At 40.9% G+C, this 489,255-nt stretch overlaps 1 protein-coding gene and 373 non-coding genes across 374 annotated transcripts in view; 1 reads left to right on the top strand and 373 right to left on the bottom strand.

Annotated features, from left to right (window-relative positions):
• Positions 1-29,720: 29,720 nt before the first annotated feature.
• TRNAG-UCC (transfer RNA glycine (anticodon UCC)) lies at positions 29,721-29,792 on the bottom strand. Its single transcript has one exon. It is a non-coding gene; the product is annotated as a tRNA-Gly (tRNA).
• Positions 29,793-30,338: 546 nt separating this feature from the next.
• Positions 30,339-30,410, bottom strand: TRNAG-UCC (transfer RNA glycine (anticodon UCC)). Its single transcript has one exon. It is a non-coding gene; the product is annotated as a tRNA-Gly (tRNA).
• A 235-nt stretch (positions 30,411-30,645) lies between these two features.
• TRNAG-UCC (transfer RNA glycine (anticodon UCC)) lies at positions 30,646-30,717 on the bottom strand. The gene has a single exon. It is a non-coding gene; the product is annotated as a tRNA-Gly (tRNA).
• A 239-nt stretch (positions 30,718-30,956) lies between these two features.
• On the bottom strand, positions 30,957-31,028 carry TRNAG-UCC (transfer RNA glycine (anticodon UCC)). Its single transcript has one exon. It is a non-coding gene; the product is annotated as a tRNA-Gly (tRNA).
• Positions 31,029-31,881: 853 nt separating this feature from the next.
• On the bottom strand, positions 31,882-31,953 carry TRNAG-UCC (transfer RNA glycine (anticodon UCC)). The gene has a single exon. It is a non-coding gene; the product is annotated as a tRNA-Gly (tRNA).
• A 1,439-nt stretch (positions 31,954-33,392) lies between these two features.
• On the bottom strand, positions 33,393-33,464 carry TRNAG-UCC (transfer RNA glycine (anticodon UCC)). The gene has a single exon. It is a non-coding gene; the product is annotated as a tRNA-Gly (tRNA).
• Positions 33,465-33,703: 239 nt separating this feature from the next.
• TRNAG-UCC (transfer RNA glycine (anticodon UCC)) lies at positions 33,704-33,775 on the bottom strand. The gene has a single exon. It is a non-coding gene; the product is annotated as a tRNA-Gly (tRNA).
• A 2,093-nt stretch (positions 33,776-35,868) lies between these two features.
• On the bottom strand, positions 35,869-35,940 carry TRNAG-UCC (transfer RNA glycine (anticodon UCC)). Its single transcript has one exon. It is a non-coding gene; the product is annotated as a tRNA-Gly (tRNA).
• An 857-nt stretch (positions 35,941-36,797) lies between these two features.
• Positions 36,798-36,869, bottom strand: TRNAG-UCC (transfer RNA glycine (anticodon UCC)). Its single transcript has one exon. It is a non-coding gene; the product is annotated as a tRNA-Gly (tRNA).
• Positions 36,870-38,344: 1,475 nt separating this feature from the next.
• TRNAG-UCC (transfer RNA glycine (anticodon UCC)) lies at positions 38,345-38,416 on the bottom strand. The gene has a single exon. It is a non-coding gene; the product is annotated as a tRNA-Gly (tRNA).
• An 852-nt stretch (positions 38,417-39,268) lies between these two features.
• TRNAG-UCC (transfer RNA glycine (anticodon UCC)) lies at positions 39,269-39,340 on the bottom strand. The gene has a single exon. It is a non-coding gene; the product is annotated as a tRNA-Gly (tRNA).
• Positions 39,341-40,192: 852 nt separating this feature from the next.
• TRNAG-UCC (transfer RNA glycine (anticodon UCC)) lies at positions 40,193-40,264 on the bottom strand. Its single transcript has one exon. It is a non-coding gene; the product is annotated as a tRNA-Gly (tRNA).
• A 1,776-nt stretch (positions 40,265-42,040) lies between these two features.
• Positions 42,041-42,112, bottom strand: TRNAG-UCC (transfer RNA glycine (anticodon UCC)). The gene has a single exon. It is a non-coding gene; the product is annotated as a tRNA-Gly (tRNA).
• Positions 42,113-42,653: 541 nt separating this feature from the next.
• Positions 42,654-42,725, bottom strand: TRNAG-UCC (transfer RNA glycine (anticodon UCC)). Its single transcript has one exon. It is a non-coding gene; the product is annotated as a tRNA-Gly (tRNA).
• Positions 42,726-43,271: 546 nt separating this feature from the next.
• Positions 43,272-43,343, bottom strand: TRNAG-UCC (transfer RNA glycine (anticodon UCC)). The gene has a single exon. It is a non-coding gene; the product is annotated as a tRNA-Gly (tRNA).
• Positions 43,344-43,884: 541 nt separating this feature from the next.
• TRNAG-UCC (transfer RNA glycine (anticodon UCC)) lies at positions 43,885-43,956 on the bottom strand. The gene has a single exon. It is a non-coding gene; the product is annotated as a tRNA-Gly (tRNA).
• Positions 43,957-44,804: 848 nt separating this feature from the next.
• TRNAG-UCC (transfer RNA glycine (anticodon UCC)) lies at positions 44,805-44,876 on the bottom strand. Its single transcript has one exon. It is a non-coding gene; the product is annotated as a tRNA-Gly (tRNA).
• Positions 44,877-46,040: 1,164 nt separating this feature from the next.
• TRNAG-UCC (transfer RNA glycine (anticodon UCC)) lies at positions 46,041-46,112 on the bottom strand. The gene has a single exon. It is a non-coding gene; the product is annotated as a tRNA-Gly (tRNA).
• Positions 46,113-48,209: 2,097 nt separating this feature from the next.
• Positions 48,210-48,281, bottom strand: TRNAG-UCC (transfer RNA glycine (anticodon UCC)). The gene has a single exon. It is a non-coding gene; the product is annotated as a tRNA-Gly (tRNA).
• A 546-nt stretch (positions 48,282-48,827) lies between these two features.
• TRNAG-UCC (transfer RNA glycine (anticodon UCC)) lies at positions 48,828-48,899 on the bottom strand. Its single transcript has one exon. It is a non-coding gene; the product is annotated as a tRNA-Gly (tRNA).
• A 235-nt stretch (positions 48,900-49,134) lies between these two features.
• TRNAG-UCC (transfer RNA glycine (anticodon UCC)) lies at positions 49,135-49,206 on the bottom strand. Its single transcript has one exon. It is a non-coding gene; the product is annotated as a tRNA-Gly (tRNA).
• A 550-nt stretch (positions 49,207-49,756) lies between these two features.
• TRNAG-UCC (transfer RNA glycine (anticodon UCC)) lies at positions 49,757-49,828 on the bottom strand. Its single transcript has one exon. It is a non-coding gene; the product is annotated as a tRNA-Gly (tRNA).
• Positions 49,829-50,681: 853 nt separating this feature from the next.
• TRNAG-UCC (transfer RNA glycine (anticodon UCC)) lies at positions 50,682-50,753 on the bottom strand. The gene has a single exon. It is a non-coding gene; the product is annotated as a tRNA-Gly (tRNA).
• Positions 50,754-51,295: 542 nt separating this feature from the next.
• TRNAG-UCC (transfer RNA glycine (anticodon UCC)) lies at positions 51,296-51,367 on the bottom strand. Its single transcript has one exon. It is a non-coding gene; the product is annotated as a tRNA-Gly (tRNA).
• A 546-nt stretch (positions 51,368-51,913) lies between these two features.
• TRNAG-UCC (transfer RNA glycine (anticodon UCC)) lies at positions 51,914-51,985 on the bottom strand. The gene has a single exon. It is a non-coding gene; the product is annotated as a tRNA-Gly (tRNA).
• Positions 51,986-53,770: 1,785 nt separating this feature from the next.
• On the bottom strand, positions 53,771-53,842 carry TRNAG-UCC (transfer RNA glycine (anticodon UCC)). The gene has a single exon. It is a non-coding gene; the product is annotated as a tRNA-Gly (tRNA).
• Positions 53,843-54,081: 239 nt separating this feature from the next.
• Positions 54,082-54,153, bottom strand: TRNAG-UCC (transfer RNA glycine (anticodon UCC)). The gene has a single exon. It is a non-coding gene; the product is annotated as a tRNA-Gly (tRNA).
• Positions 54,154-54,699: 546 nt separating this feature from the next.
• On the bottom strand, positions 54,700-54,771 carry TRNAG-UCC (transfer RNA glycine (anticodon UCC)). The gene has a single exon. It is a non-coding gene; the product is annotated as a tRNA-Gly (tRNA).
• Positions 54,772-55,010: 239 nt separating this feature from the next.
• Positions 55,011-55,082, bottom strand: TRNAG-UCC (transfer RNA glycine (anticodon UCC)). The gene has a single exon. It is a non-coding gene; the product is annotated as a tRNA-Gly (tRNA).
• Positions 55,083-55,624: 542 nt separating this feature from the next.
• Positions 55,625-55,696, bottom strand: TRNAG-UCC (transfer RNA glycine (anticodon UCC)). Its single transcript has one exon. It is a non-coding gene; the product is annotated as a tRNA-Gly (tRNA).
• Positions 55,697-56,246: 550 nt separating this feature from the next.
• On the bottom strand, positions 56,247-56,318 carry TRNAG-UCC (transfer RNA glycine (anticodon UCC)). The gene has a single exon. It is a non-coding gene; the product is annotated as a tRNA-Gly (tRNA).
• A 546-nt stretch (positions 56,319-56,864) lies between these two features.
• TRNAG-UCC (transfer RNA glycine (anticodon UCC)) lies at positions 56,865-56,936 on the bottom strand. Its single transcript has one exon. It is a non-coding gene; the product is annotated as a tRNA-Gly (tRNA).
• A 235-nt stretch (positions 56,937-57,171) lies between these two features.
• TRNAG-UCC (transfer RNA glycine (anticodon UCC)) lies at positions 57,172-57,243 on the bottom strand. The gene has a single exon. It is a non-coding gene; the product is annotated as a tRNA-Gly (tRNA).
• A 235-nt stretch (positions 57,244-57,478) lies between these two features.
• Positions 57,479-57,550, bottom strand: TRNAG-UCC (transfer RNA glycine (anticodon UCC)). Its single transcript has one exon. It is a non-coding gene; the product is annotated as a tRNA-Gly (tRNA).
• A 239-nt stretch (positions 57,551-57,789) lies between these two features.
• On the bottom strand, positions 57,790-57,861 carry TRNAG-UCC (transfer RNA glycine (anticodon UCC)). Its single transcript has one exon. It is a non-coding gene; the product is annotated as a tRNA-Gly (tRNA).
• Positions 57,862-58,100: 239 nt separating this feature from the next.
• Positions 58,101-58,172, bottom strand: TRNAG-UCC (transfer RNA glycine (anticodon UCC)). Its single transcript has one exon. It is a non-coding gene; the product is annotated as a tRNA-Gly (tRNA).
• A 239-nt stretch (positions 58,173-58,411) lies between these two features.
• Positions 58,412-58,483, bottom strand: TRNAG-UCC (transfer RNA glycine (anticodon UCC)). Its single transcript has one exon. It is a non-coding gene; the product is annotated as a tRNA-Gly (tRNA).
• Positions 58,484-59,029: 546 nt separating this feature from the next.
• TRNAG-UCC (transfer RNA glycine (anticodon UCC)) lies at positions 59,030-59,101 on the bottom strand. Its single transcript has one exon. It is a non-coding gene; the product is annotated as a tRNA-Gly (tRNA).
• A 546-nt stretch (positions 59,102-59,647) lies between these two features.
• On the bottom strand, positions 59,648-59,719 carry TRNAG-UCC (transfer RNA glycine (anticodon UCC)). The gene has a single exon. It is a non-coding gene; the product is annotated as a tRNA-Gly (tRNA).
• Positions 59,720-59,954: 235 nt separating this feature from the next.
• TRNAG-UCC (transfer RNA glycine (anticodon UCC)) lies at positions 59,955-60,026 on the bottom strand. The gene has a single exon. It is a non-coding gene; the product is annotated as a tRNA-Gly (tRNA).
• Positions 60,027-60,576: 550 nt separating this feature from the next.
• On the bottom strand, positions 60,577-60,648 carry TRNAG-UCC (transfer RNA glycine (anticodon UCC)). Its single transcript has one exon. It is a non-coding gene; the product is annotated as a tRNA-Gly (tRNA).
• A 546-nt stretch (positions 60,649-61,194) lies between these two features.
• Positions 61,195-61,266, bottom strand: TRNAG-UCC (transfer RNA glycine (anticodon UCC)). Its single transcript has one exon. It is a non-coding gene; the product is annotated as a tRNA-Gly (tRNA).
• Positions 61,267-61,808: 542 nt separating this feature from the next.
• TRNAG-UCC (transfer RNA glycine (anticodon UCC)) lies at positions 61,809-61,880 on the bottom strand. Its single transcript has one exon. It is a non-coding gene; the product is annotated as a tRNA-Gly (tRNA).
• Positions 61,881-62,119: 239 nt separating this feature from the next.
• On the bottom strand, positions 62,120-62,191 carry TRNAG-UCC (transfer RNA glycine (anticodon UCC)). Its single transcript has one exon. It is a non-coding gene; the product is annotated as a tRNA-Gly (tRNA).
• A 235-nt stretch (positions 62,192-62,426) lies between these two features.
• On the bottom strand, positions 62,427-62,498 carry TRNAG-UCC (transfer RNA glycine (anticodon UCC)). The gene has a single exon. It is a non-coding gene; the product is annotated as a tRNA-Gly (tRNA).
• A 546-nt stretch (positions 62,499-63,044) lies between these two features.
• On the bottom strand, positions 63,045-63,116 carry TRNAG-UCC (transfer RNA glycine (anticodon UCC)). The gene has a single exon. It is a non-coding gene; the product is annotated as a tRNA-Gly (tRNA).
• A 235-nt stretch (positions 63,117-63,351) lies between these two features.
• TRNAG-UCC (transfer RNA glycine (anticodon UCC)) lies at positions 63,352-63,423 on the bottom strand. The gene has a single exon. It is a non-coding gene; the product is annotated as a tRNA-Gly (tRNA).
• A 239-nt stretch (positions 63,424-63,662) lies between these two features.
• Positions 63,663-63,734, bottom strand: TRNAG-UCC (transfer RNA glycine (anticodon UCC)). The gene has a single exon. It is a non-coding gene; the product is annotated as a tRNA-Gly (tRNA).
• A 239-nt stretch (positions 63,735-63,973) lies between these two features.
• Positions 63,974-64,045, bottom strand: TRNAG-UCC (transfer RNA glycine (anticodon UCC)). The gene has a single exon. It is a non-coding gene; the product is annotated as a tRNA-Gly (tRNA).
• A 235-nt stretch (positions 64,046-64,280) lies between these two features.
• Positions 64,281-64,352, bottom strand: TRNAG-UCC (transfer RNA glycine (anticodon UCC)). The gene has a single exon. It is a non-coding gene; the product is annotated as a tRNA-Gly (tRNA).
• A 235-nt stretch (positions 64,353-64,587) lies between these two features.
• TRNAG-UCC (transfer RNA glycine (anticodon UCC)) lies at positions 64,588-64,659 on the bottom strand. The gene has a single exon. It is a non-coding gene; the product is annotated as a tRNA-Gly (tRNA).
• Positions 64,660-65,205: 546 nt separating this feature from the next.
• On the bottom strand, positions 65,206-65,277 carry TRNAG-UCC (transfer RNA glycine (anticodon UCC)). Its single transcript has one exon. It is a non-coding gene; the product is annotated as a tRNA-Gly (tRNA).
• Positions 65,278-66,134: 857 nt separating this feature from the next.
• On the bottom strand, positions 66,135-66,206 carry TRNAG-UCC (transfer RNA glycine (anticodon UCC)). Its single transcript has one exon. It is a non-coding gene; the product is annotated as a tRNA-Gly (tRNA).
• A 1,475-nt stretch (positions 66,207-67,681) lies between these two features.
• TRNAG-UCC (transfer RNA glycine (anticodon UCC)) lies at positions 67,682-67,753 on the bottom strand. The gene has a single exon. It is a non-coding gene; the product is annotated as a tRNA-Gly (tRNA).
• Positions 67,754-67,992: 239 nt separating this feature from the next.
• On the bottom strand, positions 67,993-68,064 carry TRNAG-UCC (transfer RNA glycine (anticodon UCC)). Its single transcript has one exon. It is a non-coding gene; the product is annotated as a tRNA-Gly (tRNA).
• Positions 68,065-68,299: 235 nt separating this feature from the next.
• Positions 68,300-68,371, bottom strand: TRNAG-UCC (transfer RNA glycine (anticodon UCC)). The gene has a single exon. It is a non-coding gene; the product is annotated as a tRNA-Gly (tRNA).
• A 1,475-nt stretch (positions 68,372-69,846) lies between these two features.
• Positions 69,847-69,918, bottom strand: TRNAG-UCC (transfer RNA glycine (anticodon UCC)). Its single transcript has one exon. It is a non-coding gene; the product is annotated as a tRNA-Gly (tRNA).
• A 546-nt stretch (positions 69,919-70,464) lies between these two features.
• Positions 70,465-70,536, bottom strand: TRNAG-UCC (transfer RNA glycine (anticodon UCC)). The gene has a single exon. It is a non-coding gene; the product is annotated as a tRNA-Gly (tRNA).
• A 239-nt stretch (positions 70,537-70,775) lies between these two features.
• On the bottom strand, positions 70,776-70,847 carry TRNAG-UCC (transfer RNA glycine (anticodon UCC)). Its single transcript has one exon. It is a non-coding gene; the product is annotated as a tRNA-Gly (tRNA).
• Positions 70,848-71,397: 550 nt separating this feature from the next.
• On the bottom strand, positions 71,398-71,469 carry TRNAG-UCC (transfer RNA glycine (anticodon UCC)). Its single transcript has one exon. It is a non-coding gene; the product is annotated as a tRNA-Gly (tRNA).
• Positions 71,470-71,704: 235 nt separating this feature from the next.
• TRNAG-UCC (transfer RNA glycine (anticodon UCC)) lies at positions 71,705-71,776 on the bottom strand. Its single transcript has one exon. It is a non-coding gene; the product is annotated as a tRNA-Gly (tRNA).
• Positions 71,777-72,637: 861 nt separating this feature from the next.
• Positions 72,638-72,709, bottom strand: TRNAG-UCC (transfer RNA glycine (anticodon UCC)). Its single transcript has one exon. It is a non-coding gene; the product is annotated as a tRNA-Gly (tRNA).
• A 239-nt stretch (positions 72,710-72,948) lies between these two features.
• Positions 72,949-73,020, bottom strand: TRNAG-UCC (transfer RNA glycine (anticodon UCC)). Its single transcript has one exon. It is a non-coding gene; the product is annotated as a tRNA-Gly (tRNA).
• Positions 73,021-73,259: 239 nt separating this feature from the next.
• TRNAG-UCC (transfer RNA glycine (anticodon UCC)) lies at positions 73,260-73,331 on the bottom strand. The gene has a single exon. It is a non-coding gene; the product is annotated as a tRNA-Gly (tRNA).
• A 239-nt stretch (positions 73,332-73,570) lies between these two features.
• Positions 73,571-73,642, bottom strand: TRNAG-UCC (transfer RNA glycine (anticodon UCC)). Its single transcript has one exon. It is a non-coding gene; the product is annotated as a tRNA-Gly (tRNA).
• A 239-nt stretch (positions 73,643-73,881) lies between these two features.
• TRNAR-UCU (transfer RNA arginine (anticodon UCU)) lies at positions 73,882-73,953 on the bottom strand. The gene has a single exon. It is a non-coding gene; the product is annotated as a tRNA-Arg (tRNA).
• Positions 73,954-74,503: 550 nt separating this feature from the next.
• Positions 74,504-74,575, bottom strand: TRNAG-UCC (transfer RNA glycine (anticodon UCC)). The gene has a single exon. It is a non-coding gene; the product is annotated as a tRNA-Gly (tRNA).
• A 235-nt stretch (positions 74,576-74,810) lies between these two features.
• TRNAG-UCC (transfer RNA glycine (anticodon UCC)) lies at positions 74,811-74,882 on the bottom strand. The gene has a single exon. It is a non-coding gene; the product is annotated as a tRNA-Gly (tRNA).
• Positions 74,883-75,432: 550 nt separating this feature from the next.
• Positions 75,433-75,504, bottom strand: TRNAG-UCC (transfer RNA glycine (anticodon UCC)). Its single transcript has one exon. It is a non-coding gene; the product is annotated as a tRNA-Gly (tRNA).
• A 550-nt stretch (positions 75,505-76,054) lies between these two features.
• On the bottom strand, positions 76,055-76,126 carry TRNAG-UCC (transfer RNA glycine (anticodon UCC)). Its single transcript has one exon. It is a non-coding gene; the product is annotated as a tRNA-Gly (tRNA).
• Positions 76,127-76,676: 550 nt separating this feature from the next.
• TRNAG-UCC (transfer RNA glycine (anticodon UCC)) lies at positions 76,677-76,748 on the bottom strand. The gene has a single exon. It is a non-coding gene; the product is annotated as a tRNA-Gly (tRNA).
• Positions 76,749-77,916: 1,168 nt separating this feature from the next.
• TRNAR-UCU (transfer RNA arginine (anticodon UCU)) lies at positions 77,917-77,988 on the bottom strand. Its single transcript has one exon. It is a non-coding gene; the product is annotated as a tRNA-Arg (tRNA).
• A 239-nt stretch (positions 77,989-78,227) lies between these two features.
• Positions 78,228-78,299, bottom strand: TRNAG-UCC (transfer RNA glycine (anticodon UCC)). Its single transcript has one exon. It is a non-coding gene; the product is annotated as a tRNA-Gly (tRNA).
• Positions 78,300-78,538: 239 nt separating this feature from the next.
• On the bottom strand, positions 78,539-78,610 carry TRNAR-UCU (transfer RNA arginine (anticodon UCU)). The gene has a single exon. It is a non-coding gene; the product is annotated as a tRNA-Arg (tRNA).
• Positions 78,611-79,160: 550 nt separating this feature from the next.
• On the bottom strand, positions 79,161-79,232 carry TRNAG-UCC (transfer RNA glycine (anticodon UCC)). Its single transcript has one exon. It is a non-coding gene; the product is annotated as a tRNA-Gly (tRNA).
• Positions 79,233-79,467: 235 nt separating this feature from the next.
• On the bottom strand, positions 79,468-79,539 carry TRNAG-UCC (transfer RNA glycine (anticodon UCC)). Its single transcript has one exon. It is a non-coding gene; the product is annotated as a tRNA-Gly (tRNA).
• Positions 79,540-80,089: 550 nt separating this feature from the next.
• Positions 80,090-80,161, bottom strand: TRNAG-UCC (transfer RNA glycine (anticodon UCC)). The gene has a single exon. It is a non-coding gene; the product is annotated as a tRNA-Gly (tRNA).
• Positions 80,162-80,711: 550 nt separating this feature from the next.
• Positions 80,712-80,783, bottom strand: TRNAG-UCC (transfer RNA glycine (anticodon UCC)). The gene has a single exon. It is a non-coding gene; the product is annotated as a tRNA-Gly (tRNA).
• Positions 80,784-81,333: 550 nt separating this feature from the next.
• On the bottom strand, positions 81,334-81,405 carry TRNAG-UCC (transfer RNA glycine (anticodon UCC)). The gene has a single exon. It is a non-coding gene; the product is annotated as a tRNA-Gly (tRNA).
• Positions 81,406-83,506: 2,101 nt separating this feature from the next.
• Positions 83,507-83,578, bottom strand: TRNAG-UCC (transfer RNA glycine (anticodon UCC)). Its single transcript has one exon. It is a non-coding gene; the product is annotated as a tRNA-Gly (tRNA).
• A 546-nt stretch (positions 83,579-84,124) lies between these two features.
• Positions 84,125-84,196, bottom strand: TRNAG-UCC (transfer RNA glycine (anticodon UCC)). The gene has a single exon. It is a non-coding gene; the product is annotated as a tRNA-Gly (tRNA).
• An 857-nt stretch (positions 84,197-85,053) lies between these two features.
• Positions 85,054-85,125, bottom strand: TRNAG-UCC (transfer RNA glycine (anticodon UCC)). Its single transcript has one exon. It is a non-coding gene; the product is annotated as a tRNA-Gly (tRNA).
• Positions 85,126-85,364: 239 nt separating this feature from the next.
• TRNAG-UCC (transfer RNA glycine (anticodon UCC)) lies at positions 85,365-85,436 on the bottom strand. The gene has a single exon. It is a non-coding gene; the product is annotated as a tRNA-Gly (tRNA).
• A 239-nt stretch (positions 85,437-85,675) lies between these two features.
• On the bottom strand, positions 85,676-85,747 carry TRNAG-UCC (transfer RNA glycine (anticodon UCC)). The gene has a single exon. It is a non-coding gene; the product is annotated as a tRNA-Gly (tRNA).
• Positions 85,748-85,986: 239 nt separating this feature from the next.
• TRNAG-UCC (transfer RNA glycine (anticodon UCC)) lies at positions 85,987-86,058 on the bottom strand. The gene has a single exon. It is a non-coding gene; the product is annotated as a tRNA-Gly (tRNA).
• A 546-nt stretch (positions 86,059-86,604) lies between these two features.
• On the bottom strand, positions 86,605-86,676 carry TRNAG-UCC (transfer RNA glycine (anticodon UCC)). Its single transcript has one exon. It is a non-coding gene; the product is annotated as a tRNA-Gly (tRNA).
• Positions 86,677-86,915: 239 nt separating this feature from the next.
• On the bottom strand, positions 86,916-86,987 carry TRNAG-UCC (transfer RNA glycine (anticodon UCC)). Its single transcript has one exon. It is a non-coding gene; the product is annotated as a tRNA-Gly (tRNA).
• A 239-nt stretch (positions 86,988-87,226) lies between these two features.
• TRNAG-UCC (transfer RNA glycine (anticodon UCC)) lies at positions 87,227-87,298 on the bottom strand. The gene has a single exon. It is a non-coding gene; the product is annotated as a tRNA-Gly (tRNA).
• A 239-nt stretch (positions 87,299-87,537) lies between these two features.
• TRNAG-UCC (transfer RNA glycine (anticodon UCC)) lies at positions 87,538-87,609 on the bottom strand. Its single transcript has one exon. It is a non-coding gene; the product is annotated as a tRNA-Gly (tRNA).
• An 857-nt stretch (positions 87,610-88,466) lies between these two features.
• TRNAG-UCC (transfer RNA glycine (anticodon UCC)) lies at positions 88,467-88,538 on the bottom strand. The gene has a single exon. It is a non-coding gene; the product is annotated as a tRNA-Gly (tRNA).
• Positions 88,539-89,395: 857 nt separating this feature from the next.
• On the bottom strand, positions 89,396-89,467 carry TRNAG-UCC (transfer RNA glycine (anticodon UCC)). Its single transcript has one exon. It is a non-coding gene; the product is annotated as a tRNA-Gly (tRNA).
• Positions 89,468-90,013: 546 nt separating this feature from the next.
• Positions 90,014-90,085, bottom strand: TRNAG-UCC (transfer RNA glycine (anticodon UCC)). Its single transcript has one exon. It is a non-coding gene; the product is annotated as a tRNA-Gly (tRNA).
• An 857-nt stretch (positions 90,086-90,942) lies between these two features.
• TRNAG-UCC (transfer RNA glycine (anticodon UCC)) lies at positions 90,943-91,014 on the bottom strand. The gene has a single exon. It is a non-coding gene; the product is annotated as a tRNA-Gly (tRNA).
• Positions 91,015-91,253: 239 nt separating this feature from the next.
• On the bottom strand, positions 91,254-91,325 carry TRNAG-UCC (transfer RNA glycine (anticodon UCC)). Its single transcript has one exon. It is a non-coding gene; the product is annotated as a tRNA-Gly (tRNA).
• A 235-nt stretch (positions 91,326-91,560) lies between these two features.
• TRNAG-UCC (transfer RNA glycine (anticodon UCC)) lies at positions 91,561-91,632 on the bottom strand. Its single transcript has one exon. It is a non-coding gene; the product is annotated as a tRNA-Gly (tRNA).
• A 235-nt stretch (positions 91,633-91,867) lies between these two features.
• TRNAG-UCC (transfer RNA glycine (anticodon UCC)) lies at positions 91,868-91,939 on the bottom strand. Its single transcript has one exon. It is a non-coding gene; the product is annotated as a tRNA-Gly (tRNA).
• Positions 91,940-92,489: 550 nt separating this feature from the next.
• Positions 92,490-92,561, bottom strand: TRNAG-UCC (transfer RNA glycine (anticodon UCC)). The gene has a single exon. It is a non-coding gene; the product is annotated as a tRNA-Gly (tRNA).
• An 853-nt stretch (positions 92,562-93,414) lies between these two features.
• TRNAG-UCC (transfer RNA glycine (anticodon UCC)) lies at positions 93,415-93,486 on the bottom strand. Its single transcript has one exon. It is a non-coding gene; the product is annotated as a tRNA-Gly (tRNA).
• Positions 93,487-93,721: 235 nt separating this feature from the next.
• On the bottom strand, positions 93,722-93,793 carry TRNAG-UCC (transfer RNA glycine (anticodon UCC)). Its single transcript has one exon. It is a non-coding gene; the product is annotated as a tRNA-Gly (tRNA).
• Positions 93,794-95,272: 1,479 nt separating this feature from the next.
• On the bottom strand, positions 95,273-95,344 carry TRNAG-UCC (transfer RNA glycine (anticodon UCC)). Its single transcript has one exon. It is a non-coding gene; the product is annotated as a tRNA-Gly (tRNA).
• An 858-nt stretch (positions 95,345-96,202) lies between these two features.
• TRNAG-UCC (transfer RNA glycine (anticodon UCC)) lies at positions 96,203-96,274 on the bottom strand. The gene has a single exon. It is a non-coding gene; the product is annotated as a tRNA-Gly (tRNA).
• A 2,404-nt stretch (positions 96,275-98,678) lies between these two features.
• On the bottom strand, positions 98,679-98,750 carry TRNAG-UCC (transfer RNA glycine (anticodon UCC)). The gene has a single exon. It is a non-coding gene; the product is annotated as a tRNA-Gly (tRNA).
• A 1,479-nt stretch (positions 98,751-100,229) lies between these two features.
• On the bottom strand, positions 100,230-100,301 carry TRNAG-UCC (transfer RNA glycine (anticodon UCC)). The gene has a single exon. It is a non-coding gene; the product is annotated as a tRNA-Gly (tRNA).
• Positions 100,302-101,469: 1,168 nt separating this feature from the next.
• On the bottom strand, positions 101,470-101,541 carry TRNAG-UCC (transfer RNA glycine (anticodon UCC)). The gene has a single exon. It is a non-coding gene; the product is annotated as a tRNA-Gly (tRNA).
• Positions 101,542-103,331: 1,790 nt separating this feature from the next.
• On the bottom strand, positions 103,332-103,403 carry TRNAG-UCC (transfer RNA glycine (anticodon UCC)). The gene has a single exon. It is a non-coding gene; the product is annotated as a tRNA-Gly (tRNA).
• Positions 103,404-103,638: 235 nt separating this feature from the next.
• On the bottom strand, positions 103,639-103,710 carry TRNAG-UCC (transfer RNA glycine (anticodon UCC)). Its single transcript has one exon. It is a non-coding gene; the product is annotated as a tRNA-Gly (tRNA).
• Positions 103,711-103,949: 239 nt separating this feature from the next.
• Positions 103,950-104,021, bottom strand: TRNAG-UCC (transfer RNA glycine (anticodon UCC)). The gene has a single exon. It is a non-coding gene; the product is annotated as a tRNA-Gly (tRNA).
• Positions 104,022-104,260: 239 nt separating this feature from the next.
• TRNAG-UCC (transfer RNA glycine (anticodon UCC)) lies at positions 104,261-104,332 on the bottom strand. The gene has a single exon. It is a non-coding gene; the product is annotated as a tRNA-Gly (tRNA).
• A 546-nt stretch (positions 104,333-104,878) lies between these two features.
• On the bottom strand, positions 104,879-104,950 carry TRNAG-UCC (transfer RNA glycine (anticodon UCC)). The gene has a single exon. It is a non-coding gene; the product is annotated as a tRNA-Gly (tRNA).
• Positions 104,951-105,500: 550 nt separating this feature from the next.
• On the bottom strand, positions 105,501-105,572 carry TRNAG-UCC (transfer RNA glycine (anticodon UCC)). Its single transcript has one exon. It is a non-coding gene; the product is annotated as a tRNA-Gly (tRNA).
• A 235-nt stretch (positions 105,573-105,807) lies between these two features.
• On the bottom strand, positions 105,808-105,879 carry TRNAG-UCC (transfer RNA glycine (anticodon UCC)). Its single transcript has one exon. It is a non-coding gene; the product is annotated as a tRNA-Gly (tRNA).
• Positions 105,880-106,429: 550 nt separating this feature from the next.
• TRNAG-UCC (transfer RNA glycine (anticodon UCC)) lies at positions 106,430-106,501 on the bottom strand. The gene has a single exon. It is a non-coding gene; the product is annotated as a tRNA-Gly (tRNA).
• A 235-nt stretch (positions 106,502-106,736) lies between these two features.
• TRNAG-UCC (transfer RNA glycine (anticodon UCC)) lies at positions 106,737-106,808 on the bottom strand. Its single transcript has one exon. It is a non-coding gene; the product is annotated as a tRNA-Gly (tRNA).
• Positions 106,809-107,047: 239 nt separating this feature from the next.
• TRNAG-UCC (transfer RNA glycine (anticodon UCC)) lies at positions 107,048-107,119 on the bottom strand. The gene has a single exon. It is a non-coding gene; the product is annotated as a tRNA-Gly (tRNA).
• A 1,168-nt stretch (positions 107,120-108,287) lies between these two features.
• Positions 108,288-108,359, bottom strand: TRNAG-UCC (transfer RNA glycine (anticodon UCC)). The gene has a single exon. It is a non-coding gene; the product is annotated as a tRNA-Gly (tRNA).
• An 861-nt stretch (positions 108,360-109,220) lies between these two features.
• On the bottom strand, positions 109,221-109,292 carry TRNAG-UCC (transfer RNA glycine (anticodon UCC)). Its single transcript has one exon. It is a non-coding gene; the product is annotated as a tRNA-Gly (tRNA).
• A 239-nt stretch (positions 109,293-109,531) lies between these two features.
• TRNAG-UCC (transfer RNA glycine (anticodon UCC)) lies at positions 109,532-109,603 on the bottom strand. Its single transcript has one exon. It is a non-coding gene; the product is annotated as a tRNA-Gly (tRNA).
• Positions 109,604-109,838: 235 nt separating this feature from the next.
• TRNAG-UCC (transfer RNA glycine (anticodon UCC)) lies at positions 109,839-109,910 on the bottom strand. Its single transcript has one exon. It is a non-coding gene; the product is annotated as a tRNA-Gly (tRNA).
• Positions 109,911-110,461: 551 nt separating this feature from the next.
• TRNAG-UCC (transfer RNA glycine (anticodon UCC)) lies at positions 110,462-110,533 on the bottom strand. Its single transcript has one exon. It is a non-coding gene; the product is annotated as a tRNA-Gly (tRNA).
• Positions 110,534-111,083: 550 nt separating this feature from the next.
• TRNAG-UCC (transfer RNA glycine (anticodon UCC)) lies at positions 111,084-111,155 on the bottom strand. Its single transcript has one exon. It is a non-coding gene; the product is annotated as a tRNA-Gly (tRNA).
• Positions 111,156-111,394: 239 nt separating this feature from the next.
• On the bottom strand, positions 111,395-111,466 carry TRNAG-UCC (transfer RNA glycine (anticodon UCC)). The gene has a single exon. It is a non-coding gene; the product is annotated as a tRNA-Gly (tRNA).
• Positions 111,467-112,012: 546 nt separating this feature from the next.
• On the bottom strand, positions 112,013-112,084 carry TRNAG-UCC (transfer RNA glycine (anticodon UCC)). Its single transcript has one exon. It is a non-coding gene; the product is annotated as a tRNA-Gly (tRNA).
• A 239-nt stretch (positions 112,085-112,323) lies between these two features.
• Positions 112,324-112,395, bottom strand: TRNAG-UCC (transfer RNA glycine (anticodon UCC)). The gene has a single exon. It is a non-coding gene; the product is annotated as a tRNA-Gly (tRNA).
• Positions 112,396-112,634: 239 nt separating this feature from the next.
• TRNAG-UCC (transfer RNA glycine (anticodon UCC)) lies at positions 112,635-112,706 on the bottom strand. The gene has a single exon. It is a non-coding gene; the product is annotated as a tRNA-Gly (tRNA).
• A 1,172-nt stretch (positions 112,707-113,878) lies between these two features.
• On the bottom strand, positions 113,879-113,950 carry TRNAG-UCC (transfer RNA glycine (anticodon UCC)). Its single transcript has one exon. It is a non-coding gene; the product is annotated as a tRNA-Gly (tRNA).
• Positions 113,951-114,185: 235 nt separating this feature from the next.
• On the bottom strand, positions 114,186-114,257 carry TRNAG-UCC (transfer RNA glycine (anticodon UCC)). Its single transcript has one exon. It is a non-coding gene; the product is annotated as a tRNA-Gly (tRNA).
• Positions 114,258-114,496: 239 nt separating this feature from the next.
• TRNAG-UCC (transfer RNA glycine (anticodon UCC)) lies at positions 114,497-114,568 on the bottom strand. The gene has a single exon. It is a non-coding gene; the product is annotated as a tRNA-Gly (tRNA).
• An 861-nt stretch (positions 114,569-115,429) lies between these two features.
• TRNAG-UCC (transfer RNA glycine (anticodon UCC)) lies at positions 115,430-115,501 on the bottom strand. Its single transcript has one exon. It is a non-coding gene; the product is annotated as a tRNA-Gly (tRNA).
• Positions 115,502-116,668: 1,167 nt separating this feature from the next.
• TRNAG-UCC (transfer RNA glycine (anticodon UCC)) lies at positions 116,669-116,740 on the bottom strand. The gene has a single exon. It is a non-coding gene; the product is annotated as a tRNA-Gly (tRNA).
• Positions 116,741-116,979: 239 nt separating this feature from the next.
• On the bottom strand, positions 116,980-117,051 carry TRNAG-UCC (transfer RNA glycine (anticodon UCC)). The gene has a single exon. It is a non-coding gene; the product is annotated as a tRNA-Gly (tRNA).
• Positions 117,052-117,290: 239 nt separating this feature from the next.
• On the bottom strand, positions 117,291-117,362 carry TRNAG-UCC (transfer RNA glycine (anticodon UCC)). Its single transcript has one exon. It is a non-coding gene; the product is annotated as a tRNA-Gly (tRNA).
• A 550-nt stretch (positions 117,363-117,912) lies between these two features.
• On the bottom strand, positions 117,913-117,984 carry TRNAG-UCC (transfer RNA glycine (anticodon UCC)). The gene has a single exon. It is a non-coding gene; the product is annotated as a tRNA-Gly (tRNA).
• Positions 117,985-121,325: 3,341 nt separating this feature from the next.
• TRNAG-UCC (transfer RNA glycine (anticodon UCC)) lies at positions 121,326-121,397 on the bottom strand. The gene has a single exon. It is a non-coding gene; the product is annotated as a tRNA-Gly (tRNA).
• Positions 121,398-121,636: 239 nt separating this feature from the next.
• On the bottom strand, positions 121,637-121,708 carry TRNAG-UCC (transfer RNA glycine (anticodon UCC)). Its single transcript has one exon. It is a non-coding gene; the product is annotated as a tRNA-Gly (tRNA).
• A 239-nt stretch (positions 121,709-121,947) lies between these two features.
• Positions 121,948-122,019, bottom strand: TRNAG-UCC (transfer RNA glycine (anticodon UCC)). The gene has a single exon. It is a non-coding gene; the product is annotated as a tRNA-Gly (tRNA).
• An 861-nt stretch (positions 122,020-122,880) lies between these two features.
• TRNAG-UCC (transfer RNA glycine (anticodon UCC)) lies at positions 122,881-122,952 on the bottom strand. Its single transcript has one exon. It is a non-coding gene; the product is annotated as a tRNA-Gly (tRNA).
• Positions 122,953-124,746: 1,794 nt separating this feature from the next.
• Positions 124,747-124,818, bottom strand: TRNAG-UCC (transfer RNA glycine (anticodon UCC)). Its single transcript has one exon. It is a non-coding gene; the product is annotated as a tRNA-Gly (tRNA).
• A 1,479-nt stretch (positions 124,819-126,297) lies between these two features.
• On the bottom strand, positions 126,298-126,369 carry TRNAG-UCC (transfer RNA glycine (anticodon UCC)). The gene has a single exon. It is a non-coding gene; the product is annotated as a tRNA-Gly (tRNA).
• A 235-nt stretch (positions 126,370-126,604) lies between these two features.
• On the bottom strand, positions 126,605-126,676 carry TRNAG-UCC (transfer RNA glycine (anticodon UCC)). The gene has a single exon. It is a non-coding gene; the product is annotated as a tRNA-Gly (tRNA).
• A 235-nt stretch (positions 126,677-126,911) lies between these two features.
• Positions 126,912-126,983, bottom strand: TRNAG-UCC (transfer RNA glycine (anticodon UCC)). The gene has a single exon. It is a non-coding gene; the product is annotated as a tRNA-Gly (tRNA).
• Positions 126,984-127,533: 550 nt separating this feature from the next.
• Positions 127,534-127,605, bottom strand: TRNAG-UCC (transfer RNA glycine (anticodon UCC)). Its single transcript has one exon. It is a non-coding gene; the product is annotated as a tRNA-Gly (tRNA).
• Positions 127,606-128,155: 550 nt separating this feature from the next.
• TRNAG-UCC (transfer RNA glycine (anticodon UCC)) lies at positions 128,156-128,227 on the bottom strand. Its single transcript has one exon. It is a non-coding gene; the product is annotated as a tRNA-Gly (tRNA).
• An 853-nt stretch (positions 128,228-129,080) lies between these two features.
• Positions 129,081-129,152, bottom strand: TRNAG-UCC (transfer RNA glycine (anticodon UCC)). The gene has a single exon. It is a non-coding gene; the product is annotated as a tRNA-Gly (tRNA).
• Positions 129,153-129,387: 235 nt separating this feature from the next.
• On the bottom strand, positions 129,388-129,459 carry TRNAG-UCC (transfer RNA glycine (anticodon UCC)). The gene has a single exon. It is a non-coding gene; the product is annotated as a tRNA-Gly (tRNA).
• A 1,479-nt stretch (positions 129,460-130,938) lies between these two features.
• TRNAG-UCC (transfer RNA glycine (anticodon UCC)) lies at positions 130,939-131,010 on the bottom strand. Its single transcript has one exon. It is a non-coding gene; the product is annotated as a tRNA-Gly (tRNA).
• An 858-nt stretch (positions 131,011-131,868) lies between these two features.
• TRNAG-UCC (transfer RNA glycine (anticodon UCC)) lies at positions 131,869-131,940 on the bottom strand. The gene has a single exon. It is a non-coding gene; the product is annotated as a tRNA-Gly (tRNA).
• A 2,404-nt stretch (positions 131,941-134,344) lies between these two features.
• TRNAG-UCC (transfer RNA glycine (anticodon UCC)) lies at positions 134,345-134,416 on the bottom strand. The gene has a single exon. It is a non-coding gene; the product is annotated as a tRNA-Gly (tRNA).
• Positions 134,417-134,966: 550 nt separating this feature from the next.
• Positions 134,967-135,038, bottom strand: TRNAG-UCC (transfer RNA glycine (anticodon UCC)). Its single transcript has one exon. It is a non-coding gene; the product is annotated as a tRNA-Gly (tRNA).
• A 239-nt stretch (positions 135,039-135,277) lies between these two features.
• On the bottom strand, positions 135,278-135,349 carry TRNAG-UCC (transfer RNA glycine (anticodon UCC)). Its single transcript has one exon. It is a non-coding gene; the product is annotated as a tRNA-Gly (tRNA).
• Positions 135,350-135,588: 239 nt separating this feature from the next.
• On the bottom strand, positions 135,589-135,660 carry TRNAG-UCC (transfer RNA glycine (anticodon UCC)). The gene has a single exon. It is a non-coding gene; the product is annotated as a tRNA-Gly (tRNA).
• A 550-nt stretch (positions 135,661-136,210) lies between these two features.
• Positions 136,211-136,282, bottom strand: TRNAG-UCC (transfer RNA glycine (anticodon UCC)). Its single transcript has one exon. It is a non-coding gene; the product is annotated as a tRNA-Gly (tRNA).
• A 549-nt stretch (positions 136,283-136,831) lies between these two features.
• Positions 136,832-136,903, bottom strand: TRNAG-UCC (transfer RNA glycine (anticodon UCC)). The gene has a single exon. It is a non-coding gene; the product is annotated as a tRNA-Gly (tRNA).
• Positions 136,904-137,760: 857 nt separating this feature from the next.
• TRNAG-UCC (transfer RNA glycine (anticodon UCC)) lies at positions 137,761-137,832 on the bottom strand. The gene has a single exon. It is a non-coding gene; the product is annotated as a tRNA-Gly (tRNA).
• A 1,168-nt stretch (positions 137,833-139,000) lies between these two features.
• On the bottom strand, positions 139,001-139,072 carry TRNAG-UCC (transfer RNA glycine (anticodon UCC)). The gene has a single exon. It is a non-coding gene; the product is annotated as a tRNA-Gly (tRNA).
• Positions 139,073-140,240: 1,168 nt separating this feature from the next.
• TRNAG-UCC (transfer RNA glycine (anticodon UCC)) lies at positions 140,241-140,312 on the bottom strand. Its single transcript has one exon. It is a non-coding gene; the product is annotated as a tRNA-Gly (tRNA).
• Positions 140,313-141,173: 861 nt separating this feature from the next.
• TRNAG-UCC (transfer RNA glycine (anticodon UCC)) lies at positions 141,174-141,245 on the bottom strand. Its single transcript has one exon. It is a non-coding gene; the product is annotated as a tRNA-Gly (tRNA).
• Positions 141,246-141,480: 235 nt separating this feature from the next.
• TRNAG-UCC (transfer RNA glycine (anticodon UCC)) lies at positions 141,481-141,552 on the bottom strand. Its single transcript has one exon. It is a non-coding gene; the product is annotated as a tRNA-Gly (tRNA).
• A 239-nt stretch (positions 141,553-141,791) lies between these two features.
• TRNAG-UCC (transfer RNA glycine (anticodon UCC)) lies at positions 141,792-141,863 on the bottom strand. The gene has a single exon. It is a non-coding gene; the product is annotated as a tRNA-Gly (tRNA).
• A 239-nt stretch (positions 141,864-142,102) lies between these two features.
• Positions 142,103-142,174, bottom strand: TRNAG-UCC (transfer RNA glycine (anticodon UCC)). The gene has a single exon. It is a non-coding gene; the product is annotated as a tRNA-Gly (tRNA).
• Positions 142,175-142,720: 546 nt separating this feature from the next.
• TRNAG-UCC (transfer RNA glycine (anticodon UCC)) lies at positions 142,721-142,792 on the bottom strand. Its single transcript has one exon. It is a non-coding gene; the product is annotated as a tRNA-Gly (tRNA).
• An 857-nt stretch (positions 142,793-143,649) lies between these two features.
• On the bottom strand, positions 143,650-143,721 carry TRNAG-UCC (transfer RNA glycine (anticodon UCC)). The gene has a single exon. It is a non-coding gene; the product is annotated as a tRNA-Gly (tRNA).
• Positions 143,722-144,271: 550 nt separating this feature from the next.
• TRNAG-UCC (transfer RNA glycine (anticodon UCC)) lies at positions 144,272-144,343 on the bottom strand. Its single transcript has one exon. It is a non-coding gene; the product is annotated as a tRNA-Gly (tRNA).
• A 235-nt stretch (positions 144,344-144,578) lies between these two features.
• TRNAG-UCC (transfer RNA glycine (anticodon UCC)) lies at positions 144,579-144,650 on the bottom strand. The gene has a single exon. It is a non-coding gene; the product is annotated as a tRNA-Gly (tRNA).
• An 857-nt stretch (positions 144,651-145,507) lies between these two features.
• Positions 145,508-145,579, bottom strand: TRNAG-UCC (transfer RNA glycine (anticodon UCC)). Its single transcript has one exon. It is a non-coding gene; the product is annotated as a tRNA-Gly (tRNA).
• Positions 145,580-146,440: 861 nt separating this feature from the next.
• On the bottom strand, positions 146,441-146,512 carry TRNAG-UCC (transfer RNA glycine (anticodon UCC)). The gene has a single exon. It is a non-coding gene; the product is annotated as a tRNA-Gly (tRNA).
• Positions 146,513-147,676: 1,164 nt separating this feature from the next.
• Positions 147,677-147,748, bottom strand: TRNAG-UCC (transfer RNA glycine (anticodon UCC)). Its single transcript has one exon. It is a non-coding gene; the product is annotated as a tRNA-Gly (tRNA).
• Positions 147,749-148,298: 550 nt separating this feature from the next.
• On the bottom strand, positions 148,299-148,370 carry TRNAG-UCC (transfer RNA glycine (anticodon UCC)). Its single transcript has one exon. It is a non-coding gene; the product is annotated as a tRNA-Gly (tRNA).
• Positions 148,371-148,609: 239 nt separating this feature from the next.
• Positions 148,610-148,681, bottom strand: TRNAG-UCC (transfer RNA glycine (anticodon UCC)). Its single transcript has one exon. It is a non-coding gene; the product is annotated as a tRNA-Gly (tRNA).
• Positions 148,682-148,920: 239 nt separating this feature from the next.
• On the bottom strand, positions 148,921-148,992 carry TRNAG-UCC (transfer RNA glycine (anticodon UCC)). The gene has a single exon. It is a non-coding gene; the product is annotated as a tRNA-Gly (tRNA).
• A 550-nt stretch (positions 148,993-149,542) lies between these two features.
• Positions 149,543-149,614, bottom strand: TRNAG-UCC (transfer RNA glycine (anticodon UCC)). The gene has a single exon. It is a non-coding gene; the product is annotated as a tRNA-Gly (tRNA).
• Positions 149,615-150,163: 549 nt separating this feature from the next.
• On the bottom strand, positions 150,164-150,235 carry TRNAG-UCC (transfer RNA glycine (anticodon UCC)). The gene has a single exon. It is a non-coding gene; the product is annotated as a tRNA-Gly (tRNA).
• An 857-nt stretch (positions 150,236-151,092) lies between these two features.
• On the bottom strand, positions 151,093-151,164 carry TRNAG-UCC (transfer RNA glycine (anticodon UCC)). Its single transcript has one exon. It is a non-coding gene; the product is annotated as a tRNA-Gly (tRNA).
• Positions 151,165-152,332: 1,168 nt separating this feature from the next.
• On the bottom strand, positions 152,333-152,404 carry TRNAG-UCC (transfer RNA glycine (anticodon UCC)). Its single transcript has one exon. It is a non-coding gene; the product is annotated as a tRNA-Gly (tRNA).
• A 1,168-nt stretch (positions 152,405-153,572) lies between these two features.
• Positions 153,573-153,644, bottom strand: TRNAG-UCC (transfer RNA glycine (anticodon UCC)). The gene has a single exon. It is a non-coding gene; the product is annotated as a tRNA-Gly (tRNA).
• An 857-nt stretch (positions 153,645-154,501) lies between these two features.
• On the bottom strand, positions 154,502-154,573 carry TRNAG-UCC (transfer RNA glycine (anticodon UCC)). Its single transcript has one exon. It is a non-coding gene; the product is annotated as a tRNA-Gly (tRNA).
• Positions 154,574-154,808: 235 nt separating this feature from the next.
• TRNAG-UCC (transfer RNA glycine (anticodon UCC)) lies at positions 154,809-154,880 on the bottom strand. The gene has a single exon. It is a non-coding gene; the product is annotated as a tRNA-Gly (tRNA).
• A 550-nt stretch (positions 154,881-155,430) lies between these two features.
• On the bottom strand, positions 155,431-155,502 carry TRNAG-UCC (transfer RNA glycine (anticodon UCC)). The gene has a single exon. It is a non-coding gene; the product is annotated as a tRNA-Gly (tRNA).
• Positions 155,503-155,737: 235 nt separating this feature from the next.
• On the bottom strand, positions 155,738-155,809 carry TRNAG-UCC (transfer RNA glycine (anticodon UCC)). Its single transcript has one exon. It is a non-coding gene; the product is annotated as a tRNA-Gly (tRNA).
• An 857-nt stretch (positions 155,810-156,666) lies between these two features.
• Positions 156,667-156,738, bottom strand: TRNAG-UCC (transfer RNA glycine (anticodon UCC)). Its single transcript has one exon. It is a non-coding gene; the product is annotated as a tRNA-Gly (tRNA).
• An 861-nt stretch (positions 156,739-157,599) lies between these two features.
• On the bottom strand, positions 157,600-157,671 carry TRNAG-UCC (transfer RNA glycine (anticodon UCC)). The gene has a single exon. It is a non-coding gene; the product is annotated as a tRNA-Gly (tRNA).
• Positions 157,672-158,835: 1,164 nt separating this feature from the next.
• TRNAG-UCC (transfer RNA glycine (anticodon UCC)) lies at positions 158,836-158,907 on the bottom strand. Its single transcript has one exon. It is a non-coding gene; the product is annotated as a tRNA-Gly (tRNA).
• A 239-nt stretch (positions 158,908-159,146) lies between these two features.
• Positions 159,147-159,218, bottom strand: TRNAG-UCC (transfer RNA glycine (anticodon UCC)). The gene has a single exon. It is a non-coding gene; the product is annotated as a tRNA-Gly (tRNA).
• A 239-nt stretch (positions 159,219-159,457) lies between these two features.
• On the bottom strand, positions 159,458-159,529 carry TRNAG-UCC (transfer RNA glycine (anticodon UCC)). The gene has a single exon. It is a non-coding gene; the product is annotated as a tRNA-Gly (tRNA).
• Positions 159,530-160,701: 1,172 nt separating this feature from the next.
• Positions 160,702-160,773, bottom strand: TRNAG-UCC (transfer RNA glycine (anticodon UCC)). Its single transcript has one exon. It is a non-coding gene; the product is annotated as a tRNA-Gly (tRNA).
• Positions 160,774-161,630: 857 nt separating this feature from the next.
• On the bottom strand, positions 161,631-161,702 carry TRNAG-UCC (transfer RNA glycine (anticodon UCC)). Its single transcript has one exon. It is a non-coding gene; the product is annotated as a tRNA-Gly (tRNA).
• An 861-nt stretch (positions 161,703-162,563) lies between these two features.
• Positions 162,564-162,635, bottom strand: TRNAG-UCC (transfer RNA glycine (anticodon UCC)). The gene has a single exon. It is a non-coding gene; the product is annotated as a tRNA-Gly (tRNA).
• Positions 162,636-163,496: 861 nt separating this feature from the next.
• Positions 163,497-163,568, bottom strand: TRNAG-UCC (transfer RNA glycine (anticodon UCC)). Its single transcript has one exon. It is a non-coding gene; the product is annotated as a tRNA-Gly (tRNA).
• A 1,167-nt stretch (positions 163,569-164,735) lies between these two features.
• Positions 164,736-164,807, bottom strand: TRNAG-UCC (transfer RNA glycine (anticodon UCC)). Its single transcript has one exon. It is a non-coding gene; the product is annotated as a tRNA-Gly (tRNA).
• A 239-nt stretch (positions 164,808-165,046) lies between these two features.
• TRNAG-UCC (transfer RNA glycine (anticodon UCC)) lies at positions 165,047-165,118 on the bottom strand. The gene has a single exon. It is a non-coding gene; the product is annotated as a tRNA-Gly (tRNA).
• A 239-nt stretch (positions 165,119-165,357) lies between these two features.
• Positions 165,358-165,429, bottom strand: TRNAG-UCC (transfer RNA glycine (anticodon UCC)). The gene has a single exon. It is a non-coding gene; the product is annotated as a tRNA-Gly (tRNA).
• Positions 165,430-165,668: 239 nt separating this feature from the next.
• On the bottom strand, positions 165,669-165,740 carry TRNAG-UCC (transfer RNA glycine (anticodon UCC)). The gene has a single exon. It is a non-coding gene; the product is annotated as a tRNA-Gly (tRNA).
• A 239-nt stretch (positions 165,741-165,979) lies between these two features.
• On the bottom strand, positions 165,980-166,051 carry TRNAG-UCC (transfer RNA glycine (anticodon UCC)). Its single transcript has one exon. It is a non-coding gene; the product is annotated as a tRNA-Gly (tRNA).
• A 1,168-nt stretch (positions 166,052-167,219) lies between these two features.
• Positions 167,220-167,291, bottom strand: TRNAG-UCC (transfer RNA glycine (anticodon UCC)). The gene has a single exon. It is a non-coding gene; the product is annotated as a tRNA-Gly (tRNA).
• Positions 167,292-168,770: 1,479 nt separating this feature from the next.
• TRNAG-UCC (transfer RNA glycine (anticodon UCC)) lies at positions 168,771-168,842 on the bottom strand. Its single transcript has one exon. It is a non-coding gene; the product is annotated as a tRNA-Gly (tRNA).
• Positions 168,843-170,632: 1,790 nt separating this feature from the next.
• On the bottom strand, positions 170,633-170,704 carry TRNAG-UCC (transfer RNA glycine (anticodon UCC)). Its single transcript has one exon. It is a non-coding gene; the product is annotated as a tRNA-Gly (tRNA).
• Positions 170,705-170,943: 239 nt separating this feature from the next.
• On the bottom strand, positions 170,944-171,015 carry TRNAG-UCC (transfer RNA glycine (anticodon UCC)). The gene has a single exon. It is a non-coding gene; the product is annotated as a tRNA-Gly (tRNA).
• A 239-nt stretch (positions 171,016-171,254) lies between these two features.
• Positions 171,255-171,326, bottom strand: TRNAG-UCC (transfer RNA glycine (anticodon UCC)). Its single transcript has one exon. It is a non-coding gene; the product is annotated as a tRNA-Gly (tRNA).
• Positions 171,327-172,187: 861 nt separating this feature from the next.
• TRNAG-UCC (transfer RNA glycine (anticodon UCC)) lies at positions 172,188-172,259 on the bottom strand. The gene has a single exon. It is a non-coding gene; the product is annotated as a tRNA-Gly (tRNA).
• A 1,794-nt stretch (positions 172,260-174,053) lies between these two features.
• Positions 174,054-174,125, bottom strand: TRNAG-UCC (transfer RNA glycine (anticodon UCC)). The gene has a single exon. It is a non-coding gene; the product is annotated as a tRNA-Gly (tRNA).
• Positions 174,126-176,218: 2,093 nt separating this feature from the next.
• Positions 176,219-176,290, bottom strand: TRNAG-UCC (transfer RNA glycine (anticodon UCC)). The gene has a single exon. It is a non-coding gene; the product is annotated as a tRNA-Gly (tRNA).
• Positions 176,291-176,840: 550 nt separating this feature from the next.
• Positions 176,841-176,912, bottom strand: TRNAR-UCG (transfer RNA arginine (anticodon UCG)). The gene has a single exon. It is a non-coding gene; the product is annotated as a tRNA-Arg (tRNA).
• Positions 176,913-177,147: 235 nt separating this feature from the next.
• TRNAG-UCC (transfer RNA glycine (anticodon UCC)) lies at positions 177,148-177,219 on the bottom strand. Its single transcript has one exon. It is a non-coding gene; the product is annotated as a tRNA-Gly (tRNA).
• A 239-nt stretch (positions 177,220-177,458) lies between these two features.
• Positions 177,459-177,530, bottom strand: TRNAG-UCC (transfer RNA glycine (anticodon UCC)). The gene has a single exon. It is a non-coding gene; the product is annotated as a tRNA-Gly (tRNA).
• Positions 177,531-178,387: 857 nt separating this feature from the next.
• TRNAG-UCC (transfer RNA glycine (anticodon UCC)) lies at positions 178,388-178,459 on the bottom strand. Its single transcript has one exon. It is a non-coding gene; the product is annotated as a tRNA-Gly (tRNA).
• Positions 178,460-179,320: 861 nt separating this feature from the next.
• On the bottom strand, positions 179,321-179,392 carry TRNAG-UCC (transfer RNA glycine (anticodon UCC)). The gene has a single exon. It is a non-coding gene; the product is annotated as a tRNA-Gly (tRNA).
• Positions 179,393-179,938: 546 nt separating this feature from the next.
• TRNAG-UCC (transfer RNA glycine (anticodon UCC)) lies at positions 179,939-180,010 on the bottom strand. Its single transcript has one exon. It is a non-coding gene; the product is annotated as a tRNA-Gly (tRNA).
• Positions 180,011-180,871: 861 nt separating this feature from the next.
• On the bottom strand, positions 180,872-180,943 carry TRNAG-UCC (transfer RNA glycine (anticodon UCC)). The gene has a single exon. It is a non-coding gene; the product is annotated as a tRNA-Gly (tRNA).
• Positions 180,944-181,182: 239 nt separating this feature from the next.
• On the bottom strand, positions 181,183-181,254 carry TRNAG-UCC (transfer RNA glycine (anticodon UCC)). Its single transcript has one exon. It is a non-coding gene; the product is annotated as a tRNA-Gly (tRNA).
• Positions 181,255-181,493: 239 nt separating this feature from the next.
• On the bottom strand, positions 181,494-181,565 carry TRNAG-UCC (transfer RNA glycine (anticodon UCC)). The gene has a single exon. It is a non-coding gene; the product is annotated as a tRNA-Gly (tRNA).
• Positions 181,566-182,111: 546 nt separating this feature from the next.
• On the bottom strand, positions 182,112-182,183 carry TRNAG-UCC (transfer RNA glycine (anticodon UCC)). Its single transcript has one exon. It is a non-coding gene; the product is annotated as a tRNA-Gly (tRNA).
• A 550-nt stretch (positions 182,184-182,733) lies between these two features.
• Positions 182,734-182,805, bottom strand: TRNAG-UCC (transfer RNA glycine (anticodon UCC)). The gene has a single exon. It is a non-coding gene; the product is annotated as a tRNA-Gly (tRNA).
• A 239-nt stretch (positions 182,806-183,044) lies between these two features.
• TRNAG-UCC (transfer RNA glycine (anticodon UCC)) lies at positions 183,045-183,116 on the bottom strand. Its single transcript has one exon. It is a non-coding gene; the product is annotated as a tRNA-Gly (tRNA).
• Positions 183,117-184,288: 1,172 nt separating this feature from the next.
• Positions 184,289-184,360, bottom strand: TRNAG-UCC (transfer RNA glycine (anticodon UCC)). Its single transcript has one exon. It is a non-coding gene; the product is annotated as a tRNA-Gly (tRNA).
• Positions 184,361-184,595: 235 nt separating this feature from the next.
• TRNAG-UCC (transfer RNA glycine (anticodon UCC)) lies at positions 184,596-184,667 on the bottom strand. Its single transcript has one exon. It is a non-coding gene; the product is annotated as a tRNA-Gly (tRNA).
• A 1,483-nt stretch (positions 184,668-186,150) lies between these two features.
• On the bottom strand, positions 186,151-186,222 carry TRNAG-UCC (transfer RNA glycine (anticodon UCC)). Its single transcript has one exon. It is a non-coding gene; the product is annotated as a tRNA-Gly (tRNA).
• A 239-nt stretch (positions 186,223-186,461) lies between these two features.
• Positions 186,462-186,533, bottom strand: TRNAG-UCC (transfer RNA glycine (anticodon UCC)). The gene has a single exon. It is a non-coding gene; the product is annotated as a tRNA-Gly (tRNA).
• Positions 186,534-187,705: 1,172 nt separating this feature from the next.
• TRNAG-UCC (transfer RNA glycine (anticodon UCC)) lies at positions 187,706-187,777 on the bottom strand. Its single transcript has one exon. It is a non-coding gene; the product is annotated as a tRNA-Gly (tRNA).
• A 235-nt stretch (positions 187,778-188,012) lies between these two features.
• TRNAG-UCC (transfer RNA glycine (anticodon UCC)) lies at positions 188,013-188,084 on the bottom strand. Its single transcript has one exon. It is a non-coding gene; the product is annotated as a tRNA-Gly (tRNA).
• A 550-nt stretch (positions 188,085-188,634) lies between these two features.
• Positions 188,635-188,706, bottom strand: TRNAG-UCC (transfer RNA glycine (anticodon UCC)). The gene has a single exon. It is a non-coding gene; the product is annotated as a tRNA-Gly (tRNA).
• A 235-nt stretch (positions 188,707-188,941) lies between these two features.
• Positions 188,942-189,013, bottom strand: TRNAG-UCC (transfer RNA glycine (anticodon UCC)). The gene has a single exon. It is a non-coding gene; the product is annotated as a tRNA-Gly (tRNA).
• Positions 189,014-189,874: 861 nt separating this feature from the next.
• Positions 189,875-189,946, bottom strand: TRNAG-UCC (transfer RNA glycine (anticodon UCC)). Its single transcript has one exon. It is a non-coding gene; the product is annotated as a tRNA-Gly (tRNA).
• A 1,483-nt stretch (positions 189,947-191,429) lies between these two features.
• TRNAG-UCC (transfer RNA glycine (anticodon UCC)) lies at positions 191,430-191,501 on the bottom strand. The gene has a single exon. It is a non-coding gene; the product is annotated as a tRNA-Gly (tRNA).
• A 550-nt stretch (positions 191,502-192,051) lies between these two features.
• TRNAG-UCC (transfer RNA glycine (anticodon UCC)) lies at positions 192,052-192,123 on the bottom strand. The gene has a single exon. It is a non-coding gene; the product is annotated as a tRNA-Gly (tRNA).
• A 235-nt stretch (positions 192,124-192,358) lies between these two features.
• TRNAG-UCC (transfer RNA glycine (anticodon UCC)) lies at positions 192,359-192,430 on the bottom strand. Its single transcript has one exon. It is a non-coding gene; the product is annotated as a tRNA-Gly (tRNA).
• An 861-nt stretch (positions 192,431-193,291) lies between these two features.
• Positions 193,292-193,363, bottom strand: TRNAG-UCC (transfer RNA glycine (anticodon UCC)). The gene has a single exon. It is a non-coding gene; the product is annotated as a tRNA-Gly (tRNA).
• Positions 193,364-195,153: 1,790 nt separating this feature from the next.
• TRNAG-UCC (transfer RNA glycine (anticodon UCC)) lies at positions 195,154-195,225 on the bottom strand. The gene has a single exon. It is a non-coding gene; the product is annotated as a tRNA-Gly (tRNA).
• Positions 195,226-195,775: 550 nt separating this feature from the next.
• Positions 195,776-195,847, bottom strand: TRNAG-UCC (transfer RNA glycine (anticodon UCC)). The gene has a single exon. It is a non-coding gene; the product is annotated as a tRNA-Gly (tRNA).
• A 2,408-nt stretch (positions 195,848-198,255) lies between these two features.
• TRNAG-UCC (transfer RNA glycine (anticodon UCC)) lies at positions 198,256-198,327 on the bottom strand. The gene has a single exon. It is a non-coding gene; the product is annotated as a tRNA-Gly (tRNA).
• Positions 198,328-199,495: 1,168 nt separating this feature from the next.
• Positions 199,496-199,567, bottom strand: TRNAG-UCC (transfer RNA glycine (anticodon UCC)). The gene has a single exon. It is a non-coding gene; the product is annotated as a tRNA-Gly (tRNA).
• A 235-nt stretch (positions 199,568-199,802) lies between these two features.
• Positions 199,803-199,874, bottom strand: TRNAG-UCC (transfer RNA glycine (anticodon UCC)). The gene has a single exon. It is a non-coding gene; the product is annotated as a tRNA-Gly (tRNA).
• Positions 199,875-200,424: 550 nt separating this feature from the next.
• On the bottom strand, positions 200,425-200,496 carry TRNAG-UCC (transfer RNA glycine (anticodon UCC)). Its single transcript has one exon. It is a non-coding gene; the product is annotated as a tRNA-Gly (tRNA).
• Positions 200,497-200,735: 239 nt separating this feature from the next.
• On the bottom strand, positions 200,736-200,807 carry TRNAG-UCC (transfer RNA glycine (anticodon UCC)). Its single transcript has one exon. It is a non-coding gene; the product is annotated as a tRNA-Gly (tRNA).
• Positions 200,808-204,459: 3,652 nt separating this feature from the next.
• Positions 204,460-204,531, bottom strand: TRNAG-UCC (transfer RNA glycine (anticodon UCC)). Its single transcript has one exon. It is a non-coding gene; the product is annotated as a tRNA-Gly (tRNA).
• A 235-nt stretch (positions 204,532-204,766) lies between these two features.
• On the bottom strand, positions 204,767-204,838 carry TRNAG-UCC (transfer RNA glycine (anticodon UCC)). The gene has a single exon. It is a non-coding gene; the product is annotated as a tRNA-Gly (tRNA).
• Positions 204,839-205,388: 550 nt separating this feature from the next.
• TRNAG-UCC (transfer RNA glycine (anticodon UCC)) lies at positions 205,389-205,460 on the bottom strand. Its single transcript has one exon. It is a non-coding gene; the product is annotated as a tRNA-Gly (tRNA).
• A 239-nt stretch (positions 205,461-205,699) lies between these two features.
• TRNAG-UCC (transfer RNA glycine (anticodon UCC)) lies at positions 205,700-205,771 on the bottom strand. The gene has a single exon. It is a non-coding gene; the product is annotated as a tRNA-Gly (tRNA).
• A 2,412-nt stretch (positions 205,772-208,183) lies between these two features.
• On the bottom strand, positions 208,184-208,255 carry TRNAG-UCC (transfer RNA glycine (anticodon UCC)). The gene has a single exon. It is a non-coding gene; the product is annotated as a tRNA-Gly (tRNA).
• Positions 208,256-208,494: 239 nt separating this feature from the next.
• Positions 208,495-208,566, bottom strand: TRNAG-UCC (transfer RNA glycine (anticodon UCC)). The gene has a single exon. It is a non-coding gene; the product is annotated as a tRNA-Gly (tRNA).
• Positions 208,567-209,423: 857 nt separating this feature from the next.
• TRNAG-UCC (transfer RNA glycine (anticodon UCC)) lies at positions 209,424-209,495 on the bottom strand. Its single transcript has one exon. It is a non-coding gene; the product is annotated as a tRNA-Gly (tRNA).
• Positions 209,496-209,734: 239 nt separating this feature from the next.
• Positions 209,735-209,806, bottom strand: TRNAG-UCC (transfer RNA glycine (anticodon UCC)). Its single transcript has one exon. It is a non-coding gene; the product is annotated as a tRNA-Gly (tRNA).
• Positions 209,807-210,045: 239 nt separating this feature from the next.
• On the bottom strand, positions 210,046-210,117 carry TRNAG-UCC (transfer RNA glycine (anticodon UCC)). Its single transcript has one exon. It is a non-coding gene; the product is annotated as a tRNA-Gly (tRNA).
• Positions 210,118-210,978: 861 nt separating this feature from the next.
• On the bottom strand, positions 210,979-211,050 carry TRNAG-UCC (transfer RNA glycine (anticodon UCC)). The gene has a single exon. It is a non-coding gene; the product is annotated as a tRNA-Gly (tRNA).
• A 239-nt stretch (positions 211,051-211,289) lies between these two features.
• Positions 211,290-211,361, bottom strand: TRNAG-UCC (transfer RNA glycine (anticodon UCC)). The gene has a single exon. It is a non-coding gene; the product is annotated as a tRNA-Gly (tRNA).
• Positions 211,362-211,911: 550 nt separating this feature from the next.
• On the bottom strand, positions 211,912-211,983 carry TRNAG-UCC (transfer RNA glycine (anticodon UCC)). The gene has a single exon. It is a non-coding gene; the product is annotated as a tRNA-Gly (tRNA).
• An 861-nt stretch (positions 211,984-212,844) lies between these two features.
• TRNAG-UCC (transfer RNA glycine (anticodon UCC)) lies at positions 212,845-212,916 on the bottom strand. The gene has a single exon. It is a non-coding gene; the product is annotated as a tRNA-Gly (tRNA).
• An 861-nt stretch (positions 212,917-213,777) lies between these two features.
• On the bottom strand, positions 213,778-213,849 carry TRNAG-UCC (transfer RNA glycine (anticodon UCC)). Its single transcript has one exon. It is a non-coding gene; the product is annotated as a tRNA-Gly (tRNA).
• Positions 213,850-214,710: 861 nt separating this feature from the next.
• On the bottom strand, positions 214,711-214,782 carry TRNAG-UCC (transfer RNA glycine (anticodon UCC)). The gene has a single exon. It is a non-coding gene; the product is annotated as a tRNA-Gly (tRNA).
• Positions 214,783-215,017: 235 nt separating this feature from the next.
• TRNAG-UCC (transfer RNA glycine (anticodon UCC)) lies at positions 215,018-215,089 on the bottom strand. The gene has a single exon. It is a non-coding gene; the product is annotated as a tRNA-Gly (tRNA).
• A 550-nt stretch (positions 215,090-215,639) lies between these two features.
• Positions 215,640-215,711, bottom strand: TRNAG-UCC (transfer RNA glycine (anticodon UCC)). Its single transcript has one exon. It is a non-coding gene; the product is annotated as a tRNA-Gly (tRNA).
• A 1,164-nt stretch (positions 215,712-216,875) lies between these two features.
• On the bottom strand, positions 216,876-216,947 carry TRNAG-UCC (transfer RNA glycine (anticodon UCC)). The gene has a single exon. It is a non-coding gene; the product is annotated as a tRNA-Gly (tRNA).
• A 239-nt stretch (positions 216,948-217,186) lies between these two features.
• TRNAG-UCC (transfer RNA glycine (anticodon UCC)) lies at positions 217,187-217,258 on the bottom strand. Its single transcript has one exon. It is a non-coding gene; the product is annotated as a tRNA-Gly (tRNA).
• Positions 217,259-217,497: 239 nt separating this feature from the next.
• Positions 217,498-217,569, bottom strand: TRNAG-UCC (transfer RNA glycine (anticodon UCC)). The gene has a single exon. It is a non-coding gene; the product is annotated as a tRNA-Gly (tRNA).
• A 550-nt stretch (positions 217,570-218,119) lies between these two features.
• Positions 218,120-218,191, bottom strand: TRNAG-UCC (transfer RNA glycine (anticodon UCC)). Its single transcript has one exon. It is a non-coding gene; the product is annotated as a tRNA-Gly (tRNA).
• An 861-nt stretch (positions 218,192-219,052) lies between these two features.
• TRNAG-UCC (transfer RNA glycine (anticodon UCC)) lies at positions 219,053-219,124 on the bottom strand. Its single transcript has one exon. It is a non-coding gene; the product is annotated as a tRNA-Gly (tRNA).
• Positions 219,125-219,360: 236 nt separating this feature from the next.
• Positions 219,361-219,432, bottom strand: TRNAG-UCC (transfer RNA glycine (anticodon UCC)). The gene has a single exon. It is a non-coding gene; the product is annotated as a tRNA-Gly (tRNA).
• A 546-nt stretch (positions 219,433-219,978) lies between these two features.
• Positions 219,979-220,050, bottom strand: TRNAG-UCC (transfer RNA glycine (anticodon UCC)). Its single transcript has one exon. It is a non-coding gene; the product is annotated as a tRNA-Gly (tRNA).
• Positions 220,051-220,596: 546 nt separating this feature from the next.
• On the bottom strand, positions 220,597-220,668 carry TRNAG-UCC (transfer RNA glycine (anticodon UCC)). Its single transcript has one exon. It is a non-coding gene; the product is annotated as a tRNA-Gly (tRNA).
• A 239-nt stretch (positions 220,669-220,907) lies between these two features.
• TRNAG-UCC (transfer RNA glycine (anticodon UCC)) lies at positions 220,908-220,979 on the bottom strand. The gene has a single exon. It is a non-coding gene; the product is annotated as a tRNA-Gly (tRNA).
• Positions 220,980-221,218: 239 nt separating this feature from the next.
• On the bottom strand, positions 221,219-221,290 carry TRNAG-UCC (transfer RNA glycine (anticodon UCC)). Its single transcript has one exon. It is a non-coding gene; the product is annotated as a tRNA-Gly (tRNA).
• A 1,483-nt stretch (positions 221,291-222,773) lies between these two features.
• On the bottom strand, positions 222,774-222,845 carry TRNAG-UCC (transfer RNA glycine (anticodon UCC)). The gene has a single exon. It is a non-coding gene; the product is annotated as a tRNA-Gly (tRNA).
• Positions 222,846-223,395: 550 nt separating this feature from the next.
• Positions 223,396-223,467, bottom strand: TRNAG-UCC (transfer RNA glycine (anticodon UCC)). The gene has a single exon. It is a non-coding gene; the product is annotated as a tRNA-Gly (tRNA).
• An 861-nt stretch (positions 223,468-224,328) lies between these two features.
• On the bottom strand, positions 224,329-224,400 carry TRNAG-UCC (transfer RNA glycine (anticodon UCC)). The gene has a single exon. It is a non-coding gene; the product is annotated as a tRNA-Gly (tRNA).
• A 1,172-nt stretch (positions 224,401-225,572) lies between these two features.
• Positions 225,573-225,644, bottom strand: TRNAG-UCC (transfer RNA glycine (anticodon UCC)). The gene has a single exon. It is a non-coding gene; the product is annotated as a tRNA-Gly (tRNA).
• A 235-nt stretch (positions 225,645-225,879) lies between these two features.
• TRNAG-UCC (transfer RNA glycine (anticodon UCC)) lies at positions 225,880-225,951 on the bottom strand. The gene has a single exon. It is a non-coding gene; the product is annotated as a tRNA-Gly (tRNA).
• A 2,097-nt stretch (positions 225,952-228,048) lies between these two features.
• On the bottom strand, positions 228,049-228,120 carry TRNAG-UCC (transfer RNA glycine (anticodon UCC)). The gene has a single exon. It is a non-coding gene; the product is annotated as a tRNA-Gly (tRNA).
• A 546-nt stretch (positions 228,121-228,666) lies between these two features.
• Positions 228,667-228,738, bottom strand: TRNAG-UCC (transfer RNA glycine (anticodon UCC)). The gene has a single exon. It is a non-coding gene; the product is annotated as a tRNA-Gly (tRNA).
• A 550-nt stretch (positions 228,739-229,288) lies between these two features.
• Positions 229,289-229,360, bottom strand: TRNAG-UCC (transfer RNA glycine (anticodon UCC)). The gene has a single exon. It is a non-coding gene; the product is annotated as a tRNA-Gly (tRNA).
• A 542-nt stretch (positions 229,361-229,902) lies between these two features.
• Positions 229,903-229,974, bottom strand: TRNAG-UCC (transfer RNA glycine (anticodon UCC)). Its single transcript has one exon. It is a non-coding gene; the product is annotated as a tRNA-Gly (tRNA).
• Positions 229,975-230,213: 239 nt separating this feature from the next.
• Positions 230,214-230,285, bottom strand: TRNAG-UCC (transfer RNA glycine (anticodon UCC)). Its single transcript has one exon. It is a non-coding gene; the product is annotated as a tRNA-Gly (tRNA).
• Positions 230,286-231,457: 1,172 nt separating this feature from the next.
• On the bottom strand, positions 231,458-231,529 carry TRNAG-UCC (transfer RNA glycine (anticodon UCC)). The gene has a single exon. It is a non-coding gene; the product is annotated as a tRNA-Gly (tRNA).
• Positions 231,530-231,768: 239 nt separating this feature from the next.
• Positions 231,769-231,840, bottom strand: TRNAG-UCC (transfer RNA glycine (anticodon UCC)). Its single transcript has one exon. It is a non-coding gene; the product is annotated as a tRNA-Gly (tRNA).
• A 1,164-nt stretch (positions 231,841-233,004) lies between these two features.
• On the bottom strand, positions 233,005-233,076 carry TRNAG-UCC (transfer RNA glycine (anticodon UCC)). Its single transcript has one exon. It is a non-coding gene; the product is annotated as a tRNA-Gly (tRNA).
• A 546-nt stretch (positions 233,077-233,622) lies between these two features.
• Positions 233,623-233,694, bottom strand: TRNAG-UCC (transfer RNA glycine (anticodon UCC)). The gene has a single exon. It is a non-coding gene; the product is annotated as a tRNA-Gly (tRNA).
• Positions 233,695-234,240: 546 nt separating this feature from the next.
• TRNAG-UCC (transfer RNA glycine (anticodon UCC)) lies at positions 234,241-234,312 on the bottom strand. Its single transcript has one exon. It is a non-coding gene; the product is annotated as a tRNA-Gly (tRNA).
• Positions 234,313-235,165: 853 nt separating this feature from the next.
• Positions 235,166-235,237, bottom strand: TRNAG-UCC (transfer RNA glycine (anticodon UCC)). The gene has a single exon. It is a non-coding gene; the product is annotated as a tRNA-Gly (tRNA).
• Positions 235,238-235,783: 546 nt separating this feature from the next.
• On the bottom strand, positions 235,784-235,855 carry TRNAG-UCC (transfer RNA glycine (anticodon UCC)). The gene has a single exon. It is a non-coding gene; the product is annotated as a tRNA-Gly (tRNA).
• Positions 235,856-236,401: 546 nt separating this feature from the next.
• Positions 236,402-236,473, bottom strand: TRNAG-UCC (transfer RNA glycine (anticodon UCC)). The gene has a single exon. It is a non-coding gene; the product is annotated as a tRNA-Gly (tRNA).
• Positions 236,474-237,330: 857 nt separating this feature from the next.
• Positions 237,331-237,402, bottom strand: TRNAG-UCC (transfer RNA glycine (anticodon UCC)). Its single transcript has one exon. It is a non-coding gene; the product is annotated as a tRNA-Gly (tRNA).
• A 239-nt stretch (positions 237,403-237,641) lies between these two features.
• On the bottom strand, positions 237,642-237,713 carry TRNAG-UCC (transfer RNA glycine (anticodon UCC)). The gene has a single exon. It is a non-coding gene; the product is annotated as a tRNA-Gly (tRNA).
• A 546-nt stretch (positions 237,714-238,259) lies between these two features.
• On the bottom strand, positions 238,260-238,331 carry TRNAG-UCC (transfer RNA glycine (anticodon UCC)). The gene has a single exon. It is a non-coding gene; the product is annotated as a tRNA-Gly (tRNA).
• Positions 238,332-239,188: 857 nt separating this feature from the next.
• TRNAG-UCC (transfer RNA glycine (anticodon UCC)) lies at positions 239,189-239,260 on the bottom strand. The gene has a single exon. It is a non-coding gene; the product is annotated as a tRNA-Gly (tRNA).
• A 239-nt stretch (positions 239,261-239,499) lies between these two features.
• Positions 239,500-239,571, bottom strand: TRNAG-UCC (transfer RNA glycine (anticodon UCC)). The gene has a single exon. It is a non-coding gene; the product is annotated as a tRNA-Gly (tRNA).
• A 235-nt stretch (positions 239,572-239,806) lies between these two features.
• Positions 239,807-239,878, bottom strand: TRNAG-UCC (transfer RNA glycine (anticodon UCC)). Its single transcript has one exon. It is a non-coding gene; the product is annotated as a tRNA-Gly (tRNA).
• A 546-nt stretch (positions 239,879-240,424) lies between these two features.
• Positions 240,425-240,496, bottom strand: TRNAG-UCC (transfer RNA glycine (anticodon UCC)). Its single transcript has one exon. It is a non-coding gene; the product is annotated as a tRNA-Gly (tRNA).
• A 1,164-nt stretch (positions 240,497-241,660) lies between these two features.
• TRNAG-UCC (transfer RNA glycine (anticodon UCC)) lies at positions 241,661-241,732 on the bottom strand. Its single transcript has one exon. It is a non-coding gene; the product is annotated as a tRNA-Gly (tRNA).
• Positions 241,733-242,896: 1,164 nt separating this feature from the next.
• On the bottom strand, positions 242,897-242,968 carry TRNAG-UCC (transfer RNA glycine (anticodon UCC)). Its single transcript has one exon. It is a non-coding gene; the product is annotated as a tRNA-Gly (tRNA).
• Positions 242,969-243,203: 235 nt separating this feature from the next.
• On the bottom strand, positions 243,204-243,275 carry TRNAG-UCC (transfer RNA glycine (anticodon UCC)). Its single transcript has one exon. It is a non-coding gene; the product is annotated as a tRNA-Gly (tRNA).
• Positions 243,276-243,821: 546 nt separating this feature from the next.
• TRNAG-UCC (transfer RNA glycine (anticodon UCC)) lies at positions 243,822-243,893 on the bottom strand. The gene has a single exon. It is a non-coding gene; the product is annotated as a tRNA-Gly (tRNA).
• A 2,707-nt stretch (positions 243,894-246,600) lies between these two features.
• TRNAG-UCC (transfer RNA glycine (anticodon UCC)) lies at positions 246,601-246,672 on the bottom strand. The gene has a single exon. It is a non-coding gene; the product is annotated as a tRNA-Gly (tRNA).
• A 546-nt stretch (positions 246,673-247,218) lies between these two features.
• Positions 247,219-247,290, bottom strand: TRNAG-UCC (transfer RNA glycine (anticodon UCC)). Its single transcript has one exon. It is a non-coding gene; the product is annotated as a tRNA-Gly (tRNA).
• An 857-nt stretch (positions 247,291-248,147) lies between these two features.
• On the bottom strand, positions 248,148-248,219 carry TRNAG-UCC (transfer RNA glycine (anticodon UCC)). The gene has a single exon. It is a non-coding gene; the product is annotated as a tRNA-Gly (tRNA).
• Positions 248,220-249,072: 853 nt separating this feature from the next.
• On the bottom strand, positions 249,073-249,144 carry TRNAG-UCC (transfer RNA glycine (anticodon UCC)). The gene has a single exon. It is a non-coding gene; the product is annotated as a tRNA-Gly (tRNA).
• Positions 249,145-250,619: 1,475 nt separating this feature from the next.
• Positions 250,620-250,691, bottom strand: TRNAG-UCC (transfer RNA glycine (anticodon UCC)). The gene has a single exon. It is a non-coding gene; the product is annotated as a tRNA-Gly (tRNA).
• Positions 250,692-251,851: 1,160 nt separating this feature from the next.
• Positions 251,852-251,923, bottom strand: TRNAG-UCC (transfer RNA glycine (anticodon UCC)). Its single transcript has one exon. It is a non-coding gene; the product is annotated as a tRNA-Gly (tRNA).
• A 546-nt stretch (positions 251,924-252,469) lies between these two features.
• TRNAG-UCC (transfer RNA glycine (anticodon UCC)) lies at positions 252,470-252,541 on the bottom strand. Its single transcript has one exon. It is a non-coding gene; the product is annotated as a tRNA-Gly (tRNA).
• A 546-nt stretch (positions 252,542-253,087) lies between these two features.
• TRNAG-UCC (transfer RNA glycine (anticodon UCC)) lies at positions 253,088-253,159 on the bottom strand. The gene has a single exon. It is a non-coding gene; the product is annotated as a tRNA-Gly (tRNA).
• Positions 253,160-255,251: 2,092 nt separating this feature from the next.
• On the bottom strand, positions 255,252-255,323 carry TRNAG-UCC (transfer RNA glycine (anticodon UCC)). Its single transcript has one exon. It is a non-coding gene; the product is annotated as a tRNA-Gly (tRNA).
• Positions 255,324-257,109: 1,786 nt separating this feature from the next.
• TRNAG-UCC (transfer RNA glycine (anticodon UCC)) lies at positions 257,110-257,181 on the bottom strand. Its single transcript has one exon. It is a non-coding gene; the product is annotated as a tRNA-Gly (tRNA).
• Positions 257,182-257,420: 239 nt separating this feature from the next.
• On the bottom strand, positions 257,421-257,492 carry TRNAG-UCC (transfer RNA glycine (anticodon UCC)). The gene has a single exon. It is a non-coding gene; the product is annotated as a tRNA-Gly (tRNA).
• A 4,552-nt stretch (positions 257,493-262,044) lies between these two features.
• On the bottom strand, positions 262,045-262,116 carry TRNAG-UCC (transfer RNA glycine (anticodon UCC)). The gene has a single exon. It is a non-coding gene; the product is annotated as a tRNA-Gly (tRNA).
• Positions 262,117-262,351: 235 nt separating this feature from the next.
• Positions 262,352-262,423, bottom strand: TRNAG-UCC (transfer RNA glycine (anticodon UCC)). The gene has a single exon. It is a non-coding gene; the product is annotated as a tRNA-Gly (tRNA).
• A 1,164-nt stretch (positions 262,424-263,587) lies between these two features.
• On the bottom strand, positions 263,588-263,659 carry TRNAG-UCC (transfer RNA glycine (anticodon UCC)). The gene has a single exon. It is a non-coding gene; the product is annotated as a tRNA-Gly (tRNA).
• A 235-nt stretch (positions 263,660-263,894) lies between these two features.
• On the bottom strand, positions 263,895-263,966 carry TRNAG-UCC (transfer RNA glycine (anticodon UCC)). The gene has a single exon. It is a non-coding gene; the product is annotated as a tRNA-Gly (tRNA).
• Positions 263,967-264,201: 235 nt separating this feature from the next.
• Positions 264,202-264,273, bottom strand: TRNAG-UCC (transfer RNA glycine (anticodon UCC)). Its single transcript has one exon. It is a non-coding gene; the product is annotated as a tRNA-Gly (tRNA).
• Positions 264,274-264,823: 550 nt separating this feature from the next.
• TRNAG-UCC (transfer RNA glycine (anticodon UCC)) lies at positions 264,824-264,895 on the bottom strand. Its single transcript has one exon. It is a non-coding gene; the product is annotated as a tRNA-Gly (tRNA).
• Positions 264,896-265,121: 226 nt separating this feature from the next.
• TRNAG-UCC (transfer RNA glycine (anticodon UCC)) lies at positions 265,122-265,193 on the bottom strand. Its single transcript has one exon. It is a non-coding gene; the product is annotated as a tRNA-Gly (tRNA).
• Positions 265,194-265,428: 235 nt separating this feature from the next.
• On the bottom strand, positions 265,429-265,500 carry TRNAG-UCC (transfer RNA glycine (anticodon UCC)). Its single transcript has one exon. It is a non-coding gene; the product is annotated as a tRNA-Gly (tRNA).
• Positions 265,501-266,353: 853 nt separating this feature from the next.
• On the bottom strand, positions 266,354-266,425 carry TRNAG-UCC (transfer RNA glycine (anticodon UCC)). The gene has a single exon. It is a non-coding gene; the product is annotated as a tRNA-Gly (tRNA).
• A 235-nt stretch (positions 266,426-266,660) lies between these two features.
• Positions 266,661-266,732, bottom strand: TRNAG-UCC (transfer RNA glycine (anticodon UCC)). The gene has a single exon. It is a non-coding gene; the product is annotated as a tRNA-Gly (tRNA).
• Positions 266,733-267,269: 537 nt separating this feature from the next.
• Positions 267,270-267,341, bottom strand: TRNAG-UCC (transfer RNA glycine (anticodon UCC)). The gene has a single exon. It is a non-coding gene; the product is annotated as a tRNA-Gly (tRNA).
• Positions 267,342-267,576: 235 nt separating this feature from the next.
• TRNAG-UCC (transfer RNA glycine (anticodon UCC)) lies at positions 267,577-267,648 on the bottom strand. Its single transcript has one exon. It is a non-coding gene; the product is annotated as a tRNA-Gly (tRNA).
• Positions 267,649-267,883: 235 nt separating this feature from the next.
• TRNAG-UCC (transfer RNA glycine (anticodon UCC)) lies at positions 267,884-267,955 on the bottom strand. The gene has a single exon. It is a non-coding gene; the product is annotated as a tRNA-Gly (tRNA).
• A 239-nt stretch (positions 267,956-268,194) lies between these two features.
• Positions 268,195-268,266, bottom strand: TRNAG-UCC (transfer RNA glycine (anticodon UCC)). Its single transcript has one exon. It is a non-coding gene; the product is annotated as a tRNA-Gly (tRNA).
• Positions 268,267-268,812: 546 nt separating this feature from the next.
• On the bottom strand, positions 268,813-268,884 carry TRNAG-UCC (transfer RNA glycine (anticodon UCC)). Its single transcript has one exon. It is a non-coding gene; the product is annotated as a tRNA-Gly (tRNA).
• Positions 268,885-269,737: 853 nt separating this feature from the next.
• On the bottom strand, positions 269,738-269,809 carry TRNAG-UCC (transfer RNA glycine (anticodon UCC)). The gene has a single exon. It is a non-coding gene; the product is annotated as a tRNA-Gly (tRNA).
• A 239-nt stretch (positions 269,810-270,048) lies between these two features.
• On the bottom strand, positions 270,049-270,120 carry TRNAG-UCC (transfer RNA glycine (anticodon UCC)). The gene has a single exon. It is a non-coding gene; the product is annotated as a tRNA-Gly (tRNA).
• Positions 270,121-270,666: 546 nt separating this feature from the next.
• TRNAG-UCC (transfer RNA glycine (anticodon UCC)) lies at positions 270,667-270,738 on the bottom strand. Its single transcript has one exon. It is a non-coding gene; the product is annotated as a tRNA-Gly (tRNA).
• A 546-nt stretch (positions 270,739-271,284) lies between these two features.
• TRNAG-UCC (transfer RNA glycine (anticodon UCC)) lies at positions 271,285-271,356 on the bottom strand. The gene has a single exon. It is a non-coding gene; the product is annotated as a tRNA-Gly (tRNA).
• Positions 271,357-271,591: 235 nt separating this feature from the next.
• Positions 271,592-271,663, bottom strand: TRNAG-UCC (transfer RNA glycine (anticodon UCC)). Its single transcript has one exon. It is a non-coding gene; the product is annotated as a tRNA-Gly (tRNA).
• An 857-nt stretch (positions 271,664-272,520) lies between these two features.
• TRNAG-UCC (transfer RNA glycine (anticodon UCC)) lies at positions 272,521-272,592 on the bottom strand. Its single transcript has one exon. It is a non-coding gene; the product is annotated as a tRNA-Gly (tRNA).
• A 1,160-nt stretch (positions 272,593-273,752) lies between these two features.
• On the bottom strand, positions 273,753-273,824 carry TRNAG-UCC (transfer RNA glycine (anticodon UCC)). The gene has a single exon. It is a non-coding gene; the product is annotated as a tRNA-Gly (tRNA).
• A 4,249-nt stretch (positions 273,825-278,073) lies between these two features.
• TRNAG-UCC (transfer RNA glycine (anticodon UCC)) lies at positions 278,074-278,145 on the bottom strand. The gene has a single exon. It is a non-coding gene; the product is annotated as a tRNA-Gly (tRNA).
• A 550-nt stretch (positions 278,146-278,695) lies between these two features.
• On the bottom strand, positions 278,696-278,767 carry TRNAG-UCC (transfer RNA glycine (anticodon UCC)). Its single transcript has one exon. It is a non-coding gene; the product is annotated as a tRNA-Gly (tRNA).
• A 235-nt stretch (positions 278,768-279,002) lies between these two features.
• Positions 279,003-279,074, bottom strand: TRNAG-UCC (transfer RNA glycine (anticodon UCC)). The gene has a single exon. It is a non-coding gene; the product is annotated as a tRNA-Gly (tRNA).
• Positions 279,075-279,313: 239 nt separating this feature from the next.
• On the bottom strand, positions 279,314-279,385 carry TRNAG-UCC (transfer RNA glycine (anticodon UCC)). Its single transcript has one exon. It is a non-coding gene; the product is annotated as a tRNA-Gly (tRNA).
• A 235-nt stretch (positions 279,386-279,620) lies between these two features.
• On the bottom strand, positions 279,621-279,692 carry TRNAG-UCC (transfer RNA glycine (anticodon UCC)). Its single transcript has one exon. It is a non-coding gene; the product is annotated as a tRNA-Gly (tRNA).
• Positions 279,693-279,931: 239 nt separating this feature from the next.
• TRNAG-UCC (transfer RNA glycine (anticodon UCC)) lies at positions 279,932-280,003 on the bottom strand. The gene has a single exon. It is a non-coding gene; the product is annotated as a tRNA-Gly (tRNA).
• Positions 280,004-280,549: 546 nt separating this feature from the next.
• TRNAG-UCC (transfer RNA glycine (anticodon UCC)) lies at positions 280,550-280,621 on the bottom strand. The gene has a single exon. It is a non-coding gene; the product is annotated as a tRNA-Gly (tRNA).
• Positions 280,622-281,467: 846 nt separating this feature from the next.
• TRNAG-UCC (transfer RNA glycine (anticodon UCC)) lies at positions 281,468-281,539 on the bottom strand. The gene has a single exon. It is a non-coding gene; the product is annotated as a tRNA-Gly (tRNA).
• A 235-nt stretch (positions 281,540-281,774) lies between these two features.
• TRNAG-UCC (transfer RNA glycine (anticodon UCC)) lies at positions 281,775-281,846 on the bottom strand. The gene has a single exon. It is a non-coding gene; the product is annotated as a tRNA-Gly (tRNA).
• A 550-nt stretch (positions 281,847-282,396) lies between these two features.
• TRNAG-UCC (transfer RNA glycine (anticodon UCC)) lies at positions 282,397-282,468 on the bottom strand. Its single transcript has one exon. It is a non-coding gene; the product is annotated as a tRNA-Gly (tRNA).
• Positions 282,469-283,937: 1,469 nt separating this feature from the next.
• TRNAG-UCC (transfer RNA glycine (anticodon UCC)) lies at positions 283,938-284,009 on the bottom strand. The gene has a single exon. It is a non-coding gene; the product is annotated as a tRNA-Gly (tRNA).
• Positions 284,010-284,559: 550 nt separating this feature from the next.
• TRNAG-UCC (transfer RNA glycine (anticodon UCC)) lies at positions 284,560-284,631 on the bottom strand. Its single transcript has one exon. It is a non-coding gene; the product is annotated as a tRNA-Gly (tRNA).
• A 235-nt stretch (positions 284,632-284,866) lies between these two features.
• Positions 284,867-284,938, bottom strand: TRNAG-UCC (transfer RNA glycine (anticodon UCC)). The gene has a single exon. It is a non-coding gene; the product is annotated as a tRNA-Gly (tRNA).
• Positions 284,939-285,177: 239 nt separating this feature from the next.
• On the bottom strand, positions 285,178-285,249 carry TRNAG-UCC (transfer RNA glycine (anticodon UCC)). The gene has a single exon. It is a non-coding gene; the product is annotated as a tRNA-Gly (tRNA).
• Positions 285,250-285,484: 235 nt separating this feature from the next.
• TRNAG-UCC (transfer RNA glycine (anticodon UCC)) lies at positions 285,485-285,556 on the bottom strand. Its single transcript has one exon. It is a non-coding gene; the product is annotated as a tRNA-Gly (tRNA).
• Positions 285,557-286,724: 1,168 nt separating this feature from the next.
• On the bottom strand, positions 286,725-286,796 carry TRNAG-UCC (transfer RNA glycine (anticodon UCC)). Its single transcript has one exon. It is a non-coding gene; the product is annotated as a tRNA-Gly (tRNA).
• Positions 286,797-287,024: 228 nt separating this feature from the next.
• TRNAG-UCC (transfer RNA glycine (anticodon UCC)) lies at positions 287,025-287,096 on the bottom strand. Its single transcript has one exon. It is a non-coding gene; the product is annotated as a tRNA-Gly (tRNA).
• Positions 287,097-287,331: 235 nt separating this feature from the next.
• TRNAG-UCC (transfer RNA glycine (anticodon UCC)) lies at positions 287,332-287,403 on the bottom strand. The gene has a single exon. It is a non-coding gene; the product is annotated as a tRNA-Gly (tRNA).
• Positions 287,404-288,260: 857 nt separating this feature from the next.
• On the bottom strand, positions 288,261-288,332 carry TRNAG-UCC (transfer RNA glycine (anticodon UCC)). The gene has a single exon. It is a non-coding gene; the product is annotated as a tRNA-Gly (tRNA).
• Positions 288,333-288,878: 546 nt separating this feature from the next.
• On the bottom strand, positions 288,879-288,950 carry TRNAG-UCC (transfer RNA glycine (anticodon UCC)). Its single transcript has one exon. It is a non-coding gene; the product is annotated as a tRNA-Gly (tRNA).
• Positions 288,951-289,807: 857 nt separating this feature from the next.
• On the bottom strand, positions 289,808-289,879 carry TRNAG-UCC (transfer RNA glycine (anticodon UCC)). Its single transcript has one exon. It is a non-coding gene; the product is annotated as a tRNA-Gly (tRNA).
• A 239-nt stretch (positions 289,880-290,118) lies between these two features.
• On the bottom strand, positions 290,119-290,190 carry TRNAG-UCC (transfer RNA glycine (anticodon UCC)). Its single transcript has one exon. It is a non-coding gene; the product is annotated as a tRNA-Gly (tRNA).
• An 853-nt stretch (positions 290,191-291,043) lies between these two features.
• Positions 291,044-291,115, bottom strand: TRNAG-UCC (transfer RNA glycine (anticodon UCC)). Its single transcript has one exon. It is a non-coding gene; the product is annotated as a tRNA-Gly (tRNA).
• A 239-nt stretch (positions 291,116-291,354) lies between these two features.
• On the bottom strand, positions 291,355-291,426 carry TRNAG-UCC (transfer RNA glycine (anticodon UCC)). Its single transcript has one exon. It is a non-coding gene; the product is annotated as a tRNA-Gly (tRNA).
• Positions 291,427-291,661: 235 nt separating this feature from the next.
• On the bottom strand, positions 291,662-291,733 carry TRNAG-UCC (transfer RNA glycine (anticodon UCC)). The gene has a single exon. It is a non-coding gene; the product is annotated as a tRNA-Gly (tRNA).
• An 857-nt stretch (positions 291,734-292,590) lies between these two features.
• On the bottom strand, positions 292,591-292,662 carry TRNAG-UCC (transfer RNA glycine (anticodon UCC)). The gene has a single exon. It is a non-coding gene; the product is annotated as a tRNA-Gly (tRNA).
• Positions 292,663-292,901: 239 nt separating this feature from the next.
• TRNAG-UCC (transfer RNA glycine (anticodon UCC)) lies at positions 292,902-292,973 on the bottom strand. Its single transcript has one exon. It is a non-coding gene; the product is annotated as a tRNA-Gly (tRNA).
• A 535-nt stretch (positions 292,974-293,508) lies between these two features.
• TRNAG-UCC (transfer RNA glycine (anticodon UCC)) lies at positions 293,509-293,580 on the bottom strand. Its single transcript has one exon. It is a non-coding gene; the product is annotated as a tRNA-Gly (tRNA).
• A 235-nt stretch (positions 293,581-293,815) lies between these two features.
• TRNAG-UCC (transfer RNA glycine (anticodon UCC)) lies at positions 293,816-293,887 on the bottom strand. Its single transcript has one exon. It is a non-coding gene; the product is annotated as a tRNA-Gly (tRNA).
• Positions 293,888-294,126: 239 nt separating this feature from the next.
• TRNAG-UCC (transfer RNA glycine (anticodon UCC)) lies at positions 294,127-294,198 on the bottom strand. The gene has a single exon. It is a non-coding gene; the product is annotated as a tRNA-Gly (tRNA).
• Positions 294,199-294,744: 546 nt separating this feature from the next.
• Positions 294,745-294,816, bottom strand: TRNAG-UCC (transfer RNA glycine (anticodon UCC)). Its single transcript has one exon. It is a non-coding gene; the product is annotated as a tRNA-Gly (tRNA).
• A 239-nt stretch (positions 294,817-295,055) lies between these two features.
• TRNAG-UCC (transfer RNA glycine (anticodon UCC)) lies at positions 295,056-295,127 on the bottom strand. Its single transcript has one exon. It is a non-coding gene; the product is annotated as a tRNA-Gly (tRNA).
• Positions 295,128-295,362: 235 nt separating this feature from the next.
• Positions 295,363-295,434, bottom strand: TRNAG-UCC (transfer RNA glycine (anticodon UCC)). Its single transcript has one exon. It is a non-coding gene; the product is annotated as a tRNA-Gly (tRNA).
• Positions 295,435-296,280: 846 nt separating this feature from the next.
• On the bottom strand, positions 296,281-296,352 carry TRNAG-UCC (transfer RNA glycine (anticodon UCC)). Its single transcript has one exon. It is a non-coding gene; the product is annotated as a tRNA-Gly (tRNA).
• A 235-nt stretch (positions 296,353-296,587) lies between these two features.
• Positions 296,588-296,659, bottom strand: TRNAG-UCC (transfer RNA glycine (anticodon UCC)). The gene has a single exon. It is a non-coding gene; the product is annotated as a tRNA-Gly (tRNA).
• Positions 296,660-296,898: 239 nt separating this feature from the next.
• TRNAG-UCC (transfer RNA glycine (anticodon UCC)) lies at positions 296,899-296,970 on the bottom strand. Its single transcript has one exon. It is a non-coding gene; the product is annotated as a tRNA-Gly (tRNA).
• A 1,479-nt stretch (positions 296,971-298,449) lies between these two features.
• Positions 298,450-298,521, bottom strand: TRNAG-UCC (transfer RNA glycine (anticodon UCC)). Its single transcript has one exon. It is a non-coding gene; the product is annotated as a tRNA-Gly (tRNA).
• Positions 298,522-298,760: 239 nt separating this feature from the next.
• Positions 298,761-298,832, bottom strand: TRNAG-UCC (transfer RNA glycine (anticodon UCC)). Its single transcript has one exon. It is a non-coding gene; the product is annotated as a tRNA-Gly (tRNA).
• A 235-nt stretch (positions 298,833-299,067) lies between these two features.
• Positions 299,068-299,139, bottom strand: TRNAG-UCC (transfer RNA glycine (anticodon UCC)). The gene has a single exon. It is a non-coding gene; the product is annotated as a tRNA-Gly (tRNA).
• A 239-nt stretch (positions 299,140-299,378) lies between these two features.
• On the bottom strand, positions 299,379-299,450 carry TRNAG-UCC (transfer RNA glycine (anticodon UCC)). Its single transcript has one exon. It is a non-coding gene; the product is annotated as a tRNA-Gly (tRNA).
• A 1,164-nt stretch (positions 299,451-300,614) lies between these two features.
• On the bottom strand, positions 300,615-300,686 carry TRNAG-UCC (transfer RNA glycine (anticodon UCC)). The gene has a single exon. It is a non-coding gene; the product is annotated as a tRNA-Gly (tRNA).
• A 239-nt stretch (positions 300,687-300,925) lies between these two features.
• Positions 300,926-300,997, bottom strand: TRNAG-UCC (transfer RNA glycine (anticodon UCC)). Its single transcript has one exon. It is a non-coding gene; the product is annotated as a tRNA-Gly (tRNA).
• A 235-nt stretch (positions 300,998-301,232) lies between these two features.
• Positions 301,233-301,304, bottom strand: TRNAG-UCC (transfer RNA glycine (anticodon UCC)). The gene has a single exon. It is a non-coding gene; the product is annotated as a tRNA-Gly (tRNA).
• A 239-nt stretch (positions 301,305-301,543) lies between these two features.
• TRNAG-UCC (transfer RNA glycine (anticodon UCC)) lies at positions 301,544-301,615 on the bottom strand. Its single transcript has one exon. It is a non-coding gene; the product is annotated as a tRNA-Gly (tRNA).
• Positions 301,616-302,472: 857 nt separating this feature from the next.
• TRNAG-UCC (transfer RNA glycine (anticodon UCC)) lies at positions 302,473-302,544 on the bottom strand. Its single transcript has one exon. It is a non-coding gene; the product is annotated as a tRNA-Gly (tRNA).
• An 853-nt stretch (positions 302,545-303,397) lies between these two features.
• TRNAG-UCC (transfer RNA glycine (anticodon UCC)) lies at positions 303,398-303,469 on the bottom strand. The gene has a single exon. It is a non-coding gene; the product is annotated as a tRNA-Gly (tRNA).
• A 546-nt stretch (positions 303,470-304,015) lies between these two features.
• On the bottom strand, positions 304,016-304,087 carry TRNAG-UCC (transfer RNA glycine (anticodon UCC)). The gene has a single exon. It is a non-coding gene; the product is annotated as a tRNA-Gly (tRNA).
• A 239-nt stretch (positions 304,088-304,326) lies between these two features.
• On the bottom strand, positions 304,327-304,398 carry TRNAG-UCC (transfer RNA glycine (anticodon UCC)). Its single transcript has one exon. It is a non-coding gene; the product is annotated as a tRNA-Gly (tRNA).
• Positions 304,399-304,944: 546 nt separating this feature from the next.
• On the bottom strand, positions 304,945-305,016 carry TRNAG-UCC (transfer RNA glycine (anticodon UCC)). The gene has a single exon. It is a non-coding gene; the product is annotated as a tRNA-Gly (tRNA).
• Positions 305,017-305,251: 235 nt separating this feature from the next.
• Positions 305,252-305,323, bottom strand: TRNAG-UCC (transfer RNA glycine (anticodon UCC)). Its single transcript has one exon. It is a non-coding gene; the product is annotated as a tRNA-Gly (tRNA).
• Positions 305,324-305,562: 239 nt separating this feature from the next.
• Positions 305,563-305,634, bottom strand: TRNAG-UCC (transfer RNA glycine (anticodon UCC)). The gene has a single exon. It is a non-coding gene; the product is annotated as a tRNA-Gly (tRNA).
• Positions 305,635-444,668: 139,034 nt separating this feature from the next.
• TRNAE-UUC (transfer RNA glutamic acid (anticodon UUC)) lies at positions 444,669-444,740 on the bottom strand. The gene has a single exon. It is a non-coding gene; the product is annotated as a tRNA-Glu (tRNA).
• A 21,164-nt stretch (positions 444,741-465,904) lies between these two features.
• LOC140122994 (uncharacterized protein KIAA1958-like) overlaps positions 465,905-489,255 on the top strand; it is a 48,668-nt gene continuing 25,317 nt past the window's right edge. The window contains exons 1-6 of the mRNA XM_072144244.1: positions 465,905-467,094; positions 467,188-467,297; positions 473,890-474,016; positions 474,120-474,197; positions 474,285-474,374; positions 480,036-480,134. Coding sequence (XP_072000345.1) covers positions 466,146-467,094; positions 467,188-467,297; positions 473,890-474,016; positions 474,120-474,197; positions 474,285-474,374; positions 480,036-480,134 — 1,453 coding nt within the window. The 5' untranslated portion in view covers positions 465,905-466,145. The remainder of the gene's footprint in view (positions 467,095-467,187; positions 467,298-473,889; positions 474,017-474,119; positions 474,198-474,284; positions 474,375-480,035; positions 480,135-489,255) is intronic.

The raw sequence follows: 489,255 nt of genomic DNA, 5'->3' as shown, positions 1-489,255 counted from the left end.
ATCGTATACAGCCCTCCTACATAATATATATATATCGTATACAGCCCTCCTACATAATATATATATATAATCGTATACAGCCTCTCCTATATAATATATATATATCGTATACAGCTCTCCTACATAATATATATATATCATATACAGCCCTTCTAAATAATATATATATATCGTATACAGCTCTCCTACATAATATATATATATCATATACAGCCCTCCTACATAATATATATATATATCGTATACAGCCCTCCTACATAATATATATATATCGTATACAGCCCTCCTACATAATATATATATATATCGTATACAGCTCTCCTATATAATATATATATATCGTATACAGCTCTCCTACATAATATATATATATATCATATACAGCCCTTCTATATAATATATATATATATATATTCGTATACAGCCCTCCTACATAATATATATATATCATATACAGCCCTCCTACATAATATATATATATCGTATACAGCCCTCCTACATAATATATATATATATCATATACAGCCCTCCTACATAATATATATATATCGTATACAGCCCTCCTACATAATATATATATATATCGTATACAGCCCTCCTACATAATATATATATATCGTATACAGCCCTCCTATATAATATATATATATCGTATACAGCCCTCCTACATAATATATATATATCGTATACAGCCCTCCTATATAATATATATCGTATACAGCACTCCTATATAATATATATATATATCGTATACAGCCCTCCTACATAATATATATATATCGTATACAGCCCTCCTACATAATATATATATATATCGTATACAGCTCTCCTATATAATATATATATATCGTATACAGCTCTCCTACATAATATATATATATCATATACAGCCCTTCTACATAATATATATATCGTATACAGCTCTCCTACATAATATATATATATCATATACAGCCCTCCTACATAATATATATATATATCGTATACAGCCCTCCTACATAATATATATATATCGTATACAGCCCTCCTACATAATATATATATATATCGTATACAGCCCTCCTACATAATATATATATATCGTATACAGCCCTCCTATATAATATATATATATCGTATACAGCTCTCCTACATAATATATATATATATCATATACAGCCCTTCTATATAAATATATATATATATATATAATCGTATACAGCCCTCCTACATAATATATATATATCATATACAGCCCTCCTACATAATATATATATATCGTATACAGCCCTCCTACATAATATATATATATATCATATACAGCCCTCCTACATAATATATATATATCGTATACAGCCCTCCTACATAATATATATATATATCGTATACAGCTCTCCTACATAATATATATATATCGTATACAGCCCTCCTACATAATATATATATATCGTATACAGCTCTCCTACATAATATATATATATCATATACAGCCCTCCTACATAATATATATATATCGTATACAGCCCTCCTACATAATATATATATATATATATATCGTATACAGCTCTCCTACATAATATATATATATCATATACAGCCCTTCTATAATATATATATAAATATATATATATATATATATATATATCGTATACAGCCCTCCTACATAATATATATATATCATATACAGCCCTTCTATATATATATATATATATATATATATAATCGTATACAGCACTCCTATATAATATATATATATCGTATACAGCCCTCCTATATAATATATATATATCGTATACAGCTCTCCTACATAATATATATATATATCATATACAGCCCTTCTATATAATATATATATATATATATATATATCGTATACAGCCCTCCTACATAATATATATATATATCATATACAGCCCTTCTATATAATATATATATATATATCGTATACAGCCCTCCTACATAATATATATATATCGTATACAGCCCTCCTACATAATATATATATATCATATACAGCCCTTCTATATAATATATATATATCGTATACAGCCCTCCTACATAATATATATATATCGTATACAGCTCTCCTACATAATATATATATATCGTATACAGCCCTCCTATATAATATATATATATCGTATACAGCTCTCCTACATAATATATATATATCGTATACAGCCCTCCTACATAATATATATATATCGTATACAGCCCTCCTACATAATATATATATATCGTATACAGCTCTCCTACATAATATATATATATCGTATACAGCCCTCCTATATAATATATATATATCGTATACAGCCCTCCTACATAATATATATATATCGTATACAGCCCTCCTACATAATATATATATATCGTATACAGCCCTCCTACATAATATATATATATCGTATACAGCCCTCCTACATAATATATATATATCGTATACAGCCCTCCTACATAATATATATATATCGTATACAGCCCTCCTATATAATATATATATATCGTATACAGCCCTCCTATATAATATATATATATCGTATACAGCCCTCCTATATAATATATATATATCGTATACAGCCCTCCTATATAATATATATATATCGTATACAGCCCTCCTACATAATATATATATAGTATACAGCCCTCCTACATAATATATATATATCGTATACAGCCCTCCTACATAATATATATATATCGTATACAGCCCTCCTACATAATATATATATATATATCGTATACAGCCCTCCTACATAATATATATATATATATATCGTATACAGCCCTCCTACATAATATATATATATCGTATACAGCCCTCCTACATAATATATATATATCGTATACAGCCCTCCTACATAATATATATATATCGTATACAGCCCTCCTACATAATATATATATATCGTATACAGCCCTCCTACATAATATATATATATCGTATACAGCCCTCCTATATAATATATGTATATCGTATACAGCTCTCCTACATAATATATATATATATCGTATACAGCCCTCCTATATAATATATATATATCGTATACAGCTCTCCTATATAATATATATATATCGTATACAGCTCTCCTACATAATATATATATATCGTATACAGCTCTCCTACATAATATATATATATATCGTATACAGCCCTCCTATATAATATATATATATATCGTATACAGCTCTCCTACATAATATATATATATCGTATACAGCTCTCCTACATAATATATATATATATATCGTATACAGCTCTCCTACATAATATATATATATCGTATACAGCCCTCCTACATAATATATATATATCGTATACAGCTCTCCTACATAATATATATATATCGTATACAGCCCTCCTACATAATATATATATATATCGTATACAGCCCTCCTACATAATATATATATATATATATATATATATCATATACAGCCCTCCTACATAATATATATATATCGTATACAGCTCTCCTACATAATATATATATATATCATATACAGCCCTCCTACATAATATATATATATCGTATACAGCCCTCCTATATAATATATATATATATATATCGTATACAGCCCTCCTACATAATATATATATATCATATACAGCTCTCCTACATAATATATATATATCGTATACAGCTCTCCTACATAATATATATATCGTATACAGCCCTCCTACATAATATATATATATCATATACAGCTCTCCTACATAATATATATATATCGTATACTGCCCTCCTACATAATATATATATCGTATACAGCTCTCCTACATAATATATATATATCGTATACAGCTCTCCTACATAATATATATATATCGTATACAGCCCTCCTATATAATATATATATCGTATACAGCCCTCCTACATAATATATATATATCGTATACAGCTCTCCTACATAATATATATATATATCGTATACAGCCCTCCTACATTATATATATATCGTATATAGCTCTCCTACATAATATATATATATCGTATACAGCCCTCCTATATAATATATATATATCGTATACAGCCCTCCTACATAATATATATATATCGTATACAGCCCTCCTACAAAATATATATATATCGTATACAGCTCTCCTACATAATATATATATATCGTATACAGCCCTCCTACATAATATATATATATCGTATACAGCCCTCCTACATAATATATATATATATATCGTATACAGCCCTCCTACATAATATATATATATCGTATACAGCCCTCCTACATTATATATATATCGTATACAGCCCTCCTATATAATATATATATATATCATATACAGCCCTTCTATATAATATATATATATATCGTATACAGCCCTCCTACATAATATATATATATATCGTATACAGCCCTCCTACATAATATATATATCGTATACAGCTCTCCTACATAATATATATATATCGTATACAGCCCTCCTATATAATATATATATCGTATAAAGCCCTCCTATATAATATATATATATCGTATACAGCCCTCCTACATAATATATATATATCGTATACAGCCCTCCTACATAATATATATATATCGTATACAGCCCTCCTACATAATATATATATATATATCGTATACAGCCCTCCTACATAATATATATATATCGTATACAGCCCTCCTACATTATACATATATCGTATACAGCCCTCCTATATAATATATATATATATCATATACAGCCCTTCTATATAATATATATATATATCGTATACAGCCCTCCTACATAATATATATATATATCGTATACAGCCCTCCTACATAATATATATATCGTATACAGCTCTCCTACATAATATATATATATCGTATACAGCCCTCCTATATAATATATATATCGTATAAAGCCCTCCTATATAATATATATATATCGTATACAGCCCTCCTATATAATATATATATATATATATATATCGTATACAGCTCTCCTACATAATATATATATATATCGTATACAGCCCTCCTATATAATATATATATATATCGTATACAGCCCTCCTATATAATATATATATATATCGTATACAGCTCTTCTACATAATATATATATATATATATCGTATACAGCCCTCCTACATAATATATATATATCGTATACAGCTCTCCTACATAATATATATATATCATATACAGCCCTTCTATATAATATATATATATATCGTATACAGCCCTCCTATATAATATATATATATATATATCGTATACAGACCTCCTACATAATATATATATATCGTATACAGCTCTCCTACATAATATATATATATATCGTATACAGCCCTCCTATATAATATATATATATATCGTATACAGCCCTCCTACATAATATATATATATCGTATACAGCTCTCCTACATAATATATATATATCGTATACAGCCCTCCTACATAATATATATATATCATATACAGCTCTCCTACATAATATATATATATATCGTATACAGCCCTCCTATATAATATATATATCGTATACAGCCCTCCTACATAATATATATATATATATATATATCGTATACAGCCCTCCTATATAATATATATATATATATATCGTATACAGCTCTCCTACATAATATATATATATATCGTATACAGCCCTCCTATATAATATATATATATATCGTATACAGCCCTCCTATATAATATATATATATATCGTATACAGCTCTCCTACATAATATATATATATATCGTATACAGCCCTCCTACATAATATATATATATCGTATACAGCTCTCCTACATAATATATATATATATCGTATACAGCCCTCCTACATAATATATATATATCGTATACAGCTCTCCTACATAATATATATATATCATATACAGCTCTCCTACATAATATATATATATATCGTATACAGCCCTCCTACATAATATATATATATATCGTATACAGCCCTCCTACATAATATATATATATATCGTATACAGCTCTCCTACATAATATATATATATCGTATACAGCCCTCCTACATAATATATATATATCATATACAGCCCTCCTACATAATATATATATATCGTATACAGCCCTCCTACATAATATATATATATCGTATGCAGCTCTCCTACATAATATATATATATCGTATACAGCCCTCCTACATAATATATATATATCATATACAGCTCTCCTACATAATATATATATATATCGTATACAGCCCTCCTACATAATATATATATATCATATACAGCCCTTCTATATAATATATATATATATATCGTATACAGCACTCCTATATAATATATATATATCGTATACAGCCCTTCTATATAATATATATATATATATCGTATACAGCCCTCCTACATAATATATATATATCATATACAGCTCTCCTACATAATATATATATATATCGTATACAGCCCTCCTACATAATATATATATATATCGTATACAGCCCTCCTACATAATATATATATATCGTATACAGCTCTCCTACATAATATATATATATATCGTATACAGCTCTCCTACATAATATATATATATCATATACAGCTCTCCTACATAATATATATATATCATATACAGCTCTCCTACATAATATATATATATATCGTATACAGTCCTCCTACATAATATATATATATCATATACAGCCCTTCTATATAATATATATATATATATATCGTATACAGCACTCCTATATAATATATATATATCGTATACAGCCCTTCTATATAATATATATATATATATCGTATACAGCCCTCCTACATAATATATATATATCGTATACAGCCCTCCTATATAATATATATATATCGTATACAGCCCTCCTACATAATATATATATATCGTATACAGCCCTCCTACATAATATATATATATCGTATACAGCCCTCCTATATAATATATGTATATCGTATACAGCCCTCCTATATAATATATATATATCGTATACAGCTCTCCTACATAATATATATATATATATCGTATACAGCCCTCCTACATAATATATATATATCGTATACAGCCCTCCTACATAATATATATATATCGTATACAGCCCTCCTATATAATATATATATATCGTATACAGCTCTCCTACATAATATATATATATCGTATACAGCCCTCCTACATAATATATATATATATCGTATACAGCTCTCCTACATAATATATATATATATCTTATACAGCCCTCCTATATAATATATATATATATCGTATACAGCTCTCCTACATAATATATATATATCATATACAGCCCTCCTACATAATATATATATATCTTATACAGCCCTCCTACATAATATATATATATATCTTATACAGCCCTCCTATATAATATATATATATATATCGTATACAGCTCTCCTACATAATATATATATATCATATACAGCCCTCCTACATAATATATATATATCGTATACAGCTCTCCTACATAATATATATATATATATCGTATACAGCTCTCCTACATAATATATATATATCATATACAGCCCTCCTACATAATATATATATATCGTATACAGCTCTCCTACATAATATATATATATCATATACAGCCCTCCTACATAATATATATATCGTATACAGCTCTCCTACATAATATATATATATCGTATACAGCCCTCCTACATAATATATATATATCGTATACAGCTCTCCTACATAATATATATATATCATATACAGCCCTCCTACATAATATATATATCGTATACAGCCCTCCTACATAATATATATATATCGTATACAGCTCTCCTACATAATATATATATATCGTATACAGCCCTCCTATATAATATATATATATCGTATACAGCCCTCCTATATAATATATATATATCGTATACAGCCCTCCTACATAATATATATATATCGTATACAGCTCTCCTATATAATATATATATATCGTATACAGCCCTCCTACATAATATATATATATATATATCGTGTACAGCCCTCCTACATAATATATATATATCGTATACAGCCCTCCTATATAATATATATATCGTATACAGCCCTCCTACGTAATATATATATATCATATACAGCTCTCCTACATAATATATATATATCATATACAGCCCTCCTACATAATATATATATATATCATATACAGCTCTCCTACATAATATATATATATCGTATACAGCCCTCCTACATAATATATATATATCATATACAGCTCTCCTACATAATATATATATATCGTATACAGCTCTCCTATATAATATATATATATCGTATACAGCCCTCCTACATAATATATATATATATATATCGTATACAGCCCTCCTACATAATATATATATATGTATATATCGTATACAGCCCTCCTACATAATATATATATATCGTATACAGCTCTCCTACATAATATATATATATCAAATACAGCTCTCCTACATAATATATATATATATATCGTATACAGCCCTCCTACATAATATATATATATCGTATACAGCCCTCCTACATAATATATATATATCGTATACAGCTCTCCTACATAATATATATATATATATATATCGTATACAGCCCTCCTACATAATATATATATATCGTATACAGCCCTCCTACATAATATAAATATATCGTATACAGCCCTCCTACATAATATATATATATCGTATACAGCCCTCCTACATAATATATATATATCGTATACAGCCCTCCTACATAATATATATATATCGTATACAGCCCTTCTATATACTATATATATTGTACACAGCCCTCCAATATACTGTATATATCGTATACAGCCCTCCTATAAAATATATATATCTCGTATACAGCCCTCCTATATAATATATATATATATATCGTATACAGCCCTCCTATATAATATATATATATATATATATATCGTATACAGCTCTCCTACATAATATATATATATCGTATACAGTCCTCCTATATAATATATATATATATATCGTATACAGCCCTCCTACATAATATATATATATCGTATACAGCTCTCCTATATAATATATATATCGTATACAGCCCTCCTATATAATATATATATATATCGTAAACAGCTCTCCAACATAATATACATATATCGTATACAGCTCTCCTACATAATATATATATCGTATACAGCCCTCCTACATAATATATATATATCGTATACAGCCCTCCTACATAATATATATATATATCGTATACAGCCCTCCTACATAATATATATATATCGTATACAGCCCTCCTATATAATATATATATATCGTAAACAGCTCTCCTACATAATATATATATATCGTATACAGCCCTCCTACATAATATATATATATCGTATACAGCTCTCCTATATAATATATATATATATATCGTATACAGCTCTCCTACATAATATATATATATCGTATACAGCCCTCCTACATAATATATATATATCGTATACAGCCCTCCTACATAATATATATATATCGTATACAGCCCTCCTACATAATATATATATATCGTATACAGCCCTCCTACATAATATATATATATCGTATACAGCTCTCCTACATAATATATATATATCGTATACAGACCTCCTACATAATATATATATATCGTATACAGCCCTCCTATATAATATATATATATTGTATACAGCCCTCCTATATAATATATATATACCGTATACAGCTCTCCTACATAATATATATATATCGTATACAGCCCTCCTACAAAATATATATATATCGTATACAGCTCTCCTACATAATATATATATATCGTATACAGCCCTCCTACATAATATATATATATCGTATACAGCCCTCCTACATAATATATATATATATATCGTATACAGCCCTCCTACATAATATATATATATCGTATACAGCCCTCCTACATTATATATATATCGTATACAGCCCTCCTATATAATATATATATATATCATATACAGCCCTTCTATATAATATATATATATATCGTATACAGCCCTCCTACATAATATATATATATATCGTATACAGCCCTCCTACATAATATATATATCGTATACAGCTCTCCTACATAATATATATATATCGTATACAGCCCTCCTATATAATATATATATCGTATAAAGCCCTCCTATATAATATATATATATCGTATACAGCCCTCCTACATAATATATATATATCGTATACAGCCCTCCTACATAATATATATATATCGTATACAGCCCTCCTACATAATATATATATATATATCGTATACAGCCCTCCTACATAATATATATATATCGTATACAGCCCTCCTACATTATACATATATCGTATACAGCCCTCCTATATAATATATATATATATCATATACAGCCCTTCTATATAATATATATATATATCGTATACAGCCCTCCTACATAATATATATATATATCGTATACAGCCCTCCTACATAATATATATATCGTATACAGCTCTCCTACATAATATATATATATCGTATACAGCCCTCCTATATAATATATATATCGTATAAAGCCCTCCTATATAATATATATATATCGTATACAGCCCTCCTATATAATATATATATATATATATATATATCGTATACAGCTCTCCTACATAATATATATATATATCGTATACAGCCCTCCTATATAATATATATATATATCGTATACAGCCCTCCTATATAATATATATATATATCGTATACAGCTCTTCTACATAATATATATATATATATATCGTATACAGCCCTCCTACATAATATATATATATCGTATACAGCTCTCCTACATAATATATATATATCATATACAGCCCTTCTATATAATATATATATATATCGTATACAGCCCTCCTATATAATATATATATATATATATCGTATACAGACCTCCTACATAATATATATATATCGTATACAGCTCTCCTACATAATATATATATATATCGTATACAGCCCTCCTATATAATATATATATATATCGTATACAGCCCTCCTACATAATATATATATATCGTATACAGCTCTCCTACATAATATATATATATCGTATACAGCCCTCCTACATAATATATATATATCATATACAGCTCTCCTACATAATATATATATATATCGTATACAGCCCTCCTATATAATATATATATCGTATACAGCCCTCCTACATAATATATATATATATATATATATCGTATACAGCCCTCCTATATAATATATATATATATATATCGTATACAGCTCTCCTACATAATATATATATATATATCGTATACAGCCCTCCTATATAATATATATATATATCGTATACAGCCCTCCTATATAATATATATATATATCGTATACAGCTCTCCTACATAATATATATATATATCGTATACAGCCCTCCTACATAATATATATATATCGTATACAGCTCTCCTACATAATATATATATATATCGTATACAGCCCTCCTACATAATATATATATATCGTATACAGCTCTCCTACATAATATATATATATCATATACAGCTCTCCTACATAATATATATATATATCGTATACAGCCCTCCTACATAATATATATATATATCGTATACAGCCCTCCTACATAATATATATATATATCGTATACAGCTCTGCTACATAATATATATATATATCGTATACAGCCCTCCTACATAATATATATATATATCGTATACAGCTCTCCTACATAATATATATATATATCGTATACAGCTCTCCTACATAATATATATATATATCGTATACAGCCCTCCTACATAATATATATATATATCGTATACAGCCCTCCTACATAATATATATATATCATATACAGCCCTCCTACATAATATATATATATCGTATACAGCCCTCCTACATAATATATATATATCGTATGCAGCTCTCCTACATAATATATATATATCGTATACAGCCCTCCTACATAATATATATATATCATATACAGCTCTCCTACATAATATATATATATATCGTATACAGCCCTCCTACATAATATATATATATCATATACAGCCCTTCTATATAATATATATATATATATATCGTATACAGCACTCCTATATAATATATATATATCGTATACAGCCCTTCTATATAATATATATATATATATCGTATACAGCCCTCCTACATAATATATATATATCATATACAGCTCTCCTACATAATATATATATATATCGTATACAGCCCTCCTACATAATATATATATATATCGTATACAGCCCTCCTACATAATATATATATATCGTATACAGCTCTCCTACATAATATATATATATATCGTATACAGCTCTCCTACATAATATATATATATCATATACAGCTCTCCTACATAATATATATATATCATATACAGCTCTCCTACATAATATATATATATATCGTATACAGTCCTCCTACATAATATATATATATCATATACAGCCCTTCTATATAATATATATATATATATATCGTATACAGCACTCCTATATAATATATATATATCGTATACAGCCCTTCTATATAATATATATATATATATCGTATACAGCCCTCCTACATAATATATATATATCGTATACAGCCCTCCTATATAATATATATATATCGTATACAGCCCTCCTACATAATATATATATATCGTATACAGCCCTCCTACATAATATATATATATCGTATACAGCCCTCCTATATAATATATGTATATCGTATACAGCCCTCCTATATAATATATATATATCGTATACAGCTCTCCTACATAATATATATATATATATCGTATACAGCCCTCCTACATAATATATATATATCGTATACAGCCCTCCTACATAATATATATATATCGTATACAGCCCTCCTATATAATATATATATATCGTATACAGCTCTCCTACATAATATATATATATCGTATACAGCCCTCCTACATAATATATATATATATCGTATACAGCTCTCCTACATAATATATATATATATCTTATACAGCCCTCCTATATAATATATATATATATCGTATACAGCTCTCCTACATAATATATATATATCATATACAGCCCTCCTACATAATATATATATATATCTTATACAGCCCTCCTACATAATATATATATATATCTTATACAGCCCTCCTATATAATATATATATATATATCGTATACAGCTCTCCTACATAATATATATATATCATATACAGCCCTCCTACATAATATATATATATCGTATACAGCTCTCCTACATAATATATATATATATATCGTATACAGCTCTCCTACATAATATATATATATCATATACAGCCCTCCTACATAATATATATATATCGTATACAGCTCTCCTACATAATATATATATATATCATATACAGCCCTCCTACATAATATATATATATCGTATACAGCCCTCCTACATAATATATATATATCGTATACAGCTCTCCTACATAATATATATATATCATATACAGCCCTCCTACATAATATATATATCGTATACAGCTCTCCTACATAATATATATATATCGTATACAGCCCTCCTACATAATATATATATATCGTATACAGCTCTCCTACATAATATATATATATCATATACAGCCCTCCTACATAATATATATATCGTATACAGCCCTCCTACATAATATATATATATCGTATACAGCTCTCCTACATAATATATATATATCGTATACAGCCCTCCTATATAATATATATATATCGTATACAGCCCTCCTATATAATATATATATATCGTATACAGCCCTCCTACATAATATATATATATCGTATACAGCTCTCCTATATAATATATATATATCGTATACAGCCCTCCTACATAATATATATATATATATATCGTGTACAGCCCTCCTACATAATATATATATATCGTATACAGCCCTCCTATATAATATATATATCGTATACAGCCCTCCTACGTAATATATATATATCATATACAGCTCTCCTACATAATATATATATATCATATACAGCCCTCCTACATAATATATATATATATCATATACAGCTCTCCTACATAATATATATATATCGTATACAGCCCTCCTACATAATATATATATATCATATACAGCTCTCCTACATAATATATATATATCGTATACAGCTCTCCTATATAATATATATATATCGTATACAGCCCTCCTACATAATATATATATATATATATCGTATACAGCCCTCCTACATAATATATATATATGTATATATCGTATACAGCCCTCCTACATAATATATATATATCGTATACAGCTCTCCTACATAATATATATATATCAAATACAGCTCTCCTACATAATATATATATATATATCGTATACAGCCCTCCTACATAATATATATATATCGTATACAGCCCTCCTACATAATATATATATATCGTATACAGCTCTCCTACATAATATATATATATATATATATCGTATACAGCCCTCCTACATAATATATATATATCGTATACAGCCCTCCTAAATAATATAAATATATCGTATACAGCCCTCCTACATAATATATATATATCGTATACAGCCCTCCTACATAATATATATATATCGTATACAGCCCTCCTACATAATATATATATATCGTATACAGCCCTTCTATATACTATATATATTGTACACAGCCCTCCAATATACTGTATATATCGTATACAGCCCTCCTATAAAATATATATATCTCGTATACAGCCCTCCTATATAATATATATATATATATCGTATACAGCCCTCCTATATAATATATATATATATATATATATCGTATACAGCTCTCCTACATAATATATATATATCGTATACAGTCCTCCTATATAATATATATATATATATCGTATACAGCCCTCCTACATAATATATATATATCGTATACAGCTCTCCTATATAATATATATATCGTATACAGCCCTCCTATATAATATATATATATATCGTAAACAGCTCTCCAACATAATATACATATATCGTATACAGCTCTCCTACATAATATATATATCGTATACAGCCCTCCTACATAATATATATATATCGTATACAGCCCTCCTACATAATATATATATATATCGTATACAGCCCTCCTACATAATATATATATATCGTATACAGCCCTCCTATATAATATATATATATCGTAAACAGCTCTCCTACATAATATATATATATCGTATACAGCCCTCCTACATAATATATATATATCGTATACAGCTCTCCTATATAATATATATATATATATCGTATACAGCTCTCCTACATAATATATATATATCGTATACAGCCCTCCTACATAATATATATATATCGTATACAGCCCTCCTACATAATATATATATATCGTATACAGCCCTCCTACATAATATATATATATCGTATACAGCCCTCCTACATAATATATATATATCGTATACAGCTCTCCTACATAATATATATATATCGTATACAGACCTCCTACATAATATATATATATCGTATACAGCCCTCCTATATAATATATATATATTGTATACAGCCCTCCTATATAATATATATATACCGTATACAGCTCTCCTACATAATATATATATATCGTATACAGCTCTCCTACATAATATATATATATCATATACAGCCCTCCTATATAATATATATATATTGTATACAGCCCTCCTATATAATATATATATACCGTATACAGCTCTCCTACATAATATATATATATCGTATACAGCCCTCCTATATAATATATATATATCGTATACAGCCCTCCTATATAATATATATATATCGTATACAGCCCTCCTACATAATATATATATATCGTATACAGCCCTCCTACATAATATATATATCGTATACAGCCCTCCTACATAATATATATATATCGTATACAGCCCTCCTACATAATATATATATATCGTATACAGCCCTCCTACATAATATATATATCGTATACAGCTCTCCTACATAATATATATATATCGTATACAGCCCTCCTACATAATATATATATATATCGTATACAGCCCTCCTACATAATATATATATATCGTATACAGCCCTCCTACATAATATATATATCGTATACAGCCCTCCTACATTATATATATATATCGTATACAGCCCTCCTACATAATATATATATATCGTATACAGCCCTTCTATATAATATATATATATTGTATACAGCCCTCCTACATAATATATATATATCGTGTACAGTCCTCCTACATAATATATATATCGTATACAGCCCTTCTACATAATATATATATATATCGTATACAGCCCTCCTATATAATATATATATATCGTATAAGCCCTCCTACATAATATATATATATCGTATACAGCCCTCCTACATAATATATATATATCGTATACAGCTCTCCTACATAATATATATATATCGTATACAGCTCTCCTACATAATATATATATATCGTATACAGCCCTCCTACATAATATATATATATCGTATACAGCCCTCCTACATAATATATATATATCGTATACAGCTCTCCTACATAATATATATATATCGTATACAGCCCTCCTACATAATATATATATATCGTATACAGCCCTCCTACATAATATATATATATATCATATACAGCCGTCCTACATAATATATATATATATATATATATATATATATATATATATATCGTATACAGCTCTCCTACATAATATATATATATCGTATACAGCTCTCCTACATAATATATATATATATATATCGTATACAGCCCTCCTACATAATATATATATATCGTATACAGCCCTCCTACATAATATATATATATCGTATACAGCTCTCCTATATAATATATATATATCGTATACAGCCCTCCTATATAATATATATATATCGTATACAGCTCTCCTACATAATATATATATATATATATTATACAGCCCTCCTACATAATATATATATATATCGTATACAGCCCTCCTACATAATATATATATATATATATATATATATATATCGTATACAGCCCTCCTATATAATATATATATATCGTATACAGCTCTCCTATATAATATATATATATCGTATACAGCCCTCCTATATAATATATATATATATCGTATACAGCTCTCCTACATAATATATATATCGTATACAGCCCTCCTATATAATATATATATATCGTATACAGCTCTCCTACATAATATATATATCGTATACAGCCCTCCTATATAATATATATATATCGTATACAGCCCTCCTACATAATATATATATATCGTATACAGCCCTCCTACATAATATATATATATCGTATACAGCCCTCCTATATAATATATATATATCGTATACAGCCCTCCTACATAATATATATATATCGTATACAGCCCTCCTATATAATATATATATATCGTATACAGCCCTCCTACATAATATATATATATCGTATACAGCTCTCCTACATAATATATATATATCGTATACAGCCCTCCTACATAATATATATATATCGTATACAGCCCTCCTATATAATATATATATATATATCGTATACAGCTCTCCTACATAATATATATATCGTATACAGCCCTCCTACATAATATATATATATCGTATACAGCCCTCCTACAAAATATATATATATCGTATACAGCCCTCCTACATAATATATATATATCGTATACAGCCCTCCTATATAATATATATATATATATCGTATACAGCTCTCCTATATAATATATATATATCGTATACAGCTCTCCTACATAATATATATATATCGTATACAGCCCTCCTACATAATATATATATATCGTATACAGCCCTCCTACATAATATATATATATCGTATACAGCCCTCCTATATAATATATATATATATTGTATACAGCCCTCCTATATAATATATATATATATATATATATATATCGTATACAGCTCTCCTACATAATATATATATATATCGTATACAGCCCTCCTACATAATATATATATATCGTATACAGCCCTCCTATATAATATATATATATCGTATACAGCTCTCCTACATAATATATATATATATATCGTATACAGCCCTCCTACATAATATATATACATCGTATACAGCCCTCCTACATAATATATATATATCGTATACAGCTCTCCTACATAATATATATATATATATAGTATACTGCCCTCCTATATAATATATATATCGTATACAGCTCTCCTACATAATATATATATATCGTATACAGCCCTCCTACATAATATATATATATCGTATACAGCCCTCCTACATAATATATATATATCGTATACAGCCCTCCTACATAATATATATATATATCGTATACAGCCCTCCTACATAATATATATATATCGTATACAGCCCTCCTACATAATATATATATATCGTATACAGCTCTCCTACATAATATATATATATCATATACAGCCCTCCTACATAATATATATATATATATCATATACAGCCCTCCTACATAATATATATATATATATCGTATACAGCCCTCCTACATAATATATATATATCATATACAGCCCTCCTACATAATATATATATCGTATACAGCTCTCCTACATAATATATATATATCGTATACAGCTCTCCTACATAATATATATATATCGTATACAGCCCTCCAACATAATATATATATATCGTATACAGCTCTTCTACATAATATATATATATATCATATACAGCCCTCCTACATAATATATATATATCGTATACAGCCCTCCTACGTAATATATATCGTATACAGCTCTCCTACATAATATATATATATCGTATACAGCCCTCCTATATAATATATATATATCGTATACAGCCCTCCTACATAATATATATATATCGTATACAGCCCTCCTACATAATATATATATATCGTATACAGCCCTCCTACATAATATATATATATCGTATACAGCCCTCCTACATAATATATATATCGTATACAGCTCTCCTATATAATATATAGATATCGTATACAGCCCTCCTACATAATATATATATATCGTATACAGCCCTCCTATATAATATATATATATCGTATACAGCCCTCCTATATAATATATATATATATATCGTATACAGCCCTCCTATATAATATATATATATCGTATACAGCCCTCCTATATAATATATATATATCATATACAGCCCTCCTATATAGTATATATATATCGTATACAGCCCTCCTACATAATATATATATATCGTATACAGCTCTCCTACATAATATATATATATCGTATACAGCCCTCCTACATAATATATATATATCGTATACAGCCCTCCTACATAATATATATATATATCGTATATAGCCCTCCTATATAATATATATATATATATCGTATACAGCTCTCCTACATAATATATATATATCGTATACAGCTCTCCTACATAATATATATATATCATATACAGCCCTCCTACATAATATATATATATCGTATACAGCCCTCCTACATAATATATATATATCGTATACAGCCCTCCTACATAATATATATATATATCGTATACAGCCCTCCTACATAATATATATATATCGTATACAGCTCTCCTACATTATATATATATATCGTATACAGCCCTCCTACATAATATATATATATCGTATACAGCTCTCCTACATAATATATATATATCGTATACTGCCCTCCTACATAATATATATATCGTATACAGCTCTCCTACATAATATATATATATCGTATACAGCTCTCCTACATAATATATATATATCGTATACAGCCCTCCTATATAATATATATATCGTATACAGCCCTCCTACATAATATATATATATCGTATACAGCTCTCCTACATAATATATATATATATCGTATACAGCCCTCCTACATTATATATATATCGTATACAGCTCTCCTACATAATATATATATATCGTATACAGCCCTCCTATATAATATATATATATCGTATACAGCCCTCCTACATAATATATATATATCGTATACAGCCCTCCTACAAAATATATATATATCGTATACAGCTCTCCTACATAATATATATATATCGTATACAGCCCTCCTACATAATATATATATATCGTATACAGCCCTCCTACATAATATATATATATATATCGTATACAGCCCTCCTACATAATATATATATATCGTATACAGCCCTCCTACATTATATATATATCGTATACAGCCCTCCTATATAATATATATATATATCATATACAGCCCTTCTATATAATATATATATATATCGTATACAGCCCTCCTACATAATATATATATATCGTATACAGCCCTCCTACATAATATATATATCGTATACAGCTCTCCTACATAATATATATATATCGTATACAGCCCTCCTATATAATATATATATCGTATAAAGCCCTCCTATATAATATATATATATCGTATACAGCCCTCCTACATAATATATATATATCGTATACAGCCCTCCTACATAATATATATATATATCGTATACAGCCCTCCTACATAATATATATATATCGTATACAGCCCTCCTACATTATACATATATCGTATACAGCCCTCCTATATAATATATATATATCATATACAGCCCTTCTATATAATATATATATATATATCGTATACAGCCCTCCTACATAATATATATATATATCGTATACAGCCCTCCTACATAATATATATATCGTATACAGCTCTCCTACATAATATATATATATCGTATACAGCCCTCCTATATAATATATATATCGTATAAAGCCCTCCTATATAATATATATATATCGTATACAGCCCTCCTACATAATATATATATATCGTATACAGCTCTCCTACATAATATATATATATATCGTATACAGCCCTCCTATATAATATATATATCGTATACAGCCCTCCTACATAATATATATATATATCGTATACAGCCCTCCTATATAATATATATATATATATATATCGTATACAGCTCTCCTACATAATATATATATATATATCGTATACAGCCCTCCTATATAATATATATATATATCGTATACAGCCCTCCTATATAATATATATATATATCGTATACAGCTCTCCTACATAATATATATATATATCGTATACAGCCCTCCTACATAATATATATATATCGTATACAGCTCTCCTACATAATATATATATATCATATACAGCTCTCCTACATAATATATATATATATCGTATACAGCCCTCCTACATAATATATATATATATCGTATACAGCCCTCCTACATAATATATATATATCGTATACAGCTCTCCTACATAATATATATATATCGTATACAGCCCTCCTACATAATATATATATATCATATACAGCTCTCCTACATAATATATATATATATCGTATACAGCCCTCCTATATAATATATATATCGTATACAGCTCTCCTACATAATATATATATATATCGTATACAGCCCTCCTATATAATATATATATATATCGTATACAGCCCTCCTACATAATATATATATATATCGTATACAGCCCTCCTACATAATATATATATATCGTATACAGCCCTCCTACATAATATATATATATCGTATACAGCCCTCCTACATAATATATATATATATCGTATACAGCCCTCCTACATAATATATATATATATCGTATACAGCTCTCCTACATAATATATATATATATCGTATACAGCCCTCCTATATAATATATATATATATCGTATACAGCCCTCCTATATAATATATATATATATCGTATACAGCTCTCCTACATAATATATATATATATCGTATACAGCCCTCCTACATAATATATATATATCGTATACAGCTCTCCTACATAATATATATATATCATATACAGCTCTCCTACATAATATATATATATATCGTATACAGCCCTCCTACATAATATATATATATATCGTATACAGCCCTCCTACATAATATATATATATATCGTATACAGCTCTCCTACATAATATATATATATCGTATACAGCCCTCCTACATAATATATATATATCATATACAGCCCTCCTACATAATATATATATATATCGTATACAGCTCTCCTACATAATATATATATATCGTATACAGCCCTCCTACATAATATATATATATCATATACAGCCCTCCTACATAATATATATATATCGTATACAGCTCTCCTACATAATATATATATATATATAGTATACTGCCCTCCTATATAATATATATATCGTATACAGCTCTCCTACATAATATATATATATCGTATACAGCCCTCCTACATAATATATATATATCGTATACAGCCCTCCTACATAATATATATATATCGTATACAGCCCTCCTACATAATATATATATATATCGTATACAGCCCTCCTACATAATATATATATATCGTATACAGCCCTCCTACATAATATATATATATCGTATACAGCTCTCCTACATAATATATATATATCATATACAGCCCTCCTACATAATATATATATATATATCATATACAGCCCTCCTACATAATATATATATATATATCGTATACAGCCCTCCTACATAATATATATATATCATATACAGCCCTCCTACATAATATATATATCGTATACAGCTCTCCTACATAATATATATATATCGTATACAGCTCTCCTACATAATATATATATATCGTATAGAGCTCTCCTACATAATATATATATATATCATATACAGCCCTCCTACATAATATATATATATCGTATACAGCCCTCCTACGTAATATATATCGTATACAGCTCTCCTACATAATATATATATATCGTATACAGCCCTCCTATATAATATATATATATCGTATACAGCCCTCCTACATAATATATATATATCGTATACAGCCCTCCTACATAATATATATATATCGTATACAGCCCTCCTACATAATATATATATATCGTATACAGCCCTCCTACATAATATATATATCGTATACAGCTCTCCTATATAATATATAGATATCGTATACAGCCCTCCTACATAATATATATATATCGTATACAGCCCTCCTATATAATATATATATATCGTATACAGCCCTCCTATATAATATATATATATATATCGTATACAGCCCTCCTATATAATATATATATATCGTATACAGCCCTCCTACATAATATATATATATCGTATACAGCCCTCCTATATAATATATATATATCATATACAGCCCTCCTATATAGTATATATATATCGTATACAGCCCTCCTACATAATATATATATATCGTATACAGCTCTCCTACATAATATATATATATCGTATACAGCCCTCCTACATAATATATATATATCGTATACAGCCCTCCTACATAATATATATATATATCGTATATAGCCCTCCTATATAATATATATATATATATCGTATACAGCTCTCCTACATAATATATATATATCGTATACAGCTCTCCTACATAATATATATATATCATATACAGCCCTCCTACATAATATATATATATCGTATACAGCCCTCCTACATAATATATATATATCGTATACAGCCCTCCTACATAATATATATATATATCGTATACAGCCCTCCTACATAATATATATATATCGTATACAGCTCTCCTACATTATATATATATATCGTATACAGCCCTCCTACATAATATATATATATCGTATACAGCTCTCCTACATAATATATATATATCGTATACTGCCCTCCTACATAATATATATATCGTATACAGCTCTCCTACATAATATATATATATCGTATACAGCTCTCCTACATAATATATATATATCGTATACAGCCCTCCTATATAATATATATATCGTATACAGCCCTCCTACATAATATATATATATCGTATACAGCTCTCCTACATAATATATATATATATCGTATACAGCCCTCCTACATTATATATATATCGTATACAGCTCTCCTACATAATATATATATATCGTATACAGCCCTCCTATATAATATATATATATCGTATACAGCCCTCCTACATAATATATATATATCGTATACAGCCCTCCTACAAAATATATATATATCGTATACAGCTCTCCTACATAATATATATATATCGTATACAGCCCTCCTACATAATATATATATATCGTATACAGCCCTCCTACATAATATATATATATATATCGTATACAGCCCTCCTACATAATATATATATATCGTATACAGCCCTCCTACATTATATATATATCGTATACAGCCCTCCTATATAATATATATATATATCATATACAGCCCTTCTATATAATATATATATATCGTATACAGCCCTCCTACATAATATATATATATCGTATACAGCCCTCCTACATAATATATATATCGTATACAGCTCTCCTACATAATATATATATATCGTATACAGCCCTCCTATATAATATATATATCGTATAAAGCCCTCCTATATAATATATATATATCGTATACAGCCCTCCTACATAATATATATATATCGTATACAGCCCTCCTACATAATATATATATATCGTATACAGCCCTCCTACATAATATATATATATATCGTATACAGCCCTCCTACATAATATATATATATCGTATACAGCCCTCCTACATTATACATATATCGTATACAGCCCTCCTATATAATATATATATATCATATACAGCCCTTCTATATAATATATATATATATATCGTATACAGCCCTCCTACATAATATATATATATATCGTATACAGCCCTCCTACATAATATATATATCGTATACAGCTCTCCTACATAATATATATATATCGTATACAGCCCTCCTATATAATATATATATCGTATAAAGCCCTCCTATATAATATATATATATCGTATACAGCCCTCCTACATAATATATATATATCGTATACAGCTCTCCTACATAATATATATATATATATCGTATACAGCCCTCCTATATAATATATATATCGTATACAGCCCTCCTACATAATATATATATATATCGTATACAGCCCTCCTATATAATATATATATATCGTATACAGCTCTCCTACATAATATATATATATATATCGTATACAGCCCTCCTATATAATATATATATATATCGTATACAGCCCTCCTATATAATATATATATATATCGTATACAGCTCTCCTACATAATATATATATATATCGTATACAGCCCTCCTACATAATATATATATATCGTATACAGCTCTCCTACATAATATATATATATCATATACAGCTCTCCTACATAATATATATATATATATCGTATACAGCCCTCCTACATAATATATATATATATCGTATACAGCCCTCCTACATAATATATATATATCGTATACAGCTCTCCTACATAATATATATATATCGTATACAGCCCTCCTACATAATATATATATATCATATACAGCTCTCCTACATAATATATATATATATCGTATACAGCCCTCCTATATAATATATATATCGTATACAGCTCTCCTACATAATATATATATATATCGTATACAGCCCTCCTATATAATATATATATATATCGTATACAGCCCTCCTACATAATATATATATATATCGTATACAGCTCTCCTACATAATATATATATATCGTATACAGCCCTCCTATATAATATATATATATATATATATATCGTATACAGCTCTCCTACATAATATATATATATATCGTATACAGCCCTCCTATATAATATATATATATATATATATATATCGTATACAGCTCTCCTACATAATATATATATATATCGTATACAGCCCTCCTATATAATATATATATATATATATATCGTATACAGCTCTCCTACATAATATATATATATATCGTATACAGCCCTCCTATATAATATATATATATATCGTATACAGCCCTCCTATATAATATATATATATATCGTATACAGCTCTCCTACATAATATATATATATATCGTATACAGCCCTCCTACATAATATATATATATCGTATACAGCTCTCCTACATAATATATATATATCATATACAGCTCTCCTACATAATATATATATATATCGTATACAGCCCTCCTACATAATATATATATATATCGTATACAGCCCTCCTACATAATATATATATATATCGTATACAGCTCTCCTACATAATATATATATATCGTATACAGCCCTCCTACATAATATATATATATCATATACAGCCCTCCTACATAATATATATATATCGTATACAGCCCTCCTACATAATATATATATATCGTATACAGCTCTCCTACATAATATATATATATATCGTATACAGCCCTCCTATATAATATATATATATCGTATACAGCACTCCTACATAATATATATATATCGTATGCAGCTCTCCTACATAATATATATATATCGTATACAGCCCTTCTACATAATATATATATATCATATACAGCTCTCCTACATAATATATATATATATCGTATACAGCCCTCCTACATAATATATATATATCATATACAGCCCTTCTATATAATATATATATATATATCGTATACAGCACTCCTATATAATATATATATATCGTATACAGCCCTTCTATATAATATATATATATATATCGTATACAGCCCTCCTACATAATATATATATATCATATACAGCTCTCCTACATAATATATATATATATCGTATACAGCCCTCCTACATAATATATATATATATCGTATACAGCCCTCCTACATAATATATATATATCGTATACAGCTCTCCTACATAATATATATATATATCGTATACAGCTCTCCTACATAATATATATATATCATATACAGCTCTCCTACATAATATATATATATCATATACAGCTATCCTACATAATATATATATATATCGTATACAGCCCTCCTACATAATATATATATCATATACAGCCCTTCTATATAATATATATATATATATCGTATACAGCACTCCTATATAATATATATATATATCGTATACAGCCCTTCTATATAATATATATATATATCGTATACAGCCCTCCTACATAATATATATATATCGTATACAGCCCTCCTATATAATATATATATATCGTATACAGCCCTCCTACATAATATATATATATCGTATACAGCCCTCCTACATAATATATATATATCGTATACAGCCCTCCTATATAATATATGTATATCGTATACAGCCCTCCTATATAATATATATATATCGTATACAGCTCTCCTACATAATATATATATATATATCGTATACAGCCCTCCTACATAATATATATATATCGTATACAGCCCTCCTACATAATATATATATATCGTATACAGCCCTCCTATATAATATATATATATCGTATACAGCTCTCCTACATAATATATATATATCGTATACAGCCCTCCTACATAATATATATATATATCGTATACAGCTCTCCTACATAATATATATATATATCTTATACAGCCCTCCTATATAATATATATATATATCGTATACAGCTCTCCTACATAATATATATATATCATATACAGCCCTCCTACATAATATATATATATCTTATACAGCCCTCCTACATAATATATATATATATCTTATACAGCCCTCCTATATAATATATATATATATATCGTATACAGCTCTCCTACATAATATATATATATCATATACAGCCCTCCTACATAATATATATATATCGTATACAGCTTTCCTACATAATATATATATATATCATATACAGCCCTCCTACATAATATATATATATCGTATACAGCCCTCCTATATAATATATATATATCGTATACAGCTCTCCTACATAATATATATATATCGTATACAGCCCTCCTACATTATATATATATATCGTATACAGCCCTCCTACATAATATATATATATCATATACAGCTCTCCTACATAATATATATATATCGTATACAGCCCTCCTACATTATATATATATATCGTATACAGCCCTCCTACATAATATATATATATCGTATACAGCCCTCCTATATAATATATATATATCGTATACAGCTCTCCTACATAATATATATATATCGTATACAGCCCTCCTACATTATATATATATATCGTATACAGCCCTCCTACATAATATATATATATCGTATACAGCTCTCCTACATAATATATATATATCTTATACAGCCCTCCTATATAATATATATATATATATCGTATACAGCTCTCCTACATAATATATATATATCGTATACAGCCCTCCTACATAATATATATATATCTTATACAGCCCTCCTATATAATATATATATATATATCGTATACAGCTCTCCTACATAATATATATATATCATATACAGCCCTCCTACATAATATATATATCGTATACAGCTCTCCTACATAATATATATATATCAAGAATCAAGGCAATGTTTAGGGAAACAACACTAAATCTGCTTCAGACCATATTGAGAGAGTCGAAGAAAAGTTTGGAAAAAGGAAAAGCGTTGCATTTTTGCATGTTCTTTCACTAGTATGAGAAATTCAAAAACTTTCTAGGAAACATCACTTCATCTGGTTCTGACTACTTAAAAACTGTTCAAAAAAGATAGAGGTTGCGTTGGCCGGGAATCAAACCCGGGTCAACTGCTTGGAAGGCAGCTATGCTCACCACTATACCACCAACGCACATATTTGCAGCCTTTTCATACTTTCTCTGAGCGCCACAAGAATCAAGGCAATGTTTAGGGAAACAACACTAAATCTGCTTCAGACCATATTGAGAGAGTCGAAGAAAAGTTTGGAAAAAGGAAAAGCGCTGCATTTTTGCATGTTCCTTCACTAGTATGAGAAATTCAACAACTTTCTAGGAAACATCACTTCATCTGGTTCTGACTACTTAAAAACTGTTCAAAAAAGATAGAGGTTGCGTTGGCCGGGAATCGAACCCGGGTCAACTGCTTGGAAATCAGCTATGCTCACCACTATACCACCAACGCACATATTTGCAGCCTTTTCATACTTTCTCTGAGCGCCGCAAGAATCAAGGCAATGTTTAGGGAAACAACACTAAATCTGCTTCAGACCATATTGAGAGAGTCGAAGAAAAGTTTGGAAAAAGGAAAAGCGCTGCATTTTTGCATGTTCTTTCACTAGTATGAGAAATTCAAAAACTTTCTAGGAAACATCACTTCATCTGGTTCTGACTACTTAAAAACTGTTCAAAAAAGATAGAGGTTGCGTTGGCCGGGAATCGAACCCGGGTCAACTGCTTTGAAGGCAGCTTTGCTCACCACTATACCACCAACGCACATATTTGCAGCCTTTTCATACTTTCTCTGAGCGCCACAAGAATCAAGGCAATGTTTAGGGAAACAACACTAAATCTGCTTCAGACCATATTGAGAGAGTCGAAGAAAAGATTGGAAAAAGGAAAAGCGCTGCATTTTTGCATGTTCTTTCACTAGTATGAGAAATTCAAAAACTTTCTAGGAAACATCACTTCATCTGGTTCTGACTACTTAAAAACTGTTCAAAAAAGATAGAGGTTGCGTTGGCCGGGAATCGAACCCGGGTCAACTGCTTGGAAATCAGCTATGCTCACCACTATACCACCAACGCACATATTTGCAGCCTTTTCATACTTTCTCTGAGCGCCACAAGAATCAAGGCAATGTTTAGGGAAACAACACTAAATCTGCTTCAGACCATATTGAGAGAGTCGAAGAAAAGTTTGGAAAAAGGAAAAGCGCTGCATTTTTGCATGTTCTTTCACTAGTATGAGAAATTCAAAAACTTTCTAGGAAACATCACTTCATCTGGTTCTGACAACTTAAAAACTGTTCAAAAAAGTTAGAGGTTGCGTTGGCCGGGAATCGAACCCGGGTCAACTGCTTGGAAGGCAGCTATGCTCACCACTATACCACCAACGCACATATTTGCAGCCTTTTCATACTTTCTCTGAGCGCCACAAGAATCAAGGCAATGTTTAGGGAAACAACACTAAATCTGCTTCAGAACATATTGAGAGAGTCGAAGAAAAGTTTGGAAAAAGGAAAAGCGCTGCATTTTTGCATGTTCCTTCACTAGTATGAGAAATTCAAAAACTTTCTAGGAAACATCACTTCATCTGGTTCTGACTACTTAAAAACTGTTCAAAAAAGATAGAGGTTGCGTTGGCCGGGAATCGAACCCGGGTCAGCTGCTTGGAAGGCAGCTATGCTCACTACTATACCACCAACGCACATATTTGCAGCCTTTTCATACTTTCTCTGAGCGCCACAAAAATCAAGGCAATGTTTAGGGAAACAACACTAAATCTGCTTCAGAACATATTGAGAGAGTCGAAGAAAAGTTTGGAAAAAGGAAAAGCGCTGCATTTTTGCATGTTCCTTCACTAGTATGAGAAATTCAAAAACTTTCTAGGAAACATCACTTCATCTGGTTCTACATAAAAACTGTTCAAAAACACTAGAAGTTGCGTTGGCCGGGAATCGAACCCGGGTCAACTGCTTGGAAGGCAGCTATGCTCACCACTATACCACCAACGCACATATTTGCAGCCTTTTCATACTTTCTCTGAGCGCCACAAGAATCAAGGCAATGTTTAGGGAAACAACACTAAATCTGCTTCAGACCATATTGAGAGAGTCGAAGAAAAATTTGGAAAAAGGAAAAGCGCTGCATTTTTGCATGTTCCTTTACTAGTATGAGAAATTCAACAACTTTCTAGGAAACATCACTTCATCTGGTTCTACATAAAAACTGTTCAAAAACACTAGAAGTTGCGTTGGCCGGGAATCGAACCCGGGTCAACTGCTTGGAAGGCAGCTATGCTCACCACTATACCACCAACGCACATATTTGCAGCCTTTTCATACTTTCTCTGAGCGCCACAAGAATCAAGGCAATGTTTAGGGAAACAACACTAAATCTGCTTCAGACCATATTGAGAGAGTCGAAGAAAAGTTTGGAAAAAGGAAAAGCGCTGCATTTTTGCATGTTCTTTCACTAGTATGAGAAATTCAAAAACTTTCTAGGAAACATCACTTCATCTGGTTCTGACAACTTAAAAACTGTTCAAAAAAGTTAGAGGTTGCGTTGGCCGGGAATCGAACCCGGGTCAACTGCTTGGAAGGCAGCTATGCTCACCACTATACCACCAACGCACATATTTGCAGCCTTTTCATACTTTCTCTGAGCGCCACAAGAATCAAGGCAATGTTTAGGGAAACAACACTAAATCTGCTTCAGAACATATTGAGAGAGTCGAAGAAAAGTTTGGAAAAAGGAAAAGCGCTGCATTTTTGCATGTTCCTTCACTAGTATGAGAAATTCAAAAACTTTCTAGGAAACATCACTTCATCTGGTTCTGACTACTTAAAAACTGTTCAAAAAAGATAGAGGTTGCGTTGGCCGGGAATCGAACCCGGGTCAGCTGCTTGGAAGGCAGCTATGCTCACCACTATACCACCAACGCACATATTTGCAGCCTTTTCATACTTTCTCTGAGCGCCACAAGAATCAAGGCAATGTTTAGGGAAACAACACTAAATCTGCTTCAGACCATATTGAGAGAGTCGAAGAAAAATTTGGAAAAAGGAAAAGCGCTGCATTTTTGCATGTTCCTTTACTAGTATGAGAAATTCAACAACTTTCTAGCAAACATCACTTCATCTGGTTCTACATCAAAACTGTTCAAAAACACTAGAAGTTGCGTTGGCCGGGAATCGAACCTGGGTCAACTGCTTGGAAGGCAGCTATGCTCTGCACTATACCACCAACGCACATATTTGCAGCCTTTTCATACTTTCTCTGAGCGCCACAAGAATCAAGGCAATGTTTAGGGAAACAACACTAAATCTGCTTCAGAACATATTGAGAGAGTCGAAGAAAAGTTTGGAAAAAGGAAAAGTGCTGCATTTTTCCATGTTCTTTCACTAGTATGAGAAATTCAACAACTTTCTAGGAAACATCACTTCATCTGGTTCTACATAAAAACTGTTCAAAAACACTAGAAGTTGCGTTGGCCGGGAATCGAACCCGGGTCAACTGCTTGGAAGGCAGCTATGCTCACCACTATACCACCAACGCACATATTTGCAGCCTTTTCATACTTTCTCTGAGCGCCACAAGAATCAAGGCAATGTTTAGGGAAACAACACTAAATCTGCTTCAGAACATATTGAGAGAGTCGAAGAAAAGTTTGGAAAAAGGAAAAGCGCTGCATTTTTGCATGTTCTTTCACGAGTATGAGAAATTCAAAAACTTTCTAGGAAACATCACTTCATCTGGTTCTGACTACTTAAAAACTGTTCAAAAAAGATAGAGGTTGCGTTGGCCGGGAATCGAACCCAGGTCAACTGCTTGGAAGGCAGCTATGCTCACCACTATACCACCAACGCACATATTTGCAGCCTTTTCATACTTTCTCTGAGCGCCACAAGAATCAAGGCAATGTTTAGGGAAACGACACTAAATCTGCTTCAGACCATATTGAGAGAGTTAAAGAAAAGTTTGGAAAAAGGAAAAGCGCTGCATTTTTGCCTGTTCCTTTACTAGTATGAGAAATTCAACAACTTTCTAGGAAACATAACTTCATCTGGTTCTGACTACTTAAAAACTGTTCAAAAAAGACAGAGGTTGCGTTGGCCGGGAATCGACCCCGGGTCAACTGCTTGGAAGGCAGCTATGCTCACCACTATACCACCAATGCACATATTTGCAGCCTTTTCATACTTTCTCTGAGCGCCACAAGAATCAAGGCAATGTTTAGGGAAACAACACTAAATCTGCTTCAGAACATATTGAGAGAGTCGAAGAAAAGTTTGGAAAAAGGAAAAGTGCTGCATTTTTCCATGTTCTTTCACTAGTATGAGAAATTCAACAACTTTCTAGGAAACATCACTTCATCTGGTTCTACATAAAAACTGTTCAAAAACACTAGAAGTTGCGTTTGCCGGGAATCGAACCCGGGTCAACTGCTTGGAAGGCAGCTATGCTCACCACTATACCACCAACGCACATATTTGCAGCCTTTTCATACTTTCTCTGAGCGCCACAAGAATCAAGGCAATGTTTAGGGAAACGACACTAAATCTGCTTCAGACCATATTGAGAGAGTTGAAGAAAAGTTTGGAAAAAGGAAAAGCGCTGCATTTTTGCCTGTTCCTTTACTAGTATGAGAAATTCAAAAACTTTCTAGGAAACATAACTTCATCTGGTTCTGACTACTTAAAAACTGTTCAAAAAAGATAGAGGTTGCGTTGGCCGGGAATCACCACTATACCACCAATGCACATATTTGCAGCCTTTTCATACTTTCTCTGAGCGCCACAAGAATCAAGGCAATGTTTAGGGAAACGACACTAAATCTGCTTCAGACCATATTGAGAGAGTCGAAGAAAAGTTTGGAAAAAGGAAAAGCGCTGCATTTTTGCATGTTCCTTTACTAGTATGAGAAATTCAACAACTTTCTAGGAAACATCACTTCATCTGGTTCTACATGAAAACTGTTCAAAAACACTAGAAGTTGCGTTGGCCGGGAATCGAACCCGGGTCAACTGCTTGGAAGGCAGCTATGCTCACCACTATACCACCAACGCACATATTTGCAGCCTTTTCATACTTTCTCTGAGCGCCACAAGAATCAAGGCAATGTTTAGGGAAACAACACTAAATCTGCTTCAGACCATATTGAGAGAGTTGAAGAAAAGTTTGGAAAAAGGAAAAGCGCTGCATTTTTGCATGTTCTTTCACTAGTATGAGAAATTCAAAAACTTTCTAGGAAACATCACTTCATCTGGTTCTGACTACTTAAAAACTGTTCAAAAAAGATAGAGGTTGCGTTGGCCGGGAATCGAACCCGGGTCAACTGCTTGGAAGGCAGCTATGCTCACCACTATACCACCAACGCACATATTTGCAGCCTTTTCATACTTTCTCTGAGCGCCACAAGAATCAAGGCAATGTTTAGGGAAACAACACTAAATCTGCTTCAGACCATATTGAGAGAGTCGAAGAAAAATTTGGAAAAAGGAAAAGCGCTGCATTTTTGCATGTTCTTTCACTAGTATGAGAAATTCAACAACTTTCTAGGAAACATCACTTCATCTGGATCTACATAAAAACTGTTCAAAAACACTAGAAGTTGCGTTGGCCGGGAATCAAACCCGCGTCAACTGCTTGGAAGGCAGCTATGCTCTGCACTATACCACCAACGCACATATTTGCAGCCTTTTCATACTTTCTCTGAGCGCCACAAGAATCAAGGAAATGTTTAGGGAAACAACACTAAATCTGCTTCAGAACATATTGAGAGAGTCGAAGAAAAGTTTGGAAAAAGGAAAAGCGCTGCATTTTTGCATGTTCTTTCACTAGTATGAGAAATTCAACAACTTTCTAGGAAACATCACTTCATCTGGTTCTGACTACTTAAAAACTGTTCAAAAAAAAAAGAGGTTGCGTTGGCCAGGAATCGAACCCGAGTCAACTGCTTGGAAGGCAGCTATGCTCACCACTATACCACCAACGCACATATTTGCAGCCTTTTCATACTTTCTCTGAGCGCCACAAGAATCAAGGCAATGTTTAGGGAAACAACACTAAATCTGCTTCAGACCATATTGAGAGAGTTGAAGAAAAGTTTGGAAAAAGGAAAAGCGCTGCATTTTTGCATGTTCTTTCACTAGTATGAGAAATTCAACAACTTTCTAGGAAACATCACTTCATCTGGTTCTACTTAAAAACTGTTCAAAAAAGATAGAGGTTGCGTTGGCCGGGAATCGAAGCCGGGTCAACTGCTTGGAAGGCAGCTATGCTCACCACTATACCACCAACGCACATATTTGCAGCCTTTTCATACTTTCTCTGAGCGCCACAAGAATCAAGGCAATGTTTAGGGAAACAACACTAAATCTGCTTCAGACCATAATGAGAGAGTCGAAGAAAAGTTTGGAAAAAGGAAAAGCGCTGCATTTTTGCATGTTCCTTTACTAGTATGAGAAATTCAACAACTTTCTAGGAAACATCACTTCATCTGGTTCTGACTACTTAAAAACTGTTCAAAAAAGATAGAGTTTGCGTTGGCCGAGAATCGAACCCGGGTCAACTGCTTGGAAGGCAGCTATGCTCTGCACTATACCACCAACGCACATATTTGCAGCCTTTTCATACTTTCTCTGAGCGCCACAAGAATCAAGGCAATGTTTAGGGAAACAACACTAAATCTGCTTCAGAACATATTGAGAGAGTCGAAGAAAAGTTTGGAAAAAGGAAAAGCGCTGCATTTTTGCATGTTCTTTCACTAGTATGAGAAATTCAAAAACTTTCTAGGAAACATCACTTCATCTGGTTCTGACTACTTAAAAACTGTTCAAAAAAGATAGAGTTTGCGTTGGCCGGGAATCGAACCCAGGTCAACTGCTTGGAAGGCAGCTATGCTCTGCACTATACCACCAACGCACATATTTGCAGCCTTTTCATACTTTCTCTGAGCGCCACAAGAATCAAGGCAATGTTTAGGGAAACAACACTAAATCTGCTTCAGACCATATTGAGAGAGTCGAAGAAAAGTTTGGAAAAAGGAAAAGCGCTGCATTTTTGCATGTTCCTTTACTAGTATGAGAAATTCAACAACTGTCTAGGAAACATCACTTCATCTGGTTCTACATAAAAACTGTTCAAAAAAGATAGAGATTGCGTTGGCCGGGAATCGAACCCGGGTCAACTGCTTGGAAAGCAGCTATGCTCACCACTTTACCACCAACGCACATATTTGCAGCCTTTTCATACTTTCTCTGAGCGCCACAAGAATCAAGGCAATGTTTTGGGAAACAACACTAAATCTGCTTCAGACCATAATGAGAGAGTCGAAGAAAAGTTTGGAAAAAGGAAAAGCGCTGCATTTTTGCATGTTCCTTTACTAGTATGAGAAATTCAACAACTTTCTAGGAAACATCACTTCATCTGGTTCTGACTACTTAAAAACTGTTCAAAAAAGATAGAGGTTGCGTTGGCCGGGAATCGAACCCGGGTCAACTGCTTGGAAGGCAGCTATGCTCACCACTATACCACCAACGCACATATTTGCAGCCTTTTCATACTTTCTTTGAGCGCCACAAGAATCAAGGCAATGTTTAGGGAAACAACACTAAATCTGCTTCAGAACATATTGAGAGAGTCGAAGAAAAGTTTGGAAAAAGGAAAAGCGCGGCATTTTTGCATGTTCCTTTACTAGTATGAGAAATTCAACAACTTTCTAGGAAACATCACTTCATCTGGATCTACATAAAAACTGTTCAAAAACACTAGAAGTTGCGTTGGTCGGGAATCAAACCCGGGGCAACTGCTTGGAAGGCAGCTATGCTCACCACTATACCACCAACGCACATATTTGCAGCCTTTTCATACTTTCTCTGAGCGCCACAAGAATCAAGGCAATGTTTAGGGAAACAACACTAAATCTGCTTCAGACCATATTGAGAGAGTCGAAGAAAAGTTTGGAAAAAGGAAAAGCGCTGCATTTTTGCATGTTCCTTTACTAGTATGAGAAATTCAACAACTTTCTAGGAAACATCACTTCATCTGGTTCTGACTACTTAAAAACTGTTCATAAAAGATAGAGGTTGCGTTGGCCGGGAATCGAACCCGGGTCAACTGCTTGGAAGGCAGCTATGCTCTGCACTATACCACCAACGCACATATTTGCAGCCTTTTCATACTTTCTCTGAGCGCCACAAGAATCAAGGCAATGTTTAGGGAAACAACACTAAATCTGCTTCAGAACATATTGAGAGAGTCGAAGAAAAGTTTGGAAAAAGGAAAAGCGCTGCATTTTTGCATGTTCTTTCACTAGTATGAGAAATTCAACAACTTTCTAGGAAACATCACTTCATCTGGTTCTGACTACTTAAAAACTGTTCAAAAAAGATAGAGGTTGCGTTGGCCGGGAATCGAACCCGGGTCAACTGCTTGGAAGGCAGCTATGCTCACCACTATACCACCAACGCACATATTCACAGCCTTTTCATACTTTCTCTGAGCGCCACAAGAATCAAGGCAATGTTTAGGGAAACAACACTAAATCTGCTTCAGACCATATTGAGAGAGTCGAAGAAAAGTTTGGAAAAAGGAAAAGCGCTGCATTTTTGCATGTTCTTTCACTAGTATGAGAAATTCAAAAACTTTCTAGGAAACATCACTTCATCTGGTTTTGACTACTTAAAAACTGTTCAAAAAAGATAGAGGTTGCGTTGGCCGGGAATCGAACCCGAGTCAACTGCTTGGAAGGCAGCTATGCTCTGCACTATACCACCAACGCACATATTTGCAGCCTTTTCATACTTTCTCTGAGCGCCACAAGAATCAAGGCAATGTTTAGGGAAACAACACTAAATCTGCTTCAGACCATATTGAGAGAGTCGAAGAAAAATTTGGAAAAAGGAAAAGCGCTGCATTTTTGCATGTTCCTTTACTAGTATGAGAAATTCAACAACTTTCTAGGAAACATCACTTCATCTGGTTCTACATAAAAACTGTTCAAAAAAGATAGAGGTTGCGTTGGCCGGGAATCGAACCCGAGTCAACTGCTTGGAAGGCAGCTATGCTCACCACTATACCACCAACGCACATATTTGCAGCCTTTTCATACTTTCTCTGAGCGCCACAAGAATCAAGGCAATGTTTAGGGAAACAACACTAAATCTGCTTCAGAACATATTGAGAGAGTCGAAGAAAAGTTTGGAAAAAGGAAAAGCGCTGCATTTTTGCATATTCCTTTACTAGTATGAGAAATTCAACAACTTTCTAGGAAACATCACTTCATCTGGTTCTACATAAAAACTGTTCTAAAACACTAGAAGTTGCGTTGGCCGGGCATCGAACCCGGGTCAACTGCTTGGAAGGCAGCTATGCTCACCACTATACCACCAACGCACATATTTGCAGCCTTTTCATACTTTCTCTGAGCGCCACAAGAATCAAGGCAATGTTTAGGGAAACAACACTAAATCTGCTTCAGACCATAATGAGAGAGTCGAAGAAAAGTTTGGAAAAAGGAAAAGCGCTGCATTTTTGCATGTTCCTTTACTAGTATGAGAAATTCAACAACTTTCTAGGAAACATCACTTCATCTGGTTCTGACTACTTAAAAACTGTTCAAAAAAGATAGAGTTTGCGTTGGCCGGGAATCGAACCCGGGTCAACTGCTTGGAAGGCAGCTATGCTCTGCACTATACCACCAACGCACATATTTGCAGCCTTTTCATACTTTCTCTGAGCGCCACAAGAATCAAGGCAATGTTTAGGGAAACAACACTAAATCTGCTTCAGAACATATTGAGAGAGTTGAAGAAAAGTTTGGAAAAAGGAAAAGCGCTGCATTTTTGCATGTTCTTTCACTAGTATGAGAAATTCAAAAACTTTCTAGGAAACATCACTTCATCTGGTTCTGACTACTTAAAAACTGTTCAAAAAAGATAGAGGTTGCGTTGGCCGGGAATCGAACCCGGGTCAACTGCTTGGAAGGCAGCTATGCTCACCACTATACCACCAACGCACATATGTGCAGCCTTTTCATACTTTCTCTGAGCGCCACAAGAATCAAGGCAATGTTTAGGGAAACAACACTAAATCTGCTTCAGAACATATTGAGAGAGTCGAAGAAAAGTTTGGAAAAAGGAAAAGCGCTGCATTTTTGCATGTTCTTTCACTAGTATGAGAAATTCAAAAACTTTCTAGGAAACATCACTTCATCTGGTTCTGACTACTTAAAAACTGTTCAAAAAAGATAGAGGTTGCGTTGGCCGGGAATCGAACACGGGTCAACTGCTTGGAAGGCAGCTATGCTCACCACTATACCACCAACGCACATATTTGCAGCCTTTTCATACTTTCTCTGAGCGCCACAAGAATCAAGGCAATGTTTAGGGAAACAACACTAAATCTGCTTCAGACCATATTGAGAGAGTCGAAGAAAAGTTTGGAAAAAGGAAAAGCGCTGCATTTTTGCATGTTCTTTCACTAGTATGAGAAATTCAAAAACTTTCTAGGAAACATCACTTCATCTGGTTCTGACTACTTAAAAACTGTTCAAAAAAGATAGAGGTTGCGTTGGCCGGGAATCGAACCCGGGTCAACTGCTTGGAAGGCAGCTATGCTCACCACTTTACCACCAACGCACATATTTGCAGCCTTTTCATACTTTCTCTGAGCGCCGCAAGAATCAAGGCAATGTTTAGGGAAACAACACTAAATCTGCTTCAGACCATATTGAGAGAGTCGAAGAAAAGTTTGGAAAAAGGAAAAGCGCTGCATTTTTGCATGTTCTTTCACTAGTATGAGAAATTCAACAACTTTCTAGGAAACATCACTTCATCTGGTTCTACATAAAAACTGTTAAAAAAAAAGTTGCGTTGGCCGGGAATCGAACCCGGGTCAACTGCTTGGAAGGCAGCTATGCTCACCACTATACCACCAACGCACATATTTGCAGCCTTTTCATACTTTCTCTGAGCGCCACAAGAATCAAGGCAATGTTTAGGGAAACAACACTAAATCTGCTTCAGACCATATTGAGAGAGTCGAAGAAAAGTTTGGAAAAAGGAAAAGCGCTGCATTTTTGCATGTTCTTTCACTAGTATGAGAAATTCAACAACTTTCTAGGAAACATCACTTCATCTGGTTCTGACTACTTAAAAACTGTTCAAAAAAGATAGAGGTTGTGTTGGCCGGGCATCGAACCCGGGTCAACTGCTTGGAAGGCAGCTATGCTCACCACTATACCACCAACGCACATATTTGCAGCCTTTTCATACTTTCTCTGAGCGCCACAAGAATCAAGGCAATGTTTAGGGAAACAACACTAAATCTGCTTCAGACCATATTGAGAGAGTCGAAGAAAAGTTTGGAAAAAGGAAAAGCGCTGCATTTTTGCATGTTCCTTTACTAGTATGAGAAATTCAACAACTTTCTAGGAAACATCACTTCATCTGGTTCTACATAAAAACTGTTCAAAAAAGATAGAGGTTGCGTTGGCCGGGAATCAACCCGGGTCAACTGCTTGGAAGGCAGCTATGCTCACCACTATACCACCAACGCACATATTTGCAGCCTTTTCATACTTTCTCTGAGCGCCACAAGAATCAAGGCAATGTTTAGGGAAACAACACTAAATCTGCTTCAGACCATATTGAGAGAGTCGAAGAAAAGTTTGGAAAAAGGAAAAGCCCTGCATTTTTGCATGTTCTTTCACTAGTATGAGAAATTCAAAAACTTTCTAGGAAACATCACTTCATCTGGTTCTACATAAAAACTGTTCAAAAAAGATAGAGTTTGCGTTGGCCGGGAATCGAACCCGGGTCAACTGCTTGGAAGGCAGCTATGCTCACCACTATACCACCAACGCACATATTTGCAGCCTTTTCATACTTTCTCTGAGCGCCACAAGAATCAAGGCAATGTTTAGGGAAACAACACTAAATCTGCTTCAGACCATATTGAGAGAGTCGAAGAAAAATTTGGAAAAAGGAAAAGCGCTGCATTTTTGCATGTTCCTTTACTAGTATGAGAAATTCAACAACTTTCTAGGAAACATCACTTCATCTGGATCTACATAAAAACTGTTCAAAAACACTAGAAGTTGCGTTGGCCAGGAATCGAACCCGGGTCAACTGCTTGGAAGGCAGCTATGCTCACCACTATACCACCAACGCACATATTTGCAGCCTTTTCATACTTTCTCTGAGCGCCACAAGAATCAAGGCAATGTTTAGGGAAACAACACTAAATCTGCTTCAGAACATATTGAGAGAGTCGAAGAAAAGTTTGGAAAAAGGAAAAGCGCTGCATTTTTGCATGTTCTTTCACTAGTATGAGAAATTCAAAAACTTTCTAGGAAACATCACTTCATCTGGTTCTGACTACTTAAAAACTGTTCAAAATAGATAGAGGTTGCGTTGGCCGGGAATCGAACCCGGGTCAACTGCTTGGAAGGCAGCTATGCCCACCACTATACCACCAACGCACATATTTGCAGCCTTTTCATACTTTCTCTGAGCGCCACAAGAATCAAGGCAATGTTTAGGGAAACAACACTAAATCTGCTTCAGACCAAATTGAGAGAGTCGAAGAAAAGTTTGGAAAAAGGAAAAGCGCTGCATTTTTGCATGTTCTTTCACTAGTATGAGAAATTCAAAAACTTTCTAGGAAACATCACTTCATCTGGTTCTGACTACTTAAAAACTGTTCAAAAAAGATAGAGGTTGCGTTGGCCGAAATCAAACACGGGTCAACTGCTTGGAAGGCAGCTATGCTCACCACTATACCACCAACGCACATATTTGCAGCCTTTTCATACTTTCTCTGAGCGCCGCAAGAATCAAGGCAATGTTTAGGGAAACAACACTAAATCTGCTTCAGACCATATTGAGAGAGTCGAAGAAAAGTTTGGAAAAAGGAAAAGCGCTGCATTTTTCCATGTTCTTTCACTAGTATGAGAAATTCAACAACTTTCTAGGAAACATCACTTCATCTGGTTCTACATAAAAACTGTTAAAAAAAAAGTTGCGTTGGCCGGGAATCGAACCCAGGTCAACTGCTTGGAAGGCAGCTATGCTCACCACTATACCAAAAACGCAAATATTTGCAGCCTTTTCATACTTTCTCTGAGCGCCACAAGAATCAAGGCAATGTTTAGGGAAACAACACTAAATCTGCTTCAGACCATATTGAGAGAGTCGAAGAAAAGTTTGGAAAAAGGAAAAGCGCTGCATTTTTGCATGTTCTTTCACTAGTATGAGAAATTCAACAACTTTCTAGGAAACATCACTTCATCTGGTTCTGACTACTTAAAAACTGTTCAAAAAAGATAGAGGTTGTGTTGGCCGGGCATCGAACCCGGGTCAACTGCTTGGAAGGCAGCTATGCTCACCACTATATCACCAACGCACATATTTGCAGCCTTTTCATACTTTCTCTGAGCGCCACAAGAATCAAGGCAATGTTTAGGGAAACAACACTAAATCTGCTTCAGACCATATTGAGAGAGTCGAAGAAAAGTTTGGAAAAAGGAAAAGCGCTGCATTTTTGCATGTTCCTTTACTAGTATGAGAAATTCAACAACTTTCTAGGAAACATCACTTCATCTGGTTCTACATAAAAACTGTTCAAAAAAGATAGAGGTTGCGTTGGCCGGGAATCGAACCCGGGTCAACTGCTTGGAAGGCAGCTATGCTCACCACTATACCACCAACGCACATATTTGCAGCCTTTTCATACTTTCTCTGAGCGCCACAAGAATCAAGGCAATGTTTAGGGAAACAACACTAAATCTGCTTCAGACCATATTGAGAGAGTCGAAGAAAAGTTTGGAAAAAGGAAAAGCGCTGCATTTTTGCATGTTCTTTCACTAGTATGAGAAATTCAAAAACTTTCTAGGAAATATCACTTCATCTGGTTCTGACTACTTAAAAACTGTTCAAAAAAGAAAGAGCTTGCGTTGGCCGGGAATCGAACACGGGTCAACTGCTTGGAAGGCAGCTATGCTCACCACTATACCACCAACGCACATATTTGCAGCCTTTTCATACTTTCTCTGAGCGCCGCAAGAATCAAGGCAATGTTTAGGGAAACAACACTAAATCTGCTTCAGACCATATTGAGAGAGTCGAAGAAAAGTTTGGAAAAAGGAAAAGCACTGCATTTTTCCATGTTCTTTCACTAGTATGAGAAATTCAACAACTTTCTAGGAAACATCACTTCATCTGGTTCTACATAAAAACTGTTAAAAAAAAAGTTGCGTTGGCCGGGAATCGAACCCGGGTCAACTGCTTGGAAGGCAGCTATGCTCACCACTATACCACCAACGCACATATTTGCAGCCTTTTCATACTTTCTCTGAGCGCCACAAGAATCAAGGCAATGTTTAGGGAAACAACACTAAATCTGCTTCAGACCATATTGAGAGAGTCGAAGAAAAGTTTGGAAAAAGGAAAAGCGCTGCATTTTTGCATGTTCCTTTACTACTATGAGAAATTCAAAAACTTTCTAGGAAACATCACTTCATCTGGTTCTACATAAAAACTGTTCAAAAAAGATAGAGGTTGCGTTGGCCGGGAATCGAACCCGAGTCAACTGCTTGGAAGGCAGCTATGCTCACCACTATACCACCAACGCACATATTTGCAGCCTTTTCATACTTTCTCTGAGCGCCACAAGAATCAAGGCAATGTTTAGGGAAACAACACTAAATCTGCTTCAGACCATATTGAGAGAGTTGAAGAAAAGTTTGGAAAAAGGAAAAGCGCTGCATTTTTGCATGTTCTTTCACTAGTATGAGAAATTCAAAAACTTTCTAGGAAACATCACTTCATCTGGTTCTGACTACTTAAAAACTGTTCAAAAAAGATAGAGTTTGCGTTGGCCGGGAATCGAACCCGGGTCAACTGCTTGGAAGGCAGCTATGCTCACCACTATACCACCAACGCACATATTTGCAGCCTTTTCATACTTTCTCTGAGCGCCACAAGAATCAAGGCAATGTTTAGGGAAACAACACTAAATCTGCTTCAGACCATATTGAGAGAGTCGAAGAAAAATTTGGAAAAAGGAAAAGCGCTGCATTTTTGCATGTTCCTTTACTAGTATGAGAAATTCAAAAACTTTCTAGGAAACATCACTTCATCTGGTTCTGACTACTTAAAAACTGTTCAAAAAAGAAAGAGGTTGCGTTGGCCGGGAATCGAACACGGGTCAACTGCTTGGAAGGCAGCTATGCTCACCACTATACCACCAACGCACATATTTGCAGCCTTTTCATACTTTCTCTGAGCGCCGCAAGAATCAAGGCAATGTTTAGGGAAACAACACTAAATCTGCTTCAGACCATATTGAGAGAGTCGAAGAAAAGTTTGGAAAAAGGAAAAGCACTGCATTTTTCCATGTTCTTTCACTAGTATGAGAAATTCAGCAACTTTCTAGGAAACATCACTTCATCTGGTTCTACATAAAAACTGTTAAAAAAAAAGTTGCGTTGGCCGGGAATCGAACCCGGGTCAACTGCTTGGAAGGCAGCTATGCTCACCACTATACCACCAACGCACATATTTGCAGCCTTTTCATACTTTCTCTGAGCGCCACAAGAATCAAGGCAATGTTTAGGGAAACAACACTAAATCTGCTTCAGACCATATTGAGAGAGTCGAAGAAAAGTTTGGAAAAAGGAAAAGCGCTGCATTTTTGCATGTTCTTTCACTAGTATGAGAAATTCAACAACTTTCTAGGAAACATCACTTCATCTGGTTCTACATAAAAACTGTTAAAAAAAAAGTTGCGTTGGCCGGGAATCGAACCCGGGTCAACTGCTTGGAAGGCAGCTATGCTCACCACTATACCAAAAACGCAAATATTTGCAGCCTTTTCATACTTTCTCTGAGCGCCACAAGAATCAAGGCAATGTTTAGGGAAACAACACTAAATCTGCTTCAGACCATATTGAGAGAGTCGAAGAAAAGTTTGGAAAAAGGAAAAGCGCTGCATTTTTGCATGTTCTTTCACTAGTATGAGAAATTCAACAACTTTCTAGGAAACATCACTTCATCTGGTTCTGACTACTTAAAAACTGTTCAAAAAAGATAGACGTTGTGTTGGCCGGGCATCGAACCCGGGTCAACTGCTTGGAAGGCAGCTATGCTCACCACTATACCACCAACGCACATATTTGCAGCCTTTTCATACTTTCTCTGAGCGCCACAAGAATCAAGGCAATGTTTAGGGAAACAACACTAAATCTGCTTCAGACCATATTGAGAGAGCCGAAGAAAAGTTTGGAAAAAGGAAAAGCGCTGCATTTTTGCATGTTCCTTTACTAGTATGAGAAATTCAACAACTTTCTAGGAAACATCACTTCATCTGGTTCTACATAAAAACTGTTCAAAAAAGATAGAGGTTGCGTTGGCCGGGAATCGAACCCGGGTCAACTGCTTGGAAGGCAGCTATGCTCACCACTATACCACCAACGCACATATTTGCAGCCTTTTCATACTTTCTCTGAGCGCCACAAGAATCAAGGCAATGTTTAGGGAAACAACACTAAATCTGCTTCAGACCATATTGAGAGAGTCGAAGAAAAGTTTGGAAAAAGGAAAAGCGCTGCATTTTTGCATGTTCTTTCACTAGTATGAGAAATTCAAAAACTTTCTAGGAAACATCACTTCATCTGGTTCTACATAAAAACTGTTCAAAAAAGATAGAGGTTGCGTTGGCCGGGAATCGAACCCGAGTCAACTGCTTGGAAGGCAGCTATGCTCTGCACTATACCACCAACGCACATATTTGCAGCCTTTTCATACTTTCTCTGAGCGCCACAAGAATCAAGGCAATGTTTAGGGAAACAACACTAAATCTGCTTCAGACCATATTGAGAGAGTTGAAGAAAAGTTTGGAAAAAGGAAAAGCGCTGCATTTTTGCATGTTCTTTCACTAGTATGAGAAATTCAAAAACTTTCTAGGAAACATCACTTCATCTGGTTCTGACTACTTAAAAACTGTTCAAAAAAGATAGAGGTTGCGTTGGCTGGGAATCGACCCCGGGTCAACTGCTTGGAAGGCAGCTATGCTCACCACTATACCACCAACGCACATATTTGCAGCCTTTTCATACTTTCTCTGAGCGCCACAAGAATCAAGGCAATGTTTAGGGAAACAACACTAAATCTGCTTCAGAACATATTGAGAGAGTCGAAGAAAAATTTGGAAAAAGGAAAAGCGCTGCATTTTTGCATGTTCCTTTACTAGTATGAGAAATTCAACAACTTTCTAGGAAACATCACTTCATCTGGATCTACATAAAAACTGTTCAAAAACACTAGAAGTTGCGTTGGCCAGGAATCGAACCCGGATCAACTGCTTGGAAGGCAGCTATGCTCACCACTATACCACCAACGCACATATTTGCAGCCTTTTCATACTTTCTCTGAGCGCCACAAGAATCAAGGCAATGTTTAGGGAAACAACACTAAATCTGCTTCAGAACATATTGAGAGAGTCGAAGAAAAGTTTGGAAAAAGGAAAAGCGCTGCATTTTTGCATGTTCTTTCACTAGTATGAGAAATTCAAAAACTTTCTAGGAAACATCACTTCATCTGGTTCTGACTACTTAAAAACTGTTCAAAAACGATAGAGGTTGCGTTGGCCGGGAATCGAACCCGGGTCAACTGCTTGGAAGGCAGCTATGCTCACCACTATACCACCAACGCACATATTTGCAGCCTTTTCATACTTTCTCTGAGCGCCACAAGAATCAAGGCAATGTTTAGGGAAACAACACTAAATCTGCTTCAGACCAAATTGAGAGAGTCGAAGAAAAGTTTGGAAAAAGGAAAAGCGCTGCATTTTTGCATGTTCTTTCACTAGTATGAGAAATTCAAAAACTTTCTAGGAAACATAACTTCATCTAGTTCTGACTACTTAAAAACTGTTCAAAAAAGAAAGAGGTTGCGTTGGCCGGGAATCGAACCCGGGTCAACTGCTTGGAAAGCAGCTATGCTCACCACTATACCACCAACGAACATATTTGCAGCCTTTTCATACTTTCTCTGAGCGCCGCAAGAATCAAGGCAATGTTTAGGGAAACAACACTAAATCTGCTTCAGACCATATTGAGAGAGTCGAAGAAAAGTTTGGAAAAAGGAAAAGCGCTGCATTTTTGCATGTTCCTTCACTAGTATGAGAAATTCAAAAACTTTCTAGGAAACATCACTTCATCTGGTTCTGACTACTTAAAAACTGTTCAAAAAAGATAGAGGTTGCGTTGGCCGGGAATCGATCCCGAGTCAACTGCTTGGAAGGCAGCTATGCTCACCACTATACCACCAACGCACATATTTGCAGCCTTTTCATACTTTCTCTGAGTGCCACAAGAATCAAGGCAATGTTTAGGGAAACAACACTAAATCTGCTTCAGACCATATTGAGAGAGTCGAAGAAAAGTTTGGAAAAAGGAAAAGCGCTGCATTTTTGCATGTTCCTTCACTAGTATGAGAAATTCAACAACTTTCTAGGAAACATCACTTCATCTGGTTCTACATAAAAACTGTTCAAAAACACTAGAAGTTGCGTTGGCCAGGAATCGAACACGGGTCAACTGCTTGGAAGGCAGCTATGCTCACCACTATACCACCAACGCACATATTTGCAGCCTTTTCATACTTTCTCTGAGCGCCACAAGAATCAAGGCAATGTTTAGGGAAACAACACTAAATCTGCTTCAGACCATATTGAGAGAGTCGAAGAAAAGTTTGGAAAAAGGAAAAGCGCTGCATTTTTGCATGTTCTTTCACTAGTATGAGAAATTCAAAAACTTTCTAGGAAACATCACTTCATCTGGTTCTGACTACTTAAAAACTGTTCAAAAAAGATAGAGGTTGCGTTGGCCGGGAATCGAACCCGGGTCAACTGCTTGAAAGGCAGCTATGCTCACCACTTTACCACCAACGCACATATTCACAGCCTTTTCATACTTTCTCTGAGTGCCGCAAGAATCAAGGCAATGTTTAGAGATACAACACTAAATCTGCTTCAGACCATATTGAGAGAATCGAAGAAAAGTTTGGAAAAAGGAAAAGCGCTGCATTTTTGCATGTTCTTTAACTAGTATGAGAAATTCAAAAACTTTCTAGGAAACATAACTTCATCTAGTTCTGACTACTTAAAAACTGTTCAAAAAAGAAAGAGGTTGCGTTGGCCGGGAATCGAACCCGGGTCAACTGCTTGGAAAGCAGCTATGCTCACCACTATACCACCAACGAACATATTTGCAGCCTTTTCATACTTTCTCTGAGCGCCACAAGAATCAAGGCAATGTTTAGGGAAACAACACTAAATCTGCTTCAGAACATATTGAGAGAGTCAAAGAAAAGTTTGGAAAAAGGAAAAGCGCTGCATTTTTGCATGTTCTTTCACTAGTATGAGAAATTCAAAAACTTTCTAGGAAACATCACTTCATCTGGTTCTGACTACTTAAAAACTGTTCAAAAAAGATAGAGGTTGCGTTGGCCAGGAATCGAACCCGGGTCAACTGCTTGGAAGGCAGCTATGCTCACCACTATACCACCAACGCACATATTTGCAGCCTTTTCATACTTTCTCTGAGCGCCACAAGAATCAAGGCAATGTTTAGGGAAACAACACTAAATCTGCTTCAGACCATATTGAGAGAGTCGAAGAAAAGTTCGGAAAAAGGAAAAGCACTGCATTTTTCCATGTTCTTTCACTAGTATGAGAAATTCAACAACTTTCTAGGAAACATCACTTCATCTGGTTCTACATAAAAACTGTTCAAAAACACTAGAAGTTGCGTTGGCCGGGAATCGAACCCGGGTCAACTGCTTGGAAGGCAGCTATGCTCACCACTATACCACCAACGCACATATTTGCAGCGTTTTCATACTTTCTCTGAGCGCTACAAAAATCAAGGCAATGTTTAGGGAAACAACACTAAATCTGCTTCAGACCATGTTGAGAGAGTTGAAGAAAAGTTTGGAAAAAGGAAAAGCGCTGCATTTTTGCATGTTCTTTCACTAGTATGAGAAATTCAAAAACTTTCTAGGAAACATCACTTCATCTGGTTCTACATAAAAACTGTTCAAAAACACTAGAAGTTGCGATGGACGGGAATCGAACCCGGGTCAACTGCTTGGAAGGCAGCTATGCTCACCACTATACCACCAACGCACATATTTGCAGCCTTTTCATACTTTCTCTGAGCGCCACAAGAATCAAGGCAATGTTTAGGGAAACAACACTAAATCTGCTTCAGACCATATTGAGAGAGTCGAAGAAAAGTTTGGAAAAAGGAAAAGCGCTGCATTTTTGCATGTTCTTTCACTAGTATGAGAAATTCAAAAACTTTCTAGGAAACATCACTTCATCTGGTTCTGACAACTTAAAAACTGTTCAAAAAAGATAGAGGTTGCGTTGGCCGGGAATCGAACCCGGGTCAACTGCTTGGAAGGCAGCTATGCTCACCACTATACCACCAACGCACATATTTGCAGCCTTTTCATACTTTCTCTGAGCGCCACAAGAATCAAGGCAATGTTTAGGGAAACAACACTAAATCTGCTTCAGACCATATTGAGAGAGTCGAAGAAAAGTTTGGAAAAAGGAAAAGCACTGCATTTTTCCATGTTCTTTCACTAGTATGAGAAATTCAACAACTTTCTAGGAAACATCACTTCATCTGGTTCTACATAAAAACTGTTCAAAAACACTAGAAGTTGCGTTGGCCGGGAATCGAACCCGGGTCAACTGCTTGGAAGGCAGCTATGCTCACCACTATACCACCAACGCACATATTTGCAGCGTTTTCATACTTTCTCTGAGCGCCACAAGAATCAAGGCAATGTTTAGGGAAACAACACTAAATCTGCTTCAGACCATATTGAGAGAGTCGAAGAAAAGTTTGGAAAAAGAAAAAGCGCTGCATTTTTGCATGTTCTTTCACTAGTATGAGAAATTCAAAAACTTTATAGGAAACATCACTTCATCTGGTTCTGACTACTTAAAAACTGTTCAAAAAAGACAGAGGTTGCGTTGGCCGGGAATCGAACCCGGGTCAACTGCTTGGAAGGCAGCTATGCTCACCACTATACCACCAATGCACATATTTGCAGCCTTTTCATACTTTCTCTGAGCGCCACAAGAATCAAGGCAATGTTTAGGGAAACAACACTAAATCTGCTTCAGACCATATTGAGAGAGTCGAAGAAAAGTTTGGAAAAAGAAAAAGCGCTGCATTTTTGCATGTTCTTTCACTAGTATGAGAAATTCAAAAACTTTCTAGGAAACATCACTTCATCTGGTTCTGACTACTTAAAAACTGTTCAAAAAAGATAGAGGTTGCGTTGGCCGGGAATCGAACCCGGGTCAACTGCTTGGAAGGCAGCTATGCTCACCACTATACCACCAACGCACATATTTGCAGCCTTTTCATACTTTCTCTGAGCGCCACAAGAATCAAGGCAATGTTTAGGGAAACAACACTAAATCTGCTTCAGACCATATTGAGAGAGTCGAAGAAAAGTTTGGAAAAAGGAAAAGCGCTGCATTTTTGCATGTTCCTTCACTAGTATGAGAAATTCAACAACTTTCTAGGAAACATCACTTCATCTGGTTCTACATAAAAACTGTTCAAAAACACTAGAAGTTGCGATGGCCGGGAATCGAACCCGGGTCAACTGCTTGGAAGGCAGCTATGCTCACCACTATACCACCAACGCACATATTTGCAGCCTTTTCATACTTTCTCTGAGCGCCACAAGAATCAAGGCAATGTTTAGGGAAACAACACTAAATCTGCTTCAGACCATATTGAGAGAGTCGAAGAAAAGTTTGGAAAAAGAAAAAGCGCTGCATTTTTGCATGTTCTTTCACTAGTATGAGAAATTCAAAAACTTTCTAGGAAACATCACTTCATCTGGTTCTGACTACTTAAAAACTGTTCAAAAATGATGGAGGTTGCGTTGGACGGGAATCGAACCCGGGTCAACTGCTTGGAAGGCAGCTATGCTCACCACTATACCACCAACGCACATATTTGCAGCCTTTTCGTACTTTCTCTGAGCGCCACAAAAATCAAGGCAATGTTTAGGGAAACAACACTAAATCTGCTTCAGAACATATTGAGAGAGTCGAAGAAAAGTTTGGAAAAAGGAAAAGCGCTGCATTTTTGCATGTTCCTTCACTAGTATGAGAAATTCAACAACTTTCTAGGAAACATCACTTCATCTGGTTCTACATAAAAACTGTTCAAAAACACTAGAAGTTGCGTTGGCCGGGAATCGAACCCGGGTCAACTGCTTGGAAGGCAGCTATGCTCACCACTATACCACCAACGCACATGTTTGCAGCCTTTTCATACTTTCTCTGAGCGCCACAAGAATCAAGGCAATGTTTAGGGAAACAACACTAAATCTGCTTCAGACCATATTGAGAGAGTCGAAGAAAAGTTTGGAAAAAGGAAAAGCCCTGCATTTTTGCATGTTCTTTCACTAGTATGAGAAATTCAAAAACTTTCTAGGAAACATCACTTCATCTGGTTCTACATAAAAACTGTTCAAAAACACTAGAAGTTGCGATGGCCGGGAATCGAACCCGGGTCAACTGCTTGGAAGGCAGCTATGCTCACCACTATACCACCAACGCACATATTTGCAGCCTTTTCATACTTTCTCTGAGCGCCACAAGAATCAAGGCAATGTTTAGGGAAACAACACTAAATCTGCTTCAGACCATATTGAGAGAGTCGAAGAAAAGTTTGGAAAAAGGAAAAGCACTGCATTTTTCCATGTTCTTTCACTAGTATGAGAAATTCAACAACTTTCTAGGAAACATCACTTCATCTGGTTCTACATAAAAACTGTTCAAAAACACTAGAAGTTGCGTTGGCCGGGAATCGAACCCGGGTCAACTGCTTGGAAGGCAGCTATGCTCACCACTATACCACCAACGCACATATTTGCAGCGTTTTCATACTTTCTCTGAGCGCCACAAGAATCAAGGCAATGTTTAGGGAAACAACACTAAATCTGCTTCAGACCATATTGAGAGAGTCGAAGAAAAGTTTGGAAAAAGAAAAAGCGCTGCATTTTTGCATGTTCTTTCACTAGTATGAGAAATTCAAAAACTTTCTAGGAAACATCACTTCATCTGGTTCTGACTACTTAAAAACTGTTCAAAAATGATGGAGGTTGCGTTGGACGGGAATCGAACCCGGGTCAACTGCTTGGAAGGCAGCTATGCTCACCACTATACCACCAACGCACATATTTGCAGCCTTTTCATACTTTCTCTGAGCGCCACAAGAATCAAGGCAATGTTTAGGGAAACAACACTAAATCTGCTTCAGAACATATTGAGAGAGTCGAAGAAAAGTTTGGAAAAAGGAAAAGCGCTGCATTTTTGCATGTTCCTTCACTAGTATGAGAAATTCAACAACTTTCTAGGAAACATCACTTCATCTGGTTCTACATAAAAACTGTTCAAAAACACTAGAAGTTGCGTTGGCCGGGAATCGAACCCGGGTCAACTGCTTGGAAGGCAGCTATGCTCACCACTATACCACCAACGCACATGTTTGCAGCCTTTTCATACTTTCTCTGAGCGCCACAAGAATCAAGGCAATGTTTAGGGAAACAACACTAAATCTGCTTCAGACCAAATTGAGAGAGTCGAAGAAAAGTTTGGAAAAAGGAAAAGCGCTGCATTTTTGCATGTTCTTTCACTAGTATGAGAAATTCAAAAACTTTCTAGGAAACATCACTTCATCTGGTTCTGACTACTTAAAAACTGTTCAAAAAAGATAGAGGTTGCGTTGGCCGAAATCAAACCCGGGTCAACTGCTTGGAAGGCAGCTATGCTCACCACTATACCACCAACGCACATATTTGCAGCCTTTTCATACTTTCTCTGAGCGCCGCAAGAATCAAGGCAATGTTTAGGGAAACAACACTAAATCTGCTTCAGACCATATTGAGAGAGTCGAAGAAAAGTTTGGAAAAAGGAAAAGCGCTGCATTTTTGCATGTTCCTTCACTAGTATGAGAAATTCAAAAACTTTCTAGGAAACATCACTTCATCTGGTTCTGACTACTTAAAAACTGTTCAAAAAAGATAGAGGTTGCGTTGGCCGGGAATCGATCCCGAGTCAACTGCTTGGAAGGCAGCTATGCTCACCACTATACCACCAACGCACATATTTGCAGCCTTTTCATACTTTCTCTGAGTGCCACAAGAATCAAGGCAATGTTTAGGGAAACAACACTAAATCTGCTTCAGACCATATTGAGAGAGTCGAAGAAAAGTTTGGAAAAAGGAAAAGCGCTGCATTTTTGCATGTTCCTTCACTAGTATGAGAAATTCAACAACTTTCTAGGAAACATCACTTCATCTGGTTCTACATAAAAACTGTTCAAAAACACTAGAAGTTGCGTTGGCCAGGAATCGAACACGGGTCAACTGCTTGGAAGGCAGCTATGCTCACCACTATACCACCAACGCACATATTTGCAGCCTTTTCATACTTTCTCTGAGCGCCACAAGAATCAAGGCAATGTTTAGGGAAACAACACTAAATCTGCTTCAGACCATATTGAGAGAGTCGAAGAAAAGTTTGGAAAAAGGAAAAGCGCTGCATTTTTGCATGTTCTTTCACTAGTATGAGAAATTCAAAAACTTTCTAGGAAACATCACTTCATCTGGTTCTGACTACTTAAAAACTGTTCAAAAAAGATAGAGGTTGCGTTGGCCGGGCATCGAACCCGGGTCAACTGCTTGAAAGGCAGCTATGCTCACCACTTTACCACCAACGCACATATTCATAGCCTTTTCATACTTTCTCTGAGTGCCGCAAGAATCAAGGCAATGTTTAGGGAAACAACACTAAATCTGCTTCAGAACATATTGAGAGAGTCGAAGAAAAGTTTGGAAAAAGGAAAAGCGCAGCATTTTTGCATGTTCCTTCACTAGTATGAGAAATTCAAAAACTTTCTAGGAAACATCACTTCATCTGGTTCTGACTACTTAAAAACTGTTCAAAAAAGAAAGAGGTTGCGTTGGCTGGGAATCGAACCCGGGTCAACTGCTTGGAAGGCAGCTATGCTCACCACTATACCACCAACGCACATATTTGCAGCCTTTTCATACTTTCTCTGAGCGCCGCAAGAATCAAGGCAATGTTTAGGGAAACAACACTAAATCTGCTTCAGACCATATTGAGAGAGTCGAAGAAAAGTTTGGAAAAAGGAAAAGCACTACATTTTTCCATGTTCTTTCACTAGTATGAGAAATTCAACAACTTTCTAGGAAACATCACTTCATCTGGTTCTACATAAAAACTGTTCAAAAAAGATAGAGGTTGCGTTGGCCGGGAATCGAACCCGGGTCAACTGCTTGGAAGGCAGCTATGCTCACCACTATACCACCAACGCACATATTTGCAGCCTTTTTATACTTTCTCTGAGCGCCGCAAGAATCAAGGCAATGTTTAGGGAAACAACACTAAATCTGCTTCAGAACATATTGAGAGAGTCGAAGAAAAGTTTGGAAAAAGGAAAGGCGCTGCATTTTTGCATGTTCCTTCACTAGTATGAGAAATTCAAAAACTTTCTAGGAAACATCACTTCATCTGGTTCTGACTACTTAAAAACTGTTCAAAAAAGATAGAGGTTGCGTTGGCCGGGAATCGAACCCGGGTCAACTGCTTGGAAGGCAGCTATGCTCACCACTATACCACCAACGCACATATTTGCAGCCTTTTCATACTTTCTCTGAGCGCCACAAGAATCAAGGCAATGTTTAGGGAAACAACACTAAATCTGCTTCAGACCATATTGAGAGAGTCGAAGAAAAGTTTGGAAAAAGGAAAAGCGCTGCATTTTTGCATGTTCTTTCACTAGTATGAGAAATTCAAAAACTTTCTAGGAAACATCACTTCATCTGGTTCTGACTACTTAAAAACTGTTCAAAAAAGATAGAGGTTGCGTTGGCCAGGAATCGAACCCGGGTCAACTGCTTGGAAGGCAGCTATGCTCACCACTATACCACCAACGCACATATTTGCAGCCTTTTCATACTTTCTCTGAGCGCCACAAGAATCAAGGCAATGTTTAGGGAAACAACACTAAATCTGCTTCAGACCATATTGAGAGAGTCGAAGAAAAGTTTGGAAAAAGGAAAAGCACTGCATTTTTCCATGTTCTTTCACTAGTATGAGAAATTCAACAACTTTCTAGGAAACATCACTTCATCTGGTTCTACATAAAAACTGTTCAAAAACACTAGAAGTTGCGTTGGCCGGGAATCGAACCCGGGTCAACTGCTTGGAAGGCAGCTATGCTCACCACTATACCACCAACGCACATATTTGCAGCGTTTTCATACTTTCTCTGAGCGCCACAAAAATCAAGGCAATGTTTAGGGAAACAACACTAAATCTGCTTCAGACCATGTTGAGAGAGTTGAAGAAAAGTTTGGAAAAAGGAAAAGCGCTGCATTTTTGCATGTTCTTTCACTAGTATGAGAAATTCAAAAACTTTCTAGGAAACATCACTTCATCTGGTTCTGACTACTTAAAAACTGTTCAAAAACGATAGAGGTTGCGTTGGCCGGGAATCGAACCCGGGTCAACTGCTTGGAAGGCAGCTATGCTCACCACTATACCACCAACGCACATATTTGGAGCCTTTTCATACTTTCTCTGAGCGCCACAAGAATCAAGGCAATGTTTAGGGAAACAACACTAAATCTGCTTCAGACCATATTGAGAGAGTCGAAGAAAAGTTTGGAAAAAGGAAAAGCACTGCATTTTTGCATGTTCTTTCACTAGTATGAGAAATTCAAAAACTTTCTAGGAAACATCACTTCATCTGGTTCTACATAAAAACTGTTCAAAAACACTAGAAGTTGCGATGGACGGGAATCGAACCCGGGTCAACTGCTTGGAAGGCAGCTATGCTCACCACTATACCACCAACGCACATATTTGCAGCCTTTTCATACTTTCTCTGAGCGCCACAAGAATCAAGGCAATGTTTAGGGAAACAACACTAAATCTGCTTCAGACCATATTGAGAGAGTCGAAGAAAAGTTTGGAAAAAGGAAAAGCACTGCATTTTTCCATGTTCTTTCACTAGTATGAGAAATTCAACAACTTTCTAGGAAACATCACTTCATCTGGTTCTACATAAAAACTGTTCAAAAACACTAGAAGTTGCGTTGGCCGGGAATCGAACCCGGGTCAACTGCTTGGAAGGCAGCTATGCTCACCACTATACCACCAACGCACATATTTGCAGCGTTTTCATACTTTCTCTGAGCGCCACAAGAATCAAGGCAATGTTTAGGGAAACAACACTAAATCTGCTTCAGACCATATTGAGAGAGTCGAAGAAAAGTTTGGAAAAAGAAAAAGCGCTGCATTTTTGCATGTTCTTTCACTAGTATGAGAAATTCAAAAACTTTCTAGGAAACATCACTTCATCTGGTTCTGACTACTTAAAAACTGTTCAAAAAAGACAGAGGTTGCGTTGGCCGGGAATCGAACCCGGGTCAACTGCTTGGAAGGCAGCTATGCTCACCACTATACCACCAATGCACATATTTGCAGCCTTTTCATACTTTCTCTGAGCGCCACAAGAATCAAGGCAATGTTTAGGGAAACAACACTAAATCTGCTTCAGACCATATTGAGAGAGTCGAAGAAAAGTTTGGAAAAAGAAAAAGCGCTGCATTTTTGCATGTTCTTTCACTAGTATGAGAAATTCAAAAACTTTCTAGGAAACATCACTTCATCTGGTTCTGACTACTTAAAAACTGTTCAAAAAAGATAGAGGTTGCGTTGGCCGGGAATCGAACCCGGGTCAACTGCTTGGAAGGCAGCTATGCTCACCACTATACCACCAACGCACATATTTGCAGCCTTTTCATACTTTCTCTGAGCGCCACAAGAATCAAGGCAATGTTTAGGGAAACAACACTAAATCTGCTTCAGACCATATTGAGAGAGTCGAAGAAAAGTTTGGAAAAAGGAAAAGCGCTGCATTTTTGCATGTTCCTTCACTAGTATGAGAAATTCAACAACTTTCTAGGAAACATCACTTCATCTGGTTCTACATAAAAACTGTTCAAAAACACTAGAAGTTGCGATGGCCGGGAATCGAACCCGGGTCAACTGCTTGGAAGGCAGCTATGCTCACCACTATACCACCAACGCACATATTTGCAGCCTTTTCATACTTTCTCTGAGCGCCACAAGAGTCAAGGCAATGTTTAGGGAAACAACACTAAATCTGCTTCAGACCATATTGAGAGAGTCGAAGAAAAGTTTGGAAAAAGGAAAAGCGCTGCATTTTTGCATGTTCTTTCACTAGTATGAGAAATTCAAAAACTTTCTAGGAAACATCACTTCATCTGGTTCTGACAACTTAAAAACTGTTAAAAAAAGATAGAGGTTGCGTTGGCCGGGAATCGAACCCGGGTCAACTGCTTGGAAGGCAGCTATGCTCACCACTATACCACCAACGCACATATTTGCAGCCTTTTCATACTTTCTCTGAGCGCCACAAGAATCAAGGCAATGTTTAGGGAAACAACACTAAATCTGCTTCAGACCATATTGAGAGAGTCGAAGAAAAGTTTGGAAAAAGGAAAAGCACTGCATTTTTCCATGTTCTTTCACTAGTATGAGAAATTCAACAACTTTCTAGGAAACATCACTTCATCTGGTTCTACATAAAAACTGTTCAAAAACACTAGAAGTTGCGTTGGCCGGGAATCGAACCCGGGTCAACTGCTTGGAAGGCAGCTATGCTCACCACTATACCACCAACGCACATATTTGCAGCGTTTTCATACTTTCTCTGAGCGCCACAAGAATCAAGGCAATGTTTAGGGAAACAACACTAAATCTGCTTCAGACCATATTGAGAGAGTCGAAGAAAAGTTTGGAAAAAGGAAAAGCGCTGCATTTTTGCATGTTCTTTCACTAGTATGAGAAATTCAAAAACTTTCTAGGAAACATCACTTCATCTGGTTCTACATAAAAACTGTTCAAAAACACTAGAAGTTGCGTTGGCCGGGAATCGAACCCGGGTCAACTGCTTGGAAGGCAGCTATGCTCACCACTATACCACCAACGCACATATTTGCAGCCTTTTCATACTTTCTCTGAGCGCCACAAAAATCAAGGCAATGTTTAGGGAAACAACACTAAATCTGCTTCAGAACATATTGAGAGAGTCGAAGAAAAGTTTGGAAAAAGGAAAAGCGCTGCATTTTTGCATGTTCTTTCACTAGTATGAGAAATTCAAAAACTTTCTAGGAAACATCACTTCATCTGGTTCTGACTACTTAAAAACTGTTCAAAAAAGATAGAGGTTGCGTTGGCCGGGAATCGAACCCGGGTCAACTGCTTGGAAGGCAGCTATGCTCACCACTATACCACCAACGCACATATTTGCAGCCTTTTCATACTTTCTCTGAGCGCCACAAGAATCAAGGCAATGTTTAGGGAAACAACACTAAATCTGCTTCAGACCATATTGAGAGAGTCGAAGAAAAGTTTGGAAAAAGGAAAAGCACTGCATTTTTCCATGTTCTTTCACTAGTATGAGAAATTCAACAACTTTCTAGGAAACATCACTTCATCTGGTTCTGACTACTTAAAAACTGTTCAAAAAAGATAGAGGTTGCGTTGGCCGGGAATCGAACCCGGGTCAACTGCTTGGAAGGCAGCTATGCTCACCACTATACCACCAACGCACATATTTGCAGCCTTTTCATACTTTCTCTGAGCGCCACAAGAATCAAGGCAATGTTTAGGGAAACAACACTAAATCTGCTTCAGACCATATTGAGAGAGTCGAAGAAAAGTTTGGAAAAAGGAAAGGCGCTGCATTTTTGCATGTTCCTTCACTAGTATGAGAAATTCAAAAACTTTCTAGGAAACATCACTTCATCTGGTTCTGACTACTTAAAAACTGTTCAAAAAAGATAGAGGTTGCGTTGGCCGGGAATCGAACCCGGGTCAACTGCTTGGAAGGCAGCTATGCTCACCACTATACCACCAACGCACATATTTGCAGCCTTTTCATACTTTCTCTGAGCGCCACAAGAATCAAGGCAATGTTTAGGGAAACAACACTAAATCTGCTTCAGACCATATTGAGAGAGTCGAAGAAAAGTTTGGAAAAAGGAAAAGCGCTGCATTTTTGCATGTTCTTTCACTAGTATGAGAAATTCAAAAACTTTCTAGGAAACATCACTTCATCTGGTTCTGACTACTTAAAAACTGTTCAAAAAAGATAGAGGTTGCGTTGGCCAGGAATCGAACCCGGGTCAACTGCTTGGAAGGCAGCTATGCTCACCACTATACCACCAACGCACATATTTGCAGCCTTTTCATACTTTCTCTGAGCGCCACAAGAATCAAGGCAATGTTTAGGGAAACAACACTAAATCTGCTTCAGACCATATTGAGAGAGTCGAAGAAAAGTTTGGAAAAAGGAAAAGCACTGCATTTTTCCATGTTCTTTCACTAGTATGAGAAATTCAACAACTTTCTAGGAAACATCACTTCATCTGGTTCTACATAAAAACTGTTCAAAAACACTAGAAGTTGCGTTGGCCGGGAATCGAACCCGGGTCAACTGCTTGGAAGGCAGCTATGCTCACCACTATACCACCAACGCACATATTTGCAGCGTTTTCATACTTTCTCTGAGCGCCACAAAAATCAAGGCAATGTTTAGGGAAACAACACTAAATCTGCTTCAGACCATGTTGAGAGAGTTGAAGAAAAGTTTGGAAAAAGGAAAAGCGCTGCATTTTTGCATGTTCTTTCACTAGTATGAGAAATTCAAAAACTTTCTAGGAAACATCACTTCATCTGGTTCTACATAAAAACTGTTCAAAAACACTAGAAGTTGCGATGGACGGGAATCGAACCCGGGTCAACTGCTTGGAAGGCAGCTATGCTCACCACTATACCACCAACGCACATATTTGCAGCCTTTTCATACTTTCTCTGAGCGCCACAAGAATCAAGGCAATGTTTAGGGAAACAACACTAAATCTGCTTCAGACCATATTGAGAGAGTCGAAGAAAAGTTTGGAAAAAGGAAAAGCGCTGCATTTTTGCATGTTCTTTCACTAGTATGAGAAATTCAAAAACTTTCTAGGAAACATCACTTCATCTGGTTCTGACAACTTAAAAACTGTTCAAAAAAGATAGAGGTTGCGTTGGCCGGGAATCGAACCCGGGTCAACTGCTTGGAAGGCAGCTATGCTCACCACTATACCACCAACGCACATATTTGCAGCCTTTTCATACTTTCTCTGAGCGCCACAAGAATCAAGGCAATGTTTAGGGAAACAACACTAAATCTGCTTCAGACCATATTGAGAGAGTCGAAGAAAAGTTTGGAAAAAGGAAAAGCACTGCATTTTTCCATGTTCTTTCACTAGTATGAGAAATTCAACAACTTTCTAGGAAACATCACTTCATCTGGTTCTACATAAAAACTGTTCAAAAACACTAGAAGTTGCGTTGGCCGGGAATCGAACCCGGGTCAACTGCTTGGAAGGCAGCTATGCTCACCACTATACCACCAACGCACATATTTGCAGCGTTTTCATACTTTCTCTGAGCGCCACAAGAATCAAGGCAATGTTTAGGGAAACAACACTAAATCTGCTTCAGACCATATTGAGAGAGTCGAAGAAAAGTTTGGAAAAAGAAAAAGCGCTGCATTTTTGCATGTTCTTTCACTAGTATGAGAAATTCAAAAACTTTCTAGGAAACATCACTTCATCTGGTTCTGACTACTTAAAAACTGTTCAAAAAAGACAGAGGTTGCGTTGGCCGGGAATCGAACCCGGGTCAACTGCTTGGAAGGCAGCTATGCTCACCACTATACCACCAATGCACATATTTGCAGCCTTTTCATACTTTCTCTGAGCGCCACAAGAATCAAGGCAATGTTTAGGGAAACAACACTAAATCTGCTTCAGACCATATTGAGAGAGTCGAAGAAAAGTTTGGAAAAAGAAAAAGCGCTGCATTTTTGCATGTTCTTTCACTAGTATGAGAAATTCAAAAACTTTCTAGGAAACATCACTTCATCTGGTTCTGACTACTTAAAAACTGTTCAAAAAAGATAGAGGTTGCGTTGGCCGGGAATCGAACCCGGGTCAACTGCTTGGAAGGCAGCTATGCTCACCACTATACCACCAACGCACATATTTGCAGCCTTTTCATACTTTCTCTGAGCGCCACAAGAATCAAGGCAATGTTTAGGGAAACAACACTAAATCTGCTTCAGACCATATTGAGAGAGTCGAAGAAAAGTTTGGAAAAAGGAAAAGCGCTGCATTTTTGCATGTTCCTTCACTAGTATGAGAAATTCAACAACTTTCTAGGAAACATCACTTCATCTGGTTCTACATAAAAACTGTTCAAAAACACTAGAAGTTGCGATGGCCGGGAATCGAACCCGGGTCAACTGCTTGGAAGGCAGCTATGCTCACCACTATACCACCAACGCACATATTTGCAGCCTTTTCATACTTTCTCTGAGCGCCACAAGAGTCAAGGCAATGTTTAGGGAAACAACACTAAATCTGCTTCAGACCATATTGAGAGAGTCGAAGAAAAGTTTGGAAAAAGGAAAAGCGCTGCATTTTTGCATGTTCTTTCACTAGTATGAGAAATTCAAAAACTTTCTAGGAAACATCACTTCATCTGGTTCTGACAACTTAAAAACTGTTAAAAAAAGATAGAGGTTGCGTTGGCCGGGAATCGAACCCGGGTCAACTGCTTGGAAGGCAGCTATGCTCACCACTATACCACCAACGCACATATTTGCAGCCTTTTCATACTTTCTCTGAGCGCCACAAGAATCAAGGCAATGTTTAGGGAAACAACACTAAATCTGCTTCAGACCATATTGAGAGAGTCGAAGAAAAGTTTGGAAAAAGGAAAAGCACTGCATTTTTCCATGTTCTTTCACTAGTATGAGAAATTCAACAACTTTCTAGGAAACATCACTTCATCTGGTTCTACATAAAAACTGTTCAAAAACACTAGAAGTTGCGTTGGCCGGGAATCGAACCCGGGTCAACTGCTTGGAAGGCAGCTATGCTCACCACTTTACCACCAACGCACATATTTGCAGCGTTTTCATACTTTCTCTGAGCGCCACAAGAATCAAGGCAATGTTTAGGGAAACAACACTAAATCTGCTTCAGACCATATTGAGAGAGTCGAAGAAAAGTTTGGAAAAAGGAAAAGCGCTGCATTTTTGCATGTTCTTTCACTAGTATGAGAAATTCAAAAACTTTCTAGGAAACATCACTTCATCTGGTTCTACATAAAAACTGTTCAAAAACACTAGAAGTTGCGTTGGCCGGGAATCGAACCCGGGTCAACTGCTTGGAAGGCAGCTATGCTCACCACTATACCACCAACGCACATATTTGCAGCCTTTTCATACTTTCTCTGAGCGCCACAAAAATCAAGGCAATGTTTAGGGAAACAACACTAAATCTGCTTCAGAACATATTGAGAGAGTCGAAGAAAAGTTTGGAAAAAGGAAAAGCGCTGCATTTTTGCATGTTCTTTCACTAGTATGAGAAATTCAAAAACTTTCTAGGAAACATCACTTCATCTGGTTCTGACTACTTAAAAACTGTTCAAAAAAGATAGAGGTTGCGTTGGCCGGGAATCGAACCCGGGTCAACTGCTTGGAAGGCAGCTATGCTCACCACTATACCACCAACGCACATATTTGCAGCCTTTTCATACTTTCTCTGAGCGCCACAAGAATCAAGGCAATGTTTAGGGAAACAACACTAAATCTGCTTCAGACCATATTGAGAGAGTCGAAGAAAAGTTTGGAAAAAGGAAAAGCACTGCATTTTTCCATGTTCTTTCACTAGTATGAGAAATTCAACAACTTTCTAGGAAACATCACTTCATCTGGTTCTACATAAAAACTGTTCAAAAACACTAGAAGTTGCGTTGGCCGGGAATCGAACCCGGGTCAACTGCTTGGAAGGCAGCTATGCTCACCACTATACCACCAACGCACATATTTGCAGCGTTTTCATACTTTCTCTGAGCGCCACAAGAATCAAGGCAATGTTTAGGGAAACAACACTAAATCTGCTTCAGACCATATTGAGAGAGTCGAAGAAAAGTTTGGAAAAAGAAAAAGCGCTGCATTTTTGCATGTTCTTTCACTAGTATGAGAAATTCAAAAACTTTCTAGGAAACATCACTTCATCTGGTTCTGACTACTTAAAAACTGTTCAAAAATGATGGAGGTTGCGTTGGACGGGAATCGAACCCGGGTCAACTGCTTGGAAGGCAGCTATGCTCACCACTATACCACCAACGCACATATTTGCAGCCTTTTCATACTTTCTCTGAGCGCCACAAGAATCAAGGCAATGTTTAGGGAAACAACACTAAATCTGCTTCAGAACATATTGAGAGAGTCGAAGAAAAGTTTGGAAAAAGGAAAAGCGCTGCATTTTTGCATGTTCCTTCACTAGTATGAGAAATTCAACAACTTTCTAGGAAACATCACTTCATCTGGTTCTACATAAAAACTGTTCAAAAACACTAGAAGTTGCGTTGGCCGGGAATCGAACCCGGGTCAACTGCTTGGAAGGCAGCTATGCTCACCACTATACCACCAACGCACATGTTTGCAGCCTTTTCATACTTTCTCTGAGCGCCACAAGAATCAAGGCAATGTTTAGGGAAACAACACTAAATCTGCTTCAGACCATATTGAGAGAGTCGAAGAAAAGTTTGGAAAAAGGAAAAGCACTGCATTTTTCCATGTTCTTTCACTAGTATGAGAAATTCAACAACTTTCTAGGAAACATCACTTCATCTGGTTCTACATAAAAACTGTTCAAAAACACTAGAAGTTGCGTTGGCCGGGAATCGAACCCGGGTCAACTGCTTGGAAGGCAGCTATGCTCACCACTATACCACCAACGCACATATTTGCAGCCTTTTCATACTTTCTCTGAGCGCCACAAGAATCAAGGTAATGTTTAGGGAAACAACACTAAATCTGCTTCAGACCATATTGAGAGAGTCGAAGAAAAGTTTGGAAAAAGGAAAAGCGCTGCATTTTTGCATGTTCTTTCACTAGTATGAGAAATTCAAAAACTTTCTAGGAAACATCACTTCATCTGGTTCTGACTACTTAAAAACTGTTCAAAAAAGATAGAGGTTGCGTTGGCCGGGAATCGAACCCGGGTCAACTGCTTGGAAGGCAGCTATGCTCACCACTATACCACCAACGCACATATTTGCAGCCTTTTCATACTTTCTCTGAGCGCCACAAGAATCAAGGCAATGTTTAGGGAAACAACACTAAATCTGCTTCAGACCATATTGAGAGAGTCGAAGAAAAGTTTGGAAAAAGGAAAAGCGCTGCATTTTTGCATGTTCTTTCACTAGTATGAATAATTCAAAAACTTTCTAGGAAACATCACTTCATCTGGTTCTGACAACTTAAAAACTGTTCAAAAAAGATAGAGTTTGCGTTGGCCGGGAATCGAACCCGGGTCAACTGCTTGGAAGGCAGCTATGCTCACCACTATACCACCAACGCACATATTTGCAGCCTTTTCATACTTTCTCTGAGCGCCACAAGAATCAAGGCAATGTTTAGGGAAACAACACTAAATCTGCTTCAGATCATATTGAGAGAGTTGAAGAAAAGTTTGGAAAAAGGAAAAGCACTGCATTTTTCCATGTTCTTTCGCTAGTATGAGAAATTCAAAAACTTTCTAGGAAACATCACTTCATCTGGTTCTACATAAAAACTGTTCAAAAACACTAGAAGTTGCGTTGGCCGGGAATCGAACCCGGGTCAACTGCTTGGAAGGCAGCTATGCTCACCACTATACCACCAACGCACATATTTGCAGCCTTTTCATACTTTCTCTGAGCGCCACAAGAATCAAGGCAATGTTTAGGGAAACAACATTAAATCTGCTTCAGACCATATTGAGAGAGTCGAAGAAAAATTTGGAAAAAGGAAAAGCGCTGCATTTTTGCATGTTCCTTCACTAGTATGAGAAATTCAACAACTTTCTAGGAAACATCACTTCATCTGGTTCTACATAAAAACTGTTCAGAAACACTAGAAGTTGCGTTGGCCGGGAATCGAACCCGGGTCAACTGCTTGGAAGGCAGCTATGCTCACCACTATACCACCAACGCACATATTTGCAGCCTTTTCATACTTTCTCTGAGCGCCACAAGAATCAAGGCAATGTTTAGGGAAACAACACTAAAACTGCTTCAGACCATATTGAGAGAGTTGAAGAAAAGTTTGGAAAAAGGAAAAGCGCTGCATTTTTGCATGTTCTTTCACTAGTATGAGAAATTCAAAAACTTTCTAGGAAACATCACTTCATCTGGTTCTGACTACTTAAAAACTGTTCAAAAAAGATAGAGGTTGTGTTGGCCGGGAATCGAACCCTTGTCAACTGCTTGGAAAGCAGCTATGCTCACCACTATACCACCATCGCACATATTCACAGCCTTTTCATACTTTCTCTGAGCGCCACAAGAATCAAGGCAATGTTTAGGGAAACAACACTAAATCTGCTTCAGACCATATTGAGAGAGTCGAAGAAAAGTTTGGAAAAAGGAAAAGCGCTGCATTTTTCCATGTTCTTTAACTAGTATGAGAAATTCAACAACTTTCTAGGAAACATCACTTCATCTGGTTCTACATAAAAACTGTTCAAAAACACTAGAAGTTGCGTTGGCCGGGAATCGAACCCGGGTCAACTGCTTGGAAGGCAGCTATGCTCACCACTATACCACCAACGCAAATATTTGCAGCCTTTTCATACTTTCTCTGAGCGCCACAAGAATCAAGGCAATGTTTAGGGAAACAACACTAAATCTGCTTCAGACCATATTGAGAGAGTCGAAGAAAAGTTTGGAAAAAGGAAAAGCGCTGCATTTTTGCATGTTCCTTCACTAGTATGAGAAATTCAACAACTTTCTAGGAAACATCACTTCATCTGGTTCTACATCAAAACTGTTCAAAAACACTTGAAGTTGCGTTGGCCGGGAATCGAACCCGGGTCAACTGCTTGGAAGGCAGCTATGCTCTGCACTATACCACCAACGCACATATTTGCAGCCTTTTCATACTTTCTCTGAGCGCCACAAGAATCAAGGCAATGTTTAGGGAAACAACACTAAATCTGCTTCAGACCATATTGAGAGAGTCGAAGAAAAGTTTGGAAAAAGGAAAAGCGCTGCATTTTTCCATGTTCTTTCACTAGTATGAGAAATTCAACAACTTTCTAGGAAACATCACTTCATCTGGTTCTGACTACTTAAAAACTGTTCAAAAAAGATAGAGGTTGCGTTGGCCGGGAATCGAACCCGGGTCAACTGTTTGGAAGGCAGCTATGCTCACCACTATACCACCAACGCACATATTTGCAGCCTTTTCATACTTTCTCTGAGCGCCACAAGAATCAAGGCAATGTTTAGGGAAACAACACTAAATCTGCTTCAGACCATATTGAGAGAGTCGAAGAAAAGTTTGGAAAAAGGAAAAGCGCTGCATTTTTGCATGTTCCTTCACTAGTATGAGAAATTCAAAAACTTTCTAGGAAACATCACTTCATCTGGTTCTGACTACTTAAAAACTGTTCAAAAAAGATAGAGGTTGCGTTGGCCGGGAATCGAACCCGGGTCAACTGCTTGGAAGGCAGCTATGCTCACCACTATACCACCAACGCACATATTTGCAGCCTTTTCATACTTTCTCTGAGCGCCGCAAGAATCAAGGCAATGTTTAGGGAAACAACACTAAATCTGCTTCAAACCATATTGAGAGAGTCGAAGAAAAGTTTGGAAAAAGGAAAAGCACTGCATTTTTCCATGTTCTTTCACTAGTATGAGAAATTTAACAACTTTCTAGGAAACATCACTTCATCTGGTTCTACATAAAAACTGTTCAAAAACACTAGAAGTTGCATTGGCCAGGAATCGAACCCGGGGCAGCTGCTTGGAAGGCAGCTATGCTCACCACTATACCACCAACGCACATATTTGCAGCCTTTTCATACTTTCTCTGAGCACCACAAGAATCAAGGCAATGTTTAGGGAAACAACACTAAATCTGCTTCAGACCATATTGAGAGAGTCGAAGAAAAATTTGGAAAAAGGAAAAGCGCTGCATTTTTGCATGTTCCTTCACTAGTATGAGAAATTCAACAACTTTCTAAGAAACATCACTTCATCTGGTTCTGACTACTTAAAAACTGTTCAAAAAAGATAGAGGTTGCGTTGGCCGGGAATCGAACCCGGGTCAACTGCTTGGAAGGCAGCTATGCTCACCACTATATCACCAACGCACATATTTGCAGCCTTTTCATACTTTCTCTGAGCGCCACAAGAATCAAGGCAATGTTTAGGGAAACAACACTAAATCTGCTTCAGACCATATTGAGAGAGTTGAAGAAAAGTTTGGAAAAAGGAAAAGCGCTGCATTTTTGCATGTTCTTTCACTAGTATGAGAAATTCAAAAACTTTCTAGGAAACATCACTTCATCTGGTTCTGACTACTTAAAAACTGTTCAAAAAAGATAGAGGTTGCGTTGGCCGGGAATCGAACCCGAGTCAACTGCTTGGAAGGCAGCTATGCTCACCACTATACCACCAACGCAAATATTTGCAGCCTTTTCATACTTTCTCTGAGCGCCACAAGAATCAAGGCAATGTTTAGGGAAACAACACTAAATCTGCTTCAGACCATATTGAGAGAGTTGAAGAAAAGTTTGGAAAAAGGAAAAGCGCTGCATTTTTGCGTGTTCTTTCACTAGTATGAGAAATTCAAAAACTTTCTAGGAAACATCACTTCATCTGGTTCTGACTACTTAAAAACTGTTCAAAAAAGATAGAGGTTGTGTTGGCCGGGAATCGAACCCGGGTCAACTGCTTGGAAGGCAGCTATGCTCACCACTATACCACCAACGCACATATTCACAGCCTTTTCATACTTTCTCTGAGCGCCACAAGAATCAAGGCAATGTTTAGGGAAACAACACTAAATCTGCTTCAGACCATATTGAGAGAGTCGAAGAAAAGTTTGGAAAAAGGAAAAGCGCTGCATTTTTCCATGTTCTTTCACTAGTATGAGAAATTCAACAACTTTCTAGGAAACATCACTTCATCTGGTTCTACATAAAAACTGTTCAAAAACACTAGAAGTTGCGTTGGCCGGGAATCGAACCCGGGTCAACTGCTTGGAAGGCAGCTATGCTCACCACTATACCACCAACGCACATATTTGAAGCCTTTTCATGCTTTCTCTGAGCGCCACAAGAATCAAGGCAATGTTTAGGGAAACAACACTAAATCTGCTTCAGAACATATTGAGAGAGTCGAAGAAAAGTTTGGAAAAAGGAAAAGCGCTGCATTTTTGCATGTTCCTTCACTAGTATGAGAAATTCAAAAACTTTCTAGGAAACATCACTTCATCTGGTTCTGACTACTTAAAAACTGTTCAAAAAAGATAGAGGTTGCGTTGGCCGGGAATCGAACCCGGGTCAACTGCTTGGAAGGCAGCTATGCTCACCACTATACCACCAACGCACATATTTGCAGCCTTTTCATACTTTCTCTGAGCGCCACAAAAATCAAGGCAATGTTTAGGGAAACAACACTAAATCTGCTTCAGAACATATTGAGAGAGTCGAAGAAAAGTTTGGAAAAAGGAAAAGCGCTGCATTTTTGCATGTTCCTTCACTAGTATGAGAAATTCAAAAACTTTCTAGGAAACATCACTTCATCTGGTTCTACATAAAAACTGTTCAAAAACACTAGAAGTTGCGTTGGCCGGGAATCGAACCCGGGTCAACTGCTTGGAAGGCAGCTATGCTCACCACTATACCACCAACGCACATATTTGCAGCCTTTTCATACTTTCTCTGAGCGCCACAAGAATCAAGGCAATGTTTAGGGAAACAACACTAAATCTGCTTCAGACCATATTGAGAGAGTCGAAGAAAAGTTTGGAAAAAGGAAAAGCGTTGCATTTTTGCATGTTCTTTCACTAGTATGAGAAATTCAAAAACTTTCTAGGAAACATCACTTCATCTGGTTCTGACTACTTAAAAACTGTTCAAAAAAGATAGAGGTTGCGTTGGCCGGGAATCAAACCCGGGTCAACTGCTTGGAAGGCAGCTATGCTCACCACTATACCACCAACGCACATATTTGCAGCCTTTTCATACTTTCTCTGAGCGCCGCAAGAATCAAGGCAATGTTTAGGGAAACAACACTAAATCTGCTTCAGACCATATTGAGAGAGTCGAAGAAAAGTTTGGAAAAAGGAAAAGCGCTGCATTTTTGCATGTTCCTTTACTAGTATGAGAAATTCAACAACTTTCTAGCAAACATCACTTCATCTGGTTCTACATCAAAACTGTTCAAAAACACTAGAAGTTGCGTTGGCCGGGAATCGAACCCGGGTCAACTGCTTGGAAGGCAGCTATGCTCTGCACTATACCACCAACGCACATATTTGCAGCCTTTTCATACTTTCTCTGAGCGCCACAAGAATCAAGGCAATGTTTAGAGAAACAACACTAAATCTGCTTCAGAACATATTGAGAGAGTCGAAGAAAAGTTTGGAAAAAGGAAAAGCGCTGCATTTTTGCATGTTCTTTCACTAGTATGAGAAATTCAAAAACTTTCTAGGAAACATCACTTCATCTGGTTCTGACTACTTAAAAACTGTTCAAAACAGATAGAGGTTGCGTTGGCCGGGAATCGACCCCGGGTGAACTGCTTGGAAGGCAGCTATGCTCACCACTATACCACCAACGCACATGTTTGCAGCCTTTTCATACTTTCTCTGCGCGCCGCAAGAATCAAGGCAATGTTTAGGGAAACAACACTAAATCTGCTTCAGACCATATTGAGAGAGTCAAAGAAAAGTTTGGAAAGAGGAAAAGCGCTGCATTTTTCCATGTTCTTTCACTAGTATGAGAAATTCAAAAACTTTCTAGGAAACATCACTTCATCTGGTTCTGACTACTTAAAAACTGTTCAAAACAGATAGAGGTTGCGTTGGCCGGGAATCGACCCCGGGTGAACTGCTTGGAAGGCAGCTATGCTCACCACTATACCACCAACGCACATATTTGCAGCCTTTTCATACTTTCTCTGAGCGCCGCAAGAATCAAGGCAATGTTTAGGGAAAAAAGACTAAATCTGCTTCAGACCATATTGAGAGAGTCGAAGAAAAGTTTGGAAAAAGGAAAAGCGCTGCATTTTTGCATGTTCTTTCACTAGTATGAGAAATTCAACAACTTTCTAGGAAACATCACTTCATCTGGTTCTACATAAAAACTGTTCAAAAAAGATAGAGGTTGCGTTGGCCGGGAATCGAACCCGGGTCAACTGCTTGGAAGGCAGCTATGCTCACCACTATACCACCAACGCACATATTTGCAGCCTTTTCATACTTTCTCTGCGCGCCACAAGAATCAAGGCAATGTTTAGGGAAACAACACTAAATCTGCTTCAGACCATATTGAGAGAGTCAAAGAAAAGTTTGGAAAGAGGAAAAGCGCTGCATTTTTCCATGTTCTTTCACTAGTATGAGAAATTCAACAACTTTCTAGGAAACATCACTTCATCTGGTTCTACATAAAAACTGTTCAAAAACACTAGAAGTTGCGTTGGCTGGGAAACGAACCCGGGTCAACTGCTTGGAAGGCAGCTATGCTCACCACTATACCACCAACGCACATATTTGCAGCCTTTTCATACTTTCTCTGAGCGCCACAAGAATCAAGGCAATGTTTAGGGAAACAACACTAAATCTGCTTCAGACCATATTGAGAGAGTTGAAGAAAAGTTTGGAAAAAAAAAAAGCGCTGCATTTTTGCATGTTCTTTCCCTAGTATGAGAAATTCAAAAACTTTCTAGGAAACATCACTTCATCTGGTTCTGACTACTTAAAAACTGTTCAAAAAAGATAGAGGTTGCGTTGGCCGGGAATCGAACCCGGGTCAACTGCTTGGAAGGCAGCTATGCTCACCACTATACCACCAACGCACATATTTGCAGCCTTTTCATACTTTCTCTGAGCGCCACAAGAATCAAGGCAATGTTTAGGGAAACAACACTAAATCTGCTTCAGACCATATTGAGAGAGTCGAAGAAAAGTTTGGAAAAAGGAAAAGCGCTGCATTTTTGTATGTTCTTTCACTACTATGAGAAATTCAAAAACTTTCTAGGAAACATCACTTCATCTGGTTCTGACTACTTAAAAACTGTTCAAAAAAGATAGAGGTTGCGTTGGCCGGGAATCGAACCCGGGTCAACTGCTTGGAAGGCAGCTATGCTCACCACTATACCACCAACGCACATATTTGCAGCCTTTTCATACTTTCTCTGCGCGCCACAAGAATCAAGGCAATGTTTAGGGAAACAACACTAAATCTGCTTCAGACCATATTGAGAGAGTCGAAGAAAAATTTGGAAAAAGGAAAAGCGCTGCATTTTTGCATGTTCCTTTACTAGTATGAGAAATTCAACAACTTTCTAGCAAACATCACTTCATCTGGTTCTGACTACTTAAAAGCTGTTCAAAAAAGATAGAGGTTGCGTTGGCCGGGAATCGAACCCGAGTCAACTGCTTGGAAGGCAGCTATGCTCACCACTATACCACCAACGCACATATTTGCAGCCTTTTCATACTTTCTCTGAGCGCCACAAGAATCAAGGCAATGTTTAGGGAAACAACACTAAATCTGCTTCAGAACATATTGAGAGAGTCGAAGAAAAGTTTGGAAAAAGGAAAAGCGCTGCATTTTTGCATGTTCTTTCACTAGTATGAGAAATTCAAAAACTTTCTAGGAAACATCACTTCATCTGGTTCTGACTACTTAAAAACTGTTCAAAAAAGATAGAGGTTGCGTTGGCCGGGAATCGAACCCGGGTCAACTGCTTGGAAGGCAGCTATGCTCACCACTATACCACCAACGCACATATTTGCAGCCTTTTCATACTTTCTCTGAGCGCCACAAGAATCAAGGCAATGTTTAGGGAAACAACACTAAATCTGCTTCAGACCATATTGAGAGAGTCGAAGAAAAATTTGGAAAAAGGAAAAGCGCTGCATTTTTGCATGTTCCTTTACTAGTATGAGAAATTCAACAACTTTCTAGCAAACATCACTTCATCTGGTTCTACATCAAAACTGTTCAAAAACACTAGAAGTTGCGTTGGCCGGGAATCGAACCCGGGTCAACTGCTTGGAAGGCAGCTATGCTCACCACTATACCACCAACGCACATATTTGCAGCCTTTTCATACTTTCTCTGAGCGCCACAAGAATCAAGGCAATGTTTAGGGAAACAACACTAAATCTGCTTCAGAACATATTGAGAACGTCGAAGAAAAGTTTGGAAAAAGGAAAAGCGCTGCATTGTTGCATGTTCTTTCACTAGTATGAGAAATTCAAAAACTTTCTAGGAAACATCACTTCATCTGGTTCTGACTACTTAAAAACTGTTCAAAAAAGATAGAGGTTGCGTTGGCCGGGAATCGAACCCGGGTAAACTGCTCGGAAGGCAGCTATGCTCACCACTATACCACCAACGCACATATTTGCAGCCTTTTCATACTTTCTCTGAGCGCCGCAAGAATCAAGGCAATGTTTAGGGAAACAACACTAAATCTGCTTCAGACCATATTGAGAGAGTCGAAGAAAAGTTTGGAAAAAGGAAAAGCGCTGCATTTTTGCATGTTCTTTCACTAGTATGAGAAATTCAAAAACTTTCTAGGAAACATCACTTCATCTGGTTCTGACTACTTAAAAACTGTTAAAAAAAGATAAAGGTTGCGTTGGCCGGGAATCAAACCCGGGTCAACTGCTTGGAAGGCAGCTATGCTCACCACTATACCACCAACACACATATTTGCAGCCTTTTCATACTTTCTCTGAGCGCCGCAAGAATCAAGGCAATGTTTAGGGAAACAACACTAAATCTGCTTCAGACCATATTGAGAGAGTCGAAGAAAAGTTTGGAAAAAGGAAAAGCGCTGCATTTTTGCATGTTCTTTCACTAGTATGAGAAATTCAAAAACTTTCTAGGAAATATCACTTCATCTGGTTCTGACTACTTAAAAACTGTTCAAAAAAGATAGAAGTTGCGTTGGCCGGGAATCGAACCCGGGTCAACTGCTTGGAAGGCAGCTATGCTCACCACTATACCACCAACGCACATATTTGCAGCCTTTTCATACTTTCTCTGAGCGCCGCAAGAATCAAGGCAATGTTTAGGGAAACAACACTAAATCTGCTTCAGACCATATTGAGAGAGTCGAAGAAAAGTTTGGAAAAAAAAAAAGCGCTGCATTTTTGCATGTTCTTTCACTAGTATGAGAAATTCAAAAACTTTCTAGGAAACATCACTTCATCTGGTTCTGACTACTTAAAAACTGTTCAAAAAAGATAGAGGTTGCGTTGGCCGGGAATCGAACCCGGGTCAACTGCTTGGAAGGCAGCTATGCTCACCACTATACCACCAACGCACATATTTGCAGCCTTTTCATACTTTCTCTGAGCGCCACAAGAATCAAGGCAATGTTTAGGGAAACAACACTAAATCTGCTTCAGACCATATTGAGAGAGTCGAAGAAAAGTTTGGAAAAAGGAAAAGCGCTGCATTTTTGCATGTTCTTTCACTAGTATGAGAAATTCAAAAACTTTCTAGGAAACATCACTTAATCTGGTTCTGACTACTTAAAAACTGTTCAAAAAAGATAGAGGTTGCGTTGGCCGGGAATCGAACCCGGGTCAACTGCTTGGAAGGCAGCTATGCTCACCACTATACCACCAACGCACATATTTGCAGCATTTTCATACTTTCTCTGAGCGCCACAAGAATCAAGGCAATGTTTAGGGAAACAACACTAAATCTGCTTCAGACCATATTGAGAGAGTCGAAGAAAAGTTTGGAAAAAGGAAAAGCGCTGCATTTTTGCATGTTCTTTCACTAGTATGAGAAATTCAAAAACTTTCTAGGAAACATCACTTCATCTGGTTCTGACTACTTAAAAACTGTTCAAAAAAGATAGAGGTTGCGTTGGCCGGGAATCGAACCCGGGTCAACTGCTTGGAAGGCAGCTATGCTCACCACTATACCACCAACGCACATATTTGCAGCCTTTTCATACTTTCTCTGAGCGCCACAAGAATCAAGGCAATGTTTAGGGAAACAACACTAAATCTGCTTCAGACCATATTGAGAGAGTCGAAGAAAAGTTTGGAAAAAGGAAAAGCGCTGCATTTTTGCATGTTCTTTCACTAGTATGAGAAATTCAAAAACTTTCTAGGAAACATCACTTCATCTGGTTCTGACTACTTAAAAACTGTTCAAAAAAGATGGAGGTTGCATTGGCCGGGAATCGAACCCGTGTCAACTGCCTAGAAGGCAGCTATGCTCACCACTATACCACCAACGCACATATTTGCAGCCTTTTCATACTTTCTCTGAGCGCCACAAGAATCAAGGCAATGTTTAGGGAAACAACACTAAATCTGCTTCAGAACATATTGAGAGAGTCGAAGAAAAATTTGGAAAAAGGAAAAGCGCTGCATTTTTGCATGTTCCTTTACTAGTATGAGAAATTCAACAACTTTCTAGCAAACATCACTTCATCTGGTTCTGACTACTTAAAAGCTGTTCAAAAAAGATAGAGGTTGCGTTGGCTGGGAATCGAACCCGGGTCAACTGCTTGGAAGGCAGCTATGCTCACCACTATACCACCAACGCACATATTTGCAGCCTTTTCATACTTTCTCTGAGCGCCACAAGAATCAAGGCAATGTTTAGGGAAACAACACTAAATCTGCTTCAGAACATATTGAGAGAGTCGAAGAAAAGTTTGGAAAAAGGAAAAGCGCTGCATTTTTGCATGTTCTTTCACTAGTATGAGAAATTCAAAAACTTTCTAGGAAACATCACTTCATCTGGTTCTGACTACTTAAAAACTGTTCAAAAAAGATAGAGGTTGCGTTGGCCGGGAATCGAACCCGGGTCAACTGCTTGGAAGGCAGCTATGCTCACCACTATACCACCAACGCACATATTTGCAGCCTTTTCATACTTTCTCTGAGCGCCACAAGAATCAAGGCAATGTTTAGGGAAACAACACTAAATCTGCTTCAGACCATATTGAGAGAGTCGAAGAAAAATTTGGAAAAAGGAAAAGCGCTGCATTTTTGCATGTTCCTTTACTAGTATGAGAAATTCAACAACTTTCTAGCAAACATCACTTCATCTGGTTCTACATCAAAACTGTTCAAAAACACTAGAAGTTGCGTTGGCCGGGAATCGAACCCGGGTCAACTGCTTGGAAGGCAGCTATGCTCACCACTATACCACCAACGCACATATTTGCAGCCTTTTCATACTTTCTCTGAGCGCCACAAGAATCAAGGCAATGTTTAGGGAAACAACACTAAATCTGCTTCAGAACATATTGAGAACGTCGAAGAAAAGTTTGGAAAAAGGAAAAGCGCTGCATTGTTGCATGTTCTTTCACTAGTATGAGAAATTCAAAAACTTTCTAGGAAACATCACTTCATCTGGTTCTGACTACTTAAAAACTGTTCAAAAAAGATAGAGGTTGCGTTGGCCGGGAATCGAACCCGGGTAAACTGCTCGGAAGGCAGCTATGCTCACCACTATACCACCAACGCACATATTTGCAGCCTTTTCATACTTTCTCTGAGCGCCGCAAGAACCAAGGCAATGTTTAGGGAAACAACACTAAATCTGCTTCAGACCATATTGAGAGAGTCGAAGAAAAGTTTGGAAAAAGGAAAAGCGTTGCATTTTTGCATGTTCTTTCACTAGTATGAGAAATTCAAAAACTTTCTAGGAAACATCACTTCATCTGGTTCTGACTACTTAAAAACTGTTAAAAAAAGATAGAGGTTGCGTTGGCCGGGAATCGAACCCGGGTCAACTGCTTGGAAGGCAGCTATGCTCACCACTATACCACCAACGCACATATTTGCACCCTTTTCATACTTTCTCTGAGCGCCGCAAGAATCAAGGCAATGTTTAGGGAAACAACACTAAATCTGCTTCAGACCATATTGAGAGAGTCGAAGAAAAGTTTGGAAAAAGGAAAAGCGCTGCATTTTTGCATGTTCTTTCACTAGTATGAGAAATTCAAAAACTTTCTAGGAAACATCACTTCATCTGGTTCTGACTACTTAAAAACTGTTAAAAAAAGATAGAGGTTGCATTGGCCGGGAATCAAACCCGGGTCAACTGCTTGGAAGGCAGCTATGCTCACCACTATACCACCAACGCACATATTTGCAGCCTTTTCATACTTTCTCTGAGCGCCACAAGAATCAAGGCAATGTTTAGGGAAACAACACTAAATCTGCTTCAGACCATATTGAGAGAGTCGAAGAAAAGTTTGGAAAAAGGAAAAGCGCTGCATTTTTGCATGTTCTTTCACTAGTATGAGAAATTCAAAAACTTTCTAGGAAATATCACTTCATCTGGTTCTGACTACTTAAAAACTGTTCAAAAAAGATAGAAGTTGCGTTGGCCGGGAATCGAACCCGGGTCAACTGCTTGGAAGGCAGCTATGCTCACCACTATACCACCAACGCACATATTTGCAGCCTTTTCATACTTTCTCTGAGCGCCGCAAGAATCAAGGCAATGTTTAGGGAAACAACACTAAATCTGCTTCAGACCATATTGAGAGAGTCGAAGAAAAGTTTGGAAAAAGGAAAAGCGCTGCATTTTTGCTTGTTCTTTCACTAGTATGAGAAATTCAAAAACTTTCTAGGAAACATCACTTCCTCTGGTTCTGACTACTTAAAAACTGTTCAAAACAGATAGAGGTTGTGTTGGCCGGGAATCGAACCCAGGTCAACTGCTTGGAAGGCAGCTATGCTCACCACTATACCACCAACGCACATATTTGCACCCTTTTCATACTTTCTCTGAGCGCCACAAGAATCAAGGCAATGTTTAGGGAAACAACACTAAATCTGCTTCAGAACATATTGAGAGAGTCGAAGAAAAGTTTGGAAAAAGGAAAAGCACTGCATTTTTCCATGTTCTTTCACTAGTATGAGAAATTCAAAAACTTTCTAGGAAACATCACTTCATCTGGTTCTGACTACTTAAAAACTGTTCAAAACAGATAGAGGTTGCGTTGGCCGGGAATCGAACCCGGGTCAACTGCTTGGAAGGCAGCTATGCTCACCACTATACCACCAACGCACATATTTGCAGCCTTTTCATACTTTCTCTGAGCGCCACAAGAATCAAGGCAATGTTTAGAAAAACAACACTAAATCTGCTTCAGACCATATTGAGAGAGTCGAAGAAAAGTTTGGAAAAAGGAAAAGCGCTGCATTTTTGCATGTTCTTTCACTAGTATGAGAAATTCAAAAACTTTCTAGGAAACATCACTTCATCTGGTTCTGACTACTTAAAAACTGTTCAAAAAAGATAGAGGTTGCGTTGGCCGAAAATCGAACCAGGGTCAACTGCTTGGAAGGCAGCTATGCTCACCACTATACCACCAACGCACATATTTGCAGCCTTTTCATACTTTCTCTGAGCGCCACAAAAATCAAGGCAATGTTTAGGGAAACAACACTAAATCTGCTTCAGACCATATTGAGAGAGTCGAAGAAAAGTTTGGAAAAAGGAAAAGCGCTGCATTTTTGCATGTTCCTTTACTAGTATGAGAAATTCAAAAACTTTCTAGGAAACATCACTTCATCTGGTTCTACATAAAAACTGTTCAAAAACACTAGAAGTTGCGTTGGCCAGGAATCGAAGCCTGGTCAACTGCTTGGAAGGCAGCTATGCTCACCACTATACCACCAACGCACATATTTGTAGCCTTTTCATACTTTCTCTGAGCGCCACAAGAATCAAGGCAATGTTTAGGGAAACAACACTAAATCTGCTTCAGAACATATTGAGAGAGTCGAAGAAAAATTTGGAAAAAGGAAAAGCGCTGCATTTTTGCATGTTCCTTTACTAGTATGAGAAATTCAACAACTTTCTAGGAAACATCACTTCATCTGGTTCTGACTACTTAAAAACTGTTCAAAAAAGATAGAGTTTGCGTTGGCCAGGAATCGAACCCAGGTTAACTGCTTGGAAGGCAGCTATGCTCACCACTATACCACCAACGCACATATTTGCAGCCTTTTCATACTTTCTCTGAGCGCCACAAGAATCAAGGCAATGTTTAGGGAAACAACACTAAATCTGCTTCAGAACATATTGAGAGAGTCGAAGAAAAGTTTGGAAAAAGGAAAAGCGCTGCATTTTTGCATGTTCTTTCACTAGTATGAGAAATTCAAAAACTTTCTAGGAAACATCACTTCATCTGGTTCTGACTACTTAAAAACTGTTCAAAAAAGATGGAGGTTGCATTGGCCGGGAATCGAACCCGTGTCAACTGCCTAGAAGGCAGCTATGCTCACCACTATACCACCAACGCACATATTTGCAGCCTTTTCATACTTTCTCTGAGCGCCACAAGAATCAAGGCAATGTTTAGGGAAACAACACTAAATCTGCTTCAGAACATATTGAGAGAGTCGAAGAAAAGTTTGGAAAAAGGAAAAGCGCTGCATTTTTGCATGTTCTTTCACTAGTATGAGAAATTCAAAAACTTTCTAGGAAACATCACTTCATCTGGTTCTGACTACTTAAAAACTGTTCAAAAAAGATAGAGGTTGCGTTGGCCGGGAATCGAACCCGGGTCAACTGCTTGGAAGGCAGCTATGCTCACCACTATACCACCAACGCACATATTTGCAGCCTTTTCATACTTTCTCTGAGCGCCACAAGAATCAAGGCAATGTTTAGGGAAACAACACTAAATCTGCTTCAGACCATATTGAGAGAGTCGAAGAAAAGTTTGGAAAAAGGAAAAGCGCTGCATTTTTGCATGTTCTTTCACTAGTATGAGAAATTCAAAAACTTTCTAGGAAACATCACTTCATCTGGTTCTGACTACTTAAAAACTGTTCAAAAAAGATGGAGGTTGCATTGGCCGGGAATCGAACCCGTGTCAACTGCCTAGAAGGCAGCTATGCTCACCACTATACCACCAACGCACATATTTGCAGCCTTTTCATACTTTCTCTGAGCGCCACAAGAATCAAGGCAATGTTTAGGGAAACAACACTAAATCTGCTTCAGAACATATTGAGAGAGTCGAAGAAAAATTTGGAAAAAGGAAAAGCGCTGCATTTTTGCATGTTCCTTTACTAGTATGAGAAATTCAACAACTTTCTAGCAAACATCACTTCATCTGGTTCTGACTACTTAAAAGCTGTTCAAAAAAGATAGAGGTTGCGTTGGCTGGGAATCGAACCCGGGTCAACTGCTTGGAAGGCAGCTATGCTCACCACTATACCACCAACGCACATATTTGCAGCCTTTTCATACTTTCTCTGAGCGCCACAAGAATCAAGGCAATGTTTAGGGAAACAACACTAAATCTGCTTCAGAACATATTGAGAGAGTCGAAGAAAAGTTTGGAAAAAGGAAAAGCGCTGCATTTTTGCATGTTCTTTCACTAGTATGAGAAATTCAAAAACTTTCTAGGAAACATCACTTCATCTGGTTCTGACTACTTAAAAACTGTTCAAAAAAGATAGAGGTTGCGTTGGCCGGGAATCGAACCCGGGTCAACTGCTTGGAAGGCAGCTATGCTCACCACTATACCACCAACGCACATATTTGCAGCCTTTTCATACTTTCTCTGAGCGCCACAAGAATCAAGGCAATGTTTAGGGAAACAACACTAAATCTGCTTCAGACCATATTGAGAGAGTCGAAGAAAAATTTGGAAAAAGGAAAAGCGCTGCATTTTTGCATGTTCCTTTACTAGTATGAGAAATTCAACAACTTTCTAGCAAACATCACTTCATCTGGTTCTACATCAAAACTGTTCAAAAACACTAGAAGTTGCGTTGGCCGGGAATCGAACCCGGGTCAACTGCTTGGAAGGCAGCTATGCTCACCACTATACCACCAACGCACATATTTGCAGCCTTTTCATACTTTCTCTGAGCGCCACAAGAATCAAGGCAATGTTTAGGGAAACAACACTAAATCTGCTTCAGAACATATTGAGAACGTCGAAGAAAAGTTTGGAAAAAGGAAAAGCGCTGCATTGTTGCATGTTCTTTCACTAGTATGAGAAATTCAAAAACTTTCTAGGAAACATCACTTCATCTGGTTCTGACTACTTAAAAACTGTTCAAAAAAGATAGAGGTTGCGTTGGCCGGGAATCGAACCCGGGTAAACTGCTCGGAAGGCAGCTATGCTCACCACTATACCACCAACGCACATATTTGCAGCCTTTTCATACTTTCTCTGAGCGCCGCAAGAACCAAGGCAATGTTTAGGGAAACAACACTAAATCTGCTTCAGACCATATTGAGAGAGTCGAAGAAAAGTTTGGAAAAAGGAAAAGCGTTGCATTTTTGCATGTTCTTTCACTAGTATGAGAAATTCAAAAACTTTCTAGGAAACATCACTTCATCTGGTTCTGACTACTTAAAAACTGTTAAAAAAAGATAGAGGTTGCGTTGGCCGGGAATCGAACCCGGGTCAACTGCTTGGAAGGCAGCTATGCTCACCACTATACCACCAACGCACATATTTGCACCCTTTTCATACTTTCTCTGAGCGCCGCAAGAATCAAGGCAATGTTTAGGGAAACAACACTAAATCTGCTTCAGACCATATTGAGAGAGTCGAAGAAAAGTTTGGAAAAAGGAAAAGCGCTGCATTTTTGCATGTTCTTTCACTAGTATGAGAAATTCAAAAACTTTCTAGGAAACATCACTTCATCTGGTTCTGACTACTTAAAAACTGTTAAAAAAAGATAGAGGTTGCATTGGCCGGGAATCAAACCCGGGTCAACTGCTTGGAAGGCAGCTATGCTCACCACTATACCACCAACGCACATATTTGCAGCCTTTTCATACTTTCTCTGAGCGCCACAAGAATCAAGGCAATGTTTAGGGAAACAACACTAAATCTGCTTCAGACCATATTGAGAGAGTCGAAGAAAAGTTTGGAAAAAGGAAAAGCGCTGCATTTTTGCATGTTCTTTCACTAGTATGAGAAATTCAAAAACTTTCTAGGAAATATCACTTCATCTGGTTCTGACTACTTAAAAACTGTTCAAAAAAGATAGAAGTTGCGTTGGCCGGGAATCGAACCCGGGTCAACTGCTTGGAAGGCAGCTATGCTCACCACTATACCACCAACGCACATATTTGCAGCCTTTTCATACTTTCTCTGAGCGCCGCAAGAATCAAGGCAATGTTTAGGGAAACAACACTAAATCTGCTTCAGACCATATTGAGAGAGTCGAAGAAAAGTTTGGAAAAAGGAAAAGCGCTGCATTTTTGCTTGTTCTTTCACTAGTATGAGAAATTCAAAAACTTTCTAGGAAACATCACTTCCTCTGGTTCTGACTACTTAAAAACTGTTCAAAACAGATAGAGGTTGTGTTGGCCGGGAATCGAACCCAGGTCAACTGCTTGGAAGGCAGCTATGCTCACCACTATACCACCAACGCACATATTTGCACCCTTTTCATACTTTCTCTGAGCGCCACAAGAATCAAGGCAATGTTTAGGGAAACAACACTAAATCTGCTTCAGAACATATTGAGAGAGTCGAAGAAAAGTTTGGAAAAAGGAAAAGCACTGCATTTTTCCATGTTCTTTCACTAGTATGAGAAATTCAAAAACTTTCTAGGAAACATCACTTCATCTGGTTCTGACTACTTAAAAACTGTTCAAAACAGATAGAGGTTGCGTTGGCCGGGAATCGAACCCGGGTCAACTGCTTGGAAGGCAGCTATGCTCACCACTATACCACCAACGCACATATTTGCAGCCTTTTCATACTTTCTCTGAGCGCCACAAGAATCAAGGCAATGTTTAGAAAAACAACACTAAATCTGCTTCAGACCATATTGAGAGAGTCGAAGAAAAGTTTGGAAAAAGGAAAAGCGCTGCATTTTTGCATGTTCTTTCACTAGTATGAGAAATTCAAAAACTTTCTAGGAAACATCACTTCATCTGGTTCTGACTACTTAAAAACTGTTCAAAACAGATAGAGGTTGCGTTGGCCGGGAATCGAACCCGGGTCAACTGCTTGGAAGGCAGCTATGCTCATCACTATACCACCAACGCACATATTTGCAGCCTTTTCATACTTTCTCTGAGCGCCACAAAAATCAAGGCAATGTTTAGGGAAACAACACTAAATCTGCTTCAGACCATATTGAGAGAGTCGAAGAAAAGTTTGGAAAAAGGAAAAGCGCTGCATTTTTGCATGTTCCTTTACTAGTATGAGAAATTCAAAAACTTTCTAGGAAACATCACTTCATCTGGTTCTACATAAAAACTGTTCAAAAACACTAGAAGTTGCGTTGGCCAGGAATCGAAGCCTGGTCAACTGCTTGGAAGGCAGCTATGCTCACCACTATACCACCAACGCACATATTTGTAGCCTTTTCATACTTTCTCTGAGCGCCACAAGAATCAAGGCAATGTTTAGGGAAACAACACTAAATCTGCTTCAGAACATATTGAGAGAGTCGAAGAAAAATTTGGAAAAAGGAAAAGCGCTGCATTTTTGCATGTTCCTTTACTAGTATGAGAAATTCAACAACTTTCTAGGAAACATCACTTCATCTGGTTCTGACTACTTAAAAACTGTTCAAAAAAGATAGAGTTTGCGTTGGCCAGGAATCGAACCCAGGTTAACTGCTTGGAAGGCAGCTATGCTCACCACTATACCACCAACGCACATATTTGCAGCCTTTTCATACTTTCTCTGAGCGCCACAAGAATCAAGGCAATGTTTAGGGAAACAACACTAAATCTGCTTCAGAACATATTGAGAGAGTCGAAGAAAAGTTTGGAAAAAGGAAAAGCGCTGCATTTTTGCATGTTCTTTCACGAGTATGAGAAATTCAAAAACTTTCTAGGAAACATCACTTCATCTGGTTCTGACTACTTAAAAACTGTTCAAAAAAGATAGAGTTTGCGTTGGCCAGGAATCGAACCCAGGTAAACTGCTTGGAAGGCAGCTATGCTCACCACTATACCACCAACGCACATATTTGCAGCCTTTTCATACTTTCTCTGAGCGCCACAAGAATCAAGGCAATGTTTTGGGAAACAACACTAAATCTGCTTCAGACCATATTGAGAGAGTCGAAGAAAAGTTTGGAAAAAGGAAAAGCGCTGCATTTTTGCATGTTCCTTTACTAGTATGAGAAATTCAACAACTTTCTAGGAAACATCACTTCATCTGGTTCTGACTACTTAAAAACTGTTCAAAAAAGATAGAGTTTGCGTTGGCCAGGAATCGAACCCAGGTAAACTGCTTGGAAGGCAGCTATGCTCACCACTATACCACCAACGCTCATATTTGCAGCCTTTTCATACTTTCTCTGAGCGCCACAAGAATCAAGGCAATGTTTAGGGAAACAACACTAAATCTGCTTCAGAACATATTGAGAGAGTCGAAGAAAAGTTTGGAAAAAGGAAAAGCGCTGCATTTTTGCATGTTCTTTCACGAGTATGAGAAATTCAAAAACTTTCTAGGAAACATCACTTCATCTGGTTCTGACTACTTAAAAACTGTTCAAAAAAGAAAGAGGCTGTGTTGGCCGGGAATCGAACCCGGGTCAACTGCTTGGAAGGCAGCTATGCTCACCACTATACCACCAACGCACATATTTGCAGCCTTTTCATACTTTCTCTGAGCGCTGCAAGAATCAAGGCAATGTTTAGGGAAACAACACTAAATCTGCTTCAGACCATATTGAGAGAGTCGAAGAAAAGTTTGGAAAAAGGAAAAGCGCTGCATTTTTGCATGTTCCTTTACTAGTATGAGAAATTCAACAACTTTCTAGGAAACATCACTTCATCTGGTTCTGACTACTTAAAAACTGTTCAAAAAAGATAGAGGTTGCGTTGGCCGGGAATCGAACCCGGGTCAACTGCTTGGAAGGCAGCTATGCTCACCACTATACCACCAACGCACATATTTGCAGCCTTTTCATACTTTCTCTGAGCGCTGCAAGAATCAAGGCAATGTTTAGGGAAACAACACTAAATCTGCTTCAGACCATATTGAGAGAGTCGAAGAAAAGTTTGGAAAAAGGAAAAGCGCTGCATTTTTGCATGTTCCTTTACTAGTATGAGAAATTCAACAACTTTCTAGGAAACATCACTTCATCTGGTTCTGACTACTTAAAAACTGTTCAAAAAAGATAGAGGTTACGTTGGCCGGGAATCGAACCCGGGTCAACTGCTTGGAAGGCAGCTATGCTCACCACTATACCACCAACGCACATATTTGCAGCCTTTTCATACTTTCTCTGAGCGCCGCAAGAATCAAGGCAATGTTTAGGGAAACAACACTAAATCTGCTTCAGACCATATTGAGAGAGTCGAAGAAAAGTTTGGAAAGAGGAAAAGCGCTGCATTTTTGCATGTTCCTTTACTAGTATGAGAAATTCAACAACTTTCTAGGAAACATCACTTCATCTGGTTCTACATCAAAACTGTTCAAAAAAGAAAGAGGTTGCGTTGGCCGGGAATCGAACCCGGGTCAACTGCTTGGAAGGCAGCTATGCTCACCACTATACCACCAACGCACATATTTGCAGCCTTTTCATACTTTCTCTGAGCGCCGCAAGAATCAAGGCAATGTTTAGGGAAACAACACTAAATCTGCTTCAGACCATATTGAGAGAGTCGAAGAAAAGTTTGGAAAAAGGAAAAGCGCTGCATTTTTGCATGTTCTTTCACTAGTATGAGAAATTCAAAAACTTTCTAGGAAACATCACTTCATCTGGTTCTGACTACTTAAAAACTGTTCAAAAAAGATAGAGGTTGCGTTGGCCGGGAATCTAACCCGGGTCAACTGCTTGGAAGGCAGCTATGCTCACCACTATACCACCAACGCACATATTTGCAGCCTTTTCATACTTTCTCTGAGCGCCACAAGAATCAAGGCAATGTTTAGGGAAACAACACTAAATCTGCTTCAGACCATATTGAGAGAGTTGAAGAAAAGTTTGGAAAAAGGAAAAGCGCTGCATTTTTGCATGTTCTTTCACTAGTATGAGAAATTCAAAAACTTTCTAGGAAACATCACTTCATCTGGTTCTGACTACTTAAAAACTGTTCAAAAAAGATAGAGGTTGCGTTGGCCGGGAATCGAACCCGGGACAAGTGCTTGGAAGGCAGCTATGCTCACCACTATACCACCAACGCACATATTTGCAACCTTTTCATACTTTCTCTGAGCGCCACAAGAATCAAGGCAATGTTTAGGGAAACAAAACTAAATCTGCTTCAGACCATATTGAGAGAGTCGAAGAAAAATTTGGAAAAAGGAAAAGCGCTGCATTTTTGCATGTTCCTTTACTAGTATGAGAAATTCAACAACTTTCTAGGAAACATCACTTCATCTGGTTCTACATAAAAACTGTTCAAAAACACTAGAAGTTGCGTTGGCCGGGAATCGAACCCGGGTCAACTGCTTGGAAGGCAGCTATGCTCACCACTATACCACCAACGCACATATTTGCAGCCTTTTCATACTTTCTCTGAGCGCCACAAGAATCAAGGCAATGTTTAGGGAAACAACACTAAATCTGCTTCAGACCATATTGAGAGAGTTGAAGAAAAGTTTGGAAAAAGGAAAAGCGCTGCATTTTTGCATGTTCTTTCACTAGTATGAGAAATTCAAAAACTTTCTAGGAAACATCACTTCATCTGGTTCTGACTACTTAAAAACTGTTCAAAAAAGATAGAGGTTGCGTTGGCCGGGAATCGAACCCGGGTCAACTGCTTGGAAGGCAGCTATGCTCACCACTATACCACCAACGCACATATTCTCAGCCTTTTCATACTTTCTCTGAGCGCTGCAAGAATCAAGGCAATGTTTAGAGAAACAACACTAAATCTGCTTCAGACCATATTGAGAGAGTCGAAGAAAAGTTTGGAAAAAGGAAAAGCGCTGCATTTTTGCATGTTCTTTCACGAGTATGAGAAATTCAATAACTTTCTAGGAAACATCACTTCATCTGGTTCTGACTACTTAAAAACTGTTCAAAAAAGATAGAGGTTGCGTTGGCCGGGAATCGAACCCGGGTCAACTGCTTGGAAGGCAGCTATGCTCACCACTATACCACCAACGCACATATTTGCAGCCTTTTCATACTTTCTCTGAGCGCCGCAAGAATCAAGGCAATGTTTAGGGAAACAACACTAAATCTGCTTCAGACCATATTGAGAGAGTCGAAGAAAAGTTTGGAAAAAGGAAAAGCGCTGCATTTTTGCATGTTCCTTTACTAGTATGAGAAATTCAACAACTTTCTAGGAAACATCACTTCATCTGGTTCTGACTACTTAAAAACTGTTCAAAAAAGATAGAGGTTGCGTTGGCCGGGAATCGAACCCGGGTCAACTGCTTGGAAGGCAGCTATGCTCACCACTATACCACCAACGCACATATTTGCAGCCTTTTCATACTTTCTCTGAGCGCCACAAGAATCAAGGCAATGTTTAGGGAAACAACACTAAATCTGCTTCAGACCATATTGAGAGAGTCGAAGAAAAGTTTGGAAAAAGGAAAAGCGCTGCATTTTTGCATGTTCTTTCACTAGTATGAGAAATTCAAAAACTTTCTAGGAAACATCACTTCATCTGGTTCTGACTACTTAAAAACTGTTCAAAAAAGATAGAGGTTGCGTTGGCCGGGAATCGAACCCGGGACAAGTGCTTGGAAGGCAGCTATGCTCACCACTATACCACCAACGCACATATTTGCAGCCTTTTCATACTTTCTCTGAGCGCCACAAGAATCAAGGCAATGTTTAGGGAAACAAAACTAAATCTGCTTCAGACCATATTGAGAGAGTCGAAGAAAAATTTGGAAAAAGGAAAAGCGCTGCATTTTTGCATGTTCCTTTACTAGTATGAGAAATTCAACAACTTTCTAGGAAACATCACTTCATCTGGTTCTACATAAAAACTGTTCAAAAACACTAGAAGTTGCGTTGGCCGGGAATCGAACCCGGGTCAACTGCTTGGAAGGCAGCTATGCTCACCACTATACCACCAACGCACATATTTGCAGCCTTTTCATACTTTCTCTGAGCGCCACAAGAATCAAGGCAATGTTTAGGGAAACAACACTAAATCTGCTTCAGACCATATTGAGAGAGTCGAAGAAAAGTTTGGAAAAAGGAAAAGCGCTGCATTTTTGGATGTTCTTTCACTAGTATGAGAAATTCAAAAACTTTCTAGGAAACATCACTTCATCTGGTTCTGACTACTTAAAAACTGTTCAAAAAAGATAGAGGTTGCGTTGGCCGGGAATCGAACCCGGGTCAACTGCTTGGAAGGCAGCTATGCTCACCACTATACCACCAACGCACATATTCTCAGCCTTTTCATACTTTCTCTGAGCGCTGCAAGAATCAAGGCAATGTTTAGAGAAACAACACTAAATCTGCTTCAGACCATATTGAGAGAGTCGAAGAAAAGTTTGGAAAAAGGAAAAGCGCTGCATTTTTGCATGTTCTTTCACGAGTATGAGAAATTCAATAACTTTCTAGGAAACATCACTTCATCTGGTTCTGACTACTTAAAAACTGTTCAAAAAAGATAGAGGTTGCGTTGGCCGGGAATCGAACCCGGGTCAACTGCTTGGAAGGCAGCTATGCTCACCACTATACCACCAACGCACATATTTGCAGCCTTTTCATACTTTCTCTGAGCGCCGCAAGAATCAAGGCAATGTTTAGGGAAACAACACTAAATCTGCTTCAGACCATATTGAGAGAGTCGAAGAAAAGTTTGGAAAAAGGAAAAGCGCTGCATTTTTGCATGTTCCTTTACTAGTATGAGAAATTCAACAACTTTCTAGGAAACATCACTTCATCTGGTTCTGACTACTTAAAAACTGTTCAAAAAAGATAGAGGTTGCGTTGGCCGGGAATCGAACCCGGGTCAACTGCTTGGAAGGCAGCTATGCTCACCACTATACCACCAACGCACATATTTGCAGCCTTTTCATACTTTCTCTGAGCGCCACAAGAATCAAGGCAATGTTTAGGGAAACAACACTAAATCTGCTTCAGACCATATTGAGAGAGTCGAAGAAAAGTTTGGAAAAAGGAAAAGCGCTGCATTTTTGCATGTTCTTTCACTAGTATGAGAAATTCAAAAACTTTCTAGGAAACATCACTTCATCTGGTTCTGACTACTTAAAAACTGTTCAAAAAAGATAGAGGTTGCGTTGGCCGGGAATCAAACCCGGGACAAGTGCTTGGAAGGCAGCTATGCTCACCACTATACCACCAACGCACATATTTGCAGCCTTTTCATACTTTCTCTGAGCGCCACAAGAATCAAGGCAATGTTTAGGGAAACAAAACTAAATCTGCTTCAGACCATATTGAGAGAGTCGAAGAAAAGTTTGGAAAAAGGAAAAGCACTGCATTTTTGCATGTTCCTTTACTAGTATGAGAAATTCAACAACTTTCTAGGAAACATCACTTCATCTGGTTCTACATAAAAACTGTTCAAAAACACTAGAAGTTGCTTTGGCCGGGAATCGAACCCGGGTCAACTGCTTGGAAGGCAGCTATGCTCACCACTATACCACCAACGCACATATTTGCAGCGTTTTCATACTTTCTCTGAGCGCCGCAAGAATCAAGGCAATGTTTAGAGAAACAACACTAAATCTGCTTCAGACCATATTGAGAGAGTCGAAGAAAAGTTTGGAAAAAGGAAAAGCGCTGCATTTTTGCATGTTCCTTTACTAGTATGAGAAATTCAACAACTTTCTAGGAAACATCACTTCATCTGGTTCTGACTACTTAAAAACTGTTCAAAAAAGATAGAGGTTGCGTTGGCCGGGAATCGAACCCGGGTCAACTGCTTGGAAGGCAGCTATGCTCACCACTATACCACCAACGCACATATTTGCAGCCTTTTCATACTTTCTCTGAGCGCCACAAGAATCAAGGCAATGTTTAGGGAAACAACACTAAATCTGCTTCAGACCATATTGAGAGAGTCGAAGAAAAGTTTGGAAAAAGGAAAAGCGCTGCATTTTTGCATGTTCTTTCACTAGTATGAGAAATTCAAAAACTTTCTAGGAAACATCACTTCATCTGGTTCTGACTACTTAAAAACTGTTCAAAAAAGATAGAGGTTGCGTTGGCCGGGAATCGAACCCGGGTCAAGTGCTTGGAAGGCAGCTATGCTCACCACTATACCACCAACGCACATATTTGCAGCCTTTTCATACTTTCTCTGAGCGCCACAAGAATCAAGGCAATGTTTAGGGAAACAACACTAAATCTGCTTCAGACCATATTGAGAGAGTCGAAGAAAAATTTGGAAAAAGGAAAAGCGCTGCATTTTTGCATGTTCCTTTACTAGTATGAGAAATTCAACAACTTTCTAGGAAACATCACTTCATCTGGTTCTACATAAAAACTGTTCAAAAACTCTAGAAGTTGCGTTGGCTGGGAATCGAACCCGGGTCAACTGCTTGGAAGGCAGCTATGCTCACCACTATACCACCAACGCACATATTTGCAGCATTTTCATACTTTCTCTGAGCGCCACAAGAATCAAGGCAATGTTTAGGGAAACAACACTAAATCTGCTTCAGACCATATTGAGAGAGTTGAAGAAAAGTTTGGAAAAAGGAAAAGCGCTGCATTTTTGCATGTTCTTTCACTAGTATGAGAAATTCAAAAACTTTCTAGGAAACATCACTTCATCTGGTTCTGACTACTTAAAAACTGTTCAAAAAAGATAGAGGTTGCGTTGGCCGGGAATCGAACCCGGGTCAACTGCTTGGAAGGCAGCTATGCTCACCACTATACCACCAACGCACATACTTGCAGCCTTTTCATACTTTCTCTGAGCGCCACCAGAATCAAGGCAATGTTTAGGGAAACAACACTAAATCTGCTTCAGACCATATTGAGAGAGTTGAAGAAAAGTTTGGAAAAAGGAAAAGCGCTGCATTTTTGCATGTTCTTTCACTAGTATGAGAAATTCAACAACTTTCTAGGAAACATCACTTCATCTGGTTCTGACTACTTAAAAACTGTTCAAAATAGATAGAGGTTGCGTTGGCCGGGAATCGAACCCGGGTCAACTGCTTGGAAGGCAGCTATGCTCACCCCTATACCACCAACACACATATTTGCAGCCTTTTCATACTTTCTCTGAGCGCCACAAGAATCAAGGCAACGTTTAGGGAAACAACACTAAATCTGCTTCAGACCATATTGAGAGAGTCGAAGAAAAATTTGGAAAAAGGAAAAGCGCTGCATTTTTGCATGTTCCTTTACTAGTATGAGAAATTCAACAACTTTCTAGGAAACATCACTTCATCTGGTTCTACATAAAAACTGTTCAAAAAAGATAGAGGTTGCGTTGGCCGGGAATCGAACCCGGGTCAACTGCTTGGAAGGCAGCTATGCTCACCACTATACCACCAACGCACATATTTGCAGCCTTTTCATACTTTCTCTGAGCGCCACAAGAATCAAGGCAATGTTTAGGGAAACAACACTAAATCTGCTTCAGACCATATTGAGAGAGTCGAAGAAAAGTTTGGAAAAAGGAAAAGCGCTGCATTTTTGCATGTTCTTTCACTAGTATGAGAAATTCAAAAACTTTCTAGGAAACATCACTTCATCTGGTTCTGACTACTTAAAAACTGTTCAAAAAAGATAGAGGTTGCGTTGGCCGGGAATCGAACCCGAGTCAAGTGCTTGGAAGGCAGCTATGCTCACCACTATACCACCAACGCACATATTTGCAGCCTTTTCATACTTTCTCTGAGCGCCACAAGAATCAAGGCAATGTTTAGGGAAACAACACTAAATCTGCTTCAGACCATATTGAGAGAGTCGAAGAAAAATTTGGAAAAAGGAAAAGCGCTGCATTTTTGCATGTTCCTTTACTAGTATGAGAAATTCAACAACTTTCTAGGAAACATCACTTCATCTGGTTCTACATAAAAACTGTTCAAAAACACTAGAAGTTGCGTTGGCCAGGAATCGAACCCGGGTCAACTGCTTGGAAGGCAGCTATGCTCACCACTATACCACCAACGCACATATTTGCAGCCTTTTCATACTTTCTCTGAGCGCCACAAGAATCAAGGCAATGTTTATGGAAACAACACTAAATCTGCTTCAGACCATATTGAGAGAGTTGAAGAAAAGTTTGGAAAAAGGAAAAACGCTGCATTTTTGCATGTTCTTTCACTAGTATGAGAAATTCAAAAACTTTCTAGGAAACATCACTTCATCTGGTTCTGACTACTTAAAAACTGTTCAAAAAAGATAGAGGTTGCGTTGGCCGGGAATCGAACCCGGGTCAACTGCTTGGAAGGCAGCTATGCTCACCACTATACCACCAACGCACATATTTGCAGCCTTTTCATACTTTCTCTGAGCGCCACAAGAATCAAGGCAATGTTTAGGGAAACAACACTAAATCTGCTTCAGACCATATTGAGAGAGTCGAAGAAAAGTTTGGAAAAAGGAAAAGCGCTGCATTTTTGCATGTTCCTTTACTAGTATGAGAAATTCAAAAACTTTCTAGGAAACATCACTTCATCTGGTTCTGACTACTTAAAAACTGTTCAAAAAAGATAGAGGTTGCGTTGGCCGGGAATCGAACCCGGGTCAACTGCTTGGAAGGCAGCTATGCTCACCACTATACCACCAACGCACATATTTGCAGCCTTTTCATACTTTCTCTGAGCGCCACAAGAATCAAGGCAATGTTTAGGGAAACAAAACTAAATCTGCTTCAGACCATATTGAGAGAGTCGAAGAAAAATTTGGAAAAAGGAAAAGCGCTGCATTTTTGCATGTTCCTTTACTAGTATGAGAAATTCAACAACTTTCTAGGAAACATCACTTCATCTGGTTCTACATAAAAGCTGTTCAAAAACACTAGAAGTTGCGTTGGCCGGGAATCGAACCCGGGTCAACTGCTTGGAAGGCAGCTATGCTCACCACTATACCACCAACGCACATATTTGCAGCCTTTTCATACTTTCTCTGAGCGCCACAAGAATCAAGGCAATGTTTAGGGAAACAAAACTAAATCTGCTTCAGACCATATTGAGAGAGTCGAAGAAAAATTTGGAAAAAGGAAAAGCGCTGCATTTTTGCATGTTCCTTTACTAGTATGAGAAATTCAACAACTTTCTAGGAAACATCACTTCATCTGGTTCTACATAAAAGCTGTTCAAAAACACTAGAAGTTGCGTTGGCCGGGAATCGAACCCGGGTCAACTGCTTGGAAGGCAGCTATGCTCACCACTATACCACCAACGCACATATTTGCAGCCTTTTCATACTTTCTCTGAGCGCCACAAGAATCAAGGCAATGTTTAGGGAAACAACACTAAATCTGCTTCAGACCATATTGAGAGAGTCGAAGAAAAGTTTGGAAAAAGGAAAAGCGCTGCATTTTTGCATGTTCCTTTACTAGTATGAGAAATTCAAAAACTTTCTAGGAAACATCACTTCATCTGGTTCTGACTACTTAAAAACTGTTCAAAAAAGATAGAGGTTGCGTTGGCCGGGAATCGAAACCGGGTCAACTGCTTGGAAGGCAGCTATGCTCACCACTATACCACCAACGCACATATTTGCAGCCTTTTCATACTTTCTCTGAGCGCCACAAGAATCAAGGCAATGTTTAGGGAAACAACACTAAATCTGCTTCAGACCATATTGAGAGAGTTGAAGAAAAGTTTGGAAAAAGGAAAAGCGCTGCATTTTTGCATGTTCTTTCACTAGTAGGAGAAATTCAAAAACTTTCTAGGAAACATCACTTCATCTGGTTCTGACTACTTAAAAACTGTTCAAAAAAGATAGAGGTTGCGTTGGCCGGGAATCGAACCCGGGTCAACTGCTTGGAAGGCAGCTATGCTCACCACTATACCACCAACGCACATACTTGCAGCCTTTTCATACTTTCTCTGAGCGCCGCAAGAATCAAGGCAATGTTTAGGGAAACAACACTAAATCTGCTTCAGACCATATTGAGAGAGTCGAAGAAAAATTTGGAAAAAGGAAAAGCGCTGCATTTTTGCATGTTCCTTCACTAGTATGAGAAATTCAACAACTTTCTAGGAAACATCACTTCATCTGGTTCTACATAAAAACTGTTCAAAAACTCTAGAAGTTGCGTTGGCCGGGAATCGAACCCGGGTCAACCGCTTGGAAGGCAGCTATGCTCACCACTATACCACCAACCCACATATTTGCAGCCTTTTCATACTTTCTCTGAGCGCCGCAAGAATCAAGGCAATGTTTAGGGAAACAACACTAAATCTGCTTCAGACCATATTGAGAGAGTCGAAGAAAAGTTTGGAAAAAGGAAAAGCGCTGCATTTTTGCATGTTCCTTTACTAGTATGAGAAATTCAACAACTTTCTAGGAAACATCACTTCATCTGGTTCTGACTACTTAAAAACTGTTCAAAAACACTAGAAGTTGCGTTGGCCAGGAATCGAACCCGGGTCAACTGCTTGGAAGGCAGCTATGCTCACCACTATGCCACCAACGCACATATTTGCAGCCTTTTCATACTTTCTCTGAGCGCCGCAAGAATCAAGGCAATGTTTAGGGAAACAACACTAAATCTGCTTCAGAACATATTGAGAGAGTCGAAGAAAAGTTTGGAAAAAGGAAAAGCGCTGCCTTTTTGCATGTTCTTTCACTAGTATGAGAAATTCAACAACTTTCTAGGAAACATCACTACATCTGGTTCTACATAAAAACTGTTCAAAAAAGATAGAGGTTGCGTTGGCCGGGAATCGAACCCGGGTCAACTGCTTGGAAGGCAGCTATGCTCACCACTATACCACCAACGCACATATTTGCAGCCTTTTCATACTTTCTCTGAGCGCCACAAGAATCAAGGCAATGTTTAGGGAAACAACACTAAATCTGCTTCAGACCATATTGAGAGAGTCGAAGAAAAGTTTGGAAAAAGGAAAAGCGCTGCATTTTTGCATGTTCTTTCACTAGTATGAGAAATTCAACAACTTTCTAGGAAACATCACTTCATCTGGTTCTACATAAAAACTGTTCAAAAACACTAGAAGTTGCGTTGGCCGGGAATCGAACCCGGGTCAACTGCTTGGAAGGCAGCTATGCTCACCACTATACCACCAACGCACATGTTTGCAGCCTTTTCATACTTTCTCTGAGCGCCACAAGAATCAAGGCAATGTTTAGGGAAACAACACTAAATCTGCTTCAGACCATAATGAGAGAGTCGAAGAAAAGTTTGGAAAAAGGAAAAGCGCTGCATTTTTGCATATTCTTTCACTAGTATGAGAAATTCAACAACTTTCTAGGAAACATCACTTCATCTGGTTCTGACTACTTAAAAACTGTTCAAAAAACATAGAGTTTGCGTTGGCCGGGATTCGAACCCGGGTCAACTGCTTGGAAGGCAGCTATGCTCTGCACTATACCACCAACGCACATATTTGCAGCCTTTTCATACTTTCTCTGAGCGCCACAAGAATCAAGGCAATGTTTAGGGAAACAACACTAAATCTGCTTCAGACCATATTGAGAGAGTCGAAGAAAAGTTTGGAAAAAGGAAAAGCGCTGCATTTTTGCATGTTCTTTCACTAGTATGAGAAATTCAACAACTTTCTAGGAAACATCACTTCATCTGGTTCTGACTACTTAAAAACTGTTCAAAAAAGATAGAGGTTGTGTTGGCCGGGAATCGAACCCGGGTCAACTGCTTGGAAGGCAGCTATGCTCACCACTATACCACCAACGCACATATTTGCAGCCTTTTCATACTTTCTCTGAGCGCCACAAGAATCAAGGCAATGTTTAGGGAAACAACACTAAATCTGCTTCAGAACATATTGAGAGAGTCGAAGAAAAGTTTGGAAATAGGAAAAGCGCTGCATTTTTGCATGTTCCTTTACTAGTATGAGAAATTCGACAACTTTCTAGGAAACATCACTTCATCTGGTTCTACATCAAAACTGTTCAAAAACACTAGAAGTTGCATTGGCCGGGAATCGAACCCGGGTCAACTGCTTGGAAGGCAGCTATGCTTACCACTATACCACCAACGCACATATTTGCAGCCTTTTCATACTTTCTTTGAGCGCCACAAGAATCAAGGCAATGTTTAGGGAAACAACACTAAATCTGCTTCAGAACATATTGAGAGAGTCGAAGAAAAGTTTGGAAAAAGGAAAAGCGCTGCATTTTTGCATGTTCTTTCACTAGTATGAGAAATTCAAAAACTTTCTAGGAAACATCACTTCATCTGGTTCTGACTACTTAAAAACTGTTCAAAAAAGATAGAGGTTGCATTGGCCGGGAATCGAACCCGGGTCAACTGCTTGGAAGGCAGCTATGCTCACCACTATACCACCAACGCACATATTTGCAGCATTTTCATACTTTCTCTGAGCGTCACAAGAATCAAGGCAATGTTTAGGGAAACAACACTAAATCTGCTTCAGAACATATTGAGAGAGTCGAAGAAAAGTTTGGAAAAAGGAAAAGCGCTGCATTTTTGCATGTTCCTTTACTAGTATGAGAAATTCAAAAACTTTCTAGGAAACATAACTTCATCTGGTTCTGACTACTTAAAAACTGTTCAAAAAAGATAGAGGTTGCGTTGGCCGGGAATCGAACCCGGGTCAACTGCTTGGAAGGCAGCTATGCTCACCACTATACCACCAACGCACATATTTGCAGCCTTTTCATACTTTCTCTGAGTGCCACAAGAATCAAGGCAATGTTTAGGGAAACAACACTAAATCTGCTTCAGAACATATTGAGAGAGTCAAAGAAAAGTTTGGAAAAAGGAAAAGTGCTGCATTTTTGCATGTTCTTTCACTAGTATGAGAAATTCAAAAACTTTCTAGGAAACATCACTTCATCTGGTTCTGACTACTTAAAAACTGTTCAAAAAAGATAGAGGTTGCATTGGCCGGGAATCGAACCCGGGTCAACTGCTTGGAAGGCAGCTATGCTCACCACTATACCACCAACGCACATATTTGCAGCCTTTTCATACTTTCTCTGAGCGCCGCAAGAATCAAGGATAATGTTTAGGGAAACAACACTAAATCTGCTTCAGACCATATTGAGAGAGTCGAAGAAAAGTTTGGAAAAAGGAAAAGCACTGCATTTTTGCCTGTTCCTTTACTAGTATGAGAAATTCAACAACTTTCTAGGAAACATCACTTCATCTGGTTCTACATAAAAACTGTTCAAAAACACTAGAAGTTGCGTTGGCCGGGAATCGAACCCAGGTCAACTGCTTGGAAGGCAGCTATGCTCACCACTATACCACCAACGCACATATTTGCAGCCTTTTCATACTTTCTCTGAGCGCCGCAAGAATCAAGGCAATGTTTAGGGAAACAACACTAAATCTGCTTCAGACCATATTGAGAGAGTTGAAGAAAAGTTTGGAAAAAGGAAAAGCGCTGCATTTTTGCATGTTCTTTCACTAGTATGAGAAATTCAAAAACTTTCTAGGAAACATCACTTCATCTGGTTCTGACTACTTAAAAACTGTTCAAAAAAATTAGAGGTTGCGTTGGCCGGGAATCGAACCCGGGTCAACTGCTTGGAAGGCAGCTATGCTCACCACTATACCACCAACGCACATATTTGCAGCCTTTTCATACTTTCTCTGAGCGCCGCAAGAATCAAGGCAATGTTTAGGGAAACAACACTAAATCTGCTTCAGACCATATTGAGAGAGTCGAAGAAAAGTTTGGAAAAAGGAAAAGCGCTGCATTTTTGCATGTTCTTTCACTAGTATGAGAAATTCAACAACTTTCTAGGAAACATCACTTCATCTGGTTCTGACTACTTAAAAACTGTTCAAAAAAGATAGAGGTTGTGTTGGCCGGGAATCGAACCCGGGTCAACTGCTTGGAAGGCAGCTATGCTCACCACTATACCACCAACGCACATATTTGCAGCCTTTTCATACTTTCTCTGAGCGCCACAAGAATCAAGGCAATGTTTAGGGAAACAACACTAAATCTGCTTCAGACCATATTGAGAGAGTCGAAGAAAAGTTTGGAAAAAGGAAAAGCGCTGCATTTTTGCATGTTGTTTCACTAGTATGAGAAATTCAAAAACTTTCTAGGAAACATCACTTCATCTGGTTCTGACTACTTAAAAACTGTTCAAAAACAGTAGAAGTTGCGTTGGCCGGGAATCGAACACGGGTCAACTGCTTGGAAGGCAGCTATGCTCACCACTATACCACCAACGTACATATTTGCAGACTTTTCATACTTTCTCTGAGCGCCACAAAAATCAAGGCAATGTTTAGGGAAACAACACTAAATCTGCTTCAGAACATATTGAGAGAGTCAAAGAAAAGTTTGGAAAAAGGAAAAGCGCTGCATTTTTGCATGTTCTTTCACTAGTATGAGAAATTCAAAAACTTTCTAGGAAACATCACTTCATCTGGTTCTGACTACTTAAAAACTGTTCAAAAAAGATAGAGGTTGCATTGGCCGGGAATCGAACCCGGGTCAACTGCTTGGAAGGCAGCTATGCTCACCAATATACCACCAACGCACATATTTGCAGCCTTTTCATACTTTCTCTGAGCGCCGCAAGAATCAAGGCAATGTTTAGGGAAACAACACTAAATCTGCTTCAGACCATATTGAGAGAGTCGAAGAAAAGTTTGGAAAAAGGAAAAGCGCTGCATTTTTGCATGTTCTTTCACTAGTATGAGAAATTCAACAACTTTCTAGGAAACATCACTTCATCTGGTTCTGACTACTTAAAAACTGTTCAAAAAAGATAGAGGTTGTGTTGGCCGGGAATCGAACCCGGGTCAACTGCTTGGAAGGCAGCTATGCTCACCACTATACCACCAACGCACATATTTGCAGCCTTTTCATACTTTCTCTGAGCGCTGCAAGAATCAAGGCAATGTTTAGGGAAACAACACTAAATCTGCTTCAGACCATATTGAGAGAGTCGAAGAAAAGTTTGGAAAAAGGAAAAGCGCTGCATTTTTGCATGTTCCTTTACTACTATGAGAAATTCAAAAACTTTCTAGGAAACATCACTTCATCTGGTTCTACATCAAAACTGTTCAAAAAAGATAGAGGTTGCGTTGGCCGGGAATCGAACCCGGGTCAACTGGTTGGAAGGCAGCTATGCTCTGCACTATACCACCAACGCACATATTTGCAGCCTTTTCATACTTTCTCTGAGCGCCACAAGAATCAAGGCAATGTTTAGGGAAACAACACTAAATCTGCTTCAGAACATATTGAGAGAGTCGAAGAAAAGTTTGGAAAAAGGAAAAGCGCTGCATTTTTGTATGTTCTTTCACTAGTATGAGAAATTCAAAAACTTTCTAGGAAACATCACTTCATCTGGTTCTGACTACTTAAAAACTGTTCAAAAAAGATAGAGGTTGCGTTGGCCGGGAATCGAACCCGGGTCAACTGCTTGGAAGGCAGCTATGCTCACCACTATACCAACAACGCACATACTTGCAGCCTTTTCATACTTTCTCTGAGCGCCACAAGAATCAAGGCAATGTTTAGGGAAACAACACTAAATCTGCTTCAGACCATATTGAGAGAGTCGAAGAAAAGTTTGGAAAAAGGAAACGCGCTGCATTTTTGCATGTTTCTTTACTAGTATGAGAAATTCAACAACTTTCTAGGAAACATCACTTCATCTGGTTCTACATAAAAACTGTTCAAAAAAGATAGAGGTTGTGTTGGCCGGGAATCGAACCCGGGTCAACTGCTTGGAAGGCAGCTATGCTCACCACTATACCACCAACGCACATATTTGCAGCCTTTTCATACTTTCTCTGAGCGCCGCAAGAATCAAGGCAATGTTTAGGGAAACAACACTAAATCTGCTTCAGACCATATTGAGAGAGTCGAAGAAAAGTTTGGAAAAAGGAAAAGCGCTGCATTTTTGCATGGTCCTTTACTAGTATGAGAAATTCAACAACTTTCTAGGAAACATCACTTCATCTGGTTCTACATAAAAACTGTTCAAAAAAGATAGAGGTTGCGTTGGCCGGGAATCGAACCCGGGTCAACTGCTTGGAAGGCAGCTATGCTCACCACTATACCACCAACGCACATATTTGCAGCCTTTTCATACTTTCTCTGAGCGCCGCAAGAATCAAGGCAATGTTTAGGGAAACAACACTAAATCTGCTTCAGACCATATTGAGAGAGTCGAAGAAAAGTTTGGAAAAAGGAAAAGCGCTGCATTTTTGCATGTTCCTTTACTACTATGAGAAATTCAAAAACTTTCTAGGAAACATCACTTCATTTGGTTCTGACTACTTAAAAACTGTTCAAAAAAGATAGAGGTTGCGTTGGCAGGGAATCGAACCCGGGTCAACTGCTTGGAAGGCAGCTATGCTCACCACTATACCACCAACGCACATATTTGCAGCCTTTTCATACTTTCTCTGAGCGCCACAAGAATCAAGGCAATGTTTAGGGAAACAACACTAAATCTGCTTCAGACCGTAATGAGAGAGTCGAAGAAAAGTTTGGAAAAAGGAAAAGCGCTGCATTTTTGCATGTTCCTTTACTACTATGAGAAATTCAAAAACTTTCTAGGAAACATCACTTCATCTGGTTCTGACTACTTAAAAACTGTTCAAAAAAGATAGAGGTTGCGTTGGCAGGGAATCGAACCCGGGTCAACTGCTTGGAAGGCAGCTATGCTCACCACTATACCACCAACGCACATATTTGCAGCCTTTTCATACTTTCTCTGAGCGCCGCAAGAATCAAGGCAATGTTTAGGGAAACAACACTAAATCTGCTTCAGACCATATTGAGAGAGTCGAAGAAAAGTTTGGAAAAAGGAAAAGCGCTGCATTTTTGTAAGTTCTTTCACTAGTATGAGAAATTCAAAAAGTTTCTAGGAAACATCACTTCATCTGGTTCTGACTACTTAAAAACTGTTCAAAAAAGATAGAGGTTGCGTTGGCCGGGAATCGAAACCGGGGCAACTGCTTGGAAGGCAGCTATGCTCACCACTATACCACCAACGCACATATTTGCAGCCTTTTCATACTTTCTCTGAGCGCCACAAGAATCAAGGCAATGTTTAGGGAAACAACACTAAATCTGCTTCAGAACATATTGAGAGAGTCGAAGAAAAGTTTGGAAAAAGGAAAAGCGCTGCATTTTTGCATGTTCCTTTACTAGTATGAGAAATTCAACAACTTTCTAGGAAACATCACTTCATCTGGTTCTACATAAAAACTGTTCAAAAAAGATAGAGGTTGCGTTGGCCGGGAATGGAACCCGGGTCAACTGCTTGGAAGGCAGCTATGCTCACCACTATACCACCAACGCACATATTTGCAGCCTTTTCATACTTTCTCTGAGCGCCACAAGAATCAAGGCAATGTTTAGGGAAACAACACTAAATCTGCTTCAGACCATATTGAGAGAGTCGAAGAAAAGTTTGGAAAAAGGAAAAGCGCTGCATTTTTGCATGTTCTTTCACTAGTATGAGAAATTCAAAAACTTTCTAGGAAACATCACTTCATCTGGTTCTGACTACTTAAAAACTGTTCAAAAAAGATAGAGGTTGCGTTGGCCGGGAATCGAACCCGGGTCAACTGCTTGGAAGGCAGCTATGCTCACCACTATACCACCAACGCACATATTTGCAACCTTTTCATACTTTCTCTGAGCGCCGCAAGAATCAAGGCAATGTTTAGGGAAACAACACTAAATCTGCTTCAGACCATATTGAGAGAGTCGAAGAAAAGTTTGGAAAAAGGAAAAGCGCTGCATTTTTGCATGTTCTTTCACTACTATGAGAAATTCAAAAACTTTCTAGGAAACATCACTTCATCTGGTTCTGACTACTTAAAAACTGTTCAAAAAAGATAGAGGTTGCGTTGGCCGGGAATCGAACACGGGTCAACTGCTTGGAAGGCAGCTATGCTCACCACTATACCACCAACGCACATATTTGCAGCCTTTTCATACTTTCTCTGAGCGCCACAAGAATCAAGGCAATGTTTAGGGAAACAACACTAAATCTGCTTCAGAACATATTGAGAGAGTCGAAGAAAAGTTTGGAAAAAGGAAAAGCGCTGCATTTTTGTATGTTCTTTCACTAGTATGAGAAATTCAAAAAGTTTCTAGGAAACATCACTTCATCTGGTTCTGACTACTTAAAAACTGTTCAAAAAAGATAGAGGTTGCGTTGGCCGGGAATCGAAACCGGGGCAACTGCTTGGAAGGCAGCTATGCTCACCACTATACCACCAACGCACATATTTGCAGCCTTTTCATACTTTCTCTGAGCGCCACAAGAATCAAGGCAATGTTTAGGGAAACAACACTAAATCTGCTTCAGAACATATTGAGAGAGTCGAAGAAAAGTTTGGAAAAAGGAAAAGCGCTGCATTTTTGCATGTTCCTTTACTAGTATGAGAAATTCAACAACTTTCTAGGAAACATCACTTCATCTGGTTCTACATAAAAACTGTTCAAAAAAGATAGAGGTTGCGTTGGCCGGGAATGGAACCCGGGTCAACTGCTTGGAAGGCAGCTATGCTCACCACTATACCACCAACGCACATATTTGCAGCCTTTTCATACTTTCTCTGAGCGCCACAAGAATCAAGGCAATGTTTAGGGAAACAACACTAAATCTGCTTCAGACCATATTGAGAGAGTCGAAGAAAAGTTTGGAAAAAGGAAAAGCGCTGCATTTTTGCATGTTCTTTCACTGGTATGAGAAATTCAAAAACTTTCTAGGAAACATCACTTCATCTGGTTCTGACTACTTAAAAACTGTTCAAAAAAGATAGAGGTTGCGTTGGCCGGGAATCGAACCCGGGTCAACTGCTTGGAAGGCAGCTATGCTCACCACTATACCACCAACGCACATATTTGCAGCCTTTTCATACTTTCTCTGAGCGCCGCAAGAATCAAGGCAATGTTTAGGGAAACAACACTAAATCTGCTTCAGACCATATTGAGAGAGTCGAAGAAAAGTTTGGAAAAAGGAAAAGCGCTGCATTTTTGCATGTTCTTTCACTACTATGAGAAATTCAAAAACTTTCTAGGAAACATCACTTCATCTGGTTCTGACTACTTAAAAACTGTTCAAAAAAGATAGAGGTTGCGTTGGCCGGGAATCGAACACGGGTCAACTGCTTGGAAGGCAGCTATGCTCACCACTATACCACCAACGCACATATTTGCAGCCTTTTCATACTTTCTCTGAGCGCCACAAGAATCAAGGCAATGTTTAGGGAAACAACACTAAATCTGCTTCAGAACATATTGAGAGAGTCGAAGAAAAGTTTGGAAAAAGGAAAAGCGCTGCATTTTTGTATGTTCTTTCACTAGTATGAGAAATTCAAAAAGTTTCTAGGAAACATCACTTCATCTGGTTCTGACTACTTAAAAACTGTTCAAAAAAGATAGAGGTTGCGTTGGCCGGGAATCGAAACCGGGGCAACTGCTTGGAAGGCAGCTATGCTCACCACTATACCACCAACGCACATATTTGCAGCCTTTTCATACTTTCTCTGAGCGCCACAAGAATCAAGGCAATGTTTAGGGAAACAACACTAAATCTGCTTCAGAACATATTGAGAGAGTCGAAGAAAAGTTTGGAAAAAGGAAAAGCGCTGCATTTTTGCATGTTCCTTTACTAGTATGAGAAATTCAACAACTTTCTAGGAAACATCACTTCATCTGGTTCTACATAAAAACTGTTCAAAAAAGATAGAGGTTGCGTTGGCCGGGAATGGAACCCGGGTCAACTGCTTGGAAGGCAGCTATGCTCACCACTATACCACCAACGCACATATTTGCAGCCTTTTCATACTTTCTCTGAGCGCCGCAAGAATCAAGGCAATGTTTAGGGAAACAACACTAAATCTGCTTCAGACCATATTGAGAGAGTCGAAGAAAAGTTTGGAAAAAGGAAAAGCGCTGCATTTTTGCATGTTCCTTTACTACTATGAAATATTCAAAAACTTTCTAGGAAACATCACTTCATCTGGTTCTGACTACTTAAAAACTGTTCAAAAAAGATAGAGGTTGCGTTGGCCGGGAATCGAACACGAGTCAACTGCTTGGAAGGCAGCTATGCTCACCACTATACCACCAACGCACATATTTGCAGCCTTTTCATACTTTCTTTGAGCGCCACAAGAATCAAGGCAATGTTTAGGGAAACAACACTAAATCTGCTTCAGACCATATTGAGAGAGTCGAAGAAAAGTTTGGAAAAAGGAAAAGCGCTGCATTTTTGCATGTTCTTTCACTAGTATGAGAAATTCAAAAACTTTCTAGGAAACATCACTTCATCTGGTTCTGACTACTTAAAAACTGTTCAAAAAAGATAGAGGTTGCGTTGGCCGGGAATCGACCCCGGGTCAACTGCTTGGAAGGCAGCTATGCTCACCACTATACCACCAACGCACATATTTGCAGCCTTTTCATACTTTCTCTGAGCGCCGCAAGAATCAAGGCAATGTTTAGGGAAACAACACTAAATCTGCTTCAGACCATATTGAGAGAGTCGAAGAAAAGTTTGGAAAAAGGAAAAGCGCTGCATTTTTGCATGTTCCTTTACTACTATGAGAAATTCAAAAACTTTCTAGGAAACATCACTTCATCTGGTTCTGACTACTTAAAAACTGTTCAAAAAAGAAAGAGGTTGCGTTGGCCGGGAATCGAACCCGGGTCAACTGCTTGGAAGGCAGCTATGCTCACCACTATACCACCAACGCACATATTTGCAGCCTTTTCATACTTTCTCTGAGCGCCACAAGAATCAAGGCAATGTTTAGGGAAACAACACTAAATCTGCTTCAGAACATATTGAGAGAGTCGAAGAAAAGTTTGGAAAAAGGAAAAGCGCTGCATTTTTGCATGTTCCTTTACTAGTATGAGAAATTCAACAACTTTCTAGGAAACATCACTTCATCTGGTTCTACATAAAAACTGTTCAAAAAAGATAGAGGTTGCGTTGGCCGGGAATCGAACCCGGGTCAACTGCTTGGAAGGCAGCTATGCTCACCACTATACCACCAACGCACATATTTGCAGCCTTTTCATACTTTCTCTGAGCGCCGCAAGAATCAAGGCAATGTTTAGGGAAACAACACTAAATCTGCTTCAGAACATATTGAGAGAGTCGAAGAAAAGTTTGGAAAAAGGAAAAGCGCTGCATTTTTGCATGTTCCTTTACTACTATGAGAAATTCAAAAACTTTCTAGGAAACATCACTTCATCTGGTTCTGACTACTTAAAAACTGTTCAAAAAAGATAGAGGTTGCGTTGGCCGGGAATCGAACCCGGGTCAACTGCTTGGAAGGCAGCTATGCTCACCACTATACCACCAACGCACATATTTGCAGCCTTTTCATACTTTCTCTGAGCGCCGCAAGAATAAAGGCAATGTTTAGGGAAACAACACTAAATCTGCTTCAGACCATATTGAGAGAGTCGAAGAAAAGTTTGGAAAAAGGAAAAGCGCTGCATTTTTGCATGTTCTTTCACTAGTATGAGAAATTCAACAACTTTCTAGGAAACATCACTTCATCTGGTTCTGACTACTTAAAAACTGTTCAAAAAAGATAGAGGTTGCGTTGGCCGGGAATCGAACCCGGGTCAACTGCTTGGAAGGCAGCTATGCTCACCACTATACCACCAACGCACATATTTGCAGCCTTTTCATACTTTCTCTGAGCGCCACAAGAATCAAGGCAATGTTTAGGGAAACAACACTAAATCTGCTTCAGAACATATTGAGAGAGTCGAAGAAAAGTTTGGAAAAAGGAAAAGCGCTGCATTTTTGCATGTTCCTTTACTAGTATGAGAAATTCAACAACTTTCTAGGAAACATCACTTCATCTGGTTCTACATCAAAACTGTTCAAAAACACTAGAAGTTGCATTGGCCGGGAATCGAACCCGGGTCAACTGCTTGGAAGGCAGCTATGCTCACCACTATACCACCAACGCACATATTTGCAGCCTTTTCATACTTTCTCTGAGCGCCGCAAGAATAAAGGCAATGTTTAGGGAAACAACACTAAATCTGCTTCAGACCATATTGAGAGAGTCGAAGAAAAGTTTGGAAAAAGGAAAAGCGCTGCATTTTTGCATGTTCTTTCACTAGTATGAGAAATTCAACAACTTTCTAGGAAACATCACTTCATCTGGTTCTGACTACTTAAAAACTGTTCAAAAAAGATAGAGGTTGCGTTGGCCGGGAATCGAACCCGGGTCAACTGCTTGGAAGGCAGCTATGCTCACCACTATACCACCAACGCACATATTTGCAGCCTTTTCATACTTTCTCTGAGCGCCGCAAGAATCAAGGCAATGTTTAGGGAAACAACACTAAATCTGCTTCAGACCATATTGAGAGAGTCGAAGAAAAGTTTGGAAAAAGGAAAAGCGCTGCATTTTTGCATGTTCCTTTACTACTATGAGAAATTCAAAAACTTTCTAGGAAACATCACTTCATCTGGTTCTGACTACTTAAAAACTGTTCAAAAAAGATAGAGGTTGCGTTGGCCGGGAATCAGACACGGGTCAACTGCTTGGAAGGCAGCTATGCTTACCACTATACCACCAACGCACATATTTGCAGCCTTTTCATACTTTCTCTGAGCGCCACAAGAATCAAGGCAATGTTTAGGGAAACAACACTAAATCTGCTTCAGAACATATTGAGAGAGTCGAAGAAAAGTTTGGAAAAAGGAAAAGCGCTGCATTTTTGTATGTTCTTTCACTAGTATGAGAAATTCAAAAACTTTCTAGGAAACATCACTTCATCTGGTTCTGACTACTTAAAAACTGTTCAAAAAAGATAGAGGTTGCGTTGGCCGGGAATCGAACCCGGGTCAACTGCTTGGAAGGCAGCTATGCTCACCACTATACCACCAACGCACATATTTGCAGTCTTTTCATACTTTCTCTGAGCGCCACAAGAATCAAGGCAATGTTTAGGGAAACAACACTAAATCTGCTTCAGAACATATTGAGAGAGTCGAAGAAAAGTTTGGAAAAAGGAAAAGCGCTGCATTTTTGCATGTTCCTTTACTAGTATGAGAAATTCAACAACTTTCTAGGAAACATCACTTCATCTGGTTCTACATAAAAACTTTTCAAAAAAGATAGAGGTTGCGTTGGCCGGGAATCGAACCCGGGTCAACTGCTTGGAAGGCAGCTATGCTCACCACTATACCACCAACGCACATATTTGCAGCCTTTTCATACTTTCTCTGAGCGCCGCAAGAATCAAGGCAATGTTTAGGGAAACAACACTAAATCTGCTTCAGACCATATTGAGAGAGTCGAAGAAAAGTTTGGAAAAAGGAAAAGCGCTGCATTTTTGCATGTTCCTTTACTACTATGAGAAATTCAAAAACTTTCTAGGAAACATCACTTCATCTGGTTCTGACTACTTAAAAACTGTTCAAAAAAGATAGAGGTTGCGTTGGCCGGGAATCAAACCCGGGTCAACTGCTTGGAAGGCAGCTATGCTCACCACTATACCACCAACGCACATATTTGCAGCCTTTTCATACTTTCTCTGAGCGCCACAAGAATCAAGGCAATGTTTAGGGAAACAACACTAAATCTGCTTCAGAACATATTGAGAGAGTCGAAGAAAAGTTTGGAAAAAGGAAAAGCGCTGCATTTTTGTATGTTCTTTCACTAGTATGAGAAATTCAAAAACTTTCTAGGAAACATCACTTCATCTGGTTCTGACTACTTAAAAACTGTTCAAAAAAGATAGAGGTTGCGTTGGCCGGGAATCGAACCCGGGTCAACTGCTTGGAAGGCAGCTATGCTCACCACTATACCACCAACGCACATATTTGCAGCCTTTTCATACTTTCTCTGAGCGCCACAAGAATCAAGGCAATGTTTAGGGAAACAACACTAAATCTGCTTCAGAACATATTGAGAGAGTCGAAGAAAAGTTTGGAAAAAGGAAAAGCGCTGCATTTTTGCATGTTCCTTTACTAGTATGAGAAATTCAACAACTTTCTAGGAAACATCATTTCATCTGGTTCTACATAAAAACTGTTCAAAAAAGATAGAGGTTGCGTTGGCCGGGAATCGAACCCGGGTCAACTGCTTGGAAGGCAGCTATGCTCACCACTATACCACCAACGCACATATTTGCAGCCTTTTCATACTTTCTCTGAGCGCCGCAAGAATCAAGGCAATGTTTAGGGAAACAACACTAAATCTGCTTCAGACCATATTGAGAGAGTCGAAGAAAAGTTTGGAAAAAGGAAAAGCGCTGCATTTTTGCATGTTCTTTCACTAGTATGAGAAATTCAAAAACTTTCTAGGAAACATCACTTCATCTGGTTCTGACTACTTAAAAACTGTTCAAAAAAGATAGAGGTTGCGTTGGCCGGGAATCGAACCCGGGTCAACTGCTTGGAAGGCAGCTATGCTCACCACTATACCACCAACGCACATATTTGCAGCCTTTTCATACTTTCTCTGAGCGCCGCAAGAATCAAGGCAATGTTTAGGGAAACAACACTAAATCTGCTTCAGACCATATTGAGAGAGTCGAAGAAAAGTTTGGAAAAAGGAAAAGCGCTGCATTTTTGCATGTTCTTTCACTAGTATGAGAAATTCAAAAACTTTCTAGGAAACATCACTTCATCTGGTTCTGACTACTTAAAAACTGTTCAAAAAAGATAGAGGTTGCGTTGGCCGGGAATCGACCCCGGGTCAACTGCTTGGAAGGCAGCTATGCTCACCACTATACCACCAACGCACATATTTGCAGCCTTTTCATACTTTCTCTGAGCGCCGCAAGAATCAAGGCAATGTTTAGGGAAACAACACTAAATCTGCTTCAGACCATATTGAGAGAGTCGAAGAAAAGTTTGGAAAAAGGAAAAGCGCTGCATTTTTGCATGTTCCTAAACTACTATGAGAAATTCAAAAACTTTCTAGGAAACATCACTTCATCTGGTTCTGACTACTTAAAAACTGTTCAAAAAAGATAGAGGTTGCGTTGGCCGGGAATTGACCACGGGTCAACTGCTTGGAAGGCAGCTATGCTCACCACTATACCACCAACGCACATATTTGCAGCCTTTTCATACTTTCTCTGAGCGCCACAAGAATCAAGGCAATGTTTAGGGAAACAACACTAAATCTGCTTCAGACCATATTGAGAGAGTCGAAGAAAAGTTTGGAAAAAGGAAAAGCGCTGCATTTTTGTATGTTCTTTCACTAGTATGAGAAATTCAAAAACTTTCTAGGAAACATCACTTCATCTGGTTCTGACTACTTAAAAACTGTTCAAAAAAGATAGAGGTTGCGTAGGCCGGGAATCGAACCCGGGTCAACTGCTTGGAAGGCAGCTATGCTCACCACTATACCACCAACGCACATATTTGCAGCCTTTTCATACTTTCTCTGAGCGCCACAAGAATCAAGGCAATGTTTAGGTAAACAACACTAAATCTGCTTCAGACCATATTGAGAGAGTCGAAGAAAAGTTTGGAAAAAGGAAACGCGCTGCATTTTTGCATGTTCCTTTACTAGTATGAGAAATTCAACAACTTTCTAGGAAACATCACTTCATCTGGTTCTACATAAAAACTGTTCAAAAAAGATAGAGGTTGCGTTGGCCGGGAATCGAACCCGGGTCAACTGCTTGGAAGGCAGCTATGCTCACCACTATACCACCAACGCACATATTTGCAGCCTTTTCATACTTTCTCTGAGCGCCACAAGAATCAAGGCAATGTTTAGGGAAACAACACTAAATCTGCTTCAGACCATAATGAGAGAGTCGAAGAAAAGTTTGGAAAAAGGAAAAGCGCTGCATTTTTGCATGTTCCTTTACTAGTATGAGAAATTCAACAACTTTCTAGGAAACATCACTTCATCTGGTTCTGACTACTTAAAAACTGTTCAAAAAAGATAGAGTTTGCGTTGGCCGGGAATCGAACCCGGGTCAACTGCTTGGAAGGCAGCTATGCTCACCACTATACCACCAACACACATATTTGCAGCCTTTTCATACTTTCTCTGAGCGCCACAAGAATCAAGGCAATGTTTAGAGAAACAACACTAAATCTGCTTCAGACCATAATGAGAGAGTCGAAGAAAAGTTTGGAAAAAGGAAAAGCGCTGCATTTTTGCATGTTCCTTTACTACTATGAGAAATTCAAAAACTTTCTAGGAAACATCACTTCATCTGGTTCTGACTACTTAAAAACTGTTCAAAAAAGATAGAGGTTGCGTTGGCAGGGAATCGAACCCGGGTCAACTGCTTGGAAGGCAGCTATGCTCACCACTATACCACCAACGCACATATTTGCAGCATTTTCATACTTTCTCTGAGCGCCGCAAGAATCAAGGCAATGTTTAGGGAAACAACACTAAATCTGCTTCAGACCATATTGAGAGAGTCGAAGAAAAGTTTGGAAAAAGGAAAAGCGCTGCATTTTTGCATGTTCCTTTACTACTATGAGAAATTCAAAAACTTTCTAGGAAACATCACTTCATCTGGTTCTGACTACTTAAAAACTGTTCAAAAAAGATAGAGGTTGCGTTGGCCGGGAATCGAACCCGGGTCAACTGCTTGGAAGGCAGCTATGCTCACCACTATACCACCAACGCACATATTTGCAGCCTTTTCATACTTTCTCTGAGCGCCGCAAGAATCAAGGCAATGTTTAGGGAAACAACACTAAATCTGCTTCAGACCATATCGAGAGAGTCGAAGAAAAGTTTGGAAAAAGGAAAAGCGCTGCATTTTTGCATGTTCTTTCACTAGTATGAGAAATTCAAAAACTTTCTAGGAAACATCACTTCATCTGGTTCTGACTACTTAAAAACTGTTCAAAAAAGATAGAGGTTGCGTTGGCCGGGAATCGAACCCGGGTCAACTGCTTGGAAGGCAGCTATGCTCACCACTATACCACCAACGCACATATTCGCAGCCTTTTCATACTTTCTCTGAGCGCCACAAGAATCAAGGCAATGTTTAGGGAAACAACACTAAATCTGCTTCAGAACATATTGAGAGAGTCGAAGAAAAGTTTGGAAAAAGGAAACGCGCTGCATTTTTGCATGTTCCTTTACTAGTATGAGAAATTCAACAACTTTCTAGGAAACATCACTTCATCTGGTTCTACATAAAAACTGTTCAAAAAAGATAGAGGTTGCGTTGGCCGGGAATCGAACCCGGGTCAACTGCTTGGAAGGCAGCTATGCTCACCACTATACCACCAACGCACATATTTGCAGCCTTTTCATACTTTCTCTGAGCGCCACAAGAATCAAGGCAATGTTTAGGGAAACAACACTAAATCTGCTTCAGACCATAATTGAGAGAGTCGAAGAAAAGTTTGGAAAAAGGAAAAGCGCTGCATTTTTGCATGTTCCTTTACTAGTATGAGAAATTCAACAACTTTCTAGGAAACATCACTTCATCTGGTTCTGACTACTTAAAAACTGTTCAAAAAAGATAGAGTTTGCGTTGGCCGGGAATCGAACCCGGGTCAACTGCTTGGAAGGCAGCTATGCTCACCACTATACCACCAACACACATATTTGCAGCCTTTTCATACTTTCTCTGAGCGCCACAAGAATCAAGGCAATGTTTAGAGAAACAACACTAAATCTGCTTCAGACCATAATGAGAGAGTCGAAGAAAAGTTTGGAAAAAGGAAAAGCGCTGCATTTTTGCATGTTCCTTTACTACTATGAGAAATTCAAAAACTTTCTAGGAAACATCACTTCATCTGGTTCTGACTACTTAAAAACTGTTCAAAAAAGATAGAGGTTGCGTTGGCCGGGAATCGAACCCGGGTCAACTGCTTGGAAGGCAGCTATGCTCACCACTATACCACCAACGCACATATTTGCAGCATTTTCATACTTTCTCTGAGCGCCGCAAGAATCAAGGCAAAGTTTAGGGAAACAACACTAAATCTGCTTCAGACCATATTGAGAGAGTCGAAGAAAAGTTTGGAAAAAGGAAAAGCGCTGCATTTTTGCATGTTCCTTTACTAGTATGAGAAATTCAACAACTTTCTAGGAAACATCACTTCATCTGGTTCTGACTACTTAAAAACTGTTCAAAAAAGATAGAGGTTGCGTTGGCCGGGAATCGAACCCGGATCAACTGCTTGGAAGGCAGCTATGCTCACCACTATACCACCAACGCACATATTTGCAGCCTTTTCATACTTTCTCTGAGCGCCACAAGAATCAAGGCAATGTTTAGGGAAACAACACTAAATCTGCTTCAGAACATATTGAGAGAGTCGAAGAAAAGTTTGGAAAAAGGAAAAGCGCTGCATTTTTGTATGTTCTTTCACTAGTATGAGAAATTCAAAAACTTTCTAGGAAACATCACTTCATCTGGTTCTGACTACTTAAAAACTGTTCAAAAAAGATAGAGGTTGCGTTGGCCGGGAATCGAACCCGGGTCAACTGCTTGGAAGGCAGCTATGCTCACCACTATACCACCAACGCACATATTTGCAGCCTTTTCATACTTTCTCTGAGCGCCGCAAGAATCAAGGCAATGTTTAGGGAAACAACACTAAATCTGCTTCAGACCATATCGAGAGAGTCGAAGAAAAGTTTGGAAAAAGGAAAAGCGCTGCATTTTTGCATGTTCTTTCACTAGTATGAGAAATTCAAAAACTTTCTAGGAAACATCACTTCATCTGGTTCTGACTACTTAAAAACTGTTCAAAAAAGATAGAGGTTGCGTTGGCCGGGAATCGAACCCGGGTCAACTGCTTGGAAGGCAGCTATGCTCACCACTATACCACCAACGCACATATTTGCAGCCTTTTCATACTTTCTCTGAGCGCCACAAGAATCAAGGCAATGTTTAGGGAAACAACACTAAATCTGCTTCAGAACATATTGAGAGAGTCGAAGAAAAGTTTGGAAAAAGGAAAAGCGCTGCATTTTTGTATGTTCTTTCACTAGTATGAGAAATTCAACAACTTTCTAGGAAACATCACTTCATCTGGTTCTACATAAAAACTGTTCAAAAAAGATAGAGGTTGCGTTGGCCGGGAATCGAACCCAGGTCAACTGCTTGGAAGGCAGCTATGCTCACCACTATACCATCAACGCACATATTTGCAACCTTTTCATACTTTCTCTGAGCGCCACAAGAATCAAGGCAATGTTTAGGGAAACAACACTAAATCTGCTTCAGACCATATTGAGAGAGTCGAAGAAAAGTTTGGAAAAAGGAAAAGCGCTGCATTTTTGCATGTTCCTTTACTAGTATGAGAAATTCAAAAACTTTCTAGGAAACATCACTTCATCTGGTTCTGACTACTTAAAAACTGTTAAAAAAAGATAGAGGTTGCGTTGGCCGGGAATCGAACCCGGGTCAACTGCTTGGAAGGCAGCTATGCTCACCACTATACCACCAACGCACATATTTGCAGCCTTTTCATACTTTCTCTGAGCGCCGCAAGAATCAAGGCAATGTTTAGGGAAACAACACTAAATCTGCTTCAGACCATATTGAGAGAGTCGAAGAAAAGTTTGGAAAAAGGAAAAGCGCTGCATTTTTGCATGTTCCTTTACTACTATGAGAAATTCAAAAACTTTCTAGGAAACATCACTTCATCTGGTTCTGACTACTTAAAAACTGTTCAAAAAAGATAGAGGTTGCGTTGGCCGGGAATCGAACCCGGGTCAACTGCTTGGAAGGCAGCTATGCTCACCACTATACCACCAACGCACATAGTTGCAGCCTTTTCATACTTTCTCTGAGCGCCACAAGATTCAAGGCAATGTTTAGGGAAACAACACTAAATCTGCTTCAGACCATATTGAGAGAGTCGAAGAAAAGTTTGGAAAAAGGAAAAGCGCTGCATTTTTGTATGTTCTTTCACTAGTATGAGAAATTCAAAAACTTTCTAGGAAACATCACTTCATCTGGTTCTGACTACTTAAAAACTGTTCAAAAAAGATAGAGGTTGCGTTGGCCGGGAATCGAACCCGGGTCAACTGCTTGGAAGGCAGCTATGCTCACCACTATACCACCAACGCACATACTTGCAGCCTTTTCATACTTTCTCTGAGCGCCACAAGAATCAAGGCAATGTTTAGGGAAACAACACTAAATCTGCTTCAGACCATATTGAGAGAGTCGAAGAAAAGTTTGGAAAAAGGAAAAGCGCTGCATTTTTGCATGTTCCTTTACTAGTATGAGAAATTCAAAAACTTTCTAGGAAACATCACTTCATCTGGTTCTGACTACTTAAAAACTGTTCAAAAAAGATAGAGGTTGCGTTGGCCGGGAATCGAACCCGGGTCAACTGCTCGGAAGGCAGCTATGCTCACCACTATACCACCAACGCACATATTTGCAGCCTTTTCATACTTTCTCTGAGCGCCACAAGAATCAAGGCAATGTTTAGGGAAACAACACTAAATCTGCTTCAGACCATATTGAGAGAGTCGAAGAAAAGTTTGGAAAAAGGAAAAGCGCTGCATTTTTGCATGTTCTTTCACTAGTATGAGAAATTCAAAAACTTTCTAGGAAACATCACTTCATCTGGTTCTGACTACTTAAAAACTGTTCAAAAAAGATAGAGGTTGCATTGGCCGGGAATCGACCCCGGGTCAACTGCTTGGAAGGCAGCTATGCTCACCACTATACCACCAACGCACATATTTGCAGCCTTTTCATACTTTCTCTGAGCGCCGCAAGAATCAAGGCAATGTTTAGGGAAACAACACTAAATCTGCTTCAGACCATATTGAGAGAGTCGAAGAAAAGTTTGGAAAAAGGAAAAGCGCTGCATTTTTGCATGTTCCTTTACTACTATGAGAAATTCAAAAACTTTCTAGGAAACATCACTTCATCTGGTTCTGACTACTTAAAAACTGTTCAAAAAAGATAGAGGTTGCGTTGGCCGGGAATCGAACACGGGTCAACTGTTTGGAAGGCAGCTATGCTTACCACTATACCACCAACGCACATATTTGCAGCCTTTTCATACTTTCTCTGAGCGCCACAAGAATCAAGGCAATGTTTAGGGAAACAACACTAAATCTGCTTCAGAACATATTGAGAGAGTCGAAGAAAAGTTTGGAAAAAGGAAAAGCGCTGCATTTTTGTATGTTCTTTCACTAGTATGAGAAATTCAAAAACTTTCTAGGAAACATCACTTCATCTGGTTCTGACTACTTAAAAACTGTTCAAAAAAGATAGAGGTTGCGTTGGCCGGGAATCGAACCCGGGTCAACTGCTTGGAAGGCAGCTATGCTCACCACTATACCACCAACGCACATATTTGCAGTCTTTTCATACTTTCTCTGAGCGCCACAAGAATCAAGGCAATGTTTAGGGAAACAACACTAAATCTGCTTCAGAACATATTGAGAGAGTCGAAGAAAAGTTTGGAAAAAGGAAAAGCGCTGCATTTTTGCATGTTCCTTTACTAGTATGAGAAATTCAACAACTTTCTAGGAAACATCACTTCATCTGGTTCTACATAAAAACTGTTCAAAAAAGATAGAGGTTGCGTTGGCCGGGAATCGAACCCGGGTCAACTGCTTGGAAGGCAGCTATGCTCACCACTATACCACCAACGCACATATTTGCAGCCTTTTCATACTTTCTCTGAGCGCCGCAAGAATCAAGGCAATGTTTAGGGAAACAACACTAAATCTGCTTCAGACCATATTGAGAGAGTCGAAGAAAAGTTTGGAAAAAGGAAAAGCGCTGCATTTTTGCATGTTCTTTCACTAGTATGAGAAATTCAAAAACTTTCTAGGAAACATCACTTCATCTGGTTCTGACTACTTAAAAACTGTTCAAAAAAGATAGAGGTTGCGTTGGCCGGGAATCGAACCCGGGTCAACTGCTTGGAAGGCAGCTATGCTCACCACTATACCACCAACGCACATATTTGCAGCCTTTTCATACTTTCTCTGAGCGCCACAAGAATCAAGGCAATGTTTAGGGAAACAACACTAAATCTGCTTCAGAACATATTGAGAGAGTCGAAGAAAAGTTTGGAAAAAGGAAAAGCGCTGCATTTTTGCATGTTCCTTTACTAGTATGAGAAATTCAACAACTTTCTAGGAAACATCACTTCATCTGGTTCTGACTACTTAAAAACTGTTCAAAAAAGATAGAGGTTGCGTTGGCCGGGAATTGAACCCGGGTCAACTGCTTGGAAGGCAGCTATGCTCACCACTATACCACCAACGCACATATTTGCAGCTTTTTCATACTTTCTCTGAGCGCCGCAAGAATCAAGGCAATGTTTAGGGAAACAACACTAAATCTGCTTCAGACCATATTGAGAGAGTCGAAGAAAAGTTTGGAAAAAGGAAAAGCGCTGCATTTTTGCATGTTCCTTTACTACTATGAGAAATTCAAAAACTTTCTAGGAAACATCACTTCATCTGGTTCTGACTACTTAAAAACTGTTCAAAAAAGATAGAGGTTGCGTTGGCCGGGAATCGAACACGGGTCAACTGCTTGGAAGGCAGCTATGCTTACCACTATACCACCAACGCACATATTTGCAGCCTTTTCATACTTTCTCTGAGCGCCACAAGAATCAAGGCAATGTTTAGGGAAACAACACTAAATCTGCTTCAGAACATATTGAGAGAGTCGAAGAAAAGTTTGGAAAAAGGAAAAGCGCTGCATTTTTGTATGTTCTTTCACTAGTATGAGAAATTCAAAAACTTTCTAGGAGACATCACTTCATCTGGTTCTGACTACTTAAAAACTGTTCAAAAAAGATAGAGGTTGCGTTGGCCGGGAATCGAACCCGGGTCAACTGCTTGGAAGGCAGCTATGCTCACCACTATACCACCAACGCACATATTTGCAGCCTTTTCATACTTTCTCTGAGCGCCACAAGAATCAAGGCAATGTTTAGGGAAACAACACTAAATCTGCTTCAGAACATATTGAGAGAGTCGAAGAAAAGTTTGGAAAAAGGAAAAGCGCTGCATTTTTGCATGTTCCTTTACTAGTATGAGAAATTCAACAACTTTCTAGGAAACATCACTTCATCTGGTTCTACATAAAAACTGTTAAAAAAAGATAGAGGTTGCGTTGGCCGGGAATCAACCCGGGTCAACTGCTTGGAAGGCAGCTATGCTCACCACTATACCACCAACGCACATATTTGCAGCCTTTTCATACTTTCTCTGAGCGCCGCAAGAATCAAGGCAATGTTTAGGGAAACAACACTAAATCTGCTTCAGACCATATTGAGAGAGTCGAAGAAAAGTTTGGAAAAAGGAAAAGCGCTGCATTTTTGCATGTTCCTTTACTAGTATGAGAAATTCAACAACTTTCTAGGAAACATCACTTCATCTGGTTCTGACTACTTAAAAACTGTTCAAAAAAGATAGAGGTTGCGTTGGCCGGGAATCGAACACGAGTCAACTGCTTGGAAGGCAGCTATGCTCACCACTATACCACCAACGCACATATTTGCAGCCTTTTCATACTTTCTCTGAGCGCCACAAGAATCAAGGCAATGTTTAGGGAAACAACACTAAATCTGCTTCAGAACATATTGAGAGAGTCGAAGAAAAGTTTGGAAAAAGGAAAAGCGCTGCATTTTTGTATGTTCTTTCACTAGTATGAGAAATTCAAAAACTTTCTAGGAAACATCACTTCATCTGGTTCTGACTACTTAAAAACTGTTCAAAAAAGATAGAGGTTGCGTTGGCCGGGAATCAAACACGGGTCAACTGCTTGGAAGGCAGCTATGCTCACCACTATACCACCAACGCACATATTTGCAGCCTTTTCATACTTTCTCTGAGCGCCACAAGAATCAAGGCAATGTTTAGGGAAACAACACTAAATCTGCTTCAGAACATATTGAGAGAGTCCAAGAAAAGTTTGTAAAAAGGAAAAGCGCTGCATTTTTGTATGTTCTTTCACTAGTATGAGAAATTCAAAAACTTTCTAGGAAACATCACTTCATCTGGTTCTGACTACTTAAAAACTGTTCAAAAAAGATAGAGGTTGCGTTGGCCGGGAATCGAACCCGGGTCAACTGCTTGGAAGGCAGCTATGCTCACCACTATACCACCAACGCACATATTTGCAGCCTTTTCATACTTTCTCTGAGCGCCACAAGAATCAAGGCAATGTTTAGGGAAACAACACTAAATCTGCTTCAGAACATATTGAGAGAGTCGAAGAAAAGTTTGGAAAAAGGAAAAGCGCTGCATTTTTGCATGTTCCTTTACTAGTATGAGAAATTCAAAAACTTTCTAGGAAACATCACTTCATCTGGTTCTGACTACTTAAAAACTGTTCAAAAAAGATAGAGGTTGCGTTGGCCGGGAATCGAACCCGGGTCAACTGCTTGGAAGGCAGCTATGCTCACCACTATACCACCAACGCACATATTTGCAGCCTTTTCATACTTTCTCTGAGCGCCGCAAGCATCAAGGCAATGTTTAGGGAAACAACACTAAATCTGCTTCAGACCATATTGAGAGAGTCGAAGAAAAGTTTGGAAAAAGGAAAAGCGCTGCATTTTTGCATGTTCTTTCACTAGTATGAGAAATTCAACAACTTTCTAGGAAACATCACTTCATCTGGTTCTGACTACTTAAAAACTGTTCAAAAAAGATAGAGGTTGCGTTGGCCGGGAATCGAACCCGGGTCAACTGCTTGGAAGGCAGCTATGCTCACCACTATACCACCAACGCACATATTTGCAGCGTTTTCATACTTTCTCTGAGCGCCGCAAGAATCAAGGCAATGTTTAGGGAAACAACACTAAATCTGCTTCAGACCATATTGAGAGAGTCGAAGAAAAGTTTGGAAAAAGGAAAAGCGCTGCATTTTTGCATGTTCCTTTACTAGTATGAGAAATTCAAAAACTTTCTAGGAAACATCACTTCATCTGGTTCTGACTACTTAAAAACTGTTCAAAAAAGATAGAGGTTGCGTTGGCCGGGAATCGAACACGAGTCAACTGCTTGGAAGGCAGCTATGCTCACCACTATACCACCAACGCACATATTTGCAGCCTTTTCATACTTTCTCTGAGCGCCACAAGAATCAAGGCAATGTTTAGGGAAACAACACTAAATCTGCTTCAGACCATATTGAGAGAGTCGAAGAAAAGTTTGGAAAAAGGAAAAGCGCTGCATTTTTGCATGTTCTTTCACTAGTATGAGAAATTCAAAAACTTTCTAGGAAACATCACTTCATCTGGTTCTGACTACTTAAAAACTGTTCAAAAAAGATAGAGGTTGCGTTGGCCGGGAATCGAACCCGGGTCAACTGCTTGGAAGGCAGCTATGCTCACCACTATACCACCAACGCACATATTTGCAGCCTTTTCATACTTTCTCTGAGCGCCGCAAGAATCAAGGCAATGTTTAGGGAAACAACACTAAATCTGCTTCAGACCATATTGAGAGAGTCGAAGAAAAGTTTGGAAAAAGGAAAAGCGCTGCATTTTTGCATGTTCTTTCACTAGTATGAGAAATTCAAAAACTTTCTAGGAAACATCACTTCATCTGGTTCTGACTACTTAAAAACTGTTCAAAAAAGATAGAGGTTGCGTTGGCCGGGAATCGACCCCGGGTCAACTGCTTGGAAGGCAGCTATGCTCACCACTATACCACCAACGCACATATTTGCAGCCTTTTCATACTTTCTCTGAGTGCCGCAAGAATCAAGGCAATGTTTAGGGAAACAACACTAAATCTGCTTCAGACCATATTGAGAGAGTCGAAGAAAAGTTTGGAAAAAGGAAAAGCGCTGCATTTTTGCATGTTCCTAAACTACTATGAGAAATTCAAAAACTTTCTAGGAAACATCACTTCATCTGGTTCTGACTACTTAAAAACTGTTCAAAAAAGATAGAGGTTGCGTTGGCCGGGAATCGACCACGGGTCAACTGCTTGGAAGGCAGCTATGCTCACCACTATACCACCAACGCACATATTTGCAGCCTTTTCATACTTTCTCTGAGCGCCACAAGAATCAAGGCAATGTTTAGGGAAACAACACTAAATCTGCTTCAGAACATATTGAGAGAGTCGAAGAAAAGTTTGGAAAAAGGAAAAGCGCTGCATTTTTGTATGTTCTTTCACTAGTATGAGAAATTCAAAAACTTTCTAGGAAACATCACTTCATCTGGTTCTGACTACTTAAAAACTGTTCAAAAAAGATAGAGGTTGCGTAGGCCGGGAATCGAACCCGGGTCAACTGCTTGGAAGGCAGCTATGCTCACCACTATACCACCAACGCACATACTTGCAGCCTTTTCATACTTTCTCTGAGCGCCACAAGAATCAAGGCAATGTTTAGGTAAACAACACTAAATCTGCTTCAGACCATATTGAGAGAGTCGAAGAAAAGTTTGGAAAAAGGAAACGCGCTGCATTTTTGCATGTTCCTTTACTAGTATGAGAAATTCAACAACTTTCTAGGAAACATCACTTCATCTGGTTCTACATAAAAACTGTTCAAAAAAGATAGAGGTTGCGTTGGCCGGGAATCGAACCCGGGTCAACTGCTTGGAAGGCAGCTATGCTCACCACTATACCACCAATGCACATATTTGCAGCCTTTTGATACTTTCTCTGAGCGCCACAAGAATCAAGGCAATGTTTAGGGAAACAACACTAAATCTGCTTCAGACCATAATGAGAGAGTCGAAGAAAAGTTTGGAAAAAGGAAAAGCGCTGCATTTTTGCATGTTCCTTTACTAGTATGAGAAATTCAACAACTTTCTAGGAAACATCACTTCATCTGGTTCTGACTACTTAAAAACTGTTCAAAAAAGATAGAGTTTGCGTTGGCCGGGAATCAAACCCGGGGCAGCTGCTTGGAAGGCAGCTATGCTCTGCACTATACCACCAACGCACATATTTGCAGCCTTTTCATACTTTCTCTGAGCGCCACAAGAATCAAGGCAATGTTTAGGGAAACAACACTAAATCTGCTTCAGACCATAATGAGAGAGTCGAAGAAAAGTTTGGAAAAAGGAAAAGCGCTGCATTTTTGCATGTTCCTTTACTAGTATGAGAAATTCAACAACTTTCTAGGAAACATCACTTCATCTGGTTCTGACTACTTAAAAACTGTTCAAAAAAGATAGAGTTTGCGTTGGCCGGGAATCAAACCCGGGGCAGCTGCTTGGAAGGCAGCTATGCTCACCACTATACCACCAACGCACATATTTGCAGCCTTTTCATACTTTCTCTGAGCGCCACAAGAATCAAGGCAATGTTTAGGGAAACAACACTAAATCTGCTTCAGAACATATTGAGAGAGTCGAAGAAAAGTTTGGAAAAAGGAAAAGCGCTGCATTTTTGCATGTTCCTTTACTAGTATTAGAAATTCAAAAACTTTCTAGGAAACATCACTTCATCTGGTTCTGACTACTTAAAAACTGTTCAAAAAAGATAGAGGTTGCGTTGTCCGGGAATCGAACCCGGGTCAACTGCTTGGAAGGCAGCTATGCTCACCACTATACCACCAACACACATATTTGCAGCCTTTTCATACTTTCTCTGAGCGCCACAAGAATCAAGGCAATGTTTAGAGAAACAACACTAAATCTGCTTCAGACCATAATGAGAGAGTCGAAGAAAAGTTTGGAAAAAGGAAAAGCGCTGCATTTTTGCATGTTCCTTTACTACTATGAGAAATTCAAAAACTTTCTAGGAAACATCACTTCATCTGGTTCTGACTACTTAAAAACTGTTCAAAAAAGATAGAGGTTGCGTTGGCAGGGAATCGAACCCGTGTCAACTGCTTGGAAGGCAGCTATGCTCACCACTATACCACCAACGCACATATTTGCAGCATTTTCATACTTTCTCTGAGCGCCGCAAGAATCAAGGCAATGTTTAGGGAAACAACACTAAATCTGCTTCAGACCATATTGAGAGAGTCGAAGAAAAGTTTGGAAAAAGGAAAAGCGCTGCATTTTTGCATGTTCCTTTACTACTATGAGAAATTCAACAACTTTCTAGGAAACATCACTTCATCTGGTTCTACATAAAAACTGTTCAAAAAAGATAGAGGTTGCGTTGGCCGGGAATCGAACCCAGGTCAACTGCTTGGAAGGCAGCTATGCTCACCACTATACCATCAACGCACATATTTGCAACCTTTTCATACTTTCTCTGAGCGCCACAAGAATCAAGGCAATGTTTAGGGAAACAACACTAAATCTGCTTGAGACCATATTGAGAGAGTCGAAGAAAAGTTTGGAAAAAGGAAAAGCGCTGCATTTTTGCATGTTCCTTCACTAGTATGAGAAATTCAAAAACTTTCTAGGAAACATCACTTCATCTGGTTCTGACTACTTAAAAACTGTTCAAAAAAGATAGAGTTTGCGTTGGCCGGGAATCGAACCCGGGTCAACTGCTTGGAAGGCAGCTATGCTCATCACTATACAACCAACGCACATATTTGCAGCCTTTTCATACTTTCTCTGAGCGCCGCAAGAATCAAGGCAATGTTTAGGGAAACAACACTAAATCTGCTTCAGACCATATTGAGAGAGTCGAAGAAAAGTTTGGAAAAAGGAAAAGCGCTGCATTTTTGCATGTTCCTTTACTACTATGAGAAATTCAAAAACTTTCTAGGAAACATCACTTCATCTGGTTCTGACTACTTAAAAACTGTTCAAAAAAGATAGAGGTTGCGTTGGCCGGGAATCGAACCCGGGTCAACTGCTTGGAAGGCAGCTATGCTCACCACTATACCACCAACGCACATATTTGCAGCCTTTTCATACTTTCTCTGAGCGCCACAAGATTCAAGGCAATGTTTAGGGAAACAACACTAAATCTGCTTCAGACCATATTGAGAGAGTCGAAGAAAAGTTTGGAAAAAGGAAAAGCGCTGCATTTTTGTATGTTCTTTCACTAGTATGAGAAATTCAAAAACTTTCTAGGAAACATCACTTCATCTGGTTCTGACTACTTAAAAACTGTTCAAAAAAGATAGAGGTTGCGTTGGCCGGGAATCGAACCCGGGTCAACTGCTTGGAAGGCAGCTATGCTCACCACTATACCACCAACGCACATATTTGCAGCCTTTTCATACTTTCTCTGAGCGCCACAAGAATCAAGGCAATGTTTAGGGAAACAACACTAAATCTGCTTCAGACCATATTGAGAGAGTCGAAGAAAAGTTTGGAAAAAGGAAAAGCGCTGCATTTTTGCATGTTCCTTTACTAGTATGAGAAATTCAAAAACTTTCTAGGAAACATCACTTCATCTGGTTCTGACTACTTAAAAACTGTTCAAAAAAGATAGAGGTTGCGTTGGCCGGGAATCGAACCCGGGTCAACTGCTTGGAAGGCAGCTATGCTCACCACTATACCACCAACGCACATATTTGCAGCCTTTTCATACTTTCTCTGAGCGCCACAAGAATCAAGGCAATGTTTAGGGAAACAACACTAAATCTGCTTCAGACCATATTGAGAGAGTCGAAGAAAAGTTTGGAAAAAGGAAAAGCGCTGCATTTTTGCATGTTCTTTCACTAGTATGAGAAATTCAAAAACTTTCTAGGAAACATCACTTCATCTGGTTCTGACTACTTAAAAACTGTTCAAAAAAGATAGAGGTTGCGTTGGCCGGGAATTGAACCCGGGTCAACTGCTTGGAAGGCAGCTATGCTCACCACTATACCACCAACGCACATATTTGCAGCCTTTTCATACTTTCTCTGAGCGCCGCAAGAATCAAGGCAATGTTTAGGGAAACAACACTAAATCTGCTTCAGACCATATTGAGAGAGTCGAAGAAAAGTTTGGAAAAAGGAAAAGCGCTGCATTTTTGCATGTTCTTTCACTAGTATGAGAAATTCAAAAACTTTCTAGGAAACATCACTTCATCTGGTTCTGACTACTTAAAAACTGTTCAAAAAAGATAGAGGTTGCATTGGCCGGGAATCGACCCCGGGTCAACTGCTTGGAAGGCAGCTATGCTCACCACTATACCACCAACGCACATATTTGCAGCCTTTTCATACTTTCTCTGAGCGCCGCAAGAATCAAGGCAATGTTTAGGGAAACAACACTAAATCTGCTTCAGACCATATTGAGAGAGTCGAAGAAAAGTTTGGAAAAAGGAAAAGCGCTGCATTTTTGCATGTTCCTTTACTACTATGAGAAATTCAAAAACTTTCTAGGAAACATCACTTCATCTGGTTCTGACTACTTAAAAACTGTTCAAAAAAGATAGAGGTTGCGTTGGCCGGGAATCGAACCCGGGTCAACTGCTTGGAAGGCAGCTATGCTCACCACTATACCACCAACGCACATATTTGCAGCCTTTTCATACTTTCTCTGAGCGCCACAAGAATCAAGGCAATGTTTAGGGAAACAACACTAAATCTGCTTCAGAACATATTGAGAGAGTCGAAGAAAAGTTTGGAAAAAGGAAAAGCGCTGCATTTTTGTATGTTCTTTCACTAGTATGAGAAATTCAAAAACTTTCTAGGAAACATCACTTCATCTGGTTCTGACTACTTAAAAACTGTTCAAAAAAGATAGAGGTTGCGTTGTCCGGGAATCGAACCCGGGTCAACTGCTTGGAAGGCAGCTATGCTCACCACTATACCACCAACGCACATATTTGCAGCCTTTTCATACTTTCTCTGAGCGCCACAAGAATCAAGGCAATGTTTAGGGAAACAACACTAAATCTGCTTCAGAACATATTGAGAGAGTCGAAGAAAAGTTTGGAAAAAGGAAAAGCGCTGCATTTTTTCATGTTCCTTTACTAGTATGAGAAATTCAACAACTTTCTAGGAAACATCACTTCATCTGGTTCTGACTACTTAAAAACTGTTCAAAAAAGATAGAGGTTGCGTTGGCCGGGAATCGAACACGAGTCAACTGCTTGGAAGGCAGCTATGCTCACCACTATACCACCAACGCACATATTTGCAGCCTTTTCATACTTTCTCTGAGCGCCACAAGAATCAAGGCAATGTTTAGGGAAACAACACTAAATCTGCTTCAGAACATATTGAGAGAGTCGAAGAAAAGTTTGGAAAAAGGAAAAGTGCTGCATTTTTGTATGTTCTTTCACTAGTATGAGAAATTCAAAAACTTTCTAGGAAACATCACTTCATCTGGTTCTGACTACTTAAAAACTGTTCAAAAAAGATAGAGGTTGCGTTGGCCGGGAATCGAACCCGGGTCAACTGCTTGGAAGGCAGCTAGGCTCACCACTATACCACCAACGCACATATTTGCAGCCTTTTCATACTTTCTCTGAGCGCCACAAGAATCAAGGCAATGTTTAGGGAAACAACACTAAATCTGCTTCAGAACATATTGAGAGAGTCGAAGAAAAGTTTGGAAAAAGGAAAAGCGCTGCATTTTTGTATGTTCTTTCACTAGTATGAGAAATTCAAAAATTTTCTAGGAAACATCACTTCATCTGGTTCTGACTACTTAAAAACTGTTCAAAAAAGATAGAGGTTGCGTTGGCCGGGAATCGACCCCGGGTCAACTGCTTGGAAGGCAGCTATGCTCACCACTATACCACCAACGCACATATTTGCAACCTTTTCATACTTTCTCTGAGCGCCGCAAGAATCAAGGCAATGTTTAGGGAAACAACACTAAATCTGCTTCAGACCATATTGAGAGAGTCGAAGAAAAGTTTGGAAAAAGGAAAAGCGCTGCATTTTTGCATGTTCCTTTACTACTATGAGAAATTCAAAAACTTTCTAGGAAACATCACTTCATCTGGTTCTGACTACTTAAAAACTGTTCAAAAAAGATAGAGGTTGCGTTGGCCGGGAATCGAACACGAGTCAACTGCTTGGAAGGCAGCTATGCTCACCACTATACCACCAACGCACATATTTGCAGCCTTTTCATACTTTCTCTGAGCGCCACAAGAATCAAGGCAATGTTTAGGGAAACAACACTAAATCTGCTTCAGACCATATTGAGAGAGTCGAAGAAAAGTTTGGAAAAAGGAAAAGCGCTGCATTTTTGCATGTTCTTTCACTAGTATGAGAAATTCAAAAACTTTCTAGGAAACATCACTTCATCTGGTTCTGACTACTTAAAAACTGTTCAAAAAAGATAGAGGTTGCGTTGGCCGGGAATCGAACCCGGGTCAACTGCTTGGAAGGCAGCTATGCTCACCACTATACCACCAACGCACATATTTGCAGCCTTTTCATACTTTCTCTGAGCGCCGCAAGAATCAAGGCAATGTTTAGGGAAACAACACTAAATCTGCTTCAGACCATATTGAGAGAGTCGAAGAAAAGTTTGGAAAAAGGAAAAGCGCTGCATTTTTGCATGTTCTTTCACTAGTATGAGAAATTCAAAAACTTTCTAGGAAACATCACTTCATCTGGTTCTGACTACTTAAAAACTGTTCAAAAAAGATAGAGGTTGCGTTGGCCGGGAATCGACCCCGGGTCAACTGCTTGGAAGGCAGCTATGCTCACCACTATACCACCAACGCACATATTTGCAGCCTTTTCATACTTTCTCTGAGCGCCACAAGAATCAAGGCAATGTTTAGGGAAACAACACTAAATCTGCTTCAGACCATATTGAGAGAGTCGAAGAAAAGTTTGGAAAAAGGAAAAGCGCTGCATTTTTGCATGTTCTTTCACTACTATGAGAAATTCAAAAACTTTCTAGGAAACATCACTTCATCTGGTTCTGACTACTTAAAAACTGTTCAAAAAAGATAGAGGTTGCGTTGGCCGGGAATCGAACACGGGTCAACTGCTTGGAAGGCAGCTATGCTCACCACTATACCACCAACGCACATATTTGCAGCCTTTTCATACTTTCTCTGAGCGCCACAAGAATCAAGGCAATGTTTAGGGAAACAACACTAAATCTGCTTCAGACCATATTGAGAGAGTCGAAGAAAAGTTTGGAAAAAGGAAAAGCGCTGCATTTTTGTATGTTCTTTCACTAGTATGAGAAATTCAAAAACTTTCTAGGAAACATCACTTCATCTGGTTCTGACTACTTAAAAACTGTTCAAAAAAGATAGAGGTTGCGTTGGCCGGGAATCGAACCCAGGTCAACTGCTTGGAAGGCAGCTATGCTCACCACTATACCACCAACGCACATATTTGCAGCCTTTTCATACTTTCTCTGAGCGCCACAAAAATCAAGGCAATGTTTAGGGAAACAACACTAAATCTGCTTCAGACCATATTGAGAGAGTCGAAGAAAAGTTTGGAAAAAGGAAACGCGCTGCATTTTTGCATGTTCCTTTACTAGTATGAGAAATTCAACAACTTTCTAGGAAACATCACTTCATCTGGTTCTACATAAAAACTGTTCAAAAAAGATTGAGGTTGCATTGGCCGGGAATCGAACCCGGGTCAACTGCTTGGAAGGCAGCTATGCTCACCACTATACCACCAACGCACATATTTGCAGCCTTTTCATACTTTCTCTGAGCGCCGCAAGAATCAAGGCAATGTTTAGGGAAACAACACTAAATCTGCTTCAGACCATATTGAGAGAGTCGAAGAAAAGTTTGGAAAAAGGAAAAGCGCTGCATTTTTGCATGTTCCTTTACTAGTATGAGAAATTCAAAAACTTTCTAGGAAACATCACTTCATCTGGTTCTGACTACTTAAAAACTGTTCAAAAAAGATAGAGGTTGCGTTGGCCGGGAATCGAACCCGGGTCAACTGCTTGGAAGGCAGCTATGCTCACCACTATACCACCAACGCACATATTTGCAGCCTTTTCATACTTTCTCTGAGCGCCACAAGAATCAAGGCAATGTTTAGGGAAACAAAACTAAATCTGCTTCAGACCATATTGAGAGAGTCGAAGAAAAATTTGGAAAAAGGAAAAGCGCTGCATTTTTGCATGTTCCTTTACTAGTATGAGAAATTCAACAACTTTCTAGGAAACATCACTTCATCTGGTTCTACATAAAAGCTGTTCAAAAACACTAGAAGTTGCGTTGGCCGGGAATCGAACCCGGGTCAACTGCTTGGAAGGCAGCTATGCTCACCACTATACCACCAACGCACATATTTGCAGCCTTTTCATACTTTCTCTGAGCGCCACAAGAATCAAGGCAATGTTTAGGGAAACAAAACTAAATCTGCTTCAGACCATATTGAGAGAGTCGAAGAAAAATTTGGAAAAAGGAAAAGCGCTGCATTTTTGCATGTTCCTTTACTAGTATGAGAAATTCAACAACTTTCTAGGAAACATCACTTCATCTGGTTCTACATAAAAGCTGTTCAAAAACACTAGAAGTTGCGTTGGCCGGGAATCGAACCCGGGTCAACTGCTTGGAAGGCAGCTATGCTCACCACTATACCACCAACGCACATATTTGCAGCCTTTTCATACTTTCTCTGAGCGCCACAAGAATCAAGGCAATGTTTAGGGAAACAACACTAAATCTGCTTCAGACCATATTGAGAGAGTCGAAGAAAAGTTTGGAAAAAGGAAAAGCGCTGCATTTTTGCATGTTCCTTTACTAGTATGAGAAATTCAAAAACTTTCTAGGAAACATCACTTCATCTGGTTCTGACTACTTAAAAACTGTTCAAAAAAGGTAGAGGTTGCGTTGGCCGGGAATCGAAACCGGGTCAACTGCTTGGAAGGCAGCTATGCTCACCACTATACCACCAACGCACATATTTGCAGCCTTTTCATACTTTCTCTGAGCGCCACAAGAATCAAGGCAATGTTTAGGGAAACAACACTAAATCTGCTTCAGACCATATTGAGAGAGTTGAAGAAAAGTTTGGAAAAAGGAAAAGCGCTGCATTTTTGCATGTTCTTTCACTAGTAGGAGAAATTCAAAAACTTTCTAGGAAACATCACTTCATCTGGTTCTGACTACTTAAAAACTGTTCAAAAAAGATAGAGGTTGCGTTGGCCGGGAATCGAACCCGGGTCAACTGCTTGGAAGGCAGCTATGCTCACCACTATACCACCAACGCACATACTTGCAGCCTTTTCATACTTTCTCTGAGCGCCGCAAGAATCAAGGCAATGTTTAGGGAAACAACACTAAATCTGCTTCAGACCATATTGAGAGAGTCGAAGAAAAGTTTGGAAAAAGGAAAAGCGCTGCATTTTTGCATGTTCCTTTACTAGTATGAGAAATTCAACAACTTTCTAGGAAACATCACTTCATCTGGTTCTGACTACTTAAAAACTGTTCAAAAAAGATAGAGTTTGCGTTGGCCAGGAATCGAACCCAGGTCAACAGCTTGGAAGGCAGCTATGCTCACCACTATACCACCAACACACATATTCGCAGCCTTTTCATACTTTCTCTGAGCGCCACAAGAATCAAGGCAATGTTTAGGGAAACAACACTAAATCTGCTTCAGACCATATTGAGAGAGTTGAAGAAAAGTTTGGAAAAAGGAAAAGCGCTGCATTTTTGCATGTTCTTTCACTAGTAGGAGAAATTCAAAAACTTTCTAGGAAACATCACTTCATCTGGTTCTGACTACTTAAAAACTGTTCAAAAAAGATAGAGGTTGCGTTGGCCGGGAATCGAACCCGGGTCAACTGCTTGGAAGGCAGCTATGCTCACCACTATACCACCAACGCACATACTTGCAGCCTTTTCATACTTTCTCTGAGCGCCGCAAGAATCAAGGCAATGTTTAGGGAAACAACACTAAATCTGCTTCAGACCATATTGAGAGAGTCGAAGAAAAATTTGGAAAAAGGAAAAGCGCTGCATTTTTGCATGTTCCTTCACTAGTATGAGAAATTCAACAACTTTCTAGGAAACATCACTTCATCTGGTTCTACATAAAAACTGTTCAAAAACTCTAGAAGTTGCGTTGGCCGGGAATCGAACCCGGGTCAACTGCTTGGAAGGCAGCTATGCTCACCACTATACCACCAACCCACATATTTGCAGCCTTTTCATACTTTCTCTGAGCGCCGCAAGAATCAAGGCAATGTTTAGGGAAACAACACTAAATCTGCTTCAGACCATATTGAGAGAGTCGAAGAAAAGTTTGGAAAAAGGAAAAGCGCTGCATTTTTGCATGTTCCTTTACTAGTATGAGAAATTCAACAACTTTCTAGGAAACATCACTTCATCTGGTTCTGACTACTTAAAAACTGTTCAAAAACACTAGAAGTTGCGTTGGCCAGGAATCGAACCCGGGTCAACTGCTTGGAAGGCAGCTATGCTCACCACTATGCCACCAACGCACATATTTGCAGCCTTTTCATACTTTCTCTGAGCGCCGCAAGAATCAAGGCAATGTTTAGGGAAACAACACTAAATCTGCTTCAGAACATATTGAGAGAGTCGAAGAAAAGTTTGGAAAAAGGAAAAGCGCTGCCTTTTTGCATGTTCTTTCACTAGTATGAGAAATTCAACAACTTTCTAGGAAACATCACTACATCTGGTTCTACATAAAAACTGTTCAAAAAAGATAGAGGTTGCGTTGGCCGGGAATCGAACCCGGGTCAACTGCTTGGAAGGCAGCTATGCTCACCACTATACCACCAACGCACATATTTGCAGCCTTTTCATACTTTCTCTGAGCGCCACAAGAATCAAGGCAATGTTTAGGGAAACAACACTAAATCTGCTTCAGACCATATTGAGAGAGTCGAAGAAAAGTTTGGAAAAAGGAAAAGCGCTGCATTTTTGCATGTTCTTTCACTAGTATGAGAAATTCAACAACTTTCTAGGAAACATCACTTCATCTGGTTCTACATAAAAACTGTTCAAAAACACTAGAAGTTGCGTTGGCCGGGAATCGAACCCGGGTCAACTGCTTGGAAGGCAGCTATGCTCACCACTATACCACCAACGCACATGTTTGCAGCCTTTTCATACTTTCTCTGAGCGCCACAAGAATCAAGGCAATGTTTAGGGAAACAACACTAAATCTGCTTCAGACCATAATGAGAGAGTCGAAGAAAAGTTTGGAAAAAGGAAAAGCGCTGCATTTTTGCATATTCTTTCACTAGTATGAGAAATTCAACAACTTTCTAGGAAACATCACTTCATCTGGTTCTGACTACTTAAAAACTGTTCAAAAAACATAGAGTTTGCGTTGGCCGGGATTCGAACCCGGGTCAACTGCTTGGAAGGCAGCTATGCTCTGCACTATACCACCAACGCACATATTTGCAGCCTTTTCATACTTTCTCTGAGCGCCACAAGAATCAAGGCAATGTTTAGGGAAACAACACTAAATCTGCTTCAGACCATATTGAGAGAGTCGAAGAAAAGTTTGGAAAAAGGAAAAGCGCTGCATTTTTGCATGTTCTTTCACTAGTATGAGAAATTCAACAACTTTCTAGGAAACATCACTTCATCTGGTTCTGACTACTTAAAAACTGTTCAAAAAAGATAGAGGTTGTGTTGGCCGGGAATCGAACCCGGGTCAACTGCTTGGAAGGCAGCTATGCTCACCACTATACCACCAACGCACATATTTGCAGCCTTTTCATACTTTCTCTGAGCGCCACAAGAATCAAGGCAATGTTTAGGGAAACAACACTAAATCTGCTTCAGAACATATTGAGAGAGTCGAAGAAAAGTTTGGAAATAGGAAAAGCGCTGCATTTTTGCATGTTCCTTTACTAGTATGAGAAATTCGACAACTTTCTAGGAAACATCACTTCATCTGGTTCTACATCAAAACTGTTCAAAAACACTAGAAGTTGCATTGGCCGGGAATCGAACCCGGGTCAACTGCTTGGAAGGCAGCTATGCTTACCACTATACCACCAACGCACATATTTGCAGCCTTTTCATACTTTCTTTGAGCGCCACAAGAATCAAGGCAATGTTTAGGGAAACAACACTAAATCTGCTTCAGAACATATTGAGAGAGTCGAAGAAAAGTTTGGAAAAAGGAAAAGCGCTGCATTTTTGCATGTTCTTTCACTAGTATGAGAAATTCAAAAACTTTCTAGGAAACATCACTTCATCTGGTTCTGACTACTTAAAAACTGTTCAAAAAAGATAGAGGTTGCATTGGCCGGGAATCGAACCCGGGTCAACTGCTTGGAAGGCAGCTATGCTCACCACTATACCACCAACGCACATATTTGCAGCATTTTCATACTTTCTCTGAGCGTCACAAGAATCAAGGCAATGTTTAGGGAAACAACACTAAATCTGCTTCAGAACATATTGAGAGAGTCGAAGAAAAGTTTGGAAAAAGGAAAAGCGCTGCATTTTTGCATGTTCCTTTACTAGTATGAGAAATTCAAAAACTTTCTAGGAAACATAACTTCATCTGGTTCTGACTACTTAAAAACTGTTCAAAAAAGATAGAGGTTGCGTTGGCCGGGAATCGAACCCGGGTCAACTGCTTGGAAGGCAGCTATGCTCACCACTATACCACCAACGCACATATTTGCAGCCTTTTCATACTTTCTCTGAGTGCCACAAGAATCAAGGCAATGTTTAGGGAAACAACACTAAATCTGCTTCAGAACATATTGAGAGAGTCAAAGAAAAGTTTGGAAAAAGGAAAAGTGCTGCATTTTTGCATGTTCTTTCACTAGTATGAGAAATTCAAAAACTTTCTAGGAAACATCACTTCATCTGGTTCTGACTACTTAAAAACTGTTCAAAAAAGATAGAGGTTGCATTGGCCGGGAATCGAACCCGGGTCAACTGCTTGGAAGGCAGCTATGCTCACCACTATACCACCAACGCACATATTTGCAGCCTTTTCATACTTTCTCTGAGCGCCGCAAGAATCAAGGATAATGTTTAGGGAAACAACACTAAATCTGCTTCAGACCATATTGAGAGAGTCGAAGAAAAGTTTGGAAAAAGGAAAAGCACTGCATTTTTGCCTGTTCCTTTACTAGTATGAGAAATTCAACAACTTTCTAGGAAACATCACTTCATCTGGTTCTACATAAAAACTGTTCAAAAACACTAGAAGTTGCGTTGGCCGGGAATCGAACCCAGGTCAACTGCTTGGAAGGCAGCTATGCTCACCACTATACCACCAACGCACATATTTGCAGCCTTTTCATACTTTCTCTGAGCGCCGCAAGAATCAAGGCAATGTTTAGGGAAACAACACTAAATCTGCTTCAGACCATATTGAGAGAGTTGAAGAAAAGTTTGGAAAAAGGAAAAGCGCTGCATTTTTGCATGTTCTTTCACTAGTATGAGAAATTCAAAAACTTTCTAGGAAACATCACTTCATCTGGTTCTGACTACTTAAAAACTGTTCAAAAAAATTAGAGGTTGCGTTGGCCGGGAATCGAACCCGGGTCAACTGCTTGGAAGGCAGCTATGCTCACCACTATACCACCAACGCACATATTTGCAGCCTTTTCATACTTTCTCTGAGCGCCGCAAGAATCAAGGCAATGTTTAGGGAAACAACACTAAATCTGCTTCAGACCATATTGAGAGAGTCGAAGAAAAGTTTGGAAAAAGGAAAAGCGCTGCATTTTTGCATGTTCTTTCACTAGTATGAGAAATTCAAAAACTTTCTAGGAAACATCACTTCATCTGGTTCTGACTACTTAAAAACTGTTCAAAAAAGATAGAGGTTGTGTTGGCCAGGAATCGAACCCGGGTCAACTGCTTGGAAGGCAGCTATGCTCACCACTATACCACCAACGCACATATTTGCAGCCTTTTCATACTTTCTCTGAGCGCCACAAGAATCAAGGCAATGTTTAGGGAAACAACACTAAATCTGCTTCAGACCATATTGAGAGAGTCGAAGAAAAGTTTGGAAAAAGGAAAAGCGCTGCATTTTTGCATGTTGTTTCACTAGTATGAGAAATTCAAAAACTTTCTAGGAAACATCACTTCATCTGGTTCTGACTACTTAAAAACTGTTCAAAAACACTAGAAGTTGCGTTGGCCGGGAATCGAACACGGGTCAACTGCTTGGAAGGCAGCTATGCTCACCACTATACCACCAACGTACATATTTGCAGACTTTTCATACTTTCTCTGAGCGCCACAAAAATCAAGGCAATGTTTAGGGAAACAACACTAAATCTGCTTCAGAACATATTGAGAGAGTCAAAGAAAAGTTTGGAAAAAGGAAAAGCGCTGCATTTTTGCATGTTCTTTCACTAGTATGAGAAATTCAAAAACTTTCTAGGAAACATCACTTCATCTGGTTCTGACTACTTAAAAACTGTTCAAAAAAGATAGAGGTTGCATTGGCCGGGAATCGAACCCGGGTCAACTGCTTGGAAGGCAGCTATGCTCACCAATATACCACCAACGCACATATTTGCAGCCTTTTCATACTTTCTCTGAGCGCCGCAAGAATCAAGGCAATGTTTAGGGAAACAACACTAAATCTGCTTCAGACCATATTGAGAGAGTCGAAGAAAAGTTTGGAAAAAGGAAAAGCGCTGCATTTTTGCATGTTCTTTCACTAGTATGAGAAATTCAACAACTTTCTAGGAAACATCACTTCATCTGGTTCTGACTACTTAAAAACTGTTCAAAAAAGATAGAGGTTGTGTTGGCCGGGAATCGAACCCGGGTCAACTGCTTGGAAGGCAGCTATGCTCACCACTATACCACCAACGCACATATTTGCAGCCTTTTCATACTTTCTCTGAGCGCTGCAAGAATCAAGGCAATGTTTAGGGAAACAACACTAAATCTGCTTCAGACCATATTGAGAGAGTCGAAGAAAAGTTTGGAAAAAGGAAAAGCGCTGCATTTTTGCATGTTCCTTTACTACTATGAGAAATTCAAAAACTTTCTAGGAAACATCACTTCATCTGGTTCTACATCAAAACTGTTCAAAAAAGATAGAGGTTGCGTTGGCCGGGAATCGAACCCGGGTCAACTGGTTGGAAGGCAGCTATGCTCTGCACTATACCACCAACGCACATATTTGCAGCCTTTTCATACTTTCTCTGAGCGCCACAAGAATCAAGGCAATGTTTAGGGAAACAACACTAAATCTGCTTCAGAACATATTGAGAGAGTCGAAGAAAAGTTTGGAAAAAGGAAAAGCGCTGCATTTTTGTATGTTCTTTCACTAGTATGAGAAATTCAAAAACTTTCTAGGAAACATCACTTCATCTGGTTCTGACTACTTAAAAACTGTTCAAAAAAGATAGAGGTTGCGTTGGCCGGGAATCGAACCCGGGTCAACTGCTTGGAAGGCAGCTATGCTCACCACTATACCAACAACGCACATACTTGCAGCCTTTTCATACTTTCTCTGAGCGCCACAAGAATCAAGGCAATGTTTAGGGAAACAACACTAAATCTGCTTCAGACCATATTGAGAGAGTCGAAGAAAAGTTTGGAAAAAGGAAACGCGCTGCATTTTTGCATGTTTCTTTACTAGTATGAGAAATTCAACAACTTTCTAGGAAACATCACTTCATCTGGTTCTACATAAAAACTGTTCAAAAAAGATAGAGGTTGTGTTGGCCGGGAATCGAACCCGGGTCAACTGCTTGGAAGGCAGCTATGCTCACCACTATACCACCAACGCACATATTTGCAGCCTTTTCATACTTTCTCTGAGCGCCGCAAGAATCAAGGCAATGTTTAGGGAAACAACACTAAATCTGCTTCAGACCATATTGAGAGAGTCGAAGAAAAGTTTGGAAAAAGGAAAAGCGCTGCATTTTTGCATGGTCCTTTACTAGTATGAGAAATTCAACAACTTTCTAGGAAACATCACTTCATCTGGTTCTACATAAAAACTGTTCAAAAAAGATAGAGGTTGCGTTGGCCGGGAATCGAACCCGGGTCAACTGCTTGGAAGGCAGCTATGCTCACCACTATACCACCAACGCACATATTTGCAGCCTTTTCATACTTTCTCTGAGCGCCGCAAGAATCAAGGCAATGTTTAGGGAAACAACACTAAATCTGCTTCAGACCATATTGAGAGAGTCGAAGAAAAGTTTGGAAAAAGGAAAAGCGCTGCATTTTTGCATGTTCCTTTACTACTATGAGAAATTCAAAAACTTTCTAGGAAACATCACTTCATTTGGTTCTGACTACTTAAAAACTGTTCAAAAAAGATAGAGGTTGCGTTGGCAGGGAATCGAACCCGGGTCAACTGCTTGGAAGGTAGCTATGCTCACCACTATACCACCAACGCACATATTTGCAGCCTTTTCATACTTTCTCTGAGCGCCGCAAGAATCAAGGCAATGTTTAGGGAAACAACACTAAATCTGCTTCAGACCATATTGAGAGAGTCGAAGAAAAGTTTGGAAAAAGGAAAAGCGCTGCATTTTTGTATGTTCCTTCACTAGTATGAGAAATTCAAAAACTTTCTAGGAAACATCACTTCATCTGGTTCTGACTACTTAAAAACTGTTCAAAAAAGATAGAGGTTGCGTTGGCCGGGAATCGAACCCGGGTCAACTGCTTGGAAGGCAGCTATGCTCACCACTATACCACCAACGCACATATTTGCAGCCTTTTCATACTTTCTCTGAGCGCCGCAAGAATCAAGGCAATGTTTAGGGAAACAACACTAAATCTGCTTCAGACCATATTGAGAGAGTCGAAGAAAAGTTTGGAAAAAGGAAAAGCGCTGCATTTTTGCATGTTCTTTCACTAGTATGAGAAATTCAACAACTTTCTAGGAAACATCACTTCATCTGGTTCTGACTACTTAAAAACTGTTCAAAAAAGATAGAGGTTGCGTTGGCCGGGAATCGAACCCGGGTCAACTGCTTGGAAGGCAGCTATGCTCACCACTATACCACCAACGCACATATTTGCAGCCTTTTCATACTTTCTCTGAGCGCCACAAGAATCAAGGCAATGTTTAGGGAAACAACACTAAATCTGCTTCAGAACATATTGAGAGAGTCGAAGAAAAGTTTGGAAAAAGGAAAAGCGCTGCATTTTTGCATGTTCTTTCACTAGTATGAGAAATTCAAAAACTTTCTAGGAAACATCACTTCATCTGGTTCTGACTACTTAAAAACTGTTCAAAAATGATAGAGGTTGCGTTGGCCGGGAATCGAACCCGGGTCAACTGCTTGGAAGGCAGCTATGCTCACCACTATACCACCAACGCACATACTTGCAGCCTTTTCATACTTTCTCTGAGCGCCACAAGAATCAAGGCAATGTTTAGGGAAACAACACTAAATCTGCTTCAGACCATATTGAGAGAGTCGAAGAAAAGTTTGGAAAAAGGAAAAGCGCTGCATTTTTGCATGTTCCTTTACTAGTATGAGAAATTCAAAAACTTTCTAGGAAACATCACTTCATCTGGTTCTGACTACTTAAAAACTGTTCAAAAAAGATAGAGGTTGCGTTGGCCGGGAATCGAACACGGGTCAACTGCTTGGAAGGCAGCTATGCTCACCACTATACCACCAACGCACATATTTGCAGCCTTTTCATACTTTCTCTGAGCGCCACAAGAATCAAGGCAATGTTTAGGGAAACAACACTAAATCTGCTTCAGAACATATTGAGAGAGTCGAAGAAAAGTTTGGAAAAAGGAAAAGCGCTGCATTTTTGTATGTTCTTTCACTAGTATGAGAAATTCAAAAACTTTCTAGGAAACATCACTTCATCTGGTTCTGACTACTTAAAAACTGTTCAAAAAAGATAGAGGTTGCGTTGGCCGGGAATCGAACCCGGGTCAACTGCTTGGAAGGCAGCTATGCTCACCACTATACCACCAACGCACATATTTGCAGCCTTTTCATACTTTCTCTGAGCGCCACAAGAATCAAGGCAATGTTTAGGGAAACAACACTAAATCTGCTTCAGAACATATTGAGAGAGTCGAAGAAAAGTTTGGAAAAAGGAAAAGCGCTGCATTTTTTCATGTTCCTTTACTAGTATGAGAAATTCAACAACTTTCTAGGAAACATCACTTCATCTGGTTCTGACTACTTAAAAACTGTTCAAAAAAGATAGAGGTTGCGTTGGCCGGGAATCGAACCCGATCAACTGCTTGGAAGGCAGCTATGCTCACCACTATACCACCAACGCACATATTTGCAGCCTTTTCATACTTTCTCTGAGCGCCACAAGAATCAAGGCAATGTTTAGGGAAACAACACTAAATCTGCTTCAGAACATATTGAGAGAGTCGAAGAAAAGTTTGGAAAAAGGAAAAGCGCTGCATTTTTGTATGTTCTTTCACTAGTATGAGAAATTCAAAAACTTTCTAGGAAACATCACTTCATCTGGTTCTGACTACTTAAAAACTGTTCAAAAAAGATAGAGGTTGCGTTGGCCGGGAATCGAACCCGGGTCAACTGCTTGGAAGGCAGCTATGCTCACCACTATACCACCAACGCACATATTTGCAGCCTTTTCATACTTTCTCTGAGCGCCACAAGAATCAAGGCAATGTTTAGGGAAACAACACTAAATCTGCTTCAGAACATATTGAGAGAGTCGAAGAAAAGTTTGGAAAAAGGAAAAGCGCTGCATTTTTGTATGTTCTTTCACTAGTATGAGAAATTCAAAAACTTTCTAGGAAACATCACTTCATCTGGTTCTGACTACTTAAAAACTGTTCAAAAAAGATAGAGGTTGCGTTGGCCGGGAATCAAACCCGGGTGAACTGCTTGGAAGGCAGCTATGCTCACCACTATACCACCAACGCACATATTTGCAGCCTTTTCATACTTTCTCTGAGCGCCACAAGAATCAAGGCAATGTTTAGGGAAACAACACTAAATCTGCTTCAGAACATATTGAGAGAGTCGAAGAAAAGTTTGGAAAAAGGAAAAGCGCTGCATTTTTGCATGTTCCTTTACTAGTATGAGAAATTCAACAACTTTCTAGGAAACATCACTTCATCTGGTTCTACATAAAAACTGTTCAAAAAAGATAGAGGTTGCGTTGGCCGGGAATGGAACCCGGGTCAACTGCTTGGAAGGCAGCTATGCTCACCACTATACCACCAACGCACATATTTGCAGCCTTTTCATACTTTCTCTGAGCGCCACAAGAATCAAGGCAATGTTTAGGGAAACAACACTAAATCTGCTTCAGACCATATTGAGAGAGTCGAAGAAAAGTTTGGAAAAAGGAAAAGCGCTGCATTTTTGCATGTTCTTTCACTAGTATGAGAAATTCAAAAACTTTCTAGGAAACATCACTTCATCTGGTTCTGACTACTTAAAAACTGTTCAAAAAAGATAGAGGTTGCGTTGGCCGGGAATCGAACCCGGGTCAACTGCTTGGAAGGCAGCTATGCTCACCACTATACCACCAACGCACATATTTGCAGCCTTTTCATACTTTCTCTGAGCGCCGCAAGAATCAAGGCAATGTTTAGGGAAACAACACTAAATCTGCTTCAGACCATATTGAGAGAGTCGAAGAAAAGTTTGGAAAAAGGAAAAGCGCTGCATTTTTGCATGTTCTTTCACTACTATGAGAAATTCAAAAACTTTCTAGGAAACATCACTTCATCTGGTTCTGACTACTTAAAAACTGTTCAAAAAAGATAGAGGTTGCGTTGGCCGGGAATCGAACACGGGTCAACTGCTTGGAAGGCAGCTATGCTCACCACTATACCACCAACGCACATATTTGCAGCCTTTTCATACTTTCTCTGAGCGCCACAAGAATCAAGGCAATGTTTAGGGAAACAACACTAAATCTGCTTCAGAACATATTGAGAGAGTCGAAGAAAAGTTTGGAAAAAGGAAAAGCGCTGCATTTTTGTATGTTCTTTCACTAGTATGAGAAATTCAAAAAGTTTCTAGGAAACATCACTTCATCTGGTTCTGACTACTTAAAAACTGTTCAAAAAAGATAGAGGTTGCGTTGGCCGGGAATCGAAACCGGGGCAACTGCTTGGAAGGCAGCTATGCTCACCACTATACCACCAACGCACATATTTGCAGCCTTTTCATACTTTCTCTGAGCGCCACAAGAATCAAGGCAATGTTTAGGGAAACAACACTAAATCTGCTTCAGAACATATTGAGAGAGTCGAAGAAAAGTTTGGAAAAAGGAAAAGCGCTGCATTTTTGCATGTTCCTTTACTAGTATGAGAAATTCAACAACTTTCTAGGAAACATCACTTCATCTGGTTCTACATAAAAACTGTTCAAAAAAGATAGAGGTTGCGTTGGCCGGGAATGGAACCCGGGTCAACTGCTTGGAAGGCAGCTATGCTCACCACTATACCACCAACGCACATATTTGCAGCCTTTTCATACTTTCTCTGAGCGCCGCAAGAATCAAGGCAATGTTTAGGGAAACAACACTAAATCTGCTTCAGACCATATTGAGAGAGTCGAAGAAAAGTTTGGAAAAAGGAAAAGCGCTGCATTTTTGCATGTTCTTTCACTAGTATGAGAAATTCAAAAACTTTCTAGGAAACATCACTTCATCTGGTTCTGACTACTTAAAAACTGTTCAAAAAAGATAGAGGTTGCGTTGGCCGGGAATCGAACCCGGGTCAACTGCTTGGAAGGCAGCTATGCTCACCACTATACCACCAACGCACATATTTGCAGCCTTTTCATACTTTCTCTGAGCGCCACAAGAATCAAGGCAATGTTTAGGGAAACAACACTAAATCTGCTTCAGACCATATTGAGAGAGTCGAAGAAAAGTTTGGAAAAAGGAAAAGCGCTGCATTTTTGCATGTTCTTTCACTACTATGAGAAATTCAAAAACTTTCTAGGAAACATCACTTCATCTGGTTCTGACTACTTAAAAACTGTTCAAAAAAGATAGAGGTTGCGTTGGCCGGGAATCGAACACGGGTCAACTGCTTGGAAGGCAGCTATGCTCACCACTATACCACCAACGCACATATTTGCAGCCTTTTCATACTTTCTCTGAGCGCCACAAGAATCAAGGCAATGTTTAGGGAAACAACACTAAATCTGCTTCAGAACATATTGAGAGAGTCGAAGAAAAGTTTGGAAAAAGGAAAAGCGCTGCATTTTTGTATGTTCTTTCACTAGTATGAGAAATTCAAAAAGTTTCTAGGAAACATCACTTCATCTGGTTCTGACTACTTAAAAACTGTTCAAAAAAGATAGAGGTTGCGTTGGCCGGGAATCGAAACCGGGGCAACTGCTTGGAAGGCAGCTATGCTCACCACTATACCACCAACGCACATATTTGCAGCCTTTTCATACTTTCTCTGAGCGCCACAAGAATCAAGGCAATGTTTAGGGAAACAACACTAAATCTGCTTCAGAACATATTGAGAGAGTCGAAGAAAAGTTTGGAAAAAGGAAAAGCGCTGCATTTTTTCATGTTCCTTTACTAGTATGAGAAATTCAACAACTTTCTAGGAAACATCACTTCATCTGGTTCTACATAAAAACTGTTCAAAAACACTAGAAGTTGCATTGGCCGGGAATCGAACCCGGGTCAACTGCTTGGAAGGCAGCTATGCTCACCACTATACCACCAACGCACATATTTGCAGCCTTTTCATACTTTCTCTGAGCGCCGCAAGAATAAAGGCAATGTTTAGGGAAACAACACTAAATCTGCTTCAGACCATATTGAGAGAGTCGAAGAAAAGTTTGGAAAAAGGAAAAGCGCTGCATTTTTGCATGTTCTTTCACTAGTATGAGAAATTCAACAACTTTCTAGGAAACATCACTTCATCTGGTTCTGACTACTTAAAAACTGTTCAAAAAAGATAGAGGTTGCGTTGGCCGGGAATCGAACCCGGGTCAACTGCTTGGAAGGCAGCTATGCTCACCACTATACCACCAACGCACATATTTGCAGCCTTTTCATACTTTCTCTGAGCGCCGCAAGAATCAAGGCAATGTTTAGGGAAACAACACTAAATCTGCTTCAGACCATATTGAGAGAGTCGAAGAAAAGTTTGGAAAAAGGAAAAGCGCTGCATTTTTGCATGTTCCTTTACTACTATGAGAAATTCAAAAACTTTCTAGGAAACATCACTTCATCTGGTTCTGACTACTTAAAAACTGTTCAAAAAAGATAGAGGTTGCGTTGGCCGGGAATCAGACACGGGTCAACTGCTTGGAAGGCAGCTATGCTTACCACTATACCACCAACGCACATATTTGCAGCCTTTTCATACTTTCTTTGAGCGCCACAAGAATCAAGGCAATGTTTAGGGAAACAACACTAAATCTGCTTCAGACCATATTGAGAGAGTCGAAGAAAAGTTTGGAAAAAGGAAAAGCGCTGCATTTTTGCATGTTCTTTCACTAGTATGAGAAATTCAAAAACTTTCTAGGAAACATCACTTCATCTGGTTCTGACTACTTAAAAACTGTTCAAAAAAGATAGAGGTTGCGTTGGCCGGGAATCGACCCCGGGTCAACTGCTTGGAAGGCAGCTATGCTCACCACTATACCACCAACGCACATATTTGCAGCCTTTTCATACTTTCTCTGAGCGCCGCAAGAATCAAGGCAATGTTTAGGGAAACAACACTAAATCTGCTTCAGACCATATTGAGAGAGTCGAAGAAAAGTTTGGAAAAAGGAAAAGCGCTGCATTTTTGCATGTTCCTTTACTACTATGAGAAATTCAAAAACTTTCTAGGAAACATCACTTCATCTGGTTCTGACTACTTAAAAACTGTTCAAAAAAGAAAGAGGTTGCGTTGGCCGGGAATCGAACCCGGGTCAACTGCTTGGAAGGCAGCTATGCTCACCACTATACCACCAACGCACATATTTGCAGCCTTTTCATACTTTCTCTGAGCGCCACAAGAATCAAGGCAATGTTTAGGGAAACAACACTAAATCTGCTTCAGAACATATTGAGAGAGTCGAAGAAAAGTTTGGAAAAAGGAAAAGCGCTGCATTTTTGCATGTTCCTTTACTAGTATGAGAAATTCAACAACTTTCTAGGAAACATCACTTCATCTGGTTCTACATAAAAACTGTTCAAAAAAGATAGAGGTTGCGTTGGCCGGGAATCGAACCCGGGTCAACTGCTTGGAAGGCAGCTATGCTCACCACTATACCACCAACGCACATATTTGCAGCCTTTTCATACTTTCTCTGAGCGCCGCAAGAATCAAGGCAATGTTTAGGGAAACAACACTAAATCTGCTTCAGAACATATTGAGAGAGTCGAAGAAAAGTTTGGAAAAAGGAAAAGCGCTGCATTTTTGCATGTTCCTTTACTACTATGAGAAATTCAAAAACTTTCTAGGAAACATCACTTCATCTGGTTCTGACTACTTAAAAACTGTTCAAAAAAGATAGAGGTTGCGTTGGCCGGGAATCGAACCCGGGTCAACTGCTTGGAAGGCAGCTATGCTCACCACTATACCACCAACGCACATATTTGCAGCCTTTTCATACTTTCTCTGAGCGCCGCAAGAATAAAGGCAATGTTTAGGGAAACAACACTAAATCTGCTTCAGACCATATTGAGAGAGTCGAAGAAAAGTTTGGAAAAAGGAAAAGCGCTGCATTTTTGCATGTTCTTTCACTAGTATGAGAAATTCAACAACTTTCTAGGAAACATCACTTCATCTGGTTCTGACTACTTAAAAACTGTTCAAAAAAGATAGAGGTTGCGTTGGCCGGGAATCGAACCCGGGTCAACTGCTTGGAAGGCAGCTATGCTCACCACTATACCACCAACGCACATATTTGCAGCCTTTTCATACTTTCTCTGAGCGCCACAAGAATCAAGGCAATGTTTAGGGAAACAACACTAAATCTGCTTCAGAACATATTGAGAGAGTCGAAGAAAAGTTTGGAAAAAGGAAAAGCGCTGCATTTTTGCATGTTCCTTTACTAGTATGAGAAATTCAACAACTTTCTAGGAAACATCACTTCATCTGGTTCTACATCAAAACTGTTCAAAAACACTAGAAGTTGCGTTGGCCGGGAATGGAACCCGGGTCAACTGCTTGGAAGGCAGCTATGCTCACCACTATACCACCAACGCACATATTTGCAGCCTTTTCATACTTTCTCTGAGCGCCACAAGAATCAAGGCAATGTTTAGGGAAACAACACTAAATCTGCTTCAGACCATATTGAGAGAGTCGAAGAAAAGTTTGGAAAAAGGAAAAGCGCTGCATTTTTGCATGTTCTTTCACTAGTATGAGAAATTCAAAAACTTTCTAGGAAACATCACTTCATCTGGTTCTGACTACTTAAAAACTGTTCAAAAAAGATAGAGGTTGCGTTGGCCGGGAATCGAACCCGGGTCAACTGCTTGGAAGGCAGCTATGCTCACCACTATACCACCAACGCACATATTTGCAGCCTTTTCATACTTTCTCTGAGCGCCGCAAGAATCAAGGCAATGTTTAGGGAAACAACACTAAATCTGCTTCAGACCATATTGAGAGAGTCGAAGAAAAGTTTGGAAAAAGGAAAAGCGCTGCATTTTTGCATGTTCTTTCACTACTATGAGAAATTCAAAAACTTTCTAGGAAACATCACTTCATCTGGTTCTGACTACTTAAAAACTGTTCAAAAAAGATAGAGGTTGCGTTGGCCGGGAATCGAACACGGGTCAACTGCTTGGAAGGCAGCTATGCTCACCACTATACCACCAACGCACATATTTGCAGCCTTTTCATACTTTCTCTGAGCGCCACAAGAATCAAGGCAATGTTTAGGGAAACAACACTAAATCTGCTTCAGAACATATTGAGAGAGTCGAAGAAAAGTTTGGAAAAAGGAAAAGCGCTGCATTTTTGTATGTTCTTTCACTAGTATGAGAAATTCAAAAAGTTTCTAGGAAACATCACTTCATCTGGTTCTGACTACTTAAAAACTGTTCAAAAAAGATAGAGGTTGCGTTGGCCGGGAATCGAAACCGGGGCAACTGCTTGGAAGGCAGCTATGCTCACCACTATACCACCAACGCACATATTTGCAGCCTTTTCATACTTTCTCTGAGCGCCACAAGAATCAAGGCAATGTTTAGGGAAACAACACTAAATCTGCTTCAGAACATATTGAGAGAGTCGAAGAAAAGTTTGGAAAAAGGAAAAGCGCTGCATTTTTGCATGTTCCTTTACTAGTATGAGAAATTCAACAACTTTCTAGGAAACATCACTTCATCTGGTTCTACATAAAAACTGTTCAAAAAAGATAGAGGTTGCGTTGGCCGGGAATCGAACCCGGGTCAACTGCTTGGAAGGCAGCTATGCTCACCACTATACCACCAACGCACATATTTGCAGCCTTTTCATACTTTCTCTGAGCGCCGCAAGAATCAAGGCAATGTTTAGGGAAACAACACTAAATCTGCTTCAGACCATATTGAGAGAGTCGAAGAAAAGTTTGGAAAAAGGAAAAGCGCTGCATTTTTGCATGTTCCTTTACTACTATGAGAAATTCAAAAACTTTCTAGGAAACATCACTTCATCTGGTTCTGACTACTTAAAAACTGTTCAAAAAAGATAGAGGTTGCGTTGGCCGGGAATCAAACCCGGGTCAACTGCTTGGAAGGCAGCTATGCTCACCACTATACCACCAACGCACATATTTGCAGCCTTTTCATACTTTCTCTGAGCGCCACAAGAATCAAGGCAATGTTTAGGGAAACAACACTAAATCTGCTTCAGAACATATTGAGAGAGTCGAAGAAAAGTTTGGAAAAAGGAAAAGCGCTGCATTTTTGTATGTTCTTTCACTAGTATGAGAAATTCAAAAACTTTCTAGGAAACATCACTTCATCTGGTTCTGACTACTTAAAAACTGTTCAAAAAAGATAGAGGTTGCGTTGGCCGGGAATCGAACCCGGGTCAACTGCTTGGAAGGCAGCTATGCTCACCACTATACCACCAACGCACATATTTGCAGCCTTTTCATACTTTCTCTGAGCGCCACAAGAATCAAGGCAATGTTTAGGGAAACAACACTAAATCTGCTTCAGAACATATTGAGAGAGTCGAAGAAAAGTTTGGAAAAAGGAAAAGCGCTGCATTTTTGCATGTTCCTTTACTAGTATGAGAAATTCAACAACTTTCTAGGAAACATCATTTCATCTGGTTCTACATAAAAACTGTTCAAAAAAGATAGAGGTTGCGTTGGCCGGGAATCGAACCCGGGTCAACTGCTTGGAAGGCAGCTATGCTCACCACTATACCACCAACGCACATATTTGCAGCCTTTTCATACTTTCTCTGAGCGCCGCAAGAATCAAGGCAATGTTTAGGGAAACAACACTAAATCTGCTTCAGACCATATTGAGAGAGTCGAAGAAAAGTTTGGAAAAAGGAAAAGCGCTGCATTTTTGCATGTTCCTAAACTACTATGAGAAATTCAAAAACTTTCTAGGAAACATCACTTCATCTGGTTCTGACTACTTAAAAACTGTTCAAAAAAGATAGAGGTTGCGTTGGCCGGGAATTGACCACGGGTCAACTGCTTGGAAGGCAGCTATGCTCACCACTATACCACCAACGCACATATTTGCAGCCTTTTCATACTTTCTCTGAGCGCCACAAGAATCAAGGCAATGTTTAGGGAAACAACACTAAATCTGCTTCAGACCATATTGAGAGAGTCGAAGAAAAGTTTGGAAAAAGGAAAAGCGCTGCATTTTTGTATGTTCTTTCACTAGTATGAGAAATTCAAAAACTTTCTAGGAAACATCACTTCATCTGGTTCTGACTACTTAAAAACTGTTCAAAAAAGATAGAGGTTGCGTAGGCCGGGAATCGAACCCGGGTCAACTGCTTGGAAGGCAGCTATGCTCACCACTATACCACCAACGCACATATTTGCAGCCTTTTCATACTTTCTCTGAGCGCCACAAGAATCAAGGCAATGTTTAGGTAAACAACACTAAATCTGCTTCAGACCATATTGAGAGAGTCGAAGAAAAGTTTGGAAAAAGGAAACGCGCTGCATTTTTGCATGTTCCTTTACTAGTATGAGAAATTCAACAACTTTCTAGGAAACATCACTTCATCTGGTTCTACATAAAAACTGTTCAAAAAAGATAGAGGTTGCGTTGGCCGGGAATCGAACCCGGGTCAACTGCTTGGAAGGCAGCTATGCTCACCACTATACCACCAACGCACATATTTGCAGCCTTTTCATACTTTCTCTGAGCGCCACAAGAATCAAGGCAATGTTTAGGGAAACAACACTAAATCTGCTTCAGACCATAATGAGAGAGTCGAAGAAAAGTTTGGAAAAAGGAAAAGCGCTGCATTTTTGCATGTTCCTTTACTAGTATGAGAAATTCAACAACTTTCTAGGAAACATCACTTCATCTGGTTCTGACTACTTAAAAACTGTTCAAAAAAGATAGAGTTTGCGTTGGCCGGGAATCGAACCCGGGTCAACTGCTTGGAAGGCAGCTATGCTCACCACTATACCACCAACACACATATTTGCAGCCTTTTCATACTTTCTCTGAGCGCCACAAGAATCAAGGCAATGTTTAGAGAAACAACACTAAATCTGCTTCAGACCATAATGAGAGAGTCGAAGAAAAGTTTGGAAAAAGGAAAAGCGCTGCATTTTTGCATGTTCCTTTACTACTATGAGAAATTCAAAAACTTTCTAGGAAACATCACTTCATCTGGTTCTGACTACTTAAAAACTGTTCAAAAAAGATAGAGGTTGCGTTGGCAGGGAATCGAACCCGGGTCAACTGCTTGGAAGGCAGCTATGCTCACCACTATACCACCAACGCACATATTTGCAGCATTTTCATACTTTCTCTGAGCGCCGCAAGAATCAAGGCAATGTTTAGGGAAACAACACTAAATCTGCTTCAGACCATATTGAGAGAGTCGAAGAAAAGTTTGGAAAAAGGAAAAGCGCTGCATTTTTGCATGTTCCTTTACTACTATGAGAAATTCAAAAACTTTCTAGGAAACATCACTTCATCTGGTTCTGACTACTTAAAAACTGTTCAAAAAAGATAGAGGTTGCGTTGGCCGGGAATCGAACCCGGGTCAACTGCTTGGAAGGCAGCTATGCTCACCACTATACCACCAACGCACATATTTGCAGCCTTTTCATACTTTCTCTGAGCGCCGCAAGAATCAAGGCAATGTTTAGGGAAACAACACTAAATCTGCTTCAGACCATATTGAGAGAGTCGAAGAAAAGTTTGGAAAAAGGAAACGCGCTGCATTTTTGCATGTTCCTTTACTAGTATGAGAAATTCAACAACTTTCTAGGAAACATCACTTCATCTGGTTCTACATAAAAACTGTTCAAAAAAGATAGAGGTTGCGTTGGCCGGGATTCGAACCCGGGTCAACTGCTTGGAAGGCAGCTATGCTCACCACTATACCACCAACACACATATTTGCAGCCTTTTCATACTTTCTCTGAGCGCCACAAGAATCAAGGCAATGTTTAGAGAAACAACACTAAATCTGCTTCAGACCATAATGAGAGAGTCGAAGAAAAGTTTGGAAAAAGGAAAAGCGCTGCATTTTTGCATGTTCCTTTACTACTATGAGAAATTCAAAAACTTTCTAGGAAACATCACTTCATCTGGTTCTGACTACTTAAAAACTGTTCAAAAAAGATAGAGGTTGCGTTGGCAGGGAATCGAACCCGGGTCAACTGCTTGGAAGGCAGCTATGCTCACCACTATACCACCAACGCACATATTTGCAGCATTTTCATACTTTCTCTGAGCGCCGCAAGAATCAAGGCAAAGTTTAGGGAAACAACACTAAATCTGCTTCAGACCATATTGAGAGAGTCGAAGAAAAGTTTGGAAAAAGGAAAAGCGCTGCATTTTTGCATGTTCCTTTACTAGTATGAGAAATTCAACAACTTTCTAGGAAACATCACTTCATCTGGTTCTGACTACATAAAAACTGTTCAAAAAAGATAGAGGTTGTGTTGGCCGGGAATCGAACCCGGGTCAACTGCTTGGAAGGCAGCTATGCTCACCACTATACCACCAACGCACATATTTGCAGCCTTTTCATACTTTCTCTGAGCGCCGCAAGAATCAAGGCAATGTTTAGGGAAACAACACTAAATCTGCTTCAGACCATATTGAGAGAGTCGAAGAAAAGTTTGGAAAAAGGAAAAGCGCTGCATTTTTGCATGGTCCTTTACTAGTATGAGAAATTCAACAACTTTCTAGGAAACATCACTTCATCTGGTTCTACATAAAAACTGTTCAAAAAAGATAGAGGTTGCGTTGGCCGGGAATCGAACCCGGGTCAACTGCTTGGAAGGCAGCTATGCTCACCACTATACCACCAACGCACATATTTGCAGCCTTTTCATACTTTCTCTGAGCGCCGCAAGAATCAAGGCAATGTTTAGGGAAACAACACTAAATCTGCTTCAGACCATATTGAGAGAGTCGAAGAAAAGTTTGGAAAAAGGAAAAGCGCTGCATTTTTGCATGTTCCTTTACTACTATGAGAAATTCAAAAACTTTCTAGGAAACATCACTTCATTTGGTTCTGACTACTTAAAAACTGTTCAAAAAAGATAGAGGTTGCGTTGGCAGGGAATCGAACCCGGGTCAACTGCTTGGAAGGTAGCTATGCTCACCACTATACCACCAACGCACATATTTGCAGCCTTTTCATACTTTCTCTGAGCGCCGCAAGAATCAAGGCAATGTTTAGGGAAACAACACTAAATCTGCTTCAGACCATATTGAGAGAGTCGAAGAAAAGTTTGGAAAAAGGAAAAGCGCTGCATTTTTGTATGTTCCTTCACTAGTATGAGAAATTCAAAAACTTTCTAGGAAACATCACTTCATCTGGTTCTGACTACTTAAAAACTGTTCAAAAAAGATAGAGGTTGCGTTGGCCGGGAATCGAACCCGGGTCAACTGCTTGGAAGGCAGCTATGCTCACCACTATACCACCAACGCACATATTTGCAGCCTTTTCATACTTTCTCTGAGCGCCGCAAGAATCAAGGCAATGTTTAGGGAAACAACACTAAATCTGCTTCAGACCATATTGAGAGAGTCGAAGAAAAGTTTGGAAAAAGGAAAAGCGCTGCATTTTTGCATGTTCTTTCACTAGTATGAGAAATTCAACAACTTTCTAGGAAACATCACTTCATCTGGTTCTGACTACTTAAAAACTGTTCAAAAAAGATAGAGGTTGCGTTGGCCGGGAATCGAACCCGGGTCAACTGCTTGGAAGGCAGCTATGCTCACCACTATACCACCAACGCACATATTTGCAGCCTTTTCATACTTTCTCTGAGCGCCACAAGAATCAAGGCAATGTTTAGGGAAACAACACTAAATCTGCTTCAGAACATATTGAGAGAGTCGAAGAAAAGTTTGGAAAAAGGAAAAGCGCTGCATTTTTGCATGTTCTTTCACTAGTATGAGAAATTCAAAAACTTTCTAGGAAACATCACTTCATCTGGTTCTGACTACTTAAAAACTGTTCAAAAATGATAGAGGTTGCGTTGGCCGGGAATCGAACCCGGGTCAACTGCTTGGAAGGCAGCTATGCTCACCACTATACCACCAACGCACATACTTGCAGCCTTTTCATACTTTCTCTGAGCGCCACAAGAATCAAGGCAATGTTTAGGGAAACAACACTAAATCTGCTTCAGACCATATTGAGAGAGTCGAAGAAAAGTTTGGAAAAAGGAAAAGCGCTGCATTTTTGCATGTTCCTTTACTAGTATGAGAAATTCAAAAACTTTCTAGGAAACATCACTTCATCTGGTTCTGACTACTTAAAAACTGTTCAAAAAAGATAGAGGTTGCGTTGGCCGGGAATCGAACACGGGTCAACTGCTTGGAAGGCAGCTATGCTCACCACTATACCACCAACGCACATATTTGCAGCCTTTTCATACTTTCTCTGAGCGCCACAAGAATCAAGGCAATGTTTAGGGAAACAACACTAAATCTGCTTCAGAACATATTGAGAGAGTCGAAGAAAAGTTTGGAAAAAGGAAAAGCGCTGCATTTTTGTATGTTCTTTCACTAGTATGAGAAATTCAAAAACTTTCTAGGAAACATCACTTCATCTGGTTCTGACTACTTAAAAACTGTTCAAAAAAGATAGAGGTTGCGTTGGCCGGGAATCGAACCCGGGTCAACTGCTTGGAAGGCAGCTATGCTCACCACTATACCACCAACGCACATATTTGCAGCCTTTTCATACTTTCTCTGAGCGCCACAAGAATCAAGGCAATGTTTAGGGAAACAACACTAAATCTGCTTCAGAACATATTGAGAGAGTCGAAGAAAAGTTTGGAAAAAGGAAAAGCGCTGCATTTTTTCATGTTCCTTTACTAGTATGAGAAATTCAACAACTTTCTAGGAAACATCACTTCATCTGGTTCTGACTACTTAAAAACTGTTCAAAAAAGATAGAGGTTGCGTTGGCCGGGAATCGAACCCGATCAACTGCTTGGAAGGCAGCTATGCTCACCACTATACCACCAACGCACATATTTGCAGCCTTTTCATACTTTCTCTGAGCGCCACAAGAATCAAGGCAATGTTTAGGGAAACAACACTAAATCTGCTTCAGAACATATTGAGAGAGTCGAAGAAAAGTTTGGAAAAAGGAAAAGCGCTGCATTTTTGTATGTTCTTTCACTAGTATGAGAAATTCAAAAACTTTCTAGGAAACATCACTTCATCTGGTTCTGACTACTTAAAAACTGTTCAAAAAAGATAGAGGTTGCGTTGGCCGGGAATCGAACCCGGGTCAACTGCTTGGAAGGCAGCTATGCTCACCACTATACCACCAACGCACATATTTGCAGCCTTTTCATACTTTCTCTGAGCGCCACAAGAATCAAGGCAATGTTTAGGGAAACAACACTAAATCTGCTTCAGAACATATTGAGAGAGTCGAAGAAAAGTTTGGAAAAAGGAAAAGCGCTGCATTTTTGTATGTTCTTTCACTAGTATGAGAAATTCAAAAACTTTCTAGGAAACATCACTTCATCTGGTTCTGACTACTTAAAAACTGTTCAAAAAAGATAGAGGTTGCGTTGGCCGGGAATCAAACCCGGGTGAACTGCTTGGAAGGCAGCTATGCTCACCACTATACCACCAACGCACATATTTGCAGCCTTTTCATACTTTCTCTGAGCGCCACAAGAATCAAGGCAATGTTTAGGGAAACAACACTAAATCTGCTTCAGAACATATTGAGAGAGTCGAAGAAAAGTTTGGAAAAAGGAAAAGCGCTGCATTTTTGCATGTTCCTTTACTAGTATGAGAAATTCAACAACTTTCTAGGAAACATCACTTCATCTGGTTCTACATAAAAACTGTTCAAAAAAGATAGAGGTTGCGTTGGCCGGGAATGGAACCCGGGTCAACTGCTTGGAAGGCAGCTATGCTCACCACTATACCACCAACGCACATATTTGCAGCCTTTTCATACTTTCTCTGAGCGCCACAAGAATCAAGGCAATGTTTAGGGAAACAACACTAAATCTGCTTCAGACCATATTGAGAGAGTCGAAGAAAAGTTTGGAAAAAGGAAAAGCGCTGCATTTTTGCATGTTCTTTCACTAGTATGAGAAATTCAAAAACTTTCTAGGAAACATCACTTCATCTGGTTCTGACTACTTAAAAACTGTTCAAAAAAGATAGAGGTTGCGTTGGCCGGGAATCGAACCCGGGTCAACTGCTTGGAAGGCAGCTATGCTCACCACTATACCACCAACGCACATATTTGCAGCCTTTTCATACTTTCTCTGAGCGCCGCAAGAATCAAGGCAATGTTTAGGGAAACAACACTAAATCTGCTTCAGACCATATTGAGAGAGTCGAAGAAAAGTTTGGAAAAAGGAAAAGCGCTGCATTTTTGCATGTTCTTTCACTACTATGAGAAATTCAAAAACTTTCTAGGAAACATCACTTCATCTGGTTCTGACTACTTAAAAACTGTTCAAAAAAGATAGAGGTTGCGTTGGCCGGGAATCGAACACGGGTCAACTGCTTGGAAGGCAGCTATGCTCACCACTATACCACCAACGCACATATTTGCAGCCTTTTCATACTTTCTCTGAGCGCCACAAGAATCAAGGCAATGTTTAGGGAAACAACACTAAATCTGCTTCAGAACATATTGAGAGAGTCGAAGAAAAGTTTGGAAAAAGGAAAAGCGCTGCATTTTTGTATGTTCTTTCACTAGTATGAGAAATTCAAAAAGTTTCTAGGAAACATCACTTCATCTGGTTCTGACTACTTAAAAACTGTTCAAAAAAGATAGAGGTTGCGTTGGCCGGGAATCGAAACCGGGGCAACTGCTTGGAAGGCAGCTATGCTCACCACTATACCACCAACGCACATATTTGCAGCCTTTTCATACTTTCTCTGAGCGCCACAAGAATCAAGGCAATGTTTAGGGAAACAACACTAAATCTGCTTCAGAACATATTGAGAGAGTCGAAGAAAAGTTTGGAAAAAGGAAAAGCGCTGCATTTTTGCATGTTCCTTTACTAGTATGAGAAATTCAACAACTTTCTAGGAAACATCACTTCATCTGGTTCTACATAAAAACTGTTCAAAAAAGATAGAGGTTGCGTTGGCCGGGAATGGAACCCGGGTCAACTGCTTGGAAGGCAGCTATGCTCACCACTATACCACCAACGCACATATTTGCAGCCTTTTCATACTTTCTCTGAGCGCCGCAAGAATCAAGGCAATGTTTAGGGAAACAACACTAAATCTGCTTCAGACCATATTGAGAGAGTCGAAGAAAAGTTTGGAAAAAGGAAAAGCGCTGCATTTTTGCATGTTCTTTCACTAGTATGAGAAATTCAAAAACTTTCTAGGAAACATCACTTCATCTGGTTCTGACTACTTAAAAACTGTTCAAAAAAGATAGAGGTTGCGTTGGCCGGGAATCGAACCCGGGTCAACTGCTTGGAAGGCAGCTATGCTCACCACTATACCACCAACGCACATATTTGCAGCCTTTTCATACTTTCTCTGAGCGCCACAAGAATCAAGGCAATGTTTAGGGAAACAACACTAAATCTGCTTCAGACCATATTGAGAGAGTCGAAGAAAAGTTTGGAAAAAGGAAAAGCGCTGCATTTTTGCATGTTCTTTCACTACTATGAGAAATTCAAAAACTTTCTAGGAAACATCACTTCATCTGGTTCTGACTACTTAAAAACTGTTCAAAAAAGATAGAGGTTGCGTTGGCCGGGAATCGAACACGGGTCAACTGCTTGGAAGGCAGCTATGCTCACCACTATACCACCAACGCACATATTTGCAGCCTTTTCATACTTTCTCTGAGCGCCACAAGAATCAAGGCAATGTTTAGGGAAACAACACTAAATCTGCTTCAGAACATATTGAGAGAGTCGAAGAAAAGTTTGGAAAAAGGAAAAGCGCTGCATTTTTGTATGTTCTTTCACTAGTATGAGAAATTCAAAAAGTTTCTAGGAAACATCACTTCATCTGGTTCTGACTACTTAAAAACTGTTCAAAAAAGATAGAGGTTGCGTTGGCCGGGAATCGAAACCGGGGCAACTGCTTGGAAGGCAGCTATGCTCACCACTATACCACCAACGCACATATTTGCAGCCTTTTCATACTTTCTCTGAGCGCCACAAGAATCAAGGCAATGTTTAGGGAAACAACACTAAATCTGCTTCAGAACATATTGAGAGAGTCGAAGAAAAGTTTGGAAAAAGGAAAAGCGCTGCATTTTTTCATGTTCCTTTACTAGTATGAGAAATTCAACAACTTTCTAGGAAACATCACTTCATCTGGTTCTACATAAAAACTGTTCAAAAAAGATAGAGGTTGCGTTGGCCGGGAATGGAACCCGGGTCAACTGCTTGGAAGGCAGCTATGCTCACCACTATACCACCAACGCACATATTTGCAGCCTTTTCATACTTTCTCTGAGCGCCACAAGAATCAAGGCAATGTTTAGGGAAACAACACTAAATCTGCTTCAGACCATATTGAGAGAGTCGAAGAAAAGTTTGGAAAAAGGAAAAGCGCTGCATTTTTGCATGTTCTTTCACTAGTATGAGAAATTCAAAAACTTTCTAGGAAACATCACTTCATCTGGTTCTGACTACTTAAAAACTGTTCAAAAAAGATAGAGGTTGCGTTGGCCGGGAATCGAACCCGGGTCAACTGCTTGGAAGGCAGCTATGCTCACCACTATACCACCAACGCACATATTTGCAGCCTTTTCATACTTTCTCTGAGCGCCGCAAGAATCAAGGCAATGTTTAGGGAAACAACACTAAATCTGCTTCAGACCATATTGAGAGAGTCGAAGAAAAGTTTGGAAAAAGGAAAAGCGCTGCATTTTTGCATGTTCTTTCACTACTATGAGAAATTCAAAAACTTTCTAGGAAACATCACTTCATCTGGTTCTGACTACTTAAAAACTGTTCAAAAAAGATAGAGGTTGCGTTGGCCGGGAATCGAACACGGGTCAACTGCTTGGAAGGCAGCTATGCTCACCACTATACCACCAACGCACATATTTGCAGCCTTTTCATACTTTCTCTGAGCGCCACAAGAATCAAGGCAATGTTTAGGGAAACAACACTAAATCTGCTTCAGAACATATTGAGAGAGTCGAAGAAAAGTTTGGAAAAAGGAAAAGCGCTGCATTTTTGTATGTTCTTTCACTAGTATGAGAAATTCAAAAAGTTTCTAGGAAACATCACTTCATCTGGTTCTGACTACTTAAAAACTGTTCAAAAAAGATAGAGGTTGCGTTGGCCGGGAATCGAAACCGGGGCAACTGCTTGGAAGGCAGCTATGCTCACCACTATACCACCAACGCACATATTTGCAGCCTTTTCATACTTTCTCTGAGCGCCACAAGAATCAAGGCAATGTTTAGGGAAACAACACTAAATCTGCTTCAGAACATATTGAGAGAGTCGAAGAAAAGTTTGGAAAAAGGAAAAGCGCTGCATTTTTGCATGTTCCTTTACTAGTATGAGAAATTCAACAACTTTCTAGGAAACATCACTTCATCTGGTTCTACATAAAAACTGTTCAAAAAAGATAGAGGTTGCGTTGGCCGGGAATCGAACCCGGGTCAACTGCTTGGAAGGCAGCTATGCTCACCACTATACCACCAACGCACATATTTGCAGCCTTTTCATACTTTCTCTGAGCGCCACAAGAATCAAGGCAATGTTTAGGGAAACAACACTAAATCTGCTTCAGAACATATTGAGAGAGTCGAAGAAAAGTTTGGAAAAAGGAAAAGCGCTGCATTTTTGCATGTTCCTTTACTAGTATGAGAAATTCAACAACTTTCTAGGAAACATCACTTCATCTGGTTCTACATAAAAACTGTTCAAAAAAGATAGAGGTTGCGTTGGCCGGGAATCGAACCCGGGTCAACTGCTTGGAAGGCAGCTATGCTCACCACTATACCACCAACGCACATATTTGCAGCCTTTTCATACTTTCTCTGAGCGCCGCAAGAATCAAGGCAATGTTTAGGGAAACAACACTAAATCTGCTTCAGACCATATTGAGAGAGTCGAAGAAAAGTTTGGAAAAAGGAAAAGCGCTGCATTTTTGCATGTTCCTTTACTACTATGAGAAATTCAAAAACTTTCTAGGAAACATCACTTCATCTGGTTCTGACTACTTAAAAACTGTTCAAAAAAGATAGAGGTTGCGTTGGCCGGGAATCAAACCCGGGTCAACTGCTTGGAAGGCAGCTATGCTCACCACTATACCACCAACGCACATATTTGCAGCCTTTTCATACTTTCTCTGAGCGCCACAAGAATCAAGGCAATGTTTAGGGAAACAACACTAAATCTGCTTCAGAACATATTGAGAGAGTCGAAGAAAAGTTTGGAAAAAGGAAAAGCGCTGCATTTTTGTATGTTCTTTCACTAGTATGAGAAATTCAAAAACTTTCTAGGAAACATCACTTCATCTGGTTCTGACTACTTAAAAACTGTTCAAAAAAGATAGAGGTTGCGTTGGCCGGGAATCGAACCCGGGTCAACTGCTTGGAAGGCAGCTATGCTCACCACTATACCACCAACGCACATATTTGCAGCCTTTTCATACTTTCTCTGAGCGCCACAAGAATCAAGGCAATGTTTAGGGAAACAACACTAAATCTGCTTCAGAACATATTGAGAGAGTCGAAGAAAAGTTTGGAAAAAGGAAAAGCGCTGCATTTTTGCATGTTCCTTTACTAGTATGAGAAATTCAACAACTTTCTAGGAAACATCATTTCATCTGGTTCTACATAAAAACTGTTCAAAAAAGATAGAGGTTGCGTTGGCCGGGAATCGAACCCGGGTCAACTGCTTGGAAGGCAGCTATGCTCACCACTATACCACCAACGCACATATTTGCAGCCTTTTCATACTTTCTCTGAGCGCCGCAAGAATCAAGGCAATGTTTAGGGAAACAACACTAAATCTGCTTCAGACCATATTGAGAGAGTCGAAGAAAAGTTTGGAAAAAGGAAAAGCGCTGCATTTTTGCATGTTCCTAAACTACTATGAGAAATTCAAAAACTTTCTAGGAAACATCACTTCATCTGGTTCTGACTACTTAAAAACTGTTCAAAAAAGATAGAGGTTGCGTTGGCCGGGAATTGACCACGGGTCAACTGCTTGGAAGGCAGCTATGCTCACCACTATACCACCAACGCACATATTTGCAGCCTTTTCATACTTTCTCTGAGCGCCACAAGAATCAAGGCAATGTTTAGGGAAACAACACTAAATCTGCTTCAGACCATATTGAGAGAGTCGAAGAAAAGTTTGGAAAAAGGAAAAGCGCTGCATTTTTGTATGTTCTTTCACTAGTATGAGAAATTCAAAAACTTTCTAGGAAACATCACTTCATCTGGTTCTGACTACTTAAAAACTGTTCAAAAAAGATAGAGGTTGCGTAGGCCGGGAATCGAACCCGGGTCAACTGCTTGGAAGGCAGCTATGCTCACCACTATACCACCAACGCACATATTTGCAGCCTTTTCATACTTTCTCTGAGCGCCACAAGAATCAAGGCAATGTTTAGGTAAACAACACTAAATCTGCTTCAGACCATATTGAGAGAGTCGAAGAAAAGTTTGGAAAAAGGAAACGCGCTGCATTTTTGCATGTTCCTTTACTAGTATGAGAAATTCAACAACTTTCTAGGAAACATCACTTCATCTGGTTCTACATAAAAACTGTTCAAAAAAGATAGAGGTTGCGTTGGCCGGGAATCGAACCCGGGTCAACTGCTTGGAAGGCAGCTATGCTCACCACTATACCACCAACGCACATATTTGCAGCCTTTTCATACTTTCTCTGAGCGCCACAAGAATCAAGGCAATGTTTAGGGAAACAACACTAAATCTGCTTCAGACCATAATGAGAGAGTCGAAGAAAAGTTTGGAAAAAGGAAAAGCGCTGCATTTTTGCATGTTCCTTTACTAGTATGAGAAATTCAACAACTTTCTAGGAAACATCACTTCATCTGGTTCTGACTACTTAAAAACTGTTCAAAAAAGATAGAGTTTGCGTTGGCCGGGAATCGAACCCGGGTCAACTGCTTGGAAGGCAGCTATGCTCACCACTATACCACCAACACACATATTTGCAGCCTTTTCATACTTTCTCTGAGCGCCACAAGAATCAAGGCAATGTTTAGAGAAACAACACTAAATCTGCTTCAGACCATAATGAGAGAGTCGAAGAAAAGTTTGGAAAAAGGAAAAGCGCTGCATTTTTGCATGTTCCTTTACTACTATGAGAAATTCAAAAACTTTCTAGGAAACATCACTTCATCTGGTTCTGACTACTTAAAAACTGTTCAAAAAAGATAGAGGTTGCGTTGGCAGGGAATCGAACCCGGGTCAACTGCTTGGAAGGCAGCTATGCTCACCACTATACCACCAACGCACATATTTGCAGCATTTTCATACTTTCTCTGAGCGCCGCAAGAATCAAGGCAATGTTTAGGGAAACAACACTAAATCTGCTTCAGACCATATTGAGAGAGTCGAAGAAAAGTTTGGAAAAAGGAAAAGCGCTGCATTTTTGCATGTTCCTTTACTACTATGAGAAATTCAAAAACTTTCTAGGAAACATCACTTCATCTGGTTCTGACTACTTAAAAACTGTTCAAAAAAGATAGAGGTTGCGTTGGCCGGGAATCGAACCCGGGTCAACTGCTTGGAAGGCAGCTATGCTCACCACTATACCACCAACGCACATATTTGCAGCCTTTTCATACTTTCTCTGAGCGCCGCAAGAATCAAGGCAATGTTTAGGGAAACAACACTAAATCTGCTTCAGACCATATTGAGAGAGTCGAAGAAAAGTTTGGAAAAAGGAAACGCGCTGCATTTTTGCATGTTCCTTTACTAGTATGAGAAATTCAACAACTTTCTAGGAAACATCACTTCATCTGGTTCTACATAAAAACTGTTCAAAAAAGATAGAGGTTGCGTTGGCCGGGATTCGAACCCGGGTCAACTGCTTGGAAGGCAGCTATGCTCACCACTATACCACCAACACACATATTTGCAGCCTTTTCATACTTTCTCTGAGCGCCACAAGAATCAAGGCAATGTTTAGAGAAACAACACTAAATCTGCTTCAGACCATAATGAGAGAGTCGAAGAAAAGTTTGGAAAAAGGAAAAGCGCTGCATTTTTGCATGTTCCTTTACTACTATGAGAAATTCAAAAACTTTCTAGGAAACATCACTTCATCTGGTTCTGACTACTTAAAAACTGTTCAAAAAAGATAGAGGTTGCGTTGGCAGGGAATCGAACCCGGGTCAACTGCTTGGAAGGCAGCTATGCTCACCACTATACCACCAACGCACATATTTGCAGCATTTTCATACTTTCTCTGAGCGCCGCAAGAATCAAGGCAAAGTTTAGGGAAACAACACTAAATCTGCTTCAGACCATATTGAGAGAGTCGAAGAAAAGTTTGGAAAAAGGAAAAGCGCTGCATTTTTGTATGTTCTTTCACTAGTATGAGAAATTCAACAACTTTCTAGGAAACATCACTTCATCTGGTTCTACATAAAAACTGTTCAAAAAAGATAGAGGTTGCGTTGGCCGGGAATCGAACCCAGGTCAACTGCTTGGAAGGCAGCTATGCTCACCACTATACCATCAACGCACATATTTGCAACCTTTTCATACTTTCTCTGAGCGCCACAAGAATCAAGGCAATGTTTAGGGAAACAACACTAAATCTGCTTCAGACCATATTGAGAGAGTCGAAGAAAAGTTTGGAAAAAGGAAAAGCGCTGCATTTTTGCATGTTCCTTTACTAGTATGAGAAATTCAAAAACTTTCTAGGAAACATCACTTCATCTGGTTCTGACTACTTAAAAACTGTTAAAAAAAGATAGAGGTTGCGTTGGCCGGGAATCGAACCCGGGTCAACTGCTTGGAAGGCAGCTATGCTCACCACTATACCACCAACGCACATATTTGCAGCCTTTTCATACTTTCTCTGAGCGCCGCAAGAATCAAGGCAATGTTTAGGGAAACAACACTAAATCTGCTTCAGACCATATTGAGAGAGTCGAAGAAAAGTTTGGAAAAAGGAAAAGCGCTGCATTTTTGCATGTTCCTTTACTACTATGAGAAATTCAAAAACTTTCTAGGAAACATCACTTCATCTGGTTCTGACTACTTAAAAACTGTTCAAAAAAGATAGAGGTTGCGTTGGCCGGGAATCGAACCCGGGTCAACTGCTTGGAAGGCAGCTATGCTCACCACTATACCACCAACGCACATATTTGCAGCCTTTTCATACTTTCTCTGAGCGCCACAAGATTCAAGGCAATGTTTAGGGAAACAACACTAAATCTGCTTCAGACCATATTGAGAGAGTCGAAGAAAAGTTTGGAAAAAGGAAAAGCGCTGCATTTTTGTATGTTCTTTCACTAGTATGAGAAATTCAAAAACTTTCTAGGAAACATCACTTCATCTGGTTCTGACTACTTAAAAACTGTTCAAAAAAGATAGAGGTTGCGTTGGCCGGGAATCGAACCCGGGTCAACTGCTTGGAAGGCAGCTATGCTCACCACTATACCACCAACGCACATACTTGCAGCCTTTTCATACTTTCTCTGAGCGCCACAAGAATCAAGGCAATGTTTAGGGAAACAACACTAAATCTGCTTCAGACCATATTGAGAGAGTCGAAGAAAAGTTTGGAAAAAGGAAAAGCGCTGCATTTTTGCATGTTCCTTTACTAGTATGAGAAATTCAAAAACTTTCTAGGAAACATCACTTCATCTGGTTCTGACTACTTAAAAACTGTTCAAAAAAGATAGAGGTTGCGTTGGCCGGGAATCGAACCCGGGTCAACTGCTCGGAAGGCAGCTATGCTCACCACTATACCACCAACGCACATATTTGCAGCCTTTTCATACTTTCTCTGAGCGCCACAAGAATCAAGGCAATGTTTAGGGAAACAACACTAAATCTGCTTCAGACCATATTGAGAGAGTCGAAGAAAAGTTTGGAAAAAGGAAAAGCGCTGCATTTTTGCATGTTCTTTCACTAGTATGAGAAATTCAAAAACTTTCTAGGAAACATCACTTCATCTGGTTCTGACTACTTAAAAACTGTTCAAAAAAGATAGAGGTTGCATTGGCCGGGAATCGACCCCGGGTCAACTGCTTGGAAGGCAGCTATGCTCACCACTATACCACCAACGCACATATTTGCAGCCTTTTCATACTTTCTCTGAGCGCCGCAAGAATCAAGGCAATGTTTAGGGAAACAACACTAAATCTGCTTCAGACCATATTGAGAGAGTCGAAGAAAAGTTTGGAAAAAGGAAAAGCGCTGCATTTTTGCATGTTCCTTTACTACTATGAGAAATTCAAAAACTTTCTAGGAAACATCACTTCATCTGGTTCTGACTACTTAAAAACTGTTCAAAAAAGATAGAGGTTGCGTTGGCCGGGAATCGAACACGGGTCAACTGTTTGGAAGGCAGCTATGCTTACCACTATACCACCAACGCACATATTTGCAGCCTTTTCATACTTTCTCTGAGCGCCACAAGAATCAAGGCAATGTTTAGGGAAACAACACTAAATCTGCTTCAGAACATATTGAGAGAGTCGAAGAAAAGTTTGGAAAAAGGAAAAGCGCTGCATTTTTGTATGTTCTTTCACTAGTATGAGAAATTCAAAAACTTTCTAGGAAACATCACTTCATCTGGTTCTGACTACTTAAAAACTGTTCAAAAAAGATAGAGGTTGCGTTGGCCGGGAATCGAACCCGGGTCAACTGCTTGGAAGGCAGCTATGCTCACCACTATACCACCAACGCACATATTTGCAGTCTTTTCATACTTTCTCTGAGCGCCACAAGAATCAAGGCAATGTTTAGGGAAACAACACTAAATCTGCTTCAGAACATATTGAGAGAGTCGAAGAAAAGTTTGGAAAAAGGAAAAGCGCTGCATTTTTGCATGTTCCTTTACTACTATGAGAAATTCAAAAACTTTCTAGGAAACATCACTTCATCTGGTTCTGACTACTTAAAAACTGTTCAAAAAAGATAGAGGTTGCGTTGGCCGGGAATCGAACACAGGTCAACTGCTTGGAAGGCAGCTATGCTAACCACTATACCACCAACGCACATATTTGCAGCCTTTTCATACTTTCTCTGAGCGCCACAAGAATCAAGGCAATGTTTAGGGAAACAACACTAAATCTGCTTCAGAACATATTGAGAGAGTCGAAGAAAAGTTTGGAAAAAGGAAAAGCGCTGCATTTTTGTATGTTCTTTCACTAGTATGAGAAATTCAAAAACTTTCTAGGAAACATCACTTCATCTGGTTCTGACTACTTAAAAACTGTTCAAAAAAGATAGAGGTTGCGTTGGCTGGGAATCGAACCCGGGTCAACTGCTTGGAAGGCAGCTATGCTCACCACTATACCACCAACGCACATATTTGCAGCCTTTTCATACTTTCTCTGAGCGCCACAAGAATCAAGGCAATGTTTAGGGAAACAACACTAAATCTGCTTCAGAACATATTGAGAGAGTCGAAGAAAAGTTTGGAAAAAGGAAAAGCGCTGCATTTTTGCATGTTCCTTTACTAGTATGAGAAATTCAACAACTTTCTAGGAAACATCATTTCATCTGGTTCTACATAAAAACTGTTCAAAAAAGATAGAGGTTGCGTTGGCCGGGAATCGAACCCGGGTCAACTGCTTGGAAGGCAGCTATGCTCACCACTATACCACCAACGCACATATTTGCAGCCTTTTCATACTTTCTCTGAGCGCCGCAAGCATCAAGGCAATGTTTAGGGAAACAACACTAAATCTGCTTCAGACCATATTGAGAGAGTCGAAGAAAAGTTTGGAAAAAGGAAAAGCGCTGCATTTTTGCATGTTCCTTTACTACTATGAGAAATTCAAAAACTTTCTAGGAAACATCACTTCATCTGGTTCTGACTACTTAAAAACTGTTCAAAAAAGATAGAGGTTGCGTTGGCCGGGAATCGAACACGAGTCAACTGCTTGGAAGGCAGCTATGCTCACCACTATACCACCAACGCACATATTTGCAGCCTTTTCATACTTTCTCTGAGCGCCACAAGAATCAAGGCAATGTTTAGGGAAACAACACTAAATCTGCTTCAGAACATATTGAGAGAGTCGAAGAAAAGTTTGGAAAAAGGAAAAGCGCTGCATTTTTGTATGTTCTTTCACTAGTATGAGAAATTCAAAAACTTTCTAGGAAACAACACTTCATCTGGTTCTGACTACTTAAAAACTGTTCAAAAAAGATAGAGGTTGCGTTGGCCGGGAATCGAACACAGGTCAACTGCTTGGAAGGCAGCTATGCTCACCACTATACCACCAACGCACATATTTGCAGCCTTTTCATACTTTCTCTGAGCGCCACAAGAATCAAGGCAATGTTTAGGGAAACAACACTAAATCTGCTTCAGAACATATTGAGAGAGTCGAAGAAAAGTTTGGAAAAAGGAAAAGCGCTGCATTTTTGTATGTTCTTTCACTAGTATGAGAAATTCAAAAACTTTCTAGGAAACATCACTTCATCTGGTTCTGACTACTTAAAAACTGTTCAAAAAAGATAGAGGTTGCGTTGGCCGGGAATCGAACCCGGGTCAACTGCTTGGAAGGCAGCTATGCTCACCACTATACCACCAACGCACATATTTGCAGCCTTTTCATACTTTCTCTGAGCGCCACAAGAATCAAGGCAATGTTTAGGGAAACAACACTAAATCTGCTTCAGAACATATTGAGAGAGTCGAAGAAAAGTTTGGAAAAAGGAAAAGCGCTGCATTTTTGCATGTTCCTTTACTAGTATGAGAAATTCAACAACTTTCTAGGAAACATCACTTCATCTGGTTCTGACTACTTAAAAACTGTTCAAAAAAGATAGAGGTTGCGTTGGCCGGGAATTGAACCCGGGTCAACTGCTTGGAAGGCAGCTATGCTCACCACTATACCACCAACGCACATATTTGCAGCTTTTTCATACTTTCTCTGAGCGCCGCAAGAATCAAGGCAATGTTTAGGGAAACAACACTAAATCTGCTTCAGACCATATTGAGAGAGTCGAAGAAAAGTTTGGAAAAAGGAAAAGCGCTGCATTTTTGCATGTTCCTTTACTACTATGAGAAATTCAAAAACTTTCTAGGAAACATCACTTCATCTGGTTCTGACTACTTAAAAACTGTTCAAAAAAGATAGAGGTTGCGTTGGCCGGGAATCGAACACGGGTCAACTGCTTGGAAGGCAGCTATGCTTACCACTATACCACCAACGCACATATTTGCAGCCTTTTCATACTTTCTCTGAGCGCCACAAGAATCAAGGCAATGTTTAGGGAAACAACACTAAATCTGCTTCAGAACATATTGAGAGAGTCGAAGAAAAGTTTGGAAAAAGGAAAAGCGCTGCATTTTTGTATGTTCTTTCACTAGTATGAGAAATTCAAAAACTTTCTAGGAGACATCACTTCATCTGGTTCTGACTACTTAAAAACTGTTCAAAAAAGATAGAGGTTGCGTTGGCCGGGAATCGAACCCGGGTCAACTGCTTGGAAGGCAGCTATGCTCACCACTATACCACCAACGCACATATTTGCAGCCTTTTCATACTTTCTCTGAGCGCCACAAGAATCAAGGCAATGTTTAGGGAAACAACACTAAATCTGCTTCAGAACATATTGAGAGAGTCGAAGAAAAGTTTGGAAAAAGGAAAAGCGCTGCATTTTTGCATGTTCCTTTACTAGTATGAGAAATTCAACAACTTTCTAGGAAACATCACTTCATCTGGTTCTACATAAAAACTGTTCAAAAAAGATAGAGGTTGCGTTGGCCGGGAATCAACCCGGGTCAACTGCTTGGAAGGCAGCTATGCTCACCACTATACCACCAACGCACATATTTGCAGCCTTTTCATACTTTCTCTGAGCGCCGCAAGAATCAAGGCAATGTTTAGGGAAACAACACTAAATCTGCTTCAGACCATATTGAGAGAGTCGAAGAAAAGTTTGGAAAAAGGAAAAGCGCTGCATTTTTGCATGTTCCTTTACTAGTATGAGAAATTCAACAACTTTCTAGGAAACATCACTTCATCTGGTTCTGACTACTTAAAAACTGTTCAAAAAAGATAGAGGTTGCGTTGGCCGGGAATCGAACACGAGTCAACTGCTTGGAAGGCAGCTATGCTCACCACTATACCACCAACGCACATATTTGCAGCCTTTTCATACTTTCTCTGAGCGCCACAAGAATCAAGGCAATGTTTAGGGAAACAACACTAAATCTGCTTCAGAACATATTGAGAGAGTCGAAGAAAAGTTTGGAAAAAGGAAAAGCGCTGCATTTTTGTATGTTCTTTCACTAGTATGAGAAATTCAAAAACTTTCTAGGAAACATCACTTCATCTGGTTCTGACTACTTAAAAACTGTTCAAAAAAGATAGAGGTTGCGTTGGCCGGGAATCAAACACGGGTCAACTGCTTGGAAGGCAGCTATGCTCACCACTATACCACCAACGCACATATTTGCAGCCTTTTCATACTTTCTCTGAGCGCCACAAGAATCAAGGCAATGTTTAGGGAAACAACACTAAATCTGCTTCAGAACATATTGAGAGAGTCGAAGAAAAGTTTGGAAAAAGGAAAAGCGCTGCATTTTTGTATGTTCTTTCACTAGTATGAGAAATTCAAAAACTTTCTAGGAAACATCACTTCATCTGGTTCTGACTACTTAAAAACTGTTCAAAAAAGATAGAGGTTGCGTTGGCCGGGAATCGAACCCGGGTCAACTGCTTGGAAGGCAGCTATGCTCACCACTATACCACCAACGCACATATTTGCAGCCTTTTCATACTTTCTCTGAGCGCCACAAGAATCAAGGCAATGTTTAGGGAAACAACACTAAATCTGCTTCAGAACATATTGAGAGAGTCGAAGAAAAGTTTGGAAAAAGGAAAAGCGCTGCATTTTTGCATGTTCCTTTACTAGTATGAGAAATTCAAAAACTTTCTAGGAAACATCACTTCATCTGGTTCTGACTACTTAAAAACTGTTCAAAAAAGATAGAGGTTGCGTTGGCCGGGAATCGAACCCGGGTCAACTGCTTGGAAGGCAGCTATGCTCACCACTATACCACCAACGCACATATTTGCAGCCTTTTCATACTTTCTCTGAGCGCCGCAAGCATCAAGGCAATGTTTAGGGAAACAACACTAAATCTGCTTCAGACCATATTGAGAGAGTCGAAGAAAAGTTTGGAAAAAGGAAAAGCGCTGCATTTTTGCATGTTCTTTCACTAGTATGAGAAATTCAACAACTTTCTAGGAAACATCACTTCATCTGGTTCTGACTACTTAAAAACTGTTCAAAAAAGATAGAGGTTGCGTTGGCCGGGAATCGAACCCGGGTCAACTGCTTGGAAGGCAGCTATGCTCACCACTATACCACCAACGCACATATTTGCAGCGTTTTCATACTTTCTCTGAGCGCCGCAAGAATCAAGGCAATGTTTAGGGAAACAACACTAAATCTGCTTCAGACCATATTGAGAGAGTCGAAGAAAAGTTTGGAAAAAGGAAAAGCGCTGCATTTTTGCATGTTCCTTTACTACTATGAGAAATTCAAAAACTTTCTAGGAAACATCACTTCATCTGGTTCTGACTACTTAAAAACTGTTCAAAAAAGATAGAGGTTGCGTTGGCCGGGAATCGAACCCGGGTCAACTGCTTGGAAGGCAGCTATGCTCACCACTATACCACCAACGCACATATTTGCAGCCTTTTCATACTTTCTCTGAGCGCCACAAGAATCAAGGCAATGTTTAGGGAAACAACACTAAATCTGCTTCAGACCATATTGAGAGAGTCGAAGAAAAGTTTGGAAAAAGGAAAAGCGCTGCATTTTTGCATGTTCTTTCACTAGTATGAGAAATTCAAAAACTTTCTAGGAAACATCACTTCATCTGGTTCTGACTACTTAAAAACTGTTCAAAAAAGATAGAGGTTGCGTTGGCCGGGAATCGAACCCGGGTCAACTGCTTGGAAGGCAGCTATGCTCACCACTATACCACCAACGCACATATTTGCAGCCTTTTCATACTTTCTCTGAGCGCCGCAAGAATCAAGGCAATGTTTAGGGAAACAACACTAAATCTGCTTCAGACCATATTGAGAGAGTCGAAGAAAAGTTTGGAAAAAGGAAAAGCGCTGCATTTTTGCATGTTCTTTCACTAGTATGAGAAATTCAAAAACTTTCTAGGAAACATCACTTCATCTGGTTCTGACTACTTAAAAACTGTTCAAAAAAGATAGAGGTTGCGTTGGCCGGGAATCGACCCCGGGTCAACTGCTTGGAAGGCAGCTATGCTCACCACTATACCACCAACGCACATATTTGCAGCCTTTTCATACTTTCTCTGAGCGCCGCAAGAATCAAGGCAATGTTTAGGGAAACAACACTAAATCTGCTTCAGACCATATTGAGAGAGTCGAAGAAAAGTTTGGAAAAAGGAAAAGCGCTGCATTTTTGCATGTTCCTAAACTACTATGAGAAATTCAAAAACTTTCTAGGAAACATCACTTCATCTGGTTCTGACTACTTAAAAACTGTTCAAAAAAGATAGAGGTTGCGTTGGCCGGGAATCGACCACGGGTCAACTGCTTGGAAGGCAGCTATGCTCACCACTATACCACCAACGCACATATTTGCAGCCTTTTCATACTTTCTCTGAGCGCCACAAGAATCAAGGCAATGTTTAGGGAAACAACACTAAATCTGCTTCAGAACATATTGAGAGAGTCGAAGAAAAGTTTGGAAAAAGGAAAAGCGCTGCATTTTTGTATGTTCTTTCACTAGTATGAGAAATTCAAAAACTTTCTAGGAAACATCACTTCATCTGGTTCTGACTACTTAAAAACTGTTCAAAAAAGATAGAGGTTGCGTAGGCCGGGAATCGAACCCGGGTCAACTGCTTGGAAGGCAGCTATGCTCACCACTATACCACCAACGCACATACTTGCAGCCTTTTCATACTTTCTCTGAGCGCCACAAGAATCAAGGCAATGTTTAGGTAAACAACACTAAATCTGCTTCAGACCATATTGAGAGAGTCGAAGAAAAGTTTGGAAAAAGGAAACGCGCTGCATTTTTGCATGTTCCTTTACTAGTATGAGAAATTCAACAACTTTCTAGGAAACATCACTTCATCTGGCTCTACATAAAAACTGTTCAAAAAAGATAGAGGTTGCGTTGGCCGGGAATCGAACCCGGGTCAACTGCTTGGAAGGCAGCTATGCTCACCACTATACCACCAACGCACATATTTGCAGCCTTTTGATACTTTCTCTGAGCGCCACAAGAATCAAGGCAATGTTTAGGGAAACAACACTAAATCTGCTTCAGACCATAATGAGAGAGTCGAAGAAAAGTTTGGAAAAAGGAAAAGCGCTGCATTTTTGCATGTTCCTTTACTAGTATGAGAAATTCAACAACTTTCTAGGAAACATCACTTCATCTGGTTCTGACTACTTAAAAACTGTTCAAAAAAGATAGAGTTTGCGTTGGCCGGGAATCAAACCCGGGGCAGCTGCTTGGAAGGCAGCTATGCTCTGCACTATACCACCAACGCACATATTTGCAGCCTTTTCATACTTTCTCTGAGCGCCACAAGAATCAAGGCAATGTTTAGGGAAACAACACTAAATCTGCTTCAGACCATATTGAGAGAGTCGAAGAAAAGTTTGGAAAAAGGAAAAGCGCTGCATTTTTGCATGTTCTTTCACTAGTATGAGAAATTCAAAAACTTTCTAGGAAACATCACTTCATCTGGTTCTGACTACTTAAAAACTGTTCAAAAAAGATAGAGGTTGCGTTGGCCGGGAATCGACCCCGGGTCAACTGCTTGGAAGGCAGCTATGCTCACCACTATACCACCAACGCACATATTTGCAGCCTTTTCATACTTTCTCTGAGCGCCGCAAGAATCAAGGCAATGTTTAGGGAAACAACACTAAATCTGCTTCAGACCATATTGAGAGAGTCGAAGAAAAGTTTGGAAAAAGGAAAAGCGCTGCATTTTTGCATGTTCCTAAACTACTATGAGAAATTCAAAAACTTTCTAGGAAACATCACTTCATCTGGTTCTGACTACTTAAAAACTGTTCAAAAAAGATAGAGGTTGCGTTGGCCGGGAATCGACCACGGGTCAACTGCTTGGAAGGCAGCTATGCTCACCACTATACCACCAACGCACATATTTGCAGCCTTTTCATACTTTCTCTGAGCGCCACAAGAATCAAGGCAATGTTTAGGGAAACAACACTAAATCTGCTTCAGAACATATTGAGAGAGTCGAAGAAAAGTTTGGAAAAAGGAAAAGCGCTGCATTTTTGTATGTTCTTTCACTAGTATGAGAAATTCAAAAACTTTCTAGGAAACATCACTTCATCTGGTTCTGACTACTTAAAAACTGTTCAAAAAAGATAGAGGTTGCGTAGGCCGGGAATCGAACCCGGGTCAACTGCTTGGAAGGCAGCTATGCTCACCACTATACCACCAACGCACATACTTGCAGCCTTTTCATACTTTCTCTGAGCGCCACAAGAATCAAGGCAATGTTTAGGTAAACAACACTAAATCTGCTTCAGACCATATTGAGAGAGTCGAAGAAAAGTTTGGAAAAAGGAAACGCGCTGCATTTTTGCATGTTCCTTTACTAGTATGAGAAATTCAACAACTTTCTAGGAAACATCACTTCATCTGGTTCTACATAAAAACTGTTCAAAAAAGATAGAGGTTGCGTTGGCCGGGAATCGAACCCGGGTCAACTGCTTGGAAGGCAGCTATGCTCACCACTATACCACCAACGCACATATTTGCAGCCTTTTGATACTTTCTCTGAGCGCCACAAGAATCAAGGCAATGTTTAGGGAAACAACACTAAATCTGCTTCAGACCATAATGAGAGAGTCGAAGAAAAGTTTGGAAAAAGGAAAAGCGCTGCATTTTTGCATGTTCCTTTACTAGTATGAGAAATTCAACAACTTTCTAGGAAACATCACTTCATCTGGTTCTGACTACTTAAAAACTGTTCAAAAAAGATAGAGTTTGCGTTGGCCGGGAATCAAACCCGGGGCAGCTGCTTGGAAGGCAGCTATGCTCACCACTATACCACCAACGCACATATTTGCAGCCTTTTCATACTTTCTCTGAGCGCCACAAGAATCAAGGCAATGTTTAGGGAAACAACACTAAATCTGCTTCAGAACATATTGAGAGAGTCGAAGAAAAGTTTGGAAAAAGGAAAAGCGCTGCATTTTTGCATGTTCCTTTACTAGTATTAGAAATTCAAAAACTTTCTAGGAAACATCACTTCATCTGGTTCTGACTACTTAAAAACTGTTCAAAAAAGATAGAGGTTGCGTTGTCCGGGAATCGAACCCGGGTCAACTGCTTGGAAGGCAGCTATGCTCACCACTATACCACCAACACACATATTTGCAGCCTTTTCATACTTTCTCTGAGCGCCACAAGAATCAAGGCAATGTTTAGAGAAACAACACTAAATCTGCTTCAGACCATAATGAGAGAGTCGAAGAAAAGTTTGGAAAAAGGAAAAGCGCTGCATTTTTGCATGTTCCTTTACTACTATGAGAAATTCAAAAACTTTCTAGGAAACATCACTTCATCTGGTTCTGACTACTTAAAAACTGTTCAAAAAAGATAGAGGTTGCGTTGGCAGGGAATCGAACCCGTGTCAACTGCTTGGAAGGCAGCTATGCTCACCACTATACCACCAACGCACATATTTGCAGCATTTTCATACTTTCTCTGAGCGCCGCAAGAATCAAGGCAATGTTTAGGGAAACAACACTAAATCTGCTTCAGACCATATTGAGAGAGTCGAAGAAAAGTTTGGAAAAAGGAAAAGCGCTGCATTTTTGCATGTTCCTTTACTACTATGAGAAATTCAACAACTTTCTAGGAAACATCACTTCATCTGGTTCTACATAAAAACTGTTCAAAAAAGATAGAGGTTGCGTTGGCCGGGAATCGAACCCAGGTCAACTGCTTGGAAGGCAGCTATGCTCACCACTATACCATCAACGCACATATTTGCAACCTTTTCATACTTTCTCTGAGCGCCACAAGAATCAAGGCAATGTTTAGGGAAACAACACTAAATCTGCTTGAGACCATATTGAGAGAGTCGAAGAAAAGTTTGGAAAAAGGAAAAGCGCTGCATTTTTGCATGTTCCTTCACTAGTATGAGAAATTCAAAAACTTTCTAGGAAACATCACTTCATCTGGTTCTGACTACTTAAAAACTGTTCAAAAAAGATAGAGTTTGCGTTGGCCGGGAATCGAACCCGGGTCAACTGCTTGGAAGGCAGCTATGCTCATCACTATACAACCAACGCACATATTTGCAGCCTTTTCATACTTTCTCTGAGCGCCGCAAGAATCAAGGCAATGTTTAGGGAAACAACACTAAATCTGCTTCAGACCATATTGAGAGAGTCGAAGAAAAGTTTGGAAAAAGGAAAAGCGCTGCATTTTTGCATGTTCCTTTACTACTATGAGAAATTCAAAAACTTTCTAGGAAACATCACTTCATCTGGTTCTGACTACTTAAAAACTGTTCAAAAAAGATAGAGGTTGCGTTGGCCGGGAATCGAACCCGGGTCAACTGCTTGGAAGGCAGCTATGCTCACCACTATACCACCAACGCACATATTTGCAGCCTTTTCATACTTTCTCTGAGCGCCACAAGATTCAAGGCAATGTTTAGGGAAACAACACTAAATCTGCTTCAGACCATATTGAGAGAGTCGAAGAAAAGTTTGGAAAAAGGAAAAGCGCTGCATTTTTGTATGTTCTTTCACTAGTATGAGAAATTCAAAAACTTTCTAGGAAACATCACTTCATCTGGTTCTGACTACTTAAAAACTGTTCAAAAAAGATAGAGGTTGCGTTGGCCGGGAATCGAACCCGGGTCAACTGCTTGGAAGGCAGCTATGCTCACCACTATACCACCAACGCACATATTTGCAGCCTTTTCATACTTTCTCTGAGCGCCACAAGAATCAAGGCAATGTTTAGGGAAACAACACTAAATCTGCTTCAGACCATATTGAGAGAGTCGAAGAAAAGTTTGGAAAAAGGAAAAGCGCTGCATTTTTGCATGTTCCTTTACTAGTATGAGAAATTCAAAAACTTTCTAGGAAACATCACTTCATCTGGTTCTGACTACTTAAAAACTGTTCAAAAAAGATAGAGGTTGCGTTGGCCGGGAATCGAACCCGGGTCAACTGCTTGGAAGGCAGCTATGCTCACCACTATACCACCAACGCACATATTTGCAGCCTTTTCATACTTTCTCTGAGCGCCACAAGAATCAAGGCAATGTTTAGGGAAACAACACTAAATCTGCTTCAGACCATATTGAGAGAGTCGAAGAAAAGTTTGGAAAAAGGAAAAGCGCTGCATTTTTGCATGTTCTTTCACTAGTATGAGAAATTCAAAAACTTTCTAGGAAACATCACTTCATCTGGTTCTGACTACTTAAAAACTGTTCAAAAAAGATAGAGGTTGCGTTGGCCGGGAATTGAACCCGGGTCAACTGCTTGGAAGGCAGCTATGCTCACCACTATACCACCAACGCACATATTTGCAGCCTTTTCATACTTTCTCTGAGCGCCGCAAGAATCAAGGCAATGTTTAGGGAAACAACACTAAATCTGCTTCAGACCATATTGAGAGAGTCGAAGAAAAGTTTGGAAAAAGGAAAAGCGCTGCATTTTTGCATGTTCTTTCACTAGTATGAGAAATTCAAAAACTTTCTAGGAAACATCACTTCATCTGGTTCTGACTACTTAAAAACTGTTCAAAAAAGATAGAGGTTGCATTGGCCGGGAATCGACCCCGGGTCAACTGCTTGGAAGGCAGCTATGCTCACCACTATACCACCAACGCACATATTTGCAGCCTTTTCATACTTTCTCTGAGCGCCGCAAGAATCAAGGCAATGTTTAGGGAAACAACACTAAATCTGCTTCAGACCATATTGAGAGAGTCGAAGAAAAGTTTGGAAAAAGGAAAAGCGCTGCATTTTTGCATGTTCCTTTACTACTATGAGAAATTCAAAAACTTTCTAGGAAACATCACTTCATCTGGTTCTGACTACTTAAAAACTGTTCAAAAAAGATAGAGGTTGCGTTGGCCGGGAATCGAACCCGGGTCAACTGCTTGGAAGGCAGCTATGCTCACCACTATACCACCAACGCACATATTTGCAGCCTTTTCATACTTTCTCTGAGCGCCACAAGAATCAAGGCAATGTTTAGGGAAACAACACTAAATCTGCTTCAGAACATATTGAGAGAGTCGAAGAAAAGTTTGGAAAAAGGAAAAGCGCTGCATTTTTGTATGTTCTTTCACTAGTATGAGAAATTCAAAAACTTTCTAGGAAACATCACTTCATCTGGTTCTGACTACTTAAAAACTGTTCAAAAAAGATAGAGGTTGCGTTGTCCGGGAATCGAACCCGGGTCAACTGCTTGGAAGGCAGCTATGCTCACCACTATACCACCAACGCACATATTTGCAGCCTTTTCATACTTTCTCTGAGCGCCACAAGAATCAAGGCAATGTTTAGGGAAACAACACTAAATCTGCTTCAGAACATATTGAGAGAGTCGAAGAATAGTTTGGAAAAAGGAAAAGCGCTGCATTTTTTCATGTTCCTTTACTAGTATGAGAAATTCAACAACTTTCTAGGAAACATCACTTCATCTGGTTCTGACTACTTAAAAACTGTTCAAAAAAGATAGAGGTTGCGTTGGCCGGGAATCGAACACGAGTCAACTGCTTGGAAGGCAGCTATGCTCACCACTATACCACCAACGCACATATTTGCAGCCTTTTCATACTTTCTCTGAGCGCCACAAGAATCAAGGCAATGTTTAGGGAAACAACACTAAATCTGCTTCAGAACATATTGAGAGAGTCGAAGAAAAGTTTGGAAAAAGGAAAAGTGCTGCATTTTTGTATGTTCTTTCACTAGTATGAGAAATTCAAAAACTTTCTAGGAAACATCACTTCATCTGGTTCTGACTACTTAAAAACTGTTCAAAAAAGATAGAGGTTGCGTTGGCCGGGAATCGAACCCGGGTCAACTGCTTGGAAGGCAGCTAGGCTCACCACTATACCACCAACGCACATATTTGCAGCCTTTTCATACTTTCTCTGAGCGCCACAAGAATCAAGGCAATGTTTAGGGAAACAACACTAAATCTGCTTCAGAACATATTGAGAGAGTCGAAGAAAAGTTTGGAAAAAGGAAAAGCGCTGCATTTTTGTATGTTCTTTCACTAGTATGAGAAATTCAAAAATTTTCTAGGAAACATCACTTCATCTGGTTCTGACTACTTAAAAACTGTTCAAAAAAGATAGAGGTTGCGTTGGCCGGGAATCGACCCCGGGTCAACTGCTTGGAAGGCAGCTATGCTCACCACTATACCACCAACGCACATATTTGCAACCTTTTCATACTTTCTCTGAGCGCCGCAAGAATCAAGGCAATGTTTAGGGAAACAACACTAAATCTGCTTCAGACCATATTGAGAGAGTCGAAGAAAAGTTTGGAAAAAGGAAAAGCGCTGCATTTTTGCATGTTCCTTTACTACTATGAGAAATTCAAAAACTTTCTAGGAAACATCACTTCATCTGGTTCTGACTACTTAAAAACTGTTCAAAAAAGATAGAGGTTGCGTTGGCCGGGAATCGAACACGAGTCAACTGCTTGGAAGGCAGCTATGCTCACCACTATACCACCAACGCACATATTTGCAGCCTTTTCATACTTTCTCTGAGCGCCACAAGAATCAAGGCAATGTTTAGGGAAACAACACTAAATCTGCTTCAGACCATATTGAGAGAGTCGAAGAAAAGTTTGGAAAAAGGAAAAGCGCTGCATTTTTGCATGTTCTTTCACTAGTATGAGAAATTCAAAAACTTTCTAGGAAACATCACTTCATCTGGTTCTGACTACTTAAAAACTGTTCAAAAAAGATAGAGGTTGCGTTGGCCGGGAATCGAACCCGGGTCAACTGCTTGGAAGGCAGCTATGCTCACCACTATACCACCAACGCACATATTTGCAGCCTTTTCATACTTTCTCTGAGCGCCGCAAGAATCAAGGCAATGTTTAGGGAAACAACACTAAATCTGCTTCAGACCATATTGAGAGAGTCGAAGAAAAGTTTGGAAAAAGGAAAAGCGCTGCATTTTTGCATGTTCTTTCACTAGTATGAGAAATTCAAAAACTTTCTAGGAAACATCACTTCATCTGGTTCTGACTACTTAAAAACTGTTCAAAAAAGATAGAGGTTGCGTTGGCCGGGAATCGACCCCGGGTCAACTGCTTGGAAGGCAGCTATGCTCACCACTATACCACCAACGCACATATTTGCAGCCTTTTCATACTTTCTCTGAGCGCCACAAGAATCAAGGCAATGTTTAGGGAAACAACACTAAATCTGCTTCAGACCATATTGAGAGAGTCGAAGAAAAGTTTGGAAAAAGGAAAAGCGCTGCATTTTTGCATGTTCTTTCACTACTATGAGAAATTCAAAAACTTTCTAGGAAACATCACTTCATCTGGTTCTGACTACTTAAAAACTGTTCAAAAAAGATAGAGGTTGCGTTGGCCGGGAATCGAACACGGGTCAACTGCTTGGAAGGCAGCTATGCTCACCACTATACCACCAACGCACATATTTGCAGCCTTTTCATACTTTCTCTGAGCGCCACAAGAATCAAGGCAATGTTTAGGGAAACAACACTAAATCTGCTTCAGACCATATTGAGAGAGTCGAAGAAAAGTTTGGAAAAAGGAAAAGCGCTGCATTTTTGTATGTTCTTTCACTAGTATGAGAAATTCAAAAACTTTCTAGGAAACATCACTTCATCTGGTTCTGACTACTTAAAAACTGTTCAAAAAAGATAGAGGTTGCGTTGGCCGGGAATCGAACCCAGGTCAACTGCTTGGAAGGCAGCTATGCTCACCACTATACCACCAACGCACATATTTGCAGCCTTTTCATACTTTCTCTGAGCGCCACAAAAATCAAGGCAATGTTTAGGGAAATAACACTAAATCTGCTTCAGACCATATTGAGAGAGTCGAAGAAAAGTTTGGAAAAAGGAAACGCGCTGCATTTTTGCATGTTCCTTTACTAGTATGAGAAATTCAACAACTTTCTAGGAAACATCACTTCATCTGGTTCTACATAAAAACTGTTCAAAAAAGATTGAGGTTGCATTGGCCGGGAATCGAACCCGGGTCAACTGCTTGGAAGGCAGCTATGCTCACCACTATACCACCAACGCACATATTTGCAGCCTTTTCATACTTTCTCTGAGCGCCGCAAGAATCAAGGCAATGTTTAGGGAAACAACACTAAATCTGCTTCAGACCATATTGAGAGAGTCGAAGAAAAGTTTGGAAAAAGGAAAAGCGCTGCATTTTTGCATGTTCCTTTACTACTATGAGAAATTCAAAAACTTTCTAGGAAACATCACTTCATCTGGTTCTGACTACTTAAAAACTGTTCAAAAAAGATAGAGGTTGCGTTGGCCGGGAATCGAACACGGGTCAACTGCTTGGAAGGCAGCTATGCTCACCACTATACCACCAACGCACATATTTGCAGCCTTTTCATACTTTCTCTGAGCGCCACAAGAATCAAGGCAATGTTTAGGGAAACAACACTAAATCTGCTTCAGAACATATTGAGAGAGTCGAAGAAAAGTTTGGAAAAAGGAAAAGCACTGCATTTTTCCATGTTCTTTCACTAGTATGAGAAATTCAACAACTTTCTAGGAAACATCACTTCATCTGGTTCTACATAAAAACTGTTCAAAAACACTAGAAGTTGCGTTGGCCGGGAATCGAACCCGGGACAACTGCTTGGAAGGCAGCTATGCTCACCACTATACCACCAACGCACATATTTGCAGCCTTTTCATACTTTCTCTGAGCGCCACAAGAATCAAGGCAATGTTTAGGGAAACAACACTAAATCTGCTTCAGAACATATTGAGAGAGTCGAAGAAAAGTTTGGAAAAAGGAAAAGCGCTGCATTTTTGCATGTTCCTTTACTAGTATGAGAAATTCAACAACTTTCTAGGAAACATCATTTCATCTGGTTCTACATAAAAACTGTTCAAAAAAGATAGAGGTTGCGTTGGCCGGGAATCGAACCCGGGTCAACTGCTTGGAAGGCAGCTATGCTCACCACTATACCACCAACGCACATATTTGCAGCCTTTTCATACTTTCTCTGAGCGCCGCAAGCATCAAGGCAATGTTTAGGGAAACAACACTAAATCTGCTTCAGACCATATTGAGAGAGTCGAAGAAAAGTTTGGAAAAAGGAAAAGCGCTGCATTTTTGCATGTTCCTTTACTACTATGAGAAATTCAAAAACTTTCTAGGAAACATCACTTCATCTGGTTCTGACTACTTAAAAACTGTTCAAAAAAGATAGAGGTTGCGTTGGCCGGGAATCGAACACGAGTCAACTGCTTGGAAGGCAGCTATGCTCACCACTATACCACCAACGCACATTTTTGCAGCCTTTTCATACTTTCTCTGAGCGCCACAAGAATCAAGGCAATGTTTAGGGAAACAACACTAAATCTGCTTCAGAACATATTGAGAGAGTCGAAGAAAAGTTTGGAAAAAGGAAAAGCGCTGCATTTTTGTATGTTCTTTCACTAGTATGAGAAATTCAAAAACTTTCTAGGAAACATCACTTCATCTGGTTCTGACTACTTAAAAACTGTTCAAAAAAGATAGAGGTTGCGTTGGCCGGGAATCGAACCCGGGTCAACTGCTTCGAAGGCAGCTATGCTCACCACTATACCACCAACACACATATTCGCAGCCTTTTCATACTTTCTCTGAGCGCCACAAGAATCAAGGCAATGTTTAGGGAAACAACACTAAATCTGCTTCAGAACATATTGAGAGAGTCGAAGAAAAGTTTGGAAAAAGGAAAAGCGCTGCATTTTTGCATGTTCCTTCACTAGTATGAGAAATTCAACAACTTTCTAGGAAACATCACTTCATCTGGTTCTACATAAAAACTGTTCAAAAAAGATAGAGGTTGCGTTGGCCGGGAATCGAACCCGGGTCAACTGCTTGGAAGGCAGCTATGCTCACCACTATACCACCAACGCACATATTTGCAGCCTTTTCATACTTTCTCTGAGCGCCGCAAGAATCAAGGCAATGTTTAGGGAAACAACACTAAATCTGCTTCAGACCATATTGAGAGAGTCGAAGAAAAGTTTGGAAAAAGGAAAAGCGCTGCATTTTTGCATGTTCTTTCACTAGTATGAGAAATTCAAAAACTTTCTAGGAAACATCACTTCCTCTGGTTCTGACTACTTAAAAACTGTTCAAAAAAGATAGAGGTTGCGTTGGCCGGGAATCGAACCCGGGTCAACTGCTTGGAAGGCAGCTATGCTCACCACTATACCACCAACGCACATATTTACAGCCTTTTCATACTTTCTCTGAGCGCCGCAAGAATCAAGGCAATGTTTAGGGAAACAACACTAAATCTGCTTCAGACCATATTGAGAGAGTCGAAGAAAAGTTTGGAAAAAGGAAAAGCGCTGCATTTTTGCATGTTCTTTCACTAGTATGAGAAATTCAAAAACTTTCTAGGAAACATCACTTCATCTGGTTCTGACTACTTAAAAACTGTTCAAAAAAGATAGAGGTTGCGTTGGCCGGGAATCGACCCCGGGTCAACTGCTTGGAAGGCAGCTATGCTCACCACTATACCACCAACGCACATATTTGCAGCCTTTTCATACTTTCTCTGAGCGCCGCAAGAATCAAGGCAATGTTTAGGGAAACAACACTAAATCTGCTTCAGACCATATTGAGAGAGTCGAAGAAAAGTTTGGAAAAAGGAAAAGCGCTGCATTTTTGCATGTTCCTAAACTACTATGAGAAATTCAAAAACTTTCTAGGAAACATCACTTCATCTGGTTCTGACTACTTAAAAACTGTTCAAAAAAGATAGAGGTTGCGTTGGCCGGGAATCGACCACGGGTCAACTGCTTGGAAGGCAGCTATGCTCACCACTATAACACCAACGCACATATTTGCAGCCTTTTCATACTTTCTCTGAGCGCCACAAGAATCAAGGCAATGTTTAGGGAAACAACACTAAATCTGCTTCAGAACATATTGAGAGAGTCGAAGAAAAGTTTGGAAAAAGGAAAAGCGCTGCATTTTTGTATGTTCTTTCACTAGTATGAGAAATTCAAAAACTTTCTAGGAAACATCACTTCATCTGGTTCTACATAAAAACTGTTCAAAAAAGATAGAGGTTGCGTTGGCCGGGAATCGAACCCGGGTCAACTGCTTGGAAGGCAGCTATGCTCACCACTATACCACCAACGCACATATTTCCAGCCTTTTCATACTTTCTCTGAGCGCCACAAGAATCAAGGCAATGTTTAGGGAAACAACACTAAATCTGCTTCAGACCATAATGAGAGAGTCGAAGAAAAGTTTGGAAAAAGGAAAAGCGCTGCATTTTTGCATGTTCCTTTACTAGTATGAGAAATTCAACAACTTTCTAGGAAACATCACTTCATCTGGTTCTGACTACTTAAAAACTGTTCAAAAAAGATAGAGTTTGCGTTGGCCGGGAATCGAACCCGGGTCAACTGCTTGGAAGGCAGCTATGCTCACCACTATACCACCAACACACATATTTGCAGCCTTTTCATACTTTCTCTGAGCGCCACAAGAATCAAGGCAATGTTTAGAGAAACAACACTAAATCTGCTTCAGACCATAATGAGAGAGTCGAAGAAAAGTTTGGAAAAAGGAAAAGCGCTGCATTTTTGCATGTTCCTTTACTACTATGAGAAATTCAAAAACTTTCTAGGAAACATCACTTCATCTGGTTCTGACTACTTAAAAACTGTTCAAAAAAGATAGAGGTTGCGTTGGCAGGGAATCGAACCCGGGTCAACTGCTTGGAAGGCAGCTATGCTCACCACTATACCACCAACGCACATATTTGCAGCATTTTCATACTTTCTCTGAGCGCCGCAAGAATCAAGGCAATGTTTAGGGAAACAACACTAAATCTGCTTCAGACCATATTGAGAGAGTCGAAGAAAAGTTTGGAAAAAGGAAAAGCGCTGCATTTTTGCATGTTCCTTTACTACTATGAGAAATTCAAAAACTTTCTAGGAAACATCACTTCATCTGGTTCTGACTACTTAAAAACTGTTCAAAAAAGATAGAGGTTGCGTTGGCCGGGAATCGAACCCGGGTCAACTGCTTGGAAGGCAGCTATGCTCACCACTATACCACCAACGCACATATTTGCAGCCTTTTCATACTTTCTCTGAGCGCCGCAAGAATCAAGGCAATGTTTAGGGAAACAACACTAAATCTGCTTCAGACCATAATGAGAGAGTCGAAGAAAAGTTTGGAAAAAGGAAAAGCGCTGCATTTTTGCATGTTCCTTTACTAGTATGAGAAATTCAAAAACTTTCTAGGAAACATCACTTCATCTGGTTCTGACTACTTAAAAACTGTTCAAAAAAGATAGAGGTTGCGTTGGCCGGGAATCGACCCCGGGTCAACTGCTTGGAAGGCAGCTATGCTCACCACTATACCACCAACGCACATATTCGCAGCCTTTTCATACTTTCTCTGAGCGCCACAAGAATCAAGGCAATGTTTAGGGAAACAACACTAAATCTGCTTCAGAACATATTGAGAGAGTCGAAGAAAAGTTTGGAAAAAGGAAACGCGCTGCATTTTTGCATGTTCCTTTACTAGTATGAGAAATTCAACAACTTTCTAGGAAACATCACTTCATCTGGTTCTACATAAAAACTGTTCAAAAAAGATAGAGGTTGCGTTGGCCGGGAATCGAACCCGGGTCAACTGCTTGGAAGGCAGCTATGCTCACCACTATACCACCAACGCACATATTTGCAGCCTTTTCATACTTTCTCTGAGCGCCACAAGAATCAAGGCAATGTTTAGGGAAACAACACTAAATCTGCTTCAGACCATAATGAGAGAGTCGAAGAAAAGTTTGGAAAAAGGAAAAGCGCTGCATTTTTGCATGTTCCTTTACTAGTATGAGAAATTCAACAACTTTCTAGGAAACATCACTTCATCTGGTTCTGACTACTTAAAAACTGTTCAAAAAAGATAGAGTTTGCGTTGGCCGGGAATCGAACCCGGGTCAACTGCTTGGAAGGCAGCTATGCTCACCACTATACCACCAACACACATATTTGCAGCCTTTTCATACTTTCTCTGAGCGCCACAAGAATCAAGGCAATGTTTAGAGAAACAACACTAAATCTGCTTCAGACCATAATGAGAGAGTCGAAGAAAAGTTTGGAAAAAGGAAAAGCGCTGCATTTTTGCATGTTCCTTTACTACTATGAGAAATTCAAAAACTTTCTAGGAAACATCACTTCATCTGGTTCTGACTACTTAAAAACTGTTCAAAAAAGATAGAGGTTGCGTTGGCAGGGAATCGAACCCGGGTCAACTGCTTGGAAGGCAGCTATGCTCACCACTATACCACCAACGCACATATTTGCAGCATTTTCATACTTTCTCTGAGCGCCGCAAGAATCAAGGCAAAGTTTAGGGAAACAACACTAAATCTGCTTCAGACCATATTGAGAGAGTCGAAGAAAAGTTTGGAAAAAGGAAAAGCGCTGCATTTTTGCATGTTCCTTTACTAGTATGAGAAATTCAACAACTTTCTAGGAAACATCACTTCATCTGGTTCTGACTACTTAAAAACTGTTCAAAAAAGATAGAGGTTGCGTTGGCCGGGAATCGAACCCGGGTCAACTGCTTGGAAGGCAGCTATGCTCACCACTATACCACCAACGCACATATTTGCAGCCTTTTCATACTTTCTCTGAGCGCCACAAGAATCAAGGCAATGTTTAGGGAAACAACACTAAATCTGCTTCAGAACATATTGAGAGAGTCGAAGAAAAGTTTGGAAAAAGGAAAAGCGCTGCATTTTTGTATGTTCTTTCACTAGTATGAGAAATTCAAAAACTTTCTAGGAAACATCACTTCATCTGGTTCTGACTACTTAAAAACTGTTCAAAAAAGATAGAGGTTGCGTTGGCCGGGAATCGAACCCGGGTCAACTGCTTGGAAGGCAGCTATGCTCACCACTATACCACCAACGCACATATTTGCAGCCTTTTCATACTTTCTCTGAGCGCCGCAAGAATCAAGGCAATGTTTAGGGAAACAACACTAAATCTGCTTCAGACCATATCGAGAGAGTCGAAGAAAAGTTTGGAAAAAGGAAAAGCGCTGCATTTTTGCATGTTCTTTCACTAGTATGAGAAATTCAAAAACTTTCTAGGAAACATCACTTCATCTGGTTCTGACTACTTAAAAACTGTTCAAAAAAGATAGAGGTTGCGTTGGCCGGGAATCGAACCCGGGTCAACTGCTTGGAAGGCAGCTATGCTCACCACTATACCACCAACGCACATATTTGCAGCCTTTTCATACTTTCTCTGAGCGCCACAAGAATCAAGGCAATGTTTAGGGAAACAACACTAAATCTGCTTCAGAACATATTGAGAGAGTCGAAGAAAAGTTTGGAAAAAGGAAAAGCGCTGCATTTTTGTATGTTCTTTCACTAGTATGAGAAATTCAACAACTTTCTAGGAAACATCACTTCATCTGGTTCTACATAAAAACTGTTCAAAAAAGATAGAGGTTGCGTTGGCCGGGAATCGAACCCGGGTCAACTGCTTGGAAGGCAGCTATGCTCACCACTATACCATCAACGCACATATTTGCAACCTTTTCATACTTTCTCTGAGCGCCACAAGAATCAAGGCAATGTTTAGGGAAACAACACTAAATCTGCTTCAGACCATATTGAGAGAGTCGAAGAAAAGTTTGGAAAAAGGAAAAGCGCTGCATTTTTGCATGTTCCTTTACTAGTATGAGAAATTCAAAAACTTTCTAGGAAACATCACTTCATCTGGTTCTGACTACTTAAAAACTGTTAAAAAAAGATAGAGGTTGCGTTGGCCGGGAATCGAACCCGGGTCAACTGCTTGGAAGGCAGCTATGCTCACCACTATACCACCAACGCACATATTTGCAGCCTTTTCATACTTTCTCTGAGCGCCGCAAGAATCAAGGCAATGTTTAGGGAAACAACACTAAATCTGCTTCAGACCATATTGAGAGAGTCGAAGAAAAGTTTGGAAAAAGGAAAAGCGCTGCATTTTTGCATGTACCTTTACTAGTATGAGAAATTCAACAACTTTCTAGGAAACATCACTTCATCTGGTTCTGACTACTTAAAAACTGTTCAAAAAAGATAGAGTTTGCGTTGGCCGGGAATCGAACCCGGGTCAACTGCTTGGAAGGCAGCTATGCTCTGCACTATACCACCAACGCACATTTTTGCAGCCTTTTCATACTTTCTCTGAGCGCCACAAGAATCAAGGCAATGTTTAGGGAAACAACACTAAATCTGCTTCAGAACATATTGAGAGAGTCGAAGGAAAGTTTGGAAAAAGGAAAAGCGCTGCATTTTTGCATGTTCTTTCACTAGTATGAGAAATTCAAAAACTTTCTAGGAAACATCACTTCATCTGGTTCTGACTACTTAAAAACTGTTCAAAAAAGATAGAGGTTGCGTTGGCCGGGAATCGAACCCGGGTCAACTGCTTGGAAGGCAGCTATGCTCACCACTATACCACCAACGCACATATTTGCAGCCTTTTCATACTTTCTCTGAGCGCCACAAGATTCAAGGCAATGTTTAGGGAAACAACACTAAATCTGCTTCAGACCATATTGAGAGAGTCGAAGAAAAGTTTGGAAAAAGGAAAAGCGCTGCATTTTTGTATGTTCTTTCACTAGTATGAGAAATTCAAAAACTTTCTAGGAAACATCACTTCATCTGGTTCTGACTACTTAAAAACTGTTCAAAAAAGATAGAGGTTGCGTTGGCCGGGAATCGAACCCGGGTCAACTGCTTGGAAGGCAGCTATGCTCACCACTATACCACCAACGCACATACTTGCAGCCTTTTCATACTTTCTCTGAGCGCCACAAGAATCAAGGCAATGTTTAGGGAAACAACACTAAATCTGCTTCAGACCATATTGAGAGAGTCGAAGAAAAGTTTGGAAAAAGGAAAAGCGCTGCATTTTTGCATGTTCCTTTACTAGTATGAGAAATTCAAAAACTTTCTAGGAAACATCACTTCATCTGGTTCTGACTACTTAAAAACTGTTCAAAAAAGATAGAGGTTGCGTTGGCCGGGAATCGAACCCGGGTCAACTGCTCGGAAGGCAGCTATGCTCACCACTATACCACCAACGCACATATTTGCAGCCTTTTCATACTTTCTCTGAGCGCCACAAGAATCAAGGCAATGTTTAGGGAAACAACACTAAATCTGCTTCAGACCATATTGAGAGAGTCGAAGAAAAGTTTGGAAAAAGGAAAAGCGCTGCATTTTTGCATGTTCTTTCACTAGTATGAGAAATTCAAAAACTTTCTAGGAAACATCACTTCATCTGGTTCTGACTACTTAAAAACTGTTCAAAAAAGATAGAGGTTGCGTTGGCCGGGAATTGAACCCGGGTCAACTGCTTGGAAGGCAGCTATGCTCACCACTATACCACCAACGCACATATTTGCAGCCTTTTCATACTTTCTCTGAGCGCCACAAGAATCAAGGCAATGTTTAGGGAAACAACACTAAATCTGCTTCAGACCATATTGAGAGAGTCGAAGAAAAGTTTGGAAAAAGGAAAAGCGCTGCATTTTTGCATGTTCTTTCACTAGTATGAGAAATTCAAAAACTTTCTAGGAAACATCACTTCATCTGGTTCTGACTACTTAAAAACTGTTCAAAAAAGATAGAGGTTGCATTGGCCGGGAATCGACCCCGGGTCAACTGCTTGGAAGGCAGCTATGCTCACCACTATACCACCAACGCACATATTTGCAGCCTTTTCATACTTTCTCTGAGCGCCGCAAGAATCAAGGCAATGTTTAGGGAAACAACACTAAATCTGCTTCAGACCATATTGAGAGAGTCGAAGAAAAGTTTGGAAAAAGGAAAAGCGCTGCATTTTTGCATGTTCCTTTACTACTATGAGAAATTCAAAAACTTTCTAGGAAACATCACTTCATCTGGTTCTGACTACTTAAAAACTGTTCAAAAAAGATAGAGGTTGCGTTGGCCGGGAATCGAACCCGGGTCAACTGCTTGGAAGGCAGCTATGCTCACCACTATACCACCAACGCACATATTTGCAGTTTTTTCATACTTTCTCTGAGCGCCACAAGAATCAAGGCAATGTTTAGGGAAACAACACTAAATCTGCTTCAGAACATATTGAGAGAGTCGAAGAAAACTTTGGAAAAAGGAAAAGCGCTGCATTTTTGCATGTTCCTTTACTAGTATGAGAAATTCAACAACTTTCTAGGAAACATCACTTCATCTGGTTCTACATAAAAACTGTTCAAAAAAGATAGAGGTTGCGTTGGCCGGGAATCGAACCCGGGTCAACTGCTTGGAAGGCAGCTATGCTCACCACTATACCACCAACGCACATATTTGCAGCCTTTTCATACTTTCTCTGAGCGCCGCAAGAATCAAGGCAATGTTTAGGGAAACAACACTAAATCTGCTTCAGACCATATTGAGAGAGTCGAAGAAAAGTTTGGAAAAAGGAAAAGCGCTGCATTTTTGCATGTTCCTTTACTACTATGAGAAATTCAAAAACTTTCTAGGAAACATCACTTCATCTGGTTCTGACTACTTAAAAACTGTTCAAAAAAGATAGAGGTTGCGTTGGCCGGGAATGGAACACGAGTCAACTGCTTGGAAGGCAGCTATGCTCACCACTATACCACCAACGCACATATTTGCAGCCTTTTCATACTTTCTCTGAGCGCCACAAGAATCAAGGCAATGTTTAGGGAAACAACACTAAATCTGCTTCAGAACATATTGAGAGAGTCGAAGAAAAGTTTGGAAAAAGGAAAAGCGCTGCATTTTTGTATGTTCTTTCACTAGTATGAGAAATTCAAAAACTTTCTAGGAAACATCACTTCATCTGGTTCTGACTACTTAAAAACTGTTCAAAAAAGATAGAGGTTGCGTTGGCCGGGAATCGAACACAGGTCAACTGCTTGGAAGGCAGCTATGCTCACCACTATACCACCAACGCACATATTTGCAGCCTTTTCATACTTTCTCTGAGCGCCACAAGAATCAAGGCAATGTTTAGGGAAACAACACTAAATCTGCTTCAGAACATATTGAGAGAGTCGAAGAAAAGTTTGGAAAAAGGAAAAGCGCTGCATTTTTGTATGTTCTTTCACTAGTATGAGAAATTCAAAAACTTTCTAGGAAACATCACTTCATCTGGTTCTGACTACTTAAAAACTGTTCAAAAAAGATAGAGGTTGCGTTGGCCAGGAATCGAACCCGGGTCAACTGCTTGGAAGGCAGCTATGCTCACCACTATACCACCAACGCACATATTTGCAGCCTTTTCATACTTTCTCTGAGCGCCACAAGAATCAAGGCAATGTCTAGGGAAACAACACTAAATCTGCTTCAGAACATATTGAGAGAGTCGAAGAAAAGTTTGGAAAAAGGAAAAGCGCTGCATTTTTGCATGTACCTTTACTAGTATGAGAAATTCAACAACTTTCTAGGAAACATCACTTCATCTGGTTCTGACTACTTAAAAACTGTTCAAAAAAGATAGAGTTTGCGTTGGCCGGGAATCGAACCCGGGTCAACTGCTTGGAAGGCAGCTATGCTCTGCACTATACCACCAACGCACATTTTTGCAGCCTTTTCATACTTTCTCTGAGCGCCACAAGAATCAAGGCAATGTTTAGGGAAACAACACTAAATCTGCTTCAGAACATATTGAGAGAGTCGAAGGAAAGTTTGGAAAAAGGAAAAGCGCTGCATTTTTGCATGTTCTTTCACTAGTATGAGAAATTCAAAAACTTTCTAGGAAACATCACTTCATCTGGTTCTGACTACTTAAAAACTGTTCAAAAAAGATAGAGGTTGCGTTGGCCGGGAATCGAACCCGGGTCAACTGCTTGGAAGGCAGCTATGCTCACCACTATACCACCAACGCACATATTTGCAGCCTTTTCATACTTTCTCTGAGCGCCACAAGATTCAAGGCAATGTTTAGGGAAACAACACTAAATCTGCTTCAGACCATATTGAGAGAGTCGAAGAAAAGTTTGGAAAAAGGAAAAGCGCTGCATTTTTGTATGTTCTTTCACTAGTATGAGAAATTCAAAAACTTTCTAGGAAACATCACTTCATCTGGTTCTGACTACTTAAAAACTGTTCAAAAAAGATAGAGGTTGCGTTGGCCGGGAATCGAACCCGGGTCAACTGCTTGGAAGGCAGCTATGCTCACCACTATACCACCAACGCACATACTTGCAGCCTTTTCATACTTTCTCTGAGCGCCACAAGAATCAAGGCAATGTTTAGGGAAACAACACTAAATCTGCTTCAGACCATATTGAGAGAGTCGAAGAAAAGTTTGGAAAAAGGAAAAGCGCTGCATTTTTGCATGTTCCTTTACTAGTATGAGAAATTCAAAAACTTTCTAGGAAACATCACTTCATCTGGTTCTGACTACTTAAAAACTGTTCAAAAAAGATAGAGGTTGCGTTGGCCGGGAATCGAACCCGGGTCAACTGCTCGGAAGGCAGCTATGCTCACCACTATACCACCAACGCACATATTTGCAGCCTTTTCATACTTTCTCTGAGCGCCACAAGAATCAAGGCAATGTTTAGGGAAACAACACTAAATCTGCTTCAGACCATATTGAGAGAGTCGAAGAAAAGTTTGGAAAAAGGAAAAGCGCTGCATTTTTGCATGTTCTTTCACTAGTATGAGAAATTCAAAAACTTTCTAGGAAACATCACTTCATCTGGTTCTGACTACTTAAAAACTGTTCAAAAAAGATAGAGGTTGCGTTGGCCGGGAATTGAACCCGGGTCAACTGCTTGGAAGGCAGCTATGCTCACCACTATACCACCAACGCACATATTTGCAGCCTTTTCATACTTTCTCTGAGCGCCACAAGAATCAAGGCAATGTTTAGGGAAACAACACTAAATCTGCTTCAGACCATATTGAGAGAGTCGAAGAAAAGTTTGGAAAAAGGAAAAGCGCTGCATTTTTGCATGTTCTTTCACTAGTATGAGAAATTCAAAAACTTTCTAGGAAACATCACTTCATCTGGTTCTGACTACTTAAAAACTGTTCAAAAAAGATAGAGGTTGCATTGGCCGGGAATCGACCCCGGGTCAACTGCTTGGAAGGCAGCTATGCTCACCACTATACCACCAACGCACATATTTGCAGCCTTTTCATACTTTCTCTGAGCGCCGCAAGAATCAAGGCAATGTTTAGGGAAACAACACTAAATCTGCTTCAGACCATATTGAGAGAGTCGAAGAAAAGTTTGGAAAAAGGAAAAGCGCTGCATTTTTGCATGTTCCTTTACTACTATGAGAAATTCAAAAACTTTCTAGGAAACATCACTTCATCTGGTTCTGACTACTTAAAAACTGTTCAAAAAAGATAGAGGTTGCGTTGGCCGGGAATCGAACCCGGGTCAACTGCTTGGAAGGCAGCTATGCTCACCACTATACCACCAACGCACATATTTTCAGTTTTTTCATACTTTCTCTGAGCGCCACAAGAATCAAGGCAATGTTTAGGGAAACAACACTAAATCTGCTTCAGAACATATTGAGAGAGTCGAAGAAAACTTTGGAAAAAGGAAAAGCGCTGCATTTTTGCATGTTCCTTTACTAGTATGAGAAATTCAACAACTTTCTAGGAAACATCACTTCATCTGGTTCTACATAAAAACTGTTCAAAAAAGATAGAGGTTGCGTTGGCCGGGAATCGAACCCGGGTCAACTGCTTGGAAGGCAGCTATGCTCACCACTATACCACCAACGCACATATTTGCAGCCTTTTCATACTTTCTCTGAGCGCCGCAAGAATCAAGGCAATGTTTAGGGAAACAACACTAAATCTGCTTCAGACCATATTGAGAGAGTCGAAGAAAAGTTTGGAAAAAGGAAAAGCGCTGCATTTTTGTATGTTCTTTCACTAGTATGAGAAATTCAAAAACTTTCTAGGAAACATCACTTCATCTGGTTCTGACTACTTAAAAACTGTTCAAAAAAGATAGAGGTTGCGTTGGCCGGGAATCGAACACGGGTCAACTGCTTGGAAGGCAGCTATGCTCACCACTATACCACCAACGCACATATTTGCAGCCTTTTCATACTTTCTCTGAGCGCCACAAGAATCAAGGCAATGTTTAGGGAAACAACACTAAATCTGCTTCAGAACATATTGAGAGAGTCGAAGAAAAGTTTGGAAAAAGGAAAAGCGCTGCATTTTTGTATGTTCTTTCACTAGTATGAGAAATTCAAAAACTTTCTAGGAAACATCACTTCATCTGGTTCTGACTACTTAAAAACTGTTCAAAAAAGATAGAGGTTGCGTTGGCCGGGAATCGAACCCGGGTCAACTGCTTGGAAGGCAGCTATGCTCACCACTATACCACCAACGCACATATTTGCAGCCTTTTCATACTTTCTCTGAGCGCCACAAGAATCAAGGCAATGTTTAGGGAAACAACACTAAATCTGCTTCAGAACATATTGAGAGAGTCGAAGAAAAGTTTGGAAAAAGGAAAAGCGCTGCATTTTTGCATGTTCCTTTACTAGTATGAGAAATTCAACAACTTTCTAGGAAACATCATTTCATCTGGTTCTACATAAAAACTGTTCAAAAAAGATAGAGGTTGCGTTGGCCGGGAATCGAACCCGGGTCAACTGCTTGGAAGGCAGCTATGCTCACCACTATACCACCAACGCACATATTTGCAGCCTTTTCATACTTTCTCTGAGCGCCGCAAGCATCAAGGCAATGTTTAGGGAAACAACACTAAATCTGCTTCAGACCATATTGAGAGAGTCGAAGAAAAGTTTGGAAAAAGGAAAAGCGCTGCATTTTTGCATGTTCCTTTACTACTATGAGAAATTCAAAAACTTTCTAGGAAACATCACTTCATCTGGTTCTGACTACTTAAAAACTGTTCAAAAAAGATAGAGGTTGCGTTGGCCGGGAATCGAACACGAGTCAACTGCTTGGAAGGCAGCTATGCTCACCACTATACCACCAACGCACATATTTGCAGCCTTTTCATACTTTCTCTGAGCGCCACAAGAATCAAGGCAATGTTTAGGGAAACAACACTAAATCTGCTTCAGAACATATTGAGAGAGTCGAAGAAAAGTTTGGAAAAAGGAAAAGCGCTGCATTTTTGTATGTTCTTTCACTAGTATGAGAAATTCAAAAACTTTCTAGGAAACATCACTTCATCTGGTTCTGACTACTTAAAAACTGTTCAAAAAAGATAGAGGTTGCGTTGGCCGGGAATCGAACACAGGTCAACTGCTTGGAAGGCAGCTATGCTCACCACTATACCACCAACGCACATATTTGCAGCCTTTTCATACTTTCTCTGAGCGCCACAAGAATCAAGGCAATGTTTAGGGAAACAACACTAAATCTGCTTCAGAACATATTGAGAGAGTCGAAGAAAAGTTTGGAAAAAGGAAAAGCGCTGCATTTTTGTATGTTCTTTCACTAGTATGAGAAATTCAAAAACTTTCTAGGAAACATCACTTCATCTGGTTCTGACTACTTAAAAACTGTTCAAAAAAGATAGAGGTTGCGTTGGCCGGGAATCGAACCCGGGTCAACTGCTTGGAAGGCAGCTATGCTCACCACTATACCACCAACGCACATATTTGCAGCCTTTTCATACTTTCTCTGAGCGCCACAAGAATCAAGGCAATGTCTAGGGAAACAACACTAAATCTGCTTCAGAACATATTGAGAGAGTCGAAGAAAAGTTTGGAAAAAGGAAAAGCGCTGCATTTTTGCATGTTCCTTTACTAGTATGAGAAATTCAACAACTTTCTAGGAAACATCACTTCATCTGGTTCTGACTACTTAAAAACTGTTCAAAAAAGATAGAGGTTGCGTTGGCCGGGAATTGAACCCGGGTCAACTGCTTGGAAGGCAGCTATGCTCACCACTATACCACCAACGCACATATTTGCAGCTTTTTCATACTTTCTCTGAGCGCCGCAAGAATCAAGGCAATGTTTAGGGAAACAACACTAAATCTGCTTCAGACCATATTGAGAGAGTCGAAGAAAAGTTTGGAAAAAGGAAAAGCGCTGCATTTTTGCATGTTCCTTTACTACTATGAGAAATTCAAAAACTTTCTAGGAAACATCACTTCATCTGGTTCTGACTACTTAAAAACTGTTCAAAAAAGATAGAGGTTGCGTTGGCCGGGAATCGAACACGGGTCAACTGCTTGGAAGGCAGCTATGCTTACCACTATACCACCAACGCACATATTTGCAGCCTTTTCATACTTTCTCTGAGCGCCACAAGAATCAAGGCAATGTTTAGGGAAACAACACTAAATCTGCTTCAGAACATATTGAGAGAGTCGAAGAAAAGTTTGGAAAAAGGAAAAGCGCTGCATTTTTGTATGTTCTTTCACTAGTATGAGAAATTCAAAAACTTTCTAGGAGACATCACTTCATCTGGTTCTGACTACTTAAAAACTGTTCAAAAAAGATAGAGGTTGCGTTGGCTGGGAATCGAACCCGGGTCAACTGCTTGGAAGGCAGCTATGCTCACCACTATACCACCAACGCACATATTTGCAGCCTTTTCATACTTTCTCTGAGCGCCACAAGAATCAAGGCAATGTTTAGGGAAACAACACTAAATCTGCTTCAGACCATATTGAGAGAGTCGAAGAAAAGTTTGGAAAAAGGAAAAGCGCTGCATTTTTGCATGTTCTTTCACTAGTATGAGAAATTCAAAAACTTTCTAGGAAACATCACTTCATCTGGTTCTGACTACTTAAAAACTGTTCAAAAAAGATAGAGGTTGCGTTGGCCGGGAATCGAACACGAGTCAACTGCTTGGAAGGCAGCTATGCTCACCACTATACCACCAACGCACATATTTGCAGCCTTTTCATACTTTCTCTGAGCGCCACAAGAATCAAGGCAATGTTTAGGGAAACAACACTAAATCTGCTTCAGACCATATTGAGAGAGTCGAAGAAAAGTTTGGAAAAAGGAAAAGCGCTGCATTTTTGCATGTTCTTTCACTAGTATGAGAAATTCAAAAACTTTCTAGGAAACATCACTTCATCTGGTTCTGACTACTTAAAAACTGTTCAAAAAAGATAGAGGTTGCGTTGGCCGGGAATCGAACCCGGGTCAACTGCTTGGAAGGCAGCTATGCTCACCACTATACCACCAACGCACATATTTGCAGCCTTTTCATACTTTCTCTGAGCGCCGCAAGAATCAAGGCAATGTTTAGGGAAACAACACTAAATCTGCTTCAGACCATATTGAGAGAGTCGAAGAAAAGTTTGGAAAAAGGAAAAGCGCTGCATTTTTGTATGTTCTTTCACTAGTATGAGAAATTCAAAAACTTTCTAGGAAACATCACTTCATCTGGTTCTGACTACTTAAAAACTGTTCAAAAAAGATAGAGGTTGCGTTGGCCGGGAATCGAACACGGGTCAACTGCTTGGAAGGCAGCTATGCTCACCACTATACCACCAACGCACATATTTGCAGCCTTTTCATACTTTCTCTGAGCGCCACAAGAATCAAGGCAATGTTTAGGGAAACAACACTAAATCTGCTTCAGAACATATTGAGAGAGTCGAAGAAAAGTTTGGAAAAAGGAAAAGCGCTGCATTTTTGTATGTTCTTTCACTAGTATGAGAAATTCAAAAACTTTCTAGGAAACATCACTTCATCTGGTTCTGACTACTTAAAAACTGTTCAAAAAAGATAGAGGTTGCGTTGGCCGGGAATCGAACCCGGGTCAACTGCTTGGAAGGCAGCTATGCTCACCACTATACCACCAACGCACATATTTGCAGCCTTTTCATACTTTCTCTGAGCGCCACAAGAATCAAGGCAATGTTTAGGGAAACAACACTAAATCTGCTTCAGAACATATTGAGAGAGTCGAAGAAAAGTTTGGAAAAAGGAAAAGCGCTGCATTTTTGCATGTTCCTTTACTAGTATGAGAAATTCAACAACTTTCTAGGAAACATCATTTCATCTGGTTCTACATAAAAACTGTTCAAAAAAGATAGAGGTTGCGTTGGCCGGGAATCGAACCCGGGTCAACTGCTTGGAAGGCAGCTATGCTCACCACTATACCACCAACGCACATATTTGCAGCCTTTTCATACTTTCTCTGAGCGCCGGAAGCATCAAGGCAATGTTTAGGGAAACAACACTAAATCTGCTTCAGACCATATTGAGAGAGTCGAAGAAAAGTTTGGAAAAAGGAAAAGCGCTGCATTTTTGCATGTTCCTTTACTACTATGAGAAATTCAAAAACTTTCTAGGAAACATCACTTCATCTGGTTCTGACTACTTAAAAACTGTTCAAAAAAGATAGAGGTTGCGTTGGCCGGGAATCGAACACGAGTCAACTGCTTGGAAGGCAGCTATGCTCACCACTATACCACCAACGCACATATTTGCAGCCTTTTCATACTTTCTCTGAGCGCCACAAGAATCAAGGCAATGTTTAGGGAAACAACACTAAATCTGCTTCAGAACATATTGAGAGAGTCGAAGAAAAGTTTGGAAAAAGGAAAAGCGCTGCATTTTTGTATGTTCTTTCACTAGTATGAGAAATTCAAAAACTTTCTAGGAAACATCACTTCATCTGGTTCTGACTACTTAAAAACTGTTCAAAAAAGATAGAGGTTGCGTTGGCCGGGAATCGAACACAGGTCAACTGCTTGGAAGGCAGCTATGCTCACCACTATACCACCAACGCACATATTTGCAGCCTTTTCATACTTTCTCTGAGCGCCACAAGAATCAAGGCAATGTTTAGGGAAACAACACTAAATCTGCTTCAGAACATATTGAGAGAGTCGAAGAAAAGTTTGGAAAAAGGAAAAGCGCTGCATTTTTGTATGTTCTTTCACTAGTATGAGAAATTCAAAAACTTTCTAGGAAACATCACTTCATCTGGTTCTGACTACTTAAAAACTGTTCAAAAAAGATAGAGGTTGCGTTGGCCGGGAATCGAACCCGGGTCAACTGCTTGGAAGGCAGCTATGCTCACCACTATACCACCAACGCACATATTTGCAGCCTTTTCATACTTTCTCTGAGCGCCACAAGAATCAAGGCAATGTCTAGGGAAACAACACTAAATCTGCTTCAGAACATATTGAGAGAGTCGAAGAAAAGTTTGGAAAAAGGAAAAGCGCTGCATTTTTGCATGTTCCTTTACTAGTATGAGAAATTCAACAACTTTCTAGGAAACATCACTTCATCTGGTTCTGACTACTTAAAAACTGTTCAAAAAAGATAGAGGTTGCGTTGGCCGGGAATTGAACCCGGGTCAACTGCTTGGAAGGCAGCTATGCTCACCACTATACCACCAACGCACATATTTGCAGCTTTTTCATACTTTCTCTGAGCGCCGCAAGAATCAAGGCAATGTTTAGGGAAACAACACTAAATCTGCTTCAGACCATATTGAGAGAGTCGAAGAAAAGTTTGGAAAAAGGAAAAGCGCTGCATTTTTGCATGTTCCTTTACTACTATGAGAAATTCAAAAACTTTCTAGGAAACATCACTTCATCTGGTTCTGACTACTTAAAAACTGTTCAAAAAAGATAGAGGTTGCGTTGGCCGGGAATCGAACACGGGTCAACTGCTTGGAAGGCAGCTATGCTTACCACTATACCACCAACGCACATATTTGCAGCCTTTTCATACTTTCTCTGAGCGCCACAAGAATCAAGGCAATGTTTAGGGAAACAACACTAAATCTGCTTCAGAACATATTGAGAGAGTCGAAGAAAAGTTTGGAAAAAGGAAAAGCGCTGCATTTTTGTATGTTCTTTCACTAGTATGAGAAATTCAAAAACTTTCTAGGAGACATCACTTCATCTGGTTCTGACTACTTAAAAACTGTTCAAAAAAGATAGAGGTTGCGTTGGCTGGGAATCGAACCCGGGTCAACTGCTTGGAAGGCAGCTATGCTCACCACTATACCACCAACGCACATATTTGCAGCCTTTTCATACTTTCTCTGAGCGCCACAAGAATCAAGGCAATGTTTAGGGAAACAACACTAAATCTGCTTCAGACCATATTGAGAGAGTCGAAGAAAAGTTTGGAAAAAGGAAAAGCGCTGCATTTTTGCATGTTCTTTCACTAGTATGAGAAATTCAAAAACTTTCTAGGAAACATCACTTCATCTGGTTCTGACTACTTAAAAACTGTTCAAAAAAGATAGAGGTTGCATTGGCCGGGAATCGACCCCGGGTCAACTGCTTGGAAGGCAGCTATGCTCACCACTATACCACCAACGCACATATTTGCAGCCTTTTCATACTTTCTCTGAGCGCCGCAAGAATCAAGGCAATGTTTAGGGAAACAACACTAAATCTGCTTCAGACCATATTGAGAGAGTCGAAGAAAAGTTTGGAAAAAGGAAAAGCGCTGCATTTTTGCATGTTCCTTTACTACTATGAGAAATTCAAAAACTTTCTAGGAAACATCACTTCATCTGGTTCTGACTACTTAAAAACTGTTCAAAAAAGATAGAGGTTGCGTTGGCCGGGAATCGAACCCGGGTCAACTGCTTGGAAGGCAGCTATGCTCACCACTATACCACCAAGGCACATATTTGCAGTCTTTTCATACTTTCTCTGAGCGCCACAAGAATCAAGGCAATGTTTAGGGAAACAACACTAAATCTGCTTCAGAACATATTGAGAGAGTCGAAGAAAACTTTGGAAAAAGGAAAAGCGCTGCATTTTTGCATGTTCCTTTACTAGTATGAGAAATTCAACAACTTTCTAGGAAACATCACTTCATCTGGTTCTACATAAAAACTGTTCAAAAAAGATAGAGGTTGCGTTGGCCGGGAATCGAACCCGGGTCAACTGCTTGGAAGGCAGCTATGCTCACCACTATACCACCAACGCACATATTTGCAGCCTTTTCATACTTTCTCTGAGCGCCGCAAGAATCAAGGCAATGTTTAGGGAAACAACACTAAATCTGCTTCAGACCATATTGAGAGAGTCGAAGAAAAGTTTGGAAAAAGGAAAAGCGCTGCATTTTTGCATGTTCCTTTACTACTATGAGAAATTCAAAAACTTTCTAGGAAACATCACTTCATCTGGTTCTGACTACTTAAAAACTGTTCAAAAAAGATAGAGGTTGCGTTGGCCGGGAATCGAACACGAGTCAACTGCTTGGAAGGCAGCTATGCTCACCACTATACCACCAACGCACATATTTGCAGCCTTTTCATACTTTCTCTGAGCGCCACAAGAATCAAGGCAATGTTTAGGGAAACAACACTAAATCTGCTTCAGAACATATTGAGAGAGTCGAAGAAAAGTTTGGAAAAAGGAAAAGCGCTGCATTTTTGTATGTTCTTTCACTAGTATGAGAAATTCAAAAACTTTCTAGGAAACATCACTTCATCTGGTTCTGACTACTTAAAAACTGTTCAAAAAAGATAGAGGTTGCGTTGGCCGGGAATCGAACCCGGGTCAACTGCTTGGAAGGCAGCTATGCTCACCACTATACCACCAACGCACATATTTGCAGCCTTTTCATACTTTCTCTGAGCGCCACAAGAATCAAGGCAATGTTTAGGGAAACAACACTAAATCTGCTTCAGACCATATTGAGAGAGTCGAAGAAAAGTTTGGAAAAAGGAAAAGCGCTGCATTTTTGCATGTTCCTTTACTAGTATGAGAAATTCAACAACTTTCTAGGAAACATCATTTCATCTGGTTCTACATAAAAACTGTTCAAAAAAGATAGAGGTTGCGTTGGCCGGGAATCGAACCCGGGTCAACTACTTGGAAGGCAGCTATGCTCACCACTATACCACCAACGCACATATTTGCAGCCTTTTCATACTTTCTCTGAGCGCCGCAAGCATCAAGGCAATGTTTAGGGAAACAACACTAAATCTGCTTCAGACCATATTGAGAGAGTCGAAGAAAAGTTTGGAAAAAGGAAAAGCGCTGCATTTTTGCATGTTCCTTTACTACTATGAGAAATTCAAAAACTTTCTAGGAAACATCACTTCATCTGGTTCTGACTACTTAAAAACTGTTCAAAAAAGATAGAGGTTGCGTTGGCCGGGAATCGAACACGAGTCAACTGCTTGGAAGGCAGCTATGCTCACCACTATACCACCAACGCACATATTTGCAGCCTTTTCATACTTTCTCTGAGCGCCACAAGAATCAAGGCAATGTTTAGGGAAACAACACTAAATCTGCTTCAGAACATATTGAGAGAGTCGAAGAAAAGTTTGGAAAAAGGAAAAGCGCTGCATTTTTGTATGTTCTTTCACTAGTATGAGAAATTCAAAAACTTTCTAGGAAACATCACTTCATCTGGTTCTGACTACTTAAAAACTGTTCAAAAAAGATAGAGGTTGCGTTGGCCGGGAATCGAACACAGGTCAACTGCTTGGAAGGCAGCTATGCTCACCACTATACCACCAACGCACATATTTGCAGCCTTTTCATACTTTCTCTGAGCGCCACAAGAATCAAGGCAATGTTTAGGGAAACAACACTAAATCTGCTTCAGAACATATTGAGAGAGTCGAAGAAAAGTTTGGAAAAAGGAAAAGCGCTGCATTTTTGTATGTTCTTTCACTAGTATGAGAAATTCAAAAACTTTCTAGGAAACATCACTTCATCTGGTTCTGACTACTTAAAAACTGTTCAAAAAAGATAGAGGTTGCGTTGGCCGGGAATCGAACCCGGGTCAACTGCTTGGAAGGCAGCTATGTTCACCACTATACCACCAACGCACATATTTGCAGCCTTTTCATACTTTCTCTGAGCGCCACAAGAATCAAGGCAATGTTTAGGGAAACAACACTAAATCTGCTTCAGAACATATTGAGAGAGTCGAAGAAAAGTTTGGAAAAAGGAAAAGCGCTGCATTTTTGCATGTTCCTTTACTAGTATGAGAAATTCAACAACTTTCTAGGAAACATCACTTCATCTGGTTCTGACTACTTAAAAACTGTTCAAAAAAGATAGAGGTTGCGTTGGCCGGGAATTGAACCCGGGTCAACTGCTTGGAAGGCAGCTATGCTCACCACTATACCACCAACGCACATATTTGCAGCTTTTTCATACTTTCTCTGAGCGCCGCAAGAATCAAGGCAATGTTTAGGGAAACAACACTAAATCTGCTTCAGACCATATTGAGAGAGTCGAAGAAAAGTTTGGAAAAAGGAAAAGCGCTGCATTTTTGCATGTTCCTTTACTACTATGAGAAATTCAAAAACTTTCTAGGAAACATCACTTCATCTGGTTCTGACTACTTAAAAACTGTTCAAAAAAGATAGAGGTTGCGTTGGCCGGGAATCGAACACGGGTCAACTGCTTGGAAGGCAGCTATGCTTACCACTATACCACCAACGCACATATTTGCAGCCTTTTCATACTTTCTCTGAGCGCCACAAGAATCAAGGCAATGTTTAGGGAAACAACACTAAATCTGCTTCAGAACATATTGAGAGAGTCGAAGAAAAGTTTGGAAAAAGGAAAAGCGCTGCATTTTTGTATGTTCTTTCACTAGTATGAGAAATTCAAAAACTTTCTAGGAGACATCACTTCATCTGGTTCTGACTACTTAAAAACTGTTCAAAAAAGATAGAGGTTGCGTTGGCCGGGAATCGAACCCGGGTGAACTGCTTGGAAGGCAGCTATGCTCACCACTATACCACCAACGCACATATTTGCAGTCTTTTCATACTTTCTCTGAGCGCCACAAGAATCAAGGCAATGTTTAGGGAAACAACACTAAATCTGCTTCAGAACATATTGAGAGAGTCGAAGAAAAGTTTGGAAAAAGGAAAAGCGCTGCATTTTTGCATGTTCCTTTACTAGTATGAGAAATTCAACAACTTTCTAGGAAACATCACTTCATCTGGTTCTACATAAAAACTGTTCAAAAAAGATAGAGGTTGCGTTGGCCGGGAATCGAACCCGGGTCAACTGCTTGGAAGGCAGCTATGCTCACCACTATACCACCAACGCACATATTTGCAGCCTTTTCATACTTTCTCTGAGCGCCGCAAGAATCAAGGCAATGTTTAGGGAAACAACACTAAATCTGCTTCAGAACATATTGAGAGAGTCGAAGAAAAGTTTGGAAAAAGGAAAAGCGCTGCATTTTTGTATGTTCTTTCACTAGTATGAGAAATTCAAAAACTTTCTAGGAAACATCACTTCATCTGGTTCTGACTACTTAAAAACTGTTCAAAAAAGATAGAGGTTGCGTTGGCCGGGAATCAAACACGGGTCAACTGCTTGGAAGGCAGCTATGCTCACCACTATACCACCAACGCACATATTTGCAGCCTTTTCATACTTTCTCTGAGCGCCACAAGAATCAAGGCAATGTTTAGGGAAACAACACTAAATCTGCTTCAGAACATATTGAGAGAGTCGAAGAAAAGTTTGGAAAAAGGAAAAGCGCTGCATTTTTGTATGTTCTTTCACTAGTATGAGAAATTCAAAAACTTTCTAGGAAACATCACTTCATCTGGTTCTGACTACTTAAAAACTGTTCAAAAAAGATAGAGGTTACGTTGGCCGGGAATCGAACCCGGGTCAACTGCTTGGAAGGCAGCTATGCTCACCACTATACCACCAACGCACATATTTGCAGCCTTTTCATACTTTCTCTGAGCGCCACAAGAATCAAGGCAATGTTTAGGGAAACAACACTAAATCTGCTTCAGAACATATTGAGAGAGTCGAAGAAAAGTTTGGAAAAAGGAAAAGCGCTGCATTTTTGTATGTTCTTTCACTAGTATGAGAAATTCAAAAACTTTCTAGGAAACATCACTTCATCTGGTTCTGACTACTTAAAAACTGTTCAAAAAAGATAGAGGTTGCGTAGGCCGGGAATCGAACCCGGGTCAACTGCTTGGAAGGCAGCTATGCTCACCACTATACCACCAACGCACATACTTGCAGCCTTTTCATACTTTCTCTGAGCGCCACAAGAATCAAGGCAATGTTTAGGTAAACAACACTAAATCTGCTTCAGACCATATTGAGAGAGTCGAAGAAAAGTTTGGAAAAAGGAAACGCGCTGCATTTTTGCATGTTCCTTTACTAGTATGAGAAATTCAACAACTTTCTAGGAAACATCACTTCATCTGGTTCTACATAAAAACTGTTCAAAAAAGATAGAGGTTGCGTTGGCCGGGAATCGAACCCGGGTCAACTGCTTGGAAGGCAGCTATGCTCACCACTATACCACCAACGCACATATTTGCAGCCTTTTGATACTTTCTCTGAGCGCCACAAGAATCAAGGCAATGTTTAGGGAAACAACACTAAATCTGCTTCAGACCATAATGAGAGAGTCGAAGAAAAGTTTGGAAAAAGGAAAAGCGCTGCATTTTTGCATGTTCCTTTACTAGTATGAGAAATTCAACAACTTTCTAGGAAACATCATTTCATCTGGTTCTACATAAAAACTGTTCAAAAAAGATAGAGGTTGCGTTGGCCGGGAATCGAACCCGGGTCAACTGCTTGGAAGGCAGCTATGCTCACCACTATACCACCAACGCACATATTTGCAGCCTTTTCATACTTTCTCTGAGCGCCGCAAGCATCAAGGCAATGTTTAGGGAAACAACACTAAATCTGCTTCAGACCATATTGAGAGAGTCGAAGAAAAGTTTGGAAAAAGGAAAAGCGCTGCATTTTTGCATGTTCCTTTACTACTATGAGAAATTCAAAAACTTTCTAGGAAACATCACTTCATCTGGTTCTGACTACTTAAAAACTGTTCAAAAAAGATAGAGGTTGCGTTGGCCGGGAATCGAACACGAGTCAACTGCTTGGAAGGCAGCTATGCTCACCACTATACCACCAACGCACATATTTGCAGCCTTTTCATACTTTCTCTGAGCGCCACAAGAATCAAGGCAATGTTTAGGGAAACAACACTAAATCTGCTTCAGACCATATTGAGAGAGTCGAAGAAAAGTTTGGAAAAAGGAAAAGCGCTGCATTTTTGCATGTTCTTTCACTAGTATGAGAAATTCAAAAACTTTCTAGGAAACATCACTTCATCTGGTTCTGACTACTTAAAAACTGTTCAAAAAAGATAGAGGTTGCGTTGGCCGGGAATCGAACCCGGGTCAACTGCTTGGAAGGCAGCTATGCTCACCACTATACCACCAACGCACATATTTGCAGCCTTTTCATACTTTCTCTGAGCGCCGCAAGAATCAAGGCAATGTTTAGGGAAACAACACTAAATCTGCTTCAGACCATATTGAGAGAGTCGAAGAAAAGTTTGGAAAAAGGAAAAGCGCTGCATTTTTGCATGTTCTTTCACTAGTATGAGAAATTCAAAAACTTTCTAGGAAACATCACTTCATCTGGTTCTGACTACTTAAAAACTGTTCAAAAAAGATAGAGGTTGCGTTGGCCGGGAATCGAACCCGGGTCAACTGCTTGGAAGGCAGCTATGCTCACCACTATACCACCAACGCACATATTTGCAGCCTTTTCATACTTTCTCTGAGCGCCGCAAGAATCAAGGCAATGTTTAGGGAAACAACACTAAATCTGCTTCAGACCATATTGAGAGAGTCGAAGAAAAGTTTGGAAAAAGGAAAAGCGCTGCATTTTTGCATGTTCCTAAACTACTATGAGAAATTCAAAAACTTTCTAGGAAACATCACTTCATCTGGTTCTGACTACTTAAAAACTGTTCAAAAAAGATAGAGGTTGCGTTGGCCGGGAATCGACCACGGGTCAACTGCTTGGAAGGCAGCTATGCTCACCACTATACCACCAACGCACATATTTGCAGCCTTTTCATACTTTCTCTGAGCGCCACAAGAATCAAGGCAATGTTTAGGGAAACAACACTAAATCTGCTTCAGAACATATTGAGAGAGTCGAAGAAAAGTTTGGAAAAAGGAAAAGCGCTGCATTTTTGTATGTTCTTTCACTAGTATGAGAAATTCAAAAACTTTCTAGGAAACATCACTTCATCTGGTTCTGACTACTTAAAAACTGTTCAAAAAAGATAGAGGTTGCGTAGGCCGGGAATCGAACCCGGGTCAACTGCTTGGAAGGCAGCTATGCTCACCACTATACCACCAACGCACATACTTGCAGCCTTTTCATACTTTCTCTGAGCGCCACAAGAATCAAGGCAATGTTTAGGTAAACAACACTAAATCTGCTTCAGACCATATTGAGAGAGTCGAAGAAAAGTTTGGAAAAAGGAAACGCGCTGCATTTTTGCATGTTCCTTTACTAGTATGAGAAATTCAACAACTTTCTAGGAAACATCACTTCATCTGGTTCTGACTACTTAAAAACTGTTCAAAAAAGATAGAGGTTGCGTAGGCCAGGAATCGAACCCGGGTCAACTGCTTGGAAGGCAGCTATGCTCACCACTATACCACCAACGCACATACTTGCAGCCTTTTCATACTTTCTCTGAGCGCCACAAGAATCAAGGCAATGTTTAGGTAAACAACACTAAATCTGCTTCAGACCATATTGAGAGAGTCGAAGAAAAGTTTGGAAAAAGGAAACGCGCTGCATTTTTGCATGTTCCTTTACTAGTATGAGAAATTCAACAACTTTCTAGGAAACATCACTTCATCTGGTTCTACATAAAAACTGTTCAAAAAAGATAGAGGTTGCGTTGGCCGGGAATCGAACACGAGTCAACTGCTTGGAAGGCAGCTATGCTCACCACTATACCACCAACGCACATATTTGCAGCCTTTTCATACTTTCTCTGAGCGCCACAAGAATCAAGGCAATGTTTAGGGAAACAACACTAAATCTGCTTCAGACCATAATGAGAGAGTCGAAGAAAAGTTTGGAAAAAGGAAAAGCGCTGCATTTTTGCATGTTCCTTTACTAGTATGAGAAATTCAACAACTTTCTAGGAAACATCACTTCATCTGGTTCTGACTACTTAAAAACTGTTCAAAAAAGATAGAGTTTGCGTTGGCCGGGAATCAAACCCGGGGCAGCTGCTTGGAAGGCAGCTATGCTCTGCACTATACCACCAACGCACATATTTGCAGCCTTTTCATACTTTCTCTGAGCGCCACAAGAATCAAGGCAATGTTTAGGGAAACAACACTAAATCTGCTTCAGAACATATTGAGAGAGTCGAAGAAAAGTTTGGAAAAAGGAAAAGCGCTGCATTTTTGCATGTTCCTTTACTAGTATTAGAAATTCAAAAACTTTCTAGGAAACATCACTTCATCTGGTTCTGACTACTTAAAAACTGTTCAAAAAAGATAGAGGTTGCGTTGTCCGGGAATCGAACCCGGGTCAACTGCTTGGAAGGCAGCTATGCTCACCACTATACCACCAACGCACATATTTGCAGCCTTTTCATACTTTCTCTGAGCGCCACAAGAATCAAGGCAATGTTTAGAGAAACAACACTAAATCTGCTTCAGACCATAATGAGAGAGTCGAAGAAAAGTTTGGAAAAAGGAAAAGCGCTGCATTTTTGCATGTTCCTTTACTACTATGAGAAATTCAAAAACTTTCTAGGAAACATCACTTCATCTGGTTCTGACTACTTAAAAACTGTTCAAAAAAGATAGAGGTTGCGTTGGCAGGGAATCGAACCCGGGTCAACTGCTTGGAAGGCAGCTATGCTCACCACTATACCACCAACGCACATATTTGCAGCATTTTCATACTTTCTCTGAGCGCCGCAAGAATCAAGGCAATGTTTAGGGAAACAACACTAAATCTGCTTCAGACCATATTGAGAGAGTCGAAGAAAAGTTTGGAAAAAGGAAAAGCGCTGCATTTTTGCATGTTCCTTTACTACTATGAGAAATTCAAAAACTTTCTAGGAAACATCACTTCATCTGGTTCTGACTACTTAAAAACTGTTCAAAAAAGATAGAGGTTGCATTGGCCGGGAATCGAACCCGGGTCAACTGCTTGGAAGGCAGCTATGCTCACCACTATACCACCAACGCACATATTTGCAGCCTTTTCATACTTTCTCTGAGCGCCGCAAGAATCAAGGCAATGTTTAGGGAAACAACACTAAATCTGCTTCAGAACATATTGAGAGAGTCGAAGAAAAGTTTGGAAAAAGGAAAAGCGCTGCATTTTTGTATGTTCTTTCACTAGTATGAGAAATTCAAAAACTTTCTAGGAAACATCACTTCATCTGGTTCTGACTACTTAAAAACTGTTCAAAAAAGATAGAGGTTGCGTTGGCCGGGAATCAAACACGGGTCAACTGCTTGGAAGGCAGCTATGCTCACCACTATACCACCAACGCACATATTTGCAGCCTTTTCATACTTTCTCTGAGCGCCACAAGAATCAAGGCAATGTTTAGGGAAACAACACTAAATCTGCTTCAGAACATATTGAGAGAGTCGAAGAAAAGTTTGGAAAAAGGAAAAGCGCTGCATTTTTGTATGTTCTTTCACTAGTATGAGAAATTCAAAAACTTTCTAGGAAACATCACTTCATCTGGTTCTGACTACTTAAAAACTGTTCAAAAAAGATAGAGGTTACGTTGGCCGGGAATCGAACCCGGGTCAACTGCTTGGAAGGCAGCTATGCTCACCACTATACCACCAACGCACATATTTGCAGCCTTTTCATACTTTCTCTGAGCGCCACAAGAATCAAGGCAATGTTTAGGGAAACAACACTAAATCTGCTTCAGAACATATTGAGAGAGTCGAAGAAAAGTTTGGAAAAAGGAAAAGCGCTGCATTTTTGTATGTTCTTTCACTAGTATGAGAAATTCAAAAACTTTCTAGGAAACATCACTTCATCTGGTTCTGACTACTTAAAAACTGTTCAAAAAAGATAGAGGTTGCGTAGGCCGGGAATCGAACCCGGGTCAACTGCTTGGAAGGCAGCTATGCTCACCACTATACCACCAACGCACATACTTGCAGCCTTTTCATACTTTCTCTGAGCGCCACAAGAATCAAGGCAATGTTTAGGTAAACAACACTAAATCTGCTTCAGACCATATTGAGAGAGTCGAAGAAAAGTTTGGAAAAAGGAAACGCGCTGCATTTTTGCATGTTCCTTTACTAGTATGAGAAATTCAACAACTTTCTAGGAAACATCACTTCATCTGGTTCTACATAAAAACTGTTCAAAAAAGATAGAGGTTGCGTTGGCCGGGAATCGAACCCGGGTCAACTGCTTGGAAGGCAGCTATGCTCACCACTATACCACCAACGCACATATTTGCAGCCTTTTGATACTTTCTCTGAGCGCCACAAGAATCAAGGCAATGTTTAGGGAAACAACACTAAATCTGCTTCAGACCATAATGAGAGAGTCGAAGAAAAGTTTGGAAAAAGGAAAAGCGCTGCATTTTTGCATGTTCCTTTACTAGTATGAGAAATTCAACAACTTTCTAGGAAACATCATTTCATCTGGTTCTACATAAAAACTGTTCAAAAAAGATAGAGGTTGCGTTGGCCGGGAATCGAACCCGGGTCAACTGCTTGGAAGGCAGCTATGCTCACCACTATACCACCAACGCACATATTTGCAGCCTTTTCATACTTTCTCTGAGCGCCGCAAGCATCAAGGCAATGTTTAGGGAAACAACACTAAATCTGCTTCAGACCATATTGAGAGAGTCGAAGAAAAGTTTGGAAAAAGGAAAAGCGCTGCATTTTTGCATGTTCCTTTACTACTATGAGAAATTCAAAAACTTTCTAGGAAACATCACTTCATCTGGTTCTGACTACTTAAAAACTGTTCAAAAAAGATAGAGGTTGCGTTGGCCGGGAATCGAACACGAGTCAACTGCTTGGAAGGCAGCTATGCTCACCACTATACCACCAACGCACATATTTGCAGCCTTTTCATACTTTCTCTGAGCGCCACAAGAATCAAGGCAATGTTTAGGGAAACAACACTAAATCTGCTTCAGACCATATTGAGAGAGTCGAAGAAAAGTTTGGAAAAAGGAAAAGCGCTGCATTTTTGCATGTTCTTTCACTAGTATGAGAAATTCAAAAACTTTCTAGGAAACATCACTTCATCTGGTTCTGACTACTTAAAAACTGTTCAAAAAAGATAGAGGTTGCGTTGGCCGGGAATCGAACCCGGGTCAACTGCTTGGAAGGCAGCTATGCTCACCACTATACCACCAACGCACATATTTGCAGCCTTTTCATACTTTCTCTGAGCGCCGCAAGAATCAAGGCAATGTTTAGGGAAACAACACTAAATCTGCTTCAGACCATATTGAGAGAGTCGAAGAAAAGTTTGGAAAAAGGAAAAGCGCTGCATTTTTGCATGTTCTTTCACTAGTATGAGAAATTCAAAAACTTTCTAGGAAACATCACTTCATCTGGTTCTGACTACTTAAAAACTGTTCAAAAAAGATAGAGGTTGCGTTGGCCGGGAATCGAACCCGGGTCAACTGCTTGGAAGGCAGCTATGCTCACCACTATACCACCAACGCACATATTTGCAGCCTTTTCATACTTTCTCTGAGCGCCGCAAGAATCAAGGCAATGTTTAGGGAAACAACACTAAATCTGCTTCAGACCATATTGAGAGAGTCGAAGAAAAGTTTGGAAAAAGGAAAAGCGCTGCATTTTTGCATGTTCCTAAACTACTATGAGAAATTCAAAAACTTTCTAGGAAACATCACTTCATCTGGTTCTGACTACTTAAAAACTGTTCAAAAAAGATAGAGGTTGCGTTGGCCGGGAATCGACCACGGGTCAACTGCTTGGAAGGCAGCTATGCTCACCACTATACCACCAACGCACATATTTGCAGCCTTTTCATACTTTCTCTGAGCGCCACAAGAATCAAGGCAATGTTTAGGGAAACAACACTAAATCTGCTTCAGAACATATTGAGAGAGTCGAAGAAAAGTTTGGAAAAAGGAAAAGCGCTGCATTTTTGTATGTTCTTTCACTAGTATGAGAAATTCAAAAACTTTCTAGGAAACATCACTTCATCTGGTTCTGACTACTTAAAAACTGTTCAAAAAAGATAGAGGTTGCGTAGGCCGGGAATCGAACCCGGGTCAACTGCTTGGAAGGCAGCTATGCTCACCACTATACCACCAACGCACATACTTGCAGCCTTTTCATACTTTCTCTGAGCGCCACAAGAATCAAGGCAATGTTTAGGTAAACAACACTAAATCTGCTTCAGACCATATTGAGAGAGTCGAAGAAAAGTTTGGAAAAAGGAAACGCGCTGCATTTTTGCATGTTCCTTTACTAGTATGAGAAATTCAACAACTTTCTAGGAAACATCACTTCATCTGGTTCTGACTACTTAAAAACTGTTCAAAAAAGATAGAGGTTGCGTAGGCCAGGAATCGAACCCGGGTCAACTGCTTGGAAGGCAGCTATGCTCACCACTATACCACCAACGCACATACTTGCAGCCTTTTCATACTTTCTCTGAGCGCCACAAGAATCAAGGCAATGTTTAGGTAAACAACACTAAATCTGCTTCAGACCATATTGAGAGAGTCGAAGAAAAGTTTGGAAAAAGGAAACGCGCTGCATTTTTGCATGTTCCTTTACTAGTATGAGAAATTCAACAACTTTCTAGGAAACATCACTTCATCTGGTTCTACATAAAAACTGTTCAAAAAAGATAGAGGTTGCGTTGGCCGGGAATCGAACACGAGTCAACTGCTTGGAAGGCAGCTATGCTCACCACTATACCACCAACGCACATATTTGCAGCCTTTTCATACTTTCTCTGAGCGCCACAAGAATCAAGGCAATGTTTAGGGAAACAACACTAAATCTGCTTCAGACCATAATGAGAGAGTCGAAGAAAAGTTTGGAAAAAGGAAAAGCGCTGCATTTTTGCATGTTCCTTTACTAGTATGAGAAATTCAACAACTTTCTAGGAAACATCACTTCATCTGGTTCTGACTACTTAAAAACTGTTCAAAAAAGATAGAGTTTGCGTTGGCCGGGAATCAAACCCGGGGCAGCTGCTTGGAAGGCAGCTATGCTCTGCACTATACCACCAACGCACATATTTGCAGCCTTTTCATACTTTCTCTGAGCGCCACAAGAATCAAGGCAATGTTTAGGGAAACAACACTAAATCTGCTTCAGAACATATTGAGAGAGTCGAAGAAAAGTTTGGAAAAAGGAAAAGCGCTGCATTTTTGCATGTTCCTTTACTAGTATTAGAAATTCAAAAACTTTCTAGGAAACATCACTTCATCTGGTTCTGACTACTTAAAAACTGTTCAAAAAAGATAGAGGTTGCGTTGTCCGGGAATCGAACCCGGGTCAACTGCTTGGAAGGCAGCTATGCTCACCACTATACCACCAACGCACATATTTGCAGCCTTTTCATACTTTCTCTGAGCGCCACAAGAATCAAGGCAATGTTTAGAGAAACAACACTAAATCTGCTTCAGACCATAATGAGAGAGTCGAAGAAAAGTTTGGAAAAAGGAAAAGCGCTGCATTTTTGCATGTTCCTTTACTACTATGAGAAATTCAAAAACTTTCTAGGAAACATCACTTCATCTGGTTCTGACTACTTAAAAACTGTTCAAAAAAGATAGAGGTTGCGTTGGCAGGGAATCGAACCCGGGTCAACTGCTTGGAAGGCAGCTATGCTCACCACTATACCACCAACGCACATATTTGCAGCATTTTCATACTTTCTCTGAGCGCCGCAAGAATCAAGGCAATGTTTAGGGAAACAACACTAAATCTGCTTCAGACCATATTGAGAGAGTCGAAGAAAAGTTTGGAAAAAGGAAAAGCGCTGCATTTTTGCATGTTCCTTTACTACTATGAGAAATTCAAAAACTTTCTAGGAAACATCACTTCATCTGGTTCTGACTACTTAAAAACTGTTCAAAAAAGATAGAGGTTGCGTTGGCCGGGAATCGAACCCGGGTCAACTGCTTGGAAGGCAGCTATGCTCACCACTATACCACCAACGCACATATTTGCAGCCTTTTCATACTTTCTCTGAGCGCCACAAGAATCAAGGCAATGTTTAGGGAAACAACACTAAATCTGCTTCAGAACATATTGAGAGAGTCGAAGAAAAGTTTGGAAAAAGGAAAAGCGCTGCATTTTTGTATGTTCTTTCACTAGTATGAGAAATTCAAAAACTTTCTAGGAAACATCACTTCATCTGGTTCTGACTACTTAAAAACTGTTCAAAAAAGATAGAGGTTGCGTTGGCCGGGAATCGAACCCGGGTCAACTGCTTGGAAGGCAGCTATGCTCACCACTATACCACCAACGCACATATTTGCAGCCTTTTCATACTTTCTCTGAGCGCCACAAGAATCAAGGCAATGTTTAGGGAAACAACACTAAATCTGCTTCAGAACATATTGAGAGAGTCGAAGAAAAGTTTGGAAAAAGGAAAAGCGCTGCATTTTTGTATGTTCTTTCACTAGTATGAGAAATTCAACAACTTTCTAGGAAACATCACTTCATCTGGTTCTACATAAAAACTGTTCAAAAAAGATAGAGGTTGCGTTGGCCGGGAATCGAACCCAGGTCAACTGCTTGGAAGGCAGCTATGCTCACCACTATACCATCAACGCACATATTTGCAACCTTTTCATACTTTCTCTGAGCGCCACAAGAATCAAGGCAATGTTTAGGGAAACAACACTAAATCTGCTTCAGACCATATTGAGAGAGTCGAAGAAAAGTTTGGAAAAAGGAAAAGCGCTGCATTTTTGCATGTTCCTTCACTAGTATGAGAAATTCAAAAACTTTCTAGGAAACATCACTTCATCTGGTTCTGACTACTTAAAAACTGTTCAAAAAAGATAGAGTTTGCGTTGGCCGGGAATCGAACCCGGGTCAACTGCTTGGAAGGCAGCTATGCTCATCACTATACAACCAACGCACATATTTGCAGCCTTTTCATACTTTCTCTGAGCGCCGCAAGAATCAAGGCAATGTTTAGGGAAACAACACTAAATCTGCTTCAGACCATATTGAGAGAGTCGAAGAAAAGTTTTGAAAAAGGAAAAGCGCTGCATTTTTGCATGTTCCTTTACTACTATGAGAAATTCAAAAACTTTCTAGGAAACATCACTTCATCTGGTTCTGACTACTTAAAAACTGTTCAAAAAAGATAGAGGTTGCGTTGGCCGGGAATCGAACCCGGGTCAACTGCTTGGAAGGCAGCTATGCTCACCACTATACCACCAACGCACATATTTGCAGCCTTTTCATACTTTCTCTGAGCGCCACAAGATTCAAGGCAATGTTTAGGGAAACAACACTAAATCTGCTTCAGACCATATTGAGAGAGTCGAAGAAAAGTTTGGAAAAAGGAAAAGCGCTGCATTTTTGTATGTTCTTTCACTAGTATGAGAAATTCAAAAACTTTCTAGGAAACATCACTTCATCTGGTTCTGACTACTTAAAAACTGTTCAAAAAAGATAGAGGTTGCGTTGGCCGGGAATCGAACCCGGGTCAACTGCTTGGAAGGCAGCTATGCTCACCACTATACCACCAACGCACATATTTGCAGCCTTTTCATACTTTCTCTGAGCGCCACAAGAATCAAGGCAATGTTTAGGGAAACAACACTAAATCTGCTTCAGACCATATTGAGAGAGTCGAAGAAAAGTTTGGAAAAAGGAAAAGCGCTGCATTTTTGCATGTTCCTTTACTAGTATGAGAAATTCAAAAACTTTCTAGGAAACATCACTTCATCTGGTTCTGACTACTTAAAAACTGTTCAAAAAAGATAGAGGTTGCGTTGGCCGGGAATCGAACCCGGGTCAACTGCTTGGAAGGCAGCTATGCTCACCACTATACCACCAACGCACATATTTGCAGCCTTTTCATACTTTCTCTGAGCGCCACAAGAATCAAGGCAATGTTTAGGGAAACAACACTAAATCTGCTTCAGACCATATTGAGAGAGTCGAAGAAAAGTTTGGAAAAAGGAAAAGCGCTGCATTTTTGCATGTTCTTTCACTAGTATGAGAAATTCAAAAACTTTCTAGGAAACATCACTTCATCTGGTTCTGACTACTTAAAAACTGTTCAAAAAAGATAGAGGTTGCGTTGGCCGGGAATTGAACCCGGGTCAACTGCTTGGAAGGCAGCTATGCTCACCACTATACCACCAACGCACATATTTGCAGCCTTTTCATACTTTCTCTGAGCGCCGCAAGAATCAAGGCAATGTTTAGGGAAACAACACTAAATCTGCTTCAGACCATATTGAGAGAGTCGAAGAAAAGTTTGGAAAAAGGAAAAGCGCTGCATTTTTGCATGTTCTTTCACTAGTATGAGAAATTCAAAAACTTTCTAGGAAACATCACTTCATCTGGTTCTGACTACTTAAAAACTGTTCAAAAAAGATAGAGGTTGCATTGGCCGGGAATCGACCCCGGGTCAACTGCTTGGAAGGCAGCTATGCTCACCACTATACCACCAACGCACATATTTGCAGCCTTTTCATACTTTCTCTGAGCGCCGCAAGAATCAAGGCAATGTTTAGGGAAACAACACTAAATCTGCTTCAGACCATATTGAGAGAGTCGAAGAAAAGTTTGGAAAAAGGAAAAGCGCTGCATTTTTGCATGTTCCTTTACTACTATGAGAAATTCAAAAACTTTCTAGGAAACATCACTTCATCTGGTTCTGACTACTTAAAAACTGTTCAAAAAAGATAGAGGTTGCGTTGGCCGGGAATCGAACCCGGGTCAACTGCTTGGAAGGCAGCTATGCTCACCACTATACCACCAACGCACATATTTGCAGCCTTTTCATACTTTCTCTGAGCGCCACAAGAATCAAGGCAATGTTTAGGGAAACAACACTAAATCTGCTTCAGAACATATTGAGAGAGTCGAAGAAAAGTTTGGAAAAAGGAAAAGCGCTGCATTTTTGTATGTTCTTTCACTAGTATGAGAAATTCAAAAACTTTCTAGGAAACATCACTTCATCTGGTTCTGACTACTTAAAAACTGTTCAAAAAAGATAGAGGTTGCGTTGGCCGGGAATCGAACCCGGGTCAACTGCTTGGAAGGCAGCTATGCTCACCACTATACCACCAACGCACATATTTGCAGCCTTTTCATACTTTCTCTGAGCGCCACAAGAATCAAGGCAATGTTTAGGGAAACAACACTAAATCTGCTTCAGACCATATTGAGAGAGTCGAAGAATAGTTTGGAAAAAGGAAAAGCGCTGCATTTTTTCATGTTCCTTTACTAGTATGAGAAATTCAACAACTTTCTAGGAAACATCACTTCATCTGGTTCTGACTACTTAAAAACTGTTCAAAAAAGATAGAGGTTGCGTTGGCCGGGAATCGAACACGAGTCAACTGCTTGGAAGTCAGCTATGCTCACCACTATACCACCAACGCACATATTTGCAGCCTTTTCATACTTTCTCTGAGCGCCACAAGAATCAAGGCAATGTTTAGGGAAACAACACTAAATCTGCTTCAGAACATATTGAGAGAGTCGAAGAAAAGTTTGGAAAAAGGAAAAGTGCTGCATTTTTGTATGTTCTTTCACTAGTATGAGAAATTCAAAAACTTTCTAGGAAACATCACTTCATCTGGTTCTGACTACTTAAAAACTGTTCAAAAAAGATAGAGGTTGCGTTGGCCGGGAATCGAACCCGGGTCAACTGCTTGGAAGGCAGCTATGCTCACCACTATACCACCAACGCACATATTTGCAGCCTTTTCATACTTTCTCTGAGCGCCACAAGAATCAAGGCAATGTTTAGGGAAACAACACTAAATCTGCTTCAGAACATATTGAGAGAGTCGAAGAAAAGTTTGGAAAAAGGAAAAGCGCTGCATTTTTGTATGTTCTTTCACTAGTATGAGAAATTCAAAAATTTTCTAGGAAACATCACTTCATCTGGTTCTGACTACTTAAAAACTGTTCAAAAAAGATAGAGGTTGCGTTGGCCGGGAATCGACCCCGGGTCAACTGCTTGGAAGGCAGCTATGCTCACCACTATACCACCAACGCACATATTTGCAACCTTTTCATACTTTCTCTGAGCGCCGCAAGAATCAAGGCAATGTTTAGGGAAACAACACTAAATCTGCTTCAGACCATATTGAGAGAGTCGAAGAAAAGTTTGGAAAAAGGAAAAGCGCTGCATTTTTGCATGTTCCTTTACTACTATGAGAAATTCAAAAACTTTCTAGGAAACATCACTTCATCTGGTTCTGACTACTTAAAAACTGTTCAAAAAAGATAGAGGTTGCGTTGGCCGGGAATCGAACACGAGTCAACTGCTTGGAAGGCAGCTATGCTCACCACTATACCACCAACGCACATATTTGCAGCCTTTTCATACTTTCTCTGAGCGCCACAAGAATCAAGGCAATGTTTAGGGAAACAACACTAAATCTGCTTCAGACCATATTGAGAGAGTCGAAGAAAAGTTTGGAAAAAGGAAAAGCGCTGCATTTTTGCATGTTCTTTCACTAGTATGAGAAATTCAAAAACTTTCTAGGAAACATCACTTCATCTGGTTCTGACTACTTAAAAACTGTTCAAAAAAGATAGAGGTTGCGTTGGCCGGGAATCGAACCCGGGTCAACTGCTTGGAAGGCAGCTATGCTCACCACTATACCACCAACGCACATATTTGCAGCCTTTTCATACTTTCTCTGAGCGCCGCAAGAATCAAGGCAATGTTTAGGGAAACAACACTAAATCTGCTTCAGACCATATTGAGAGAGTCGAAGAAAAGTTTGGAAAAAGGAAAAGCGCTGCATTTTTGCATGTTCTTTCACTAGTATGAGAAATTCAAAAACTTTCTAGGAAACATCACTTCATCTGGTTCTGACTACTTAAAAACTGTTCAAAAAAGATAGAGGTTGCGTTGGCCGGGAATCGACCCCCGGTCAACTGCTTGGAAGGCAGCTATGCTCACCACTATACCACCAACGCACATATTTGCAACCTTTTCATACTTTCTCTGAGCGCCGCAAGAATCAAGGCAATGTTTAGGGAAACAACACTAAATCTGCTTCAGACCATATTGAGAGAGTCGAAGAAAAGTTTGGAAAAAGGAAAAGCGCTGCATTTTTGCATGTTCCTTTACTACTATGAGAAATTCAAAAACTTTCTAGGAAACATCACTTCATCTGGTTCTGACTACTTAAAAACTGTTCAAAAAAGATTGAGGTTGCGTTGGCCGGGAATCGAACACGAGTCAACTGCTTGGAAGGCAGCTATGCTCACCACTATACCACCAACGCACATATTTGCAGCCTTTTCATACTTTCTCTGAGCGCCACAAGAATCAAGGCAATGTTTAGGGAAACAACACTAAATCTGCTTCAGACCATATTGAGAGAGTCGAAGAAAAGTTTGGAAAAAGGAAAAGCGCTGCATTTTTGCATGTTCTTTCACTAGTATGAGAAATTCAAAAACTTTCTAGGAAACATCACTTCATCTGGTTCTGACTACTTAAAAACTGTTCAAAAAAGATAGAGGTTGCGTTGGCCGGGAATCGAACCCGGGTCAACTGCTTGGAAGGCAGCTATGCTCACCACTATACCACCAACGCACATATTTGCAGCCTTTTCATACTTTCTCTGAGCGCCGCAAGAATCAAGGCAATGTTTAGGGAAACAACACTAAATCTGCTTCAGACCATATTGAGAGAGTCGAAGAAAAGTTTGGAAAAAGGAAAAGCGCTGCATTTTTGCATGTTCTTTCACTAGTATGAGAAATTCAAAAACTTTCTAGGAAACATCACTTCATCTGGTTCTGACTACTTAAAAACTGTTCAAAAAAGATAGAGGTTGCGTTGGCCGGGAATCGACCCCGGGTCAACTGCTTGGAAGGCAGCTATGCTCACCACTATACCACCAACGCACATATTTGCAGCCTTTTCATACTTTCTCTGAGCGCCACAAGAATCAAGGCAATGTTTAGGGAAACAACACTAAATCTGCTTCAGACCATATTGAGAGAGTCGAAGAAAAGTTTGGAAAAAGGAAAAGCGCTGCATTTTTGCATGTTCTTTCACTACTATGAGAAATTCAAAAACTTTCTAGGAAACATCACTTCATCTGGTTCTGACTACTTAAAAACTGTTCAAAAAAGATAGAGGTTGCGTTGGCCGGGAATCGAACACGGGTCAACTGCTTGGAAGGCAGCTATGCTCACCACTATACCACCAACGCACATATTTGCAGCCTTTTCATACTTTCTCTGAGCGCCACAAGAATCAAGGCAATGTTTAGGGAAACAACACTAAATCTGCTTCAGAACATATTGAGAGAGTCGAAGAAAAGTTTGGAAAAAGGAAAAGCGCTGCATTTTTGTATGTTCTTTCACTAGTATGAGAAATTCAAAAACTTTCTAGGAAACATCACTTCATCTGGTTCTGACTACTTAAAAACTGTTCAAAAAAGATAGAGGTTGCGTTGGCCGGGAATCGAACCCGGGTCAACTGCTTGGAAGGCAGCTATGCTCACCACTATACCACCAACGCACATATTTGCAGCCTTTTCATACTTTCTCTGAGCGCCACAAAAATCAAGGCAATGTTTAGGGAAACAACACTAAATCTGCTTCAGACCATATTGAGAGAGTCGAAGAAAAGTTTGGAAAAAGGAAACGCGCTGCATTTTTGCATGTTCCTTTACTAGTATGAGAAATTCAACAACTTTCTAGGAAACATCACTTCATCTGGTTCTACATAAAAACTGTTCAAAAAAGATAGAGGTTGCGTTGGCCGGGAATCGAACCCGGGTCAACTGCTTGGAAGGCAGCTATGCTCACCACTATACCACCAACGCACATATTTGCAGCCTTTTCATACTTTCTCTGAGCGCCACAAGAATCAAGGCAATGTTTAGGGAAACAACACTAAATCTGCTTCAGACCATATTGAGAGAGTCGAAGAAAAGTTTGGAAAAAGGAAAAGCGCTGCATTTTTGCATGTTCCTTTACTACTATGAGAAATTCAAAAACTTTCTAGGAAACATCACTTCATCTGGTTCTGACTACTTAAAAACTGTTCAAAAAAGATAGAGGTTGCGTTGGCCGGGAATCGACCCCGGGTCAACTGCTTGGAAGGCAGCTATGCTCACCACTATACCACCAACGCACATATTTGCAGCCTTTTCATACTTTCTCTGAGCGCCGCAAGAATCAAGGCAATGTTTAGGGAAACAACACTAAATCTGCTTCAGACCATATTGAGAGAGTCGAAGAAAAGTTTGGAAAAAGGAAAAGCGCTGCATTTTTGCATGTTCCTTTACTACTATGAGAAATTCAAAAACTTTCTAGGAAACATCACTTCATCTGGTTCTGACTACTTAAAAACTGTTCAAAAAAGATAGAGGTTGCGTTGGCCGGGAATCGAACCCGGGTCAACTGCTTGGAAGGCAGCTATGCTCACCACTATACCACCAACGCACATATTTGCAGCCTTTTCATACTTTCTCTGAGCGCCACAAGAATCAAGGCAATGTTTAGGGAAACAACACTAAATCTGCTTCAGAACATATTGAGAGAGTTGAAGAAAAGTTTGGAAAAAGGAAAAGCGCTGCATTTTTGTATGTTCTTTCACTAGTATGAGAAATTCAAAAACTTTCTAGGAAACATCACTTCATCTGGTTCTGACTACTTAAAAACTGTTCAAAAAAGAAAGAGGTTGCGTTGGCCGGGAATCGAACCCGGGTCAACTGCTTTGAAGGCAGCTATGCTCACCACTATACCACCAACGCACATATTTGCAGCCTTTTCATACTTTCTCTGAGCGCCACAAGAATCAAGGCAATGTTTAGGGAAACAACACTAAATCTGCTTCAGAACATATTGAGAGAGTCGAAGAAAAGTTTGGAAAAAGGAAAAGCGCTGCATTTTTGCATGTTCCTTTACTAGTATGAGAAATTCAACAACTTTCTAGGAAACATCACTTCATCTGGTTCTACATAAAAAATGTTCAAAAAAGATAGAGGTTGCATTGGCCGGGAATCGAACCCGAGTCAACTGCTTGGAAGGCAGCTATGCTCACCACTATACCACCAACGCACATATTTGCAGCCTTTTCATACTTTCTCTGAGCGCCGCAAGAATCAAGGCAATGTTTAGGGAAACAACACTAAATCTGCTTCAGACCATATTGAGAGAGTCGAAGAAAAGTTTGGAAAAAGGAAAAGCGCTGCATTTTTGCATGTTCCTTTACTACTATGAGAAATTCAAAAACTTTCTAGGAAACATCACTTCATCTGGTTCTGACTACTTAAAAACTGTTCAAAAAAGATAGAGGTTGCGTTGGCCGGGAATCGAACACGGGTCAACTGCTTGGAAGGCAGCTATGCTCACCACTATACCACCAACGCACATATTTGCAGCCTTTTCATACTTTCTCTGAGCGCCACAAGAATCAAGGCAATGTTTAGGGAAACAACACTAAATCTGCTTCAGAACATATTGAGAGAGTCGAAGAAAAGTTTGGAAAAAGGAAAAGCACTGCATTTTTCCATGTTCTTTCACTAGTATGAGAAATTCAACAACTTTCTAGGAAACATCACTTCATCTGGTTCTACATAAAAACTGTTCAAAAACACTAGAAGTTGCGTTGGCCGGGAATCGAACCCGGGTCAACTGCTTGGAAGGCAGCTATGCTCACCACTATACCACCAACGCACATATTTGCAGCCTTTTCATACTTTCTCTGAGCGCCACAAGAATCAAGGCAATGTTTAGGGAAACAACACTAAATCTGCTTCAGACCATATTGAGAGAGTCGAAGAAAAGTTTGGAAAAAGGAAAAGCGCTGCATTTTTGCATGTTCTTTCACTAGTATGAGAAATTCAAAAACTTTCTAGGAAACATCACTTCATCTGGTTCTGACAACTTAAAAACTGTTCAAAAAAGATAGAGGTTGCGTTGGCCGGGAATCGAACCCGGGTCAACTGCTTGGAAGGCAGCTATGCTCACCACTATACCACCAACGCACATATTTGCAGCCTTTTCATACTTTCTCTGAGCGCCACAAGAATCAAGGCAATGTTTAGGGAAACAACACTAAATCTGCTTCAGACCATATTGAGAGAGTTGAAGAAAAGTTTGGAAAAAGGAAAAGCGCTGCATTTTTGCATGTTCTTTCACTAGTATGAGAAATTCAAAAACTTTCTAGGAAACATCACTTCATCTGGTTCTGACTACTTAAAAACTGTTCAAAAAAGATAGAGGTTGCGTTGGCCGGGAATCGAACCCGGGTCAACTGCTTGGAAGGCAGCTATGCTCACCACTATACCACCAACGCACATATTTGCAGCCTTTTCATACTTTCTCTGAGCGCCACAAGAATCAAGGCAATGTTTAGGGAAACAACACTAAATCTGCTTCAGACCATATTGAGAGAGTTGAAGAAAAGTTTGGAAAAAGGAAAAGCGCTGCATTTTTGCATGTTCCTTTACTAGTATGAGAAATTCAACAACTTTCTAGGAAACATCACTTCATCTGGTTCTGACTACTTAAAAACTGTTCAAAAAAGATAGAGGTTGCGTTGGCCGGGAATCGAACCCGGGTCAACTGCTTGGAAGGCAGCTATGCTCACCACTATAGCACCAACGCACATATTTGCAGCCTTTTCATACTTTCTCTGAGCGCCGCAAGAATCAAGGCATTGTTTAGGGAAACAACACTAAATCTGCTTCAGACCATATTGAGAGAGTCGAAGAAAAGTTTGGAAAAAGGAAAAGCACTGCATTTTTCCATGTTCTTTCACTAGTATGAGAAATTCAACAACTTTCTAGGAAACATCACTTCATCTGGTTCTGACTACTTAAAAACTGTTCAAAAAAGATAGAGGTTGCGTTGGCCGGGAATCGAACCCGGGTCAACTGCTTGGAAGGCAGCTATGCTCACCACTATACCACCAACGCACATATTTGCAGCCTTTTCATACTTTCTCTGAGCGCCACAAGAATCAAGGCAATGTTTAGGGAAACAACACTAAATCTGCTTCAGACCATATTGAGAGAGTCGAAGAAAAGTTTGGAAAAAGGAAAAGCGCTGCATTTTTGCATGTTCTTTCACTAGTATGAGAAATTCAAAAACTTTCTAGGAAACATCACTTCATCTGGTTCTGACAACTTAAAAACTGTTCAAAAAAGATAGAGGTTGCGTTGGCCGGGAATCAAACCCGGGTCAACTGCTTGGAAGGCAGCTATGCTCACCACTATACCACCAACGCACATATTTGCAGCCTTTTCATACTTTCTCTGAGCGCCACAAGAATCAAGGCAATGTTTAGGGAAACAACACTAAATCTGCTTCAGACCATATTGAGAGAGTTGAAGAAAAGTTTGGAAAAAGGAAAAGCGCTGCATTTTTGCATGTTCTTTCACTAGTATGAGAAATTCAAAAACTTTCTAGGAAACATCACTTCATCTGGTTCTGACTACTTAAAAACTGTTCAAAAAAGATAGAGGTTGCGTTGGCCGGGAATCGAACCCGAGTCAACTGCTTGGAAGGCAGCTATGCTCACCACTATACCACCAACGCAAATATTTGCAGCCTTTTCATACTTTCTCTGAGCGCCACAAGAATCAAGGCAATGTTTAGGGAAACAACACTAAATCTGCTTCAGACCATATTGAGAGAGTCGAAGAAAAATTTGGAAAAAGGAAAAGCGCTGCATTTTTGCATGTTCTTTCACTAGTATGAGAAATTCAACAACTTTCTAGGAAACATCACTTCATCTGGTTCTGACTACTTAAAAACTGTTCAAAAAAGATAGATGTTGCGTTGGCCGGGAATCGAACCCGGGTCAACTGCTTGGAAGGCAGCTATGCTCACCACTATACCACCAACGCACACATTTGCAGCCTTTTCATACTTTCTCTGAGCGCCACAAGAATCAAGGCAATGTTTAGGGAAACAACACTAAATCTGCTTCAGACCATATTGAGAGAGTCGAAGAAAAGTTTGGAAAAAGGAAAAGCACTGCATTTTTGGCATGTTCTTTCACTAGTATGAGAAATTCAACAACTTTCTAGGAAACATCACTTCATCTGGTTCTACATAAAAACTGTTCAAAAACACTAGAAGTTGCGTTGGCCGGGAATCGAACCCGGGTCAACTGCTTGGAAGGCAGCTATGCTCACCACTATACCACCAACGCACATATTGGCAGCCTTTTCATACTTTCTCTGAGCGCCACAAGAATCAAGGCAATGTTTAGGGAAACAACACTAAATCTGCTTCAGACCATATAGAGAGAGTCGAAGAAAAGTTTGGAAAAAGGAAAAGCGCTGCATTTTTGCATGTTCCTTCACTAGTATGAGAAATTCAAAAACTTTCTAGGAAACATCACTTCATCTGGTTCTGACTACTTAAAAACTGTTCAAAAAAGAAAGAGGTTGAGTTGGCCGGGAATCGAACCCGGGTCAACTGCTTGGAAGGCAGCTATGCTCACCACTATACCACCAACGCACATATTTGCAGCCTTTTCATACTTTCTCTGAGCGCCACAAGAATCAAGGCAATGTTTAGGGAAACAACACTAAATCTGCTTCAGACCATATTGAGAGAGTCGAAGAAAAGTTTGGAAAAAGGAAAAGCACTGCATTTTTCCATGTTCTTTCACTAGTATGAGAAATTCAACAACTTTCTAGGAAACATCACTTCATCTGGTTCTACATAAAAACTGTTCAAAAACACTAGAAGTTGCGTTGGCCGGGAATCGAACCCGGGTCAACTGCTTGGAAGGCAGCTATGCTCACCACTATACCACCAACGCACATATTTGCAGCCTTTTCATACTTTCTCTGAGCGCCACAAGAATCAAGGCAATGTTTAGGGAAACAACACTAAATCTGCTTCAGACCATATTGAGAGAGTCGAAGAAAAGTTTGGAAAAAGGAAAAGCGCTGCATTTTTGCATGTTCCTTTACTAGTATGAGAAATTCAACAACTTTCTAGGAAACATCACTTCATCTGGTTCTGACTACTTAAAAACTGTTCAAAAAAGATAGAGGTTGCGTTGGCCGGGAATCGAACCCGGGTCAACTGCTTGGAAGGCAGCTATGCTCACCACTATAGCACCAACGCACATATTTGCAGCCTTTTCATACTTTCTCTGAGCGCCACAAGAATCAAGGCATTGTTTAGGGAAACAACACTAAATCTGCTTCAGACCATATTGAGAGAGTCGAAGAAAAGTTTGGAAAAAGGAAAAGCACTGCATTTTTCCATGTTCTTTCACTAGTATGAGAAATTCAATAACTTTCTAGGAAACATCACTTCATCTGGTTCTACATAAAAACTGTTCAAAAACACTAGAAGTTGCGTTGGCCGGGAATCGAACCCGGGTCAACTGCTTGGAAGGCAGCTATGCTCACCACTATACCACCAACGCACATATTTGCAGCCTTTTCATACTTTCTCTGAGCGCCACAAGAATCAAGGCAATGTTTAGGGAAACAACACTAAATCTGCTTCAGAACATATTGAGAGAGTCGAAGAAAAGTTTGGAAAAAGGAAAAGCGCTGCATTTTTGTATGTTCTTTCACTAGTATGAGAAATTCAAAAACTTTCTAGGAAACATCACTTCATCTGGTTCTGACTACTTAAAAACTGTTCAAAAAAGATAGAGGTTGCGTTGGCCGGGAATCGAACCCGGGTCAACTGCTTGGAAGGCAGCTATGCTCACCACTATACCACCAACGCACATACTTGCAGCCTTTTCATACTTTCTCTGAGCGCCACAAGAATCAAGGCAATGTTTAGGGAAACAACACTAAATCTGCTTCAGACCATATTGAGAGAGTCGAAGAAAAGTTTGGAAAAAGGAAAAGCGCTGCATTTTTGCATGTTCCTTTACTAGTATGAGAAATTCAAAAACTTTCTAGGAAACATCACTTCATCTGGTTCTGACTACTTAAAAACTGTTCAAAAAAGATAGAGGTTGCGTTGGCCGGGAATCGAACCCGGGTCAACTGCTTGGAAGGCAGCTATGCTCACCACTATACCACCAACGCACATATTTGCAGCCTTTTCATACTTTCTCTGAGCGCCACAAGAATCAAGGCAATGTTTAGGGAAACAACACTAAATCTGCTTCAGACCATATTGAGAGAGTCGAAGAAAAATTTGGAAAAAGGAAAAGCGCTGCATTTTTGCATGTTCTTTCACTAGTATGAGAAATTCAAAAACTTTCTAGGAAACATCACTTCATCTGGTTCTGACTACTTAAAAACTGTTCAAAAAAGATAGAGGTTGCGTTGGCCGGGAATTGAACCCGGGTCAACTGCTTGGAAGGCAGCTATGCTCACCACTATACCACCAACGCACATATTTGCAGCCTTTTCATACTTTCTCTGAGCGCCGCAAGAATCAAGGCAATGTTTAGGGAAACAACACTAAATCTGCTTCAGACCATATTGAGAGAGTCGAAGAAAAGTTTGGAAAAAGGAAAAGCGCTGCATTTTTGCATGTTCTTTCACTAGTATGAGAAATTCAAAAACTTTCTAGGAAACATCACTTCATCTGGTTCTGACTACTTAAAAACTGTTCAAAAAAGATAGAGGTTGCATTGGCCGGGAATCGACCCCGGGTCAACTGCTTGGAAGGCAGCTATGCTCACCACTATACCACCAACGCACATATTTGCAGCCTTTTCATACTTTCTCTGAGCGCCGCAAGAATCAAGGCAATGTTTAGGGAAACAACACTAAATCTGCTTCAGACCATATTGAGAGAGTCGAAGAAAAGTTTGGAAAAAGGAAAAGCGCTGCATTTTTGCATGTTCTTTCACTAGTATGAGAAATTCAAAAACTTTCTAGGAAACATCACTTCATCTGGTTCTGACTACTTAAAAACTGTTCAAAAAAGATAGAGGTTGCGTTGGCCGGGAATTGAACCCGGGTCAACTGCTTGGAAGGCAGCTATGCTCACCACTATACCACCAACGCACATATTTGCAGCCTTTTCATACTTTCTCTGAGCGCCGCAAGAATCAAGGCAATGTTTAGGGAAACAACACTAAATCTGCTTCAGACCATATTGAGAGAGTCGAAGAAAAGTTTGGAAAAAGGAAAAGCGCTGCATTTTTGCATGTTCTTTCACTAGTATGAGAAATTCAAAAACTTTCTAGGAAACATAACTTCATCTGGTTCTGACTACTTAAAAACTGTTCAAAAAAGATAGAGGTTGCATTGGCCGGGAATCGACCCCGGGTCAACTGCTTGGAAGGCAGCTATGCTCACCACTATACCACCAACGCACATATTTGCAGCCTTTTCATACTTTCTCTGAGCGCCGCAAGAATCAAGGCAATGTTTAGGGAAACAACACTAAATCTGCTTCAGACCATATTGAGAGAGTCGAAGAAAAGTTTGGAAAAAGGAAAAGCGCTGCATTTTTGCATGTTCCTTTACTACTATGAGAAATTCAAAAACTTTCTAGGAAACATCACTTCATCTGGTTCTGACTACTTAAAAACTGTTCAAAAAAGATAGAGGTTGCGTTGGCCGGGAATCGAACCCGGGTCAACTGCTTGGAAGGCAGCTATGCTCACCACTATACCACCAACGCACATATTTGCAGCCTTTTCATACTTTCTCTGAGCGCCACAAGAATCAAGGCAATGTTTAGGGAAACAACACTAAATCTGCTTCAGAACATATTGAGAGAGTCGAAGAATAGTTTGGAAAAAGGAAAAGCGCTGCATTTTTTCATGTTCCTTTACTAGTATGAGAAATTCAAAAACTTTCTAGGAAACATCACTTCATCTGGTTCTGACTACTTAAAAACTGTTCAAAAAAGATAGAGGTTGCGTTGGCCGGGAATCGAACACGAGTCAACTGCTTGGAAGGCAGCTATGCTCACCACTATACCACCAACGCACATATTTGCAGCCTTTTCATACTTTCTCTGAGCGCCACAAGAATCAAGGCAATGTTTAGGGAAACAACACTAAATCTGCTTCAGAACATATTGAGAGAGTCGAAGAAAAGTTTGGAAAAAGGAAAAGTGCTGCATTTTTGTATGTTCTTTCACTAGTATGAGAAATTCAAAAACTTTCTAGGAAACATCACTTCATCTGGTTCTGACTACTTAAAAACTGTTCAAAAAAGATAGAGGTTGCGTTGGCCGGGAATCGAACCCGGGTCAACTGCTTGGAAGGCAGCTATGCTCACCACTATACCACCAACGCACATATTTGCAGCCTTTTCATACTTTCTCTGAGCGCCACAAGAATCAAGGCAATGTTTAGGGAAACAACACTAAATCTGCTTCAGAACATATTGAGAGAGTCGAAGAAAAGTTTGGAAAAAGGAAAAGCGCTGCATTTTTGTATGTTCTTTCACTAGTATGAGAAATTCAAAAATTTTCTAGGAAACATCACTTCATCTGGTTCTGACTACTTAAAAACTGTTCAAAAAAGATAGAGGTTGCGTTGGCCGGGAATCGACCCCGGGTCAACTGCTTGGAAGGCAGCTATGCTCACCACTATACCACCAACGCACATATTTGCAGCCTTTTCATACTTTCTCTGAGCGCCGCAAGAATCAAGGCAATGTTTAGGGAAACAACACTAAATCTGCTTCAGACCATATTGAGAGAGTCGAAGAAAAGTTTGGAAAAAGGAAAAGCGCTGCATTTTTGCATGTTCCTTTACTACTATGAGAAATTCAAAAACTTTCTAGGAAACATCACTTCATCTGGTTCTGACTACTTAAAAACTGTTCAAAAAAGATAGAGGTTGCGTTGGCCGGGAATCGAACACGAGTCAACTGCTTGGAAGGCAGCTATGCTCACCACTATACCACCAACGCACATATTTGCAGCCTTTTCATACTTTCTCTGAGCGCCACAAGAATCAAGGCAATGTTTAGGGAAACAACACTAAATCTGCTTCAGACCATATTGAGAGAGTCGAAGAAAAGTTTGGAAAAAGGAAAAGCGCTGCATTTTTGCATGTTCTTTCACTAGTATGAGAAATTCAAAAACTTTCTAGGAAACATCACTTCATCTGGTTCTGACTACTTAAAAACTGTTCAAAAAAGATAGAGGTTGCGTTGGCCGGGAATCGAACCCGGGTCAACTGCTTGGAAGGCAGCTATGCTCACCACTATACCACCAACGCACATATTTGCAGCCTTTTCATACTTTCTCTGAGCGCCGCAAGAATCAAGGCAATGTTTAGGGAAACAACACTAAATCTGCTTCAGACCATATTGAGAGAGTCGAAGAAAAGTTTGGAAAAAGGAAAAGCGCTGCATTTTTGCATGTTCTTTCACTAGTATGAGAAATTCAACAACTTTCTAGGAAACATCACTTCATCTGGTTCTGACTACTTAAAAACTGTTCAAAAAAGATAGAGGTTGCGTTGGCCGGGAATCGACCCCGGGTCAACTGCTTGGAAGGCAGCTATGCTCACCACTATACCACCAACGCACATATTTGCAGCCTTTTCATACTTTCTCTGAGCGCCGCAAGAATCAAGGCAATGTTTAGGGAAACAACACTAAATCTGCTTCAGACCATATTGAGAGAGTCGAAGAAAAGTTTGGAAAAAGGAAAAGCGCTGCATTTTTGCATGTTCTTTCACTAGTATGAGAAATTCAAAAACTTTCTAGGAAACATCACTTCATCTGGTTCTGACTACTTAAAAACTGTTCAAAAAAGATAGAGGTTGCGTTGGCCGGGAATCGACCCCGGGTCAACTGCTTGGAAGGCAGCTATGCTCACCACTATACCACCAACGCACATATTTGCAGCCTTTTCATACTTTCTCTGAGCGCCGCAAGAATCAAGGCAATGTTTAGGGAAACAACACTAAATCTGCTTCAGACCATATTGAGAGAGTCGAAGAAAAGTTTGGAAAAAGGAAAAGCGCTGCATTTTTGCATGTTCTTTCACTACTATGAGAAATTCAAAAACTTTCTAGGAAACATCACTTCATCTGGTTCTGACTACTTAAAAACTGTTCAAAAAAGATAGAGGTTGCATTGGCCGGGAATCGAACACGGGTCAACTGCTTGGAAGGCAGCTATGCTCACCACTATACCACCAACGCACATATTTGCAGCCTTTTCATACTTTCTCTGAGCGCCACAAGAATCAAGGCAATGTTTAGGGAAACAACACTAAATCTGCTTCAGAACATATTGAGAGAGTCGAAGAAAAGTTTGGAAAAAGGAAAAGCGCTGCATTTTTGTATGTTCTTTCACTAGTATGAGAAATTCAAAAACTTTCTAGGAAACATCACTTCATCTGGTTCTGACTACTTAAAAACTGTTCAAAAAAGATAGAGGTTGCGTTGGCCGGGAATCGAACCCGGGTCAACTGCTTGGAAGGCAGCTATGCTCACCACTATACCACCAACGCACATATTTGCAGCCTTTTCATACTTTCTCTGAGCGCCACAAGAATCAAGGCAATGTTTAGGGAAACAACACTAAATCTGCTTCAGACCATATTGAGAGAGTCGAAGAAAAGTTTGGAAAAAGGAAACGCGCTGCATTTTTGCATGTTCCTTTACTAGTATGAGAAATTCAACAACTTTCTAGGAAACATCACTTCATCTGGTTCTACATAAAAACTGTTCAAAAAAGATAGAGGTTGCGTTGGCCGGGAATCGAACCCGGGTCAACTGCTTGGAAGGCAGCTATGCTCACCACTATACCACCAACGCACATATTTGCAGCCTTTTCATACTTTCTCTGAGCGCCACAAGAATCAAGGCAATGTTTAGGGAAACAACACTAAATCTGCTTCAGACCATATTGAGAGAGTCGAAGAAAAGTTTGGAAAAAAGAAAAGCGCTGCATTTTTGCATGTTCCTTTACTACTATGAGAAATTCAAAAACTTTCTAGGAAACATCACTTCATCTGGTTCTGACTACTTAAAAACTGTTCAAAAAAGATAGAGGTTGCGTTGGCCGGGAATCGACCCCGGGTCAACTGCTTGGAAGGCAGCTATGCTCACCACTATACCACCAACGCACATATTTGCAGCCTTTTCATACTTTCTCTGAGCGCCGCAAGAATCAAGGCAATGTTTAGGGAAACAACACTAAATCTGCTTCAGACCATATTGAGAGAGTCGAAGAAAAGTTTGGAAAAAGGAAAAGTGCTGCATTTTTGCATGTTCCTTTACTACTATGAGAAATTCAAAAACTTTCTAGGAAACATCACTTCATCTGGTTCTGACTACTTAAAAACTGTTCAAAAAAGATAGAGGTTGCGTTGGCCGGGAATCGAACCCGGGTCAACTGCTTGGAAGGCAGCTATGCTCACCACTATACCACCAATGCACATATTTGCAGCCTTTTCATACTTTCTCTGAGCGCCACAAGAATCAAGGCAATGTTTAGGGAAACAACACTAAATCTGCTTCAGAACATATTGAGAGAGTTGAAGAAAAGTTTGGAAAAAGGAAAAGCGCTGCATTTTTGTATGTTCTTTCACTAGTATGAGAAATTCAAAAACTTTCTAGGAAACATTACTTCATCTGGTTCTGACTACTTAAAAACTGTTCAAAAAAGAAAGAGGTTGCGTTGGCCGGGAATCGAACCCGGGTCAACTGCTTTGAAGGCAGCTATGCTCACCACTATACCACCAACGCACATATTTGCAGCCTTTTCATACTTTCTCTGAGCGCCACAAGAATCAAGGCAATGTTTAGGGAAACAACACTAAATCTGCTTCAGAACATATTGAGAGAGTCGAAGAAAAGTTTGGAAAAAGGAAAAGCGCTGCATTTTTGCATGTTCCTTTACTAGTATGAGAAATTCAACAACTTTCTAGGAATCATCACTTCATCTGGTTCTACATCAAAACTGTTCAAAAACACTAGAAGTTGCATTGGCCGGGAATTGAACCCGGGTCAACTGCTTGGAAGGCAGCTATGCTCACCACTATACCACCAACGCACATATTGGCAGCCTTTTCATACTTTCTCTGAGCGCCACAAGAATCAAGGCAATGTTTAGGGAAACAACACTAAATCTGCTTCAGAACATATTGAGAGAGTCGAAGAAAAGTTTGGAAAAAGGAAAAGCGCTGCATTTTTGCATGTTCCTTCACTAGTATGAGAATTTCAAAAACTTTCTAGGAAACATCACTTCATCTGGTTCTGACTACTTAAAAACTGTTCAAAAAACAAAGAGGTTGAGTTGGCCGGGAATCGAACCCGGGTCAACTGCTTGGAAGGCAGCTATGCTCACCACTATACCACCAACGCACATATTTGCAGCCTTTTCATACTTTCTCTGAGCGCCACAAGAATCAAGGCAATGTTTAGGGAAACAACACTAAATCTGCTTCAGACCATATTGAGAGACTCGAAGAAAAGTTTGGAAAAAGGAAAAGCGCTGCATTTTTGCATGTTCTTTCACTAGTATGAGAAATTCAACAACTTTCTAGGAAACATCACTTCATCTGGTTCTACATAAAAACTGTTCAAAAACACTAGAAGTTGCGTTGGCCGGGAATCGAACACGGGTCAACTGCTTGGAAGGCAGCTATGCTCACCACTATACCACCAACGCACATATTTGCAGCCTTTTCATACTTTCTCTGAGCGCCACAAAAATCAAGGCAATGTTTAGGGAAACAACACTAAATCTGCTTCAGACCATATTGAGAGAGTCGAAGAAAAGTTTGGAAAAAGGAAAAGCGCTGCATTTTTGCATGTTCTTTCACTAGTATGAGAAATTCAAAAACTTTCTAGGAAACATCACTTCATCTGGTTCTGACAACTTAAAAACTGTTCAAAAAAGATAGAGGTTGCGTTGGCCGGGAATCGAACCCGGGTCAACTGCTTGGAAGGCAGCTATGCTCACCACTATACCACCAACGCACATATTTGCAGCCTTTTCATACTTTCTCTGAGCGCCACAAGAATCAAGGCAATGTTTAGGGAAACAACACTAAATCTGCTTCAGACCATATTGAGAGAGTTGAAGAAAAGTTTGGAAAAAGGAAAAGCGCTGCATTTTTGCATGTTCCTTTACTAGTATGAGAAATTCAACAACTTTCTAGGAAACATCACTTCATCTGGTTCTGACTACTTAAAAACTGTTCAAAAAAGATAGAGGTTGCGTTGGCCGGGAATCGAACCCGGGTCAACTGCTTGGAAGGCAGCTATGCTCACCACTATAGCACCAACGCACATATTTGCAGCCTTTTCATACTTTCTCTGAGCGCCACAAGAATCAAGGCATTGTTTAGGGAAACAACACTAAATCTGCTTCAGACCATATTGAGAGAGTCGAAGAAAAGTTTGGAAAAAGGAAAAGCACTGCATTTTTCCATGTTCTTTCACTAGTATGAGAAATTCAAAAACTTTCTAGGAAACATCATTTCATCTGGTTCTACATAAAAACTGTTCAAAAAAGATAGAGGTTGCGTTGGCCGGGAATCGAACCCGGGTCAACTGCTTGGAAGGCAGCTATGCTCACCACTATACCACCAACGCACATATTTGCAGCCTTTTCATACTTTCTCTGAGCGCCGCAAGCATCAAGGCAATGTTTAGGGAAACAACACTAAATCTGCTTCAGACCATATTGAGAGAGTCGAAGAAAAGTTTGGAAAAAGGAAAAGCGCTGCATTTTTGCATGTTCCTTTACTACTATGAGAAATTCAAAAACTTTCTAGGAAACATCACTTCATCTGGTTCTGACTACTTAAAAACTGTTCAAAAAAGATAGAGGTTGCGTTGGCCGGGAATCGAACACGAGTCAACTGCTTGGAAGGCAGCTATGCTCACCACTATACCACCAACGCACATATTTGCAGCCTTTTCATACTTTCTCTGAGCGCCACAAGAATCAAGGCAATGTTTAGGGAAACAACACTAAATCTGCTTCAGACCATATTGAGAGAGTCGAAGAAAAGTTTGGAAAAAGGAAAAGCGCTGCATTTTTGCATGTTCTTTCACTAGTATGAGAAATTCAAAAACTTTCTAGGAAACATCACTTCATCTGGTTCTGACTACTTAAAAACTGTTCAAAAAAGATAGAGGTTGCGTTGGCCGGGAATCGAACCCGGGTCAACTGCTTGGAAGGCAGCTATGCTCACCACTATACCACCAACGCACATATTTGCAGCCTTTTCATACTTTCTCTGAGCGCCACAAGAATCAAGGCAATGTTTAGGGAAACAACACTAAATCTGCTTCAGACCAAATTGAGAGAGTCGAAGAAAAATTTGGAAAAAGGAAAAGCGCTGCATTTTTGCATGTTCCTTTACTAGTATGAGAAATTCAACAACTTTCTAGGAAACATCACTTCATCTGGTTCTACATAAAAACTGTTCAAAAAAGATAGAGGTTGCGTTGGCCGGGAATCGAACCCGAGTCAACTGCTTGGAAGGCAGCTATGCTCACCACTATACCACCAACACAAATATTTGCAGCCTTTTCATACTTTCTCTGAGCGCCGCAAGAATCAAGGCAATGTTTAGGGAAACAACACTAAATCTGCTTCAGACCATATTGAGAGAGTCGAAGAAAAATTTGGAAAAAGGAAAAGCGCTGCATTTTTGCATGTTCCTTTACTAGTATGAGAAATTCAACAACTTTCTAGGAAACATCACTTCATCTGGTTCTACATAAAAACTGTTCAGAAACACTAGAAGTTGCGTTGGCCGGGAATCGAACCCGGGTCAACTGCTTGGAAGGCAGCTATGCTCACCACTATACCACCAACGCACATATTTGCAGCCTTTTCATACTTTCTCTGAGCGCCGCAAGAATCAAGGCAATGTTTAGGGAAACAACACTAAATCTGCTTCAGAACATATTGAGAGAGTCGAAGAAAAGTTTGGAAAAAGGAAAAGTGCTGCATTTTTGTATGTTCTTTCACTAGTATGAGAAATTCAAAAACTTTCTAGGAAACATCACTTCATCTGGTTCTGACTACTTAAAAACTGTTCAAAAAAGATAGAGGTTGCGTTGGCCGGGAATCGAACCCGGGTCAACTGCTTGGAAGGCAGCTATGCTCACCACTATACCACCAACGCACATATTTGCAGCCTTTTCATACTTTCTCTGAGCGCCACAAGAATCAAGGCAATGTTTAGGGAAACAACACTAAATCTGCTTCAGAACATATTGAGAGAGTCGAAGAAAAGTTTGGAAAAAGGAAAAGCGCTGCATTTTTGTATGTTCTTTCACTAGTATGAGAAATTCAAAAATTTTCTAGGAAACATCACTTCATCTGGTTCTGACTACTTAAAAACTGTTCAAAAAAGATAGAGGTTGCGTTGGCCGGGAATCGACCCCGGGTCAACTGCTTGGAAGGCAGCTATGCTCACCACTATACCACCAACGCACATATTTGCAACCTTTTCATACTTTCTCTGAGCGCCGCAAGAATCAAGGCAATGTTTAGGGAAACAACACTAAATCTGCTTCAGACCATATTGAGAGAGTCGAAGAAAAGTTTGGAAAAAGGAAAAGCGCTGCATTTTTGCATTTTCCTTTACTACTATGAGAAATTCAAAAACTTTCTAGGAAACATCACTTCATCTGGTTCTGACTACTTAAAAACTGTTCAAAAAAGATAGAGGTTGCGTTGGCCGGGAATCGAACACGAGTCAACTGCTTGGAAGGCAGCTATGCTCACCACTATACCACCAACGCACATATTTGCAGCCTTTTCATACTTTCTCTGAGCGCCACAAGAATCAAGGCAATGTTTAGGGAAACAACACTAAATCTGCTTCAGACCATATTGAGAGAGTCGAAGAAAAGTTTGGAAAAAGGAAAAGCGCTGCATTTTTGCATGTTCTTTCACTAGTATGAGAAATTCAAAAACTTTCTAGGAAACATCACTTCATCTGGTTCTGACTACTTAAAAACTGTTCAAAAAAGATAGAGGTTGCGTTGGCCGGGAATCGACCCCGGGTCAACTGCTTGGAAGGCAGCTATGCTCACCACTATACCACCAACGCACATATTTGCAGCCTTTTCATACTTTCTCTGAGCGCCACAAGAATCAAGGCAATGTTTAGGGAAACAACACTAAATCTGCTTCAGACCATATTGAGAGAGTCGAAGAAAAGTTTGGAAAAAGGAAAAGCGCTGCATTTTTGCATGTTCTTTCACTACTATGAGAAATTCAAAAACTTTCTAGGAAACATCACTTCATCTGGTTCTGACTACTTAAAAACTGTTCAAAAAAGATAGAGGTTGCGTTGGCCGGGAATCGAACCCGGGTCAACTGCTTGGAAGGCAGCTATGCTCACCACTATACCACCAACGCACATATTTGCAGCCTTTTCATACTTTCTCTGAGCGCCACAAGAATCAAGGCAATGTTTAGGGAAACAACACTAAATCTGCTTCAGAACATATTGAGAGAGTCGAAGAAAAGTTTGGAAAAAGGAAAAGCGCTGCATTTTTGTATGTTCTTTCACTAGTATGAGAAATTCAAAAACTTTCTAGGAAACATCACTTCATCTGGTTCTGACTACTTAAAAACTGTTCAAAAAAGATAGAGGTTGCGTTGGCCGGGAATCGAACCCGGGTCAACTGCTTGGAAGGCAGCTATGCTCACCACTATACCACCAACGCACATATTTGCAGCCTTTTCATACTTTCTCTGAGCGCCACAAGAATCAAGGCAATGTTTAGGGAAACAACACTAAATCTGCTTCAGACCATATTGAGAGAGTTGAAGAAAAGTTTGGAAAAAGGAAAAGCGCTGCATTTTTGCATGTTCTTTCACTAGTATGAGAAATTCAAAAACTTTCTAGGAAACATCACTTCATCTGGTTCTGACTACTTAAAAACTGTTCAAAATAGATAGAGGTTGCGTTGGCCGGGAATCGAACCCGAGTCAACTGCTTGGAAGGCAGCTATGCTCACCACTATACCACCAACGCAAATATTTGCAGCCTTTTCATACTTTCTCTGAGCGCCACAAGAATCAAGGCAATGTTTAGGGAAACAACACTAAATCTGCTTCAGACCATATTGAGAGAGTCGAAGAAAAATTTGGAAAAAGGAAAAGCGCTGCATTTTTGCATGTTCCTTTACTAGTATGAGAAATTCAACAACTTTCTAGGAAACATCACTTCATCTGGTTCTACATAAAAACTGTTCAGAAACACTAGAAGTTGCGTTGGCCGGGAATCGAACACGGGTCAACTGCTTGGAAGGCAGCTATGCTCACCACTATACCACCAACGCACATATTTGCAGCCTTTTCATACTTTCTCTGAGCGCCGCAAGAATCAAGGCAATGTTTAGGGAAACAACACTAAATCTGCTTCAGACCATATTGAGAGAGTCGAAGAAAAGTTTGGAAAAAGGAAAAGCGCTGCATTTTTGCATGTTCTTTCACTAGTATGAGAAATTCAAAAACTTTCTAGGAAACATCACTTCATCTGGTTCTGACTACTTAAAAACTGTTCAAAAAAGATAGATGTTGCGCTGGCCGGGAATCAAACCCGGGTCAACTGCTTGGAAGGCAGCTATGCTCACCACTATACCACCAACGCACACATTTGCAGCCTTTTCATACTTTCTCTGAGCGCCACAAGAATCAAGGCAATGTTTAGGGAAACAACACTAAATCTGCTTCAGACCATATTGAGAGAGTCGAAGAAAAGTTTGGAAAAAGGAAAAGCACTGCATTTTTCCATGTTCTTTCACTAGTATGAGAAATTCAACAACTTTCTAGGAAACATCACTTCATCTGGTTCTACATAAAAACTGTTCAAAAACACTAGAAGTTGCGTTGGCCGGGAATCGAACCCGGGTCAACTGCTTGGAAGGCAGCTATGCTCACCACTATACCACCAACGCACATATTGGCAGCCTTTTCATACTTTCTCTGAGCGCCACAAGAATCAAGGCAATGTTTAGGGAAACAACACTAAATCTGCTTCAGACCATATAGAGAGAGTCGAAGAAAAGTTTGGAAAAAGGAAAAGCGCTGCATTTTTGCATGTTCCTTCACTAGTATGAGAAATTCAAAAACTTTCTAGGAAACATCACTTCATCTGGTTCTGACTACTTAAAAACTGTTCAAAAAAGAAAGAGGTTGAGTTGGCCGGGAATCGAACCCGAGTCAACTGCTTGGAAGGCAGCTATGCTCACTACTATACCACCAACGCACATATTTGCAGCCTTTTCATACTTTCTCTGAGCGCCGCAAGAATCAAGGCAATGTTTAGGGAAACAACACTAAATCTGCTTCAGACCATATTGAGAGAGTCGAAGAAAAGTTTGGAAAAAGGAAAAGCACTGCATTTTTCCATGTTCTTTCACTAGTATGAGAAATTCAACAACTTTCTAGGAAACATCACTTCATCTGGTTCTACATAAAAACTGTTCAAAAACACTAGAAGTTGCGTTGGCCGGGAATCGAACCCGGGTCAACTGCTTGGAAGGCAGCTATGCTCACCACTATACCACCAACGCACATATTTGCAGCCTTTTCATACTTTCTCTGAGCGCCACAAGAATCAAGGCAATGTTTAGGGAAACAACACTAAATCTGCTTCAGACCATATTGAGAGAGTCGAAGAAAAGTTTGGAAAAAGGAAAAGCGCTGCATTTTTGCATGTTCTTTCACTAGTATGAGAAATTCAACAACTTTCTAGGAAACATCACTTCATCTGGTTCTCCATAAAAACTGTTCAAAAACACTAGAAGTTGCGTTGGCCGGGAATCGAACACGGGTCAACTGCTTGGAAGGCAGCTATGCTCACCACTATACCACCAACGCACATATTTGCAGCCTTTTCATACTTTCTCTGAGCGCCACAAAAATCAAGGCAATGTTTAGGGAAACAACACTAAATCTGCTTCAGACCATATTGAGAGAGTCGAAGAAAAGTTTGGAAAAAGGAAAAGCGCTGCATTTTTGCATGTTCTTTCACTAGTATGAGAAATTCAAAAACTTTCTAGGAAACATCACTTCATCTGGTTCTGACAACTTAAAAACTGTTCAAAAAAGATAGAGGTTGCGTTGGCCGGGAATCGAACCCGGGTCAACTGCTTGGAAGGCAGCTATGCTCACCACTATACCACCAACGCACATATTTGCAGCCTTTTCATACTTTCTCTGAGCGCCACAAGAATCAAGGCAATGTTTAGGGAAACAACACTAAATCTGCTTCAGACCATATTGAGAGAGTTGAAGAAAAGTTTGGAAAAAGGAAAAGCGCTGCATTTTTGCATGTTCCTTTACTAGTATGAGAAATTCAACAACTTTCTAGGAAACATCACTTCATCTGGTTCTGACTACTTAAAAACTGTTCAAAAAAGATAGAGGTTGCGTTGGCCGGGAATCGAACCCGGGTCAACTGCTTGGAAGGCAGCTATGCTCACCACTATAGCACCAACGCACATATTTGCAGCCTTTTCATACTTTCTCTGAGCGCCACAAGAATCAAGGCATTGTTTAGGGAAACAACACTAAATCTGCTTCAGACCATATTGAGAGAGTCGAAGAAAAGTTTGGAAAAAGGAAAAGCACTGCATTTTTCCATGTTCTTTCACTAGTATGAGAAATTCAATAACTTTCTAGGAAACATCACTTCATCTGGTTCTACATAAAAACTGTTCAAAAACACTAGAAGTTGCGTTGGCCGGGAATCGAACCCGAGTCAACTGCTTGGAAGGCAGCTATGCTCACTACTATACCACCAACGCACATATTTGCAGCCTTTTCATACTTTCTCTGAGCGCCGCAAGAATCAAGGCAATGTTTAGGGAAACAACACTAAATCTGCTTCAGACCATATTGAGAGAGTCGAAGAAAAGTTTGGAAAAAGGAAAAGCACTGCATTTTTCCATGTTCTTTCACTAGTATGAGAAATTCAACAACTTTCTAGGAAACATCACTTCATCTGGTTCTACATAAAAACTGTTCAAAAACACTAGAAGTTGCGTTGGCCGGGAATCGAACCCGGGTCAACTGCTTGGAAGGCAGCTATGCTCACCACTATACCACCAACGCACATATTTGCAGCCTTTTCATACTTTCTCTGAGCGCCACAAGAATCAAGGCAATGTTTAGGGAAACAACACTAAATCTGCTTCAGACCATATTGAGAGAGTCGAAGAAAAGTTTGGAAAAAGGAAAAGCGCTGCATTTTTGCATGTTCTTTCACTAGTATGAGAAATTCAACAACTTTCTAGGAAACATCACTTCATCTGGTTCTCCATAAAAACTGTTCAAAAACACTAGAAGTTGCGTTGGCCGGGAATCGAACACGGGTCAACTGCTTGGAAGGCAGCTATGCTCACCACTATACCACCAACGCACATATTTGCAGCCTTTTCATACTTTCTCTGAGCGCCACAAAAATCAAGGCAATGTTTAGGGAAACAACACTAAATCTGCTTCAGACCATATTGAGAGAGTCGAAGAAAAGTTTGGAAAAAGGAAAAGCGCTGCATTTTTGCATGTTCTTTCACTAGTATGAGAAATTCAAAAACTTTCTAGGAAACATCACTTCATCTGGTTCTGACAACTTAAAAACTGTTCAAAAAAGATAGAGGTTGCGTTGGCCGGGAATCGAACCCGGGTCAACTGCTTGGAAGGCAGCTATGCTCACCACTATACCACCAACGCACATATTTGCAGCCTTTTCATACTTTCTCTGAGCGCCACAAGAATCAAGGCAATGTTTAGGGAAACAACACTAAATCTGCTTCAGACCATATTGAGAGAGTTGAAGAAAAGTTTGGAAAAAGGAAAAGCGCTGCATTTTTGCATGTTCCTTTACTAGTATGAGAAATTCAACAACTTTCTAGGAAACATCACTTCATCTGGTTCTGACTACTTAAAAACTGTTCAAAAAAGATAGAGGTTGCGTTGGCCGGGAATCGAACCCGGGTCAACTGCTTGGAAGGCAGCTATGCTCACCACTATAGCACCAACGCACATATTTGCAGCCTTTTCATACTTTCTCTGAGCGCCACAAGAATCAAGGCATTGTTTAGGGAAACAACACTAAATCTGCTTCAGACCATATTGAGAGAGTCGAAGAAAAGTTTGGAAAAAGGAAAAGCACTGCATTTTTCCATGTTCTTTCACTAGTATGAGAAATTCAATAACTTTCTAGGAAACATCACTTCATCTGGTTCTACATAAAAACTGTTCAAAAACACTAGAAGTTGCGTTGGCCGGGAATCGAACCCGGGTCAACTGCTTGGAAGGCAGCTATGCTCACCACTATACCACCAACGCACATATTTGCAGCCTTTTCATACTTTCTCTGAGCGCCACAAGAATCAAGGCAATGTTTAGGGAAACAACACTAAATCTGCTTCAGACCATATTGAGAGAGTTGAAGAAAAGTTTGGAAAAAGGAAAAGCGCTGCATTTTTGCATGTTCTTTCACTAGTATGAGAAATTCAAAAACTTTCTAGGAAACATCACTTCATCTGGTTCTGACAACTTAAAAACTGTTCAAAAAAGATAGAGGTTGCGTTGGCCGGGAATCGAACCCGGGGCAGCTGCTTGGAAGGCAGCTATGCTCACCACTATACCACCAACGCACATATTTGCAGCCTTTTCATACTTTCTCTGAGCGCCACAAGAATCAAGGCAATGTTTAGGGAAACAACACTAAATCTGCTTCAGACCATATTGAGAGAGTTGAAGAAAAGTTTGGAAAAAGGAAAAGCGCTGCATTTTTGCATGTTCTTTCACTAGTATGAGAAATTCAAAAACTTTCTAGGAAACATCACTTCATCTGGTTCTGACTACTTAAAAACTGTTCAAAAAAGATAGAGGTTGCGTTGGCCGGGAATCAAACCCGAGTCAACTGCTTGGAAGGCAGCTATGCTCACCACTATACCACCAACGCAAATATTTGCAGCCTTTTCATACTTTCTCTGAGCGCCACAAGAATCAAGGCAATGTTTAGGGAAACAACACTAAATCTGCTTCAGACCATATTGAGAGAGTCGAAGAAAAATTTGGAAAAAGGAAAAGCGCTGCATTTTTGCATGTTCCTTTACTAGTATGAGAAATTCAACAACTTTCTAGGAAACATCACTTCATCTGGTTCTACATAAAAACTGTTCAGAAACACTAGAAGTTGCGTTGGCCGGGAATCGAACCCGGGTCAACTGCTTGGAAGGCAGCTATGCTCACCACTATACCACCAACGCACATATTTGCAGCCTTTTCATACTTTCTCTGAGCGCCGCAAGAATCAAGGCAATGTTTAGGGAAACAACACTAAATCTGCTTCAGACCATATTGAGAGAGTCGAAGAAAAGTTTGGAAAAAGAAAAAGCGCTGCATTTTTGCATGTTCTTTCACTAGTATGAGAAATTCAAAAACTTTCTAGGAAACATCACTTCATCTGGTTCTGACTACTTAAAAACTGTTCAAAAAAGATAGAGGTTGCGTTGGCCGGGAATCGAACCCGGGTCAACTGCTTGGAAGGCAGCTATGCTCACCACTATACCACCAACGCACATATTTGCAGCCTTTTCATACTTTCTCTGAGCGCCGCAAGAATCAAGGCAATGTTTAGGGAAACAACACTAAATCTGCTTCAGACCATATTGAGAGAGTCGAAGAAAAGTTTGGAAAAAGGAAAAGCACTGCATTTTTCCATGTTCTTTCACTAGTATGAGAAATTCAACAACTTTCTAGGAAACATCACTTCATCTGGTTCTACATAAAAACTGTTCAAAAACACTAGAAGTTGCGTTGGCCGGGAATCGAACCCGGGTCAACTGCTTGGAAGGCAGCTATGCTCTGCACTATACCACCAACGCACATATTTGCAGCCTTTTCATACTTTCTCTGAGCGCCACAAGAATCAAGGCAATGTTTAGGGAAACAACACTAAATCTGCTTCAGAACATATTGAGAGAGTCGAAGAAAAGTTTGGAAAAAGGAAAAGCGCTGCATTTTTCCATGTTCTTTCACTAGTATGAGAAATTCAACAACTTTCTAGGAAACATCACTTCATCTGGTTCTGACTACTTAAAAACTGTTCAAAAAAGATAGAGGTTGCGTTGGCCGGGAATCGAACCCGGGTCAACTGCTTGGAAGGCAGCTATGCTCACCACTATACCACCAACGCACATATTTGCAGCCTTTTCATACTTTCTCTGAGCGCCACAAGAATCAAGGCAATGTTTAGGGAAACAACACTAAATCTGCTTCAGACCATATTGAGAGAGTCGAAGAAAAGTTTGGAAAAAGGAAAAGCGCTGCATTTTTGCATGTTCTTTCACTAGTATGAGAAATTCAAAAACTTTCTAGGAAACATCACTTCATCTGGTTCTGACAACTTAAAAACTGTTCAAAAAAGATAGAGGTTGCGTAGGCCGGGAATCGAACCCGGGTCAACTGCTTGGAAGGCAGCTATGCTCACCACTATACCACCAACGCACATATTTGCAGCCTTTTCATACTTTCTCTGAGCGCCACAAGAATCAAGGCAATGTTTAGGGAAACAACACTAAATCTGCTTCAGACCATATTGAGAGAGTTGAAGAAAAGTTTGGAAAAAGGAAAAGCGCTGCATTTTTGCATGTTCTTTCACTAGTATGAGAAATTCAAAAACTTTCTAGGAAACATCACTTCATCTGGTTCTGACTACTTAAAAACTGTTCAAAAAAGATAGAGGTTGCGTTGGCCGGGAATCGAACCCGAGTCAACTGCTTGGAAGGCAGCTATGCTCACCACTATACCACCAACGCAAATATTTGCAGCCTTTTCATACTTTCTCTGAGCGCCGCAAGAATCAAGGCAATGTTTAGGGAAACAACACTAAATCTGCTTCAGACCATATTGAGAGAGTCGAAGAAAAATTTGGAAAAAGGAAAAGCGCTGCATTTTTGCATGTTCCTTTACTAGTATGAGAAATTCAACAACTTTCTAGGAAACATCACTTCATCTGGTTCTACATAAAAACTGTTCAGAAACACTAGAAGTTGCGTTGGCCGGGAATCGAACCCGGGTCAACTGCTTGGAAGGCAGCTATGCTCACCACTATACCACCAACGCACATATTTGCAGCCTTTTCATACTTTCTCTGAGCGCCGCAAGAATCAAGGCAATGTTTAGGGAAACAACACTAAATCTGCTTCAGACCATATTGAGAGAGTCGAAGAAAAGTTTGGAAAAAGGAAAAGCGCTGCATTTTTGCATGTTCCTTTACTAGTATGAGAAATTCAAAAACTTTCTAGGAAACATCACTTCATCTGGTTCTGACTACTTAAAAACTGTTCAAAAAAGATAGAGGTTGCGTTGGCCGGGAATCGAACCCGGGTCAACTGCTTGGAAGGCAGCTATGCTCACCACTATACCACCAACGCACACATTTGCAGCCTTTTCATACTTTCTCTGAGCGCCACAAGAATCAAGGCAATGTTTAGGGAAACAACACTAAATCTGCTTCAGACCATATTGAGAGAGTCGAAGAAAAGTTTGGAAAAAGGAAAAGCACTGCATTTTTCCATGTTCTTTCACTAGTATGAGAAATTCAACAACTTTCTAGGAAACATCACTTCATCTGGTTCTACATAAAAACTGTTCAAAAACACTAGAAGTTGCGTTGGCCGGGAATCGAACCCGGGTCAACTGCTTGGAAGGCAGCTATGCTCACCACTATACCACCAACGCACATATTGGCAGCCTTTTCATACTTTCTCTGAGCGCCACAAGAATCAAGGCAATGTTTAGGGAAACAACACTAAATCTGCTTCAGAACATATTGAGAGAGTCGAAGAAAAGTTTGGAAAAAGGAAAAGCGCTGCATTTTTGCATGTTCCTTCACTAGTATGAGAAATTCAAAAACTTTCTAGGAAACATCACTTCATCTGGTTCTGACTACTTAAAAACTGTTCAAAAAAGATAGAGGTTGAGTTGGCCGGGAATCGAACCCGGGTCAACTGCTTGGAAGGCAGCTATGCTCACCACTATACCACCAACGCACATATTTGCAGCCTTTTCATACTTTCTCTGAGCGCCGCAAGAATCAAGGCAATGTTTAGGGAAACAACACTAAATCTGCTTCAGACCATATTGAGAGAGTCGAAGAAAAGTTTGGAAAAAGGAAAAGCACTGCATTTTTCCATGTTCTTTCACTAGTATGAGAAATTCAACAACTTTCTAGGAAACATCACTTCATCTGGTTCTACATAAAAACTGTTCAAAAACACTAGAAGTTGCGTTGGCCGGGAATCGAACCCGGGTCAACTGCTTGGAAGGCAGCTATGCTCACCACTATACCACCAACGCACATATTTGCAGCCTTTTCATACTTTCTCTGAGCGCCACAAGAATCAAGGCAATGTTTAGGGAAACAACACTAAATCTGCTTCAGACCAAATTGAGAGAGTCGAAGAAAAATTTGGAAAAAGGAAAAGCGCTGCATTTTTGCATGTTCCTTTACTAGTATGAGAAATTCAACAACTTTCTAGGAAACATCACTTCATCTGGTTCTACATCAAAACTGTTCAAAAACACTAGAAGTTGCGTTGGCCGGGAATCGAACCCGGGTCAACTGCTTGGAAGGCAGCTATGCTCTGCACTATACCACCAACGCACATATTTGCAGCCTTTTCATACTTTCTCTGAGCGCCACAAGAATCAAGGCAATGTTTAGGGAAACAACACTAAATCTGCTTCAGAACATATTGAGAGAGTCGAAGAAAAGTTTGGAAAAAGGAAAAGCGCTGCATTTTTCCATGTTCTTTCACTAGTATGAGAAATTCAACAACTTTCTAGGAAACATCACTTCATCTGGTTCTGACTACTTAAAAACTGTTCAAAAAAGATAGAGGTTGCGTTGGCTGGGAATCGAACCCGGGTCAACTGCTTGGAAGGCAGCTATGCTCACCACTATACCACCAACGCACATATTTGCAGCCTTTTCATACTTTCTCTGAGCGCCACAAGAATCAAGGCAATGTTTAGGGAAACAACACTAAATCTGCTTCAGAACATATTGAGAGAGTCGAAGAAAAGTTTGGAAAAAGGAAAAGCGCTGCATTTTTGCATGTTCCTTCACTAGTATGAGAAATTCAAAAACTTTCTAGGAAACATCACTTCATCTGGTTCTGACTACTTAAAAACTGTTCAAAAAAGAATGAGGTTGAGTTGGCCGGGAATCGAACCCGGGTCAACTGCTTGGAAGGCAGCTATGCTCACCACTATACCACCAACGCACATATTTGCAGCCTTTTCATACTTTCTCTGAGCGCCGCAAGAATCAAGGCAATGTTTAGGGAAACAACACTAAATCTGCTTCAGACCATATTGAGAGAGTCGAAGAAAAGTTTGGAAAAAGGAAAAGCACTGCATTTTTCCATGTTCTTTCACTAGTATGAGAAATTCAACAACTTTCTAGGAAACATCACTTCATCTGGTTCTACATAAAAACTGTTCAAAAACACTAGAAGTTGCGTTGGCCGGGAATCGAACCCGGGTCAACTGCTTGGAAGGCAGCTATGCTCACCACTATACCACCAACGCACATATTTGCAGCCTTTTCATACTTTCTCTGAGCACCACAAGAATCAAGGCAATGTTTAGGGAAACAACACTAAATCTGCTTCAGACCATATTGAGAGAGTCGAAGAAAAATTTGGAAAAAGGAAAAGCGCTGCATTTTTGCATGTTCCTTTACTAGTATGAGAAATTCAACAACTTTCTAGGAAACATCACTTCATCTGGTTCTACATCAAAACTGTTCAAAAACACTAGAAGTTGCGTTGGCCGGGAATCGAACCCGGGTCAACTGCTTGGAAGGCAGCTATGCTCTGCACTATACCACCAACACACATATTTGCAGCCTTTTCATACTTTCTCTGAGCGCCACAAGAATCAAGGCAATGTTTAGGGAAACAACACTAAATCTGCTTCAGAACATATTGAGAGAGTCGAAGAAAAGTTTGGAAAAAGGAAAAGTGCTGCATTTTTCCATGTTCTTTCACTAGTATGAGAAATTCAACAACTTTCTAGGAAACATCACTTCATCTGGTTCTGACTACTTAAAAACTGTTCAAAAAAGATAGAGGCTGCGTTGGCCGGGAATCGAACCCGGGTTAACTGCTTGGAAGGCAGCTATGCTCACCACTATATCACCAACGCACATATTTGCAGCCTTTTCATACTTTCTCTGAGCGCCACAAGAATCAAGGCAATGTTTAGGGAAACAACACTAAATCTGCTTCAGACCATATTGAGAGAGTTGAAGAAAAGTTTGGAAAAAGGAAAAGCGCTGCATTTTTGCATGTTCTTTCACTAGTATGAGAAATTCAAAAACTTTCTAGGAAACATCACTTCATCTGGTTCTACATAAAAACTGTTCAAAAAAGATAGAGGTTGCGTTGACCGGGAATCGAACCCGAGTCAACTGCTTGGAAGGCAGCTATGCTCACCACTATACCACCAACGCACATATTTGCAGCCTTTTCATACTTTCTCTGAGCGCCACAAGAATCAAGGCAATGTTTAGGGAAACAACACTAAATCTGCTTCAGAACATATTGAGAGAGTCGAAGAAAAGTTTGGAAAAAGGAAAAGCGCTGCATTTTTGCATGTTCCTTCACTAGTATGAGAAATTCAAAAACTTTCTAGGAAACATCACTTCATCTGGTTCTGACTACTTAAAAACTGTTCAAAAAAGATAGAGGTTGCGTTGGCCGGGAATCGAACCCGGGTCAACTGCTTGGAAGGCAGCTATGCTCACCACTATACCACCAACGCACATATTTGCAGCCTTTTCATACTTTCTCTGAGCGCCGCAAGAATCAAGGCAATGTTTAGGGAAACAACACTAAATCTGCTTCAGACCATATTGAGAGAGTCGAAGAAAAGTTTGGAAAAAGGAAAAGCATTGCATTTTTCCATGTTCTTTCACTAGTATGAGAAATTCAACAACTTTCTAGGAAACATCACTTCATCTGGTTCTACATAAAAACTGTTCAAAAACACTAGAAGTTGCGTTGGCCGGGAATCGAACCCGGGTCAACTGCTTGGAAGGCAGCTATGCTCACCACTATACCACCAACGCACATATTTGCAGCCTTTTCATACTTTCTCTGAGCGCCACAAGAATCAAGGCAATGTTTAGGGAAACAACACTAAATCTGCTTCAGAACATATTGAGAGAGTCGAAGAAAAGTTTGGAAAAAGGAAAAGTGCTGCATTTTTCCATGTTCTTTCACTAGTATGAGAAATTCAACAACTTTCTAGGAAACATCACTTCATCTGGTTCTGACTACTTAAAAACTGTTCAAAAACACTAGAGGTTGTGTTGGCCGAGAATCGAACCCGGGTCAACTGCTTGGAAGGCAGCTATGCTCACCACTATACCACCAACGCACATATTCACAGCCTTTTCATACTTTCTCTGAGCGCCACAAGAATCAAGGCAATGTTTAGGGAAACAACACTAAATCTGCTTCAGACCATATTGAGAGAGTCGAAGAAAAGTTTGGAAAAAGGAAAAGCGCTGCATTTTTCCATGTTCTTTCACTAGTATGAGAAATTCAACAACTTTCTAGGAAACATCACTTCATCTGGTTCTACATAAAAACTGTTCAAAAACACTAGAAGTTGCGTTGGCCGGGAATCGAACCCGGGTCAACTGCTTGGAAGGCAGCTATGCTCACCACTATACCACCAACGCACATATTTGAAGCCTTTTCATACTTTCTCTGAGCGCCACAAGAATCAAGGCAATGTTTAGGGAAACAACACTAAATCTGCTTCAGAACATATTGAGAGAGTCGAAGAAAAGTTTGGAAAAAGGAAAAGCGCTGCATTTTTGCATGTTCCTTCACTAGTATGAGAAATTCAAAAACTTTCTAGGAAACATCACTTCATCTGGTTCTGACTACTTAAAAACTGTTCAAAAAAGAATGAGGTTGAGTTGGCCGGGAATCGAACCCGGGTCAACTGCTTGGAAGGCAGCTATGCTCACCACTATACCACCAACGCACATATTTGCAGCCTTTTCATACTTTCTCTGAGCGCCGCAAGAATCAAGGCAATGTTTAGGGAAACAACACTAAATCTGCTTCAGAACATATTGAGAGAGTCGAAGAAAAGTTTGGAAAAAGGAAAAGTGCTGCATTTTTCCATGTTCTTTCACTAGTATGAGAAATTCAACAACTTTCTAGGAAACATCACTTCATCTGGTTCTACATAAAAACTGTTCAAAAACACTAGAAGTTGCGTTGGCCGGGAATCGAACCCGGGTCAACTGCTTGGAAGGCAGCTATGCTCTGCACTATACCACCAACGCACATATTTGCAGCCTTTTCATACTTTCTCTGAGCGCCACAAGAATCAAGGCAATGTTTAGGGAAACAACACTAAATCTGCTTCAGACCATATTGAGAGAGTCGAAGAAAAATTTGGAAAAAGGAAAAGCGCTGCATTTTTGCATGTTCCTTTACTAGTATGAGAAATTCAACAACTTTCTAGGAAACATCACTTCATCTGGTTCTACATCAAAACTGTTCAAAAACACTAGAAGTTGCGTTGGCCGGGAATCGAACACGGGTCAACTGCTTGGAAGGCAGCTATGCTCTGCACTATACCACCAACGCACATATTTGCAGCCTTTTCATACTTTCTCTGAGCGCCACAAGAATCAAGGCAATGTTTAGGGAAACAACACTAAATCTGCTTCAGAACATATTGAGAGAGTCGAAGAAAAGTTTGGAAAAAGGAAAAGTGCTGCATTTTTCCATGTTCTTTCACTAGTATGAGAAATTCAACAACTTTCTAGGAAACATCACTTCATCTGGTTCTACATCAAAACTGTTCAAAAAAGATAGAGGTTGCGTTGGCCGGGAATTGAACCCGGGTCAACTGCTTGGAAGGCAGCTATGCTCACCACTATACCACCAACGCACATATTTGCAGCCTTTTCATACTTTCTCTGAGCACCACAAGAATCAAGGCAATGTTTAGGGAAACAACACTAAATCTGCTTCAGACCATATTGAGAGAGTCGAAGAAAAATTTGGAAAAAGGAAAAGCGCTGCATTTTTCCATGTTCTTTCACTAGTATGAGAAATTCAACAACTTTCTAGGAAACATCACTTCATCTGGTTCTGACTACTTAAAAACTGTTCAAAAAAGATAGAGGTTGCGTTGGCCGGGAATCGAACCCGGGTTAACTGCTTGGAAGGCAGCTATGCTCACCACTATATCACCAACGCACATATTTGCAGCCTTTTCATACTTTCTCTGAGCGCCACAAGAATCAAGGCAATGTTTAGGGAAACAACACTAAATCTGCTTCAGACCATATTGAGAGAGTTGAAGAAAAGTTTGGAAAAAGGAAAAGCGCTGCATTTTTGCATGTTCTTTCACTAGTATGAGAAATTCAAAAACTTTCTAGGAAACATCACTTCATCTGGTTCTGACTACTTAAAAACTGTTCAAAAAAGATAGAGGTTGCATTGACCGGGAATTGAACCCGAGTCAACTGCTTGGAAGGCAGCTATGCTCACCACTATACCACCAACGCACATATTTGCAGCCGTTTCATACTTTCTCTGAGCGCCATAAGAATCAAGGCAATGTTTAGGGAAACAACACTAAATCTGCTTCAGACCATATTGAGAGAGTCGAAGAAAAATTTGGAAAAAGGAAAAGCGCTGCATTTTTGCATGTTCTTTCACTAGTATGAGAAATTCAACAACTTTCTAGCAAACATCACTTCATCTGGTTCTACATCAAAACTGTTCAAAAACACTAGAAGTTGCGTTGGCCGGGAATCGAACCCGGGTCAACTGCTTGGAAGGCAGCTATGCTCTGCACTATACCACCAACGCACATATTTGCAGCCTTTTCATACTTTCTCTGAGCGCCACAAGAATCAAGGCAATGTTTAGGGAAACAACACTAAATCTGCTTCAGACCATATTGAGAGAGTCGAAGAAAAGTTTGGAAAAAGGAAAAGTGCTGCATTTTTTCATGTTCTTTCACTAGTATGAGAAATTCAACAACTTTCTAGGAAACATCACTTCATCTGGTTCTACATAAAAACTGTTCAAAAACACTAGAAGTTGCGTTGGCCGGGAATCGAACCCGGGTCAACTGCTTGGAAGGCAGCTATGCTCACCACTATACAACCAACGCACATATTTGCAGCCTTTTCATACTTTCTCTGAGCGCCGCAAGAATCAAGGCAATGTTTAGGGAAACAACACTAAATCTGCTTCAGACCATATTGAGAGAGTCGAAGAAAAGTTTGGAAAAAGGAAAAGCGCTGCATTTCTGCATGTTCTTTCACTAGTATGAGAAATTCAAAAACTTTCTAGGAATCATCACTTCATCTGGTTCTGACTACTTAAAAACTGTTCAAAAAAGATAGAGGTTGCGTTGGCCGGGAATCGAACCCGGGTCAACTGCTTGGAAGGCAGCTATGCTCACCACTATACCACCAACGCACATATTTGCAGCCTTTTCATACTTTCTCTGAGCGCCACAAGAATCAAGGCAATGTTTAGGGAAACAACACTAAATCTGCTTCAGAACATATTGAGAGAGTCGAAGAAAAGTTTGGAAAAAGGAAAAGCGCTGCATTTTTGCATGTTCTTTCACGAGTATGAGAAATTCAAAAACTTTCTAGGAAACATCACTTCATCTGGTTCTGACTACTTAAAAACTGTTCAAAAAAGATAGAGGTTGCGTTGGCCGGGAATCGAACCCGGGTCAACTGCTTGGAAGGCAGCTATGCTCACCACTATACCACCAATGCACATATTTGCAGCCTTTTCATACTTTCTCTGAGCGCCACAAGAATCAAGGCAATGTTTAGGGAAACGACACTAAATCTGCTTCAGACCATATTGAGAGAGTCGAAGAAAAGTTTGGAAAAAGGAAAAGCGCTGCATTTTTCCATGTTCCTTTACTAGTATGAGAAATTCAACAACTTTCTAGGAAACATCACTTCATCTGGTTCTACATGAAAACTGTTCAAAAACACTAGAAGTTGCGTTGGCCGGGAATCGAACCCGGGTCAACTGCTTGGAAGGCAGCTATGCTCACCACTATACCACCAACGCACATATTTGCAGCCTTTTCATACTTTCTCTGAGCGCCACAAGAATCAAGGCAATGTTTAGGGAAACAACACTAAATCTGCTTCAGAACATATTGAGAGAGTTGAAGAAAAGTTTGGAAAAAGGAAAAGCGCTGCATTTTTGCATGTTCTTTCACTAGTATGAGAAATTCAAAAACTTTCTAGGAAACATCACTTCATCTGGTTCTGACTACTTAAAAACTGTTCAAAAAAGATAGAGGTTGCGTTGGCCAGGAATCGAACCCGAGTCAACTGCTTGGAAGGCAGCTATGCTCACCACTATACCACCAACGCACATATTTGCAGCCTTTTCATACTTTCTCTGAGCGCCACAAGAATCAAGGCAATGTTTAGGGAAACAACACTAAATCTGCTTCAGACCATATTGAGAGAGTTGAAGAAAAGTTTGGAAAAAGGAAAAGCGCTGCATTTTTGCATGTTCTTTCACTAGTATGAGAAATTCAAAAACTTTCTAGGAAACATCACTTCATCTGGTTCTACTTAAAAACTGTTCAAAAAAGATAGAGGTTGCGTTGGCCGGGAATCGAAGCCGGGTCAACTGCTTGGAAGGCAGCTATGCTCACCACTATACCACCAACGCACATATTTGCAGCCTTTTCATACTTTCTCTGAGCGCCACAAGAATCAAGGCAATGTTTAGGGAAACAACACTAAATCTGCTTCAGACCATATTGAGAGAGTCGAAGAAAAGTTTGGAAAAAGGAAAAGCGCTGCATTTTTGCATGTTCTTTCACTAGTATGAGAAATTCAACAACTTTCTAGGAAACATCACTTCATCTGGTTCTGACTACTTAAAAACTGTTCAAAAAAGATAGAGGTTGCGTTGGCCGGGAATCGAACCCGGGTCAACTGCTTGGAAGGCAGCTATGCTCACCACTATACCACCAACGCACATATTTGCAGCCTTTTCATACTTTCTCTGAGCGCCACAAGAATCAAGGCAATGTTTAGGGAAACAACACTAAATCTCCTTCAGACCATATTGAGAGAGTCGAAGAAAAATTTGGAAAAAGGAAAAGCGCTGCATTTTTGCATGTTCCTTTACTAGTATGAGAAATTCAACAACTTTCTAGGAAACATCACTTCATCTGGATCTACATAAAAACTGTTCAAAAACACTAGAAGTTGCGTTGGCCGGGAATCAAACCCGCGTCAACTGCTTGGAAGGCAGCTATGCTCACCACTATACCACCAACGCACATATTTGCAGCCTTTTCATACTTTCTCTGAGCGCCACAAGAATCAAGGCAATGTTTAGGGAAACAACACTAAATCTGCTTCAGACCATATTGAGAGAGTTGAAGAAAAGTTTGGAAAAAGGAAAAGCGCTGCATTTTTGCATGTTCTTTCACTAGTATGAGAAATTCAAAAACTTTCTAGGAAACATCACTTCATCTGGTTCTACTTAAAAACTGTTCAAAAAAGATAGAGGTTGCGTTGGCCGGGAATCGAAGCCGGGTCAACTGCTTGGAAGGCAGCTATGCTCACCACTATACCACCAACGCACATATTTGCAGCCTTTTCATACTTTCTCTGAGCGCCACAAGAATCAAGGCAATGTTTAGGGAAACAACACTAAATCTGCTTCAGACCATATTGAGAGAGTCGAAGAAAAGTTTGGAAAAAGGAAAAGCGCTGCATTTTTGCATGTTCTTTCACTAGTATGAGAAATTCAAAAACTTTCTAGGAAACATCACTTCATCTTGTTCTGACTACTTAAAAACTGTTCAAAAAAGATAGAGGTTGCGTTGGCCGGGAATCGAACCCGGGTCAACTGCTTGGAAGGCAGCTATGCTCACCACTATACCACCAACGCACATATTTGCAGCCTTTTCATACTTTCTCTGAGCGCCACAAGAATCAAGGCAATGTTTAGGGAAACAACACTAAATCTGCTTCAGACCATATTGAGAGAGTCGAAGAAAAATTTGGAAAAAGGAAAAGCGCTGCATTTTTGCATGTTCCTTTACTAGTATGAGAAATTCAACAACTTTCTAGGAAACATCACTTCATCTGGATCTACATAAAAACTGTTCAAAAACACTAGAAGTTGCGTTGGCCGGGAATCAAACCCGCGTCAACTGCTTGGAAGGCAGCTATGCTCTGCACTATACCACCAACGCACATATTTGCAGTCTTTTCATACTTTCTCTGAGCGCCACAAGAATCAAGGAAATGTTTAGGGAAACAACACTAAATCTGCTTCAGAACATATTGAGAGAGTCGAAGAAAAGTTTGGAAAAAGGAAAAGCGCTGCATTTTTGCATGTTCTTTCACTAGTATGAGAAATTCAACAACTTTCTAGGCAACATCACTTCATCTGGTTCTGACTACTTAAAAACTGTTCAAAAAAGATAGAGGTTGCGTTGGCCAGGAATCGAACCCGAGTCAACTGCTTGGAAGGCAGCTATGCTCACCACTATACCACCAACGCACATATTTGCAGCCTTTTCATACTTTCTCTGAGCGCCACAAGAATCAAGGCAATGTTTAGGGAAACAACACTAAATCTGCTTCAGACCATATTGAGAGAGTTGAAGAAAAGTTTGGAAAAAGGAAAAGCGCTGCATTTTTGCATGTTCTTTCACTAGTATGAGAAATTCAAAAACTTTCTAGGAAACATCACTTCATCTGGTTCTACTTAAAAACTGTTCAAAAAAGATAGAGGTTGCGTTGGCCGGGAATCGAAGCCGGGTCAACTGCTTGGAAGGCAGCTATGCTCACCACTATACCACCAACGCACATATTTGCAGCCTTTTCATACTTTCTCTGAGCGCCACAAGAATCAAGGCAATGTTTAGGGAAACAACACTAAATCTGCTTCAGACCATAATGAGAGAGTCGAAGAAAAGTTTGGAAAAAGGAAAAGCGCTGCATTTTTGCATGTTCCTTTACTAGTATGAGAAATTCAACAACTTTCTAGGAAACATCACTTCATCTGGTTCTGACTACTTAAAAACTGTTCAAAAAAGATAGAGTTTGCGTTGGCCGGGAATCGAACCCGGGTCAACTGCTTGGAAGGCAGCTATGCTCTGCACTATACCACCAACGCACATATTTGCAGCCTTTTCATACTTTCTCTGAGCGCCACAAGAATCAAGGCAATGTTTAGGGAAACAACACTAAATCTGCTTCAGAACATATTGAGAGAGTCGAAGAAAAGTTTGGAAAAAGGAAAAGCGCTGCATTTTTGCATGTTCTTTCACTAGTATGAGAAATTCAACAACTTTCTAGGAAACATCACTTCATCTGGTTCTGACTACTTAAAAACTGTTCAAAAAAGATAGAGTTTGCGTTGGCCGGGAATCGAACCCGGGTCAACTGCTTGGAAGGCAGCTATGCTCACCACTATACCACCAACGCACATATTTGCAGCCTTTTCATACTTTCTCTGAGCGCCACAAGAATCATGGCAATGTTTAGGGAAACAACACTAAATCTGCTTCAGACCATAATGAGAGAGTCGAAGAAAAGTTTGGAAAAAGGAAAAGCGCTGCATTTTTGCATGTTCCTTTACTAGTATGAGAAATTCAACAACTTTCTAGGAAACATCACTGCATCTGGTTCTACATAAAAACTGTTCAAAAAAGATAGAGGTTGCGTTGGCCGGGAATCGAACCCGAGTCAACTGCTTGGAAGGCAGCTATGCTCACCACTATACCACCAACGCACATATTTGCAGCCTTTTCATACTTTCTCTGAGCGCCACAAGAATCAAGGCAATGTTTAGGGAAACAACACTAAATCTGCTTCAGAACATATTGAGAGAGTCGAAGAAAAGTTTGGAAAAAGGAAAAGCGCTGCATTTTTGCATGTTCCTTTACTAGTATGAGAAATTCAACAACTTTCTAGGAAACATCACTTCATCTGGTTCTACATAAAAACTGTTCAAAAACACTAGAAGTTGCGTTGGCCGGGCATCGAACCCAGGTCAACTGCTTGGAAGGCAGCTATGCTCACCACTATACCACCAACGCACAAATTTGCAGCCTTTTCATACTTTCTCTGAGCGCCACAAGAATCAAGGCAATGTTTTGGGAAACAACACTAAATCTGCTTCAGACCATAATGAGAGAGTCGAAGAAAAGTTTGGAAAAAGGAAAAGCGCTGCATTTTTGCATGTTCCTTTACTAGTATGAGAAATTCAACAACTTTCTAGGAAACATCACTTCATCTGGTTCTGACTACTTAAAAACTGTTAAAAAAAGATAGAGTTTGCGTTGGCCGGGAATCGAACCCGGGTCAACTGCTTGGAAGGCAGCTATGCTCTGCACTATACCACCAACGCACATATTTGCAGCCTTTTCATACTTTCTCTGAGCGCCACAAGAATCAAGGCAATGTTTAGGGAAACAACACTAAATCTGCTTCAGAACATATTGAGAGAGTCGAAGAAAAGTTTGGAAAAAGGAAAAGCGCTGCATTTTTGCATGTTCCTTTACTAGTGTGAGAAATTCAACAACTTTCTAGGAAACATCACTTCATCTGGTTCTACATAAAAACTGTTCAAAAAAGATAGAGGTTGCGTTGGCCGGGAATCGAACCCGGGTCAACTGCTTGGAAGGCAGCTATGCTCACCACTATACCACCAACGCACATATTTGCAGCCATTTCATACTTTCTCTGAGCGCCACAAGAATCAAGGCAATGTTTAGGGAAACAACACTAAATCTGCTTCAGACCATATTGAGAGAGTCGAAGAAAAGTTTGGAAAAAGGAAAAGCGCTGCATTTTTGCATGTTCCTTTACTAGTATGAGAAATTCAACAACTTTCTAGGAAACATCACTTCATCTGGTTCTACATAAAAACTGTTCAAAAACACTAGAAGTTGCGTTGGCCGGGAATCGAACCCGGGTCAACCGCTTGGAAGGCAGCTATGCTCACCACTATACCACCAACGCACATATTTGCAGCCTTTTCATACTTTCTCTGAGCGCCACAAGAATCAAGGCAATGTTTAGGGAAACAACACTAAATCTGCTTCAGAAAATATTGAGAGAGTTGAAGAAAAGTTTGGAAAAAGGAAAAGCGCTGCATTTTTGCATGTTCTTTCACTAGTATGAGAAATTCAAAAACTTTCTAGGAAACATCACTTCATCTGGTTCTGACTACTTAAAAACTGTTCAAAAAAGATAGAGGTTGCGTTGGCCGGGAATCGAACCCGGGTCAACTGCTTGGAAGGCAGCTATGCTCACCACTATACCACCAACGCACATATTTGCAGCCTTTTCATACTTTCTCTGAGCGCCACAAGAATCAAGGCAATGTTTAGGGAAACAACACTAAATCTGCTTCAGACCATATTGAGAGAGTCGAAGAAAAATTTGGAAAAAGGAAAAGCGCTGCATTTTTGCATGTTCCTTTACTAGTATGAGAAATTCAACAACTTTCTAGGAAACATCACTTCATCTGGATCTACATAAAAACTGTTCAAAAACACTAGAAGTTGTGTTGGCCGGGAATCAAACCCGGGTCAACTGCTTGGAAGGCAGCTATGCTCACCACTATACCACCAACGCACATATTTGCAGCCTTTTCATACTTTCTCTGAGCGCCACAAGAATCAAGGCAATGTTTAGGGAAACAACACTAAATCTGCTTCAGACCATAATGAGAGAGTCGAAGAAAAGTTTGGAAAAAGGAAAAGCGCTGCATTTTTGCATGTTCCTTTACTAGTATGAGAAATTCAACAACTTTCTAGGAAACATCACTTCATCTGGTTCTGACTACTTAAAAACTGTTCAAAAAAGATAGAGTTTGCGTTGGCCGGGAATCGAACCCGGGTCAACTGCTTGGAAGGCAGCTATGCTCACCACTATACCACCAACGCACATATTTGCAGCCTTTTCATACTTTCTCTGAGCGCCACAAGAATCAAGGAAATGTTTAGGGAAACAACACTAAATCTGCTTCAGAACATATTGAGAGAGTCGAAGAAAAGTTTGGAAAAAGGAAAAGCGCTGCATTTTTGCATGTTCTTTCACTAGTATGAGAAATTCAACAACTTTCTAGGAAACATCACTTCATCTGGTTCTGACTACTTAAAAACTGTTCAAAAAAGATAGAGGTTGCGTTGGCCAGGAATCGAACCCGAGTCAACTGCTTGGAAGGCAGCTATGCTCACCACTATACCACCAACGCACATATTTGCAGCCTTTTCATACTTTCTCTGAGCGCCACAAGAATCAAGGCAACGTTTAGGGAAACAACACTAAATCTGCTTCAGACCATATTGAGAGAGTTGAAGAAAAGTTTGGAAAAAGGAAAAGCGCTGCATTTTTGCATGTTCTTTCACTAGTATGAGAAATTCAACAACTTTCTAGGAAACATCACTTCATCTGGTTCTACTTAAAAACTGTTCAAAAAAGATAGAGGTTGCGTTGGCCGGGAATCGAAACCGGGTCAACTGCTTGGAAGGCAGCTATGCTCACCACTATACCACCAACGCACATATTCGCAGCCTTTTCATACTTTCTCTGAGCGCCACAAGAATCAAGGCAATGTTTTGAGAAACAACACTAAATCTGCTTCAGACCATAATGAGAGAGTCGAAGAAAAGTTTGGAAAAAGGAAAAGCGCTGCATTTTTGCATTTTCCTTTACTAGTATGAGAAATTCAACAACTTTCTAGGAAACATCACTTCATCTGGTTCTGACTACTTAAAAACTGTTCAAAAAAGATAGAGTTTGCGTTGGCCGGGAATCGAACCCGGGTCAACTGCTTGGAAGGCAGCTATGCTCTGCACTATACCACCAACGCACATATTTGCAGCCTTTTCATACTTTCTCTGAGCGCCACAAGAATCAAGGCAATGTTTAGGGAAACAACACTAAATCTGCTTCAGAACATATTGAGAGAGTCGAAGAAAAGTTTGGAAAAAGGAAAAGCGCTGCATTTTTGCATGTTCTTTCACTAGTATGAGAAATTCAAAAACTTTCTAGGAAACATCACTTCATCTGGTTCTGACTACTTAAAAACTGTTCAAAAAAGATAGAGGTTGCGTTGGCCGAAATCAAACACGGGTCAACTGCTTGGAAGGCAGCTATGCTCACCACTATACTACCAACGCACATATTTGCAGCCTTTTCATACTTTCTCTGAGCGCCACAAGAATCAAGGCAATGTTTAGGGAAACAACACTAAATCTGCTTCAGACCATATTGAGAGAGTTGAAGAAAAGTTTGGAAAAAGGAAAAGCGCTGCATTTTTGCATGTTCCTTTACTAGTATGAGAAATTCAACAACTTTCTAGGAAACATCACTTCATCTGGTTCTACATAAAAACTGTTCAAAAAAGATAGAGGTTGCGTTGGCCGGGAATCGAACCCGAGTCAACTGCTTGGAAGGCAGCTATGCTCTGCACTATACCACCAACGCACATATTTGCAGCCTTTTCATACTTTCTCTGAGCGCCACAAGAATCAAGGCAATGTTTAGGGAAACAACACTAAATCTGCTACAGAACATATTGAGAGAGTCGAAGAAAAGTTTGGAAAAAGGAAAAGCGCTGCATTTTTGCATGTTCCTTTACTAGTATGAGAAATTCAACAACTTTCTAGGAAACATCACTTCATCTGGTTCTACATAAAAACTGTTCAAAAACACTAGAAGTTGCGTTGGCCGGGCATCGAACCCGGGTCAACTGCTTGGAAGGCAGCTATGCTCACCACTATACCACCAACGCACATATTTGCAGCCTTTTCATACTTTCTCTGAGCGCCACAAGAATCAAGGCAATGTTTAGGGAAACAACACTAAATCTGCTTCAGACCATATTGAGAGAGTTAAAGAAAAGTTTGGAAAAAGGAAAAGCGCTGCATTTTTGCATGTTCTTTCACTAGTATGAGAAATTCAAAAACTTTCTAGGAAACATCACTTCATCTGGTTCTGACTACTTAAAAACTGTTCAAAAAAGATAGAGGTTGCGTTGGCCGGGAATCGAACCCGGGTCAACTGCTTGGAAGGCAGCTATGCTCACCACTATACCACCAACGCACATATTTGCAGCCTTTTCATACTTTCTCTGAGCGCCACAAGAATCAAGGCAATGTTTAGGGAAACAACACTAAATCTGCTTCAGACCATATTGAGAGAGTCGAAGAAAAATTTGGAAAAAGGAAAAGCGCTGCATTTTTGCATGTTCCTTTACTAGTATGAGAAATTCAACAACTTTCTAGGAAACATCACTTCATCTGGATCTACATAAAAACTGTTCAAAAACACTAGAAGTTGCGTTGGCCGGGAATCAAACCCGGGTCAACTGCTTGGAAGGCAGCTATGCTCACCACTATACCACCAACGCACATATTTGCAGCCTTTTCATACTTTCTCTGAGCGCCACAAGAATCAAGGCAATGTTTAGGGAAACAACACTAAATCTGCTTCAGACCATAATGAGAGAGTCGAAGAAAAGTTTGGAAAAAGGAAAAGCGCTGCATTTTTGCATGTTCCTTTACTAGTATGAGAAATTCAACAACTTTCTAGGAAACATCACTTCATCTGGTTCTGACTACTTAAAAACTGTTAAAAAAAGATAGAGGTTGCGTTGGCCGGGAATCGAACCCGGGTCAACTGCTTGGAAGGCAGCTATGCTCTGCACTATACCACCAACGCACATATTTGCAGCCTTTTCATACTTTCTCTGAGCGCCACAAGAATCAAGGCAATGTTTAGGGAAACAACACTAAATCTGCTTCAGAACATATTGAGAGAGTCGAAGAAAAGTTTGGAAAAAGGAAAAGCGCTGCATTTTTGCATGTTCTTTCACTAGTATGAGAAATTCAAAAACTTTCTAGGAAACATCACTTCATCTGGTTCTGACTACTTAAAAACTGTTCAAAAAAGATAGAGGTTGTGTTGGCCGGGAATCGAACCCGGGTCAACTGCTTGGAAGGCAGCTATGCTCACCACTATACCACCAACGCACATATGTGCAGCCTTTTCATACTTTCTCTGAGCGCCACAAGAATCAAGGCAATGTTTAGGGAAACAACACTAAATCTGCTTCAGAACATATTGAGAGAGTCGAAGAAAAGTTTGGAAAAAGGAAAAGCGCTGCATTTTTGCATGTTCCTTTACTAGTATGAGAAATTCAACAACTTTCTAGGAAACATCACTTCATCTGGTTCTACATAAAAACTGTTCAAAAACACTAGAAGTTGCGTTGGCCGGGCATCGAACCCGGGTCAACTGCTTGGAAGGCAGCTATGCTCACCACTTTACCACCAACGCACATATTTGCAGCCTTTTCATACTTTCTCTGAGCGCCACAAGAATCAAGGCAATGTTTTGGGAAACAACACTAAATCTGCTTCAGACCATAATGAGAGAGTCGAAGAAAAGTTTGGAAAAAGGAAAAGCACTGCATTTTTGCATGTTCCTTTACTAGTATGAGAAATTCAACAACTTTCTAGGAAACATCACTTCATCTGGTTCTGACTACTTAAAAACTGTTCAAAAAAGATAGAGTTTGCGTTGGCCGAGAATCGAACCCGGGTCAACTGCTTGGAAGGCAGCTATGCTCTGCACTATACCACCAACGCACATATTTGCAGCCTTTTCATACTTTCTCTGAGCGCCACAAGAATCAAGGCAATGTTTAGGGAAACAACACTAAATCTGCTTCAGAACATATTGAGAGAGTCGAAGAAAAGTTTGGAAAAAGGAAAAGCGCTGCATTTTTGCATGTTCCCTTACTAGTATGAGAAATTCAACAACTTTCTAGAAAACATCACTTCATCTGGTTCTGACTACTTAAAAACTGTTCAAAAAAGATAGAGTTTGCGTTGGCCGGGAATCGAACCCGGGTCAACTGCTTGGAAGGCAGCTATGCTCACCACTATACCACCAACGCACATATTTGCAGCCTTTTCATACTTTCTCTGAGCGCCACAAGAATCAAGGCAATGTTTAGGGAAACAACACTAAATCTGCTTCAGACCATATTGAGAGAGTTGAAGAAAAGTTTGGAAAAAGGAAAAGCGCTGCATTTTTGCATGTTCTTTCACTAGTATGAGAAATTCAAAAACTTTCTAGGAAACATCACTTCATCTGGTTCTGACTACTTAAAAACTGTTCAAAAAAGATAGAGGTTGCGTTGGCCGGGAATCGAACCCGGGTCAACTGCTTGGAAGGCAGCTATGCTCACCACTATACCACCAACGCACATATTTGCAGCCTTTTCATACTTTCTCTGAGCGCCACAAGAATCATGGCAATGTTTAGGGAAACAACACTAAATCTGCTTTAGAACATATTGAGAGAGTCGAAGAAAAGTTTGGAAAAAGGAAAAGCGCTGCATTTTTGCATGTTCCTTTACTAGTATGAGAAATTCAACAACTTTCTAGGAAACATCACTTCATCTGGTTCTACATAAAAACTGTTCAAAAACACTAGAAGTTGCGTTGGCCGGGCATCGAACCCGGGTCAACTGCTTGGAAGGCAGCTATGCTCACCACTATACCACCAACGCACATATTTGCAGCCTTTTCATACTTTCTCTGAGCGCCACAAGAATCAAGGCAATGTTTAGGGAAACAACACTAAATCTGCTTCAGACCATATTGAGAGAGTCGAAGAAAAATTTGGAAAAAGGAAAAGCGCTGCATTTTTGCATGTTCCTTTACTAGTATGAGAAATTCAACAACTTTCTAGGAAACATCACTTCATCTGGATCTACATAAAAACTGTTCAAAAACACTAGAAGTTGCGTTGGTCGGGAATCAAACCCGGGTCAACAGCTTGGAAGGCAGCTATGCTCACCACTATACCACCAACGCACATATTTGCAGCCTTTTCATGCTTTCTCTGAGCGCCACAAGAATCAAGGCAATGTTTAGGGAAACAACACTAAATCTGCTTCAGACCATATTGAGAGAGTTGAAGAAAAGTTTGGAAAAAGGAAAAGCGCTGCATTTTTGCATGTTCTTTCACTAGTATGAGAAATTCAAAAACTTTCTAGGAAACATCACTTCATCTGGTTTTGACTACTTAAAAACTGTTCAAAAAAGATAGAGGTTGCGTTGGCCGGGAATCGAACCCGGGTCAACTGCTTGGAAGGCAGCTATGCTCTGCACTATACCACCAACGCACATATTTGCAGCCTTTTCATACTTTCTCTGAGCGCCACAAGAATCATGGCAATGTTTAGGGAAACAACACTAAATCTGCTTCAGAACATATTGAGAGAGTCGAAGAAAAGTTTGGAAAAAGGAAAAGCGCTGCATTTTTGCATGTTCCTTTACTAGTATGAGAAATTCAACAACTTTCTAGGAAACATCACTTCATCTGGTTCTACATAAAAACTGTTCAAAAACACTAGAAGTTGCGTTGGCCGGGCATCGAACCCGGGTCAACTGCTTGGAAGGCAGCTATGCTCACCACTATACCACCAACGCACATATTTGCAGCCTTTTCATACTTTCTCTGAGCGCCACAAGAATTAAGGCAATGTTTTGGGAAACAACACTAAATCTGCTTCAGACCATAATGAGAGAGTCGAAGAAAAGTTTGGAAAAAGGAAAAGCGCTGCATTTTTGCATGTTCCTTTTCTAGTATGAGAAATTCAACAACTTTCTAGGAAACATCATTTCATCTGGTTCTGACTACTTAAAAACTGTTCAAAAAAGATAGAGGTTGCGTTGGCCGGGAATCGAACCCGGGTCAACTGCTTGGAAGGCAGCTATGCTCTGCACTATACCACCAACGCACATATTTGCAGCCTTTTCATACTTTCTTTGAGCGCCACAAGAATCAAGGCAATGTTTAGGGAAACAACACTAAATCTGCTTCAGAACATATTGAGAGAGTCGAAGAAAAGTTTGGAAAAAGGAAAAGCGCTGCATTTTTGCATGTTCCTTTACTAGTATGAGAAATTCAACAACTTTCTAGGAAACATCACTTCATCTGGTTCTACATAAAAACTGTTCAAAAAAGATAGAGATTGCGTTGGCCGGGAATCAAACCCGGGTCAACTGCTTGGAAGGCAGCTATGCTCACCACTATACCACCAACGCACATATTTGCAGCCTTTTCATACTTTCTCTGAGCGCCACAAGAATCAAGGCAATGTTTAGGGAAACAACACTAAATCTGCTTCAGACCATATTGAGAGAGTCGAAGAAAAATTTGGAAAAAGGAAAAGCGCTGCATTTTTGCATGTTCCTTTACTAGTATGAGAAATTCAACAACTTTCTAGGAAACATCACTTCATCTGGATCTACATGAAAACTGTTCAAAAACACTAGAAGTTGCGTTGGCCGGGAATCAAACCCGGGTCAACTGCTTGGAAGGCAGCTATGCTCACCACTATACCACCAACGCACATATTTGCAGCCTTTTCATACTTTCTCTGAGCGCCACAAGAATCAAGGCAATGTTTAGGGAAACAACACTAAATCTGCTTCAGACCATAATGAGAGAGTCGAAGAAAAGTTTGGAAAAAGGAAAAGCGCTGCATTTTTGCATGTTCTTTCACTAGTATGAGAAATTCAAAAACTTTCTAGGAAACATCACTTCATCTGGTTCTGACTACTTAAAAACTGTTCAAAAAAGATAGAGTTTGCGTTGGCCGGGAATCGAACCCGGGTCAACTGCTTGGAAGGCAGCTATGCTCTGCACTATACCACCAACGCACATATTTGCAGCCTTTTCATACTTTCTCTGAGCGCCACAAGAATCAAGGCAATGTTTAGGGAAACAACACTAAATCTGCTTCAGAACATATTGAGAGAGTCGAAGAAAAGTTTGGAAAAAGGAAAAGCGCTGCATTTTTGCATGTTCTTTCACTAGTATGAGAAATTCAAAAACTTTCTAGGAAACATCACTTCATCTGGTTCTGACTACTTAAAAACTGTTCAAAAAAGATAGAGGTTGCGTTGGCCGGGAATCGAACCCGGGTCAACTGCTTGGAAGGCAGCTATGCTCACCACTATACCACAAACGCACATATTCACAGCCTTTTCATACTTTCTCTGAGCGCCACAAGAATCATGGCAATGTTTAGGGAAACAACACTAAATCTGCTTCAGAACATATTGAGAGAGTCGAAGAAAAGTTTGGAAAAAGGAAAAGCGCTGCATTTTTGCATGTTCCTTTACTAGTATGAGAAATTCAACAACTTTCTAGGAAACATCACTTCATCTGGTTCTACATAAAAACTGTTCAAAAACACTAGAAGTTGCGTTGGCCGGGCATCGAACCCGGGTCAACTGCTTGGAAGGCAGCTATGCTCACCACTATACCACCAACGCACATATTTGCAGCCTTTTCATACTTTCTCTGAGCGCCACAAGAATCAAGGCAATGTTTAGGGAAACAACACTAAATCTGCTTCAGACCATATTGAGAGAGTCGAAGAAAAGTTTGGAAAAAGGAAAAGCGCTGCATTTTTGCATGTTCTTTCACTAGTATGAGAAATTCAAAAACTTTCTAGGAAACATCACTTCATCTGGTTCTACATAAAAACTGTTCAAAAAAGATAGAGGTTGCGTTGGCCGGGAATCGAACCCGGGTCAACTGCTTGGAAGGCAGCTATGCTCACCCCTATACCACCAACGCACATATTTGCAGCCTTTTCATACTTTCTCTGAGCGCCACAAGAATCAAGGCAATGTTTAGGGAAACAACACTAAATCTGCTTCAGACCATATTGAGAGAGTTGAAGAAAAGTTTGGAAAAAGGAAAAGCGCTGCATTTTTGCATGTTCTTTCACTAGTATGAGAAATTCAACAACTTTCTAGGAAACATCACTTCATCTGGTTCTGACTACTTAAAAACTGTTCAAAAAAGATAGAGGTTGCGTTGGCCGGGAATCGAACCCGAGTCAACTGCTTGGAAGGCAGCTATGCTCACCACTATACCACCAACGCACATATTTGCAGCCTTTTCATACTTTCTCTGAGCGCCACAAGAATCAAGGCAATGTTTAGGGAAACAACACTAAATCTGCTTCAGACCATATTGAGAGAGTCGAAGAAAAATTTGGAAAAAGGAAAAGCGCTGCATTTTTGCATGTTCTTTCACTAGTATGAGAAATTCAACAACTTTCTAGGAAACATCACTTCATCTGGTTCTGACTACTTAAAAACTGTTCAAAAAAGATAGAGGTTGCGTTGGCCGGGAATCAAACCCGGGTCAACTGCTTGGAAGGCAGCTATGCTCACCACTATACCACCAACGCACATATTTGCAGCCTTTTCATACTTTCTCTAAGCGCCACAAGAATCAAGGCAATGTTTAGGGAAACAACACTAAATCTGCTTCAGACCATATTGAGAGAGTCGAAGAAAAGTTTGGAAAAAGGAAAAGCACTGCATTTTTGCATGTTCTTTCACTAGTATGAGAAATTCAAAAACTTTCTAGGAAACATCACTTCATCTGGTTCTGACTACTTAAAAACTGTTCAAAAAAGATAGAGGTTGCGTTGGCCGGGAATCGAACCCGGGTCAACTGCTTGGAAAGCAGCTATGCTCACCACTATACCACCAACGCACATATTTGCAGCCTTTTCATACTTTCTCTGAGCGCCGCAAGAATCAAGGCAATGTTTAGGGAAACAACACTAAATCTGCTTCAGACCATATTGAGAGAGTTGAAGAAAAGTTTGGAAAAAGGAAAAGCGCTGCATTTTTGCATGTTCCTTTACTAGTATGAGAAATTCAACAACTTTCTAGGAAACATCACTTCTACATAAAAACTGCTCAGAAACACTAGAAGTTGCGTTGGCCGGGAATCGAACCCGGGTCAACTGCTTGGAAGGCAGCTATGCTCACCACTACACCACCAACGCACATATTTGCAGCCTTTTCATACTTTCTCTGAGCGCCGCAAGAATCAAGGTAATGTTTAGGGAAACAACACTAAATCTGCTTCAGACCATATTGAGAGAGTCGAAGAAAAGTTTGGAAAAAGGAAAAGCACTACATTTTTCCATGTTCTTTCACTAGTATGAGAAATTCAACAACTTTCTAGGAAACATCACTTCATCTGGTTCTACATAAAAACTGTTCAAAAAAGATAGAGGTTGCGTTGGCCGGGAATCGAACCCGGGTCAACTGCTTGGAAGGCAGCTATGCTCACCACTATACCACCAACGCACATATTTGCAGCCTTTTCATACTTTCTCTGAGCGCCACAAGAATCAAGGCAATGTTTAGGGAAACAACACTAAATCTGCTTCAGACCATATTGAGAGAGTCGAAGAAAAGTTTGGAAAAAGGAAAAGCGCTGCATTTTTGCATGTTCTTTCACTAGTATGAGAAATTCAAAAACTTTCTAGGAAACATCACTTCATCTGGTTCTACATAAAAACTGTTCAAAAACACTAGAAGTTGCGTTGGCCGGGAATCGAACCCGGGTCAACTGCTTGGAAGGCAGCTATGCTCACCACTATACCACCAGCGCACATATTTGCAGCCTTTTCATACTTTCTCTGAGCGCCACAAAAATCAAGGCAATGTTTAGGGAAACAACACTAAATCTGCTTCAGACCATATTGAGAGAGTCGAAGAAAAGTTTGGAAAAAGGAAAAGCGCTGCATTTTTGCATGTTCTTTCACTAGTATGAGAAATTCAAAAACTTTCTAGGAAACATCACTTCATCTGGTTCTGACAACTTAAAAACTGTTCAAAAAAGATAGAGGGTGCGTTGGCCGGGAATCGAACCCGGGTCAACTGCTTGGAAGGCAGCTATGCTCACCTCTATACCACCAACGCACATATTTGCAGCCTTTTCATACTTTCTCTGAGCGCCACAAGAATCAAGGCAATGTTTAGGGAAACAACACTAAATCTGCTTCAGACCATATTGAGAGAGTCGAAGAAAAGTTTGGAAAAAGGAAAAGCACTGCATTTTTCCATGTTCTTTCACTAGTATGAGAAATTCAACAACTTTCTAGGAAACATCACTTCATCTGGTTCTACATAAAAACTGTTCAAAAACACTAGAAGTTGCGTTGGCCGGGAAACGAACCCGGGTCAACTGCTTGGAAGGCAGCTATGCTCACCACTATACCACCAACGCACATATTTGCAGCGTTTTCATACTTTCTCTGAGCGCCACAAGAATCAAGGCAATGTTTAGGGAAACAACACTAAATCTGCTTCAGACCATATTGAGAGAGTCGAAGAAAAGTTTGGAAAAAGAAAAAGCGCTGCATTTTTGCATGTTCTTTCACTAGTATGAGAAATTCAAAAACTTTCTAGGAAACATCACTTCATCTGGTTCTGACTACTTAAAAACTGTTCAAAAAAGATAGTGGTTGCGTTGGCCGGGAATCGAACCCGGGTCAACTGCTTGGAAGGCAGCTATGCTCACCACTATACCACCAACGCACATATTTGCAGCCTTTTCATACTTTCTCTGAGCGCCACAAGAATCAAGGCAATGTTTAGGGAAACAACACTAAATCTGCTTCAGACCATATTGAGAGAGTCGAAGAAAAGTTTGGAAAAAGGAAAAGCACTGCATTTTTCCATGTTCTTTCACTAGTATGAGAAATTCAACAACTTTCTAGGAAACATCACTTCATCTGGTTCTACATAAAAACTGTTCAAAAACACTAGAAGTTGCGTTGGCCGGGAATCGAACCCGGGTCAACTGCTTGGAAGGCAGCTATGCTCACCACTATACCACCAACGCACATATTTGCAGCCTTTTCATACTTTCTCTGAGCGCCGCAAGAATCAAGGCAATGTTTAGGGAAACAACACTAAATCTGCTTCAGAACATATTGAGAGAGTCGAAGAAAAGTTTGGAAAAAGAAAAAGCGCTGCATTTTTGCATGTTCCTTCACTAGTATGAGAAATTCAACAACTTTCTAGGAAACATCACTTCATCTGGTTCTACATAAAAACTGTTCAAAAACACTAGAAGTTGCGTTGGCCGGGAATCGAACCCGGGTCAACTGCTTGGAAGGCAGCTATGCTCACCACTATACCACCAACGCACATATTTGCAGCCTTTTCATACTTTCTCTGAGCGCCGCAAGAATCAAGGCAATGTTTAGGGAAACAACACTAAATCTGCTTCAGAACATATTGAGAGAGTCGAAGAAAAGTTTGGAAAAAGGAAAAGCGCAGCATTTTTGCATGTTCCTTCACTAGTATGAGAAATTCAAAAACTTTCTAGGAAACATCACTTCATCTGGTTCTGACTACTTAAAAACTGTTCAAAAAAGATAGAGGTTGCGTTGGCCGGGAATCGAACCCGGGTCAACTGCTTGGAAAGCAGCTATGCTCACCACTATACCACCAACGCACATATTTGCAGCCTTTTCATACTTTCTCTGAGCGCCACAAGAATCAAGGCAATGTTTAGGGAAACAACACTAAATCTGCTTCAGAACATATTGAGAGAGTCGAAGAAAAGTTTGGAAAAAGGAAAAGCGCAGCATTTTTGCATGTTCCTTCACTAGTATGAGAAATTCAAAAACTTTCTAGGAAACATCACTTCATCTGGTTCTGACTACTTAAAAACTGTTCAAAAAAGATAGAGGTTGCGTTGGCCGGGAATCGAACCCGGGTCAACTGCTTGGAAGGCAGCTATGCTCACCACTATACCACCAACGCACATATTTGCAGCCTTTTCATACTTTCTCTGAGCGCCGCAAGAATCAAGGCAATGTTTAGGGAAACAACACTAAATCTGCTTCAGACCATATTGAGAGAGTTGAAGAAAAGTTTGGAAAAAGGAAAAGCGCTGCATTTTTGCATGTTCCTTTACTAGTATGAGAAATTCAACAACTTTCTAGGAAACATCACTTCTACATAAAAACTGCTCAGAAACACTAGAAGTTGCGTTGGCCGGGAATCGAACCCGGGTCAACTGCTTGGAAGGCAGCTATGCTCACCACTACACCACCAACGCACATATTTGCAGCCTTTTCATACTTTCTCTGAGCGCCGCAAGAATCAAGGTAATGTTTAGGGAAACAACACTAAATCTGCTTCAGACCATATTGAGAGAGTCGAAGAAAAGTTTGGAAAAAGGAAAAGCACTACATTTTTCCATGTTCTTTCACTAGTATGAGAAATTCAACAACTTTCTAGGAAACATCACTTCATCTGGTTCTACATAAAAACTGTTCAAAAAAGATAGAGGTTGCGTTGGCCGGGAATCGAACCCGGGTCAACTGCTTGGAAGGCAGCTATGCTCACCACTATACCACCAACGCACATATTTGCAGCCTTTTCATACTTTCTCTGAGCGCCACAAGAATCAAGGCAATGTTTAGGGAAACAACACTAAATCTGCTTCAGACCATATTGAGAGAGTCGAAGAAAAGTTTGGAAAAAGGAAAAGCGCTGCATTTTTGCATGTTCTTTCACTAGTATGAGAAATTCAAAAACTTTCTAGGAAACATCACTTCATCTGGTTCTACATAAAAACTGTTCAAAAACACTAGAAGTTGCGTTGGCCGGGAATCGAACCCGGGTCAACTGCTTGGAAGGCAGCTATGCTCACCACTATACCACCAGCGCACATATTTGCAGCCTTTTCATACTTTCTCTGAGCGCCACAAAAATCAAGGCAATGTTTAGGGAAACAACACTAAATCTGCTTCAGACCATATTGAGAGAGTCGAAGAAAAGTTTGGAAAAAGGAAAAGCGCTGCATTTTTGCATGTTCTTTCACTAGTATGAGAAATTCAAAAACTTTCTAGGAAACATCACTTCATCTGGTTCTGACAACTTAAAAACTGTTCAAAAAAGATAGAGGGTGCGTTGGCCGGGAATCGAACCCGGGTCAACTGCTTGGAAGGCAGCTATGCTCACCTCTATACCACCAACGCACATATTTGCAGCCTTTTCATACTTTCTCTGAGCGCCACAAGAATCAAGGCAATGTTTAGGGAAACAACACTAAATCTGCTTCAGACCATATTGAGAGAGTCGAAGAAAAGTTTGGAAAAAGGAAAAGCACTGCATTTTTCCATGTTCTTTCACTAGTATGAGAAATTCAACAACTTTCTAGGAAACATCACTTCATCTGGTTCTACATAAAAACTGTTCAAAAACACTAGAAGTTGCGTTGGCCGGGAATCGAACCCGGGTCAACTGCTTGGAAGGCAGCTATGCTCACCACTATACCACCAACGCACATATTTGCAGCCTTTTCATACTTTCTCTGAGCGCCGCAAGAATCAAGGCAATGTTTAGGGAAACAACACTAAATCTGCTTCAGAACATATTGAGAGAGTCGAAGAAAAGTTTGGAAAAAGAAAAAGCGCTGCATTTTTGCATGTTCCTTCACTAGTATGAGAAATTCAACAACTTTCTAGGAAACATCACTTCATCTGGTTCTACATAAAAACTGTTCAAAAACACTAGAAGTTGCGTTGGCCGGGAATCGAACCCGGGTCAACTGCTTGGAAGGCAGCTATGCTCACCACTATACCACCAACGCACATATTTGCAGCCTTTTCATACTTTCTCTGAGCGCCGCAAGAATCAAGGCAATGTTTAGGGAAACAACACTAAATCTGCTTCAGAACATATTGAGAGAGTCGAAGAAAAGTTTGGAAAAAGGAAAAGCGCAGCATTTTTGCATGTTCCTTCACTAGTATGAGAAATTCAAAAACTTTCTAGGAAACATCACTTCATCTGGTTCTGACTACTCAAAAACTGTTCAAAAAAGATAGAGGTTGCGTTGGCCGGGAATCGAACCCGGGTCAACTGCTTGGAAAGCAGCTATGCTCACCACTATACCACCAACGCACATATTTGCAGCCTTTTCATACTTTCTCTGAGCGCCGCAAGAATCAAGGCAATGTTTAGGGAAACAACACTAAATCTGCTTCAGACCATATTGAGAGAGTTGAAGAAAAGTTTGGAAAAAGGAAAAGCGCTGCATTTTTGCATGTTCCTTTACTAGTATGAGAAATTCAACAACTTTCTAGGAAACATCACTTCTACATAAAAACTGTTCAGAAACACTAGAAGTTGCGTTGGCCGGGAATCGAACCCGGGTCAACTGCTTGGAAGGCAGCTATGCTCACCACTATACCACCAACGCACATATTTGCAGCCTTTTCATACTTTCTCTGAGCGCCGCAAGAATCAAGGCAATGTTTAGGGAAACAACACTAAATCTGCTTCAGACCATATTGAGAGAGTCGAAGAAAAGTTTGGAAAAAGGAAAAGCACTACATTTTTCCATGTTCTTTCACTAGTATGAGAAATTCAACAACTTTCTAGGAAACATCACTTCATCTGGTTCTACATAAAAACTGTTCAAAAAAGATAGAGGTTGCGTTGGCCGGGAATCGAACCCGGGTCAACTGCTTGGAAGGCAGCTATGCTCACCACTATACCACCAACGCACATATTTGCAGCCTTTTCATACTTTCTCTGAGCGCCACAAGAATCAAGGCAATGTTTAGGGAAACAACACTAAATCTGCTTCAGACCATATTGAGAGAGTCGAAGAAAAGTTTGGAAAAAGGAAAAGCGCTGCATTTTTGCATGTTCTTTCACTAGTATGAGAAATTCAAAAACTTTCTAGGAAACATCACTTCATCTGGTTCTACATAAAAACTGTTCAAAAACACTAGAAGTTGCGTTGGCCGGGAATCGAACCCGGGTCAACTGCTTGGAAGGCAGCTATGCTCACCACTATACCACCAACGCACATATTTGCAGCCTTTTCATACTTTCTCTGAGCGCCACAAGAATCAAGGCAATGTTTAGGGAAACAACACTGAATCTGCTTCAGACCATATTGAGAGAGTTGAAGAAAAGTTTGGAAAAAGGAAAAGCGCTGCATTTTTGCATGTTCTTTCACTAGTATGAGAAATTCAAAAACTTTCTAGGAAACATCACTTCATCTGGTTCTGACTACTTAAAAACTGTTCAAAAAAGATAGAGGTTGCGTTGGCCGGGAATCGAACCCGGGTCAACTGCTTGGAAGGCAGCTATGCTCACCACTATACCACCAACGCACATATTTGCAGCCTTTTCATACTTTCTCTGAGCGCCACAAGAATCAAGGCAATGTTTAGGGAAACAACACTAAATCTGCTTCAGACCATATTGAGAGAGTCGAAGAAAAGTTTGGAAAAAGGAAAAGCACTGCATTTTTCCATGTTCTTTCACTAGTATGAGAAATTCAACAACTTTCTAGGAAACATCACTTCATCTGGTTCTACATAAAAACTGTTCAAAAACACTAGAAGTTGCGATGGCCGGGAATCGAACCCGGGTCAACTGCTTGGAAGGCAGCTATGCTCACCACTATACCACCAACGCACATATTTGCAGCCTTTTCATACTTTCTCTGAGCGCCACAAGAATCAAGGCAATGTTTAGGGAAACAACACTAAATCTGCTTCAGACCATATTGAGAGAGTCGAAGAAAAGTTTGGAAAAAGGAAAAGCGCTGCATTTTTGCATGTTCTTTCACTAGTATGAGAAATTCAAAAACTTTCTAGGAAACATCACTTCATCTGGTTCTGACTACTTAAAAACTGTTCAAAAAAGATAGAGGTTGCGTTGGCCGGGAATCGAACCCGGGTCAACTGCTTGGAAGGCAGCTATGCTCACCACTATACCACCAACGCACATATTTGCAGCCTTTTCATACTTTCTCTGAGCGCCACAAGAATCAAGGCAATGTTTAGGGAAACAACACTAAATCTGCTTCAGACCATATTGAGAGAGTCGAAGAAAAGTTTGGAAAAAGGAAAAGCACTGCATTTTTCCATGTTCTTTCACTAGTATGAGAAATTCAACAACTTTCTAGGAAACATCACTTCATCTGGTTCTACATAAAAACTGTTCAAAAACACTAGAAGTTGCGATGGCCGGGAATCGAACCCGGGTCAACTGCTTGGAAGGCAGCTATGCTCACCACTATACCACCAACGCACATATTTGCAGCCTTTTCATACTTTCTCTGAGCGCCACAAGAATCAAGGCAATGTTTAGGGAAACAACACTAAATCTGCTTCAGACCATATTGAGAGAGTCGAAGAAAAGTTTGGAAAAAGGAAAAGCGCTGCATTTTTGCATGTTCTTTCACTAGTATGAGAAATTCAAAAACTTTCTAGGAAACATCACTTCATCTGGTTCTGACAACTTAAAAACTGTTCAAAAAAGATAGAGGTTGCGTTGGCCGGGAATCGAACCCGGGTCAACTGCTTGGAAGGCAGCTATGCTCACCTCTATACCACCAACGCACATATTTGCAGCCTTTTCATACTTTCTCTGAGCGCCACAAGAATCAAGGCAATGTTTAGGGAAACAACACTAAATCTGCTTCAGACCATATTGAGAGAGTCGAAGAAAAGTTTGGAAAAAGGAAAAGCGCTGCATTTTTGCATGTTCTTTCACTAGTATGAGAAATTCAACAACTTTCTAGGAAACATCACTTCATCTGGTTCTACATAAAAACTGTTCAAAAACACTAGAAGTTGCGTTGGCCGGGAATCGAACCCGGGTCAACTGCTTGGAAGGCAGCTATGCTCACCACTATACCACCAACGCACATATTTGCAGCGTTTTCATACTTTCTCTGAGCGCCGCAAGAATCAAGGCAATGTTTAGGGAAACAACACTAAATCTGCTTCAGACCATATTGAGAGAGTCGAAGAAAAGTTTGGAAAAAGAAAAAGCGCTGCATTTTTGTATGTTCTTTCACTAGTATGAGAAATTCAAAAACTTTCTAGGAAACATCACTTCATCTGGTTCTGACTACTTAAAAACTGTTCAAAAAAGATAGAGGTTGCGTTGGCCGGGAATCGAACCCGGGTCAACTGCTTGGAAGGCAGCTATGCTCACCACTATACCACCAACGCACATATTTGCAGCCTTTTCATACTTTCTCTGAGCGCCACAAGAATCAAGGCAATGTTTAGGGAAACAACACTAAATCTGCTTCAGACCATATTGAGAGAGTCGAAGAAAAGTTTGGAAAAAGGAAAAGCACTGCATTTTTCCATGTTCTTTCACTAGTATGAGAAATTCAACAACTTTCTAGGAAACATCACTTCATCTGGTTCTACATAAAAACTGTTCAAAAACACTAGAAGTTGCGATAGCCGGGAATCGAACCCGGGTCAACTGCTTGGAAGGCAGCTATGCTCACCACTATAGCACCAACGCACATATTTGCAGCCTTTTCATACTTTCTCTGAGCGCCACAAGAATCAAGGCAATGTTTAGGGAAACAACACTAAATCTGCTTCAGACCATATTGAGAGAGTCGAAGAAAAGTTTGGAAAAAGGAAAAGCACTGCATTTTTCCATGTTCTTTCACTAGTATGAGAAATTCAACAACTTTCTAGGAAACATCACTTCATCTGGTTCTGACTACTTAAAAACTGTTCAAAAAAGATAGAGGTTGCGTTGGCCGGGAATCGAACCCGGGTCAACTGCTTGGAAGGCAGCTATGCTCACCACTATACCACCAACGCACATATTTGCAGCCTTTTCATACTTTCTCTGAGCGCCACAAGAATCAAGGCAATGTTTAGGGAAACAACACTAAATCTGCTTCAGACCATATTGAGAGAGTCGAAGAAAAGTTTGGAAAAAGGAAAAGCACTGCATTTTTCCATGTTCTTTCACTAGTATGAGAAATTCAACAACTTTCTAGGAAACATCACTTCATCTGGTTCTACATAAAAACTGTTCAAAAACACTAGAAGTTGCGATAGCCGGGAATCGAACCCGGGTCAACTGCTTGGAAGGCAGCTATGCTCACCACTATAGCACCAACGCACATATTTGCAGCCTTTTCATACTTTCTCTGAGCGCCACAAGAATCAAGGCAATGTTTAGGGAAACAACACTAAATCTGCTTCAGACCATATTGAGAGAGTCGAAGAAAAGTTTGGAAAAAGGAAAAGCGCTGCATTTTTGCATGTTCTTTCACTAGTATGAGAAATTCAAAAACTTTCTAGGAAACATCACTTCATCTGGTTCTGACTACTTAAAAACTGTTCAAAAAAGATAGAGGTTGCGTTGGCCGGGAATCGAACCCGGGTCAACTGCTTGGAAGGCAGCTATGCTCACCACTATACCACCAACGCACATATTTGCAGCGTTTTCATACTTTCTCTGAGCGCCACAAGAATCAAGGCAATGTTTAGGGAAACAACACTAAATCTGCTTCAGACCATATTGAGAGAGTCGAAGAAAAGTTTGGAAAAAGAAAAAGCGCTGCATTTTTGTATGTTCTTTCACTAGTATGAGAAATTCAACAACTTTCTAGGAAACATCACTTCATCTGGTTCTACATAAAAACTGTTCAAAAACACTAGAAGTTGCGTTGGCCGGGAATCGAACCCGGGTCAACTGCTTGGAAGGCAGCTATGCTCACCACTATACCACCAACGCACATATTTGCAGCGTTTTCATACTTTCTCTGAGCGCCACAAGAATCAAGGCAATGTTTAGGGAAACAACACTAAATCTGCTTCAGACCATATTGAGAGAGTCGAAGAAAAGTTTGGAAAAAGAAAAAGCGCTGCATTTTTGTATGTTCTTTCACTAGTATGAGAAATTCAAAAACTTTCTAGGAAACATCACTTCATCTGGTTCTGACTACTTAAAAACTGTTCAAAAAAGATAGAGGTTGCATTGGCCGGGAATCGAACCCGGGTCAACTGCTTGGAAGGCAGCTATGCTCACCACTATACCACCAACGCACATATTTGCAGCCTTTTCATACTTTCTCTGAGCGCCACAAGAATCAAGGCAATGTTTAGGGAAACAACACTAAATCTGCTTCAGACCATATTGAGAGAGTCGAAGAAAAGTTTGGAAAAAGGAAAAGCACTGCATTTTTCCATGTTCTTTCACTAGTATGAGAAATTCAACAACTTTCTAGGAAACATCACTTCATCTGGTTCTACATAAAAACTGTTCAAAAACACTAGAAGTTGCGATAGCCGGGAATCGAACCCGGGTCAACTGCTTGGAAGGCAGCTATGCTCACCACTATAGCACCAACGCACATATTTGCAGCCTTTTCATACTTTCTCTGAGCGCCACAAGAATCAAGGCAATGTTTAGGGAAACAACACTAAATCTGCTTCAGACCATATTGAGAGAGTCGAAGAAAAGTTTGGAAAAAGGAAAAGCGCTGCATTTTTGCATGTTCTTTCACTAGTATGAGAAATTCAAAAACTTTCTAGGAAACATCACTTCATCTGGTTCTGACTACTTAAAAACTGTTCAAAAAAGATAGAGGTTGCGTTGGCCGGGAATCGAACCCGGGTCAACTGCTTGGAAGGCAGCTATGCTCACCACTATACCACCAACGCACATATTTGCAGCCTTTTCATACTTTCTCTGAGCGCCACAAGAATCAAGGCAATGTTTAGGGAAACAACACTAAATCTGCTTCAGACCATATTGAGAGAGTCGAAGAAAAGTTTGGAAAAAGGAAAAGCACTGCATTTTTCCATGTTCTTTCACTAGTATGAGAAATTCAACAACTTTCTAGGAAACATCACTTCATCTGGTTCTACATAAAAACTGTTCAAAAACACTAGAAGTTGCGATGGCCGGGAATCGAACCCGGGTCAACTGCTTGGAAGGCAGCTATGCTCACCACTATACCACCAACGCACATATTTGCAGCCTTTTCATACTTTCTCTGAGCGCCACAAGAATCAAGGCAATGTTTAGGGAAACAACACTAAATCTGCTTCAGACCATATTGAGAGAGTCGAAGAAAAGTTTGGAAAAAGGAAAAGCGCTGCATTTTTGCATGTTCTTTCACTAGTATGAGAAATTCAAAAACTTTCTAGGAAACATCACTTCATCTGGTTCTACATAAAAACTGTTCAAAAAAGATAGAGGTTGCGTTGGCCGGGAATCGAACCCGAGTCAACTGCTTGGAAGGCAGCTATGCTCTGCACTATACCACCAACGCAAATATTTGCAGCCTTTTCATACTTTCTCTGAGCGCCACAAGAATCAAGGCAATGTTTAGGGAAACAACACTAAATCTGCTTCAGAACATATTGAGAGAGTCGAAGAAAAGTTTGGAAAAAGGAAAAGCGCTGCATTTTTGCATGTTCCTTTACTAGTATGAGAAATTCAACAACTTTCTAGGAAACATCACTTCATCTGGTTCTACATAAAAACTGTTCAAAAACACTAGAAGTTGCGTTGGCCGGGCATCGAACCCGGGTCAACTGCTTGGAAGGCAGCTATGCTCACCACTATACCACCAATGCACATATTTGCAGCCTTTTCATACTTTCTCTGAGCGCCACAAGAATCAAGGCAATGTTTTGGGAAACAACACTAAATCTGCTTCAGACCATAATGAGAGAGTCGAAGAAAAGTTTGGAAAAAGGAAAAGCGCTGCATTTTTGCATGTTCCTTTACTAGTATGAGAAATTCAACAACTTTCTAGGAAACATCACTTCATCTGGTTCTGACTACTTAAAAACTGTTCAAAAAAGATAGAGTTTGCGTTGGCCGGGAATCGAACCCGGGTCAACTGCTTGGAAGGCAGCTATGCTCACCACTATACCACCAACGCACACATTTGCAGCCTTTTCATACTTTCTCTGAGCGCCACAAGAATCAAGGCAATGTTTAGGGAAACAACACTAAATCTGCTTCAGAACATATTGAGAGAGTCGAAGAAAAGTTTGGAAAAAGGAAAAGCGCTGCATTTTTGCATGTTCCTTTACTAGTATGAGAAATTCAACAACTTTCTAGGAAACATCACTTCATCTGGTTCTGACTACTTAAAAACTGTTCAAAAAAGATAGAGTTTGCGTTGGCCGGGAATCGAACCCGGGTCAACTGCTTGGAAGGCAGCTATGCCCTGCACTATACCACCAACGCACATATTTGCAGCCTTTTCATACTTTCTCTGAGCGCCACAAGAATCAAGGCAATGTTTAGGGAAACAACACTAAATCTGCTTCAGACCATATTGAGAGAGTCGAAGAAAAGTTTGGAAAAAGGAAAAGCGCTGCATTTTTGCATGTTCTTTCACTAGTATGAGAAATTCAAAAACTTTCTAGGAAACATCACTTCATCTGGTTTTGACTACTTAAAAACTGTTCAAAAAAGATAGAGGTTGCGTTGGCCGGGAATCGAACCCGAGTCAACTGCTTGGAAGGCAGCTATGCTCTGCACTATACCACCAACGCACATATTTGCAGCCTTTTCATACTTTCTCTGAGCGCCACAAGAATCATGGCAATGTTTAGGGAAACAACACTAAATCTGCTTCAGAACATATTGAGAGAGTCGAAGAAAAGTTTGGAAAAAGGTAAAGCGCTGCATTTTTGCATGTTCCTTTACTAGTATGAGAAATTCAACAACTTTCTAGGAAACATCACTTCATCTGGTTCTACATAAAAACTGTTCAAAAACACTAGAAGTTGCGTTGGCCGGGCATCGAACCCGGGTCAACTGCTTGGAAGGCAGCTATGCTCACCACTATACCACCAACGCACATATTTGCAGCCTTTTCATACTTTCTCTGAGCGCCACAAGAATCAAGGCAATGTTTTGGGAAACAACACTAAATCTGCTTCAGACCATAATGAGAGAGTCGAAGAAAAGTTTGGAAAAAGGAAAAGCGCTGCATTTTTGCATGTTCCTTTACTAGTATGAGAAATTCAACAACTTTCTAGGAAACATCACTTCATCTGGTTCTGACTACTTAAAAACTGTTCAAAAAAGATAGAGTTTGCGTTGGCCGGGAATCGAACCCGGGTCAACTGCTTGGAAGGCAGCTATGCTCTGCACTATACCACCAACGCACATATTTGCAGCCTTTTCATACTTTCTCTGAGCGCCACAAGAATCAAGGCAATGTTTAGGGAAACAACACTAAATCTGCTTCAGACCATATTGAGAGAGTCGAAGAAAAGTTTGGAAAAAGGAAAAGCGCTGCATTTTTGCATGTTCCTTTACTAGTATGAGAAATTCAACAACTTTCTAGGAAACATCACTTCATCTGGTTCTACATAAAAACTGTTCAAAAAAGATAGAGGTTGCGTTGGCCGGGAATCGAACCCGGGTCAACTGCTTGGAAGGCAGCTATGCTCTGCACTATACCACCAACGCACATATTTGCAGCCTTTTCATACTTTCTCTGAGCGCCACAAGAATCAAGGCAATGTTTAGGGAAACAACACTAAATCTGCTTCAGACCATATTGAGAGAGTCGAAGAAAAGTTTGGAAAAAGGAAAAGCGCTGCATTTTTGCATGTTCTTTCACTAGTATGAGAAATTCAAAAACTTTCTAGGAAACATCACTTCATCTGGTTTTGACTACTTAAAAACTGTTCAAAAAAGATAGAGGTTGCGTTGGCCGGGAATCGAACCCGAGTCAACTGCTTGGAAGGCAGCTATGCTCTGCACTATACCACCAACGCACATATTTGCAGCCTTTTCATACTTTCTCTGAGCGCCACAAGAATCATGGCAATGTTTAGGGAAACAACACTAAATCTGCTTCAGAACATATTGAGAGAGTCGAAGAAAAGTTTGGAAAAAGGTAAAGCGCTGCATTTTTGCATGTTCCTTTACTAGTATGAGAAATTCAAAAACTTTCTAGGAAACATCACTTCATCTGGTTCTACATAAAAACTGTTCAAAAAAGATAGAGGTTGCGTTGGCCGGGAATCGAACCCGAGTCAACTGCTTGGAAGGCAGCTATGCTCTGCACTATACCACCAACGCACATATTTGCAGCCTTTTCATACTTTCTCTGAGCGCCACAAGAATCAAGGCAATGTTTAGGGAAACAACACTAAATCTGCTTCAGAACATATTGAGAGAGTCGAAGAAAAGTTTGGAAAAAGGAAAAGCGCTGCATTTTTGCATGTTCCTTTACTAGTATGAGAAATTCAACAACTTTCTAGGAAACATCACTTCATCTGGTTCTACATAAAAACTGTTCAAAAACACTAGAAGTTGCGTTGGTCGGGCATCGAACCCGGGTCAACTGCTTGGAAGGCAGCTATGCTCACCACTATACCACCAACGCACATATTTGCAGCCTTTTCATACTTTCTCTGAGCGCCACAAGAATCAAGGCAATGTTTTGGGAAACAACACTAAATCTGCTTCAGACCATAATGAGAGAGTCGAAGAAAAGTTTGGAAAAAGGAAAAGCGCTGCATTTTTGCATGTTCCTTTACTAGTATGAGAAATTCAACAACTTTCTAGGAAACATCACTTCATCTGGTTCTGACTACTTAAAAACTGTTCAAAAAAGATAGAGTTTGCGTTGGCCGGGAATCGAACCCGGGTCAACTGCTTGGAAGGCAGCTATGCTCTGCACTATACCACCAACGCACATATTTGCAGCCTTTTCATACTTTCTCTGAGCGCCACAAGAATCAAGGCAATGTTTAGGGAAACAACACTAAATCTGCTTCAGACCATATTGAGAGAGTCGAAGAAAAGTTTGGAAAAAGGAAAAGCGCTGCATTTTTGCATGTTCTTTCACTAGTATGAGAAATTCAAAAACTTTCTAGGAAACATCACTTCATCTGGTTCTACATAAAAACTGTTAAAAAAAAAGTTGCGTTGGCCGGGAATCGAACCCGGGTCAACTGCTTGGAAGGCAGCTATGCTCACCACTATACCAAAAACGCAAATATTTGCAGCCTTTTCATACTTTCTCTGAGCGCCACAAGAATCAAGGCAATGTTTAGGGAAACAACACTAAATCTGCTTCAGACCATATTGAGAGAGTCGAAGAAAAGTTTGGAAAAAGGAAAAGCGCTGCATTTTTGCATGTTCTTTCACTAGTATGAGAAATTCAACAACTTTCTAGGAAACATCACTTCATCTGGTTCTGACTACTTAAAAACTGTTCAAAAAAGATAGAGGTTGTGTTGGCCGGGCATCGAACCCGGGTCAACTGCTTGGAAGGCAGCTATGCTCACCACTATACCACCAACGCACATATTTGCAGCCTTTTCATACTTTCTCTGAGCGCCACAAGAATCAAGGCAATGTTTAGGGAAACAACACTAAATCTGCTTCAGACCATATTGAGAGAGTCGAAGAAAAGTTTGGAAAAAGGAAAAGCGCTGCATTTTTGCATGTTCTTTCACTAGTATGAGAAATTCAACAACTTTCTAGGAAACATCACTTCATCTGGTTCTACATAAAAACTGTTCAAAAACACTAGAAGTTGCGTTGGCCGGGAATCAAACCCGGGTCACCTGCTTGGAAGGCAGCTATGCTCACCACTATACCACCAACGCACATATTTGCAGCCTTTTCATACTTTCTCTGAGCGCCACAAGAATCAAGGCAATGTTTAGGGAAACAACACTAAATCTGCTTCAGACCATATTGAGAGAGTCGAAGAAAAGTTTGGAAAAAGGAAAAGCTCTGCATTTTTGCATGTTCCTTCACTAGTATGAGAAATTCAACAACTTTCTAGGAAACATCACTTCATCTGGTTCTACATAAAAACTGTTCAAAAACACTAGAAGTTGCGTTGGCCAGGAATCGAACACGGGTCAACTGCTTGGAAGGCAGCTATGCTCACCACTATACCACCAACGGACATATTTGCAGCCTTTTCATACTTTCTCTGAGCGCCACAAGAATCAAGGCAATGTTTAGGGAAACAACACTAAATCTGCTTCAGAACATATTGAGAGAGTCGAAGAAAAGTTTGGAAAAAGGAAAAGCGCTGCATTTTTGCATGTTCCTTCACTAGTATGAGAAATTCAAAAACTTTCTAGGAAACATCACTTCATCTGGTTCTGACTACTTAAAAACTGTTCAAAAAAGATAGAGGTTGCGTTGGCCGGGAATCGAACCCGGGTCAACTGCTTGGAAGGCAGCTATGCTCACCACTATACCACCAACGCACATATTTGCAGCCTTTTCATACTTTCTCTGAGCGCCACAAGAATCAAGGCAATGTTTAGGGAAACAACACTAAATCTGCTTCAGACCATATTGAGAGAGTCGAAGAAAAGTTTGGAAAAAGGAAAAGCGCTGCATTTTTGCATGTTCTTTCACTAGTATGAGAAATTCAAAAACTTTCTAGGAAACATAACTTCATCTGGTTCTGACTACTTAAAAACTGTTCAAAAAAGAAAGAGGTTGCGTTGGCCGGGAATCGAACCCGGGTCAACTGCTTGGAAAGCAGCTATGCTCACCACTATACCACCAACGCACATATTTGCAGCCTTTTCATACTTTCTCTGAGCGCCACAAGAATCAAGGCAATGTTTAGGGAAACAACACTAAATCTGCTTCAGAACATATTGAGAGAGTCGAAGAAAAGTTTGGAAAAAGGAAAAGCGCAGCATTTTTGCATGTTCCTTCACTAGTATGAGAAATTCAAAAACTTTCTAGGAAACATCACTTCATCTGGTTCTGACTACTTAAAAACTGTTCATAAAAGAAAGAGGTTGCGTTGGCCGGGAATCGAACCCGGGTCAACTGCTTGGAAGGCAGCTATGCTCACCACTATACCACCAACGCACATATTTGCAGCCTTTTCATACTTTCTCTGAGCGCCGCAAGAATCAAGGCAATGTTTAGGGAAACAACACTAAATCTGCTTCAGACCATATTGAGAGAGTCGAAGAAAAGTTTGGAAAAAGGAAAAGCACTACATTTTTCCATGTTCTTTCACTAGTATGAGAAATTCAACAACTTTCTAGGAAACATCACTTCATCTGGTTCTACATAAAAACTGTTCAAAAAAGATAGAGGTTGCGTTGGCCGGGAATCGAACCCGGGTCAACTGCTTGGAAGGCAGCTATGCTCACCACTATACCACCAACGCACATATTTGCAGCCTTTTTATACTTTCTCTGAGCGCCGCAAGAATCAAGGCAATGTTTAGGGAAACAACACTAAATCTGCTTCAGAACATATTGAGAGAGTCGAAGAAAAGTTTGGAAAAAGGAAAAGCGCTGCATTTTTGCATGTTCCTTCACTAGTATGAGAAATTCAAAAACTTTCTAGGAAACATCACTTCATCTGGTTCTGACTACTTAAAAACTGTTCAAAAAAGATAGAGGTTGCGTTGGCCGGGAATCGAACCCGGGTCAACTGCTTGGAAGGCAGCTATGCTCACCACTATACCACCAACGCACATATTTGCAGCCTTTTCATACTTTCTCTGAGCGCCACAAGAATCAAGGCAATGTTTAGGGAAACAACACTAAATCTGCTTCAGACCATATTGAGAGAGTCGAAGAAAAGTTTGGAAAAAGGAAAAGCACTGCATTTTTCCATGTTCTTTCACTAGTATGAGAAATTCAACAACTTTCTAGGAAACATCACTTCATCTGGTTCTACATAAAAACTGTTCAAAAACACTAGAAGTTGCGTTGGCCGGGAATCGAACCCGGGTCAACTGCTTGGAAGGCAGCTATGCTCACCACTATACCACCAACGCACATATTTGCAGCGTTTTCATACTTTCTCTGAGCGCCACAAAAATCAAGGCAATGTTTAGGGAAACAACACTAAATCTGCTTCAGACCATGTTGAGAGAGTTGAAGAAAAGTTTGGAAAAAGGAAAAGCGCTGCATTTTTGCATGTTCTTTCACTAGTATGAGAAATTCAAAAACTTTCTAGGAAACATCACTTCATCTGGTTCTGACTACTTAAAAACTGTTCAAAAAAGATAGAGGTTGCGTTGGCCGGGAATCGAACCCGGGTCAACTGCTTGGAAGGCAGCTATGCTCACCACTATACCACCAACGCACATATTTGCAGCCTTTTCATACTTTCTCTGAGCGCCACAAGAATCAAGGCAATGTTTAGGGAAACAACACTAAATCTGCTTCAGACCATATTGAGAGAGTCGAAGAAAAGTTTGGAAAAAGGAAAAGCGCTGCATTTTTGCATGTTCTTTCACTAGTATGAGAAATTCAAAAACTTTCTAGGAAACATCACTTCATCTGGTTCTACATAAAAACTGTTCAAAAACACTAGAAGTTGAGTTGGCCGGGAATCGAACCCGGATCAACTGCTTGGAAGGCAGCTATGCTCACCACTATACCACCAACGCACATATTTGCAGCCTTTTCATACTTTCTCTGAGCGCCACAAAAATCAAGGCAATGTTTAGGGAAACAACACTAAATCTGCTTCAGACCATATTGAGAGAGTCGAAGAAAAGTTTGGAAAAAGGAAAAGCGCTGCATTTTTGCATGTTCTTTCACTAGTATGAGAAATTCAAAAACTTTCTAGGAAACATCACTTCATCTGGTTCTGACAACTTAAAAACTGTTCAAAAAAGATAGAGGTTGCGTTGGCCGGGAATCGAACCCGGGTCAACTGCTTGGAAGGCAGCTATGCTCACCACTATACCACCAACGCACATATTTGCAGCCTTTTCATACTTTCTCTGAGCGCCACAAGAATCAAGGCAATGTTTAGGGAAACAACACTAAATCTGCTTCAGACCATATTGAGAGAGTTGAAGAAAAGTTTGGAAAAAGGAAAAGCGCTGCATTTTTGCATGTTCTTTCACTAGTATGAGAAATTCAAAAACTTTCTAGGAAACATCACTTCATCTGGTTCTGACTACTTAAAAACTGTTCAAAAACGATAGAGGTTGGGTTGGCCGGGAATCGAACCCGGGTCAACTGCTTGGAAGGCAGCTATGCTCACCACTATACCACCAACGCACATATTTGCAGCCTTTTCATACTTTCTCTGAGCGCCACAAGAATCAAGGCAATGTTTAGGGAAACAACACTAAATCTGCTTCAGACCATATTGAGAGAGTCGAAGAAAAGTTTGGAAAAAGGAAAAGCACTGCATTTTTCCATGTTCTTTCACTAGTATGAGAAATTCAACAACTTTCTAGGAAACATCACTTCATCTGGTTCTACATAAAAACTGTTCAAAAACACTAGAAGTTGCGATGGCCGGGAATCGAACCCGGGTCAACTGCTTGGAAGGCAGCTATGCTCACCACTATACCACCAACGCACATATTTGCAGCTTTTTCATACTTTCTCTGAGCGCCACAAGAATCAAGGCAATGTTTAGGGAAACAACACTAAATCTGCTTCAGAACATATTGAGAGAGTCGAAGAAAAGTTTGGAAAAAGGAAAAGCGCTGCATTTTTGCATGTTCTTTCACTAGTATGAGAAATTCAAAAACTTTCTAGGAAACATCACTTCATCTGGTTCTGACAACTTAAAAACGATAGAGGTTGCGTTGGCCGGGAATCGAACCCGGGTCAACTGCTTGGAAGGCAGCTATGCTCACCACTATACCACCAACGCACATATTTGCAGCCTTTTCATACTTTCTCTGAGCGCCACAAGAATCAAGGCAATGTTTAGGGAAACAACACTAAATCTGCTTCAGACCATATTGAGAGAGTCGAAGAAAAGTTTGGAAAAAGGAAAAGCACTGCATTTTTCCATGTTCTTTCACTAGTATGAGAAATTCAACAACTTTCTAGGAAACATCACTTCATCTGGTTCTACATAAAAACTGTTCAAAAACACTAGAAGTTGCGTTGGCCGGGAATCGAACCCGGGTCAACTGCTTGGAAGGCAGCTATGCTCACCACTATACCACCAACGCACATATTTGCAGCGTTTTCATACTTTCTCTGAGCGCCACAAGAATCAAGGCAATGTTTAGGGAAACAACACTAAATCTGCTTCAGACCATATTGAGAGAGTCGAAGAAAAGTTTGGAAAAAGAAAAAGCGCTGCATTTTTGCATGTTCTTTCACTAGTATGAGAAATTCAAAAACTTTCTAGGAAACATCACTTCATCTGGTTCTGACTACTTAAAAACTGTTCAAAAAAGAAAGAGGTTGCGTTGGCCGGGAATCGAACCCGGGTCAACTGCTTGGAAGGCAGCTATGCTCACCACTTTACCACCAACGCACATATTCACAGCCTTTTCATACTTTCTCTGAGTGCCGCAAGAATCAAGGCAATGTTTAGAGATACAACACTAAATCTGCTTCAGACCATATTGAGAGAGTCGAAGAAAAGTTTGGAAAAAGGAAAAGCGCTGCATTTTTGCATGTTCTTTCACTAGTATGAGAAATTCAAAAACTTTCTAGGAAACATCACTTCATCTGGTTCTGACTACTTAAAAACTGTTCAAAAAAGATAGAGGTTGCGTTGGCCGGGAATCGAACCCGGGTCAACTGCTTGGAAGGCAGCTGTGCTCACCACTATACCACCAACGCACATATTTGCAGCCTTTTCATACTTTCTCTGAGCGCCACAAGAATCAAGGCAATGTTTAGGGAAACAACACTAAATCTGCTTCAGACCAAATTGAGAGAGTCGAAGAAAAGTTTGGAAAAAGGAAAAGCGCTGCATTTTTGCATGTTCTTTCACTAGTATGAGAAATTCAAAAACTTTCTAGGAAACATCACTTCATCTGGTTCTGACTACTTAAAAACTGTTCAAAAAAGATAGAGGTTGCGTTGGCCGAAATCAAACACGGGTCAACTGCTTGGAAGGCAGCTATGCTCACCACTATACCACCAACGCACATATTTGCAGCCTTTTCATACTTTCTCTGAGCGCCGCAAGAATCAAGGCAATGTTTAGGGAAACAACACTAAATCTGCTTCAGACCATATTGAGAGAGTCGAAGAAAAGTTTGGAAAAAGGAAAAGCACTGCATTTTTCCATGTTCTTTCACTAGTATGAGAAATTCAACAACTTTCTAGGAAACATCACTTCATCTGGTTCTACATAAAAACTGTTAAAAAAAAAGTTGCGTTGGCCGGGAATCGAACCCGGGTCAACTGCTTGGAAGGCAGCTATGCTCACCACTATACCAAAAACGCAAATATTTGCAGCCTTTTCATACTTTCTCTGAGCGCCACAAGAATCAAGGCAATGTTTAGGGAAACAACACTAAATCTGCTTCAGACCATATTGAGAGAGTCGAAGAAAAGTTTGGAAAAAGGAAAAGCGCTGCATTTTTGCATGTTCTTTCACTAGTATGAGAAATTCAACAACTTTCTAGGAAACATCACTTCATCTGGTTCTGACTACTTAAAAACTGTTCAAAAAAGATAGAGGTTGTGTTGGCCGGGCATCGAACCCGGGTCAACTGCTTGGAAGGCAGCTATGCTCACCACTATACCACCAACGCACATATTTGCAGCCTTTTCATACTTTCTCTGAGCGCCACAAGAATCAAGGCAATGTTTAGGGAAACAACACTAAATCTGCTTCAGACCATATTGAGAGAGTCGAAGAAAAGTTTGGAAAAAGGAAAAGCTCTGCATTTTTGCATGTTCCTTCACTAGTATGAGAAATTCAACAACTTTCTAGGAAACATCACTTCATCTGGTTCTACATAAAAACTGTTCAAAAACACTAGAAGTTGCGTTGGCCAGGAATCGAACACGGGTCAACTGCTTGGAAGGCAGCTATGCTCACCACTATACCACCAACGGACATATTTGCAGCCTTTTCATACTTTCTCTGAGCGCCACAAGAATCAAGGCAATGTTTAGGGAAACAACACTAAATCTGCTTCAGAACATATTGAGAGAGTCGAAGAAAAGTTTGGAAAAAGGAAAAGCGCTGCATTTTTGCATGTTCCTTCACTAGTATGAGAAATTCAAAAACTTTCTAGGAAACATCACTTCATCTGGTTCTGACTACTTAAAAACTGTTCAAAAAAGATAGAGGTTGCGTTGGCCGGGAATCGAACCCGGGTCAACTGCTTGGAAGGCAGCTATGCTCACCACTATACCACCAACGCACATATTTGCAGCCTTTTCATACTTTCTCTGAGCGCCACAAGAATCAAGGCAATGTTTAGGGAAACAACACTAAATCTGCTTCAGACCATATTGAGAGAGTCGAAGAAAAGTTTGGAAAAAGGAAAAGCGCTGCATTTTTGCATGTTCTTTCACTAGTATGAGAAATTCAAAAACTTTCTAGGAAACATAACTTCATCTGGTTCTGACTACTTAAAAACTGTTCAAAAAAGAAAGAGGTTGCGTTGGCCGGGAATCGAACCCGGGTCAACTGCTTGGAAAGCAGCTATGCTCACCACTATACCACCAACGCACATATTTGCAGCCTTTTCATACTTTCTCTGAGCGCCACAAGAATCAAGGCAATGTTTAGGGAAACAACACTAAATCTGCTTCAGAACATATTGAGAGAGTCGAAGAAAAGTTTGGAAAAAGGAAAAGCGCAGCATTTTTGCATGTTCCTTCACTATTATGAGAAATTCAAAAACTTTCTAGGAAACATCACTTCATCTGGTTCTGACTACTTAAAAACTGTTCAAAAAAAAAAGAGGTTGCGTTGGCCGGGAATCGAACCCGGGTCAACTGCTTGGAAGGCAGCTATGCTCACCACTATACCACCAACGCACATATTTGCAGCCTTTTCATACTTTCTCTGAGCGCCGCAAGAATCAAGGCAATGTTTAGGGAAACAACACTAAATCTGCTTCAGACCATATTGAGAGAGTCGAAGAAAAGTTTGGAAAAAGGAAAAGCACTACATTTTTCCATGTTCTTTCACTAGTATGAGAAATTCAACAACTTTCTAGGAAACATCACTTCATCTGGTTCTACATAAAAACTGTTCAAAAAAGATAGAGGTTGCGTTGGCCGGGAATCGAACCCGGGTCAACTGCTTGGAAGGCAGCTATGCTCACCACTATACCACCAACGCACATATTTGCAGCCTTTTTATACTTTCTCTGAGCGCCGCAAGAATCAAGGCAATGTTTAGGGAAACAACACTAAATCTGCTTCAGAACATATTGAGAGAGTCGAAGAAAAGTTTGGAAAAAGGAAAAGCGCTGCATTTTTGCATGTTCCTTCACTAGTATGAGAAATTCAAAAACTTTCTAGGAAACATCACTTCATCTGGTTCTGACTACTTAAAAACTGTTCAAAAAAGATAGAGGTTGCGTTGGCCGGGAATCGAACCCGGGTCAACTGCTTGGAAGGCAGCTATGCTCACCACTATACCACCAACGCACATATTTGCAGCCTTTTCATACTTTCTCTGAGCGCCACAAGAATCAAGGCAATGTTTAGGGAAACAACACTAAATCTGCTTCAGACCATATTGAGAGAGTCGAAGAAAAGTTTGGAAAAAGGAAAAGCACTGCATTTTTCCATGTTCTTTCACTAGTATGAGAAATTCAACAACTTTCTAGGAAACATCACTTCATCTGGTTCTACATAAAAACTGTTCAAAAACACTAGAAGTTGCGTTGGCCGGGAATCGAACCCGGGTCAACTGCTTGGAAGGCAGCTATGCTCACCACTATACCACCAACGCACATATTTGCAGCGTTTTCATACTTTCTCTGAGCGCCACAAAAATCAAGGCAATGTTTAGGGAAACAACACTAAATCTGCTTCAGACCATGTTGAGAGAGTTGAAGAAAAGTTTGGAAAAAGGAAAAGCGCTGCATTTTTGCATGTTCTTTCACTAGTATGAGAAATTCAAAAACTTTCTAGGAAACATCACTTCATCTGGTTCTGACTACTTAAAAACTGTTCAAAAAAGATAGAGGTTGCGTTGGTCGGGAATCGAACCCGGGTCAACTGCTTGGAAGGCAGCTATGCTCACCACTATACCACCAACGCACATATTTGCAGCCTTTTCATACTTTCTCTGAGCGCCACAAGAATCAAGGCAATGTTTAGGGAAACAACACTAAATCTGCTTCAGACCATATTGAGAGAGTCGAAGAAAAGTTTGGAAAAAGGAAAAGCGCTGCATTTTTGCATGTTCTTTCACTAGTATGAGAAATTCAAAAACTTTCTAGGAAACATCACTTCATCTGGTTCTACATAAAAACTGTTCAAAAACACTAGAAGTTGAGTTGGCCGGGAATCGAACCCGGATCAACTGCTTGGAAGGCAGCTATGCTCACCACTATACCACCAACGCACATATTTGCAGCCTTTTCATACTTTCTCTGAGCGCCACAAAAATCAAGGCAATGTTTAGGGAAACAACACTAAATCTGCTTCAGACCATATTGAGAGAGTCGAAGAAAAGTTTGGAAAAAGGAAAAGCGCTGCATTTTTGCATGTTCTTTCACTAGTATGAGAAATTCAAAAACTTTCTAGGAAACATCACTTCATCTGGTTCTGACAACTTAAAAACTGTTCAAAAAAGATAGAGGTTGCGTTGGCCGGGAATCGAACCTGGGTCAACTGCTTGGAAGGCAGCTATGCTCACCACTATACCACCAACGCACATATTTGCAGCCTTTTCATACTTTCTCTGAGCGCCACAAGAATCAAGGCAATGTTTAGGGAAACAACACTAAATCTGCTTCAGACCATATTGAGAGAGTTGAAGAAAAGTTTGGAAAAAGGAAAAGCGCTGCATTTTTGCATGTTCTTTCACTAGTATGAGAAATTCAAAAACTTTCTAGGAAACATCACTTCATCTGGTTCTGACTACTTAAAAACTGTTCAAAAACGATAGAGGTTGCGTTGGCCGGGAATCGAACCCGGGTCAACTGCTTGGAAGGCAGCTATGCTCACCACTATACCACCAACGCACATATTTGCAGCCTTTTCATACTTTCTCTGAGCGCCACAAGAATCAAGGCAATGTTTAGGGAAACAACACTAAATCTGCTTCAGACCATATTGAGAGAGTCGAAGAAAAGTTTGGAAAAAGGAAAAGCGCTGCATTTTTGCATGTTCTTTCACTAGTATGAGAAATTCAAAAACTTTCTAGGAAACATCACTTCATCTGGTTCTGACAACTTAAAAACGATAGAGGTTGCGTTGGCCGGGAATCGAACCCGGGTCAACTGCTTGGAAGGCAGCTATGCTCACCACTATACCACCAACGCACATATTTGCAGCCTTTTCATACTTTCTCTGAGCGCCACAAGAATCAAGGCAATGTTTAGGGAAACAACACTAAATCTGCTTCAGACCATATTGAGAGAGTCGAAGAAAAGTTTGGAAAAAGGAAAAGCACTGCATTTTTCCATGTTCTTTCACTAGTATGAGAAATTCAACAACTTTCTAGGAAACATCACTTCATCTGGTTCTACATAAAAACTGTTCAAAAACACTAGAAGTTGCGTTGGCCGGGAATCGAACCCGGGTCAACTGCTTGGAAGGCAGCTATGCTCACCACTATACCACCAACGCACATATTTGCAGCCTTTTCATACTTTCTCTGAGCGCCACAAGAATCAAGGCAATGTTTAGGGAAACAACACTAAATCTGCTTCAGACCATATTGAGAGAGTCGAAGAAAAGTTTGGAAAAAGGAAAAGCGCTGCATTTTTGCATGTTCTTTCACTAGTATGAGAAATTCAAAAACTTTCTAGGAAACATAACTTCATCTGGTTCTGACTACTTAAAAACTGTTCAAAAAAGAAAGAGGTTGCGTTGGCCGGGAATCGAACCCGGGTCAACTGCTTGGAAAGCAGCTATGCTCACCACTATACCACCAACGCACATATTTGCAGCCTTTTCATACTTTCTCTGAGCGCCACAAGAATCAAGGCAATGTTTAGGGAAACAACACTAAATCTGCTTCAGAACATATTGAGAGAGTCGAAGAAAAGTTTGGAAAAAGGAAAAGCGCAGCATTTTTGCATGTTCCTTCACTAGTATGAGAAATTCAAAAACTTTCTAGGAAACATCACTTCATCTGGTTCTGACTACTTAAAAACTGTTCAAAAAAGAAAGAGGTTGCGTTGGCCGGGAATCGAACCCGGGTCAACTGTTTGGAAAGCAGCTATGCTCACCACTATACCACCAACGCACATATTTGCAGCCTTTTCATACTTTCTCTGAGCGCCGCAAGAATCAAGGCAATGTTTAGGGAAACAACACTAAATCTGCTTCAGACCATATTGAGAGAGTCGAAGAAAAGTTTGGAAAAAGGAAAAGCACTACATTTTTCCATGTTCTTTCACTAGTATGAGAAATTCAACAACTTTCTAGGAAACATCACTTCATCTGGTTCTACATAAAAACTGTTCAAAAAAGATAGAGGTTGCGTTGGCCGGGAATCGAACCCGGGTCAACTGCTTGGAAGGCAGCTATGCTCACCACTATACCACCAACGCACATATTTGCAGCCTTTTTATACTTTCTCTGAGCGCCGCAAGAATCAAGGCAATGTTTAGGGAAACAACACTAAATCTGCTTCAGAACATATTGAGAGAGTCGAAGAAAAGTTTGGAAAAAGGAAAAGCGCTGCATTTTTGCATGTTCCTTCACTAGTATGAGAAATTCAAAAACTTTCTAGGAAACATCACTTCATCTGGTTCTGACTACTTAAAAACTGTTCAAAAAAGATAGAGGTTGCGTTGGCCGGGAATCGAACACGGGTCAACTGCTTGGAAGGCAGCTATGCTCACCACTATACCACCAACGCACATATTTGCAGCCTTTTCATACTTTCTCTGAGCGCCACAAGAATCAAGGCAATGTTTAGGGAAACAACACTAAATCTGCTTCAGACCATATTGAGAGAGTCGAAGAAAAGTTTGGAAAAAGGAAAAGCACTGCATTTTTCCATGTTCTTTCACTAGTATGAGAAATTCAACAACTTTCTAGGAAACATCACTTCATCTGGTTCTACATAAAAACTGTTCAAAAACACTAGAAGTTGCGTTGGCCGGGAATCGAACCCGGGTCAACTGCTTGGAAGGCAGCTATGCTCACCACTATACCACCAACGCACATATTTGCAGCGTTTTCATACTTTCTCTGAGCGCCACAAAAATCAAGGCAATGTTTAGGGAAACAACACTAAATCTGCTTCAGACCATGTTGAGAGAGTTGAAGAAAAGTTTGGAAAAAGGAAAAGCGCTGCATTTTTGCATGTTCTTTCACTAGTATGAGAAATTCAAAAACTTTCTAGGAAACATCACTTCATCTGGTTCTGACTACTTAAAAACTGTTCAAAAAAGATAGAGGTTGCGTTGGTCGGGAATCGAACCCGGGTCAACTGCTTGGAAGGCAGCTATGCTCACCACTATACCACCAACGCACATATTTGCAGCCTTTTCATACTTTCTCTGAGCGCCACAAGAATCAAGGCAATGTTTAGGGAAACAACACTAAATCTGCTTCAGACCATATTGAGAGAGTCGAAGAAAAGTTTGGAAAAAGGAAAAGCGCTGCATTTTTGCATGTTCCTTTACTAGTATGAGAAATTCAAAAACTTTCTAGGAAACATCACTTCATCTGGTTCTACATAAAAACTGTTCAAAAACACTAGAAGTTGAGTTGGCCGGGAATCGAACCCGGATCAACTGCTTGGAAGGCAGCTATGCTCACCACTATACCACCAACGCACATATTTGCAGCCTTTTCATACTTTCTCTGAGCGCCACAAAAATCAAGGCAATGTTTAGGGAAACAACACTAAATCTGCTTCAGACCATATTGAGAGAGTCGAAGAAAAGTTTGGAAAAAGGAAAAGCGCTGCATTTTTGCATGTTCTTTCACTAGTATGAGAAATTCAAAAACTTTCTAGGAAACATCACTTCATCTGGTTCTGACAACTTAAAAACTGTTCAAAAAAGATAGAGGTTGCGTTGGCCGGGAATCGAACCCGGGTCAACTGCTTGGAAGGCAGCTATGCTCACCACTATACCACCAACGCACATATTTGCAGCCTTTTCATACTTTCTCTGAGCGCCACAAGAATCAAGGCAATGTTTAGGGAAACAACACTAAATCTGCTTCAGACCATATTGAGAGAGTTGAAGAAAAGTTTGGAAAAAGGAAAAGCGCTGCATTTTTGCATGTTCTTTCACTAGTATGAGAAATTCAAAAACTTTCTAGGAAACATCACTTCATCTGGTTCTGACTACTTAAAAACTGTTCAAAAACGATAGAGGTTGCGTTGGCCGGGAATCGAACCCGGGCCAACTGCTTGGAAGGCAGCTATGCTCACCACTATACCACCAACGCACATATTTGCAGCCTTTTCATACTTTCTCTGAGCGCCACAAGAATCAAGGCAATGTTTAGGGAAACAACACTAAATCTGCTTCAGACCATATTGAGAGAGTCGAAGAAAAGTTTGGAAAAAGGAAAAGCACTGCATTTTTCCATGTTCTTTCACTAGTATGAGAAATTCAACAACTTTCTAGGAAACATCACTTCATCTGGTTCTACATAAAAACTGTTCAAAAACACTAGAAGTTGCGATGGCCGGGAATCGAACCCGGGTCAACTGCTTGGAAGGCAGCTATGCTCACCACTATACCACCAACGCACATATTTGCAGCCTTTTCATACTTTCTCTGAGCGCCACAAGAATCAAGGCAATGTTTAGGGAAACAACACTAAATCTGCTTCAGAACATATTGAGAGAGTCGAAGAAAAGTTTGGAAAAAGGAAAAGCGCAGCATTTTTGCATGTTCCTTCACTAGTATGAGAAATTCAAAAACTTTCTAGGAAACATCACTTCATCTGGTTCTGACTACTTAAAAACTGTTCAAAAAAGAAAGAGGTTGCGTTGGCCGGGAATCGAACCCGGGTCAACTGCTTGGAAAGCAGCTATGCTCACCACTATACCACCAACGCACATATTTGCAGCCTTTTCATACTTTCTCTGAGCGCCGCAAGAATCAAGGCAATGTTTAGGGAAACAACACTAAATCTGCTTCAGACCATATTGAGAGAGTCGAAGAAAAGTTTGGAAAAAGGAAAAGCACTACATTTTTCCATGTTCTTTCACTAGTATGAGAAATTCAACAACTTTCTAGGAAACATCACTTCATCTGGTTCTACATAAAAACTGTTCAAAAAAGATAGAGGTTGCGTTGGCCGGGAATCGAACCCGGGTCAACTGCTTGGAAGGCAGCTATGCTCACCACTATACCACCAACGCACATATTTGCAGCCTTTTTATACTTTCTCTGAGCGCCGCAAGAATCAAGGCAATGTTTAGGGAAACAACACTAAATCTGCTTCAGAACATATTGAGAGAGTCGAAGAAAAGTTTGGAAAAAGGAAAAGCGCTGCATTTTTGCATGTTCCTTCACTAGTATGAGAAATTCAAAAACTTTCTAGGAAACATCACTTCATCTGGTTCTGACTACTTAAAAACTGTTCAAAAAAGATAGAGGTTGCGTTGGCCGGGAATCGAACCCGGGTCAACTGCTTGGAAGGCAGCTATGCTCACCACTATACCACCAACGCACATATTTGCAGCCTTTTCATACTTTCTCTGAGCGCCACAAGAATCAAGGCAATGTTTAGGGAAACAACACTAAATCTGCTTCAGACCATATTGAGAGAGTCGAAGAAAAGTTTGGAAAAAGGAAAAGCACTGCATTTTTCCATGTTCTTTCACTAGTATGAGAAATTCAACAACTTTCTAGGAAACATCACTTCATCTGGTTCTACATAAAAACTGTTCAAAAACACTAGAAGTTGCGTTGGCCGGGAATCGAACCCGGGTCAACTGCTTGGAAGGCAGCTATGCTCACCACTATACCACCAACGCACATATTTGCAGCGTTTTCATACTTTCTCTGAGCGCCACAAAAATCAAGGCAATGTTTAGGGAAACAACACTAAATCTGCTTCAGACCATGTTGAGAGAGTTGAAGAAAAGTTTGGAAAAAGGAAAAGCGCTGCATTTTTGCATGTTCTTTCACTAGTATGAGAAATTCAAAAACTTTCTAGGAAACATCACTTCATCTGGTTCTGACTACTTAAAAACTGTTCAAAAAAGATAGAGGTTGCGTTGGTCGGGAATCGAACCCGGGTCAACTGCTTGGAAGGCAGCTATGCTCACCACTATACCACCAACGCACATATTTGCAGCCTTTTCATACTTTCTCTGAGCGCCACAAGAATCAAGGCAATGTTTAGGGAAACAACACTAAATCTGCTTCAGACCATATTGAGAGAGTCGAAGAAAAGTTTGGAAAAAGGAAAAGCGCTGCATTTTTGCATGTTCCTTTACTAGTATGAGAAATTCAAAAACTTTCTAGGAAACATCACTTCATCTGGTTCTACATAAAAACTGTTCAAAAACACTAGAAGTTGAGTTGGCCGGGAATCGAACCCGGATCAACTGCTTGGAAGGCAGCTATGCTCACCACTATACCACCAACGCACATATTTGCAGCCTTTTCATACTTTCTCTGAGCGCCACAAAAATCAAGGCAATGTTTAGGGAAACAACACTAAATCTGCTTCAGACCATATTGAGAGAGTCGAAGAAAAGTTTGGAAAAAGGAAAAGCGCTGCATTTTTGCATGTTCTTTCACTAGTATGAGAAATTCAAAAACTTTCTAGGAAACATCACTTCATCTGGTTCTGACAACTTAAAAACTGTTCAAAAAAGATAGAGGTTGCGTTGGCCGGGAATCGAACCCGGGTCAACTGCTTGGAAGGCAGCTATGCTCACCACTATACCACCAACGCACATATTTGCAGCCTTTTCATACTTTCTCTGAGCGCCACAAGAATCAAGGCAATGTTTAGGGAAACAACACTAAATCTGCTTCAGACCATATTGAGAGAGTTGAAGAAAAGTTTGGAAAAAGGAAAAGCGCTGCATTTTTGCATGTTCTTTCACTAGTATGAGAAATTCAAAAACTTTCTAGGAAACATCACTTCATCTGGTTCTGACTACTTAAAAACTGTTCAAAAACGATAGAGGTTGCGTTGGCCGGGAATCGAACCCGGGCCAACTGCTTGGAAGGCAGCTATGCTCACCACTATACCACCAACGCACATATTTGCAGCCTTTTCATACTTTCTCTGAGCGCCACAAGAATCAAGGCAATGTTTAGGGAAACAACACTAAATCTGCTTCAGACCATATTGAGAGAGTCGAAGAAAAGTTTGGAAAAAGGAAAAGCACTGCATTTTTCCATGTTCTTTCACTAGTATGAGAAATTCAACAACTTTCTAGGAAACATCACTTCATCTGGTTCTACATAAAAACTGTTCAAAAACACTAGAAGTTGCGATGGCCGGGAATCGAACCCGGGTCAACTGCTTGGAAGGCAGCTATGCTCACCACTATACCACCAACGCACATATTTGCAGCCTTTTCATACTTTCTCTGAGCGCCACAAGAATCAAGGCAATGTTTAGGGAAACAACACTAAATCTGCTTCAGAACATATTGAGAGAGTCGAAGAAAAGTTTGGAAAAAGGAAAAGCGCTGCATTTTTGCATGTTCTTTCACTAGTATGAGAAATTCAAAAACTTTCTAGGAAACATCACTTCATCTGGTTCTGACAACTTAAAAACGATAGAGGTTGCGTTGGCCGGGAATCGAACCCGGGTCAACTGCTTGGAAGGCAGCTATGCTCACCACTATACCACCAACGCACATATTTGCAGCCTTTTAAAACTTTCTCTGAGCGCCACAAGAATCAAGGCAATGTTTAGGGAAACAACACTAAATCTGCTTCAGACCATATTGAGAGAGTCGAAGAAAAGTTTGGAAAAAGGAAAAGCACTGCATTTTTCCATGTTCTTTCACTAGTATGAGAAATTCAAAAACTTTCTAGGAAACATCACTTCATCTGGTTCTACATAAAAACTGTTCAAAAACACTAGAAGTTGCGTTGGCCGGGAATCGAACCCGGGTCAACTGCTTGGAAGGCAGCTATGCTCACCACTATACCACCAACGCACATATTTGCAGCCTTTTCATACTTTCTCTGAGCGCCACAAGAATCAAGGCAATGTTTAGGGAAACAACACTAAATCTGCTTCAGACCATATTGAGAGAGTCGAAGAAAAGTTTGGAAAAAGAAAAAGCGCTGCATTTTTGTATGTTCTTTCACTAGTATGAGAAATTCAAAAACTTTCTAGGAAACATCACTTCATCTGGTTCTGACTACTTAAAAACTGTTCAAAAAAGATAGAGGTTGCGTTGGCCGGGAATCGAACCCGGGTCAACTGCTTGGAAGGCAGCTATGCTCACCACTATACCACCAACGCACATATTTGCAGCCTTTTCATACTTTCTCTGAGCGCCACAAGAATCAAGGCAATGTTTAGGGAAACAACACTAAATCTGCTTCAGACCATATTGAGAGAGTCGAAGAAAAGTTTGGAAAAAGGAAAAGCGCAGCATTTTTGCATGTTCCTTCACTAGTATGAGAAATTCAAAAACTTTCTAGGAAACATCACTTCATCTGGTTCTGACTACTTAAAAACTGTTCAAAAAAGAAAGAGGTTGCGTTGGCCGGGAATCGAACCCGGGTCAACTGCTTGGAAAGCAACTATGCTCACCACTATACCACCAACGCACATATTTGCAGCCTTTTCATACTTTCTCTGAGCGCCGCAAGAATCAAGGCAATGTTTAGGGAAACAACACTAAATCTGCTTCAGACCATATTGAGAGAGTCGAAGAAAAGTTTGGAAAAAGGAAAAGCACTACATTTTTCCATGTTCTTTCACTAGTATGAGAAATGCAACAACTTTCTAGGAAACATCACTTCATCTGGTTCTACATAAAAACTGTTCAAAAAAGATAGAGGTTGCGTTGGCCGGGAATCGAACCCGGGTCAACTGCTTGGAAGGCAGCTATGCTCACCACTATACCACCAACGCACATATTTGCAGCCTTTTTATACTTTCTCTGAGCGCCGCAAGAATCAAGGCAATGTTTAGGGAAACAACACTAAATCTGCTTCAGAACATATTGAGAGAGTCGAAGAAAAGTTTGGAAAAAGGAAAAGCGCTGCATTTTTGCATGTTCCTTCACTAGTATGAGAAATTCAAAAACTTTCTAGGAAACATCACTTCATCTGGTTCTGACTACTTAAAAACTGTTCAAAAAAGATAGAGGTTGCGTTGGCCGGGAATCGAACCCGGGTCAACTGCTTGGAAGGCAGCTATGCTCACCACTATACCACCAACGCACATATTTGCAGCCTTTTCATACTTTCTCTGAGCGCCACAAGAATCAAGGCAATGTTTAGGGAAACAACACTAAATCTGCTTCAGACCATATTGAGAGAGTCGAAGAAAAGTTTGGAAAAAGGAAAAGCGCTGCATTTTTGCATGTTCTTTCACTAGTATGAGAAATTCAAAAACTTTCTAGGAAACATCACTTCATCTGGTTCTACATAAAAACTGTTCAAAAACACTAGAAGTTGCGTTGGCCGGGAATCGAACCCGGGTCAACTGCTTGGAAGGCAGCTATGCTCACCACTATACCACCAACGCACATATTTGCAGCCTTTTCATACTTTCTCTGAGCGCCACAAAAATCAAGGCAATGTTTAGGGAAACAACACTAAATCTGCTTCAGACCATATTGAGAGAGTCGAAGAAAAGTTTGGAAAAAGGAAAAGCGCTGCATTTTTGCATGTTCTTTCACTAGTATGAGAAATTCAAAAACTTTCTAGGAAACATCACTTCATCTGGTTCTGACTACTTAAAAACTGTTCAAAAACGATAGAGGTTGCGTTGGCCGGGAATCGAACCCGAGTCAACTGCTTGGAAGGCAGCTATGCTCACCACTATACCACCAACGCACATATTTGCAGCCTTTTCATACTTTCTCTGAGCGCCACAAGAATCAAGGCAATGTTTAGGGAAACAACACTAAATCTGCTTCAGACCATATTGAGAGAGTCGAAGAAAAGTTTGGAAAAAGGAAAAGCACTGCATTTTTCCATGTTCTTTCACTAGTATGAGAAATTCAACAACTTTCTAGGAAACATCACTTCATCTGTTTCTACATAAAAACTGTTCTAAAACACTAGAAGTTGCGATGGCCGGGAATCGAACCCGGGTCAACTGCTTGGAAGGCAGCTATGCTCACCACTATACCACCAACGCACATATTTGCAGCCTTTTCATACTTTCTCTGAGCGCCACAAGAATCAAGGCAATGTTTAGGGAAACAACACTAAATCTGCTTCAGACCATATTGAGAGAGTCGAAGAAAAGTTTGGAAAAAGGAAAAGCGCTGCATTTTTGCATGTTCTTTCACTAGTATGAGAAATTCAAAAACTTTCTAGGAAACATCACTTCATCTGGTTCTGACAACTTAAAAACGATAGAGGTTGCGTTGGCCGGGAATCGAACCCGGGTCAACTGCTTGGAAGGCAGCTATGCTCACCACTATACCACCAACGCACATATTTGCAGCCTTTTCATACTTTCTCTGAGCGCCACAAGAATCAAGGCAATGTTTAGGGAAACAACACTAAATCTGCTTCAGACCATATTGAGAGAGTCGAAGAAAAGTTTGGAAAAAGGAAAAGCACTGCATTTTTCCATGTTCTTTCACTAGTATGAGAAATTCAACAACTTTCTAGGAAACATCACTTCATCTGGTTCTTAATAAAAACTGTTCAAAAACACTAGAAGTTGCGTTGGCCGGGAATCGAACCCGGGTCAACTGCTTGGAAGGCAGCTATGCTCACCACTATACCACCAACGCACATATTTGCAGCGTTTTCATACTTTCTCTGAGCGCCACAAGAATCAAGGCAATGTTTAGGGAAACAACACTAAATCTGCTTCAGACCATATTGAGAGAGTCGAAGAAAAGTTTGGAAAAAGAAAAAGCGCTGCATTTTTGCATGTTCTTTCACTAGTATGAGAAATTCAAAAACTTTCTAGGAAACATCACTTCATCTGGTTCTGACTACTTAAAAACTGTTCAAAAAAGATAGAGGTTGCGTTGGCCGGGAATCGAACCCGGGTCAACTGCTTGGAAGGCAGCTATGCTCACCACTATACCACCAACGCACATATTTGCAGCCTTTTCATACTTTCTCTGAGCGCCACAAGAATCAAGGCAATGTTTAGGGAAACAACACTAAATCTGCTTCAGACCATATTGAGAGAGTCGAAGAAAAGTTTGGAAAAAGAAAAAGCGCTGCATTTTTGCATGTTCTTTCACTAGTATGAGAAATTCAAAAACTTTCTAGGAAACATCACTTCATCTGGTTCTGACTACTTAAAAACTGTTCAAAAAAGATAGAGGTTGCGTTGGCCGGGAATCGAACCCGGGTCAACTGCTTGGAAGGCAGCTATGCTCACCACTATACCACCGACGCACATATTTGCAGCCTTTTCATACTTTCTCTGAGCGCCACAAGAATCAAGGCAATGTTTAGGGAAACAACACTAAATCTGCTTCAGACCATATTGAGAGAGTCGAAGAAAAGTTTGGAAAAAGGAAAAGCGCTGCATTTTTGCATGTTCTTTCACTAGTATGAGAAATTCAAAAACTTTCTAGGAAACATCACTTCATCTGGTTCTGACTACTTAAAAACTGTTCAAAAAAGAAAGAGGTTGCGTTGGCCGGGAATCGAACCCGGGTCAACTGCTTGGAAGGCAGCTATGCTCACCACTTTACCACCAACGCACATATTCACAGCCTTTTCATACTTTCTCTGAGCGCCGCAAGAATCAAGGCAATGTTTAGAGATACAACACTAAATCTGCTTCAGACCATATTGAGAGAGTCGAAGAAAAGTTTGGAAAAAGGAAAAGCGCTGCATTTTTGCATGTTCTTTCACTAGTATGAGAAATTCAAAAACTTTCTAGGAAACATAACTTCATCTGGTTCTGACTACTTAAAAACTGTTCAAAAAAGAAAGAGGTTGCGTTGGCCGGGAATCGAACCCAGGTCAACTGCTTGGAAAGCAGCTATGCTCACCACTATACCACCAACGCACATATTTGCAGCCTTTTCATACTTTCTCTGAGCGCCACAAGAATCAAGGCAATGTTTAGGGAAACAACACTAAATCTGCTTCAGAACATATTGAGAGAGTCGAAGAAAAGTTTGGAAAAAGGAAAAGCGCAGCATTTTTGCATGTTCCTTCACTAGTATGAGAAATTCAAAAACTTTCTAGGAAACATCACTTCATCTGGTTCTGACTACTTAAAAACTGTTCAAAAAAGAAAGAGGTTGCGTTGGCCGGGAATCGAACCCGGGTCAACTGCTTGGAAAGCAGCTATGCTCACCACTATACCACCAACGCACATATTTGCAGCCTTTTCATACTTTCTCTGAGCGCCGCAAGAATCAAGGCAATGTTTAGGGAAACAACACTAAATCTGCTTCAGACCATATTGAGAGAGTCGAAGAAAAGTTTGGAAAAAGGAAAAGCACTACATTTTTCCATGTTCTTTCACTAGTATGAGAAATGCAACAACTTTCTAGGAAACATCACTTCATCTGGTTCTACATAAAAACTATTCAAAAAAGATAGAGGTTGCGTTGGCCGGGAATCGAACCCGGGTCAACTGCTTGGAAGGCAGCTATGCTCACCACTATACCACCAACGCACATATTTGCAGCCTTTTCATACTTTCTCTGAGCGCCACAAGAATCAAGGCAATGTTTAGGGAAACAACACTAAATCTGCTTCAGACCATATTGAGAGAGTCGAAGAAAAGTTTGGAAAAAGGAAAAGCGCTGCATTTTTGCATGTTCTTTCACTAGTATGAGAAATTCAAAAACTTTCTAGGAAACATCACTTCATCTGGTTCTGACTACTTAAAAACTGTTCAAAAAAGATAGAGGTTGCGTTGGCCGGGAATCGAACCCGGGTCAACTGCTTGGAAGGCAGCTATGCTCACCACTATACCACCAACGCACATATTTGCAGCCTTTTCATACTTTCTCTGAGCGCCACAAGAATCAAGGCAATGTTTAGGGAAACAACACTAAATCTGCTTCAGACCATATTGAGAGAGTCGAAGAAAAGTTTGGAAAAAGGAAAAGCACTGCATTTTTCCATGTTCTTTCACTAGTATGAGAAATTCAACAACTTTCTAGGAAACATCACTTCATCTGGTTCTACATAAAAACTGTTCAAAAACACTAGAAGTTGCGTTGGCCGGGAATCGAACCCGGGTCAACTGCTTGGAAGGCAGCTATGCTCACCACTATACCACCAACGCACATATTTGCAGCCTTTTCATACTTTCTCTGAGCGCCACAAGAATCAAGGCAATGTTTAGGGAAACAACACTAAATCTGCTTCAGACCATATTGAGAGAGTCGAAGAAAAGTTTGGAAAAAGAAAAAGCGCTGCATTTTTGCATGTTCTTTCACTAGTATGAGAAATTCAAAAACTTTCTAGGAAACATCACTTCATCTGGTTCTGACTACTTAAAAACTGTTCAAAAAAGATAGAGGTTGCGTTGGCCGGGAATCGAACCCGGGTCAACTGCTTGGAAGGCAGCTATGCTCACCACTATACCACCAACGCACATATTTGCAGCCTTTTCATACTTTCTCTGAGCGCCACAAGAATCAAGGCAATGTTTAGGGAAACAACACTAAATCTGCTTCAGACCATATTGAGAGAGTCGAAGAAAAGTTTGGAAAAAGGAAAAGCGCTACATTTTTGCATGTTCCTTCACTAGTATGAGAAATTCAACAACTTTCTAGGAAACATCACTTCATCTGGTTCTACATAAAAACTGTTCAAAAACACTAGAAGTTGCGTTGGCCAGGAATCGAACACGGGTCAACTGCTTGGAAGGCAGCTATGCTCACCACTATACCACCAACGCACATATTTGCAGCCTTTTCATACTTTCTCTGAGCGCCACAAGAATCAAGGCAATGTTTAGGGAAACAACACTAAATCTGCTTCAGACCATATTGAGAGAGTTGAAGAAAAGTTTGGAAAAAGGAAAAGCGCTGCATTTTTGCATGTTCTTTCACTAGTATGAGAAATTCAAAAACTTTCTAGGAAACATCACTTCATCTGGTTCTGACTACTTAAAAACTGTTCAAAAAAGAAAGAGGTTGCGTTGGCCGGGAATCGAACCCGGGTCAACTGCTTGGAAGGCAGCTATGCTCACCACTTTACCACCAACGCACATATTCACAGCCTTTTCATACTTTCTCTGAGTGCCGCAAGAATCAAGGCAATGTTTAGAGATACAACACTATATCTGCTTCAGAACATATTGAGAGAGTCGAAGAAAAGTTTGGAAAAAGGAAAAGCGCAGCATTTTTGCATGTTCCTTCACTAGTATGAGAAATTCAAAAACTTTCTAGGAAACATCACTTCATCTGGTTCTGACTACTTAAAAACTGTTCAAAAAAGAAAGAGGTTGCGTTGGCCGGGAATCGAACCCGGGTCAACTGCTTGGAAAGCAGCTATGCTCACCACTATACCACCAACGCACATATTTGCAGCCTTTTCATACTTTCTCTGAGCGCCGCAAGAATCAAGGCAATGTTTAGGGAAACAACACTAAATCTGCTTCAGACCATATTGAGAGAGTCGAAGAAAAGTTTGGAAAAAGGAAAAGCACTACATTTTTCCATGTTCTTTCACTAGTATGAGAAATGCAACAACTTTCTAGGAAACATCACTTCATCTGGTTCTACATAAAAACTGTTCAAAAAAGATAGAGGTTGCGTTGGCCGGGAATCGAACCCGGGTCAACTGCTTGGAAGGCAGCTATGCTCACCACTATACCACCAACGCACATATTTGCAGCCTTTTTATACTTTCTCTGAGCGCCGCAAGAATCAAGGCAATGTTTAGGGAAACAACACTAAATCTGCTTCAGAACATATTGAGAGAGTCGAAGAAAAGTTTGGAAAAAGGAAAAGCGCTGCATTTTTGCATGTTCTTTCACTAGTATGAGAAATTCAAAAACTTTCTAGGAAACATCACTTCATCTGGTTCTGACTACTTAAAAACTGTTCAAAAAAGATAGAGGTTGCGTTGGCCGGGAATCGAACCCGGGTCAACTGCTTGGAAGGCAGCTATGCTCACCACTATACCACCAACGCACATATTTGCAGCTTTTTCATACTTTCTCTGAGCGCCACAAGAATCAAGGCAATGTTTAGGGAAACAACACTAAATCTGCTTCAGACCATATTGAGAGAGTCGAAGAAAAGTTTGGAAAAAGGAAAAGCGCTGCATTTTTGCATGTTCTTTCACTAGTATGAGAAATTCAAAAACTTTCTAGGAAACATCACTTCATCTGGTTCTACATAAAAACTGTTCAAAAACACTAGAAGTTGCGTTGGCCGGGAATCGAACCCGGGTCAACTGCTTGGAAGGCAGCTATGCTCACCACTATACCACCAACGCACATATTTGCAGCCTTTTCATACTTTCTCTGAGCGCCACAAAAATCAAGGCAATGTTTAGGGAAACAACACTAAATCTGCTTCAGACCATATTGAGAGAGTCGAAGAAAAGTTTGGAAAAAGGAAAAGCACTGCATTTTTGCATGTTCTTTCACTAGTATGAGAAATTCAAAAACTTTCTAGGAAACATCACTTCATCTGGTTCTGACAACTTAAAAACTGTTCAAAAAAGATAGAGGTTGCGTTGGCCGGGAATCGAACCCGGGTCAACTGCTTGGAAGGCAGCTATGCTCACCACTATACCACCAACGCACATATTTGCAGCCTTTTCATACTTTCTCTGAGCGCCACAAGAATCAAGGCAATGTTTAGGGAAACAACACTAAATCTGCTTCAGACCATATTGAGAGAGTTGAAGAAAAGTTTGGAAAAAGGAAAAGCGCTGCATTTTTGCATGTTCTTTCACTAGTATGAGAAATTCAAAAACTTTCTAGGAAACATCACTTCATCTGGTTCTGACTACTTAAAAACTGTTCAAAAACGATAGAGGTTGCGTTGGCTGGGAATCGAACCCGGGTCAACTGCTTGGAAGGCAGCTATGCTCACCACTATACCACCAACGCACATATTTGCAGCCTTTTCATACTTTCTCTGAGCGCCACAAGAATCAAGGCAATGTTTAGGGAAACAACACTAAATCTGCTTCAGACCATATTGAGAGAGTCGAAGAAAAGTTTGGAAAAAGGAAAAGCACTGCATTTTTCCATGTTCTTTCACTAGTATGAGAAATTCAACAACTTTCTAGGAAACATCACTTCATCTGGTTCTACATAAAAACTGTTCAAAAACACTAGAAGTTGCGATGGCCGGGAATCGAACCCGGGTCAACTGCTTGGAAGGCAGCTATGCTCACCACTATACCACCAACGCACATATTTGCAGCCTTTTCATACTTTCTCTGAGCGCCACAAGAATCAAGGCAATGTTTAGGGAAACAACACTAAATCTGCTTCAGACCATATTGAGAGAGTCGAAGAAAAGTTTGGAAAAAGGAAAAGCGCTGCATTTTTGCATGTTCTTTCACTAGTATGAGAAATTCAAAAACTTTCTAGGAAACATCACTTCATCTGGTTCTGACAACTTAAAAACTGTTAAAAAAAGATAGAGGTTGCGTTGGCCGGGAATCGAACCCGGGTCAACTGCTTGGAAGGCAGCTATGCTCACCACTATACCACCAACGCACATATTTGCAGCCTTTTCATACTTTCTCTGAGCGCCACAAGAATCAAGGCAATGTTTAGGGAAACAACACTAAATCTGCTTCAGACCATATTGAGAGAGTCGAAGAAAAGTTTGGAAAAAGGAAAAGCACTGCATTTTTCCATGTTCTTTCACTAGTATGAGAAATTCAACAACTTTCTAGGAAACATCACTTCATCTGGTTCTACATAAAAACTGTTCAAAAACACTAGAAGTTGCGATGGCCGGGAATCGAACCCGGGTCAACTGCTTGGAAGGCAGCTATGCTCACCACTATACCACCAACGCACATATTTGCAGCCTTTTCATACTTTCTCTGAGCGCCACAAGAATCAAGGCAATGTTTAGGGAAACAACACTAAATCTGCTTCAGACCATATTGAGAGAGTCGAAGAAAAGTTTGGAAAAAGGAAAAGCGCTGCATTTTTGCATGTTCTTTCACTAGTATGAGAAATTCAAAAACTTTCTAGGAAACATCACTTCATCTGGTTCTGACAACTTAAAAACTGTTAAAAAAAGATAGAGGTTGCGTTGGCCGGGAATCGAACCCGGGTCAACTGCTTGGAAGGCAGCTATGCTCACCACTATAACACCAACGCACATATTTGCAGCCTTTTCATACTTTCTCTGAGCGCCACAAGAATCAAGGCAATGTTTAGGGAAACAACACTAAATCTGCTTCAGACCATATTGAGAGAGTCGAAGAAAAGTTTGGAAAAAGGAAAAGCACTGCATTTTTCCATGTTCTTTCACTAGTATGAGAAATGCAACAACTTTCTAGGAAACATCACTTCATCTGGTTCTACATAAAAACTGTTCAAAAACAATAGAAGTTGCGTTGGCCGGGAATCGAACCCGGGTCAACTGCTTGGAAGGCAGCTATGCTCACCACTATACCACCAACGCACATATTTGCAGCGTTTTCATACTTTCTCTGAGCGCCACAAGAATCAAGGCAATGTTTAGGGAAACAACACTAAATCTGCTTCAGACCATATTGAGAGAGTCGAAGAAAAGTTTGGAAAAAGGAAAAGCGCTGCATTTTTGCATGTTCTTTCACTAGTATGAGAAATTCAAAAACTTTCTAGGAAATATCACTTCATCTGGTTCTACATAAAAACTGTTCAAAAACACTAGAAGTTGCGTTGGCCGGGAATCGAACCCAGGTCAACTGCTTGGAAGGCAGCTATGCTCACCACTATACCACCAACGCACATATTTGCAGCCTTTTCATACTTTCTCTGAGCGCCACAAAAATCAAGGCAATGTTTAGGGAAACAACACTAAATCTGCTTCAGACCATATTGAGAGAGTCGAAGAAAAGTTTGGAAAAAGGAAAAGCGCTGCATTTTTGCATGTTCTTTCACTAGTATGAGAAATTCAACAACTTTCTAGGAAACATCACTTCATCTGGTTCTGACTACTTAAAAACTGTTCAAAAAAGATAGAGGTTGCGTTGGCCGGGAATCGAACCCGGGTCAACTGCTTGGAAGGCAGCTATGCTCACCACTATACCACCAACGCACATATTTGCAGCCTTTTCATACTTTCTCTGAGCGCCACAAGAATCAAGGCAATGTTTAGGGAAACAACACTAAATCTGCTTCAGACCATATTGAGAGAGTCGAAGAAAAGTTTGGAAAAAGGAAAAGCGCTGCATTTTTGCATGTTCTTTCACTAGTATGAGAAATTCAAAAACTTTCTAGGAAACATCACTTCATCTGGTTCTGACTACTTAAAAACTGTTCAAAAAAGATAGAGGTTGCGTTGGCCGGGAATCGAACCCGGGTCAACTGCTTGGAAGGCAGCTATGCTCACCACTATACCACCAACGCACATATTTGCAGCCTTTTCATACTTTCTCTGAGCGCCACAAGAATCAAGGCAATGTTTAGGGAAACAACACTAAATCTGCTTCAGACCATATTGAGAGAGTCGAAGAAAAGTTTGGAAAAAGGAAAAGCACTGCATTTTTCCATGTTCTTTCACTAGTATGAGAAATTCAACAACTTTCTAGGAAACATCACTTCATCTGGTTCTACATAAAAACTGTTCAAAAACACTAGAAGTTGCGATGGCCGGGAATCGAACCCGGGTCAACTGCTTGGAAGGCAGCTATGCTCACCACTATACCACCAACGCACATATTTGCAGCCTTTTCATACTTTCTCTGAGCGCCACAAGAATCAAGGCAATGTTTAGGGAAACAACACTAAATCTGCTTCAGACCATATTGAGAGAGTCGAAGAAAAGTTTGGAAAAAGGAAAAGCGCTGCATTTTTGCATGTTCTTTCACTAGTATGAGAAATTCAAAAACTTTCTAGGAAACATCACTTCATCTGGTTCTGACTACTTAAAAACTGTTCAAAAAAGATAGAGGTTGCGTTGGCCGGGAATCGAACCCGGGTCAACTGCTTGGAAGGCAGCTATGCTCACCACTATACCACCAACGCACATATTTGCAGCCTTTTCATACTTTCTCTGAGCGCCACAAGAATCAAGGCAATGTTTAGGGAAACAACACTAAATCTGCTTCAGATCATATTGAGAGAGTTGAAGAAAAGTTTGGAAAAAGGAAAAGCACTGCATTTTTCCATGTTCTTTCACTAGTATGAGAAATTCAACAACTTTCTAGGAAACATCACTTCATCTGGTTCTACATAAAAACTGTTCAGAAACACTAGAAGTTGCGTTGGCCGGGAATCGAACCCGGGTCAACTGCTTGGAAGGCAGCTATGCTCACCACTATACCACCAACGCACATATTTGCAGCCTTTTCATACTTTCTCTGAGCGCCACAAAAATCAAGGCAATGTTTAGGGAAACAACACTAAATCTGCTTCAGACCATATTGAGAGAGTCGAAGAAAAGTTTGGAAAAAGGAAAAGCGCTGCATTTTTGCATGTTCTTTCACTAGTATGAGAAATTCAACAACTTTCTAGGAAACATCACTTCATCTGGTTCTGACTACTTAAAAACTGTTCAAAAAAGATAGAGGTTGCGTTGGCCGGGAATCGAACCCGGGTCAACTGCTTGGAAGGCAGCTATGCTCACCACTATACCACCAACGCACATATTTGCAGCCTTTTCATACTTTCTCTGAGCGCCACAAAAATCAAGGCAATGTTTAGGGAAACAACACTAAATCTGCTTCAGACCATATTGAGAGAGTCGAAGAAAAGTTTGGAAAAAGGAAAAGCGCTGCATTTTTGCATGTTCTTTCACTAGTATGAGAAATTCAACAACTTTCTAGGAAACATCACTTCATCTGGTTCTGACTACTTAAAAACTGTTCAAAAAAGATAGAGGTTGCGTTGGCCGGGAATCGAACCCGGGTCAACTGCTTGGAAGGCAGCTATGCTCACCACTATACCACCAACGCACATATTTGCAGCCTTTTCATACTTTCTCTGAGCGCCACAAGAATCAAGGCAATGTTTAGGGAAACAACACTAAATCTGCTTCAGACCATATTGAGAGAGTCGAAGAAAAGTTTGGAAAAAGGAAAAGCGCTGCATTTTTGCATGTTCTTTCACTAGTATGAGAAATTCAAAAACTTTCTAGGAAACATCACTTCATCTGGTTCTGACTACTTAAAAACTGTTCAAAAAAGATAGAGGTTGCGTTGGCCGGGAATCGAACCCGGGTCAACTGCTTGGAAGGCAGCTATGCTCACCACTATACCACCAACGCACATATTTGCAGCCTTTTCATACTTTCTCTGAGCGCCACAAGAATCAAGGCAATGTTTAGGGAAACAACACTAAATCTGCTTCAGACCATATTGAGAGAGTCGAAGAAAAGTTTGGAAAAAGGAAAAGCACTGCATTTTTCCATGTTCTTTCACTAGTATGAGAAATTCAACAACTTTCTAGGAAACATCACTTCATCTGGTTCTACATAAAAACTGTTCAAAAACACTAGAAGTTGCGATGGCCGGGAATCGAACCCGGGTCAACTGCTTGGAAGGCAGCTATGCTCACCACTATACCACCAACGCACATATTTGCAGCCTTTTCATACTTTCTCTGAGCGCCACAAGAATCAAGGCAATGTTTAGGGAAACAACACTAAATCTGCTTCAGACCATATTGAGAGAGTCGAAGAAAAGTTTGGAAAAAGGAAAAGCGCTGCATTTTTGCATGTTCTTTCACTAGTATGAGAAATTCAAAAACTTTCTAGGAAACATCACTTCATCTGGTTCTGACTACTTAAAAACTGTTCAAAAAAGATAGAGGTTGCGTTGGCCGGGAATCGAACCCGGGTCAACTGCTTGGAAGGCAGCTATGCTCACCACTATACCACCAACGCACATATTTGCAGCCTTTTCATACTTTCTCTGAGCGCCACAAGAATCAAGGCAATGTTTAGGGAAACAACACTAAATCTGCTTCAGATCATATTGAGAGAGTTGAAGAAAAGTTTGGAAAAAGGAAAAGCACTGCATTTTTCCATGTTCTTTCACTAGTATGAGAAATTCAACAACTTTCTAGGAAACATCACTTCATCTGGTTCTACATAAAAACTGTTCAGAAACACTAGAAGTTGCGTTGGCCGGGAATCGAACCCGGGTCAACTGCTTGGAAGGCAGCTATGCTCACCACTATACCACCAACGCACATATTTGCAGCCTTTTCATACTTTCTCTGAGCGCCACAAGAATCAAGGCAATGTTTAGGGAAACAACACTAAATCTGCTTCAGACCATATTGAGAGAGTCGAAGAAAAGTTTGGAAAAAGAAAAAGCGCTGCATTTTTGCATGTTCTTTCACTAGTATGAGAAATTCAAAAACTTTCTAGGAAACATCACTTCATCTGGTTCTGACTACTTAAAAACTGTTCAAAAAAGATAGAGGTTGCGTTGGCCGGGAATCGAACCCGGGTCAACTGCTTGGAAGGCAGCTATGCTCACCACTATACCACCAACGCACATATTTGCAGCCTTTTCATACTTTCTCTGAGCGCCACAAGAATCAAGGCAATGTTTAGGGAAACAACACTAAATCTGCTTCAGACCATATTGAGAGAGTCGAAGAAAAGTTTGGAAAAAGGAAAAGCGCTGCATTTTTCCATGTTCTTTCACTAGTATGAGAAATTCAACAACTTTCTAGGAAACATCACTTCATCTGGTTCTACATAAAAACTGTTCAAAAACAATAGAAGTTGCGTTGGCCGGGAATCGAACCCAAGTCAACTGCTTGGAAGGCAGCTATGCTCACCACTATACCACCAACGCACATATTTGCAGCCTTTTCATACTTTCTCTGAGCGCCACAAGAATCAAGGCAATGTTTAGGGAAACAACACTAAATCTGCTTCAGACCATATTGAGAGAGTCGAAGAAAAGTTTGGAAAAAGGAAAAGCGCTGCATTTTTGCATGTTCTTTCACTAGTATGAGAAATTCAAAAACTTTCTAGGAAACATCACTTCATCTGGTTCTGACTACTTAAAAACTGTTCAAAAAAGATAGAGGTTGCGTTGGCCGGGAATCGAACCCGGGTCAACTGCTTGGAAGGCAGCTATGCTCACCACTATACCACCAACGCACATATTTGCAGCCTTTTCATACTTTCTCTGAGCGCCACAAGAATCAAGGCAATGTTTAGGGAAACAACACTAAATCTGCTTCAGACCATATTGAGAGAGTCGAAGAAAAGTTTGGAAAAAGGAAAAGCGCTGCATTTTTGCATGTTCTTTCACTAGTATGAGAAATTCAAAAACTTTCTAGGAAACATCACTTCATCTGGTTCTACATAAAAACTGTTCAAAAACACTAGAAGTTGCGTTGGCCGGGAATCGAACCCGGGTCAACTGCTTGGAAGGCAGCTATGCTCACCACTATACCACCAACGCACATATTTGCAGCCTTTTCATACTTTCTCTGAGCGCCACAAAAATCAAGGCAATGTTTAGGGAAACAACACTAAATCTGCTTCAGACCATATTGAGAGAGTCGAAGAAAAGTTTGGAAAAAGGAAAAGCGCTGCATTTTTGCATGTTCTTTCACTAGTATGAGAAATTCAAAAACTTTCTAGGAAACATCACTTCATCTGGTTCTGACAACTTAAAAACTGTTCAAAAAAGATAGAGGTTGCGTTGGCCGGGAATCGAACCCGGGTCAACTGCTTGGAAGGCAGCTATGCTCACCACTATACCACCAACGCACATATTTGCAGCCTTTTCATACTTTCTCTGAGCGCCACAAGAATCAAGGCAATGTTTAGGGAAACAACACTAAATCTGCTTCAGACCATATTGAGAGAGTTGAAGAAAAGTTTGGAAAAAGGAAAAGCGCTGCATTTTTGCATGTTCTTTCACTAGTATGAGAAATTCAAAAACTTTCTAGGAAACATCACTTCATCTGGTTCTGACTACTTAAAAACTGTTCAAAAACGATAGAGGTTGCGTTGGCCGGGAATCGAACCCGGGGCAACTGCTTGGAAGGCAGCTATGCTCACCACTATACCACCAACGCACATATTTGCAGCCTTTTCCTACTTTCTCTGAGCGCCACAAGAATCAAGGCAATGTTTAGGGAAACAACACTAAATCTGCTTCAGACCATATTGAGAGAGTCGAAGAAAAGTTTGGAAAAAGGAAAAGCACTGCATTTTTCCATGTTCTTTCACTAGTATGAGAAATTCAACAACTTTCTAGGAAACATCACTTCATCTGGTTCTACATAAAAACTGTTCAAAAACACTAGAAGTTGCGATGGCCGGGAATCGAACCCGGGTCAACTGCTTGGAAGGCAGCTATGCTCACCACTATACCACCAACGCACATATTTGCAGCCTTTTCATACTTTCTCTGAGCGCCACAAGAATCAAGGCAATGTTTAGGGAAACAACACTAAATCTGCTTCAGACCATATTGAGAGAGTCGAAGAAAAGTTTGGAAAAAGGAAAAGCGCTGCATTTTTGCATGTTCTTTCACTAGTATGAGAAATTCAAAAACTTTCTAGGAAACATCACTTCATCTGGTTCTGACAACTTACAAACTGTTAAAAAAACATAGAGGTTGCGTTGGCCGGGAATCGAACCCGGGTCAACTGCTTGGAAGGCAGCTATGCTCACCACTATACCACCAACGCAAATATTTGCAGCCTTTTCATACTTTCTCTGAGCGCCACAAGAATCAAGGCAATGTTTAGGGAAACAACACTAAATCTGCTTCAGACCATATTGAGAGAGTCGAAGAAAAGTTTGGAAAAAGGAAAAGCACTGCATTTTTCCATGTTCTTTCACTAGTATGAGAAATTCAACAACTTTCTAGGAAACATCACTTCATCTGGTTCTACATAAAAACTGTTCAAAAACACTAGAAGTTGCGTTGGCCGGGAATCGAACCCGGGTCAACTGCTTGGAAGGCAGCTATGCTCACCACTATACCACCAACGCACATATTTGCAGCGTTTTCATACTTTCTCTGAGCGCCACAAGAATCAAGGCAATGTTTAGGGAAACAACACTAAATCTGCTTCAGACCATATTGAGAGAGTCGAAGAAAAGTTTGGAAAAAGAAAAAGCGCTGCATTTTTGCATGTTCTTTCACTAGTATGAGAAATTCAAAAACTTTCTAGGAAACATCACTTCATCTGGTTCTGACTACTTAAAAACTGTTCAAAAATGATAGAGGTTGCGTTGGACGGGAATCGAACCCGGGTCAACTGCTTGGAAGGCAGCTATGCTCACCACTATACCACCAACGCACATATTTGCAGCCTTTTCATACTTTCTCTGAGCGCCACAAGAATCAAGGCAATGTTTAGGGAAACAACACTAAATCTGCTTCAGAACATATTGAGAGAGTCGAAGAAAAGTTTGGAAAAAGGAAAAGCGCTGCATTTTTGCATGTTCCTTCACTAGTATGAGAAATTCAACAACTTTCTAGGAAACATCACTTCATCTGGTTCTACATAAAAACTGTTCAAAAACACTAGAAGTTGCGTTGGCCAGGAATCGAACCCGGGTCAACTGCTTGGAAGGCAACTATGCTCACCACTATACCACCAACGCACATGTTTGCAGCCTTTTCATACATTCTCTGAGCGCCACAAGAATCAAGGCAATGTTTAGGGAAACAACACTAAATCTGCTTCAGACCATATTGAGAGAGTCGAAGAAAAGTTTGGAAAAAGGAAAAGCACTGCATTTTTCCATGTTCTTTCACTAGTATGAGAAATTCAACAACTTTCTAGGAAACATCACTTCATCTGGTTCTACATAAAAACTGTTCAAAAACACTAGAAGTTGCGTTGGCCGGGAATCGAACCCGGGTCAACTGCTTGGAAGGCAGCTATGCTCACCACTATACCACCAACGCACATATTTGCAGCCTTTTCATACTTTCTCTGAGCGCCACAAGAATCAAGGCAATGTTTAGGGAAACAACACTAAATCTGCTTCAGACCATATTGAGAGAGTCGAAGAAAAGTTTGGAAAAAGGAAAAGCGCTGCATTTTTGCATGTTCTTTCACTAGTATGAGAAATTCAAAAACTTTCTAGGAAACATCACTTCATCTGGTTCTGACTACTTAAAAACTGTTCAAAAAAGATAGAGGTTGCGTTGGCCGGGAATCGAACCCAGGTCAACTGCTTGGAAGGCAGCTATGCTCACCACTATACCACCAACGCACATATTTGCAGCCTTTTCATACTTTCTCTGAGCGCCACAAGAATCAAGGCAATGTTTAGGGAAACAACACTAAATCTGCTTCAGACCATATTGAGAGAGTCGAAGAAAAGTTTGGAAAAAGGAAAAGCACTGCATTTTTCCATGTTCTTTCACTAGTATGAGAAATGCAACAACTTTCTAGGAAACATCACTTCATCTGGTTCTACATAAAAACTGTTCAAAAACACTAGAAGTTGCGTTGGCCGGGAATCGAACCCGGGTCAACTGCTTGGAAGGCAGCTATGCTCACCACTATACCACCAACGCACATATTTGCAGCCTTTTCATACTTTCTCTGAGCGCCACAAAAATCAAGGCAATGTTTAGGGAAACAACACTAAATCTGCTTCAGACCATATTGAGAGAGTCGAAGAAAAGTTTGGAAAAAGGAAAAGCACTGCATTTTTGCATGTTCTTTCACTAGTATGAGAAATTCAAAAACTTTCTAGGAAACATCACTTCATCTGGTTCTGACAACTTAAAAACTGTTCAAAAAAGATAGAGGTTGCGTTGGCCGGGAATCGAACCCGGGTCAACTGCTTGGAAGGCAGCTATGCTCACCACTATACCACCAACGCACATATTTGCAGCCTTTTCATACTTTCTCTGAGCGCCACAAGAATCAAGGCAATGTTTAGGGAAACAACACTAAATCTGCTTCAGACCATATTGAGAGAGTTGAAGAAAAGTTTGGAAAAAGGAAAAGCGCTGCATTTTTGCATGTTCTTTCACTAGTATGAGAAATTCAAAAACTTTCTAGGAAACATCACTTCATCTGGTTCTGACTACTTAAAAACTGTTCAAAAACGATAGAGGTTGCGTTGGCTGGGAATCGAACCCGGGTCAACTGCTTGGAAGGCAGCTATGCTCACCACTATACCACCAACGCACATATTTGCAGCCTTTTCATACTTTCTCTGAGCGCCACAAGAATCAAGGCAATGTTTAGGGAAACAACACTAAATCTGCTTCAGACCATATTGAGAGAGTCGAAGAAAAGTTTGGAAAAAGGAAAAGCACTGCATTTTTCCATGTTCTTTCACTAGTATGAGAAATTCAACAACTTTCTAGGAAACATCACTTCATCTGGTTCTACATAAAAACTGTTCAAAAACACTAGAAGTTGCGATGGCCGGGAATCGAACCCGGGTCAACTGCTTGGAAGGCAGCTATGCTCACCACTATACCACCAACGCACATATTTGCAGCCTTTTCATACTTTCTCTGAGCGCCACAAGAATCAAGGCAATGTTTAGGGAAACAACACTAAATCTGCTTCAGACCATATTGAGAGAGTCGAAGAAAAGTTTGGAAAAAGGAAAAGCGCTGCATTTTTGCATGTTCTTTCACTAGTATGAGAAATTCAAAAACTTTCTAGGAAACATCACTTCATCTGGTTCTGACAACTTAAAAACTGTTAAAAAAAGATAGAGGTTGCGTTGGCCGGGAATCGAACCCGGGTCAACTGCTTGGAAGGCAGCTATGCTCACCACTATACCACCAACGCACATATTTGCAGCCTTTTCATACTTTCTCTGAGCGCCACAAGAATCAAGGCAATGTTTAGGGAAACAACACTAAATCTGCTTCAGACCATATTGAGAGAGTCGAAGAAAAGTTTGGAAAAAGGAAAAGCACTGCATTTTTCCATGTTCTTTCACTAGTATGAGAAATTCAACAACTTTCTAGGAAACATCACTTCATCTGGTTCTACATAAAAACTGTTCAAAAACACAAGAAGTTGCGATGGCCGGGAATCGAACCCGGGTCAACTGCTTGGAAGGCAGCTATGCTCACCACTATACCACCAACGCACATATTTGCAGCCTTTTCATACTTTCTCTGAGCGCCACAAGAATCAAGGCAATGTTTAGGGAAACAACACTAAATCTGCTTCAGACCATATTGAGAGAGTCGAAGAAAAGTTTGGAAAAAGGAAAAGCGCTGCATTTTTGCATGTTCTTTCACTAGTATGAGAAATTCAAAAACTTTCTAGGAAACATCACTTCATCTGGTTCTGACAACTTAAAAACTGTTAAAAAAAGATAGAGGTTGCGTTGGCCGGGAATCGAACCCGGGTCAACTGCTTGGAAGGCAGCTATGCTCACCACTATACCACCAACGCACATATTTGCAGCCTTTTCATACTTTCTCTGAGCGCCACAAGAATCAAGGCAATGTTTAGGGAAACAACACTAAATCTGCTTCAGACCATATTGAGAGAGTCGAAGAAAAGTTTGGAAAAAGGAAAAGCACTGCATTTTTCCATGTTCTTTCACTAGTATGAGAAATTCAACAACTTTCTAGGAAACATCACTTCATCTGGTTCTACATAAAAACTGTTCAAAAACACTAGAAGTTGCGTTGGCCGGGAATCGAACCCGGGTCAACTGCTTGGAAGGCAGCTATGCTCACCACTATACCACCAACGCACATATTTGCAGCGTTTTCATACTTTCTCTGAGCGCCACAAGAATCAAGGCAATGTTTAGGGAAACAACACTAAATCTGCTTCAGACCATATTGAGAGAGTCGAAGAAAAGTTTGGAAAAAGGAAAAGCGCTGCATTTTTGCATGTTCTTTCACTAGTATGAGAAATTCAAAAACTTTCTAGGAAATATCACTTCATCTGGTTCTACATAAAAACTGTTCAAAAACACTAGAAGTTGCGTTGGCCGGGAATCGAACCCAGGTCAACTGCTTGGAAGGCAGCTATGCTCACCACTATACCACCAACGCACATATTTGCAGCCTTTTCATACTTTCTCTGAGCGCCACAAAAATCAAGGCAATGTTTAGGGAAACAACACTAAATCTGCTTCAGACCATATTGAGAGAGTCGAAGAAAAGTTTGGAAAAAGGAAAAGCGCTGCATTTTTGCATGTTCTTTCACTAGTATGAGAAATTCAACAACTTTCTAGGAAACATCACTTCATCTGGTTCTGACAACTTAAAAACTGTTCAAAAAAGATAGAGGTTGCGTTGGCCGGGAATCGAACCCGGGTCAACTGCTTGGAAGGCAGCTATGCTCACCACTATACCACCAACGCACATATTTGCAGCCTTTTCATACTTTCTCTGAGCGCCACAAGAATCAAGGCAATGTTTAGGGAAACAACACTAAATCTGCTTCAGACCATATTGAGAGAGTCGAAGAAAAGTTTGGAAAAAGGAAAAGCACTGCATTTTTCCATGTTCTTTCACTAGTATGAGAAATGCAACAACTTTCTAGGAAACATCACTTCATCTGGTTCTACATAAAAACTGTTCAAAAACACTAGAAGTTGCGTTGGCCGGGAATCGAACCCAAGTCAACTGCTTGGAAGGCAGCTATGCTCACCACTATACCACCAACGCACATATTTGCAGCCTTTTCATACTTTCTCTGAGCGCCACAAGAATCAAGGCAATGTTTAGGGAAACAACACTAAATCTGCTTCAGACCATATTGAGAGAGTCGAAGAAAAGTTTGGAAAAAGGAAAAGCGCTGCATTTTTGCATGTTCTTTCACTAGTATGAGAAATTCAAAAACTTTCTAGGAAACATCACTTCATCTGGTTCTGACAACTTAAAAACTGTTCAAAAAAGATAGAGGTTGCGTTGGCCGGGAATCGAACCCGAGTCAACTGCTTGGAAGGCAGCTATGCTCACCACTATACCACCAACGCACATATTTGCAGCCTTTTCATACTTTCTCTGAGCGCCACAAGAATCAAGGCAATGTTTAGGGAAACAACACTAAATCTGCTTCAGATCATATTGAGAGAGTTGAAGAAAAGTTTGGAAAAAGGAAAAGCGCTGCATTTTTGCATGTTCTTTCACTAGTATGAGAAATTCAAAAACTTTCTAGGAAACATCACTTCATCTGGTTCTACATAAAAACTGTTCAAAAACACTAGAAGTTGCGTTGGCCGGGAATCGAACCCGGGTCAACTGCTTGGAAGGCAGCTATGCTCACCACTATACCACCAACGCAAATATTTGCAGCCTTTTCATACTTTCTCTGAGCGCCACAAGAATCAAGGCAATGTTTAGGGAAACAACACTAAATCTGCTTCAGACCATATTGAGAGAGTCGAAGAAAAATTTGGAAAAAGGAAAAGCGCTGCATTTTTGCATGTTCCTTCACTAGTATGAGAAATTCAACAACTTTCTAGGAAACATCACTTCATCTGGTTCTACATAAAAACTGTTCAGAAACACTAGAAGTTGCGTTGGCCGGGAATCGAACCCGGGTCAACTGCTTGGAAGGCAGCTATGCTCACCACTATACCACCAACGCACATATTTGCAGCCTTTTCATACTTTCTCTGAGCGCCACAAGAATCAAGGCAATGTTTAGGGAAACAACACTAAATCTGCTTCAGACCATATTGAGAGAGTCGAAGAAAAGTTTGGAAAAAGAAAAAGCGCTGCATTTTTGCATGTTCTTTCACTAGTATGAGAAATTCAAAAACTTTCTAGGAAACATCACTTCATCTGGTTCTGACTACTTAAAAACTGTTCAAAAAAGATAGAGGTTGCGTTGGCCGGGAATCGAACCCGGGTCAACTGCTTGGAAGGCAGCTATGCTCACCACTATACCACCAACGCACATATTTGCAGCCTTTTCATACTTTCTCTGAGCGCCACAAGAATCAAGGCAATGTTTAGGGAAACAACACTAAATCTGCTTCAGACCATATTGAGAGAGTCGAAGAAAAATTTGGAAAAAGGAAAAGCGCTGCATTTTTGCATGTTCCTTCACTAGTATGAGAAATTCAACAACTTTCTAGGAAACATCACTTCATCTGGTTCTACATAAAAACTGTTCAGAAACACTAGAAGTTGCGTTGGCCGGGAATCGAACCCGGGTCAACTGCTTGGAAGGCAGCTATGCTCACCACTATACCACCAACGCACATATTTGCAGCCTTTTCATACTTTCTCTGAGCGCCACAAGAATCAAGGCAATGTTTAGGGAAACAACACTAAATCTGCTTCAGACCATATTGAGAGAGTCTAAGAAAAGTTTGGAAAAAGGAAAAGCACTGCATTTTTCCATGTTCTTTCACTAGTATGATAAATGCAACAACTTTCTAGGAAACATCACTTCATCTGGTTCTACATAAAAACTGTTCAAAAACAATAGAAGTTGCGTTGGCCGGGAATCGAACCCAAGTCAACTGCTTGGAAGGCAGCTATGCTCACCACTATACCACCAACGCACATATTTGCAGCCTTTTCATACTTTCTCTGAGCGCCACAAGAATCAAGGCAATGTTTAGGGAAACAACACTAAATCTGCTTCAGACCATATTGAGAGAGTCGAAGAAAAGTTTGGAAAAAGGAAAAGCGCTGCATTTTTGTATGTTCTTTCACTAGTATGAGAAATTCAAAAACTTTCTAGGAAACATCACTTCATCTGGTTCTGACTACTTAAAAACTGTTCAAAAAAGATAGAGGTTGCGTTGGCCGGGAATCGAACCCGGGTCAACTGCTTGGAAGGCAGCTATGCTCACCACTATACCACCAACGCACATATTTGCAGCCTTTTCATACTTTCTCTGAGCGCCACAAGAATCAAGGCAATGTTTAGGGAAACAACACTAAATCTGCTTCAGACCATATTGAGAGAGTCGAAGAAAAGTTTGGAAAAAGGAAAAGCGCTGCATTTTTGCATGTTCTTTCACTAGTATGAGAAATTCAAAAACTTTCTAGGAAACATCACTTCATCTGGTTCTACATAAAAACTGTTCAGAAACACTAGAAGTTGCGTTGGCCGGGAATCGAACCCGGGTCAACTGCTTGGAAGGCAGCTATGCTCACCACTATACCACCAACGCACATATTTGCAGCCTTTTCATACTTTCTCTGAGCGCCACAAAAATCAAGGCAATGTTTAGGGAAACAACACTAAATCTGCTTCAGACCATATTGAGAGAGTCGAAGAAAAGTTTGGAAAAAGGAAAAGCGCTGCATTTTTGCATGTTCTTTCACTAGTATGAGAAATTCAAAAACTTTCTAGGAAACATCACTTCATCTGGTTCTGACAACTTAAAAACTGTTCAAAAAAGATAGAGGTTGCGTTGGCCGGGAATCGAACCCGGGTCAACTGCTTGGAAGACAGCTATGCTCACCACTATACCACCAACGCACATATTTGCAGCCTTTTCATACTTTCTCTGAGCGCCACAAGAATCAAGGCAATGTTTAGGGAAACAACACTAAATCTGCTTCAGACCATATTGAGAGAGTTGAAGAAAAGTTTGGAAAAAGGAAAAGCGCTGCATTTTTGCATGTTCTTTCACTAGTATGAGAAATTCAACAACTTTCTAGGAAACATCACTTCATCTGGTTCTGACTACTTAAAAACTGTTCAAAAACGATAGAGGTTGCGTTGGCCGGGAATCGAACCCGGGTCAACTGCTTGGAAGGCAGCTATGCTCACCACTATACCACCAACGCACATATTTGCAGCCTTTTCATACTTTCTCTGAGCGCCACAAGAATCAAGGCAATGTTTAGGAAAACAACACTAAATCTGCTTCAGACCATATTGAGAGAGTCGAAGAAAAGTTTGGAAAAAGGAAAAGCACTGCATTTTTGCATGTTCTTTCACTAGTATGAGAAATTCAACAACTTTCTAGGAAACATCACTTCATCTGGTTCTACATAAAAACTGTTCAAAAACACTAGAAGTTGCGTTGGCCGGGAATCGAACCCGGGTCAATTGCTTGGAAGGCAGCTATGCTCACCACTATACCACCAACGCACATATTTGCAGCCTTTTCATACTTTCTCTGAGCGCCACAAGAATCAAGGCAATGTTTAGGGAAACAACACTAAATCTGCTTCAGACCATATTGAGAGAGTTGAAGAAAAGTTTGGAAAAAGGAAAAGCGCTGCATTTTTGCATGTTCTTTCACTAGTATGAGAAATTCAAAAACTTTCTAGGAAACATCACTTCATCTGGTTCTGACTACTTAAAAACTGTTCAAAAAAGATAGAGGTTGCGTTGGCCAGGAATCGAACCCGGGTCAACTGCTTGGAAGGCAGCTATGCTCACCACTATACCACCAACGCACATATTTGCAGCCTTTTCATACTTTCTCTGAGCGCCACAAGAATCAAGGCAATGTTTAGGGAAACAACACTAAATCTGCTTCAGACCATATTGAGAGAGTCGAAGAAAAGTTTGGAAAAAGGAAAAGCGCTGCATTTTTGCATGTTCTTTCACTAGTATGAGAAATTCAAAAACTTTCTAGGAAACATCACTTCATCTGGTTCTGACAACTTAAAAACTGTTCAAAAAAGATAGAGGTTGCGTTGGCCGGGAATCGAACCCGGGTCAACTGCTTGGAAGACAGCTATGCTCACCACTATACCACCAACGCACATATTTGCAGCCTTTTCATACTTTCTCTGAGCGCCACAAGAATCAAGGCAATGTTTAGGGAAACAACACTAAATCTGCTTCAGACCATATTGAGAGAGTTGAAGAAAAGTTTGGAAAAAGGAAAAGCGCTGCATTTTTGCATGTTCTTTCACTAGTATGAGAAATTCAACAACTTTCTAGGAAACATCACTTCATCTGGTTCTGACTACTTAAAAACTGTTCAAAAACGATAGAGGTTGCGTTGGCCGGGAATCGAACCCGGGTCAACTGCTTGGAAGGCAGCTATGCTCACCACTATACCACCAACGCACATATTTGCAGCCTTTTCATACTTTCTCTGAGCGCCACAAGAATCAAGGCAATGTTTAGGAAAACAACACTAAATCTGCTTCAGACCATATTGAGAGAGTCGAAGAAAAGTTTGGAAAAAGGAAAAGCACTGCATTTTTGCATGTTCTTTCACTAGTATGAGAAATTCAACAACTTTCTAGGAAACATCACTTCATCTGGTTCTACATAAAAACTGTTCAAAAACACTAGAAGTTGCGTTGGCCGGGAATCGAACCCGGGTCAATTGCTTGGAAGGCAGCTATGCTCACCACTATACCACCAACGCACATATTTGCAGCCTTTTCATACTTTCTCTGAGCGCCACAAGAATCAAGGCAATGTTTAGGGAAACAACACTAAATCTGCTTCAGACCATATTGAGAGAGTTGAAGAAAAGTTTGGAAAAAGGAAAAGCGCTGCATTTTTGCATGTTCTTTCACTAGTATGAGAAATTCAAAAACTTTCTAGGAAACATCACTTCATCTGGTTCTGACTACTTAAAAACTGTTCAAAAAAGATAGAGGTTGCGTTGGCCGGGAATCGAACCCGGGTCAACTGCTTGGAAGGCAGCTATGCTCACCACTATACCACCAACGCACATATTTGCAGCCTTTTCATACTTTCTCTGAGCGCCACAAGAATCAAGGCAATGTTTAGGGAAACAACACTAAATCTGCTTCAGACCATATTGAGAGAGTCGAAGAAAAGTTTGGAAAAAGGAAAAGCGCTGCATTTTTGCATGTTCTTTCACTAGTATGAGAAATTCAAAAACTTTCTAGGAAACATCACTTCATCTGGTTCTACATAAAAACTGTTCAAAAACACTAGAAGTTGCGTTGGCCGGGAATCGAACCCGGGTCAACTGCTTGGAAGGCAGCTATGCTCACCACTATACCACCAACGCACATATTTGCAGCCTTTTCATACTTTCTCTGAGCGCCACAAAAATCAAGGCAATGTTTAGGGAAACAACACTAAATCTGCTTCAGACCATATTGAGAGAGTCGAAGAAAAGTTTGGAAAAAGGAAAAGCGCTGCATTTTTGCATGTTCTTTCACTAGTATGAGAAATTCAAAAACTTTCTAGGAAACATCACTTCATCTGGTTCTGACAACTTAAAAACTGTTCAAAAAAGATAGAGGTTGCGTTGGCCGGGAATCGAACCCGGGTCAACTGCTTGGAAGGCAGCTATGCTCACCACTATACCACCAACGCACATATTTGCAGCCTTTTCCTACTTTCTCTGAGCGCCACAAGAATCAAGGCAATGTTTAGGGAAACAACACTAAATCTGCTTCAGACCATATTGAGAGAGTCGAAGAAAAGTTTGGAAAAAGGAAAAGCACTGCATTTTTCCATGTTCTTTCACTAGTATGAGAAATTCAACAACTTTCTAGGAAACATCACTTCATCTGGTTCTACATAAAAACTGTTCAAAAACACTAGAAGTTGCGTTGGCCGGGAATCGAACCCGGGTCAACTGCTTGGAAGGCAGCTATGCTCACCACTATACCACCAACGCACATATTTGCAGCCTTTTCATACTTTCTCTGAGCGCCATAAGAATCAAGGCAATGTTTAGGGAAACAACACTAAATCTGCTTCAGACCATATTGAGAGAGTCGAAGAAAAGTTTGGAAAAAGAAAAAGCTCTGCATTTTTGCATGTTCTTTCACTAGTATGAGAAATTCAAAAACTTTCTAGGAAACATCACTTCATCTGGTTCTGACTACTTAAAAACTGTTCAAAAAAGATAGAGGTTGCGTTGGCCGGGAATCGAACCCGGGTCAACTGCTTGGAAGGCAGCTATGCTCACCACTATACCACCAACGCACATATTTGCAGCGTTTTCATACTTTCTCTGAGCGCCACAAGAATCAAGGCAATGTTTAGGGAAACAACACTAAATCTGCTTCAGACCATATTGAGAGAGTCGAAGAAAAGTTTGGAAAAAGGAAAAGCACTGCATTTTTCCATGTTCTTTCACTAGTATGAGAAATTCAACAACTTTCTAGGAAACATCACTTCATCTGGTTCTACATAAAAACTGTTCAAAAACACTAGAAGTTGCGTTGGCCGGGAATCGAACCCGGGTCAACTGCTTGGAAGGCAGCTATGCTCACCACTATACCACCAACGCACATATTTGCAGCGTTTTCATACTTTCTCTGAGCGCCACAAGAATCAAGGCAATGTTTAGGGAAACAACACTAAATCTGCTTCAGACCATATTGAGAGAGTCGAAGAAAAGTTTGGAAAAAGAAAAAGCGCTGCATTTTTGCATGTTCTTTCACTAGTATGAGAAATTCAAAAACTTTCTAGGAAACATCACTTCATCTGGTTCTGACTACTTAAAAACTGTTCAAAAAAGATAGAGGTTGCGTTGGCCGGGAATCGAACCCGGGTCAACTGCTTGGAAGGCAGCTATGCTCACCACTATACCACCAACGCACATATTTGCAGCGTTTTCATACTTTCTCTGAGCGCCACAAGAATCAAGGCAATGTTTAGGGAAACAACACTAAATCTGCTTCAGACCATATTGAGAGAGTCGAAGAAAAGTTTGGAAAAAGGAAAAGCGCTGCATTTTTGCATGTTCTTTCACTAGTATGAGAAATTCAAAAACTTTCTAGGAAACATCACTTCATCTGGTTCTACATAAAAACTGTTCAAAAACACTAGAAGTTGCATTGGCCGGGAATCGAACCCAGGTCAACTGCTTGGAAGGCAGCTATGCTCACCACTATACCACCAACGCACATATTTGCAGCCTTTTCATACTTTCTCTGAGCGCCACAAAAATCAAGGCAATGTTTAGGGAAACAACACTAAATCTGCTTCAGACCATATTGAGAGAGTCGAAGAAAAGTTTGGAAAAAGGAAAAGCGCTGCATTTTTGCATGTTCTTTCACTAGTATGAGAAATTCAACAACTTTCTAGGAAACATCACTTCATCTGGTTCTGACAACTTAAAAACTGTTCAAAAAAGATAGAGGTTGCGTTGGCCGGGAATCGAACCCGGGTCAACTGCTTGGAAGGCAGCTATGCTCACCACTATACCACCAACGCACATATTTGCAGCCTTTTCATACTTTCTCTGAGCGCCACAAGAATCAAGGCAATGTTTAGGGAAACAACACTAAATCTGCTTCAGACCATATTGAGAGAGTTGAAGAAAAGTTTGGAAAAAGGAAAAGCGCTGCATTTTTGCATGTTCTTTCACTAGTATGAGAAATTCAAAAACTTTCTAGGAAACATCACTTCATCTGGTTCTGACAACTTAAAAACTGTTCAAAAAAGATAGAGGTTGCGTTGGCCGGGAATCAAACCCGGGTCAACTGCTTGGAAGGCAGCTATGCTCACCACTATACCACCAACGCACATGTTTGCAGCCTTTTCATACTTTCTCTGAGCGCCACAAGAATCAAGGCAATGTTTAGGGAAACAACACTAAATCTGCTTCAGACCATATTGAGAGAGTCGAAGAAAAGTTTGGAAAAAGGAAAAGCACTGCATTTTTCCATGTTCTTTCACTAGTATGAGAAATTCAACAACTTTCTAGGAAACATCACTTCATCTGGTTCTACATAAAAACTGTTCAAAAACACTAGAAGTTGCGTTGGCCGGGAATCGAACCCGGGTCAACTGCTTGGAAGGCAGCTATGCTCACCACTATACCACCAACGCACATATTTGCAGCCTTTTCATACTTTCTCTGAGCGCCACAAGAATCAAGGCAATGTTTAGGGAAACAACACTAAATCTGCTTCAGACCATATTGAGAGAGTCGAAGAAAAGTTTGGAAAAAGGAAAAGCGCTGCATTTTTGCATGTTCTTTCACTAGTATGAGAAATTCAAAAACTTTCTAGGAAACATCACTTCATCTGGTTCTGACTACTTAAAAACTGTTCAAAAAAGATAGAGGTTGCGTTGGCCGGGAATCGAACCCGGGTCAACTGCTTGGAAGGCAGCTATGCTCACCACTATACCACCAACGCACATATTTGCAGCCTTTTCATACTTTCTCTGAGCGCCACAAGAATCAAGGCAATGTTTAGGGAAACAACACTAAATCTGCTTCAGACCATATTGAGAGAGTCTAAGAAAAGTTTGGAAAAAGGAAAAGCACTGCATTTTTCCATGTTCTTTCACTAGTATGAGAAATGCAACAACTTTCTAGGAAACATCACTTCATCTGGTTCTACATAAAAACTGTTCAAAAACACTAGAAGTTGCGTTGGCCGGGAATCGAACCCAAGTCAACTGCTTGGAAGGCAGCTATGCTCACCACTATACCACCAACGCACATATTTGCAGCCTTTTCATACTTTCTCTGAGCGCCACAAGAATCAAGGCAATGTTTAGGGAAACAACACTAAATCTGCTTCAGACCATATTGAGAGAGTCGAAGAAAAGTTTGGAAAAAGGAAAAGCGCTGCATTTTTGCATGTTCTTTCACTAGTATGAGAAATTCAAAAACTTTCTAGGAAACATCACTTCATCTGGTTCTGACAACTTAAAAACTGTTCAAAAAAGATAGAGGTTGCGTTGGCCGGGAATCGAACCCGAGTCAACTGCTTGGAAGGCAGCTATGCTCACCACTATACCACCAACGCACATATTTGCAGCCTTTTCATACTTTCTCTGAGCGCCACAAGAATCAAGGCAATGTTTAGGGAAACAACACTAAATCTGCTTCAGATCATATTGAGAGAGTTGAAGAAAAGTTTGGAAAAAGGAAAAGCGCTGCATTTTTGCATGTTCTTTCACTAGTATGAGAAATTCAAAAACTTTCTAGGAAACATCACTTCATCTGGTTCTACATAAAAACTGTTCAAAAACACTAGAAGTTGCGTTGGCCGGGAATCGAACCCGGGTCAACTGCTTGGAAGGCAGCTATGCTCACCACTATACCACCAACGCAAATATTTGCAGCCTTTTCATACTTTCTCTGAGCGCCACAAGAATCAAGGCAATGTTTAGGGAAACAACACTAAATCTGCTTCAGACCATATTGAGAGAGTCGAAGAAAAATTTGGAAAAAGGAAAAGCGCTGCATTTTTGCATGTTCCTTCACTAGTATGAGAAATTCAACAACTTTCTAGGAAACATCACTTCATCTGGTTCTGACTACTTAAAAACTGTTCAAAAAAGATAGAGGTTGCGTTGGCCGGGAATCGAACCCGGGTCAACTGCTTGGAAGGCAGCTATGCTCACCACTATACCACCAACGCACATATTTGCAGCCTTTTCATACTTTCTCTGAGCGCCACAAGAATCAAGGCAATGTTTAGGGAAACAACACTAAATCTGCTTCAGACCATATTGAGAGAGTCTAAGAAAAGTTTGGAAAAAGGAAAAGCACTGCATTTTTCCATGTTCTTTCACTAGTATGAGAAATGCAACAACTTTCTAGGAAACATCACTTCATCTGGTTCTACATAAAAACTGTTCAAAAACAATAGAAGTTGCGTTGGCCGGGAATCGAACCCAAGTCAACTGCTTGGAAGGCAGCTATGCTCACCACTATACCACCAACGCACATATTTGCAGCCTTTTCATACTTTCTCTGAGCGCCACAAGAATCAAGGCAATGTTTAGGGAAACAACACTAAATCTGCTTCAGACCATATTGAGAGAGTCGAAGAAAAGTTTGGAAAAAGGAAAAGCACTGCATTTTTGTATGTTCTTTCACTAGTATGAGAAATTCAAAAACTTTCTAGGAAACATCACTTCATCTGGTTCTGACTACTTAAAAACTGTTCAAAAAAGATAGAGGTTGCGTTGGCCGGGAATCGAACCCGGGTCAACTGCTTGGAAGGCAGCTATGCTCACCACTATACCACCAACGCACATATTTGCAGCCTTTTCATACTTTCTCTGAGCGCCACAAGAATCAAGGCAATGTTTAGGGAAACAACACTAAATCTGCTTCAGACCATATTGAGAGAGTCTAAGAAAAGTTTGGAAAAAGGAAAAGCACTGCATTTTTCCATGTTCTTTCACTAGTATGAGAAATGCAACAACTTTCAAGGAAACATCACTTCATCTGGTTCTACATAAAAACTGTTCAAAAACAATAGAAGTTGCGTTGGCCGGGAATCGAACCCAAGTCAACTGCTTGGAAGGCAGCTATGCTCACCACTATACCACCAACGCACATATTTGCAGCCTTTTCATACTTTCTCTGAGCGCCACAAGAATCAAGGCAATGTTTAGGGAAACAACACTAAATCTGCTTCAGACCATATTGAGAGAGTCGAAGAAAAGTTTGGAAAAAGGAAAAGCGCTGCATTTTTGCATGTTCTTTCACTAGTATGAGAAATTCAAAAACTTTCTAGGAAACATCACTTCATCTGGTTCTACATAAAAACTGTTCAAAAACACTAGAAGTTGCGTTGGCCGGGAATCGAACCCGGGTCAACTGCTTGGAAGGCAGCTATGCTCACCACTATACCACCAACGCACATATTTGCAGCCTTTTCATACTTTCTCTGAGCGCCACAAAAATCAAGGCAATGTTTAGGGAAACAACACTAAATCTGCTTCAGACCATATTGAGAGAGTCGAAGAAAAGTTTGGAAAAAGGAAAAGCGCTGCATTTTTGCATGTTCTTTCACTAGTATGAGAAATTCAAAAACTTTCTAGGAAACATCACTTCATCTGGTTCTGACTACTTAAAAACTGTTCAAAAACGATAGAGGTTGCGTTGGCCGGGAATCGAACCCGGGTCAACTGCTTGGAAGGCAGCTATGCTCACCACTATACCACCAACGCACATATTTGCAGCCTTTTCATACTTTCTCTGAGCGCCACAAGAATCAAGGCAATGTTTAGGGAAACAACACTAAATCTGCTTCAGACCATATTGAGAGAGTCGAAGAAAAGTTTGGAAAAAGGAAAAGCACTGCATTTTTCCATGTTCTTTCACTAGTATGAGAAATTCAACAACTTTCTAGGAAACATCACTTCATCTGGTTCTACATAAAAACTGTTCAAAAACACTAGAAGTTGCGATGGCCGGGAATCGAACCCGGGTCAACTGCTTGGAAGGCAGCTATGCTCACCACTATACCACCAACGCACATATTTGCAGCCTTTTCATACTTTCTCTGAGCGCCACAAGAATCAAGGCAATGTTTAGGGAAACAACACTAAATCTGCTTCAGACCATATTGAGAGAGTCGAAGAAAAGTTTGGAAAAAGGAAAAGCGCTGCATTTTTGCATGTTCTTTCACTAGTATGAGAAATTCAAAAACTTTCTAGGAAACATCACTTCATCTGGTTCTGACAACTTAAAAACTGTTAAAAAAAGATAGAGGTTGCGTTGGCCGGGAATCGAACCCGGGTCAACTGCTTGGAAGGCAGCTATGCTCACCACTATACCACCAACGCACATATTTGCAGCCTTTTCATACTTTCTCTGAGCGCCACAAGAATCAAGGCAATGTTTAGGGAAACAACACTAAATCTGCTTCAGACCATATTGAGAGAGTCGAAGAAAAGTTTGGAAAAAGGAAAAGCACTGCATTTTTGCATGTTCTTTCACTAGTATGAGAAATTCAACAACTTTCTAGGAAACATCACTTCATCTGGTTCTACATAAAAACTGTTCAAAAACACTAGAAGTTGCGTTGGCCGGGAATCGAACCCGGGTCAACTGCTTGGAAGGCAGCTATGCTCACCACTATACCACCAACGCACATATTTGCAGCGTTTTCATACTTTCTCTGAGCGCCACAAGAATCAAGGCAATGTTTAGGGAAACAACACTAAATCTGCTTCAGACCATATTGAGAGAGTCGAAGAAAAGTTTGGAAAAAGAAAAAGCGCTGCATTTTTGCATGTTCTTTCACTAGTATGAGAAATTCAAAAACTTTCTAGGAAACATCACTTCATCTGGTTCTGACTACTTAAAAACTGTTCAAAAAAGATAGAGGTTGCGTTGGCCGGGAATCGAACCCGGGTCAACTGCTTGGAAGGCAGCTATGCTCACCACTATACCACCAACGCACATATTTGCAGCCTTTTCATACTTTCTCTGAGCGCCACAAGAATCAAGGCAATGTTTAGGGAAACAACACTAAATCTGCTTCAGACCATATTGAGAGAGTCGAAGAAAAGTTTGGAAAAAGGAAAAGCGCTGCATTTTTGCATGTTCTTTCACTAGTATGAGAAATTCAAAAACTTTCTAGGAAACATCACTTCATCTGGTTCTACATAAAAACTGTTCAAAAACACTAGAAGTTGCGTTGGCCGGGAATCGAACCCGGGTCAATTGCTTGGAAGGCAGCTATGCTCACCACTATACCACCAACGCACATATTTGCAGCCTTTTCATACTTTCTCTGAGCGCCACAAGAATCAAGGCAATGTTTAGGGAAACAACACTAAATCTGCTTCAGACCATATTGAGAGAGTTGAAGAAAAGTTTGGAAAAAGGAAAAGCGCTGCATTTTTGCATGTTCTTTCACTAGTATGAGAAATTCAAAAACTTTCTAGGAAACATCACTTCATCTGGTTCTGACTACTTAAAAACTGTTCAAAAAAGATAGAGGTTGCGTTGGCCGGGAATCAAACCCGGGTCAACTGCTTGGAAGGCAGCTATGCTCACCACTATACCACCAACGCACATATTTGCAGCCTTTTCATACTTTCTCTGAGCGCCACAAGAATCAAGGCAATGTTTAGGGAAACAACACTAAATCTGCTTCAGACCATATTGAGAGAGTCGAAGAAAAGTTTGGAAAAAGGAAAAGCACTGCATTTTTCCATGTTCTTTCACTAGTATGAGAAATTCAACAACTTTCTAGGAAACATCACTTCATCTGGTTCTACATAAAAACTGTTCAAAAACACTAGAAGTTGCGATGGCCGGGAATCGAACCCGGGTCAACTGCTTGGAAGGCAGCTATGCTCACCACTATACCACCAACGCACATATTTGCAGCCTTTTCATACTTTCTCTGAGCGCCACAAGAATCAAGGCAATGTTTAGGGAAACAACACTAAATCTGCTTCAGACCATATTGAGAGAGTCGAAGAAAAGTTTGGAAAAAGGAAAAGCACTGCATTTTTCCATGTTCTTTCACTAGTATGAGAAATTCAACAACTTTCTAGGAAACATCACTTCATCTGGTTCTACATAAAAACTGTTCAAAAACACTAGAAGTTGCGTTGGCCGGGAATCGAACCCGGGTCAACTGCTTGGAAGGCAGCTATGCTCACCACTATACCACCAACGCACATATTTGCAGCGTTTTCATACTTTCTCTGAGCGCCACAAGAATCAAGGCAATGTTTAGGGAAACAACACTAAATCTGCTTCAGACCATATTGAGAGAGTCGAAGAAAAGTTTGGAAAAAGAAAAAGCGCTGCATTTTTGCATGTTCTTTCACTAGTATGAGAAATTCAAAAACTTTCTAGGAAACATCACTTCATCTGGTTCTGACTACTTAAAAACTGTTCAAAAATGATAGAGGTTGCGTTGGACGGGAATCGAACCCGGGTCAACTGCTTGGAAGGCAGCTATGCTCACCACTATACCACCAACGCACATATTTGCAGCCTTTTCATACTTTCTCTGAGCGCCACAAGAATCAAGGCAATGTTTAGGGAAACAACACTAAATCTGCTTCAGAACATATTGAGAGAGTCGAAGAAAAGTTTGGAAAAAGGAAAAGCGCTGCATTTTTGCATGTTCCTTCACTAGTATGAGAAATTCAACAACTTTCTAGGAAACATCACTTCATCTGGTTCTACATAAAAACTGTTCAAAAACACTAGAAGTTGCGTTGGCCGGGAATCGAACCCGGGTCAACTGCTTGGAAGGCAGCTATGCTCACCACTATACCACCAACGCACATGTTTGCAGCCTTTTCATACTTTCTCTGAGCGCCACAAGAATCAAGGCAATGTTTAGGGAAACAACACTAAATCTGCTTCAGACCATATTGAGAGAGTCGAAGAAAAGTTTGGAAAAAGGAAAAGCACTGCATTTTTCCATGTTCTTTCACTAGTATGAGAAATTCAACAACTTTCTAGGAAACATCACTTCATCTGGTTCTACATAAAAACTGTTCAAAAACACTAGAAGTTGCGTTGGCCGGGAATCGAACCCGGGTCAACTGCTTGGAAGGCAGCTATGCTCACCACTATACCACCAACGCACATGTTTGCAGCCTTTTCATACTTTCTCTGAGCGCCACAAGAATCAAGGCAATGTTTAGGGAAACAACACTAAATCTGCTTCAGACCATATTGAGAGAGTCGAAGAAAAGTTTGGAAAAAGGAAAAGCACTGCATTTTTCCATGTTCTTTCACTAGTATGAGAAATTCAAAAACTTTCTAGGAAACATCACTTCATCTGGTTCTGACTACTTAAAAACTGTTCAAAAAAGAAAGAGGTTGAGTTGGCCGGGAATCGAACCCGGGTCAACTGCTTGGAAGGCAGCTATGCTCACCACTATACCACCAACGCACATCTTTGCAGCCTTTTCATACTTTCTCTGAATGCCGCAAGAATCAAGGCAATGTTTAGGGAAACAACACTAAATCTGCTTCAGACCATATTGAGAGAGTCGAAGAAAAGTTTGGAAAAAGGAAAAGCACTGCATTTTTCCATGTTCTTTCACTAGTATGAGAAATTCAACAACTTTCTAGGAAACATCACTTCATCTGGTTCTACATAAAAACTGTTCAAAAACACTAGAAGTTGCGATGGCCGGGAATCGAACCCGGGTCAACTGCTTGGAAGGCAGCTATGCTCACCACTATACCACCAACGCACATATTTGCAGCCTTTTCATACTTTCTCTGAGCGCCACAAGAATCAAGGCAATGTTTAGGGAAACAACACTAAATCTGCTTCAGACCATATTGAGAGAGTCGAAGAAAAGTTTGGAAAAAGGAAAAGCACTGCATTTTTCCATGTTCTTTCACTAGTATGAGAAATTCAACAACTTTCTAGGAAACATCACTTCATCTGGTTCTACATAAAAACTGTTCAAAAACACTAGAAGTTGCGTTGGCCGGGAATCGAACCCGGGTCAACTGCTTGGAAGGCAGCTATGCTCACCACTATACCACCAACGCACATATTTGCAGCGTTTTCATACTTTCTCTGAGCGCCACAAGAATCAAGGCAATGTTTAGGGAAACAACACTAAATCTGCTTCAGACCATATTGAGAGAGTCGAAGAAAAGTTTGGAAAAAGAAAAAGCGCTGCATTTTTGCATGTTCTTTCACTAGTATGAGAAATTCAAAAACTTTCTAGGAAACATCACTTCATCTGGTTCTGACTACTTAAAAACTGTTCAAAAATGATAGAGGTTGCGTTGGACGGGAATCGAACCCGGGTCAACTGCTTGGAAGGCAGCTATGCTCACCACTATACCACCAACGCACATATTTGCAGCCTTTTCATACTTTCTCTGAGCGCCACAAGAATCAAGGCAATGTTTAGGGAAACAACACTAAATCTGCTTCAGAACATATTGAGAGAGTCGAAGAAAAGTTTGGAAAAAGGAAAAGCGCTGCATTTTTGCATGTTCCTTCACTAGTATGAGAAATTCAACAACTTTCTAGGAAACATCACTTCATCTGGTTCTACATAAAAACTGTTCAAAAACACTAGAAGTTGCGTTGGCCGGGAATCGAACCCGGGTCAACTGCTTGGAAGGCAGCTATGCTCACCACTATACCACCAACGCACATATTTGCAGCCTTTTCATACTTTCTCTGAGCGCCACAAGAATCAAGGCATTGTTTAGGGAAACAACACTAAATCTGCTTCAGACCATATTGAGAGAGTCGAAGAAAAGTTTGGAAAAAGGAAAAGCACTGCATTTTTGCATGTTCTTTCACTAGTATGAGAAATTCAAAAACTTTCTAGGAAACATCACTTCATCTGGTTCTGACTACTTAAAAACTGTTCAAAAAAGTTAGAGGTTGTGTTGGCCGGGAATCGAAGCCGGGTCAACTGCTTGGAAGGCAGCTATGCTCACCACTATACCACCATCGCACATATTCACAGCCTTTTCATACTTTCTCTGAGCGCCACAAGAATCAAGGCAATGTTTAGGGAAACAACACTAAATCTGCTTCAGACCATATTGAGAGAGTCGAAGAAAAGTTTGGAAAAAGGAAAAGCGCTGCATTTTTCCATGTTCTTTCACTAGTATGAGAAATTCAAAAACTTTCTAGGAAACATCACTTCATCTGGTTCTGACTACTTAAAAACTGTTCAAAAAAGAAAGAGGTTGAGTTGGCCGGGAATCGAACCCGGGTCAACTGCTTGGAAGGCAGCTATGCTCACCACTATACCACCAACGCACATATTTGCAGCCTTTTCATACTTTCTCTGAACGCCGCAAGAATCAAGGCAATGTTTAGGGAAACAACACTAAATCTGCTTCAGACCATATTGAGAGAGTCGAAGAAAAGTTTGGAAAAAGGAAAAGCGCTGCATTTTTGCATGTTCCTTCACTAGTATGAGAAATTCAAAAACTTTCTAGGAAACATCACTTCATCTGGTTCTACATAAAAACTGTTCAAAAACACTAGAAGTTGCGTTGGCCAGGAATCGAACCCGGGGCAGCTGCTTGGAAGGCAGCTATGCTCACCACTATACCACCAACGCACATATTTGCAGACTTTTCATACTTTCTCTGAGCACCACAAGAATCAAGGCAATGTTTAGGGAAACAACACTGAATCTGCTTCAGACCATATTGAGAGAGTCGAAGAAAAATTTGGAAAAAGGAAAAGCGCTGCATTTTTGCATGTTCCTTTACTAGTATGAGAAATTCAACAACTTTCTAGGAAACATCACTTCATCTGGTTCTACATCAAAACTGTTCAAAAACACTAGAAGTTGCGTTGGCCGGGAATCGAACCCGGGTCAACTGCTTGGAAGGCAGCTATGCTCTGCACTATACCACCAACGCACATATTTGCAGCCTTTTCATACTTTCTCTGAGCGCCACAAGAATCAAGGCAATGTTTAGGGAAACAACACTAAATCTGCTTCAGAACATATTGAGAGAGTCGAAGAAAAGTTTGGAAAAAGGAAAAGCGCTGCATTTTTCCATGTTCTTTCACTAGTATGAGAAATTCAACAACTTTCTAGGAAACATCACTTCATCTGGTTCTGACTACTTAAAAACTGTTCAAAAAAGATAGAGGTTGCGTTGGCCGGGAATCGAACCCGGGTCAACTGCTTGGAAGGCAGCTATGCTCACCACTATACCACCAACGCACATATTTGCAGCCTTTTCATACTTTCTCTGAGCGCCACAAGAATCAAGGCAATGTTTAGGGAAACAACACTAAATCTGCTTCAGACCATATTGAGAGAGTCGAAGAAAAGTTTGGAAAAAGGAAAAGCGCTGCATTTTTGCATGTTCTTTCACTAGTATGAGAAATTCAAAAACTTTCTAGGAAACATCACTTCATCTGGTTCTGACTACTTAAAAACTGTTCAAAAAAGATAGAGGTTGCGTTGGCCGGGAATCGAACCCGAGTCAACTGCTTGGAAGGCAGCTATGCTCACCACTATACCACCAACGCACATATTTGCAGCCTTTTCATACTTTCTCTGAGCGCCACAAGAATCAAGGCAATGTTTAGGGAAACAACACTAAATCTGCTTCAGACCATATTGAGAGAGTTGAAGAAAAGTTTGGAAAAAGGAAAAGCGCTGCATTTTTGCATGTTCTTTCACTAGTATGAGAAATTCAACAACTTTCTAGGAAACATCACTTCATCTGGTTCTGACTACTTAAAAACTGTTCAAAAAAGATAGAGGTTGTGTTGGCCGGGAATCGAACCCGGGTCAACTGCTTGGAAGGCAGCTATGCTCACCACTATACCACCAACGCACATATTTGAAGCCTTTTCATACTTTCTCTGAGCGCCACACGAATCAAGGCAATGTTTAGGGAAACAACACTAAATCTGCTTCAGAACATATTGAGAGAGTCGAAGAAAAGTTTGGAAAAAGGAAAAGCGCTGCATTTTTCCATGTTCTTTCACTAGTATGAGAAATTCAACAACTTTCTAGGAAACATCACTTCATCTGGTTCTGACTACTTAAAAACTGTTCAAAAAAGATAGAGGTTGCGTTGGCCGGGAATCGAACCCGGGTCAACTGCTTGGAAGGCAGCTATGCTCACCACTATACCACCAACGCACATATTTGCAGCCTTTTCATACTTTCTCTGAGCGCCACAAGAATCAAGGCAATGTTTAGGGAAACAACACTAAATCTGCTTCAGACCATATTGAGAGAGTCGAAGAAAAGTTTGGAAAAAGGAAAAGCGCTGCATTTTTGCATGTTCTTTCACTAGTATGAGAAATTCAAAAACTTTCTAGGAAACATCACTTCATCTGGTTCTGACTACTTAAAAACTGTTCAAAAAAGATAGAGGTTGCGTTGGCCGGGAATCGAACCCGAGTCAACTGCTTGGAAGGCAGCTATGCTCACCACTATACCACCAACGCACATATTTGCAGCCTTTTCATACTTTCTCTGAGCGCCACAAGAATCAAGGCAATGTTTAGGGAAACAACACTAAATCTGCTTCAGACCATATTGAGAGAGTTGAAGAAAAGTTTGGAAAAAGGAAAAGCGCTGCATTTTTGCATGTTCTTTCACTAGTATGAGAAATTCAACAACTTTCTAGGAAACATCACTTCATCTGGTTCTGACTACTTAAAAACTGTTCAAAAAAGATAGAGGTTGTGTTGGCCGGGAATCGAACCCGGGTCAACTGCTTGGAAGGCAGCTATGCTCACCACTATACCACCAACGCACATATTTGAAGCCTTTTCATACTTTCTCTGAGCGCCACACGAATCAAGGCAATGTTTAGGGAAACAACACTAAATCTGCTTCAGAACATATTGAGAGAGTCGAAGAAAAGTTTGGAAAAAGGAAAAGCGCTGCATTTTTGCATGTTCCTTCACTAGTATGAGAAATTCAAAAACTTTCTAGGAAACATCACTTCATCTGGTTCTGACTACTTAAAAACTGTTCAAAAAAGATAGAGGTTGCGTTGGCCAGGAATCGAACCCGGGTCAACTGCTTGGAAGGCAGCTATGCTCACCACTATACCACCAACGCACATATTTGCAGCCTTTTCATACTTTCTCTGAGCGCCACAAAAATCAAGGCAATGTTTAGGGAAACAACACTAAATCTGCTTCAGAACATATTGAGAGAGTCGAAGAAAAGTTTGGAAAAAGGAAAAGCGCTGCATTTTTGCATGTTCCTTCACTAGTATGAGAAATTCAAAAACTTTCTAGGAAACATCACTTCATCTGGTTCTACATAAAAACTGTTCAAAAACACTAGAAGTTGCGTTGGCCGGGAATCGAACCCGGGTCAACTGCTTGGAAGGCAGCTATGCTCACCACTATACCACCAACGCACATATTTGCAGCCTTTTCATACTTTCTCTGAGCGCCACAAGAATCAAGGCAATGTTTAGGGAAACAACACTAAATCTGCTTCAGACCATATTGAGAGAGTCGAAGAAAAGTTTGGAAAAAGGAAAAGCGTTGCATTTTTGCATGTTCTTTCACTAGTATGAGAAATTCAAAAACTTTCTAGGAAACATCACTTCATCTGGTTCTGACTACTTAAAAACTGTTCAAAAAAGATAGAGGTTGCGTTGGCCGGGAATCAAACCCGGGTCAACTGCTTGGAAGGCAGCTATGCTCACCACTATACCACCAACGCACATATTTGCAGCCTTTTCATACTTTCTCTGAGCGCCGCAAGAATCAAGGCAATGTTTAGGGAAACAACACTAAATCTGCTTCAGACCATATTGAGAGAGTCGAAGAAAAGTTTGGAAAAAGGAAAAGCGCTGCATTTTTGCATGTTCTTTCACTAGTATGAGAAATTCAACAACTTTCTAGGAAACATCACTTCATCTGGTTCTACATAAAAACTGTTCAAAAACACTAGAAGTTGCGTTGGCTGGGAAACGAACCCGGGTCAACTGCTTGGAAGGCAGCTATGCTCACCACTATACCACCAACGCACATATTTGCAGCCTTTTCATACTTTCTCTGCGCGCCACAAGAATCAAGGCAATGTTTAGGGAAACAACACTAAATCTGCTTCAGACCATATTGAGAGAGTCAAAGAAAAGTTTGGAAAGAGGAAAAGCGCTGCATTTTTCCATGTTCTTTCACTAGTATGAGAAATTCAACAACTTTCTAGGAAACATCACTTCATCTGGTTCTACATAAAAACTGTTCAAAAACACTAGAAGTTGCGTTGGCTGGGAAACGAACCCGGGTCAACTGCTTGGAAGGCAGCTATGCTCACCACTATACCACCAACGCACATATTTGCAGCCTTTTCATACTTTCTCTGAGCGCCACAAGAATCAAGGCAATGTTTAGGGAAACAACACTAAATCTGCTTCAGACCATATTGAGAGAGTCGAAGAAAAGTTTGGAAAAAAAAAAAGCGCTGCATTTTTGCATGTTCTTTCACTAGTATGAGAAATTCAAAAACTTTCTAGGAAACATCACTTCATCTGGTTCTGACTACTTAAAAACTGTTCAAAAAAGATAGAGGTTGCGTTGGCCGGGAATCGAACCCGGGTCAACTGCTTGGAAGGCAGCTATGCTCACCACTATACCACCAACGCACATATTTGCAGCCTTTTCATACTTTCTCTGAGCGCCGCAAGAATCAAGGCAATGTTTAGGGAAAAAAGACTAAATCTGCTTCAGACCATATTGAGAGAGTTGAAGAAAAGTTTGGAAAAAGGAAAAGCGCTGCATTTTTGCATGTTCCTTTACTAGTATGAGAAATTCAACAACTTTCTAGGAAACATCACTTCATCTGGTTCTACATAAAAACTGTTCAAAAAAGATAGAGGTTGCGTTGGCCGGGAATCGAACCCGGGTCAACTGCTTGGAAGGCAGCTATGCTCACCACTATACCACCAACGCACATATTTGCAGCCTTTTCATACTTTCTCTGAGCGCCACAAGAATCAAGGCAATGTTTAGGGAAACAACACTAAATCTGCTTCAGACCATATTGAGAGAGTCGAAGAAAAGTTTGGAAAAAGGAAAAGCACTGCATTTTTCCATGTTCTTTCACTAGTATGAGAAATTCAACAACTTTCTAGGAAACATCACTTCATCTGGTTCTACATAAAAACTGTTCAAAAACACTAGAAGTTGCGTTGGCCGGGAATCGAACCCGGGTCAACTGCTTGGAAGGCAGCTATGCTCACCACTATACCACCAACGCACATATTTGCAGCCTTTTCATACTTTCTCTGAGCGCCACAAGAATCAAGGCAATGTTTAGGGAAACAACACTAAATCTGCTTCAGACCATATTGAGAGAGTCGAAGAAAAATTTGGAAAAAGGAAAAGCGCTGCATTTTTGCATGTTCCTTTACTAGTATGAGAAATTCAACAACTTTCTAGGAAACATCACTTCATCTGGTTCTACATCAAAACTGTTCAAAAACACTAGAAGTTGCGTTGGCCGGGAATCGAACCCGGGTCAACTGCTTGGAAGGCAGCTATGCTCTGCACTATACCACCAACGCACATATTTGCAGCCTTTCCATACTTTCTCTGAGCGCCACAAGAATCAAGGCAATGTTTAGGGAAACAACACTAAATCTGCTTCAGACCATATTGAGAGAGTCGAAGAAAAGTTTGGAAAAAGGAAAAGCGCTGCATTTTTCCATGTTCTTTCACTAGTATGAGAAATTCAACAACTTTCTAGGAAACATCACTTCATCTGGTTCTGACTACTTAAAAACTGTTCAAAAAAGATAGAGGTTGCGTTGGCCGGGAATCGAACCCGGGTCAACTGCTTGGAAGGCAGCTATGCTCACCACTATACCACCAACGCACATATTTGCAGCCTTTTCATACTTTCTCTGAGCGCCACAAGAATCAAGGCAATGTTTAGGGAAACAACACTAAATCTGCTTCAGAACATATTGAGAGAGTCGAAGAAAAGTTTGGAAAAAGGAAAAGCGCTGCATTTTTGCATGTTCCTTCACTAGTATGAGAAATTCAAAAACTTTCTAGGAAACATCACTTCATCTGGTTCTACATAAAAACTGTTCAAAAACACTAGAAGTTGCGTTGGCCGGGAATCGAACCCGGGGCAGCTGCTTGGAAGGCAGCTATGCTCACCACTATACCACCAACGCACATATTTGCAGACTTTTCATACTTTCTCTGAGCACCACAAGAATCAAGGCAATGTTTAGGGAAACAACACTGAATCTGCTTCAGACCATATTGAGAGAGTCGAAGAAAAATTTGGAAAAAGGAAAAGCGCTGCATTTTTGCATGTTCCTTTACTAGTATGAGAAATTCAACAACTTTCTAGGAAACATCACTTCATCTGGTTCTACATCAAAACTGTTCAAAAACACTAGAAGTTGCGTTGGCCGGGAATCGAACCCGGGTCAACTGCTTGGAAGGCAGCTATGCTCTGCACTATACCACCAACGCACATATTTGCAGCCTTTTCATACTTTCTCTGAGCGCCACAAGAATCAAGGCAATGTTTAGGGAAACAACACTAAATCTGCTTCAGAACATATTGAGAGAGTCGAAGAAAAGTTTGGAAAAAGGAAAAGCGCTGCATTTTTCCATGCTCTTTCACTAGTATGAGAAATTCAACAACTTTCTAGGAAACATCACTTCATCTGGTTCTGACTACTTAAAAACTGTTCAAAAAAGATAGAGGTTGCGTTGGCCGGGAAGCGAACCCGGGTCAACTGCTTGGAAGGCAGCTATGCTCACCACTATATCACCAACGCACATATTTGCAGCCTTTTCATACGTTCTCTGAGCGCCACAAGAATCAAGGCAATGTTTAGGGAAACAACACTAAATCTGCTTCAGACCATATTGAGAGAGTCGAAGAAAAGTTTGGAAAAAGGAAAAGCGCTGCATTTTTGCATGTTCTTTCACTAGTATGAGAAATTCAAAAACTTTCTAGGAAACATCACTTCATCTGGTTCTGACTACTTAAAAACTGTTCAAAAAAGATAGAGGTTGCGTTGGCCGGGAATCGAACCCGAGTCAACTGCTTGGAAGGCAGCTATGCTCACCACTATACCACCAACGCACATATTTGCAGCCTTTTCATACTTTCTCTGAGCGCCACAAGAATCAAGGCAATGTTTAGGGAAACAACACTAAATCTGCTTCAGACCATATTGAGAGAGTTGAAGAAAAGTTTGGAAAAAGGAAAAGCGCTGCATTTTTGCATGTTCTTTCACTAGTATGAGAAATTCAACAACTTTCTAGGAAACATCACTTCATCTGGTTCTGACTACTTAAAAACTGTTCAAAAAAGATAGAGGTTGTGTTGGCCGGGAATCGAACCCGGGTCAACTGCTTGGAAGGCAGCTATGCTCACCACTATACCACCAACGCACATATTTGAAGCCTTTTCATACTTTCTCTGAGCGCCACACGAATCAAGGCAATGTTTAGGGAAACAACACTAAATCTGCTTCAGAACATATTGAGAGAGTCGAAGAAAAGTTTGGAAAAAGGAAAAGCGCTGCATTTTTGCATGTTCCTTCACTAGTATGAGAAATTCAAAAACTTTCTAGGAAACATCACTTCATCTGGTTCTGACTACTTAAAAACTGTTCAAAAAAGATAGAGGTTGCGTTGGCCAGGAATCGAACCCGGGTCAACTGCTTGGAAGGCAGCTATGCTCACCACTATACCACCAACGCACATATTTGCAGCCTTTTCATACTTTCTCTGAGCGCCACAAAAATCAAGGCAATGTTTAGGGAAACAACACTAAATCTGCTTCAGAACATATTGAGAGAGTCGAAGAAAAGTTTGGAAAAAGGAAAAGCGCTGCATTTTTGCATGTTCCTTCACTAGTATGAGAAATTCAAAAACTTTCTAGGAAACATCACTTCATCTGGTTCTACATAAAAACTGTTCAAAAACACTAGAAGTTGCGTTGGCCGGGAATCGAACCCGGGTCAACTGCTTGGAAGGCAGCTATGCTCACCACTATACCACCAACGCACATATTTGCAGCCTTTTCATACTTTCTCTGAGCGCCACAAGAATCAAGGCAATGTTTAGGGAAACAACACTAAATCTGCTTCAGACCATATTGAGAGAGTCGAAGAAAAGTTTGGAAAAAGGAAAAGCGTTGCATTTTTGCATGTTCTTTCACTAGTATGAGAAATTCAAAAACTTTCTAGGAAACATCACTTCATCTGGTTCTACATAAAAACTGTTCAAAAACACTAGAAGTTGCGTTGGCTGGGAAACGAACCCGGGTCAACTGCTTGGAAGGCAGCTATGCTCACCACTATACCACCAACGCACATATTTGCAGCCTTTTCATACTCTCTCTGAGCGCCACAAGAATCAAGGCAATGTTTAGGGAAACAACACTAAATCTGCTTCAGACCATATTGAGAGAGTCGAAGAAAAGTTTGGAAAAAAAAAAAGCGCTGCATTTTTGCATGTTCTTTCACTAGTATGAGAAATTCAAAAACTTTCTAGGAAACATCACTTCATCTGGTTCTGACTACTTAAAAACTGTTCAAAAAAGATAGAGGTTGCGTTGGCCGGGAATCGAACCCGGGTCAACTGCTTGGAAGGCAGCTATGCTCACCACTATACCACCAACGCACATATTTGCAGCCTTTTCATACTTTCTCTGAGCGCCGCAAGAATCAAGGCAATGTTTAGGGAAAAAAGATTAAATCTGCTTCAGACCATATTGAGAGAGTTGAAGAAAAGTTTGGAAAAAGGAAAAGCGCTGCATTTTTGCATGTTCCTTTACTAGTATGAGAAATTCAACAACTTTCTAGGAAACATCACTTCATCTGGTTCTACATAAAAACTGTTCAAAAAAGATAGAGGTTGCGTTGGCCGGGAATCGAACCCGGGTCAACTGCTTGGAAGGCAGCTATGCTCACCACTATACCACCAACGCACATATTTGCAGCCTTTTCATACTTTCTCTGAGCGCCACAAGAATCAAGGCAATGTTTAGGGAAACAACACTAAATCTGCTTCAGACCATATTGAGAGAGTCGAAGAAAAGTTTGGAAAAAGGAAAAGCGCTGCATTTTTGCATGTTCTTTCACTAGTATGAGAAATTCAAAAACTTTCTAGGAAACATCACTTCATCTGGTTCTGACTACTTAAAAACTGTTCAAAAAAGATAGAGGTTGCGTTGGCCGGGAATCGAACACGGGTCAACTGCTTGGAAGGCAGCTATGCTCACCACTATACCACCAACGCACATATTTGCAGCCTTTTCATACTTTCTCTGAGCGCCACAAGAATCAAGGCAATGTTTAGGGAAACAACACTAAATCTGCTTCAGACCATATTGAGAGAGTCGAAGAAAAGTTTGGAAAAAGGAAAAGCGCTGCATTTTTGCATGTTCCTTTACTAGTATGAGAAATTCAACAACTTTCTAGCAAACATCACTTCATCTGGTTCTACATCAAAACTGTTCAAAAACACTAGAAGTTGCGTTGGCCGGGAATCGAACCCGGGTCAACTGCTTGGAAGGCAGCTATGCTCACCACTATACCACCAACGCACATATTTGCAGCCTTTTCATACTTTCTCTGAGCGCCACAAGAATCAAGGCAATGTTTAGGGAAAAAACACTAAATCTGCTTCAGACCATATTGAGAGAGTCGAAGAAAAGTTTGGAAAAAGGAAAAGCGTTGCATTTTTGCATGTTCTTTCACTAGTATGAGAAATTCAAAAACTTTCTAGGAAACATCACTTCATCTGGTTCTGACTACTTAAAAACTGTTAAAAAAAGATAGAGGTTGCGTTGGCCGGGAATCGAACCCGGGTCAACTGCTTGGAAGGCAGCTATGCTCACCACTATACCACCAACGCACATATTTGCAGCCTTTTCATACTTTCTCTGAGCGCCACAAGAATCAAGGCAATGTTTAGGGAAACAACACTAAATCTGCTTCAGACCATATTGAGAGAGTCGAAGAAAAGTTTGGAAAAAGGAAAAGCGCTGCATTTTTGCATGTTCTTTCACTAGTATGAGAAATTCAAAAACTTTCTAGGAAACATCACTTCATCTGGTTCTGACTACTTAAAAACTGTTAAAAAAAGATAGAGGTTGCGTTGGCCGGGAATCAAACCCGGGTCAACTGCTTGGAAGGCAGCTATGCTCACCACTATACCACCAACGCACATATTTGCAGCCTTTTCATACTTTCTCTGAGCGCCGCAAGAATCAAGGCAATGTTTAGGGAAACAACACTAAATCTGCTTCAGACCATATTGAGAGAGTCGAAGAAAAGTTTGGAAAAAGGAAAAGCGCTGCATTTTTGCTTGTTCTTTCACTAGTATGAGAAATTCAAAAACTTTCTAGGAAACATCACTTCCTCTGGTTCTGACTACTTAAAAACTGTTCAAAACAGATAGAGGTTGTGTTGGCCGGGAATCGAACCCAGGTCAACTGCTTGGAAGGCAGCTATGCTCACCACTATACCACCAACGCACATATTTGCAGCCTTTTCATACTTTCTCTGAGCGCCACAAGAATCAAGGCAATGTTTAGGGAAACAACACTAAATCTGCTTCAGAACATATTGAGAGAGTCGAAGAAAAGTTTGGAAAAAGGAAAAGCACTGCATTTTTCCATGTTCTTTCACTAGTATGAGAAATTCAAAAACTTTCTAGGAAACATCACTTCATCTGGTTCTGACTACTTAAAAACTGTTCAAAACAGATAGAGGTTGCGTTGGCCGGGAATCGAACCCAGGTCAACTGCTTGGAAGGCAGCTATGCTCACCACTATACCACCAACGCACATATTTGCAGCCTTTTCATACTTTCTCTGAGCGCCACAAGAATCAAGGCAATGTTTAGGGAAACAACACTAAATCTGCTTCAGAACATATTGAGAGAGTCGAAGAAAAGTTTGGAAAAAGGAAAAGCGCTGCATTTTTGCATGTTCCTTCACTAGTATGAGAAATTCAAAAACTTTCTAGGAAACATCACTTCATCTGGTTCTGACTACTTAAAAACTGTTCAAAAAAGATAGAGGTTGCGTTGGCCGGGAATCGAACCCGGGTCAACTGCTTGGAAGGCAGCTATGCTCACCACTATACCACCAACGCACATATTTGCAGCCATTTCATACTTTCTCTGAGCGCCGCAAGAATCAAGGCAATGTTTAGGGAAACAACACTAAATCTGCTTCAGACCATATTGAGAGAGTCGAAGAAAAGTTTGGAAAAAGGAAAAGCACTGCATTTTTCCATGTTCTTTCACTAGTATGAGAAATTCAACAACTTTCTAGGAAACATCACTTCATCTGGTTCTACATAAAAACTGTTCAAAAACACTAGAAGTTGCGTTGGCCGGAAATCGAACCCGGGTCAACTGCTTGGAAGGCAGCTATGCTCACCACTATACCACCAACGCACATATTTGCAGCCTTTTCATACTTTCTCTGAGCGCCACAAGATTCATGGCAATGTTTAGGGAAACAACACTAAATCTGCTTCAGACCATATTGAGAGAGTCGAAGAAAAGTTTGGAAAAAGGAAAAGCGCTGCATTTTTGTATGTTCTTTCACTAGTATGAGAAATTCAAAAACTTTCTAGGAAACATCACTTCATCTGGTTCTGACTACTTAAAAACTGTTCAAAAAAGATAAAGGTTGCGTTGGCCGGGAATCGAACCCGGGTCAACTGCTTGGAAGGCAGCTATGCTCACCACTATACCACCAACGCACATATTTGCAGCATTTTCATACTTTCTCTGAGCGCCACAAGAATCAAGGCAATGTTTAGGGAAACAACACTAAATCTGCTTCAGAACATATTGAGAGAGTCGAAGAAAAGTTTGGAAAAAGGAAAAGCGCTGCATTTTTGCATGTTCCTTCACTAGTATGAGAAATTCAAAAACTTTCTAGGAAACAGCACTTCATCTGGTTCTGACTACTTAAAAACTGTTCAAAAAAGATAGAGGTTTCGTTGGCCGGGAATCGAACCCGGGTCAACTGCTTGGAAGGCAGCTATGCTCACCACTATACCACCAACGCACATATTTGCAGCCTTTTCATACTTTCTCTGAGCGCCACAAGAATCAAGGCAATGTTTAGGGAAACAACACTAAATCTGCTTCAGACCATATTGAGAGAGTTGAAGAAAAGTTTGGAAAAAGGAAAAGCGCTGCATTTTTGCATGTTCTTTCACTAGTATGAGAAATTCAAAAACTTTCTAGGAAACATCACTTCATCTGGTTCTGACTACTTAAAAACTGTTAAAAAAAGATAGAGGTTGCGTTGGCCGAAAATCGAACCCGGGTCAACTGCTTGGAAGGCAGCTATGCTCACCACTATACCACCAACGCACATATTTGTAGCCTTTTCATACTTTCTCTGAGCGCCACAAGAATCAAGGCAATGTTTAGGGAAACAACACTAAATCTGCTTCAGAACATATTGAGAGAGTCGAAGAAAAATTTGGAAAAAGGAAAAGCGCTGCATTTTTGCATGTTCTTTCACTAGTATGAGAAATTCAACAACTTTCTAGGAAACATCACTTCATCTGGTTCTACATAAAAACTGTTCAAAAACACTAGAAGTTGCGTTGGCCAGGAATCGAAGCCTGGTCAACTGCTTGGAAGGCAGCTTTGCTCACCACTATACCACCAACGCACATATTTGTAGCCTTTTCATACTTTCTCTGAGCGCCACAAGAATCAAGGCAATGTTTAGGGAAACAACACTAAATCTGCTTCAGACCATATTGAGAGAGTCGAAGAAAAGTTTGGAAAAAGGAAAAGCGCTGCATTTTTGCATGTTCCTTTACTAGTATGAGAAATTCAACAACTTTCTAGGAAACATCACTTCATCTGGTTCTGACTACTTAAAAACTGTTCAAAAAAGATAGAGGTTGCGTTGCCCGGGAATCGAACCCGGGTCAACTGCTTGGAAGGCAGCTATGCTCACCACTATACCACCAACGCACATATTTGCAGTCTTTTCATACTTTCTCTGAGCGCCACAAGAATCAAGGCAATGTTTAGGGAAACAACACTAAATCTGCTTCAGAACATATTGAGAGAGTCGAAGAAAAGTTTGGAAAAAGGAAAAGCGCTGCATTTTTGCATGTTCTTTCACTAGTATGAGAAATTCAAAAACTTTCTAGGAAACATCACTTCATCTAATTCTGACTACTTAAAAACTGTTCAAAAAAGATAGAGGTTGCGTTGGCCGGGAATCGAACCCGGGTCAACTGCTTGGAAGGCAGCTATGCTCACCACTATACCACCAACGCACATATTTGCAGCCTTTTCATACTTTCTCTGAGCGCCACAAGAATCAAGGCAATGTTTAGGGAAACAACACTAAATCTGCTTCAGAACATATTGAGAGAGTCGAAGAAAAGTTTGGAAAAAGGAAAAGCGCTGCATTTTTGCATGTTCCTTTACTAGTATGAGAAATTCAACAACTTTCTAGCAAACATCACTTCATCTGGTTCTACATCAAAACTGTTAAAAAACACTAGAAGTTGCGTTGGCCGGGAATCGAAACCGGGTCAACTGCTTGGAAGGCAGCTATGCTCACCACTAAACCACCAACGCACATATTCGCAGCCTTTTCATACTTTCTCTGAGCGCCGCAAGAATCAAGGCAATGTTTAGAGAAACAACACTAAATCTGCTTTAGACCATATTGAGAGAGTCGAAGAAAAGTTTGGAAAAAGTTAAAGAGCTGCATTTTTGCATGTTCTTTCACTAGTGTGAGAAATTCAAAAACTTTCTAGGAAACATCACTTCATCTGGTTCTGACTACTTAAAAACTGTTCAAAAAAGATAGAGGTTGCGTTGGCCGGGAATCGAACCCGGGTCAACTGCTTGGAAGGCAGCTATGCTCACCACTATACCACCAACGCACATATTTGCAGCCTTTTCATACTTTCTCTGAGCGCCACAAGAATCAAGGCAATGTTTAGGGAAACAACACTAAATCTGCTTCAGACCATATTGAGAGAGTCGAAGAAAAATTTGGAAAAAGGAAAAGCGCTGCATTTTTGCATGTTCCTTTATTAGTATGAGAAATTCAACAACTTTCTAGGAAACATCACTTCATCTGGTTCTACATAAAAACTGTTCAAAAACACTAGAAGTTGCGTTGGCCGGGAATCGAATCCGGGTCAACTGCTTGGAAGGCAGCTATGCTCACCACTATACCACCAACGCACATATTTGCAGCCTTTACATACTTTCTCTGAGCGCCACAAGAATCAAGGCAATGTTTAGGGAAACAACACTAAATCTGCTTCAGACCATATTGAGAGAGTCGAAGAAAAGTTTGGAAAAAGGAAAAGCGCTGCATTTTTGCATGTTCTTTCACTAGTATGAGAAATTCAACAACTTTCTAGGAAACATCACTTCATCTGGATCTGACTACTTAAAAACTGTTCAAAAAAGATAGAGGTTGCGTTGGCCGAGAATCGAACCCGGGTCAACTGCTTGGAAGGCAGCCAGCTCACCACTATACCACCAACGCACATATTTGCAGCCTTTTCATACTTTCTCTGAGCGCCGCAAGAATCAAGGCAATGTTTAGGGAAAAAACACTAAATCTGCTTCAGACCATATTGAGAGAGTCGAAGAAAAGTTTGGAAAAAGGAAAAGCGCTGCATTTTTGCATGTTCTTTCACTAGTATGAGAAATTCAAAAACTTTCTAGGAAACATCACTTCATCTGGTTCTGACTACTTAAAAACTGTTCAAAAAAGATAAAGGTTGCGTTGGCCGGAAATCGAACCCGGGTCAACTGCTTGGAAGGCAGCTATGCTCACCACTATACCACCAACGCACATATTTGCAGCCTTTACATACTTTCTCTGAGCGCCACAAGAATCAAGGCAATGTTTAGGGAAACAACACTAAATCTGCTTCAGACCATATTGAGAAAGTTGAAGAAAAGTTTGGAAAAAGGAAAAGCGCTGCATTTTTGCATGTTCTTTCACTAGTATGAGAAATTCAAAAACTTTCTAGGAAACATCACTTCATCTGGTTCTGACTACTTAAAAACTGTTCAAAAAAGATAGAGGTTGCGTTGGCCGGGAATCAAACCCGCGTCAACTGCTTGGAAGGCAGCTATGCTCACCACTATACCACCAACGCACATATTTGCAGCCTTTTCATACTTTATCTGAGCACCGCAAGAATCAAGGCAATGTTTAGGGAAACAACACTAAATCGGCTTCAGACCATATTGAGAGAGTCGAAGAAAAGTTTGGAAAAAGGAAAAGCGCTGCATTTTTGCATGTTCTTTCACTAGTATGAGAAATTCAACAACTTTCTAGGAAACATCACTTCATCTGGATCTGACTACTTAAAAACTGTTCAAAAAAGATAGAGGTTGCGTAGGCCGAGAATCGAACCCGGGTCAACTGCTTGGAAGGCAGCTATGCTCACCACTATACCACCAACGCACATATTTGCAGCCTTTTCATACTTTCTCTGAGCGCCGCAAGAATCAAGGCAATGTTTAGGGAAACAACACTAAATCTGCTTCAGACCATATTGAGAGAGTCGAAGAAAAGTTTGGAAAAAGGAAAAGCGCTGCATTTTTGCATGTTCCTTTACTAGTATGAGAGATTCAACAACTTTCTAGGAAAGATCACTTCATCTGGTTCTACATCAAAACTGTTCAAAAACACTAGAAGTTGCGTTGGCCGGGAATCGAACCCGGGTCAACTGCTTGGAAGGCAGCTATGCTCACCACTATACCACCAACGCACATATTTGCAGCCTTTTCATACTTTCTCTGAGCGCCACAAGAATCAAAGCAATGTTTAGGGAAACAACACTAAATCTGCTTCAGAACATATTGAGAGAGTCGAAGAAAAGTTTGGAAAAAGGAAAAGCGCTGCATTTTTGCATGTTCCTTTACTAGTATGAGAAATTCAACAACTTTCTAGGAAACATCACTTCATCTGGTTCTGACTACTTAAAAACTGTTCAAAAAAGATAGAGGTTGCGTTGGCCGGGAATCGAACCCGGGTCAACTGCTTGGAAGGCAGCTATGCTCACCACTATACCACCAACGCACATATTTGCAGCCTTTTCATACTTTCTCTGAGCGCCACAAGAATCAAGGCAATGTTTAGGGAAACAACACTAAATCTGCTTCAGACCATAATGAGAGAGTCGAAGAAAAGTTTGGAAAAAGGAAAAGCGCTGCATTTTTGCATGTTCCTTTACTAGTATGAGAAATTCAAAAACTTTCTAGGAAACATCACTTCATCTGGTTCTGACTACTTAAAAACTGTTCAAAAAAGATAGAGTTTGCGTTGGCCAGGAATCGAACCCAGGTAAACTGCTTGGAAGGCAGCTATGCTCACCACTATACCACCAACGCACATATTTGCAGCCTTTTCATACTTTCTCTGAGCGCCACAAGAATCAAGGCAATGTTTAGGGAAACAACACTAAATCTGCTTCAGAACATATTGAGAGAGTCGAAGAAAAGTTTGGAAAAAGGAAAAGCGCTGCATTTTTGCATGTTCCTTTACTAGTATGAGAAATTCAACAACTTTCTAGGAAACATCACTTCATCTGGTTCTGACTACTTAAAAACTGTTCAAAAAAGATAGAGGTTGCGTTGGCCGGGAATCGAACCCGGGTCAACTGCTTGGAAGGCAGCTATGCTCACCACTATACCACCAACGCACATATTTGCAGCCTTTTCATACTTTCTCTGAGCGCCACAAGAATCAAGGCAATGTTTAGGGAAACAACACTAAATCTGCTTCAGAACATATTGAGAGAGTCGAAGAAAAGTTTGGAAAAAGGAAAAGCGCTGCATTTTTGCATGTTCTTTCACGAGTATGAGAAATTCAAAAACTTTCTAGGAAACATCACTTCATCTGGTTCTGACTACTTAAAAACTGTTCAAAAAAGATAGAGGTTGCATTGGCCGGGAATCGAACCCGGGTCAACTGCTTGGAAGGCAGCTATGCTCACCACTATACCACCAACGCACATATTTGCAGCCTTTTCATACTTTCTCTGAGCGCCGCAAGAATCAAGGCAATGTTTAGGGAAACAACACTAAATCTGCTTCAGACCATATTGAGAGAGTCGAAGAAAAGTTTGGAAAGAGGAAAAGCGCTGCATTTTTGCATGTTCCTTTACTAGTATGAGAAATTCAAAAACTTTCTTGGAAACATCACTTCATCTGGTTCTGACTACTTAAAAACTGTTCAAAAAAGATAGAGGTTGCGTTGGCCGGGAATCGAACCCGGGTCAACTGCTTGGAAGGCAGCTATGCTCACCACTATACCACCAACGCACATGTTTGCAGCCTTTTCATACTTTCTCTGAGCGCCACAAGAATCAAGGCAATGTTTAGGGAAACAACACTAAATCTGCTTCAGAACATATTGAGAGAGTCGAAGAAAAGTTTGGAAAAAGGAAAAGCGCTGCATTTTTGCATGTTCTTTCACGAGTATGAGAAATTCAAAAACTTTCTAGGAAACATCACTTCATCTGGTTCTGACTACTTAAAAACTGTTCAAAAAAGATAGAGGTTGCGTTGGCCGGGAATCGAACCCGGGTCAACTGCTTGGAAGGCAGCTATGCTCACCACTATACCACCAACGCACATATTTGCAGCCTTTTCATACTTTCTCTGAGCGCCGCAAGAATCAAGGCAATGTTTAGGGAAACAACACTAAATCTGCTTCAGACCATATTGAGAGAGTCGAAGAAAAGTTTGGAAAGAGGAAAAGCGCTGCATTTTTGCATGTTCCTTTACTAGTATGAGAAATTCAACAACTTTCTAGGAAACATCACTTCATCTGGTTCTGACTACTTAAAAACTGTTCAAAAAAGATAGAGTTTGCGTTGGCCAGGAATCGAACCCGGGTCAACAGCTTGGAAGGCAGCTATGCTCACCACTATACCACCAATGCACATATTTGCAGCCTTTTCATACTTTCTCTGAGCGCCACAAGAATCAAGGCAATGTTTAGGGAAACAACACTAAATCTGCTTCAGAACATATTGAGAGAGTCGAAGAAAAATTTGGAAAAAGGAAAAGCGCTGCATTTTTGCATGTTCCTTTACTAGTATGAGAGATTCAACAACTTTCTAGGAAAGATCACTTCATCTGGTTCTACATCAAAACTGTTCAAAAACACTAGAAGTTGCGTTGGCCGGGAATCGAACCCGGGTCAACTGCTTGGAAGGCAGCTATGCTCACCACTATACCACCAACGCACATATTTGCAGCCTTTTCATACTTTCTCTGAGCGCCACAAGAATCAAAGCAATGTTTAGGGAAACAACACTAAATCTGCTTCAAAACATATTGAGAGAGTCGAAGAAAAGTTTGGAAAAAGGAAAAGCGCTGCATTTTTGCATGTTCCTTTACTAGTATGAGAAATTCAACAACTTTCTAGGAAACATCACTTCATCTGGTTCTGACTACTTAAAAACTGTTCAAAAAAGATAGAGGTTGCGTTGGCCGGGAATCGAACCCGGGTCAACTGCTTGGAAGGCAGCTATGCTCACCACTATACCACCAACGCACATATTTGCAGCCTTTTCATACTTTCTCTGAGCGCCACAAGAATCAAGGCAATGTTTAGGGAAACAACACTAAATCTGCTTCAAAACATATTGAGAGAGTCGAAGAAAAGTTTGGAAAAAGGAAAAGCGCTGCATTTTTGCATGTTCTTTCACGAGTATGAGAAATTCAAAAACTTTCTAGGAAACATCACTTCATCTGGTTCTGACTACTTAAAAACTGTTCAAAAAAGATAGAGGTTGCGTTGGCCGGGAATCGAACCCGGGTCAACTGCTTGGAAGGCAGCTATGCTCACCACTATACCACCAACGCACATATTTGCAGCCTTTTCATACTTTCTCTGAGCGCCGCAAGAATCAAGGCAATGTTTAGGGAAACAACACTAAATCTGCTTCAGACCATATTGAGAGAGTCGAAGAAAAGTTTGGAAAGAGGAAAAGCGCTGCATTTTTGCATGTTCCTTTACTAGTATGAGAAATTCAACAACTTTCTAGGAAACATCACTTCATCTGGTTCTACATAAAAACTGTTCAAAAAAGATAGAGGTTGCGTTGGCCGGGAATCGAACCCGGGTCAACTGCTTGGAAGGCAGCTATGCTCACCACTATACCACCAACGCACATATTTGCAGCCTTTTCATACTTTCTCTGAGCGCCACAAGAATCAAGGCAATGTTTAGGGAAACAACACTAAATCTGCTTCAGAACATATTGAGAGAGTCGAAGAAAAGTTTGGAAAAAGGAAAAGCGCTGCATTTTTGCATGTTCCTTTACTAGTATGAGAAATTCAAAAACTTTCTAGGAAACATCACTTCATCTGGTTCTGACTACTTAAAAACTGTTCAAAAAAGATAGAGGTCGCGTTGGCCGGGAATCGAACCCAGGTAAACTGCCTGGAAGGCAGCTATGCTCACCACTATACCACCAACGCACATATTTGCAGCCTTTTCATACTTTCTCTGAGCGCCACAAGAATCAAGGCAATGTTTAGGGAAACAACACTAAATCTGCTTCAGAACATATTGAGAGAGTCGAAGAAAAGTTTGGAAAAAGGAAAAGCGCTGCATTTTTGTATGTTCTTTCACTAGTATGAGAAATTCAACAACTTTCTAGGAAACATCACTTCATCTGGTTCTGACTACTTAAAAACTGTTCAAAAAAGATAGAGGTTGCGTTGGCCGGGAATCGAACCCGGGTCAACTGCTTGGAAGGCAGCTATGCTCACCACTATACCACCAACGCACATATTTGCAGCCTTTTCATACTTTCTCTGAGCGCCACAAGAATCAAGGCAATGTTTAGGGAAACAACACTAAATCTGCTTCAGAACATATTGAGAGAGTCGAAGAAAAGTTTGGAAAAAGGAAAAGCGCTGCATTTTTGCATGTTCTTTCACGAGTATGAGAAATTCAAAAACTTTCTAGGAAACATCACTTCATCTGGTTCTGACTACTTAAAAACTGTTCAAAAAAGATAGAGGTTGCGTTGGCCGGGAATCGAACCCGGGTCAACTGCTTGGAAGGCAGCTATGCTCACCACTATACCACCAACGCACATATTTGCAGCCTTTTCATACTTTCTCTGAGCGCCGCAAGAATCAAGGCAATGTTTAGGGAAACAACACTAAATCTGCTTCAGACCATATTGAGAGAGTCGAAGAAAAGTTTGGAAAGAGGAAAAGCGCTGCATTTTTGCATGTTCCTTTACTAGTATGAGAAATTCAAAAACTTTCTAGGAAACATCACTTCATCTGGTTCTGACTACTTAAAAACTGTTCAAAAAAGATAGAGTTTGCGTTGGCCAGGAATCGAACCCAGGTAAACTGCTTGGAAGGCAGCTATGCTCACCACTATACCACCAACGCACATATTTGCAGCCTTTTCATACTTTCTCTGAGCGCCACAAGAATCAAGGCAATGTTTAGGGAAACAACACTAAATCTGCTTCAGAACATATTGAGAGAGTCGAAGAAAAGTTTGGAAAAAGGAAAAGCGCTGCATTTTTGCATGTTCCTTTACTAGTATGAGAAATTCAACAACTTTCTAGGAAACATCACTTCATCTGGTTCTGACTACTTAAAAACTGTTCAAAAAAGATAGAGGTTGCGTTGGCCGGGAATCGAACCCGGGTCAACTGCTTGGAAGGCAGCTATGCTCACCACTATACCACCAACGCACATATTTGCAGCCTTTTCATACTTTCTCTGAGCGCCACAAGAATCAAGGCAATGTTTAGGGAAACAACACTAAATCTGCTTCAGAACATATTGAGAGAGTCGAAGAAAAGTTTGGAAAAAGGAAAAGCGCTGCATTTTTGCATGTTCTTTCACGAGTATGAGAAATTCAAAAACTTTCTAGGAAACATCACTTCATCTGGTTCTGACTACTTAAAAACTGTTCAAAAAAGATAGAGGTTGCGTTGGCCGGGAATCGAACCCGGGTCAACTGCTTGGAAGGCAGCTATGCTCACCACTATACCACCAACGCACATATTTGCAGCCTTTTCATACTTTCTCTGAGCGCCGCAAGAATCAAGGCAATGTTTAGGGAAACAACACTAAATCTGCTTCAGACCATATTGAGAGAGTCGAAGAAAAGTTTGGAAAGAGGAAAAGCGCTGCATTTTTGCATGTTCCTTTACTAGTATGAGAAATTCAACAACTTTCTAGGAAACATCACTTCATCTGGTTCTACATAAAAACTGTTCAAAAAAGATAGAGGTTGCGTTGGCCGGGAATCGAACCCGGGTCAACTGCTTGGAAGGCAGCTATGCTCACCACTATACCACCAACGCACATATTTGCAGCCTTTTCATACTTTCTCTGAGCGCCACAAGAATCAAGGCAATGTTTAGGGAAACAACACTAAATCTGCTTCAGACCATATTGAGAGAGTCGAAGAAAAGTTTGGAAAAAGGAAAAGCGCTGCATTTTTGCATGTTCTTTCACTAGTATGAGAAATTCAAAAACTTTCTAGGAAACATCACTTCATCTGGTTCTGACTACTTAAAAACTGTTCAAAAAAGATAGAGGTTGCGTTGGCCGGGAATCGAACCCGGGTCAACTGCTTGGAAGGCAGCTATGCTCACCACTATACCACCAACGCACATATTTGCAGCCTTTTCATACTTTCTCTGAGCGCCACAAGAATCAAGGCAATGTTTAGGGAAACAACACTAAATCTGCTTCAGACCATATTGAGAGAGTCGAAGAAAAGTTTGGAAAAAGGAAAAGCGCTGCATTTTTGCATGTTCCTTTACTAGTATGAGAAATTCAACAACTTTCTAGCAAACATCACTTCATCTGGTTCTACATCAAAACTGTTCAAAAACACTAGAAGTTGCGTTGGCCGGGAATCGAACCCGGGTCAACTGCTTGGAAGGCAGCTATGCTCACCACTATACCACCAACGCACATATTTGCAGCCTTTTCATACTTTCTCTGAGCGCCACAAGAATCAAGGCAATGTTTAGGGAAAAAACACTAAATCTGCTTCAGACCATATTGAGAGAGTCGAAGAAAAGTTTGGAAAAAGGAAAAGCGTTGCATTTTTGCATGTTCTTTCACTAGTATGAGAAATTCAAAAACTTTCTAGGAAACATCACTTCATCTGGTTCTGACTACTTAAAAACTGTTAAAAAAAGATAGAGGTTGCGTTGGCCGGGAATCGAACCCGGGTCAACTGCTTGGAAGGCAGCTATGCTCACCACTATACCACCAACGCACATATTTGCAGCCTTTTCATACTTTCTCTGAGCGCCACAAGAATCAAGGCAATGTTTAGGGAAACAACACTAAATCTGCTTCAGACCATATTGAGAGAGTCGAAGAAAAGTTTGGAAAAAGGAAAAGCGCTGCATTTTTGCATGTTCTTTCACTAGTATGAGAAATTCAAAAACTTTCTAGGAAACATCACTTCATCTGGTTCTGACTACTTAAAAACTGTTAAAAAAAGATAGAGGTTGCGTTGGCCGGGAATCAAACCCGGGTCAACTGCTTGGAAGGCAGCTATGCTCACCACTATACCACCAACGCACATATTTGCAGCCTTTTCATACTTTCTCTGAGCGCCGCAAGAATCAAGGCAATGTTTAGGGAAACAACACTAAATCTGCTTCAGACCATATTGAGAGAGTCGAAGAAAAGTTTGGAAAAAGGAAAAGCGCTGCATTTTTGCTTGTTCTTTCACTAGTATGAGAAATTCAAAAACTTTCTAGGAAACATCACTTCCTCTGGTTCTGACTACTTAAAAACTGTTCAAAACAGATAGAGGTTGTGTTGGCCGGGAATCGAACCCAGGTCAACTGCTTGGAAGGCAGCTATGCTCACCACTATACCACCAACGCACATATTTGCAGCCTTTTCATACTTTCTCTGAGCGCCACAAGAATCAAGGCAATGTTTAGGGAAACAACACTAAATCTGCTTCAGAACATATTGAGAGAGTCGAAGAAAAGTTTGGAAAAAGGAAAAGCACTGCATTTTTCCATGTTCTTTCACTAGTATGAGAAATTCAAAAACTTTCTAGGAAACATCACTTCATCTGGTTCTGACTACTTAAAAACTGTTCAAAACAGATAGAGGTTGCGTTGGCCGGGAATCGAACCCAGGTCAACTGCTTGGAAGGCAGCTATGCTCACCACTATACCACCAACGCACATATTTGCAGCCTTTTCATACTTTCTCTGAGCGCCACAAGAATCAAGGCAATGTTTAGGGAAACAACACTAAATCTGCTTCAGAACATATTGAGAGAGTCGAAGAAAAGTTTGGAAAAAGGAAAAGCGCTGCATTTTTGCATGTTCCTTCACTAGTATGAGAAATTCAAAAACTTTCTAGGAAACATCACTTCATCTGGTTCTGACTACTTAAAAACTGTTCAAAAAAGATAGAGGTTGCGTTGGCCGGGAATCGAACCCGGGTCAATTGCTTGGAAGGCAGCTATGCTCACCACTATACCACCAACGCACATATTTGCAGCCATTTCATACTTTCTCTGAGCGCCGCAAGAATCAAGGCAATGTTTAGGGAAACAACACTAAATCTGCTTCAGACCATATTGAGAGAGTCGAAGAAAAGTTTGGAAAAAGGAAAAGCACTGCATTTTTCCATGTTCTTTCACTAGTATGAGAAATTCAACAACTTTCTAGGAAACATCACTTCATCTGGTTCTACATAAAAACTGTTCAAAAACACTAGAAGTTGCGTTGGCCGGAAATCGAACCCGGGTCAACTGCTTGGAAGGCAGCTATGCTCACCACTATACCACCAACGCACATATTTGCAGCCTTTTCATACTTTCTCTGAGCGCCACAAGATTCATGGCAATGTTTAGGGAAACAACACTAAATCTGCTTCAGACCATATTGAGAGAGTCGAAGAAAAGTTTGGAAAAAGGAAAAGCGCTGCATTTTTGTATGTTCTTTCACTAGTATGAGAAATTCAAAAACTTTCTAGGAAACATCACTTCATCTGGTTCTGACTACTTAAAAACTGTTCAAAAAAGATAGAGGTTGCGTTGGCCGGGAATCGAACCCGGGTCAACTGCTTGGAAGGCAGCTATGCTCACCACTATACCACCAACGCACATATTTGCAGCATTTTCATACTTTCTCTGAGCGCCACAAGAATCAAGGCAATGTTTAGGGAAACAACACTAAATCTGCTTCAGAACATATTGAGAGAGTCGAAGAAAAGTTTGGAAAAAGGAAAAGCGCTGCATTTTTGCATGTTCCTTCACTAGTATGAGAAATTCAAAAACTTTCTAGGAAACAGCACTTCATCTGGTTCTGACTACTTAAAAACTGTTCAAAAAAGATAGAGGTTTCGTTGGCCGGGAATCGAACCCGGGTCAACTGCTTGGAAGGCAGCTATGCTCACCACTATACCACCAACGCACATATTTGCAGCCTTTTCATACTTTCTCTGAGCGCCACAAGAATCAAGGCAATGTTTAGGGAAACAACACTAAATCTGCTTCAGACCATATTGAGAGAGTTGAAGAAAAGTTTGGAAAAAGGAAAAGCGCTGCATTTTTGCATGTTCTTTCACTAGTATGAGAAATTCAAAAACTTTCTAGGAAACATCACTTCATCTGGTTCTGACTACTTAAAAACTGTTAAAAAAAGATAGAGGTTGCGTTGGCCGAAAATCGAACCCGGGTCAACTGCTTGGAAGGCAGCTATGCTCACCACTATACCACCAACGCACATATTTGTAGCCTTTTCATACTTTCTCTGAGCGCCACAAGAATCAAGGCAATGTTTAGGGAAACAACACTAAATCTGCTTCAGAACATATTGAGAGAGTCGAAGAAAAATTTGGAAAAAGGAAAAGCGCTGCATTTTTGCATGTTCTTTCACTAGTATGAGAAATTCAACAACTTTCTAGGAAACATCACTTCATCTGGTTCTACATAAAAACTGTTCAAAAACACTAGAAGTTGCGTTGGCCAGGAATCGAAGCCTGGTCAACTGCTTGGAAGGCAGCTTTGCTCACCACTATACCACCAACGCACATATTTGTAGCCTTTTCATACTTTCTCTGAGCGCCACAAGAATCAAGGCAATGTTTAGGGAAACAACACTAAATCTGCTTCAGACCATATTGAGAGAGTCGAAGAAAAGTTTGGAAAAAGGAAAAGCGCTGCATTTTTGCATGTTCTTTCACTAGTATGAGAAATTCAACAACTTTCTAGGAAACATCACTTCATCTGGTTCTGACTACTTAAAAACTGTTCAAAAAAGATAGAGGTTGCGTTGGCCGAGAATCGAACCCGGGTCAACTGCTTGGAAGGCAGCCAGCTCACCACTATACCACCAACGCACATATTTGCAGCCTTTTCATACTTTCTCTGAGCGCCGCAAGAATCAAGGCAATGTTTAGGGAAAAAACACTAAATCTGCTTCAGACCATATTGAGAGAGTCGAAGAAAAGTTTGGAAAAAGGAAAAGCGCTGCATTTTTGCATGTTCTTTCACTAGTATGAGAAATTCAAAAACTTTCTAGGAAACATCACTTCATCTGGTTCTGACTACTTAAAAACTGTTCAAAAAAGATAGAGGTTGCGTTGGCCGGAAATCGAACCCGGGTCAACTGCTTGGAAGGCAGCTATGCTCACCACTATACCACCAACGCACATATTTGCAGCCTTTACATACTTTCTCTGAGCGCCACAAGAATCAAGGCAATGTTTAGGGAAACAACACTAAATCTGCTTCAGACCATATTGAGAAAGTTGAAGAAAAGTTTGGAAAAAGGAAAAGCGCTGCATTTTTGCATGTTCTTTCACTAGTATGAGAAATTCAAAAACTTTCTAGGAAACATCACTTCATCTGGTTCTGACTACTTAAAAACTGTTCAAAAAAGATAGAGGTTGCGTTGGCCGGGAATCAAACCCGCGTCAACTGCTTGGAAGGCAGCTATGCTCACCACTATACCACCAACGCACATATTTGCAGCCTTTTCATACTTTATCTGAGCGCCACAAGAATCAAGGCAATGTTTAGGGAAACAACACTAAATCTGCTTCAGACCATAATGAGAGAGTCGAAGAAAAGTTTGGAAAAAGGAAAAGCGCTGCATTTTTGCATGTTCCTTTACTAGTATGAGAGATTCAACAACTTTCTAGGAAAGATCACTTCATCTGGTTCTACATCAAAACTGTTCAAAAACACTAGAAGTTGCGTTGGCCGGGAATCGAACCCGGGTCAACTGCTTGGAAGGCAGCTATGCTCACCACTATACCACCAACGCACATATTTGCAGCCTTTTCATACTTTCTCTGAGCGCCACAAGAATCAAAGCAATGTTTAGGGAAACAACACTAAATCTGCTTCAGAACATATTGAGAGAGTCGAAGAAAAGTTTGGAAAAAGGAAAAGCGCTGCATTTTTGCATGTTCCTTTACTAGTATGAGAAATTCAACAACTTTCTAGGAAACATCACTTCATCTGGTTCTGACTACTTAAAAACTGTTCAAAAAAGATAGAGGTTGCGTTGGCCGGGAATCGAACCCGGGTCAACTGCTTGGAAGGCAGCTATGCTCACCACTATACCACCAACGCACATATTTGCAGCCTTTTCATACTTTCTCTGAGCGCCACAAGAATCAAGGCAATGTTTAGGGAAACAACACTAAATCTGCTTCAGACCATAATGAGAGAGTCGAAGAAAAGTTTGGAAAAAGGAAAAGCGCTGCATTTTTGCATGTTCCTTTACTAGTATGAGAAATTCAAAAACTTTCTAGGAAACATCACTTCATCTGGTTCTGACTACTTAAAAACTGTTCAAAAAAGATAGAGTTTGCGTTGGCCAGGAATCGAACCCAGGTAAACTGCTTGGAAGGCAGCTATGCTCACCACTATACCACCAACGCACATATTTGCAGCCTTTTCATACTTTCTCTGAGCGCCACAAGAATCAAGGCAATGTTTAGGGAAACAACACTAAATCTGCTTCAGAACATATTGAGAGAGTCGAAGAAAAGTTTGGAAAAAGGAAAAGCGCTGCATTTTTGCATGTTCCTTTACTAGTATGAGAAATTCAACAACTTTCTAGGAAACATCACTTCATCTGGTTCTGACTACTTAAAAACTGTTCAAAAAAGATAGAGGTTGCGTTGGCCGGGAATCGAACCCGGGTCAACTGCTTGGAAGGCAGCTATGCTCACCACTATACCACCAACGCACATATTTGCAGCCTTTTCATACTTTCTCTGAGCGCCACAAGAATCAAGGCAATGTTTAGGGAAACAACACTAAATCTGCTTCAGAACATATTGAGAGAGTCGAAGAAAAGTTTGGAAAAAGGAAAAGCGCTGCATTTTTGCATGTTCTTTCACGAGTATGAGAAATTCAAAAACTTTCTAGGAAACATCACTTCATCTGGTTCTGACTACTTAAAAACTGTTCAAAAAAGATAGAGGTTGCGTTGGCCGGGAATCGAACCCGGGTCAACTGCTTGGAAGGCAGCTATGCTCACCACTATACCACCAACGCACATATTTGCAGCCTTTTCATACTTTCTCTGAGCGCCGCAAGAATCAAGGCAATGTTTAGGGAAACAACACTAAATCTGCTTCAGACCATATTGAGAGAGTCGAAGAAAAGTTTGGAAAGAGGAAAAGCGCTGCATTTTTGCATGTTCCTTTACTAGTATGAGAAATTCAAAAACTTTCTTGGAAACATCACTTCATCTGGTTCTGACTACTTAAAAACTGTTCAAAAAAGATAGAGGTTGCGTTGGCCGGGAATCGAACCCGGGTCAACTGCTTGGAAGGCAGCTATGCTCACCACTATACCACCAACGCACATATTTGCAGCCTTTTCATACTTTCTCTGAGCGCCACAAGAATCAAGGCAATGTTTAGGGAAACAACACTAAATCTGCTTCAGAACATATTGAGAGAGTCGAAGAAAAGTTTGGAAAAAGGAAAAGCGCTGCATTTTTGCATGTTCTTTCACGAGTATGAGAAATTCAAAAACTTTCTAGGAAACATCACTTCATCTGGTTCTGACTACTTAAAAACTGTTCAAAAAAGATAGAGGTTGCGTTGGCCGGGAATCGAACCCGGGTCAACTGCTTGGAAGGCAGCTATGCTCACCACTATACCACCAACGCACATATTTGCAGCCTTTTCATACTTTCTCTGAGCGCCGCAAGAATCAAGGCAATGTTTAGGGAAACAACACTAAATCTGCTTCAGACCATATTGAGAGAGTCGAAGAAAAGTTTGGAAAGAGGAAAAGCGCTGCATTTTTGCATGTTCCTTTACTAGTATGAGAAATTCAACAACTTTCTAGGAAACATCACTTCATCTGGTTCTGACTACTTAAAAACTGTTCAAAAAAGATAGAGTTTGCGTTGGCCAGGAATCGAACCCGGGTCAACAGCTTGGAAGGCAGCTATGCTCACCACTATACCACCAATGCACATATTTGCAGCCTTTTCATACTTTCTCTGAGCGCCACAAGAATCAAGGCAATGTTTAGGGAAACAACACTAAATCTGCTTCAGAACATATTGAGAGAGTCGAAGAAAAATTTGGAAAAAGGAAAAGCGCTGCATTTTTGCATGTTCCTTTACTAGTATGAGAGATTCAACAACTTTCTAGGAAAGATCACTTCATCTGGTTCTACATCAAAACTGTTCAAAAACACTAGAAGTTGCGTTGGCCGGGAATCGAACCCGGGTCAACTGCTTGGAAGGCAGCTATGCTCACCACTATACCACCAACGCACATATTTGCAGCCTTTTCATACTTTCTCTGAGCGCCACAAGAATCAAAGCAATGTTTAGGGAAACAACACTAAATCTGCTTCAAAACATATTGAGAGAGTCGAAGAAAAGTTTGGAAAAAGGAAAAGCGCTGCATTTTTGCATGTTCCTTTACTAGTATGAGAAATTCAACAACTTTCTAGGAAACATCACTTCATCTGGTTCTGACTACTTAAAAACTGTTCAAAAAAGATAGAGGTTGCGTTGGCCGGGAATCGAACCCGGGTCAACTGCTTGGAAGGCAGCTATGCTCACCACTATACCACCAACGCACATATTTGCAGCCTTTTCATACTTTCTCTGAGCGCCACAAGAATCAAGGCAATGTTTAGGGAAACAACACTAAATCTGCTTCAAAACATATTGAGAGAGTCGAAGAAAAGTTTGGAAAAAGGAAAAGCGCTGCATTTTTGCATGTTCTTTCACGAGTATGAGAAATTCAAAAACTTTCTAGGAAACATCACTTCATCTGGTTCTGACTACTTAAAAACTGTTCAAAAAAGATAGAGGTTGCGTTGGCCGGGAATCGAACCCGGGTCAACTGCTTGGAAGGCAGCTATGCTCACCACTATACCACCAACGCACATATTTGCAGCCTTTTCATACTTTCTCTGAGCGCCGCAAGAATCAAGGCAATGTTTAGGGAAACAACACTAAATCTGCTTCAGACCATATTGAGAGAGTCGAAGAAAAGTTTGGAAAGAGGAAAAGCGCTGCACTTTTGCATGTTCCTTTACTAGTATGAGAAATTCAACAACTTTCTAGGAAACATCACTTCATCTGGTTCTGACTACTTAAAAACTGTTCAAAAAAGATAGAGTTTGCGTTGGCCAGGAATCGAACCCGGGTCAACAGCTTGGAAGGCAGCTATGCTCACCACTATACCACCAATGCACATATTTGCAGCCTTTTCATACTTTCTCTGAGCGCCACAAGAATCAAGGCAATGTTTAGGGAAACAACACTAAATCTGCTTCAGAACATATTGAGAGAGTCGAAGAAAAATTTGGAAAAAGGAAAAGCGCTGCATTTTTGCATGTTCCTTTACTAGTATGAGAGATTCAACAACTTTCTAGGAAAGATCACTTCATCTGGTTCTACATCAAAACTGTTCAAAAACACTAGAAGTTGCGTTGGCCGGGAATCGAACCCGGGTCAACTGCTTGGAAGGCAGCTATGCTCACCACTATACCACCAACGCACATATTTGCAGCCTTTTCATACTTTCTCTGAGCGCCACAAGAATCAAAGCAATGTTTAGGGAAACAACACTAAATCTGCTTCAAAACATATTGAGAGAGTCGAAGAAAAGTTTGGAAAAAGGAAAAGCGCTGCATTTTTGCATGTTCCTTTACTAGTATGAGAAATTCAACAACTTTCTAGGAAACATCACTTCATCTGGTTCTGACTACTTAAAAACTGTTCAAAAAAGATAGAGGTTGCGTTGGCCGGGAATCGAACCCGGGTCAACTGCTTGGAAGGCAGCTATGCTCACCACTATACCACCAACGCACATATTTGCAGCCTTTTCATACTTTCTCTGAGCGCCACAAGAATCAAGGCAATGTTTAGGGAAACAACACTAAATCTGCTTCAAAACATATTGAGAGAGTCGAAGAAAAGTTTGGAAAAAGGAAAAGCGCTGCATTTTTGCATGTTCTTTCACGAGTATGAGAAATTCAAAAACTTTCTAGGAAACATCACTTCATCTGGTTCTGACTACTTAAAAACTGTTCAAAAAAGATAGAGGTTGCGTTGGCCGGGAATCGAACCCGGGTCAACTGCTTGGAAGGCAGCTATGCTCACCACTATACCACCAACGCACATATTTGCAGCCTTTTCATACTTTCTCTGAGCGCCGCAAGAATCAAGGCAATGTTTAGGGAAACAACACTAAATCTGCTTCAGACCATATTGAGAGAGTCGAAGAAAAGTTTGGAAAGAGGAAAAGCGCTGCATTTTTGCATGTTCCTTTACTAGTATGAGAAATTCAACAACTTTCTAGGAAACATCACTTCATCTGGTTCTACATAAAAACTGTTCAAAAAAGATAGAGGTTGCGTTGGCCGGGAATCGAACCCGGGTCAACTGCTTGGAAGGCAGCTATGCTCACCACTATACCACCAACGCACATATTTGCAGCCTTTTCATACTTTCTCTGAGCGCCACAAGAATCAAGGCAATGTTTAGGGAAACAACACTAAATCTGCTTCAGAACATATTGAGAGAGTCGAAGAAAAGTTTGGAAAAAGGAAAAGCGCTGCATTTTTGCATGTTCCTTTACTAGTATGAGAAATTCAAAAACTTTCTAGGAAACATCACTTCATCTGGTTCTGACTACTTAAAAACTGTTCAAAAAAGATAGAGGTTGCGTTGGCCGGGAATCGAACCCAGGTAAACTGCTTGGAAGGCAGCTATGCTCACCACTATACCACCAACGCACATATTTGCAGCCTTTTCATACTTTCTCTGAGCGCCACAAGAATCAAGGCAATGTTTAGGGAAACAACACTAAATCTGCTTCAGAACATATTGAGAGAGTCGAAGAAAAGTTTGGAAAAAGGAAAAGCGCTGCATTTTTGCATGTTCCTTTACTAGTATGAGAAATTCAACAACTTTCTAGGAAACATCACTTCATCTGGTTCTGACTACTTAAAAACTGTTCAAAAAAGATAGAGGTTGCGTTGGCCGGGAATCGAACCCGGGTCAACTGCTTGGAAGGCAGCTATGCTCACCACTATACCACCAACGCACATATTTGCAGCCTTTTCATACTTTCTCTGAGCGCCACAAGAATCAAGGCAATGTTTAGGGAAACAACACTAAATCTGCTTCAGAACATATTGAGAGAGTCGAAGAAAAGTTTGGAAAAAGGAAAAGCGCTGCATTTTTGCATGTTCTTTCACGAGTATGAGAAATTCAAAAACTTTCTAGGAAACATCACTTCATCTGGTTCTGACTACTTAAAAACTGTTCAAAAAAGATAGAGGTTGCGTTGGCCGGGAATCGAACCCGGGTCAACTGCTTGGAAGGCAGCTATGCTCACCACTATACCACCAACGCACATATTTGCAGCCTTTTCATACTTTCTCTGAGCGCCGCAAGAATCAAGGCAATGTTTAGGGAAACAACACTAAATCTGCTTCAGACCATATTGAGAGAGTCGAAGAAAAGTTTGGAAAGAGGAAAAGCGCTGCATTTTTGCATGTTCCTTTACTAGTATGAGAAATTCAAAAACTTTCTAGGAAACATCACTTCATCTGGTTCTGACTACTTAAAAACTGTTCAAAAAAGATAGAGTTTGCGTTGGCCAGGAATCGAACCCAGGTAAACTGCTTGGAAGGCAGCTATGCTCACCACTATACCACCAACGCACATATTTGCAGGCTTTTCATACTTTCTCTGAGCGCCACAAGAATCAAGGCAATGTTTAGGGAAACAACACTAAATCTGCTTCAGAACATATTGAGAGAGTCGAAGAAAAGTTTGGAAAAAGGAAAAGCGCTGCATTTTTGCATGTTCTTTCACGAGTATGAGAAATTCAAAAACTTTCTAGGAAACATCACTTCATCTGGTTCTGACTACTTAAAAACTGTTCAAAAAAGATAGAGGTTGCGTTGGCCGGGAATCGAACCCGGGTCAACTGCTTGGAAGGCAGCTATGCTCACCACTATACCACCAACGCACATATTTGCAGCCTTTTCATACTTTCTCTGAGCGCCGCAAGAATCAAGGCAATGTTTAGGGAAACAACACTAAATCTGCTTCAGACCATATTGAGAGAGTCGAAGAAAAGTTTGGAAAGAGGAAAAGCGCTGCATTTTTGCATGTTCCTTTACTAGTATGAGAAATTCAACAACTTTCTAGGAAACATCACTTCATCTGGTTCTGACTACTTAAAAACTGTTCAAAAAAGATAGAGGTTGCGTTGGCCGGGAATCTAACCCGGGTCAACTGCTTGGAAGGCAGCTATGCTCACCACTATACCACCAACGCACATATTTGCAGCCTTTTCATACTTTCTCTGAGCGCCACAAGAATCAAGGCAATGTTTAGGGAAACAACACTAAATCTGCTTCAGACCATATTGAGAGAGTCGAAGAAAAGTTTGGAAAGAGGAAAAGCGCTGCATTTTTGCATGTTCCTTTACTAGTATGAGAAATTCAACAACTTTCTAGGAAACATCACTTCATCTGGTTCTGACTACTTAAAAACTGTTCAAAAAAGATAGAGGTTGCGTTGGCCGGGAATCTAACCCGGGTCAACTGCTTGGAAGGCAGCTATGCTCACCACTATACCACCAACGCACATATTTGCAGCCTTTTCATACTTTCTCTGAGCGCCACAAGAATCAAGGCAATGTTTAGGGAAACAACACTAAATCTGCTTCAGACCATATTGAGAGAGTCGAAGAAAAGTTTGGAAAAAGGAAAAGCGCTGCATTTTTGCATGTTCCTTTACTAGTATGAGAAATTCAACAACTTTCTAGGAAACATCACTTCATCTGGTTCTGACTACTTAAAAACTGTTCAAAAAAGATAGAGTTTGCGTTGGCCAGGAATCGAACCCGGGTCAACAGCTTGGAAGGCAGCTATGCTCACCACTATACCACCAACGCACATATTTGCAGCCTTTTCATACTTTCTCTGAGCGCCACAAGAATCAAGGCAATGTTTAGGGAAACAACACTAAATCTGCTTCAGAACATATTGAGAGAGTCGGAGAAAAGTTTGGAAAAAGGAAAAGCGCTGCCTTTTTGCATGTTCTTTCACTAGTATGAGAAATTCAATAACTTTCTAGGAAACATCACTTCATCTGGTTCTACATCAAAACTGTTCAAAAAAGATAGAGGTTGCGTTGGCCGGGAATCGAACCCGGGTCAACTGCTTGGAAGGCAGCTATGCTCACCACTATACCACCAACGCACATATTTGCAGCCTTTTCATACTTTCTCTGAGCGCCACAAGAATCAAGGCAATGTTTAGGGAAACAACACTAAATCTGCTTCAGACCATATTGAGAGAGTCGAAGAAAAGTTTGGAAAAAGGAAAAGCGCTGCATTTTTGCATGTTCTTTCACTAGTATGAGAAATTCAAAAACTTTCTAGGAAACATCACTTCATCTGGTTCTGACTACTTAAAAACTGTTCAAAAAAGATAGAGGTTGCGTTGGCCGGGAGTCGAACCCAGGACAAGTGCTTGGAAGGCAGCTATGCTCACCACTATACCACCAACGCACATATTTGCAGCCTTTTCATACTTTCTCTGAGCGCCACAAGAATCAAGGCAATGTTTAGGGAAACAAAACTAAATCTGCTTCAGACCATATTGAGAGAGTCGAAGAAAAATTTGGAAAAAGGAAAAGCGCTGCATTTTTGCATGTTCCTTTACTAGTATGAGAAATTCAACAACTTTCTAGGAAACATCACTTCATCTGGTTCTACATAAAAACTGTTCAAAAACACTAGAAGTTGCGTTGGCCGGGAATCGAACCCGGGTCAACTGCTTGGAAGGCAGCTATGCTCACCACTATACCACCAACGCACATATTTGCAGCCTTTTCATACTTTCTCTGAGCGCCACAAGAATCAAGGCAATGTTTAGGGAAACAACACTAAATCTGCTTCAGACCATATTGAGAGAGTCGAAGAAAAGTTTGGAAAAAGGAAAAGCGCTGCATTTTTGCATGTTCTTTCACTAGTATGAGAAATTCAAAAACTTTCTAGGAAACATCACTTCATCTGGTTCTGACTACTTAAAAACTGTTCAAAAAAGATAGAGGTTGCGTTGGCCGGGAATCGAATCCGGGTCAAGTGCTTGGAAGGCAGCTATGCTCACCACTATACCACCAACGCACATATTTGCAACCTTTTCATACTTTCTCTGAGCGCCACAAGAATCAAGGCAATGTTTAGGGAAACAAAACTAAATCTGCTTCAGACCATATTGAGAGAGTCGAAGAAAAATTTGGAAAAAGGAAAAGCGCTGCATTTTTGCATGTTCCTTTACTAGTATGAGAAATTCAACAACTTTCTAGGAAACATCACTTCATCTGGTTCTACATAAAAACTGTTCAAAAACACTAGAAGTTGCGTTGGCCGGGAATCGAACCCGGGTCAACTGCTTGGAAGGCAGCTATGCTCACCACTATACCACCAACGCACATATTTGCAGCCTTTTCATACTTTCTCTGAGCGCCACAAGAATCAAGGCAATGTTTAGGGAAACAACACTAAATCTGCTTCAGACCATATTGAGAGAGTTGAAGAAAAGTTTGGAAAAAGGAAAAGCGCTGCATTTTTGCATGTTCTTTCACTAGTATGAGAAATTCAAAAACTTTCTAGGAAACATCACTTCATCTGGTTCTGACTACTTAAAAACTGTTCAAAAAAGATAGAGGTTGCGTTGGCCGGGAATCGAACCCGGGTCAACTGCTTGGAAGGCAGCTATGCTCACCACTATACCACCAACGCACATATTCTCAGCCTTTTCATACTTTCTCTGAGCGCTGCAAGAATCAAGGCAATGTTTAGAGAAACAACACTAAATCTGCTTCAGACCATATTGAGAGAGTCGAAGAAAAGTTTGGAAAAAGGAAAAGCGCTGCATTTTTGCATGTTCTTTCACTAGTATGAGAAATTCAAAAACTTTCTAGGAAACATCACTTCATCTGGTTCTGACTACTTAAAAACTGTTCAAAAAAGATAGAGGTTGCGTTGGCCGGGAATCGAACCCGGGTCAACTGCTTGGAAGGCAGCTATGCTCACCACTATACCACCAACGCACATATTTGCAGCCTTTTCATACTTTCTCTGAGCGCCACAAGAATCAAGGCAATGTTTATGGAAACAACACTAAATCTGCTTCAGAACATATTGAGAGAGTCGAAGAAAAGTTTGGAAAAAGGAAAAGCGCTGCATTTTTGCATGTTCTTTCACGAGTATGAGAAATTCAAAAACTTTCTAGGAAACATCACTTCATCTGGTTCTGACTACTTAAAAACTGTTCAAAAAAGATAGAGGTTGCGTTGGCCGGGAATCGAACCCGGGTCAACTGCTTGGAAGGCAGCTATGCTCACCACTATACCACCAACGCACATATTTGCAGCCTTTTCATACTTTCTCTGAGCGCCGCAAGAATCAAGGCAATGTTTAGGGAAACAACACTAAATCTGCTTCAGACCATATTGAGAGAGTCGAAGAAAAGTTTGGAAAAAGGAAAAGTGCTGCATTTTTGCATGTTCCTTTACTAGTATGAGAAATTCAACAACTTTCTAGGAAACATCACTTCATCTGGTTCTGACTACTTAAAAACTGTTCAAAAAAGATAGAGGTTGCGTTGGCCGGGAATCGAACCCGGGTCAACTGCTTGGAAGGCAGCTATGCTCTGCACTATACCACCAACGCACATATTTGCAGCCTTTTCACACTTTCTCTGAGCGCCACAAGAATCAAGGCAATGTTTAGGGAAACAACACTAAATCTGCTTCAGAACATATTGAGAGAGTCGAAGAAAAGTTTGGAAAAAGGAAAAGCGCTGCATTTTTGCATGTTCTTTCACGAGTATGAGAAATTCAAAAACTTTCTAGGAAACATCACTTCATCTGGTTCTGACTACTTAAAAACTGTTCAAAAAAGATAGAGGTTGCGTTGGCCGGGAATCGAACCCGGGTCAACTGCTTGGAAGGCAGCTATGCTCACCACTATACCACCAACGCACATATTTGCAGCCTTTTCATACTTTCTCTGAGCGCCACAAGAATCAAGGCAATGTTTAGGGAAACAACACTAAATCTGCTTCAGAACATATTGAGAGAGTCGAAGAAAAGTTTGGAAAAAGGAAAAGCGCTGCATTTTTGCATGTTCTTTCACGAGTATGAGAAATTCAAAAACTTTCTAGGAAACATCACTTCATCTGGTTCTGACTACTTAAAAACTGTTCAAAAAAGATAGAGGTTGCGTTGGCCGGGAATCGAACCCGGGTCAACTGCTTGGAAGGCAGCTATGCTCACCACTATACCACCAACGCACATATTTGCAGCCTTTTCATACTTTCTCTGAGTGCCGCAAGAATCAAGGCAATGTTTAGGGAAACAACACTAAATCTGCTTCAGACCATATTGAGAGAGTCGAAGAAAAGTTTGGAAAAAGGAAAAGCGCTGCATTTTTGCATGTTCCTTTACTAGTATGAGAAATTCAACAACTTTCTAGGAAACATCACTTCATCTGGTTCTGACTACTTAAAAACTGTTCAAAAAAGATAGAGGTTGCGTTGGCCGGGAATCTAACCCGGGTCAACTGCTTGGAAGGCAGCTATGCTCACCACTATACCACCAACGCACATATTTGCAGCCTTTTCATACTTTCTCTGAGCGCCACAAGAATCAAGGCAATGTTTAGGGAAACAACACTAAATCTGCTTCAGACCATATTGAGAGAGTCGAAGAAAAGTTTGGAAAAAGGAAAAGCGCTGCATTTTTCCATGTTCCTTTACTAGTATGAGAAATTCAACAACTTTCTAGGAAACATCACTTCATCTGGTTCTGACTACTTAAAAACTGTTCAAAAAAGATAGAGTTTGCGTTGGCCAGGAATCGAACCCGGGTCAACAGCTTGGAAGGCAGCTATGCTCACCACTATACCACCAACGCACATATTTGCAGCCTTTTCATACTTTCTCTGAGCGCCACAAGAATCAAGGCAATGTTTAGGGAAACAACACTAAATCTGCTTCAGAACATATTGAGAGAGTCGAAGAAAAGTTTGGAAAAAGGAAAAGCGCTGCCTTTTTGCATGTTCTTTCACTAGTATGAGAAATTCAATAACTTTCTAGGAAACATCACTTCATCTGGTTCTACATCAAAACTGTTCAAAAAAGATAGAGGTTGCGTTGGCCGGGAATCGAACCCGGGTCAACTGCTTGGAAGGCAGCTATGCTCACCACTATACCACCAACGCACATATTTGCAGCCTTTTCATACTTTCTCTGAGCGCCACAAGAATCAAGGCAATGTTTAGGGAAACAACACTAAATCTGCTTCAGACCATATTGAGAGAGTCGAAGAAAAGTTTGGAAAAAGGAAAAGCGCTGCATTTTTGCATGTTCTTTCACTAGTATGAGAAATTCAAAAACTTTCTAGGAAACATCACTTCATCTGGTTCTGACTACTTAAAAACTGTTCAAAAAAGATAGAGGTTGCGTTGGCCGGGAATCGAACCCGGGACAAGTGCTTGGAAGGCAGCTATGCTCACCACTATACCACCAACGCACATATTTGCAGCCTTTTCATACTTTCTCTGAGCGCCACAAGAATCAAGGCAATGTTTAGGGAAACAACACTAAATCTGCTTCAGACCATATTGAGAGAGTCGAAGAAAAATTTGGAAAAAGGAAAAGCGCTGCATTTTTGCATGTTCCTTTACTAGTATGAGAAATTCAACAACTTTCTAGGAAACATCACTTCATCTGGTTCTACATAAAAACTGTTCAAAAACACTAGAAGTTGCGTTGGCCGGGAATCGAACCCGGGTCAACTGCTTGGAAGGCAGCTATGCTCACCACTATACCACCAACGCACATATTTGCAGCCTTTTCATACTTTCTCTGAGAGCCACAAGAATCAAGGCAATGTTTAGGGAAACAACACTAAATCTGCTTCAGACCATATTGAGAGAGTCGAAGAAAAGTTTGGAAAAAGGAAAAGCGCTGCATTTTTGCATGTTCTTTCACTAGTATGAGAAATTCAAAAACTTTCTAGGAAACATCACTTCATCTGGTTCTGACTACTTAAAAACTGTTCAAAAACACTAGAAGTTGCGTTGGCCAGGAATCGAACCCGGGTCAACTGCTTGGAAGGCAGCTATGCTCACCACTATACCACCAACGCACATATTTGCAACCTTTTCATACTTTCTCTGAGCGCCACAAGAATCAAGGCAATGTTTAGGGAAACAAAACTAAATCTGCTTCAGACCATATTGAGAGAGTCGAAGAAAAATTTGGAAAAAGGAAAAGCGCTGCATTTTTGCATGTTCCTTTACTAGTATGAGAAATTCAACAACTTTCTAGGAAACATCACTTCATCTGGTTCTACATAAAAACTGTTCAAAAACACTAGAAGTTGCGTTGGCCGGGAATCGAACCCGGGTCAACTGCTTGGAAGGCAGCTATGCTCACCACTATACCACCAACGCACATATTTGCAGCCTTTTCATACTTTCTCTGAGTGCCACAAGAATCAAGGCAATGTTTAGGGAAACAACACTAAATCTGCTTCAGACCATATTGAGAGAGTCGAAGAAAAGTTTGGAAAAAGGAAAAGCGCTGCATTTTTGCATGTTCTTTCATGAGTATGAGAAATTCAAAAACTTTCTAGGAAACATCACTTCATCTGGTTCTGACTACTTAAAAACTGTTCAAAAAAGATAGAGGTTGCGTTGGCCGGGAATCGAACCCGGGTCAACTGCTTGGAAGGCAGCTATGCTCACCACTATACCACCAACGCACATATTTGCAGCCTTTTCATACTTTCTCTGAGCGCCGCAAGAATCAAGGCAATGTTTAGGGAAACAACACTAAATCTGCTTCAGACCATATTGAGAGAGTCGAAGAAAAGTTTGGAAAAAGGAAAAGCGCTGCATTTTTGCATGTTCCTTTACTAGTATGAGAAATTCAACAACTTTCTAGGAAACATCACTTCATCTGGTTCTGACTACTTAAAAACTGTTCAAAAAAGATAGAGGTTGCGTTGGCCGGGAATCGAACCCGGGTCAACTGCTTGGAAGGCAGCTATGCTCACCACTATACCACCAACGCACATATTTGCAGCCTTTTCATACTTTCTCTGAGCGCCGCAAGAATCAAGGCAATGTTTAGGGAAACAACACTAAATCTGCTTCAGACCATATTGAGAGAGTTGAAGAAAAGTTTGGAAAAAGGAAAAGCGCTGCATTTTTGGATGTTCTTTCACTAGTATGAGAAATTCAAAAACTTTCTAGGAAACATCACTTCATCTGGTTCTGACTACTTAAAAACTGTTCAAAAAAAATAGCGGTTGTGTTGGCCGGGAATCGAACCCGGGTCAACTGCTTGGAAGGCAGCTATGCTCACCACTATACCACCAACGCACATATTTGCAGCCTTTTCATACTTTCTCTGAGCGCCGCAAGAATCAAGGCAATGTTTAGGGAAACAACACTAAATCTGCTTCAGAACATATTGAGAGAGTCGAAGAAAAGTTTGGAAAAAGGAAAAGCGCTGCATTTTTGCATGTTCTTTCACTAGTATGAGAAATTCAACAACTTTCTAGGAAACATCACTTCATCTGGTTCTGACTACTTAAAAACTGTTCAAAAAAGATAGAGGTTGTGTTGGCCGGGAATCGAACCCGGGTCAACTTCTTGGAAGGCAGCTATGCTCACCACTATACCACCAACGCACATATTTGCAGCCTTTTCATACTTTCTCTGAGCGCCACAAGAATCAAGGCAATGTTTAGGGAAACAACACTAAATCTGCTTCAGACCATATTGAGAGAGTCGAAGAAAAATTTGGAAAAAGGAAAAGCGCTGCATTTTTGCATGTTCCTTTACTAGTATGAGAAATTCAACAACTTTCTAGGAAACATCACTTCATCTGGTTCTACATAAAAACTGTTCAAAAAAGATAGAGGTTGCGTTGGCCGGGAATCGAACCCGGGTCAACTGCTTGGAAGGCAGCTATGCTCACCACTATACCACCAACGCACATATTTGCAGCCTTTTCATACTTTCTCTGAGCGCCACAAGAATCAAGGCAATGTTTAGGGAAACAACACTAAATCTGCTTCAGACCATATTGAGAGAGTCGAAGAAAAGTTTGGAAAAAGGAAAAGCGCTGCATTTTTGCATGTTCTTTCACTAGTATGAGAAATTCAAAAACTTTCTAGGAAACATCACTTCATCTGGTTCTACATAAAAACTGTTCAAAAAAGATAGAGGTTGCGTTGGCCGGGAATCGAACCCGGGTCAACTGCTTGGAAGGCAGCTATGCTCACCACTATAGTACCAACGCACATATTTGCTGCCTTTTCATACTTTCTCTGAGCGCCACAAGAATCAAGGCAATGTTTAGGGAAACAACACTAAATCTGCTTCAGACCATATTGAGAGAGTCGAAGAAAAGTTTGGAAAAAGGAAAAGCGCTGCATTTTTGCATGTTCTTTCACTAGTATGAGAAATTCAAAAACTTTCTAGGAAACATCACTTCATCTGGTTCTGACTACTTAAAAACTGTTCAAAAAAGATAGAGGTTGCGTTGGCCGGGAATCGAACCCGAGTCAAGTGCTTGGAAGGCAGCTATGCTCACCACTATACCACCAACGCACATATTTGCAGCCTTTTCATACTTTCTCTGAGCGCCACAAGAATCAAGGCAATGTTTAGGGAAACAACACTAAATCTGCTTCAGACCATATTGAGAGAGTCGAAGAAAAATTTGGAAAAAGGAAAAGCGCTGCATTTTTGCATGTTCCTTTACTAGTATGAGAAATTCAACAACTTTCTAGGAAACATCACTTCATCTGGTTCTACATAAAAACTGTTCAAAAACACTAGAAGTTGCGTTGGCCAGGAATCGAACCCGGGTCAACTGCTTGGAAGGCAGCTATGCTCACCACTATAGTACCAACGCACATATTTGCTGCCTTTTCATACTTTCTCTGAGCGCCACAAGAATCAAGGCAATGTTTAGGGAAACAACACTAAATCTGCTTCAGACCATATTGAGAGAGTCGAAGAAAAGTTTGGAAAAAGGAAAAGCGCTGCATTTTTGCATGTTCTTTCACTAGTATGAGAAATTCAAAAACTTTCTAGGAAACATCACTTCATCTGGTTCTGACTACTTAAAAACTGTTCAAAAAAGATAGAGGTTGCGTTGGCCGGGAATCGAACCCGAGTCAAGTGCTTGGAAGGCAGCTATGCTCACCACTATACCACCAACGCACATATTTGCAGCCTTTTCATACTTTCTCTGAGCGCCACAAGAATCAAGGCAATGTTTAGGGAAACAACACTAAATCTGCTTCAGACCATATTGAGAGAGTCGAAGAAAAATTTGGAAAAAGGAAAAGCGCTGCATTTTTGCATGTTCCTTTACTAGTATGAGAAATTCAACAACTTTCTAGGAAACATCACTTCATCTGGTTCTACATAAAAACTGTTCAAAAAAGATAGAGGTTGCGTTGGCCGGGAATCGAACCCGGGTCAACTGCTTGGAAGGCAGCTATGCTCACCACTATAGTACCAACGCACATATTTGCTGCCTTTTCATACTTTCTCTGAGCGCCACAAGAATCAAGGCAATGTTTAGGGAAACAACACTAAATCTGCTTCAGACCATATTGAGAGAGTCGAAGAAAAGTTTGGAAAAAGGAAAAGCGCTGCATTTTTGCATGTTCTTTCACTAGTATGAGAAATTCAAAAACTTTCTAGGAAACATCACTTCATCTGGTTCTGACTACTTAAAAACTGTTCAAAAAAGATAGAGGTTGCGTTGGCCGGGAATCGAACCCGAGTCAAGTGCTTGGAAGGCAGCTATGCTCACCACTATACCACCAACGCACATATTTGCAGCCTTTTCATACTTTCTCTGAGCGCCACAAGAATCAAGGCAATGTTTAGGGAAACAACACTAAATCTGCTTCAGACCATATTGAGAGAGTCGAAGAAAAATTTGGAAAAAGGAAAAGCGCTGCATTTTTGCATGTTCCTTTACTAGTATGAGAAATTCAACAACTTTCTAGGAAACATCACTTCATCTGGTTCTACATAAAAACTGTTCAAAAACACTAGAAGTTGCGTTGGCCAGGAATCGAACCCGGGTCAACTGCTTGGAAGGCAGCTATGCTCACCACTATACCACCAACGCACATACTTGCAGCCTTTTCATACTTTCTCTGAGCGCCACAAGAATCAAGGCAATGTTTATGGAAACAACACTAAATCTGCTTCAGACCATATTGAGAGAGTTGAAGAAAAGTTTGGAAAAAGGAAAAGCGCTGCATTTTTGCATGTTCCTTTACTAGTATGAGAAATTCAAAAACTTTCTAGGAAACATCACTTCATCTGGTTCTGACTACTTAAAAACTGTTCAAAAAAGATAGAGGTTGCGTTGGCCGGGAATCGAACCCGGGTCAACTGCTTGGAAGGCAGCTATGCTCACCACTATACCACCAACGCACATATTTGCAGCCTTTTCATACTTTCTCTGAGCGCCACAAGAATCAAGGCAATGTTTATGGAAACAACACTAAATCTGCTTCAGACCATATTGAGAGAGTTGAAGAAAAGTTTGGAAAAAGGAAAAGCGCTGCATTTTTGCATGTTCCTTTACTAGTATGAGAAATTCAAAAACTTTCTAGGAAACATCACTTCATCTGGTTCTGACTACTTAAAAACTGTTCAAAAAAGATAGAGGTTGCGTTGGCCGGGAATCGAACCCGGGTCAACTGCTTGGAAGGCAGCTATGCTCACCACTATACCACCAACGCACATATTTGCAGCCTTTTCATACTTTCTCTGAGCGCCACAAGAATCAAGGCAATGTTTAGGGAAACAAAACTAAATCTGCTTCAGACCATATTGAGAGAGTCGAAGAAAAATTTGGAAAAAGGAAAAGCGCTGCATTTTTGCATGTTCCTTTACTAGTATGAGAAATTCAACAACTTTCTAGGAAACATCGCTTCATCTGGTTCTACATAAAAGCTGTTCAAAAACACTAGAAGTTGCGTTGGCCGGGAATCGAACCCGAGTCAACTGCTTGGAAGGCAGCTATGCTCACCACTATACCACCAACGCACATATTTGCAGCCTTTTCATACTTTCTCTGAGCGCCACAAGAATCAAGGCAATGTTTAGGGAAACAACACTAAATCTGCTTCAGACCATATTGAGAGAGTCGAAGAAAAGTTTGGAAAAAGGAAAAGCGCTGCATTTTTGCATGTTCTTTCACTAGTATGAGAAATTCAAAAACTTTCTAGGAAACATCACTTCATCTGGTTCTGACTACTTAAAAACTGTTCAAAAAAGATAGAGGTTGCGTTGGCCGGGAATCGAACCCGGGTCAACTGCTTGGAAGGCAGCTATGCTCACCACTATACCACCAACGCACATATTTGCAGCCTTTTCATACTTTCTCTGAGCGCCGCAAGAATCAAGGATAATGTTTAGGGAAACAACACTAAATCTGCTTCAGACCATATTGAGAGAGTCGAAGAAAAGTTTGGAAAAAGGAAAAGCACTGCATTTTTGCATGTTCTTTCACTAGTATGAGAAATTCAACAACTTTCTAGGAAACATCACTTCATCTGGTTCTACATAAAAACTGTTCAAAAACACTAGAAGTTGCGTTGGCCGGGAATCGAACCCGGGTCAACTGCTTGGAAGGCAGCTATGCTCACCACTATACCACCAACGCACATATTTGCAGCCTTTTCATACTTTCTCTGAGCGCCACAAGAATCAAGGCAATGTTTAGGGAAACAACACTAAATCTGCTTCAGACCATAATGAGAGAGTCGAAGAAAAGTTTGGAAAAAGGAAAAGCGCTGCATTTTTGCATGTTCTTTCACTAGTATGAGAAATTCAACAACTTTCTAGGAAACATCACTTCATCTGGTTCTGACTACTTAAAAACTGTTCAAAAAAGATAGAGGTTGCGTTGGCCGGGAATCGAACCCGGGTCAACTGCTTGGAAGGCAGCTATGCTCACCACTATACCACCAACGCACATATTTGCAGCCTTTTCATACTTTCTCTGAGCGCCGCAAGAATCAAGGGTAATGTTTAGGGAAACAACACTAAATCTGCTTCAGACCATATTGAGAGAGTCGAAGAAAAGTTTGGAAAAAGGAAAAGCACTGCATTTTTGCATGTTCTTTCACTAGTATGAGAAATTCAACAACTTTCTAGGAAACATCACTTCATCTGGTTCTACATAAAAACTGTTCAAAAACACTAGAAGTTGCGTTGGCCGGGAATCGAACCCGGGTCAACTGCTTGGAAGGCAGCTATGCTCACCACTATACCACCAACGCACATATTTGCAGCCTTTTCATACTTTCTCTGAGCGCCACAAGAATCAAGGCAATGTTTAGGGAAACAACACTAAATCTGCTTCAGACCATATTGAGAGAGTTGAAGAAAAGTTTGGAAAAAGGAAAAGCGCTGCATTTTTGGATGTTCTTTCACTAGTATGAGAAATTGAAAAACTTTCTAGGAAACATCACTTCATCTGGTTCTGACTACTTAAAAACTGTTCAAAAAAAATAGCGGTTGTGTTGGCCGGGAATCGAACCCGGGTCAACTGCTTGGAAGGCAGCTATGCTCACCACTATACCACCAACGCACATATTTGCAGCCTTTTCATACTTTCTCTGAGCGCCGCAAGAATCAAGGCAATGTTTAGGGAAACAACACTAAATCTACTTCAGACCATATTGAGAGAGTCGAAGAAAAGTTTGGAAAAAGGAAAAGCGCTGCATTTTTGCATGTTCTTTCACTAGTATGAGAAATTCAACAACTTTCTCGGAAACATCACTTCATCTGGTTCTGACTACTTAAAAACTGTTCAAAAAAGATAGAGGTTGTGTTGGCCGGGAATCGAACCCAGGTCAACAGCTTGGAAGGCAGCTATGCTCACCACTATACCACCAACGCACATATTTGCAGCCTTTTCATACTTTCTCTGAGCGCCACAAGAATCAAGGCAATGTTTAGGGAAACAACACTAAATCTGCTTCAGAACATATTGAGAGAGTCGAAGAAAAGTTTGGAAATAGGAAAAGCGCTGCATTTTTGCATGTTCCTTTACTAGTATGAGAAATTCGACAACTTTCTAGGAAACATCACTTCATCTGGTTCTACATCAAAACTGTTCAAAAACACTAGAAGTTGCAATGGCCGGGAATCGAACCCGGGTCAACTGCTTGGAAGGCAGCTATGCTTACCACTATACCACCAACGCACATATTTGCAGCCTTTTCATACTTTCTTTGAGCGCCACAAGAATCAAGGCAATGTTTAGGGAAACAACACTAAATCTGCTTCAGAACATATTGAGAGAGTCGAAGAAAAGTTTGGAAAAAGGAAAAGCGCTGCATTTTTGCATGTTCTTTCACTAGTATGAGAAATTCAAAAACTTTCTAGGAAACATCACTTCATCTGGTTCTGACTACTTAAAAACTGTTCAAAAAAGATACAGGTTGCGTTGGCCAAGAATCGAACCCAGGTCAACTGCTTGGAAGGCAGCTATGCTCACCACTATACCACCAACGCACATATTTGCAGTCTTTTCATACTTTCTCTGAGCGCCACAAGAATCAAGGCAATGTTTAGGGAAACAACACTAAATCTGCTTCAGAACATATTGAGAGAGTCGAAGAAAAGTTTGGAAAAAGGAAAAGCGCTGCATTTTTGCATGTTCTTTCACTAGTATGAGAAATTCAAAAACTTTCTAGGAAACATCACTTCATCTGGTTCTGACTACTTAAATACTGTTCAAAAACACTAGAAGTTGCGTTGGCCGGGAATCGAACACGGGTCAACTGCTTGGAAGGCAGCTATGCTCACCACTATACCACCAACGCACATATTTGCAGACTTTTCATACTTTCTCTGAGCGCCACAAAAATCAAGGCAATGTTTAGGGAAACAACACTAAATCTGCTTCAGAACATATTAAGAGAGTCAAAGAAAAGTTTGGAAAAAGGAAAAGCGCTGCATTTTTGCATGTTCTTTCACTAGTATGAGAAATTCAAAAACTTTCTAGGAAACATCACTTCATCTGGTTCTGACTACTTAAAAACTGTTCAAAAAAGATAGAGGTTGCATTGGCCGGGAATCGAACCCGGGTCAACTGCTTGGAAGGCAGCTATGCTCACCACTATACCACCAACGCACATATTTGCAGCCTTTTCATACTTTCTGTGAGCGCCGCAAGAATCAAGGCAATGTTTAGGGAAACAACACTAAATCTGCTTCAGACCATATTGAGAGAGTCGAAGAAAAGTTTGGAAAAAGGAAAAGCGCTGCATTTTTGCATGTTCTTTCACTAGTATGAGAAATTCAACAACTTTCTAGGAAACATCACTTCATCTGGTTCTGACAACTTAAAAACTGTTCAAAAAAGATAGAGGTTGTGTTGGCCGGGAATCGAACCCGGGTCAACTGCTTGGAAGGCAGCTATGCTCACCACTATACCACCAACGCACATATTTGCAGCCTTTTCATACTTTCTCTGAGCGCCACAAGAATCAAGGCAATGTTTAGGGAAACAACACTAAATCTGCTTCAGAACATATTGAGAGAGTCGAAGAAAAGTTTGGAAATAGGAAAAGCGCTGCATTTTTGCATGTTCCTTCACTAGTATGAGAAATTCAACAACTTTCTAGGAAACATCACTTCATCTGGTTCTACATCAAAACTGTTCAAAAACACTAGAAGTTGCATTAGCCGGGAATCGAACCCGGGTCAACTGCTTGGAAGGCAGCTATGCTCACCACTATACCACCAACGCACATATTTCCAGCCTTTTCATACTTTCTCTGAGCGCCACAAGAATCAAGGCAATGTTTAGGGAAACAACACTAAATCTGCTTCAGACCATATTGAGAGAGTCGAAGAAAAGTTTGGAAAAAGGAAAAGCACTGCATTTTTGCATGTTCCTTTGCTAGTATGAGAAATTCAACAACTTTCTAGGAAACATCACTTCATCTGGTTCTGACTACTTAAAAACTGTTCAAAGAAGATAGAGGTTGCGTTGGCCGGGAATCGAACCTGGGTCAACTGCTTGGAAGGCAGCTATGCTCACCACTATACCACCAACGCACATATTTGCAGCCTTTTCATACTTTCTCTGAGCGCCACAAGAATCAAGGCAATGTTTAGGGAAACAACACTAAATCTGCTTCAGAACATATTGAGAGAGTCGAAGAAAAGTTTGGAAAAAGGAAAAGCGCTGCATTTTTGCATGTTCTTTCACTAGTATGAGAAATTCAAAAACTTTCTAGGAAACATCACTTCATCTGGTTCTGACTACATAAAAACTGTTCAAAAAAGATAGAGGTTGCGTTGGCCGGGAATCGAACCTAGGTCAACTGGTTGGAAGGCAGCTATGCTCACCACTATACCACCAACGCACATATTTGCAGTCTTTTCATACTTTCTCTGAGCGCCACAAGAATCAAGGCAATGTTTAGGGAAACAACACTAAATCTGCTTCAGAACATATTGAGAGAGTCGAAGAAAAGTTTGGAAAAAGGAAAAGCGCTGCATTTTTGCATGTTCTTTCACTAGTATGAGAAATTCAAAAACTTTCTAGGAAACATCACTTCATCTGGTTCTGACTACTTAAAAACTGTTCAAAAACACTAGAAGTTGCGTTGGCCGGGAATCGAACACGGGTCAACTGCTTGGAAGGCAGCTATGCTCACCACTATACCACCAACGTACATATTTGCAGACTTTTCATACTTTCTCTGAGCGCCACAAAAATCAAGGCAATGTTTAGGGAAACAACACTAAATCTGCTTCAGAACATATTGAGAGAGTCAAAGAAAAGTTTGGAAAAAGGAAAAGCGCTGCATTTTTGCATGTTCTTTCACTAGTATGAGAAATTCAAAAACTTTCTAGGAAACATCACTTCATCTGGTTCTGACTACTTAAAAACTGTTCAAAAAAGATAGAGGTTGCATTGGCCGGGAATCGAACCCGGGTCAACTGCTTGGAAGGCAGCTATGCTCACCACTATACCACCAACGCACATATTTGCAGCCTTTTCATACTTTCTCTGAGCGCCGCAAGAATCAAGGCAATGTTTAGGGAAACAACACTAAATCTGCTTCAGAACATATTGAGAGAGTCGAAGAAAAGTTTGGAAAAAGGAAAAGCGCTGCATTTTTGCATGTTCCTTTACTAGTATGAGAAATTCAAAAACTTTCTAGGAAACATAACTTCATCTGGTTCTGACTACTTAAAAACTGTTCAAAAAAGAAAGAGGTTGCGTTGGCCGGGAATCGAACCCGGGTCAACTGCTTGGAAGGCAGCTTTGCTCACCACTATACCACCAACGCACATATTTGCAGCCTTTTCATACTTTCTCTGAGCGCCACAAGAATCAAGGCAATGTTTAGGGAAACAACACTAAATCTGCTTCAGACCATATTGAGAGAGTCAAAGAAAAGTTTGGAAAAAGGAAAAGCGCTGCATTTTTGCATGTTCTTTCACTAGTATGAGAAATTCAAAAACTTTCTAGGAAACATCACTTCATCTGGTTCTGACTACTTAAAAACTGTTCAAAAAAGATAGAGGTTGCGTTGGCCGGGAATCGAACCCGGGTCAACTGCTTGGAAGGCAGCTATGCTCACCACTATACCACCAACGCACATATTTGCAGCCTTTTCATACTTTCTCTGAGCGCCGCAAGAATCAAGGATAATGTTTAGGGAAACAACACTAAATCTGCTTCAGACCATATTGAGAGAGTCGAAGAAAAGTTTGGAAAAAGGAAAAGCGCTGCATTTTTGCATGTTCTTTCACTAGTATGAGAAATTCAAAAACTTTCTAGGAAACATCACTTCATCTGGTTCTGACTACTTAAAAACTGTTCAAAAAAGATAGAGGTTGCATTGGCCGGGAATCGACCCCGGGTCAACTGCTTGGAAGGCAGCTATGCTCACCACTATACCACCAACGCACATATTTGCAGCCTTTTCATACTTTCTCTGAGCGCCGCAAGAATCAAGGCAATGTTTAGGGAAACAACACTAAATCTGCTTCAGACCATATTGAGAGAGTCGAAGAAAAGTTTGGAAAAAGGAAAAGCGCTGCATTTTTGCATGTTCCTTTACTACTATGAGAAATTCAAAAACTTTCTAGGAAACATCACTTCATCTGGTTCTGACTACTTAAAAACTGTTCAAAAAAGATAGAGGTTGCGTTGGCCGGGAATCGAACACGGGTCAACTGCTTGGAAGGCAGCTATGCTCACCACTATACCACCAACGCACATATTTGCAGCCTTTTCATACTTTCTCTGAGCGCCACAAGAATCAAGGCAATGTTTAGGGAAACAACACTAAATCTGCTTCAGAACATATTGAGAGAGTCGAAGAAAAGTTTGGAAAAAGGAAAAGCGCTGCATTTTTTCATGTTCCTTTACTAGTATGAGAAATTCAACAACTTTCTAGGAAACATCACTTCATCTGGTTCTGACTACTTAAAAACTGTTCAAAAAAGATAGAGGTTGCGTTGGCCGGGAATCGAACACGGGTCAACTGCTTGGAAGGCAGCTATGCTCATTACTATACCACCAACGCACATTTTTGCAGCCTTTTCATACTTTCTCTGAGCGCCACAAGAATCAAGGCAATGTTTAGGGAAACAACACTAAATCTGCTTCAGAACATATTGAGAGAGTCGAAGAAAAGTTTGGAAAAAGGAAAAGCGCTGCATTTTTGTATGTTCTTTCACTAGTATGAGAAATTCAAAAACTTTCTAGGAAACATCACTTCATCTGGTTCTGACTACTTAAAAACTGTTCAAAAAAGATAGAGGTTGCGTTGGCCGGGAATCGAACCCGGGTGAACTGCTTGGAAGGCAGCTATGCTCACCACTATACCACCAACGCACATATTTGCAGCCTTTTCATACTTTCTCTGAGCGCCACAAGAATCAAGGCAATGTTTAGGGAAACAACACTAAATCTGCTTCAGAACATATTGAGAGAGTCGAAGAAAAGTTTGGAAAAAGGAAAAGCGCTGCATTTTTGCATGTTCCTTTACTAGTATGAGAAATTCAACAACTTTCTAGGAAACATCACTTCATCTGGTTCTACATAAAAACTGTTCAAAAAAGATAGAGGTTGCGTTGGCCGGGAATCGAACCCGGGTCAACTGCTTGGAAGGCAGCTATGCTCACCACTATACCACCAACGCACATATTTGCAGCCTTTTCATACTTTCTCTGAGCGCCGCAAGAATCAAGGCAATGTTTAGGGAAACAACACTAAATCTGCTTCAGAACATATTGAGAGAGTCGAAGAAAAGTTTGGAAAAAGGAAAAGCGCTGCATTTTTTCATGTTCCTTTACTAGTATGAGAAATTCAAAAACTTTCTAGGAAACATCACTTCATCTGGTTCTGACTACTTAAAAACTGTTCAAAAAAGATAGAGGTTGCGTTGGCCGGGAATCGACCCCGGGTCAACTGCTTGGAAGGCAGCTATGCTCACCACTATACCACCAACGCACATATTTGCAGCCTTTTCATACTTTCTCTGAGCGCCGCAAGAATCAAGGCAATGTTTAGGGAAACAACACTAAATCTGCTTCAGACCATATTGAGAGAGTCGAAGAAAAGTTTGGAAAAAGGAAAAGCGCTGCATTTTTGTATGTTCTTTCACTAGTATGAGAAATTCAAAAACTTTCTAGGAAACATCACTTCATCTGGTTCTGACTACTTAAAAACTGTTCAAAAAAGATAGAGGTTGCGTTGGCCGGGAATCGAACACGGGTCAACTGCTTGGAAGGCAGCTATGCTCACCACTATACCACCAACGCACATATTTGCAGCCTTTTCATACTTTCTCTGAGCGCCACAAGAATCAAGGCAATGTTTAGGGAAACAACACTAAATCTGCTTCAGAACATATTGAGAGAGTCGAAGAAAAGTTTGGAAAAAGGAAAAGCGCTGCATTCTTGTATGTTCTTTCACTAGTATGAGAAATTCAAAAACTTTCTAGGAAACATCACTTCATCTGGTTCTGACTACTTAAAAACTGTTCAAAAAAGATAGAGGTTGCATTGGCCGGGAATCGAACCCGGGTCAACTGCTTGGAAGGCAGCTATGCTCACCACTATACCACCAACGCACATATTTGCAGCCTTTTCATACTTTCTCTGAGCGCCACAAGAATCAAGGCAATGTTTTGGGAAACAACACTAAATCTGCTTCAGAACATATTGAGAGAGTCGAAGAAAAGTTTGGAAAAAGGAAAAGCGCTGCATTTTTGCATATTCCTTTACTAGTATGAGAAATTCTACAACTTTCTAGGAAACATCACTTCATCTGGTTCTACATAAAAACTGTTCAAAAAAGATAGAGGTTGCGTTGGCCGGGAATCGAACCCGGGTCAACTGCTTGGAAGGCAGCTATGCTCACCACTATACCACCAACGCACATATTTGCAGCCTTTTCATACTTTCTCTGAGCGCCACAAAAATCAAGGCAATGTTTAGGGAAACAACACTAAATCTGCTTCAGACCATATTGAGAGAGTCGAAGAAAAGTTTGGAAAAAGGAAAAGCGCTGCATTTTTGCATGTTCCTTTACTACTATGAGAAATTCAAAAACTTTCTAGGAAACATCACTTCATCTGGTTCTGACTACTTAAAAACTGTTCAAAAAAGATAGAGTTTGCGTTGGCCGGGAATCGAACACGAGTCAACTGCTTGGAAGGCAGCTATGCTCACCACTATACCACCAACGCACATATTTGCAGCCTTTTCATACTTTCTCTGAGCGCCACAAGAATCAAGGCAATGTTTAGGGAAACAACACTAAATCTGCTTCAGACCATATTGAGAGAGTCGAAGAAAAGTTTGGAAAAAGGAAAAGCGCTGCATTTTTGCATGTTCTTTCACTAGTATGAGAAATTCAAAAACTTTCTAGGAAACATCACTTCATCTGGTTCTGACTACTTAAAAACTGTTCAAAAAAGATAGAGATTGCGTTGGCTGGGAATCGACCCCGGGTCAGCTGCTTGGAAGGCAGCTATGCTCACCACTATACCACCAACGCACATATTTGCAGCCTTTTCATACTTTCTCTGAGCGCCGCAAGAATCAAGGCAATGTTTAGGGAAACAACACTAAATCTGCTTCAGACCATATTGAGAGAGTCGAAGAAAAGTTTGGAAAAAGGAAAAGCGCTGCATTTTTGCATGTTCCTTTACTACTATGAGAAATTCAAAAACTTTCTAGGAAACATCACTTCATCTGGTTCTGACTACTTAAAAACTGTTCAAAAAAGATAGAGGTTGCGTTGGCCGGGAATCGAACACGAGTCAACTGCTTGGAAGGCAGCTATGCTCACCACTATACCACCAACGCACATATTTGCAGCCTTTTCATACTTTCTCTGAGCGCCACAAGAATCAAGGCAATGTTTAGGGAAACAACACTAAATCTGCTTCAGAACATATTGAGAGAGTCGAAGAAAAGTTTGGAAAAAGGAAAAGCGCTGCATTTTTGTATGTTCTCTCACTAGTATGAGAAATTCAAAAACTTTCTAGGAAACATCACTTCATCTGGTTCTGACTACTTAAAAACTGTTCAAAAAAGATAGAGGTTGCGTTGGCCGGGAATCGAACACGGGTCAACTGCTTGGAAGGCAGCTATGCTCACCACTATACCACCAACGTACATATTTGCAGCCTTTTCATACTTTCTCTGAGCGCCACAAGAATCAAGGCAATGTTTAGGGAAACAACACTAAATCTGCTTCAGAACATATTGAGAGAGTCGAAGAAAAGTTTGGAAAAAGGAAAAGCGCTGCATTTTTGTATGTTCTTTCACTAGTATGAGAAATTCAAAAACTTTCTAGGAAACATCACTTCATCTGGTTCTGACTACTTAAAAACTGTTCAAAAAAGATAGAGGTTGCGTTGGCCGGGAATCGAACCCGGGTCAACTGCTTGGAAGGCAGCTATGCTCACCACTATACCACCAACGCACATATTTGCAGCCTTTTCATACTTTCTCTGAGCGCCACAAGAATCAAGGCAATGTTTAGGGAAACAACACTAAATCTGCTTCAGAACATATTGAGAGAGTCGAAGAAAAGTTTGGAAAAAGGAAAAGCGCTGCATTTTTGCATGTTCCTTTACTAGTATGAGAAATTCAACAACTTTCTAGGAAACATCACTTCATCTGGTTCTACATAAAAACTGTTCAAAAAAGATAAAGGTTGCGTTGGCCGGGAATCGAACACGAGTCAACTGCTTGGAAGGCAGCTATGCTCACCACTATACCACCAACGCACATATTTGCAGCCTTTTCATACTTTCTCTGAGCGCCACAAGAATCAAGGCAATGTTTAGGGAAACAACACTAAATCTGCTTCAGACCATATTGAGAGAGTCGAAGAAAAGTTTGGAAAAAGGAAAAGCGCTGCATTTTTGCATGTTCTTTCACTAGTATGAGAAATTCAAAAACTTTCTAGGAAACATCACTTCATCTGGTTCTGACTACTTAAAAACTGTTCAAAAAAGATAGAGATTGCGTTGGCTGGGAATCGACCCCGGGTCAACTGCTTGGAAGGCAGCTATGCTCACCACTATACCACCAACGCACATATTTGCAGCCTTTTCATACTTTCTCTGAGCGCCACAAGAATCAAAGCAATGTTTAGGGAAACAACACTAAATCTGCTTCAAAACATATTGAGAGAGTCGAAGAAAAGTTTGGAAAAAGGAAAAGCGCTGCATTTTTGCATGTTCCTTTACTAGTATGAGAAATTCAACAACTTTCTAGGAAACATCACTTCATCTGGTTCTGACTACTTAAAAACTGTTCAAAAAAGATAGAGGTTGCGTTGGCCGGGAATCGAACCCGGGTCAACTGCTTGGAAGGCAGCTATGCTCACCACTATACCACCAACGCACATATTTGCAGCCTTTTCATACTTTCTCTGAGCGCCACAAGAATCAAGGCAATGTTTAGGGAAACAACACTAAATCTGCTTCAAAACATATTGAGAGAGTCGAAGAAAAGTTTGGAAAAAGGAAAAGCGCTGCATTTTTGCATGTTCTTTCACGAGTATGAGAAATTCAAAAACTTTCTAGGAAACATCACTTCATCTGGTTCTGACTACTTAAAAACTGTTCAAAAAAGATAGAGGTTGCGTTGGCCGGGAATCGAACCCGGGTCAACTGCTTGGAAGGCAGCTATGCTCACCACTATACCACCAACGCACATATTTGCAGCCTTTTCATACTTTCTCTGAGCGCCGCAAGAATCAAGGCAATGTTTAGGGAAACAACACTAAATCTGCTTCAGACCATATTGAGAGAGTCGAAGAAAAGTTTGGAAAGAGGAAAAGCGCTGCATTTTTGCATGTTCCTTTACTAGTATGAGAAATTCAACAACTTTCTAGGAAACATCACTTCATCTGGTTCTACATAAAAACTGTTCAAAAAAGATAGAGGTTGCGTTGGCCGGGAATCGAACCCGGGTCAACTGCTTGGAAGGCAGCTATGCTCACCACTATACCACCAACGCACATATTTGCAGCCTTTTCATACTTTCTCTGAGCGCCACAAGAATCAAGGCAATGTTTAGGGAAACAACACTAAATCTGCTTCAGAACATATTGAGAGAGTCGAAGAAAAGTTTGGAAAAAGGAAAAGCGCTGCATTTTTGCATGTTCCTTTACTAGTATGAGAAATTCAAAAACTTTCTAGGAAACATCACTTCATCTGGTTCTGACTACTTAAAAACTGTTCAAAAAAGATAGAGGTTGCGTTGGCCGGGAATCGAACCCAGGTAAACTGCTTGGAAGGCAGCTATGCTCACCACTATACCACCAACGCACATATTTGCAGCCTTTTCATACTTTCTCTGAGCGCCACAAGAATCAAGGCAATGTTTAGGGAAACAACACTAAATCTGCTTCAGAACATATTGAGAGAGTCGAAGAAAAGTTTGGAAAAAGGAAAAGCGCTGCATTTTTGCATGTTCCTTTACTAGTATGAGAAATTCAACAACTTTCTAGGAAACATCACTTCATCTGGTTCTGACTACTTAAAAACTGTTCAAAAAAGATAGAGGTTGCGTTGGCCGGGAATCGAACCCGGGTCAACTGCTTGGAAGGCAGCTATGCTCACCACTATACCACCAACGCACATATTTGCAGCCTTTTCATACTTTCTCTGAGCGCCACAAGAATCAAGGCAATGTTTAGGGAAACAACACTAAATCTGCTTCAGAACATATTGAGAGAGTCGAAGAAAAGTTTGGAAAAAGGAAAAGCGCTGCATTTTTGCATGTTCTTTCACGAGTATGAGAAATTCAAAAACTTTCTAGGAAACATCACTTCATCTGGTTCTGACTACTTAAAAACTGTTCAAAAAAGATAGAGGTTGCGTTGGCCGGGAATCGAACCCGGGTCAACTGCTTGGAAGGCAGCTATGCTCACCACTATACCACCAACGCACATATTTGCAGCCTTTTCATACTTTCTCTGAGCGCCGCAAGAATCAAGGCAATGTTTAGGGAAACAACACTAAATCTGCTTCAGACCATATTGAGAGAGTCGAAGAAAAGTTTGGAAAGAGGAAAAGCGCTGCATTTTTGCATGTTCCTTTACTAGTATGAGAAATTCAAAAACTTTCTAGGAAACATCACTTCATCTGGTTCTGACTACTTAAAAACTGTTCAAAAAAGATAGAGTTTGCGTTGGCCAGGAATCGAACCCAGGTAAACTGCTTGGAAGGCAGCTATGCTCACCACTATACCACCAACGCACATATTTGCAGCCTTTTCATACTTTCTCTGAGCGCCACAAGAATCAAGGCAATGTTTAGGGAAACAACACTAAATCTGCTTCAGAACATATTGAGAGAGTCGAAGAAAAGTTTGGAAAAAGGAAAAGCGCTGCATTTTTGCATGTTCTTTCACGAGTATGAGAAATTCAAAAACTTTCTAGGAAACATCACTTCATCTGGTTCTGACTACTTAAAAACTGTTCAAAAAAGATAGAGGTTGCGTTGGCCGGGAATCGAACCCGGGTCAACTGCTTGGAAGGCAGCTATGCTCACCACTATACCACCAACGCACATATTTGCAGCCTTTTCATACTTTCTCTGAGCGCCGCAAGAATCAAGGCAATGTTTAGGGAAACAACACTAAATCTGCTTCAGACCATATTGAGAGAGTCGAAGAAAAGTTTGGAAAGAGGAAAAGCGCTGCATTTTTGCATGTTCCTTTACTAGTATGAGAAATTCAACAACTTTCTAGGAAACATCACTTCATCTGCTTCTGACTACTTAAAAACTGTTCAAAAAAGATAGAGGTTGCGTTGGCCGGGAATCTAACCCGGGTCAACTGCTTGGAAGGCAGCTATGCTCACCACTATACCACCAACGCACATATTTGCAGCCTTTTCATACTTTCTCTGAGCGCCACAAGAATCAAGGCAATGTTTAGGGAAACAACACTAAATCTGCTTCAGACCATATTGAGAGAGTCGAAGAAAAGTTTGGAAAGAGGAAAAGCGCTGCATTTTTGCATGTTCCTTTACTAGTATGAGAAATTCAACAACTTTCTAGGAAACATCACTTCATCTGGTTCTGACTACTTAAAAACTGTTCAAAAAAGATAGAGGTTGCGTTGGCCGGGAATCTAACCCGGGTCAACTGCTTGGAAGGCAGCTATGCTCACCACTATACCACCAACGCACATATTTGCAGCCTTTTCATACTTTCTCTGAGCGCCACAAGAATCAAGGCAATGTTTAGGGAAACAACACTAAATCTGCTTCAGACCATATTGAGAGAGTCGAAGAAAAGTTTGGAAAAAGGAAAAGCGCTGCATTTTTGCATGTTCCTTTACTAGTATGAGAAATTCAACAACTTTCTAGGAAACATCACTTCATCTGGTTCTGACTACTTAAAAACTGTTCAAAAAAGATAGAGTTTGCGTTGGCCAGGAATCGAACCCGGGTCAACAGCTTGGAAGGCAGCTATGCTCACCACTATACCACCAACGCACATATTTGCAGCCTTTTCATACTTTCTCTGAGCGCCACAAGAATCAAGGCAATGTTTAGGGAAACAACACTAAATCTGCTTCAGAACATATTGAGAGAGTCGGAGAAAAGTTTGGAAAAAGGAAAAGCGCTGCCTTTTTGCATGTTCTTTCACTAGTATGAGAAATTCAATAACTTTCTAGGAAACATCACTTCATCTGGTTCTACATCAAAACTGTTCAAAAAAGATAGAGGTTGCGTTGGCCGGGAATCGAACCCGGGTCAACTGCTTGGAAGGCAGCTATGCTCACCACTATACCACCAACGCACATATTTGCAGCCTTTTCATACTTTCTCTGAGCGCCACAAGAATCAAGGCAATGTTTAGGGAAACAACACTAAATCTGCTTCAGACCATATTGAGAGAGTCGAAGAAAAGTTTGGAAAAAGGAAAAGCGCTGCATTTTTGCATGTTCTTTCACTAGTATGAGAAATTCAAAAACTTTCTAGGAAACATCACTTCATCTGGTTCTGACTACTTAAAAACTGTTCAAAAAAGATAGAGGTTGCGTTGGCCGGGAGTCGAACCCGGGACAAGTGCTTGGAAGGCAGCTATGCTCACCACTATACCACCAACGCACATATTTGCAGCCTTTTCATACTTTCTCTGAGCGCCACAAGAATCAAGGCAATTTTTAGGGAAACAAAACTAAATCTGCTTCAGACCATATTGAGAGAGTCGAAGAAAAATTTGGAAAAAGGAAAAGCGCTGCATTTTTGCATGTTCCTTTACTAGTATGAGAAATTCAACAACTTTCTAGGAAACATCACTTCATCTGGTTCTACATAAAAACTGTTCAAAAACACTAGAAGTTGCGTTGGCCGGGAATCGAACCCGGGTCAACTGCTTGGAAGGCAGCTATGCTCACCACTATACCACCAACGCACATATTTGCAGCCTTTTCATACTTTCTCTGAGCGCCACAAGAATCAAGGCAATGTTTAGGGAAACAACACTAAATCTGCTTCAGACCATATTGAGAGAGTCGAAGAAAAGTTTGGAAAAAGGAAAAGCGCTGCATTTTTGCATGTTCTTTCACTAGTATGAGAAATTCAAAAACTTTCTAGGAAACATCACTTCATCTGGTTCTGACTACTTAAAAACTGTTCAAAAAAGATAGAGGTTGCGTTGGCCGGGAATCGAATCCGGGTCAAGTGCTTGGAAGGCAGCTATGCTCACCACTATACCACCAACGCACATATTTGCAACCTTTTCATACTTTCTCTGAGCGCCACAAGAATCAAGGCAATGTTTAGGGAAACAACACTAAATCTGCTTCAGACCATATTGAGAGAGTCGAAGAAAAATTTGGAAAAAGGAAAAGCGCTGCATTTTTGCATGTTCCTTTACTAGTATGAGAAATTCAACAACTTTCTAGGAAACATCACTTCATCTGGTTCTACATAAAAACTGTTCAAAAACACTAGAAGTTGCGTTGGCCGGGAATCGAACCCGGGTCAACTGCTTGGAAGGCAGCTATGCTCACCACTATACCACCAACGCACATATTTGCAGCCTTTTCATACTTTCTCTGAGCGCCACAAGAATCAAGGCAATGTTTAGGGAAACAACACTAAATCTGCTTCAGACCATATTGAGAGAGTTGAAGAAAAGTTTGGAAAAAGGAAAAGCGCTGCATTTTTGCATGTTCTTTCACTAGTATGAGAAATTCAAAAACTTTCTAGGAAACATCACTTCATCTGGTTCTGACTACTTAAAAACTGTTCAAAAAAGATAGAGGTTGCGTTGGCCGGGAATCGAACCCGGGTCAACTGCTTGGAAGGCAGCTATGCTCACCACTATACCACCAACGCACATATTCTCAGCCTTTTCATACTTTCTCTGAGCGCTGCAAGAATCAAGGCAATGTTTAGAGAAACAACACTAAATCTGCTTCAGACCATATTGAGAGAGTCGAAGAAAAGTTTGGAAAAAGGAAAAGCGCTGCATTTTTGCATGTTCTTTCACTAGTATGAGAAATTCAAAAACTTTCTAGGAAACATCACTTCATCTGGTTCTGACTACTTAAAAACTGTTCAAAAAAGATAGAGGTTGCGTTGGCCGGGAATCGAACCCGGGTCAACTGCTTGGAAGGCAGCTATGCTCACCACTATACCACCAACGCACATATTTGCAGCCTTTTCATACTTTCTCTGAGCGCCACAAGAATCAAGGCAATGTTTATGGAAACAACACTAAATCTGCTTCAGAACATATTGAGAGAGTCGAAGAAAAGTTTGGAAAAAGGAAAAGCGCTGCATTTTTGCATGTTCTTTCACGAGTATGAGAAATTCAAAAACTTTCTAGGAAACATCACTTCATCTGGTTCTGACTACTTAAAAACTGTTCAAAAAAGATAGAGGTTGCGTTGGCCGGGAATCGAACCCGGGTCAACTGCTTGGAAGGCAGCTATGCTCACCACTATACCACCAACGCACATATTTGCAGCCTTTTCATACTTTCTCTGAGCGCCGCAAGAATCAAGGCAATGTTTAGGGAAACAACACTAAATCTGCTTCAGACCATATTGAGAGAGTCGAAGAAAAGTTTGGAAAAAGGAAAAGCGCTGCATTTTTGCATGTTCCTTTACTAGTATGAGAAATTCAACAACTTTCTAGGAAACATCACTTCATCTGGTTCTGACTACTTAAAAACTGTTCAAAAAAGATAGAGGTTGCGTTGGCCGGGAATCGAACCCGGGTCAACTGCTTGGAAGGCAGCTATGCTCTGCACTATACCACCAACGCACATATTTGCAGCCTTTTCACACTTTCTCTGAGCGCCACAAGAATCAAGGCAATGTTTAGGGAAACAACACTAAATCTGCTTCAGAACATATTGAGAGAGTCGAAGAAAAGTTTGGAAAAAGGAAAAGCGCTGCATTTTTGCATGTTCTTTCACGAGTATGAGAAATTCAAAAACTTTCTAGGAAACATCACTTCATCTGGTTCTGACTACTTAAAAACTGTTCAAAAAAGATAGAGGTTGCGTTGGCCGGGAATCGAACCCGGGTCAACTGCTTGGAAGGCAGCTATGCTCACCACTATACCACCAACGCACATATTTGCAGCCTTTTCATACTTTCTCTGAGCGCCACAAGAATCAAGGCAATGTTTAGGGAAACAACACTAAATCTGCTTCAGAACATATTGAGAGAGTCGAAGAAAAGTTTGGAAAAAGGAAAAGCGCTGCATTTTTGCATGTTCTTTCACGAGTATGAGAAATTCAAAAACTTTCTAGGAAACATCACTTCATCTGGTTCTGACTACTTAAAAACTGTTCAAAAAAGATAGAGGTTGCGTTGGCCGGGAATCGAACCCGGGTCAACTGCTTGGAAGGCAGCTATGCTCACCACTATACCACCAACGCACATATTTGCAGCCTTTTCATACTTTCTCTGAGTGCCGCAAGAATCAAGGCAATGTTTAGGGAAACAACACTAAATCTGCTTCAGACCATATTGAGAGAGTCGAAGAAAAGTTTGGAAAAAGGAAAAGCGCTGCATTTTTGCATGTTCCTTTACTAGTATGAGAAATTCAACAACTTTCTAGGAAACATCACTTCATCTGGTTCTGACTACTTAAAAACTGTTCAAAAAAGATAGAGGTTGCGTTGGCCGGGAATCTAACCCGGGTCAACTGCTTGGAAGGCAGCTATGCTCACCACTATACCACCAACGCACATATTTGCAGCCTTTTCATACTTTCTCTGAGCGCCACAAGAATCAAGGCAATGTTTAGGGAAACAACACTAAATCTGCTTCAGACCATATTGAGAGAGTCGAAGAAAAGTTTGGAAAAAGGAAAAGCGCTGCATTTTTCCATGTTCCTTTACTAGTATGAGAAATTCAACAACTTTCTAGGAAACATCACTTCATCTGGTTCTGACTACTTAAAAACTGTTCAAAAAAGATAGAGTTTGCGTTGGCCAGGAATCGAACCCGGGTCAACAGCTTGGAAGGCAGCTATGCTCACCACTATACCACCAACGCACATATTTGCAGCCTTTTCATACTTTCTCTGAGCGCCACAAGAATCAAGGCAATGTTTAGGGAAACAACACTAAATCTGCTTCAGAACATATTGAGAGAGTCGAAGAAAAGTTTGGAAAAAGGAAAAGCGCTGCCTTTTTGCATGTTCTTTCACTAGTATGAGAAATTCAATAACTTTCTAGGAAACATCACTTCATCTGGTTCTACATCAAAACTGTTCAAAAAAGATAGAGGTTGCGTTGGCCGGGAATCGAACCCGGGTCAACTGCTTGGAAGGCAGCTATGCTCACCACTATACCACCAACGCACATATTTGCAGCCTTTTCATACTTTCTCTGAGCGCCACAAGAATCAAGGCAATGTTTAGGGAAACAACACTAAATCTGCTTCAGACCATATTGAGAGAGTCGAAGAAAAGTTTGGAAAAAGGAAAAGCGCTGCATTTTTGCATGTTCTTTCACTAGTATGAGAAATTCAAAAACTTTCTAGGAAACATCACTTCATCTGGTTCTGACTACTTAAAAACTGTTCAAAAAAGATAGAGGTTGCGTTGGCCGGGAATCGAACCCGGGACAAGTGCTTGGAAGGCAGCTATGCTCACCACTATACCACCAACGCACATATTTGCAGCCTTTTCATACTTTCTCTGAGCGCCACAAGAATCAAGGCAATGTTTAGGGAAACAACACTAAATCTGCTTCAGACCATATTGAGAGAGTCGAAGAAAAATTTGGAAAAAGGAAAAGCGCTGCATTTTTGCATGTTCCTTTACTAGTATGAGAAATTCAACAACTTTCTAGGAAACATCACTTCATCTGGTTCTACATAAAAACTGTTCAAAAACACTAGAAGTTGCGTTGGCCGGGAATCGAACCCGGGTCAACTGCTTGGAAGGCAGCTATGCTCACCACTATACCACCAACGCACATATTTGCAGCCTTTTCATACTTTCTCTGAGAGCCACAAGAATCAAGGCAATGTTTAGGGAAACAACACTAAATCTGCTTCAGACCATATTGAGAGAGTCGAAGAAAAGTTTGGAAAAAGGAAAAGCGCTGCATTTTTGCATGTTCTTTCACTAGTATGAGAAATTCAAAAACTTTCTAGGAAACATCACTTCATCTGGTTCTGACTACTTAAAAACTGTTCAAAAACACTAGAAGTTGCGTTGGCCAGGAATCGAACCCGGGTCAACTGCTTGGAAGGCAGCTATGCTCACCACTATACCACCAACGCACATATTTGCAACCTTTTCATACTTTCTCTGAGCGCCACAAGAATCAAGGCAATGTTTAGGGAAACAAAACTAAATCTGCTTCAGACCATATTGAGAGAGTCGAAGAAAAATTTGGAAAAAGGAAAAGCGCTGCATTTTTGCATGTTCCTTTACTAGTATGAGAAATTCAACAACTTTCTAGGAAACATCACTTCATCTGGTTCTACATAAAAACTGTTCAAAAACACTAGAAGTTGCGTTGGCCGGGAATCGAACCCGGGTCAACTGCTTGGAAGGCAGCTATGCTCACCACTATACCACCAACGCACATATTTGCAGCCTTTTCATACTTTCTCTGAGCGCCACAAGAATCAAGGCAATGTTTAGGGAAACAACACTAAATCTGCTTCAGACCATATTGAGAGAGTCGAAGAAAAGTTTGGAAAAAGGAAAAGCGCTGCATTTTTGCATGTTCTTTCATGAGTATGAGAAATTCAAAAACTTTCTAGGAAACATCACTTCATCTGGTTCTGACTACTTAAAAACTGTTCAAAAAAGATAGAGGTTGCGTTGGCCGGGAATCGAACCCGGGTCAACTGCTTGGAAGGCAGCTATGCTCACCACTATACCACCAACGCACATATTTGCAGCCTTTTCATACTTTCTCTGAGCGCCGCAAGAATCAAGGCAATGTTTAGGGAAACAACACTAAATCTGCTTCAGACCATATTGAGAGAGTCGAAGAAAAGTTTGGAAAAAGGAAAAGCGCTGCATTTTTGCATGTTCCTTTACTAGTATGAGAAATTCAACAACTTTCTAGGAAACATCACTTCATCTGGTTCTGACTACTTAAAAACTGTTCAAAAAAGATAGAGGTTGCGTTGGCCGGGAATCGAACCCGGGTCAACTGCTTGGAAGGCAGCTATGCTCACCACTATACCACCAACGCACATATTTGCAGCCTTTTCATACTTTCTCTGAGCGCCGCAAGAATCAAGGCAATGTTTAGGGAAACAACACTAAATCTGCTTCAGACCATATTGAGAGAGTTGAAGAAAAGTTTGGAAAAAGGAAAAGCGCTGCATTTTTGGATGTTCTTTCACTAGTATGAGAAATTCAAAAACTTTCTAGGAAACATCACTTCATCTGGTTCTGACTACTTAAAAACTGTTCAAAAAAAATAGCGGTTGTGTTGGCCGGGAATCGAACCCGGGTCAACTGCTTGGAAGGCAGCTATGCTCACCACTATACCACCAACGCACATATTTGCAGCCTTTTCATACTTTCTCTGAGCGCCGCAAGAATCAAGGCAATGTTTAGGGAAACAACACTAAATCTGCTTCAGAACATATTGAGAGAGTCGAAGAATAGTTTGGAAAAAGGAAAAGCGCTGCATTTTTGCATGTTCTTTCACTAGTATGAGAAATTCAACAACTTTCTAGGAAACATCACTTCATCTGGTTCTGACTACTTAAAAACTGTTCAAAAAAGATAGAGGTTGTGTTGGCCGGGAATCGAACCCGGGTCAACTTCTTGGAAGGCAGCTATGCTCACCACTATACCACCAACGCACATATTTGCAGCCTTTTCATACTTTCTCTGAGCGCCACAAGAATCAAGGCAATGTTTAGGGAAACAACACTAAATCTGCTTCAGACCATATTGAGAGAGTCGAAGAAAAATTTGGAAAAAGGAAAAGCGCTGCATTTTTGCATGTTCCTTTACTAGTATGAGAAATTCAACAACTTTCTAGGAAACATCACTTCATCTGGTTCTACATAAAAACTGTTCAAAAAAGATAGAGGTTGCGTTGGCCGGGAATCGAACCCGGGTCAACTGCTTGGAAGGCAGCTATGCTCACCACTATACCACCAACGCACATATTTGCAGCCTTTTCATACTTTCTCTGAGCGCCACAAGAATCAAGGCAATGTTTAGGGAAACAACACTAAATCTGCTTCAGACCATATTGAGAGAGTCGAAGAAAAGTTTGGAAAAAGGAAAAGCGCTGCATTTTTGCATGTTCTTTCACTAGTATGAGAAATTCAAAAACTTTCTAGGAAACATCACTTCATCTGGTTCTACATAAAAACTGTTCAAAAAAGATAGAGGTTGCGTTGGCCGGGAATCGAACCCGGGTCAACTGCTTGGAAGGCAGCTATGCTCACCACTATAGTACCAACGCACATATTTGCTGCCTTTTCATACTTTCTCTGAGCGCCACAAGAATCAAGGCAATGTTTAGGGAAACAACACTAAATCTGCTTCAGACCATATTGAGAGAGTCGAAGAAAAGTTTGGAAAAAGGAAAAGCGCTGCATTTTTGCATGTTCTTTCACTAGTATGAGAAATTCAAAAACTTTCTAGGAAACATCACTTCATCTGGTTCTGACTACTTAAAAACTGTTCAAAAAAGATAGAGGTTGCGTTGGCCGGGAATCGAACCCGAGTCAAGTGCTTGGAAGGCAGCTATGCTCACCACTATACCACCAACGCACATATTTGCAGCCTTTTCATACTTTCTCTGAGCGCCACAAGAATCAAGGCAATGTTTAGGGAAACAACACTAAATCTGCTTCAGACCATATTGAGAGAGTCGAAGAAAAATTTGGAAAAAGGAAAAGCGCTGCATTTTTGCATGTTCCTTTACTAGTATGAGAAATTCAACAACTTTCTAGGAAACATCACTTCATCTGGTTCTACATAAAAACTGTTCAAAAACACTAGAAGTTGCGTTGGCCAGGAATCGAACCCGGGTCAACTGCTTGGAAGGCAGCTATGCTCACCACTATAGTACCAACGCACATATTTGCTGCCTTTTCATACTTTCTCTGAGCGCCACAAGAATCAAGGCAATGTTTAGGGAAACAACACTAAATCTGCTTCAGACCATATTGAGAGAGTCGAAGAAAAGTTTGGAAAAAGGAAAAGCGCTGCATTTTTGCATGTTCTTTCACTAGTATGAGAAATTCAAAAACTTTCTAGGAAACATCACTTCATCTGGTTCTGACTACTTAAAAACTGTTCAAAAAAGATAGAGGTTGCGTTGGCCGGGAATCGAACCCGAGTCAAGTGCTTGGAAGGCAGCTATGCTCACCACTATACCACCAACGCACATATTTGCAGCCTTTTCATACTTTCTCTGAGCGCCACAAGAATCAAGGCAATGTTTAGGGAAACAACACTAAATCTGCTTCAGACCATATTGAGAGAGTCGAAGAAAAATTTGGAAAAAGGAAAAGCGCTGCATTTTTGCATGTTCCTTTACTAGTATGAGAAATTCAACAACTTTCTAGGAAACATCACTTCATCTGGTTCTACATAAAAACTGTTCAAAAAAGATAGAGGTTGCGTTGGCCGGGAATCGAACCCGGGTCAACTGCTTGGAAGGCAGCTATGCTCACCACTATAGTACCAACGCACATATTTGCTGCCTTTTCATACTTTCTCTGAGCGCCACAAGAATCAAGGCAATGTTTAGGGAAACAACACTAAATCTGCTTCAGACCATATTGAGAGAGTCGAAGAAAAGTTTGGAAAAAGGAAAAGCGCTGCATTTTTGCATGTTCTTTCACTAGTATGAGAAATTCAAAAACTTTCTAGGAAACATCACTTCATCTGGTTCTGACTACTTAAAAACTGTTCAAAAAAGATAGAGGTTGCGTTGGCCGGGAATCGAACCCGAGTCAAGTGCTTGGAAGGCAGCTATGCTCACCACTATACCACCAACGCACATATTTGCAGCCTTTTCATACTTTCTCTGAGCGCCACAAGAATCAAGGCAATGTTTAGGGAAACAACACTAAATCTGCTTCAGACCATATTGAGAGAGTCGAAGAAAAATTTGGAAAAAGGAAAAGCGCTGCATTTTTGCATGTTCCTTTACTAGTATGAGAAATTCAACAACTTTCTAGGAAACATCACTTCATCTGGTTCTACATAAAAACTGTTCAAAAACACTAGAAGTTGCGTTGGCCAGGAATCGAACCCGGGTCAACTGCTTGGAAGGCAGCTATGCTCACCACTATACCACCAACGCACATATTTGCAGCCTTTTCATACTTTCTCTGAGCGCCACAAGAATCAAGGCAATGTTTATGGAAACAACACTAAATCTGCTTCAGACCATATTGAGAGAGTTGAAGAAAAGTTTGGAAAAAGGAAAAGCGCTGCATTTTTGCATGTTCCTTTACTAGTATGAGAAATTCAAAAACTTTCTAGGAAACATCACTTCATCTGGTTCTGACTACTTAAAAACTGTTCAAAAAAGATAGAGGTTGCGTTGGCCGGGAATCGAACCCGGGTCAACTGCTTGGAAGGCAGCTATGCTCACCACTATACCACCAACGCACATATTTGCAGCCTTTTCATACTTTCTCTGAGCGCCACAAGAATCAAGGCAATGTTTATGGAAACAACACTAAATCTGCTTCAGACCATATTGAGAGAGTTGAAGAAAAGTTTGGAAAAAGGAAAAGCGCTGCATTTTTGCATGTTCCTTTACTAGTATGAGAAATTCAAAAACTTTCTAGGAAACATCACTTCATCTGGTTCTGACTACTTAAAAACTGTTCAAAAAAGATAGAGGTTGCGTTGGCCGGGAATCGAACCCGGGTCAACTGCTTGGAAGGCAGCTATGCTCACCACTATACCACCAACGCACATATTTGCAGCCTTTTCATACTTTCTCTGAGCGCCACAAGAATCAAGGCAATGTTTAGGGAAACAAAACTAAATCTGCTTCAGACCATATTGAGAGAGTCGAAGAAAAATTTGGAAAAAGGAAAAGCGCTGCATTTTTGCATGTTCCTTTACTAGTATGAGAAATTCAACAACTTTCTAGGAAACATCGCTTCATCTGGTTCTACATAAAAGCTGTTCAAAAACACTAGAAGTTGCGTTGGCCGGGAATCGAACCCGAGTCAACTGCTTGGAAGGCAGCTATGCTCACCACTATACCACCAACGCACATATTTGCAGCCTTTTCATACTTTCTCTGAGCGCCACAAGAATCAAGGCAATGTTTAGGGAAACAACACTAAATCTGCTTCAGACCATATTGAGAGAGTCGAAGAAAAGTTTGGAAAAAGGAAAAGCGCTGCATTTTTGCATGTTCTTTCACTAGTATGAGAAATTCAAAAACTTTCTAGGAAACATCACTTCATCTGGTTCTGACTACTTAAAAACTGTTCAAAAAAGATAGAGGTTGCGTTGGCCGGGAATCGAACCCGGGTCAACTGCTTGGAAGGCAGCTATGCTCACCACTATACCACCAACGCACATATTTGCAGCCATTTCATACTTTCTCTGAGCGCCGCAAGAATCAAGGATAATGTTTAGGGAAACAACACTAAATCTGCTTCAGACCATATTGAGAGAGTCGAAGAAAAGTTTGGAAAAAGGAAAAGCACTGCATTTTTGCATGTTCTTTCACTAGTATGAGAAATTCAACAACTTTCTAGGAAACATCACTTCATCTGGTTCTACATAAAAACTGTTCAAAAACACTAGAAGTTGCGTTGGCCGGGAATCGAACCCGGGTCAACTGCTTGGAAGGCAGCTATGCTCACCACTATACCACCAACGCACATATTTGCAGCCTTTTCATACTTTCTCTGAGCGCCACAAGAATCAAGGCAATGTTTAGGGAAACAACACTAAATCTGCTTCAGACCATAATGAGAGAGTCGAAGAAAAGTTTGGAAAAAGGAAAAGCGCTGCATTTTTGCATGTTCTTTCACTAGTATGAGAAATTCAACAACTTTCTAGGAAACATCACTTCATCTGGTTCTGACTACTTAAAAACTGTTCAAAAAAGATAGAGGTTGCGTTGGCCGGGAATCGAACCCGGGTCAACTGCTTGGAAGGCAGCTATGCTCACCACTATACCACCAACGCACATATTTGCAGCCTTTTCATACTTTCTCTGAGCGCCGCAAGAATCAAGGGTAATGTTTAGGGAAACAACACTAAATCTGCTTCAGACCATATTGAGAGAGTCGAAGAAAAGTTTGGAAAAAGGAAAAGCACTGCATTTTTGCATGTTCTTTCACTAGTATGAGAAATTCAACAACTTTCTAGGAAACATCACTTCATCTGGTTCTACATAAAAACTGTTCAAAAACACTAGAAGTTGCGTTGGCCGGGAATCGAACCCGGGTCAACTGCTTGGAAGGCAGCTATGCTCACCACTATACCACCAACGCACATATTTGCAGCCTTTTCATACTTTCTCTGAGCGCCACAAGAATCAAGGCAATGTTTAGGGAAACAACACTAAATCTGCTTCAGACCATATTGAGAGAGTTGAAGAAAAGTTTGGAAAAAGGAAAAGCGCTGCATTTTTGGATGTTCTTTCACTAGTATGAGAAATTGAAAAACTTTCTAGGAAACATCACTTCATCTGGTTCTGACTACTTAAAAACTGTTCAAAAAAAATAGCGGTTGTGTTGGCCGGGAATCGAACCCGGGTCAACTGCTTGGAAGGCAGCTATGCTCACCACTATACCACCAACGCACATATTTGCAGCCTTTTCATACTTTCTCTGAGCGCCGCAAGAATCAAGGCAATGTTTAGGGAAACAACACTAAATCTACTTCAGACCATATTGAGAGAGTCGAAGAAAAGTTTGGAAAAAGGAAAAGCGCTGCATTTTTGCATGTTCTTTCACTAGTATGAGAAATTCAACAACTTTCTCGGAAACATCACTTCATCTGGTTCTGACTACTTAAAAACTGTTCAAAAAAGATAGAGGTTGTGTTGGCCGGGAATCGAACCCAGGTCAACAGCTTGGAAGGCAGCTATGCTCACCACTATACCACCAACGCACATATTTGCAGCCTTTTCATACTTTCTCTGAGCGCCACAAGAATCAAGGCAATGTTTAGGGAAACAACACTAAATCTGCTTCAGAACATATTGAGAGAGTCGAAGAAAAGTTTGGAAATAGGAAAAGCGCTGCATTTTTGCATGTTCCTTTACTAGTATGAGAAATTCGACAACTTTCTAGGAAACATCACTTCATCTGGTTCTACATCAAAACTGTTCAAAAACACTAGAAGTTGCAATGGCCGGGAATCGAACCCGGGTCAACTGCTTGGAAGGCAGCTATGCTTACCACTATACCACCAACGCACATATTTGCAGCCTTTTCATACTTTCTTTGAGCGCCACAAGAATCAAGGCAATGTTTAGGGAAACAACACTAAATCTGCTTCAGAACATATTGAGAGAGTCGAAGAAAAGTTTGGAAAAAGGAAAAGCGCTGCATTTTTGCATGTTCTTTCACTAGTATGAGAAATTCAAAAACTTTCTAGGAAACATCACTTCATCTGGTTCTGACTACTTAAAAACTGTTCAAAAAAGATACAGGTTGCGTTGGCCAAGAATCGAACCCAGGTCAACTGCTTGGAAGGCAGCTATGCTCACCACTATACCACCAACGCACATATTTGCAGTCTTTTCATACTTTCTCTGAGCGCCACAAGAATCAAGGCAATGTTTAGGGAAACAACACTAAATCTGCTTCAGAACATATTGAGAGAGTCGAAGAAAAGTTTGGAAAAAGGAAAAGCGCTGCATTTTTGCATGTTCTTTCACTAGTATGAGAAATTCAAAAACTTTCTAGGAAACATCACTTCATCTGGTTCTGACTACTTAAATACTGTTCAAAAACACTAGAAGTTGCGTTGGCCGGGAATCGAACACGGGTCAACTGCTTGGAAGGCAGCTATGCTCACCACTATACCACCAACGCACATATTTGCAGACTTTTCATACTTTCTCTGAGCGCCACAAAAATCAAGGCAATGTTTAGGGAAACAACACTAAATCTGCTTCAGAACATATTAAGAGAGTCAAAGAAAAGTTTGGAAAAAGGAAAAGCGCTGCATTTTTGCATGTTCTTTCACTAGTATGAGAAATTCAAAAACTTTCTAGGAAACATCACTTCATCTGGTTCTGACTACTTAAAAACTGTTCAAAAAAGATAGAGGTTGCATTGGCCGGGAATCGAACCCGGGTCAACTGCTTGGAAGGCAGCTATGCTCACCACTATACCACCAACGCACATATTTGCAGCCTTTTCATACTTTCTGTGAGCGCCGCAAGAATCAAGGCAATGTTTAGGGAAACAACACTAAATCTGCTTCAGACCATATTGAGAGAGTCGAAGAAAAGTTTGGAAAAAGGAAAAGCGCTGCATTTTTGCATGTTCTTTCACTAGTATGAGAAATTCAACAACTTTCTAGGAAACATCACTTCATCTGGTTCTGACAACTTAAAAACTGTTCAAAAAAGATAGAGGTTGTGTTGGCCGGGAATCGAACCCGGGTCAACTGCTTGGAAGGCAGCTATGCTCACCACTATACCACCAACGCACATATTTGCAGCCTTTTCATACTTTCTCTGAGCGCCACAAGAATCAAGGCAATGTTTAGGGAAACAACACTAAATCTGCTTCAGAACATATTGAGAGAGTCGAAGAAAAGTTTGGAAATAGGAAAAGCGCTGCATTTTTGCATGTTCCTTCACTAGTATGAGAAATTCAACAACTTTCTAGGAAACATCACTTCATCTGGTTCTACATCAAAACTGTTCAAAAACACTAGAAGTTGCATTAGCCGGGAATCGAACCCGGGTCAACTGCTTGGAAGGCAGCTATGCTCACCACTATACCACCAACGCACATATTTCCAGCCTTTTCATACTTTCTCTGAGCGCCACAAGAATCAAGGCAATGTTTAGGGAAACAACACTAAATCTGCTTCAGACCATATTGAGAGAGTCGAAGAAAAGTTTGGAAAAAGGAAAAGCACTGCATTTTTGCATGTTCCTTTGCTAGTATGAGAAATTCAACAACTTTCTAGGAAACATCACTTCATCTGGTTCTGACTACTTAAAAACTGTTCAAAGAAGATAGAGGTTGCGTTGGCCGGGAATCGAACCTGGGTCAACTGCTTGGAAGGCAGCTATGCTCACCACTATACCACCAACGCACATATTTGCAGCCTTTTCATACTTTCTCTGAGCGCCACAAGAATCAAGGCAATGTTTAGGGAAACAACACTAAATCTGCTTCAGAACATATTGAGAGAGTCGAAGAAAAGTTTGGAAAAAGGAAAAGCGCTGCATTTTTGCATGTTCTTTCACTAGTATGAGAAATTCAAAAACTTTCTAGGAAACATCACTTCATCTGGTTCTGACTACATAAAAACTGTTCAAAAAAGATAGAGGTTGCGTTGGCCGGGAATCGAACCTAGGTCAACTGGTTGGAAGGCAGCTATGCTCACCACTATACCACCAACGCACATATTTGCAGTCTTTTCATACTTTCTCTGAGCGCCACAAGAATCAAGGCAATGTTTAGGGAAACAACACTAAATCTGCTTCAGAACATATTGAGAGAGTCGAAGAAAAGTTTGGAAAAAGGAAAAGCGCTGCATTTTTGCATGTTCTTTCACTAGTATGAGAAATTCAAAAACTTTCTAGGAAACATCACTTCATCTGGTTCTGACTACTTAAAAACTGTTCAAAAACACTAGAAGTTGCGTTGGCCGGGAATCGAACACGGGTCAACTGCTTGGAAGGCAGCTATGCTCACCACTATACCACCAACGTACATATTTGCAGACTTTTCATACTTTCTCTGAGCGCCACAAAAATCAAGGCAATGTTTAGGGAAACAACACTAAATCTGCTTCAGAACATATTGAGAGAGTCAAAGAAAAGTTTGGAAAAAGGAAAAGCGCTGCATTTTTGCATGTTCTTTCACTAGTATGAGAAATTCAAAAACTTTCTAGGAAACATCACTTCATCTGGTTCTGACTACTTAAAAACTGTTCAAAAAAGATAGAGGTTGCATTGGCCGGGAATCGAACCCGGGTCAACTGCTTGGAAGGCAGCTATGCTCACCACTATACCACCAACGCACATATTTGCAGCATTTTCATACTTTCTCTGAGCGTCACAAGAATCAAGGCAATGTTTAGGGAAACAACACTAAATCTGCTTCAGAACATATTGAGAGAGTCGAAGAAAAGTTTGGAAAAAGGAAAAGCGCTGCATTTTTGCATGTTCCTTTACTAGTATGAGAAATTCAAAAACTTTCTAGGAAACATAACTTCATCTGGTTCTGACTACTTAAAAACTGTTCAAAAAAGAAAGAGGTTGCGTTGGCCGGGAATCGAACCCGGGTCAACTGCTTGGAAGGCAGCTTTGCTCACCACTATACCACCAACGCACATATTTGCAGCCTTTTCATACTTTCTCTGAGCGCCACAAGAATCAAGGCAATGTTTAGGGAAACAACACTAAATCTGCTTCAGACCATATTGAGAGAGTCAAAGAAAAGTTTGGAAAAAGGAAAAGCGCTGCATTTTTGCATGTTCTTTCACTAGTATGAGAAATTCAAAAACTTTCTAGGAAACATCACTTCATCTGGTTCTGACTACTTAAAAACTGTTCAAAAAAGATAGAGGTTGCGTTGGCCGGGAATCGAACCCGGGTCAACTGCTTGGAAGGCAGCTATGCTCACCACTATACCACCAACGCACATATTTGCAACCTTTTCATACTTTCTCTGAGCGCCGCAAGAATCAAGGATAATGTTTAGGGAAACAACACTAAATCTGCTTCAGACCATATTGAGAGAGTCGAAGAAAAGTTTGGAAAAAGGAAAAGCGCTGCATTTTTGCATGTTCTTTCACTAGTATGAGAAATTCAAAAACTTTCTAGGAAACATCACTTCATCTGGTTCTGACTACTTAAAAACTGTTCAAAAAAGATAGAGGTTGCATTGGCCGGGAATCGACCCCGGGTCAACTGCTTGGAAGGCAGCTATGCTCACCACTATACCACCAACGCACATATTTGCAGCCTTTTCATACTTTCTCTGAGCGCCGCAAGAATCAAGGCAATGTTTAGGGAAACAACACTAAATCTGCTTCAGACCATATTGAGAGAGTCGAAGAAAAGTTTGGAAAAAGGAAAAGCGCTGCATTTTTGCATGTTCCTTTACTACTATGAGAAATTCAAAAACTTTCTAGGAAACATCACTTCATCTGGTTCTGACTACTTAAAAACTGTTCAAAAAAGATAGAGGTTGCGTTGGCCGGGAATCGAACACGGGTCAACTGCTTGGAAGGCAGCTATGCTCACCACTATACCACCAACGCACATATTTGCAGCCTTTTCATACTTTCTCTGAGCGCCACAAGAATCAAGGCAATGTTTAGGGAAACAACACTAAATCTGCTTCAGAACATATTGAGAGAGTCGAAGAAAAGTTTGGAAAAAGGAAAAGCGCTGCATTTTTGCATGTTCTTTCACTAGTATGAGAAATTCAAAAACTTTCTAGGAAACATCACTTCATCTGGTTCTGACTACTTAAAAACTGTTCAAAAAAGATAGAGGTTGCATTGGCCGGGAATCGACCCCGGGTCAACTGCTTGGAAGGCAGCTATGCTCACCACTATACCACCAACGCACATATTTGCAGCCTTTTCATACTTTCTCTGAGCGCCGCAAGAATCAAGGCAATGTTTAGGGAAACAACACTAAATCTGCTTCAGACCATATTGAGAGAGTCGAAGAAAAGTTTGGAAAAAGGAAAAGCGCTGCATTTTTGCATGTTCCTTTACTACTATGAGAAATTCAAAAACTTTCTAGGAAACATCACTTCATCTGGTTCTGACTACTTAAAAACTGTTCAAAAAAGATAGAGGTTGCGTTGGCCGGGAATCGAACACGGGTCAACTGCTTGGAAGGCAGCTATGCTCACCACTATACCACCAACGCACATATTTGCAGCCTTTTCATACTTTCTCTGAGCGCCACAAGAATCAAGGCAATGTTTAGGGAAACAACACTAAATCTGCTTCAGAACATATTGAGAGAGTCGAAGAAAAGTTTGGAAAAAGGAAAAGCGCTGCATTTTTTCATGTTCCTTTACTAGTATGAGAAATTCAACAACTTTCTAGGAAACATCACTTCATCTGGTTCTGACTACTTAAAAACTGTTCAAAAAAGATAGAGGTTGCGTTGGCCGGGAATCGAACACGGGTCAACTGCTTGGAAGGCAGCTATGCTCATTACTATACCACCAACGCACATATTTGCAGCCTTTTCATACTTTCTCTGAGCGCCACAAGAATCAAGGCAATGTTTAGGGAAACAACACTAAATCTGCTTCAGAACATATTGAGAGAGTCGAAGAAAAGTTTGGAAAAAGGAAAAGCGCTGCATTTTTGTATGTTCTTTCACTAGTATGAGAAATTCAAAAACTTTCTAGGAAACATCACTTCATCTGGTTCTGACTACTTAAAAACTGTTCAAAAAAGATAGAGGTTGCGTTGGCCGGGAATCGAACCCGGGTGAACTGCTTGGAAGGCAGCTATGCTCACCACTATACCACCAACGCACATATTTGCAGCCTTTTCATACTTTCTCTGAGCGCCACAAGAATCAAGGCAATGTTTAGGGAAACAACACTAAATCTGCTTCAGAACATATTGAGAGAGTCGAAGAAAAGTTTGGAAAAAGGAAAAGCGCTGCATTTTTGCATGTTCCTTTACTAGTATGAGAAATTCAACAACTTTCTAGGAAACATCACTTCATCTGGTTCTACATAAAAACTGTTCAAAAAAGATAGAGGTTGCGTTGGCCGGGAATCGAACCCGGGTCAACTGCTTGGAAGGCAGCTATGCTCACCACTATACCACCAACGCACATATTTGCAGCCTTTTCATACTTTCTCTGAGCGCCGCAAGAATCAAGGCAATGTTTAGGGAAACAACACTAAATCTGCTTCAGAACATATTGAGAGAGTCGAAGAAAAGTTTGGAAAAAGGAAAAGCGCTGCATTTTTTCATGTTCCTTTACTAGTATGAGAAATTCAAAAACTTTCTAGGAAACATCACTTCATCTGGTTCTGACTACTTAAAAACTGTTCAAAAAAGATAGAGGTTGCGTTGGCCGGGAATCGACCCCGGGTCAACTGCTTGGAAGGCAGCTATGCTCACCACTATACCACCAACGCACATATTTGCAGCCTTTTCATACTTTCTCTGAGCGCCGCAAGAATCAAGGCAATGTTTAGGGAAACAACACTAAATCTGCTTCAGACCATATTGAGAGAGTCGAAGAAAAGTTTGGAAAAAGGAAAAGCGCTGCATTTTTGTATGTTCTTTCACTAGTATGAGAAATTCAAAAACTTTCTAGGAAACATCACTTCATCTGGTTCTGACTACTTAAAAACTGTTCAAAAAAGATAGAGGTTGCGTTGGCCGGGAATCGAACACGGGTCAACTGCTTGGAAGGCAGCTATGCTCACCACTATACCACCAACGCACATATTTGCAGCCTTTTCATACTTTCTCTGAGCGCCACAAGAATCAAGGCAATGTTTAGGGAAACAACACTAAATCTGCTTCAGAACATATTGAGAGAGTCGAAGAAAAGTTTGGAAAAAGGAAAAGCGCTGCATTCTTGTATGTTCTTTCACTAGTATGAGAAATTCAAAAACTTTCTAGGAAACATCACTTCATCTGGTTCTGACTACTTAAAAACTGTTCAAAAAAGATAGAGGTTGCATTGGCCGGGAATCGAACCCGGGTCAACTGCTTGGAAGGCAGCTATGCTCACCACTATACCACCAACGCACATATTTGCAGCCTTTTCATACTTTCTCTGAGCGCCACAAGAATCAAGGCAATGTTTTGGGAAACAACACTAAATCTGCTTCAGAACATATTGAGAGAGTCGAAGAAAAGTTTGGAAAAAGGAAAAGCGCTGCATTTTTGCATATTCCTTTACTAGTATGAGAAATTCTACAACTTTCTAGGAAACATCACTTCATCTGGTTCTACATAAAAACTGTTCAAAAAAGATAGAGGTTGCGTTGGCCGGGAATCGAACCCGGGTCAACTGCTTGGAAGGCAGCTATGCTCACCACTATACCACCAACGCACATATTTGCAGCCTTTTCATACTTTCTCTGAGCGCCACAAAAATCAAGGCAATGTTTAGGGAAACAACACTAAATCTGCTTCAGACCATATTGAGAGAGTCGAAGAAAAGTTTGGAAAAAGGAAAAGCGCTGCATTTTTGCATGTTCCTTTACTACTATGAGAAATTCAAAAACTTTCTAGGAAACATCACTTCATCTGGTTCTGACTACTTAAAAACTGTTCAAAAAAGATAGAGTTTGCGTTGGCCGGGAATCGAACACGAGTCAACTGCTTGGAAGGCAGCTATGCTCACCACTATACCACCAACGCACATATTTGCAGCCTTTTCATACTTTCTCTGAGCGCCACAAGAATCAAGGCAATGTTTAGGGAAACAACACTAAATCTGCTTCAGACCATATTGAGAGAGTCGAAGAAAAGTTTGGAAAAAGGAAAAGCGCTGCATTTTTGCATGTTCTTTCACTAGTATGAGAAATTCAAAAACTTTCTAGGAAACATCACTTCATCTGGTTCTGACTACTTAAAAACTGTTCAAAAAAGATAGAGATTGCGTTGGCTGGGAATCGACCCCGGGTCAGCTGCTTGGAAGGCAGCTATGCTCACCACTATACCACCAACGCACATATTTGCAGCCTTTTCATACTTTCTCTGAGCGCCGCAAGAATCAAGGCAATGTTTAGGGAAACAACACTAAATCTGCTTCAGACCATATTGAGAGAGTCGAAGAAAAGTTTGGAAAAAGGAAAAGCGCTGCATTTTTGCATGTTCCTTTACTACTATGAGAAATTCAAAAACTTTCTAGGAAACATCACTTCATCTGGTTCTGACTACTTAAAAACTGTTCAAAAAAGATAGAGGTTGCGTTGGCCGGGAATCGAACACGAGTCAACTGCTTGGAAGGCAGCTATGCTCACCACTATACCACCAACGCACATATTTGCAGCCTTTTCATACTTTCTCTGAGCGCCACAAGAATCAAGGCAATGTTTAGGGAAACAACACTAAATCTGCTTCAGAACATATTGAGAGAGTCGAAGAAAAGTTTGGAAAAAGGAAAAGCGCTGCATTTTTGTATGTTCTCTCACTAGTATGAGAAATTCAAAAACTTTCTAGGAAACATCACTTCATCTGGTTCTGACTACTTAAAAACTGTTCAAAAAAGATAGAGGTTGCGTTGGCCGGGAATCGAACACGGGTCAACTGCTTGGAAGGCAGCTATGCTCACCACTATACCACCAACGCACATATTTGCAGCCTTTTCATACTTTCTCTGAGCGCCACAAGAATCAAGGCAATGTTTAGGGAAACAACACTAAATCTGCTTCAGAACATATTGAGAGAGTCGAAGAAAAGTTTGGAAAAAGGAAAAGCGCTGCATTTTTGTATGTTCTTTCACTAGTATGAGAAATTCAAAAACTTTCTAGGAAACATCACTTCATCTGGTTCTGACTACTTAAAAACTGTTCAAAAAAGATAGAGGTTGCGTTGGCCGGGAATCGAACCCGGGTCAACTGCTTGGAAGGCAGCTATGCTCACCACTATACCACCAACGCACATATTTGCAGCCTTTTCATACTTTCTCTGAGCGCCACAAGAATCAAGGCAATGTTTAGGGAAACAACACTAAATCTGCTTCAGAACATATTGAGAGAGTCGAAGAAAAGTTTGGAAAAAGGAAAAGCGCTGCATTTTTGCATGTTCCTTTACTAGTATGAGAAATTCAACAACTTTCTAGGAAACATCACTTCATCTGGTTCTACATAAAAACTGTTCAAAAAAGATAAAGGTTGCGTTGGCCGGGAATCGAACACGAGTCAACTGCTTGGAAGGCAGCTATGCTCACCACTATACCACCAACGCACATATTTGCAGCCTTTTCATACTTTCTCTGAGCGCCACAAGAATCAAGGCAATGTTTAGGGAAACAACACTAAATCTGCTTCAGACCATATTGAGAGAGTCGAAGAAAAGTTTGGAAAAAGGAAAAGCGCTGCATTTTTGCATGTTCTTTCACTAGTATGAGAAATTCAAAAACTTTCTAGGAAACATCACTTCATCTGGTTCTGACTACTTAAAAACTGTTCAAAAAAGATAGAGATTGCGTTGGCTGGGAATCGACCCCGGGTCAACTGCTTGGAAGGCAGCTATGCTCACCACTATACCACCAACGCACATATTTGCAGCCTTTTCATACTTTCTCTGAGCGCCGCAAGAATCAAGGCAATGTTTAGGGAAACAACACTAAATCTGCTTCAGACCATATTGAGAGAGTCGAAGAAAAGTTTGGAAAAAGGAAAAGCGCTGCATTTTTGCATGTTCCTTTACTACTATGAGAAATTCAAAAACTTTCTAGGAAACATCACTTCATCTGGTTCTGACTACTTAAAAACTGTTCAAAAAAGATAGAGGTTGCGTTGGCCGGGAATCGAACCCGGGTCAACTGCTTGGAAGGCAGCTATGCTCACCACTATACCACCAACGCACATATTTGCAGCCTTTTCATACTTTCTCTGAGCGCCACAAGAATCAAGGCAATGTTTAGGGAAACAACACTAAATCTGCTTCAGAACATATTGAGAGAGTCGAAGAAAAGTTTGGAAAAAGGAAAAGCGCTGCATTCTTGTATGTTCTTTCACTAGTATGAGAAATTCAAAAACTTTCTAGGAAACATCACTTCATCTGGTTCTGACTACTTAAAAACTGTTCAAAAAAGATAGAGGTTGCATTGGCCGGGAATCGAACCCGGGTCAACTGCTTGGAAGGCAGCTATGCTCACCACTATACCACCAACGCACATATTTGCAGCCTTTTCATACTTTCTCTGAGCGCCACAAGAATCAAGGCAATGTTTTGGGAAACAACACTAAATCTGCTTCAGAACATATTGAGAGAGTCGAAGAAAAGTTTGGAAAAAGGAAAAGCGCTGCATTTTTGCATGTTCCTTTACTAGTATGAGAAATTCAACAACTTTCTAGGAAACATCACTTCATCTGGTTCTACATAAAAACTGTTCAAAAAAGATAGAGGTTGCGTTGGCCGGGAATCGAACCCGGGTCAACTGCTTGGAAGGCAGCTATGCTCACCACTATACCACCAACGCACATATTTGCAGCCTTTTCATACTTTCTCTGAGCGCCACAAAAATCAAGGCAATGTTTAGGGAAACAACACTAAATCTGCTTCAGACCATATTGAGAGAGTCGAAGAAAAGTTTGGAAAAAGGAAAAGCGCTGCATTTTTGCATGTTCCTTTACTACTATGAGAAATTCAAAAACTTTCTAGGAAACATCACTTCATCTGGTTCTGACTACTTAAAAACTGTTCAAAAAAGATAGAGTTTGCGTTGGCCGGGAATCGAACACGAGTCAACTGCTTGGAAGGCAGCTATGCTCACCACTATACCACCAACGCACATATTTGCAGCCTTTTCATACTTTCTCTGAGCGCCACAAGAATCAAGGCAATGTTTAGGGAAACAACACTAAATCTGCTTCAGAACATATTGAGAGAGTCGAAGAAAAGTTTGGAAAAAGGAAAAGCGCTGCATTTTTGTATGTTCTTTCACTAGTATGAGAAATTCAAAAGCTTTCTAGGAAACATCACTTCATCTGGTTCTGACTACTTAAAAACTGTTCAAAAAAGATAGAGGTTGCGTTGGCCGGGAATCGAACCCGGGTCAACTGCTTGGAAGGCAGCTATGCTCACCACTATACCACCAACGCACATATTTGCAGCCTTTTCATACTTTCTCTGAGCGCCACAAGAATCAAGGCAATGTTTAGGGAAACAACACTAACTCTGCTTCAGACCATATTGAGAGAGTCGAAGAAAAGTTTGGAAAAAGGAAAAGCGCTGCATTTTTGTATGTTCTTTCACTAGTATGAGAAATTCAAAAACTTTCTAGGAAACATCACTTCATCTGGTTCTGACTACTTAAAAACTGTTCAAAAAAGATAGAGGTTGCGTTGGCCGGGAATCGAACCCGGGTCAACTGCTTGGAAGGCAGCTATGCTCACCACTATACCACCAACGCACATATTTGCAGCCTTTTCATACTTTCTCTGAGCGCCACAAGAATCAAGGCAATGTTTAGGGAAACAACACTAAATCTGCTTCAGAACATATTGAGAGAGTCAAAGAAAAGTTTGGAAAAAGGAAAAGCGCTGCATTTTTGCATGTTCCTTTACTAGTATGAGAAATTCAACAACTTTCTAGGAAACATCACTTCATCTGGTTCTACATAAAAACTGTTCAAAAAAGATAGAGGTTGCGTTGGCCGGGAATCGAACCCGGGTCAACTGCTTGGAAGGCAGCTATGCTCACCACTATACCACCAACGCACATATTTGCAGCCTTTTCATACTTTCTCTGAGCGCCGCAAGAATCAAGGCAATGTTTAGGGAAACAACACTAAATCTGCTTCAGACCATATTGAGAGAGTCGAAGAAAAGTTTGGAAAAAGGAAAAGCGCTGCATTTTTGCATGTTCCTTTACTACTATGAGAAATTCAACAACTTTCTAGGAAACATCACTTCATCTGGTTCTGACTACTTAAAAACTGTTCAAAAAAGATAGAGGTTGCGTTGGCCGGGAATCGAACCCGGGTCAACTGCTTGGAAGGCAGCTATGCTCACCACTATACCACCAACGCACATATTTGCAGCCTTTTCATACTTTCTCTGAGCGCCACAAGAATCAAGGCAATGTTTAGCGAAACAACACTAAATCTGCTTCAGAACATATTGAGAGAGTCGAAGAAAAGTTTGGAAAAAGGAAAAGCGCTGCATTTTTGCATGTTCCTTTACTAGTATGAGAAATTCAACAACTTTCTAGGAAACATCACTTCATCTGGTTCTACATAAAAACTGTTCAAAAAAGATAGAGGTTGCGTTGGCCGGGAATCGAACCCGGGTCAACTGCATGGAAGGCAGCTATGCTCACCACTATACCACCAACGCACATATTTGCAGCCTTTTCATACTTTCTCTGAGCGCCGCAAAAATCAAGGCAATGTTTAGGGAAACAACACTAAATCTGCTTCAGACCATATTGAGAGAGTCGAAGATAAGTTTGGAAAAAGGAAAAGCGCTGCATTTTTGCATGTTCCTTTACTACTATGAGAAATTCAAAAACTTTCTAGGAAACATCACTTCATCTGGTTCTGACTACTTAAAAACTGTTCAAAAAAGATAGAGGTTGCGTTGGCCGGGAATCGAACACGAGTCAACTGCTTGGAAGGCAGCTATGCTCACCACTATACCACCAACGCACATATTTGCAGCCTTTTCATACTTTCTCTGAGCGCCACAAGAATCAAGGCAATGTTTAGGGAAACAACACTAAATCTGCTTCAGAACATATTGAGAGAGTCGAAGAAAAGTTTGGAAAAAGGAAAAGCGCTGCATTTTTGTATGTTCTTTCACTAGTATGAGAAATTCAAAAGCTTTCTAGGAAACATCACTTCATCTGGTTCTGACTACTTAAAAACTGTTCAAAAAAGATAGAGGTTGCGTTGGCCGGGAATCGATCCCAGGTCAACTGCTTGGAAGGCAGCTATGCTCACCACTATACCACCAACGCACATATTTGCAGCCTTTTCATACTTTCTCTGAGCGCCACAAGAATCAAGGCAATGTTTAGGGAAACAACACTAAATCTGCTTCAGAACATATTGAGAGAGTCGAAGAAAAGTTTGGAAAAAGGAAAAGCGCTGCATTTTTGTATGTTCTTTCACTAGTATGAGAAATTCAAAAACTTTCTAGGAAACATCACTTCATCTGGTTCTGACTACTTAAAAACTGTTCAAAAAAGATAGAGGTTGCGTTGGCCGGGAATCAATCCCAGGTCAACTGCTTGGAAGGCAGCTATGCTCACCACTATACCACCAACGCACATATTTGCAGCCTTTTCATACTTTCTCTGAGCGCCACAAGAATCAAGGCAATGTTTAGGGAAACAACACTAAATCTGCTTCAGAACATATTGAGAGAGTCGAAGAAAAGTTTGGAAAAAGGAAAAGCGCTGCATTTTTGCATGTTCCTTTACTAGTATGAGAAATTCAACAACTTTCTAGGAAACATCACTTCATCTGGTTCTACATAAAAACTGTTCAAAAAAGATAGAGGTTGCGTTGGCCGGGAATCGAACCCGGGTCAACTGCTTGGAAGGCAGCTATGCTCACCACTATACCACCAACGCACATATTTACAGCCTTTTCATACTTTCTCTGAGCGCCGCAAGAATCAAGGCAATGTTTAGGGAAACAACACTAAATCTGCTTCAGACCATATTGAGAGAGTCGAAGAAAAGTTTGGAAAAAGGAAAAGCGCTGCATTTTTGCATGTTCCTTTACTACTATGAGAAATTCAAAAACTTTCTAGGAAACATCGCTTCATCTGGTTCTGACTACTTAAAAACTGTTCAAAAAAGATAGAGGTTGCGTTGGCCGGGAATCGAACACGAGTCAACTGCTTGGAAGGCAGCTATGCTCACCACTATACCACCAACGCACATATTTGCAGCCTTTTCATACTTTCTCTGAGCGCCACAAGAATCAAGGCAATGTTTAGGGAAACAACACTAAATCTGCTTCAGACCATATTGAGAGAGTCGAAGAAAAGTTTGGAAAAAGGAAAAGCGCTGCATTTTTGTATGTTCTTTCACTAGTATGAGAAATTCAAAAACTTTCTAGGAAACATCACTTCATCTGGTTCTGACTACTTAAAAACTGTTCAAAAAAGATAGAGGTTGCGTTGGCCGGGAATCGAACCCGGGTGAACTGCTTGGAAGGCAGCTATGCTCACCACTATACCACCAACGCACATATTTGCAGCCTTTTCATACTTTCTCTGAGCGCCACAAGAATCAAGGCAATGTTTAGGGAAACAACACTAAATCTGCTTCAGACCATATTGAGAGAGTCGAAGAAAAGTTTGGAAAAAGGAAAAGCGCTGCATTTTTGCATGTTCCTTTACTAGTATGAGAAATTCAACAACTTTCTAGGAAACATCACTTCATCTGGTTCTACATAAAAACTGTTCAAAAAAGATAGAGGTTGCGTTGGCCGGGAATCGAACCCGGGTCAACTGCTTGGAAGGCAGCTATGCTCACCACTATACCACCAACGCACATATTTGCAGCCTTTTCATACTTTCTCTGAGCGCCACAAAAATCAAGGCAATGTTTAGGGAAACAACACTAAATCTGCTTCAGACCATATTGAGAGAGTCGAAGAAAAGTTTGGAAAAAGGAAAAGCGCTGCATTTTTGCATGTTCCTTTACTACTATGAGAAATTCAAAAACTTTCTAGGAAACATCACTTCATCTGGTTCTGACTACTTAAAAACTGTTCAAAAAAGATAGAGTTTGCGTTGGCCGGGAATCGAACACGAGTCAACTGCTTGGAAGGCAGCTATGCTCACCACTATACCACCAACGCACATATTTGCAGCCTTTTCATACTTTCTCTGAGCGCCACAAGAATCAAGGCAATGTTTAGGGAAACAACACTAAATCTGCTTCAGAACATATTGAGAGAGTCGAAGAAAAGTTTGGAAAAAGGAAAAGCGCTGCATTTTTGTATGTTCTTTCACTAGTATGAGAAATTCAAAAGCTTTCTAGGAAACATCACTTCATCTGGTTCTGACTACTTAAAAACTGTTCAAAAAAGATAGAGGTTGCGTTGGCCGGGAATCGAACCCGGGTCAACTGCTTGGAAGGCAGCTATGCTCACCACTATACCACCAACGCACATATTTGCAGCCTTTTCATACTTTCTCTGAGCGCCACAAGAATCAAGGCAATGTTTAGGGAAACAACACTAACTCTGCTTCAGACCATATTGAGAGAGTCGAAGAAAAGTTTGGAAAAAGGAAAAGCGCTGCATTTTTGTATGTTCTTTCACTAGTATGAGAAATTCAAAAACTTTCTAGGAAACATCACTTCATCTGGTTCTGACTACTTAAAAACTGTTCAAAAAAGATAGAGGTTGCGTTGGCCGGGAATCGAACCCGGGTCAACTGCTTGGAAGGCAGCTATGCTCACCACTATACCACCAACGCACATATTTGCAGCCTTTTCATACTTTCTCTGAGCGCCACAAGAATCAAGGCAATGTTTAGGGAAACAACACTAAATCTGCTTCAGAACATATTGAGAGAGTCGAAGAAAAGTTTGGAAAAAGGAAAAGCGCTGCATTTTTGCATGTTCCTTTACTAGTATGAGAAATTCAACAACTTTCTAGGAAACATCACTTCATCTGGTTCTACATAAAAACTGTTCAAAAAAGATAGAGGTTGCGTTGGCCGGGAATCGAACCCGGGTCAACTGCTTGGAAGGCAGCTATGCTCACCACTATACCACCAACGCACATATTTGCAGCCTTTTCATACTTTCTCTGAGCGCCGCAAGAATCAAGGCAATGTTTAGGGAAACAACACTAAATCTGCTTCAGACCATATTGAGAGAGTCGAAGAAAAGTTTGGAAAAAGGAAAAGCGCTGCATTTTTGCATGTTCCTTTACTACTATGAGAAATTCAAAAACTTTCTAGGAAACATCACTTCATCTGGTTCTGACTACTTAAAAACTGTTCAAAAAAGATAGAGGTTGCGTTGGCCGGGAATCGAACCCGGGTCAACTGCTTGGAAGGCAGCTATGCTCACCACTATACCACCAACGCACATATTTGCAGCCTTTTCATACTTTCTCTGAGCGCCACAAGAATCAAGGCAATGTTTAGCGAAACAACACTAAATCTGCTTCAGAACATATTGAGAGAGTCGAAGAAAAGTTTGGAAAAAGGAAAAGCGCTGCATTTTTGCATGTTCCTTTACTAGTATGAGAAATTCAACAACTTTCTAGGAAACATCACTTCATCTGGTTCTACATAAAAACTGTTCAAAAAAGATAGAGGTTGCGTTGGCCGGGAATCGAACCCGGGTCAACTGCATGGAAGGCAGCTATGCTCACCACTATACCACCAACGCACATATTTGCAGCCTTTTCATACTTTCTCTGAGCGCCGCAAAAATCAAGGCAATGTTTAGGGAAACAACACTAAATCTGCTTCAGACCATATTGAGAGAGTCGAAGATAAGTTTGGAAAAAGGAAAAGCGCTGCATTTTTGCATGTTCCTTTACTACTATGAGAAATTCAAAAACTTTCTAGGAAACATCACTTCATCTGGTTCTGACTACTTAAAAACTGTTCAAAAAAGATAGAGGTTGCGTTGGCCGGGAATCGAACACGAGTCAACTGCTTGGAAGGCAGCTATGCTCACCACTATACCACCAACGCACATATTTGCAGCCTTTTCATACTTTCTCTGAGCGCCACAAGAATCAAGGCAATGTTTAGGGAAACAACACTAAATCTGCTTCAGAACATATTGAGAGAGTCGAAGAAAAGTTTGGAAAAAGGAAAAGCGCTGCATTTTTGTATGTTCTTTCACTAGTATGAGAAATTCAAAAGCTTTCTAGGAAACATCACTTCATCTGGTTCTGACTACTTAAAAACTGTTCAAAAAAGATAGAGGTTGCGTTGGCCGGGAATCGATCCCAGGTCAACTGCTTGGAAGGCAGCTATGCTCACCACTATACCACCAACGCACATATTTGCAGCCTTTTCATACTTTCTCTGAGCGCCACAAGAATCAAGGCAATGTTTAGGGAAACAACACTAAATCTGCTTCAGAACATATTGAGAGAGTCGAAGAAAAGTTTGGAAAAAGGAAAAGCGCTGCATTTTTGTATGTTCTTTCACTAGTATGAGAAATTCAAAAACTTTCTAGGAAACATCACTTCATCTGGTTCTGACTACTTAAAAACTGTTCAAAAAAGATAGAGGTTGCGTTGGCCGGGAATCGATCCCAGGTCAACTGCTTGGAAGGCAGCTATGCTCACCACTATACCACCAACGCACATATTTGCAGCCTTTTCATACTTTCTCTGAGCGCCACAAGAATCAAGGCAATGTTTAGGGAAACAACACTAAATCTGCTTCAGAACATATTGAGAGAGTCGAAGAAAAGTTTGGAAAAAGGAAAAGCGCTGCATTTTTGCATGTTCCTTTACTAGTATGAGAAATTCAACAACTTTCTAGGAAACATCACTTCATCTGGTTCTACATAAAAACTGTTCAAAAAAGATAGAGGTTGCGTTGGCCGGGAATCGAACCCGGGTCAACTGCTTGGAAGGCAGCTATGCTCACCACTATACCACCAACGCACATATTTACAGCCTTTTCATACTTTCTCTGAGCGCCGCAAGAATCAAGGCAATGTTTAGGGAAACAACACTAAATCTGCTTCAGACCATATTGAGAGAGTCGAAGAAAAGTTTGGAAAAAGGAAAAGCGCTGCATTTTTGCATGTTCCTTTACTACTATGAGAAATTCAAAAACTTTCTAGGAAACATCGCTTCATCTGGTTCTGACTACTTAAAAACTGTTCAAAAAAGATAGAGGTTGCGTTGGCCGGGAATCGAACACGAGTCAACTGCTTGGAAGGCAGCTATGCTCACCACTATACCACCAACGCACATATTTGCAGCCTTTTCATACTTTCTCTGAGCGCCACAAGAATCAAGGCAATGTTTAGGGAAACAACACTAAATCTGCTTCAGACCATATTGAGAGAGTCGAAGAAAAGTTTGGAAAAAGGAAAAGCGCTGCATTTTTGTATGTTCTTTCACTAGTATGAGAAATTCAAAAACTTTCTAGGAAACATCACTTCATCTGGTTCTGACTACTTAAAAACTGTTCAAAAAAGATAGAGGTTGCGTTGGCCGGGAATCGAACCCGGGTGAACTGCTTGGAAGGCAGCTATGCTCACCACTATACCACCAACGCACATATTTGCAGCCTTTTCATACTTTCTCTGAGCGCCACAAGAATCAAGGCAATGTTTAGGGAAACAACACTAAATCTGCTTCAGAACATATTGAGAGAGTCGAAGAAAAGTTTGGAAAAAGGAAAAGCGCTGCATTTTTGCATGTTCCTTTACTAGTATGAGAAATTCAACAACTTTCTAGGAAACATCACTTCATCTGGTTCTACATAAAAACTGTTCAAAAAAGATAGAGGTTGCGTTGGCCGGGAATCGAACCCGGGTCAACTGCTTGGAAGGCAGCTATGCTCACCACTATACCACCAACGCACATATTTGCAGCCTTTTCATACTTTCTCTGAGCGCCGCAAGAATCAAGGCAATGTTTAGGGAAACAACACTAAATCTGCTTCAGAACATATTGAGAGAGTCGAAGAAAAGTTTGGAAAAAGGAAAAGCGCTGCATTTTTGCATGTTCCTTTACTACTATGAGAAATTCAAAAACTTTCTAGGAAACATCACTTCATCTGGTTCTGACTACTTAAAAACTGTTCAAAAAAGATAGAGGTTGCGTTGGCCGGGAATCGAACACGGGTCAACTGCTTGGAAGGCAGCTATGCTCACCACTATACCACCAACGCACATATTTGCAGCCTTTTCATACTTTCTCTGAGCGCCACAAGAATCAAGGCAATGTTTAGGGAAACAACACTAAATCTGCTTCAGAACATATTGAGAGAGTCGAAGAAAAGTTTGGAAAAAGGAAAAGCGCTGCATTTTTGTATGTTCTTTCACTAGTATGAGAAATTCAAAAACTTTCTAGGAAACATCACTTCATCTGGTTCTGACTACTTAAAAACTGTTCAAAAAAGATAGAGGTTGCGTTGGCCGGGAATCGAACCCGGGTCAACTGCTTGGAAGGCAGCTATGCTCACCACTATACCACCAACGCACATATTTGCAGCCTTTTCATACTTTCTCTGAGCGCCACAAGAATCAAGGCAATGTTTAGGGAAACAACACTAAATCTGCTTCAGACCATATTGAGAGAGTCGAAGAAAAGTTTGGAAAAAGGAAAAGCGCTGCATTTTTGCATGTTCCTTTACTACTATGAGAAATTCAACAACTTTCTAGGAAACATCACTTCATCTGGTTCTACATAAAAACTGTTCAAAAAAGATAAAGGTTGCGTTGGCCGGGAATCGAACACGAGTCAACTGCTTGGAAGGCAGCTATGCTCACCACTATACCACCAACGCACATATTTGCAGCCTTTTCATACTTTCTCTGAGCGCCACAAGAATCAAGGCAATGTTTAGGGAAACAACACTAAATCTGCTTCAGACCATATTGAGAGAGTCGAAGAAAAGTTTGGAAAAAGGAAAAGCGCTGCATTTTTGCATGTTCTTTCACTAGTATGAGAAATTCAAAAACTTTCTAGGAAACATCACTTCATCTGGTTCTGACTACTTAAAAACTGTTCAAAAAAGATAGAGATTGCGTTGGCTGGGAATCGACCCCGGGTCAACTGCTTGGAAGGCAGCTATGCTCACCACTATACCACCAACGCACATATTTGCAGCCTTTTCATACTTTCTCTGAGCGCCGCAAGAATCAAGGCAATGTTTAGGGAAACAACACTAAATCTGCTTCAGACCATATTGAGAGAGTCGAAGAAAAGTTTGGAAAAAGGAAAAGCGCTGCATTTTTGCATGTTCCTTTACTACTATGAGAAATTCAAAAACTTTCTAGGAAACATCACTTCATCTGGTTCTGACTACTTAAAAACTGTTCAAAAAAGATAGAGGTTGCGTTGGCCGGGAATCGAACGCGGGTCAACTGCTTGGAAGGCAGCTATGCTCACCACTATACCACCAACGCACATATTTGCAGCCTTTTCATACTTTCTCTGAGCGCCACAAGAATCAAGGCAATGTTTAGGGAAACAACACTAAATCTGCTTCAGAACATATTGAGAGAGTCGAAGAAAAGTTTGGAAAAAGGAAAAGCGCTGCATTCTTGTATGTTCTTTCACTAGTATGAGAAATTCAAAAACTTTCTAGGAAACATCACTTCATCTGGTTCTGACTACTTAAAAACTGTTCAAAAAAGATAGAGGTTGCATTGGCCGGGAATCGAACCCGGGTCAACTGCTTGGAAGGCAGCTATGCTCACCACTATACCACCAACGCACATATTTGCAGCCTTTTCATACTTTCTCTGAGCGCCACAAGAATCAAGGCAATGTTTTGGGAAACAACACTAAATCTGCTTCAGAACATATTGAGAGAGTCGAAGAAAAGTTTGGAAAAAGGAAAAGCGCTGCATTTTTGCATGTTCCTTTACTAGTATGAGAAATTCAACAACTTTCTAGGAAACATCACTTCATCTGGTTCTACATAAAAACTGTTCAAAAAAGATAGAGGTTGCGTTGGCCGGGAATCGAACCCGGGTCAACTGCTTGGAAGGCAGCTATGCTCACCACTATACCACCAACGCACATATTTGCAGCCTTTTCATACTTTCTCTGAGCGCCACAAAAATCAAGGCAATGTTTAGGGAAACAACACTAAATCTGCTTCAGACCATATTGAGAGAGTCGAAGAAAAGTTTGGAAAAAGGAAAAGCGCTGCATTTTTGCATGTTCCTTTACTACTATGAGAAATTCAAAAACTTTCTAGGAAACATCACTTCATCTGGTTCTGACTACTTAAAAACTGTTCAAAAAAGATAGAGTTTGCGTTGGCCGGGAATCGAACACGAGTCAACTGCTTGGAAGGCAGCTATGCTCACCACTATACCACCAACGCACATATTTGCAGCCTTTTCATACTTTCTCTGAGCGCCACAAGAATCAAGGCAATGTTTAGGGAAACAACACTAAATCTGCTTCAGAACATATTGAGAGAGTCGAAGAAAAGTTTGGAAAAAGGAAAAGCGCTGCATTTTTGTATGTTCTTTCACTAGTATGAGAAATTCAAAAGCTTTCTAGGAAACATCACTTCATCTGGTTCTGACTACTTAAAAACTGTTCAAAAAAGATAGAGGTTGCGTTGGCCGGGAATCGAACACGGGTCAACTGCTTGGAAGGCAGCTATGCTCACCACTATACCACCAACGCACATATTTGCAGCCTTTTCATACTTTCTCTGAGCGCCACAAGAATCAAGGCAATGTTTAGGGAAACAACACTAAATCTGCTTCAGAACATATTGAGAGAGTCGAAGAAAAGTTTGGAAAAAGGAAAAGCGCTGCATTTTTGTATGTTCTTTCACTAGTATGAGAAATTCAAAAACTTTCTAGGAAACATCACTTCATCTGGTTCTGACTACTTAAAAACTGTTCAAAAAAGATAGAGGTTGCGTTGGCCGGGAATCGAACCCGGGTCAACTGCTTGGAAGGCAGCTATGCTCACCACTATACCACCAACGCACATATTTGCAGCCTTTTCATACTTTCTCTGAGCGCCGCAAGAATCAAGGCAATGTTTAGGGAAACAACACTAAATCTGCTTCAGACCATATTGAGAGAGTCGAAGAAAAGTTTGGAAAAAGGAAAAGCGCTGCATTTTTGCATGTTCCTTTACTACTATGAGAAATTCAAAAACTTTCTAGGAAACATCACTTCATCTGGTTCTGACTACTTAAAAACTGTTCAAAAAAGATAGAGGTTGCGTTGGCCGGGAATCGAACCCGGGTCAACTGCTTGGAAGGCAGCTATGCTCACCACTATACCACCAACGCACATATTTGCAGCCTTTTCATACTTTCTCTGAGCGCCACAAGAATCAAGGCAATGTTTAGGGAAACAACACTAAATCTGCTTCAGAACATATTGAGAGAGTCGAAGAAAAGTTTGGAAAAAGGAAAAGCGCTGCATTTTTGTATGTTCTTTCACTAGTATGAGAAATTCAAAAACTTTCTAGGAAACATCACTTCATCTGGTTCTGACTACTTAAAAACTGTTCAAAAAAGATAGAGGTTGCGTTGGCCGGGAATCGAACCCGGGTCAACTGCTTGGAAGGCAGCTATGCTCACCACTATACCACCAACGCACATATTTGCAGCCTTTTCATACTTTCTCTGAGCGCCACAAGAATCAAGGCAATGTTTAGGGAAACAACACTAAATCTGCTTCAGAACATATTGAGAGAGTCGAAGAAAAGTTTGGAAAAAGGAAAAGCGCTGCATTTTTGCATGTTCCTTTACTAGTATGAGAAATTCAACAACTTTCTAGGAAACATCACTTCATCTGGTTCTACATAAAAACTGTTCAAAAAAGATAAAGGTTGCGTTGGCCGGGAATCGAACACGAGTCAACTGCTTGGAAGGCAGCTATGCTCACCACTATACCACCAACGCACATATTTGCAGCCTTTTCATACTTTCTCTGAGCGCCACAAGAATCAAGGCAATGTTTAGGGAAACAACACTAAATCTGCTTCAGACCATATTGAGAGAGTCGAAGAAAAGTTTGGAAAAAGGAAAAGCGCTGCATTTTTGCATGTTCCTTTACTAGTATGAGAAATTCAACAACTTTCTAGGAAACATCACTTCATCTGGTTCTACATAAAAACTGTTCAAAAAAGATAAAGGTTGCGTTGGCCGGGAATCGAACCCGGGTCAACTGCTTGGAAGGCAGCTATGCTCACCACTATACCACCAACGCACATATTTGCAGCCTTTTCATACTTTCTCTGAGCGCCACAAGAATCAAGGCAATGTTTAGGGAAACAACACTAAATCTGCTTCAGAACATATTGAGAGAGTCGAAGAAAAGTTTGGAAAAAGGAAAAGCGCTGCATTTTTGTATGTTCTTTCACTAGTATGAGAAATTCAAAAGCTTTCTAGGAAACATCACTTCATCTGGTTCTGACTACTTAAAAACTGTTCAAAAAAGATAGAGGTTGCGTTGGCCGGGAATCGAACCCGGGTCAACTGCTTGGAAGGCAGCTATGCTCACCACTATACCACCAACGCACAAATTTGCAGCCTTTTCATACTTTCTCTGAGCGCCACAAGAATCAAGGCAATGTTTAGGGAAACAACACTAACTCTGCTTCAGACCATATTGAGAGAGTCGAAGAAAAGTTTGGAAAAAGGAAAAGCGCTGCATTTTTGTATGTTCTTTCACTAGTATGAGAAATTCAAAAACTTTCTAGGAAACATCACTTCATCTGGTTCTGACTACTTAAAAACTGTTCAAAAAAGATAGAGGTTGCGTTGGCCGGGAATCGAACACGGGTCAACTGCTTGGAAGGCAGCTATGCTCACCACTATACCACCAACGCACATATTTGCAGCCTTTTCATACTTTCTCTGAGCGCCACAAGAATCAAGGCAATGTTTAGGGAAACAACACTAAATCTGCTTCAGAACATATTGAGAGAGTCGAAGAAAAGTTTGGAAAAAGGAAAAGCGCTGCATTTTTGCATGTTCCTTTACTAGTATGAGAAATTCAACAACTTTCTAGGAAACATCACTTCATCTGGTTCTACAAAAAAACTGTTCAAAAAAGATAGAGGTTGCGTTGGCCGGGAATCGAACCCGGGTCAACTGCTTGGAAGGCAGCTATGCTCAACACTATACCACCAACGCACATATTTACAGCCTTTTCATACTTTCTCTGAGCGCCGCAAGAATCAAGGCAATGTTTAGGGAAACAACACTAAATCTGCTTCAGACCATATTGAGAGAGTCGAAGAAAAGTTTGGAAAAAGGAAAAGCGCTGCATTTTTGCATGTTCCTTTACTACTATGAGAAATTCAAAAACTTTCTAGGAAACATCACTTCATCTGGTTCTGACTACTTAAAAACTGTTCAAAAAAGATAGAGGTTGCGTTGGCCGGGAATCGAACACGAGTCAACTGCTTGGAAGGCAGCTATGCTCACCACTATACCACCAACGCACATATTTGCAGCCTTTTCATACTTTCTCTGAGCGCCACAAGAATCAAGGCAATGTTTAGGGAAACAACACTAAATCTGCTTCAGACCATATTGAGAGAGTCGAAGAAAAGTTTGGAAAAAGGAAAAGCGCTGCATTTTTGTATGTTCTTTCACTAGTATGAGAAATTCAAAAACTTTCTAGGAAACATCACTTCATCTGGTTCTGACTACTTAAAAACTGTTCAAAAAAGATAGAGGTTGCGTTGGCCGGGAATCGAACCCGGGTCAACTGCTTGGAAGGCAGCTATGCTCACCACTATACCACCAACGCACATATTTGCAGCCTTTTCATACTTTCTCTGAGCGCCACAAGAATCAAGGCAATGTTTAGGGAAACAACACTAAATCTGCTTCAGAACATATTGAGAGAGTCGAAGAAAAGTTTGGAAAAAGGAAAAGCGCTGCATTTTTGCATGTTCCTTTACTAGTATGAGAAATTCAACAACTTTCTAGGAAACATCACTTCATCTGGTTCTACATAAAAACTGTTCAAAAAAGATAGAGGTTGCGTTGGCCGGGAATCGAACCCGGGTCAACTGCTTGGAAGGCAGCTATGCTCACCACTATACCACCAACGCACATATTTGCAGCCTTTTCATACTTTCTCTGAGCGCCGCAAGAATCAAGGCAATGTTTAGGGAAACAACACTAAATCTGCTTCAGACCATATTGAGAGAGTCGAAGAAAAGTTTGGAAAAAGGAAAAGCGCTGCATTTTTGCATGTTCTTTCACTAGTATGAGAAATTCAAAAGCTTTCTAGGAAACATCACTTCATCTGGTTCTGACTACTTAAAAACTGTTCAAAAAAGATAGAGGTTGCGTTGGCCGGGAATCGATCCCAGGTCAACTGCTTTGAAGGCAGCTATGCTCACCACTATACCACCAACGCACATATTTGCAGCCTTTTCATACTTTCTCTGAGCGCCGCAAGAATCAAGGCAATGTTTAGGGAAACAACACTAAATCTGCTTCAGAACATATTGAGAGAGTCGAAGAAAAGTTTGGAAAAAGGAAAAGCGCTGCATTTTTGCATGTTCCTTTACTACTATGAGAAATTCAAAAACTTTCTAGGAAACATCACTTCATCTGGTTCTGACTACTTAAAAACTGTTCAAAAAAGATAGAGGTTGCGTTGGCCGGGAATCGAACACGGGTCAACTGCTTGGAAGGCAGCTATGCTCACCACTATACCACCAACGCACATATTTGCAGCCTTTTCATACTTTCTCTGAGCGCCACAAGAATCAAGGCAATGTTTAGGGAAACAACACTAAATCTGCTTCAGAACATATTGAGAGAGTCGAAGAAAAGTTTGGAAAAAGGAAAAGCGCTGCATTTTTGTATGTTCTTTCACTAGTATGAGAAATTCAAAAACTTTCTAGGAAACATCACTTCATCTGGTTCTGACTACTTAAAAACTGTTCAAAAAAGATAGAGGTTGCGTTGGCCGGGAATCGAACCCGGGTCAACTGCTTGGAAGGCAGCTATGCTCACCACTATACCACCAACGCACATATTTGCAGCCTTTTCATACTTTCTCTGAGCGCCACAAGAATCAAGGCAATGTTAAGGGAAACAACACTAAATCTGCTTCAGAACATATTGAGAGAGTCGAAGAAAAGTTTGGAAAAAGGAAAAGCGCTGCATTTTTGCATGTTCCTTTACTACTATGAGAAATTCAAAAACTTTCTAGGAAACATCACTTCATCTGGTTCTGTGGTTCTGACTACTTAAAAACTGTTCAAAAAAGATAGAGGTTGCGTTGGCCGGGAATCGAACACGAGTCAACTGCTTGGAAGGCAGCTATGCTCACCACTATACCACCAACGCACATATTTGCAGCCTTTTCATACTTTCTCTGAGCACCACAAGAATCAAGGCAATGTTAGGGAAACAACACTAAATCTGCTTCAGACCATATTGAGAGAGTCGAAGAAAAGTTTGGAAAAAGGAAACGCGCTGCATTTTTGCATGTTCTTTCACTAGTATGAGAAATTCAAAAACTTTCTAGGAAACATCACTTCATCTGGTTCTGACTACTTAAAAACTGTTCAAAAAAGATAGAGGTTGCGTTGGCCGGGAATCGAACCCGGGTCAACTGCTTGGAAGGCAGCTATGCTCACCACTATACCACCAACGCACATATTTGCAGTCTTCATACTTTCTCTGAGCGCCACAAGAATCAAGGCAATGTTTAGGGAAACAACACTAAATCTGCTTCAGAACATATTGAGAGAGTCGAAGAAAAGTTTGGAAAAAGGAAAAGCGCTGAATTTTTGCATGTTCTTTCACTAGTATGAGAAATTCAACAACTTTCTAGGAAACATCACTTCATCTGGTTCTACATAAAAACTGTTCAAAAAAGATAGAGGTTGCGTTGGCCGGGAATCGAACCCGGGTCAACTGCTTGGAAGGCAGCTATGCTCACCACTATACCACCAACGCACATATTTGCAGCCTTTTCATACTTTCTCTGAGCGCCGCAAGAATCAAGGCAATGTTTAGGGAGACAACACTAAATCTGCTTCAGACCATATTGAGAGAGTCGAAGAAAAGTTTGGAAAAAGGAAAAGCGCTGCATTTTTGCATGTTCTTTCACTAGTATGAGAAATTCAAAAACTTTCTAGGAAACATCACTTCATCTGGTTCTGACTACTTAAAAACTGTTCAAAAAAGATAGAGGTTGCGTTGGCCGGGAATCGAACCCGGGTCAATTGCTTGGAAGGCAGCTATGCTCACCACTATACCACCAACGCACATATTTGCAGCCTTTTCATACTTTCTCTGAGCGCCACAAGAATCAAGGCAATGTTAAGGGAAACAACACTAAATCTGCTTCAGAACATATTGAGAGAGTCGAAGAAAAGTTTGGAAAAAGGAAAAGCGCTGCATTTTTGCATGTTCCTTTACTACTATGAGAAATTCAAAAACTTTCTAGGAAACATCACTTCATCTGGTTCTGACTACTTAAAAACTGTTCAAAAAAGATAGAGGTTGCGTTGGCCGGGAATCGAACACGAGTCAACTGCTTGGAAGGCAGCTATGCTCACCACTATACCACCAACGCACATATTTGCAGCCTTTTCATACTTTCTCTGAGCGCCACAAGAATCAAGGCAATGTTTAGGGAAACAACACTAAATCTGCTTCAGAACATATTGAGAGAGTCGAAGAAAAGTTTGGAAAAAGGAAAAGCGCTGCATTTTTGTATGTTCTTTCACTAGTATGAGAAATTCAAAAGCTTTCTAGGAAACATCACTTCATCTGGTTCTGACTACTTAAAAACTGTTCAAAAAAGATAGAGGTTGCGTTGGCCGGGAATCGAACCCGGGTCAACTGCTTGGAAGGCAGCTATGCTCACCACTATACCACCAACGCACAAATTTGCAGCCTTTTCATACTTTCTCTGAGCGCCACAAGAATCAAGGCAATGTTTAGGGAAACAACACTAACTCTGCTTCAGACCATATTGAGAGAGTCGAAGAAAAGTTTGGAAAAAGGAAAAGCGCTGCATTTTTGTATGTTCTTTCACTAGTATGAGAAATTCAACAACTTTCTAGGAAACATCACTTCATCTGGTTCTGACTACTTAAAAACTGTTCAAAAAAGATAGAGGTTGCGTTGGCCGGGAATCGAACCCGGGTCAACTGCTTGGAAGGCAGCTATGCTCACCACTATACCACCAACGCACATATTTGCAGCCTTTTCATACTTTCTCTGAGCGCCACAAGAATCAAGGCAATGTTTAGGGAAACAACACTAAATCTGCTTCAGAACATATTGAGAGAGTCGAAGAAAAGTTTGGAAAAAGGAAAAGCGCTGCATTTTTGCATGTTCCTTTACTAGTATGAGAAATTCAACAACTTTCTAGGAAACATCACTTCATCTGGTTCTACATAAAAACTGTTCAAAAAAGATAGAGGTTGCGTTGGCCGGGAATCGAACCCGGGTCAACTGCTTGGAAGGCAGCTATGCTCACCATTATACCACCAACGCACATATTTACAGCCTTTTCATACTTTCTCTGAGCGCCGCAAGAATCAAGGCAATGTTTAGGGAAACAACACTAAATCTGCTTCAGACCATATTGAGAGAGTCGAAGAAAAGTTTGGAAAAAGGAAAAGCGCTGCATTTTTGCATGTTCCTTTACTACTATGAGAAATTCAAAAACTTTCTAGGAAACATCACTTCATCTGGTTCTGACTACTTAAAAACTGTTCAAAAAAGATAGAGGTTGCGTTGGCCGGGAATCGAACACGAGTCAACTGCTTGGAAGGCAGCTATGCTCACCACTATACCACCAACGCACATATTTGCAGCCTTTTCATACTTTCTCTGAGCGCCACAAGAATCAAGGCAATGTTTAGGGAAACAACACTAAATCTGCTTCAGACCATATTGAGAGAGTCGAAGAAAAGTTTGGAAAAAGGAAAAGCGCTGCATTTTTGTATGTTCTTTCACTAGTATGAGAAATTCAAAAACTTTCTAGGAAACATCACTTCATCTGGTTCTGACTACTTAAAAACTGTTCAAAAAAGATAGAGGTTGCGTTGGCCGGGAATCGAACCCGGGTCAACTGCTTGGAAGGCAGCTATGCTCACCACTATACCACCAACGCACATATTTGCGGCCTTTTCATACTTTCTCTGAGCGCCACAAGAATCAAGGCAATGTTTAGGGAAACAACACTAAATCTGCTTCAGAACATATTGAGAGAGTCGAAGAAAAGTTTGGAAAAAGGAAAAGCGCTGCATTTTTGCATGTTCCTTTACTAGTATGAGAAATTCAACAACTTTCTAGGAAACATCACTTCATCTGGTTCTACATAAAAACTGTTCAAAAAAGATAGAGGTTGCGTTGGCCGGGAATCGAACCCGGGTCAACTGCTTGGAAGGCAGCTATGCTCACCACTATACCACCAACGCACATATTTGCAGCCTTTTCATACTTTCTCTGAGCGCCGCAAGAATCAAGGCAATGTTTAGGGAAACAACACTAAATCTGCTTCAGACCATATTGAGAGAGTCGAAGAAAAGTTTGGAAAAAGGAAAAGCGCTGCATTTTTGCATGTTCTTTCACTAGTATGAGAAATTCAAAAGCTTTCTAGGAAACATCACTTCATCTGGTTCTGACTACTTAAAAACTGTTCAAAAAAGATAGAGGTTGCGTTGGCCGGGAATCGATCCCAGGTCAACTGCTTGGAAGGCAGCTATGCTCACCACTATACCACCAACGCACATATTTGCAGCCTTTTCATACTTTCTCTGAGCGCCACAAGAATCAAGGCAATGTTTAGGGAAACAACACTAAATCTGCTTCAGAACATATTGAGAGAGTCGAAGAAAAGTTTGGAAAAAGGAAAAGCGCTGCATTTTTGTATGTTCTTTCACTAGTATGAGAAATTCAAAAACTTTCTAGGAAACATCACTTCATCTGGTTCTGACTACTTAAAAACTGTTCAAAAAAGATAGAGGTTGCGTTGGCCGGGAATCGATCCCAGGTCAACTGCTTGGAAGGCAGCTATGCTCACCACTATACCACCAACGCACATATTTGCAGCCTTTTCATACTTTCTCTGAGCGCCACAAGAATCAAGGCAATGTTTAGGGAAACAACACTAAATCTGCTTCAGAACATATTGAGAGAGTCGAAGAAAAGTTTGGAAAAAGGAAAAGCGCTGCATTTTTGCATGTTCCTTTACTAGTATGAGAAATTCAACAACTTTCTAGGAAACATCACTTCATCTGGTTCTACATAAAAACTGTTCAAAAAAGAAAGAGGTTGCGTCGGCCGGGAATCGAACCCGGGTCAACTGCTTGGAAGGCAGCTATGCTCACCACTATACCACCAACGCACATATTTGCAGCCTTTTCATACTTTCTCTGAGCGCCGCAAGAATCAAGGCAATGTTTAGGGAAACAACACTAAATCTGCTTCAGACCACATTGAGAGAGTCGAAGAAAAGTTTGGAAAAAGGAAAAGCGCTGCATTTTTGCATGTTCCTTTACTACTATGAGAAATTCAAAAACTTTCTAGGAAACATCACTTCATCTGGTTCTGACTACTTAAAAACTGTTCAAAAAAGATAGAGGTTGCGTTGGCCGGGAATCGAACCCGGGTCAACTGCTTGGAAGGCAGCTATGCTCACCACTATACCACCAACGCACATATTTGCAGCCTTTTCATACTTTCTCTGAGCGCCGCAAGAATCAAGGCAATGTTTAGGGAAACAACACTAAATCTGCTTCAGACCATATTGAGAGAGTTGAAGAAAAGTTTGGAAAAAGGAAAAGCGCTGCATTTTTGCATGTTCCTTTACTACTATGAGAAATTCAAAAACTTTCTAGGAAACATCACTTCATCTGGTTCTGACTACTTAAAAACTGTTCAAAAAAGATAGAGGTTGCGTTGGCCGGGAATCGAACACGAGTCAACTGCTTGGAAGGCAGCTATGCTCACCACTATACCACCAACGCACATATTTGCAGCCTTTTCATACTTTCTCTGAGCGCCGCAAGAATCAAGGCAATGTTTAGGGAAACAACACTAAATCTGCTTCAGAACATATTGAGAGAGTCGAAGAAAAGTTTGGAAAAAGGAAAAGCGCTGCATTTTTGCATGTTCCTTTACTACTATGAGAAATTCAAAAACTTTCTAGGAAACATCACTTCATCTGGTTCTGACTACTTAAAAACTGTTCAAAAAAGATAGAGGTTGCGTTGGCCGGGAATCGAACACGGGTCAACTGCTTGGAAGGCAGCTATGCTCACCACTATACCACCAACGCACATATTTGCAGCCTTTTCATACTTTCTCTGAGCGCCACAAGAATCAAGGCAATGTTTAGGGAAACAACACTAAATCTGCTTCAGAACATATTGAGAGAGTCGAAGAAAAGTTTGGAAAAAGGAAAAGCGCTGCATTTTTGTATGTTCTTTCACTAGTATGAGAAATTCAAAAACTTTCTAGGAAACATCACTTCATCTGGTTCTGACTACTTAAAAACTGTTCAAAAAAGATAGAGGTTGCGTTGGCCGGGAATCGAACCCGGGTCAATTGCTTGGAAGGCAGCTATGCTCACCACTATACCACCAACGCACATATTTGCAGCCTTTTCATACTTTCTCTGAGCGCCACAAGAATCAAGGCAATGTTAAGGGAAACAACACTAAATCTGCTTCAGAACATATTGAGAGAGTCGAAGAAAAGTTTGGAAAAAGGAAAAGCGCTGCATTTTTGCATGTTCCTTTACTACTATGAGAAATTCAAAAACTTTCTAGGAAACATCACTTCATCTGGTTCTGTGGTTCTGACTACTTAAAAACTGTTCAAAAAAGATAGAGGTTGCGTTGGCCGGGAATCGAACACGAGTCAACTGCTTGGAAGGCAGCTATGCTCACCACTATACCACCAACGCACATATTTGCAGCCTTTTCATACTTTCTCTGAGCGCCACAAGAATCAAGGCAATGTTAGGGAAACAACACTAAATCTGCTTCAGAACATATTGAGAGAGTCGAAGAAAAGTTTGGAAAAAGGAAAAGCGCTGCGTTTTTGTATGTTCTTTCACTAGTATGAGAAATTCAAAAACTTTCTAGGAAACATCACTTCATCTGGTTCTGACTACTTAAAAACTGTTCAAAAAAGATAGAGGTTGCGTTGGCCGGGAATCGAACCCGGGTCAACTGCTTGGAAGGCAGCTATGCTCACCACTATACCACCAACGCACATATTTGCAGCCTTTTCATACTTTCTCTGAGCGCCACAAGAATCAAGGCAATGTTTAGGGAAACAACACTAAATCTGCTTCAGAACATATTGAGAGAGTCGAAGAAAAGTTTGGAAAAAGGAAAAGCGCTGCATTTTTGCATGTTCCTTTACTAGTATGAGAAATTCAACAACTTTCTAGGAAACATCACTTCATCTGGTTCTACATAAAAACTGTTCAAAAAAGATAGAGGTTGCGTTGGCCGGGAATCGAACCCGGGTCAACTGCTTGGAAGGCAGCTATGCTCACCACTATACCACCAACGCACATATTTGCAGCCTTTTCATACTTTCTCTGAGCGCCGCAAGAATCAAGGCAATGTTTAGGGAGACAACACTAAATCTGCTTCAGACCATATTGAGAGAGTCGAAGAAAAGTTTGGAAAAAGGAAAAGCGCTGCATTTTTGCATGTTCTTTCACTAGTATGAGAAATTCAAAAACTTTCTAGGAAACATCACTTCATCTGGTTCTGACTACTTAAAAACTGTTCAAAAAAGATAGAGGTTGCGTTGGCCGGGAATCGACCCCGGGTCAACTGCTTGGAAGGCAGCTATGCTCACCACTATACCACCAACGCACATATTTGCAGCCTTTTCATACTTTCTCTGAGCGCCGCAAGAATCAAGGCAATGTTTAGGGAAACAACACTAAATCTGCTTCAGACCATATTGAGAGAGTCGAAGAAAAGTTTGGAAAAAGGAAAAGCGCTGCATTTTTGCATGTTCCTTTACTACTATGAGAAATTCAAAAACTTTCTAGGAAACATCACTTCATCTGGTTCTGACTACTTAAAAACTGTTCAAAAAAGATAGAGGTTGCGTTGGCCGGGAATCGAACACGGGTCAATTGCTTGGAAGGCAGCTATGCTCACCACTATACCACCAACGCACATATTTGCAGCCTTTTCATACTTTCTCTGAGCGCCACAAGAATCAAGGCAATGTTTAGGGAAACAACACTAAATCTGCTTCAGAACATATTGAGAGAGTCGAAGAAAAGTTTGGAAAAAGGAAAAGCGCTGCATTTTTGTATGTTCTTTCACTAGTATGAGAAATTCAAAAACTTTCTAGGAAACATCACTTCATCTGGTTCTGACTACTTAAAAACTTTTCAAAAAAGTTAGAGGTTGCGTTGGCCGGGAATCGAACCCGGGTCAACTGCTTGGAAGGCAGCTATGCTCACCACTATACCACCAACGCACATATTTGCAGCCTTTTCATACTTTCTCTGAGCGCCACAAGAATCAAGGCAATGTTTAGGGAAACAACACTAAATCTGCTTCAGAACATATTGAGAGAGTCGAAGAAAAGTTTGGAAAAAGGAAAAGCGCTGCATTTTTGTATGTTCTTTCACTAGTATGAGAAATTCAAAAACTTTCTAGGAAACATCACTTCATCTGGTTCTGACTACTTAAAAACTGTTCAAAAAAGATAGAGGTTGCGTTGGCCGGGAATCGAACACGGGTCAATTGCTTGGAAGGCAGCTATGCTCACCACTATACCACCAACGCACATATTTGCAGCCTTTTCATACTTTCTCTGAGCGCCACAAGAATCAAGGCAATGTTTAGGGAAACAACACTAAATCTGCTTCAGAACATATTGAGAGAGTCGAAGAAAAGTTTGGAAAAAGGAAAAGCGCTGCATTTTTGTATGTTCTTTCACTAGTATGAGAAATTCAAAAACTTTCTAGGAAACATCACTTCATCTGGTTCTGACTACTTAAAAACTGTTCAAAAAAGATAGAGGTTGCGTTGGCCGGGAATCGAACCCGGGTCAACTGCTTGGAAGGCAGCTATGCTCACCACTATACCACCAACGCACATATTTGCAGCCTTTTCATACTTTCTCTGAGCGCCACAAGAATCAAGGCAATGTTTAGGGAAACAACACTAAATCTGCTTCAGAACATATTGAGAGAGTCGAAGAAAAGTTTGGAAAAAGGAAAAGCGCTGCATTTTTGCATGTTCCTTTACTAGTATGAGAAATTCAACAACTTTCTAGGAAACATCACTTCATCTGGTTCTACATAAAAACTGTTCAAAAACACTAGAAGTTGCGTTGGCCGGGAATCGAACCCGGGTCAACTGCTTGGAAGGCAGCTATGCTCACCACTATACCACCAACGCACATATTTGCAGCCTTTTCATACTTTCTCTGAGCGCCGCAAGAATCAAGGCAATGTTTAGGGAAACAACACTAAATCTGCTTCAGACCATATTGAGAGAGTCGAAGAAAAGTTTGGAAAAAGGAAAAGCGCTGCATTTTTGCATGTTCCTTTACTACTATGAGAAATTCAAAAACTTTCTAGGAAACATCACTTCATCTGGTTCTGACTACTTAAAAACTGTTCAAAAAGCATAGAGGTTGCGTTGGCCGGGAATCGAACACGAGTCAACTGCTTGGAAGGCAGCTATGCTCACCACTATACCACCAACGCACATATTTGCAGCCTTTTCATACTTTCTCTGAGCGCCACAAGAATCAAGGCAATGTTTAGGGAAACAACACTAAATCTGCTTCAGACCATATTGAGAGAGTCGAAGAAAAGTTTGGAAAAAGGAAAAGCGCTGCATTTTTGTATGTTCTTTCACTAGTATGAGAAATTCAAAAACTTTCTAGGAAACATCACTTCATCTGGTTCTGACTACTTAAAAACTGTTCAAAAAAGATAGAGGTTGCGTTGGCCGGGAATCGAACCCGGGTCAACTGCTTGGAAGGCAGCTATGCTCACCACTATACCACCAACGCACATATTTGCAGCCTTTTCATACTTTCTCTGAGCGCCACAAGAATCAAGGCAATGTTTAGGGAAACAACACTAAATCTGCTTCAGAACATATTGAGAGAGTCGAAGAAAAGTTTGGAAAAAGGAAAAGCGCTGCATTTTTGCATGTTCCTTTACTAGTATGAGAAATTCAACAACTTTCTAGGAAACATCACTTCATCTGGTTCTACATAAAAACTGTTCAAAAAAGATAGAGGTTGCGTTGGCCGGGAATCGAACCCGGGTCAACTGCTTGGAAGGCAGCTATGCTCACCACTATACCACCAACGCACATATTTGCAGCCTTTTCATACTTTCTCTGAGCGCCGCAAGAATCAAGGCAATGTTTAGGGAAACAACACTAAATCTGCTTCAGACCATATTGAGAGAGTCGAAGAAAAGTTTGGAAAAAGGAAAAGCGCTGCATTTTTGCATGTTCTTTCACTAGTATGAGAAATTCAAAAACTTTCTAGGAAACATCACTTCATCTGGTTCTGACTACTTAAAAACTGTTCAAAAAAGATAGAGGTTGCGTTGGCCGGGAATCGAACCCGGGTCAACTGCTTGGAAGGCAGCTATGCTCACCACTATACCACCAACGCACATATTTGCAGCCTTTTCATACTTTCTCTGAGCGCCACAAGAATCAAGGCAATGTTTAGGGAAACAACACTAAATCTGCTTCAGAACATATTGAGAGAGTCGAAGAAAAGTTTGGAAAAAGGAAAAGCGCTGCATTTTTGCATGTTCCTTTACTAGTATGAGAAATTCAACAACTTTCTAGGAAACATCACTTCATCTGGTTCTACATAAAAACTGTTCAAAAAAGATAGAGGTTGCGTTGGCCGGGAATCGAACCCGGGTCAACTGCTTGGAAGGCAGCTATGCTCACCACTATACCACCAACGCACATATTTGCAGCCTTTTCATACTTTCTCTGAGCGCCGCAAGAATCAAGGCAATGTTTAGGGAAACAACACTAAATCTGCTTCAGACCATATTGAGAGAGTCGAAGAAAAGTTTGGAAAAAGGAAAAGCGCTGCATTTTTGCATGTTCTTTCACTAGTATGAGAAATTCAAAAACTTTCTAGGAAACATCACTTCATCTGGTTCTGACTACTTAAAAACTGTTCAAAAAAGATAGAGGTTGCGTTGGCCGGGAATCGAACCCGGGTCAACTGCTTGGAAGGCAGCTATGCTCACCACTATACCACCAACGCACATATTTGCAGCCTTTTCATACTTTCTCTGAGCGCCACAAGAATCAAGGCAATGTTTAGGGAAACAACACTAAATCTGCTTCAGAACATATTGAGAGAGTCGAAGAAAAGTTTGGAAAAAGGAAAAGCGCTGCATTTTTGTATGTTCTTTCACTAGTATGAGAAATTCAAAAACTTTCTAGGAAACATCACTTCATCTGGTTCTGACTACTTAAAAACTGTTCAAAAAAGATAGAGGTTGCGTTGGCCGGGAATCGAACACGGGTCAACTGCTTGGAAGGCAGCTATGCTCACCACTATACCACCAACGCACATATTTGCAGCCTTTTCATACTTTCTCTGAGTGCCACAAGAATCAAGGCAATGTTTAGGGAAACAACACTAAATCTGCTTCAGAACATATTGAGAGAGTCGAAGAAAAGTTTGGAAAAAGGAAAAGCGCTGCATTTTTGTATGTTCTTTCACTAGTATGAGAAATTCAAAAACTTTCTAGGAAACATCACTTCATCTGGTTCTGACTACTTAAAAACTGTTCAAAAAAGATAGAGGTTGCGTTGGCCGGGAATCGAACCCGGGTCAACTGCTTGGAAGGCAGCTATGCTCACCACTATACCACCAACGCACATTTTTGCAGCCTTTTCATACTTTCTCTGAGCGCCACAAGAATCAAGGCAATGTTTAGGGAAACAACACTAAATCTGCTTCAGAACATATTGAGAGAGTCGAAGAAAAGTTTGGAAAAAGGAAAAGCGCTGCATTTTTGCATGTTCCTTTACTAGTATGAGAAATTCAACAACTTTCTAGGAAACATCACTTCATCTGGTTCTACATAAAAACTGTTCAAAAAAGATAGAGGTTGCGTTGGCCGGGAATCGAACCCGGGTCAACTGCTTGGAAGGCAGCTATGCTCACCACTATACCACCAACGCACATATTTGCAGCCTTTTCATACTTTCTCTGAGCGCCGCAAGAATTAAGGCAATGTTTAGGGAAACAACACTAAATCTGCTTCAGACCATATTGAGAGAGTCGAAGAAAAGTTTGGAAAAAGGAAAAGCGCTGCATTTTTGCATGTTCCTTTACTACTATGAGAAATTCAAAAACTTTCTAGGAAACATCACTTCATCTGGTTCTGACTACTTAAAAACTGTTCAAATAAGATAGAGGTTGCGTTGGCCGGGAATCGAACACGAGTCAACTGCTTGGAAGGCAGCTATGCTCACCACTATACCACCAACGCACATATTTGCAGCCTTTTCATACTTTCTCTGAGCGCCACAAGAATCAAGGCAATGTTTAGGGAAACAACACTAAATCTGCTTCAGACCATATTGAGAGAGTCGAAGAAAAGTTTGGAAAAAGGAAAAGCGCTGCATTTTTGCATGTTCTTTCACTAGTATGAGAAATTCAAAAACTTTCTAGGAAACATCACTTCATCTGGTTCTGACTACTTAAAAACTGTTCAAAAAAGATAGAGGTTGCGTTGGCCGGGAATCGAACCCGGGTCAACTGCTTGGAAGGCAGCTATGCTCACCACTATACCACCAACGCACATATTTGCAGCCTTTTCATACTTTCTCTGAGCGCCACAAGAATCAAGGCAATGTTTAGGGAAACAACACTAAATCTGCTTCAGAACATATTGAGAGAGTCGAAGAAAAGTTTGGAAAAAGGAAAAGCGCTGCATTTTTGTATGTTCTTTCACTAGTATGAGAAATTCAAAAACTTTCTAGGAAACATCACTTCATCTGGTTCTGACTACTTAAAAACTGTTCAAAAAAGATAGAGGTTGCGTTGGCCGGGAATCGAACACGGGTCAACTGCTTGGAAGGCAGCTATGCTCACCACTATACCACCAACGCACATATTTGCAGCCTTTTCATACTTTCTCTGAGCGCCACAAGAATCAAGGCAATGTTTAGGGAAACAACACTAAATCTGCTTCAGACCATATTGAGAGAGTCGAAGAAAAGTTTGGAAAAAGGAAAAGCGCTGCATTTTTGCATGTTCCTTTACTAGTATGAGAAATTCAACAACTTTCTAGGAAACATCACTTCATCTGGTTCTACATAAAAACTGTTCAAAAAAGATAAAGGTTGCGTTGGCCGGGAATCGATCCCGGGTCAACTGCTTGGAAGGCAGCTATGCTCACCACTATACCACCAACGCACATATTCGCAGCCTTTTCATACTTTCTCTGAGCGCCGCAAGAATCAAGGCAATGTTTAGAGAAACAACACTAAATCTGCTTCAGACCATATTGAGAGAGTCGAAGAAAAGTTTGGAAAAAGGAAAAGCGCTGCATTTTTGCATGTTCTTTCACTAGTATGAGAAATTCAAAAACTTTCTAGGAAACATCACTTCATCTGGTTCTGACTACTTAAAAACTGTTCAAAAAAGATAAAGGTTGCGTTGGCCGGGAATCGAACCCGGGTCAACTGCTTGGAAGGCAGCTATGCTCACCACTATACCACCAACGCACATATTTGCAGCCTTTTCATACTTTCTCTGAGCGCCACAAGAATCAAGGCAAAGTTTAGGGAAACAACACTAAATCTGCTTCAGACCATATTGAGAGAGTTGAAGAAAAGTTTGGAAAAAGGAAAAGCGCTGCATTTTTGCATGTTCTTTCACTAGTATGAGAAATTCAAAAACTTTCTAGGAAACATCACTTCATCTGGTTCTGACTACTTAAAAACTGTTCAAAAAAGATAGAGGTTGCGTTGGCCGGGAATCGAACCCGGGTCAACTGCTTGGAAGGCAGCTATGCTCACCACTATACCACCAACGCACATATTTGCAGCCTTTTCATACTTTCTCTGAGCGCCACAAGAATCAAGACAATGTTTAGGGAAACAACACTAAATCTGCTTCAGACCATATTGAGAGAGTTGAAGAAAAGTTTGGAAAAAGGAAAAGCGCTGCATTTTTGCATGTTCTTTCACTAGTATGAGAAATTCAAAAACTTTCTAGGAAACATCACTTCATCTGGTTCTGACTACTTAAAAACTGTTCAAAAAAGATAGAGGTTGCGTTGGCCGGGAATCAAACCCGGGTCAACTGCTTGGAAGGCAGCTATGCTCACCACTATACCACCAACGCACATATTTGCAGCCTTTTCATACTTTCTCTGAGCGCCGCAAGAATCAAGGCAATGTTTAGGGAAACAACACTAAATCTGCTTCAGACCATATTGAGAGAGTCGAAGAAAAGTTTGGAAAAAGGAAAAGCGCTGCATTTTTGCATGTTCTTTCACTAGTATGAGAAATTCAAAAACTTTCTAGGAAACATCATTTCATCTGGTTCTGACTACTTAAAAACTGTTCAAAAAAGATAGAGGTTGCGTTGGCCGGGAATCGAACCCGGGTCATCTGCTTGGAAGGCAGCTATGCTCACCACTATACCACCAACGCACATATTTGCAGCCTTTTCATACTTTCTCTGAGCGCCACAAGAATCAAGGCAATGTTTAGGGAAACAACACTAAATCTGCTTCAGAACATATTGAGAGAGTCGAAGAAAAGTTTGGAAAAAGGAAAAGCGCTGCATTTTTGCATGTTCCTTTACTAGTATGAGAAATTCAACAACTTTCTAGGAAACATCACTTCATCTGGTTCTACATAAAAACTGTTCAAAAAAGATAGAGGTTGCGTTGGCCGGGAATCGAACCCGGGTCAACTGCTTGGAAGGCAGCTATGCTCACCACTATACCACCAACGCACATATTTGCAGCCTTTTCATACTTTCTCTGAGCGCCGCAAGAATCAAGGCAATGTTTAGGGAAACAACACTAAATCTGCTTCAGACCATATTGAGAGAGTCGAAGAAAAGTTTGGAAAAAGGAAAAGCGCTGCATTTTTGCATGTTCCTTTACTACTATGAGAAATTCAAAAACTTTCTAGGAAACATCACTTCATCTGGTTCTGACTACTTAAAAACTGTTCAAAAAAGATAGAGGTTGCGTTGGCCGGGAATCGAACCCGGGTCAACTGCTTGGAAGGCAGCTATGCTCACCACTATACCACCAACGCACATATTTGCAGCCTTTTCATACTTTCTCTGAGCGCCACAAGAATCAAGGCAATGTTTAGGGAAACAACACTAAATCTGCTTCAGAACATATTGAGAGAGTCGAAGAAAAGTTTGGAAAAAGGAAAAGCGCTGCATTTTTGCATGTTCCTTTACTAGTATGAGAAATTCAACAACTTTCTAGGAAACATCACTTCATCTGGTTCTACATAAAAACTGTTCAAAAAAGATAGAGGTTGCGTTGGCCGGGAAACTAACCCGGGTCAACTGCTTGGAAGGCAGCTATGCTCACCACTATACCACCAACGCACATATTTGCAGCCTTTTCATACTTTCTCTGAGCGCCGCAAGAATCAAGGCAATGTTTAGGGAAACAACACTAAATCTGCTTCAGACCATATTGAGAGAGTCGAAGAAAAGTTTGGAAAAAGGAAAAGCGCTGCATTTTTGCATGTTCTTTCACTAGTATGAGAAATTCAAAAACTTTCTAGGAAACATCACTTCATCTGGTTCTGACTACTTAAAAACTGTTCAAAAAAGATAGAGGTTGCGTTGGCCGGGAATCGAACCCGGGTCAACTGCTTGGAAGGCAGCTATGCTCACCACTATACCACCAACGCACATATTTGCAGCCTTTTCATACTTTCTCTGAGCGCCACAAGAATCAAGGCAATGTTTAGGGAAACAACACTAAATCTGCTTCAGAACATATTGAGAGAGTCGAAGAAAAGTTTGGAAAAAGGAAAAGCGCTGCATTTTTGTATGTTCTTTCACTAGTATGAGAAATTCAAAAACTTTCTAGGAAACATCACTTCATCTGGTTCTGACTACTTAAAAACTGTTCAAAAAAGATAGAGGTTGCGTTGGCCGGGAATCGAACACGGGTCAACTGCTTGGAAGGCAGCTATGCTCACCACTATACCACCAACGCACATATTTGCAGCCTTTTCATACTTTCTCTGAGTGCCACAAGAATCAAGGCAATGTTTAGGGAAACAACACTAAATCTGCTTCAGAACATATTGAGAGAGTCGAAGAAAAGTTTGGAAAAAGGAAAAGCGCTGCATTTTTGTATGTTCTTTCACTAGTATGAGAAATTCAAAAACTTTCTAGGAAACATCACTTCATCTGGTTCTGACTACTTAAAAACTGTTCAAAAAAGATAGAGGTTGCGTTGGCCGGGAATCGAACACGGGTCAACTGCTTGGAAGGCAGCTATGCTCACCACTATACCACCAACGCACATTTTTGCAGCCTTTTCATACTTTCTCTGAGCGCCACAAGAATCAAGGCAATGTTTAGGGAAACAACACTAAATCTGCTTCAGAACATATTGAGAGAGTCGAAGAAAAGTTTGGAAAAAGGAAAAGCGCTGCATTTTTGCATGTTCCTTTACTAGTATGAGAAATTCAACAACTTTCTAGGAAACATCACTTCATCTGGTTCTACATAAAAACTGTTCAAAAAAGATAGAGGTTGCGTTGGCCGGGAATCGAACCCGGGTCAACTGCTTGGAAGGCAGCTATGCTCACCACTATACCACCAACGCACATATTTGCAGCCTTTTCATACTTTCTCTGAGCGCCGCAAGAATTAAGGCAATGTTTAGGGAAACAACACTAAATCTGCTTCAGACCATATTGAGAGAGTCGAAGAAAAGTTTGGAAAAAGGAAAAGCGCTGCATTTTTGCATGTTCCTTTACTACTATGAGAAATTCAAAAACTTTCTAGGAAACATCACTTCATCTGGTTCTGACTACTTAAAAACTGTTCAAATAAGATAGAGGTTGCGTTGGCCGGGAATCGAACACGAGTCAACTGCTTGGAAGGCAGCTATGCTCACCACTATACCACCAACGCACATATTTGCAGCCTTTTCATACTTTCTCTGAGCGCCACAAGAATCAAGGCAATGTTTAGGGAAACAACACTAAATCTGCTTCAGACCATATTGAGAGAGTCGAAGAAAAGTTTGGAAAAAGGAAAAGCGCTGCATTTTTGCATGTTCTTTCACTAGTATGAGAAATTCAAAAACTTTCTAGGAAACATCACTTCATCTGGTTCTGACTACTTAAAAACTGTTCAAAAAAGATAGAGGTTGCGTTGGCCGGGAATCGAACACGGGTCAACTGCTTGGAAGGCAGCTATGCTCACCACTATACCACCAACGCACATATTTGCAGCCTTTTCATACTTTCTCTGAGCGCCACAAGAATCAAGGCAATGTTTAGGGAAACAACACTAAATCTGCTTCAGAACATATTGAGAGAGTCGAAGAAAAGTTTGGAAAAAGGAAAAGCGCTGCATTTTTGTATGTTCTTTCACTAGTATGAGAAATTCAAAAACTTTCTAGGAAACATCACTTCATCTGGTTCTGACTACTTAAAAACTGTTCAAAAAAGATAGAGGTTGCGTTGGCCGGGAATCGAACCCGAGTCAACTGCTTGGAAGGCAGCTATGCTCACCACTATACCACCAACGCACATATTTGCAGCCTTTTCATACTTTCTCTGAGCGCCACAAGAATCAAGGCAATGTTTAGGGAAACAACACTAAATCTGCTTCAGACCATATTGAGAGAGTCGAAGAAAAGTTTGGAAAAAGGAAAAGCGCTGCATTTTTGCATGTTCCTTTACTAGTATGAGAAATTCAACAACTTTCTAGGAAACATCACTTCATCTGGTTCTGACTACTTAAAAACTGTTCAAAAAAGATAAAGGTTGCGTTGGCCGGGAATCGAACCCGGGTCAACTGCTTGGAAGGCAGCTATGCTCACCACTATACCACCAACGCACATATTTGCAGCCTTTTCATACTTTCTCTGAGCGCCACAAGAATCAAGGCAATGTTTAGGGAAACAACACTAAATCTGCTTCAGACCATATTGAGAGAGTTGAAGAAAAGTTTGGAAAAAGGAAAAGCGCTGCATTTTTGCATGTTCTTTCACTAGTATGAGAAATTCAAAAACTTTCTAGGAAACATCACTTCATCTGGTTCTGACTACTTAAAAACTGTTCAAAAAAGATAGAGGTTGCGTTGGCCGGGAATCGAACCCGATCAACTGCTTGGAAGGCAGCTATGCTCACCACTATACCACCAACGCACATATTTGCAGCCTTTTCATACTTTCTCTGAGCGCCACAAGAATCAAGGCAAAGTTTAGGGAAACAACACTAAATCTGCTTCAGACCATATTGAGAGAGTTGAAGAAAAGTTTGGAAAAAGGAAAAGCGCTGCATTTTTGCATGTTCTTTCACTAGTATGAGAAATTCAAAAACTTTCTAGGAAACATCACTTCATCTGGTTCTGACTACTTAAAAACTGTTCAAAAAAGATAGAGGTTGCGTTGGCCGGGAATCGAACCCGGGTCAACTGCTTGGAAGGCAGCTATGCTCACCACTATACCACCAACGCACATATTTGCAGCCTTTTCATACTTTCTCTGAGCGCCACAAGAATCAAGACAATGTTTAGGGAAACAACACAAAATCTGCTTCAGAACATATTGAGAGAGTCGAAGAAAAGTTTGGAAAAAGGAAAAGCGCTGCATTTTTGCATGTACCTTTACTAGTATGAGAAATTCAAAAACTTTCTAGGAAACATCACTTCATCTGGTTCTGACTACTTAAAAACTGTTCAAAAAAGATAGAGGTTGCGTTGGCCGGGAATCGAACCCGGGTCAACTGCTTGGAAGGCAGCTATGCTCACCACTATACCACCAACGCACATATTTGCAGCCTTTTCATACTTTCTCTGAGCGCCACAAGAATCAAGGCAATGTTTAGGGAAACAACACTAAATCTGCTTCAGACCATATTGAGAGAGTCGAAGAAAAGTTTGGAAAAAGGAAAAGCGCTGCATTTTTGCATGTTCCTTTACTAGTATGAGAAATTCAAAAACTTTCTAGGAAACATAACTTCATCTGGTTCTGACTACTTAAAAACTGTTCAAAAAAGATAGAGGTTGCGTTGGCCGGGAATCAAACCCGGGTCAACTGCTTGGAAGGCAGCTATGCTCACCACTATACCACCAACGCACATATTTGCAGCCTTTTCATACTTTCTCTGAGCGCCGCAAGAATCAAGGCAATGTTTAGGGAAACAACACTAAATCTGCTTCAGACCATATTGAGAGAGTCAAAGAAAAGTTTGGAAAAAGGAAAAGCGCTGCATTTTTGCATGTTCTTTCACTAGTATGAGAAATTCAAAAACTTTCTAGGAAACATCATTTCATCTGGTTCTGACTACTTAAAAACTGTTCAAAAAAGATAGAGGTTGCGTTGGCCGGGAATCGAACCCGGGTCAACTGCTTGAAAGGCAGCTATGCTCACCACTATACCACCAACGCACATATTTGCAGCCTTTTCATACTTTCTCTGAGCGCCACAAGAATCAAGGCAATGTTTAGGGAAACAACACTAAATCTGCTTCAGAACATATTGAGAGAGTCGAAGAAAAGTTTGGAAAAAGGAAAAGCACTGCATTTTTGGCATGTTCCTTTACTAGTATGAGAAATTCAAAAACTTTCTAGGAAACATCACTTCATCTGGTTCTGACTACTTAAAAACTGTTCAAAAAAGATAGAGGTTGCGTTGGCCGGGAATCGAACCCGGGTCACCTGCTTGGAAGGCAGCTATGCTCACCACTATACCACCAACGCACATATTTGCAGCCTTTTCATACTTTCTCTGAGCGCCACAAGAATCAAGGCAATGTTTAGGGAAACAACACTAAATCTGCTTCAGACCATATTGAGAGAGTCGAAGAAAAGTTTGGAAAAAGGAAAAGCGCTGCATTTTTGCATGTTCCTTCACTAGTATGAGAAATTCAAAAACTTTCTAGGAAACATCACTTCATCTGGTTCTACATCAAAACTGTTAAAAAACACTAGAAATTGCGTTGGCCGGGAATGGAACCCGTGTCAACTGCTTGGAAGGCAGCTATGCTCACCACTATACCACCAACGCACATATTTGCAGCCTTTTCATACTTTCTCTGAGCGCCACAAGAATCAAGGCAATGTTTAGGGAAACAACACTAAATCTGCTTCAGAACATATTGAGAGAGTCGAAGAAAAGTTTGGAAAAAGGAAAAGCGCTGCATTTTTGCATGTTCCTTCACTAGTATGAGAAATTCAAAAACTTTCTAGGAAACATCACTTCATCTGGTTCTACATCAAAACTGTTAAAAAACACTAGAAATTGCGTTGGCCGGGAATGGAACCCGTGTCAACTGCTTGGAAGGCAGCTATGCTCACCACTATACCACCAACGCACATATTTGCAGCCTTTTCATACTTTCTCTGAGCGCCACAAGAATCAAGGCAATGTTTAGGGAAACAACACTAAATCTGCTTCAGAACATATTGAGAGAGTCGAAGAAAAGTTTGGAAAAAGGAAAAGCGCTGCATTTTTGCATGTTCTTTCACTAGTATGAGAAATTCAAAAACTTTCTAGGAAACATCACTTCATCTGGTTCTGACTACTTAAAAACTGTTCAAAAAAGATAGAGTTTGCGTTGGCCGGGAATCGAACCCGGGTCAACTGCTTGGAAGGCAGCTATGCTCACCACTATACCACCAACGCACATATTTGCAGCCTTTTCATACTTTCTCTGAGCGCCGCAAGAATCAAGGCAATGTTTAGGGAAACAACACTAAATCTGCTTCAGACCATATTGAGAGAGTCGAAGAAAAGTTTGGAAAAAGGAAAAGCGCTGCATTTTTGCATGTTCCTTTACTACTATGAGAAATTCAAAAACTTTCTAGGAAACATCACTTCATCTGGTTCTGACTACTTAAAAACTGTTCAAAAAAGATAGAGGTTGCGTTGGCCGGGAATCGAACCCGAGTCAACTGCTTGGAAGGCAGCTATGCTCACCACTATACCACCAACGCACATATTTGCAGCCTTTTCATACTTTCTCTGAGCGCCACAAGAATCAAGGCAATGTTTAGGGAAACAACACTAAATCTGCTTCAGAACATATTGAGAGAGTCGAAGAAAAGTTTGGAAAAAGGAAAAGCGCTGCATTTTTGCATGTTCCTTTACTAGTATGAGAAATTCAACAACTTTCTAGGAAACATCACTTCATCTGGTTCTACATAAAAACTGTTCAAAAAAGATAGAGGTTGCGTTGGCCGGGAATCGAACCCGGGTCAACTGCTTGGAAGGCAGCTATGCTCACCACTATACCACCAACGCACATATTTGCAGCCTTTTCATACTTTCTCTGAGCGCCGCAAGAATCAAGGCAATGTTTAGGGAAACAACACTAAATCTGCTTCAGACCATATTGAGAGAGTCGAAGAAAAGTTTGGAAAAAGGAAAAGCGCTGCATTTTTGCATGTTCCTTTACTACTATGAGAAATTCAAAAACTTTCTAGGAAACATCACTTCATCTGGTTCTGACTACTTAAAAACTGTTCAAAAAAGATAGAGGTTGCGTTGGCCGGGAATCGAACCCGGGTCAACTGCTTGGAAGGCAGCTATGCTCACCACTATACCACCAACGCACATATTTGCAGCCTTTTCATACTTTCTCTGAGCGCCACAAGAATCAAGGCAATGTTTAGGGAAACAACACTAAATCTGCTTCAGACCATATTGAGAGAGTCGAAGAAAAGTTTGGAAAAAGGAAAAGCGCTGCATTTTTGCATGTTCCTTTACTACTATGAGAAATTCAAAAACTTTCTAGGAAACATCACTTCATCTGGTTCTGACTACTTAAAAACTGTTCAAAAAAGATAGAGGTTGCGTTGGCAGGGAATCGAACCCGGGTCAACTGCTTGGAAGGCAGCTATGCTCACCACTATACCACCAACGCACATATTTGCAGCCTTTTCATACTTTCTCTGAGCGCCACAAGAATCAAGGCAATGTTTAGGGAAACAACACTAAATCTGCTTCAGACCATAATGAGAGAGTCGAAGAAAAGTTTGGAAAAAGGAAAAGCGCTGCATTTTTGCATGTTCCTTTACTGGTATGAGAAATTCAACAACTTTCTAGGAAACATCACTTCATCTGGTTCTACATCAAAACTGTTCAAAAACACTAGAAATTGCGTTGGCCGGGAATTGAACCCGGGTCAACTGCTTGGAAGGCAGCTATGCTCACCACTATACCACCAACGCACATATTTGCAGCCTTTTCACACTTTCTCTGAGCGCCACAAGAATCAAGGCAATGTTTAGGGAAACAACACTAAATCTGCTTCAGAACATATTGAGAGAGTCGAAGAAAAGTTTAGAAAAAGGAAAAGCGCTGCATTTTTGCATGTTCTTTCACTAGTATGAGAAATTCAAAAACTTTCTAGGAAACATCACTTCATCTGGTTCTGACTACTTAAAAACTGTTCAAAAAAGACAGAAGTTGCGTTGGCCCGGGAATCGAACCCGGGTCAACTGGTTGGAAGGCAGCTATGCTCACCACTATACCACCAACGCACATATTTGCAGCCTTTTCATACTTTCTCTGAGCGCCACAAGAATCAACGCAATGTTTAGGGAAACAACACTAAATCTGCTTCAGACCATATTGAGAGAGTCGAAGAAAAGTTTGGAAAAAGGAAAAGCACTGCATTTTTCCATGTTCTTTCACTAGTATGAGAAATTCAACAACTTTCTAGGAAACATCACTTCATCTGGTTCTGACTACTTAAAAACTGTTCAAAAAAGATAGAGGTTGCGTTGGCCGGGAATCGAACCCGGGTCAACTGCTTGGAAGGCAGCTATGCTCACCACTATACCACCAACGCACATATTTGCAGCATTTTCATACTTTCTCTGAGCGCCACAAGAATCAAGGCAATGTTTAGGGAAACAACACTAAATCTGCTTCAGACCATATTGAGAGAGTCGAAGAAAAGTTTGGAAAAAGGAAAAGCGCTGTATTTTTGCATGTTCCTTTACTAGTATGAGAAATTCAAAAACTTTCTAGGAAACATCACTTCATCTGGTTCTACATCAAAACTGTTCAAAAACACTAGAAGTTGCGTTGGCCAGGAATCGAACCCGGGTCAACTGCTTGGAAGGCAGCTATGCTCACCACTATACCACCAACGCACATATTTGCAGCCTTTTCATACTTTCTCTGAGCGCCACAAGAATCAAGGCAATGTTTAGGGAAACAACACTAAATCTGCTTCAGAACATATTGAGAGAGTCGAAGAAAAGTTTGGAAAAAGGAAAAGCGCTGCATTTTTGCATGTTCTTTCACTAGTATGAGAAATTCAAAAACTTTCTAGGAAACATCACTTCATCTGGTTCTGACTACTTAAAAACTGTTCAAAAAAGATAGAGGTTGCGTTGGCCGGGAATCGAACCCGGGTCAACTGCTTGGAAGGCAGCTATGCTCACCACTATACCACCAACGCACATATTTGCAGCCTTTTCATACTTTCTCTGAGCGCCACAAGAATCAAGGCAATGTTTAGGGAAACAACACTAAATCTGCTTCAGACCATATTGAGAGAGTCGAAGAAAAGTTTGGAAAAAGGAAAAGCGCTGCATTTTTGCATGTTCCTTTACTACTATGAGAAATTCAAAAACTTTCTAGGAAACATCACTTCATCTGGTTCTGACTACTTAAAAACTGTTCAAAAAAGATAGAGGTTGCGTTGGCAGGGAATCGAACCCGGGTCAACTGCTTGGAAGGCAGCTATGCTCACCACTATACCACCAACGCACATATTTACAGCCTTTTCATACTTTCTCTGAGCGCCACAAGAATCAAGGCAATGTTTAGGGAAACAACACTAAATCTGCTTCAGACCATAATGAGAGAGTCGAAGAAAAGTTTGGAAAAAGGAAAAGCGCTGCATTTTTGCATGTTCCTTTACTGGTATGAGAAATTCAACAACTTTCTAGGAAACATCACTTCATCTGGTTCTACATCAAAACTGTTCAAAAACACTAGAAATTGCGTTGGCCGGGAATTGAACCCGGGTCAACTGCTTGGAAGGCAGCTATGCTCACCACTATACCACCAACGCACATATTTGCAGCCTTTTCACACTTTCTCTGAGCGCCACAAGAATCAAGGCAATGTTTAGGGAAACAACACTAAATCTGCTTCAGAACATATTGAGAGAGTCGAAGAAAAGTTTAGAAAAAGGAAAAGCGCTGCATTTTTGCATGTTCTTTCACTAGTATGAGAAATTCAAAAACTTTCTAGGAAACATCACTTCATCTGGTTCTGACTACTTAAAAACTGTTCAAAAAAGACAGAAGTTGCGTTGGCCCGGGAATCGAACCCGGGTCAACTGGTTGGAAGGCAGCTATGCTCACCACTATACCACCAACGCACATATTTGCAGCCTTTTCATACTTTCTCTGAGCGCCACAAGAATCAACGCAATGTTTAGGGAAACAACACTAAATCTGCTTCAGACCATATTGAGAGAGTCGAAGAAAAGTTTGGAAAAAGGAAAAGCACTGCATTTTTCCATGTTCTTTCACTAGTATGAGAAATTCAACAACTTTCTAGGAAACATCACTTCATCTGGTTCTGACTACTTAAAAACTGTTCAAAAAAGATAGAGGTTGCGTTGGCCGGGAATCGAACCCGGGTCAACTGCTTGGAAGGCAGCTATGCTCACCACTATACCACCAACGCACATATTTGCAGCATTTTCATACTTTCTCTGAGCGCCACAAGAATCAAGGCAATGTTTAGGGAAACAACACTAAATCTGCTTCAGACCATATTGAGAGAGTCGAAGAAAAGTTTGGAAAAAGGAAAAGCGCTGTATTTTTGCATGTTCCTTTACTAGTATGAGAAATTCAAAAACTTTCTAGGAAACATCACTTCATCTGGTTCTACATCAAAACTGTTCAAAAACACTAGAAGTTGCGTTGGCCAGGAATCGAACCCGGGTCAACTGCTTGGAAGGCAGCTATGCTCACCACTATACCACCAACGCACATATTTGCAGCCTTTTCATACTTTCTCTGAGCGCCACAAGAATCAAGGCAATGTTTAGGGAAACAACACTAAATCTGCTTCAGAACATATTGAGAGAGTCGAAGAAAAGTTTGGAAAAAGGAAAAGCGCTGCATTTTTGCATGTTCTTTCACTAGTATGAGAAATTCAAAAACTTTCTAGGAAACATCACTTCATCTGGTTCTGACTACTTAAAAACTGTTCAAAAAAGATAGAGGTTGCGTTGGCCGGGAATCGAACCCGGGTCAACTGCTTGGAAGGCAGCTATGCTCACCACTATACCACCAACGCACATATTTGCAGCCTTTTCATACTTTCTCTGAGCGCCACAAGAATCAAGGCAATGTTTAGGGAAACAACACTAAATCTGCTTCAGAACATATTGAGAGAGTCGAAGAAAAGTTTGGAAAAAGGAAAAGCGCTGCATTTTTGCATGTTCTTTCACTAGTATGAGAAATTCAAAAACTTTCTAGGAAACATCACTTCATCTGGTTCTGACTACTTAAAAACTGTTCAAAAAAGATAGAGGTTGCGTTGGCCGGGAATCGAACCCGGGTCAACTGCTTGGAAGGCAGCTATGCTCACCACTATACCACCAACGCACATATTTGCAGTCTTCATACTTTCTCTGAGCGCCACAAGAATCAAGGCAATGTTTAGGGAAACAACACTAAATCTGCTTCAGACCATATTGAGAGAGTCGAAGAAAAATTTGGAAAAAGGAAAAGCGCTGCATTTTTGCATGTTCCTTCACTAGTATGAGAAATTCAAAAACTTTCTAGGAAACATCACTTCATCTGGTTCTACATCAAAACTGTTCAAAAACACTAGAAGTTGCATTGGCCGGGAATCGAACCCGGGTCAACTGCTTGGAAGGCAGCTATGCTCACCACTATACCACCAACGCACATATTTGGAGCCTTTTCATACTTTCTCTGAGCGCCACAAGAATCAAGGCAATGTTTAGGGAAACAACACTAAATCTGCTTCAGACCATATTGAGAGAGTCGAAGAAAAGTTTGGAAAAAGGAAAAGCGCTGCATTTTTGCATGTTCCTTTACTAGTATGAGAAATTCAAAAACTTTCTAGGAAACATCACTTCATCTGGTTCTACATAAAAACTGTTCAAAAACACTAGAAGTTGCGTTGGCCGGGAATCGAACCCAGGTCAACTGCTTGGAAGGCAGCTATGCTCACCACTAGACCACCAACGCACATATTTGGAGCCTTTTCATACTTTCTGTGAGCGCCACAAGAATCACAGCAATGTTTAGGGAAACAACACTAAATCTGCTTCAGAACATATTGAGAGAGTCGAAGAAAAGTTTGGAAAAAGGAAAAGCGCTGCATTTTTGCATGTTCTTTCACTAGTATGAGAAATTCAAAAACTTTCTAGGAAACATCACTTCATCTGGTTCTGACTACTTAAAAACTGTTCAAAAAAGATAGAGGTTGCGTTGGCCTGGAATCTAACCCGGGTCAACTGCTTGGAAGGCAGCTATGCTCACCACTATACCACCAACGCACAAATTTGCAGCCTTTTCATACTTTCTCTGAGCGCCACAAGAATCAAGGCAATGTTTAGGGAAACAACACTAAATCATCTTCAGACCATATTGAGAGAGTCGAAGAAAAGTTTGGAAAAAGGAAAAGCGCTGCATTTTTGCATGTTCCTTTACTAGTATGAGAAATTCAACAACTTTCTAGGAAACATCACTTCATCTGGTTCTGACTACTTAAAAACTGTTCAAAAAAGATAGAGGTTGCGTTGGCTGGGAATCGAACCCGGGTCAACTGCTTGGAAGGCAGCTATGCTCACCACTAGAGATGAGCGAGCACTAAAATGCTCGGGTACTCGTTATTCGAGACGAACTTTTCCCGATGCTCGAGTGCTCGTCTCGAATAACGAGCCCCATTGAAGTCAATGGGAGACTCGAGCATTTTTCAAGGGTACCAAGGCTCTGCACAGGGAAGCTTGGCCAAACCCCTGGGAACCTCAGAAAAGGATGGAAACACCACGGAAATGGACAGGAAACAGCAGGGGCAGCATGCATGGATGCCTCTGAGGCTGCTTAATCGCACCATTATGCCAAAATTATGGGCAACAGCACGGCCATGACAGAGTGACAGAATGAAGCTAGATAGCATCTAAAACATCCAATAATTGACCCTGACACTATAGGGGACGGCATGCAGAGGCAGCGGCAGCAGGCTAGAGAGTGCCATGGCGACATACCCTAAATGGACTCAGGCTTCAAACCAATGGTTGGCAGAGAGGAACCAAAGGAGGTGAGCAAGAAGCGCTCAAATAATATTGGTACATGATAAAAGTTTGCCAGTATATTTTGTGGATTCCACAGCAGGGTGGCGACAAAGTTAACATGGAAGCCATGAAAACAACCCAAAATTCTGCTTGACACAGCTCGTTTGATAAGGGGACCATGTATGGAGGCAGTGAACTAGTAGTAGATTAAAGGTGCTGCAGTTAAAACTATGTTAGTTGGATCTTGGCATGGAGCTGGCGCTCCGCTGCCAGGCGAGCTTTCGCCAATCCAAGCCCCTGTCTCTAGGCTACTCCCCAAACAGCACTTCTAAGAACCTTTTGTATAAGATCAAGTGTAGTAGCGTTCTTATAAGTTTAGGATATGGCGGGTGAGGGGAATGTAAACAGATGCGCAAGAAGCGCTGAAATAATATCGGTAAATGATAAAAGTTTGCCAGTATATTTTGTGGATTACACAGCAGGGTGGCGACAAAGTTAACAAATTTGATGTGGAAGCCATGAAAACAACCCAAAATTCTGCCTGACACAGCTCGTTTGATAAGGGGACCATATATGGAGGCAGTGAACTAGTAGTAGATTAAAGGTGCTGCAGTTAAAACTATGTTAGTTGGATCTTGGGATGGAGCTGGCGCTCCGCTTCCAGGCGAGCTTTCGCCAATCCAAGCCCCTGTCTCTAGGCTACTCCCCAAACAGCACTTCTAAGAACCTTTTGTATAAGATCAAGTGTAGTAGCGTTCTTATAAGTTTGGGATATGGCGGGTGAGGGGAATGTAAACAGATGCGCAAGAAGCGCTGAAATAATATCGGTAAATGGTAAAAGTTTGCCAGTATATTTTGGGGATAACACAGCAGGGTGGCGACAAAGTTAACAACTTTGATGTGGAATCCATGAAAACAACCCAAATTTCTGCCTGACACACCTCGTTTGATAAGGGGACAATGTATGGAGGCAGCTATATGGACGACTTTTGGAGGTAGCAATGGAGACAACGTGTGGAGGCTGCTATGGAGACAATTTAATTTGGATAGTGCCTGTATGTGGCAGTCCAAAAAAGTTTTCAAACCAGAGGAGCAGGTAGGTGGCCCTCCAGAAAAATGAAATAGATTGAGTGCCTGTATGTGGCAGTCCAAAAAAGTTTTCAAACCAGAGGAGCAGGTAGGTGGCCCTCCAGAAAAATTGAATAGATTGAGTGCCTGTATGTGGCACTCCCAAAAATTGTTTAAAACAGAGGACCGGGTAGGTGGCCCTCCAGAAAAATTAAATACATAAAGTACTATAGCTAGAGCCAGTGGGCCCTGTCAAAAAATAGCCAGTTTCCTCTGCTTTAGTGTACAAAGAGGAGGAGAAGGAGGAAAATGAGGAGGAGGAGGAGTGCATAAATTATTCAGGTTGAGCTTCCTTCACCTGGTGGAGATTGGAAATTATGAGAAATCCAGGCTTTATTCATCTTAATAAGCGTCAGCCTGTCAGCGCTGTTAGTCGACAGGCGTGTACGCTTATCGGTGATGATGCCACCAGCTGCACTGAAAACCCGCTGGGACAAGACGCTAGCGGCAGGGCAGGCAAGAACCTCCAAGGCGTACAGCGCCAGTTCGTGCCACATGTCCAGCTTTGAAACCCAGTAGTTGTAGGGAGCTGTGTGATCATTTAGGACGATGGTATGGTCAGCTACGTACTCCCTCACCATCTTTCTGTAAAGATCAGCCCTACTCTGCCGAGACTGGGGACAGGTGACAGTGTCTTGCTGGGGTGACATAAAGCTGGCAAAAGCCTTGTAAAGCGTACCCTTGCCAGTGCTGGACAAGCTGCCTGCTCGCCTACTCTCCCTCGCTACTTGTCCCGCAGAACTACGCACTCTGCCGCTAGCGCTGTCAGAAGGGAAATACTGTTTCAGCTTGTGCACCAGGGCCTGCTGGTATTTATGCATTCTCACACTCCTTTCCTCTCCAGGGATGAGAGTGGAAAGATTTTGCTTGTACCGTGGGTCCAGGAGAGTGAATACCCAGTAATCGGTGCTGAAATAAATTCTTTGAACGCGGGGGTCACGGGATAGGCAGCCTAGCATGAAATCTGCCATATGCGCCAGAGTCCCAACGCGCAAGAATTCACTCCCCTCACTGGCCTGACTGTCCATTTCCTCCTCCTCCAACTCCTCTTCTTCTGCCCATACACGCTGAACAGTGAAAGTCTGAGCAATGCTCCCCTCTTGTGTCTCGCCAACATTCTCCTCCTCTTCCTCCTCCACCTCCTCCGATATGCGCTGAGAAACAGACCTGAGGGTGCTTTGGCTATCACAAGGGAATCTTCTTCCCCCGTCTCTTGTGACGAGCGCAAAGCTTCCGACTTCATGCTGATCAGAGAGTTTTTCAACAGGCCAAGCAGCGGGATGGTGAGGCTGATGATGGCGGCATCACCACTGACCATCTGTGTTGACTCCTCAAAGTTACTCAGCACCTGACAGATATCAGACATCCACGTCCACTCCTCATTGTAGACTTGAGGAAGCTGACTGACCTGACTACCAGTTCTGGTGGAAGTTGACATCTGGCAGTCTACAATCGCTCTGCGCTGCTGGTAAACTCTGGATAACATGGTTAATGTTGAATTCCACCTCGTGGGCACGTCGCACAACAGTCGGTGAGCGGGCAGTTGGAGGCGGCGCTGCGCTGCCCTGAGAGTGGCAGCATCTGTGCTGGACTTCCTGAAATGCGCACAGATGCGGCGCACCTTCGTGAGCAAATCAGACAGATTGGGGTATGTCTTGAGGAAACGCTGAACTATCAGATTTAACACATGGGCCAGGCATGGCACATGTGTCAGTCTGCCGAGTTGCAGAGCCGCCACCAGGTTACGGCCAATGTCACACACAACCATGCCTGGCTTCAGGTTCAGCGGTGCCAGCCACAGATCAGTCTGCGCCGTGATGCCCTGTAATAGTTCTTGGGCGGTGTGCCTTTTATCGCCTAGGCTCAGCAGTTTGAGCACCGCCTGCTGTCGCTTAGCGACGGCACTGCTGCTGTGCCTAGAGCTAGCGACTGATGGCGCCATGCCCACGGATGGTAGTTCGGAGGAGGAGGTGGAGGAGGGGTGGGAGGAGGAGGAGGCATAGTAGGCCTGAAAGACCTGGACCGAGGTAGGCCCCGCAATCCTCGGCGTCGGCAGTATATGACCAGCCGCAGGGTCAGACTCGGTCCCAGCCTCCACCAAGTTAACCCAATGTGCCGTCAGCGATATATAGTGGCCCTGCCCGACAGCACTCGTCCACGTGTCCGTGGTCAGGTGGACCTTGTCAGAAACGGCGTTGGTCAGGGCACGGATGATGTTGTCTGACACGTGCTGGTGCAGGGCTGGGACAGCACATCGGGAAAAGTAGTGGCGGCTGGGGACCGAATACCAAGGGGCGGCCGCCGCCATGAGGTTGCGAAAGGCCTCGGTCTCTACTAGCCTATAGGGCAGCATCTCCAGGCTAAGCAATCTGGAGATGTGGACATTAAGGGCTTGGGCGTGCGGGTGGGTTGCACTATATTTGCGTTTCCGCTCCAGCGTCTGGGGTATGGAGAGCTGAACGCTGGTGGATGCTGTGGAGGATCGTGGAGGCGACGATGGGGTTTTTGTGCCAGGGTCCTGGGCAGGGGGCTGACTATCAGCTGACACAGGGGAAGGAGCAGTGGTGTGCACGGCCGGAGGTGAACGGGCTTGGTGCCACTGAGTGGGGTGTTTAGCATTCATATGCCTGCGCATACTGGTGGTAGTTAAGCTAGTAGTGGTGGAACCCCTGCTGATCCTGGTTTGGCAAAGGTTGCACACCACAGTCCGTCGGTCATCCGGTGTTTCCTTAAAGAACCTCCAGACTTCTGAAAATCTAGCCCTCGCCGCGGGAGCCCTCGCCACGGGAGCTTCACTACGTGACACATTTGGCGCTAATGCACCTGCTCTGGCCCTGCCTCTCCGTCTGGCCCCACCACTGCCTCTTCCAACCTGTTCTGGTCGAGGACTCTCCTCCGTCTCAGAAGCACTGTGTTCACCCGGCCTCTCAACCCAGCTTGGGTCTGTCACCTCATCATCCTCCGATCCCTCAGTCTGCTCCCCCCTCGGACTTCCTGCCCTGACAACAACTTCACCACTGTCTGACAACCGTGTCTCCTCATCGTCGGACACCTCTTTACACACTTCTTCCACTACATCAAGAAGGTCATCATCACCCACAGACTGCGACTGGTGGAAAACCTGGGCATCGTAAAATTGCTCAGCAGCAACCGGACAAGTGGTTTGTGACTGTGGGAAGGGTCCAGAAAACAGTTCCTCAGAGTATGACGGTTCAAATGCCAAATTTTCCTGGGAGGGGGCAGACTGGGGGGGAGGAGGCTGAGGTGCAGGAGCTGGAGGAGTGCCGATTTCGGTGACATGGATGGACTGCGTGGAAGACTGACTGGTGGACAAATTGCTCGAAGCATTGTCGGCAATCCACGACATCACCTGTTCGCACTGTTCTGGCCTCAACAGTGCTCTACCACGAGTCCCAGTAACTTCAGACATGAACCTAGGCAGTGTAGCTCTGCGGCGTTCCCCTGCTCCCTCATCAGCAGGTGGTGTCTCACCCCGCCCAGGACCACGGCCTCTGACCCCTGCAGTAGTTGGACGCCCACGTCCCCGCCCTCTACCCCTAGCCCTCGGGTTAAACATTTTGAAAATGAAAGTTTTTAAACTTTTTTTTGTGTTTCTTAGTTTTTAAAACCAAACGATGCTATCCTTTTGCTATGGCTATTTTCTAGCCAAGTATGAAAGCACACTGATGAGATGACGCTGAGTTATGAAAAAATAAACGTAAAATAAAAAGAAACTGCCAGACTGTGCCTACCGTATATGCCGGCGTATAAGACGACTGGGCGTATAAGACGACCCCCAACTTCTGCCCTAAAAATATAGAATTTGGTATATACTCACTGTATAAGACTACCCCTCTCCCAAATGAAAAAAAGTCTGCTTAAAACTTTGCAAAACAAACAAGAGAGCAAGTGCCTGGTGATCATAACTGTAAGCTGCGATATTAATGAAGATCCGACATGCTTCTGTAAGTGCCGCCTGTGACCCCCAGCTCTGTGACGCCGACCGCTGTGACAGGGCGGCTGCATTAGCATACAGCGCGCCGCCCCGTCAGCGCGTACTAAGCCTCTTCTAATGACTGTGAGAGGCGGACTGCCGCGCATGCGCGGCGGTCCCAGGAAGCGGCTCTCTACGCGCTGACGGAGAAAAAAAAACACCTCACATAGTGCGGCCCCCGTATATCCGGCGTATAAGACGACCCCCCACTGTAGCCATTATTTTAAGGGGTTAAAAAGTAGTCTTATACGCCAGTATATACAGTAATTGAAATCCAACCCCTAATAAATTTTCCCACTTCGGTCTTTGCGATGGATAAGTGTGTCACTAAGCGCTAAACACAGCGGTCGCAAGTCTCACTCCAAATTGCTCACAATTTACTAGTAGATGCACTGCAGCAACTACAGCCACCAGCAGATCAACCAGAAATAAAATATATATAACGCTACTGTAGGCGTAAGTAAGCCGTTTGGATTCTCCTTTGGCTATTTTCTAGCCAAGTATGAAAGCACACTACTATGCAAGATGAGATGACGCTGAGTTATGAAAAAAATAAACGTAAAATAAAAAGAAACTGGCAGACTGTGCCTAATTGAAATCAAACCCCTAATAAATTTTCCCACTTTGGTGTTTGAGGTGGATATGTGTGTCACTAAGAGCTAAACACAACGGTAGCAAGTCCCCCTGCTAATTCCTCACAATATGGTACTAGCTGCACTACTAGTGCCAGCAAGCCCAGCCACAAGCAAACCAAAAAAAAAAAGTATAACGTTATTGTAGCCCTAAGAAGGACTGTTGGGTTCTTGTAGAATCACTCCTGCCTAACACTATTCTAATAGAACAGCCTAACGCTTTCCCTGACCAGCAGCAGCTCTCTCCCTAGCGGCATCCAGACACAGAATGATCCGAGCAGCGCGGGCAGCGGCTAGTCTATCCCAGGGTCACCTGATCTGGCCAGCCAACCACTGCTATCGACGTGTAAGGGTACCACGTCATGCTGGGTGGAGTGCAGAGTCTCCTGGCTTGTAATTGGCTCTGTTTCTGGCCGTCAAAAAGCAAAACGGCGGGAGATGCCATTTTCTCGAGCGGGCGAAGTATTCGTCCGAGCAACGAGCAGTTTCGAGTACGCTAATGCTCCAACCAGCATCAAGCTCGGACGAGTATGTTCGCTCATCTCTACTCACCACTATACCACCAACGCACATATTTGCAGCCTTTTCATACTTTCTCTGAGCGCCACAAGAATCAAGGCAATGTTTAGGGAAACAACACTAAATCTGCTTCAGAACATATTGAGAGAGTCGAAGAAAAGTTTGGAAAAAGGAAAAGCGCTGCATTTTTGTATGTTCTTTCACTAGTATGAGAAATTCAAAAACTTTCTAGGAAACATCACTTCATCTGGTTCTGACTACTTAAAAACTGTTCAAAAAAGACAGAGGTTGCGTTGGCCGGGAATCGAACCCGGGTCAACTGCTTGGAAGGCAGCTATGCTCTGCACTATACCACCAACGCACATATTTGCAGCCTTTGCATAATTTATACTGCCATACACTATATATACATGTAATACACACTATATACACCTAATACCCCCATACACTATATATACATGTAATACACACTATATACACCTAATACCCCCATACACTATATATACATGTAATATACCCTAATACTCACACCTAATACCTCCATACACTATATATACATGTAATACATCCTAATACTCACACCTAATACCTCCATACACTATATATACATGTAATACACACTAATACTAACACCTAATACCTCCATACACTATATATACATGTAATACACCCTAATACTAACACCTAATACCTCCATACACTATATATACATGTAATACACCCTAATACTAACACCTAATACCTCCATACACTATATATACATGTAATACACCCTAATACTAACACCTAATACCTCCATACACTATATATACATGTAATATACCCTAATACTAACACCTAATACCTCCATACACTATATATACATGTAATACACACTATATACACCTAATACCTCCATACACTATATATACATGTAATACACCCTAATACTCACACCTAATACCCCATACACTATATATACATGTAATATACCCTAATACTCACACCTAATACCTCCATACACTATATATACATGTAATATACCCTAATACTAACACCTAATACCTCCATACACTATATATACATGTCATACACCCTAATACTAACACCTAATACCCCATACACTATATATACATGTAATATACCCTAATACTAACACCTAATACCTCCATACACTATATATACATGTAATACACCCTAATACTAACACCTAATACCTCCATACACTATATATACATGTAATACACACTATATATACATGTAATACACACTATATACACCTAATACCGCCATACACTATATATACATGTAATACACACTATATACACCTAATACCGCCATACACTATATATACATGTAATACACACTATATATACATGTAATACACACTATATACACCTAATACCGCCATACACTATATATACATGTAATACACACTATATACACCTAATACCGCCATACACTATATATACATGTAATACACACTATATACACCTAATACCCCCATACACTATATATACGGTACATGTAATACATCCTAATACTCACACCTAATACCTCCATACACTATATATACATGTAATATACCCTAATACTAACACCTAATACCTCCATACACTATATATACATGTAATACACCCTAATACTCACACCTAATACCGCCATACACTATATATACATGTAATACACCCTAATACTAACACCTAATACCTCCATACACTATATATACATGTAATACACCCTAATACTAACACCTAATACCTCCATACACTATATATACATGTAATACATCCTAATACTAACACCTAATACCCCATACACTATATATACATGTAATACATCCTAATACTCACACCTAATACATCCATACACTATATATACATGTAATACATCCTAATACTAACACCTAATACCTCCATACACTATATATACATGTAATATACCCTAATACTCACACCTAATACCGCCATACACTATATATACATGTAATATACCCTAATACTAACACCTAATACCTCCATACACTATATATACATGTCATACACCCTAATACTAACACCTAATACCTCCATACACTATATATACATGTAATACACCCTAATACTAACACCTAATACCTCCATACACTATATATACATGTAATATACCCTAATACTAACACCTAATACCTCCATACACTATATATACATGTAATACACCCTAATACTCACACCTAATACCCCATACACTATATATACATGTAATACACCCTAATACTCACACCTAATACCCCATACACTATATATACATGTAATACACCCTAATACTAACACCTAATACCCCATACACTATATATACATGTAATACACCCTAATACTAACACCTAATACCTCCATACACTATATATACATGTAATACATCCTAATACTCACACCTAATACCTCCATACACTATATATACATGTAATACACCCTAATACTAACACCTAATACCTCCATACACTATATATACATGTAATACACCCTAATACTAACATCTAATACCTCCATACACTATATATACATGTAATACACACTATATATACATGTAATACACCCTAATACTAACACCTAATACCTCCATACACTATATATACATGTAATACATCCTAATACTAACACCTAATACCCCATACACTATATATACATGTAATACATCCTAATACTCACACCTAATACCTCCATACACTATATATACATGTAATACACACTATATACACCTAATACCTCCATACACTATATATACATGTAATATACCCTAATACTCACACCTAATACCGCCATACACTATATATACATGTAATATACCCTAATACTAACACCTAATACCTCCATACACTATATATACATGTAATACATCCTAATACTCACACCTAATACCTCCATACACTATATATACATGTCATACACCCTAATACTAACACCTAATACCTCCATACACTATATATACATGTAATACACCCTAATACTAACACCTAATACCTCCATACACTATATATACATGTAATACACCCTAATACTAACACCTAATACCGCCATACACTATATATACATGTAATACACCCTAATACTAACACCTAATACCTCCATACACTATATATACATGTCATACACCCTAATACTAACACCTAATACCCCATACACTATATATACATGTAATATACCCTAATACTAACACCTATTACCTCCATACACTATATATACATGTCATACACCCTAATACTAACACCTAATACCGCCATACACTATATATACATGTAATACACCCTAATACTAACACCTAATACCTCCATACACTATATATACATGTAATACACCCTAATACTAACACCTAATACCTCCATACACTATATATACATGTAATACATCCTAATACTCACACCTAATACCCCATACACTATATATACATGTAATACACACTATATACACCTAATACCTCCATACACTATATATACATGTAATACACACTATATACACCTAATACCCCCATACACTATATATACGGTACATGTAATACATCCTAATACTAACACCTAATACCCCATACACTATATATACATGTAATACACCCTAATACTAACACCTAATACCTCCATACACTATATATACATGTAATACACACTATATACACCTAATACCCCCATACACTATATATACATGTAATACACCCTAATACTAACACCTAATACCTCCATACACTATATATACATGTAATACACCCTAATACTAACACCTAATACCTCCATACACTATATATACATGTAATACACACTATATACACCTAATACCCCCATACACTATATATACGGTACATGTAATACATCCTAATACTAACACCTAATACCCCATACACTATATATACATGTAATACACCCTAATACTAACACCTAATACCCCATACACTATATATACATGTAATACACACTATATACACCTAATACCCCCATACACTATATATACATGTAATACACACTATATACACCTAATACCTCCATACACTATATATACATGTAATACACCCTAATACTCACACCTAATACCCCATACACTATATATACATGTAATACACACTATATACACCTAATACCCCCATACACTATATATACGGTACATGTAATACACCCTAATACTAACACCTAATACCTCCATACACTATATATACATGTAATACACCCTAATACTAACACCTAATACCTCCATACACTATATATACATGTAATACACCCTAATACTAACACCTAATACCGCCATACACTATATATACATGTAATACACACTATATACACCTAATACCGCCATACACTATATATACATGTAATACACCCTAATACTAACACCTAATACCCCATACACTATATATACATGTAATACTCACACCTAATACCCCATACACTATATATACATGTAATATACCCTAATACTCACACCTAATACCTCCATACACTATATATACATGTAATACACACTATATACACCTAATACCGCCATACACTATATATACATGTAATACACACTATATACACCTAATACCGCCATACACTATATATACATGTAATACACCCTAATACTCACACCTAATACCCCATACACTATATATACATGTAATACACCCTAATACTAACACCTAATACCGCCATACACTATATATACATGTAATATACCCTAATACTCACACCTAATACCGCCATACACTATATATACATGTAATACACACTATATATACATGTAATACACCCTAATACTAACACCTAATACCTCCATACACTATATATACATGTAATACACCCTAATACTCACACCTAATACCCCATACACTATATATACATGTAATATACCCTAATACTCACACCTAATACCGCCATACACTATATATACATGTAATATACCCTAATACTCACACCTAATACCGCCATACACTATATATATACATGTAATACACACTATATACACCTAATACCTCCATACACTATATATACATGTAATACACCCTAATACTAACACCTAATACCGCCATACACTATATATACATGTAATACACCCTAATACTAACACCTAATACCTCCATACACTATATATACATGTAATACACCCTAATACTAACACCTAATACCTCCATACACTATATATACATGTAATACACACTATATATACATGTAATACACCCTAATACTAACACCTAATACCTCCATACACTATATATACATGTAATACACCCTAATACTAACACCTAATACCTCCATACACTATATATACATGTAATACACCCTAATACTCACACCTAATACCCCATACACTATATATACATGTAATACACACTATATACACCTAATACCCCCATACACTATATATACGGTACATGTAATACATCCTAATACTCACACCTAATACCTCCATACAATATATATACATGTAATACACCCTAATACTAACACCTAATACCTCCATACACTATATATACATGTAATACACACTATATACACCTAATACCCCCATACACTATATATACGGTACATGTAATACATCCTAATACTAACACCTAATACCCCATACACTATATATACATGTAATACACCCTAATACTAACACCTAATACCTCCATACACTATATATACATGTAATACACCCTAATACTAACACCTAATACCTCCATACACTATATATACATGTAATACACCCTAATACTAACACCTAATACCTCCATACACTATATATACATGTAATACACCCTAATACTAACACCTAATACCTCCATACACTATATATACATGTAATATACCCTAATACTAACACCTAATACCTCCATACACTATATATACATGTCATACACCCTAATACTGCCATACACTATATATACATGTAATACACACTATATACACCTAATACCTCCATACACTATATATACATGTAATACACCCTAATACTAACACCTAATACCTCCATACACTATATATACATGTAATACACCCTAATACTAACACCTAATACCTCCATACACTATATATACATGTAATACACCCTAATACTAACACCTAATACCTCCATACACTATATATACATGTAATACACCCTAATACTAACACCTAATACCTCCATACACTATATATACATGTAATACACCCTAATACTAACACCTAATACCTCCATACACTATATATACATGTAATACACCCTAATACTAACACCTAATACCTCCATACACTATATATACATGTAATACACCCTAATACTAACACCTAATACCTCCATACACTATATATACATGTAATACACCCTAATACTAACACCTAATACCCCATACACTATATATACATGTAATACACCCTAATACTAACACCTAATACCTCCATACACTATATATACATGTAATACACCCTAATACTAACACCTAATACCTCCATACACTATATATACATGTAATACACCCTAATACTAACACCTAATACCTCCATACACTATATATACATGTAATACACCCTAATACTAACACCTAATACCTCCATACACTATATATACATGTAATACACCCTAATACTAACACCTAATACCTCCATACACTATATATACATGTAATACACCCTAATACTAACACCTAATACCTCCATACACTATATATACATGTAATACACCCTAATACTAACACCTAATGCCTCCATACACTATATATACATGTAATACACCCTAATACTAACACCTAATACCTCCATACACTATATATACATGTAATACACCCTAATACTAACACCTAATACCTCCATACACTATATATACATGTAATACACCCTAATACTAACACCTAATACCCCCACACACTATATATACATGTAATACATCCTAATACTCACTCCTAATACCCCCATACACTATATATACATGTAATATACCCTAATACTAACACCTAATACCTCCATACACTATATATACATGTAATACATCCTAACAATCCTAACAATCACACGAAGCACTGCGCGTGCGCACTGACCCCTGAGCTCCGGGGTCAGCGCATCTGCGCACAACAGTTCAGGCGTAGTGCGCTTGCGTAGATCACACTATGGCGCATGCGCAGGACAGTCGGGGTAGCAGTGCGCACGCGCCGAGCTCCGCGCCGCTCGTGCAGGCTCCTTACAACGGGAAGTTGTGATTCGGCCCGAGGAGCAGCGGCGGCAGCAGCAGCACGGGGGACGCAGCACGGGCGCGCCGGGGAGGACTGAGCAGACGGTGACGTCATCAGTGTGATGTCATTGCCCTCCCGCGGGTGAGGAGTCTGGTTGTCGGCGGCGGCCATGACGTCAGAGAAGAAGATGGCGGAGGCGGGGCGCTCTGACAATAAGAACACGCTGAAGAAGACCAAGTTTGACCTGCGCATCGTGCAGGGTTACCTGGTGCGGGCCGGGGAGGTGCGCCCCCTGCTGTCTATCCCGGTGCCGGAGCTGGACGAGCGGCTGTGCACCTTCATCCGGACGCACCGCAAGCCGGATGGCTCCGAGTATGAGGCGGGGACGCTGCGCGGGATCCTGGGCAGCCTGGACCGACACTTCGAGAGGAGCGGCTACCCCCACGCCATCTACCGCTCCAAGGAGACCAAATTCACCAAGACGGTGAGCGCCATGCGTGAGCGCCAGTCCTACCTGCGCAGCCGCCCCCCAGGAGCCCCTCCCGGGCAGCAGGCAGAGCCCCTCAGCGAGCGCGACATTGAGCGTCTGTACGCCAGCGGCGCCATCGGCCTGCACAGCCCCACCGCTCTCCTGCACATGCTCTTCTTCAACATGGGCCTGCACTTCAGCCTGCGCACCCTGGAGCAGCACGCCCTGCGCTGGGGAGACATCGCCCTCAAGTCTGACCCCCAGGGCAGGAAGTACCTGGAGCACACCAAGAAGCTGAGCGCCGGGCGTGGCCGCCAGCACCCCGCACACACCATGAGGATGCAGATCTACGAGAGCCCCGAGCAGCCCGACCGCGACGTGGTCAAAGCCTACGAGAAGTACAGCACCGAGCGCCCCGACAAGATGAGGGCCAAGGACTCGCCCTTCTACCTCACCCCACAGCCCGACCACCGCCCCGGCTACGCACGATGGTTCAAGAACCTGCCCGTGGGCGAGGCCCGGATCAGGGGCATCATGAAGCACCTCAAGATGGCCGCCGGCCTGACGCCTCAACCCAAGAGGGAGGACGAGGAGGCGGGGGAGGGGGTGAACGGCTGCACCAGCAACGGCCACGACATGAAGAAGGAGGGTAAGAACTACCAGAGCGGCTGATAACAGAGAGCACTGGCTGCAGGGGAGGGTCGTCATGTCCTCCACTCATCACTAATTCTCTTCCCTACAGAGGAGGAGGCGCCGTGCAGAGACGTGGGCTGCGGGAGCCCCAACATCAAGGAGGAGTGGGAGGAGCCCGCAGACATGTGCCCCGAGGAGAAGACCCTCATACCGGGGAGGGTGAGTGACCGCCACGTCCTGCAGTATCACCAGCACAATAGTGAGTGCATCATCCTGTGTTATACCCCAGAGCTGCACTCACTATTCTGCTGCTGGTGCAGTCACTGTGTACATACATGACATTACTTATCCTGTACTGATCCTGAGTTACATCCTGTATTATACCCCAGAGCTGCACTCACTATTCTGCTGCTGGTGCAGTCACTGTGTACATACATGACATTACTTATCCTGTACTGATCCTGAGTTACATCCTGTATTATACCCCAGAGCTGCACTCACTATTCTGCTGCTGGTGCAGTCACTGTGTACATACATGACATTACTTATCCTGTACTGATCCTGAGTTACATCCTGTATTATACTCCAGAGCTGCACTCACTATTCTGCTGCTGGTGCAGTCACTGTGTACATACATGACATTACTTATCCTGTACTGATCCTGAGTCACATCCTGTATTATACCCCAGAGCTGCACTCACTATTCTGCTGCTGGTGCAGTCACTGTGTACATACATGACATTACTTATCCTGTACTGATCCTGAGTCACATCCTGTATTATACCCCAGAGCTGCACTCACTATTCTGCTGCTGGTGCAGTCACTGTGTACATACATGACATTACTTATCCCGTACTGATCCTGAGTTACATCCTGTATTATACCCCAGAGCTGCACTCACTATTCTGCTGCTGGTGCAGTCACTGTGTACATACATGACATTACTTATCCCGTACTGATCCTGAGTCACATCCTGTATTATACCCCAGAGCTGCACTCACTATTCTGCTGCTGGTGCAGTCACTGTGTACATACATGACATTACTTATCCCGTACTGATCCTGAGTCACATCCTGTATTATACCCCAGAGCTGCACTCACTATTCTGCTGCTGGTGCAGTCACTGTGTACATACATGACATTACTTATCCTGTACTGATCCTGAGTTACATCCTGTATTATACCCCAGAGCTGCTCTCACTATTCTGCTGCTGGTGCAGTCACTGTGTACATACATGACATTACTTATCCTGTACTGATCCTGAGTTACATCCTGTATTATACCCCAGAGCTGCACTCACTATTCTGCTGCTGGTGCAGTCACTGTGTACATACATGACATTACTTATCCTGTACTGATCCTGAGTTACATCCTGTATTATACCCCAGAGCTGCACTCACTATTCTGCTGCTGGTGCAGTCACTGTGTACATACATGACATTACTTATCCTGTACTGATCCTGAGTTACATCCTGTATTATACCCCAGAGCTGCACTCACTATTCTGCTGCTGGTGCAGTCACTGTGTACATACATGACATTACTTATCCTGTACTGATCCTGAGTTACATCCTGTATTATACCCCAGAGCTGCACTCACTATTCTGCTGCTGGTGCAGTCACTGTGTACATACATGACATTACTTATCCTGTACTGATCCTGAGTCACATCCTGTATTATACCCCAGAGCTGCACTCACTATTCTGCTGCTGGTGCAGTCACTGTGTACATACATGACATTACTTATCCTGTACTGATCCTGAGTTACATCCTGTATTATACCCCAGAGCTGCACTCACTATTCTGCTGCTGGTGCAGTCACTGTGTACATACATGACATTACTTATCCTGTACTGATCCTGAGTTACATCCTGTATTATACCCCCAGAGCTGCACTCACTATTCTGCTGCTGGTGCAGTCACTGTACATACATGACATTACTTCTCCTGTACTGATCCTGAGTTACATCCTGTATTATACTCCAGAGCTGCACTCACTATTCTGCTACTGGTGCAGTCACTGTGTACATACATGACATTACTTATCCTGTACTGATCCTGAGTTACATCCTGTATTATACCCCAGAGCTGCACTCACTATTCTGCTGCTGGTGCAGTCACTGTGTACATACATGACATTACTTATCCTGTACTGATCCTGAGTTACATCCTGTATTATACTCCAGAGCTGCACTCACTATTCTGCTACTGGTGCAGTCACTGTGTACATACATGACATTACTTATCCTGTACTGATCCTGAGTTACATCCTGTATTATACCCCAGAGCTGCACTCACTATTCTGCTGCTGGTGCAGTCACTGTGTACATACATGACATTACTTATCCTGTACTGATCCTGAGTTACATCCTGTATTATACCCCAGAGCTGCTCTCACTATTCTGCTACTGGTGCAGTCACTGTGTACATACATGACATTACTTATCCTGTACTGATCCTGAGTTACATCCTGTATTATACCCCAGAGCTGCACTCACTATTCTGCTGCTGGTGCAGTCACTGTACATACATGACATTACTTATCCTGTACTGATCCTGAGTTACATCCTGTATTATACCCCAGAGCTGCACTCACTATTCTGCTGCTGGTGCAGTCACTGTGTACATACATGACATTACTTATCCTGTACTGATCCTGAGTTACATCCTGTATTATACCCCAGAGCTGCACTCACTATTCTGCTGCTGGTGCAGTCACTGTGTACATACATGACATTACTTATCCCGTACTTATCCTGAGTTACATCCTGTATTATACTCCAGAGCTGCACTCACTATTCTGCTGCTGGTGCAGTCACTGTACATACATGACATTACTTATCCTGTACTGATCCTGAGTTACATCCTGTATTATACCCCAGAGCTGCACTCACTATTCTGCTGCTGGTGCAGTCACTGTGTACATACATGACATTACTTATCCTGTACTGATCCTGAGTTACATCCTGTATTATACCCCAGAGCTGCTCTCACTATTCTGCTGCTGGTGCAGTCACTGTGTACATACATGCCATTACTTATCCTGTACTGATCCTGAGTTACATCCTGTATTATACCCCAGAGCTGCACTCACTATTCTGCTGCTGGTGCAGTCACTGTGTACATACATGACATTACTTATCCTGTACTGATCCTGAGTTACATCCTGTATTATACTCCAGAGCTGCACTCACTATTCTGCTGCTGGTGCAGTCACTGTACATACATGACATTACTTATCCTGTACTGATCCTGAGTTACATCCTGTATTATACCCCAGAGCTGCACTCACTATTCTGCTGCTGGTGCAGTCACTGTGTACATACATGACATTACTTATCCTGTACTGATCCTGAGTTACATCCTGTATTATACCCCAGAGCTGCACTCACTATTCTGCTGCTGGTGCAGTCACTGTGTACATACATGACATTACTTATCCTGTACTGATCCTGAGTTACATCCTGTATTATACCCCAGAGCTGCACTCACTATTCTGCTGCTGGTGCAGTCACTGTGTACATACATGACATTACTTATCCTGTACTGATCCTGAGTTACATCCTGTATTATACTCCAGAGCTGCACTCACTATTCTGCTGCTGGTGCAGTCACTGTACATACATGACATTACTTATCCTGTACTGATCCTGAGTTACATCCTGTATTATACCCCAGAGCTGCACTCACTATTCTGCTACTGGTGCAGTCACTGTGTACATACATGACATTACTTATCCTGTACTGATCCTGAGTTACATCCTGTATTATACCCCAGAGCTGCTCTCACTATTCTGCTGCTGGTGCAGTCACTGTGTACATACATGCCATTACTTATCCTGTACTGATCCTGAGTTACATCCTGTATTATACCCCAGAGCTGCACTCACTATTCTGCTGCTGGTGCAGTCACTGTGTACATACTTGACATTACTTATCCTGTACTGATCCTGAGTTACATCCTGTATTATACTCCAGAGCTGCACTCACTATTCTGCTGCTGGTGCAGTCACTGTGTACATACATGCCATTACTTATCCTGTACTGATCCTGAGTTACATCCTGTATTATACCCCAGAGCTGCACTCACTATTCTGCTGCTGGTGCAGTCACTGTGTACATACTTGACATTACTTATCCTGTACTGATCCTGAGTTACATCCTGTATTATACCCCAGAGCTGCACTCACTATTCTGCTGCTGGTGCAGTCACTGTGTACATACATGACATTACTTATCCTGTACTGATCCTGAGTTACATCCTGTATTATACCCCAGAGCTGCACTCACTATTCTGCTGCTGGTGCAGTCACTGTGTACATACATGACATTACTTATCCTGTACTGATCCTGAGTTACATCCTGTATTATACCCCAGAGCTGCACTCACTATTCTGCTGCTGGTGCAGTCACTGTGTACATACATGACATTACTTATCCTGTACTGATCCTGAGTTACATCCTGTATTATACCCCAGAGCTGCACTCACTATTCTGCTGCTGGTGCAGTCACTGTGTACATACATGACATTACTTATCCTGTACTGATCCTGAGTTACATCCTGTATTATACCCCAGAGCTGCACTCACTATTCTGCTGCTGGTGCAGTCACTGTGTACATACATGACATTACTTATCCTGTACTGATCCTGAGTTACATCCTGTATTATACCCCAGAGCTGCACTCACTATTCTGCTGCTGGTGCAGTCACTGTGTACATACATGACATTACTTATCCTGTACTGATCCTGAGTTACATCCTGTATTATACCCCAGAGCTGCACTCACTATTCTGCTGCTGGTGCAGTCACTGTGTACATACATGACATTACTTATCCTGTACTGATCCTGAGTTACATCCTGTATTATACCCCAGAGCTGCACTCACTATTCTGCTGCTGGTGCAGTCACTGTGTACATACATGACATTACTTATCCTGTACTGATCCTGAGTTACATCCTGTATTATACCCCAGAGCTGCACTCACTATTCTGCTACTGGTGCAGTCACTGTGTACATACATGACATTACTTATCCTGTACTGATCCTGAGTTACATCCTGTATTATACTCCAGAGCTACACTCACTATTCTGCTGCTGGTGCAGTCACTGTGTACATACATGACATTACTTATCCTGTACTGATCCTGAGTTACATCCTGTATTATACTCCAGAGCTGCACTCACTATTCTGCTGCTGGTGCAGTCACTGTGTACATACATGACATTACTTATCCTGTACTGATCCTGAGTTACATCCTGTATTATACCCCAGAGCTGCACTCACTATTCTGCTACTGGTGCAGTCACTGTGTACATACATGACATTACTTATCCTGTACTGATCCTGAGTTACATCCTGTATTATACCCCAGAGCTGCACTCACTATTCTGCTGCTGGTGCAGTCACTGTGTACATACATGACATTACTTATCCTGTACTGATCCTGAGTTACATCCTGTATTATACCCCAGAGCTGCACTCACTATTCTGCTACTGGTGCAGTCACTGTGTACATACATGACATTACTTATCCTGTACTGATCCTGAGTTACATCCTGTATTATACCCCAGAGCTGCACTCACTATTCTGCTGCTGGTGCAGTCACTGTGTACATACATGACATTACTTATCCTGTACTGATCCTGAGTTACATCCTGTATTATACCCCAGAGCTGCACTCACTATTCTGCTGCTGGTGCAGTCACTGTGTACATACATGACATTACTTATCCTGTACTGATCCTGAGTTACATCCTGTATTATACCCCAGAGCTGCACTCACTATTCTGCTGCTGGTGCAGTCACTGTGTACATACATGACATTACTTATCCTGTACTGATCCTGAGTTACATCCTGTATTATACCCCAGAGCTGCACTCACTATTCTGCTACTGGTGCAGTCACTGTGTACATACATGACATTACTTATCCTGTACTGATCCTGAGTTACATCCTGTATTATACTCCAGAGCTACACTCACTATTCTGCTGCTGGTGCAGTCACTGTGTACATACATGACATTACTTATCCTGTACTGATCCTGAGTTACATCCTGTATTATACTCCAGAGCTGCACTCACTATTCTGCTGCTGGTGCAGTCACTGTGTACATACATGACATTACTTATCCTGTACTGATCCTGAGTTACATCCTGTATTATACCCCAGAGCTGCACTCACTATTCTGCTACTGGTGCAGTCACTGTGTACATACATGACATTACTTATCCTGTACTGATCCTGAGTTACATCCTGTATTATACCCCAGAGCTGCACTCACTATTCTGCTGCTGGTGCAGTCACTGTGTACATACATGACATTACTTATCCTGTACTGATCCTGAGTTACATCCTGTATTATACCCCAGAGCTGCACTCACTATTCTGCTGCTGGTGCAGTCACTGTGTACATACATGACATTACTGATCCTGTACTGATCCTGAGTTACATCCTGTATTATACCCCAGAGCTGCACTCACTATTCTGCTACTGGTGCAGTCACTGTACATACATGACATTACTTATCCTGTACTGATCCTGAGTTACATCCTGTATTATACTCCAGAGCTGCACTCACTATTCTGCTGCTGGTGCAGTCACTGTGTACATACATGACATTACTTATCCTGTACTGATCCTGAGTTACATCCTGTATTATACTCCAGAGCTGTACTCACTATTCTGCTGCTGGTGCAGTCACTGTGTACATACATGACATTACTGATCCTGTACTGATCCTGAGTTACATCCTGTATTATACTCCAGAGCTGCACTCACTATTCTGCTGGTCTCTTACAGGGTGTGGTGACGTTCCAAGATGTGGCTGCATATTTCTCGGCTAAGGACTGGCTGGTTCTTCAGGACTGGCAGAAGGAGCTGTACAAGAATGTAATGCGGGAGATTCACGCTGCACTGGAGGGCATGGGTAAGAATTCGCCCCCTGATAATGTGTATGGGGGGGGGGAATGTGTCCTGGGGTGTAGGTGCCATCTTGGTGACGTTCATTGTGTTTCCTCCTCCGAACGCAGGATATAAGATTATAAATGGAGACGTCCTTCTGAAGATCAAAGCTGAGGATCAGGACAAGGGCCCAGAGCCAGGACCTGGTGAGTGTGTGGGGCCCCCTGGTGGAGAAGGCGTCTGAGTACATGAAGCTGTTCTCTTATCTCTGTCCCTTTATGTCGTCACAACAGTTTGCAGTGCAGCAATCTCCCCCGACATCTTAATGAGGGTCCGACACGACGAAGGAGAAGCGGAGGAGGATCAGGACACCTCCAGCCCCAGTGAGTAGATCAGTCCCAGCCAGAGCTGCAGTCACTATTCTCTGACATCACCAGTGCATGACGAGGAGGGTCTGTCCAGCAGTGCTCATACATATCATCTACATGTTCTGTAACGCAGGGTTCACCTACTCTTTTCTCTGAATTATCTGTAAAGACGCTAAATGATTGTACCAGTAGTGATGGCTATAAACGCATCGGCTTCATCTCTAGAAGTAAGAAGTAAGATTCTCTACTTATGCAAAAGATTCCTAAAAGATGCAGGAGCTTAGTCTGGCCTCTCCTATCTCACATCACACAGCTCAGCATGGTACAGCTCAATTCCTGCCTCATTCATGCTCCTCTCCTCTCACATCAGACAGCTCAGCGTGGTACAGCCCAATTCCTGCCTCATTCATGCTCCTCTACTTCCATCTCACATCAGGCAGCTCAGTGTGGTACAGCCCAATTCCTGCCTCATTCATGCTCCTCTACTCCCATCTCACATCAGGCAGCTCAGTGTGGTACAGCCCAATTCCTGCCTCATTCATGCTCCTCTACTCCCATCTCACATCAGGCAGCTCAGTGTGGCACAGCCCAATTCCTGCCTCATTCATGCTACTCTCCTCCCATCTCACATCAGGCAGCTCAGCGTGGTACAGCTCAATTCCTGCCTCATTCATGATCCTCTCCTCCCCTCCTATCTCACATCAGACAGCTCAGCGTGGTACAGCTCAATTCCTGCCTCATTCAGGCTCCTCTCCTCCTATCTCACATCAGACAGCTCAGCATGGTACAGCCTAATTCCTGCCTCATTCATTCATTCTCCTCTCCTCCTGTCTCACATCAGACAGCTCAGCGCGGTACAGCCCAATTCCTGCCTCATTCATGCTCCTCTCCTCCCATCAGATAGCTCAGCATGGTACAGCCCAATTCCTGCCTCATTCATGCTACTCTCCTCCCATCTCACATCAGACAGCTCAGCATGGTACAGCTCAATTCCTGCCTTAGTCATGCTCCTCTCATCTCACATCAGACAGCTCAGCGTGGTACAGCCCAATTCCTGCCTCATTCATGCTCCTCTCCTCCCATCAGACAGCTCAGCATGGTACAGCCCAATTCCTGCCTCATTCATGCTCCTCTCCTCCCATCAGACAGCTCAGCATGGTACAGCTCAATTCCTGCCTAATTCATGCTCCTCTCCTCCCATTTCACATCAGACAGCTCAGCGTGGTACAGCCCAATTCCTGCCTCATTCATGCTCCTCTCCTCCCATCAGATAGCTCAGCATGGTACAGCCCAATTCCTGCCTCATTCATGCTCCTCTCCTCCCATCAGACAGCTCAGCATGGTACAGCCCAATTCCTGCCTCATTCATGCTACTCTCCTCCCATCTCCCATCAGACAGCTCAGCATGGTACAGCCCAATTCCTGCCTCATTCATGCTCCTCTCCTCCCATCAGACAGCTCAGCATGGTACAGCTCAATTCCTGCCTCATTCATGCTCCTCTCCTCCCATTTCACATCAGACAGCTCAGCATGGTACAGCTCAATTCCTGCCTCATTAATGCTCCTCTCCTCCCATCAGATAGCTCAGCATGGTACAGCTCAATTCCTGCCTTAGTCATGTTCCTCTCCTCCCATCAGACAGCTCAGCATGGTACAGCTCAATTCCTGCCTCATTCATGCTCCTCTCCTCTCTCACATCAGACAGCTCAGCGTGGTACAGCCCAATTCCTGCCTCATTAATGCTCCTCTCCTCCCATCAGATAGCTCAGCATGGTACAGCTCAATTCCTGCCTTAGTCATGCTCCTCTCCTCCCATCAGACAGCTCAGCATGGTACAGCCTAATTCCTGCCTCATTCATTCTCCTCTCCTCCTGTCTCACATCAGACAGCTCAGCGTGGTACAGCCCAATTCCTGCCTCATTTATGCTCCTCTCCTCCCATTAGATAGCTCAGCATGGTACAGCTCAATTCCTTCCTTAGTCATGCTCCTCTCATCTCACATCAGACAGCTCAGCGTGGTACAGCCCAATTCCTGCCTCATTCATGCTCCTCCTATCTCACATCAGACAGCTCAGCGTGGTACAGCCCAATTCCTGCCTTAGCCATGCTCCTCTCCTCCTATCTCACATCAGACAGCTCAGTGTGGTACAGCCCAATTCCTGCCTCATTCATGCTACTCTCCTCCCATCTCCCATCAGACAGCTCAGCATGGTACAGCCCAATTCCTGCCTCATTCATGCTCCTCTCCTCCCATCAGACAGCTCAGCATGGTACAGCTCAATTCCTGCCTAATTCATGCTCCTCTCCTCCCATTTCACATCAGACAGCTCAGCATGGTACAGCCCAATTCCTGCCTCATTAATGCTCCTCTCCTCCCATCAGATAGCTCAGCATGGTACAGCTCAATTCCTGCCTTAGTCATGCTCCTCTCCTCCCATCAGATAGCTCAGCATGGTACAGCTCAATTCCTGCCTCATTCATGCTCCTCTCCTCTCTCACATCAGACAGCTCAGCGTGGTACAGCCCAATTCCTGCCTCATTCAGGCTCCTCTCCTCTCACACATCAGACAGCTCAGCATGGTACAGCCTAATTCCTGCCTCATTCATTCTCCTCTCCTCCTGTCTCACATCAGACAGCTCAGCGTGGTACAGCCCAATTCCTGCCTCATTCATGCTCCTCTCCTCCCATCAGATAGCTCAGCATGGTACAGCCCAATTCCTGCCTCATTCATGCTCCTCTCCTCCCATTTCACATCAGACAGCTCAGCATGGTACAGCTCAATTCCTGCCTCATTAATGCTCCTCTCCTCCCATCAGATAGCTCAGCATGGTACAGCTCAATTCCTGCCTTAGTCATGCTCCTCTCCTCCCATCAGACAGCTCAGCATGGTACAGCTCAATTCCTGCCTCATTCATGCTCCTCTCCTCCCATCAGACAGCTCAGCATGGTACAGCTCAATTCCTGCCTCATTCATGCTCCTCTCCTCTCTCACATCAGACAGCTCAGCGTGGTACAGCCCAATTCCTGCCTTAGTCATGCTCCTCTTCTCCTATCTCACATCAGACAGCTCAGCATGGTACAGCTCAATTCCTGCCTCATTCATTCTCATCTCACATCAGACAGCTCAGCGTGGTACAGCTTAATTCCTGCCTTGGTCATGCTCCTCTCCTCCTATCTCACATCAGACAGCCAAGACTTATACTGCTCATTTTCTGCCTCTTTCATGCCCCTCCTTGGGCCGCATGTCCTTTCTCCCTGTCTTCTAGTATACAGCCCAGTTTGATACAGTTAAGTTCCTGCCTGTCAAGCCCCTCCCTCAGCCACGCCTCCTTTCCTCCTGTCTCACAGCAGACAGTTCAGTGTAATAAGCTCAATCCCTGCCGTAGTTAAGCCCCTCCACGGCCAATCTTCCACTATTCCTATCTCACAGCAGCCAGCTCATAGTGATGCTGCTTCATCTCTCCCTCAGTCACAGCCCTCCTCTAACCAGGCCTTCACCTCCAGTGATTGTAACGCTCGCGCACCACTCTCCCTCTCCCTTCTGTGTATGTAGATAAAAGTAAAGATCTTGTGATAAATCTCTGTGGATCAGTAAAGGAGCCGAATCTCCTGGCATAACAGAAGCTGTGCAGTGTGACTGGCGGGGGAGCAGAGCTGTGCTAGTACATGTGAGATCCCGGCAGCGGAGCACATGAGACCATGTGCTAGGGAACGCCTCTCAGGCAGACGTCTGATGGAGAAGAGGCCGCAATATGGAAATAATGTCTGCGATACAAGAGAATCGCTCTGCAAAATCAGATAAATGCGTCTTATTGTACTACACAAACCACCAGCCCCGCAGCATTATACCCAGTCACATGTATAACATCTCCTATGGTTCTGGTGTCATTGTAAAGAAGCAGATTTTGCCTTCCTTGGTTCTGTGATCTGTTGCACCAGACAGTGAAGCTCCTCACACACTCGCAGCGTCCGACCCGATGGCTGACAGCCAGGAGTGATGGGACGTGTAGCGTACGGGCCGGCGGGTCCTGCCTGCACACGCTGCGAGTGTATGAGGAGCCTTCGAGGAAACGCTGTGCAGCTTTTACTTATATTCGCTTTCACCACCTCATTACATGGAGATTATCTGTAGGGGCGGCTGCACAGATTCAGGGGCGCTTTGAATTATCTTTGTAGCCTCCACAGTTGCGGAGCTCTCAGTCCCAGTATCTGACCATTGTAATCTGTGTTCTGTCAGGGAGGAGGGGCTGGAGGCGTGTATTATGCTAATCTCCCGTACTGTCCAATCAGTGGCAGACATTCTGTGATCTCTACGCATCCAGATGCAGCGTTCATACATTATGTTTACATTCTGCTAATACTCAGGTAACATTGCGTTTACACCGTGTTTACAAACGCACATGCAATGTAAAGGTCGTGTAAATGTGATGTAACTGCAATATAAATGCAAACACAATGGGGGTCATTTACTAAGGGCCCAAATCGCTTTTTTTACCCGAATATTTCCGATTTGCGCCTGCACATGATGGAAATCGGGGGGGCGTGGCCGTAAGAAAACCCAACGGATTCGGAAAAAACGCTGTATATAAATAAGTGTGTTGCTTGACACGCACTTACCTTCACTCAGCCCGGCTCGGTGAACTTCAGTGCACTCAGATGGAATTCAGTGCAGCAGCGACACCTGGTGGACGTCGGAGGAAATGCCTTAGTGAATCCCAGCCGGACCTGAATCCTCCACAGAGAACGCGCCGCTGGATCGCGACAGGACCGGGTAAGTAAATCTGCCCCAATGTGACACAAACATCACATAAACGCAGATGCAACATAAATGCGACTGAAGTGACACGTAAACGCGATGCAAATGTCACATAAATGTAAACGCGATGCAAATGTCACATAAATGTAAACGCGATGCAAATGTCACATAAATGTAAACGCGATTGCTACAAAAACACAAATGCGTTGAGACTCCACCTAGGTGTAAAGGCAACACAAATGTGGAATAAAGGCCGTGCTATCGCCACGTAAACTTAAAGATGGCTGAAATGCATGCGACATGTCAACCGAAACGGCACATGACCGCAATCGCAACGCAATCGGCAAATGCAAAGTTTGTGCAAACGCCATGTAATGTGAATGTTATATAAACACCGAGACGTCACGCTTTATGGTTACATCACTTATGCGGTAACGTTTGAGGTGACATCATGCTGTCGTATTGCGTTTGTGGTAACGTGGCTTTTGCTTTCTCATTGGGCGGATGTTCCGTTTTACGTCACATTGTGTTTTATGTTAACGCAATGTAAACAGAATATTACAGAATGTGTGTGAACACGGCCTTAAGATGAGCATAGAGAAATAAACCCTGCTCATCGCAGCTTCTCTGACATTGCCTGCGCCTGATTGGACAGTATGAGAGAAGATTTGCATAAGTCACGCCTCCAGTTCAAGCCCCAGCTCCTCCTCTCTGATAGAACACAGATTACAATGGTCAGATACTGGGACTGAGAGCTCCACCACTGTGTCCCTGCATCTGTGTAGCCGCCCCTACAGTATGGCGGTAATCTCCTGGTGTCAGGTGGTGACGGGTCCTCTGCATACTGCACTCCCTGTTCTATAACATTCTGACTCCAGTCACATCCAGAGCAGCAGCACTGATTGAGCTGTGATTACAGGTATCCCGGGGTTTGATCCAGACCTTTCCCTGTGGGCATCAAAGGAAGACGCAGGAGCTCCAGAGGAAGGCAAGGAGTGCACCCCACCCACTGATGAAGGTAGGTACATGACCCAGCAGGGGGTGACCAGGAGAGGTGATCGTCTCCAGCCTCATACACAATGTATCATGTGCTTTTCCCTGTCCTATGGGATAACCTCAGACCCAGAACTAAAATAAAAACCTAACCCCGTGTAATAGTGCGTGAGCGTGCGGCAGGGGAGGTGAGGACAGGGCTCACGGGTCTCCGGACCCCAGTAACACATTGTAAAACACCTTACACTGCTACACTGGGGGAGGAGCCATCACACCCCCGGGGGAGGAGCCATCACACCCCCGGGGGAGGAGCCATCACACCCCCGGGGGAGGAGCCATCACACCCCCGGGGGAGGAGCCATCACACCCCCGGGGGAGGAGCCATCACACCCCCGGGGGAGGAGCCATCACACCCCCGGGGGAGGAGCCATCACACCCCCGGGGGAGGAGCCATCACACCCCCGGGGGAGGAGCCATCACACCCCCGGGGGAGGAGCCATCACACCCCCGGGGGAGGAGCCATCACACCCCCGGGGGAGGAGCCATCACACCCCCGGGGGAGGAGCCATCACACCCCCGGGGGAGGAGCCATCACACCCCCGGGGGAGGAGCCATCACAGTAAAAATTTCACTGATAATAACAATAAGAAGCATGACATGTGTATTGTTCCCCCGTAAGTCCCGATCTATCAAGATAATTATTATAATGTTGTTTTTATAAATGAGCACGAGGTCGTAGAGTCCCCAAAATGGTAAAAATGAGACCATCACATCCTCACCCGGCTCCTAACCCCAAAGTATGAAAAGTGTCAGAAGATGTAAAGAAAATTAGGAATTACTAAAACCTAAAGAATACAGGGAGGGAGAAAGACATAATTACAGCCCACAGGAAAATGGGGTAAGAGGCGATCATTGCCTCCCATTACCCGGCCTGGAACACGGAAAACAAAGCTCCGTACACAAAAAAGGGGAAGGAAGGGGTTAAATCTAGATAGTGTGGGTCCTGTCTGCAGGGGGCATCATGTGACCGCGCCCCTCGTGTCCTCCCGGGGTCTCGCCCCTCGTGTCCTCCCGGGGTCTCGCCCCTCGTGTCCTCCCGGGGTCGTGTCCTCCCGGGGTCTCCCGCTCCCGCCCTCGTGTCCTCCCGGGGTCTCCCGCTCCCGCCCTCGTGTCCTCCCGGAGTCTCGCCCCTCGTGTCCTCCCGGAGTCTCGCCCCTCGTGTCCTCCCGGAGTCTCGCCCCTCGTGTCCTCCCGGAGTCTCGCCCCTCGTGTCCTCCCGGAGTCTCGCCCCTCGTGTCCTCCCGGAGTCTCGCCCCTCGTGTCCTCCCGGAGTCTCGCCCCTCGTGTCCTCCCGGAGTCTCGCCCCTCGTGTCCTCCCGGAGTCTCGCCCCTCGTGTCCTCCCGGAGTCTCGCCCCTCGTGTCCTCCCGGAGTCTCGCCCCTCGTGTCCTCCCGGAGTCTCGCCCCTCGTGTCCTCCCGGAGTCTCGCCCCTCGTGTCCTCCCGGAGTCTCGCCCCTCGTGTCCTCCCGGAGTCTCGCCCCTCGTGTCCTCCCGGAGTCTCGCCCCTCGTGTCCTCCCGGAGTCTCGCCCCTCGTGTCCTCCCGGAGTCTCGCCCCTCGTGTCCTCCCGGAGTCTCGCCCCTCGTGTCCTCCCGGAGTCTCGCCCCTCGTGTCCTCCCGGAGTCTCGCCCCTCGTGTCCTCCCGGAGTCTCGCCCCTCGTGTCCTCCCGGAGTCTCGCCCCTCGTGTCCTCCCGGAGTCTCGCCCCTCGTGTCCTCCCGGAGTCTCGCCCCTCGTGTCCTCCCGGAGTCTCGCCCCTCGTGTCCTCCCGGAGTCTCGCCCCTCGTGTCCTCCCGGAGTCTCGCCCCTCGTGTCCTCCCGGAGTCTCGCCCCTCGTGTCCTCCCGGAGTCTCGCCCCTCGTGTCCTCCCGGAGTCTCGCCCCTCGTGTCCTCCCGGAGTCTCGCCCCTCGTGTCCTCCCGGAGTCTCGCCCCTCGTGTCCTCCCGGAGTCTCGCCCCTCGTGTCCTCCCGGAGTCTCGCCCCTCGTGTCCTCCCGGAGTCTCGCCCCTCGTGTCCTCCCGGAGTCTCGCCCCTCGTGTCCTCCCGGAGTCTCGCCCCTCGTGTCCTCCCGGAGTCTCGCCCCTCGTGTCCTCCCGGAGTCTCGCCCCTCGTGTCCTCCCGGAGTCTCGCCCCTCGTGTCCTCCCGGAGTCTCGCCCCTCGTGTCCTCCCGGAGTCTCGCCCCTCGTGTCCTCCCGGAGTCTCGCCCCTCGTGTCCTCCCGGAGTCTCGCCCCTCGTGTCCTCCCGGAGTCTCGCCCCTCGTGTCCTCCCGGAGTCTCGCCCCTCGTGTCCTCCCGGAGTCTCGCCCCTCGTGTCCTCCCGGAGTCTCGCCCCTCGTGTCCTCCCGGAGTCTCGCCCCTCGTGTCCTCCCGGAGTCTCGCCCCTCGTGTCCTCCCGGAGTCTCGCCCCTCGTGTCCTCCCGGAGTCTCGCCCCTCGTGTCCTCCCGGAGTCTCGCCCCTCGTGTCCTCCCGGAGTCTCGCCCCTCGTGTCCTCCCGGAGTCTCGCCCCTCGTGTCCTCCCGGAGTCTCGCCCCTCGTGTCCTCCCGGAGTCTCGCCCCTCGTGTCCTCCCGGAGTCTCGCCCCTCGTGTCCTCCCGGAGTCTCGCCCCTCGTGTCCTCCCGGAGTCTCGCCCCTCGTGTCCTCCCGGAGTCTCGCCCCTCGTGTCCTCCCGGAGTCTCGCCCCTCGTGTCCTCCCGGAGTCTCGCCCCTCGTGTCCTCCCGGAGTCTCGCCCCTCGTGTCCTCCCCGGAGTCTCGCCCCTCGTGTCCTCCCGGAGTCTCGCCCCTCGTGTCCTCCCGGAGTCTCGCCCCTCGTGTCCTCCCGGAGTCTCGCCCCTCGTGTCCTCCCGGAGTCTCGCCCCTCGTGTCCTCCCGGAGTCTCGCCCCTCGTGTCCTCCCGGAGTCTCGCCCCTCGTGTCCTCCCGGAGTCTCGCCCCTCGTGTCCTCCCGGAGTCTCGCCCCTCGTGTCCTCCCGGAGTCTCGCCCCTCGTGTCCTCCCGGAGTCTCGCCCCTCGTGTCCTCCCGGAGTCTCGCCCCTCGTGTCCTCCCGGAGTCTCGCCCCTCGTGTCCTCCCGGAGTCTCGCCCCTCGTGTCCTCCCGGAGTCTCGCCCCTCGTGTCCTCCCGGAGTCTCGCCCCTCGTGTCCTCCCGGAGTCTCGCCCCTCGTGTCCTCCCGGAGTCTCGCCCCTCGTGTCCTCCCGGAGTCTCGCCCCTCGTGTCCTCCCGGAGTCTCGCCCCTCGTGTCCTCCCGGAGTCTCGCCCCTCGTGTCCTCCCGGAGTCTCGCCCCTCGTGTCCTCCCGGAGTCTCGCCCCTCGTGTCCTCCCGGAGTCTCGCCCCTCGTGTCCTCCCGGAGTCTCGCCCCTCGTGTCCTCCCGGAGTCTCGCCCCTCGTGTCCTCCCGGAGTCTCGCCCCTCGTGTCCTCCCGGAGTCTCGCCCCTCGTGTCCTCCCGGAGTCTCGCCCCTCGTGTCCTCCCGGAGTCTCGCCCCTCGTGTCCTCCCGGAGTCTCGCCCCTCGTGTCCTCCCGGAGTCTCGCCCCTCGTGTCCTCCCGGAGTCTCGCCCCTCGTGTCCTCCCGGAGTCTCGCCCCTCGTGTCCTCCCGGAGTCTCGCCCCTCGTGTCCTCCCGGAGTCTCGCCCCTCGTGTCCTCCCGGAGTCTCGCCCCTCGTGTCCTCCCGGAGTCTCGCCCCTCGTGTCCTCCCGGAGTCTCGCCCCTCGTGTCCTCCCGGAGTCTCGCCCCTCGTGTCCTCCCGGAGTCTCGCCCCTCGTGTCCTCCCGGAGTCTCGCCCCTCGTGTCCTCCCGGAGTCTCGCCCCTCGTGTCCTCCCGGAGTCTCGCCCCTCGTGTCCTCCCGGAGTCTCGCCCCTCGTGTCCTCCCGGAGTCTCGCCCCTCGTGTCCTCCCGGAGTCTCGCCCCTCGTGTCCTCCCGGAGTCTCGCCCCTCGTGTCCTCCCGGAGTCTCGCCCCTCGTGTCCTCCCGGAGTCTCGCCCCTCGTGTCCTCCCGGAGTCTCGCCCCTCGTGTCCTCCCGGAGTCTCGCCCCTCGTGTCCTCCCGGAGTCTCGCCCCTCGTGTCCTCCCGGAGTCTCGCCCCTCGTGTCCTCCCGGAGTCTCGCCCCTCGTGTCCTCCCGGAGTCTCGCCCCTCGTGTCCTCCCGGAGTCTCGCCCCTCGTGTCCTCCCGGAGTCTCGCCCCTCGTGTCCTCCCGGAGTCTCGCCCCTCGTGTCCTCCCGGAGTCTCGCCCCTCGTGTCCTCCCGGAGTCTCGCCCCTCGTGTCCTCCCGGAGTCTCGCCCCTCGTGTCCTCCCGGAGTCTCGCCCCTCGTGTCCTCCCGGAGTCTCGCCCCTCGTGTCCTCCCGGAGTCTCGCCCCTCGTGTCCTCCCGGAGTCTCGCCCCTCGTGTCCTCCCGGAGTCTCGCCCCTCGTGTCCTCCCGGAGTCTCGCCCCTCGTGTCCTCCCGGAGTCTCGCCCCTCGTGTCCTCCCGGAGTCTCGCCCCTCGTGTCCTCCCGGAGTCTCGCCCCTCGTGTCCTCCCGGAGTCTCGCCCCTCGTGTCCTCCCGGAGTCTCGCCCCTCGTGTCCTCCCGGAGTCTCGCCCCTCGTGTCCTCCCGGAGTCTCGCCCCTCGTGTCCTCCCGGAGTCTCGCCCCTCGTGTCCTCCCGGAGTCTCGCCCCTCGTGTCCTCCCGGAGTCTCGCCCCTCGTGTCCTCCCGGAGTCTCGCCCCTCGTGTCCTCCCGGAGTCTCGCCCCTCGTGTCCTCCCGGAGTCTCGCCCCTCGTGTCCTCCCGGAGTCTCGCCCCTCGTGTCCTCCCGGAGTCTCGCCCCTCGTGTCCTCCCGGAGTCTCGCCCCTCGTGTCCTCCCGGAGTCTCGCCCCTCGTGTCCTCCCGGAGTCTCGCCCCTCGTGTCCTCCCGGAGTCTCGCCCCTCGTGTCCTCCCGGAGTCTCGCCCCTCGTGTCCTCCCGGAGTCTCGCCCCTCGTGTCCTCCCGGAGTCTCGCCCCTCGTGTCCTCCCGGAGTCTCGCCCCTCGTGTCCTCCCGGAGTCTCGCCCCTCGTGTCCTCCCGGAGTCTCGCCCCTCGTGTCCTCCCGGAGTCTCGCCCCTCGTGTCCTCCCGGAGTCTCGCCCCTCGTGTCCTCCCGGAGTCTCGCCCCTCGTGTCCTCCCGGAGTCTCGCCCCTCGTGTCCTCCCGGAGTCTCGCCCCTCGTGTCCTCCCGGAGTCTCGCCCCTCGTGTCCTCCCGGAGTCTCGCCCCTCGTGTCCTCCCGGAGTCTCGCCCCTCGTGTCCTCCCGGAGTCTCGCCCCTCGTGTCCTCCCGGAGTCTCGCCCCTCGTGTCCTCCCGGAGTCTCGCCCCTCGTGTCCTCCCGGAGTCTCGCCCCTCGTGTCCTCCCGGAGTCTCGCCCCTCGTGTCCTCCCGGAGTCTCGCCCCTCGTGTCCTCCCGGAGTCTCGCCCCTCGTGTCCTCCCGGAGTCTCGCCCCTCGTGTCCTCCCGGAGTCTCGCCCCTCGTGTCCTCCCCCGCTCGTGTCCTCCCGGAGTCTCGCCCCTCGTGTCCTCCCGGAGTCTCGCCCCTCGTGTCCTCCCGGAGTCTCGCCCCTCGTGTCCTCCCGGAGTCTCGCCCCTCGTGTCCTCCCGGAGTCTCGCCCCTCGTGTCCTCCCGGAGTCTCGCCCCTCGTGTCCTCCCGGAGTCTCGCCCCTCGTGTCCTCCCGGAGTCTCGCCCCTCGTGTCCTCCCGGAGTCTCGCCCCTCGTGTCCTCCCGGAGTCTCGCCCCTCGTGTCCTCCCGGAGTCTCGCCCCTCGTGTCCTCCCGGAGTCTCGCCCCTCGTGTCCTCCCGGAGTCTCGCCCCTCGTGTCCTCCCGGAGTCTCGCCCCTCGTGTCCTCCCGGAGTCTCGCCCCTCGTGTCCTCCCGGAGTCTCGCCCCTCGTGTCCTCCCGGAGTCTCGCCCCTCGTGTCCTCCCGGAGTCTCGCCCCTCGTGTCCTCCCGGAGTCTCGCCCCTCGTGTCCTCCCGGAGTCTCGCCCCTCGTGTCCTCCCGGAGTCTCGCCCCTCGTGTCCTCCCGGAGTCTCGCCCCTCGTGTCCTCCCGGAGTCTCGCCCCTCGTGTCCTCCCGAGTCTCGCCCCTCGTGTCCTCCCGGAGTCTCGCCCCTCGTGTCCTCCCGGAGTCTCGCCCCTCGTGTCCTCCCGGAGTCTCGCCCCTCGTGTCCTCCCGGAGTCTCGCCCCTCGTGTCCTCCCGGAGTCTCGCCCCTCGTGTCCTCCCGGAGTCTCGCCCCTCGTGTCCTCCCGGAGTCTCGCCCCTCGTGTCCTCCCGGAGTCTCGCCCCTCGTGTCCTCCCGGAGTCTCGCCCCTCGTGTCCTCCCGGAGTCTCGCCCCTCGTGTCCTCCCGGAGTCTCGCCCCTCGTGTCCTCCCGGAGTCTCGCCCCTCGTGTCCTCCCGGAGTCTCGCCCCTCGTGTCCTCCCGGAGTCTCGCCCCTCGTGTCCTCCCGGAGTCTCGCCCCTCGTGTCCTCCCGGAGTCTCGCCCCTCGTGTCCTCCCGGAGTCTCGCCCCTCGTGTCCTCCCGGAGTCTCGCCCCTCGTGTCCTCCCGGAGTCTCGCCCCTCGTGTCCTCCCGGAGTCTCGCCCCTCGTGTCCTCCCGGAGTCTCGCCCCTCGTGTCCTCCCGGAGTCTCGCCCCTCGTGTCCTCCCGGAGTCTCGCCCCTCGTGTCCTCCCGGAGTCTCGCCCCTCGTGTCCTCCCGGAGTCTCGCCCCTCGTGTCCTCCCGGAGTCTCGCCCCTCGTGTCCTCCCGGAGTCTCGCCCCTCGTGTCCTCCCGGAGTCTCGCCCCTCGTGTCCTCCCGGAGTCTCGCCCCTCGTGTCCTCCCGGAGTCTCGCCCCTCGTGTCCTCCCGGAGTCTCGCCCCTCGTGTCCTCCCGGAGTCTCGCCCCTCGTGTCCTCCCGGAGTCTCGCCCCTCGTGTCCTCCCGGAGTCTCGCCCCTCGTGTCCTCCCGGAGTCTCGCCCCTCGTGTCCTCCCGGAGTCTCGCCCCTCGTGTCCTCCCGGAGTCTCGCCCCTCGTGTCCTCCCGGAGTCTCGCCCCTCGTGTCCTCCCGGAGTCTCGCCCCTCGTGTCCTCCCGGAGTCTCGCCCCTCGTGTCCTCCCGGAGTCTCGCCCCTCGTGTCCTCCCGGAGTCTCGCCCCTCGTGTCCTCCCGGAGTCTCGCCCCTCGTGTCCTCCCGGAGTCTCGCCCCTCGTGTCCTCCCGGAGTCTCGCCCCTCGTGTCCTCCGGAGTCTCGCCCCTCGTGTCCTCCCGGAGTCTCGCCCCTCGTGTCCTCCCGGAGTCTCGCCCCTCGTGTCCTCCCGGAGTCTCGCCCCTCGTGTCCTCCCGGAGTCTCGCCCCTCGTGTCCTCCCGGAGTCTCGCCCCTCGTGTCCTCCCGGAGTCTCGCCCCTCGTGTCCTCCCGGAGTCTCGCCCCTCGTGTCCTCCCGGAGTCTCGCCCCTCGTGTCCTCCCGGAGTCTCGCCCCTCGTGTCCTCCCGGAGTCTCGCCCCTCGTGTCCTCCCGGAGTCTCGCCCCTCGTGTCCTCCCGGAGTCTCGCCCCTCGTGTCCTCCCGGAGTCTCGCCCCTCGTGTCCTCCCGGAGTCTCGCCCCTCGTGTCCTCCCGGAGTCTCGCCCCTCGTGTCCTCCCGGAGTCTCGCCCCTCGTGTCCTCCCGGAGTCTCGCCCCTCGTGTCCTCCCGGAGTCTCGCCCCTCGTGTCCTCCCGGAGTCTCGCCCCTCGTGTCCTCCCGGAGTCTCGCCCCTCGTGTCCTCCCGGAGTCTCGCCCCTCGTGTCCTCCCGGAGTCTCGCCCCTCGTGTCCTCCCGGAGTCTCGCCCCTCGTGTCCTCCCGGAGTCTCGCCCCTCGTGTCCTCCCGGAGTCTCGCCCCTCGTGTCCTCCCGGAGTCTCGCCCCTCGTGTCCTCCCGGAGTCTCGCCCCTCGTGTCCTCCCGGAGTCTCGCCCCTCGTGTCCTCCCGGAGTCTCGCCCCTCGTGTCCTCCCGGAGTCTCGCCCCTCGTGTCCTCCCGGAGTCTCGCCCCTCGTGTCCTCCCGGAGTCTCGCCCCTCGTGTCCTCCCGGAGTCTCGCCCCTCGTGTCCTCCCGGAGTCTCGCCCCTCGTGTCCTCCCGGAGTCTCGCCCCTCGTGTCCTCCCGGAGTCTCGCCCCTCGTGTCCTCCCGGAGTCTCGCCCCTCGTGTCCTCCCGGAGTCTCGCCCCTCGTGTCCTCCCGGAGTCTCGCCCCTCGTGTCCTCCCGGAGTCTCGCCCCTCGTGTCCTCCCGGAGTCTCGCCCCTCGTGTCCTCCCGGAGTCTCGCCCCTCGTGTCCTCCCGGAGTCTCGCCCCTCGTGTCCTCCCGGAGTCTCGCCCCTCGTGTCCTCCCGGAGTCTCGCCCCTCGTGTCCTCCCGGAGTCTCGCCCCTCGTGTCCTCCCGGAGTCTCGCCCCTCGTGTCCTCCCGGAGTCTCGCCCCTCGTGTCCTCCCGGAGTCTCGCCCCTCGTGTCCTCCCGGAGTCTCGCCCCTCGTGTCCTCCCGGAGTCTCGCCCCTCGTGTCCTCCCGGAGTCTCGCCCCTCGTGTCCTCCCGGAGTCTCGCCCCTCGTGTCCTCCCGGAGTCTCGCCCCTCGTGTCCTCCCGGAGTCTCGCCCCTCGTGTCCTCCCGGAGTCTCGCCCCTCGTGTCCTCCCGGAGTCTCGCCCCTCGTGTCCTCCCGGAGTCTCGCCCCTCGTGTCCTCCCGGAGTCTCGCCCCTCGTGTCCTCCCGGAGTCTCGCCCCTCGTGTCCTCCCGGAGTCTCGCCCCTCGTGTCCTCCCGGAGTCTCGCCCCTCGTGTCCTCCCGGAGTCTCGCCCCTCGTGTCCTCCCGGAGTCTCGCCCCTCGTGTCCTCCCGGAGTCTCGCCCCTCGTGTCCTCCCGGAGTCTCGCCCCTCGTGTCCTCCCGGAGTCTCGCCCCCTCGTGTCCTCCCGGAGTCTCGCCCCTCGTGTCCTCCCGGAGTCTCGCCCCTCGTGTCCTCCCGGAGTCTCGCCCCTCGTGTCCCTCCCGGAGTCTCGCCCCTCGTGTCCTCCCGGAGTCTCGCCCCTCGTGTCCTCCCGGAGTCTCGCCCCTCGTGTCCTCCCG

This window comes from Engystomops pustulosus, chromosome 3, assembly GCF_040894005.1.
Source record: "Engystomops pustulosus chromosome 3, aEngPut4.maternal, whole genome shotgun sequence".
In the NCBI taxonomy this organism is placed as follows: domain Eukaryota; kingdom Metazoa; phylum Chordata; class Amphibia; order Anura; family Leptodactylidae; genus Engystomops; species Engystomops pustulosus.
Note: the sequence above shows the minus strand (reverse complement) of the source record. Positions and strands in the feature narration are given on the sequence as shown.